Source organism: Ammospiza caudacuta, chromosome 3 (assembly GCF_027887145.1).
Source record: "Ammospiza caudacuta isolate bAmmCau1 chromosome 3, bAmmCau1.pri, whole genome shotgun sequence".
Taxonomy (NCBI): domain Eukaryota; kingdom Metazoa; phylum Chordata; class Aves; order Passeriformes; family Passerellidae; genus Ammospiza; species Ammospiza caudacuta.
In genome coordinates, this window is record NC_080595.1 from 98,933,432 (window position 1) to 99,510,147 (window position 576,716).

Here is a 576,716-nt window from a genome sequence, read left to right on the forward strand (position 1 = left end):
TGAAGTGTTAATGAAAAACAGTAAGGTGTATGCTAATATTAAGCGAAATTCAATAGAAACACTCAGAAATTAATTTTCGGGGTTTTTTTCCTTTGTGCTGGCTAGTTAGAGACCAGGCTCTCGAGCTTTGATTAACGCATGGTCTTCAACTCTCAGAAAAGAAGAAACTGTAAGACTCATTTCACATTCTGGCAGTGAATATTAACTTGTGCCCCTACTAATGCAACATGGACACATCACATCGTTGCTACAGTGTGTGCAATGCCATTCAATCAGATGTCTTTGAATGATGAGTTTAAACTTCCTCCTGTCTTCCCTACACTTTCTCCTCCACTGCAGGCCAGTTCAGACAGGAACTTTTTAACATGTGAACCACAGTGGCCACTCAGACTCGTGATAAGGGATGGCAGAAACAGCACACATGTCAAAACAGATGTTAAATAGTTGATACAACTATCCACAGAAATCCCATTAATATTTAAGCTTTCCAGTGGCACATATCTACTCTTCTTTCTTTGAATTGTAAATTGTGTTAGTTAATCCTTCATTTACTACTTGTTTGCATTTCCCTGGTTTGATATACGCAAGTGTTTATACTCTTCTTTTTTCTCATCCCTATGTACTCATTTACAGCTGAAGATGTACAGCATGCCTTTACCATCAGCCACTCCTCCAGAATCACGCTTAGATTTAAACTCTAGTGGCCTTAGTCACTTTGATTTGAGAGCTGATACTGAAATTCTGGAAAGCCAAACTTCAAGTGAGAGCACATAGTCATTCCAACCCACTGCGCCAGGCCTCTGTGCCAGGGGCACTAACCCTTGAGCTTTGTTCAATTGCTGGTGTGGGCAATGGCACAGCTCACAGCAGCACACGTGCATCACTGTTGATAGGAATGAGGCTTTGAACTGATGATTAGGCCAATAAACTGAACATCACTGAACTCCAGTTCCTGATGTACTTTTTGTGATCCATTAAGAAATATTGTTATAATTCTGTGCCCTCTAGTGGTGCTTAAAATCATCAATTAATTTAAATAATCATAAGAAAAACAGTCTGTGAGCATAACTTGAGCCAGTATTGAAATGTAGCCATAGATTCCAGAAGAACTAGAAGCTAACAAAAGTAATACACTTATTGATGAATTATTTTATTTTTTACAGTGTGGGAACAAGTGTGTTTTCCCATCTGTTATTAAATAAATCCTTTTAAAAGTATGTATTATGAGAAGACATTTATGGTAATTAATCTAATCCCTACGTCAGATAACCAGGGCATCATCTGCTGGTTGAATATGGAGACCAGGCAGCTGCCAGCCCTCTGGCAGGCACAGGGGCTGTGCTATGTAACAAAGCTAGTCCTCATCTAAGTATTTATTGCAAAATACAGGTCTGTATTTATAGGACAACAAATTCCCCTGATATTTTGGCTTCAGACTATATAATACCTACAGAGATGAGTCGTGTGAAATTCTAGCATGTCCGCATGGTCCAAGGTCATCCTGGGTTCAGATGTCAGTAAGAGGATCTACTTGACGAAATCTCCAAGGCAAGAACATCCCAAGGAATCTTGGCTTCTCAAGGCTGCAGGTACAGTATGTCACACCTGCAGAGGGACGAGGAAAATGGCATGCTAAAGTGCAGCTTTAGAGTCACTATTACTGAGCTTTATGGCAAATATCAACAGCATATTATTCTGGATTTTAAAATACAGGTTTCAAGATTGCATTGCATTTTCCAAATGTGTACATCAAATGTTACATATCCCGACTTTTGGAAGGATCAGCTGATACATATAATCATTTTTGATCAGGAACGAAATGTCACATATGTTTGGTATTTTCGGGGTTTTCTTTCCAGTGAATAACTTTTGATGTATTGTCTTATATCAGTGTTTCTGGTTTTATTTTAATTAAAGAGAGGAAGCAATTTAAACAGCAGTGGCAGTGTCTTATTCCCTTATTTATATATATTTTTTTTTTTTTTTGCTGGAGCACGTACACTTCTTTTCTAAGACATCTACTAGGGCAGTTTTGGGGCCATCTACACTAGAATTTTAAGCAAGCCTTCACAATGACTAAGTTTGCAAATAGGTAGCAGGAATACTGAAATACACTTGGTTTAATTATGACACAGGGTAGATACTTATAGAAGAAGAACTTTGTTCCAGGGAAAAACAAAGAGGGAAAGGAAGACCAGCCATATTGGAGGACACTGACCAGAGTTCAGTTCACTGCTTTGCTCCATGTTGCCAGGACAGATAGGATCTGTAGCCTATCCACATCAAATCCAAAGCACCTGCGTGTGTAGTTGCCTCAAGTCACTGACAGATGCTTTCCAAGCTGATGAAAACCAGCTGAGCACCTAGATGCAGCTTTTAATATTTATATGGATTTGAAGAATCTCTCTGTCTTTGTGCCTGAATTACATATCTGTCACAAGGGGTGGTAGCAATTTTTTCACAGAGAGAGGGATTGTTAACATAAATTTACGAAGCAGTGTGAGATGCTCAAAAGCAGCAAAAGAGGGAACAGTAGAAATCACGTCCACACTGTGGCTGCTTGAAGCTGAAAAGCAGCCAGAGTGCAAGCTGGGGGCCTCGGTAGCAACACCTTGCAAAGGTCGGTTTACTGTGGTATCATGTTTTGAGTTCATTTGAGTTCCTTGTTAATAACCTTTTTCACGTTATATAATAGTGCAAGGTATCATGTATGCTCTAGTTTTGCACCTCTTTGTAAGATTTTTAGCTTTTTGCCTAATTGTATGGAGGAGGGGATACTCATAGCTATTCTTGGTGACAAGCCTACAAGAGTCAGGAATAAGTTTTCAAAGTACATAGGTGTTAGGAATAATTCATTTATTATGTTGACCTGTTTGTTGTGTAGCCTATAATACATGGTATGCACCTCCAGGAAAACCCAAATCAAGTATTACTATTGAATAATAAACCATGAGCAAAATGTCAGATGAGGTGAACAGCATGTTAGGATGCACATTTTATGCTGTCCATTCAGCACATGGAACATGCCTGCAGCTGTAGCGGGGCTCTGATATTAATATTAGAAGTGTTGGAATACATTGCACTAATATTCCAAGATGTTGGGATATTCTCCTGCAAGCTTTTTCACATAAATTAAGGAAGCAAGACTGTCAATAGCATGAGGCATTCATACACTGAACTTGCAGAAAGGATGGCTTGCTTGCTTGCTTTCTCAGCTTTCCCTTCTTCATGAGGTCCTTAACTCTGAACTCAAGGGAGTACCTTCAAAAGAAATTTAGTTTTGTGTCTCATTTATGTGTTGATTTTCATGTTAAACTGCTATGAGGTGCTAACTTTGAGGAAGACCTGCCTCCACTAAGACCTGTCCTGTGACCAGACTTTCATTCCAAGCAGTCCCTCTCTGTGTTACTACCAGCACAGGCTAAATTAATCAGAAGACAAGACATGGGTGGCTCACTCACAGTACCCATGCCTGCAGTATGCTAGAAACACTTCTGCCTGGTAACTGCACCTATAAAAACCAAGCCGAGTTCCCAAACTGCTAGTAATGGACCTTTCTTCTGCTCATTGCTCCTTCCAAGCTAGAGGAACAATTTGGCCTCCTCTCCTCCCCTGGTCTTGATCAATGGCAGAAATTCTGGGCCTTACTTCTGTGCTGACTAGCCTGTCTGGAAAAATGTTCATTTTGCTCCCTGACTTCTAGTATTTCCTGTTACTCATCAGATATTAATCCCTGATAAGGGAATTAATTTATTCAATTGATTCCTACTTAAATAAATAGCTAAACTTTACTCTCCATTAGTAAGGCATACATCCCTGTAAAGTCATTATCTGACCCCAAGACCTGCTCTCCTAAATAGCTCTACTGGTCATCTACTTTATTTCCTCCTTTGCCTTCTGGGGTTTTTTGATGGTTTGTTTGTTTACTATTTTGTGGTCCTTCCTTCCTTCCTTCCTTCCTTCCTTCCTTCCTTCCTTCCTTCCTTCCTTCCTTCCTTCCTTCCTTCCTTCCTTCCTTCCTTCCTTCCTTCCTTCCTTCCTTCCTTCCTTCCTTCCTTCCTTCCTTCCTTCCTTCCTTCCTTCCTTCCTTCCTTCCTTCCTTCCTTCCTTCCTTCCTTCCTTCCTTCCTTCCTTCCTTCCTTCCTTCCTTCCTTCCTTCCTTCCTTCCTTCCTTCCTTCCTTCCTTCCTTCCTTCCTTCCTTCCTTCCTTCCTTCCTTCCTTCCTTCCTTCCTTCCTTCCTCCCTCCCTCCCTCCCTCCCTCCCTCCCTCCCTCCCTCCCTCCCTCCCTCCCTCCCTCCCTCCCTCCCTCCCTCCCTCCCTCCTCTGTGATGCAGCTATGTGGACTCCCAAACAAGCAGACTGGTGATAAAACCAGAGTGTATACTGAGAACTGCAGAACAGTTTACATTCCCAGACTGGGAATATAATACCAATAGAATAGAATATGAATGTTTTTTTTTTTTTTTTCCAGATAGGATGGTTTGTTTTCTCGGAATACATGGATTTTCAAAATAATACTTCCTGAAGTACCTAGAAGTTCTGAACAAAACATGCCAATCAAAAATGTCAATGTTTATTGCAGATTTTATAGCCTAACACAGTTCCTACATATGAAAATAGATCCTTGGGATATTGTCTTCAAAATTGCTTGTTTTCAAGCAGAAGAGTATAATTTGGTAAGCTTGCATGTCAGCAGTTCCTTCCAGCAGGCATGATAACAACCCACAGCAGGCTTGAAAAAATCCTGCAAGGTCAGAATACAGATACTGAGAAATTCATCAGGAGGATTTTTTTTCCAGATTTCTAGTGCAGGAAAGTAAAGATCTTGTTGTTTGGACTTATTTCTGGTTTATTTTGGTATGGAGAAAATATTTTGTGAAAGCTTCATTTGATCCCTAGAGTTAGCAAAATTCCCTTAAAAAACAGTGATATCTCATCTTAGGCATCCAGAAACGTACCTGAAAAAAGCTGGTGTCAGATAAAATATCAAAATATATGAGGTGTATCTCATTATGAGCTTTTCCTTTAAACTACAGTGACCTTTGGATGGTCTGTAGTGATATCTCCTCTCTCTCCATCTCTGCACATCTCTTTCAATTGCGCTATGGCAGCTCTGATTATGAAAATTCCTATCCAACTGTGGCCTAATCTTTGAAGCATTGAAATTTTTGGACATTAATATTTTTGAATCACCTTATTTTTATCTCTTCTGAAAATATAGAGGAGCACCTCAGTCTTCACTGGATTCAACTGGAATCTAATTGGCATTTATGTTGTTTGTTTCTATATACTCGCTAGTAGATAGTGGAGATGTGCTCACCTTTACTCTCCATGGTCCAAATAATTTTAATAAAAACCTGTGCAGAGTAGCATGGAGAGAGCCAACTGCTTCAGGTGCTCTTGCCTAAGAGTTCATATACTTGAGAACTTCTGAACATCTCCAGGTGCTGCTCCTGGGCAGCAGAGCCATGCTGAGGCTGGAGGGAGTGCTCTGACCACTGGGACAGGTTGGCAGCATAACTAATTTCATGTATGGGACACAAGAGGAGATGCTGTGTGCTTCTGGAGAGTTTAAAAGGTTCTGTGTTTGGTGCCCTGGCTTCTCTGACCCTCCTGTGAAGATGCTGATACACTTCATGTATTATTGAGATGGCCTAGTCCTATCAAAGGAGTCTGGTTTCTGCTCTTGAAATAGGACTTAAAGTTTTAGGGGCTAAGGCACAGAGTCTACTGTCATCTAAAGTCTTTCTTAAGTTTTAAGAGGGATTTTATATTGTCTAAAGATCATAATTTTTTGGTTTGCATACAAATGCTCTTGCATCTGAAGTTTTGTTTGTAGCATAAATGTAGGACTCAAAACAAATTATTATAATTCATTGTAACTGAAATAACATTCTTTCTAAATGACATTTAATCACTAACCTAATATATTCTGAAGGTGCATTTTGAAATAGAAAAAAAAATTCACTCCCCTTTTCATAAAATTGTAAAGATATTTGGCCTTTTTGATGTGCTGGTTCAAATAATTTGACAGCACCTATGATCCTCAAAGAATTTGAATAAGATACCTCTGAGTCACTCAGGTGACATAACAAGAACTTACTCATAAGCTAGAGGCTCCACAGAAAGCAGCAATGGATGAGAACTCTGGCAGTGTGTGCTTCCATCAGTGTATCAGAGGACAGGTTGGGAACCTTCAGTAGGAACAGTATGTGTGGGACTCCTCCTTTCTACCACTGTGTTCCTGTTGAATTCACTGACATTCATTCCTGTCATGAGGCAAACCAAAAAGAGATGGAGTCAAGAGTGTCTAAGGTTGATAGGGCCCTCAAGAGCTCCTGATGAATGAGTAAAGACACTCAGTTGGAGCTGTTGGAACCATAGCACTTCAGAAAAGAATACCTTCTTTTGCTTCTACAGGCATGGTTCAGCACTTCTTAAATCGAATCCTCAAGCATGCACTTCAGAAATCTTAATCAGGAGAAAGGTGAAAAACAAGAAAGGAAATGTTAAGAGGAATCTAGGTGATCTAGTGAGGCTATAAGACAGGAACAATAGTGAGAGAATTTACAACAGATAAGCAGGAATCATAAACATGGGGAATGAGATGATAGTTCAGAACAGGGTTTTTCCCCACAATGCTCAAAGGGATGATCTAACATTATCACTAGAGAAAGGTTGGAAGTAATTATTTCACTTCAAAGTGGAACAAAATTAAAGTTGTGATATATCTAAAGCTATCTTGTTTTATGTATCCACATATATCATTGTCTGCAAGGAAACATAGGAGCCAAAAGTGGGTTTTAATATCCTTGTAGGGCTGGGAGAGGATGATTAAATGCTATAGACCAGACTTACTAGGCAAGTATTTGCATGAAAAGCAAGATGTACAAATATAGGTACAAGGAAAAACCCAAATATTTTACCATAAGGGTGATCAGACACTGGCACAGATGCCCATATATGTTGTGAAATCTCTGTCCTTGGAGTTTTTCAAAGCTTAGCAGGCCTCAAGGAACCTGACATAAACTTGTGTTGGGCAGGTTGAAGTAGATGACCTCTAGAAGTTCTTTCCAATCTAAAATATTCCATGAGTCTAGATGACCTTGGGCAATGAATACTTTATGACCTACCCTGTGAAATAAAAACCCATTGATAAGTTTGACCTGGTCAATACTCTAAGGACACGTAAGCATCTATCACTGCTGATACCCTGCCCCTGCTGCAAAATCACAAACCTGACGTGCAGGGGGCAGAGGGTTGAAAGGATAGCAGTGGTATCTGCCTTCCATGTAACGGCTCCTCCAATTGCCTCGCTAAAAAGGAGAGAGGAGCAGAGAGAATGACAGGAGAATGAGCAGGGAGAGGCATCATGGCACAGTCCCATGTGAGCACAACCCTGAAGAACAGCACAAGACCAGGTGCCTGCCCTGTCTCTACCCTGGGTCCCAGCTCCCTGCAGCCCATTGACTTCCCATTCCTTTCTCCAGCCTTCCCTGCCATAGCAAACATCATTCCTTTTCTCATCTCCTTCTTTTCCTTGTGAGATGGTTTGAACTTGGCTGAAATTTTTGCAGCATGACTTTTCACTATCAAGATATTGTGGGTGATGATTTATTTGAAACCTTATTATCCACTTTATTATAAATAAAAAGGAAGCATTTAATTTTATTTTTTTTATAAGGGAATAGTTATTTTAATTGCCCTACATAGTGGACCATTTAAAGAAAGCGTTGAGTGCTACCAATTTGAATATCATGTTTTTATTAACATTTCCCTGCTAGGGTGTTGAAATCTCTAGCCCTTTTTGAAAATCCTGATCAAACTTTACCTCTGGTTAATAGGACATTCCCATTAAACCCATTTATGTTGTTTAATTTAAATAGGGGTCAAATCCTGCCTCTATTTTGTTATTCTGCCTGAAGATTTTTATTCTGCGGGGAGGTTCATTGGTTCCAACTAATGAGAAGAAGAAAACTACCAGTTCAAGTTGATGATACCATAAATGCTTGGAATGAAAATTAAACATTATTATTAGCAACTTTCAGCAGGGTTTAAAGTGTTGAAACTTAACCTTGTCATGTGGATCCCTACCACTTAACTTTAATGAGTAACCAGTAGCAGGAGAGTTTCCTATATCGTGTGTGCAGTAGCTGCTGAAGAGAGATATGACATATTATCTAGATTGGTTTATAGAAGCAGCTATCCTATCACTGCCACAAAGAGGGAAACTAGAAATTTAAACCATTATCTTCTAAAAGGTTCACTATAAAACTATGGTTCTAAAATTGCTTTTATAGTGTAAAGATCATGTACTGGAAGCAAAACTCTTATATATTTCAGAAAGAAACGATGGCCTAAGTGATAAACATGGGTGGTAAGTAAAACCAACAAGCTGCCTTTATAACTCGGTCATAAAGGGTTATCGTGATTATTCTATCTTCTTTATGTAAGATGCTGATAGAAAACCTTGTTTTCTTTTTTTTTCCTTGTTCTTCTTTAAAATGTTTCACAGAGCATTTGGAGCAGAATGGAGAAATAGCTGAAAGCTTAGAGATGAGTGTTTTGGAACATTTTGCAGAGCACACTGTCTGGGGCCATAAACACACAATTCAGTTGTAACCTAAAATATCTTATTGAAGTTGTTCTTTCCATTCACTGTCTCTTTCCATATTTAAATCCATACAGATAAGGATACCTCTCCATTTCCAGAGTGAATCTGTACACTTGAGTAGCGTAACAGTGGAGGCAGTTTCCTGCTGAAACAAATGAGCTTCGGAAAGTAATAAACATTTTATTGCTTATTTCTGCTCAACTGACAAGATATTACCAACTTTATTTTCAAAAGAGGGGAGCATTTGCAACACTGAGGACAATTTTGGAAGACCAGTGTTGCTTTAGACCCCAAGTAATCTTGATTAGGATCTTATTCCCTGTTACAAAACAAACAGGTTTTCTTCCATTAATATGGTATGTGACAATATTTTTTGCCCATTGCTTTTGGTTGAGAAGCTTTTGGGTTCATGCACCACATTAGTTAGTAGTAATAATTTCCACTGTGTAACCTTACCTTCTCTTGCATAATTATTTGCTGCCCACTGAAGCATCACATTCTCTTCCTAAAGTGCATCTTTGAAAGCAAACAATGTGCTTTTTAAAAGGCAAAAATATTACAGTAAAACACACATTGCGGAGATGCCCCATAACCATGGAGAAACCGCTAAACCTTTAATTTCACTTAAGACATCCCAACCTTATGCTTTAGAAAGCTGGAGCTGGTAAACTGAGAAGCTGTGGGGAGGGAAAGGAAAGAAAACCAGTGGCCCTAAATCTATCTGTATTTGACACCGTCTTTAGCGCTGCTGGGTGAACACTTGTAACCGAGTGCGGAGTCAAAAGCATCCTCCGCATCCTCCGCATCCTCCGCATCCTCCGCATCCTCCGCATCCTCAGCATCCTCAGCATCCTCGGCACCGCCCGGCCCCGGTGGTGCCCCGATCCGTCGGACTCTGTTCCGGGGGCGGCCTCGGGGCCCCGGGGGGCTGCCGGGGGCCGGGCCCGTCAGTGTCTCGGTGCCCTCAGCAGGTGGCAGTGGCGTCCCGCGGCGGGCGGGCTGCGCGGACCCCTCGCTCCCGCCCGCGGGGCTGCGCGGAGCGGCTGCCGCGGGTGCGCGGAGCGGCCGCCGGGCGGAGAGCGGGGCACGTCCGTCCTGCTCCCCGCTCAGCCCCGCAGGCAGCCTGGGCATCGCAATACCTGTGAAGTAATTCCTCAAAGGAATTTCAAAGAAAAATTGATGCAATCAGAAAAAAAAAAAAAAAAAAAAAAAAAAAAAAAAAAAAAAAAAAAAAAAAACAAACAAACAAACCCAACCCAACCCACACTAAAAGAACCCAACCCCCCACAAAATAACTTACCACGAAAAACTCCAAAACTCCCACAAAACAAATCAAAAAATTCACCAACATTGCTAGTCTTTAGCTACTACCTGAAGGGAGAGGAATGTAAAGAAGTGTCCATGTAAAAGTATGCTGAAACAATTACATTCAATTACATTTCAGACAGGGAGTTCCTTCCTTATTTAAAGTTCCAAAATATTAATCATATGAATGTGTTGAGTTTATAAAAGCACAATGAAAGCTGTCTGTGGGGTTTTTTCTATTTCTTTTTGACATATTTCAAATGGTTCTGCAATACCATTTTATATGGTATCTTATGTGTTTTAAAGTAGTCTTAAGTTTAACCTCTTTTATTTCCTTTTTTCCTTGCCTTGTCTTCTTTGCCTTGCCTCACCTTTTTCCTTGCCTTTCCTTGCCTTGTTCTTTTTTTTGTTTTTTCCTTTTTCTTTTTTCCTCTTTCCTTTTATTTTTTTTTTTTTTTTTTTTTTTTTGCTTAATAACTACCACTAATGACTGCCTATTAAAAGGATTAGGGTTTGCAGGAGCAATTGCTGAATGAACTTTATTTAAGTAGTACTCATCTAAACAAGGGTAGTTGAGATGCTTATCCAGATTCTGTGTCTGTGCTAGATTGAGTGGAATGACATCAGTAATGAATACCACTCATTATTTTTTGTTCTTTTAGGGGTTTTTATAACACAAATGGTTCTCTAGTTAAGAAAGAATGAGGCAAGAGTAATGGAGTGTTGATTTTTGTAGGTTATATTTATTTGCTAGAACCTGTTTATGAATTATGAAAATTAATTATGAAAATGCCTATTTTTGTCTATTTAGCTCATTTGCATATGATTTCTGCTTCTTTTCAGAGGCTGTGTATCCTCTTCTGAAAACTGTGGCATTTTTGGGCACTCATCTGCTGGCTGGTAAATTATTTCACGTGGGACCTCATCTTTTAAAAAAAATGGTAGTATTGTGATTTGGGGCCTCAGGTAACTGAGAAATCATACATATTTTATGGGGGAAAGAACAAATTTTCTTTATTGACAAGCACTTCAGGAGCCTATCTCTGGAATCCACAGAGGCATATTGATTGGCAGTTCCTCTTCACCTGTTCACTGATGATGATTCACTTCAAGGCAGAGGAGGAAGTAAGCAGGAAGCAGAGGAAGGAGGGAGGCGCAGTTTTGGGAGTTGTGTGGATCCCTCCGAGGTTCTGTGCATTCCACCAGAGAGGACCTGCTGATGGTTTCCATGGCTGCACTGCTGTGTTTGCCTCCTGCAGCATTCAGTAACACCCAACTTTTGTGTATTCTAATTGCTTCCCACTGGAGAATATTTCCAGGTTTTTGCATTTTTTAAGGTCAGGTTCTATCCCTGGTTTTAAGTCTTCTCAAACTGATTACTGCAATGCTTTTTCATTAAAATGCATGATCTGATGAAAGAGGCTGGTACAAAGGCAGCAGAGCAGCAGAAGTCTGACTGGTGTTAGGCTGTGGAAATGCAAATTCCCACACATTTTCTGTGTTACACTTTCCAGCTGTCAAACCATTGCACTAGATCAGATGTTTGCAATTACTTAAAATGAAGTCTGCAGCTTAAAGATTTCTTGAAAATCATGAAACTGCAGGTAAACAAACCTAAATTATGAATTTAATATTTGCATGCACTCCTTCTGCCAGAATAATACAAGGAAGACTAAGCATTTGTATTTATTGTTGCTTTAAATGCAGCCTTACCCTACAAACGTTTCCCACTAGCACATATGAAATACATTCCTCCAAGATTTTGTATTTCAATTGTCTGTGTAACTGTGGGTACCTATATTACTTCCTCCAATCATCAGAATCTGCTTCTGCTTTGGGAATAATATTTAAAAAAATAGAGAAGGTCTAGAAGACTTTGTCTCCCTAAGGATCATGGATTTTGTGGTTCCTAATGTGATTATTTCAGGGTCTTGTCACGAAGCTCTGACAAAATGCTTAATAACAAATCTATTTTTTTAATACATAAGTATTCCCATATCACTCCTGTGATTGCTACAAGTTGTAGTCTACTGCACTACTACACCTGTAAATTTGTTTTATTTGTGATTTAAATTCTGAAAAGTTCTATGACTCTATTTACAAGTGGGATAATGGTATTGAATAGCAATTGTCAGGGGTTGTTTTGTTTTGTTTCTAATTTTAATAGAGAATTTCTATTAAATAGAATATTAATAGAGCATTTATTGATCCCTAAATTGTCCTTCTTTTCTGCAGAAAAGAAGCCCCAAACCCTACTTTTCTTACCCCTAACTTTGCTCAGTTATTCAGAGGGCACAAACTCTTTCCAAGGAGACAGAAATGCAGAGGTACCCACACGAGATATCTGGAAAGGAGCTATGAGCATCCCACCACGTTCTCTCATCTCCAGCAGGTGTGTTACCAGAGGGGTTCAACATTTGCCATGCTGCCATTTAGCACATTTCTGTCCACTTTGTTCCAGACAGCTTTGTCTGAGTAAAGTTGAGATTTGATACTAGCTTCAGACATATTGTTCCCTCTTAGAGGCAAGCAGAATGGGGCTTGACTTAAGCATTTTTCTGTGATATCAGATTTGTGGCAGGATCACTAGAGGGATTTGCCTGAAGGAAAACTTTCTCTGCAGGATTTTAAGGACAATTTAGGATGGAGGGTTTAAAAAATAAACAAGGGAAAAGTTAATGTTAATATTAATATTAAATAATTTTTCTAAAGGAGCTGTGAGCTTTCTGTATTTTTTTTATCAGAAGAGCATTTGTCTGAGCTAGCAATTCAGCATGCTGAGGAGTAGAGTATTGGAGATTTTTTATTTCAGCTTTTTTTTTTTTTCTTTATTTCTGCATTTTAAGTATACTAGTTAATTGCTCAGTTGGAAGTTTTGCAGGCAATGTAGTGCCTTGCAGGAGAGAACCCAAAAATGCCCACCTCCCCTTTTCTAAGCTGGTGGGGAACAGGACCTAAAAGAAACTCAGATCTTGGCCAGAATTGTGTTAGGGTCTCAACTTTAAAGTACTTGTATGGAATGAGTTAAGAGTGAGAATTAATTGAGGGTTTAGAAAAAGGTGAGATCTTATGAGAAAGCATCAAAATTAAGATTTTTGTTTTCTTTTGTTTTTTTGGTTTTTTTTTAAGATTTCTTGTTTTCTGATTTAACTGCTGATGATTTTTCTTGGATGCCTTGTGCATGAAGGACAGGAGGACAACAATCCATTAGTTTGCTAGGAGCTCAGTGTTTTCTTATCAGCACTGCCAGCAGCCTCCCTGAGCAGATGTGGAGAAATTACATAGCAGGTCTATATCCCTCATTTTCCCAACTGTAAAACTGGAGTAACAATTTGTTGTTTAAGATGATGTTAAATGAGATCCCCATCAATTTTTAGCAGTTTGCTGCTATCATCCTTGAGGTGATTTAACAGCATATGATTGCACATATATACTCTTCCTCTCTATTCAGAAACAACAGTTTGCTTCTCTCTTCAGTGATCTACCACAGATGGAGAGGACTGTTCTCACAGCCAGGATAATTCTGACACGAGAGGCTGTTAGTTAGTGAGATGTTTTTTATATTTGTCATTGTGTGAAATACATCTATTTTAATATGTGACTGAGTGTAAAAAAAATTATTACCACAAGGTAAATCAATTAAATGTTCTTATAACAAATATGCATTTCTAGCAGAACATTTTGTATTATGTTGGTGTATTGCTCTACAGTACTAACAAACATCTGTTATTAAACACAACCAATCAAAATCTGACTCAGTCACCCTGCAGATAATTATAAAATGCCTTAAAATTTTTAATTATGTATCTGTTGAGCACCACTTAAAAAAAAAAACCTCAACAAAAACCAGCCTTGAGTTTGACTTATTGACTAGTTCAATATAATATCTGAAAGATTCCAAGCACCTTGTTGATATTTGAACAAACCAAGGTTCTTCTACCACTTTACTCTTTTTCCCTTTTCTTATCACTCACATGGCACAATGGCTTAAGCTGCCTGGCTTGGGCTGTAAGAGGCACGGGGATTTGCCAGATGCGCTGTTTGGGGTGGTAGGACAGAATCCCCAAGTACATTTCTGAGGGACTATCAAGAGATGCAGTAGATTGTGCCTCTGGCCCAGTGCCAGGCTCATGGGTTTTGGTCAGCTGGCCCTCTTAGTTTACTGTGCCACAGATGCTCAAACACTTCCTTCTGCTTTGGCCACTTCAAGTTATATATTAAATATCTTTTCCTGGGAACAACAAGGGAATATTAACTTTCAGCTTGTCAGTAGAAAATATTGTGTGTGCAGCACTTCTGACCATTTTACCAGCTGGGAATATGGACCTGAGGACTTGTTTCGGGCCATAGTTCATTGGCAGGTTACTGGCATACAAGGCTATTATTATTAGTGTTGTGGAGAAATTACTGAGCAATTGCTTTTGTTCCAAACCACAAACCACACAGTATGGATAGTTTAACATAAAGCATATAGCGCCTATGCCTTAAAATATCTCTTTTCTATGTTTATTTTTCCAGTGTCCTGGTATTCTTTATTAAATCTGTAGTTACATTTATGAGAGACAGGTGAATTTAGAGTTTTCTGAGTGCAGACCTGCCAATCCATTGGAGGGGTCCATCTTTTCCTCCCTGGAGATCTGCTTCTAAGTGTGGTCTGTGTAATTGCCTGTACTGTAGTTTGTTTGTATTTCTCTGGTAGAACTGCACAGTATTAAAAATCGACATGGAATGAGTTGTATATAGGCATAGTTTGTAGCCTCTCCCCACATTTGCTCCAGTAAGGACTGGGTGTCAAACTACCAAGTATCAGAATTCAACTACACAACTACAGTTACAGCATGTGAGAAATCTTTCCAATGCCTGAGTGCTATTATTATAATATAGCAGGACAGCTATAAACAGCCAGTTTTGTACAAGTTTCTAATGGGCTCTCCTGATAGTTTTCACTACAGTACTGCAAACTTCTTTTAAAGTAGAATTTATTTCCACCATTAAAAATTTTAAAAAACCCAAACCAACCTAACAACCTCCCCACCAAAAGCCAAACATACCTAAAAAAACACAATGAAAAAGGTAGGCATTTCACTTACTATGTAGGGTTTTTTTTTTAATTTTGTATAGATGTTGCTGAAATTATTGGTAAAAGAGCTTATGTGCATGTACTAGTATATATAAATACTGTCAAAACTTTGTTTATTTAGCTAGTTTATTGGGTAAAATAGAAAAGGGAAATAAATTTGCCATGTACTTTAAAAGAAGCAGAAACTAATAAAAAACATAGAGATTATCTCAATTTTTTATATAATTGGCTTTATATAATATATTTTAAATCGTTTTAGTTTTCCTACTGGCAGGCTGATACTCAACCTGAGGATCTCCTATTCTGGGGACATAAACTAACACAGTACAACCCCTGATTTGTCCCACCTCCCAGTTCTTACAGATTTTCAACAAGTCCTGTGTATCTGATTAATCTCTGAAGACAGAAGGGCACAGAGGTTTTCACAGCCACAGTTTGCTTTTGTAAACCCTGCAGTAGCTTCTGACGTGCTCAGCACATTGGCAACTTCCATTTTTTCTGATCAGGAGCTTCATTTGGGCATGTAGAGTTGCCTGAGCCACTCCCTTTCCTGTAAGAAATGTCCTACCGGTAGCATTGTCTGTCATCTGTTACTTCCAGAAGCCCTGCCAGTTATCCTGCCTGGGCATGTCATCCCCTCCCCTGGCCAATGCTCAGGGAATGGGAACAGCTGCCACAGCAAGAGGGACACCATGGGCTGTCAGTGTTTTAACAGCTGGAGAATGTGCAAGTTTGCTTCTCATTGTTAATGTTGCACACAAGACTACCCATTGCTGGCAGTAGATGTAGGTCTAGGAGGGTGAAACCGCAACATCAAGCAGAACATTGATACCCTCTTTGTGTCGTATTGCTGGCCATGGTCTGTGTTGACCTCTGCTGACAGAAGTGCTTCCACAGAGGCATCCCTGATAAGGCTTAGGATGAAGACATCAAGTGAACTTCTCAACTGTAGCAATCATGATGGTAACAAACTTCAAACTGTGCTTACAGCTGCTCTGCCATCAACTCTGTTTTATTGCTGTCATACAGGAGAGGCAAGGTAGCAAGCCATGCCAGCAATTGAGTAGGAAGCTTTTCATCTTCCTTCCTTCTGGCTGGCATCAGACCTTTTCTAGGAAGTACTAGGTGCATGCAATCAGTTGAAGCCAACTGAAAAACAAGATCGGACTTGGTGACAGTCTGGACCATAACCTATTATTACTGTGGCCAAGGGGTCAGGGCATCTGGATCTCTTTGGGAAGTCTGGTCCCTGACAAATCCACTGTGCCACCTCTGAAAAACATAATCTCTCCTTCCCAAAGCCCAAGATCTTTGTTTATTCTGCCTCCATTTTTAGAATAACATCCTCAAATTTCATCTATTTCTGCTGCCTTTCCTCTGCTGATGCCAGGGTAACTTGGGAGAGAACCATGGGCAGCCACACAGAGACAGCTAAGACTCATTTTGTGCAAGCCAATGACCACTGTGTGGTTTGCAGGAAATTTTAAAAGGTAAAAGCAAGAACTTTTCTCAGGGTTCTAAGGGTTAATTTTCTCCAGAAGAGCATCTCCATCTCTTTGGCAGGGTGGACAAGGGTTATCTGAAGAAAATACTCAGACAATGTGCAGTTCTTTTGTTTTAGTTCTACTCTTCAAGAATTGCTAAATGGAGCCACCAGAGAGAAATGTCTGAATTTCAAGCTGACACTCAAAAGCTGCTTGTCTTAAAGCTTTTGTGTCTGTTCACATTTCCCGGGTAGACATCACAGAGTTATTAGAGGCCATTTCATCTGTAACTCTGGTTACATATCTGCTCCATAACTTAAGGCAAAGCTAGAACTATAAGGAGAATGAAAATCTTTCTAAACTGCAGAATTTTCTAGGCACATTTTGATCTCTGTTCTGGAAAACGTGAATATTAATGTGTTCAGCAAAAAGAAAAATACATTGTTTCAGATGGATCAATTCTTTCCAATTTAGATTTTTCACATATCTCACATATATCCATATGAAACACAAAAACCAAAGTAAAAAGCCATTGCCATAGAAAAATGAGTATTCTGACATTGCCAGAGTCTTCCAACCTATTTTTTTCCTCACATAAATGAAATATGAGTAAAAAAGACAAGACTTCACAAAACACTTGAAGAGAACTGGACTATTTTAATAAAAACATGTTCTGCTAGTGGTTTGATTATCAACTGTAATCAGAATAGAAGGGTATGTTTTTGTTAAAATAAAATTAAAAAATGAAACTCTTAGGTAATTACAGTATACAGCAGCACTCAGTTAACTGGCAGAGAGTCTATAATGGCATCTACTTCAGAATTTATTTCTTGAACAGTCATTTATGTTATTCATCAGTCACTGATTTCCCACATACAAAAGATAATTTTTTGTGACACTCTTCAGCTCTGGCAAATAGCAAACAAATATTTGAATTTTGAAAGAAGCATTTTTAATAAGGAAAATTTTCTTCTGCTGCTGAGATTAGATACTTCACTGTGCTTTTTTAAATTTTTAGTTGGTTTTACTGGAATTTTGCATTTTTTATAGCAGCATGTGTAGCTTATTCCACAGAATTTGATGACAGTTGCCTGCATATTTGAAGAGCAGGGATTTTACTAAATGAAGGATATCAATGCAATTGCTCTAGCAGGTAATTATGCTTCATGAACACTGGATTCTAGTTAGAGAAGAACAAGTCTCTGGCAATAGCCACCTCCTTATACAGAGAATTAAAAAGACAACTAATTGGCAAATGTGCTGTGATACTCTATTAAGTATGTAACCTTCTTTATCTTTTTAGCCCTGTTATCATACCCAATTTGCAAATTTGATTTAGAGATATAAAGGATATGAAGATCATTGGACCCACTTGCCCAGTTCTGGAAAACTTGCTTATTGTGAAAGTAAAGAACTGAAAAATAAGTCTGTTTTTCCATGCCATGAAACACCTTGAATATATGACACCTCACTGATGTAACTTACAGAAGTATAATGTGTAAACAGCAGATTAGGATACCGTAATTAGGGAGTTTTCATTGCATCAAAACATATCTTAATGATTAGTCTTATTATGCATCCATTTTTACATATATTAAGTTTCTTTCAATGAAAAACAAAATGATAAAATACACCAGCTCTCCACATTCAAATTCTAGAAACTATAGTTTATAAGGACAGACAGATATTAATATCATATTAATGTAATTTCTCCACACAGTAAAAATGTTCTTCACATTGAACCCTAGTTTATCCTATAGAGATAAACAAATGAAAAAGAGGTTCTACACTGAACAAAATACTTGTGAGGAAAATATACTAATCTATTGAAAGGTTAATAAAAAGCAGAAAGACATTTAAACTTTTTTTTACCAGTTCCAGTGGGGTTTTAATAAGTACTAACAGGCATAGAAGAAATATCAGCATAATTTCTTCTACATCACAAATGATCTTTCATGACTATTGAATAAAAAATGTCGTTCACTGTCACATAGGTGTAATATCCAAATAAGACTCATTTACAAATAGAAGAACACTCCCTTAAAAATGTTCTGAGATCATCTCCAAGTTAGGCTTAAATACAAAGAAACCTATATCTAATTTCTCTGCATGAAAATACAAGATATTGAATAGCAAGTTAAAATGAAGGAAACAGTAATTTGTTTCTTAGGCTTCCCAGTTAATCTTCCTGCACAGAAATGTTAATTTACAGTATTTTTTCATACTTCATTGATCTTTCTTTTCTGCAGCAATGGTGGTAATCTTTCTTGTGTCTGGCACTGAATTTATCTTAAAAAGCAGTGTAACTTTCTGTCAGTAATTTCCATCCAAATCCCTGCTGATGTCAAATCTGGTATCAGTTCTCAGCTTTTTTGCACTTAACAACTAATAAACTTTGAAAATATTTGAATAATAGTGAAAAAAAGTGTTTATTAACTGTGATGCCCCTTCTACTTCCTAAATATTATCCATGTCTTTCTGCAAACAGACCAAGTGACTTGCTGGTGACCAGCCCTTCCACCCTCCATCAGAAAAGCACTGCTGCCATCCACAAAGGATGGGAGGCCGTGGGCAGAGCTCCCACTTCTGACTTTGTGGAAACTGTACACACCACTTTTTTTCAAACCCAGAAGAAAGCACAGCATTTACAGAAGCCCATCCTCCTCCTCCTCCTCCTCAATTCTTCTCCCTTCTTCTCATTTTCTCCTATTTCCATATTTCGGAAGAGGGCATCTCATTTCTGAGGAGCTTGGTGACCCAGGAGTGGCAGAACACATGGATATACTCCCTGCTTTGATTGGGGCAGGGAAATGCAGTGGTGAGGACTCATTCACTGAGATCCTGACTGCCAGCCACATCATGCTGGAGGTGGGGGAGGACCTGGCTTGGGACCTGGCTTTGTATCACAAGCTGAAGCTGACAGCTGGGTTTTCCCTTTCTGCAGAAGGAAAGAGAGAAGGGGAAAAGGTGTTGTGTCATCTGAGAGAGCATCTCTGTCATCTCCAGCTGGGAATGGTGTCCTTTGGCTGCTGCCAGTGTGCTGCAAACCAGCACTAGAGATAAAGATTGCCAGAGAGGTAATTTATTAGCAGCACATCCTCAATCAGACCTCAGTGAAATATCTCTGAGAACCAAGTTGCCTGAATTCCTCTGTCTACATGGACTGTTCCCGCTCTTTCTGGAATTGATGCTGTCAGGGGGGTGCTGTGAAGCACCCTGCGTCTCCCAGGTCTTTATGCTGAGAATGGCAATGATTTAATGAAGAGGTGCAAATGGATAAGGGGTGAGGAGCCTCAGAGGCAGAATGTGCCTGCCTGTGCATGACCTGCCATCACCCTGCAGATGTTCTGGGGCCTCCATGAAGTAATGAGCTTGGGAAGCCTACTCCTCTGCAACTTCTGCTTAGAAGTTTGATGTCTGTCCCTGTGAACTCTAGGGAATAAGCCACCCCACTGATAACAGTGGCATCTAACAGGTGCCTTGCCTGGGGATAGCATCTATCTACAAAAGGCAACATGAAAATAAAAGAAAAATGCCAGTTTGTGATGTATCACTCAACTTCTTAAATCATTGAACAATAAACAGCAATGATTCAAAGGTTGGTTTAGAATTATGCAAGGCTTTTCACATCTCATATATATAAAAAGATAAATTTGCAAAACATACATTAGATATTATAATTTAGTGTACGTACACATTATTATATGCATAACACATTCACACACGCATTAGCTTTCTTGTTAAAAATATGTACAAACTTTTTATTTATAAAGAATGGACACTATAATCAAATGTCAGACCCTGAAAAACCCACATGCCAAGGGAATGGACCCCCATCCCTGTTCTATGGCAGGTGGCTTTGAGGGACTACCAGAGGAACCTCATGACAGTGAATAAAACTGCAAATTGTGAGTTTTCTTCCTTGGGGGAGTTTAATTTGGATTTTGAATTGCTTACTTAAAGCACAGGGTCTTCAACACACCGTATTTCTGGGTTTGTTTTTCCAATTCCTTTTGCTCCCTATTCTGCATAGCAAACCTTTTGTTTAGAACAGGTACTGAGGGCCACAGACAGCCCCTGTGGACATCAAGCCAGTGAACTGGTAGCAGACAAAGGCACTGCCTTCTCCAGAAATAGCAGCAAGGTTTTCCTCTAAGCTTTTCATCTTCTCCTGAATTGGTTCCAGATGCCAGGCGGGCTCCAAATCAGGATGCAGAAACTTCCAACTGGAAAAACAAGCAGAAGAGAACACTCTCATATCCTCACATTCCCAGTCAACTCATTAATTCATTTCTTTTCTATTGATAAGCCACCCCCCAGCTGTGTGTATCTTCTACCAGAGCCTGTGTGACTGTCTCAGACATTGTCCTGCCCTTGCTGCAGGGACAGGACTCTTGTATTTTCATTTCTTATGAAAAAAAATGGTGTACTCGATTTGTATTTCCCTTTTTGACCAAGAAAGAATCTGAGATGCATTGTTCCAATCTGCAATTTTTATTTAAACCCTTCATTTTAATGGATACTCCAATGTCAGTCTGTTTGATCACTCAATGCATTTTACTCTTTCTTCTAGATTTTGAACATCTATTTGTTAGAGCTTATATGTGCAAGAACAATTTTCATTTTTTATATCACGAAGGTATAGCTTCAGTTATTAATGGCTGAAGACTGAGGTTGTCTTTGTTAATGATGATTAAGCCCTTTACTTCATGGACTATTTCAATACTTTTAGAACAAAGAAGTGCTCAGTATAGGAACTCTTCTTCCTTTTGAACTGAACAGCAAAACAGCAATCTGTTTCCAGAGGTGAGATTTTATCCAGAGCGGCAAAAGAGTACAATGTTCTGGTCCTAAGATATAAGAATATATTTCATGCTAAAATATTTGAAGTTTATGATTACTTCAATCATATTCTGTGGCTTCTGATGAGGACTGATGCCTTAAGTTTTAGCTTCCATATTTTTTAGATTCTGTGCTGCCTAGGTATGTAGCTCTGAACTTCATATTGAGTGTTAGTAAGCTCTCTTCACAGAGTAGGTAGTCAAAAAAATCCTTTTCCAGCTTGAGACCAAGGAGAACCGTTACAAGCTTCAGGCCCAAAAAGCATAAACAACAGCAGAATGAAGAGAGAAAACATGAAGGATGGGACTTCACAACCTGAAGCTGTAACTGGACAATTAACCCCAATATGCAAATGGACCCAGACTTATAAAAGTGTGAAACCTTGTGACTGGTCATCCATTTTGTGACCGTTTTAGGTCAATTTTGGGTGTGGCCCTGGCCAGGCTCTTGTGCTGCACAAGGTTTATCCTTTTAAGGCCTTTCAGAAAATATCTACTTTCTTCTCTTAGCTCTGTCTAGTCTCTGTTCCAGGTCAGCCTCTCAAGGCATGAGAAGAACTAAAATTTTACTTAAAATAGGAAATTACAATAAGGGTTAGATTAATATATTTTTTGAGGGGGATGTGTTCCATCTGCAAAGGAATCAGAGCCAGTGTTTGCAAGAGTTGCCCTCCAGCTCCCATGGCAGCAAACATGTCAGCTACCCAAAAGGTGCCTGCATCAGCAGAAGTGGGAAACATTGCAGGATCCACAACGCACAGAGGTCTGTAGCAAGATGACTACAGTAGATGGAGGAATCTAACCTTGCAATATTTACTGGGTACAGCATGATATAGATGACTTTTTTCCCTTCTTAGCTTTATTTTCCTTTTCTTTCACCACTGCACCTTCAAGGCATTTAGAAATAACTTAATGCTGAGAATTTCTTATGTTTTTGCTTATACAAAATATGTCTTTATAGCTTGTCTATTGAAAGAAATAACATCATCCAAGTGGTTTCAAAATAACCCTGCAATATCTGTTCTGAAGGAAAAAGATTTACCTAAGGAAATTTGTTTGGGAGTCTTTAAAGTGTCTTCTGGATATTATTACTATACAGCCTCTACTAATTTTCTGTAAGGGTGTCAGATGTTTCTTCTGTGTTTGATGTGGTTATCAGACTTCAGAGTGATAGCTAAATTAAGAAGACTTAAGTATTTTTAATAATTTTTGAGTGAAAATTAATTGAGTGTAACTCAAAGAAGAGAGGTTGAGGCCTTTTAAAATATAAAAAAAGTGCTGTTAAAAAAATTGTTATGACAGTTCTCTTAGAAGTTATGAGGATGAGATCACAGTCTTCAAAGTGTATTTAAGTGTTTTCACCAAAATATTCTGCTGTTGGTTAAAACAGGTATCTAAAGCTGTGCTGCCACAATTGCTTGCATGTTTTCCCCTAAGAAGCTCTCCACAGATTGAATTGGTAGAAGCTGATGTGCATTTCTTTTCCCAGGACTGTGGCGGACTAATGTATTAAATTTAGAGTGTTTTTCCTGACCTAGGTGATACTATAGGTCTTTTCACAGAGTGAAATTGCAGATGAACTTGTCTGACCATTTCACCCTGACATTTAGAAACAGAAATCTATGTTTGAAAGTTTTGCTGCCACTACAGAAACCTGAAGTAGGCAATCATCCCTCTTGAGATGAAGAACAGGATTATTTCTGAAACCTCTTTAGGAGCTAAGTGTTGGGTTGTTACTAAACACATAATACTTGTATTGCACCCAGATCATCAAGTACAACAAATAATCATAAATGCTATTTATAATTGAGGTTTGCTATTTCTCCTCATACCCATATACAGATACTGGTGTACAGATACCTGTATATAGATACACTGTTTTCAGTAACTCCGAAAATTACTCTGAAAGACAATTTGGTACCTACGATAAGAATACAGACATGAGCTGACATTAATCTGGCCTCACAGCACAAAGGAATTTCAACCATCCCCAAATATCAGTAACTTATGAACTTGATTTGTCCCACAAGTAAGAGTGGGCCATCCAAACTACTTATTAAAACAAGAGTTTAATACCAGTCTTTTTTTTCCTTATAAATTTGGGAGGGAACTTACTTTAGATGTTTTTCAACAGAATTTTAATATTTCTCTTTCATCTTTGACAGTAACTCTCCTTTCTCCTGCCTTGCTCTTCAAATCCACATCATCCTGTCCTTCTTTCATCTACTTTTGAATACTACCATCTGACAGAAAAAAATCCAATAAAGGTTCCGACAGAGTCACATATCAATGTGATCTTTGGGAATGATGCAAGATAAGTCATTGTCTTTGTGCTTAAAGTTGTACTGTCAGAATCTCCTGAGTTCTTCAACACCATTTGCAGGGGTAGCAGTGAATGGTGATTGCCAGACGTGATGGGCAGGCACAGGGAAGAGGCTTCAGCTCTGTCAAGGCCAGTAGTTTCTGCTGTTCAGCCCATGTACATCTGTGTGCTAGGCACCAGCAGTTCTCACCTTAGCCATGTTGTGAAGAAACGCCTTTCCTACAACTCCTTCCCTTTCTCTCCATGAAGTAAGTCACACTCTTGGTGCATTAAGGAAAAAAGTCATCCTAGCCCAATTCCTTATAAGTAATTTTGTTAGCTGTGATTCAATGTTAGGAGACCATTTACACCTTTCCAGAGAAAAAGTCCACAATGCAGAAAACACAGGAAAAATGCTTTTCAGAATTAGTTCTGCTGCATAAATGTTTAGTGAATAATATCTTCCCATTGCTACAAAAGTAGCAATGGGAAGATATTATTCAAAGTTGACATCCCAGTAATGTACTGCATATTGATAGATGGGAGTGATGTTTAAAAGTGGTTTTCAACATTACCCTGGGAGAAAAATTAAGCTGTTAAAAATTATATAGTCTGTTCACTTTTCCTAAAGCATTCCTGATGGAAAAATAAATCGGTTAGTTCTTTGGGAATAAAAGTTGGTTGTTGGGACATTATCTTCAGCATCTTAGTAATAATTATAGCTTTAAAACACATATCTGATATCTATCTAGTCAGATATGGCATTGGCTTACAACACCTAAGATGTGGATATATTTTACAGGCTCCAAGTAGTTAACACAGTTCTGACCCTAACTGTTCCCCATTTCAAGATAGACTGCAAAATGAAAATGTCCAGATACAATCCTCTCCCATCTCGATCAGTTTTTCAAATTGTGCCAAAATTCAAGTTTCAGTGAAAAGAGATATTTGAATTTTCATAATTGTTGAGTTTGGATCTGTTAGCATACAAATCTTGGCAGGCCTAGCTGGGTATCCCTAGTATCCTGAAGAGCAAAACGTGCTTGTGGTGAGTCTGTGCCTGCCCCCCAACATTTCCACTTCCTGTGTCTGGTGCATGCCCTGCCCTCAGCTCTCAGCAGTGCTGTGTGGACCCTGTAATGGGGCCAAGGGCACTGCCACGCTCCGCTCAGCACATGTGGCAGAGAGGCATTGCCACCCAGGCATTCCACTGCCATGTGGCCAGACCTCTTCCTTCCTGAAGTGCCAGTGCACCTCCAGCTCTGCTTTCCAGAGACAGTGCTGCTGCTGAGCTGAGGAGAAGTGTGGGAACTCATGACAGCCAGGACCAAGAAGGACATGGAGTCTGCAAGTGGGACTCTGCTATGGGACCTTGCATGGTGGGCTCTTGGTGCAAGGCTTTTGTACGGCTCTGGCTAATTCTACAGTCCACCTGACTCTCAACAAATAAATGCACATGAAAATCCACTTTGTTTGAAAAGAGGACAATTGTGCACTGTCTTTGGCACAGCTCTGGCTGAGGAGTGATTTCTTCTGACCCCAGTGTGACATACAAAGTGAATTGCTGTGTTGGTTATGCACAGCCTGGTTTTTGGTAGCGGGGGAGCCACAGAGAAGCTGTGAGAAGCTGCTAGAAGCTTCCAACATGTCCGGCAGGAGATGGACATGCTGCTGATGGAAGCTGGGCCAATTAGAGAGGTTGGCAATGCCTCTGTGACAACATTTTAAAGAAGAAAATCAAAACAAAGTGGGTACACATAGTTTTTTTCTAGTCAGAGAAGAGGAGGAGGTGAGAACATGTGAGGCAAACAACATGGCAACACCCAGGTCAGTGCAGAAGGAGGGGCAGGAGGTGCTCCAGGCTCCAGAGCCCAGGTTCCTCTGCAGGCCATGGTGAGACCTTGCTGAGGCAGCTGTGCCCCTGCAGCCGGTGGGGATCCATGGGGGATGCAGAGACCCACCTGCAGCCCACAGGGAAGGTGCCCATGCCGGAGCGGGTGGAGGCCTGGAGGAGGCTCTGATCCAGTGGCAGACCCAGTGGAGGGAGAGGGCCCTTGTTCCAGGCTGGAGCAGCCTGTCCTTGGAGGACTGCACCCTGTGGAAGAGAGACCCAGGTCACAGCAGGTTTGGGAGGACTGTGTGCCCGTGGGAGGGACTCACTTTTACAGCAGGTGAGGTCTGGCTGCTGCTCGTGAGGTTGGACCCACACTGGAGGAGTTCACTGAGAACTGCCTCTCATGGGAGAGACACCACGGCCTCACAGGGGAAGGACTGCTCTCCCAGAGCAGCAGAAGAAAATTTCAGTGATGAACTGACCAAACACCCATGCTCTGTCCCCCTGCGCTCTCAGTGGGAAGGAGGAAGGGGGTTGGGGAAAGAAAAGGTGTTTTAAGGGCTCACTTTACTTCTCATTATTGTCCTCTGATTCTGTTAGCAATAAATTCACTTTGTACCTTTAAGCTGAGCCTCTTTTGCCCTTGAAGTGTTTTCTCCCAGTCCTTATCTCTACTCATGAACCATTATTGATTTTTTTTTCTCTTCTCGGCCCAGCTGTGGCAGAGAAGAGTCAGCGAGCAGCTTTTGTGAGTGTCTGGTGTCTGGCCAGGGTCAAACCACAACAATTACATATTCTTTATGAAAATTAAAAATAAACATTGAGTGACATGCAGACTCAGGTAGTGTGGCTCACCAGTTAGAATGGAGCCCTGCTGGCTATAAGGTAAGCTTGGCACCTAGCTCACACATAAACACCCATGTTTACCTACCTTACTTCAGGTGTCTTAAACCCACCTTCTTGAGGTGGGAATCAGTTACCTGAACATAAACATTTAGTGTCATTGCAAGGGCCATAGAGTTTAAATGCCCTAGGACATTTGAGTCATCTGAGCCATCTGCTCTCTCAAATTGAATTAGCAGCTTGTACTCAGGTATCATTCTCTGTCTCCAGTTCAAACTTTCAGCAATGAAAAGGGGTACAAATCCTTTCTTGTCCATCCCACCAGTTTCTCAGAGAAACTGGAGTCTCTTTGGGTTCATCCTAAGTTCAAAATAAAGCACATACATAAAATCCAAGTAGGATCACGGTCACTGAAAAGAATTCTAAAGATGAAGAAAATCAACACAGTATCAGGAAAACCTCAAGTTTCATTTTTAAGGGTGAAAATAGACAAAATTCTGATAGAGAATAATGACTTTGGGAATAAAGAAATTTTATTACTTAAACCAAGAATTTTGACAAGGCCTCAATGACAAATACTCTAGGGAAGAAATTTATATTAAAGTCATAAATAAGAGTCTCTTACTGCTAGAAGTGACAGAAAAGAAAAAGCTGCAACTTTAAGGCTTTATAGTTAGAGTAGCTTTCTGTTCTTGGGGAATGCAGAATATTTTCAGTGAAACAAAGAAAAATTAATTTGAATTCTGGGGAAAAGAATTCTTGGTGAGCTACCCAACTGAAAATTATACATGTCAAACATTGTTTTGAAATATAGATTCATGCAAGATATCTCACTGCTTTAAAATCATGTTATAGGTAGTTTCTAGCTCCCCATCATTTGAGATTATTCTTCATCAATGTATACAACTCCAGTAATGGCAAAAATATAAATAAAATAAAATAAAACAAAATAAAATAAAATAAACAGAAATTAAATTTTAAAAAATGAAAGACCTTTTATGGTTGCTAAGAGAGAATACATACTTTTGCCTGAATCCAATAAGTATTTTACAGGCTAGTGATCAATATGCTTATCTACCTGAGGGAGAGCCTAAATATTACTGTGATTTTATTTTATACTTAAAATTCAATACACTTGGCATCCTTGTATCCCCTTATCTGTTGGGATACTCTGATTCACCAGCGACAAGAATTTCATCCTCTTTATTTCTCTGCATTGCTGAGAATTGAGTTCTTCCAGGTAAGTGGAACAAGACCCATAGGAAATATAAATATTTCCACCCTGCCCTGTGCAGTTGAGTGTGATGGTCTCAGGTGAAAGTCATATTTCTCTCACACATGTCCAATACCAGGGGTAATCACAGAAGCGCTGAACAAGTGAGGAAGATGACAACTAAGGTGTCTGCATCTGCTATCTTAATACATATTTTGGGAAGCAAAATGGGTGAAGTATTGCTCAGGTAGGCTTGCCCAGCCCTAGTGTGCCCCATGCAGAGGTCTAGTGGGGAGGGTTTAAGAAGACAGCATCAACTGTTCAGCACATTGGGTCAGAGTGCTTCCAGAAACATGCCATATCTAATCCAGGATAAAGTTTAGAACACTGATTTTGAGGCTCTAAATTATAGACTCATTTGTAAAATCGCTTTGTGATTGCAGTTCCAGGACTTTTTTCTTAGACCTAAAAAATAGATTCTGCATGAAACAGTATTTTTGTCTAAATGCAAAGTGCCAGATTCACAAGTGGTGTCAGTTGGCTCCGCTCCACTGCATTCGAGGAGCTTGAGCTTATCCAACCAAAAAGAGCACTCAGAAATTTTGGAAGGGGAGAATGTCTCACCCTCTGGTCTTAGCATTAATTTGTGTGGCAGGGATTTGAGATGTTTCCAAAGACCATGCCATGCTCCTTAGAAAGGAGCAAAATCATTCTACAGAAGACAAAAATAGACAAAATAGTCAATCAAACCTCAAGAGTGCACTGTGCCAAGATGCTGCCCAAAGTTGCAATTAGAGCAAGCAGGGGTTTTTTAAACAGGCAGATGTTCAAACAATAACACATTGAGAGGAGGCCATGGCAGCTCACTATCAGCCACTGATTCTGTACCTGTGGCTTAGAAGACTGGCTGATCTATGAAATGGAAAGAGTTAATTTCCAAGGGAGAAATGCAGAAAAAAGTCAAACACTATCTAACAGAGAAAACCAAGTGCAGGCAGCCACACCAGTGTGTAGGACATGGTATCTGGGAGCCATCTGAGCTCAGAGCTCCCAGCTGGCATTACCTGCAGTGCAGCCCCACTGGGCAGTGACAGCCCCAGACCCGTACGTGCCAGGGAGTGCTCCAGCCTGGGAGACCTTGGAGTGTGCTGCAATTGCTGAACATCACTCCCAAGGAAGCTGTGAGGGTGTTTGCAGAACATAAAATTCCCAGTGGCAAAGGGTGTCAGGTTGCAAAGTTCTTACTTAGTGGTCAAACTCAGGGTAGGAAGGTTTTTCTCTACTAATAGGTGCTGTGGAGAGTTAGAGTACCTTCTGCACCTGGTGTTGTTCCATGCCTGTTTTTCTGCAAAGGCCAGAGGAGGGTTTTGATCCCAGTGCAGGTCTGCTGTATGGAAGTGGTCTTGCTGTATGGAAGTGATCCTTGTGGGTGGAGAACTGACTGACATGTCAGTGCTCCTCTGAAGAAAAGCTCCCAGCCTGAATAAGGAGAGTTGCTTTACTGAGGTCAAGGAAAAGCACCAATAAAAATTAAATATTAATGTCTTTAGGGCAAGAATGGAAACATACAGCTTGCCCAAAGAAGCTTTGAATGCCCCATCATTTCCTTCCAGTACCTGGAGGGAACCTACAAGAAAGATGGGGCAAGATTATTTACAAGAGCATTTAGTGACAGGACAAGGGAGAATAAGTTCAAATTGCAAGAGAGTAGGTTTAAATTAAGATATTAGGAAGAAGTTTTTTACTGTGAGAGTGTTGAGGCACTGGAATATGTTGCCCACACTTTGTAGTTGTGGATGCCTCACCCCTGGAGGTGCTCAAGGCCAGGCTGGATGGGTTTCTGAGCATCTTGGTCTAGTGGAAGGTCCTTGGAAGGGACTAGATGATCTTAAAAGTCCCATTCCAACCCAAGCCATTCTATGATTCTATGATCATTGGACATTCTCAAGGTCACACTGGATGTGGTCTTGATCAGCCTGATATATTGAAAGGTGATCCTGCCCATGGCAGGGGATGTCGGACTAGATAACCTTTAAAGGTTCCTTCTAACCCAAATGTTCTGTAATTCCATATTTCAAGTCAGCATGCATAGCTTTATGAAGAGGCAAATTGTGGTGCTGAGTGATGGAAAATACATGACTGCCCTTCAGAAGTAGAAACTGATTCATATTCTCTGCTAAGATTCTAAGGTGGGAGAGTGGGTCATTTAGGTCTGTGTTGGAGGAGAAAGCAGGCAACAAATATTTTCTTTTCATGTTCTCACACAGGAAACATATTCTTGGAGCATCACTTAGTAGATCAAAATTTAATTTTCCTTCCATCTTGCAGTCCTAGACAAAGAAGTTTATTGAAATATAATTTTAAGGGACAGTAAAAAGATACAGCAGGTTCCAGTCAATGCTTAAACAGCTCATAGACTAAAACAATTTCTACTAAAAATCAGCCCTTTTTTTAGACATGTTTCTTCATAGATGTCAGAGTCTGAAGGCTGATATTAGTCATATTTCGAATTTCTGAAAGTGGTATTTTTAGGAAAGTCTGAGCAATAGTAATTGAAAAAATTCAGGAAAGCTAAAATTATGTACAGTCAGTGCAGTGTAGTAGCATGTTCATTTCATATGTGTTTTAGAAACAACAGTGTATCTATTGATTTTGCATAATTTCACTTTGACATTTTCCTCTGCCATTTCTTGTCTTTATCTGCATATGATGATGAAACTTCTCAGAAACAGGTTTCAACACACTAAGAAGTAAAAAGAAGTAAAAATAGTTGAACAAAGGGTGACAGCTGAAGGTTGCAGCTTGGAAGATATATGGCACTAACAAAACCACATAATAAATTATGAATTTACATGAAAGAAAGAATATCTCAGGACTCTTGTGGAGGTCCCAAAATTAACCTCTGAACAAAGCCATTAGATTTCTACAAGGAAAGGAGCCTACCTGACCAGAATGACATTCTTTAGGATACACAAGCCCAGCAAGATACATGAAAGTGAGCTGGGATAGAAAAGTATACAAGAGCTAAAAATTAAATTCCACAAGGAAATAACACAAAAAGCTGTGTATTCTGTGCCAAACAGCACTTCCAATGTTAAGCATATGGAAAAGAAGATACAAAACCTTGGACACAGAGGAGGAACAGCAAACATCACCATACTGATAGCTCAAAAAATCTTCATAGGGCAGTGATGACAAATGGACAGTAAGCCTGAGAGCTAATGGGACACAGCATTTTTAATATAGGCAGAGGAGCAGAAGCCAAGGTGGTGCCAAAAGCTAACATATGCTCTCAGGAAAAAACCCAGCAACAACCTTATGGGCAGGAGAAAACAGAGAGCCATAATTCAGGGTTTATATTCAGGTTAGCATCAGAGAGCTCTGTGTCAGTGTCCCCCACGTGCCTTGAGGCATCACTGCCCTTGCCCAGGAATGGCCCATTGTACTTCCTGCTGAGCTCACTCACCAGCCAGCTTTTGGCTTTTTGGCTTTGCTGTCCATCTCCTCTTGCCATGGGCTACTCTCCTGCTCACTTTACCATGTCTTTGCAGCAGATTTTTTATTTGCTCCTGTGGTGTCAACTTTGTATACCTGTGTGTGGGAAAAAGCAAAAGGAAGATTATGATAGAAATATCTTTTCATTATCTCTTCCCAGTTTCCTTATAGTGTGATGTGTATACACTCCAGTTTACAGAGTATAGAAAACATGTTCATTTAATAATAAAGGCCACATGAGAAATCGGCCAAACCCCTTGGTTTCATCCAACAGACGCCTTCACTGGAGATGGCAAGGAAACCTCCTTTGTCAAACACGTTCCAAGATTCTGTTCAAAGGAGAAGGAGGTTCACATCTATTACTGTGCCTGTGTGGGTCGCAGCTGGTGAGAGAGAGACGGTGAATCTTGTTTCTTGAATCAGAAGGCTTATTTATTAAGATATTATATATAATACATTATTACTATACTAATAGAATATAGAGAGAGGTTTGCAGAGCAGCTAGGCTAGGCTAAGAATTGATAGAAAGAAATCTATAACAAAGTTGTGTTCAAGGACTGAGTCCCTGGCTTACACTTTGTGATTGGCCCTTAATTATAAACAAAGAAAATGAGCCAATCAAGGTGCGTCCCATTACATTCCACAGCAGCTGATAATAATTGTTTACCTTGTCTTCCGAGGCCTCTGGCCTCCAGAAGACACAGAAATCCGAAAGAAAGGATTTCTGTGAGGAAATGTCTGCGACACACATCTATCTTCTATGTACTCCACTTGAAAAATCCCCACAATCCCACAAAACTTCTTAAGTCTGAGGCAAGAGGTTAGGGAAGTAGGCTCTTTGATTCAGAACGATGCAGCAAAAAGAAGAATCAAAACCCCTCCAGGCAGGTGCAATTCAGTGCAGAAAAAGGACTCTTCATTAGGCATCAACTCCAAGATGCTATATATTTACACTTAAACCCTCTTATCCAGAAACAAGAGGAATATTTAAAGAAATAGTAAATAAAAGTTTTTTTTTTAATGTGCTTAGTGAACCAGGCTGTAGTAGATTGGTATCTTGATAGAGACAAAACACTCATTCTGGCCCTTAAAAAAAAGAAGATATTAAAAGGGTTGATGAGATTTCAGTCCTGAGTTGCTATGATGATAAATGCAAAACAAGTTTATTCACTGGTGGCTCTAAGGAAAGCATTGCACAATGGTGTGGTTAAAACTTAAAAACCCCAATAGAATAATCATCATAGGAACGAAGTGAAACCAAGCTTCCAATAAATGAAAATAAAGAAAGTGGCTATGGTCTCAGTCCATGAGTGAAAAACGTTTCATGTTTTTATTTATGGGAGGCCACCATTAGCTGACACTGACCATAAACCACATGTTGACAGTGCCAAAAGGGGCCTGGCAAACCATTCTACTGCAGCTAAGAATAGAGCTTGTTTTTTTTCAGCTACAAATGTATGATTTGCAAATTGAATGCCAAGTGGGGAAAGAATTAGCGGTTGCAGACACACTCAGAGCATTTTGACAGTGCACTGAAGCTGTGTCAAGAGGTATGTTATGTCCTGTGAATCTGATTAAAAATGTGGTCTGCTTTCAGGTGAAAATGAGGACTATTATTCCTGGCACAATTGTTAGGAACAAGATCCTACAAAAAATAGTCCTGGAGAATCAGAACAGTGTATTCCTAGACCTTATTGTAAGGCAAGGCTTTCAGTACTGTTGAGATTTAATTTGAAAGCACCAAGATAATGAATGCCAAGCTATTATAGAAAAAAGAAATGTTTCAAAGGACGGGTATAAGGATGATTTACGGAATAAAAAACCTGAGAGTGGGACAAAACTTTATTGTTGATCTAAAAAGAACAGTTGCTTTCATTAAGGCTATTTGACTTACAAAAACTACAAAGAATGCATATACAGGAAGGTGTCTGAAAGACCCAGTGCTTACAATAGAAGAATACATAGCCATTAAGGAGGTACAGGTAAATATAATTGTTTATGACAAACATTTTTTTGTAGTCATTCTGCCTTCTCTGAGACTACAATACTAGACAGTAACCATGCCTGAACAGATGATCATATATGTCTATTTTTGTGGAATATATTATTCATGGTCTGACTCTAGCATGCTTTTCAATAGACATGAGTTTGCAGTGAAATTTGACTTTTAAAATATAATTAACTCACTCAAATTGTCTCTAGCTTAAGTAGTTGGAATAAGTTAGTGATGAAAATTTTGATGAGATGGTTACTCAGGATAGGTATATATGACAAAGACACAGATGAAGCATTTTAATTCAACACCAAAGGCATGGTGTTTACTCTGAAGAAGGCAGCTGCAGGCAGGCCACAGTTACGTCATGATGAGGTAGCAGAACCCAAGCACAGCAAAGTCAGAAAGAGTCGATGAAGCACTGCCTTAGAAAAATGAGGTATTGCTGCAGGTGGGAAAGCTGCAGATCTAGCAAAATTGAAAATTGCAGATAAATTTTAATGTAGATGAATGTAAAAGCATTGAGAAAAACAACTCCAATTAGATACTATCTACTAAAAAGCTCTACCTAGATCAGTTCTTGCATCTCAGGAAATGGATCATGGAAGAAACGTTAATTTTTCTAGGAGGATGTCTTCTCAGTAGATAAAACATTACACATTATTAGAAGAGGAAAAATAATTTTAAAAAAAGATAAAACATGCTATGCTACTGCCTGTCCATATCTTAAGCATCACACACAGTCCTGTTTCCCAGGCCATGGATATATCTAATACAATAAACAGTAGGAGATGGCAAAGATGAATAGGAGTATGAAACAGCTGCTTTATAAGAATATAGATTAGCATGCTTTAGCACAGAAGAGAGACTCCTTAGGTGAATATTTTAAAGGTGCATGAAATCATAAGCATCATGGAGGACATGAAAAGGGAGTGATTATTCACTAGCCACAACACAGGAATAAATAAATGAACTTAAGCAGCAACTTTAAAGCAAATGCATGCAGTCAAAAATGTGCTGTGGAATGATTGCTACAGGATGTTATGGAACCCAGAAAGGTAAGTTGGTTCAAAGTGACTGAAAAGTGTATGGGTAAAATGACCATTAAGACCCTTAAAAACTCAGGGAAAAACACTGACAGCTGCCACATGGCAGGAAGCCGATGCAGCAAAGGTGCCTCAAGGGTAGCAAGACCTTATGATTCCCTTTTTCCACCATCTGTTACTGAGAACATAGATGGGACTATGGACTGTGTAGACACCTTACTTTAGCCTGAGCATAACTCCACAGAGGTCCTCAGTAATGGTAGTGTTCAGGATCTATGCTTCAGAATATACGGAGAAGCCCCCCAAAAGCCCATGAAGAGTCTAAAGACCACAAATAAGGTATTTCTGAGCATATTTTAAAAGGGGGACAGAAGGAAAAAGCTGTAGTGAAATCAAGCACCACTCATTTTGTTGTCTGTAGACAGTTTATTGAAATGTCAAATTTACAGATTAAAGTCACAAAATCCCAGAATCACTGACCATTTGAGGCTGGATGGCACCTCTGGAGATCATCTATTCTGTTTGCAGCAGTGTCAGCTGCAGCCCATTGCCTGGGATTGTGTTCAGTTGGGTTTTGAACATCTTCACAGCACCCACGTGCTGCCAGCAAGGAGCATATCTAAACTGGGCCCTTGGTGAGAGGCCCCTGGTGACTCTGCAGCCCCCAGGATTACATTCACCCTTAAAAGCCAAATCTGATGTGTCAGGGATGCATTTCCTGGGGATCTGTGGTCCATGCCCTGCCACTTGTCCCCACCACTGCAGAGGGTACAGATCTCTGTTCTGAGCAGAGATACTGGCCCCCTCTGTGTGTTCTCCTGTGTGTTGTCTGGGAGCAGACTAATCAAATCAGCAAACCATCACTTATTTTTAGTTTTGTTCTGGACTTGTAAGCAGAGTGTCAACTTTTGGCAGCTCTCCTTCCCAGCAGATGTATGAGCTGCACTCTGTTCTCCAAAACAGCTGGAAATGTAATTAAGTCAAGATGCTGTGAAAATCCTCAAAGATTAAAAGAGAGAACTCAAGACCCTTTCTACAGTATCACTAGTCTCCATAAGGAGACCTAAGTCACCTTAAGGTTCACAAATGTTCACCTCTTTATTCAGAAGAGCACAAAGGCCTAGGACTCTCTGTTTAACAGCGTTCTTAGTTGTCTAAGTGTATAAATACAAAATACACAGTTGTCCTAATTTTTTTTATTCTGTCCTTCAATTTCCTACTTATAAACTAAGCATAATAAACTTCCAGCCCACTTGGTATCTGAAGTTATGAAATGAAAACAAATCACGTAATCTAAGTAGTATAGCTGTGTTCAGTTTGAGCTGTTCCATGTAAATGGGTCAATTTGTAATCTGAAAATATTTTGCAGAAACATTTTTTGTTTGTTTGTTTTCCTAATCAGAAATTAAAAATACAGGACTACTCTATGTAATTTTGTGTAATGCAAATTCCAATTCTTGCACAAATCTTACATAGAATTAATGATAATGAGAAAAACCTTCTTAGGAGGCTAATTTTAAGAGTATGCTGTAAACAAAGAATAACGGTCCATGCTGAACAACCCAGGATAAAAATTTAATAAGTTCCTACCCTTTAAGTAAGATGCCATCCATCCTTTTGAGTAAATGAGAATGAAATCCTAAGAAAGAACTGATTTGTTGAAGAAGGCATTTGTTTGGGTAATTAGACACTCTGTGATAGCATATGCCATATGCACATACAAGAGGAAACTAAAATAAAGTTGAGAAGGAAACTTTAATTAAGCTTCCTAAAGTTAAATAAGAAAAATATTAAGAGGATCCTACAAACAGCCTTCTATAACCTATGACAAGGTCATCAAGAAGAGAGAGACAGGCAGGCTGAGAATGAACCTCAATTGCAACAGGAAATAGAACCCTCAAAGCATGGAAATAGAAACTTTAACAATATGTGAATGGCCCACCAATGGAGCAGATTTCTGGGGGACTGCACATTTTCAGGACCTAACTGGATAAAATCATGATCAACCAGGTGTGACCTCCTAGCTGACCCTGCTTTGAACAAGAGGTTCAAAGAGGTAGGATTAGCAATCTCCTAGAGTTTCTTCCCACCTGGATTATCCTCTAACTCTGTGAACTTGATTTTTTCTTCCATTAGACTGCTTGACTTTGTAAACTTATTATCCTTTATGCACAGGAGGATTGCAAAGGTAGCTAGCTGTGATTCCTCCTCTACTTAAACTTATTTCAGTGAAAAATCTTCACCCACCAAAGGCCATCTGAAAGAAATTGACCACTCTGATTTCTAAGTGCTCTTTGCAGATCCTGCCTGGCAATATAAAATAAATATTCATAGTGATCCCTGCCACTGTGGATTGCTGGGGAATGGCCCTTTCCACTGAAGTTTTCAAAGATGTCATATAGCACTATCAAAATGGATTACTTTCTTTGCAGTCTCTGCCTCTAAATTTGAATGTGCAACAAACTGTGCTAACTGTGGAGGAAATTAGGACTGGGTCAATTACAGCTTCAGCATTTTGTTTCATAAAGCTTTATAGATCTAGGATAGTCCAGTGATCTTAAAATGTGATATCACAACCCTCCCCTCAGCCCCATGGCAAGGTAGCACTCTCTAGCTTCACTTACAATGAAAAGGCTAAAAGGATCAGTAAAAATAAATAACTCCAGAGGATACTTTTCTTAGGGAAGAGGAAAACCATCATCTCCCCTTTCCTATTTTTATAGTGAAAGAGACTTTGGAGATGAAGGAGATATCAAGACCAGAGTGTTCCCATTGAAATTGAACTTGGAGAGATTATTAAAGGTCATCTGGGTAGAATTTATTCCCTCTCAACACTTGCTGGGTAGATTTATTTTTTCTGGTGAATATTAATTGGTGAAACTAGGATTTCAATCTGCCTAAATTTAAATAACAAATTAAGTACAGTTGTATTGAAAGGTTTTAATAATGTTTGCCAGTCACAGAAGGGTTCAAAGCTTGTCAGGACTTTTCAGGAATACTCAGGATACTGGTAAATTAAATTCCATTTTTCTGCCTGAGGGAACTGAAACCTGCTCTCTTATTTTCTTGGTGTAAAGTAACCAAACAATTTGCCCTCATTCACACTCTGATATAAGGAATATACATTATCTTTATTTCTAATGGAATGAAGAATATCAACAGGGATTAGAGAGAAAGCTCAAACTAGAACTGTCCTCCTAGGCTGGAGATTGGGGTGCTCTAGAAGGATATTGAGCATGGAGGAGAGGAAAGAATTCAGCCAGCCCTAATGTGGGTGAGAAATCTGATCCCTGAACCTATGGAGCTAAAGCATGAATTTACTACATATTTTATGAAGTTAATGCTTTATTTCTTTGGCTTTTCTTTCAAATACCTTAATGTTTTTTGTTTGTGCCAAATTGGAACATTCTGTGTCAGAACATCAGGTTTTTGTACTTGCCAAAGAACTTAGAACCTGGCTGGTTTCAATTATATTTTTGTTTCTCACTCCTTGTTTTACTTCACAACAGAAACAAACACAAACAAACAAACAAAACCCCAAACAGTAATTCATGTAGAGCTCTGTTGCAAGTTTGCGAGAGTTATTCAGCTTAGAGTCAGAGCTACAGAGTGCTTTTCAATCCTGTAATAAACAGACACAGCTCCTGTTGGTTTTAAAGTTTATCCTGGTAACTATCCAGGGCTGCATTGAGGCCATGGAATAAAAAACCACAGAATAATAAAATCATAAATCTGACTAAAGAGGAGCTAACAAAAGTTTTAGACAACTATTAAATAATGCACCTTTAATGATCCAGACATAATAAAACCAGTGTTTCTAGAGGTATCAAGGGTTCTTTTTGCCCTTGTCTGACTTCCAATGTATTTCTATCTCATATTACTGATAAACCCTGGAAATAAAAGGAATTTTCCTTCTGCATGTATCTTTCACATCTCAGTTCAGAGATGGTACATGCTGTACCTTAGGCTGTGAAAGGATCTACTGTGCTTCTTTCTGATCTATTCATTCCTTTCAGTCTTTAATGTGCAAGACCCTCTGTTATTGCCATGGGCATAGCCATTAAGTCAGAAAACTGTTTATTTCATTTCAGGCACTTACATGGTAACAGTAGACTCAGGTTCATTCTAGTTTTTTACTCCTCTTAAGGATAAAACAAATCCTTCATTTTAAAATACACTTTGATTTCCAAGTTGAGCATTTGATTTTGTTTGCTTCCACCAGCTTCTAGCAATGATTCTCAGAAAAAATTATCTTTCTTTTTCAGTACCATAAATTTAAAAAAGAAAGATATATTATCCTTTTTCCACTTCAGTTGTTTTCAAATTTGTACTAGATTTAAAAAGTCTCTTCAGACCTCCATAGCTACCAGACATGATCTCTTGCCAGACCAATCAGACTTACTGTGAAATAAAGTTTCCTGTCAAATTAAGGTACAGCTGTCATATTAAACCTCAGTGCTGTAAACAAGTATTTGCTGGCAGCAGATCATAAACAGAACTACGATCTATGTACCTCAATTTTCCACATGTCTGGCCAAGAAAGGTATCTCTCCATGACATCATTCTATCTCATCAATTTCCCTGTCTCCTCAGCCTTGCAACGCTTTCATCCTCTTTTTTATTTCTTCTGCATTCACTTCCCTTGCAACCCCTTGAATCATTTCTCTGTGCCATTTTGGTTACCCTGTGCGGTCCAGTGGTGACTCATGGAAATGTCTGTGGACTCCTCATCTATTTATTCTGCCAGCCATATCCTGTTATTTGTCTGTCTCCCAACTATTCTTGTAACTAGACACCTTCTGCTTTACTTACAATGCTTTGCTTGCTCAGGATTTTCACTCGTGAACAGGCAGCCACAGTGTTTCTTTGGTGGGTTTCCTGCCTCTGCTTTTCTATGCTTTACTGCCCATAAGAATCCTACCTCTTTGGCAGGTTAGTGGAATGGGTCCTTCTAACTTCTTACTTCTGCAGTGGAAACTGAATTAGCCTCTTACCTTGGCCATGAGCTGCTGGCCCTCCTCTCTTGCTTCAGGGACCCTGGAGCTGACAGAGGCCAAGGGACTGCCCCTGTAGCCCCTGTCTCATAGTCACTGTATGGTGTCTTCAGTGCACCCTGAACATGGGTTTTCTTTATCTGCACATCTTGTATGCCAAAGAAATTGAAATATTCCCCAATCATGTATATTTACAACTGAGTGATTTTGTTCCTTTGTCTCTAAAGAAAGGACAGAAGTAAAGGAGCAAAGAATGAAAAGATGGAGGAAAGACAAAAGAGTGCGTCTGTGTATTTTCCTTCTTCCATAGAATTTCCTATCTCCTTTTCCAGATACTCACTAACTAGAATAGCAATTGCATAGATTTGAGGGAAGAAAGGAAGGTATTCTGCACTCTCCTAGCTGTGAAGATACTAAGACCATCATTAGAGAGGGCATTCATAGGATAGAAGACCCTAATGACATGTTTCAGTACACCTTTTTTAGCATTTTTGCTACTAGTATTTTTAAGTGATAAATCATAATAGGATCAGTATATTATATATATATAGATATGAAAAATATAAGTATATTCTTTCCTTGTTCTATTAGCCTTGGCAGATATTTTCTTCCTCTGTTGTAATCTGTGCTTTCTAAGAATCACAGAGATCTCATCCTTGTGATGCAATCTTCTTCAGTCTGAGGTTAACATTCCTCTGCACAAAGACTTCTGAATTTAAAATAACAAAGAAAGTTTCTAGGCCATTCCTACACCAATTGCACCTGTCAGTCTGGGAGCACAGCTCTAAAGAAACAAGGAACTGGATACTTCTGTCCCCCACATTCCTGCTGCAAAAACTGCATGCTCTGGTAAGGACTTCAGTGTCAGTTGGGGTCTAGAGCACAGCCAGAACTCACAGTTCCTGCAGCCTTCCCTTCCAGTCTGCCTGCCAAGACAACCCCACTAAAACACAGTACCCTGTAAAAAGCAAAACTATTCTCACTTGCAGATTTAGGCTCTGGCAGAAAAGGTGTCCAAAATGAAAATGTTTATTATGAATGAAACACAAGTGACCGGGGCAAAGCAGGAAGCCTCAAAGAAATCTTAAGATTTCAGTATTAGCACTGAGACTATTTGTCAGTTAAAGGGTCCAAGGTATTTTCATCTTTATAGTTAAATTGCTGGACATAATCACTTTTATGATCAAGAACTTCTATCCTACAAGCCCACTGTTTGTTAAATGCTTCAAAAGCTGTTAGTCTCATTCGAAAATATTCAAGGCTGACAATTACCATGATTTCCCCTGTGGAAATCATAATAATATCAAAATACATACTAACAAAAATTCAGATAGTAAGAAGACATGGAAGACATATCCATTTTGACTGATTTCACCATACACGAGAGAACATTTTCAGCAGCAAGACTGCAGATTTCTTGTTACAAAACTGGGAGGTCAAAAGTATTTCTGACACAGAGCTCAGTGACATTAAAGTTGTAAGCCACTAGGCTTGGTATAAACTTTTGTGTAGTTTCTAAATGTCTTAAAATCAAAAATCCCATCTTCTAAAGAAACTTTTGACTTTTTGGGTATGATTCACATAGACTTATTTTTGCCTAAGCTGCTGATGAAGTGTTGCATCCAAAAATCAGCCTTTGAATTTTGAAAGGTGGTAAGGATGGATTTGACTCCACAAAGGCTAAGCAAGATCTAGAACTCAGGCCACCTACTACTAACATTTCTATGTTTTCGATGATGTACACTTACACTCCAACACCATAGACAGGAAGCACTACTCTTCCTCTTTTTAAAGGCTATGATCAGTTAGACACTATTAATTATGCTTGTAGTTCCTCTGGATCAGGGGGATGTAGAGGCCTTTTTCTGAGCTTTCCTCCATAATTCTTTGAGAAAAAAAATCAAAATAGAGGTATCTGTGGACACAAGCTACATTTGCAGGAAGGAGAGAGTGAACCAGACTTCTGAAGAACATTTCTTGACATTTTGCTGTTTAAAGGATTAAGCTCTTTTGATCTCCCCAGTTAAAAGAATTTCCTATGTTCACCTAAGATGTTATTTTCCTTCCACTGGGCTTTGTAGTAATGATATGCAAGTCCTTGTCTAGCTGCCATTCAGGAACACTTGTTCTGGCTGGATTCAGCACTTGAGACACCAAATTAAATCACTGCCTAATTTTTTACCACTTCTTCATCAGAAGCCCAAACCAAGTAATAAACACAGTGCAGGAACTACCTATTAAATGTCTGTCATTCTCTCAAAAAAAGTAGGGATGGATATGTGATTTTTATATGCTCTCCTCTTCACTGGTTGTAGGATTAAGTCTGGAGGAACAAGTGCAGAAATGGATCCTGGTCATTCCTAGTGCCCTGAGCAGGCACTGCAGAAAGACACCAAATGCTGCAACTCAGATTCTGAAAATTCCAGGATGCTAGACAGTTTCTTTTCATTTTGTTCTTTTCAGTAATATCAGTAAAGTAGGAAAACAATAGTAAACTTCTCCTTTTCAGAGACACCCTCTGGCCAGTTAATAAATGATTCTTTCTAAAAAAATCTCACTTGTTCAATTTACATTCAGTTGGCTGCCTGAAGACAGCTCCTTTCCCTAGCCTGCATTCAACAAAGGAAAGTCTCATACTGTTCTCCTACTGATCTTGCACTTCAGACACCAAAACACAGTATTGATGTTTGCCTGTTTGACAGCAGAATGTGTGCAGGGAATGGGGAAAACAGCCTGCAAACAAACAAAAATACTCATTATATTAAGAGAACTATCCTTAGCCAAGTCTCAATACTAAGCACACAGCAAAAGAGAAGGAAGAATAAATGGCATATTTTCTGGATTGCAAAAAGAAAATTATTTACTAAAAGGGGGGGATATATGAGTACCAGGATGCATACTGTCCTTTTAAAATATCTACATTGGATTATGGACTCCAGCTCAAGGCTAAGTGGACTGAAGGAGGGATAGCCCTTCTCTACTTCAAGGCTGACACTGAGTGTGGGCTGGTTCCCCTACAGCAGCCTGTGCCTCGGTTTCCATGCCCAGGCAGACATTTGCTCTCTGTACAGACCCAAATCCAAAACTAAAATATAAATTAAGACTGAAAGTACAGGTGAAACTTAAAGTCTCAAGGCTTTGATCTAAATTATTGCAGGCACATGACAGGCACTACTGAAAAATACCATTCCAGTAATACAAAATATCACCACCTTCTATCATTTGTATAAAACCAATTATTTTTTCATATTTAAGATAAAGGATGATGTATACTTCCACTGCAAGTGTCTTAGAGATTTACTCAAACACAAAAACCTGTGGTGTTTTCTGCACACCTAAGTTTAGAATAATGAATATAAAGTGAGGAGAGGCCAAATGAAAGCTTTCCACAAGCACAACTAAACCAGTGCAAGACAAAAAAACCCCAAAACCCAAAAAGCACAAACGAAGTATCTGCTTAAAATAAAATACAAAGAACACACAGAGAAGAATAATTAAATGAACTGGCAGAACTGATCTTTTTTTATATGATTTCAACATGACAATTATCAGATTTAAATGTATGTCTTTGACAGTACAGTAGTAGATAGTTACAGGCATGGCTGAGAAATCTGGAAAATTACTTGCACAACTAAAGAAAAAAACATTTTGTGATTCTGTGATCTTGTGAGCCAACCCTTCATTGTTGTGAGTCCCAGCTTCTCATCCTGGCTTTCAGAGCCTGGCATTTCTGAAGGCTGGACCTGCTAGGAAAGACTAAAGCAAAGAAGGTTTTCAATATCTTACTCTTTTCCATGTCCTGTGTCATCAGGACAATTGCCCCTTTCAATAGATTTCCCATTCATTTTCCCTACTCTTCCTTTCATCACCTGTGTACTTATGAGAAGCCCTTCTTTTGGCTTTGGATATCCCAAACCAGATTTCACTCCAGTTGGGCTTTGGCACTCTTAACCCCTATCCCTGCACCTTCAGACAGTGTTTCTATATTCCTTCTGGGCTACTTCTCCATGCTTCCACTTCTGTAGGCTTCCCTTTGTGTTTGAGCTTTGCCAGAAAGTTCTTGTTTGTCCATGAAGGTCTCCTCACATTTGCCTTTCTGCTTTGGTATAGACTGCCCTCAAGCTTGGAGGTGGTGATCCTGGAATATCAACCAGCTTTCTTAAACTTCTTTTTCCTCTTCATCTCATAGGAGTCTTTCAAGCAGATCTCTGAAGAGGCCAAAGTCTGCTTTTTATTCTCTGTTGAAACCCTTAAATGTCCTTATATCATCCCATTTGCTGTTTAGATTTGCACGGAAAATTGCAGATTGAGAAGAAGAAGAGAATCAAAGATGTGTCCTAAGTCCATATCCGTCTATTTAGGAACAAGATATCAAAATAAATACATGCTATTAACACAAAACTACATACACTAGATTTCACAGACTTTCACCTTATCCATTATCAGCTTTCCTAGTACACACAGTGAAATTAATTCTAAATTCTTGACAGATGATTGTATTATATCATATATGCACCTAGAAACATCATATATACACATATTGATATATATCAATATGATACACACACAACACAATATTTGTACATACACAAGTATGAAAATGAAACCATTAAAAAATTGTAAGCTGTGGTTAAAAAAGGACATGTGCCATTTCTCTTTCTGTTTGGAGGTAGTATTTAGAACAAGAAAAGTTTATGCCAGTTTACATTATTCTTCTAAAATTCCATGTCTAGCACTGGAAGAACAGATTGACAAAAACAGTAACTTACATTTTAAAACTAGAACAACCATAAACAACAAAACCAGAAAAAATATCTGATGTACAATGTCTAGGCAGGACTGGCACATTTAAGTCTATTGAGAAATGCTATGGAATGCTTCAGAATGGTCATTAGGTAAAAAGAAAAAGGAGCCTGATATATTATATATAATGTAATAGACTATAATAGATCCTTATGTAAATAAATGCATTGGAAAAGATTTTTTAAAATAAATTTATTCAGTTCTTTACTGAAATTCATGCTGAAAACATTTTATTATTCATGAGCTAAAACAAGAACTAGACACAAAAAATTGAAATTAATGTGGCTGTAGAGTGCAACTCACTCTCCATACTGAAAATCAATAATTTTCTGTATCACTGTTGCTATAACCTGTGTGTGTGAGAGAGTGTGTGTATTTCATTTAATATTTTATTTCATGTATATTTTTAAAGCCTGAATGAAAACTAAATTTTCGGATAGAATCAAAATTGGTCAAGGCTGGAAGAGACCCTTGGATATCATCTGGTCCAATCCCTTCCTCAAGCAGGGCCACCAATACCTGGTTTCCCAGGACAATGTCCCGATGGCTTTTGAATATCTTCAAGGAAGGAGACTCTAAAATCTGGCTGGACTACTTCATGTTCTCAGTTTGTGATTATGAGATGATTATAGAAGGTATTTGCAATGACAATCTAATGTGATGCACTCTTAAGCATGTTTTAATATACTTGGCAAAAGGAAGCTAGTAAGCAAAAGAAGACCACATGACAAACTAAGATACTATAGCCAGTAGCAGATCTATTACTAGAACTGTCAGAGCATATTTCTAGTAAGAACTGATTTCACATATATATGGAATTATAGAGCAGCTCAACAGAGCACAGTGACAGAATGAGTCACAACAGGTGACAGACAATGAAAACCCAAAGGAACTTCAGGTAAATGTCTGGCCCCGTTTGTTGCAGTCACTGGGTGCTGATACCAGAGTTTTTACACCCCTATTGCCCAATAAAGCTGAGTCTCACCAGTCTCAAGAACCATCACCACACAGTGGTGTACACTTGGATCTGCAGAGTGCTTATATCAAGGATTAAATCCCCTAGATACCTTGGCCAGGGGTTTAGAGATAATTTTGGTGAGCTGAGTGGCAAATTCCTGTTGCATTGCACAGTGGGTCTGTCCTCAGCAAGGACAGGGGCTTGGCACCACCCAGAGCTCCTGCATTCGTTCCCAGCACAAAGAGGTGAGAAGAACTGGGACCAGTACATGCATGAACCTAGCTCTGCTAAGAGGATGCAAATACTGAGATGAGGGCTAGGGATCACAAAAATCCTGCTGGATCTGCCGGTTTGAACCTCTACTCCAGGATATAGTACTATTTTATTCAAAAGTTTTGCACTGATCCTCACTCTTCATAACTGCTGGGTTATTTCAGCAGGCCTCTGCATCCTGATTTCTAAACCTGTTCCTCTCTTGTACCTTGTATCGGTGCTCTGGGCATGAGGCCAGTACTGGCTTTGTTTTGGTTTTGAGGTTCAAAAACCATGCTTGGTGGAACAATTGGGACTTTTGTCAATACATTGCCTGCCGCTGCAAATAAAAGTTAAAGAGAAGGGGGTGCCCAAGAACTGTTTCAGGCCCTGGGTCAAAATGCTTTGGGCTTCTCACACTTCTCAGCAGCTCTGACAGAATCTTATCACAAGTCCCCTGGGCAGCAAATTGTTGTGATTACAGATGGCTTTAATACAATAAAATTGAAAAAATGTTTTAATATGCTGTTGTTATGTGGTACCAACTTATGTGCTTAAGGTTTCTTCACTACATAATCTCCTTCTCTTTAGCTCTAACTGGCATCTGTTTAAATTTGCTTTTCTTAAGTAACATTCCATTAAAGGAAATTCTTGGCAGAACTGTGCACCTGAATTATCCTGTTATAATTTTATGTTTGATTGTCCAGAAACCAGAAGCAAGTTTGGCCATATCTGCTTGGGATAATCCTCATCACTGTATTTGACCTCTTCTCTGCAAATATTTTTATTGTGTTCCTGCTAGGATGAGAAAGAATTCTGTGGAATTCATTAGGTTATTGTACTTGGCTGTGTAAAAAGCAATGCAGAAATGTAAGAAGAGGATTAGGAGTTTGGAAGAGATGACTTTTTACCAGAAAAAGCAGATCCCACCTAAGAATCATAACTACACTTAAACAGCTAAATAGATTTTAAAATTTGGTTTTTGGTAATTCTGGCAGAACACATGTTTTGTTTCTCCAGAGTCAACAGAGCCTTTTACCCATATCTTAAAAAAATGCTTATTATGTTCATAAAGGAATCAATATTAAAGGATCTGAGAAAATATTGCTTTATCTTGCTGGGAAAAATGTTCTACTGTGGAAACTTAGGAGAAAGAATCAAGCTTTTCGCAGTCCCAGTTCTTCGAGATGATAGGACTTGATGTGCTTCAGCTTCTAACAACGGATTGCAAGAGCCTGCTAATTTAGAGACAGGTTCATTAACTGCAGTAGCCTCTCCCAAGATTTCCAATGTAGGACAGGAAACACTAAACCAATTTAGAAATATAATATGACAGTGGTAGGAAACAGAGATTAAAAAAAAGTCACCACCAGGCTGCCTCTCCTTGGGAAGTCTCTAGTATCCAGCTGGGTATTACTTCAAAAAGCTGGTCCCAGCAAAGGTGTTTCTCTCCGCTCTTAACTGCTGAGTTTTAAAACTGAAATGCTGCTGCTGAAGCAGAGAGATTTATTCAGCCTAAAATAATTAATTATTTCCTTATCTTTGATAGCTTCTTGTTCTGTTTATGGTAAGTGAATAACACACTCATTTCAGGGTCTGTATTATGTTTCTCATCACACACTGACCTTGGTTTGATGCTCAGTGACTGATCAGCACTGGTCTTTTTTCAGTCCCAGAATACAGAAAATGGCATCCTCATCCTTCTATGCTCTCTCCCACAGCTGAGTAACAAAACAGCAGCAGCTGTGTTAGCTACAGGCAGAGCATGATGCTCTCTGCCACAAACTATTCACTCCAGATCTTTCAAAGCTTTACAGTGTTTTCTCTAGGTGTTGATGTGCTTGGTCTCAGGGACCATCTCTTTTTTCTCCTTCTGTACAGCATCTGGCTGAGGGGCCCCCCATCCAGGGCCAGCTCTTACAAGTTTTATAGTGATGTTGTAGCAGCAACAACAGCAGTTAAGATTGAATACCACCAAGTCTCTGGATTTGCTGTAACTGTGTGCACAGAGATGTTGTTTAATTTCTCTCTTGGAAACTGTCAAGAAAGCAAGTTGCCTAGAAAGAAATATTAGGAAATACGTCAATCTTTCTTAAATTAACAGTCAGGCATAACTTTCAGGTTTCTTAGTTGCACAAAGTTACCTGTACCTGAAAGACATAGCAGGAACATTTCTTTCTCTCCTTAGAATTGGTTTCAGTCACTATCACTGGGATGTCCTGATTGATATCTGCCATTTGCAAGCTAACCCCCTTCAGTATCTTCACCTTCCACCTTCAATATCTTTTCTCTTCTGTAGTCCTAAGACATTTTAGCTTTTCAAATTAATAAAGACCACAGAAATCTAGGGCAAATAAAGCCTGTATAGAATTTTCAGTCTCTTAAAAATAAATAAGAATAAATCAGAATAAATTTGCTTTCTGAATCCTATAGAAAGAAACATCAAAACCATAACCAATGGAATAGAAATATTTCTTATAGAAATGTGTTCAAAATCCAAAGTTTTAATGTTAACATGCAGATAAACTATTTAAAACTTTGGAATAATGGGATGTGATGGGAACTAATCAACATTTTCAAATGGATTTACTTTTCCCAGTAGTAATTTCCCAGAAAGATCAAAAGGCTTCTAAACTAAATAAGGTGGGTCTCATTAGTATATAAATAATCAGAATCGTGGAATCATTTAAGTTGGAAAACTCATTTAAGACCATCAAGCTCAAGTAATGCTGCCATGTCCATCACTAAATTAATAAATAGAGAAGAACTTGAAGTGACTGGGCAAGATAGAACCAAAGTAAAAGGGTTTATAAACAAAACTCTCTTGCACTCATTGTACTATCATTTTCTGGAGTGCTTTCATCCAACTCTAAAGCTTTCTTCTTGGAATCATACTGTGCCTGTTCCTTTTGGCTTTCCAGGAGGACTTCCCTCTCACCTCCATGGATGCTGGCTGTGTGCCTGCTGCCTGCCCTTTGAGCAGCCCCAGAGCAGAGGATGTCCTGCTCAATGTGGTGCTTCTGCAGCTCCTCTGCTGGCTCCTCATGGGGCAGTGGGCAGGAACTGGCCCTGCTCCCCTTGCTGGTACCAGCAGCCTTCACCCACTCCTCTGCATCAGCCAGATGGAGAGAAAACGAACCCAAAGTGTCACCAGAACCCACATGAAGGCATTAACCTATACAAAGCACCAAGACTACAAATCTACTTTGTACATCTCCCAGCCTTCTGGTCTGATGCCAGCTGAGATCTGAAATTGCTTGTACTGCATGTATGGTCATTTAGGATACTGCTTCCAAAATTATTTTTGGCAGAGGTGTGGAAGGTGGAGGAGCAGTGCTTGAAAGAAGAAATAATCCTTTCCTTGAAGGCGTTAGTTTTGGCTATAAGGATTTATTACTATAAAGCATACCTCTGTCATACCCTCTCCAAAGAAAACCCCACCTCAATTATTCCAGATAATTGTAGGAATAACAAACTAGCTAAATAAACAAATATCCTGTGAATAGAAAGCCTGGTTGTGTTTTCATTTTTTGCTTTGCACTTCCAGGATCTTGGCAGCTGGGTGTGAAATCCAGTGCTTGAGAGCACAGCTCTGTGAGACCCCCGCAAGACCCTGTGGGAAGCAGGAGCTCCTGCCCATCTGCAGGGGTAACACAGGCACTGTGGGTGGGTCTCTAACAAAACAGCTGAGCAAAATTCAATAAAAAATTCAGATTAGAAGTATTCTTCAACATAACCTGCTCCTCTTGTACCCAGCAGCTACATACATCTTCTGGTGGAGCCCAGAGACTGAGCTTCCTGTCAGGGCAATGCGTGTGGATTTGTTTGCTCTCTGGTTGCTAGGAAATCTACTCTTTCTCTGTTGTACGCTTGCAGATAAAAGGAGATTACTACTTCCACACTAGAAAAATAAAAGAATATTTTTTGTCTTTTTTCCAGGGGTTGTGAGCACTGCTTCAGCACCAGATCCTCTTGGTTACAGACTTCTACTAGCCTGGTTTTGCACTCAGGTAGTTTTTGTGTGGGAACCACCCACACCTGAAAATCTCAGGGCAGGAATGGGAAAAATCATGGAGATGAGCTAGTCCCCAGAAGGAACTGCTGTTGCACTTGCATTTATTACACTATGAGTTTGAATCTGTAGGCCAAAAGGCTACCTAAATATTTTTATAATTCTTAGGGGAAAAAAAAAAGACATAGGCTTAGATCTCCAGTGACTCCAATGGGCAAGGCAGCAAGCCCGGAAGAACTGGATCAGTACGAAACTCAGTTTGTGCTGAACCCTCTTGGGAGAATAGTCCCTCTGAAACAGAAACTGCTCAACTGTTTGAAAAAGAGCATGTGCTTATTTATCTCACCAAACAATGAGATGAGAGCCATAGATTACTTGGAAGGGAAGGTAGAGGTGCTTTACACTGAATCCTGGTATTTCAAAATGAAAGAAAACATTTTCTGCCTAGGAAATTTGATCTGTGCATTTCATTTAGTATTTATCTTGAGGTTACATTTATATTAAACTGCTCACATAAATCCTTTTGCCCTGGATTTTTCAAATATTGTCACACTTGGGCTTATATTTTGTCATTGCTTCTTTAATAACCAGTACTTTATCAAATTCTGCTGATCTTATTACCTAGGTTTTTTAGCAGACAGTACACAGTAACCAGGGACACTGCTAAATAAATTTAATTGTTAATTTGAATGCCTAATACTAATAAAGTATCTTTTCCCTTAGAAATAAAGATGCTACAGAATGGACATATTCTGATTTAACTGTAGGCATCAATTAGAATACAAGTTAAATTGTGATTTTAAGCAGGAGTAAGTCCAATTTTGTTTTTTTGTTAAGTAGAAATAAAATATTTGTCTTTCAAGAAGGGTCTATAATATTCATTAAGGTGAGTGTTTTGTAGCTGCAGAATTTTTAAGTCATCATTTTTAAAAATAAAATTTTTTCCATTCCCACTGGCAAAATTACCTGACAATGAACCACAAATATCTTGTTTGGACTAATATTTTTGAGGTCTTAAATCTAACTTCCAAGCTGTCATTTGTAAATATTTCAATGACTATTTTACTGTAATTTGTATTCAATAGTTCAAAAGAGATTTTTGCAACAGTGATCTACTTTTTCTCTCCAAGTTCACACCTCCAAGGAAGGACAATTGGTGTGAGCTGGTTAGCTGTGTCCCTTTCTCTGCACTACTTGTCTTCTTATTTTCTTCATACATTCAGTTATGTAGAATTGGCTTAGAGGTTTCCTTTCTGTACCTTTATTTTATGAGTAAAGAACAGGTTTCTCTCCTTGGGACTACATAGTATGGCTTTGTTCTGTTTGCTCCTTCCTGTCAACCACAGCCTGGGTATTTCAAAGAGTCACTCCAAGACGGACAGGTATTTAACTAATATCAGTGAAACACATAATATAAAAAAGAGAAAAAGAAAGTTGAGCCCTTTAACTTGTGCCTAGGTACCAGAATAATAGTTTTGTTGTGAGGGCTGAGACACTGATTGGAAAAGGTTTGCTGAACACCTTTGAGAGGGAAAGGGAGAGAGCATCTCACAGCACCAATGACACAATTATCTTGCAGGTCTTTACATCTATTACACTGTCATTTTTTTGCATATTCGGATTTGCCACAGCATCTGGCAGAAAAACTAATAACTGCAATTAAGGAAATCAATTCCTTAAAACAAATTGGAAGGTATGGAAAATCTGAACTTTATCTGATTATTTCAGCTTACTCATGCTAAAGCCTGAAAGAAAGAAAAACCCCACAAATTAACATTATGACTAGAGAAAGCATAGGATGAAGCTGACTTAGTTAACCTTCTGGGTGATTACACTGTTTAAAATCTTTCAATGTTAATGGTCTGAAACATAAGGTCATAAAGGCCATTTACCATGGAGAGAGGGAAAGAGGAGTATAAATTCTTTATTGTATTTACTCTTGAATGAATTTGTTCTCTCTGACTACTTTTCTGATGCATAGAGAAAACCTGAAAGAGATGCATGCAACCAAAAATATCTTACTGATGGGGGCTGACTGTAGCAGCAAGCTTTCTATCACCAAACTCTAGAAGAAAATGTTTAGGCCATTCCTCTGGCAGTGGGCAAACCATCAAAACTTTTGCTGCTGTCAGCACCAATTAATAGAGCTCTCATTTGCCTGCTTTTTCTCCTCACAGAATGAGTTAGTTTGAGAGCTGTAAATGTGGTTCATTGCCTTTGTCACAGACAGACACCCATGGGAAATGTACACTTCAAACTCCCCCAAACCAACTTATCCATGCTCTTTACCTGTTTGCTTTGTTATAAGCACATCATCAGCTGAAAAGTACTATAAGTGAAAGACTTTGTAAGTACATTAACATAAGACCTTTCAGTCAGAGTGGTTATTTAAGCCTGAGTTATGAGTGTGAACCGTGTCTCCTCCTCTCCTTCAAGACAGCTATTCAAGAACAAACTGAATTTGGATTATATAGAAATCTTTTTTGGCATTATTTGGTTTTTTTTCACAGATTAAAGATTTGATAGAAAACATTCTTTCCCTCCCTATGTGATGATATGTATATTGGCCAATATTTTTAAACATGGAGTCCTTGGGCTGAATACTTTTAAATATCTAAAAGTAGTAAATATATGCTCGGACTTTCAGATATGCTCAGCAACCAAATTCACAGATCCCATAAAATTGCAGTTTATTTTTTGCCATAAGTAACTAAATACAAGAAAATAACTGTAAGAGAGCAGAATTCAGTACAGGCATTATTTTCTTTTGAAATTTCCATCTTGGCAGTACATGGCTACTTTTTGTGCCATCCTGTTACTGTTATACAGTTCTTCCAGACCTGACTGGGGTATCAAAAAGGGTAAGATAAATTTTGTTGAACAGAGCTGTACAAAACCAACCAACAAAAGAACCTTGATTTTAAATACTTGGAAAAACATACTCAACAAATAATTAGCAGAAGTTTAGAAGCTGACTCAGAGTTCTGGTTTCTCTGTAGAACCCCATTGAACTCTTAGTCTCTGTCCTGGTTTCTGTCCTTTATCCCACCTACATCCCCTTTTACCTCCAGTTTCTCCCCCATATGCTACCTTCTTATATTTATTCTCATATCCCCTAGTGCATTTTCTGTTTTCTTTGCAAGTCACATAATTTCTAAAGGGGCAAGGGGCAGAATGAAAAGGGACTGGCTTGAAAGTACATGCCTTGACTGCCAGCCAGGAGGGCAAAGGCGGAGGGTGAGTATTGAGCTCACTCAGCAGCCTTACCTTAAATCAGACAACAATGGGGACCATTCTTCACAATCCACTGATCAGGTTTCTATAAAAACTGCAGGAGTTTAATATCTTCTGGACACCTAGCTTTCTATGAGAGTTTACTGGAGACTGAATTAAGCTGGTCATCTCTAATCCTCTGGCATAAATTTCTCCTCACTGTGGGATGCAGTTCACCATATACTGGAGAGAAAACATCCTTCTGGGTCTCCTGAGGTTTGTTATTCTGTTCCATTCTTTGCTTCTCTGCTTTGCTGTCCTGCTCTGTACTCTTCTCTGCTGTACTCTCGAGCAGGGATGGGATTGTTTCTGAGTTCACTTTGTGGGTTAACTCATAAATCCTACCTCTCTCTTTTCTTTTCCCAGTGCCATAAGAGAAAATGGGATGTAGTAAAGGCAAAGGAGTATAAACCACATGCAACTAAAAATATTGAATTAATTGGATGAGGGGCAGTGGGAGTAAAAGTGAGTGTGGAGATAGGAATCTAGCACCTGAAGTAGTCTACAGTTGATTTCAGATGTCATTCTTGAGATGGCCCTTAAAGTGTTTCATAACTGATAAGGCAAAGGACACCATAGAAAATTATCTGGAATTTCAAACTAATTTCTGTGCAAGTACCTCTTTGTAAAAGCATGGGCATGAGTTTACTAGCATATAGGTTGTTAGAAAAATCAAAAGCATTATCATGGAGAATTAATGGTGTTGAGTAGAAATCTATTGCATTCCAGACCCTAGTAAGAATCTAAAATATTCAGTTCTCATTGCCCCACTAAGACTTTGTCAGCTACAACACCTTAGTCATTTAAGATAAAGAGTTCTTAAATTGACATCTTTAAAGGATTTTATAAAGATGTGCAGGACTGTTCATAAAAGAACACTAATGCCTGCACAGAGATGAAGGTATTCTTGGAGGACCTTGAAAACATAACAAAGCAGGAAACAGATAAAAACAAGAATGGGAGATGTTCTAATTAAGCTTAAATGAAGAGAAGTCTGCATATTCCACTGTTTGTTCATATTTATCTCTAAGTGTTAGAGATGAAAGAAAAGTCTCATTAGATTTCACAGGCCTGGAGAGCATGGTGCTGACTCTGGTTTCAGTAAACCTATCCATCTTCCCCAGGGTTATTCTCGGGCTAGCAATTTCCAACAATTTTAATTAGTTCTTGCTAGTTTTGCTTTTGTTTAGTTTTGGGGGATTTTTATAAAGTTGCATAGAAAAGTCTTAAACGCTTTTTTTTTTTCCCTTTTTTAATCAAAGCAGTGAGTTTCCTCTAGAGACCAATGGCTAACACTCCAGCAGAAGAACAGAGCAGTGATGTTTCCAGGGTGCAAAGGGGCAGTGCTGCAGGCTCTGCTAAGCCTGGGCTCTGCAGCCCAAGGGTGGGTGGAAACCATGGCTCCATGCAGCCCTGCCCACCAAAACTGGGGCTGCAATCAGGTGCCCTTGTAGAGGAGGGCAGTGGAGGTGTCCCCATGTGCCCACCCAGGACACTGAAGTGGCACTGTGGCCCTGACATCCCTGCACCAGGGCTCCTCAGGAAGGGCCCTTGGGGATAGGGTGCCACATGCCAGGTCCCCGGGCAGTGAGCACCTGCACATGGGTGTCAGGACAGGCACCTCGCACACCTGAGGCACACCTCTACCCCTTCCACTGCTTGGAGCTGGACGAGTAAGGACACCATAAACTAGCTCTCCTGAGGTGGGGGACTTCATGTTGCCACAGTGACCAGAGACTTCTGCAGGCAGTCCCCAGTGCCTGTGCTGACCCTCAGCCCCCAAAAGTGACCAAAACAGCTTCACTCAATGTCCACACTTTTATGGAAATTCATCACAGATGCAGCATTGCCACCACACGTGCTGCCTGGGGAGCACTGGATGACACAATGTCCTGCAAAACAAGGACTGTGCTGAGATCTAATTGCTACAAAACTGAATAAAGCTCACCCTGTGAAGGAGCCAGCAAGTACCACATCTCTTACTGGAAAAAATCAATACAGTGAGGAGATGGGTCAGTGATTAATGGCATAGCATTTTAGATGCCTCTAAAGCTGGATTCTGGGACCCACTGTTGTGACTGAAGCAATGTATGGAGTCTGCATCAAAGCTCTGGATGAGGGAAGCAGAGAGGAGTCGTGCCTCTCCCAGTTGCCCCATTCCTTGTGTGCCCTCAGGCAAATGCAGAGAGTTCAGCTGTACAATGGGAGCATGACACAGGCAGCAAATTCTGTGATAAGTACAGGAAAGGGCAGCCAAACAGTTTAGCTCAGGCAGTGACCTTATTTATCCTACCATCAGCATTAATATCTCAGGAGCTCTTTTATTTTAGGTAGCACCACAGTATTAATACATAATATTAATACAAATGTAGCCAACAATGACCTTTGTCATGGAACATATTTTACATACATGTATAGTTTACTTCCTTGGTACTTTCCTAATAGCCCACCTATTAAAAATGAATAAACTAGTGTTTTTCTTAAAGAAAATTAATCTCAAGTATCCTTCCTACATGCATGATATCTTGTCCATCTACTGGCTGAGTGGCATGGGTGTGGTATATTTTGTAGCCAATGTTTAGCAATATGAATGAGGACATAAGTTAAGTCTATGGCACTTAGCTAGTAAATTTTTTTGCTTTATTTTGGCCTGAAAAGACAAATATCCAAAGCCAGATGACACAGGCCTGCAGGGACCAGCTCCTGACTCAGCCATCTCTTCGTTTCCTGACACAGGAGCTCTGCAAGGATCACAGAGATGTGACTCTGCCCTCAGATCTGCCATCTGGGACAGTGATCTCCAGATGCTGCAAGGATACTCATGGAAGTATGACTATCACATCAGTTTTTAAACTTAGAAAGAAAATTATTTTCTGCATCTCTTCTCTCTTTCTTTTCACAGCTGTCTCAATCTCTCACTTCTGGACATTGTCACGCCTTCTCAGCCATTTCCCTCTACAATTATGGATTTCCTTCCTTTGACATGAACCTATATTTCATATTAATTTTCTATTAATATCCAACATTGTTTGCTTCATTGCCTTGGTATTTGCCTTATTCTTGCACTGACCTTCTTCTCATATTCGTCCAATTATTCACTTCTGTGAAATTAAATTACTGGATTATTTCCTGGCCACTAACACTCATTTTTTACATTATCAACCAGGAACTACTGTGCTGTCTTCACATTGTTCTCTTTCCCACATGCTCGGGAAACGTTCTCCAAATTTCCATAATGCCTACAAAAATTTGATAATGGTTATATTCCTAATGCTGCTAACTATATCTACTTGTGTTATTTTGCCTTCATTTCTCTGTTTTATGCCTGAGAAGCATTTTTTTGAGGGACACACAGTCCTTTTGGTTTTGTGTTTGAACACTGCCTGTCATGACTAGGTCCTGACAATGGTACCCTGAGAACACCACAAAAAAACCCCTGTGAATTACATTTCTTTTAAAATTTCAATCATGAAACTTTAGCAGGGATTGAAGCCTGCTATTTAATTTCAATATGTCTCTTGGGACATTCTTTTTTATACAGTGCATAGAGGACAGCAAGGTCTTAGTTGAGACTACTGTCCTGCTGAGTGGAGGAAGCACTGGATGTTCTTGGAGCTAGTGCAGGAACAGCTGCTCCCCAGGGCTGTTAGTACTGCTCAGGAACACAGAGCAGCTGAGACTGGTCAGGACCTCTTTGGAGTGTCCAGGCTACCCACCATGGTCAGAGCAGGGTCAGCTACAGCAAGCTGCTCAGGGTCTTGTCCAGTCAGTTTTTGAGTTATTTCCAAGAATGAAGAATCTGCAACTGCCCTGTGCAATCTGCTCCAGTGTTCAGTCACCCTCACCATAAGAACAGCTCCCAAATTAGTTGTCATAGAGATCTAGGCAAATGTACCACTCAGCTCCTGAACCCAGATGCATTTTTATCTCATAACCAGTTCTACTGGGAAGACTTCTCCCACTTTCTTTAAAGAGGGTGAAACTTAAAACTTTTTCAATGCTATTCAACTGGTCCAGTACAACTTCTCCAACAGTCCCATATGTGCATCAATTCCCCCCTCGAAAGCTCCAGCTGCACCAGTGATGTGTGGGAGAATCTGCTGCTTATGAAGAATCTGAAAGAGAGCCTCACCACAGATGACAAAGCAGGGCATTGCTGATGCCACACACCTGAGGCTCCAGCAAAAGAATCAAAACACTCACAATCCAAGAAAATCTCTTCATAAAAGAGCTGGACAGTAATGCAAGCTTCCCTGGATATTCAAGAGAGTTGGTTTTCTTTAAGTCTCTGGTGATATTTATCCTCATTTAGAAGTATATTTCTTTGAAAAATACCACAAAACACTTGTAAAAATTTTGGTTAAAAAAAAAGATCTTTTCTCATGACAAGAAAAACAGAAAGAGAGATATTTTCTCTACTTGATACTCACCTGAAAAGATACATTCCCTAGCTAAACTATTTTTATTTATGAGGTTTTTAATTTAGACAATGATTAATTATGGAATATTTTGTCCTAACATAGGCAAGGACTTCTGAACTCTGTTTTTCCCTGAAAAAATTTTCATTGTGTGTTATGCTGCAGTTTTAAACTGCAGAAGTCCAAACAGCATAAGACACAGCCTAGAACAGGAGCTCCCCTGTTTAAAAATAGCTTCTAAAATGCTGATCTTAAATTGTTATTGTTTTCAATATTTAGCAGCTCCACCCTGGTTTTGTCAATGTATAAAATTATACTATGCATTTGACACTACTTAACTGAACATTGCTAATGGCAAATTTTAAAGACAAATGGTGATAGTTCTTCTCTGTTCCTACTGGGATTTCATATTGAATAGAAGCCAAGCATTATGAATTGTGTTAGCTGGTGTCAGTGTAATCATTTCATTCAGTCATAGATATTTTCATCCCATAAAAAAACCCCAAAACAAAACAATGAAATGAAGAATGTGTAAACTAGTAGTAGATGAGCTCTCTGTGGATATAATTTCCTTGTTCAGTTCACTAAGACAAGCATTTATGTGATAAAAGAGAAGGTTTCTTTCTAGCATGGGCAATCATGTGAAGTTGTTTTCCTGAGATCTCTGAAGTTTCATAAGGAAAACAGATTGTGGAATTTCAATTTCAAATTATGTTCATCAGTTGTAGGCTTCCACTTTCACTACTAACTGATCTGCTGACTCATTGCTGACTCATTCAATGAGTTTTATGCTGTTCAATATTAATTTAGCTAAGAGAGAAACATGCCATCAAGCATTTGCCATCTTGACACACACTCTCTCTCTTAACTTTGACTTGTAGTTAAATGACAAAACCAGAATTGGACCAGAACGAGGAAATCCAGGATTTGCTGCCCTGTCTTTGATCCTGTTGAGGAAGGTTGTGCACTGGAGCATCTCATGGCCAGCCCCAAAAGTACTAGATGTGAAATTCAGTGTCTCTGGGTGTTGTAGCTTGGTCTCAGTCCAAGTTACCACCAGTTACATACTTAAACTTATCATGAAGTGAGACTTATAAAAACTGTATTGAAACCCTTCCAGTGGCTACACTGCAGATACTTTAAATATTTAATATAAAGTGATATTTTGAATATTTATGGCTAGAATTATAATTGGATGTTTTCCTAAGGATGGAACTTGCTTTTGCATTCTTTCTAATGATAATGTATAAACAAATAAAATCTGGGACTATACCAGAGACAATAGCTCAATCCCTTGCTGTTTATGTGTTTCATATTAAAAATTTCTGAAATTTTAACTTCATAAAGCACACCCAGTGAAAAATAGACAAAAATTGTTTCAACAAATAGTGCTGTTTGAACAGATTCTTATCATATAAGGATGGTCATTTAATAATATTTTTTTTAAGATTCCAAGTCAAGATGAAATCCTGTTACATTATTTACACTACAGCAGCTTTAACCTTCCTTCACCCCAACCTTAGCTATAAAAGGCATCCAAAGACAACAGGAGCAGCATCCTCCCTCTAATTAAATGAGAGCTGGCCAAGACAGAACCCAAACATTTTTCTCAAAACACAGTCAGGGTTTCAGGCTGATTATCTTTCTGCTTCTGCTTTTTGTCAGTTGCATGCCCACAGTTTTTTGGGAGTGGGGGAATACATAAGTATTTGGAGACCTGCTGTCATCTGACCTTATTTGCTGATACGCTCAAGGGAGCAAGACACAGCAGCTCACAGTGGAGGTGACCGATGACAAGAGTTTGGAAATGGTTAAAGGTAATCCGTAACCTCAGAGACATTCCTAACACATCCAGTGTCCCAGGGACACCAAGTCCACTGTTCTGTATACAATAGATCTGAAAAATGGTAACATTTAGGTTCTTACCACTTGGACTGACAAGGAATTCCGGGCTTCAATTTTCCAGACAGGTACATGGCTTTGAGGTAACACCTCACACATGCTGTTGACAAGAAGAGTCTACCAATTAAAAATTACTGAGAGAATTTAGTAAACTGCCACAAACTGATTTCTCAGTTCAAAGCCAGCTCAGGAATAAGCCAGGTAACAATCTGCTCTTCATCATAGCTGAGGCATGTACAGGAGTAAAACCCTCAGCGACCCTCATCCTCTAGTGTTATAACCTCCCTAAGACATTTGGGCACTGAAAAGTTGGAGGGAAACCAACCCAAGAGGTTTCAGAGTTGTATTATGGAATTCAAACAACAACACTCTTCCTAAATTCCTTGTTCCAAGACTGCATCTTTCTGAGTAAGTCAAATGTCCTCTATTCTAGGTAGACTAAAAATTTCACTCACAATCAGGGATCATATTCCTCATATACTGCTTGCTTGCTGGCTTCAGACCACAAAAGTATCACATGGAAGTAGGAGGAAGGAGTTGAAGCCTATATCAACCACAGGTTACTCATGATCAGGCTCTCAAACCTGGGAATTTCGATTGATCTTCTTAATTGATGGTGGAGCACTGTAGCAATGAAAGCACAGAAAAGTCCACAAAGAATTTAATAGTTTGTGCTTAGTGGAGAAATTGGAAGATGAGTTATAAAATTTGGTTAGGTGTGAATAGAAACACAGCGCATTTCAGTACAGCAATCACAATCTATCATTGTTGCTTGAATAATACTAGGTCTGGAGAAAAAGACTTTGCATTTACGTAACTAGATTTCCTCAATGGGAACAGAGAAATATACTTGATTCTTCTATTTTTTGCTCTTTGATTGTTTTTACAGAAGAATCTTGTATTTTAGGCACATTCAGTTGCACATATGAAAGAAGACAACTTCCCTGTAGATGCTTAAAATTATGCATGGAGCTGCAAATGCAAGAAGCAAAAACAGAACTGAGGAAAGGTCCATAGCTAGATTAACAGAAACTGAGCAGCTGGGGTCAGCCCTCTACAATGCCACAGATGTTGTTTATACCCTGCACCTAAATTTTCCTTAAAAATGGGTAAAATATCACTTCCTTACATCCTGAGAGTCCTCAGGAAGAAGAACAATATACTAAGACACTACTGTAATGAGGCCATCTAAAGGATTTATAGATAAGAAAAACATCTGTTGCCTTCTGTAACAGTCTTTCCTCTTTTCCCTATCTCCTAGGCAGCAAACTAGGCTGTGTCACAGGCAGAGATATTTAGCTCTATTCTAGCATGTGCAGAACTTTCGTCACATTTTGTCTAATCAAAGATTTTATCACTGTATCATAAGCCACACCTGGTTCCTGTATAAGAAAAGCAAAATTTCTGGCAAAGAGTGTTGTCAAGCTTTGAGAACATTTGGTTCAAAATAGGTACTCCTTTCCCATCTGGTCTGCAGACATTCACAGTCTACCTGGCTGCTGCACAGCTCTAAGGTAACTCAAGAGGGAGAGAAAACCAGGTCAAGAGTTGTTTTTCTCTCTGCTCCCATTACCAGAGGCACAGTTCAGTCTGACTTCTAGCTCACTTGCAAGGCTTTTACACAGAGCTTTACAGAGTTGTGCTGGTAGATGCTCTCACTTTATTAATACTGTAGATTCCCTTTATTCATTAAACAAACTTTCTCCCACTTTTATGTAGAAGTCCTGGTATAAAAGGTGCTGTGGCAACAAGTTTGAGGAAAGGTTTACCAGTCCAAAACCAGAGGTCAGTCGGAGAATTTGGGTGCCTGACAGCTTTGCAAGCCCTTACCAAAATTCTTTTGGGCAAATTAGATCTTATATTGGAACTCACTAGTGAAGTTGCACTACTGCCATATGTTTGTAATGTGGTGCAAGCTTGTAACACAGCTTAACTGTGCTTCCAAATTTCTCAACATTTCTTAACCCTTAAGTAGTGTACTTTGCCAGCTTAATACAATTTTTAACACTGGTTTTTGGTAGTTGTTGTATATTACTGTATCAGTATAATGACATGAAACAGCAAATTCAAAACAGAAACTCTTCCAAGTGAAATTGTATAGATGCTGAGGAAGGTCACCACCTGGACTGGAAACCCACCACACAGTGATCTGCCACTTGAGATTCACAGAGAGGGAACAAAGTAACAGCCAGCAGCATTAACTTCTTACTTACAAAACTAGTTCTAGTAAGGATGGGGGTACACTGATATAGAAATCTGTTCACTGGGGATAGGAAGACTCAGGAATCACAGATTAGAGTAATCTGGAAGTCAGCATGAAGTAGTGGACATGATTTTCCAGACTCTTTCATCAGCTTCATTTTTTTCTCACCTTTGGCTTCATCCCATGCTGATTCTCTTTTGCCAGCCAGTGTATAACTTTTCACATCCATCCCAGTATTTTTCTCTAGGAATGTAAAGTGGCATGATCAGGTTTGTGGAATAATACATCTAATTATCAAAATGCTAATAGCATCTTTAAACAAAGCAGCTGGTGAATGTTTTACCCCTAATAGCATGCATTCAAATAATGCAAAGCAGTTTTCTTTCTGTGTAGGCTAAACAAGTCGCATGTCAACTTCACCTGAAATATGATAGGAGATTTTGATTTCTCTCTTCTCTGACATTTCAGCCATGATTGCTGCCCTTTCAGGTCTAAAACTATAAGAGTTTGCTCTTCATTCTGTGTTGTTTTGTTGGATAGCCCAGAACAGATTAGAAAGAGGTATTATTCCTATAACAAGTTGAATGCTATTTTCTATTGCATGAACCTTGGTACTTTCTCCTGATTAAATCTTCTGTAGAGTAGAAAGTAACTTTTTAAACACGAAAAACATGCCATTAGAAAAACTTGTCTTGCTGATGTTTTTATCTCCTATATCCTGTGTCATGCTTTGAAGTCTAATGAGCCAAGCCACTTGCACTCCTTAGGTAGCAGTCTGGAAAAAAGGATTTGTGAAGCATTCAGGTGCTTCCCTTAGTTAGGAATTAGCTTCTTTTTTGCTAGGAAGATGTTAATTTTAGACTTTTGAAGACTGTTGAGTGACATTCCCTTATGTTCATACTTAAGAATTCTATGGAAAAGCACATGAAAAGAGACAGGAAACATTACTACAACTAATAGCAGAAGTAAAGATAATTAAGCTCTAAAAATCTTAAGCAGTCCTCAATGTAAATAATTCTAAATTCAAATCTCCATATTTGTTTTTCTCATCATTAACCATTATGACGAGCCAGAATGGAAATCTTGGAAATATACCTTGGTTTACATGAGCATTATCTAAAATTCTTACAAAAGCACAGGTATACTATGCTACACAAGAACCATGATATTTCAGAGGCAAAGAGGAAGAAAGTGCCGGGCATGTTTGTGCAAAGCAGATGTCTTGCTGGGTCTGCTATCCATGCTATTATTAAATGTGCTATATGTAGTTTTTAAAAGAAACTGGAGATATGGGTGTCACTGAACAAAGTATAACTTACTCATATTGTGTATCACAGAAGAATGTTTTTGTAGCCCTAAAAGAAATCCAAGGAATTTAACATGAGCAGACTGAGAAGGGACAATTAGTTAATGGGCTGTCTATGGAGCTCTGAAGTACTGAAGGCACTTGGCTTCAGCTAAAGCCATCTGGAATATTTCCATTTGTACTCAATTTTTAACAAGAAAGAAATGTCAGAAGGGGGTAGGTAGAGTCATATAAAACTTAGGGAGCCATCTGGAAGCCCTAGGAAATATCTGGAGCCCCAGTTTTGCAGCTAGGACATGTCAAAAGAATGCAGGTGGCAGGTATAGAAAACAGAAAAAAAGAAAAATCATTAAATGCAAATAGAAATTACATTCTACAATTATCTTATTTGCAACTTTAGTCCAAAACTGCCTCTAAAAACCTGATGTTAAGTCTTGCTAGTTATGTCCTTACCTTTTTTTTTCCCACAGAGCCATTTTTGTGTCAGGAACAAGATGAATCTGGATGGAATCAACAAACACAGGATAAAATAACAACAGTAACAGCCATGAAAAGAAGGTGTGTGTGCAGGGCTCAGTTGCCCTTTGTGAGGCAATGGACATCCTACCTGTTCTGTGTTTGGACAGCCAGGAAAGAGCTCTGGGAAAGGCAGAATTCTTCCTCAGAGGAATAAAGGAAAGGTGCAGCCCACAGGTCCCGTGCTGTAGCATGGCCACAGCCCCTTAGAGCATTGTCCTGATGTAGAGATGGGAAGGTCCAGCTCACAGAGAAAGACACACTTGGTGCTGGAGGAGTAGGCTGTGCAAATGCTGCAGGCCTCCCTGACCTGCACACCTTAAACTGCAGTGGAAATGCTGTGAGAAATGTCTGGACTGTGAGATCTGTGCTGTGTGGTGGCTTTGCATTATTAGTTTGGGGAAGTAGCTCCTAACTTTGAATCAAAGCAAGGACAGAAGGCTTGTTCTGCTATCCCCTGTTCTCATTCCTCCCACACGCACACTGCTGCACTGCCACACACAGAGGAGCTTTAGCAGCTCCAGGAGAGCTAACCAGGACCAAACTCTCCTCACCCAGATTGCCTTGGGAACTTAATGTCTGAAGAAAGCAAATAACAGAAAGCAGTTTCTTATCTGCTATGGGAAGTTGATGCAATATTTCCCTAAACTGGATCTACCTTGACCGGTGTCTGGAGGGACCACACTATAAGTGATTTCCAAAGCTTTTCAGTGGAACACAGGCATTCTGCCATTTACGCAAAAATGAATAAAGCACACTCCAAAACTCTCCAAACACAAACTCCAGGTGGACTGGCTGCATGGGTCTTTCCCAGCCATGGAGAGGAGCTCACACTTTTTTCAACCTAGGAAGCGCAAAACCCAGAAAGTACCATTCTCTTCAACACTGTGTCCATATTGAAGGATGCCAAGCACGTTGGTAACACTGCACAGGTACAGACACCATCCAACAGTCTGGGAACAGAACGTGTGCCTGTTCTAGGACCGAGTGCTGAAAACCCTCTTTGCTGCAGCAAAATTTCTTGTCTAAATTAGCATAGCAATGGCCCTGTGCTCCAAATGTCCCGAAAAAGGTGTGGACTTCCCTCCACGCAGTGAATTCCAAGCTTGTGAAATGTGGCATCCTGCCATGAGAAGCTGAACCTCAAAGTGACCCTGTTTCACCTCTGGCTGGTCTGCTACCTCCCAGCCAAAGCTGATCAGGAATTGTGACAGCAGGGGAAGAGAGAAAGTAAGTCTGATTATTTATAAAATCTTTTTCAACCTCCCTTGCTCAAAAATTGTGTCATCATCCCAATGCTTAGGAGCCCATTTTTTATTGTTCCAACAGAAAGCTCAGAAGCAAATGCCAAAACAAAGCCATTTCCTGGGCCAAAAACACCTAGGGCTATTGCCCACAACCTAAGCCAATCTAGCTATACTGACAGGAAGGCAAACTGATTTTCTTCAATAAAGCTACCTGTACCTCAATTTCACTGCCAATTGGGTTCACATTCCAGCTGACCTGCCACAAATCATTGCTCTTGAACAAATTTGCAAGACAAAGACAAAAATAGGCCTTATGCACTTCAAGTCTTAGCATCACAGACTTTGAGAGTCTGGTACATCAGCCAGTGTTGAGCTTGAGCCCTGCTCAGGAAACAATTGAACTTTTGCACTTCCTCAGAGAGTGTACATAGCAGTGTTGGGTGTGCTTACCAGCACCTTGAAGGACTGGGCTGATCTTTGGATGTGATGTTATATAAAGAAAAATTAGGTACAATGATAGAAACACCGTGCTTGAAGTAGAAAAGCTTGCCACATCCCAGAAGAAAAACAGAAATCTGAGTTCAGGATACCTATGAGAATGCAATGGGACCAATTGTGATTTTGTTGATGCTGCAGGTGTGTGCCAAATCTAACAAGCTGCCTGTGGAACCACTGCCATTGGCAGCTGCAGATGTTGGCAGCCACCTCAAGAGCAGTGATCTGCGTCTGCCAGTGAGAGAAGCTGCCAGAGTGAATTATCACTGCTGAACTGTGAGGTTGCTGAGGGCTAGTGGGCATTTAGGAAGGAGAGACACCCCAGTACAGCTTCCCCACTCCTCTTGAGGTCAGAAGCAAAGAACCAGATGTACATCCCTTGTTTCCTACCTGTTTTGTTCCTGTCCAATACACACTGTCCCATACACACAACAGATAACTTCAGTTTGGATTTAAAAAAAACACAAAAACATCCCCCCACAAAGAAAAAAAAGCCAGTGCATTCATCAAAGTAAAGTTCTAATGCAGAATGACAACTGCAGGAACACTGGGAAACCAAGTAACTGCTATTCTGGGCTCTCCCTCCCACTGTAACATTACAGAGGAGGTGCCCAGAAAGCACGAATGGGATGCAGGAGGCAGAAAGAAAAGACCCAAAAGTGAAGGAAAAAAGTAATCAGAGCAGAAACCTGACTTTTTCAAGTAAATTAATAGACATATTGATGATTTAAACTACTGCATCAATATTACTGAAAGACAAATTATCTGAGGTTTCTGATCATCTTTCGAAAGCAAGTGATAGAACTTTTAAGTGCTGCACAGAAGACAGACCTTAGCCTAAGAAATTTTCAGTTTGCTTGACAAGATGTCTGGATAACAAGTGTCATTTGCTGCTCATAGCAGTGCAGCACACAGACACATATGTCCTCTAGCCATGAACTAAAATCCCACTGTGTTAAAGACTCTACATATAGTTGGAAGTGAAAGAGATGGAAAGCAGCCAGATACAGGGAAAACCAGCACTTTATGAGTAAATACTCCTGGCAGAGGAGCCATGATCATGATTTAGAGTTCACAGAGGTTTTGTAGTCCCTCCTATAAAGATGGGTTGCCTCAGGAGCCTGACTCATCATTGCTTCAGTGCACGAGAGAGCTCCTCTGAATATGAGGACCAAGAGGTAGAAGGTCATACAAGCTGGTATTTGAAAATTTTAGCAGGGAGTACTTGAACAAACCAATTAGCTGCTACTGACTTTCAATTTTAAAAGACAGGGAAGACACAGATGATAGGATAAGATGCATATGAATCTGAGGGCAAGTCCAAAAGATCAGATGCAGCAGAAAGAGAGATTGTGGGGTGCAAGAGTAAAGATGTTGATAGAAGAACTAGATAGTAGGAAAGGTGAAATAATTTAATCTAAAATAACATTTTTAAAACCCAAGATGGTAAAGCATAACATAAATGTCCTTATTGTATGTATATAAAAACTCCTTTTATGATTTTTCTGATATGAATATTTCTATGTAAGGAAAATTCATCAAATCAGTAGCAATTCCCATAGCAACACATAGCCCAAGGTTCCACCACTACCCTGCTTCCAGTCTGGAAAACTTCAGAGTCCTTTTGGAGTGGCAATAATTATTTTCCCAAAATAGTTTCCAGGTGCCAAAAGAAAACCCGATTCCCTTTAAAATCCAACTTTGAATGTCCTACTTCAAATTCAAGGACTGACATTCATATGCAGCACTAAAATGACATAAAATGTGTTTTAAGGCCACAAAATATACTTAGGTAGCCCAGGGGAACACGCAATGTGCAGCATGGTCAGTAACTGCTGCTACACAAGCATCTGACTGTGAGAGAAGAACTACGGCCTTGATGTGGAAGCTAAGGTAGTAATTTCATTTCTGACTGCCAAGCAGTATTCAAAAGAACCACTATATACATATATATATAAGGAGGATCCCACTTTGTATTTTCACGCCCTATTAGAAGGTGAAGGGTTTTTAATGTTGCTTGGCTGTGGGCTGCGAAAATAGAAATATAAGATAGGTTTGGGATATCCAGCTACATCTCCATAATGGTTAGAGGTGTCCTAAAAATTGGGACCAGAAGGAGCTGCTGAGCTGGCACATTGCTCCTGCCACCCAAAAGTGTTAGTGTAAGCACTGAGAGAAGCCATTAAGCAGCCCTGTCTGGTCGAGGAGAACTGCCAAGGGATATATATTTTGAGGCCTTGATAGTGGCTCTTTCACAGTGTGCCACTTGTGGATGACATATAGAGTAGTGCTCAGCTCATCTCATTGCTGTAAGCAATGCCTGTATTCCTTGTTGCTGTAAGCAATGCCTGTATTCCTTACCTGTTTGACTCAGTCCCCTTGTGATGCACGAGGTGGAGCGAGGCAAGGCTGGCTGGCAGATGGAGCTGGGCTCTGCAAGCAAGGCTGGCGATCAGCTGGAGAGCAGAGGACAAGGCTTTCACAGGCTCAAAGTACATGCTCAAGTCTGTGTTACCATTCTGGTGTCTTCACCTACCTCAACAGCTGTCCACCTGCTATGAAAGAAGCTGCTGATAGGAAGGATTGCAGATATCCAAGAATGTCTGCAAAATGGGAATAATTCCATGGTGAAGAAGTTGATGTGTCAGCTGAAGGTTTCCAACCTCAGCCATTGCAGCAGCTTTTATACAAAAAGGCTTAAAAGCTTAATCTCCCTACAAAGCAAGGATAACAGCACTCAAGAGTTACTTTATTACTCAAGAGTATTTAACTAAATACAAGTCCGGACAGTGATGGAAAATGAAGACTAAGTATTGCATTAATAATGATTAAGCCTAATGCTAATCCTGCTTATATTTCCACATCAGCTTAGCTTCTGAGTCGAAGATCCACTGCTTCCTTGCTTTTAACCATCTGTTTTTCTCACCTCTTAGCTTGACTTTTATTATGTCCTTCATTATAGAGCCTAGACTTTATGTATCTTTTATTGATGTATTTTTTATTTCTCTATTTGTTCAGCAAAATTTTTAGAGCTGATAGAGGTATTCTTTGGGGAAAAACATCATTAGAGTCCAAGGGAGATCTTCAGTGGTTGAATCTGAAGTTATCTGGCAGCTTTAAGTGGCTTTTGATACAAGATTGAGCCTGACGCAGAAACAGAATTAGACCTTGACATCAAACTTTCCATAAAACAGAAATCTCAGTAGGGGAAAGAACTTAGCTCTTCAAGATGGAAAGTTTTAACAGGAATGATACAAATTCATTGAATTGCTTGCATTGTGGGAGGGCAGGTGAATGACAGACAAGAAGTGTTGAGGTATTGTTTTCCCTCCTGCCTCACTTGGCAAGGCTTTCTTCACTATGGAGCTGCTTCTCTCCTTGCAAATACAACAGTGTCTTCATCATAGATTAGTCATAAGAGGATAAGAGAAATTTGAGTACATCATGCCAGCACACCTGAAATAGCAATGCAATACAGGCATAGCCCCCCTAAGAAATACCACTGAATCTTTGCCTTATGAATTAGGAATACTTTGAGAATCTATGAGCAAAAAAGAGTTCAATTTATCCACATAGAACAACTGCAGTATGAAATTTATAATTTAATTTTTTTTAATCAGGGAACTTTAGTTGTGAGGGAATTGGGGTATACACCTTTTTAAAGAGAGAATAGCCTAATCCCAAAGGCTGGCTCTGGGACTGAACTGACAGAGGCACACCCCAGCTTTCCTGCAGAGAGTAGAGGGGCACTCTTCAAAAACTTTTCCTCTCTAGTTGAGTGACTGAGTGAGGGCAATGTGCTCATTGTTATGAAAACAGAGATAGAAGGACTGCCTGCCCCACAGCTCAGAATACCACAAAGGAAAACTCTGCCATGCATTGATTGACCCACATTTTCAAAGCAATTTGTCTTCTCTGCTACAGTCATGAACTTTTGTCATGTTTCAGACAACACTCTCCTCATCGTTAAAGTCAGAATTTCCCATATACAGGAGTCAACAAAAGTAGGGTGTGAGCTGAAGGCTTTCCAAAGGCCTGGCTGTGCTGCTCCCTCTGAAGGAAAACTTTCAGCCCCTGGAGAAGTTACTTCCTACCTCCACCCATAATCTGCCAACACCTTGTCAATAAACAAAATCCTCTGAATTTGCTTAGGTTTAAGATGTGGGGTATTACAGAATGCTACCTGCTTAATGAAGAGCATCTTTTCAGAGTACCTTATCTGCATGAGACCTTTCTGGAAAAAGCAGAAACCCTTTCTCTCACAGCAGAAAAGAGGAGAAATGCTCATCTAGCCTCTTAAAAAAAAAAAAAAAGAAAAAAAAGAAGTTACCATGAGAGACAGAACTTGCATTGGTCTCCACTGGGCTCCTCCAGTGTGACCTAGAAAATATAAATGGACCAGTATTTTGTGATTATTCTCCATCTTCACTAAAAGAAGAAGGTAAAATCACAATACTGCCCATAAGGGCTGTTAAATCATGTTGATTGTACCAATGGCATTTCTGGTCCATGTGAAAGACATGAAATTTAGAAGAGCATCTTTTATCTGAATGAACAGCACTTGGAACAAGCCAAAGAATTTAATCAGAGAGATTTTTGTATGAAGTAATGTGTGAGGATTTGCATGATTTTACCCTGGAAAATGGGCAATTCAATTTTCTGTCCCCTCTCATTTTTTATGCCAAAATAATGATTTCAGGACTCAGCAGAGACAGAGAGTTCCTATTTATTGGACTGTTTGTTCCTTTCAGTTGCTGAGGATTTATGCAACTGTTGATTAACTCTTGCATTATCACAGCAGTGTGCCTAGTCTTCAAAGTGGACTGAATTTTGCTATCTGAAAATAACACTTCTTCAGAGGTTATGCCTAAATAAAAAAAATCAGAACCTGAGATTTGCAGGAAACTGAGTCTCAAGAAACTCACTTCAAGCATCCTGCAGCCAGCGAGCCCCACACTTTCCCTCCTCTTTGTTATCTTCTTTCTCTCCAAGGATCCCTGTGTCACTAACCTCTCACAGCCTGTCCCCTGCTCCAGCTTGCCTTTTCCTCTATCTTCATTCATTGTATCTTGCAGATTTACGTGAGGAGACACATTATCTGAAAACTCATTTTACACATAAAGGGCTGAGGGCCAGAATGATGAAAATCCAATATATTGGTCTGAAACACTAATGGTGAAAGACCAGCTATCACAGGCAAAACCCCAAAACTAATCTAGCTGCCCAATGAAGCATGAACAAATGCAGCCCAAATGTCTTCAAAATAACTAAGAAGTATTTCTTCACCCCATATAAGATTCAATGTACTTCTGAGTGTGTCAAAGTTTTGACACTGGCACAAGGCCAAATGCCCCCATGAAAATACACTTTCTCTGGTGTCTGCTGTGAAATTTTGACCAGGAATAAACAAAGCAGGCTCCCACTTGAAAAAAAGAAAAATTTATTAACTAAACTACAAAAACAATTACTAAACTACACACATAAGAAAAGAAAACACAAGGAAAATGAAAACCTCACAAAAACACTCTCCTCCTCCTCCCCCCTAAATTCCCAATACAATATGTCTTCCAAAATCACCAATTCTGAGTCCAGCACCACCCCTTTAGAATGCTCAACTTTCAGTTCCTCAAGAGGAGAGGGAGTCCTTCCGTGTGTCGTGGTGGCCTTTTCCGTCCTTGTTCCGGTGCTCTCACCACCCAACAGGGATCAGGGCTGCTTCCAGGGTTGTCTTTTTAAGGATGCTTTGTCCAGTTCCAGAAAAGCACAGTATCTCACCTTTGGAACATCTGTCCCCCCCCCATATTTTATATACCCCCTGGGGCCGAGGGGTACCCACACTGAATCTTCTTTGGCTCTGGGACATTTCTCCCCCTGGACTCAGTCTCTGTATCACACGGAAACATGGCTCTGTCCATGGCTACACGAAAGAGTCCAGCATAAAATGCCACTCCATCTTCTCCATTCTTCCAACATCTCTCACTCTCTCTCTCTCTGGTCCAGACCTTCATCACTCGTCTAGGAAGGGTTAATGTTCTGTGAAGTTTTCATTGTCCCAGAAGGGTTAAAAACTCCTCCAGGCGACTGGACTCCTGGCTGCACCCCCCCCATCTCCTCAGCCGGGCTGCCTGCTGCCAGCACATGTTTACTGCCATCTCAAGGTAATGGCACACAAACACAGGCTGCACTCTCTCTCTCTGTCTGTCTCCAAGGGGGATGAACAGGCTGCACATTGTTTCCCGGCATTTCTTTACTTCTTCCTTCCACCCTTGGGGGGGCCAGGCCTACCTCTCCCGGGCCGGGCCGCATGGCTTTTCCCCTCCCCCCGCCCAGCCAGCAACTGGGCCGGGGGAGAGCCCTGCTTCTACCCTGTGTTCTCAGAGGTGGATCCGATGCCCAGTGGTTGGGCCAGATGGCAATATTCAAATCTGAGCACTCATTGGCCCTATCTACAGCATCCCAGAAATTCTGTTTCCGGGTCAAACCATGACAGAGTGGGACAAAAGAAGGCAACTCTATTTCCCAGGGCTGCAAACCAGCTCCCCTTACTGCATCCTAACCAGAAGCCAGACCCTAGAACTATCTAAGCCGGCAGAAATTCTGGCATCCACATCCTCAGCAAAGTCCTGGACTGAATTTTCCTGGCAACAGATTTTTGAAGGAAATATTCAAATCTGACTCTATTTTACCCTGAGATTCAGAATGGCAAAGTCAGAGTTTCATGTATTTGATTAACACCTAAAACCAATTTCCCTTATCTTTTGTGGCTTTTTGAAACACATCTACTCTGCTGCACTGGATTCCAAAGATACATTGTTTTGATATGAGGCTGCAGTAACACTCCCTTCTGCTTCACCTCATTTTTCCATAATGTCATGTGGCACAAGTTACAGATGTGATGCTGGACAGTGAGTTATGCATGACGGGTTAGTTGGTTGCTGGCAGCAAGCAATGTCAGATGTTGCATAAGCAACGTGTGGAGGAATAAAACACAAATGGGGTAGTAAGGACAGCCTTGTCCAGTCCTGCCTTTTCTCATTCATTTTATATCAGTTTCAGGCTTCAGCATTTATCTTTTTAGCACTGCTTTTGCTTTCTTCATGGATGACACCTGGTTTACATCAGCACTTAGCATAGTGAGACAGCAGCTAATTGCCTAAATTTCTCCTGAGATACCAAAGGCCAAAGGAGGCTTTTAGGAGTCCAGTAGGATAATTCAAAGGGAAGGGTAAGTCAATGAGGACAGGGAACAAATACAAGCCACCCTCCTGAGCCTCAGCAACCTGAGTGGTGAGGAAAGAGACGAATCCCTTCAGAGCCACAGATTGAACTGCAACTTTTGAGGGCTTTACTGTCCCTCCATAGGACATTTTAGTGTTTGGGGGGCAGGGTGTGGGATGAATTACTTAAGGTACAATTTTACTGTAGCTTCAGAGCAAAAGAATATGTAATCTTCATGTTGGAAGAGCATAAAACCCCAATGGTGTGCCTGGTAGCTCCTCTAAGAAATCATTTTAGAACAAGAAATACCGTAATGGAGAAATCCACACAATCCAAGGCATAACACAGACTCAAAGTACATTCTTATTTTATATAAGAAAAAACAGGCAAGACATATTTCATGAGGGTCTCCAGGGTGGAGCGAAGAAGAGCAGCAAGAAGTCTGGCATCCCAATCTGGCTTCCCACTGACTTCTGGCACACAAATTCTCACTAAGAAATCCCAGCAGTGGCAATTTCCTGTGCTGTCCAGGCTAAATGAGCCACCCTTGCCCTGATGATACACATTTCATCTTGATGAAATCAAGCACTTTTAATCTAAATGTATCTAAAAAAATCCTCACCTATGTAAATATATTCCTGTTTTCCTTCTGTACAAATGACAGTTGGCATGACATGGAATCAAGGAGTCATTGAATGCTTTGGTTTGGAAGTGTCCTTAAAGATCATGAAATACCAACCTCCCTGCCATGGGCAGGGGCACCTCCCACTAGATCAGGTTGCCCAAAATTCTTTATAGCTCAGCCCTGAACACCCCCAGGGATGGAGCACCCACCACATCTCCATACAAACTGTGCCAGTACCTCACCACCCCCACAGCAAAGAATTTCCTCCTAATTTCTAATCCACACCTACCCTTTTTAAGTTTGAAGCCATTTCTCCTTATCCTATCAATAAATGCCCTTGTAAAAGCCCCTCTCCAGCTCTCTTGTGTGCCCCCTCCAGGAACTGAAGGGCTGCTATAAGGTCTCCCCAGAGCCTTCTCTTCTCCATTCTAAACACCAATTCTCTCAGCCTGTCTTCATAGGAGAGGTGCTCTAGCCCCCTGTTTATCTTCATGGCTGTATATGTATGTATGTAAGTAGGCATATGTGTGTAAATATATATTTGTGCCTATGAATTAGTACATTCTTTGAACTTTCCCCCTGCTAATTGTGTTGCCACTTGGAATGATCTAGGTCTTTCTTGAAAATTTTTGCCATTTTGGCAGCTTAACTGTTTTGGCAATTCTCTTGCCATAAATAGTTCAGTTTCATTAATACTTAACAACAGAAATGCAATTTCTCTCTCTCACTGAAGAAGAGCCTCCTGCCCCTCCAAGGCAGCACAGGCTTCATTCACCTCTTAGAGGATTTATTTTTTTCTGAAATTGCTTACTTCATTTCCCTCATATCATTAAAACTACTTAGTGCAGATTTTTTTTCCAGCCAAATTTATATTACTTGTCTCATAATCTAGAAATATTATTTATATTTTATTTGCTGCATTTGCATTGTAGATGGGATTTTTTTGGGGGGTGGGTCACTAAATACTGAATTAACTGGAAAACATAACCATTTGTTTCGTTCCTTGTTAGCTTGGCTTGTACCACAAATATATTCTCTTACTCCTTTTTTTTTTTTTTGAGAATATATAACTAGGTTTCTTTCTTGTGTTGCTGTCTCTCTAAAACAATGTAAAACTATACCATGCTAGCTCAGCTCTGTTACAAATATAGCTCAGAGCACTCCACTTCAGGAAAGCCAGTAAGCAAGGACAGAGACTACAGAGGAAAGTGGTAAGAATGATCAGAAAACAAGAAAATGTGATTTCTGAGAAAGTCTTAAAATGTTCAGTGAAAGAGTCTGAAGGAACAAGATGCTATAAAAGCATATTGAAAAAAAGATGTTTCACAGAAAGAGGAAGAACAATTTTCTCTGTGCAATAGAGCAGACAAGGCAAGAATAAGTGGGCTTGATTGTAGAAAGGGAATTCATACTGGATATAAGAATAAAACTCCAATAAGAAACTCTGAAATATAGTGAAGCACTGGTTTCATTACCAGACGAGCCCTGGGAGCTCCACTACTAGACACTTTGAAAACAGATATTTTGGCAAATATCTGTGAATCATGTCAGAAATGCACCTGATCCTTCCTCAGAGTAGGGGTGAGTGATCTTCTGAGGTCTTTCTGAGTGCCTTTTCCTGTGATTCATTCTTCATCACATCACTTAAAATACAATGTGGAACATCATTCTTTGTGACAAAAACTGAGAAGGGAAATTTAGTGTAAAAACTGGACCCTTGCTACAAAGAGACATGAAAGCAAGAAAACAGTAGCATCAACAGACACATCAACCATGTCTTAATGACTTGAATAGGGAGTGAACGGCTCTATGAAATGAAAACATTATATTAATTAATTAAATACTAAAAATATTTTCTATTAGTTGTTAAAAGGATTTCAAAACTAAAACATAAAAACACATTTTACATTATATTTAGCAAATTTAAATGGAATAGTTTATGGTATTCACTGCATGATAATGTGACATGTACCTTACATTAAAAAAAAGCCAAAAAAGGTCAAGATAACAATACAAGGAAAACTTGTAAAAACCACTTAGAGAGCCATTTGTATAAGAGGAAGACAATGCTCACTTCCATCCCTTTGCACCGTCATTTCAATGAGGTTTGTCATTACCTGACAAAGCAGCAGGGGAGACACCTGGCGCACACAGGAGCTCCATGACTCCACCACGCTGCACTGCAGCACACCTGCCTTCAGTAATGTCACAGGAGGCTTCAGGGCTCTTTTCCTGCATCCTATTGGAAAAGTGAAGGCCTGACCTAAGTTAATGTAAAACTATGGAATTTAACTTCCAAGATTTAAAAAATGTTGGCATCTTAATGGAAAAGTATTATAAAAATGACACTGGAAATTTCAATATTTGGAACTGAACCTGCCCAGCTTCATATCTATAAGCAGCTTGCTCTTTCTTTCCTCCTTTCATTAAATTGATTCCAGATTCAACCTGTGATCTGAAAAATATTCTCTTCTGTAAGCCCATAAGCACCAAGATGACAAAATTTTTACCATTCAGACCAGTAGAGAACTGAAAACCCAGACCTGTGTTGTTTCTTATTTACATGAATAGGCTCTGTAATTGCATAAGTCTGAACAAAATGGAAAGAATTTACATACAATAGGTTTTTTTTTCAAAATACCAATGAAGAAATAGACTACTTTTTTTTCCTTAGCCATGTTAACTTGGCAGCTCTAGCAGGAGGAGCTTGTTTTTGTCACTAAAATTAAGTTCAACTCAACTCTTACAGGAAGCACATTACAGATAAAAGCAATTTCCCAGTAACTTTTCAGACTGAAATGGCAGTGAAGATGGAAAGACATACATTGTGTTAACAGTAAGAGAAAGTTGGAAGAAGAGTGAGAGAGGTTTCAAAACAATTTTAGTTATGGAAAGGAAGAAAAACTTCAGGTTTCCCTAATGGCAAAAGGAAAAGCATCATAATTTCTTTAAAAATGTTGTAAAATAAATGTATGATAAAAAGGAAGGCATATTTTAAGGGTAAAATGCATTTTAGTGTTATTATTTAAAGGTTGTAATTTTAAGGGTTTTCTGTAAGAATATTTTAAGGTTTATTTTTATGGTAATTCTAAGGCATTTTTTTAAGTTGCAATCAAGTGGTAAAATGGAGGACAGATGACAGCAGCAGGGCTGCTACTGGCTCATGAGCCCATGGCCACCATCAGCTGAAACAGCTCGGGGTCCAGAACAGATCCACAGCCACAGGGCTATGGCAGCAGGAGAACAGGTGCATTTCCCTTCTGAAGTTTTATGTGACCCTGCAGTTTTACAAAAAAACTTTCAGAATTCTTAAAACAGTTGTGGAAGTTCCTTATATTGCAGGTACTTTAATAAAAATCATTGTATCCAAGCTCCCCAACATAATTTCAACCTTGTTTGGGGTACACCAGGAGCTGGAGATGGAATGTGGCTTCTGTCACTAGATTACACTTACAGAGGGATGAAAGGTACATTTCAGCCTTGCCATGCAACCCTGAATGGTCCTCTGCAAGGACCAGTATAGGCACTGGTTCTCCTACACCTGCAAAACTGAAACAAAATTCAGGCAGAAACAGCCACAGTGCTACCCCAGACCCTAAATGTCCAGTTCCATTGCAGATCACCATTTCTCCCCACTACAGTCAGACCTTGAGCTGCCAGCTGGAAAAGATAACCAGGTCATGTGTTGTTTTGCCAAAAGGGTCAGCATAGCACAGAATCTTATTTTTCTTTACATGAACCACCAAAATCCAATGAATATTACAGTGCAAAGGTTTTCATCCCACTCTCCTTTCTCAGGGACATATGGAAAACACAATGTATTGTGCAATGACCATGGTGGTTTAGGGGGACCATGCTGTGCTTCTCAGTGCACTCTCATGGTGGGCAGTCCAATTCCAGTGTTCTGGGAATTCTTGTTGTACCCAATATCTGGTAAATTACTCAAGTGAGAGCTGTGGTTCATGTTTACCACACAAGACCTTAAAAATACCAGAAAAAACTAATTTATTAGTACTTTATTAGACATTTCTGTATGTCCTTTTATTAGTTCTTGGATATAGGAAATACAGGAGAAATTTAGTAAAGAAGAGAAAATGTCAGTATTGAGTGCTTCTCTGTAGGCTTGTTAGAGGAGCAACACAGTAGAGGTGATACCTGTCTCAAAATAAAACATTTTAATTCTGCAGCAATTGTACAAGGATTTACCATTATTTCCTTCAGATTCAGAAAACAATGCTCATGGGAGTGCAATCAAATGACCTCAGCTGGGAAATCCTGACTTCCAAGGCAGGCAGAGACCTAGAAATGGAGCAGAGCAGCACAATTCTGGTGTACAGTGTCCAACAGCCTGTGGAGACCCTGAGTGGATTATCTGAACCCCAGATGTAGTTCAGGTAGCTGGTCATTCTTCTGTGAACCACAGAAAGAAGGATCTGCTGCAAGAAGGCGAGAGAACAAACCTGGATGAAGATACAACTCAAATACTCTGGATTTCAGGTCTGCTTTTAATGATTTTATCAAGCATTCTCTCCTCTTTACATGTAATCTCTTCATAATATTTATTAAATACCTTGTTCAATGAAAATTTATGTTAATTAGAATTAGTCCAATTTCCAAATCTGAGTTGCGTGTGTTTGGTCAAAATGATTGAGGTTGTGCAAAGAATAGAAAAAAAAATACTCTTACCATCTCTTAAGACTTCTGTTTGGACTTTAGAAGCACATCTCAAATCCCTCTTATTGCCTTCTCTGGAATAGAGTGCATGTAGAATAATCTAAAGGAAGTTCATTTCAGTATCAACAGGTCAACCTGCTTCCAATTTGTTAAAAAATTTACTGCTGACCAGAGCAGGGACTGATGTCTGGGCATCCCCAGGTCATGACTTGCTGCTTGCTCCCTGGCCAGCCAGAGGTACGAATGTTTCCATTTTGTGTAAAATGGGACTTTTTGGCAGAAGAAAGGCTCCACAGCACAGCAGCTACTGGGATAACAAAAATCCACTTTCGATTTCTGTCCCTCATCAGGAAGAATAAGGGTGAACTTATATCAAATGTTATTAGCATATCTCTGGCCTGATGCATATCACCCATGACAGCACCTTCTGAAGATCCTTTAAGACTACTTGCTAAATTTCTGTTCTTCCCAAATTGTCAGTTGCTTCAGGTTTTGGGGTGGAATATGTTTGGTTTTTTGTTAGTTGGTTTTTCTTTGTTTGTTTGGTTTTATTTTTGTGAGGTTTTGTTTGTTTGTTTTTTGCTGGTTTTTTTTTTTTTTTTTTTTTTTTTTTTCCAAATCTTCTGTCTTAGAAAGCAGCAGCCTCACAAGCTGATTTTGCTGCCTGGGGGCTCATATATACTGTTTCTCTGATGATTAGAAACCATCTGCTGTAGTACAATGTGAAAGTACAGCTTTCAGGTTTTGGGTTAATGCTGACTTCTTTTTTCAGTGTTTTTTCTCCCTCCTTAGAATCCACAGCTTTTATCTTCTGGGCAGAACAACCTTGGGGAAAAAAATCTCACTTTTTTTTTTTGTCTTATCTGCCACTCTACTTTCTATGAAAAAGAGCAAGCTACTGTCCAGAAAGACTGCTATATTCTGTATGGTTTTTTAAGGGTATGCACAGCATAACCCTCAAAGTAGCTTCACTGACAAAGTATAAATCAAAAATAAACTGTAACTTTCCCCAATTTTTTTCACATTCTGCTTCATTCTCTGTCCTACTGCACCCTATATCTGTTCCCTATGGAGCATCTATGGATCCTAAATATTTATTCTTCCTCTGGCAGTCCTTTTGCCCACTGGCATCAAGTGCAAAGGTAGTGGGGATGCTGTAGAGACCCAGCCTGTTAGACTTACTGATGTGGCAGTGTGGACTCACGGTGACACTGAATGCAGGCATGGAAAAGAGGACAGTCCCCTTGCCTGCATGTTCCTGAGGAGAGCCAAGCCACCTCTGTACGCCTTCTGGCATTCTGCCTGGTGTGGAGCCAGCAGACACGGCCATGTAGCCCCCAAGGGGAGGCTACACTGGCTGAGCTCTGTCTCAGGAGTGCTCTAGGCTGTAGCAGCCCTTCAGCCACCACCACAGGACCTGTCAGGCACCAAATGGGATGGTGGCAATCAGAGGGACAGAAGGTCCCAGGGTTCTCCCTTCTACAGCTAACCTGGCCATTGGCTTCTGCCCCTCATGCTTCACATTCACTTAATGAAAAATACACAATATTAAATGAAACAGAAAATAATGGAGCTATTTCAAAACTCATTTCCCTATATAAGTCTGTATTTCAGAGCTACAGAAGGATCTTACTAATGCCAGCATTGCTTAGAGATTCATGCTCAGTTCAATTGCTTTGTACTCATCCTTGACTTTTCGGAAATGCTTTGTACATAAATGCTTTGTACACAATGCACTTTAAAACTTATCTATGTGCTGCGATAAATATTTCATTTAAGCTTGTCTTGGGTCTCAGTTGTGTGAATTCCTCTACAGTGTGACCAGAAAGCATCTTTTCCTGCTTACCTCTGAGATTTTATCAGCACAGCACTGTCTTTTTCATCATCATCACTCTGTAAATATATTTAGAATTTTATTTCCTTGGTGGCCCATGTTCCCAGCTTGATATATCATCACAGAAAAAGGCAAATGCTCTGATAAAATTTTGATGGTTTATATAACCTGTTTCCTAATCTGGTTCTTTATGCCATAGGTACTTTGACAGACCTATTTCATGAAATTGTTTCTGAACCTCACATGCCTGCAAATCAGATACACTTTCATTAGTATGATTTTAACACTGAAATGGGATGTGGCTCATGCACCTTATATTTTTACAGATTGGAAGTTGACATTTCTGTACCTCCAAAGGGGTACAATGCTTGATGCATAAGAGAAATATGACATTTGGTATACTTAGCCAATTGCTTCAGAGAGTCAGGCTGGACTCTGCTTTCAATCACTGCCTATCCTTTGTCTAAAACTCAGATGCTGTTCCTACTATTTAATATCCATCATACTGGCATTATTTACATAGATACCTTCCTAAAGACACTGTTGGACCCTTAGTGCAAATCAGCAAGCTTTAGCAGTCCAAATCAAGATCTGAAACACCTACCCCTAAAGGTATGGAGGAATTTATTCAGGGAACCCTTGATTTGAGTCCCAGTCACAGCAAAAAAGAGAATAACCCAATTCTCTAATTCACATTTAAGATAATTATTGAATAGTTCAAACATGAACAAGGAGTAAACCTCTCCTGTGCTGATGGAACTGCAGGAAGGTAAGCTGCCTGCATGCTACCTGCATGTTTTTAATAACAGTCTGATGCAAGTCACCATGACCCTGACTGGTATCACATCCTGCTGCTTCTTATAAGTGTTGGTTTGTTTGCTTTCTGAAAAGGAATACTACTAAATAAATTTGTTTTTTTCCAAAATTTGTAAATTCAATTATTCAGCAGCATCATCCAGCTGACAACCATCAGGACTGATGCACTGTGAATATTTTTGAATGAGAAACAGAAGTAGATTTAGTATTTTTTATGCTGCAGTATTTTTTCTCAGATGTTTCACCAGCATGAGAGAGATTCAGCAGACCATTGCACAGCCTTGGTCTTCCTACCTTCACATTGTTTTATCATCAAAGGTTGCTCATTTTTCATCTAACAATCTGGTTAGTGAAAATGAAATGTGGCACTTTTAAAGACAATTACTTATTTTAAAATTAACTTTCCAGATCCCAGCTTTTGGTCACTTTTGGGTAGAAATGAGATCAATACACCTCCAAAATTTGCACCATATCTGCTTGTGCCTAGATCTGCAATAGGAAAATGAAGAGCAATACAGCTCCTTCCCTTTGGAGAACTGAAACAGGTCTGAGCTGGGAACCTTACTTTTCATAGCATGTAAAAGAGCTTAGCCTGGGGCTTCTACTTTTATGTTCTTTTTTTTTACCCACAAAAATTCAGATTAAAGGAAAAAAAAAGATTAAAGAAAAAAACAACAGCTTCTTTTTGAGAAGGGATTATTGGAAAATGTAGGCAAGAAACATTTTCTGTAATATTCTTCCTATACAGTTCTTTGGCTAGAATATAAAGCAAAAGAAGTCACAGCTTATATTCTGATGGAGGAAAAAGCCCCAACCAAAGAAAAAATCTCAGCTCACCTGTTTTTGTACTTGTGCAGACACAGCATTCAGCATTTAGACCTTCTCAGAAATCTTCACAGCATTTTTCTCTACTCCAAGCTAGCTCCTACTTAATTTTTTTTGCTTACATCAAACCAAAATTGAAATAACATCCATTCACACTTGTAGACAAGCCAATATCCAGAATAATCATTTTTCCTTTCATAATCAAGCCTAGCAACTTGCAGCCTTAACATGGTGGTCACCAAACAATGACACAGGCTGGTGAGGTGATGGGAACAGCAATAAAGGCCACCTGCTTAAAGGGGAAAATTACTTAACAGAAGAAAATATCTACTGGAAAAACAGTCTCAGAGGAAATGCCTGCTAGCTTTGAACCTGTGAACCAGAAGCATCATCAAGAAGTGCTCATTTTGCATCTTTGAAGTACACCTGAGTACCTAGAAACTGGAAATCTCCAGAGATACCATCAATAACTGCAAAAAAAAGGAACTGTAACAGTAATTTGTTATCTGAAAAGGTGAAAAATAATCTGGAAAAATGGTAAGACCTCCTGAGAAGGTATGAATTAATATGTCCCATTGGCTATTTTATCAGTAAGAAGATGATAACAGTTTGAAAAAACAAAATTGTCTAAAAGAACGGACAACATTATCATCTATCATCTGCCCCAGATGAAAACCACCAGCTAACATCTATTGGCTGCTCAGAGTGGTGGTGCCCTAAGTACTCATGTCTCTGTGATACAAAAATTACTTGTATTTTTTATCAAAAATTGAGCTGTTTTTTCTCTGACATCTTCTTTTCCTGCACATACTTTTCATTCCCTAGACAGGCTGAATTCTCCACATGAACTTCCTATGAAATCTTGGACTGTCATTGGGGTGTCTCACTGACCCAAATTCCCATTTCTGAAGTAAGACTTCCATCTCTTTTACATTGTTGGTTCTGTTTGGGCCCCCTTCTGGGGTTCATATGATTTTTCCTCTCATTTTTGATTACTTTTTCCCCCTTCTAATTTGCTTAATACTGACATTATATGTTCATATAAGTAATCTACAATAAGTATATCTGCTATTATATTGATAAGTTGCTTTACTAATGAAGAACTTTTAGTAACCTATTTGGCTACTGCTAAAATACTGATGGTTACTCTAGCTGATTGCTGCTACACTATTGATAGATGCTATACTATTGATTGCTGATCTTATTGATTACTGACATACTAGTAATTGCTGAAAGAAATTTTAAAACTTGGGAGATACATATTCACTTTATTAAGCATAGGCCTATTTGCTAATGCTGATTTTGTGATAATAAGTGGTAAATTTGGAACAGGCTGCCCAGGGAAATGGTGAAATCACTGTCCCTGGAAGTACTCAAAAGTATTCAAAAAAACAAGTAGACATGGTACTTTGAGATATAGTTTAGTTGACACTGTGGTATTTGGTTAAAGGTTGGACTTCATGATCTTGGATGTTTTTTCCAGCCTTAATTATTCTGTGATTTTATGATCTGTAATGAAGCAGGGAAATTTAGAGGATAAATTTTCCATGTGTCTTTATGTACTACAGAATCTTAAAAACCCATGGTTGTGATCTCCACACATCAGCAGGCAGAAAAGGCTTTCAGGCATGACATGAGGAGGAGAAAAGTCAATTTCCTCAAAGAGCTCAGAGCCAGATGTATGGATGTGCTTGAGAGGTTGGCATGGGTGATGCGGCAGCACCACGGCCAAGATGGGTGAGCTGGGAAGCAAATGTGGAAACTGAGAGCACAAACACATATGGAAAAACAATAAGCAAAATTATATGAGTTAAAATATGTAGTATTTTTGTATTGGTGAAATAACTAAACTTGATTAATTTTGCAGATAAAATTGTGAAAATTATTGAATGCTTCTGGGAAATGATGGCTGGACTTAGTGCTTTCCTCTGCTACCTATGTGCATTTCATGAAAGAAAAAGCCAATTATTTCCATTTGGATTTAACTCTTGCTTCTCTTAAACCACTTCAGGTCCAAAACCTATTTATTTACAATGTCAATTTGCTTTTAGTTCTCAAGCCCAGTTTTAGTGCTCACCTGGTAGTTGTTTATATAGGCAGTTGCTAGGGAATAGGAAATGAATAGTCTTCATCTCAGCATGTGAAAAATCAAATCTGCTACCTTGCTGCTGCATTTGGAAGTCTATAGCAAAGACAAACATAGGAGATAGGAGAGAAAGAGTTTTAGCACACCTGAGCAAGAGCATTGCTATGAGCTGATGGAGATGATTCTTTCACTGTCCTTCTCCCAAAAAAGGTAAAAAAACCAGTTTAACCACACCTGCTGGGAAAGGTGGATTTTTTTTTTCCTCCTAAGTACTGTTTTTATCTTTTTAAATAAAATCTGGAGACTTGAAACTTTGACATTTGCTCATATGGCCCAAACATGTTGCTGCAGAGGAGCTCTCCAGTGCCTGCTCCTGGAGCCAGGTTCTTCCCTCATGCTCTCTCTCCTCTTTGCAGAGATGCCAAAGCAGCCCCGTTGCCTCGGTGCATTTCAGGAGACACCGTCATCGGCAGCTTGGTGAGGACAGCAGAGGCAAGAGGCAGCCAAGGACTGACTCCCACAAACCATTGGCAACAGTGCCAAATGAATTTTTTCCACACATCTGGCCAATATGTTTTGCCATTTAGTCTTTACAGGGAAGAGAAAAAAACACAAATTTTCCATCCAAAGCGAGTGTTGTCTTGTGAAAACTCTAAATAGATCTTCAAGAGAGTTTTGACATAGATTTTCCAACCGGGGGTCTGGTAGAACGGAGGGTGCAGAGGTGATGGTTGCACAGGCAGTGTCCCCTCTTGCCCTGGCAGCTAAATGAGAGGGTGCAGTGGAGGTTGCTGGAAATCTCCACAACTCCACAGCATCACTCAGGAGGGCCTGAGCCCTTTTGCTCTGGAGGCCATGCAGCACTCTCAGTGCCCTGCTCACCAAAGAACCTCAGCAAAGAAACTAAAGGATCCCTCTTGTGCCTGAAATCTGGGGAAATAAGGGGGGCCCTGCATGTCAGGAGTTTCTTCCTGAACAATCAAATATTGATATTCAAACCACTTATCATCTTCTTTCTTATGTGTTTTCTTTCTTTTTGTGGTTCTGATTAAGCAGCAATATTCTTCTCACTAAAATTTATGGATAAACTTTCCCTTGCTAAGAATGAAACCTCTACAGCAGTGATGTATGCCCACATTGTTTGTTTCATTGCTTTTACAGAGAGCACTATTTGCAAAAAAGGTGGCTGCTCAGCAATTTTTTTTCCACTTTAATATCTGCAAGCTTTTGGTCTTGTCTTTTCTCTTTCATGTGCATTAATTTGAGAAATAAGCAGGGACTGTTTCTTAAATCCAGATAAAAAGGATACATAATAATTACCATCTGTGCAGCTTCCTGGGGTGATATCCCCACCATGCTCCCCTAATATAATAAAAATAAAAATATTGTTATCCGCTCACCACCATATTTGCTCACAATGGCCATTTTTCCTTTTAATAGTATCTAGAGGTAACTCACAACGAACCCCAATATCTGCATCTTTGCCTATGTAATTATTCCAGTTCCTCTTGTGCACCTACACTTCAAAATCTCCGCTATGAATCTCTTCTGGAGGAAATTTTTGTCAGGCAAACACTTTTCTTCATGGTCCTTTCCCAGGCAGATTTAGAATACCTCTTCTCAAGGCTTTAGTTCAGCTCTCTTTCTTCAACTTTTTTTTTAAGAAAGACTGAGTTCCTTCTGTAAATCTCCTAGGTATCATGTACTATGTAATTTCCTTGACTTTTCTTTTTCTATGAATTCTGAAACTTGCTAAATAACAATATTTCAAAAAAGAAAACAGTATCTAATATGGTACTGCATAGTGTTCATTCAGGATGAAAGGGAAATAATTTATTACAAAGGAATTCTGCAAAAGAAAGTACTCCTAAGAGGAACATGAAACAACTCTAAAAAGATTAAAAACAACATATGGTATTTTTCCTTTCTTCCCCCAATACTAGATCGACCAAACATGTAATTTAGCTTTTTCTGATCTGGCATCAGCAAGCGCCAGTTATCATTGTTCAGTTGCCATCACACAGCTCCTTAACAGATTGCAGTATAGCTACAATTAATTAGGAGAGCTTGCTGCTGGCACTGCCACCCCAGGCCTCCAGCTCTCCTGGGGAGTATGTGGTCACTCCCCAGCTGAGAGCTCTCAGCTGGCAAAAGCCAGCAGGCTCTGCAGGACCCTTAACACAGATTTTTCCAGAGACTCATTGCATTTAGCACTATATAATGACAAAACCTCAGCACCAAGGGAGGTGTGGAACAAGCTTTTGAGTACAGGAGACAGCTGCAAGTGGTGAACTTAACAAAATACAGGAGCTCACTAAGTCTTTTAGCTGTCACCTAAATGCAGATCTGTCATAGAAATATTTGAGTATCTCGCTGGAGCTACCACTCTGACACCAACCAGCTCCTGCCTGGGGCAATTCAGCAGCTTCCAATGTGACATCTATAGGCCTTGAGGGGGCCCAGCACAGCACCAGCAGAGCTGCAGCTTCAGTGCTGTGGGATTTTGAACTTCTGTCTATCCAATAAATCTCATTAAAGGAAGCTAAAAATAGAATACCATTATTTCTCTATTTGCTTGACCAGCGAGTGGGAGGCCTGTGCTGGGGACTGGGAGAAGCAGTCTGTGTACGTGGCTGCAAAGCCAAGGAGCTATGTCCCAGACTGATTTTTATTAAGCTGCATCTCAGTGAGAAAGTGGGTGAACTCTAACTTAAACCCAATAAAGGCTTTTAGCTGACTTATATTATTAAAGTACATATTTTTTAGACTACCAGTGATTTAAAGATTGTGTTTGGCAAAGATAAAGAATTAAAATTAATTGTCAGAGTTGCAGCTTGTATCCTCCTTTACAGTTCTGGTCCTAAAGCAGAGAATGCTAAATTCATACAGTTGCAATGAATTTTTACTTAATAAATCTCTGTCCTTATGTATTTACAACAAGAAATGCTGAATACATGAAATATTTTAATTAGAAAACTTCACTGTTGTTTCTGCTATTTCATCTTTCTTCAAAATGAATGAAGAGGTAAGATCTCCATCACATTTTTAATACTATGATGATATGCTGTCCTCTACAGTTTCCAGGGACAGATGTAAAAATGAAAATGCCCACAATGCAGTCCCAGTTCAAATGATATGCAACAGTGTTTTCCCTAAGAGTAAAACACTGGCTGCCTCCTATTATACTTTTACTAATGTGGCCTTGTACTCCTGTGACAGTCTGTTCAGATGTCTCTTTCAAAAGCCCTGCAGAGCAGGAAAAGAGTAGTGTCTTCACAGATCCTGAATCATGGAATGAAAGAGGATTATTTAACTTGATTAAAACCATTCAGTGAGACAAACTAGAATTAGAAAAAAGATCACAGAACTGACACCTATTATCCACTGTTCTTACAGTTTTTCTTCCCTCTCAGTTAAGGGGATCTTTTCATTCTCGAATTTTCTATTCAGAATACTTTTTCTTCTTCAGTAATACTTTCATGCTCTTCAAGGAACTTGAGCCAAATTGAAAACAATTTCAGAAAAAAAGATAAAAAAATCAAACCACAAAATATGAAAGGGGTCTTCTTTATCCAGCTGCACATATTTTGTGGAGCTTCTTACTTCATCTTCTTTTACTGGAAAATGTTTAAAGTTAGTTAAATACAAGAGGGGGAAAGGCACTAAAAATCATAGAAGAAAGTAACAGGATTATTTGCTGTAATATTGGAGATGTTTCTGGCAAAACATCCTTTATAATGTGCTTTCTAATGGATGTTGTAATCTTAAAATTAAATAAAATAGTGTGAGTTAAAATTAAATTCATTTTGCTGAGGAAAATGATAGCTGAATTAAAAAAGGGAAATACCATCTGTGTTCCAAGGTGATTACTTACACATGTTTTAATACTCATGATTTTGAAAATGCTTAAGATTTTCAGATCTGGTAACAGATGGAGTTTTTCCTCACAAGAGAATTTGAGGCCTCTGTTGTTGTTTTTCTGGGTGCTACAGTCCAGAGCCATGAGGCAGATTCACATTGGAGAATCTGGACAAGTGCAACCCAAGCATACAGAAAAGGGAAATGTAGGGTCTTTCACAAGCAGTAGAGAGTTTCAAAAGTCTTACAGACTATTAAATATTCCCCTCAAAATTAATTTCAATTACTTGTTTTAATAGCATAGCTTGTCAATCCATCCAGCTGCAACCAGTCCTGAGTGAAGTACAAACAGCCCAGGAGGTTTCTGGAAAGCATTGGTGACAATGTCCTGCACGGGTAGTGTAGGATACTCCAAGGAATTGTGCGCTGTTACTGCACTAACAGGGAAGGCCCCGTTGGAGATGTGAACGTCAAGCACAGCCTTGGCTGCAGTGGCAGTGAGATTGTGGAGCTCAGTATCAGGCCAGGAGGGAGAAGCAACAAGATGACAACCATGGACTTCAGAGAGATCACTTCAGCCTCTTCAGGGATCTCCTTGGAAGAATCCCATGCAGGAAAGAGTGGTCCAAGAGAGATGGTTGATATTCACACATCACTTCCTCCAGACTCAAGAAAGATGCATCCAGATAAGCAAGTAATTGAGCAAAGGGAGCAAGAGACCTGCAAGGATGAACAAAGATCTCCTGTCATTACTGAAGTGTAAGCAGGAAATACACAGGAGATGGAAGCAGGGTCAGGCCATTTGCAATGAATAGAGAGAGGTTGTCAGAGTAAGGAGAAATGAGGCAAGGAAGGCCAAGGCCCATCTGGAATTAAAACTGGTCAAAGATGTCAAGGACAACAAGAAGAGCTTTTTCGAATACATCAAAACCAAAAGGAAAACTAAGAATAAACTGGGCCTGTTACTTTGTGGAGGGGGTGCCCTGGCAACAGAGGATGCAGACAGGCAGAGTTATTAAATGCCCTCTTTACACTGGTCTGCACTGACAAGATCAGCCCTTGGGAATATCTGACCCAGGAGACCAGAGTAAAGGAGTGTTGGAAGGAAGACTTCCCTTCATTGAGGAGGATTGGGTTAGAGAACACTTGACATCCATAAATCCATGAGCCCCAATGAACTTTGCTGTTATGCAAAGTCCCCTTAATTATTTTTTAAACTTATGTTTAACTTTCTAACTGTGAACAAGCACTGTGTCCTTTTAATCAGAGAACCAATAAGCTCCTTCAAGTGGCTCGCCGGTTTGCAAAAGTACTGCACCTACCTTCCTTACCTTCCTCTCACCTCAAGTTTGCCTCTGATTCTTTGGGAAAGGATGGCTTGTGCATTGAAACAAAAGCCAAATATATAGAGAGATCAAGTACTATATAGCATTTTAATACAAATGTGAGAATAGCAACTTTTAATATTAATGTATTTTAACAAAATTGTATGATTCAGAAATGAAATTTCTTGTCCTCCTCTCTCAGAGGGCCTGAATGTTCAGGATGGGGTGGGCATCAGTGTAGACAATGAGAGAATTTAGGATTGTTCAAATTGGATTTTTGAGAAAAAGACAACTACACAACCTTTATTCGTGGGGCTGGAAAACCCATTTCATCCCTGTGCAGACATTGGCTGGTGTGGGGTGAGGGTGACAGCACCCACAGAAAGGCAATGTACCCCAGATTTATCAGATATATCAGCTACTGTCAGAGGAAATTGCCGTGTTAGATGGCCTGGAGGTAGCGCAGACAGTGGTGGCTATAGCCTGAGATCTCCAATATTATCTAATTATCTTTTCACAGAATCTGAAGGAAGGACATTCAGTCTTTTGCTGGGACTTCATAAACACCTCCTTTTTAAGTACTGTATGAAAGCACTCAGCAGCACACACCTCTAAGTAACACCTGAAATTTCTTCCTCACAGCCCTCTGTGGTACAGGATAAAAGCATAGATGGCTCTAACTGCATTTTTAAAAACTTGGTTAAGAAAATGAACTGTGCAAACTCTTTGCCTTGTGATTAATATTAAGGAGGAGAAATCTCAACTACTAGTCAAAGCATGCTCTTAGTAAGAGAACATTTGTACTCAAACAAAATGTCAAACATTTTCTGGTCAGCTGCATTCTCAGCTTGATGTGCCTCCTACTCTCCCACAAGCTTAGCATCACCTGCTAAGCTCCAGAGTGAAATCAGGCCTACAATCTTGGTGGCTTTTCCAAAGGGTGCTGGTGCCACTGGGGAGTTACAGTGCCGTAGTGGGAACAGTCAGCCCCTGCAGAGAGTAGGCACAGTAGGGAGGCAGGAGACCAAGATTTGGAGGGACCTGAGGGGAAATGCACCTTTTGGATCCGCAGCTTTGGAAGAAAAATGAGAGCTGGAGAATACAAGTGAAATAAATACTCACAGAGATAATGTACAAGACTATTTTTAAGAAGGTTTACTCCCCATGGCCAAAGGTATTCCTTTCCACCCTAAGGAAAGCCATCAAGGGGCACAAACCTACAGGATCTCTGGACTTCACCAGCAGCCATTATGCCCAAGGCATCTGGCTCCCTTGAAGCAGTACCAGAAGACTGTGTGACCAGAAGAAAAGGCTACACTGGAAAAGAAATGTTAGGTCAAACAAGGCATCTGCATTGACCTGTGAATTTACAAGCTACATGTCCAACCTCTGCAATTAACAGCGTATACATAAATGAAAAAAATTGAAAAACTTTCACTGGAACATGATCAAAGAGATCTTCTTTTAAATATAACGCTCACCTATTATTACTGAGGAACTGGAAAGCATGAGGAAGTGGTAGCCTGAAAAAAAAGATTACTCATAGCTGCAAGCAACAGAAAACTGAGACTTATGAAAACAATTGTTTCATAATCAAAATTATAGTAAGTGATAAGGCTGTGTATTCTCTAGTGTGGAAACTAAGGAGCTGTTTTCATATAAAGATACTTGGCTTATTAAGTTACCTGAGAAGGTCACTGCGAAGCAGAATGATGTTCCCAAGAAACAAAACCCCAACAGTTTTCCTCATTATTATATCTATATTCCACACAGTAAGTAGGCACCTAGATGTTGTTACAACTATATATTAGATTAGTTACAATGATTTCATTGAAACTCTGTGTTCTGCCCGGCCTTTTCTCTCCTTTTCAATTCAGACACTAAACTGCCAAAGACAGCTGCAGTATTCTGTTGGTTTTACAGTCTACTGCATGGAGAGAAAACCACCTGAGCCCTGAGATCCAGGTGGCTCTGTGTCAGCTCTTCAAAGGCAAAGGGAGAAAGGTATTTCTGCAGGACCATATCTACCCACACTACCCACACCTTGTGGGGCATCTTTGCCGATTTACAGTGGGCACCTCAGCTGCAACTCGCCACCCACAGACAGAGTTTACAGAGCTACTCAAGCAAAAGAAGGGTCTCCCTAAGCCCCTACATCCCCTCTTACTCTCATCCCATGGATGTGAGTTGTTCAGTGCTTCCTCCTATGTTTTGGAAAAGCCCAAATGATGAGTTCAGGACCATTTGGATTTCAAATTTGATTCAGATTTATCTCCTTTTACTGACATCTGTTTTAATCTTTAATGAGGCAAACTGTAGTGTGCAATTTGGAAGAGAGCCAAGAAAAACAGGCTTTTGATTTTCAGTTCATTTAAACACCAGACGGTCAAGAAACATCATCCTTCCAGCTAATTGAAGTCTGACTGCAGATTGCTGCTAATCTGGGCCTGACTTGTGAGCTGTATTGTGGTCCTGTGTCACCAATCTGCATGCAGCAGCCACAATGAAATGGAGGGTCACAAACAAAACAGATAATAGGAATACTTCAGTAAAACAAACAGGAAAAGAAAAATCACTGAAATTGTAGGGCCAGAATACTGCAAATGGAAACTTTCCCTAGCCAAAGCTTTAACCATCTTACAAAGCAGCTGTAGAATAAAAATTCTGATATGAAGAGCATGAACCTCTTGGATTCTGTGTTTGTCTGGAAGGGCACATCTCCATGCTGCTGCAGGTGTGTCTTTGATTTATTCTAACATGAGGTGCCTTCACATGAGCTGAGATGGAGACCAGCAATAAATCTTTCACAGCAACAAGAAAATAAATGTGACTTTATTTACCTGTCCAAAATCTGAAGCAGCTATTATGCAAAAACACCCCAAGTTCAGAAACTTAGGGTGACATATGCTCCTTTTCTTAAGTACCTTTAATTGTGTTGAATGCATTAGGCTCTCATTTAAAAAAAAATCTTGGTTTTATTTCCTGCTCAGAGGTTGCCACAGCACTGTGACAATCAAAAGAAATAAGATGTCTCATATGGTAATTAATGCAATGAGCCTAGTGAATTCATCATGATTGCTGTAAATGTCATTCCTTGGGCCAACGTGTTTGTTCTCATCGTATTTTTTAATTTTTTTTTTCAATACTGATATCTGCACACTTGGTAAGAATAAATAGAAAAGATACCATTGTTTGGAACCTGCTGTGGAGCTGACAAGTCCCTGGGAAACCTTTAACACCAGAATGATAATTTTAAATTGGAATCTGAGAAGACTATGGCCTGGCTGACAGTCAAACAGGGTAGAACCAATACCACATTATTTCTGGAAAAAGAAAACACAATATAACATTCAGGGCTCATTAACATATATGCAGCAGAAATCTAATAAAACATACAGAACAGAATCTGGATTTATTGGTCTGGACAGGTGAAGAAATCAGCTGGGCATTCATGAAAAAGCAAACTGAGACAGATGAAACATTAAAAATGTTTTTGTTCTCATGAGAGGTGAATATTCTGGAGGAGAGCTTGGCAGGGTGCTCTGGGAAGGCTGTGCGGGAGCTGGGGTCCTTCTCAGCTGTACCATCCTTCTTTAGCTGTGCTGCTTGGAAGGTGCTGTTTAGCCTACAGGCAAGTTTATAACACTGTGACGTGTTCATCTCAGTCTGAAAGCACAGAGGACACTGAAACTCTATAAACAGTACTCTGCTTCTATTTTCTTTCTTTCCTTTCTTTCTTTCTTTCTTTCTTTCTTTCTTTCCTTTCTTTCTTTCTTTCTTTCTTTCTTTCTTTCTTTCTTTCTTTCTTTCTTTCTTTCTTTCTTCTTTCTTTCTTTCTTTCTTTCTTTCTTTCTTTCTTTCTTTCTTTCTTTCTTTCTTTCTTTCTTTCTTTCTTTCTTTCTTTCTTTCTTTCTTTCTTTCTTTCTTTCTTTCTTTCTTTCTTTCTTTCTTTCTTTCTTTCTTTCTTTCTTTCTTTCTTTCTTTCTTTCTTTCTTTCTTTCTTTCTTTCTTCTTTCTTTCTCTTTTTTTCTTTCTTTTCTTTCTCTCTCTCTCTCTCTCTCCCTCCCTCCCTCCCTCCTTTCCTTCCTTTCCTTCCTTTCTTTTCTTTCCTTCCTTTTCTTCCTTTCCTTTCCTTTCCTTTCCTTTCCTTTCCTTTCCTTTCCTTTCCTTTCCTTTCCTTTCCTTTCCTTTCCTTTCCTTTCCTTTCCTTTCCTTTCCTTTCCTTTCCTTTCCTTTCCTTTCCTTTCCTTTTCCTTTTCCTTTTCCTTTTCCTTTTCCTTTTCCTTTTCCTTTTCCTTTTCCTTTTCCTTTTCCTTTTCCTTTTCCTTTTCCTTTTCCTTTTCCTTTTCCTTTTCCTTTTCCTTTTCCTTTTCCTTTTCCTTTTCCTTTCCTTTTCCTTTCCTTTTCCTTTTCCTTTTCCTTTTCCTTTTCCTTTTCCTTTTCCTTTTCCTTTTCCTTTTCCTTTTCCTTTTCCTTTTCCCTTTCCCTTTCCCTTTCCCTTTCCCTTTCCTTTCCTTTTCCTTTCCTTTCCTTTTCCTTTCCTTTTCCTTTTCCTTTTCCTTTTCCTTTTCCTTTTCCTTTTCCTTTTCCTTTTCCTTTTCCTTTTCCTTTTCCTTTTCCTTTTCCTTTTCCTTTTCCTTTTCCTTTTCCTTTTCCTTTTCCTTTTCCTTTTCCTTTCCTTTCCTTTCCTTTCCTTTCCTTTCCTTTCCTTTCCTTTCCTTTCCTTTCCTTTCCTTTCCTTTCCTTTCCTTTCCTTTCCTTTCCTTTCCTTTCCCTCCTTTTTCCTTTTCTTTCCACAGTTAACTGCTGTCTCTATTTCCTCTTTGGGTTATTGCTAGAATTCATCTCTCCAGGGAATTCAACTGCAGAGCTCAAAATTCAACTGCAGAGCTCAAACTTATTGACTGCTGCCTCAATGGCAATGTGACAGACATTTGAATAAATATATAGATATGTAGATGTGAAGTGACAGAATTTTGTAAGTATATTTTAGTCCCTTAAATAATTTTTAGCCCAGCTTGACCTGGCCAGTAATACCAACTTAATCATTTTTTAATTCCCTGAGAAAGAAAGGCCAAGAATTATTTAATGATCTCTTTAAGTACAATATATATCTTATATTTTACAAGAAACTGTATCTATGGTTTTCCCCAGAAACACACCCAAACCTGTTGCGTTATATACATTGAGATTATTGCCAGAAAGACAGCTGAAGTTGTTCTGATGTCCTTTGCCCAGCAAAGAATGGCTGGGAATGTGGTGGTATCTCCCGCTCCTGCCCCTGCTGCTTTCCAGCTTCTGGTCTCCCCCAAGGATGAGAAGTGGAATGGGAGGAATAATGCTCCTCATGCCTTGCCTGGGAGCCATGTGGAAAGTTTCTGATGGGAAGCTGGTTCACAGCAAGGAAAGTTTATGGACTGAGTGTGTGAGCCAGCAGAGAAGATGCTGGGTAAGTCTAAAAATGTCCAGGCAAAATATGCAAGCCAAAGTACATATACACAGGAGAGAGAATGCAGGGCAGCGGGTGGATAAATAGTGGAAGAATGAAGTAGCTGCATAAACATTACTGGAAAACTTCAGACTGGTACAGAAAGGGCTGTGAGGCCACTTGGATAATTGAAGGCTTCTGTAGATGTACTGGGGTCTCAACTCCCTCTACTGCCATGAGATCAAGGGAGCAGTTCAACAGTCATTGATGAGAAACTGAAATGCCCTCCTAATATGAGCTGCCCGTTCCAGATGCTCTTCCAGAAAGGCAAGGATCACATCTGCCAGCATCTTACCAACATCTGGGCTACCCTAAGGCTCTTCAAATGCTTTGAAATGACAGGTACAGGCAACAGAATAAAGCTCTTTACCAGCAGAGCAATGGAGCATGTCTTGGTTTCATGGCATACAGCTAGGCTTCAGTTATGTTGATTTAAGCACAATGGGATATGCCATGTGGTCTCTCATGCATCCCACATCAGATCTGCCAGCCTTATGAAGTTGCTGGGTGTCTGTGGTACCTCTAGTGACTCCAACTCCCGAGACATCTGGGTTTCATCTCCCATGGCTGGTGAGCTTTAGGCTCCACTAACTACATTGGCCTGCCTTCTCTGTTATGCTCAGAGTTTCAAGATCTATAAAGACATTCAGCTTCAGGTTTGCCATTTTGAACTGAACAGTGTCCCAAAGTGTTCAACCAGAGGCAAACGCTGAAAGATCCCTTAGAGCTACTCACTCACCCAAAAGAAAACAAGAGTTTTATTAAATGTTATCAAAAATTTGAGGAAGATTGTGTTGGCTAGATTGGATGGGGCTTTGTATTGAAATATTTCTTGCCACTTAGCCTATTAAAAGCAGTAAAACTTGAATCTGATAACAGAACCTATAGTTTTCTCTGCCCTGAGACACTGGAGGGTTTATTTCAAGAATTTGTCAAAGAAGGCTATCAAAGGAGAATTACTATTTTTTAAAAGGTATTTGCTATTGCTTTATTATTTGCAGAGCTGTCTGGAAAATTTCAGCAAATTAAACTGGAAAATAAATAGTATAGTAATTTTCAGTACATTTTCTCAGTTCTTGGAATGGTTATAATTATTCCATCAGAGACACCTCCTAGGGGACCAAAATCTATTGCCTGTGTACAAAATCAGGCAAACAGTCCCAGTCTCGAAAAATTTACAACCTGAATAAAATCCTAATCCAGAAACCCATTTACTCGTTCATTTTACAGTAAGTGTTTAAATAGCTAGGGCCTCTTAAAATCATGCTTCAACAGATGAGCTGTGTGAATGTAAAATATGCTTGTCACTTTCTGAGTTTTGCCAGAATTTCCATAACTTATATAGACACAGAGCTTAAGAACATGAGTGCTAAAATTCCAAGCAGTATTTTTATACATACACATATACATATTCTGTGTATGTGAGGGTGTATAGTATATGTACAGATCTGTATATAAATATGTATTCATGTACAGATGAATCTTCCAATTGCAAAGCTTGCACTACTGCTGGGAATCTTAGTCACTTCTGTGAACTGGAAAGGTCACTTGAGCTGTAAGAATTCAGAGAACTTGCTCTGGGGAGAGAGTCTGGAAGCATCAGCCCATATAGCTGTCCAAGTATGGGAAAATAATTCTGGATTTTTTTTTTTTCAATAGGCATGAGCCTGAAGAGCAAAACATAGACCCAAATAATCCCAAATGTAGCAGAGTTTGAAAGTGAGTTATAAATTGATTTCTCAATAGAGAAACAGTCATTTGTCATTTGGAAGGACAATCAGGAGGGTCCAGTCATAATACTGGGTTGGAGCCATCTTTTAGTCCTTCATCCCCAATAAGGCCATTCATTAAAATGCTTGACAGCACTGTACTACTTGCCTCTCTTTTGCATTGCTGTTACTGACTCAGAAAGCTACAGGGGTCAGCTGATGGGACAGAGAACAGCAGCAGTTTGAATTTTTGAATTATTTTCTGGATGACTGTTCATTCTTCTGTCCCAGGTCAAAGTGTGCGTGAGTTTTCCTTCATGTTTGATGACTCTTTCAGGTCCTTAGTGAAATTTACACCAGTTACATAGGACTGGAGATTAAATCACAGATCCCCACCTTTTGTGTCAGGTACTCCTGGCTACATTTGACCCAAGCCATGACATCTGTAGAATATGTTAGTGAGCCATGATTACAGGAGCCTCCCTGCTCACCCATCTCTACCCAATGCCAGCTGTATGGCCCCAGAGGGAAGGAGATCAAAAGGAAATATATTATCACTTTGGGAAGAGAAGAATCCTTTGCAGATGTCAGGAAATTCCCTCCACTGTCTGATGGAGTACAGGAGAAGGAGCAAAGTGGGCAGTGCTCTGTTGACACTGCCTGCCCCCAAAGAGCGTTAGCAGAGACTGATGTTGGAGGGGACATTGAGTATGTGGTTTAACTGTAGCTGACATTTAATGCTCCAGGGCATTTACCTGCTGAGGGATAACCAGGGTAGTTGTAATGTGCTTATTAACAAGGCACTGAATGCAGCACAGTAATTTCCTTTAAGGAATATTTGTTCTACTTTCTTCTTGTATTTTGTTTCCAATTCCTCAGGATGTAGTGGTTGCTCTGGAAACGCTCTCCATATTCTTCCCAAAATTTATGAAGACAAAATGGCAAATTTGAGGATAAGCCAGTTTGGAAATTAAACAATTGCCTTCCATTCAGTGGTAACGTCAGAGCCATAAGTCTTTTGCCTTGGTAGTTTCCTGAGATTACTGTCATCTATTACCAAAGGTACTGGGCCTTGCAGCAAAAAACCCAGCATGCCCCATTCCTAGGACAGTCCATCTCTTAGCACATCCTGGGATGTATATAGTCCTGCTACTCAGAAAACAAGAACTATTTCATCAAAACACTTGATGAAATTATCCTCTTAGAAGTTAACCTAATAAAAAGAAAATCCACAAAAATACTTTTATTTATTTTATCTTCATTCCAGACTAATTTGAAATCTGTTACCACATACTTCAAAAAATATTTTAAATGAGTATCAGCTTTATAGTGGTATCCACAGAAATTTTTATCTAACATACCTGAGTGGATGATCCACAACTGAATAATGTTTCTGTGGCCCCCAGGTTTAACAAAAACAGCAAAGCAAAATAGGCACAAAACTTCACAATGGGGAAAAACAACAGTGAGAAAGATGAAGGGAAAAAACCAGTTATTCTAAATAAATCCTTAACTCCATTTGCACAGTATTTTATTATAGGAAAGAAAGAAAATCAAACCCTTTAGACAACAATATTTTCAGGCAATTGACACATCTTGGCACTAACGTGACCGTATTACAGTGAAATAGAGTACTTAAGTCTGAAAAACCTTGGCTGTAAAATCAGATTTTCCTGAAGACAAATGTGGAAGAAAAGAAATATTATTTGCTTACAGACTGAACTACCAATTAGGCAAAACTATATGCAAAATATGCCACACGGGTCAGAAAACATGTCACTTAAATGTAAGTTGCTGAAAAGAAAAATCACTTGGGGAAAGCAATGTGATAAAGAAGTTATTTGAATCAAGATTCCACCAATTCAAGTTAATAAGGGGTTAACTCCTGGTTTAGTTTTTTTAAAGAAATTTTACAAACAGTGTAGGCTTGAAAAAAGGCACATACTCACAGTGCCAGTTACAGACATTTGTACTTGTCAAGAAGGAAATGGAAACTTTCCTAGTAAAAGATGTACAGTGGTAGGGCTAATGTTCTGATTTTGACCTTGTATGTTAAGATTAAAGCATTTTGCTGTGGCATGGCCATCATTCAGTCTTTGCCGGCAGGACAGTACATCTTCACTCTCTTGATTTTGAAGTCTATTATCTTTTTAACCCCTTTAATTTTAAGAGGGATCTGAGTGCTTTTGTTGTAGAGCAGACAGGGGTGAATTTATCACAGGCCAGCTTGCCAGAGATTTTACCAACCTGCCTGCTCAGAGCTTGACCAATCAGACAGGGATTAAGTAAGAATTAATTCATAAGTTATTTTATCTCTAATTTCTTAATAATTCAGATGGAGGTTGATATATAGAATCAGTTGACTAAAAATCAACTGTTATTTAAATAAATGCAGTTAAATGAATACCCTAAATTTTATTCCAAAGAAAGATTATTTTCTCAGCTCCATATCCGAATCACTTAAAATTCCATATTTGCAGTTTAAAGTTGACAAAGAAGCAAGAGGGAAATACTGTTCCAATAAAAACTGGACTCCAAGAGAGTTTAGGGTGAAGTTCCCAAAAGCACTTCCCCATTACCTAATGGGGGTGTTACCACTTCTCTAGGAAGAGTGACATTGAGTATTTCTGAACCCTCAGAGATTGTCCTCACCTCAGGTGGGCTGTGCCCTGTGTGGTTTCACAGCAGTAGCCACCACAGGGATGGATATGTCAAAGCTTGCTGCCTTCACTGTTGTAGTAAAGCAAGGCTGTAGTGGCTAAGCCACCTAGCCTGGCTGTGGGTGTAACACATCAGCTCTTTGCTAGCTGACCTCAGGACAGGAGCGTGGCTTGCAGAGCCAGCCACTCTGCCTGTTACCTGTCCAAGGGACGCTTGATCTCTGCTCCCAGCCTGCCCCAGGAGGGTAGAGCAACATGGCCACAGATCCAGCTGGAAGAATTTGCTGTGCTTTGCTTCCCTGGGACCCCATGGGAGCATACTGCAGCCTATCACCACAATTTCCTCCTGCAGAACCTCCCCTCCTTCCTCAGAGCACTGAACATTCTCGCCCAGATTAAAGTATCAGGTACACAACTTTTGAACTAGAGCTGCTGACCCAAGTTTAAACTAAACAACCTGCTATTCACAACTCTTTGAAAATAGCTTAGTGAACCTAGATTAAAAATATACCCTTTTTCCTGTACTAGTAAAGGCATACTTCCAAAGATGCTCTCTCAATTGTTTTGTCAGCTTGTTTTGGTGGTGTGGTCTCACCAGGTTTTATGTACATAACGCCAGTCTGCCCAATAGCAAATGAGGAAGGCCATTTCTGTTCAAACTGAGTGTACATTTGTGTGAGATGTTTTAGTTACAGCAGCCTTGGAAGGTAAGGGCAACATGCCCAGCTCTACTTACAGAGGGGGCTGAGGATGTTACATATATTTACAAATCATTATTGTAATAGGGAAGAGTAACTTTCCATACCTCTGAGCACTTCTCTCGCATCCAAAATCTAGAGAGACAGATCAAATGAGGAGTCTGTCAGGAAAAAAAAAAGGTCTGATATAAAGGACATACATATAAACTGAGGGCAAGATATGACCAAAAACCCAGAGGTGGCAAAAAAAAGCTTATTTAGAATTACATCCATCATTGTAACAGGTCCCCTTGTTTGTGTATTTGGCTCCTAGACGAGATATTGTTATGAAATTAAGGTTAACTGTTCCAAACAAACATCTTTATGTTTTGTAATATAATGTAAGGTAATTTACTTACATGTAGGGTAGTTCACTTAAATGTGAACTTGTGAAGTTTCATACCATAAGAGAATCAGATATAAAGAAAAAAAGTAAATTAGTCCAGCCTTGGCTGTAAGTACCCCAACACCCCTCCCCCAATTCAAGGACATATAAATTAATACCAAAGCAATCTCCTCTGAGACTGTTCTTGCTGGAGAGGGGGACAGGCAGTAACCAGAGCCCTGTTCCTCAGCTGGAAGACATTGGAAAGCAAGGGGAACACAGAAGTCATCTAAGGAAGGAGGGCTGGCTGGAGGAGCAATTACTGGACCCTGCCAGTGCAGTGGGCAGTGACAGCTGTTTTAAAAACATGGAGAGTAATGTATAGGACATGGATGAGAATCATCAGATTAACAAGAACTGACTTATATCTGTGATTGGTTTTATTCATGCAAACACTGATCATGTTGTAGGAGGAAATGCTTTAAGGTCTGGCCTCAAGTTCTCAGTGTCAAAGTTAATTGTGCCAAGCTCCAAGAAGACTTTAACAGCCAACCTTAATTGCAAATATGCACTTTCACCAGGTCTCAATAGAAATTAAAGGGAGGGGATGAAGTTTAGTCTCTCTGAGGGCCCTTTTCCAAGAGTTTTCTGAGCTGAAACCTCCTCAGCTCCACTGTGAGAGGGCTTCTTCTCAACCCCTGGGAACAACTGCAAAAGGACCAGACAGAAGAGGTTCATGACAACCCTAACCATATTTATGGGCAAGGAAACATGCAAAACCCAGCTGGCATGTCAGGACGGTGATCAGCAGCTCAGTTAAAAGTATTAGTTATTGAGTTTGGTGAGGTCCAGGAGGCTTAGTCACACGGCAGCTTAGTCAGCTCTGAATTGCTTCAGCCTGTCCCAGACCCAGAGGGATCAGGATCATTATGTGGAGAAATTCAGAGCCTGCAGGATGGTCTCCTCTCACTGAAAGTCTCAGTCATATTTATTGTCTCACCTGTATGCCCATCCAGCACCTAGGTGGTAAGCATCACTTGGGCAAGTGACAGAGATCCAGGCCTATTTTCCTACATAGCCTACAAGTATAAAAAGCTGAAAATTGAAAGTTTTCAATTGAAACAAGAATACACCATGTGCCATGGTGAGCCGCTCTTACATTTGACCAAGAATTCTTTGCTGTGATTGAAGTGTACCATTATCACATAGATACAGGTTTCTCAACAGTCTCTGTTCCTTTTGGAATGGGTACTGTAACTTTCCAAATACAGCTACAACTACTTTCCCAAAAAGTAGTTCTTTTCAATCCCTCGCCACAAGTTTTTGGCTGTTTCGAAACGGCTGTTGTGGCATAAGCTCACATCTTTCCACATCCATACAAATTACTGAGTAGCTTATTAAGCTTAAAATAGGATCCAGGGTAATTTAGAGAGCATGTGAACTTGCTTTAAAACACAGAATGTAGCTGCACTGTTGATTGATTGACGCTTTTCTACAAGCCTTTGTTTTTTGGAAAGAACAAATGTGTTTCTACAAATGCAGTGGAGGGGGATTAGCTCTGAAATCCACCACTGTTGCCTTTTGTCTTTCAGCCATTCCACAGAGCTGTCACTGTTCTGTTAGCTACATTTCTCTCTCTGCCCTTACGTACATAAATCCCTAATCTCGTATGTAAAAGCAGTGGTACACAGTAGGCAAAAATCTTCTTTAGAGACGCCTTATGGAAGGTTTGGATTACAGCCCGGTTAGAACATTTAATAGCAGCAGCAGTGTTCCCAAATTCCTTTTTCAGAGTTTGCACAACCAGTAAACGAAGCTTTAAACTCACACTGAAAATTGATACAATTTGTTTGTTGATATAGTTACCATCATCAGCAGTTGTATAATTTATTATCACCTACCGCTGTTGGGGATAATAAAAGAGTGGGTTTTGAGATGCGAGTAAAACATGAGCACAAAATCTCCACTGGAAATACTGAGTCACTTAATAAACATGTAGACCACAAATTCATTGTACATTATTCATTACACAGGTTACAGATGGGCCTGAAATAGAGGAGTCTGCTTAGGTTTGTGTGCACATCTGTTTGAGCAGGGAGGAAGGGAGTCCAGTTCTGGATATCACTTCAGCCCATCTTCAAAGACAGAGGCCAGAGGGAAAGCTTGGATGCAACAGAGTGAACTGGAGCCACCTCCAGGCCCATCAGCATGCAGTTTTATAGGTTTTGAGTAATTTCCAATGTAAATATTGTTAAAGATGTTGTTGAAGAAATAGTGATCAGGGGTGTCTATATTCTTATAAGCAGCTGATAAGACATGGGAAATACCACATCTTCTTTTTGACAGCAACAGCAACAGCTGGGCCCGCACGGCCTGGCCTACTGGAAAGCAATGCAGGCAGGGGCAGGGTCCAGGTATGCCCACAAGGTGCTCTGGCTCAGTCATGTACATGTGACACTGCAATAGAAGCTGACCAGATGTCTGGTGGGACCATCATCTGACCTTCAGCTCCAAGGGACCGATCCTGCCCTGAAGGTACAGCCTGGGCAGCACTCACTTCCAACCTGAGTCAGACCAGAAGTTAGAACTGGTAAGTTCATAATCATTTTAGACCCCTGGGAGGAGAGAAGCATCTGCAGAGAGAAATGCAGGGGATGTAACACACTGGTGGGTGCACAGCTGTGGGGAATAGGGACAAGCTGGCCTTAGAAAGTGGCTCTGAAGCAGGCTCTGCCTCAGAGCTTTAGCTAGAAGAGCAAGGGCAATGCTTCTTCTTACCCGGTGCACTTGCCTGACCCAAAACAAGCAGCACAACCTGTCTTTTCCAGGCTGGAAACTTGCTCACCTGCTTGGGGGCGGGGGAAGAAACCAAACCATTGAAGATTACATGTAGCTCTGCCAACTAATGACACCTGTCATAACATGAATAAACTACTACGGGTTTGCATTTGCCATTTGAAGTGCACTTTGTAGGAGAAATACAAGGAAATTGGTGTTCAGTATAAGCCCAAATGTTAATCCTGTGAGTGTTTTGGAATGGGGGGCGGAATAGGAGAAATTGTGGGAGTTCTATTCTAAGTAATCCCCACTGTTTTGCTAATTTTTTTTCAGCCATGGACCATTCTAAGTTGTGGATCCTGTGAGATAAGTAACCACTTGCAGATTTAGCCATCATGGCAGAGATGACAGACATCAGTAGAATTGCCCCAGACTGAAGCACTTCTTTGCTTTTCCATAGTTTTGCTGCTGTATTAAAAAAGGCCAATTATCGATGATTTCCAGGAAAAGCTCTGCAGTCACATTTTTGTTCATTGCATAAGCCTTTAGAAGTATATCAATCATTAAATGTCTTTTATTGTACTTTTTATTTCTATTTTTTTTTTTTACAAATGGTTTTGCAGTGCTGCAGTCCAAATTTCTAGAATGGCTGTAAAATTTATTTGGATCATCATAACTCTGTTGTAATAAAATGGGCAAATCGCTTAATAACAACCTTAGTACGATTTTTTGCAGTCGTGATTTGACATTTAGATGAATGCTAACCCAGCTTACAAACATGAGGGCATTCAAGCTCAGGTGCCAAGGCATGGCCATGCACTCCATCTGTGATCCCTTTGTATGGCTGTCAGGGTGCCTACAAAATGCCAGTCAAAAAGATAGGACCACCATCTTACCCAGGAATCACATTACAGGGATTTATATTTTCTCTGCATTTTACACTTTTCCCCATCTCTTGAAAAGCCACTGTACTCACTTGCAGTTGACAACACATCCATCCAAATTCAATCCTACAGCAGTTTCCTAGGTAACTGGCACAGAAACCCTCTACACAGCAGAACAAGCCAAAATACCCGTTAGCGTTTCCACTTCTTTTCAATCCTTTTGAAACACAAAAAGATACAAAAAACCCACCACAAAAGCATTTAAAAAGCCCAACCCCAAAACTAAACCAAACCAACCAACAACAAGAAAGCCAATGACAAGGTAAGTTCAGCCACTCTGTTTAACCTTCATCCAGGGACTTCTGCATCCACCAAAAATTAACTCAGATCTGGAGACAAGACCAATTTAATGTCTGAAATTATTTCTCAAGGGTTGGGATTCTTTGAGTTATCTTCACAGATCACAAAGATCTTTCTAAGCTCTGACTCACACCAGTAATGTGGACAGATACTTCTGAATCATGCTGGGAGCTAACAATTTGTGTCTCTGCTCTCCTAGCCCCTCTCACCACAGTCAGTTTCCAGTGGGACTGTACAAGGGCTGCAAGGCAAGGACCATTAACTCCAGCCTATTAAGTGAACTTCCAAGGAGGCGTTTCCTCAGATTGCCCTGTACATCCTTCGGTTCAATACTCGCCTGGGATCATGCCAGCTCTCATCTCTAGTGCTCTGCACGTGGCTGCAGCTCACTTACCAAGGGTTCCTCTGTCCACCTCAAGAGACATTCTGCAGTCCCCACTCTGGGACCGGTGTCTAGACACTCTAGAGGAGGAACAGCAATAAGGGAAGGGCAGAGGCCAGCAAGTGCATCTGCTTCGGCAGTGCAGCTGTGGTTGTGGCAGCTGTGGTGAGGCAGAATACATTTCCTTGTTTTGTGTGCAAGAGAAAGCAAATTCTTGCCCTTGCCTAATATCCACGTGTTGCATTTAAGCACTGGGAAAAAAAAGCTGCAGCCTGAAGCCACAGGATCATAGAAGAGATTGGGCTGCAAAGCTACACTGACAGCCCTTCCTAGCATTAGCATGCACACACACACAGAGCTGATCCCTACAAAAAGGTAATTAAGGTGAGGGGGAAACCTGGGAGTGGCTCCCATAAAATACCCTAAAGGGGAGGAGTGGGCTTAGGAATGTGCATCTGAAGGGCTTGGTCTGGTGTCAACTTTTGTGAACAAGTCCTGCTGAATCTTGCTCGCATACCCGGGTGAAGCCAACTCGGCAGGCTTTCACCAGCCCCATTCACAAGGAAGTAAGAGAGCTTCACAACTGGAGGCTGTAGCTTGCAGGCATGGCCCTCCCTTCTCTGCCTGCAATTGTGATAGCTTGCTGAAGGGCAACATGTGCACATCAGACTGGAGCATAGTTCAAAAGAAGTAAGTGTTGCCTGCAGCAGTCCTCACTTGAGAGCATGTTATAGCAGGTTGAAGGCTGCTGTAAGCTCTGCCAGTTGCTAACTAGAGAAGCTTTTCTAGCAACCAAACATTGCCAGGACATAAGGATACATTCATTGGACATGTCTCCTGGCATGGCCTCTTTTCCTGGAGCTTGGGGGAAAAATTCCAAGGACACTTTCTGTTGACCTCCTTCATCTTACACAGGAGAGGGGAGCTCCAAGAAGATGGAAATGTAGGGTAAGTGTATGAAGTTTTGACCTGCGACCTAGTGTGACACTGACACCGAGTGCAGCTACCCTGTCACACCAGCTAATTTGAGAAATAGGTTTTACAATCGCAGACTTTTATGCTTGGAATCTTCCAAAGCATAAAAAGTAAGGACTTATAAAAAGTAAGCACTTCTGTCATTGCCATCTAACACTGTTGCTGAAGCTAAACAAGCAGAGGGGTAGCAAAGTACGCTGTTCCTTTTTCACTCTCAGTGTTATAACAAGTTGAGCATCATTCTTTTAGTTGTGCTCCCTTTTTATATTCCCAACAGCTGCATTAGAGTCCTAAGCCAGGGTGCTGTGTTGTTGCCCACTGAGATTTGTGTAGAGAAGCTCTAGCACTGGCCTTAAGGCTTGGCCCCTTCACTGTTGCACTGTCTGATGGCCTTCAGCTAAACTGTAAGGTTCTCCTTGCCAGGTCAGCCTGAGCCCAAATCCCAGAAGAATTTAGTTTTTACTGTTTGAGGATGTTGGTGAGCTGAAGGCATGTAGACTTTAATCCATTCATTTGACAACTTAAAGAGCATGCTAAGCTACATCGTGCTATGCAAAACAGTGCTGTGCAGTTCCCTGCTTTAGGTCTTTCATGGTGCTGTGTGCTTTTTTACAGCTCAGGTCAAACTAGACCTTGCTTCCCCAAATCCAGCCTCCTTTTTTATCCCCTCTGACTGAGCAAAATCTTTTATTTTATGCTCTTGTTGACTTAGCTTTCTTAGATAGCAGCTAGATAAGCAGTACCTAACTTTTCAAACCATTTTTGTTGTCAGGAGTAATATCTTCTTTCTTCTCCTTAAGGAGGTTATCATTGAAGTTTAATAATACTCCAGCACAAGGTTTCACTGGTCACAAGAAATTCTCCTGATGTATCTGACTTGCAGCTTAATCGGAAACTTACAAAGGTGTAGTGAGGGTACAGCACAGTCTAACAATAAAAGCAGCACTTGGAAAGCAAAATGAGCCTTGTCACCGAACGACACGGTAGCCTGACATTAATCTGTCAGAGCAGCCACTGCTAATAATGCAGGAATGGGGAAAAATGTGTTTTTTAAACACTCCTTAGAGGAACTACATTGATTTAAGTGAGTTCATAATCACTACTGAATCAGAGAACAGGGCGGACTGTTAAATATAACCATTATTTCTTTGTATGCTTTATGATACCTCCTGCAGAACTTTGGACTGTTTTGAGAGCTCTTACGCGTAACCAGCAGACAGGCATAGCCAGTGATCACACACCCGGTTTCACTGCACACCCAGAGAACATCCGACACTTGGGAAAAAAACATACCGCTGCTTTTCTTCTTTTTCTCTCCCATAAAGAGCGCCTGACGACGGCTCACGCCCGTTCCCCGCATTCCCGCCGGGGCCCGCGCAGGGGCGAGGGGCGGCCCGGGCCCGGCCCGGCGCGGCGCTGCCCGCGGTGCTGCGGCGCCCCCCGGCGGCCGCGGGGGGAACGGCGGGCGGGGGGAACGGCGGGCGGGGCCGCGCCGGCCGTGAGGCACCGGGCTGCGGGCCGCGGGGCCCCGGGCTGCCGGCCGCGGGGCACCGAGCTGCCGCCCACCCGCGTACGGCTTTGACCGCTCTTTGGCCTTTTCCGCTGCTCGCAGCCAAGCGCTGCCCCCCGAGTGCGTTTCGCCAAGCAGATTTGCATCTCTGTGTTGCTAACAGTACTTGCAAGGCCTGGGCTGGGCAGCCCGTGCCGGCGGGTTTTCCATCCCGCTGCCCCTCAGCCGCCTCAGGGCCACCTGGGCTGGTACAGCCCAGAGCCCTGCTCTGCGGCGACGCTTCTGAAGCCGCGGATTTCCAGAACATGTCAGCTTTTGCTCTTACTTGCCAGGGCGTTGGCATGATGAAAATAAGAAATGAAGGGGCTCATCCGCCAGCCAGGCGATGTCCTGCTGTCACAGACAGAGGCTGCCACCTCTGCCGCTGCCATACGGATCGTTGCCTCCTTGAAAGGCAGATGAAGCCCTATGCTTTGCATGGCTGGCATGGCTGGCTGGCCTCCTGCTTTGGGTGTTGTCACCTGAAGAGCCTTGCCACACTGTGTGCACTGTCTGTGTCAGCCACCTTTGTCACAAAAGCGCTTTGGGTTCAGCCTCATTGAAATCAGTGGCCAAGTTCCATGTTCTACAGTGCAGACAAAGCAAATAGAGAGTCCATAAAAATGCACAGTTTGCATGAGATACGTCAGGGGGGGAAATAGTGGAATTAAACCAGCCACGAGAACAGCCATGTACAAACTGAAGAGCAGCCCCAGAGAGGTGAGGTATTCAACAGTCCTCCTCTGACTTCATTCATTTTCACTCTCTGAAGAAATGTAAATGTTGACGAATCCAACACGTATTCTTTGGAGTTAACAAGATTCAGCTCTGAGCTGGTATCACACAAAAAAATTGTGAGAGAACAAGACTAAGATGAGTGCTGGTGTTGGGAGGTTGGGGGGGAGATACCCATGTAAAGAGCAAAGAGGAAGTCTAAGCCCTGCCATGGTGACATCTCCCTCTCCCCTTTTACATTTTGGAGTTTGTTTTTATGGAAGCATGTTTTAAGAATGGCATAACAGACACCTAACAAAGAAGCCCGCATGTATAGTGGAGCTGAAGCTTTATACAGGTAGCACAGCAGTGACATCTGGTGCAGCTGGAATTTAATTAGAAATTAAAAAAGAAAATTTGCTGTGTTTCTTCCCTCTGTCTTTTCATGCACATCATGAATAAAAAAGGCCTGAGGGTTGCATTATTTGTTTTAATATGAATAGTTTAGGATTGCTGGTCTGTTCCACCAATAGGCTTGGGGATCAAGTGAGCTGCTGGCAGCACTGGAGCAGAACACCTGAAAGCTGAGTCCAGGCACCAAACTCCACTAAATTTTGCCTCACAGTTTTGCAAGAGCAATGATCAGAAAAAGGGCAAGAGGAGGGAATGAGAAAATTTCTTACATTTTTTTAGAAGAGCAGATACTGTACTTCAGCTGTCTCACAAATCTCAGAGCCTTTTTCCTACCAGATAAAAAGAAGCAAAAGAGGTCAAGAAGCCAGTCCCAAGGTGCCTGTGAGAAGCTTGTTGGTGCTTCCTATTCCCAGCAATTACAGACTTTATGTGCCTTTTGAGACTAAAAAGATTTGTGCCATTAACTTACTTCTCCTATCCTGGTTAACTCCTAGAGAGTCACCTGTTAGAAAGTAAAACAGAATCACAGAATCAACTAGGTTGGAAAAGACCTTTGAGATCATCAAGTCCAACCTATGACCCTACACTACCTTGTCAACTAACCGTGTATGATATCACTTTTACAAGCCCTGCTGTTTCCAATACCAATGCAATGAAGTTGGGTCAAATCCCTTGACCCTTCAGGAAGATGTGCACTGCATCTATAAGGCTTCAAAGAGTAGCCACTTCTTTTTGAGACTTTCAATCAAAAAGACAGGGACCAAGCAATTATGCCATAAGTTTTTCCCTGGGTCTCCCTTTTTGGTCCTCCCAGGTGAACAGAAGCACCATTTCTGTTCCTTCCTTCCTCCCCCCCTATGCTTCCCAGGCTTCTGCTCTGCTGTTTCTGACTTACTGGTTCACCCATCACCTGACTTTCTTTAACATCATACACGAAGCTTTATCAGAGCTGATGCAAAAAACTCTTTTTTTTGCATGTGTCAGACCATCTACAAAGAAAAAAGCACGGGCAGGCTGTACATGAAAACTGCTCCGTTAGGAAAAGCTGCCTCTGTAGCACTGACTGCTAACAGACATCCAGTCCTGCTGACCTGTACTATGAGGGATACCTGGGGACTCATTCCAAATCCAGATGTTCTCTATCTGGTTCAGGGCTCCATTCTCATGCCTTCAAAATCCTAAGAAAGTATTCTGCATGTTTTTTAAACCTTTATTTTTTATTGAAATTTTTGTTGGTTTGTTTGTTTTTTGTTGTTGTTGCTTTTCCATTCCTATGCACTCAAGGGTTGAAGTGTTGCTAACATGATCTCAGACCCTGTCTGTCACTTTGGAAGAAAGGCACCCGTTTCTAAAACTGGAGGATGCTGTTTGTGGGCTCTCTCTTTTGCAGCCACTTTAAGAGACAGTAGCCCAAGTGTAATGCGGCTGCTGGCTTTGGCTTCTAACTTTGCTCAGTAACTAATGTTTAGAAAACATTTCCCTCTAAGCTATCTCTCACTCTCTGAATTAGATAGCATTAGATCTTTTTTATTCTTACATGTTAGTGTAATATTGTTACATTTTTCCCCTCTGTGTGGACACTCTTTCTGCAATATGCAAATACAGTTTTAAAAGATTTTTAAAATCTTTAAAAGACTTTAAAAGAAATCTTTTTGGTATATACTGTAACATTTAATTGAATTGCTATTTTACAATATTTGCTGAATTTGAAAATCTTAGTTTTGGTTTAAATTGCATGACAAGAGTTGTTAAAATATCTAGGATTGTCTTACTGCCCTCTGTATGAGCTTGTTCTAAATGGAATTTTTATTCTGCCTTCTATAATCACTGGTCTACCATGGACGTGGGCACCTTGGTTCTGTGGAGACCTGCTGCAATGAAGCAGCCTAGGCCAATCAGACCAGACGATGGCAAGGTGCTGGAAATGCAGAGGTGATAGTGATGCTGTATTTCCTGAAGAGTCTGGAACATGAGACATCTTCTCTATTAGAAATTCTTTGTATAGGTGTTGGCACAAACTAAAAAAAAAAAAAAATCAGCATTTTGCTTTGGCTCAGGAACTTTTATTTGTCTGTAGCTGAAATAGGGCGACAAGATTCAATACAAAAGATATTTCTTCCTGATACTTGTCAGTGTAAAAATGTTTTGGGAGCCAGGAGAAGAGGAAATCTTCTTATGTCATTTATATCCCCAAGGGCCTCACAAATGCTTTTTGAATATTTATATTCTGCTCTGTCTGTATTTATGCAATATCTTTGAAATGGGGAATTTCACCTACGCCTATTTAATTCATCATAAAATGAGTTCAGAAACCCATAACTAGGTTGTTAAAGGCACACAGTATATCTCACTGATATGAATGAAATGAATGATTTCAGACTTAGTGAAAAACCACACAGAGGGTGATACCACACAGCCTTCCACTACAGACCACTGCTTTACCACGTGGGCCACTGCTGATTTGTAACTGCATTTTGGCAGGGCTCTGAAGCTGTAGACATGTTAAAAGCAATCAGAATAAATAATTCTGAGTTGTCCAACGAGCATCCTAATAATGAGCTCCTGCTCATCACCTTTTGAAGGCAATTTTTCCAGAGGCAATCTAAAACTTTCTGTGAAATCCTTAGGTATCACTCTTCTAGCAACAAGTAGCTGAAACCTCCAAAAGACTTGGTTTTTGAGAATGCCATTCTCATACTGACAGAGGTAAACATACAGCTGCATATTTGCCTTATTTGAATTTCTGTATTGGTAAACTCCAGTCTACAGATTTTGACAACTTTATGCCCTTTCTCTCAGTACCTTCTAAGACGTGACGAGGCAGAAAGTATAAGGTTTTATGTCCCAATTCAAAACTGTGGCTTCAAAACATACCTATGACTAGAAAATACTTAACTAAGGAGCATTTCATTAGAGCAGGGTCTGCAGCTGATTCATTAGCATCACCTAGAAGGCAGTTTCCCCTCCTGTCTCTGCACCCCAGGGGGGAGTTTGGATCACAAAACTCGGAAGACCATTTGATCTGTGACATGCCTGCCACACACAGCCTCTTTCATCAGCATGGTATTTAACCACCAGCATACGTGGTCATTCCTGCAGACACTGAGAAAATTCATACATGACCTGTGCATTTTCTTCTTCTCCTAGAGAGTAGCCAATGGACTGGAAGAAGTATTGAGACTCTACTCTTGATAATTGTTAGAATAGTTTTTAATCACTTACAACAACCAGAATGCTCATCATCTGGCTTGAGAAAGAAATCTTATCCTTTGACAACAGTAAACTTTCTTGCAGATTGCTTTCTGCTATGCTTGCAGGGTATGATAGAATGAGCATTTGGGGCTTTAAAGGAAGACTGTCAGGTGACTTTCTTCAAGGCAAAAGAAGAGTAAAAATCCCATAACTCCTTTTCCTTGATTTAAATGGGCTGCATATAGTGGAGTAAATGACTCCACAGGAGCTGCAAACAGACAACTTCATTGAGGACAAGTTACAGGCTGTGAGTAAAATCTTGGGGGACACAGAACAGCCACTGAAAGCCCTCTCTGAACTTGACTTCTGTGTATATCTGGGCTGAACCTGACTTCTGAGAAAACAGGCAGCCAAACTCTACATGTAATTTCTCTGTGAATTATGAAAACATGAGGTTGTAAAGCTCTATTTTTTCCTATCCACTGACAGCAGTTCTGATGCCTCTCTAACACAAAAGTTAAGGCCAAAAGCTTCTTCCTTTACCCAAAAGCTTCTTCCTTTACCCACAAAGAGGGACATAAATTTGCATTTGAATATAAAATTTAGAACTTACGCATCACAAAGAAAAGAATTATGTGATTATATGACAGGGATTATGAGTTTAATAATCTTTGCTCTTCCCCTGCATGACATGTATATAAGGCAGTACTGCCTGCTTAAGGGAAAACCAAGAGGGAACTTCAGCTGATTTATTTGTGTATTATAATCCCAACACTCAGCAATGAGTTTTTAAAAGGCAGCAGTCCCTGGGAAAGGAGTCCAGCACAAAACTTGTCTGACCTAGCGTGCTCTACTACCTTATTCCTGAAATCTTGGCATTTATGATCCCTTTTCATCAGAAACACCATAAATGAAGTAGTTCAGCGTGTTCTTTTGCTGCCATATTTTCTGTCCTCTAGGGGGAGATCAGCAATGGTCCAGAATGCTGGACTTCATTTATTTCTCAAGATCAGAAAGGAAAAGATGTCCTAGTATTAGACATAGTGGTCAAAGTAATGAGATTAATAAAGTTGACGGCTTTTTGCAACAGAATGAAAAATTCTGTATTTAAACAGATCACTCCCACCACACAGAATAACATGCCTTTTGTTCAGAGATTTACCATGTTTAATTAGTCATTTTTTTCAGTATCTTAACCATGTAATCAATTAAATAAAGTAATAAACAAAAGTGTTCAAAGTGAGGCAATACTGTCGTTATGTTATAGTTAAATTGTGATCAGATATCTGTGGGACATGGAAAACTAAAAATAAAAGTACACCATCTTTGCTTCTCTAGCAAAATTTTAGTGCCAAATTCTGCTCTCAGGTAAATTTCTATAAAGCATTGTTCACAACAGCATCCCAATAGAAGGGCATGTTCATGGTTTTAAAAAGTGCCAAAGGTCAGTAGTTGTTCTTGTATCTTAAAGGCTCAGCACACACCAAGTGGAGCCCTGGTGCCTGACTCATATCACCCCGCTGCCCTACTACATGCAGCCACAGCATCATTCCTCTCCAACAAACTGATTTGATTTCAATAGATAATAATTTTGCTAATTTATTTTTTAACATCAATTTGCCTGCTTCAACAAATGAGAGCACAATTTGGCTGCTTTCTCAGGGAAAAGGAAGCCAACCAAACATGACTTTCACCAGGCCTCAGTTTTTGGCCCCAGATTTCAACATACACTATTACAGCAATCAAAAGAACCATAGAAATTACTTATTTTACTGTTCCTTAACACGTATCACACAGTCCTGCAGCAAGCAGAATCACAGATGAACCTCAGAACATACAGAGAGCACAACTACTACACTGGACATGAAAAGGAAATTTTATTAAACATGTTTACATAACATGAGTTGGAAGTTCATTTAAAAGCACAGGGGAGTGTTAAGACAAGTGGTCAAAATAGAAAGATACTATCGAATTATAGCTAGTTGGTTTTTGTCCACTAAGACAGAACAGGATCTAGTAGTAGTGCACCAATGCTTGAGTTCTTCCTGCTCAGCAGGTCGAGCAGTAACCAATCTGTGCCCTATGGAAAGATGGGCAGAATAATTCCCATGTGTTGAGTAATAATAAATAGTTCACTTGGTGCAGGCAGTATGTCTATGAATTAAAACCTAGTGTGTACACAGTTTCTACATGTGTTACAGCCCCACAGTAGGAATCTACACCAAAATAGTTATCAGAAGGAATTTGGTCCGTACTACATCACGTTTTCCATAGGGTAAAAAATAAAGTCCATCTATAGACATTTAGCACCAGACCCACAGACCTAGCCTGGCTAAAACCTGCAAAATGTCTATAAGAAAAATGGATGGCTTAGATTTCTTGGTTACTTCAGTATAGTAATTACGAGCAAACTGTACAAGTACATGCAACATACAAGCTGGCCTATGTGGAACTAACATACATTATTAAATAACCTTTTTTCATCTCTTTTTACAAAACGTGCATGCAGCTTTGAACAGTTCCAAGTCATGCTGCTCTATTTGTGTGATCACAAAATTCAATGGCCTGTAAAAGGAGGGGAAACATATCAATGCACCTGCAGGAATCTGCAGTTCTTCGCACATTTACAGAATATCACAAGGGATTTCAAGGCCAAGAAGAACTCAAATGAATAAAAAGCAAATTGAAATTTGATTTTTTTTTCTCCAAAAAGTAAGATATCTTGCGTTAAAAAATCAAGCCTTGTGCTTGCATCCATCTCAAAGAAATGTAAACTAAAATTTGGTAAAAACATTAGTAAGTGCAGAATATTTCAACTGGAATCTCCAGTGAAACATTGAACAACTCATACCATGCTCTATCCAGGGCACACAGGTGCGTCTGAAGCGACACACATCAGAGAAGCCTGGGTACAGCTGAAAGTGTCATATGCTCAATTCATTCCTGGTCAACATTTTGGGAAGTCAAATATACATTTATACACAGAAACATGAGTATTTCCTCTCCAATTCTAGGAGGAAAATTGCATTACCAGTAACATATTCAATGTCAAAATTAAGACTAAAGCTGCTTTATACCAGTCCCCAGCAGTAGCTGCAGAATTCTTCAAAATTCTTCCATGCAAAACATCATAAACAGAAAAATTATTTTATATATATATAATGCAAACATATCTGCTTTTTACAAAGAAAAAGTGGCACTGTGATGATTTCTATTTTTAAGAATATAACTTAGATTGGTCATTTGTTCTGGGTTCCCACGTGAAAGACTTGTAAGTACCAGAACTGAGGAACTATTTGAACTCGCTGGAATTGTAACTGTGGCTGTTGAACACTTTAACGATGCTTACAGAGATATGCTTCAGCCCTTTTTTGTTTGGTTTAGAAAAAGAAAGGAAGGGTCTCTGTTAGCATTGTGAGGACTTCTACAAAACTAGCAGAATCACGTGGCAAAAAACTAGTGGAAGTGACAAGTACAGAAAAACTGCTGAAACACCAGGAAGGTAACACTGCTTGAGGGCTCTCTCAAAATGTGAAAAAACAACATTGTTAACAGAGTGAGAGCTTCCAGTTTGGGTCATCTTTGACTTAGGTCGAATCTAAATGTCCCTCTCTTTTTTAATTTTTCCTTTCTTTCTTTTTTTTTTTTTAATCATTATAAGCATCAGTGGTAGCTGCTAATAGATTAGCTGTATGTGATATACCTTTTTTCTGTCAATTTAAGCCATCTCTCGACAGACAGACAAACGTTTGGATAACTACTACAAGCAAAAACGGAAGTGATTGTCTCTCTCCAACAGTGTTTCTTGTCATGTGAATATCTGGTTCCAATTGTTATCCTGGGTGATGTTTTGAATAGACAGCACCTGCTACTATGATCTAATGCAGGGAGGCCCAGTTGAACTTTCCAGAGATGACTGGGAAGCCCTACGTGTCAGGGGAGTCAATGTTGGATCCACTAGCGATGAAGGTGGAAATAATTTATACCAGCCTATTACCACGCTGGACAGATCCAGTTCCTCCAGAAGGATCTGGGCAACTCCCATGAAGCATTTGTGGTCCATTCGGCCATAGTCTCCCCAGACTATTACCTGGAAGAACATAAAATCAAGGTTCATGATTGTCCTTAAATCCATGCTTATACAGGATTATATACTTAAACCTGTGCTTATGTATATCCACTCTTGTTGTTATATGTGTTAATGTAAGGACAATGTTATTCTCAAGAGTGAATGAAGTGAATGACTGCTTCCCTTTCATGGGAAAACCTCATGGCAAGGCAGGAACAACAGTCAACAAAAGAGAAATGTTTAATGCAATAAGACATTTTGCAACTCTGAAACCACAAGCCACAAGGATGTCTGTAATGGTATTAATAAAATTAAATGCTTAGTGAGTTGGAATGGATTTACACATACTCGTTAAATTTAAGTGAACATGCAAGCGATTCCCCAAATGACAGCCTAAAATGCGATTAAGAAGAAACTCACCTGAAGGACTTTACCCTGTGGACTTTCCTCAAAAACCAGTGTCTGTTGGTACAGAGGATCAAGCGTCTTCCTTGCAATTCTTGTCTTCTTCTTAGCTATACATGCTCCATTTTCCAGTAAATAAACTTTAACATACGGAGCTGCAAACAGAACATCAAGAATGTTATGTTTGGACTTACAGTGCACATCTGAAATGGAGGAAAAATGCCTTAAAAGGAAGCAGAGTAGAAAGAAAATGACACACATTATTTTCATTTTATCTTCACAATTGTATAATCTGAATACAATTATATTAATAAAAAGGATGACACAGCCCACAAGAAATCAATTTGATTTTCATAAACTTTGAATGTAATGATCTAAGATCTTGCTAACAACAATTACACTTCATGTCAGTCATTTTAAAAACATTTTCTTTTTCCAGAAGTTAGCTGTCACTGACAGCTATTTTGGATTCTCTGTAAAGGCTCAGGGTCAGAGATAGTTCAAAGCAAAAGGAACCTTTAAGACTTTGCCACTCCAATGACACAGACACGAATTGCACTTTCATCTCTAGCTCCTAAAGAGATTGCAAAGTACCATCTTCACTAAATGTTATCTAAAAGAACTGTTCCAGGTTTTCAATAAGCAGTGGTTGGGGTATTGATTCTAAATCTCCTCAATAATTGTTTCTATAGGTAACTAGAACTTCAGCAAATGTCCTTATAAAAAACGATACAGTATTATTACAATATACATTATGTAAATTATTGACACTGACAGGAACACTAGCATAAGCTGCTCCCTTTTTGAAGCACTGCTGTGTACAGTTTTTTTCCATACCTGGGGTAGATTTGGAGCCAGGTTTTTGGATGAGACCACGGGCTCTAATGACTTCTACTTCTAACTGGCCTTTTTTATCCACCATTCCAATCTGGATGTCACCTGACAGGGAGAAGAAAGAAGCCCGCATTTTAGAGAAGGAGTACAGCACAGGAGGGAAGGTATGAGTGAGAAAGAGAAAGACTAGTTTTATATTATTCTTCTGCATTACTGCGCTTGTTGTGTCTCCTGATGATCCTTTAGCTTCTCCATCCTTAAACAGGGATGAAATAATATTTACTTAGGGAGCATGGTTCCCTCTCCAGGTATACAGTTCATACCAGCTAAAAAGAGGTATTTTTTCTTCAAAAGTCTCCACCAAGCACACAGGTGACAATTTTTCAACTTTTATCAATATTCCACACACATTTTTGGTGTGACTAAAATGTCACAACATGTTAAAAAAGAAACTGTTTTCATTTCTTAACAGTCAAACTTGTTTCCTTGCCTGAGTTTTGACAAATGACATTTCCTGCAGAAAAAGGGAACTGCTTACTCTGAGACGAAGCACTATTCTGATCTAGATCAATAAAATACAAGGGCAGTAAACTATGTACTGATGCTCAAAACATTGTATCTCTGTACTTTCATATATCATGGAATCAGCTGAGTAGAAATCTAACTTAGATTAAAATAGGCCATTTAGAATAAAAAATGCACAGTATGACATGAGCAGCTACATGATACTTGAGCAAATAAATGAACTACATCCATGAAACATGTGAGAACATATATATTTGATATGTAAGCTCTGATTGTCTAAAAAAAAATCAGAAATAGCTGATCTTGAATTATAGAATTTGGGGTATGGATTTAGAGAAACAGCATTTTGAAATTAATTAGGCATGAGATTTTCATGTTTCTCTAACAGCATATGAAAGCAGTGTTTATACCTTGGTATGTGAGGTATGACAGAACAGCAACAAAGATTGTTTTATCAATTAAACTTTGCTTGAATAAACATGTTTTGCACTAAAAATAGTTCAAAGGAAAGTTCCAACAAGCCTTTTTAATAGCACATCTCTGTCTCATATCCACAATAAAACATGCAACAGGTAACCAGAAGGGGGAGCGATAATCCAAACATCTTCAAATCGTCACTAATGAAAGGACAGCACAGAGCAGATCTTCTAAAAATTGTTTAAAACCCCGGTGGAGTGCTTTTTGTGGGCCAAAAGCACTATCTACTTGAGCCTATTGTAGATAAAGTTCTAAAGAAGTCAAAATAAACGTTTTACTCAAGTTATCTGCAGAAAAATCTTTAGTCACAAAACAAGATTAAAAAAAGAAACAGAGGAAGTGTAGACACTTATATGCATGCCAATAAAGCCATTTAGATATTTATTGGAAAAATAATCTCACTAATATATTTTCTTCCAAAATAATAATAAAAATGTTAATTTAATAAGTTCAATGTTTTATGAATGCTTTAGTAGCAGTCATTTGAATTTTTTACAGCAAGTTTTGCCTTAGAGGGTGTTCAAAGCATTCTCAATATAGTTTTCCTTCTGCTCATCAGTTGGGAAGGGAACACTCTTTTATGCAATTTTTTTTTTCTGTTTCTCTCTCCTTTTTCAGATGTGTCTCAGTAGCGCTTCCTAAAGCTGGTTTACCAAGACAGTTGTATTGAAGCATTGGCCATTTATAATATCCAGCAGGAGAAATATTATTACTAGTACCAGATAATATTACTAGTATTATTAATAGGAGAAATATCATCACTATTATTGGATCAAGGACTCCTCAATTAGCATCCTAAAGCATGTCTAAGAACTGCTCATATATAAGCAAAAAAAATTAAAAAAACTCCATCCCCAAATGTTTCCAAAGATACTTATTACACAGTTTTGCACTCTGTTACTCCTTCTACAACTCATACCCTGTTCATAAACAAGCTACAGCTAATGCTGGTAAAGGAAATTGCAGACTGGTCTGGAAAACAGAGAACATCACAGATAGCCCCCAGCAGCTGTTGTAGAAAAGGACTTTGTGTCACTCATGACAATCACTGGCTTTATCACTGACTGATTGTTGATCATTGCAAATGTTTCCAGAAGTTTCACTTTCTGGAGTTAGATGAAATAAATTTGGAAAAATGTGGTTTGGCCAGAAACCCTCTGTCACATCCAATATAATCTGTGTCAAGTAAATACGAACTCTGAGCAGTTGAGATTTTGCAGCGAAATACGACAGGAGAAGTCACAATACTTTTGTGTGGGAAGTAAAACCCCTGTCTTCAAACTGCAAATAAGATTAGCCAGTACCTCAAATGGTACAAATAGTTTTTCACCCCTCTTTGGGTGCTGCCATGATAGGAACATCAGTGACTGCAGATAGGACCTTCATGTTGACAATGAAGGAAGACATTTGGTAAAAATCCTTTTGGTGCTGTAGTCTGCCAGTGTGTGCATTAGTTAGTTGTCTTATTCATTTAACAGAGGAGAACATATCATGCTTACCCATGGCAGGGGTTGCTAGTGTTTGTCGGCCTACTAACTGTGCAGGTCCCAGGCCATCGAGGAAATCACTGAACTGACTGTCAGCGCCCAGCCGTACTCCAGGAAATATTAAGCTGAAACAAAATAGAAGCTGGCTAAGCATAAGAACAGGATTGATTTCTGTCATCCTACAGTATTTACCACAAAAGTACTACTGATACAAGGCAAGCAGCTCAGGATGCACAACCACAAATCATTCTGCAGCATCAGGAATTATCTGTTTCCCAGGGACCCCAAAGCAGTGTAGAGAAACTCTGCACATCAACTTGAAGTAGTCCATAAAATAGGTCTTGCTAAGGAGGTCTCCAGGAGCAGTGAAGAGGTTCATAGGTAAAAAAACTAAGAATGACCTTGTATGAGAGAATATAAAAAGCTTCATGAAATTTCATAGCCTGTTCTTCATTAGTGAGTGTGTGATTTACATTGATCCAAACCCCATCTGCATCACTTAGAACAAACAGGGAAAACAGATGTATACACTAAATTATACATTAAACAGCTGCAGCTGTTTAATGAAGCTGTAAACTGGCAGGTAGTAGCAGTAGTGGTGATTAGAGCTAAACCTAATGCCACTCTCTAGCCAAAATATTTTGGCAGACAAATCTGTATCTGCAGTTGCTCCCCCACTCTGTCACAATACAAACTGAACACATCAGCACAGTGTATATGGAAACATTCAAGGCGAGGTTAGACAGGGCTTTGAGCAACTTCATCTTGAAGATGGCCTCCCCAGGGCAGGGGGTTAGACTAAATTACCTTCACAGGTCCTTTCCAACTCAAGCTATTCTATGATGCTATAATGTGTACTTTGCCAAGCTGCTTCCTTATATTCCATAGTGTCCACTTTTTGTTTTTTTTTTTTTAATAGATATACAGTCTCCAAACAACAACAAAAGTAAAAAACAAAGAGAGAGAGAGAAAGAGTGATCCATGGTGGGAAGACTCTGCTTTGACTTCCTTAAAAAATTATGAGAAGTAAAAGAACAGTCTCTGAACCAAGTGTAGACAACGTATTCTCCAGCAGGCCATCCACCACTTCTTCTTCTTCCTCAAACGAAATTCCCTATTAGACTGCAAAAATAACAACAAACTTCCTAATAAATCCAAAAGCACATACAATTAAAAGCTTTAGTTTCTGCACATCAGCCTTGTGTGTTTCAGCCATTCAGTCCACAGTTCTTTGTAAACCTAGTAGTTGCATAAAAAAAGTCCATTCCTTTCTTGAAGACTAACTGTTCTTTCTGTGCCTGCATTAAACTTATTGACTGTCAGTGACTAAAGCTGGTCAGAAAATATATAGAATCATAAACTAGCCTGAGATGGAAAGGACCCACAAGGATCATCAAAGTCTGACTCCTGGCCCTGCACAGGACAGCCCCAAAAATCTCACCAAGTGCTTGAGAGCATCGTCCAAACACTTCTTGAACTCAGTCAGGCTTGTTGCTGTGACCACTCTCTGGGCAGAAAAACATTTTCTAACATCTAACCTAAATCTCCCCTGATTCAGCTTCATGCCATTACCTTGGCACAGCGTTTTTGTTTAGAAAATTTGTTATTTTCCAAAAGGTAAGCTTTTTCACAGAAATTTAGTTTGGATTTTTTTAAAAATATGGTTTCTTTAGTTGGAGGAAGAAAAGAATCTCAATGTTTTCAGTTCAAGATCAAGATACTATCTGCTTCTTTCCCCACTGGCACTATCCTTTCACTCTTGCATCTGCTATGAGATGTTTCTTGCTTGTTTCATTGGCCTTTTTTCCAAAAATTTGTTACATTTTGGCACAGGCTGACTAACAACATTGAAAATATTCCCTTGAGATCACACTTCTGGCTATACATATGATAATGAAGGTTGGAAGTACACATTAATCTTAACGTGTATTAATTCTAATCCATTAAGGGTCAAGCAAAAGAACATGACAAGGTACCTGGGGTGCAAGCACTCAGTTCACTTCTCAAGCTTGCTTTCATCACTGCCTTACTCAGAGGCTGATTCTCAAATCAGCAATTTATGGCTCTACCTTTCTGTCCTGCAGATGTCTGTTGCGACCTCCATATCCAGACCTTGGCTGCCCCAGCCCTGCCCAATCTATTTACACACGATGAGGGTGGAACAGAGGATTAAGCTGTTCCACTGAAAATGTCCTCAGCCTTAGTGCTGGGCTCCCACCTCTCCTCTCCACTGCCAACCAGGGAAACAGGCTGCCCCAGCTCCTCCCTAAAGGGTCCAGTTTATTTGGCCCTTTGTCACCAAGGTGAGTAACTGGTGCCCTACAGATTGACACTCCAGCCTAAGAGAAGGGAAGGAGAATGGCAGGGTGAAGTGTTGAAAAGGTAGAAGTAATGGCCAGTCAAGGAATCATAATGGGGAAATCACTGGGATATTTTACTCTTGTCCCTCATTCTTCATCTAGTCTTTATCTGCTTTGGTTTTGAATTAGTGATGATGGAGCCTATTTTTCTTACATGGCTCTTAAAAGTCTTAGCATTATCATAGAACTATAGAATGGTTTGGGTTTGAAGGCACCATAAAAATCAAGTTTTGATGCCTGTGCCATGCACAAGGACACCTTTCACTAGATCAGGTAGTTCAAAGCCCCATCTAACCTGGCTGTGAACACTCCTGATGATAAGCCTATCCACAATTTCTCTGGGCAACCTGTTCCAGTGTTGCAAAAGAAATTAGAGTTGTGAGAAGATCTGATGATGGAGGCACCTTTAAACAGATCCTTGCCACTGCCACCACAGCAGCCTTGGCTCTTTGTGCCTCATACAATATGCAATAGCAATTGTGGTAACACAGTAAGCATACAAAAAAGTGAAGCCAAGAAGTCCAAATCTCATTTTTTTCTAGGTCTATAACAGTGCATTTGCCCACCCCCATTTTCCCCTTTATTTGGGGAGTCATCTTCTAAGAATGCCCTGGTAACCACTACACCTTGACACATGCAGTAAGAGTCCCACTGAGAACTGTGAGGATGCTGGAATATTCCTGCATGTTTTTGTTTCATTTTTGTTCTCCTTTTCTACATATCAATCTTCAGCAGTGAATGGAAACAGCTGCCCCATTCCCCACAGCTGTCTGACTTCAGCTGATGGGGCAGCTGGGCTCTGGGTTTACAGCTCTTAATAAAAGACTTGGAAAAACTCCAAATTAAACTTTCTTTGTATCTAGTACTACTGAACAGAGTTTCATATCACAGGGATTCATATACAACATCTGAAGTTTAACTATGAGGTAATCCAAACGTATCTCAAAGAAAAAGCACCCCTGTGTTTTGTTTTGAATAATGCAGTCTTAATTTAGTTGTTTTTTGATGAACAAAATGCCTCACTGGGTGACAGGGAAAATAAGAATTCTTAAGAAGTTCTGTCTCAATTTCAATTTCCATGAAATTTGTGTTATGTACCTGAAATAGTTCAGTTTTTCAAATGTTTCAAGAGGAAGAATCTTTACACAGAGCTACTCCCTTCAGCTAGAGTTTGAGACATCCCAAGTAATGGAAAAGAAACTTCTACTTCATTAGAAACATCTCCTACATTACTGATATTTTTAATGCCACTTACTTGCCCTCGGAGCTGTAACTATTTATGCTGCCGTCAGTGGATTCTCGACTTGGCTGTCGAACCATACGACTTCTCATCTCTGCTGCCATTCCTGTTTCTGTGCTTCTCTGTATCGTGCTCTTTAGCTTCTTGCTGCCAGCCTCTGAAAGCAGAGAAAAAGAAGCAACAGTTAGAATAACTCACAGCAAGGCCTTCTCTTGCAGTTTTCACCCAAGAACGGTGATTTGACTTGGTCATTCTCATTTACTAACATAAAAAGACTATTCTGATTGAAGAACCAATCTCTCTTCCTCAGTTACAAACTGGAAATGACTTCTCTTTAAAAGGCTGCAACCTGAAGATCTTTATTAGGGCAAACTGTTAAAAATTAGATGTCTTGTTAATAGCCTTTACACAGTTGGAATGTAGACAGGTTGTGATACTGTCTACTAATCACAAACTTGGTAATATGCCTCTAGTCACCTTGCTAGGTTCAGTGACTGCAAAAGAAGACACAATTCTCACAGCAAATATAAAAAAGGGAAAATATCCTTTATGCATTCCACAGAAAAATGATAAATACTAAGATACTTAATATCAAAAATATAATAATGTATTTTGACTTGGCAAAGTCTTACTTCTCACCACAAAATGTCTTTAAACTAAACAGTAGACTTTACAGAACATATGATCTCAGCAGTTCTGAAACAGAAAGAACTCTTGGGGAATTTGTTTGGGAAACCACAGAATAGTTAAGCTGGACAGGACCACAGTGGAGCATCTGTCTCAACTTCCCTGCTTCCTAGAACCCATTGCACAGGATTGTGTCCAAATAGTTCTTGAATATTTCCAGTGAGGAGACTCCACAACCTCTCTGGGCAGTCAGACTCTAGGCTTGCAACTGTAGGATTAGAAAGTAATGTAAATATTTTTAAATAGTTTAAAGACTTCATCCATTTGGTAAAGCTTCTATCCCACATCCTTTAAAATGCAATTTGAGTTTCACCTGGAAGTTTTCATGTTTCCCTTGAGCAAGAAGAGCTTCCAGTCCTTTACAGGTTCTCTATGCATTATGGCTGATCTAAAGTGAATTCTGCAGTCACACAGCAGAAATTAGTCTTCTAGATGATGATAGTTGTTCTCAATGATCTTTAAATTTCTTCCACCAAAGCTTCCATGTGATGCAATAAAATGTGTTGTCTTCAAACTCATTGTCGTGTTTTTCTTCAATATAGTTCAAAATATGTACTGAAAGTTCAATGGGTAACATTACTTTCTCCCAGAAAGTAATAGATTTGACAAAGTTTCACGTAAGTACATGCTACAACATTCTTCTGCATTAACTCCTTCATTTCAGCACTCCTTTATTTCCCCCTGGAAAGTCTGCATGCATATTTTTCATGATCTGCTCAGGTAAACAGATGAAAAGCAAATATTTCTTCCATCTCCACTTGCTGTGGAGACTGAATTGCTCTGAAAAAAATTTCCCCTTTCTGTCGCACATTGTTGATGTTTGAAACTGACAGATCTTGACAGATCTTATTCATCACAATAAGACTTTTGTAGCCCCCACACAGCCTGCCCATTCCCAGGGTGTTCAAACATGCTGTGGAGATCAGCTGGCCCTTGCTCTTTGCGTCTGCAGAGCTGGTGCAGGGCAAGGAGAAATCATAACATAGAGCTATAAGAGTAACCTCTCTGAAGCTCTCAGGGAAACAGCAAACACGGCCAAAGTGAAAGAATTACTATATTGGGCTTAGAGGAGACATGCCCACAGTGAAAGGGGCTGAGGTTTCCCTCTTAAGCTTTTTGGACCGGAGTTTGTTTATTTACGGCCACTAAGCTGCACCCAAGTGCCTCTGTGTGGAAGAGATCAGCTACTTCCACAGATCCTTCCCTCCCTTCTAAGGCCAACAGCTCTGAGGTTTTCCCGTGGGCCACTACAGCTCATCCACATTGCCAGTCCTTGGTCAGATGAAAACACATTAACCTGTGGGGTAGAGTAGGGTAGGCAAGGCACACCAGGCTCCACTCTTGCACAGGGCAGGTGGCTGTGGGAGGGATTTGCTGGAGCTTCAGTGACTCAGTATGTAGAAACTCAGATGCTACATTTGGTCCTGAACTTTCTCTTTAAAAACTGAGGATGTGTTCAGCATATCAGTACTGATAGGCAGGATGAGCCTCAAAAATAACTCAAACAGCACCTAGGAAGTATAAGCCACATACTGAGTTGTACTCCAAAGCAGGATTTTCACATTTTCTGTTTTCTCAATCTCACTCTCTCTCTCTGTCTTGCCAGGACCTGTCTGAAACTGTGTCTGTTTCCATCTGCTCCCAGAAGCCTGTGAGATTATGTGGTTTACCCCCTGCCTGCATTTCCAGAGCCAGCCAGATCAGGCAGCATCACCTGGAAGAAACAATAGGGTAGAGCCTGAAATGTGTTCAGCTGAATAGGGTTGTTTATGAGTATTCAGGGCTCAGGAAAAGTAAATGAGGAGACTCTAGAGGTGGCTACAAGACCACCATGGTCTTGGCACAAATTGGTTAAGATATGTTGTTCTTGACCACCTGGACAACATAGTGGGTGCTGAAATTTAGCAGTGAGAGCCAGGTTGTTGGGACAGATAACAAATACAGTAATAGAAATAATCACTGTAGAAATATCCATTCATTAAATTACAAAAATTACTATTTTAGCTTTGAGCCACAGTAGAGATTGAAAATAGCAGATAGATTTTTTTTTCAAAGAGTAATGTTACATTGTCATGGATAACATTGGTACTGTTGTTTAAACACACTTTTTTGCTCCACAGATTTGAAAAACACAGACCCTGAAGTAGGAATCCCTGTGCATGGCCAAAACCTTGTCTAGCTGAGCAGCAACTACCAGATTGTCTTTTCCCAAGTACTTTTCAAGTCACTGCTCTCTGTCTTACAGTTCCAGATTCTACTTCTTTCTCTTTTCTCATCAGCATTTTTAGTTTTCAGGTTGAAGAATCAAAAGCATCCTTTTGCCTCCCCTTATGACTGCTATTAATACACACAGTTTCCCAGGAAAAACAGAGCCCTCCAATTTATTTACTTTTATAACCTCAGTCTTAATATTCTGAAGTACAATCATAAATATTATAGTAACCCAACAGAATGATGAAACACAATGAAACACAACATGAGCTTTATGGCATAGAGAAAATTGCTTTTGCCCACTGATCAGAATCAAAATACTTGTTGCACAGGTTTTGAAAGTTTTAACCTTGGTCACTTATGCATCTTATTATATCTTACATGATATAATACATAATATTTTCAATTTGAACACAAAAGGTCAAGAAATGGCTTCTCTTGTTAGTCAGCTCTTCTAAACTTCTCAGCATAACCTAGTCCTGGGAGGGAGGGAGGGAGGGAGGGAGGGAGGAAGGGAGGGAGGGGGTGCTTAACATGCAGATGAGTTGGGAACTGCTGCTGTTTCTAAAGGTGCCTTGCTAAAGTGAACTCACTCTGCGGTACAATTCCAGCCCTGCCTTGACTGCACAATGAAATAAGGGATCCAAACAAATACAAGTGTTTTCCCTGCTATTGATAAGACTTCTTTTAGACAACTTCCACTTTCCTCTTATATTACTTTTAATCTAACAGCTCTGCATATTTCTTTGGAATGCTTTCTTCACATGAATAATACAAGTTCATTAAATATTCAAGTTCAATATCTGTGCTATTACATACTGAGATTTTCTGCTCTTGTCAGGGTGTTTATTGGAGAATGCTTGCTCCAAATCTTTATTAGTTTGATATGTACAATCAAATTTCATAATACATTACAGTTATTTGCATGCACTGTGTAAATTACACTATATTTGTTGTGCAGACTGAGGATGTCTCTACACTGAATATCATTTAGATGTAAAATTTACTCCAAATGGTCTCTGTGCTTCTCGGCTGTGTTAATTGTGTAAGGATTTCTTCATGCAGGAATGCAGACTGATGTGCATAAACTACATGTAAACAGCTGGCTTAACGAGTAAAAGAAAGAAAAAAACTACTAAAAAGCAAATGTGATGAATATTTTTTCAGATTTAATAATTGATGCCAAAGCATCACAGAGCAGCCACCTGCAGCTGTGAAATACACACAGCTTGTAAGCATTTTGCAATTAATCAACAGGCATTTTGCAATTAATCAACAGGTTGTAGCAGTCCTGCTATAACACGCTGATGAGCATGTGTAATGTGCTATTTCCATCTACTTATTATAAATATAGCCTATAGTGATTCCTGTTTGCTCTGACAAGAACTTGGCCCCTGATTTTGCTTTTCCCCAACAAAGTAAGTTAACAAAGACCAGGACCTGAGTAACCGAGTGCAGCAAAAAGCAACTGTGCTCTACCTTATATCTGCACAAAATATCAAAGCATCTGATGTGTTCCAAATTTCTGTACATCCTAATCACTCTGAAGTCTAGGAGCCAGGAGCTATAACTAACAGAATTATAGTGAGAGGGTCAATGATATTATCTAGAGGTTTAAGGTGGCCTACTACAGGTACCTCAAAGCTAGCTTTACATTCTAAATGTAAGTCCAATTTAGAGAGGACAATGCCAGACACCCCCCCTCGCAGCCCTGCCACACTTAGCCAGGGCACGGCTGCACATGGCATCACCGTTGGCCTGGCTTTTCCTCTGTGCTCCATGTGGTACCTGGAGGCAGTTACTACATTTTGCTCTTGTTTCAGTTCAGAAGTCTGAAATAATGAGGGGCTGCTGGAGCAAGGCTTTCATCCAAGGTGCCAAGGTACATATTTCATGCCATGGGTCAAGGCTAGGGGACATACAAGAAATGTGCAAGGACGTGAGCTTGGCAGCTCAGTCAATAGGACAGTATTAGAGACCACTGCAGGGCAGAGACACAAGTCTCTGTGTGCTGCCTATGGGGAGAGGTGCCTTAAGAGTGCATTGTCCAGAACAGTACCTGAGGGCAACTAATTGGTTAGCACCCAAAGAAGCAAATTCACACACATGCAGCAGCCAGGTATGTGAGAATTTATGACTGGTTCAAAAGAACACACCAGAGAACAAAGCAGTAGTGGATTTAGCACCACTGCTAAATCCACTAATGAAAGGGAGCATAAGAAGTGGCATTGCAGGGCTCAAGGGCAATTCAATTGCAGTATCAAGTATGCTCCTGCATCCAAAGAAAGCCTAAAAGGACTACAGCTCCAAGCCAGCTCTGAGAGAAACCTGGCAGGACTGTGACCATATGGTTGGTGTGCACACTGACTGTGTGAGACACCAACGAGATTGTGTCAACTGAATAGCAAGGGTCAACCTCAAAGATCTATAAAAGAAAAGCCAAGGGGCATAATTCCTTCTGGACCTTTCTGATGTGTTAGTGACTTTAAAACTTCAAATTTAGCTGCTCAGAGACCTGCTGGGTTACAATTTCTGCAGCATCCCCCTCACTTTGCATGTAGTGCTTTTAAACAACATTGAAAAAGTGCGCCTTGGCTTATGGTCTTACAACACAGACAGAAGAAAAAGAATACATAGTTCAAAGAGCATTTGATTTTTAAATGTGTACATCTCTCAGATGAACTCAGCAGTACTTTGATCACTACGACTGAAAGTGAATAGCGACTATGGACAGAAGAGAAATAGTAAAAAAAATTGACATTTAAATACAAATTTCAACAATACGAGTTTCTAGACTTTATATCATGCAATATTCCCCTTTACTTTCAATTCTGTATATTGTGCAATACTCTCCAGAATATAATGCTCTTTGTAAAAAGATGTGAAATGTTGCAGTAATTGTCTTTTAAGCGTTTCTTCCAAATAGCACGCAAAACATTCAAAGAAAGGAGAATGCTGTTGATATTCTGTTAGATCCTGAGTTTTAAAATCCAAATATAAACCATCATATATTTTTTCCCATTTCTATTTATTAAAGCAAATCTACAAAAAATTATATAAATTACAAAACCTTCTCAAAAGAATATTTACCTTTTCAGCCGGGATAATTCATTGATAAGAAATTTTATCAGAAGTTTGGAATAAACTGTATCTCAAAACTCTATTTATAAAGTCACAAACTCATCTGGCAAACACTTTTCACTCCCAATATTTTCAGATTATACATAAAAGATAATGCAATTAGTCCCTTAATATACACAATCTATTTTTCTGACATATGGAGAGCAAAGGAACAATCACCAAAGGAGCAAAGCACCAATCCTAAGAGAAGGAGACTTCACTGAATTGATGTCAATGGTTGTATCAATCTTTGATGGCATTTTAGATAGTGTACATACAACAGAATCTCACCTTTTGACTGTATTTTTCACTGAAAATCAGACTTGGAGAGTCAGACTCTTAACAGTTTTAGATTTAAAAGTAACTTATCCAACAGCTCCTAGTGGCTTGCATGAAACAGAAGTAGCACTTTGAGAGCAAATGACAGGAACAGTGCAAAGCATCAAAACAAAAGCAAACAAGTGGAAAATCAGGCCATTTTTTACTAGCTGACAGTGGTCTCAAAACTTTAAGCAAATGTTTTTATAAATTGTATCTCCTTTAGATATTTTAGACATATTTACTGAAAAAAATAAAAGAAGAAAAGTAGAAACAAGCATGTGTTTTATATGTTTATTCTGATACTTATGATTTTTTCATGTCAGGGAAGAAAATCTGTATTTAATCAGGACATATGTATCTTAAGGCAAAGCAAGGATTTCTGGTCAGAAAAAGATCAGTTATAGCTTCTGAAATTTATGAAGATTAATTGTTTTGTCCACATACTTCCAATGAAGAGAAAAGAGCCACTCTCTGTCAGCCAAAATGAGGCAATCAAAGATGATCTATAGCAACGAGTTTCTACTTCTGGCATTGTGCTAAGCATATTTTATAAACACACAGAAATGAAAGCATCTTAATTACCTTCTTCACACGTATGCAAAGAGCTATACAAAACCAGAATATGTCAGTGAAGCTGGTAATAGGTACACATGCCTTGTTCTTCAACTCCTAAAGCCTATTGAAATGAAATTTAATTATTAAAACAAAAAAAAAACATGTTTCCAACAAATTATTTACTATATAAACAGTTTATAAAATATCAAGCACTCTTCTCATATACTCTTGGCTTTTTTGTTAGATGGGAGGAGAATGTGAGACAGAGCAAAATAAGAAGCTCAGGAGAGCTGTAAGTACTTCAATAGTAACATTTTTAATTTAAAACACAGTCCTATATTACAACATTATTCACAACCAGCCAAGCCCTGTCAGAGAACTGACATATGGTAAAGAGATAACATTTGTCCAAGGCAAGGGTGCTGGGTCACAGCTTGCAGCTAATACAGCAGGGGAAAATGAACTGCAATGCAGAAAAAAAAGGAGATTTTTCAGATAAACCAAATCAATGTTTCATTTAATTAGGAATTTATACATATTTCAATAACTTGATGTCTTTTGTGGTTTTAGGCAGCTGTTACAATTTTAGTAAATTTGAGACCTTTTAAGCAAGTCTTCACAATTACAAAGAGTTCAGTATCTCTTATTAAAACATGACATTGTAATTAATAAAAGACAATATTTTACAGGATGATACCACCAATATGACAATATATAAGCCATCAATAGTAAAGAAATTCACTGCTACTATGCATCTTCCAAAAATTTCCTGAGAACTATGTGCTGCACATGATGGCAGCCCAAAGTCTACTTATTTCAATAACCTCCAAAAATCTGTAAATTGAAACACTGTCAAAACCACTAGTGCTAAAGTATCCTCCAGTAAAAAATGTTACATGCCTTTTTGTACAGTTGAAAAGTTTCTGAGTAATAGATCAACCTAATACAATTACACAGCATACTAATCAGGAGACATTACAGCTTCAGAAACAGTCCCTTCCTTTTCATCTCAATTACCAACAGTGAAATGATCTGAAAATGCTTTACCTTTTCAGTAGTTTGATTTGCTCCAATTGCAACTTTCAAGCACTCTAAGTATTATTTTACCGCTACCAGGAACTCCCAGGTAAATATCACACTTCCCTTTAAAAATGTTAGTAACCTGCCTTTAAGAGATCATTTCTAATGTATCAGATCAACGCTGTACCCCACCGACTCCGTTTTTTCTTTAGTGACTGTAGCATTGCAAAGCTGTAACTCCAGACTACCATACATTGCTAAAGCAAGACTCGTGAACAGGCTCACCATGGTAAAACACAGAAAATACAAGCTTACCTTTGGTTTAAGCAAAATTAAACATTGGCTATGATATAATCCTTAGCAAGCAGCCAGCACCTAAAGCAGCTTCACCTTTGTTTAAATAACTTGTGCAGTTTCTGGGTAGAATAAATCTTTGGGGTCCTGGCGTTGCCTCTCCCTCGTTATCCTGTAACCACTTGGCACGGCAGCACTGCGAGGAATGATCAACTTGCTTCACTCACAAGTTCCTTTTACAACTGTGATTACATTACAGGGCCTTGCAGAGAAAAAAGGACTGAACTACCTGCCAGCTAGCACTTCGTAATATATTGCTGAAAGGTTAAAAAATTCAGTCAGCACTGCATTTTCCAGAGCACAAAATATTCTAAGCAACCTTGGTCAATGGTCATGCATTATTTTAATGCTCCTGGTCAAAATTTGATGAGGAGTCAGATAAATTCAGAATCACATTTCTCTGTCCCGGTGATTTTGACTCATTTTGCATGAATTTGGTACAAAACCACCTGAAACACTGTAAACCTGAGAAAACATCAAATTAGCATTAAATATTAAGTTATACTTATGCAGCAGAAAAGTCTAAATGATGTTACTGTCTTAGAGGGACTTGAGCACAGCAGAGTTAAAAAGTTTCACTACCTCTGAAATGCCCATGTGCATTCTGAGAACGTAACTTCATTTTTTAATTGCTCCTTTCATCTTTAAACTTCCTTTTGACATAGAAACAGACTTTGCAATATTTGTTTCTATGTCAAAATTTTCTGTTTCTGGCATACCCTATTCTGAAAATGTATTATACTTTCATTTTGCAATTTGTTAAGAATCAACTGGCATTTGAAATTGTAGGGACCAATGTACCTTCTCAGGGTGATTACAGCGAGAAAGGAAAAAGGAAATTACTCAGCATTTGTCAAGCCAAAATATGAGCATTATTTCAAACAGAATTATAATGAAGAAAAAATTAAAATGTGCACAATACAGTTCTGTAGATCTTCAAGTTATGGTAAAGTTCTGGTTATTTCAAGCATCATAAAATAATTAAGGAGAAAAATGCCACAAATTAAATTGTTCCTTTCAGCTAGTAAACACATAACAGATTTAAGTAACACAAAACACATTTAAGATTGCAAATACTGTAGAGGTGACAAACTCAAAATCCTCCCTGGTAGTGATGCAGTATATCTCATGTCACTCCTATGCAGAAATGTCCATGTATTCTCATTGCTTAGGCACAGATTTCCTACTTAGTGCAATAGTTGAAGTTATCTTCTTGATAATTTTAGAAACTATGCTTAGAAGATGATATTACCTTTTTGAAAAATACATAGCTGTATGGTATGTAATTCTCTCATGATGTGTGTTAAATTTAAAAAAAAAAACCACAAACAAAAAACCCCAAAATATGATTAAATGGAAAGATTTATCTCAATACAATACCATGGTGGGAATGAAATGCTGATGTTGGGAGCTGCTAATGTGTTCATGTCAGTCTCCCAAGACCTGTGTTCAGCCTGCACCTGGCAAAGGCTCCAGGACCTGCCTGCCACCTTGAGCAGTTTTACACAAAGCACTGCACTTGTGGCAAGAGCACAGAAGTTCCATCTCACACAGGTTTTTGCTTAGGGAAACTCCACAGAGCTTTAAAGTTGAAATAAAAAACACACAGGAGGAAAGCTCCGTGGCTCTGTAGCCTCTCAGAAAGCTCCTTGGGTCAGAGCCTTTCCTCCTTTATGTTTCTTCTCCTAATCCCAGGAAAAATCATTCCAAATATTTCTTATTTGTAGGGCCAAATCCCCTTTCCAGGATTAAAATTGTTTGACTTATTCTTCTGGATGTGTAACACAAAGGCTGACCAAAGACTTGGCTTGTTCTTCCACCACTGAATCCTGAAATATTAAACTCTCTACAAAGTAAATTTTTCTTGGTAGCCTCCAAAGTACCACACCTCAAATAAGCTTTTATTTAAACTTTCTACAAATTTAGAAAAAATTTTGCATGTTGTTTTTGCAACCTTGTTTGCACTGCTGTCCCTTGTACCACCATCAGTGATCCCACAGAAGTTTCAGCTATAGTAAACTATAACTATGCTCTTTTTCAGCCAAAGTACCTGTGCTCATGCTTACTTTGCTTTTGAATTGCTTTTAAAGTGTAACTACCTAAAGTTCCAAGCCAGCTAGGTTGTGATGACGTACAGACAATGCCTCTCACCTTTGAGGTCAGCCCAGGTAATAACTTCCAGAAAGGAGGTTAAAAACTCAGGACATGCTCTTTCTTTTGATCAACTAGAGTTCAAATCCAGCTAATAGTGGTCCTGTGCAAAAATTTATCTTTTGAAATAGCTTTTTATTCACAGTAGTCGTTAAGACAGGTAAGTAGTGAGCGAGACAGTCACTTAATGCTTCCATTTCCAAAGAGCTTTTTGTGGCATTACTCTCAGTCTGGTTTGCATTAGTTACAGCCATCTGTGGGTAAAAACATCTACGCCTTGGGCAGCGGATCTGTGCTGGATAAACACTACATAACTCTAAGATATAATTGTTCCCTTTGTGTTTATATTATTGAAAGTGGACAACTGCACACAAAGACCTGCTTCAGAGACACATCGTTCAGCCAAACTTCCCAAATGAATGCTCCAGCATAACTCTGCCATGAAATCCTAAGGTTTGTATGTTTATTATCAAATATGTCTGAGGAAAACACTACTGACAAGATGTAAAAGTTCAGCTGTGTCACAGACAGACACCAGCACAGAAAACCTGTCATCAGTATTGCTTTGATCTCTGGGCTAGGTAGGGAGAAGTGTGAGACAGCAGGATTTTCTGTAACACCTTGCATTTTGCCATCAAAGACAATTACAGGTTATTTTTGCAGTCCCTATGGCTGCTCATTTCTCATTTCCCCAGCTCTCCTCTCTTGGTTACAAACCTTGCTTAGCAAGGAAGCACTTGACTGTCTCAAAGGAGAAGCAGATGAGACAACAGTCAACAGACATGAGGTAAAAAGCACACCAATACAGGAAGAGTTGATCTGTGATTTCCCTAGTAAATGACTAAATGACAAATCTAAATGACTAAATTTTTTACTACAAAGCAAGATTTTTTATTGTTTTATAATAGATTTAGCCTATAAATAATCTGTTACAAACATGATAAAAAGCTAAGAGAAATATAAGTACAAGGGAGAATTAGCCATATATATAATAAAATAATATTTGAGAGTATCTGAATTACAGCCAATAAATAGAAGCAGAGAGTGAGCATTTACAAAATTTTAAAGCCCTTTCAAATACAAGGCAGAATGAGATGGAGGAAAAAAAAGTAGTGCTAATACAGCCTATCTCTACAGAAAAAAAAACCTGATTCCCTCCCAAACTTCTAGATATTTCTGAAGTGAAAACACTTCCAAACTTCTGTGCCAACTAAAAGAGAACATTATATGAAAGACATATTTTAATGCAACTGTGCACGAATACCAGTAAGTTTAAGAATCAAAAGCACTTGTCTTGAATGAATACAATATCCAAAATTGTTGTTCCATGTATGCTGATAACAAAAATACAATACAAAGCTAATTTCACTACTTCTGAACTATTTAACAGGCCATTTCTTTCCCTGTGTATTACTCAAAAGCAGATGCTATGACTGAGCATTAAATTTTTCTGCTGTATTGATATAGAGAGCACTAACAAACCTATCACAGCTGAAGAAATAACCATTTAATGATAAACTGGAAAATAAAACTTGCACATCAGCATTGGTACCAAAGAAGATGAGAAAGGACAGCAGAAAATTGCACAGCTCTGTACAAAGGGAAATTTTCAAATCCACATAATAACAAACAAGAAAATCTGCAATAATAAATCAGCCAGTATGAACCACAGATTTCGAATCCTGAATATACCTTTGGATAGCAGAGAAAAAGTTGGCTCCCCAGAGTACACAGCACAAAATCAAAATATAATTAACAAACCTTATTTTCATGGTTCTAGGTTTACTATTGAGTAAACAGAAATCTGCCTTTTACAGTAACTTTAGACTCTATTACTCAAGCCAAGTAGTACTACATCTTTCCAGGGATTTCCATATATATTAGCTCATGGATGAAGATCATAAAATACAAAAGTAAAACAAACTTGCCTTTCATAGCAGGATTACACCATGGTGCTTGAACCTTGCAGAGCTAATGGTTTGAAGGTCAGGCTCTTTGGAACAGATGCACTAATCTCTTATTATCTCTATTACACAAATTATTTCAGATAGTGTTTTTCCTTGGAAACGAGAGATAAACCTCTATTTGCTGCCTAGGATTATTGTGGTCATTAATGAGAGTGGTTCTTCTTGGGTGTGTTTTAAGTGTGAGAGGGTAGCTGCTGTTAATTACAGGTTGGTATCAAAATAGCAATGGCCAATTAAACAGCAGGGAAAAGTAAGACACATAAATTCCACACAGGTAAGATGCTCTCAAAACAATTATTAAACATAATATATGCACGGAAAAAAAAAGATTCCTATGTACACAATAAATCAAAATCTCATAAGGTAAAGTCTAAGATCAGAGCACAGTCTTGCTTTATAATTAGGAAATAGTATTTAAGGAAATAAGCTGTTTTGTTGTTATACTCTCTATAATATGTCAGACTTTAAAACTCCATGGGTACAACAAAATCTAATGTGACAGAAGATTTGAGATAAAACAACAAATAATATAAAGTGCATAAAGCCTGGCTTTTTTATATAAAGCTGGAATTACTATCTTCCTGACTAAGTAAGATCTGATAGGACATAATACAATTATCTAATTGGTAGCTAACTTCTAATAAAAGCACAATGAAAGATGACATCAAGAGCATGCAAATATCATAAAACAGAAATTTCGGGAAGCTCCTTGATAAATTAAAAGAAATAACTACTGCCAGAATAAGAACAATGTAAAAGTGAGTTTGAATAAACTTAAATATCATACTTAGACATTTTAATAACTATTTTCCAGTCTTTATATCACCATAATTATATGTTATTAAACACACCATCTTAAGGCTATGAAAAATATCAAAACTAGTATGTCAGATATTAAAAAAATAATATTTTTGAAAAAGAGTCTGCAATAACAAGATTTACCCTATCTGTTAGTGACATAGCACTGAAGACATGTAATGAACACAATCTCCACTTTCTTTTGAAATGAGTTTTAATCTGCGTATCAGTGGTAACAGGAGCCAATGTGACTGAAAAATGACTCAAATCTAAATTTTTTTTACTTAATAATCCTTTCATACAATGTGCCTGATTGCATACTCTCTTCAAAATATTATTTTTATTCGTGATATCTCCTCTTGTCCTCAGCTTCTAATAAATGTATTTAATTTTTAACAAGAACATATTCTAGTGGAAAATTGAAAGCATTTCTCTCAAGATCTTCCAATATATAGTCAGAAAAATTCTTAGAATAATTTATGGTTTTTTCCATTGAAATCTTTAAGTAAAATCAATTTTTTTAACCCTTGCCCAGGGGCAGTTTTCTCTGAAGACTGCACTATGTGTAATGCCATGTTGGGAAAGAGAAAGATGCCCAATGAAGACCAAAAGTTTTTCAAAGGCCTTAACTTTTCTATATATTTTTTGTCATCCTCAAAGGTACTTTAGGCTACACAGAATCACTGACTATATCAAACAAAATATAAAGTCATGGGTTATTTAGAGCAAATCTGAAGTGCATGGTGTTGTTAAATATTTCTTTTCCCCTACATCCAGAAGAAGTTTTTTTGTCTTACAAATTCACAAAAACATGCAGAATTTTCACCAAGTCCAAGTTCATCATGCATAGATCTCCATGGAGCTATTCCCCATGGAGCATACACAGGACTGGACCTCACCATCATGAGGATACTTCATACATCATATTTGAAGAAAATTCCTATACTTTGTAATGTAACATTATTTGGTTCAACAGTGAGGGAAATAAAACACTTTAGAAATCAAAGTTAACTTGCCTATAAACTCCTGCTCCAGCACAATGGTGCCTGAAAATTTGAAATATTTGCTACTAGGATATGATTTATATTAAAAAGTCTTATGTTTTTAATACAACTCTCAGTCTGTGAGTTTATATTATTTTCTGCTCTATTCATCCCAACAACACAATGAAAAATAAAGCACCAACCCAGAATCGTGGTGAAATTCTGGTCTGCTTTTCTTCAGAATTACAACGGATAGAAGAACATCTTTTATACACTTAAGTGATCTCTTATCATACCACCTTCCTATTCAGCAAGGCTGGTAACCACAGTATTTTCAGGTATTTTGTAAGGATCATTTTGCCAGTGATAATTCTTATTTTGGTAAAAAATCCTAACAATTATAATGAAAACAACTTGTTACAGAGAGTTTAGCACTGTGCCATCAAGGACAACAAATGTCACCATGCTATGTTCCGAAGTACAAAACATGAGCTAAAAGAACAGTCAAAAGGATATGAGTATAAACATACACATTTGCAAGGCAACCCAGTGATGGATGAATCTGTTTTAATTTAATTAATGAGCTGTTCACATATCCTATGCATTTCTTCATAGTTCAACTGAGTTCTTCATAGTTCAACAGCTTAAAAGACTTTAGGAATCTTCTTACAGTCAGCTCCTGACTCAGCTCATGGTCAACATAGCTTCTATAATATCACTAAAAAACATCAACTAATCAGGTACCGCTACTTGCTCATTTAGCTAATTTTACACTGCATGGAGTGATCTGTGGTATTTACCCTTAAAGCAAGTAACCTCTAAAGAGCAATTAATTAAAATCCCCCAAACAGAACCATTCTTACTGGCAGAACACAAGAAATGAAGAAATGAAGTTGGCCCACATTATACCCCAGCAGCACAGAGCTGAGTCCTACTTTAGCATGTTTGGGCATCAAACATTATATTGCTTTCAGCCACAGATCCCAATTTCAAGAAAGCTAACATTGTTCTGGTTTATATTGTAAACATTATTAAACATGTTTAGTATGTAAGTGATGTATATAGATGTGTATTAAAGTATGTAAATTTAATGTCCCACAGAGTCTTTCCTTAAAGCAATACCCCAGTGTAAAGGTTACACACATACATGCACATTATGTTACTGTCAAGCAGTTACAAATATCTTTTAATCTCACAGTTCAAGCTGTAAGCTTTTTAGGAAGTCTCGGCTCTTCTGCAGACTGTGGGATTTTCAGTGGATCACTTGCAGTCCTGAAGTTTGCTCCTCAATAAAAAGGGACAATGGCACTTACCGTTCCTTTGTAAAATGATTTAAGGTCTATGGCTGCCAACAATGCAAAGAACAAAGAACCATCACTACTACTAAAGAGGTCTGACATGAACTATAAAATTCAGAACGTAAATTAAGAGCACATAAAATAAATTGCACTACAAAGTCCAACAGTACATATTTAAATAGCAGCCATAGCAGTTCTTGCTCCAGTCAGGATTGCAAAATGACTGCTATACTCTTACTACAACTCTAAGAGAATAGAAAACTTTGAACAACAGAAAAAAAAATCTGCAAAAGATCATTCATTTGTTCTACAGAACAGTCTTATTGGGCTGCTAAATTCTTAAGCCTTGAAATCAATGGGATTTTTAAGCATCAAACTCTCAAGAAAATTTCTTAAAAATAAGCATATCCCACCAACAAAGAGACCATTTTTATGCATAAAGAGAAACTGCCTGTGCAGCTAACATGTTGACTGGCATGCCTGTGGGAAGCTCTTTAAGTGGAAAAAGAATGTTACAATGCAAAGCATCAATGTTCACTTCTCAGTTTTGCAACTTCATTTCATACATAGTTCTTTAAACAAAAACTGGTGATCCTACTTCTCTATGGCATATGGCTTCTGACATAAGTACTGAAAAGATTGTAGTCACAGGCACCACATGAACACAGATAAACTATAAAACATGAGAAGAAAGTCAGGAGATGTCACATCTGTCACCCTAAATTGATATCACAGAATCACAGAATGGTTGGGATTGGAAGGTACCTCTGGAGATCATCCAGACCAAAATCCCTGCCACAGCAGGGTCACCTAGAGCAGGTTACACAGAAACACCTCCAGGTGTTTGAATGCTTCCAGAGAGGGAGACTCCACAACTTCTCTGGGCAACCTGTGCCAGTGCTCTGCCACCCTCAGAGTGAACAAGTTCTTCCTCATGCTGAGGTGGGCCTCCTTATGTTTTAGTTTATGGCTGTTACTCCTTGCTTGACATCCATCTTTGAGATATTCATATGCATTGATGAGATTCCCTCTCAGTCTCCTCTGTCATCATTCAGCCTCTCTTACAGGATCAATGACTGATCCAGCTGGACATTTGATTTGCCTTCCTGTTTCTCTTCCTCGCCTTTAACTCAACTAAATTTCATGCTGTCCAAATATTGTTTGCTCTTTTAGCAACAGACTATTCGCAACTATAAACAAAAAGTAACATTCAAACAATAGTAAGAAAGCATAGTATTGACAAAAGCATTGGCACACAACCCCAGGTAAGACTAAGAGAACATATTTACTGCTCAGTGTGCCAGCACCAGGCACAGGGCAGCACTGGGAGAGTCACAGCACATTGCAGCTTGCTGTGCTCCCCAATTGCCCTTTCAAGACTAAGAGCATTATTATATTCCCAGCATGCAAAAACCGGCAGTTCCATATCCTAGAAAAAAGTAATTTGTTAATGGTACACAAAAAATTATTAAAGTACTTATACTTTCATCATAAATATTGTATCACAGGTACTGTTATTACATATTCTACTTGACTGATGACAATGTATGAAAGGCTTGGATCATGACAGTTGTGATGAAAGCACAACTGATTCAAGCTACAATAAATTTACAATTCACTGTGTCACTTCCATCTACACATTTCCATCTATTCAGTTTTTGTTTTGACTGGAAAGATTCATAGCAATTACATAGTATTAGTTTTAATGATGACATTTGCTCATCAAAAGAGGTAGGATATTTAAGGAGATCACCAGACATTTGATTACATTTAAAACAATTAACCAATGGGCTTCTTAAAGATTTTTCACGGCACTACTTCTGAGGCTGACAACCTCAATTTCTTTAACATAAATATATTGATGGTTCCTTTTGTGCAAACAATTAATACAAAAATACAAAACAGACACACACACAACTGTGCCTCTTGATTAGCATTCACACAGAATCTAGCATTCACACAGAATCTTAGAAAGCTGACTTTACATCTTATGGGTGCTGAGCAATCAGCAGAGCAAATGAGAGAAACCACTTATGAGGTAGAGCGTTACAGCATCTCAGGAAAATCTATAAAAATAGAATCAGAAATATTAAGACAGTTGTACCTATGGAAAATAAGTGTGCCAAAGGCACTCCTGCATTTGTAATTTGAACTTAGCTATCACCCAGCTATCACCCATCAGGTTCAAGCCTGGTGCTCTGACACAGTTTACTTATTGCATGTAGAGCTGCAAGAACAAGGATGTGGCTACTTTGTGTAGCCCAGAGGTGGTTATTTTTTAGGTAAGACCTCTTCTATCCAGGCAACTCTGCCCTGTGCCTCTCCTTCATGCAAGACAGGCAGCAGGAAACCTTACAGGATTCAGCTACAGGACATGGAGGATTGGGGCAGCTGAAAGCCCTTGTTTCTGAGGGGGACCAAGGAAAGGGCTAGGAGCAGAAATAAAGGGGGCTGGGCACAGGCCAAGTAAGAATCAGCTCACTGAATTTCAACTGTTTATAGATGTTGCACTGGAGCTAGTCATGTCAGACTTCTTTTAAAACATATACAGAAAACCAGACATTTTAGGGGCACTAGTTTTTTACTATTTCAGACATTTACTTGAGGATGGTTAAGCCATGCATGGAAGAGAACATTTCTTTCTGCTGCCCAGAAAGCAAGCCTGAAGTGATGAACTGACAGCTATGTTGTGGACGCCTATACTTGTTTGGACTACTCCCACCCTTTCTGATTGCAGTTCTTGGCCCACTTCTTTGAAAAACGGTGCCTTTCTACGGTTCATGTTCTATATCCCACAGTCCCTCTCCAGCTCCTGAAGTACAGCTGTACCATGTAGGTCTGTTCAGAAACACACAATCTGAGAGAGATGGACTCATGGGATATTTTGAAGAGCTAAGCAGTGGGAACTAGTGGCTGGAAGATATGTGCTCAAGTCTTTCTAGATGCAACCTTGGGTTTTTTACTTTTTAAATTAAAAATTTATTTTTCAAATTAAACAATACATAATGTCAAATATTCAGTCACCAGCATTTCCATGGAAAGATTTGTCTCTGGACCACAAAGACTAGGACTGGAGAGGAGCTTTCTGCCCTTTACAGGGTGTCCCCTGGCCCTAATCACAAAACTTTAAATGACATTGTGGTAGCATGCTACAATCTAAAGCTGATTATTGGGAAAAGTCACTCTCCTGGGATTTTGGCCATGGATAAACTTTGGACCAGAAACTACTGTGAGGCAGAGTGGGAGAGTGTGTACCTTGGTTAAAAGGGGATCCCATAAAATTTCTTGACATTGTTCCCACGTTGGCTATAAACATAGCTATCTCCATGAAGCAGAGTATGGGGTAAAGGCCTATATGCAGCCATGGAGCATAAAAATACTTCTTGTGCAAGAATAAATCCAACTGCATTTGCAACTATGTAAATGCTGTCAAAGAAAACTATAAACTGCTACTCACATTTTTTCCACCTCCTTCTCAGTCACTTTTTCTCCTGGATTCCCCAGTCAATGACAAAGGTTCAACTCCTATGAGCTAACTCCTGATCTGTGACTATAATCCCTGCATAAATATATTAAGTTGCCTGTTCCAACACATGCTAAGAGATGTTCCAACACATGATAGCTCTCTTGCTGTGACACGTACCCAGAGCTGTGAGTTTTTCAACATCTGAGGAAAAGTAAGCACAACAGAAATGCAACTCAGCTCTTCCAAACCCAGCTCTTGTGGTTGTGCCTCACAAGGACCATTACTGAGACTCTGGAGACAGTGTTTGGTTACTAGATTGGATCCTGTGTGTGACCTTTCTGAAGTGACCCCTTCACAGTGCAGTGGAGTATCTCTACCTAGGCAGAAGAACCTGGTCCTTAACATGGTATGACTCTAAGTTAAAAACAAATGATTCTCTCAAAATTTTTTCCTGGTGAGTTATTTCTTTTCCAGCAAGAAATACTACTTCAATGGACAGCTTTAATTATGCAAAAAGCAAATCAACCCTACCAGTATAAAACCTGGAGGTTTTTTTCTATGCCCCTTGAACATCTTTCCCAGTTAATGTTTGGAGTCCAGACTGAAGAAAGCAGATGAGCCTTGTCAAAGAAATCTCCTCACCCTGCCCTGACCACGAACTCTAGAAAAGAGCTGTTCAGACAGATCATTAATAGAATAACTTTAAAAGACAGAGTAATGGGTCAAACTTATCTACTTTACACATAAATCCTAGGTCACATCTATCCCTAATTAATTCAGTGTTTAAGTCTGGCTATGCTCTGAGAGAGAACACTTTACACCATCTTATCTAATCAAATGGTAGAACTATAAATAAAGCCACCAAGAGCCATGTGAAAGCAAAAATAATGAAAACAGCAACCCTGATATTCCTGCCTGGGAGAGCTTTTGGATATTTTAACATGCTCTGTAAACAGGAAATCCATTTGCACGCACCTGTGTTATGATAACTTGTCAATCTGACAAGTTCTGTTCTGAAACCAGAGAAGTCATCACAAATAAATGTATTCTCAAGACACTGATTTTCTTCCCAAAGACACAAAATTCACTATTAACACACCACCATCCCTACGCCCCAGACTTTTAGTAGTGTTTCACAGTGATATTTTCCAAGCACCACATAAAATCAAAGGTACCCAGTTAACCCAAGCCTCTAAGGCAGGAACTGTTATGGGCACCCACCCTATCTTATCTAACCATGAATCTCCTGTGTTTCACAGATCACAGAATTAAAGCAGAAAGACAACTGCCTCCTCTGGGCTTAGCACTGGCCTGGCTCAACCTGAAGCAGAGCCAAGCTTCCATCACACAGAGAATTTCTTTGGGATGGCCAGACATCTAGAACTTCTGAGAATTAAAGCACCTCATTTCTAAGATTCCTGGTAAAGTGTATCTTTTGAAGTGATTAGACACCAGAAACTGAATTTTTGCAATATGAAAAATGGTTGTATGGGTAGAAGAAGTAAACTACATGTGAGTGTCTGTCTGTGAGCACCAAGTATGTCTATAAATATTAAGTAATTTCAAAGCAATTCTCAAGGTAACTTTGAGGATAAAACCACAACAGTTCATTGAACAAATACTGTAGTTTAATCTTTTAGCCTTTTGAATGTCTTAATTCTATGGCACTGCAGTTAAATATTTGTGGACTTCAGTCTGAAAATCTAAACAAATTGTCCAATTTCAGTAAATTCAAGCAAGCTGAGACAGACCTGAGGATACACAGAGGCCACACATACTGAGGTCTAAGTAACTGTGCAGAGGTTTGTACAAAAGTAAACAAAAATTCAATTTCAGCATTGCACAGTATTTTTATGCTGTACTCAGAGTAAGCTATACCAAATAACAGATATACTTAGCACCTAACACCACCAGAGAAATCAATACAGATATAAAACATCACTTTGCACTATTGGACCTCTTCTGGAAGTTATATGGAAATCACTTTTAAAAACTGCTTATCAAAATAAAGAAAAGCTGGCAGAACATTCAAAAGCCTAATGAAAATGGTAAAAATATGCCACAGTTGATAGAAAAAAAAATTTGTACTTTGACAATATGCCAGTTGTAGAGATCCCATCATCTCTGACTTCCTGGCGTTGTTTTTATTCTTTGTCTTTTCTTGGTAATTTGAAGCAAATTTAACATGCAATAACCTGGCTAAAATGGAGTGGTCAAAAATCACTCAAAATTTAATTTTAGTACTTTAAATACTGGTACATGTACAAAGGAAAAGACAGCGTAAAAATAAAAGGATCTATTCAAATGATCCTGTAAAATTCTCACTAGACTCTGATTTGCTGAGGAAGCAATCACTTCTGGTATGTTTTGGCGAAAGCCATTCCCAAGCACAGGGAGCAGACATTTCCAGGGGACAAAAGCCACTGCTCATCAGCCACGTTTATGCATGAAGTGCAGCAGATGCCACTGAAGAGCCAGGCTTTGTACTGAAGAACAAATTAATTGGGGCCCTCCATTCCCCTTTTCCCTTCTCTGTGTGTCAGGCTGGTTGTCAGGAAGCAAGTTTGGACTAGCAAGTAATATGAGGTGCTTGTTTTCATCTCTTCTATCTTAGTTCTATATTAAGACATGCCAAAGTGGTTATTACTTATGTTAATTTAATTTATATGCCATCTAAAGTACGAAGAGTACTCTGGGTAATAAAAGTTATACAATCAGAGATCTAATTCCTTTGTCACACAGTTTACATTAAACTGCTGCTCCTTCTCTTCTTGGAAACCAAGTCAGCCAGGGACTGGCCAATAGCCCTGGGGCAGAAACCCTGCCAGACTGATGCCTGAGGTGCAAGGCCAGCGCCTGTCCTTGCTTATCTCTGTCCACTCGTGTCCTGCAATGCTGCAGTTACCTGGATCTCAGCCAGCTGAACCCAACCTCCCTTCCTGATATCTGAAAAGGACTGGAAAAATGCTTTTAGGAGTGTGCCTCAGGTGCGCTCAGACTCTTTCCTATCCATATGCAAAGCTCCTGCTGGAGAGTTTAGGAACCAAGAGGGCTCTGTAAAGCTGGGTGAAAGTTTTCAGCTGAAATTTTTTAAAGAAAAAAAAAGATTCAGCAACACTGAAATGTTTCATGAACTGATACCTCCTCTGACACTGGCAGCATTTTATTTAAAACTGTCATTCATATTTATTCATATTTCAGGAAATACTCAAGCTAAATTTTGTCCTTTCAAGATCAAATAATAAACTTTTAGATTAGAAATAATTTTTCAACTACCTTAATAACTTGCAAAAAATTTATAATTTTTAAAAATTTATATGAAGATTTTTCCATAACTACTGAGTTCTGCATATTTCATTACTTATGATATAGAGAATTTGGAGTATCTAAGGGCCATTAGCTGTATTGCAGACTTATATTGCTACCTTATATATGTATACAGCTTTTTTAATAAATGCACTAACACAATCAGCTGCAGTAAAAGCAGCAAGCTTTATTATTATTATCATCAGTATCATCATTATTAATTTCCTTGAAAACCTCTCATAAACAACAGTTTTTTGTTCTAGGTTAGGTTTATTCCTTTTTATTTGGATTCTGTCACTAATAGTTCTATTCCTAGCCAAAAAAAATTACTGAAAAAACTCTCAAAGCTTATCTCCCCCTTCACATGTAAAAGTCCTAATAAGATAAAAATAATGTCTCTAAATGTAATGCTTCTTTGGATTCACTAAATGAACATTTTTTTAAACTCAACGTACCAATATCTTATCATCAAAAGTATGATTTTTAAAAATGTTCTATAAATGAAACAAAAAGAACTCCCACAAAAAACCACAACTCCCCCCCAAAAACCATGCAAACAACAACAACAAAAAAACCAAAAAACCAACCCCAAACCAAAAAGCCTTCAAGATTTTTTACAAAGTCAGTTTTATTTTCTAAAATTTACCAAACTACATAATTTCTTGGCCCTACTGGATTTAGAGACATGATGCCTGTATCTGAAATATTGTGTTGAACAAGCTATCTAAATTTAAAAAAAAATAATCAAGTTTGATGTTAGGTAAGAAAAGAACTGCTTCTGAAAGGTGAAAAAAAAAAAAAATAAAAGGTCTATCAAAATTAAACTCAGTCATCTGACTCTAAACAGAGGGCTTTATTCTTCCATGAGAAAGAAGTTAATTCCACAGAGGAAGAGTATTTTTCCTCTGAATGACTACAGGTACTCTAAAACTCTGCAAGTTCCAGAACACAATCTGTGGCTCTAATCAGGCAAGAAGCATATGAAAAGTAATAAAATACAAGTTTTAGACTGATATTCTCTTAAAGAGAGGCACTTACACAGAAATTTTTAATGTGAAGGTAGTACAATTTTCTTCCCTCTTGGTAGTCCTTTGGCACCACTCTATTTCCTTTTTCTGTCATAATTTTGGTAACATTTCAACTCTGTGTTTATACTTGCACAAAGTAAAGCTTGTGAACATAGTGTGAATCAGATAAGAAAGCAAATAAAAATCTTCTTTAAACAGAGCTCAGTTAAATATAGTCAGAACTCTTAGTAGGCCTTTTTCTAAGGCCTTTCATAAGAAAATACAATGTAAACATAGCAGTGATGCTACACTTATTAAATACATTTGGCATATTTTGAAATTATACAAAACATGCATGACATAGTTTAGGCATAATAAAGATTATACTTTTGGAAAGCAATAAATTTTCCTAAACCCCATGCTACTAACATATTGGAAATAGCCCTAAGAACAGTTATTGCTGCAGTTATATCTGTTTTTAAAAATCTAGAGAGAAGTTGCAAATACAAAAGCAGAGCAATACTTTTGAGTACAAGTCAGGCAACCACATAACAGGAGAAAAAGTCACAATTTGCATTTCAGGAACAAGGAAAAGAACCACATGTAGCACCAATTCAGCAGAGCAGTGGACTTTGAAAATACTAGCCCTTATTAGGAAATCTTTTGGAAGATGAGTAACTGGAACTGAACTGTGTTTCTATTAAGGGTAGTGAATTCCTCAGCAAGACTGCAACAGTAAATAAAAGAGAACATGCTTACATTCACTCAAGAGCTTCAAAGAATTGAGTATCATTACTAGAAAAAAAAGAATTCCTCTTATGAAAAAAAATCAGGTATTTTTCTTTTTGTTTAAATTATTCTTCATCTGTTTGCTCATTACCCTTCTCTTCTTCTCCACCCCTTGCTGCAGAAATATTTGGGTGTAGGAGCAGCTCAGGATTTTTCTGGGACCAGGGTTGCTCTTTCCTCTTGGGTGTCAGGTGCAGAGCCCAGATCCTGTCACCATCCCTAAGGCACCATGACCATCCCTGCTGCTCACTAAAGACTTTTTTAGGTTGGCTGAAAAGACAAATCCTTCTGAATGTCAATCTCCCTACTTTCTTCTTTTTGTGCAACAGAGCCATTATCCTCATAGATCATCACAACTATGCAGAGCAAGCTCTAAGGGGCTGCTCTGGCAAAAAACCAACCCAGACAGGGAAGACTGTCACAGAGATAATACTGAACAGACAAGCAAGGCTAACGAGGGAGCTGCAGGACAGACCACCACACTTCGCTAGGCTGCTGAAATCTACTTTTCAAGTACACAGAGTCTAAAGTTAAGAAAAAGATTTTGAAACCCTACAGACTTAAGATAACAAAACAGAGACAGCTGTAGGTAAGGAAGCTCGTGTGTAAATATGAAGCATTCTTGCAGAGATCAATGCCCAACACAAGCAGACACTTGGAAATGCTCCTCTGAGAAAACAGAGAACAACGTGTGAATTACAGTAGAGCAGGTTAACAACCTGTGAGGTAACTCTAAAGCTGTAAGATGTTAATTCTCATGTTAATTCTGAATTCCAAGCTAATTTTCTGAATCTGCCATTAGAAAATCTGATATCTTGTAGCATTCCCCTTGGATGAACAAGAGATGGCAATTCAAAAAAGTAATATCAGAAAAGAAATCCTGTGAAAACAGCAAAAGGGTATTATGCTAGATAAGAAACAAATAACAAGAAAAAAAGGCTCTTTCCCTATTGTGCTAAATGCTCTGAGAGGTTTAAGATACTTTTCTCTCTGTTCTGACTGTTAGAAACTTTATTGTAATTTTGATACAAATATAAAATTTATTTCTAACCAATTTATACCTATTTGTTATTATAGCAGTTTCTGATAGTGCTGTCCTTCAGATTCAAGAACTCTTCTGCATTTTTTTCCATCTGAAAATTTTAATTACTCACTCCAAAAGGAATGAACTTGCAATCTGAACTGTCACAGCTTTTCACTCAGCTTATTCTGTGAACATTCTGTGATCCAGTGAGTGCTACTCAGAAAAACTACTCTACCCCCAAGTTCATCTGTCACTGAATGCCAGAATGTTCACAGAACAAGCTGAGTTGGAATGGACCCATAAGGATCCTCGAGTCTAACTCATGGCCCAGCACAGGACCATTCCCAAGAGTCCTTCCCCTAGATTACCAGAACTGACATACTTTCTAATCACTTTCATCATCATATTCTAGCAGCATAAACACTAGCTCTCAATAAAATAACAAAATCTGCCTGTGGGTTTTGTCTTTAAATTCAACTAACAGACATTCTCTGGCTTGTTTTAATAAATCCAGTTGATGCCTCCCTCCTTGCCGGTTTCTTGCTGACATCCAGTATTCCTTACTGAGTCCCATGCTTTCTATCCAGTCTAATAATAATAGATGATTTATTGAATTCTAAATAAAGTAATTGTAAACTTTTGTCTAGCCCTTATTTCTCATCAAATAAGCACAATTTCTTTCACTACAGCAATAAAATATTAGTCACGTTATGAGGTAAAAGAATCATGGTTAGAAATGCATCCTTGTCATTCAATCAATCAATCAATCTGAAATGTCAGGGGAAAAAAAAGCCTGACCACTGCATGAAAAGGTTGCCACAACCCTTGAAAAAAAAATTATGCAAAGAAGCAGTGGTGTTCTCAAGAAAGACAACAAACCATCCTCATGCCAAAGTCTTTTGCCCTCCAGCATATTTTATTTCTTATTTATTATCTGCTTTTTCTGTCCATACCATCTAGATCAGTAGGAAATCCCTCATTTTACCATAAAATTACTACAAGGATGGACAGAAAAATAGTGCTACTGCATTTCCAAACAAAAAAAGACTGAGAAAATTAAGAACAGATTAACAGACTGTGGAGGTGGGGGTGGGAATGTGTGGTTTTGGTTTTTGATTGTTTTGTTGGTTTATTTGTTTGGTTTTGGTTTTGTTTGTTTGGGTTGGGTTTTTGGGGTTTTTTTGGTTGTTTGTTTTGTTTTGTTTTGTCTTTAATGGCAGTGTCTACTCTGAAATTAGGTACTCTGAGCCTGGGAGGCTCAATTTAAGCATTGCTTTCCTTGTTTCCCAAGCAAGTTTTTTTTTGCACAACATAGGGGTTCTTGTTAACAGTCACTAAGGACCTCCAGTGAACCATCACAGTCTCCATCAACAGAGGAATGGATGAGGTTTTCTTTAAGCTGCAGAGAGGTCACAAAAAGAGCATAGATATACTGTGGGATGCATGAGTATCAGAACTTTACTGCTCAGTGACAATTTCCTGACTTAGATGATACAATCTTATCTGAAATTGGGAATTTGGAGCTTAATTCAGAAGAATACAGAAGTCACTTCTTTATAGGGCAAATTACAGAAAATGACAGAAAATATACTTTAGCAGGAAATTCTAGTTTTTATATAGGGAAATATGTTCTAAGATACTGTTTTTGTTCAGGTTGCAAGTTACTTCCTGAGGGAAGCAGAAAAATACTTCAATTCCTTCCAAGTATCCAGTTCAGAGACACACATAAGTGAAAAGAATTTTTCTTCATTCTGTTTTCACCTTGTGACAACACTTGATTTCAGCTGTGCTTCACGGTATGTAATCTGTCTTGCAAACATTAATGCCTATGGGCTTCATTTCAGGTTGTTGATGTTGAACTTCACCAACAGAAGATGGAAAGCAAATAACTTTGGTTCTTACACAGAAAAATTTCATTGTGGTTCACACCATAAACATGGCAAGGTATGTTCATTTAGAAAATTGACATGGTATCAGTGTAATGGCAAACTAGAAATGCTGCCTATTCTTCTAAGCTCCTTAGCTCTCCTTCTCTGCATCTCTTCCACTCTCATCTGTGTCAAAATAGTTGCAAGCCACTGTTGGCACTCAAAGAGAAGAAAAGTGAGCTTCTACAAAGAAGAAATATGATCTTTCTGAAAGATGATTTTTCTGAAGCACTATCTGCTGACCAGGGGGTAGAAAGCAAAAGGGAGGTATTCTTTTGCTTTCTAAGACACATGTCTGCACGTACCAAGAGAACTGAGAGGGATCCAGGGATGGGAATACTTCCTTTTATCTGAGATTAAGGCTTTCCTTCTCTCCAGAACTCATTGTACTGATGATACCCCTCCTGTTGCCTCTATCCACTTCAAAATGCATTATTATGTCTCTATATATGGTACAAATTCTGTGATAAAATTTTTCCTTCCTATTACAGAAGTTTTCACCTCATTCAAAACAAACCTAGAACCCCAAATCAAAATGTGGTATGATCAATACTGGCCTCAGTTATTCATTGATATGGAAACTACAAGGCAAGATTGTAGAAGGGAGCAGTGTTGTAATACAAAATCAAGAAAACTGAGGATGATTTCTTATTCTAATATAGCTTCCTATAATTTTCCTGTGATTTAAAGCTTAGTTTGCCATATTCAGAAAATTGGTAGTTATATATTTACTCTGTATATGTGTATATCTTTATTTACCAAAATAAGACAAACAAAGAAAGCTAGAAAAATTGGATTACAGCTAAAATGGTTATGTGTGCCTGGAGCTATTTTCAATTTTCTGTGGTCCTCTTGGGAGTTTTGCTTCTTTTTTGTTCCCTTTTCCTTTTCTTCTTTGTAACTGTGATAACATAAGAAGAGCTGGATTTTCATTAGGAATATTGTCAGAAGATTAAAAGCTTTTTCTGGTGAACTGATCCAATTTGTGGGCACAATGAACAAATAAATAGTAAGTGGGGATTTCACAGAACAGTTACTACAAGTATTACGAAATCTTAAACATAAAAGGAAGGTGCAGCAAAACCACATAATTTCATTGCAGATTTACATAAAAATAGAAACCAATTCTTTCACTGACCATCTATAAGGCACATATCCTGAATAAATATTTTCCAACAGTACTGAACAGGGTGTGTAAAATAATGATTACTGGTCCTTCTAACTTCAATATGCAAGGATCTGCTCCATAAGTGCAAAGAAATCCATGGGTGTATGTGTAGACACAAATATGTATGCACAGGCTCTCTCTCTCTCTCTCACACACACACACAGACTCCTTTTTCAGCTGAATAGAAAATAAAATCTTATCAATAATAGCTACCTTGCAGCAGTTCCATACACACCACTTCTGTTTTTATATAACATTAAGCCCATGCAGTATGTTAAAAGGATGAATTATCTACAATAAGTCAAATGCAGCCCTTTTGGATCATTTCTTCAAGTGAAAAAAGTGAGATAGTAATAAACTTTACTGGCTTTGAAGACAGCAGTAAACTAAAATTTCAGATCTACTCAATCCATAAGAATATAGAATTTATGCTTTTCAAAAAAATCTGCCTTTTTTATTTCTGATCTTCTATTTTGAGTTTTCAGAAACAAATAACTATCTTTGTCATGCTTCCCTTACTTATAATCATGCAAGTTACAGAAATAAAACCTGAACAACCTATGGAGGCTACACATCTACTTCTATATTTTTATATTTCCTTTAAAATACATATACTGCATCAACAGCACACCTCCAGTTCCTGAAAATCTGTCCCAAAAGTTCCTACTTGATACCACTTTTGGAGGCCCATAAATTTTCACATCAGTTCCAAAACTTCAGACCTTAACTATGAGAAATAGTTTTCACATAATAAATTTTAAAGAAGTAACCAGTATACATTATATTGTCATAACAGAAATTTTCTATAATTCTCAATAGTGGAGACATTAGTAAGTTGCACAACACATTAAAAGGAAATAGACATTTTTATGTTTCTCCTCACATCTTGTATAATATAGGAAGGAAGGGATGTGGATCCCTGATTTAGAACATGAGCACTCAACCTCTAACAATGTCATTTGGAAAATCTATCAAGGCTGATGTGCATATTGTTCTAAAAAATGCATTAATTTCACTGATTTTTGACAAAACGTGACACATTTTTATTTGCTCTGATTATGCCATAGAGAATACTCTTAGCCTGAGTCAAAACAAGGTAAAGATGACTCTGAACTGGTTTACAATCATGAATAATACATAATCTGTTTTTCATATTTGATTTGCTCTTTGAGTTTCAGAAAAACATTAGAAGTTCCATTCCTTGCAAAATTCCTATTGTTTTGAAATTTACACCAAGCAAAACTTGGAGAGCTATCAAGCAAAACTTGGAGAGCTATAGTACCTTTCTACAAAGATTAGAAAAATATGAGCTTTAAATAGAACATACTGAGATGTGCTTGGAAGTCACAGCTCAGATTTTAAGTGGATTAAAATATCAGTGTAGGAATCCTTTCTACATGACAACACCACTTTTTATTACTTACAGAGCACACCATTGATTCTGATACACCTAAAATAGCATCTTACTGTGTGCAACTATCTATATTCCAGCCTCATACTTAGTCACCGTGCATTCTTGAACAACACATTATTAATTACAGTTCTGGCTTTCAATACACCAGTTTCATTTATCATTTGGTTCAACTGCATGATTATATACTGGCTGAAAATTCATGAGCAGTGTAGAGAAATATAACAATCTTCTTGTTGTAGCTGACCAAGCTTTAATTGTGAATGGATCAATTCTGCTGCTCATCTGGCAATCAAAGAAAACCAGGGGAAATATTTGATGACATAAATAAACAGTATTGTTACTTACCTTACTTTAGATACCCTGACTATGTGAGAGGAATGCTGAAATAAGAGTGCATTGCATGGTAGGCTGAAGCTTTTCCACTTTGGTTTCCCCCTCTTAGTAAGAAAGGACCCTTAGGGTCAGGTCCTGCTCCCAGTGAAGACAAAAGCAGAAGTCTTCACTGGGGTTCAGGAGCAGGACAGGGACTTTAAAACATTCTTCTTCTCTTTTTTGTCTTTCTGTATGGGCTTTTGTTCCTGGAGGCTATGCTGATATGAAGCTTTTAAGATTTCTGGAGTCACAATAAAGAGTTGGAAGGCTTATGCTCCTAATGAAGCATCACGTTGTCATCTAATTTGTCTGAAATCACTGACCCCAACTTGCCAGTATTACAAAACAATAAAGTATTGGATTAACTCTCAACTTAAAAAACAAAAGTAATTTTTAAAAATATATTTTATGCCACTACAGGAACAACTTCTGATTCAAGTTGCATAACTGCCATTCACTTGCTCAGATTTCAGTTCCCACATTCACACTCAACTCTCCTGCTAAAAGAAATTTCCTACACATAAAAAGCTGGTCTTAGCAAACCATTATCCACTGCTGACACCAACATGTGTTTCTTTGCATTTCCTGGCCAACCTGTAAACAAGGCTTCTAAGAGATAACAGCTTTCATTGATCATGACAGCAAGTAACTACAGCACATATTCTAAAAGACATTTGTATATTGTTTCTTGCAGATGTTAAATAATCAAAGAAAACTAATATATCAGGAGTTTATTTACAGCAGGAAAATTTCTCTTGAGCAGTCTAGATGCATATACATGTAACACAGATGCCACAGATGAAATTAAGGTAAACCACGTTTGGTGAGAGTCCTGTTTCCAGGACTGTGTGCCTCACTCACCTGTTTGACTAAGTTGAGATGTGCTTCTGCTCCTTCGAGACACTATGGCAACCACCTTGGCACTAAAGCTGGAGCGCCTTTTCTTCCCACCTGTTCCCACCATGCCGACGGCCGTGTCCGACTGGCTCCCGTCAATGTGCTCCAGCTTGTACATCTCCCCGCTCACGCTTGTGCTCTTTGTGATTCTCCCTGAAGTCCCCATCCGTCTGCCTTGCATTTTAGGAGTAAATGTACTACAGTTACAAAGTAAAAACAAACATGTTAATTTGTCTGTGTAACAGCATTTCCAAAAGCCTTATTTTTTTTTAATCACTAAATTATTTTTAAGTCTTGATATGTTTCCATTTATTTGGTTCACAAGTAAAAGCTTAATGTGATGCTCCTCGGAGTACATATTTTCAATGCTATTGTTTGTCCTCCACTTTGAGGGGAACAAATAAAATGAACACTTCCCCATGTTTTTCAAAACAACAGAGAGGCACTTAAAAGTTATGTGATGCTTTCCTGCCTATATCCCCACAATACAGAAACAAATAAAACAGCAATTTTACAACCAAAGAAAATTAACGTGGGGCAGTAGTTTAACACATTCATCTTATCAGTGCTGTTCACCAAAGACTAACAGAAATAAAGATACCATCTAAATTTTCATACTTTTCAAAGAGATCATGTAATATGTCGTATTTTTTAGGTCTTCAGTCTCTCACTTCCTTAAAGGTAAGTGCAATAGTTATAATATGAAAGCAAACTAATTTTGAGGCAAAATCCCTAATAACCCACTAGAATTTTCATTGATTGACAGAAAAATGAATCACTCTGGCAGTTCTGTTTGAGTTCCTTTAACTGAATTGCATTGAATTGCATTTGAATGTTTCTATACAAATCCTTTTTCTGCTCCACTGTATAGAGGCAGGATAAAGTGCTCACAAACACAGTTTAGAGAACAGTCTCAAGTACACACAGACATGCTAATACCCAGTCCTAGGTCAGCTGTGGCCAAGCAATGCCCTAGCTCTAAAGTCAATATAAAGTTAGTTGCCACTCTGCAGAGACAGAAATTTAAGTTGCAGATGGGCTCACTTCAGATGCAGTTGTTAAACTGGCCAAGCATGTAGGCAATTCCTTGACCTTCTATTGCTGATTAGTAGACCTGCTGTTAGCATGCTGGTTTAGGAATTTTTTTTCAGTTTTTCAGTATGTTGAAGTCAAATTTATTTGTTAACCAATAGTCCAGCAGTCTCTCCCAGCAAGGTCCCTCCCCAGCAGATGCAATGGTCTGCTCCTGTCCCCCATTCCCATTTACCCCTCACTACCTCTCCCCCAGTCAAAATTAGAAAGAGTGGGGTTAGAGGCTTTTTTGTGTCATGGCAAGTTTCAGACAGATAGGAAATCAGACCACGGAAAAATAAAGGGGTCAATGGGAGAAAATATAATATCCTGTAACTTCTATGGATCTGGGCCCTGCTGGAGGTTGAATCAGTCTTGTCCCAAGACAGATCCAGGAAAGTATAAAAAATTGTATCCCTAAACTATAACTAAAACAGTATGGCCCTGATTTACTGGCATCTTCCAAGGGTGGACCATATGTGTGACCACACAGGTAAGAGCACATAGAAATAGACATTATTCTTTAAAAATGAAGTTGGAAAAGTTAAGTCTTTGACTAGACAACACCTAATAGAAAGATCACTATCAACCTCTGCATAGGCTTTTAACCATCTTCAGCACTTAGAATCTGCTTCTGTTAAGCTCAGATAAAAAACCATCTATGCCATTAAACAGAACAAGCTGCTTGATGCACCAAAGTATTCAAGAACACATTTTAGTGGACTACCTGAGGTACACTGAGCTTATAATAGGTTCTGTCATGTTCCCTCCTGTCCCAGAGAAACTTTATTGACTGGCTTTTGGGTTTGAAAGGCAAAAAATAGAAGACATTTGTATTTTAAAGTTTCCTTAGAGAATTCCTTTGTGTTTTATCACCATTCTCCCCACACCACATTCACATAAATGTGAGCACAAACACAAATATATTCAATCATTCTAGGAAGAAATGTAGACGGGAAAAAAGAAAACCTCAAAACTACCATCTTCCTCACAAATTTACACAAGTATCAAAGAAAAGGCCTCTAGGGTGATAGAAGGCAGCCCTGTTAACTAGTTTCTTCTCTGGAGCAAGAGATACTTCACTATTTGAAGGTTCAAAGGCCTCACTTCGAGGGATTCTACTTCCTACTTTGATTAGACATGGACAACTCCTTTCCACATGGATAATTTCTTTCCAACAGCACTGGGAATTGTATTTCTGTGACTGTTTCTACGTAATTTCCAGCACTAAATTCAATGGACTATAAAATCTGTCATGCAAATAAAGAATTATTTACCATATTATTAAATTTGCTCTACTGAATTTCAGGTGTTTATGAATATAATAAATACCAAAATAACAATGTTTTTATGCCAGCGTTCACTTCTTTTTTTTTTTTTTTTTTACAATTTACCTGAAATGCTCTAATCTCACTTTATTTAATATGTATGTAGGAGCCCGTGATGTCCATCAGCTGAGAAATAAGAAAAAGATGGTATTATAACTTTAGGAAAAAAACATTTTTGATGTATGAATTCACTAATTCAGGGAACATGGAAAGTTTCTGAATAATAGAAAAAATCACTTTTTTCAAAGACTCATATAAGTTTAATTTCTGATTCTTTGCAAAAGATAGAATAGAACTAGAATAGGTACTAGAATATTTATCTTAATTGGAAAAAAAACCCAGAGAAATTTAGAATTCAAATTAATTTTATACTTGTTTTTACCTGGCAAATATGAAGTCCTGCTTTCCTAGGAAATATGTTCCCGTGTACTAGTACAAAATAGCTATTAATTTGCTAGAAATGGGCATAATGGGATAGGACCAAGGATCAACAGCTGTCCAATACTTCCTCTTGTTACAACAAAGAAAATACATTAAGTTTTCTTTGTGTTCATCTAATCCCTGTGCTAGTTTATTAATTTTCATTACTGCAACAGTCTCAAAAGAATGGGCATGTAAAATTCAGCATTCTTATACCATCTAATTGATTACCCTTAGAACAGAATGTTTTACCATTACATTACTGATTATCATTTGAAGGAAAAGCTCCTAGTTCACAGTCCTGCTTTATTCACTACTGTTAGAGTTTCATTTATGAAGCACAAACAAGAAAATGACCTGCATGAATACATCCCTTTGCACTTAGCTGTTTTGATAATAACATAGCTAAATTTTTATTTTGTTTTGCAGACTTGCTGGGATTATTAACACATTCATTTAAATGCAGATGCAAGTTTTTGCAGGCTTGGGGCTAAAACTGGTAAATTATTAAATTATATTTAAACCTAGTTATCATAACACAATAAATAAATATTGTTTTCTGTAGCAGGATTATGAAGAGCAACATATTTATCCATATAGTCCATTAAGTTATAAATGAATTAATTCACTAAATTTTTATTTAAAATTATTTTATGATCTTTAGCAGTTCTTCTGATTGATAGTTTGGCAAATGTCTTATGTTATTTCTAAGTACTTCCAATTACAGCTATAACAACATAATTGTTGTGCATATTAAGAATGGTTACAGACAATATAAATGGGCCTGTGTATTGCTTCACAGATATTCAGAATAGAAAAAGAGTCATTGCATTTTTAACATTCTAAAAATGTATTTAGTTTAACTTGTAAAGAAAAGCTCCCTCTAACCCCAGCAGGAGCAGAGGAGCCTCCCCAGCACTGGGGTCAGACACTACCCCCAGGTTCCTGCATCAGCAGGGAAGGCACTGCTCCCTCCACCAAGAGAAAAATGCTTGCATTTCCTGCCAGAGCTTATGCAGTTGAGACAAATCCCATCTAAAGTTATACCTGCACTACACAGGACATCAAGACTGTATTCACATGTCAGCCGTCAGAGTTATGAAAGAAAGCAACACATTCAGTTTTGCAAGCTGCCCCTACCTGACAGTTGCATCTGTGGGAATGAAGAATGAGCTTTTAACTCAAAAAAAACTTAATCAAAGAGTAGTTTGAGTTACAAGATAGCATAAAATTAACCATGAAACAAATTTTATAAGATGGCCATGCTATAAGACCATTGTGGATAATATTTGCTTACATTAAAAAGTACAGCACACTCAAATATTTAGAACTGAAATCAAGCCAAGTACCTGTATTACATCATTATATATCTTTCTATGTACAGATAACTACTATATATGTATTCAAGATCCATAAAAGCATATTGGATAAATCATTAGATCTGAGAAAACTGGTATATAGACATATACTCAGTATCTCTCAATAATTACATAAAAAACCTGCACATTCCACCTGAAAAAGAAAGTTAGTAAGACAGTGGTAAGAAAGCTAGAAAAATACTTGTCCATGAACTCACCTATGTAATATCTGGAAGTAAATCCTTTCACAGAAAAAATCTGAACTGATTAGCCATTGCTAAAATAACAGCATTTCCCTCATTCTCTTAGAATTACTGATGATGTATTAAAAAATATTTTAGGTGTTTGTTTTCATGAGCCCTCATATTTACTCCACCCATTTTCCCAAGAAAGCAAGCCATGAGTAAATAAAGGATGCCCTGTATTCCTTGCTGTGCAGATGATGCTGTAAGCTCTTTTCAGGCAGTGGCAGCACCTTGAACCTTGCAGCAGAACCCCGGCCCAGCAGCACAGGGCACTGAGCCTCCCCTGCCTCCTGCCGACTGCAGCACCACGCACCCACCACAGCCCCTGTGCTCCCCTTTGCAGTGAGGCAGCTCATGAATACTAATAATCTCCTAAACACATCATAGCTCCGGACCAAAGGGAAGATATTTTTATCATGAGAAACATTACATTTCTAAAAATAAGCATCTTGTTATTAGTATTATATTATATAATCAATACACAAAAACGATTAATTAAATATCTACAAATTTCTCTATCGGTCTAAGAAAATATTTGTATCTTATATTATATATGATATATTACATTTTCTGCAAGATATATTACTGTGAATTTTAAAATAAAAACTTATAAATATTCATTAGCATTTAATAAATTAATTGAAGCATGGTGTTTTACAAACCAAATGGCAAACATATATCCTATATTGTAATTCTCTCTAGTTAGTAAAAAGAAGTTTTTAGACCATAAAAGTTGGTTCAATCAAATAATAATTTTGTACAGTCTGTACCAACTGGAACTACATATTGATTTAACATGCACATTGATCATATATTAGATTGCCCTAGGGTGAAATATGTCATATGAAATAGCTATTAAAATCACAAAAAAAACCCCTTGCTTCTGCTGTCAAGAGTCCTATTGGTATATTAAAATATTTGAAGATCAGTAACTTCTAAGTTATAATTGTTGCTGACAATATTCCTATATTGCATGAAAGTGCCACTCAGTGCCACAGCCGCTCCCTCTGGGATGACAAATCCCCAACATCCCCAGCCCCACTGTGTTCAGTGTGCAAACTCTCACTGAACCAAGGGCTGGGGAACATTTTGTAACATCTGCCTCCTCTGGGAGCTTAACTGGTTAAAATCCTACTTTGGAAGATCAGGAAATTTCCATATTGGAGCACAGTATGTCAGAATCTGGGCTGTGACAATGCTTTTCTCAGGAGCACACTGACCACTGAACTGTGCCAGTTTCACAGCTCTGACAGATTTCTACTTTTTAAACTTGGAAAACTAGCATTTCTCTATGAAAAAAAGAGTAACAATTCAGAAAGCAAGCCTGAACATTATGAAAGATAAGCAGATTTTAACTGTTTTCCAAGCAAAAGATAAGCAGATTTTTTTATTATTTGCCATGAACATTTCAACTTAATTTATATTCCCTGAAACAAGCAGAGCAATTGTCTCTGTATGTGGGAGCCCTTGTGTCTGCCTGCACATACCCAAGGCACCACCAGCCTGAAGCCAAGTAATGACTTGAATCATAAAACGAAACCAACACAAAAGCAGCCACTCCAGGGGCACTGCTCAGGGTTAACTATTGCTGTTAAAGCTGATGTGGGAAGGCTCACGTGAATCAAAGGACAAACAGCTCAAACTTGACTGCATATAGCCATGCATATATTCAGTTACCAAACAGAAAGGATGTAAATCTGTATCAAGAAAATAGATGTTGGGGGTGTGTGTGTATGACAAACACAAAGATGTGTATGTCCACACTGAAGGAAGCTTTTTTCAGCATCAAGAAAGCTCAATTCACCAGTTTTTCTTCCTTTGCATGACATTCAGGCGTAATGTTATTTTCCCTGTTGTATTTTTTTCCCTCTAAAGCACGAGGTACTGAAGTACCTGTGGTGTTGCTGCTCTTCATGTCAAAAATGCTACACCATTGATATGAAATAGATTCCTCACTGCCCCTTTCCAAAAGTAGATAGCAACAGGCAATAGCAAAAAAAAAAAAAAAAAGGAAATGCAGGAGGAGAATCTGAAAAGCTGAATGGGATAGTGTAAGGTCAGGAATAACAAAAAAAGTGCAGATAAGATTTTAAAAATATACTAAACTGAGATGAAGATAAAGAAAGTGATAAGTACTCTGAGGTCTGAGCCATGACTAAAATTATTTTGCTACGTTTCTTTAATCTAAAAATAACAAGTACAGCCTGTTCAAAATATTAGCATAATGTACTTAAACTAAAAGTTTATGGATTACATTTCATCTTTATCAACTGCAGTAATTAAATGCAAAACCAATTAAAATAATTTTTCCATTTTTTTGAAATTGTTAAGAAAGACTGCTGGTGATGTGACTGTTTCTTTTAAAGAGGAAACATAATTAGATAATTAAAAATGCAGAAGCAATGCTCCATAGTACATTTTTCACGTACAGATGTTCTGAAGGGATTAAATACTCCATCTCCCTCCCTCTCTGACAGATACATAAAGCAGTTTATAATGATGGATTTTTAAAAATCATTATCTTTAGATAATGAATAATTAAAACATTAATTACTCTGGCTTCACCTTAATGTTGTATATAAATGACCTCAGAACCAGAAGTTTCCATCTGTAATACACTCTTTGGGGGTAAAGAAGGTACATTATATTTTTTAAGCAGCTTATCTAAAATGTTTTCATTTATGTTCCCTTCATGGTAATAATTTGGAGGCTACTGCCCTGTATTTCCCTGTGAAAAAAGCACAAGTTGTGACTCAGGTTACATCAGAGTGCCTGTCCTTGCCCCAAGACAGGACACCTGAGCAGCAATATTAACTATTCACAGGTCATGCTCAATGTGTTTCTAATGAAACTGGGAGATGCACAGCTAATGAAACTTTTTTGGGGCTCAGTTTTTAGCTGCAGTGACTTGAATAATCAGAAACAAAGTAGGAGTGACAATTTACTTCAAGTGTTGCAGTGGATGCTTCCACTGTGGAGAGTTTAGACAAAAATTGCCTTGCCTGTTACCTATATCTGCTCTGTTTGTCAAACATGAAAAATTTAGGTAGAAATGTTCCATGCCTGGTTTCTGCCCATGGTAAAATTTCTTCTTTAATATATTCTAAATTCCAGCTGCTATACCATGGCAGATTGCTGGCCCTTTTGAAGAAAATTACAATAAAAAACCTCAAAACTAACAACAAAACCAAAATTATCAATTCACTTCACTTGGAGAAGTGGCTAATGCCTGACTGAAAGATTCCAACGAGGTGATCCTTCTATTTGGCACAAACACAGTAGCTGCCAGTTCTTCTGAGCACCTGTCAATTTGGTAAAACAACTTCTTTAAGTGATACCTCTCATGTTCAAAGATTTCAAAGATTGCAAAGCTATCAGACACCAGGTTTAGATGCCAGGAAACTTTCTTGTTCCAAAGTGACACTGCGCTCACTCACAGGCCCTATTGCTAAATAGATCATACATTTCCTGAATATTACTATTTGTCTCCAGGTCAGAGGCAGAAAGTCAGTACCTCCCTCGTGTCTGTTCTGCATTTGGGACAAATTAGCTAGACTGTCCAGGATGCAGGGAGGCTGCAATTGTTGCCCATCAGGCACGACTCAAGACAAAGCCAACTAACTGAAGTACAAAAAGAGTATAATGGACAATAATCCCTGTAAGGAAAGAGTTCATGGTGATAGTGAAGTAGAAAGAGAATAAGAAAGTGAGGAATAAATTCTTTTTATCACTCTTTCCAAAACTGTTCCTGAAAATTCCTGTGGAAACTGAACAAAAGAAGTCTTTTCAATGTCCCATCACAAGTATTTAGTATATTATCATTCCCTCAAAGGATGGCCAGTTTATCATTTGTAGCCACAAAACACTCACTATCCTCTCTGCTTTTGCAGAGAAATCTTCTTCATGTGCCATCATCCCATTTTGCAAGGTGAACTCAGCAACCATGCAACCATGCAATCTCTTACTTTGTCATTGGGTTAAACAAACCAGAGCCCTAAAGAATCATGTGTGAGTTTTGCTCCAAACTTCCCTCATGATGGGAATGTTGAATCCACAGCAGCAAGACACAATGAACTGCCATGCAACAGGCAGTATATGGCCACCAACACAGGCATGTCTGAAATGATTTGTCATTAATCAAATAAAAACTATGGGACAAAGAGTGATTTCCCAGAGCAGTAATAAATTAGGCAAGTAAGATAATTAAAATTCCTGCCTCATTCTCTAAACAAGTTTATAGAAGGCTTTATCCCTATGGCTTCACCTCAAAATCTTGATCAGACTTTTTGCAATGTAAAAACTCTTTTTTTTTATTTTTAAAGGAACATTATTACCATCCTGAACTTTTAAAAAAACCCTCCTCATTTATCAGTTTTGATGACAGCTACAACACAATTGTCCACATCTGTGAAGCTCTTAGCCCTTGCTAACCCTGCTAGGGAATTTGCAGTACTGACAAATTTCATTTTGCACTGTAATAAAACTGCATTATCTTACAAGACCTGCACTGTTTGTTCTTACATCCACGTTTCTCTATTTTAATTGTTGCATTTTAAGCAAAGTAGCAGTCATAAAATAGTATGTATGTATGTATACAATAGCTACTCAACACAGTTACATGAAGACTGATGAGTTTTCCATCAGCTCAAGCTTTTGGTGTACATAAAAAACTAGACAAAAGAGTTTAAATTTTTGTTTAAAATACCTTTCTGTGTTCACAAAGAACATTTCATTTACTCCTCTAGGAGGAAACTGAATCAAGGTATCAATTTGTTAAGCACACACAGAAATCTCCCCTCCCTGTTTTTAAATAAGGATATGAACTATTGATTTTTTTAAACCTAGATTTAAGATGTTGCCATTATGCCAATGTGTTGCACAGCATGTTATTAATAACCATTAAAAGTGTATTAATTTTTGCAAAAATATATCACTATCTTGAGCATAGACTTATTAAAGAGTTTAATGGGTTTTCATTTTCCTGTGAAATTAACTTTTTTTTGTCTTATAAATTTCCAATCCACAAAAAAGACTGTTATTTGTAATTTTAATACAAAAGAAATATTGCATTGTAAATATACAAATTAATTTAATTAGTGTAGACTAGTTCTAGTATCTCTATTTCTTTCTTAGAAAGGAGGAATTCCAATTTGCATAGAAGAGGTAGGATTTCACACTTATGAGAAATATAACTAATCATCTTAAAAAAATCTTGCACATTAAAATTGCAGGATCTACAATTTGTCATGAGAAAGAAATACCCAGGTCAATAAATACTCTTAAGTCAAGTTAAATTTGCAGAGACATAATTAAAAAAATAAATTGGGAACTTAGTATTTTGGCCATTAAAAATGGAAACTTCAGAAAAGAGAACAGCACTATGTCCCCAAAGCCATGTCAGCTCATGTTAAGAAAAGAAATGAGTAATTTTTCAACGAGCACCATTGCACTGGAGCTCTGACATCTGATTAAAACCAAATCATATTGAAGCATTGATTCTGGTGACCCATAGCCCAGCTGATAAACTGCAACTGCAGCCATCTATAAATTTGCAAGACCTTAGCTATACAGGCTTTGAAGCAGGTACAATATGGAAGATAAATGGCAAATGAGAACTTGGTTCAAGATTCTTTAGAAATGTGACAACTGAAAAGGTTGATCTGATTCCCAAGTGAATATATATATGCAGCAGAATTCATCATTTCTGCTACTGCTGCAGGTATTTGACTCTGTGGTGCTTTAGGCCCGAGAAATACAGAACAGACCTTCCACAGTGATGCTTTGAACTACAGCACATGGCAGAATTTAAGCAGAAACCCAGTAAACATCCCTTTGAAAATGCCATTTGAGGGCCAGCTTTCAACATGATGCAGACTGACATTGCCAGACCACTGTCTGTGCAGATGTGGAGATTTGTAGGATCTAGCTCTTAATACACTGCCAACACCTAAGCAAGAGACCCAGCGGCCAGAGCGGTGTGATCATGGTTACCTGATGGCACCAGCTAGGAATGCATGAGGCATTCAGGGCTTTGGGTTTCTTTCAATCTGCTTGGCAGTGCCACAGCACAGACAGCACACAAGATCATCTACTATGTCTTCTACCATGGCACCCTGAAGGCTCTCAGAACCCAAGAATGAGGAACCACCTTGATTGTGGTACATGATGTCTCCTTTCCAGACAAGGATCTGGGTTGATAACACCTTGAATAATTAAAATGACGTTTATTTTTATACAGAATATCAATAATGAGAGCTATAAACCCTAGGAATACCCAATTTTACCTAGTACACACAAACAGATCCCTCTTATGCAAGGCTCCAGCACTGCATATTCCACTGCAAATTCACATAGCTCAATCCTTTCTTTATATAATGTGAACTTGCCCTTACACTGGTTCATTAAGAAATACGGGATCAAACTTAGGCAGGGTATAAAATATCTGTAATACTCCACACATTTTCAGGATCTTCTCCCAGGTTCAGATAATGAGTGTGGCATAGTGAATGTCCTCCACAAAGCCAGTCTGAAATACCCTTCACAAAGCCAGTCTGGTGAATTTGTTCCCATTTTCCAGGTGATTTACTTTTATTGATGAATAAGCTTTAGCGTTCTGTTTTTGCCTCCACTAGTTCTGTTTGCAATATTTATATCCATAATGAAAAGATTTTACATTTCATTTTTTTCATGAGTAAAGTACCTTGACTACACCCTTAGTCACTGTAGCACAAATTCAATATAAAGATTTTAATGACTTTCGTAATTAACATGAAATTAATTGGTTTCTTTATTACAACACAGACCTCGGTCTCATCAATGTGTGAAAAACCTTGGTGTGTTGTTTTGCCTCACTATTATGACATGAATAACTTTGCTCAGCTGGCTCTGTGGTGCTGTAATGTTGCATTTCAGTGAATCAGTGCGCTGAGAAGGGTGGCTGCAGCCCTGGTCTAGAGAGGGTGGGGGAAGGAGTGAACAACTGTATTGCACCAGTCACATCACATACATTTATGATGTAACAAGCAACATTATTGGGAATCCTGAGAAGAGGTAAGAGGACTCCTCAGACTCTCTCTAGATCCTCACTACTATAAATTGTATCAAACTAGCTCTTATGTACTACATGGGAGAATTGAAAACCAGTAGGAGAAAATCTATCTCCAGTCCAGAGAGTGACCTCTGACTACATCATCTTGAGAGATCTGCAGCTCAAGTCTGCTGTTTGTCCTCAGTGAGATGGCAAACCTCCAGCCACTTTACCAGGCTCCAAACTAAAGACACTGAGCATTTTGTGCAAGAGAACAGCATAATAAGCAGCATGAAATGAAAACCTGAAAGAGAGTCACAGAACAGGTGAGGCTGGAGGACCCTTTTGGAGATTGCAAGGTCCAACTCATACTGCAGGTGTGATAAGAGCAGGTTGCACAGGGCCATATCTGCTCGGGGTTTGGCTATCCCCAGATACTGGACTGTGCAAAATCTCTGTACCACTTGTTCCAGTGTTTAACACATTTTCGCAGAAAAAAATGTTTTTCTCATGTTTCAATGTGATTTGCCTTATTTCAGTTTGTGCTCATCCTCTCACTGAGAAGACTTTGGCCTTTTTTCTCCAGTCCCTCTCTGCAGGCATTTATGCACATTGATGAGACTTCCCTTGAGCCTTCTCTGCTCCAGGTTGGACACTCAGCTCTCTTGACCTCTCCTTGTATGACAGACACTCCAACATCTTCATGGCCCCTTGCTGGATGTGCTCCAGTAGCTAGCTCCATGTCTCTTGTACTGGGGAGCCAGCACTGGACTGGGAACTGCAGATGTGTCTCACCAGAGCCACTCAGCTCTATGGAGTGGGAAGGATCCCATTCCTCAGCCTGCTGGCAACACTCTTCCTAATGCACCCCAGAATGGTGTTGGACTTCTTTAATGCAAGGAGGCACTGTTGGCCCAGGTTTATTTTAGCATCCAGAAACATCCTAGGGCTTTTCCTGAAAAGCTGCTTTCCAGCCGCAAAGCTGTGTTCTAGCTGTGTGCCCCCAGTGGGCAATGGCACGTGGGGTTACTGCTCCCCAGGTGCAGGATTTTTAATTTCCTTCGTTGAACTTAATGCGATTCCTAAATTTCTCCATTGTTGAGGTCCCTATGAATAGTGTGACATCCCCCTATTATATCAACTATTGATATCAGTTTTCTGTTGTCTGCAAACCTGCTGAGGGTGCATTTCGCCCCATCATTCCAAACACAAATGAAGATGTTAAACAGTACTGCCTAAATATTGACTCCAAGCATACAGCACAAATGATTTGGCTCCAGCTGGACTTTGTGTCACAGGTCACAATGCCCTAATCCTGGCATTCAGCCAGTTTCCAATCTGCCTCACTGTTTACTTACCTGGGCTGTACCTCCTCAGCTTGTCTATGAGGGTGTTTAAGAAGAGGGCATTGAACTTCTTAGCAGAGACAAGATAGAAAACATCTGATATTCTTCTCTCATCCATCAAGCTAGCCAGCTAATGAAACAAGGCCATCAGGCTGGTCAGGCTTGATATGCCTTTGTAATGTCATGCTGACTATCCACAATCACCCCCTTGCTCTACACATATGTATGGAAATAGTTTCCAAGACTGTCTGTTCCATCACCTACCCAGATGTGGAGCTAAGGCTGACAGACCTATAGTTTCCAAGACCCCTTTCCCTTCTTGAAGATAGTAGTGATGATTTTTCTTCCAGTCTTCAAGAACATCCCCTGAATGCCACGTTCCAAAGATTACTGACTGACTTTGCAATGCCATCAGTCAACAACAGCTCATTTAGTATTCATGGGTACACCTCATCTCATGCCAATAGCTTTTACATGTCCAGTTTATTTAAATGTTCCTTGATCAGTTCATTCTCTGCTGAGTCCTTGCTCCAGACTTTCCCTTTGGTCATCAGTGCACTACAGAAACCTCCTGGATTTCTTGTGCCCTACTGCATTGCTCAACCAGCAGATACCAGGATGGTTTACATTCTCCATGAAAACCAGAACCTACAACTGGAAAAAGGCTTCATCCAATTCTTCCTGATCAAGAAGCCCATAGCAGACGCCCACAATATCATGACATTGGTTGGATCTCTAACCCTGACCTATAAACTCTCAGCTGGTTCATCACCCATCTCTAGGCAGAGTTCCCTGCATATTCTGCTCTCTCACAGAAAAGGCTTGCAATCCTTCCTTGCTATCCTGCCCTGTGCTTCTATGGATTGCAGCACTCCAGTAATAGGAACTATCCCACCACTTCTCTGTAATCATGATGAGACCACAGCCCTGCAGGGCACAAAAAACCTCCAATTCCTCTGGCTCGTTCCCCATGCTTTAGAGCACAGGCCATCTGGAGAGCCACACGCTTGTGCTCATTCCTCAGAAAAGGTATGAGAGCTTTCCCTAAATGCTCTTCTCTCAATCACACCCTTATTCATGTGTATAAACTCTGGGTGGCTCCTCTCTGCCCTGGTTTGTTGTTTATGAGGTCCTGGCTGTCTCCATCTCTCTGCATCCATTGCCTATCAACCCATGAACCACTTCCTCACTTGATTCCAAATCATCAATTCTCTACTCCTTCACTCCCATTTCAAAGGTCAGGTGTACTGGAGTTAAGTGTGAGTGTACTGAAAGAACAACAGCTGCACAAAATTTGTATATTCTGTTCTGCAAATCAGGGAAGAAAATGTTTGTCAGGTAGAATCTGACAGTAGAAACTTCAGTGACATACAGAGAACAAAATTCTCAAAAGCCATATATGAGTTTGTGATACAAGCCATTCAGTGGCATGGCATAACATGTGAAATAAATTAGAACTGGATTAAATCCATTATTACAACTCATTACATTATCCCCTTTCCTCGATAAGCTCATATAAGATATTTTAATTATACTTAAGCTTTCAATTTAAAAAAGCGTGTAAAAACAGATTAAAATTTGGCACAGACATAATGATATTATATCACACATTGATCAAGATAAAAACCATAATTCTTAATAAGATGTGGTTTTCAAATTTAAAATGAGAGATAACAGTAATATTCCTAATGCGAGGGCAATTTGTTTGAAGTCCAGATACAGTGAAACAAATTCACTTTAAAAAAAATTATTTAGTCTTTCATAAATTTAGCAGATTTTATTAAATCGGATTTAAGTGTAACACCTTATGGTAGCTTGTTCCTCCAAAACAGGAGCCTCCACCTCACCTTTACCATGCAGGACAGCTCCCTACTCAACAGCACCAAGAAGTCCAGGTATCTTTGCATAAACAGGCTACAAATGAAAAGTGGTGCAATGACAGAATCTGGCATAATTTTTTATTAAGTCAGCAAATGTCCTTCTTTGTCTGATCAAGCCCACATGGTGCTGATTAATTATCATGGGTTCTTACTTATCAATCTTTTGAATTAAACGCAGATACATTTCCTTCTGCTTCATTTAGGATGCAAGAAATGTTTCAGAGCCATACACAGTGACGTCTCCAACACACACAGGCACAAAGTACTGTGTGACTGTAGCGTGAATGCATAAAACTGTGATCAATAAAAACAAATCTCCATAAAGAAGGACTGATAACTTGGCTTCACTCATTAAATACACATCAATTCCAAATTAATAAATCTGACTTTGATTCAAATCAGAAGTCCCAGAACATTTTGTTTACACACCAAAACTTCCTGGTACTTTTTTCTGCACTTCCAACTAGAGAGCACAGCAGCTAACCAGACTTCCCAGAAGAGTGACAAGAAAGATGCTTTGAATAATTTCATATACAGAGTAGCTTATCCACACAAAGCCATTCGTTATAACACATATCTCAAAATGCTAAACAAATTAGAGAGCAAGAAGCTATTTTATATACTTGTATTTAGAACTTGCATCAATCACTTCAGGCTACTCATCTAAGCCCCGGACTACTCTTCAAAATAAGGACATTTGTTGAATGACTTAATTTAGTGAAATTGCTAGAACTGAGCTACCTCCTTTGAGTTTCTACAAGCTTACTAGGTTCATCTCTAGAACACAAGTGGAGAAGAGAAGTAGGTGCATAGAAAAGGCAGTTCAACAAACTTTGTCTTTAAATGTAACATTATGCTCACACAGTTGGCATGGCCACTGGCCTGACACACTTCCAAATGAAGATGATAGGTGGTTTCAGAATGACAAAAACAGATAGACAAAAAATGCTACCCCTCCTGCTCAACCATCCTATCCTTATCCCATCCTGTTAGATATATGTTAACGTTGGGTTCTTTGGAGGCAAAAATAAAATTTGAATTTCAAATTACTAATCAAGCTTGAACTTAAAACTTCTAATTCATTGACCTTAGAGGAACTTTAGTAATTGAGAGAATCCTTTTAATCTTAAATGTCAAAAATTAAAGCAACCAATCTAAACAAGTCATCTAGGGTTTCTTCAACAATTAAAGCTAGAAAAAGATGATTCCCCTGCCTGTGACACCTGTCTGAAGATGAGGTGAACCATCCAAGATAACAGGTGTTTTTTCCCTTTTAATGGTGACTTAGGTAAGCTAAAAAAATAATTTATTAAAAACCTATTTTAGGTGAATTCCACTGAAGATAAATAGCTTTTAAGGCTGGAGTTACACAGCATGAATCTCAAGATGAAAATAATTGTTCCTAAAACAATCAGCCCTTTTCCCAGTCTTTCAATTTCTTCCTCATATTTCTACTGAAGGAACTGCATTGTATGTAATTGCTACACATTTTGTTCACTATGGAAGTACTACCTGAATTTAGAGAAGATTAAAGCTAGCCATAAAGTGTCTGATTTCTGAGCTATTGATCCTGTGGACATTATCAGAAAGGGAAGGCATCTAAATTCCAATTACATCTCACTTTTCTGGTCTAGAGTGAAGCTGAACTGGAACTCCCACTGCAGACACTTGGCTTTGTATACTAGGTCACCCCATCCTGCACCCAAAGTGCTCTGCTACTCCTAAGAATGGAAGAAGTTGAGGATTTGAGCCCAGGTTTCACCCTTGCCAGGCTCACACAAGGTTACTGGTTCTCCCAGTCCTGATATTTACAATCAGATATTCTGAACTCAAGGAAAATTTCTGATAAAATCTGTCACACATATCTCTGGGAAAAAATCCTATTTTTGTTGAACCTGACAAAGACACTGTGAGAGGGCCTAGTTGAGAAAAATTCTGTCTGTGAAATAAGGTATTTTGGTATGAAAAAAGCCCCTTGTAAGAGTCAAATACTGAAAAGTTAGGACATGATGAAATGCAGCATGTAAGGACATGAATTGAAATCGCTTTAAATACATTCACAGTCCCACTGCAGTCTTCTGCTGGATTGTGGCTTACTGCAGTTGTCAGGTTATACCTCCAGCAATATGAAATATGACTTTAAACACCCTTGTGAACATTCCTTGAAAAGAAAATGAGGTGTATCTAGCTCAAACATACAGGCCAGTTGCTGAGTTTTCCTAACATTCCTTCCTTCTGCATAAACATACCAAACTCCTGCAGCTGATCTTCTCAGACCCTGAGTCTGTCTAGAAGTGTTCTGAGTGGCAAATGATGCCTTCCAGACTTATATTAGGCTTCCAGACTTATATTAGATTTCCTGGTAGGGATAATTTATTTTTTACAGTTTATAATTCTTCTTGTGTTTTAGAACACCAAAAGTCAAATTTTTGGCAGTTCAAGAACTGGCAAATGTAATCAAAGACTACTAAGCTAATCCTAGAGCAGTCGTAGTTGCTGAGAGTTTTGTCATCAAGTTAAATGAAAACAAAAACAAATGTGTGCATCGAAAAAAAGCCCTAGCCCCACAATAGATTAGTATCAAGGATGAAAGATGTACTTGATTATTAACAATGGAAATGAACTAAAATACTTTTGAACAAGAAATATAAAAATTACTACATTAATAATAGTTTCAAATCTAGTAATTTCAAATAGTTTCAAATCTAGCAATTTATCATATACATGAAAACAGCCAAATAAAGGCAAGTAGGTAGGGAAAAACACTGAGGAAGAAAAACGAAGCTTTTATGAAAAAACTGCTTAACTAAAAAAATCTAGTAATATTTCTGCTGTAATACCTTACTGGCATACTGATTACACTGATTCTTAGCCAACAGTGAGAGGACAGTCTGTGTTCAGTTCAAGTGGGATAAATACATTTATCTATCATCTTCTCATGGCAAGTTTGCTTTCTGTTTACGATGCACAACTGCAAAAAATACTGTTTATCTTAGGCCAGTCATGGAAGACAGTTTATCTGTGCATAACATTTTTCACAAATTCTTATGTTGTGGTTTCAAGGATTTCTGGTTGTGTTCTGGCACTCCGTGAAAGAGGGAGTGTGATGCAATTGAAGCTGCAAGGAGAACTCACCTGATCCTGCCCCGCGGGCGCTCAGATTGCTCTGACATAAAACTTGTGCTGCTGAGGCGAGAGGCACTGCTGGTTCGGGAAATGGCTGACACATCACTGACATCACTATCTGATGATTTGGCAGAGACGTTATCACAACTTCTGTACTGATCTGTTTGTATGTTATACTAGAGATCAAGAAAAGAAAGGGTGAGGATTCTCATTAAAACAGAACGCATTCAACGAGACAACACATGACCTAAGTATGGCAATTCTCTTTAACTGCTTTTAGATATAACAAAATTGTATGAAATTCAAAGATATGCCTACATTAAATAATGCCTTTATGTCTAGTGCAGAAATGAAACATGTTATTTATGGACTAAAGAAGACACTTGGAATAAAATAACACATTGGAAATCAAATAGGCTATTGGTTCTTCAGCATACTAGAACTACAATAAAGAAATATTTATATGAAATATTTATGCAGCAGACAGACATCTCAAGCACATGCATACCATCCATTTGGATATAGACTCTGTTTTAAATTTTTAAAATATTAAAAAGATATGCTATGAAATACCTACAATAGAACTGCATATGAGCCTGAATGAAATGTAATGCTACATGAAGGTATTAGTGACTGATATCAGTTCCTAAGCTCTATAAAAAAAGAAAAAAAATTACATCTTCTATCTCAAAATTTCTCTTTATATTGTGATACTAGAGGACTAGTTAGGCAGAAGTCTAACTCAGTAAATACAGTATTTTTTTCCAAGCAATTCCCTGATCTAGTTGCTTTTACATCTGCACATGCCTAAGAACTAGCAGAAGACCCAGCAGGAGGAATACATGGACAGACATAGAAGTTACTTCACTTTTCAAATCAACTGTGACACCACACATTACCTAATGCTCTTATTGCTCAAATCATCAATTAGACAGGTACAAAAGGAAGCTTCAATCCTAGCAATGTCTTACTTTACTTACCTAAATCTTCACTCACAGTGATATGAGGACCAAATAGTTTTCAGGCTGACAAAACTAAAACTCACTGTCACTAGAGGAAGGTACTCTTGGCTGGAAAGCAACTAAACCAGAGGCATACTTCCCAGGGTATATTATGGGAAAACTATTAACACATAAGAGCACTAGGCAGTTTTTGACATGACACTCTAGGGAGTTCATTTTCCAGATCTGTGCTCTGTAAAATTAAAAGTGATAAAAGCTTATTTATGAATCATCCACAAATCTGTGGCTGTCTGTGAATATACAAACTCCAACTAGGCACTGGGTTGCTGGCTGAGTCACTCAGCAAATGCCATGACAATTTCAAAAACCTGGCAAACGCAAGCTTGAGTTTGTAGAGACGAGCGTATCAGGTCTCCTTTCCTTAAGCCAGGTTTATCTTCTCTTGCTCCAGTGCCTGTCAGCAGCTATGCTTGGGCACACTTGGAAACCTCTTGGGAAAACATTGAACATAAAATGAGGAAGTCAACAGGAGTATGGAAGGGGAAGAAATAAAGCAATTCTAAGCAGCAATTGTAAATATAGAAATCTACAGGACAAATGGAGGTTATACAAATTTACTGTCTCACTGTGCTTCTCAGGTGTGCATTCGAACACTGCTTAGCAGAAACGCTAAGCAATTCCCTGTGAGGGCCCTGCAGTGCCTGAGTAAAAACATCTGCAGGAGACAAGGCTGCAACAAGGGTAACAGAAAGGACTCAAGTACCATGATGCTCAAAAATAAATTCAACTACAGCAGGAATTTATTGGAAGGTTCTCTTTACAAGTGACTTGTGACTTTACTGAATATAAACGCACAATGGAGTGAGACTGTGCTGATATGTTTATTCAGATCACCTTTTGGTAATTGCTTGTAGAGTCTGTTAAATAATTTTGCTATCCTTCGGACTGCAAGATAAAATGGTAACTCCAAAATGGAAACATAAAGCATACTAGTTCTTATCAGACCTATTTCATAATAACATATCATGTTTTCCTTCTAAACTCTAAAAAAATATGCAAAGCAAGAATACAAATTTGAAAACTTTTTACTTATGGTTAATTCTCTTCAACATAAGTTAAACTGCCCCAGTCCTGAATGAGACTTGATGTTTTATGCAAAATTCCTAAAGAATTTCTAATGAATCCCTTAAGTTACTCTAAATGAGACATGTAAAAATATGAAAACCATCTGGACACATGGAATGATCTGGCTTTTCAATAAGCTAAACAGATTTGCAATCTGCAAAATCACCCCATTAAATAATATAATTTCTGTTGATTTCAGTGAAATACGGATATAACCCACTCCATATATTGAGATCATATCTACAAATTAATAATTTGAAGCTGAGATTTCAAAAATTCTTTGTTTAAAATATAACCAAGCAATCTCTCTCAAATTCATGGGGTTTCATAGATATAGTAACAAGACTGTTTCAGAAACACCTCCATGCTTTTTTTGTATTTGCTGAAGACAACCTGACTTTTCCTTCTGCTTATAATGTCCAATTATTTCTCTTCCTCACAAAAAAGTCCATATTCACCTTGTGGCCTTTGGTTTGAGAGTGTACACAGTGAACCTGCAGTGGTAGAAGACTTAGGTGGTCCCTGAGCAACCACAACATGCTGCTGGAGAAGGCAGACTCCCCCACCAGAGAACCACCAAGGCCAGATGCAGTAACATCTGGAAGCTTTCCTGCTGGAAGCCTTTCTTTTAAATATTGAGGGAGATTTTGGCTGCTGGCCTTGGTTCCAAGCCACACCTGAATCAGGCTGTTAGCACTCAACTTATGATTCAACAGGTGGACTGGACTTGTCATGAAAAAGAGCCCCTGTTTCACCTGTACTGAATTTGTTCCACCTTTCATGGGGTATCCAGGTGGGCTGGGAAAGATGGGGAGAGGGGAAAGAGGGAAAGCATCAAGCATGGTTGTGCAGCTTACTGGTTAGAATACTGTCAGAGAAGGTAGAAGTCCCAGTTTGTGTATCAGTGGCTTTTTAGAGGTTCAGCCTCACCAACTGACTGCTCAGTATCAATATGAAACCATTTACTGGTGCAGGGGTCTTCAGCCCAGGTATCGTCCTGTAAGTGGCAGCTATATAGATACCCTCACTCTGTTTTGCTCCCTATAATCCAGCAGTCTGAAAAATTGAATTGTTTTCTAGATATCAGACTGGCTTAAAAGACAGTTTTTCATATGCCGGTTAAGAGAATTTTATAGTGAGATGGGACATAAAGAAAAAACTGAATCCATGTCTTCTACTTGCCTTGTATTGCAATCACACTGCAAAAAACATCCTAAATGAGATTTTCATGGCATGGCTGAGCTTTTCCTATCCCTTTACACTATGTGTCACAGCTGTGATTCCCAAGAAACTGAAAGCCTTTCCCTTCACAGCAATAGAGATTAGCACAAAAAGTAATGATGCTGAAAATTAATGCTGAGTGCTACAGAGTTTGCATTTTCCTACCACTACTTCTGGATTTAGCTTTTTCTTCTTATACCTGCTGCTTCTAATTAATTCACTGACTTCTACAGGAGGCATACAAGTTGTCCTAATGATTTCCTACCTACTTCTGATACAATCTGATAATCAGTCATCTCAGCTAATAGATGAACAAATTTAAGGCAATTTTGAAGTTAACCTTTTTTCCCTTCAAATACAGGGAGAAATAAATAGTATTATTCCACAAAGCAGGGCTCATTAAAATGAAAATATTTTACTGCAGCAATTCAGCTGAATGTACAATTCAGAAGAAAAATAACATGGGCTAAGATCCTCTTAATATGGTACCTGCAATGAAGTAATGTCTGCAGGTTTCCAACTGGGCTCAAAAATAATATGATAAAGTTCTACTGTGGAGCAAAAAAACTGCTGCTCTTTGAAACCGCACATATATTTGCAATAAGTTTCCCTGAGATATTATATTTAAACATTGCATCATTTTGAATCTTCAAAATGAAGTATATTTTCAGTGCAACCACTTCTCTTTCAACTCTATATCTTAAAGCTTATGTAACATTTCTTTTCCAAGGTGCACTATTCATGACATTAGGAGAGTCACTGAAGTTTGCAGCAACTTCAATAGCAATTACTAAAGAGTAGGTCTGGTTTTTTAAACATTAACAACAGCTAGTTTCAAATGCCAAAAATATCTGTGCTTTCCTTGCCTGCATTACAAAACCAGACATCTATAAACAGCTGGAATGCAGTTCTTCCATTCACTTTACCACCTGTGCAGCTGTTGCTTCTTGCTCACCAGCAAAATGAGAAAAAAGGGGCTATGATGAACTGCACATGTGTTAACATCAATGGGAAAAGCATAGCCACAGACTAAAAGAGTGTACTTCACAAATTATTTTACAGCTCCTTCATGACTAACAATGTCAGCAATTTTACTGATTATAAGGCACATCTTAGAAGTCATTTAACAGTTCATTATAATTGGATTATCTTTCATATTAGAAAGTATTTCTAATATGAAAGTATTTGTATTCCTAGATTTAACTCCCAAAACCATGAAGAATACAAGAGTTCAGAGTGTACTGTCCTTTGACTGCAAAACAGCCCCAGGTGACTAACCTTGACAAATACATACCTCATTATGTGCTCAAAATGAGGAAATGAAATGACAAAATAAAATGGGTTTAAAATCAGGTCATTAACATGAGGAAAGAGAAATACAGACCAGATGCACAGATTCATCCAGGGACTACAGAAGTCTTGAGATCACAGCTATCTTTTGAGGCATTCTAATGAGGAATTTTGTCAGAAAACACTGAATCCTGCACAAAGCACCTTGAGTTTTATGATTTCTCACATGGGGTTGCTCTGAAAGCTGCTGGCATTCCCAGCCCAGCAGTTGGCACCTCAGGCTGTTCAGGGCTCACCACTGACTCCCACCAGCTGCTGTCTTAGGAGCAGCAGCTCACACCATGGTCCAGGGGCCACTGAGCACCAGTGATTCTAAAAACCTTTCCTACAACTGTATCCAGCTCCTATAAACACGGCTCAGCTTCCAAATAGGGAACAGTAAAAATGAGCAAGTCAAACCATGAGGAAACTGCAGTGAAGCCCACAGGTCAACTGAATGGGAACTCACTAGATTTTGTGAAATCCAGCCAGTACTGGAGTGACTGCCATCTTAATACAACATATAGTAAAGATTTTTTTCTTCAAGGTGGAGGAAGGGGACCAAAAGAAGATGCCACATCTATGTCCAAAAGTATTTTCTATATGCAGCCCTAGATGCCTTACCCAGCATAATTTAACATAACCAGCCTCCTATCAGGCCAAGTATCCTACCCGGCCCCTGCTTTAGACATTAACTGCTAGCACATAAGAGTTAAGACAGAAACTACTGAGCTAAATCCACAGTGCCACTGAACAAATGCCATGATTACACTTTTATGCTACATGCTTTTCAATCACATACAATCTTAAGTCAGTACTGCATCTAAATATAGAGTGACATCCTTTTTAAGGACAAACTACAGTGCTCTAATCAGTAACTCTCTTGAATAAACAGAACTTCAAAAACAGTGTTAAGCCAGAGCAGCTGCAGCGTTGTGTTTGTGTTCTATGTGTGGCATCTGGAATAAAAAACTTACTGTATTTTGAATTAAAATTGCATTGCACTGTAATTCACCTCACCTCTGTGAAAATCCAGAATTATGCCACCAAATGTTTTGATTCTCTCAAGCACTGAAACAGCACAAATATGAGCACACTGGCCACTACAGCCTCACCAATATAAAGGAAAGAAGGCATGTTTAAAGCTCTTATTCAAACTCTTTTGACATCCTTAGAGTTCCGGTGGCTTTTTAAATTTCCTTTTTTTTTCTTTTTTCAGCTTATTAGAATTAATTGTTTCACATAAATGATGGAGTCTTTCCATTACACTGGGAGGAAATAAGGATGTGAGCTTTGCAAAAGTCTCAAAACAGAGTGGAACAGCCATGAAGACGTATACAAATGTTGCAGGGCAGACAGTTGCCTATTCCAAATTCACTAATGGATGTTCAAAATGGAAACCTGCATAATGCACTTTTGGAAAATTATTATTTGCTTACTGTAACTAGAAAATTAAGAAACCGAATGGGAAAAATTCCAAAACTGTAATGCATCAGAAATTGACTGGAAATTGCAAAGGACCAGTTACAATATCTCTGTTTAAAAAAGGGTTGTTTCAATATAAGGGGAAACTTATTTAACTTTCAGGAATTATTTTGTATATGCATAATTAACCATTCCAAATATGATCCAGTCCCATACTGAAGGAAAATTTTTGAATGGTTCAGAGAATTTTGTATGCAATAAAACAAACATGTTTGCAAATGCAGAAATATTAGAAGAATCAAACCCATGTGAGTTGATTGCTCTGAAATGCAGAATGGACTATTTTCTCTATGTTCAGTACAGTATAATTTCTCTAATAAATATATTTATTTTCTGGAGCAGTGGGAAAACACTGCTATTTGGGAAAGAAAGAAGCATTTTGGTTAAAGAGGGAAAAACTACTTGCAATTGCTTTTTCTTTAATAGTCAGCTAATATTTATTTTTCAGTATTCCAGAGTGCCTATTATACCACTAATATTTTTTATTTCTTTATTTAAAGTTATTCTTGTTTCTGCAGCTTTTTAAGGTTTTTCACAAACTTTGGCAGCAGAAATTGAGTACAGTCTTCAGTTCTGAGAAGTCTCAGTCATCAGCTTTACCACAACAGCTGATACAACATACTACAATTTCAAATGTCCAAATCTTCACCTGTCTTGGTTATTTTCTTGACTCTTTCACCATTTTCTCAGGATACAGAAAGACAGTAGCATAAGGTTTGCTTTGGTAGCATTTTTAAAGTGATGACTATCACCATAGTGAAACAAAGCAAAATTCTGAATAGAATAATTTAGTGTTCTTTTGATTCAGTACTCAACATGATTTCTATTTTGATTTCCACGTGCATTTAAAACCAAAAGAAGATCCTAAAAACCTCAAGGTTCTAAGAATAAGAGAAATTTGTAACATTGCAGGTTAATGTTTTCTAACAACTATTTAACCATACATTGGATCTACACTGATCAAATAAGAAAAACATATTGGAGGGCCAAAACGATGCTTATCATAAATATTAGAGAGTTAAGATCAAAAAATATGTTTCAGAATGACAAATACAAAAATTTCCATCAATCTGTAACTTAAAATCTAACTCAGAAACCTGGCCTTTGACTCTGAACAAAGGTCTCTGGTCATCCTGGCAAAAGTCCTCAGATTGCATGTTACCTCTCTCTAACGAAAATTTTATCAACCCTATTTTCTCTATTTTTTCCTACCTTGTTAAATGGTTGGGAAGTACCACAGAGATGCACTGCATCTCACCCTCTTGCCCTGACTAAACCTATTTGGATGGTAGCAGCAAACCCAGTAGCAACTGAGCTGCTTTAATGAAACAAATTCCTGCTTCTGATAGAGGATCTCATTGGAAATTTCTACTCCAGCTGCTGAGTTTTTTTTAATAGCACTGATAGCCCACAATTTGGCCATTCAGGACCTAAAGCCTTGTTTCTCTTGTTTCTCTTCCTTTTGAGAACTGTTCATTTAAGTTCTTATTAAAGTTGTCCCCATATTTAACTGAAACAAGATCTCAAACCAATCTTTCAAATCTGTTAGATATTAAAATTTAGCTGCCAGATTTCCTATTTAACCATTCCTAAGTAAACTTGTGATTTTGCTTTAGATGAGTACCTCACTTATACATTATTGTAACTTGTATCTCCAGGAGCATCCAGCTCCTCACAGCTTGAATTGTAAGCAGCAGTGCAGATGTGCAAGATGTTTTCAGCAGTTTGCTTAGAACCCTACACAGTTTAAATTACAAAGTTATGGCCTATCATCTTAGCCTTATCAAGAAAACAAAATCCCTCTATAAAACTTTGTTAACATAATTTCAATATATTCCACTATCATAGAAACTCTTTACACTTTTAGTAGAAAAGGAAATCAAACTAATCAGTAGGCAGTTCAAGAAAGGAAACAATTTATCTCTGACATTATATGGATACATAAAAATGATACAAATATGAGAACATCTGCATGAGATTGGACCTAGTTCTGCCTAGATCCCTCCACATCAGACAGCAACAAGGGCCAACCTACTCTTTCATGGTCTACTTTTCCAAACTCCAGGGACTGGAAATCTAACAACTTGCTAAGCTAGATGTGATAAGTCTCTTTTTAACAGCTGTTGAAGGATCTTTCTTTCCTGAACTTTTTCTTTCTGAAAAGCTTTCCTGAACTTTTTAAGCATATTGGTTTTTCTAGATTCATTTTAGTTCATGTCAAAGACTAACTCCATGGGGGAAAAAATGATGCTAACAAGCTATTAGTTGAAGACATTTCTGTCAGGATTTAAAACACAGTGTTCTTGAAGGTTATAAAATATTTTAAATAAACAAGTTTATGCCTTTAATTTTCAAGCCAAAGTATCATTCCAAGACTACTGACTTTACCTTGGTATATTGCTCACGCTCATGTTCTTGGCTAGAACCAGACCCTGATGTCTGATTATAACGGTGCACTTTCATTTTCATCTGTCTCGTTCGCTCCTCCACTACTAAGCTTGCTGCAAAAACACACAATGAAAATCAATTAAAAATAGAGAAAAAGTTTTGCAAAAAACATATGGTTTAGCAACAATTTTAGCTCATTTCCATTTCAACAAAACAAAGAAATGTACAAACATGTAGAACAAGCAGGGTGTAAGCACAGAACAGAGGAACACTAATGTCAAGAAATCAACCACTTCCATTGTGAGAGCCTTTACCTGAAAATGGGCAGACATCCCAATTTCTACATATAATCAAGCTGGTGCAACAGATATGAAAAGAGTGAAAAAATTTAGGTGGCAGGCTGAATTATACACCTGTTAAATATTCTGGATGCAGGGGACATAAATCCATGAACATCTAAGCATGTGTTTGCTTAATTGTAGAAAATATTACAGTAGCATTCTAAGAATTAATGCATGAAACAGGTATTAAAATTTATTTTTTAAGTAATTAACTCCTCCTACTATCTTGAAACATAGCAGTTTAATATAGCTAAGGCTATTTGAGAGGAATAATTTCTCCATTCAACCAGTCATATCAAAAACACAGTTATTTTCTAGTAGTTTGGTTTTTCTTTAACAAGACCTCCTTTAAAATCACTACTTTGTCCTGTAATGATCACCTTTACTTCGAATAATTATTTGTTCTTGTGTTTTCAACTTCCATATGGCAGGGTTTCTTTAAAAACAGATATCTTGCACCCTCAAGGAGCTGTGGTGCTATAAAGAGCATCTTCTTCAACTTGAACAAGTTATGGCAACTCATATTGGCTGTGCCTGCCACAGGCATTCGACCTTGCACTAACAGAGGGAGTGCTGTAAATGCCCCTGGGCGAAGGCTTCCTCCAAGTAACTTAACCTTTGTGGTAGTAAATAAATTTCAGAGGGATCTATATATTCTGCTATTCTCAAACTTTGTAGCATTTTAAATTCAAAGCAGTACAGGTAACATCAATACCATGAAAACTGTCACTTTTTAGCAGTTCTAGAACTAGACCCAAATATTTATCAGCAACTATTCTAAATCACAGGAGTATTCACTATGTTCATTGTGGTTTAACAGGTTATAACATATCAGAAAAACTTCTTTTAAATTGGATTTTTTTATGTGTCACGAATTTAGTTTTATTTGAGGCAACCTCCACAAAATCTTCTGCTTTTATGCCAACCATGGATTTATATTACTCTCTACAAAGCCACTATTTTTCTAAGTCAAAGAGCCCCTCCCCAAATCAGTGACAGGAGAGAGACACCTATATTAAAACTGCCTGTAATCAACTTGCAATCACAAAACACAGATAATTTTAAATTATTGGAAAATAAGTACTCTATGTATGTTCAATTAAGAGGTATTAAAGTTCTCATGTGTGGTTTTTATGCTGTTAGTTATACAATGTGGCATTATTTACAGATTTATTTTTTGGTCTGTGCTTTGCCAGCACAAAGATATAAGGCCTAAAAAAAAAAAGCACTACACTCAGGATTAGATATTTTAAACTATAAGCTACTGCACAAATCACATTTGTGCCTGCACAATCCATTTGTAACATGCTCGGGGAAATATCAGAATGTCTTTGTGCTGGTTGGGTATGAAAATATACAAAGGCATCATTGTGAATTCCTTCTGCACTTATTTAAAAATAAGAAAAATAAGTAAAACAAACTACATTAAAATTCTGCTGCAATTACAGATCTAAGGCACGAAATAAAGTTATGATTATCTTCAGTCTCCCATAATGCATAGTCCAATCTAGCAAATTCTGCACGTGCAGAATGTCACACTGGGCCCAGCAATTATTCCAGATGACTAATTATGCCAGTAAATGTGTACCTTAATTGCAATGAGTCCAGTTCCACCATCAGATATGCAGGCACAGCTCCAATTACTTCAATGGAAGTTGCATGGAGGTATCTGAAGGCAAAATTGAGCACTTTAGGTGAAATTTTTAAAGATGGCCTCTTATGTTAAGGACAGATATGAAAGGATTAAGATAGATCAATTAGGGACTGAAGTAAAAAAAATTGGTATCTTAATCCTATCATACGTGCATGAAATAGACTGAGGATATGAAATCAGAGGGAAAAATGAGACCCCTTTAAAAATTTAGCCCTACATGTGTATGGTGCACAGATTTGAGTTACTCTAAACATAAACCTTTCTTTGTGTGAATTTTAGGTCCTTTAGCCTGTCAACTGTATGTTATACTAAGTAATATATATGGTTTGTTACCCTGTATTACCTATAATACCTGGGAAAGAATATTCTGTTATGTAATTTAATGATACTTCAGAGGTTATTACTTCAGTCAAGACTGAGTAAATATTCAACTTTAATTCTGTAATTATTGACTTTTATTATATTTAAATCCTTAAGCTTAATACATTTATGCTCGGGTTTTTCTTTATATATATATTACTATATCAAAGAATGTGAGAACAATTAATGAGCACTGTGAAGTAAATCTAATTCTCCAATGGAGAAATTTGATTTTGTGCATGAAATATAATGCAATTTAGCACCAATTGGCTGTGAATTTATTTTTAAGCATGCAGTTGCATGAAACTACTCTAGAAAATCCAACTATGTTCTTTCCAGCTTTATTTACCATGCATATCTGAGCATATGTTGAATGTAGCTCAGTTGTGTGATGGAAAATTTTATCTGCCTGACTAGTGGCTTGGGAAAACCTTTACATGTTAATCATGAGAAGCAGAAAAAGGTCTAACACAGGAGCAAAAGCACATTAGCAAAACTGTAACAACCATAGGTAACAACACCATATGATCACATTGCTTTCCTGGAACAGGCCTGGTTACCACAGGTAACAAAAACTTGACATAAAAAGTACGTAGCCTGTCTCTTAGAAAAATATGGATCTACTTTCTTTAAGGACATCACTATTTACAGAGTGCTTTTCCTGGAGGTCTTGAGAGGCAGAATTACACAGTAATTTACAGATCAAAGCACTGTAATCCCAAGACCTTTAAACTCTATAGTGGCTCTAGAATTAAATAATGAATATTTACCATAAGTGTCTCAAAATAGTGGTAAAACTACCATCAATATCAGTTGTGTCAATGTGTTATTCTCTGGTGTCAGAAGTCACACTTCAAAGAGCTGTAACTCTCATCTCTTCAAGGGCTGATAATTCAGGTGTGAGATCGATCAGTGTAAAAGTAATTGGGAGAACTCATCGATCAGACTGCTTAAATAAAGGGTGCAACTTTATAGCCAAAGCTTATTACTAATAAACCACGTGAAGGTTAGCAACAATGATGTACATAAACAATCAAGCCATGCAGGAGAGAAAAGACACACATATGAATGGAATCAAAATGTTATATTTCAATTCCATTAATCTATTCATAAACCCATCTGACTCCTGTAATCCCAGGTGTACTGGGTCTGGTTGGGATGGAGGCAGTTTTCTTCACAGCTGCCTGTTCTTCTAGTTGTGACTAAGTGCTGATAAGACATCAGTGATTTAGCAATTGCTGAGCAGTGCCTGTATAGCACCAAGGCCTTCTCTGTTCCTCATGCTGCAGCCCCCTGCCCTGTCCTAGCTTCCCCCTGCCCCAAGCAGGCTGTGACAAGAAAAAGGAGGGACAGGAGACCCCAACTGACCAGAGGGACCATTCCATGCTGTATAGCATCATACTCAGCAATAAAACTGGGGGTAGCCTACAATATGCAATTCTGTAGGACACCACTTGAAAGAGGCATGGAATAAACTAAAGAAAATAGCTACAGATCTTATTTCCAGCCTGCTGTCTACCCTCAAAGAAAATTAGGACAGACTAACACTTGTCTCTTCTTAAAGGAGATAGCCACTTAATTTTTCTAAGACTTTACCTGTTTACTAAGGTTTTATGTGCTAGTGACATTCCTTTAAATATATGACTATTATGTTAAGATTTACAGAGTTACATCTCGTGCCACTAACTAGCTGACAGCCCTCACCTTTATTACTATCCTCAGAAAACTGCTATAGGCATGCTTCAACCCCTAAATGATGTTCAACTCAGGGAGAAGGTAGAACTGGCTAGAATCCTAAATGTTCAGAATATATGCCACATTTTCAATTATGTACAAAATAACAAAACAATAATCAATATTCTATACTAATATATCAGATTTAGTAGGGCAGATAATGTTTTCCTTTTTTTCTTTAATAAAATCTTTCTAGAGAGATTAGTCATATGGCATGTTATCCACAGATTATGAATCTAACAATTAAAGTAATATGACTTTATAAGGAATTAAACTTGCATTAGCATCAACAATAGACATATCCTATGAAAATCACCGAGAGCTACAAAAGCAGCACTAATAGTAGTGGCCAGTACAAAGGAAATAGAAGTAATTTTAAGGTCTAAAGTTCTCCTTTTAAGGTTTAATAAGGGGTTTAAATTCCATGTTAGATCCAAATGACATGATGCCTTAAACACCCATCTATTAGGCTAACAGCACAATGTATGAAACTTATGTGGGATCATTTAAATACGGATGGTAAAATGAGCAGCAATAATGAACGAGCAAGAAACAGCAAAGATGCTGTAGATGCCTTTCTAGTTCTAGTTTTTTTTATTCTTGAGCTCTAAATCTTTGCATATCCACCTCTTTCATATTGCAACATTCATCAAAGAGACTCTACATTCTGAAAAATTTGGAAAACAGTGTATTTTGTCAATAAATAATATCTGATAAGAATCCCCTCATACATTTCAAAAAGGGTAGGTAAATCAGATAAGTAGTAAGATATATGTTTAAAAGTCAAGTGATTAAGCCCAGGAAAAAAATTTCCATCCCTTGCACTCATTAAATGAAAATACCTTTCTAAATGGACATTCTTGCTCAAAGGCAAGCATGGGCCTAATGCCAGAATGACTGGTGACATTACATGGTCTGTGATTCAAACTGGTAGCATTACTGTGCTTTTCTAGATGGTAGAAAACATATGGATGTCTTAGCACTGGCCATACCATTTTCTATAAGGATGAAGTCTGAATAAAAGGCAGCCTTTTCTCTTGAGGCACTTCATATTTCTGTTCAAGATGGGCAAGACAGAATGAGGAGGTGCAGGCAAACAGTATGACTTGGAAAAACTCCAAGTCTTACATGCACTATTAAATGTCAGAGTAAGCTACATAACAAAGAAACAGGCATCAAGATTTCAGATAGCTGCAGCTCTCTCCAGAATTCATCACACATCCATTCTTTATGATGCAAACTTTCAGAGAAAAGGTCTAGAAGTCTAAAATGACACAAAGATTTCTTACATAACAAAGTACTGAAAAGTAAGTTCAAGTTAAAATTTATCTCATAAACTTATAATCAATGCTTCTGGGGCAAACTCAACAGGTTCAGGCAGGGGAATAGAGGACTGCACTTATTCCAGAAGACAGGAGAGGTCCGACCTATTCTTCAATTTCAATCTTCACATTAGGCAGAAAGGTTAAACAGTGACAAACAGCTACAGCTGTAGTGCCATCAAGAAGCATGTACACAGCAAAAACTAGGAAATTAATCTGTCTGAGCAACTTAGATGTTCTGTGGATGGGGATCAGGGGGAAAAAACTATCTGGTTTGAGGAATTATATATGAAATAATAAAAAAAAAATCTGGTTTGAGGAGTGGCAGCTGAGGAATAAACTAGGCAGAACTCATGTCCATAACAAAGACAAGGAAATAAAGCAGCAACAAGATTTGGATGGGAGAGTCCTCTAGTGCAGAGATGGCTGTGTGGGACAGAAAAGCCACACTGGTGTTGGACCAGGATGATCTATTTCAGAAATAATACAGAGTCTCCATTTCTGTTGAACCTGCAGGATGAGTTTTGCAGTATGCACATACAAAATATCCTTGCAAGAGGTTTCATGGCTATAAAAATTCTCAGCAAACTCTACCAGGAAATTTAAAAAACACACAAAATCATAAGCAGAAAAATGTTCTGAAATATAAGGTAAGTAAAACAAAAAAAAAAAAAATCTATTTGTTGCCAAGATGAAGAACTTGCTACGATTTTTTTTGAATAAACAACTTCAAAAAATAATGGCAACATGCAGATAGTGAGGGAGATGGCTCTGAACCCTGTCTGCCTGACCAGAACCTGCTGTAGCTACTTCAAGCTTGTGTGCATGGATTTCCTTTCCACGGGAGCTGATCGTTCTCTGGGCCTCCTCCCAGTCATAACTAAGGCACAACCAAGGCACATATTCAGATTTCCAAGCTGGAAGATGAGCTTGGATCTCTCAGTACACATAGAGGCATGGTGGCCATCTTGATATTAACAACTCACTCCAGAAGGAAGATATAGAAACCTGAACTGGATGATGCAACATTCAGTTCCTTCTCAAAGAGCTTCAGGGATGATCCACAGAGAAGCTTCTATGTAAAAGGAAACAACAAGGAAACAAACACAGACCTCTTAAAATTAGGGAAGAAAAAAAAACCCCAAAAACCTACAAAACAAACCACTGATTTTGGCCGCAAAAAAACCTTCAGCATTTTCATAATCTGCTGAAGACTTTATGGCAACCTTTTCAATTGATGGAACAGATGTTTGTTGCAGACTCATATGGTCAGTGTTGTTCACTTTTGTAGTATATACTCTCCCTCACACTTATGTCTCCTTTCATAAAACATCCTGTAACTCCCTCATCCTAATCTCTAACCTACTATCTAATCTTATTACCTCTTGTAAGAAGTTACAGTGAGCTACTAGTGTAAATCACCTCAAATTAAGATATTTATGGTCCCCCAGATCTGCTGGGACTTCACTCTTCTGGCTGCTCTTCTTTTGCCCAGCTCTTTTTAGCCCCTGGGTTCCATCTGCCATCAGCTCCCTTGAGCCAGAGGAATCTGTACATGTAAATATCCCACCACCTTCTACACACGCCCAGATATTGAGCCAGATCCATCCAAATCTTGTGGAAACAAGCTCTTTTACAAACCTGTTAGAGACAGTCTAGTTTGTCTGCACAAAGTCCATTGCTTTAAACAAAAAAATATCCACTGCAGCCCAAATCTTGACAGAGGCATAACCAACAAACAGGTAAGATTGATTTGTACTGTCCTGTTTGAGAGAAATATAAATACTGAGACAGAAATAATTTGTAAAATCAACCACTGTTAGCACTTCCTTAAGACATTTCATAGAATATTCTAAACATATAATTGCTAACACCTAATTTGCATATCACTTTTTCATCTCTTTTTAACATTATCATGAAAACATACTTCTGTATGTTTGACATGGATGTTGGAGTCCATACCTAGTGGAGAAGTTGCTTTATTTTTACGTAAGCATTCATCCCTTCAGAAAGTAAAGTAGTTGCAGGAAATACTTTGATTCAAGTTCAACTCACAGTTTGGCTGTGACCCACCCAAGCCTGTATTCAGACCAGAATTTCCCAAGATGAGCAGGACTCAGGAATAAAGTTTAGAAAAGGTTAATCAGTGCTAATAATATTGATGTAGCACAGTATTTTGATTGTAACATTAAAAGGGTGGGGTGGGTTTTTAAATTTTTTTTTCTCTACAAGCTTCATTTGCATTTTGAAGTAATTTCTACTTTCAGCTAAAAGGGAAAAAAATAGGACTTTTCTGCAATGTGGCTTTGACAGAGACATAACAGACTACAGTTTCCACTTTCTGGGACAGCTTTAGATAGCTGCTGCTTCAGCTCACTGATTCTCTGGTATCAGCACAGGCATAAATTCATAAAGGTGAGCATTGTATGTCTGTCCCTAAAACCTTCCCCACAATGGGAGTAACTTTCTGACATGAGACTGACATGCAAATAGAACACAGCTCTTTGTTCAGAATGTCTCTGCATACAATAAATGGTTTCTGACCATCATGACCTTAAACTATTCCTAAGCCCACACCTAGGAAACATCTTTCACTGCTGCCAAGGACCATGGCTGCATCACTAGAAGCATGTGCTGTGCAGAACTCAAGAACAGTTTAGGAAAAATCTCAAGTCTGTGTGAACATTTAATCAATCAAGCACCTTCTGAACCATATCCTGTAAAATATCATGATTACTTCTGTTAAATCCAGTATATTGCATTTCAATAGGAACATGAGAAATCATGAGAGAAACCATTGTCAGATTCTAAAGAGGGGCATCAGACAGCATAGTGATATTTGAGAAACAACCTTTTTGTATGTTAACAATGTTAACTAAAACCTATGCACTGACATGGAGTATAATGAAGCAAAAGCCAGTATCAACAGTTGCCAAACATTTGTAAAAAAATTACATAAATATTTACCTTTTGTGGGAGAGTTAAAATTCTCTTGCTCTTCAATGAATTAAATGCACGGAATGATGGAAACAGAAAAAGAAATCAGCAAATTTAAAGTTAGATAAAGAAATGTGTTACATGTGACAATGGCATGTACAGTAGTCAGTACTCCAGCAGATGTAAAAGTAATGTAGAAAATTAAAGTGATAAACCATGACAAATAATAAAGTCTATGACTTTTTCTTTAAAATTAACAGGAACAATGATGTTACAGAGAACCAGATTGTGGAATCTTTAAGTATTCTACTAGAGAAGTATCATCATACCCAAATTTATGAATGACATAAAACCTTGTTTTAAATATCACTCTTACTTCTGAACCACACAGCACTATTTGAAGCCTCTTCTGCAATAATGAGTGTTACAAATTTATTTCAGTATTAACTGAAATCTATAATACTCAATAATCATCAGACTATTAAAAATCCATTTTTAAGGAAAACATAAAAGATTATGAGCCTTGTGCTCATTTGCGAAAGTTAACAGTGCTGAGAAAAATACTCCCCATTATAAGCAAAGATTCCACAAGCTGCCTCAGAAAATGCAGTGCCACCTAATAATTTAAAAACAAAATCAGAAATATGGAGACAAAACAAACAACATTGATAGGCTGATATCTAAAACTGAAAGGACTTATTTTTTTTCTTCTGCCACTCAATTATTATACTGATAGATTTAAAAAATTTTTTGACTGAAAAGGTTTAATCTTTTACCATTACCAAAACCATACTGTCACTGCAACGACATTTCAATGATCAAGTACACAAACGCAGAACTGTTTTCACTAGCACTTCTTTTTCTTTTGGGATCTTACATTGGTTAAATATAAAAAGATACTTGCAACTCAATGTATTATTTGACAACATACTGATTTTCTGTACAAAATTCTGATTCTTGTTTGTTAAAAGAAAAAATACTGGACATCAAAACACTTTGTTCCTCTGTGACATCACCATTGTACAAATATCACACATGAACTTTATACATGTAATCTCCATTCATTCCAGCAGAATCTTCATGTAGTTTTCCCTGATGTAACACTAGCACACACACACACTCACACACATGCACTTCACCTTCCATACAAGTGCTGCATACAGCTTTTTCCAACATGATCTAAGGTACAGCAACACCTAATGCTGGATGCACACTTGCTTTGCTCGGTGTCACCACGTGAGCCCTACTGCTACAGCCAGATGCCACTGGAAACACACACAACCCCACAGCTCCAGTCAGGTTTAGAGATGCTCTTTATGTGGAAACAGACTGCTGTTATCCCAAACCTTACTCTCATTATGTGACTTCTGAAGTAGGAAATTACATTGTCAAAGCTATGAAAGAGAAACCCAAAGAAGACCCAAACAGAAGGCAGATAGAGGGAGTAAGACCTGTTTTGCACAAATTACCCCTGAAAGATTGTTGCTATACCACAACCATTGCACATTTATATTGCTGGTTCATCAATTTCAACAGTGTTGTTCTCCTTTGTTATTTACTTGCTAGAGCGATAATATAATCCCTACTATCTGCTGGTATATTCACTTCCTTGATCAATACAATGATCAACCATTATGCAAAAGTGCAGAAACCCACCCTCAAATCATATTCAAGAAAGAATTCCTGTGATGTTTGATAGCTGCAGGGACAGAGGATGGACTGAGTAAAGACCACAGATGTACCCTTTATACGAAAGTATAATTTTAAAACCATGCAACTACACCACAAAGTTGTTATAGAAACAGCTAAAAGGCAAAGTCAACGCAGAATCCTCATTCCTCTTAACTATTGCACAGTTCCACTCAAACATGATGCAAATAAAAATACAGTGATGCAAGTCTCTTACAGCCCAGCACAGAATGACATATTGAGAATACACCATTGTCCTTACCATGGCTTAGAATTTCACTGCTTTAGTCACTGAGCCAAAACATCTTCATAGGATTAGGTCCTTTTATAAAATCATCCATTAATACAAGAAAAATCAAAACCACTTCTTTAGTAGCATAAGTTAGGGAAATTACTATTAGATTGTGATGTCTTGAAAACACACACAGACACATCTATACAGGACTAATTTTCAATATTCAAACATCTCAAGACCTTTCAATACAACAGCATCCCAATCTTTTGTTCCAGTAAATACTGCTGAGAGGGTTGCAAAGGAAATAAATACAACTATGTCGTCCTTGAATATGACTGTAATAAAGATAAAAATCATGTTGCCTAAAAATTACAGAAGCCTACAGTCTTAACTGCACCCACTTTTTAAAACCTGCATGCCCTCAAGTTGCTATTATTTAGTTAGCATTTTCTCAAATATAATATAACTATGCCTCAACTCCACTCTAAAGCTACACAAAGCTGCTGTCCTCTTCAGAATATAATCACCAAGAAGACTGTCATTTTTTCACTTTTTTTTCCAGTGTGAATTATAACACTGTTTAAAGGTTTTAATCTATAAACTTGATATTTTCCTCTACATTTAAGTTTGTTTCTCCATTCCTGATCAGTAGTGTCCTGATCAACTCTGTTTCTATAGTGGAATAAGGATAACTACTTTGGTCTTCTCTGTAGCAATTACTTCTGTGAGCTTGGTTTGTTCTTTAAGAAAGTATGTGCATTATTCAGGATCTTGGAAAACTACCTTGGTTTCTTGTAAGTTGAATTTTTATGATTCTCAGGCTGCCAACCAGAGTAGTAACTAAGACAATATTATTCGGTAAAGACAAAGAAACAAGCTTTTGTTTAGTTCTAAACTTGACAACAAAATGGAATGTCTGAAATATGTCAGCCAAGCCTTATTAGCATGGATATGATCACTTACAATTGATAGTTAAAGATCAGAGATTAGTACTTAAAATATAACTTTATTTCTCCACATGAAAACTGCTACCAGTCTGTCGCTCGTTCATTAAATCTCATTTGTTCCATAATGAGGACTTTAAAGAGTAAAAAAATTACTTCACTGGATTCTTCTATGTCTTCTGAATGTTCAAGACAGCAACTAAGAAGCCCATTCTTGATATACAAATATGTAATTTTTTTTGCAGCCATCGCTATGCCTTGCGTAACAGACCTAAATGCATATATGTATATATTTAGATTCATAGATGTATATATTTAGACGAATATTCGACCCTCATAAAACAATAGGATTCTTATGGAAAGCAAAGAAGTACTTTACTATAAAAATGATACTTTATGGCATATCACACAGGTTTTCCTTGAAATGCATGATGTCAAGATGACCATCAAAATATAGGAAGAAAATGCATTTTGAAATATTTCCAAGAATATTGCACTAGGTTTTGACATCATCTGTATCTACGGTGACTGTGAGTTTAAACCAATAAGGACACATGCCAGTTCCAAGCACAGTTAATACAAATCTTTTGCAGACCTCAGTATGTTCTGGGTTCAATACTACATTAAGTTCAGATCACTTCTGGTCACTACATTTGACTCTGGTACTCATTTGTCAGGGATTATAGAGGTGGAAACTAATATTAAAATCTGGTACTGAAAATCAGAGCAAGTACTGTGGTCTTATGGCCTTAGTGAATTTAATTTCTAACAGTAGTATTAAGTTAGATATACTAGTATAGTACTTCAACAGATACTGACACCATTTTTTAAGCACATATTATAAAATGTATTCAACTTCGTACTCCTCTGCAAACACGTTCTGAGCCGGAACAGGGCATTAAACATGGGTAAAATAAGAAAATCCCCCATTCAGAAGCAAAGTCAGTCACGCAGACAAAACCCAGGCACTGTGTCTTTAAGCACTGGCTCCAAGTGCTGTGAAACAGCCCCAGCAACAGGTGGCACGATGTGTAACAACACCAAACCACGGCGCATCTCACCTGCACATTTCACATGAAAGGCGCGAGCACAGTAAGCACAAGTGTAAACAGGAGTTCACTGAAACTGCATCACTTTACAAGTGTTCACGGTATCAACAACTTTATAAACCCAGAGTAGTTCTGGCCTTCTGCTCAACTTTCATTTTTTCTTTCCTCTTCTGTACACATCCCATTTCTACTCATTTTCATGGAAAGGTCTACATTCATTCCAATGTCTTCAACAAAACACACACTGGTGTTTTACTCTCACACACCAGTTACCAAGACCAGTAGAAAGATGATATATGAATATGAAAAGGAAAGCCAAATCAAAATTAAATTAAAAGCTAATTCATCATAATATATTTTACCAAATTCTGAAATTGAAGTAGAAATATTGAAAAAAGTTGAAATTCATTACTTATTACATTTCCCTATAAAGCTCCCAACTTGCTAATATGCAGAAATAGAAACTCTGTATGTAATTTATAATTCAGACAGTACTAGAGCCACTACAAAATGAGAGGACCTGAATAGGAAGTTTAAAGTTAATAAAAGTCACTTATATCAGTATATTAATCATTCAAAATAAACACATTTATAAAGTAAGAGTACGTTTTATATGTGCTAATTCAGGGGGTTGTATGCCATCACAGCTCAAAGCCTTAATGTTAATGCAAACTAATTGCAGATTAATGCAAGCCATCACACAAGAAAACCTCATTGGTAATCTGCCATGATAAGGTGGTCATGGTCAGCAACTTTATCTGTTCCAGAATATGATCTGCCGACAGTTCTGCAATGCATTACAATAATTCATCATTATAAGCATTTCTTTAATTTCCACAAAGAAGAAAACCTTTTAGAATGTGGCAATCTCAGCTGTTGCTTGTAGTCAACAGGTTTTTTTAAACACAGAAGAAAACATGAATGTACACATTTTTTCCATTGTGCCACTTCATTTTACCATAACAGCTCGTTCTCTGTGTGTAGTATGTTGCTAGAAAAGGAAACAACAATGTACATCCTTATTTGATCTTAGTAGGTAAGAAACTTCTTCCACAATCATCGGGTCTACCTTGTCCTTTTCAGAAACAAGTATCACTCTTTGCGTGATCAGTTTATTCTTAAGCAAGAAAAGACTGGTGACCTGTGCTCTCACATTTCCCATGGTAATTGTTTTCATTCTTTATTCACTGAACTATGAACTCCAGAAGAAAAATAGATCTGTGACATTTATTATTAATCTATGTTAATAATGCACAACAATAAATATAAATCACAAAATAAGAAATGAGTAAGACTGTCAAAAAACCTTGCCCCAGTTTTTTTGTTGGTTTTTTTTTGGTTTTGCTTTTTTTCTTGCTGATAACATAGTAGACATGTTGGGAACTACCATGACTCAAATAGAAAATTTAAACATGAAAAGGTACTAGAAAAGTAAGGCAATTAAACCCCATGCAATAACCCACCAGTCAAACTTCACTGGATTTCCAAAACTGCAAAGATGCTTTCATTTTCTTCTATTGCTTTACTGGTAGAATTACAGCATTGGACATATAGTTATGCAAGAAGACTTAAAGTAAAGAAGCGTAAGAAATCAAAGAGTTTGAGCTATCACAAGCTCATTATTTGATACCTTGCTCTATACTGCCACTTCTTACTGGAACTTGTGGTAGCTGTCTTCCCCTACGACTGCTGAAGGAGGTGTCCGCAGGAGGAGACTGCGTGGGACTTCCTTGCTGATGTGTTCTGCAAATGAAATTGAAATGAAAGCAAAATAAGGCAAATGAAGACATATTTTATATTTTGATTTTTAAACACAAATTAAGTTGCAGGTACTGAAGATGGGTTTGAAAAAGTTTGCATCTGGTCTATGCCATATGCACATACTCCGGCCTAGATACCTAGTCAAATGTAAGTCAAGGCCTTACATTTAATTTCTCTAACTACTTTCCGCTATAGAAAAATTGTTTCCTTTTGGTTTTTTGTTTGTTTAATTTATTTATTTATTTGTGGGTTTGCTCTGGTTTATGTTTTTTTGTCATTTTGGGGGTTTTTTTTTTATAAAGTAATATTGAAAAAGCAGTGAATGGAAGGCAGTTTTCTAAGAACCACTTATGATTATTACTCCCAATTTCTATACATTCTCCTGCATTGGTACAAGGGCAATATAAAATGCCACTTTTATGTTCTAATAAATTTAATATTCCCTTTATGCTAATGCAATAATTGCATAAGGCCACTGGACAGCAAGCATCTATTTCCAAAGGACAGTGTGTGTTTTTTCCCCAGAACGCAAAGAAGGAAAAAGACCTTTAACTTTTGAACTGGGGTGGGATAAGGGAGGGTGTGTGCATGTAAAACATGCACAAGACTTTTAATATTCATATCTAAGTAAACATCCTAAATCACTTTGGCTGAATTCTAGCTAGCACTATTTCAGAACATTTTGGCTACTTGATGTCTTATTCACAGATACAGTTTCAGAGTGTAAAGCATCAAATCCCTTTGGAACCCTAACATTTAAAATAAGTATGGACAGCTATAATAACTATAGGGAAAAGGTTTAAGAAAGTAAAACAAAGATGAGAAGCAGCAGATTGCTGAGGAGAGCTTACTGTGAAATGCCCTTGCCAGTTACAGTAATGTCACCTCATTATAGTGCATAAGCAGTTTATCCAGTTGCAAGTACATCACTTGTAATTTGAAGTAGCACATTTGTGCAAGTTCAAAATACTGTTGGCTTTCACTAGGTAGATCAACTGACTTTCTCTCAGCCTGTGAGATCAGAGTTTGCTGTGTGAACACAGCATAACACAAGCTAACAATACATACAAGAGGACTAGCACAGGACTAGCACTATGAATACCTGGGTTTACCACAAAAGCATTTCTGTTTCTAAAACATACCTTATGTTAACTGCATTTCAGTTAGTGACCTAAAAAAGGTCAATATGGAAGCACACCTGTGATTCCCTTACTTTCCTTTACAATTTGAAATAGAAAATCTATTTAAGTACCTGTAAGGACTAAAACAGAAATATAGTTCTAAAGAAACTCTAATGAAAGTATAAATAATATTATGCAGCAAAGTGATTGATCGTGTTAGTATAACAGACCATAATTACTACTAGGTCCATAACTACAAGATAACCTGAAGCACTCAAAGTTTGTAGAGTGCCAAAATATTCTAACTGTGCCTTTTTACTCTTGTTTGGCTTTCCAACAGGGTAGCCTTTATGAAGGGTACTACTGTATCAGAAATTATACCAGAAATTTCAATTCTTGTGCCATCATTTCATTGTGGGGTAGTGTGTTGGGTTTTTTTTTTTGGTTTTGGGGTTTTTGTTTGTTTGTTTGTATGGATTTTTTAATTTCTGCTGACACTTACGAAATTTCCCTTCCAACACCCAGCACAACTTCCCCACAAGACACAGTCAAGGTATCCAAGGAACTTTCTGGTTCATATGGCTATCATACAATAAGAAGCAATCCTAAAAAAGCCCCTATATATGAAATAACACAAGGATGTCTGCAAAGGACAACAAACGGGTTTGGATTCGAAAGAATTTCATCAGTAACAGCCCCTGTGGAGTCACAATGCAAAAAAACCACCAAGATTCTGTTGCTTGAGCTTGTATTCCCTCTCTTAAATTCTAACATTTCCTCAGCTAACTCCTGGCTTGCCCTAGTGATAACCATAATATTCTTGCAGATACTGAATTTCCTGATTCTGAAAGATGCTTACAAGAACAAAGATGACCTGACTTCTGAAATTTTCTGTTTCTCCATGCTGACTACAAAAGCAATCCATGCAAACTATTGCACTTAACCAGGTTTGAAGCATCTATCAGATGTCTAAATATCATAACATCCATAAGGTAAATATGGACCTTAATCTGTGCCAGAAAGTTATTGTTTGCTTTTACTATGGATAAATGCTTCAATCTAACATAATCATCATGCTCTCAGTTCTGATTTTTTTTCCTTTTAGAAGCTAAATATACAGGAATTTATCTGAGAGCCCAGTGAAACACTAGAAGTCTGTCCCACCATTACAGAACAGGACAGGACTTACCGGCAACTCAGAAACTTATCTCCTTCTCCAGTAACACTCTTTTTATAGACATGCCTTCCATGAAAAGGACAGAGGATCTGCTTAACTCAAATGAAGACAAATCAGGCTTAAGGTTTGCATTAGGTGGAGTATTACAATGAGATTAATATGCCTCTTGGTGTGCTAATGAAAAGAGAGACAAAAGGCAATTGAAGAATAACTAGAATGGCATTTAGGACTTGCTGCCCTTGATCTGTTACTTGCAGGAAGAAGCCTGCAAATGGCTGATCAGAAGATTGAGACAAAGGGGAACACGGAAGAAGTATGGAAGACAAAAGCTAGTGAGAAGATGAGACAGAAGTGAGATAAGAAGTAGAAAGAGGAGAGGAATCTGGGAAAAAAATGCTACCTGGTGAGCAGTGAGACTGCAATGAGCATGTACATGTGTATCTCCTGGTTCCTCACAGAGGAAGGAGACACTGCAAGCAGCAAACCTTTTAACTCAGCTATCAGTGGCCTACAGGGGAATCCCACAGACTCCAGCTCTGCCAGTACACAGGAAAACTCTAATTCCTTTCCCTTCAAACTGATGCCTCAGTAGCATGCTCCTACCTAAGAAACTATAAAGAAAAACTAAGAATAAGCGAGGGTCACCAATCTCCAGCTCACCCCTGGAATAGTGTCCTATGCCAAATACAGAAAATACAGATCAAGGCTGTTTGTATCCTAAAATACAACAAGTAATGTCCAATCTGGTAATTCTAGGGTTAGGGCTGAAAGAAAACAATTTCAAATTTGCATAAACATATTTTTGCCCATTCATAAAAGAACAGAAAATTATTTTTGTGTAATCACTTTTACTCCTTCAGAACACTTTACTGAATCCTATCTAGAAGGCTTATCTCATCAAATTAGAAGAACTTCTAGGCTTTATAAACTATCAAGAGGCTGTTTTCTCTCTTTTATTTACATTTCCTAAGCTATCACACTACACAGAAAACTCAATCTTACATAGCATGTTGAAATGCCTTATGGAGAAGCTGAGAGCATGCTGATAGGTTATTACAGTAATCTGCTGATAGGTTATTCCAGTAATCTGCTGATAGGTTATTCCAGTAAACTAATAGTAGACAGGATTTGCAAATAAAAAAATAAAACCCAATTGTAAGAGAAAAATGAATATTTGAAGAAAAAATAGTCTCAAGCTATATTTGACAGGATAATTCATTGCTTGCCCTATTATCAAAACTGTCTGTCACTAGTGCAATATTACATCTGTGATGGAATACTGAACTACAGAATTCAGACTTACTGAAACATTTTTGTCTCACATCTAATGCTAGTGAATCATTTTATGGAAACAGAAGCCTACAACAGGTGCCATGGAGATGTACAAAGAAGCAGTACAATTTGTGTTTGCCTACGCTCTCGTCCCCTGGGTTCACTGCTGAATTACTGAGAGCCAAAACCTTTGGACATCAGTTAGTTTTCACAAGTCCGAAAAAACAGTGAAAAAAAGGTTTTAGTAATCTCCATGGCACAAAAGTCTCTGATTCAATCATAGCAAGGATTTCAGTCATCCTTTAGGTAATCTCTCTGACTCAAATCGAAAAAGCACCTGGGTTGTTGTGACAACAGTCATCTGACTCAAGGAAAATGTAGCCATCTCTTTTGGATCAGGAACAATAATCTGGGATCAGAAACAGCAAAACTAAAAAAAAATTCTTAAGTTTTGTTACATAATGTGCATTTTCACTGAAAACAAAGATGTCTGTGTTGTTCATGGGAGTTTTAAAGCTCTCACAATGTAAACAGCTGTACATTCCACCTCTGTGAATCAAAATAATTTAATCAATTTCTGACAGAGGCAGGATTTCCTCCCTCATTTCAGTCAATTTACAGGGTTTAAATCATAACTAGATGTATTCGTTATTCAGTACATATCTTTATTTTTTTTACATATATATCATTATTGTTTCTATATAATTCTATTCTATTTCATTAGTACCTTTCTATTAATATATTCCTATTCTATTTTTCTATATCTATATTTTTCTATTTTTTCTACTTTTTCTACTTTTCTTTAGATTTTGAACATGTAACCCCATACTACTGTAATATCAAAGTTAAGATATAATGACAATATAAATTCATAAAAAATTAATTAATTTTAAAAGTTCCAGTCTTTATATTAATTTTATGACATTATAGATTTAAATGTGTAACTTAAAATTTTATATATTAAAGTGAAATTGATTTTATCAGAGGCATTTTGAATTATTTATCTACCTGTCTATCTATTTATATTATCAGTTGTGGTGATCATCCTCAAAGTTAGTGCAAAATAAGGATTTTTTTAAAAAAGAATCAGTGTTAAAGTGCAGAAAAGCACTTCTAGTCTTTGCCATTGTGCTGATCTGCAATGATGGAAAATGCTAGAAAAATTCCACATGTATGCAACAAAGTGATAGAAATACAGATACAAAATATATAATACTGTAAATGATGGCAACATAGCTCTCTGTCATAGATGTTCCAAAAAAGCTGTATTAGAGCTATATTCCAAAATCTGGGATTGGACTGATAATAAGAGATTCTTACACATCAATCAACAGTCCTACCTTTCTGTTTCAGCTGCAGGGCCTTTCCTAGCTTGTTTTTGGCTGCTATATCTTTCCACTTTTCTGGACTGCCTGCGAAATGACATGTCATAAAAGAAATAAACAAAGAAGAAAAAGAATACAGAAATATGAAGATTATTTATTCATGCATTATAAAGGTAATAAAAGAAACAGTTGACAGATGAAAAAGTGACAACTATCATCATAAACAGGCTGATGAAGTCTAGTTTTAAGAGACATTGCATTAATTAGGTTTGATTGAAGCTCATGGTGTGCAGCTCATGAGGTACCAAAACAGGGAAGAAAACATCAGTCCTGACTGAGCCTGCAACTACTTTGCACTTCACGGCCTGCATTCAACTAGAAACAATGACTCCTCATAGCCCTGTAAGGCACCTCTTAACAGCATGAGAAACAAGTTCAGAGTAGACAGCAGGAAAAGAACCTTGCAGAAGGAAACAGAAAATATTATTTGAAGGTTTAAATCAATCTAAAATTGCTTTTAAATCTAAATTTCAAAAGTAAAACAAATACTGCATGATATCAGATTTAAAAAAGGCTGTCACTACATTAATAAAAACTTGTTTTTTCAAAAATCTCATTCTATTACCTTTTAAAGCTTTTAGAAACAGATTAAACCAATTGTATTTTCTTCCTAGTCAATATAAGTAAGTTAGAAATTATTTCACTCCTTCAATCCTTTCCTACACAAAGTTTTTACAGAATTCATCTGACATTTGTATAATGAGGCACTAATTACCTCAGACAATCTAAGCACTCCCTTTGATATTAAATAATAACAATGAGGAGTAATAGGAGTCTACACATATAAGAACAAAGGTAAAGCCACATTTCATCATTATTACCCAGGACTATAAATATAATAAGTAAATCTCTGCATGTCTTTTGTTCCAAAATTTTCTGTAGTATCCACAGTAATGTCAGTATTTACAAATTAGGATTACTACTTTAAACCTCAGAAAATCATCAATATGTATTATTTTTTCAGAGAAAAAAGTGCACACAGTGTTTCAGGAGTGGTAAAACCAGGGAGTGATGATTATTCAATCCTAGACCAGAAATGCTGACAAACTAATATATGCAAGATCTTGCAATGATACAATCAATGTCATGTATCAGGCTATACAAATTACTGTGGGCAAAACAGACAAAAATAACATTTAAAATAGCATGTTTTCCTTTTAAACCTTTGAGGTTATAAAGAGTAATCCAGTGTCTGCACTGGAGGAGACCTAAACAGCTGTGACACCAAACTATGCCCAAAGAACATAATCATAGTTGTTTTTCATTATTTTTACCCATTGCAGTCTTTGATGAGCTTTTTATTGTGATGCAGTAGATTCTACAAAAAAGAAAACACTGCAGCAAAATACAAAATATTTTCTGCATGAGCAGAGGTCATAACCTGATGCTTTTGGGATTTTAAAAAATGTATTTTCTCACAAAATTGTATGTCAGATTAGAAACAGAAATCCCTTTTGTCCTCAATCTATTTTATTTTTGTATATTGCCATTGTTTTTAATTTTTTTCCTTTGCCAGGACAAATATAAAGTAGATCCAGAGGAAAACAAACATATTAAATGCTGCAGCTTTATTTAAAACCTACAGTTAGCAAAGTTTTCTAAGTTATGGCTATATCCACTGTATGCAGCAGCATTAGCATTCAAATTATGTCACCCTCTTCATTTTCTGTTTAGTTGGTTCTGTCTGGGGCTTATTTTTCTCTTTCTCCTAATGTTGCTTTCCTCGATTGTGACTTGCACACAATGGAGAAAGAGATCTCACAGTGAGTGGTTCCAGTGGGATGGAAAAGCCAAGAGCAGGATGTGCTTTCCTGTGACAGGTAACACAGCAATACACAGCACTAATGAGCTGAGGACACTTATTTCTCTGCTCTCAGGGCTGTCATGAGGGCAGCACATGCTAGAAATTAGTGAAAATCAGTTTCCTTTTTGGTTCCTCCCTCTGGCTAAGATGATGCTGTATACATTTCCAATTAGCTCAACGTGCTCTGACTTACTTCCTAAACATACTGCATAGGAGAAAAAAATATTATCCATGAATGGTACATGCACATATGTACTAGTACATAAAACAGGGAAAAAAATAAAAAGGAATGTGTGAAAGTATGTAGAGAACATGAAGAATATACTATAACCAATATACCTCATTTACTTTGATCTATGATTTGAGTAAATAAGGATACCTCTGTGCTGCTCCAGGTTTAGCACTTAGGTGGTCTACACTGTCCTGTTTTGGAATGCAAGACTCCAGCGTCCTTGTTCTTCACAATATTTGGAATCATGGATGTGAATTTGGACGGAATGAGCAGAAACAGAGAGATGGTCACATGCAGTGAAGGTGGAGACATGCAGGCAAATATATAAACAAAAAGCATTAAGTCACTATCTACTGAAAAAGGCTGTATTTCTCATTTTCCTATTCCAAACACTATAAAATTTTAGATGTAAGATCAACCTTCTAAGATGTAAAGATGTATAGAATGAAAGCCACAACAGTATTTTTAAAAACCATTATATGCTCTACATGCTGAATGGCAGTTCTGTTATTTAATTTATGGTGCAATTATCCTTCTTGAGAATATATAAACATATAAAAAACCTCTTTGCTTAAGAAGATGCATATTTTGTCATTATATTGTGAAATTCTCCCAAAAATACAAGTAAATTTCCTAATTTCATGCATTTTGATGATACCTTCATGTTCCATTGCCACACAGTCTGCTACAGTAACAATTTTCAGTAATTCAAGAGTGAAGTAGAATAACTGACTCAGATTTTTTAAAAATAAAAGGTATATAGGAATATCTTTGAATTTCTATGGAATTTTAATTTCTGCTGAAGCTGTAGAATTTCTTCACAGCTTTCAATCTGAAAAAAATATTATCTTGTTGGTTTATTATTTGTTTTTAATGAAATATATGACAAGATCCATGAATGGAATATTTTTTTTTCAAATATAAAATTTGAATTTTAATGAGAAAACTCAGCAAAATTTGTGGTTCCCTAATAACATAAGTTTTGTAATATATCTGCATCTATACCCAGTAGGGTCAGGAATGGCTAAAATTTCTCCCTAAGATCATAAATCTTCCAACTGTCACACCAAATCATTGAACAATACATACCATATTTAGGCAAACACTACATATTGTTTTATATACAGACAAGCTATTTACAGTTCATGTTCCAAAATTCTATGTGCCTCAGTATATTTACCTGCCAACAAATCTACACACAGAAATTTATAATATGCCTACAGAAATTAAAAATTACTACTTCTGAAATGAAAACATAACAGTGTTATACAATTCAGTGTCCAGTATTTTTATATTATTTCTTACTGTCTTGTACAGGAGCCCTCAGTGGCTTGCAGTGAGTGTTACTTTATGTAGCCTTAAAGCCACCAGGAATGTCATGTTCAACACTTCCTGACTTTTACTGAAGTTTCCTTAAAGGCTGGATCTGCATGGTCCCTTGCTCTGCAGCTGGCTTCAGGTGACTCTGGGACAAGCATTCTTACACATGCATGCATGACTGACAAAAGCCACTTCTCTTAAATGAAAATATATAAGAATTCCTTTTTTTAAAGGCTCATTTTATCCAGTCTTGGTTATATGCTGATGTTATATTGCAGATTTTTCAAATGAACAATCTGAAAAAAAATTCACCTACCATTAAATACTCAGCTTTCATTCACCTTGTTTTTATCATCACTTAAATTTCACAGATCTCCAGATACCCGTCTGTCTACACTGTAGACACTAGACATTTAGACTTCCTAATTTCTAATAAAAAAGCTGAAAAAACTTTCAAGGAATTATGCTATTAAATCCAGTAGAAAAATTATCCTTCAAAACATCTTATGGAAATAAATGATACCAAACATTTCCAAATTTTTAACACTGAAATAATATATAACTCATGTCTTCTCATCAAGTATCAAGGAGACACTTCCTGATACAGCAAGTGAGCAAATTCCAGAAGAACAATCTTGCCAAAAATTTTATCAAAACTTATGTTAATAACCATTAGAAATAAACACAATGTTAAAAAAATTAATTTGTCAAAATTAGAAATAATGTAAACTTAGAGTGGAGAACAAAGGAAAAGCACCTATGATTGCTTCACTGATGTTCTCTCTACAGATATGCAAAAAACTCAAGGTTCTCAGGACTTCTCCTAATATCAGAGAAAATCTTGGAACTCACAGGCTGCAAACACTCATCAGCATTGAGGTTAGCTTTATTTCCTTCTGTGCTCATCAGTGCCTGACTGCTCATCATTGGGTTTTGGTGACCAGATTGCATGCAAGACTTCCAAACACAGGTAGGCACTGATTTCAGGTAGAAAATCAGACTCCTGTTTATCCATCTCAAAAACCTTGCCATTACAGATTCCATATCCTACAGATGTTTCATTGTAAAATGTTTGCTAGTGGGCATTAGATGATTTCAGCCTTTCTCCACAAAATTTCAGCTGATGTAAAAAGGCTTACTATTTGGCATTGAGAATGGAAGTATTTAGAGGAAAACCTTATTTCCCTTATTTTTTCAATCTGATACCCTGAAGTCAAAGGCAATCTTTCAATTGACTCAAAAAATGAGAACCAAAATTACTTAAAAATGCCTGAAAGACTTAAAGTACATTTGTAAACTCTTAGTAGTTGTCCTATCAAAGGGATGTGTTGGCAAAATTTCTGGAAATGCAGTATCTGTAAGGGAGGACAGCTTCAAAATGATGTTTCACTACTTTAATTCTGTAATTTATAATGCTGTTTAACTCCAATTTAAAAAAGAAAATACTACCCACACACAGTTACACACTTCCCACCTGGTCTGAGTGGAATATTTCCAGTACCAAGTAAACAAGATAAATCACAGTAAAAATATTAGTTCTGTGGGTAGACTTCAGCAGAAGGCCAGGACTGGCACCACTGGTATTTCAGTCTTAAAACACTTTTAAATGCAGCTTCATAAGTTCATGTAAAGATTACTTACATTAATCTGCATTTACATTAATCTGTGTCCTGTCAGTTACTGTAATAAAAAATACTGAAAGAACAATTTTGAAATTGCACTTAAATATAAATTACAATGTCTGCTTGAAATATCTATCTGGAAATAAAATAACAAAGAAAAAAATTACTGCTGCCAAAGCAATGGGATACCAAAACTCATGTGATTAGAAAGCTTGTGAGAAGTAAAAAACAAAGGTGCTTTTAATAATCATAGATGATATTCAGCATAAAAATTTACTTAGAGCCCTGATGTTCTTAATCAAAACCTACCTTATTAGGAAACCTGCTCCATGGAGGCCATCCTGATTTGGACAGAATTTACAAAGAGTGCCAATTTTTACATACATCAACTACAAAGTGTTAACAAGACCTCCAACATATCAGCCTGTGGGGTTTTTTCCCATTAGGAACAGTTTGTTGAAAAAAGGAAAACCAAAACCAATGAAAACAAACATATACACAAGAATATGCTCTACAACAAGTATTTCTCACATTATAAAGCACCACAGTGAAAGCACCAGCACCATTTACAAAAGCAGGTAAAGACAGACTAAAGAACATTAACACAGATGATGCTCTGTTGTACCAGACATCATATTTCATGCCTTGTGACTATTCAGACAAACAGAAAACTTGAAAAGATGTTAATTCTTCTGTGCTTTATAACAGCTCAACAAAACGCAGAGATGATACCTAAACTGCTGTTTTATTTTGGGCTTCTGGAGGTTGCAAGTCTCCACACAAATGCACACTTCTAAATTTCAGTGTACTCCTCTGAGAGTGCAAGATGCAGTAAGGCATTTTTCAGCTGGGAGGAGCTGACTAGTACCTGTCATCCTCTGGAGATGCATGCTGGATATGAATCCTGGGACTAGTAGGTCGTCTCCTCTCTAGGGAGGGGGACCATCTACCCCTGTTTGCCCGTTCAATAAAACAGGAAAAAAATACGGTATTTAGTTTGCGGTAAAATTAAATATATGGGATTTGGGACTGGAAAAATACCCCAAAAAAGTAGTGAAAGTGTGTAATTTAATTATTTTTTCTAACAGCTTTCTAATAACCAAGTATACTTTAATAAAGGCTGCTTAATGCAAAAACATCCCATCTGAAACAAAGAGAAGGTATGGCCAAAGATACACAATTTAGACCAATATAAATCTTCTATATGGTGTACCATTAAGTTTTCAAATATTCTCAAATGCTTGACTACCTAAAAGCCTGTCATTTGTGTAGGAAGCTGCAATTCCAAATCAGAAAAGACTTGTAAGACTGTATGATGATCATTATCTTGGTATTTTTCTAATCCTATCTCTCCTAGCTATTTACAAAGAAACATGTAATCTCAGTAAAAATGTAGGACTGATAATTATGATAAATTTCTCGGGCATAAAGTCACCCTTTTCTGGAATGCAGTGAAAGAATACAGGTAGATTATTTAACTAAAACTAAGCTACACACATTTGTGTACAAGTACTGGAGTAATTTTTTATCATTTGAAAACATATAGTAAAAGCGTGTGCAGCCAGCTTCCTCTTCTATTAATTTCTCTTTATCCCTGCAGTACATGCAAGGACATTATGTAACACAACTAATGTCAACAAAAAGGACCTGAATTGAGAATGAAAACTGGTGTATTATGAGATTTCTTTTCTTGAAAATCTCATTAAATTCAGAATGATAAATACTATAATATAGACTGATGTTTTTGTTTGTAATGCAACAATTGAATGCATAACGATTTACAATACCGAAACAAACTGATTTATTGACAAAGAGCAAAATATTTGCATAAATTTGGCACAAGTATCTAATATTTCCCTTTCTGAGGCATTCTTCCAGTCCATGTAATAAGGAAAAGGGTTTGATTTATGGAACATGCAAATAACAAAGGTTTTAGGGACATGAGCATTATTTGAACAGTTAGGTAGGTCTTTCAGATGTTTCAAGAGCAGATAGGTTGTTAGTAGTTAGCTTCTTTTCTCTCCAAAGCAAGAGTTAAAGAAAATGTTAATGCATCAGTGCACTCAGACAAAGCCCTTAATATGCTGATATCCACTACAGATATTAAAGAGCATTTGAAAGAATTAACTAGGTATTTCAGTAGGAATTTTCAGAACATGGTCCTTCCATTGGATGCTGAATGATTCTGAGGCACAGTACAACACCAACATGTAGCTACCTACTTCTTTACATGCTTGGAAAGAACCAGAAAGACAATATGTCACAGACCTAATGCAAACACGTATTTCACTGTACATCATTTTAAATGGAAATGGGGGTATTTGACATAACTGTTAAGGGCATGCAATATGAAAATCAACTTGAATTCAGGACAAGCTTTAATTGGATCAACCTCCCTGGTATCTGTTTATGATTAGGTAACAGGTAACTGCTGATCTTTGTCTCTTGCTTAGCTAGTAGTGGCCAGCTGATGGCAAACATCCTGTTTTGATTCCCACTGCAGTGAAGCACCTCAGAACAAATCTAACACAGCTGTGGGGCTGTATTTTGCAGGTTTGCTGATCCTTGTACATGACCTAATCCCTGGGCTGTGCTCCTCAGTTTTATTTGCTCAGACCTCCACTAAGTGATGTCTCAGGCCAAAAGCCAATACTAGAAGCACAAATCAGTGCAACTGTTCTTGTGCTAACACACATACAACTGCTTGCAACAGCAGAAATTTAGAGGGTAAATAATAGCCACACTACATATTATTAACCATCACTGACTGCAATCTTAAATCAGTCTGAGGAACATGCTATTATGATAAGAAACCATTCCTAAATCAGTTCAGAGTCTGCCCTTGAATCTCATGTCTAGGTGTTTTCCTGAGCAGAGACTGGGTGTTGAAAAGAAATTTCTCCATTCTAAAGAAATAGCAGCCAATTTATAAGGAAAGAAGCAGAAATTTTGAGATGCAGTGAAAAGGATAAAAATGAAAAAACCCAAAGCATAATGAAGCAGTAGCAGGAAAAACACTTTCAATGGCAATAGAGAATATTTTATAAACTTAAAGATGCCTTGCAGATCATCAAAGAAACTTCAACCACAGAAACATTTTGGAAAAAAAACCAAATTAACAAAACAGCTTGGAATAAATAGAGGGTAGATGGTGGGAAGAGGAAAAAGCAGGTATGGTGCAACTGCATAGAGGTATTAGTAGGAGATCGATATTTTTGAATGTCCTAGAGTGTACTGTGCAAAAGAGAAGTAAATTAAGAATTAAACTCTGTAAAAAATCAGTACATTTAACAAAAAAAAAAAAAAAGCATGCCTGTGTCAAGGCAAGGTCAGTTTGCCAATCAAGTTTTATGGACTTGGTCAAATGATGAAACTTATAGGAGGAAAAAAGTTCTATCCTTGCTGTTTTTTTGGTTCTGCTATACTGAAACTAACTAGACTTTCATATCACAAATTCATATATAGAGCTTAAAGTAGTTTTCTGCTGGTACAAGCAAGTCAATAGAATGACTTTTACCGGCAAAGCAGTGTCTTAAAAACCAGTAACTACTCTGACCATTCCAAATTACATGAATGATATTGTATAAAGTTCAAGGATCAAAACTGTTTCCAGCAAATCAGTGACAGAGACAAAGAGGGCTCCACTGTCCATCTGTTATAACAGTACCATTTTGTTAAAATGTGGTTTATTTTAGCTCTTTTTCTCAAATATAATCTAATTCATACCCTCTGAGTCAAAAGGTGAGGGGGAATAAGTAGAATTTTCCATAGGTAAGTATATTCCTAATTTTGTTAAATACACAAAGGTGTATTTAGAAGTCTGTATTTAGAGGCATAAAATTCTAGACTTTTAAATAATACCTGCAATGCTGCCATTCCGGGAGGGGAGAAGGGAGAAGAAACAACATGAAAACAACTAACATCTTCGACATGAGTCTCTCAAATATACTGATAAAGGGCTGTAGATTGGAATTCATAAAACCTTAGAGTGCTTCTCTTAGATGGATCAATTCTAGACCTGACAAGTGTCTCATCTCCTCTAAGTCTCCAGTAATGAAACAACCTTTTCCATGCTGTCTATTACATTGTAATTTTTATTTTGTTTAGTGTTTCACTACAATTACTTTCAAAAGATATTTCCTACTGCTTAAGGTGAACTTGTCTTACTGTATTTTTAATCTTTTGTTCTCATCTTGTCCACCACAGAACCAAAATGCTTTCTACAGACCCTGAACTTAATTCTGTGTTCTTCAGACTAAAGACTCTTCTATCATCACATGCAACCGAGGACTAACTTCATGGTCAAGTGTAAGCCGATTCCACATTCAACAGAGGAGAATTAAATCATCAAAAATTTATGATCCCCAAAACAAAAATATTAACTTTGTGGGGTTTATATATTAAATATAACATCCTCCTCCAAAATTTGGGTTGCATAAGAAAATCTTCTATGTCACAAGAAAGGAAAAAAAAATCCTCTGCCAAAGCCACACATACCTTATTATTTTCAATGAAATTATCAAGAAAAAATTGAGTATCAATTTCCTTAACAAGAACTTTTCTGCTCTATGAAGGATACCAAGTCAAAACATCCTATTTAGGACTTCTAAAAGCTAAGAAAAACTTTCACAGTGATGGGCAGTTTTTTCTGGATCAGACCCACTGATTATTTGGCAAAATCACATATTTAGTAGCAAGAGAGGCCACTAATACAGACTAAACATTTTCTTTACATACATCCTTCTGCTTATGCAAAATGATGCAGATTCTGCACAGTGCCCAGTGGACATAGGTGGACATGAATTCTAAAGGCATAGTGGAACCACTTCACATCAGGACAGATGTAGTTTGGAGTATACAGTTTATAATTACCAGTCAGTGTTTCACTGAATATTCAACTTGATGGGTGGCATCTTGAAGTAAATGCAGAACACACTGCTCACATTTATATGCAGTTACATTAGGTAACTGCTTGTAGATGAAGGCAGCTGTATGTATGCACACACTCAGTAATTAATGTGATGCTACAATATCTTTTAAAAATATCTAGAAAAATATCTCTATTTCATTCTGAGTGGCTCTATATCAGCTGTTTTTTTAATTTATTTTTTTTAACAACCATGTTCATATTATCTGTAATGTCTTGAGCTCAGACTTAAAAAGGAATAAACTACTGTAGATCCATCAGGGATACCTCAGCAGAACATTAGTCCTTTCTCTGCAACAAGAGCATAACTTTAGAAAAAGCAAAGTTCCAACCAAGGAGCAGCAGGAAGTGGGGAGAAAGGAATGGGAGATTTTAAACAAAAAACTCTGGTAAAACCCTATCTTAAAGAGGAAAGTGCTTTCTTAGTGCCTTTTTCATGCATCCTGCCCCACAATAAAGAAACTAACACAACTGTTACAACCAACACACTGTGTATTGACTAAAAAAGCATTATTAACTTCCATACTAGTTAAACACGTACTGGACAGACTAAAATGTAATTCTGTCCTATTCCCATGCACTTACTGAGCCTAAAGTCTCACTCTAAGGTGGTATAATTCCTAGCCAAAAACATGAGTAGTGATGAAAAGTTCTCTTGTGGAATCACCTTTTTAACACCAGTTGTATGTGATTCACCTAAAATTTTGAATCAAACTATTGTAATTGTAGAAGTACAGAAAGCATCCATAACATGCCTGCACAATGTACATGACACAATAATATTTAATTTAAATTGCAAACATGTCTTAAGACTCATGTGAACCTTAATATTATATCAGAGCAAAAAAACCTTAATGCAGTTATCCACCTTGCAAAAGCAGATGCAGCAGGTTAAAGAAAGCAATGATGTTATGCTGTTCTGTAAGAAATATATCAGTATTGATACAGTTCTGGTTTGAAATGTGAAAGTTTTGTTGTATTTTCTAATTTATGCCACCGCTTTATTAGCAGTCCACAGAAAAAGCAAGAAACAGATGTAATGCTTTTTAGCAAATGATGATGAAGAATCACAACCAAGTGGTAGTTGCAAAATACTTAACACTGCAATGCTATTATCAGCATACTGAGGACTTTTGTAAACAATGAACATCAGCTTGAACTAAGATGAAGTAGCTGGAAGCGGTCATAAACTCCAACACACAATTTACATGACATACATGAATACAGGAGCAAAAATGTCTACAAATACCAAAGCAGACAAGAAATGTACAAGAATGTGGAATAGTCATATGAAGAAAAACAAAACTTATAAAGATCACCAGCACAGATGACAAGAAATTCATAAGTTTTTATTTTATACCTTTCTCGTTCTGGTGAATGCAAACTAGTATCTGGTCTCAAGCAGTTGGTACTAGCACTCCTAGCCCTGTCAAGGGAGGGCTGCAGTTCACTAGTGCCAGTGCATTGCATCCAATGGTAGAAGAGAAAGAAAAGGAAAACAAAGAAAGGAATACAATGTTAGATATTAACTCATAAAATAATGCTCTCTTTACAGAAAATGTAGAATCACAATGATTTAATTAAGGAAAACGTAAAAGGGTTGACTGGATGATAGTGTCAAGAGTTGTTTAGAAAATAAAAAGCAAACAAAAGGCTGCGAGAAATTTTTTGCAAATATCATTGAAATGTTTAAAACTGAATGAGACAGAACAGCATCCACTTGTGAGAAAAGTGGAATGAGAAATATCAAACAATAAATTTATATCCTTATTAACAGCAATAAGTTTTAAGCCAACATAAAATAATGTGATCCACTATATGTCATGTGAAATCCCTTTACAGTGAAGCTCATTTATTCTGCAAAATCCATATTAGATACCAAACAAGTGGGGGGATTAATCCTCAGTGTCTTACCTAACCAGCAGATCATCTCCAAATTTCGATATTCGTAAATTAAGGCAATCATGAAGGAGTGAAATATCCTGTCTAATCACGGGTTTGGTCTTAGCACATGCAGGAAGAGTTGAGCTTTGTAAATTAAAATTATTTAAACAAAATGAAAATAAATTTAACATGTAACAGAAATCTCATACATAAACAAAAGAATGTAATATAGAAAAAACATGCAACATATAATTTTAACAGAGAATACAACTCCAACTAATACAGAATAGTTTGTTTCAGGGTTTTTTTGTAACATAGGTGTTAATTTAAATAACTAGATGAAGTTATTTTAGGATTTTATCCCTTATCTCTCAGTCACAAAAATGTATGAAACTTTTTGTTCTTTTTTTCTTTAACAAGGGAAGTCTACTTATTTTTTTAAAAAGAAGCTAACTACTTAAAGGGGACTCTAAACACTTCTTACCTGTATAGGTTCCAATGAGTACCATTTTCTAGTAAAGGCATCTTGGGTGGTAATGTTTTATAGTGCCTAACAGAACTTCTGGAATGTGGTGGGTCAGAAAAGAACAAAGGACAACACAAAAAAATGCCAGAAATAAAAAGACAGGTAAAGGCAAGCCAAGACTGACCAGAACATAAAATAAATGCATAATATTCTATTATATTGTTTAGCTGTAGGAGTAGATATCTCATCTATGTTTTTCTCAAGTACTGTGACAGCTATCTGGGGGAGAAAATTTTCTATTAACCCTTTTCTTAATAAAGTGCAAGAACTTATGCCAATGCTAGTACAGGTCAGATGTTTTCTTGAAATGGAAGTAATATATATTCCATTTATAGATACTTTACATTATAAAGTGCAGACTGTTTTAAGTTTATATTAAATTACTCTTTATTTCTCTTAGTGATGCCTTACTTAGACCTGCAGAAATTTTTACCTCTTCAGTAGCTAAGCATGAAAGTCTCACTAAAACAGGGATATATAGCATCAAAAATTTAATTACAGATGTATTAGCAGCTGGATGTTTTTAATGTGGAAGTCTTTTGAAAGTGGCATATCAGATTCAAAATTTACCAGTAACTAAATGTTATTAATTATAAGCTAATTAAAAAACTTAGGAGAACTATTACATCAGCCAGCACAGCAGCACTAAGGTGGCACATGACAACTGTCTAATATCATCATAGATTTCAGAGAAGGAAACGTTTATTTTATCAGCCAGCTCTCCCCACTGAACAAGAGAGAAATTTAAAGGCAGACAGAGGCTGCTGAATGGGAATTATGGCCATTTAATGGCTAAGGATTAGTAACAACATTCTAACAATTTTCCACATACCCTACTAGGGCACAACTATGGAACTACTGGGAGAAGAACCAGCAGGCTTGAGGATTTTGCAGCAGTCTGTCCTGACAGGACATTTCATTCCTGTTAAGCCTTGGGCCAAAGCACAGCAGGATCAACATCAGAAACCTGGCTGTGTCACAGACAGACGAAACAACTCTCTGCCTGGAAACATCAGTGTTTGTAAAACCCTAAAGGATTTAACAGAGGAGCTTTGACTCTCCTTGTATGGGTTTAGTGGCCACCACTGGTGAATTCTCTATCAGAGGTCACTGTAACATGGCACAGGAGGAAAAAAGGAATGGCTGTCACCAGGCCAATCCTGGCTTATGGGCAGATATTACCAATCAAACTAGGGGTGATCTAAGACATGGAATGTGGCAATCCATGATCTATAGCATAGGTAGACAGCTTTCCTCCATTTCTATTAGTTAATAATTGCATACAGAGCAACAGGATGAATAGCTAGGACTAGTATTTCAAACTGCTATTACATTAAACTCACCATACATATTAACTCTGTAGCTTAGACTACCTAATTTCTTTCATTTAACATGAACCCATTAACATTTCTTTCCCATTTTAAGCTGAAGCTCTCTCAAGGACTAATTAAACCATTGTTCAGCAAGCTGCCTAAAAAACAAGAATAAAGCCTTATAAAATTTCTAACATGAATAAATGTCAGGTCACTAGAAATAAGAAAGGAAAGAAGATGGCATAGAACAAATTTTTGCTGAAACTGTTTTCAAAATTATTCTTTCAAGAACATATATTGCCAGTTTATTTGGAATTGGGGTGTATAAGCCTCAGAGTTAAATTTAGAAGAATTAATCTATTGTCATCTATCGCTTTTATATTCATCTTCAATACATTACAAGTATCATCCTCGTTTATAGTATACCACTACCATTACTTTTAAAGGGTGATTTTTTTGTGATTTTTTGATCACAAAAACACTGTAGTAATAAATGGAATAAAGAAAAAGGCAAGGAAGTGCTGTAGGCTCTGAATTCAGTGTAGCTATTACCTAACTCTAATTGCTGTCCTTGCAAAAAGGACACAACTTAGAAAAAATTGTGCAGAACTTTTTGCTGTGACCAGACTGGTTTGGTAGATTTGTAAAACTATTTGAAAGCTAATGGCTGGGCAAAGACATAAAATAACAAGAAGTTAAATAAATTAATGAATTTTAAAATTAAAATCTTGATGAAAAAGTCTTTTTAGCTGAAATACAAGAATGAGAATATTTCTACTGATAACAAAAACTTAATTTAACAGCTTCACTCATGCAGATTTTTTTGAAAGCTTACATATTTATTTACTATTTTTATACTACTCTGCTTTATAAGAAAACCCTATCACAGCATCCTCAATACTGCTTCAAATTTGATAATGAAAATTAAAGCAAGCCAAGACATTTAAAAAAATAAACAGTACTTTGTAAGAGAAAAATCCTAAATCAAATAAAAGAATAATAGCACTAGACAACATAGTTTAACATTTGGTGATTTTAAACATTTAGCACTGACACAAAACTCTCATCAACATCCTGATCCTGAAGGGACAAAGGATAACCACCTGATTGAGTTAGTTAAATGGTTAACTACTTCAACTTACATTTTTATTTATTGTAAATGAAAAATGTTCTACACAATGTCATGGATTTTTAACACAGTTAACAGACATGGTGGTAAAAAAAGTGGGGGAGCAGACTTTGATTTTTTAGATAAAGATATTTCAGTCCTGTTTAGTTTCACAACTCTGGAAAGTGGTAAGACAGGGAGCTCCCAGCTTTGAAACAAGAGACTAAAGAAGACTGAAGATGGGCCCAAACTACAAAGTTTACATGTGGATCCAATTTATAGAACAATTTTTAGATGCAAAAACAAGTGACACAAAACCCCTCAAATCTGGGATTCCAGTAAGCCCTTGTACATCAGGATTTATTCCTCTGCAAGTAACTAAATCAGCATAAGTGTCACAACAAGCAAAGATTGTTTAATTGTGCATGGCTGTTATATAAACATAAAAATGCAAACAAAAGAAAAAAAAACAACTAAGAAACCAATGTTTGAAATTATTACAATGCTCATGCATTGGGAGATCAGGACTTTTGTAACTAGACAGAAAATCTACCAGAAAACACAACTGCAAAACCAAAGTTTCTTCAACTCCTTTAGTCCTTACTACTGAGATTCAAAAACAAATACACACATCTGAATCTAAATTAAAACAAACAAAAAAGAACGACTGACATCTGGATCACAATGTCCTTGGAAGTTCTTTATGCACTGGGACTCAATACCACCATGGAGAAAACGTTGGGCACACAAAGTGGGCAGAACTAAGCAGGTGTGTTTGAGATTCCCACACTCCTGTATTTACCTGATGGTGTGTAGGCACTCTGCACTTCTTCCTCGCTTTGCTCTGGGCAGCATAAGAAGCTCACTGCACAGACAGGATGGGTGGTGAGTGAAACAGATATAGTTATGAAGCATTAGATGACATGGGTTATGCCAATGACAAGCAAATGAAAACATCAAAAGAAATGAGAAGCATTCACCCAGATAGATAGTCTGGTAAGACTGCATGTCTCAAAATATATGAGTCCAAAAATGCATGTAATAACTACATTTTCAACAAGTTCATTTTAGTGTGGCACCTTCCTCTGTGATATTTTTCGTTTAAATTCAGATTTACTTTTTCACAGCTCTTCATGATGAAACAAATAACATAAAATGGCTACAGTTTTCTAATAACCTCCTGTCTCATGAACTAATTAATGGAGAACTGCTTTAGGAAAAAAAAGAAAGATGTCTGTTGTTTGCTTTGTGTTGGGTTTTGTGGCTTCCTAAGCTACAAAATCATACAGGTAAAAGCAGTGAAGGTTTGGTAATGATTTAATGCAGGTTGGTTTATGGGAAGAATAACCATTCACTCTTTAGGGAAAATCAAAAATATATGTTCATTTGAAATATCGTGTTTGGCCAAACAGAAATTCTGACTCATAGCTCTTAAAATGTTTTTGTAATGATAATCCTAAAGAAACAAATAAAAAAACTAATCAGCCATCAGACTTTTGGTTTCTTATTCTCTCAAATTGAGGAAAATCAGCCATCTATTCTACTTTAATTATATTGTAAGCAAACACATACTATAGCCAGCAAGATGGTAAAATTAATGCATATTTATGCCTATGGTAAATATGACTATGATATGAAATATCCCTTGAATAAGCCTGTAGTTTTATGCACTTCAACACAATCAGAAAGAGCAAGCTTCAAAACTCCTATCATTGTAAATATGAAAATAAAGGTAAGCTTCATGGAAACATGCTAATTTTAAAAGAAGCAGGGAATCCCATGAAGTACTATGGCAAAAAAAAAAAAAAGAGAGAAAATATTACAAGACAGATAAAGTAGCAGTTGTTCAATGTGTTTCATACTTCATGTCATTATAAAATGATGCATTTCATTGATACACTATAGGCATTATTTACCTAAAATTCTAAACATAGCAGACTGAAATAATGGCTTGTGAGTCATGGAAGACTTAATTACATCTGGAGCTGCCAGCTTGATGTAACAACACGAATTAGAGTTGAACTGAATCTTTAAATTTTCTTTCTAAGCCAAATTGCTGTTCATAAGATCAGACAGAATTTATATGCATCTTTCCACATTGCAAACTATGGATTTTAGGAAAAAAGTTACTATTTTCTTTAGAGTTGCAAAGTAGATGCAAAGTCCACATTAAATCATAGAGTACTTTGTTAATATTTACATTTCGTAAGCCAGAGTATCTATGGTAATTGGCCCAAAGCAAACACTGATAAAGAAGTCATCCTGAAAAGTGATATAAAATAACAAATTCACCATGAAATTTTCTAGTTAAAAAAAAAAGCAAAAGAATCCATCAAGAAGATTACCAATATTGTGAGACTATACAGTTCTCTGATAAATTAAGTCTGTTTTGGAGGACATTTAAAGTAGAGATTACTATTCCCAAATAAATGTTTTCTATACTCATAATTGAGATATTTTACTTAGGAATAAAAGAAACACAAAAAAAAAGTGCCATGCTTTTGAAAATTGGACAATGGTTTCCTAATAAAAGGCTTTTCCTAACAGTTTATATATATTCATATATATATATGTATGTATATATGTATATAAATATATATAACACTGTTGAAGTGGACAAATAAGTTCCACTGGAAACTTATTGCAACAGATGCTTCTGTAAGAGAGTGGTAGTACCTATTTTTACAAAGACCTATATTATGATTTAATATTGATTTTGAACCATTAATAGATAATTGAGAAAACTTTTGAAACTAATCAGCTGCGGCAATCTCTGGCATGCAATTATTGGGTAGTTCCTCAGCTTTCAAGCCAAGTTTACATTAGATATCTATGTGAATGTACTTGTTTAGGTGAAGGGTTCAGTAAATGCAGAACACAATATCTACACTACTCTTGATACTAATCCATAATATTTAATGAAGTTGGGTTTTTTAATTCTTGGATGTGACAGAGGATCTTTTTTAACAAAACCTGGTTTGGATCTTTCATATGATGCTATTCTTTTGTACTGAAAGCTGGCAAAACCAGCCAGAACTAAACAGACTTCACAACTGATCAAATCTGGAGGAAAAGATGAAAAGGAAAATGGGGAAAAGGAGACCACTGCAGACAAGATTATTACTCAAGAACACAAGTACATGGACCCATCTTTAAATCCCGAAAATCAGCAATGTACATCCTTCATGTCTGAGCTTTAAACTTCCAAAAAAGTTTTGTGAACACTGAAAAGAATTGAAGACTCTGAACAAATCCAGCAGCCCATTGCTTATCCCCAGGAAAGGCTCAGGGTAAACCCAATTCCTCTCCAACCATAATCCATGGATATATCACCAGTTATATCCAGGTTTGAAGCTTTACTAAAAGAGAAATTTCTAGACAGCTAACTGTCTGTATTTATACTGACAAAAGCTACTTTTTAAAACCTTTTTCTCTTCAAATCTGATTAATAACAAATCAATTCAAGAAATATCTTCAGAAATCTTTTTAATATATCACTGCCCCCCCAAAAAAAAAACAGAAAAAACTTGCAACAAGTGGACATTACTTGAATTAGCCTAACTATAAATCTGACTACTATACTTAAAAACAATTTTAATTCACCTCTGAAAGAAAATTCAGTGCAAAAATCCAACTTAGTCACTTCTGTACACACTTCTTGCCTATCTGAATTTTTAAATGTACCATATTACTCAATAGTTCCCACACTTATGTTACTATACTACAAAGGTAAAACAGGCAAGATCATATGCAAAACTGAATTAGCTGAACTGCAAGAGTCATCTGTTATTCAGTCTTTGTGCTGCTTAAAATCTGGCCAAAGATTTCCAGAGACTTTTATGGTTTAATGTTTACATCTTTTCATGTCACTCCAAAATGTATGTTCCACATGGAATTTATTGGATTATAGGGAAAGATTCTGTTACACTTAGTTCTAAAAGCAGTTACTTACTGCCAAGAAAAAAAAAATACAAGACATTACTATGACAATTGATCCTATCTGAATGGTAAGTTTCCTACTAAAGTCCAGCTACATGATTTTTTTAAAGTAAACAAAATCCCATAAAGATTGATAGTCTATGTGACTCTCATCATTATTTTTCACAACTGCTGAGCTGAAATACCTTTCTAAGCTTTTTCTACAGGTAAAAACTAAAAAGAAATTCTAATTTCTTCCATTTTATCAGAATACAGACACCTGAAAACAGTGCCTACGAGGGGAGGCCAAGCGTTCTTTGAGTGTAGCCCCTCCATGACAGGGAGAGATGTGTTTGTGTCACACATCTAAGACTGGAAATTTCTGCACCCTACAACTAGTACTGCACCTATCCTTACTATGCCTGGGTAATGTAGAAAGTTCACCAGAATGTTACATAAGATGCTGGGAGACTGTACCCATAGGTGTCCAAAATTTATAAGCATATGAATTCAAATTAGCATGCCTCCAACTCCCAGCAAGGAGGAATTAATGTCTGGCATTTTGCTGGTAAATTTACCAGCACAACTGGTAAATTCTGGTATTACAGGAAGGCCTAGAGCATACACAAAGATGCATGGCTTTCTAGCAAAAATCTCTGGGCTTCATTTGGGAAAAAGCAGTAGAATATCTAGGCAAGACAGACAAGAATCATTTGTCTAGATACCTGCAATTACTGTCAACTCAGTGCATAGTTTTACCAAAAAAAAAAAGGGTATAGACAATTTAACAGTGGCACTAGATCTATCAGTTAGGATGAATTCTCTCCCTTCCCCATTTCTATTAGTCACATTTCTAATGAAAACTTGAAAATTAGGCAAACTGACAAGATTTCTAAACTTTTGTCCACGTTCAGGCTGACAATGTACCTTTCTTGATCAGACAAATACTGACTATCCATCTCTCTGGATCTGTAATCAACTGGAGTTCTGGAGGCATCATGGTGTCTAGTTGGAGAACGTGATCTTCTCATCTGATGAATTTCATCTAAACTCCTGAAAAGCAGAAGTATGTATGATGATCTTGTTTTCTCATTAATAGCAATGGATCACAGTACAAGTTGGTTGAAGGAATTCTTTAATTATAAATTATTAATCCATGATTTCTGTAAGAATGCCACTAAAAATTATGCAATTTATACATGCCACTATTATCCTACAAATATTCTTAAGTAGGATAATAATATTCATACAAGATTCTGCCACTGACTGAAAAAAATTTCCAAACCTATGTATTACTTATGGTACACAAATGATGAATCACAGAGAAAATATGAGTAAAAAGAGGTAAGTCTTACAAAGTTATGATTCACCCCATGAGTGCTCTTGAGTGAATAACGAAAGCATATATCAAGTTCAAATACTGCACTGATAAATTAAGATAGAAAAAACAAGCTTTATAATTGTGAAAAATTCCTGAACAAGAGAAAGGTTAACAATGACACAAACAATTATACAAACATGAAAGCACGCAGAGTTTCACTGGAGGTGCCTACCTCTGTAATGGCACATTTGGTAAACGTGAACGGGGCCTGCCCTGATCGTCACCACGGTGAGGAGACACGGAGCGTGAACGATGATGAGTTGTTGTTCTCTGCTGCTCTGGCACAGTTAGCGTTGTGGATTTACCTTCTCTAGTACTAGACCTATAACCTACTGGCAAGAGGGTAACAAAAGGCAATTAGAGACTAAAAGTCTGGCTTTAGAAAGAATTCAGATGCATAGACTTCCAGGACCACATATCCAAACACTTACACAACTTTCAGGTCATCACTCAGCTGTTGTACATCCCGATATATCATGCAGAATAAATCACTAGCATTACCTTTAAATGTCTACATGTACAGAGACTGAAAAAATGAGACTTCTTGATGCACTGAAGAATGTGGAGCAGTTTTCTTACTTGGGGAAGAATATTCTGGGTATTTTGTGTATATAAAAAAATATTTGAAAGGAATGTAAACAGTGCGGGTTTACCTCATCTAAAAAATTGTTAGCAGTAGTTACTTACTGCCAAGAAAAAAAAAATCAAACACATGACTATGACAATTGATCTTATCTGAATGGCAAGCTTGGTATTATAGTCTAGCTATATAATTTTTTAAAGTAAACAACATCCCATAAAGATTGATAATCTATGTGACTGCCAAGGCCTACAACAGCATTGACTCACACAGGGCTGCTCATATATAAAGCATCTTTCTGCCTCTTATTTCAGTTAGAGATATTCTCCTAATGAACTTGGCCAAAGCCACCTACTTAAAAAAACTAACAGGATTTAGAGCATATTGTACTGAATATTGGGTGTTGCATACTGTGCAGAATATTTTTTTCCAAATATTGTGATTGAGTAGAAAAATTTCTCACAGTATTTTTAAATAGGACTTAAAAAAACCCCAGTGGAATGTTAGCACATTTTCAATATTTCAACATTGTTGTGACTTTTTCTATGTAGCACACTCTTTGTCTTGTTATACATTTTGACTCCCATCCTAAAACAGACAATGAAGCTTAGTAAGATAGCAACTTTCAAAAGGTACCTGTTAATTTTCCAAAAGAACCTAAGGAGATCTGCTCAGACTTCACTTGCTCATTTCTAGACGTTTAAATGAGATTACAAGAATCCCATGACAGAAAATCCCTTAATGATACAGAAAGTCATCCCTTAAATCATCCTTTAATCACTTTAAAAATTCTTTCTTAGTTATCCAAATAATAATTTTTCTTCTCTGAATTTGTCTAGAATTAAAGTTACTGTAATGTGTGATTTTGTTCAGCTAAAAAAAACCAGCTTCTATCAGAAATCCTCTTTTCATGCAGGAAAAGACTATGATTTATCACCCAATTGTCAATTGGAAAAATTTAATAAATTAAATAAATTGCACTTTTTATGGATCTCACTACAGAGTTTTAACTTTGGGGTTTTTTCATATTTTTTATAATTTGTATAATTCTTCTAGTTCTTCTCTGGTCCTCTACAAAATTACGAACAGTCCCTCTTTTAAAAGTGTGCCCTGTATGCAGATTCTGCATGAGGCTTGATCAGGCATTCAATGACATTTCACGACCTCTTTAGCTGCAGGTTTGAACCCTGACCACAAACATCAAAGCAGCATTCACACTTTTTTCCCAAAATGTGTAAGAGTTTACCAATGCACCCTAATGGCCTCTAAAAATTGACAACATGAAAATATCTACTGGGGTTTGTCAACCTTTTAACAAAGTAGGACTTCAATGTTCTGCAGGTTTTGGTATGTTGTGCTGCTGGAGTACCTTACCTGCCAAAAAAGTGTTTCAGAGTTCTGTAATAAAACTACAAAGAAACATGAGGATCTCCCTGATCTCAGGACAAGGATTGGGTGCAAATTGTGAAGCAAAAGGGGGACACCCCCAGGACTTAAATGGAGATTCATGACCCAGGATTGCTGCAGAAATTGTCTAGGTCTTTTGTGAGAGGAAGAAAATAGATAACAAAAGGTGGATGTGTTCCCTTTTCCTGGACAACTAAATCTAAGCTGTATTTGCAAAAATAAAATTAATTTTCCAAATAAGCTTGTGCTAGAAAAAATCCTGTCCTCTCTATCAGTAGGAAGAGCAGTTTACATGCATTAAACACTAAAACCAAAGAAATCTTAAACATCTTTTCAGTCTTTAAGCAATTCTACTAAAACACATACAACTTAAGTTTAGGAAATTAAATATAGATTTAAATTTAAAATATATTTCTAGTCTCCCTAAAAAGCTGCACATAGGATTCTCCTGTAGAAGTTTAGTATAGAAAGATGATTTTATGTTATATTTTGCACAGCCAAGCTATCTCAGGAACAACACCTGAAATTTATGCAGTGTGTGCACACAAAGCTTACAGAACAGAGACAGTAATTCATACTTATCCCAAGTATTAATTCAACAATTGTCAAACTGGTCACGTCACACCCATACCTTCAGTGACCATGACAGTGACAGCAATAGTAACATTTCCTCATATCCTCAAATACAAAGGCTCTGTGCTCTTCAGGGTGAGGAGAGAAAAATTTTGCATGGACCAGCATGATAGCAGCAACCAAGCCGATGGTAATTTATTCAGAAGTTTCTCAGCTGCTCATGGGAAACTGTCAGGTGTGACAGGAAATGAAAGCAGGATGGATGATGAAAATGGATCTAGCAAATGTTTGATACCAGAATTATATTATTTTTTCTTAAAGACAATAAAGACAAGTAAAAGATATTGTGTATTGATATATTCAAGGATATATACAAGGAAAAGAAAAGTGTATTAATGTCATGCTGCTGCTACAGGAGGAAGGCAAATACAGGTTACATGTGACAGAAAAATTAACTGAACTGAAGAGTTATCCACAGAATAAACAATGTAAACAATGTATCCCCAGTGGTTAAAAATACCACTGGGGATATTGCCAACTGTATGTCAGCGCTTTTTTAGTTTTGTTTTTAATTAAGGAAATTATTGAAGGCTTGGTTAAATAGATTGGTCTGAAAACATGTTCAGATGTTATAAAAACTTTCACTGACCCTTATGGAGTACGGGGTTGGCCAGTACAATACAGATACAGAGTGACTGGTGCAAGAACAGCTCAGGATCACAAACTTACTTAAGAGACTTGAGCATCTCTCATATATGCAGAGGTTGAGAGACTTTAAAGAATATTTTCTTTGTGTAAACAGATGTCAGCATACCACAAAAACCCTGTCAAAATCATTTTTGTTAAACCTGAGCTTCAAATTGCTTTCAGCTGTTGATATAAACTTTTATAAACATATCTAAGAGATGATTAAAAAAGGAGATGTATATCACTGCCAGGTACTACTAACGAATGAAGATGATCTAATTACATGAAAGATAAGATTAAGTAATTAGTGATATAAAAAGGGAAAAATACTTTTCTTAAAATATTTTGGAATTTGTTAAAGTACTACTATTTTTGATGTAACAATCTTCCACTGACAAGAAGTTATTCTTTGCAGCTGCTGAAACTTCTAGGAAAATAGTTTTTTTTGTTATTACTAAATTCTAATACTACATTTGCTTTAGCAATTGGTAAAACATTTGAAATTATAGTTTTATGAATTTTCAAGGTTAGTTAAATTAGCAAAACTATTTTCCTTCATGTTTTTAGCTTGCATAGAGATGAAGTGAAATTTTCTGGTTTTACATTTTGTAGTCATGTGTTTATTTATTAGAAAATGAGCAATAACCTTTTTGAAAATCTTGAGATATTAAGGGGGCTAAGTAACTTCCTTTTTTTCTCTCAATACTTCGGAAAAAAAGAAAATTAATAACTTTCAGGAAGATTCTGCCTGACTAACCTGATCTTCTATCACAAGATCATTCTCTTACTGGATGGGGGAAAGGCTGTGGATGTTGTTTATTTTAAATTATTAAAATCTTGTACACTGTTTCCCCAGGATGATCCTGGAGAAGCTGGCAGCCTATAGCTTGGACAAGTTTTCAAAGGGAAATATATTCTTATGGGTCAAGTGTTGTAAACTCAATTTTGATGTTCTTACTTCCCTTGAGAAGGATATCTTAAAACTAGACTAATCTGGTTGAAGCCAATAAAGGCTATTCCAAAATAGGGCACCACTATATTACAGTAAAGGGAAATACGGATATTTTCTCTTCCTTCCCACATGCATGCTGTGCAAGAGAATGTGTGAGAAATCTGAAGCAGACAAGAGCTGGGCTGCACTCTGGTGAGAGCCATGGTACTGAAGGGCAGGGGGAGGGCAGGGGTAAAGGCCCTGCAGAACAACAAGGAACTTGCATGAAGCTTAGTTTTACAAAGGAGTTTATTTCATGGAGAAGACACTGCAGTACTCATTCTGTGCAAACAAAGGGAGCAGTCCAAAGGCTTAACAATTCAGCAATGAGGCAAGTTAAGAAGGTTGGACAGGAGGGTAGAAATGAATATATATGAACTTGATCTCCAGCCACATTTGTGAATCTGTGCCTAAGGTTCTCAAACAATTCGACAGACATTGGGACTGGAAACCTTTTCAGGTCTTTTTGCCAAACACATTTTCATATATTGTCTAGGCTTTCATAGATTTGTGGCAGATGAATTTTCTTTGTCCCTGTGCCTAAAGTCTAACTCCCTTTAAAGTATATCCAACAAATCTCACACACTTATATGCATATCCACTTCCCATAGGAATCACGAACAGATGAACTCCACTTAGAAATGCCAAACAAATGTGCCAATTAAATTCAAAATGGACAAACTTGTGCTTGGTCAAGTGAGCTAGCAGAATGTTTCTGATTGGGTGGACTTCAGAAGGAGCTTTTTTACTTTTTTTTACTTGGAGACTCTCAGATCATTGAAAATCCAGCTGTAAAAATTAATTCCTGCTATTTTCTACAGTGATCGCTGAGAAAGTTTGGATCTGTGCATTCCTCAAAGGCACACCTGAGCATGAAATCCAAAGAAATGTCAATAAGACTCAGTTACTCAAATGCTGGCCCAAACAAATTCCAATATATGCAGCTGGACCATTTTGAATGCTTCCTGACAGGTAGAAAATTATTTATTTCAACTGGATGCATGGAAGGACTGGCAGAGCTAAAAAAGCCCCAGTTCTTAATAGAATTTACTGAAACTTTAAACATAAGTCTACAAAGACATACCAGTATCTACATTTTCAACTACAAAAAAAAAAAACAAAAAATGAAACAAAAAAAAAAAAGCCAGGAAAAATATTTAGAGCCTTTTTTTTATATTTGATTTTAAATGCTCACTCTGTCCACTGATGTAAAAATATCAAATATAATAATTAGGCATACATAAATGAATTTCTCTCTTAGGGACTGAGGTGCAAAGTATATAAAATAAGAAAACAACCCAATCAACATCAAAGGAAGGAGAATTTGTCTCAGCTAAAATCAAGATGATACAGCATTAATAAGATATCTGATTTATTTGCACAGTTATATTGCGGATAAATAAACTGTGAGATTATTTTAAACACACCACGATTTAATTCAGTAGTTTTCATCAGGAAGATCCACAGAAAAACTGATTTAGTGCTGGCAATGACATAGTGACTCTTCAGTTAGCTTGGAACAATTGGGAAACATATTTATCTGACTTGTGGCAACAGTGAATGAGAACTAGAAGAATGTGGTATCCAAGATAATCCTCAAGATTTTCAGTAAGTAGGAATGCTGAACTAAAAGCCAAACCATGACAGTCTCTACAAGTAAATATTTATGAACATTTAGGGTAATGATAGTTCATGAAAGCTTATGAAAACTATAAAAAATATAGCCATGCTGCATGCACCTTAATCTATAGCCATGCATTATCAATAAAGTCCACAGAAGACTGCATTAAATCTAAGTTTCAAGCAAAAAGCAAAATAATTTTAAAAATGCTTTCAATAAAAACTGAAATCTTAAATGTTTTAAAATGTAGGAGTCTTTTACATTTAATTTGCATTTTAAATAATGCTTGGAGCATTACACAGTAAGAAATTAACCAATTTCAACAAACCAGTGGGCCTCATATGAAGAGTGATATGCAAAATAAATATAAATGAATGAATAGTAGAATCCTTTAAATTACCAGGTATGGGACAGGTATTATGGAATAATCAGGAAAATTGTTTTTTCCACAATGCACTCTCCAAAATCAGTATCCTCAATATTCCAAAATATTATAAAGAAAAAAAATCCAAACAAGCAAAAAAGAAGAAGAAAAGAAAGCAGGACCATGCTGTTCATCCACGCACCTGGAGGAACAACTCCAATACCATCATCAACATCAAAATCTGAGATGTCACTATCACTGATTGGCCGAGATCCTGCACAACAGTAAGGTAAACAAATACCTGAACATCTGGTCATGTTATAATATGCAAAAATATGTTCATTCAACATAATAATGAAACCAAAAAGATGATTTTAAGTCAAAACAATAGAGAAGGAGAACTCAACTGCAGTGACTAACTGATGCTTCAGAAGATAGCTGAGCCAATTTAACATCTTACAGCTGCTGCAGCCTCCTTTCCCTTTCTCTTCCCCTCAAGTCCTCAGTAATCCTCCACTAGGATAGATTACCTCTGTAAGCCTCCAAAAGCAAAACTCAAGTAAAGGAAAAAAAAACACGTTTGTGCTACTTCAGTGAATATGTTGATTCAGCTTGCTGAACAGGAAAGGAGATGAGGCAACATATGGTGAGAGAGAGGAAGAGGAAACAGCACTGCCAGCTTTTAGAAGAGCTCAAATATCCCATAAAAGCTAACCTTTCATTTGCTCTCACTATACACATCCTGAGTTTGGGCATCTATGCAGCAATTACAGCAGTAACACATATTTATAGTTCATTCCTGAATGTACAACAATTTCCTATGCATTGGCTGGAGTGAATGACTTCCATGTTTTAGAAAAATCAGAAAAATAGCTTGGAAATGCATTTAAAAATAATCCCCTACATCTTTCATATTTCTAAGTAAATCTTAGTTTAAATGAACAGAGAAACTACAATATCTCCTTTGAAATATCTCCTTTGAATGTGCCTCATACAAACCTGCAATCAGACTCATGAAAACAACCGTACCTCCAAAATACATTAATAAAATTCCTCTTTTCTGCAAAAGTACACTTTAATGAGCATATTGGAGGTTGAGACTAACTTTACGATGAAAAGTGTTTTTAAGCCTTGTAAGTCTTTAAGGACTTCTTTTTAAAAAATAAAATGCTTTAATTTTTTTTTAATTATCCAATAATTATAAACTTCATTTTTCTATTTAAAAAGAAGTTTAGGAAAAAAAAAAACAACTTTGAACAATTTTTTTTGCTAATGAAAGCCAAATCAATTCCAGCAGGTTTCACACACAAAGTTATACATCACAGTTGTAAGGCTGACATATCATAATGTCATAATTTAAATTGTGTTCCTGCCACACATTTTCATTACTTTTAAAGACTATGAAATAGTATCTTTTTTATTTTATTTGGAATTTAAGTACCATTAGACCATATCCAGCACTTCTAATTTAAAATTTAAGAGACCTTAATGGAATTTGGACCTACTTTGTAATTTTTTGCTAGTGCTCTCTCCACCATGAACATGTCTTCTTGGCATGAATGGTGATGGCTGAGGCAGAGGTAGTGAAGATTCATCATGTGTCTGTAGCTTATACCAATGTGGTTCATCATCTAAAAGTGCTGTCTCCAGCTCTATAAGAATCTAGCAGAAAAATCATCAGGTTTCAATTTTATTTTGAAGGCACACAGAGAAACACACACACAAAATACATATGCAAATGTACTCAAAACCAAGCAATGAACTCAGAAGAAATGTGATTGCATGCATCACCTCTCCAAGAAATTCACTCTCTTCTTCTTGTACTCTTGGCTGATCCCATACTGTGATTTCAAGCATTCGTTCTCTAAAATCTCTACGATGTACATGTGAGTAGAGAAAAGTTTGATTCCATTTTGGCTCTAGACTTTTCTTTACTGTTTTGGTCCTTCTTTTACTTTTATCACTGAAACATAAATATTTTTCGTAAATTATTCATAGTGATAAATCAGAAAATACCATGTACTCATCAGGATGTAACTCTTTTCATTTTCTCTTAGGCAATATTGCCTAAATTAAGAAAGTATTTTCTGCACAGTGGATCACATTCTTAAAAAAGACTACAAAGTTAAATTGATACTGACTTGTATGATTCAAGTGTAATTTTTTGTTATAAATTATCTATAAAAAATTATAAAAAGGAGTTCTTCATAAGCATTCATTAAAAGCTGATTCAATACATGGTAAATTAAAACATAATTTTATGAACTGGAATACTATTACCTTCTGTCTGGAAGAAAATACATTTTTACATAGGGATTTCTGGGGCGCCCATCTACTCTTGGTGGCAAATCTGTTGCCTGTAGAACATTTACTATTAACTGATGTCCCACTTTGTCATACCAGAGTTTAACCTACAGGAATCAAGTTACCAGAAAACATTACTGAAAATGGAGAAGAAACAAAATTTTCAGATTGCATCAAAAATAACCACAATGTAAAAAGTAACTGTAGTTGTTTTTTTTTTTTTTTTCCCAGAGACAATGAGATGTATTTCATTTAAGATCCCTTAATATTTAATTCGGTTAGATGGAAAAGATGATGTTATATACCAAGACTTTTATACTTATCACAGCAGAATAAAATTATTGTACTCATTGCATAATCTTAGAACTGTAAGTGCACCTAAACCAGCAGGTCTTAACTCTGCACCTTTAAAGCTACATTAAAGAGAAAGCTCTGCCTGCATCTAATCTCAAGGTATAGCTGAAATCTATATACTCAGATTTGTGACCTTTTCAAAAGTGTATATGGAAACAATAATATAGAGCTACATAATTTCTTAAGAGAATCATAATTTTAGGAAATTTTTAAGCCTGCTGTATACTCCTGAATTAATACGATCAATATAAAAAAACTAAAAATGTGGAAAACAAAGTTTAAGTACTGACAGTATATTTGATAAGCAGGACTTCCATTAGTATTACAAGAAAGTTCCAAGATGTATCAAAATTAAAATGCATTACTGAGTAGAGTAATGCTTAACAAATATACAGGCCTTTAAATGCTCCCATAAAGAAAACAGTGATACTATTCTTGAATCTGCAGAGTACTGGACATGTACAGCAAAGTCACTATTTTCAGTGCAGAAGCTAAAAAATGACAAGTTTCAAGGCACTTTTATGGGCTCTTCTCAATGTAAATTCCTGCACTCTTTGGTGTATTAAGACAACAATTTCTTATGTCTGCTATGATTAGAGTCAGGTCTTGTTAGTGCATCCAGAGGCTATCAAAAAACTTTTGAAAAATGTTATTTTTACCAACACTGAAAATTTCTCTTGGTCTCCCAACAGGCCTTGGGAATGGGCAGGGCTGAAGGACCAGCACTTCACAGATTTCCATTAAAAACCCAAGAAAAACAAAATATGCTCACAGAAAGCTGCCCTGGTAGGACCTGAGGTGCATCCCGTAGGGCTCCAGGGCTAGTCGGAGATATAACAGAAATAGAAGGCCTTTCCATCTTCTGAGATTCAAAAGAACTTGAACCTAAAACCACATGAGAAACACATGAAATTACCATCCAAAATCTGGATAACTTATGAACTGCTTTTTCTTTGAATTGTATAAAATTGATGTAGAAAATAGAGTAAAAAGACTGTTTTTTTACCCCTACATCCCAGATTAAACCTGTCACTTTTTAGTTTATTAAAAAAAGCCATATAGTAAGAGTGTTCCTCATACATCTTTGATAAACCATAGCAAGTGTTTTAAATAAAATACTGTTCTCTGACTGAATTACACATCTCCCTCCCCAGACAAAGAACACTGATTCTAAGTCTTTGATGAATACACCACATCTGTTGTATGGATTATACTCTCAGTAGCCTCTGAAATTTTAATAGGAAGACACGAAAGACATGAATCTGGCATGGAGGATATTTCAGCAACTGCTGGACATCCTCAGTTCTCCCCCAGGGAAACAGAGCCCTCACTAATTATATGAACTTGTGACAAGTGATCACACCTTCCCTGTACCAGAGAAGGTTTCTAGTTGCAGCTCAGGAAAGGCTCAGATGGGAAAAGACTGGGAGCCATGGCCCTCAAATACTCTGGCTGAAAACATTCAAATGGAATAGTTAAAAAGAACACCAGTCTTTTGAAGTATGAACAAAAAATTCATGCAACCAAGGTTTTCTTGTTGAAAAAAAAGAGAAACAAGAACTCTGGACTTTGCTTGGTGCAGGAGGTGAAATCCTGACACCATTTGTACCTTTGGCAGACCCTTATACCTGTTCTCTCTTATGTTAGGGGAAGTAAATTATTATTTTGGTAGTAACAACACAAGATACAGAATGAAAAAATATAATTCTGCTAGCATTTGAAATCTGCATATGTTTAATAAAATCCATATTGCTTCAAATTTAACACACAAGGCCAAAACCCATTGAATTTTGTCATGCAAAAACCTCAGAGCCAATGCAATTTCCACAGATCATCTTTCAGAAATTTGATAGCTGAAATAGTTTTGCTGGGTACAAGATCTTACTTAAAGAAAAGAACAAGGTGTGTACTCACTAGACTCTAATGGGGGGTGGGAAGTCTCGGGAATCCGTGGAATATCACTAAAATGTGAACACATAGCAATTAGAAACAACAGAGACAACCTTTGGCTGTGACAAATACATTGCTGGGACAGTGTTCTAATAACATGGATTTGTTTCTAACAGGTTACAAGGCAAGAAAGATGAAATATTTGAAGACATACTTTCTACTATCATTCATGAAAATCTAACAAAAACCACGTTCAGGTTAAGGAGCTAGCAGATATAACAATAAGGAACTAGCAGATATAACATTGTTAACATTGTGGATGGATTACAAGATACTTTTACAACTGCAACAATAAAGAAAGAGAAATTTTAGGAAGAGAAAAATAAACAGTACACAGATATACTTCCTTTGCCAAAAGAAAGTACAGCTATGGTTGTTTAACTATTTTTTGGAGGAACAAAAAAAGACAAAGATTAACTCACTAGTAATTTTTATATAAACGTCTCAAGGAGTTCAGGGAATGAAACTGATGAAAATGTCTTACAATAATAAAAAAGGAAAACAAAGATTATTAGCAATGTTGAACAAACAAGTGAATAATGCATTTCTCCAAAGGATAAAAGAAAATGAAACTGTATTACAACTGAGTATGGACATTTTTCAATATATACATATCCAACACATATACAGATATAAGTAAGATAAACTGATAAAGTCCACACACATCTATCAGCATTTTCTCATCAATAAATTTATGCTTCCACCAAAACCTGGATGATGCTAGTTCCTGGCTCTTTCTATTCTCAGCTGTCATTGAAAATACATTACAAGAGCAAAAATCATCTAATACTGCACATATCTGAACAAAGCAGCAGAGCAGGGAAATGGAAACAAAACTCTGCAGTGAATTATTTGAATGTATTTTCATCCACACAGACTAATCTAAAATTGGAACTGCAATAACATTTCTGAAGAACATTTACAAGATTTTAAGTCTATAGTTGAGAATTTTAAAGGTATTCAGGCAGTCTACTCAGTGAAACACAGAAATCTTTCTGACTTGGAACTCAATAAAACTAAGACTTCTAGCTTTATAAAAGTCACTTATGAAAAAGAAACAGACACTGGTATCAGAAAAAGAAAGCAACAGTGCCCAATCACTGAGCCTTAAAGTCCCTTTTCATGTCCTGCAATTTAAACTTGTGGTGCCTGTGGTTTAAAATAGACTACTTCAGCTCTGCGTTAATGTCTCAAATCAGCTTAAACCTCACATCACTGAACAAGAATGTGCTTCTCCTTGTCTTGACTTCATGAGTCAAGAATAACATGGTTTTCTCAAATTCATGGAGTTATAGCTGAATTAGTCATTCTTGACATGGCACAGTACTACACTACAAACATATGAACAGATTAACAGCCTGTGGCACAGCAGGGCTGCTGTGCACTCTTCTTCCTCTTAACATTTTCTCTTTTTCAGGTCAGACTTTCCAGGGCATTTCTCATCAGTCTAAAGTATTTACTTATCATAATCAAACAAATTTTTCTGTTCAATACAATGTTAAGTTTGCAATATTTTCTTGTGCTAGAATATGAACACTCTCATCTGCAGTATAGCACTGTTTGCAATAACATCACTTTTAGGATGTCTAAACAAAGGTTCACATGTGCAAGGACTGCTTCAACATGGAAAGGGCCAGCCACAGTGTCAAGTTCTATAGTCCTGGTGTGATTAAAGACACTAAAACTAATTCTGTTTGGATTTTTTTTTCTTGTATTGTCAACAATACAGTAGAAAAAAAAGGCTAAAAATAAACTTCAAATATTAATTACACATTAATAACAACTTAATAACTGATTCATATTTCTGCTAAGGCACTGTCACACTATTACAACCAATACAGAAAAATTTAATAATAAATCAACATGAGAAATAGATCAACACAGTTTAAAAGAGGATTAAATGTTGGCATTTTAATTAGAGAATGAATATTCTAAAAGGAAAGTATAATCTAAAACTTTTCATGTAAGAAAACTAGTCTTATCTAGCCTGGTTTTAATTTTGCACTGCAGAAAATATTCTGATAAATGATTTACAAAAAAGCTCGTTAGAAGAAATAGTAGCTCATTACTTAAAATATTCAAAACTAGACCAGTCAAAGAAAAAACAAAGTGAAAAGTTGCACAGTTGCTTATCTAATACAGTAACAAAATTTTACTCCCCTTTGGGAGCAATACAAACTTGAGAAAAGTAGTAGACAGCTCTTTACCTCCAGTAAAGAGGTGCCAACTTCAAACTTTGTCTTTCTATCCCTACCTTGTGTGGTCTTCCATGATATTACATATTATTATCTGACATCTGATTCTTTCATGCCTCAATGACTACGTAAATTAAACAAAAGTGTACCTTAGGTTGAAACTACTCTGTGCAGATATATGGTTTGTGAGAATCACTATTTTGCACAGGAACAGCTATAATTTCTCTGAAGGATATAGTCAAGAGGTTGCTCACTGAAGAAGAACCAAGTTCAAGCATGGTTGTAACCCACACTTTTTAGGCTGTTTTAGGAACAGATGTATCATATTCTACACCCCAGAGAGCTTCTAAAGAGTTTCTGAGTACCTCTCCCCAGTGCTCATCCTGCTATTCTCAAAACCATTCCCTGCCATCAGAACCTGTAGATCAATCTGCAGTTTGCACTAATTTTGAGCAGCTCTGGAGTTCAGCACTGCCTGGATCGTGATGGAGCTTCAACCTCCTTGCCAGGACCTAGACCACAGTAACCAACCCTGCACAGAGGAGCTAAATCATATCACAGAAACAACAGCTTGGCAGCATTATCTGTGGAAATCTAAGCAAAGATAGCTAGCATCTGACAAAGAAAACAGAGACAAATGAAAAAACATTTGTTTTACCTGCACTATCCCATGGAGCACACAAGAGACGGCGAGTTTAGTTACCATGCCACGCTTCTTCTCTGAAAAGTATACTGCCAGAGGATTTTCTGTGCTGTCCTATGTTAACCACCTCTCACATTGCATACATATTCATAGGTAATTCTTCCCCTCATATTGAGATAGTCAACCCATTAATTCTACTTTTTATAGGTTTCTTATCTACCTTGTGTTGCAGCCATTAGAATTAGTGTCAATTAGTTTCTATGGAGTTTCCACGGTACAATTGCGGTTATACTGTTTATTGTTGTTATGCCTTTAGCTGCTAATAGTGTTATGTGCTTCACATTTTTCTATAATAAACATCCTACAATTATCCATTACTTAAAATTACATTTGCTGGCAGACAGAGAAATCCAAATTTACAAGACTGAACAAATTGTTTAGACCGCAGTTTTGTAACTGGCAGTCTAATTTGTGGGCAGTCTAATTTGTGGACTTACAGTCCTTCCATTATTCACTTAAGGCAAACTGTGTCCTATTTGGGCTTTTTAGACCTAATATGCTAGGCATTTTTAAATCAAGACCATTAAAAGTGCTGGTACATTATTTGCATTATTAATACTGAGAGATGAAAACACTTAAATTATGTAGATGAAATACCATTTTCAGGCCTTTCGGGAACTTGTTCCCTCACAGGAATGTTTTGCTGTAATGGATTATCACTTAATGCTGTATCAAGCAATTTCAATTTTGCTTAGTCAGCACCTAAAAGTACCCACCAAACTTTGGCATACTAGATGTGTTGGATGGGATGAAATAAAAATCCCTGTCATGAATTTGAAACCATCACACAGTTTGGAAAACAAGACAAAGTGGAGCTAGGGACAAAATCAAAGCAATCTGTCAATCAAGCAAATAATTTTCCATTTTGCAAGACAATTTACATAGATCCTAATTATCAAGTAAAAGGAAAAAAAGGGAAAAAAGAAAATCCTGCGCAGCATTCTCCTTCTTTTAATAACTACTATTAGGATTTTCTCTGTTCTACAATGTCTGAAATTTTTGGTTATTTTTAGATGACAGACAGGTAAATCTCAATCTGACATAAAACAACTGGACTTTGACTCATTACTGCAGGATAGAAAGGATCTGTCTTTAAATTTTAAAATTCTGTGCTCAAGGGATATTTATTTGTTCTCATAAAGACCCCAAAAACCAACCTGACCCTCAAGCAAAAGAAAAAAATATTAAAAATCTATAGAGACATAACTCTAGAAGAAAAATGTTGTTCTATTATGCAAAAAAACTCCATGCCAAGATTCCATTTATCTAAAAAAAAAAGCAAAATCTAAAGTGATCTATTTCTGACTACATATTGAAAAAATATGTATGGGCCATCCAAAGAAAAACTTTACATTTTATTGGTACTATTTCTGGGTGCACTATTCTAACACAAAATCCACTGTTCAGATTCAGGAACATTCTTTAATTTTGAACAAACTTCAAAAAAGGGTATTTTTCCAGTTTTTCTTTAGGAATGTGGCACTGCAATGCAGTCACCTTGTACTTAATTTCTCTAAACTAATAGATTTATCAAATTTTAAACTAAAAGAATATATTTGGTTTATTACCAAAATTATCTTAGAAGTTTAAGAGCACACATCTGCAACATTGACAGAAATAAATATGTTTAAAGTTCATTGTTTAAAATGCTAATCTAGCTCTTTCCTTTTACATCAGTTCTACAGTTGTACAAATCCATTTCCATGTTTTCTTCAATTGAGATGTGGAATTCAAGTCATGTCCAGTATCAACATATTTCTTTTTTTGCTGATTTAAATATAAAAACTAGACTTCCTAAAAATCTCCTTAAGGACTTTTATTTTTAATAGCAAAGCTGTACAAATGAATTTGCAGCTTTCTTTCAAGAATATCTCCTGATTTATGACAAAAAATGTAAAATAAAGCTTCTACTTCCCCAGAGTCTTCAGCTGGATGGTAATTATAGCATTTAACAGCCCCTACTATTGCATCAGACTTTCATTTTCCATTAGAAGGTCAAACTGATAGGTGGAATTACCTATTAATGTCAATTTTTTAAGTACTTTTAATAGAGATTGCCATGAAGAAGACAAAATTTATTTGCAAAATATAGCTAAACTCACATGGCACAGACAGAATCAATAATCAAAACATAAAAGGATATTTTAGTAAGAAAGAAAATGAATAGCTTTTTGTTTCTAAAACTAAAAAAGCATCACATTTGAGACAAGCAAGAATTATAATTAAGACGAAAATAGCAAAACCAATCACTTCTTATTGTAAATCATGTGACTCTATTTTGCAGGTAAATGAATAATTACAATAAATTATTCATATTCAATTTTGTAAGACCTAGCTCAAAACATTCCTGATATCACTAAAACTACTACCACTAATGCAGGGCCAATCCCCCCAGTTTTATCAATTTGAACAGATATTATTTTCCTTCTAAGGCATATTTGGGAAACTGAGAATAGAAGAATTGTTGTCACAAAACTCCAAACCTGTCACAAAACTCCAAACCATAATAAAAAAATAGAAATTATAAACATAACACCTTAATACTAATTTTTGATTGAATCTTTTGCTTCCATGTTTGACTTCAACAACAAAGGTTCAAGGGTAAATACAGTATTTTCAATTAGGAGTTTTGTTTACTTTTTTAGCTTTTTAAAGAAGGTCTGTTTAAAATCCTACTAGTATTGCCTTAGTAGAATCCTGCAATGCTTCCCTCCACTCATGAAGACCTTTTTGAATTATTCTGATCCACTAGGCTGAAAGCCTGAAAACCAAAAGTTTGGCATGCACAGGTGTACCTAATCCAGCAATTTTCCTTTGCCACTTGGCAAAAGTCTTTATAGCACTTAGACCACACAGAAGACAATATTTATGTTTATATGTCACTGCAAAGGCACAAGACTGTAAATGGTAGTGAAGAAAACAGACTATACAGAATGTCAATAACAGAAGGAGAATTGTATTCCATTACTAAGCGATAAAAATAATTAACTCACAAATAATCCCTTCAAGATTCCTATTAACAGAACTAATAACTATGCTAAAGAAGTAAGTCTTTAGCCTTACCCAATAGGCCTTGAAACAATGATTTCAACTTGAGGTTCTGATTTTGATTCTAAAATAATGTTGTAAACTTCTTCATTTGTTGCTCCAGGCAAGGGTTTACCATTCCATTCTAGAACTTCATCCCCTTGAATTTAAAGAGAAGTGTATCTCACTTTCATGTTCTTTTACAAAGAATGAAATCTATATTTTCAAGTAATATAAAAATAATTTAAAATCATGAAAGAGCTGAACTGAAACCTTCAGACATTTTTCCTGCCAAGGTGTTTTTTAGCTGGTTGGCTTCCAATGCTTACTCTTGGACAAGGATGTTCTGTTCCTCATGCAAGACTTCAAATTTGCAATTATTAAAATTTATGAACTTTGTACAATTACTCAAAGTTTTATCAACTATCCAAATTTTGGATGTTTTTAATAAGGAAAAAAAGTGGGTTTTCTAACTGCAAGCACTCATCCATGCCCTTTTTGTGTGCTCTGGTCTCATGCAATAGGATGAACAGACTTTCACTCACTGGAAACGTGCAAAACAATATTTTTTTCTGGGAAATAATTTTGCATCTAAAGCTAGTTTTAGAAATTAAAAATAGCTTCCATTAAAAAAAACCCAGAAGATCTAGACCAGAAATAGAAAATAAGGATTTCAGCCCAAATGGTTTAAGATTAGTGAAGACAAATTTATTTCCTATAATTATAATCTGCATTTAAAATCTATAAACAACTGCTGATTTGGTAAGAAAGAAAAAATTAAAAATGCCAAAAAAGTAGAATATTGTTAGAGATTCATCATCCTTTCTAGTTCTTTATTATTCTTTGCTTCACACAATTATCCTGAAGCCATACACACTGGCATTGGAGCTTCTGGGTTCTTAAGACACTATATAGGTACTTTGGTTTGCTATGACAACATTTGGAAAGTATTGCTTAGAGCTATAGTAAAAATACAAACCATTAAGAAGTGGCCATGAAAACCAAATGCTGTGCATAATTCTCACTTCATTTAGAAGCTTGAAAAATGCCATTAGCACAGCCATTTTTTTGTAAGTGCAATAGATACATCTAATAGAAATGAAATATTTTAGAACCGGTTTTTTGGCTTCTTTTCCATTTTTGTAACAGTTAACACTGCAAATAACACCAATAAAATCCACTGTGTATGCAGTGTGTCATCCTTCAGTGATCTGAATTTTGTTTGCCACAACCAGTTAAACACAAAAATGTTTGCATTGCTTGTGTGGAGTGTAACAAGCAGCTCCTGAGCAAGCAAACAAAAATTTACCAGGGTCACTCAGTCCTCTTACCAGCATTCCTCAGGAGTGTCTTTTTTTTTGCTCATACATCCAAGCAATTGGTATTCATAACAAATTATAAATGCAGGCAGCCATTTCTAACCAAGGCATTTCATAATAATGTTACAGTATTGTTCTGTATTTTAAAAAAATTACCAAAACACATGACAAATGTTTGTATAAATTAAAGGTTGCATGCAATAGGCCATTACTAAAAGACAGTATATTTTATATATGCAACTGATTGATTTACCTGCTCTGAGATGCCCCACCACATCAGCCAAGCTACCTTTCTTCACTTTGGTAATGAAGGCACCGAGTCGTCCTAATTCTGTCATTTTTCCTCCAACAACCTAGTTAATCACAAATTTGTGAGTCCCCAAGCCACCAACCAGTTGTCACATAAAGCACAAATATTTAGACGAATCAGTTTTCACACTATTTTTTTAAATTTCACCTGAAATGTTCATAGGCAAACCTATTGTCAATTTGGGTTTTAGAGAGCCTTAAAAACAAAAAGATGTACTGCTCACCCAGAATGAATAAAATTTCTATTCCTTTTACTGTATTTGACTAATCACTCTTATGCAGTTTGCTAAGTACCTACATTTGTTGCAGAAAAAACACTTCTTAATAAATAACCAGGCAAATGCACATTTTACAAATAATTGTCCATCATGTACTCAAATTTAAATTGCAAGTGCACATCATTTCAAGTGTACGAAATCCCAAAACTGGTACATCAATTGAAAACTTAGCAAATACACTACTATTAAATACAGGCAACTAGTTCACAAGAATGTTGATGATGCTAAAACATAGGAGCTCTCATCCAAGAACATGACAGGACAAACCGGCAGCTTCTGGCTTTTATAGAAGAGAAGAGAAACTGAAACTGAAAAGATCTGCTTTTGAAGATGACTACAGGATACAGAGATCATGAACATCAGAAGAAAACCAAGTGCGCTGAAGAGAACAGATTTTAAATAAAATACAAAGAAAATGTAGTGTTGCTGATTTGCAAGACAAGTTATCTTTTTAACTACCTTTCTCCTGTCAGCTAAGGGGTTTGGTTGTATTTTTTTCATCAGGAATATCCCAGAGGAGTTTTATAATCAAATGACACAGCAAAATGTTGGTTTATTAGGTATTAGTTCCCCATGTTGCAATCACAATAACTAGCAGGATCTTTAATACCAAAAAAGTATCCAGAAGCCCATCTGCCAACAATATTGTCACATGATATTGAGGGCCTTAGTTCATATTATGTATACAACTGAAACTCAGAAAAACCAAAGAGAAACTCTACAATCTACAACTCTACAATCTGCGTTTCCTACTTGGCCCAACCTTTTTTCTCACATAGTCAAACAGAATTGTTTGCTGGCAGCAAATATGAGCTTTGTGCTATAGACTACTAAACATTTAGTAAAGCTGTTTTCATCTTTTGTATTACCATGCCAGACTATCACACTTCAAGGTGGGAATATTTCAGATCTTGCATTCTTTCTGTTGTTCTCAGTGGAGAGGGAAAGACACCCAAATTAAATCCTATCAGTCCTCATTGTTACTTCATAGATTAAAAAATATAGAGAGAAAAATGCTTGAACTGCTACTGGCTTCAGAAAAAATCCTCTTTTTTAAGTCTTCTGGCAATTTAGGCACATGAACCTAAAGGACTGCTAAAAATGTAAATTAGGGATTTAAATCAACTGGACAGTGTTGCCAATATCTCAATTTTGGGGTGCTAGATTAACTGGAATAAATTTAATATAACATTTGCTATGATTTAAGAAGATTTTTGTGTACATATTTGGATTCTTTCTACAAAATTTCTGTTTTCAAATGGTTGTGTGACTTTTAAACACTGACCTTGTACGCATTTGCATCCAGATTACATTTATGTATGTTGATTATAAAATTAATTACTTGACTAAATTGAAAAGAGCAGAGCTAGAAAATGCAGGACTCCATTAATGCACGGTCATGTGTAGTTATTTATCTTACAGACAGGAAGCTAAATAAACATACCCTTTTCAATCAAAATGGTTCAGCCCCTTTGTCATGGACAACTGAAGACTGTATAGAAGAAGTAAATGTATTTATATTCATAATTTATCTGTATAACTTTCAAAATTTAGGAAAAGAGGAATACATTTTTTGTCAAAAGACCGTATGATTTGAGAGTCCTCTGATTTAACAAGTTGCACGTGTATGTCCAAAGTCAGTGGAACTTCTTTTCATTTAGCACATAAATCATGTCATACTTACTTTTAGCCCCAGTAATGCACCTGATTCTTTAGGCATGGTTGTTCTCTTGTTAAGGATAACACGCCCAATTAAGCGATCTCCCTCTTTAGAAGGCTGCCACGTTACGGGATGCTGTTAAAAAACAAGCAATTAAATTGAATTGGAATTTTAAAAGCGTGAACATCCTCCAGTATTTAGATGCACATGTAAAAACCAATAAAATTACTGCATCATCATGTCACAGTAGACACAAACATCCTTCAGGTGTGTTACATAATGCACCTGAGTTTTCTATGAGAATATCTGTTGGACTCTGGCTACATTAAACATTTATGCCTCTTGTAAGAAAATGTCTGCATTAAGTCTACAGATAGAACTATAATTCAGTTCAAACTTCAATACAATTAAACATTTTAAACACATCTTAGATAACAAAATTAAATATTTCTTTTTGAATTACATGGCTCTGAAAAGCACATGCAGAAATTCTGTTCTTTAGAATAACACATGCTATGCAGGTCTACCTAATGAGGGTTCATTACATTATCAATCAAAATTATGCTTTCCAACTCCAAGTCTTTAAAAAAATCACTAATCCTTCCCAGAGCAGCATCACATTCACAACTGATATTTTTGGGGTCCATAGTAAAATTAAGTGCCATGTCTATTAAAGGGATTAAAGTCAGGTTAAAATTCAGGCAATTTTACAAATATGCATTTCAATAAAACTTTCTTTCTGATTTCCATTTCCTTGTTAGTATAAAACAAATTTTCACATTATTTGTGTAGAATATTTTTTACAGTCAAATATCTATGCTGAACTGAAATAATTAGCAAACATTTTAACTTATTCTTTATGAATCCCTATTTTTCTATTTCTTACCGAACTAATAGGGGACGTCTCCCTGCTGTGCCACGTGGCAGGATCCAGCCAGTAATAATCCAAGTCACCTGGAAGAATATGAATAGAAAGAAATGTGTAATCTCTCAAACAGAGAAAGATGTATAAATGATTACTTCTGCATGCATGAATTTTAAAGTGCAATTGTTTGATGAAGCAAATACAAAACTTTTATTATGATTCAAATCAATATATCAATTTGAAAACAATATAGTGTATTAATATAAAATAATGCATTTATTTGGACCTTTGCTTTTTCATGAATTGCACTTTAGAATTGGTTGTGCACGCTGTCTATTTTTACCTTTGCTCAGTCCAAGAATGGACCCCAAAGCATCACATTCAGAGCCCTCCTCCTCCCCACCATCTCCATAATAAACACACAGGACTACAGCTAATGATGACACGAGAGGGAATACTCCATAAAATGGGCTCTCAGCTATAGTTAAGGACAGAACAGCCAACCACGCTCTAGAATCTGCAGAGGTCAATGTTGTGACAACAGGTGCTGTACAGGGGGAGAGGCACAGGAGCAGGAAATAGAGTGCCAGAGGGAACAGCCACACAAATACAGCAGGTACGAGGCTGCAATCTTCTCCTTCACTTGGGACAAACTCATATGCCATGTAATTCAAGAAAAAGACCATGAATTACACTGGTCTGGAAGCCATCAGCCTATGAGGACAAGGAGGGAACTTTTGGCAATGTATCTTCAATATCTTACTTTATAAAACAGATCTCTGTAACACTATAGTTAGATGCCTGTGTTCTAGTAAGAGTAGTGATCTAATAAAAGCCCAGACAAAGCATGCAAGGGAGAAGATACCTTTACATGCAGAGATTTTTTTATTCTTTCTCTACAAATACTTAGATGCCAATTATGAAATACAAGTTGCAACACTCTCTATAACTCATACTAGCTTTAATAGCTAATCATCTGCATGATCATATGCCCAGGTTTATTTTTAAATAGCATATTACTATCATATGCATAACTGCACGAGGCAGTTTGTGGTTTCATTAGCTCTGCAGTTCTGCAGGTTTGGAAAACACATTAAATCACATTAAAGATCTTTCAGTTTTATTTTTAGGATTCTTCTTTGTGCCTTTATAAAGTTCAAAATTACAAGAACAACAAACCTACAAACTACACTGACACCTGCAGTGCTGTCAGTAAGCTCAAAACTATGGTACAGAGCTCCCCAAGTTTCAGTAACAAACTCAACAGTGACACCAAAAATCAACAGTCTCCTGTGTGGGCTGACCTGCCACATGCCAAACACAACACACTTTGTCTTCTTGTTTTAGAGTTATTTGCTTAGCAATAGAGAAATGTTCAGGAGGGAATAAATGTCAGCTCCAAGATGCAGATCAATGTATCCAAGTCCTCAAACACATTTCTTCTCACCCTCATTGTTCCCTGCTTTATTTTCCTCTCTTCCTTCCTAGATTCAGCTTCTTGCTCTTAGTTTCCTTGCTGATCTTTCTCCTGGTTACTGCAGATCCATGACCACTTAATTCATGCACCTAGCATCCTTCTCCAAGTCCCTGCTCTAGCAAGATCCTCTAATACATCTTCCGCCTTGTCTAACCTGCTGATTTTCCTGTTCTCACCATCTACCTACCCTTTGCTGCCTTTTCTTCCCAGCACATTTTTTCTGCTATCCATTGGCTTCTGCTTCTGGCTTTAGAGTCCTTTCTTAAGGTTCTGTATCTTAATCCCTCTTTAACCTCAAATCCTTTGATGCTGTTACATTCCTGCACACTCCTTCCCACATCTAAACCTTTAGGTATCTGTCCCTTTCCCCACTTCTGTCTGCAGGAGCTGGCCACAGCACCAATTCTCTCACCCTCTGCTCTCCAAAGTTGAGAGCAGGATCTGCACTGCAAATGCAGCTCCACTGAGCTGGAACGTGAAAGATGTGCTCAGAAGCTATAAAGGTAGCTATCAAATCAAATATCTTGACTGAATGCCACTGAAAGTAGTAAGTCTACCATTTGGTGAATACTTTAAAAGCTGCAAGAATCACTCAATTTTAAGATTTCCATTAAAATTCAGTATGATGCAGACCACTGGCACACGTCTGGGGCAATTTACAACTACAAAAAAGATTATACAATGGAAAATGTCAGTTAATCTATTCATAAACACTCATCAAATAGAACATAAAAGTTAAGACACAAATGAAAAAAGTCCCCAAATGGGCATTAAAAATATTTTATGCCAGCAATACTGATACTAGAGACAGCTGCAGTTCAGTACTCTGTTATATCTTTGAAAATAATTTCTCCTTGGTCATCCTATGTCATTGCTGCATCTTTTCCTAATGCCTATTTGTGCCATTTTTGCACTGCCATACTCCAGAACTCACTCTTTGTTGAATTGCACAAAATACCTTCACTGCAGCAGCATTATAGAGATCCAGGAATAGGTAAATAACATGCAAAAACTAACTAAGAGCATAGCTTCAAAATTTCAGGTTTTCTCCAAAAAAACCCCACCAAAACTGGAAACAAAAATCCCTACACACAGAGAACACTCTCCATTGGTAAAAGTCATTAAAAATTACTAGTAAAACAAGAAAAACTTAAGACATTGGAGAGAGGAATGAACAAATTTTATAAGGAGCAAATAATAGCTTTATAGGCTTAAACTGCTTTTAAATACTTTTAAAACAATTCTTTAAAAACATGAACAACTTAAAAATAATAAGTCCCCATGAAAACACACATATACTATATCATTATTTTTGTACATTACTGATGTATTTCTAAAACGTATTACTAAAAATGCATTTGTAATTTTAATGTTTGATTTCCTTAAGACCAACTGAGTAAAGCAGGGTATTTGTAAATATTGTAAACCCTTATTTCCTAAGGGAATAATTCAAAAGTTGTATCTTAAGAGCAAGGAAATGCTTTTCCCATTAACACGCTGCCGCTCAATTACTTTACTCTTGGATGCACACGGATGCAATAATAATTTACAAGACACAAATGTGTTGAGCTTTTTCCACAAGTCTTTTGCAGCCTTCCATCAAAATTCAAGATGGGGAGTAAAACTCTTAATAAATTCTCATTGTTTTTACATCTGCAATATGTGTGCTTTCAAAATAAAGGGAAAGCTAACTCATACCACCAAAAATCCATTTTCTCGAAAATACTTTGTCTTCAGCAGCACTCTCCATACCAAAAGCTAATGCTGGGGTACTGTGATTTCAAGTGAGATCCTGAAAAGCTGAGAAGTTCTGGAAAAAACAGCCTTGTCCCTCTCACAAAGCCAAAACAAGCACAAAATATGAGATGGTCTGCTATTGTGTATGAACAGTCATGCTGATTTCCAAAGAGTCTTGAATACCTGGAATAAAATACCTCAACATGTTTTCCCAAATCCATCCAGACCATATTCAGAGACTACTCATAATCAGCAAAGAATGTAATTCAGCAATTTATTCAAATCCCGATGTGCAGGATTTGCAGGAGTTACTTAAGACAAAAAGCAGAATCTAATTATATGGGTCAGTCAAAAAAAAGTCCTTCTGCAGTTTGTTGTAGTCCTCCTTTAGGTAGTAAAGAGCTACTAGAAGGTCTTGCCAGAGCCTCCTCTTCTTCAGGATGAACAACCCCAACTCTATCAGCCTGTCTTCACAGGAGACATGCTTCCATCCTCTGACAATCTTCACAGCCTTCTCTGGACTCACTCCAGCAGGTCCATGGCCTGCATATGCCGGGAGCCCATACCTGGCTGCAGCATTCCATGTGATATCTCACCACAGTGGAGCAGAGGGACAGAATCACCTCCCTCAACATGCTGGCCATGATGCTTTTGAGGCAGTCCAGGATGTATCTGGCTTTCCATGCTACAAGCTGCCAGCTCACATTGAGCTTTTCATTCACCAACGCCTCCCAAGTCCTTCTCAGGGCTGCTCTCAATCTATTCTCCAGTCTGTACTTCGGGTCTATTGACCTAATCCACCTCTCTCCAGTTTAGAGGCACAAGTCCAGGTAATTGACATCACTCTTCCTTTATGCTGTAACCTCATTGTAGAAGGCAAATAAATTGGTCACACACTATTTACCTTTAGTAAAGCCCTGTTGGCTGCCACCAATCACCTCCTTATTTTCCAGTTTGCTTAGCACAGTTTCCAGGATGATCTGCTCTGTGATCTTGCTGGGCACAAAGGTCACCTTTTGTAGTTCCCAAAAGGTGGGAACATCCCTAGAGATGTTGTTTTTTTTTTTTTTTTAAATGAGGGTTATGTTTCCACTTTTCCAGGCAGTGGGAACCTCACCAGACTGGCACAACTTCACAAATATGATGGATAGTGTCTTAACCATTTCATCTACCAGTTTCTTCAGGAGTAGCAGATGCATCTCATCAGGCCCCACGGACTTTTCCACCTGCATGTCCCTCAGACGGTCTCAAACCTGATCTGCTGCAGTGGGCACTTTCTCAATCTCCCAGTTCCTGCCTCTGTCTGTGGCAGCCTGGGCAGTGTGGCTGGAGCACTTCTCAATAAAGACTGAGGGAAAAAGTAATTCAGTACCTCAGCCTTCTCCATATTCCAGTCAGGCCTTCTCTTTCCTTCTGGAGAGAGCCCATATTCTCTAGTCTTCCTTTTAATCCTAACCATAGCCACTTTCCTTGTTGCCCTTGATGACACCACACAGATTTAATTCTATCAGGGCTTTAGCTTTCCTAACCTGATCCCAGGCTGCTGGGACATTCCCTCTGGTGAGCTGCTGTTACAGATGTGGTACATCCTATTGCTAAGCAGGAAAATACCTCCACACCCAGGAAAAAACATGGTATTGTTTTATCGGAGAAATAATTCAGTGTGTAACAATATATGCTAAAATCATTCTAGTTCAAGCGGCTAACTAACCCCATAAAGAGAATATGTGAGTACCCTGCCTTGGCAAACAGCCCCCACACTAATCTGGCAAGCAGAGAATTCAAAAGCTACCTACTGCCTATTTATATAGAAATACAGAAAGCTTCACAAAAATGCTCATTATCTCTTAGTCTCAAACCAACCCACTTCAGATGTCTACAGTTAAGAACTTAAATCCTTGCAGGACAAGATCTGTGTTTTACCATCTACACAGTTCAAGGACAGGCTGGCTCATGCACTCTGTGGGAAGAATGCACCACAAGGCTGTGAAAATTAGGATTTTCTTTTCTCTTTTTTTCTTTTTACTTATTTTGCAATATATAATTGCACTGGACTTTAGTTCCCTGCTGGCAAATGTCCTAAGCACTGCATATTAACATGCTGTAAGATTCCAAAGTTAAAATAAAGACTAGTACACTTTAGAAGTGTCAATTTTTATATACAATACTCTTTTTTCAGATACAAATGTGGCACATAGCTCTCAAAACTAGAACTAGCCTCTTAAATTGCTCCCTCAATTCAGTATTTATTCAGGTATTTTCATTTAATAATGAGATATAAAATTACTTTTCTGTATCTTAATTAAATTTCAGAGTAATAAAAAAAACATTGGAAAAGGGTCTACACAGCTTTTTCAAGCTCTAGGCTTTCAGATTTAGATAACTGACAACCTGGGCTTATTCAATATAAACTGAAAATAAATGGTTATTCCTTACTTCTGCACTTAGAAGATAAGGAAATTTCATACTTTTTCTCATACAAAATAAACACTTTTTTATTTTGAAACGAACCCCTTAGTTTAGAAATCTTTTTTAAAGTGGTAGTACATTGTGAAAAAAGTGATGCTGATTCATATTTTCAAACAAGAAATACAGAAATAATTAGGCAAGGAAGTTGTGAACTTATGAAAAATTATATAGATAGTTAAGGGCACTTGAATTAAGCTAAAATCTAGTGAAAAGGAAAATCCATTTGACTTCTCCCCTAGTTACCATGGCACAGTTAATCCTTTACAAGAGTTTGCAAATTCATAATTTTTTATTTTGCAAACAAATGATTTGCCCATTGCTAATTATGAAAAAGTTTTTCAACATATTCTTTTTTGTCTATGCATAAAGGAAAATTTTCGGTGATCTGTTTAAAATGAGTTCCTTATCCAGATATTTATTTAACAAAGAATTTTTATGTCATAGATTGTGATTTGCTTTTAACTGGGTGTACAGGTTAGACATGTACTTTTCTACAATGAAGTACTGCACTTGTTCACTGATGAATGAAGGTTGCTCAAAAGACAGATTTGCAAAAGACCTTCCAACTAGAACACAACTGGGCCCATTTCTGTGTTTCACAAAATGGACTTCCTACCTGAATTATTTCAGCTTTATAAATTACTGAAATCAAGGGTTACTAATCTTGCCAATAGAAGCTGAAAACCAAAAATCACAACCTATCTAGTAGAAAACAAACTACTAGAGGAGTTTTGAATGTTTCCAAAATTTTTAACATGGACACAGGGGACATGAGGAAGCTCCTCTGTTTTCTGAATGTCTAGGGAAACTTCTCATGAATTCCCTGAGCCAACATTTAGTAACTTCACTCAAACACCCAAAGTCTTCAAAAGTTCATCAACCCCTTCCCAGCTAGATTCTTATTTTTATCTCAGAGACCATCTACACTGCTATTCTGAGTATATGTGAGTCTTATTGAAAGCATGTGAGTCCAAGAATGTGTATGATTCACAGAGGGATGGTCCTTAAAAGCATATTCTGTAGGGCCATGACAACGTGTGACAGACTTAGAGATATAAAACATGAAGAAAGATGCATGAACTTCTATTAATATGAAAGTTATTTTACAAGGTTCATTAAAACTATTTTCTTGAGGATACAAGAAAAATGTTCAGCATCAGGAACATAAAATCAACAGGCAAACATTTTGATTTTGATATTGTGGCATTTAAAGATTTAAGGAAAATTTTGCTGTCTAATTGTTGTCTCTGGTTTTGCTGGCTGGGATCACTCTCTTGAGTGAAATCTAATTTTGCAGATAGATGAAAGGAGATGTCCTCCTGGAAATTTAGAGCTTCTCTGAATAAATTTATTATTTCTATTTCATTCCAATTCAATATTGACACTAACTTGTGTCAACAGTTTCACTGAGTTCCTGTTTCATATAATTAACACTTTCAGTTTCGATATGATTTCTTGATAATATTTTTGTTTCTTTATAATATGTTTTGTTTAATTATTTTTGTATAATGAAATCTGAAAAATGTATAGCAAGTCATCTCAGAAAGTCACATGGTCTCATAATTTTGGATACATATGTACACATAGCTACCTAGTACACTGAAGGCCTGACAAGTTCTTAACATTTTTTCTGCTGTTCTTCAAATGCATTTCAAATATACATGATGTTCTTCAGCATACCATAATTGGTTTTTTTCCCCTGTGGGCTGGTTTAGGTTTTTTCCCTATCTCCTGTACAGATTAAACCAATTGAGTAGTGTTGATTGCAAAAAAAGGTAATATTTCCATTTGGGTCTCCTTTGGTATTTTTCTTCTGAGAGTTTTAAAAATCTTAAGTTTTTTATTTTAGTATTTGTTAAAAATTGATTTATTAACAAATTATCATTTAAAATCAAAGCTGCAAATAAACTCTTCTCAAATCCCAGGCTGTTTCTATACTCCCAACAGCAAGAAATTTTAACAAAGATGAAGAAAACAGAAAACAAAATGGCTGTAAGGCTGTAAAGCAGCAGCCGACACATAAGAAGCACTGTGTGGGTTTTTTGGTTTAGTTTTTTTGTTGATTTGGGGTTTTTTGTTGGTTAGTTGGTTTTTTTCTTATTTTGGTGTTGTTATTGTTTCTGTTTGTTATGGGTTTTTTAACTATCATTCATGAGTATCCTCAGTTATGCTGCACTAGAAGATAATGAGAGCTTTGTTTCTTCAGTTCAGAGGGGAATACTGCAGGGAGAATCTTCAGAGTGCACTCTGAGAAATCACTGACAGTTGCAAAACAATGAGCAAAGGATCTTTGGAGCTTTGCTTCCCACCAGTAGAGAGGAAATAGTTATGAACATGACCATGAATAAACGCATGATCTTCAAAAAGAGACCAAAGCTGAGCAGAAAAAAAGCCAAAAACCTTCCTATTAAAAAAAAAAAAAAAAAAAACAACAACAACCAAAAACAAAACCAATGAAATCCTATTGCCAAATAACCAAAGCAAAACACTCCACACTTAGAGAAAATTAGGAAGCAACCACAACAACAAAAGGAGACCAGCAATCATGGAAGCATCTAAAAATAATATCAACATTAAAAGTAGAACCAGGCCAATTCAATGCAGTGAAAGACTGACCAACTAAATCATAAATATTCCATTTTCTGGAAGAATCAATGGAAAGTTCCCTGTGAGTGTGCTCCTTAGAGTGATTGAGTACCAGGAAGCACACAAGACATTCAGGAACACAAAATACAATGCAAACAGCAATGTATGCAAAGCAACTGAGAGAATTCTGCAACTATTTAGTCCCTACTACTTAGTATTTACTACCAAGTAGTTGCCAATCAAGAATACTATGTAAAGAACCTGCTACTATTTGGCTCTATCAGCAGATGTCAAATACATTCATCTGAGCAGGAGTTTTGTTTATGAGCATGCCATGTTAAGAGCCACACAAGAAAAGGTGTCTAGCATAGGCTGAAAACCTACTTAGAAAATAATATTCTAAATATATTCTAACAATATTTGGCTAAAACTGATAACAAATACCCCCTGAAGTATTCATAAAGCAAGTCTGTAGTGTTTGTCTGGAACATAGTAATAGTCAACACTCACACTACTGTTCCATGTAATAAAACAGAAACATATTGGACTGGTAAGGGACTTGACCCCAAGGACAAAGGAATGGCTTTTCATAGTAGGCCAGAACCAGACTTCAAAGCTATCTTGACAAACAAGCAAAAAAAACCAATCTGGAAATAGAGGATCAGGCTCAGAGCAGCCAAGGAAATGGCTCCACACTCAGAGCAGGATAAACAAGTATAGAAACAGGGGAAAATCCACCAGTTGAGAACTAGCAGTGCAGAAGAGGATGAGGTGGATACAATTGATCTCAATGGTAACAGGAGAGGATGGCACACCAGCCTGGCTGCTGTTGGAAAAGCACTAGCCTTGCCTCTTGGGAGTTACAGGGTTGGCCAGAGACAAAGACTCCGGGCCATTCCTACTTTTGCTACAAAAATACCTCCAAAGGTGAGACTGGTGAGGAACTGAAGGTTTTGTTGTTCATTTTGTGGACTTTGTTTTGTGTTATTGTCCAGCATGGTTTGTCTTCTGGGCAGCCTTGTACTTAACCAATACCCTGGCATAAGAGCTGACCTTGATGACAGCTCATTCTCTCAGATTCTGTCCTTGCAGCACACAGATCAGTTTTCAGAGAGGAATATTGAGGAATATTTAGGATAATGATCCTGAAGTATCATTATGGGGGAGAGATGATACAAATTTAATGGATAGAGAGCTATAGATAGCCTGGTTTAATAGTCCATTATGACTCTATAGTCAGGGCATGTGGGGCTCAGGGTGATTTTGAGGCATCTTTTAGATCTCTCAGGTCCATGCTATTCCAAAGGCTGGAGACATGCTGCTGATTGTCCACTGCCCACAGCACAGCCTTGAATCACTGCAACACAGGGTGCCACTGCTCTGTACCTCTCAATCCCAATCCTATTTCACCTTCTTCATCTACTAATGCCAAGATGTGCAAGAGACCTCTGGAATGCAGTTTACAGCCATCTATCTACACAGTAAAGAGCTTGAAGAAGAAACAGGGATTTAGCTTTTTTATGCACCTATAAACAACTTACTAAGTGTGAGAGAGTGCAAGGCTTTGACCTTAGCCAAAGGTGCTCTCAGTGTTATCCTTTACACTCCATGGAGAGCGAAGGCTGACCACTGTCCCCCCAGCCTCAGCATTCTGTCCTCCTGATACTCCTGCTGCTGCTTCTGTTCCTGAGTGCTATTAAATCACACTCCCTCCAATGCCTCCCTCAATATTCTGCCCTCAGTAAACTCTAATTCTCCTCTAAACTCTGTTGAAATTACATAGATTTCTAACATATTTATCTAAAAATAGAGTATCTGAAGCATTATTTTGAAGAGCATAAAACCGCTTTCATAACTTATTCTATCACACATCTTTAGGGTAAATTCTTCTAGTGAAAAAACTGCTTTCCAAAATCAGTTTTTATAGACAGTGTTATCAACTAGTTAGATATAGGATTTCAAAGGTATTTGTTATTCTCAACACACTGCATAATGCCCAAGGAACTTGCAGTGGTGAATCCTTCCTCTCACTTTCCCCTGTGACCCTTCCGCAATTTAGCTGAGGACCTTGTTTCAAATACAAAAGGGAAAAACTGATGTCCTTCCCTGAGCAGAAAGTGCAATGCATCAATATGATCAAGCAGAAATAATGTACAAAATAGCCAGAACTGTACATTTATTATAACCCATATATTATTATAACCATAACTGCATCTTATGGTAAAGAAAAACATTTTTATTCTATGTACATAAGTTTGATAATTTTGCCTCCTAAATAATATGAAAAAAAAAAAAAACAATCACATTCCATTCTGAACTTTTTAAAGCTCCTAAGAAAAGAATAATTCAGGAGATTGAGGACTTGTCAATTGTCTTCTGCCATCAAGAAATAAAACACAGGAATTTTCACTTGTTTCCTGAAGTAAATTTCTAAATTCTTTATCCTTGACTTCTACAAAATGCAGAACTCATAATGCAATAAGAATATTATGATTACTTTTCAGAAACTCATTTCTATTTTGATGTGCACTTTCCAAATACAGATTTTTCTTTAAAAGCTCATTCCATATAGCATCACTACTGTCAAATTATATTTATCACATCAGCTTTCAAAACATAAACATAACTGAAACACAGACTTAAAAGCAAAATGGTTCTTTATTCCCTTGTTAAGCTGAACATATGCTACAATTAAGACTTTAACATTCCAAGGATACAACAATTCCACTAAAACTGCACAGTTAAATAAATCTGTTCATAAAAGGATATAACTTTGTTTAAAAATATGAAATATAAAAAAATAATTAAAACCTCAGCTCCTTATTTACCTGTCCCTGAATGCAACGTTTGGAGCAGAAACTGGAGAAACCCAGCAAACATAGCAGCTTCAGCAAGAGAATGTTTAAAGCACAGCTGGCATCTAGTAGGTTGCTGAATCCAGCCTGCAACTGTAGCAAAAGCGTAATGCCAGCAAAAATCCACTTCAGTGTGAAGGAGACGATCTAAAAGAAGTCATGAGGTCCTTGCATCCTGGTTCGAAGCCAAATTATTCTGCAGTGTCAAACACTGAACACACTGACAGCAGACAGGGCTAACGAGAGCTCTTGTCAGCAAAACAAATCTCTGCAGTGTGGAGCAAGCATCGATTACTGCATTAGCTCCCTGCAATGACAGCGACTCGCAGCCTTTGGGAAGAGTTCGGGGCTTTAGGAACCCGGAATCAACCCTCAGGAAACAAGATGGGGGGGAAAAGCTCCTCCTCTCTGGATAGAACAGGAGAGAAGTTTCTTATGCTTTTGAGCCAACAGTACCTAAGTAATCAATACCACTGCTGCAGTTATTATTTATATTCAGCAGTGGTGCACTGAACAAGTTTAATCAACTGCATAGACGAAGCAATTGTGTTTAGGAAATGTGTTTTTTTAAATTTATGTAAAACATCCCAAGCTGCAGATTTACTTCTAGCACACTGAAAACACAAACGGCCCTTGAGAAAAACTTACCACTTTTTACAAATTAATAGGGTAATTTAATTCTTTTCATATGTAACAGATGTGTGCATGGAAACATAATTTTATATAAGAAAAATACACTCCAAATAAAAACCCCCAGGAAATAACATTTTGTATTCCAAATTACATGTTCAAGATAAAACAGAAAAGCAGAACTTGCATTTGCAAAAGCCAGATGATTAGAGAATTATAGCTAATAGAATTTACTAAAGTATTAAATCTACTGTAATCATATCCAAATGATACAACAATAAAACTATTTCTGTGGCAGAGATAGCCTTCCTCTGTACAAACAGATGGCTTTCTGCAGCCTATCTACATACTGCAGGACTTCCAAAACACAATGCAGGACATCCAAAATACAAAAAAAAATTGCTGTTTAGAAACTAAAATGTGAGAAAGAAAAGCAAACAAAGAGAAGCTTAGAAGGGATAAAATATAAATAGTAAGGCTAATGAGAGTTACACCTCTTTCATACTTAACAATATATGGATCCATTAATAATAATGATAATAAACTTTTAATCAAGTTGTTTCCCTGCAATTCTGGATCAAACCCAAGGTACTGAACACTCTCTTTCACAATCCTACATGTCAGTCAACAGCAAAAGCCACAGAATATCCCTGGCCACTGCTGACTTTAGTGTCCCCTGCAGCATGGTATCAGCAGGAGGAACATTCACCTGTCTAACTCTGCTTTATTCACAACATGCCCTTGTTAGGAGATGGTTTGTTTGGAGGAGAACTGTGTCCAGTCTTTATGTATTTCAAGAGACAGTGATCATCTGCTACTGACCAAGGAACACATACCCAGCTTTCTCCTAAAGCCAGAAACATTTCTTGCAAAAGAAACAACAGACCAAGTATGCCAAATGCCTGATGCTTCCACACCCATCCAGTGACCCTTCTGCATTCCTCCTTGAAGGATGAGCTCCTCTTCTGCCAGGGCAGGCATTGAGCGCCTGCCTCACTTCCAGAACACAGCATACCTGGGTCCTGAACACTCACCTCTCCCCACCTGCATGTACTAAACAAGGCAGGGGATTTTGTCATAACATAAATCAACAGATGAAAAATTCTTGCTTGCTACAGCCTCAGAATTGGTAAATGAGACTGTACTGTATGGGCCTTCTTTTCTGACTTATTTCAAGTGTTCCTGTCATTCCCATGGCACACATGTGTCTGTGAAAAGAATAACGAACTGTTCTCCCAGACAAGTTTGGAAAGGTTGCCTGTGCCTCAGGGTTTTGTAAGAGCTCTCACTGTCTCCCACTCCCCTGAGTGGTAACTCCTCCCTGCTCCTCCAGCAGGCAGCTCTCTGTGCCCATTTTCCCCACTGCTGTCCCTAGCCATGAGTCTTGCCCAAGCCCTGTCTAAATGGCCCAGCCTAACACCTTCAGATGGCAGAGGTGTCTGCAAGAATTTGCTGAAAATAAGGGAAAAGGGGAGCAACAGAAGAATGTTCTGAGGTCAGAAAGGGCATTTTGCAGAAAAGTACCACCAAATCCAGCATGCATTGCTCATCCCCAAGGATGGATTTCATTCCTCCCAGCCACAGGCACATCGAGCCTCTCTCGCTGTCCCAAAGCTCATCTGACACCTGAAGAATAAAGTGCTGATAGTTGGTCTATTTACTTTTACACACATTAATAGTATCAAAGCATAGGAAACTAACTATAAAACTGGACGTAATTCCATTTTCCTAGTAAAAATACATAATTAAGTTATAACACACTTTCAAACTTTGCACAGGATAGCACTGCCTTTGTAATCTCTGCAGATGTTTACCTTTTCAAATTATTTTATTGCCACTATCTTCTGAGACATGTTACATTAGGCATCTGATAGTTAGATTTTGACCACCATATTTTAGCCCTTCATAATCTTCCTGCTAATAGCTGGTCTAGATCTTAATCTGCGTATGATACTCCTGCAGTTATAAAAATTTCTAAGACCACTAGTAAAGCATGAGATTGTTCAATCTCACACAACTCTTACCATTATTCATGTTTTAGGAGAACAAATTCCAAGAATCAAACATACTGCTCAGCTTTCTGCCTCGGTGAAAATGCAGCTGTCCTCTAAACCAAAAGTTTTACATCAATTTTTTGGAAAGGGGAAAGTCAGAGAACGGTCCCAAGCTTAATTCTGTAGCACAAAAAGACCAATTCAAGTAAAGAAAGAGGTTTCTTTATTTGAAACTTGGAATTTAAATTAGAAAGTCAGAGAAGCAACAAAAAATATCTGTGTTGCAGTCTCCAGACCTCAAAGCCAAGTTACACTGGGGAAGATATTCTAATACAACTTCAGGAGACTTAGATACAATATTAGGTACTGTATGTGACATTTTGCACTGTAGCCCTGTCTGATCTGCTTCAAAAGGTCCTGGATAATGTGGGAGATGAACAGGGACTAGACAAGCCACATCCCACACCTCTACAGGGAAAGAAAAGGACTTGGGAAACTACATACTGAGATGGTTATGGAACAAATCCTTCTGGAATGCAGCCCCAAGCCCATGAAGGCCAAGAAGGTGGCTGGGAACCACCTGCACAGCTTTAGCAAGGGCAAATCTTGCCTGAGCAGTATGCCTTCTGGATCTGCAGGCAAAGGGACAGCAGCAGATACTGTTTAACTGTAGCACAGCTTCCAACCAAGTCTCTCACAATATTCTTCCAGCCAAATCAGGGAGCTATGGATTGACTGGTGAATCTGAAGTGGAAAACTGACCTCACCACTTGATTCAAGCAATGGACTAAAGACTGGAGTTTGATTGGTGGTAAATTACTAGACACACAAAAAAGGACCAGAACAGAGATGCATGGGGAGGAAACAAGGCTTTCCTTTGCTGTGCTAGCAGCACTCCAGACCACCAAAGCTCTACAGAGATCACAGAAAACTCAAAGTGGTATTTGGCTTTGCATCCAGAATTAAACTCATTAGAAAAGAACATACTTGCTTCTGATAGGCTTAAGTGCAGTGTTTAGCTAAGACTAAGCTTATTATAACACTTGCAGCATAACTACATCTTCTCTTCAGTAAAGTATTGCCCAGTGAAGAGACTGAATGCTTTTCAGTCTCTTTTTCAGATTCTTTGGCAAAATAGTTACAACTTTGCAAAGAAAATTTTGAACCATTTACCAGAGAAAGACTTCTATGCATAAATATGCAAATACATAAATTCACACACTTCTTAAGAAGGGGTTATGGATTGACATAGGAACAATTGTGAAATTTTTTGTAACTACTGAAAAAAACCCAACCTCTGATTGGTTCTTAACCTCTGGTGAAAAAGACATATAGCTCATTAAAGGAATATCTGCCTTTAAACACACATCAAACTTGTTAGAGCTCATCCAAGTTCCTCTTCTTTCAGGCATGAGCATAGTCTGTTTACATTTCTAGCCAGGTAACAAGAAAACTTAAAAAGCACCAAAGGATGCTAGGTTGTCAAATCAACAGAGTAATATGCTGAATCCAATAAGTTTGGTCTTTTATTTAGTTTGAGCTAAATCAATGTCATGCCATTGTGCTCCACAGCTTTTGATTCAAACCATGATCCAAGCTAATCAATTCAAAGTGAAAGTGAGGTAAGTTGGCATCCATCTGAATAACACCATGTAAAAGCACACACTGGGAGCAGGCTGGGGTGTGCTCCACTGGCATCCCAGGATAAGGGCTTGACCACATTGTTTCTGGAGGTCCTCTGGGGGAGTTTTACAGAACATCACCCACCATTCTGCAGCAGACTGGAAGACAGAAAGCATTTCTGCACAACCATGTGATAGGAACCCCTTCAAGGACACAGGTCTGAAAGAGTCAGTAAGGAAACACCCTGCTATTTACGGCTTTTGCAACCATCATTCCAAGTTCTCTGTCAATGGTTTAGCACTGCGTTGCCAGTGATGTTTCATCTCCCCCTCCTCCACCCAGGATTGACTCAATTGCTCTTGACTCCTCTGAGGAAGAAGATCGTGACAGTGAAAGTGGAAAGAAACAAAATGAACCCTCAGCCTAGAAAACCTGGGCTGGGCCTTCAATCCCACAGGTGCAGTGGCTGAGATCTTTGCTATCCAACCTTCATGATTCAGTAATTTAGCAATGCATTTATCTTAGTTTCCTTAGCTACTCACAAATGTCAACAAGTCCTAAGATAGATCGTTTTGATAACTGGCCTTGACTGAGGAGAATCTACTGACAGTCAAGAGAAAACATCAGTGCAAATCTAACAGTGCAGCCACTGTCAGATTTACAGATTTCTGGACTTCTTCTGACATCCGAGGATGATGAATTGCCCTCTGTGTGTACAGAGATTTTGTGGAGTATTTTTGTTCATGACAAGGGCAGTAAGTAACATATTAACTTAAAATATCCATAAAAGATCTGCTGGATAGCATTTTTTAGAGCCAAAGGTCATTTTACACAAACCCTAATTCAAGCAATTTGCTCAGCTATCCAACTGCTAACCAAAGCCAGATGTTTTCATTTAAATGGTGACAAATCTGCAGGCACTGACTTTACAATTTACTGATCAATAGCATCAAAATATTATTTTTTCCCAGCTAAACTACTGTTTCTGGTTGTTGCGTTACTGTCTCCCCCCACACCCCATAGCACAGTGGATGTGCAAGACCCATATGCTCTTCCCTGCCTGATGCAGTTTAAGCTGCTCTGAAGGGTTGCTATGCCAGCACCACTTTTGACAGCCAAGACAGGCTTGAACTGACAGAACCAAACTGCTGCAATCCATTCAGCCTGCAGGAAGAGGCTGCAGGCTGCAGGCATCCACCTGAATTTGAGTTTTCCTGCCAAAAGAGAAGTCAAGCAAAACACATTCCATTCAAACCCAGACTACAGCAAAAGTAGGAGAACTTACCTAAGGTGACAATGTCGTTACAGTTTAATTAATTCAGCTACATAACCTTACAAAAAATCCTTAAAACAACTTTTTTTCCCTCCCTTCAAAAACTCTCCACCCCCATTACAAAGTAAAAAATCAAACAACTACACATATCCTGAACTAATTCCTGTACAGGCTGTGATTGAAAGTCTATACAGCCAGGGGTGATAGACATTTGTGTGTTACTATTTTATTCTGTTTCTGTACTTCAGGATAATTTTGAAAACTTAACTCACATTCTTTCCTTTTCTTTTTCCTACTACCTAAATGGATGTAGACATGTAGACCATTCCAAAAGGAACCTATATAAGCAGCATTTTCTATTACTTTAAAATGTTATATACACCATCCAGACAAACAAAAAAAGTAATTGCTAAAACCACACATCTAAATGCAGGGTTTAACAGTGACCACATTGTTTAAGCATTGTCAGAAAATTCATTCCTAATCCTTATAAAAATTTTCTAGGGCAAAGTAAGATTAGGTCCACAATAGCACAGATAACTGTTGTTATGATGGCAACATGCCTAAAATTCATATCAATATTTGTTGTTGCAGCTTTTTTTTTCTTTTTAGAGAAACTATGCTGATATATTAGGATTTTTAAGGATATATTTGAAGAGAAGTCAAAATGTAAATGGTATATTTGTTTAAGAAAAAAAAAAAAAACAACTGCTGACTGAAAAAATTAAATGTCTCCCTAAGTGTTTCAGTGACTTGTAAGAATAGTCATTCCCTAAGACTCTCTTAGCAGTGATCTTTAAAACTTGGTAACAATAACAGATTAACCAACTTGTTTTATAACTGATTTCAGAGCAACCTTTCTGTGGAAAAGAGCTAGCAGGAGCACAACTGGATTCATTCCCAAACATTCAGTTCCATTCACAGGGGACTGGTTTGCCCTTCTCCAGACATTGTCTGCTTAAAGAGAGTAACAACTCCCCTGCTGGCAAATCAGTAATGTGTCTCCCAGGGGAGATAACTGAACCTACACCTGGGTACACTCATAAGGTTCAGTGTGTTACACAAAAATTGGCAGAAACAGCAAACACCAGAAAGTTTTGAGAACATACATTTATTTAAGATTGTATTTCTGAGTTCCTTTGTAAGGTCCTATTTTATCTGTAAATGCAAGTCACCTTTATACTATATTTTAAGTAAAATTTGGGCCTGCAGATAATACAAAATTCCTAGCATGCCATGTATTTTGATATAAACTGACACAGATTTGCTGAGGTAGTGCTCTGGAGCACGACAGGCAGGAGCTGGCAGGACACTGCTGGATGACCCAGGACTGGCAGAGTTGAAAGAAACGTGGCTGTCACCAGCCCTGAGCTCATGACACTGGTTAGGATTCACTGCCAGAGCAGAAGATTTTGCTCACCTCGTAATTCGGCTGAGAACTCTATGAAGTGCACGTGGGTTAAAGAGTCACCTGGGGAGCACTGCTCTGCCCAGCATGAGCCTCCTGCTCTGCAAAGCTGTGTGTCACTGCTGCCCAAAGCTGACACGACACCAGTGCCTGCTGCAATTCCCACCCCAGAGCCGGGAGCAGGGCTGAGGCACTCCAAGAACTGCATCCAGCTGCTTCAGAATGACATTTCCTCTCCAGTGACACCTGCTGACAATCTTTAATGCAGAACATTCTGACTTTCAAAGACATGACAGAGGCAAAGAATAAAGCAAAAAATCTGCAGGATTTTATATTCACGCATAGCTCTATTCCCCACCTCTGGCATAATGTCCTGTTAATTACATATCATGATCCTTGAAGTATTAAACTGGAACAGACTCACTGGAGTGCCTTTTAATAGCACACATACATTCTATCTTATATAAATATATATATTCACAAACTTGTACACCTCCCAGAAAAATCTTGTCTTAGTAATGCTATGAAACCACAGTAAAACAAAGAATGTGAAAACATTCCTTCTTATACATTACTGTATATTTTCTTTTTGCTCCTGAACCCACTTGACTGCAGCATAACCTTACCCTAAGGATACTTAGGGTAAGTAGGAAGAGAATATGCAGCTCCACCAAGATTTCTTAAGCACAAACATAGAGAGTCATGTGTAAATATGTAACTCTGAACCTCCCAAATTTTGAAAATCTGGCTTGTGATCCTCAAACAAGAGTACTTTTTCCTTGTCATGTTTTGTGTTTTTTCCCTGAGGATAGGACTCAATTCAAGAAATGAGTAACTGCTTCCATAGAGCTATTCGTGTCAGCATCATTTCCATATGCAGGATATGTTCCATACATCATTTGTAACACTAAAGCTATAGGACAATGTAAATCTGCCTATGGAAAAAAATGCACATACAGAAAAGATCTAAAAAAGGTTTTCAAATTACTGGTTCAAGCAGTGAAGTGTGCCTGTATTTCCAGATTCTCTCTCTGCTGAGAGAGAGAAACTATCTTGCACAGAGGCTGACAAAAAGAGTGAGATTTGACTGCTCCATCTGGTGGCTCATTAAGCACAATTTTAATGGTTTAAGAACATGTGGCCTTACAGTTTAAAAAGGGCCACCCCTGGAGTTTTTGTTTTCTTTGAGCAAGGGCCAAATAAATTCTTAGAACCTAATTATTTTAATAGCATGGCATAAAAATGTATAAATATTTACCTACTTTTAGATCATAATTATATAAAACTTTGATATAATTTTATTTTATATATTATTAGATTATTTCTATTTATTAGCTAAATTATGCTATTTAGTTAATAAACTTTATTAAAACCATCAACATTTCACAAATTGTTATTTTGAATTTATAGCAAGTTACATTTATATTTGAGTTTACATTTCCAGTGAAAAGGTACGTACGTTCTCATTAAAACAACAAAATTAATAACAAGCCAACCATAAAACATATACACTACTGACCTGTTACTACAAGAACACATCTTAACACAAGCTCACATCTTATTCAGCAAGTGACTTCTACTTGCAAATGACAACTTCTAAGCTGATCTAGAGCACCCACAGAATTTTAGAGGCAAAAAGAAGTCTGTGTCCTTAAGTCTACACAATAAGAATAGCTAACTAGAATTGAAGCTCGTATTGCAGAGGAAAGAATTACAAAATTGAGGACTAGGTTACAAATACTGGAACTTTAAATTCTATAAATTATTGTGTATATGTTGCTGTATGTCTGAAAGCATTTTGTCTTGAATTACACATGCCTGAGAGATAGTTAAGGAATATAAAATAGAGGGAGAGTGGCTTTTTACATAGGCAGATAATGGTAGGACAAGAAGGAATAGCTTCCAACTAGAAGAGAAGAGATGTAGATTAGATGTTAAACAGAAATTCTTTACTCAGTGGGTGGTGAGGCACTGGAGCAGGCTGCCCAGAGAAGCTGTGGATGTCCCATCCCTTGAGCTTCAAGGGCAGGTTGGTTGGGATACTGAGCAACCTGGCCTAGGGGGTGGATCCCTGCCCAGATGATCTTTAAGGTCCCTTCCAACCCAAGTCATGCTATGAATAGAACCATTTTACTTATTCCTTTACCACATATAGTTCCCCCAACTAATCTCATACATATTAAGCTAGGACTGATAAGGAATCAAAACCTCTGTGTAATGGAATTTAAATACATCCTTAAATTCTCTGCAGAACTACATTGAAAATTGCAAAATAATCTCATGCTAATTATGGTCCTAATGAACCATACAATACACATTTCTCAACCTGCTCAATGGAGCAAGTTAGACTTGGTCCAGTTTGCACATAATGTACAGCAAAGACACAGGTGACAAAGTAAAGAATGATGATATTTTCTTTTTTAAAATAGAAAATGTCATGATTACAGAGAGGAAGAAAATGTATAAAGAAATTATTCTAAATATAATGTTTTATTAGAAGTTCCCTCATGGCTTAAAAGAATGTGTAATAAAATATTTAATATTGAGGATCTAAAACAATTATGATGTGAGCATGCATTTACTGCATAGCATCACAGTATTTCCAAGACATCCACTCTGTTCCAAAAAAAAGGTTGAAGTTGCTTAGCAATTAGAAAACTCTCCATATACAATTTTAGCAGTCAGTCAGTCAAGGGTATGTGCTGAAGAACTCCTGCATAAGAGAGAGGTATTTTCAAGACATTAGACATGTACAAATGCAGAGATTTGAAGTGCTGGAATACCTAAAAAAGTAACAAATCTTAACATCTACAGCAGCTGGGTATCTACAGAAGGAGTGGTGAACTAACAGCATGTTGGACCGGCAGCATGGAGGTCCTGGCTGTCTACTGCATGCCTTAGCCAACCAATAATCATGTTTCATATTACACTTTGCACATGTTGTGCTTGCAGACTTTCTATTCTCACAGCAAACTTACTCAGTAAAGACAAAAACACATATCAAACTGAAAATTGAACTGCAAAACTCTGCTCCGTCCTTGGGTATCTTCAAGCTGAGTGGTGAAAGAACTCCCTTTGAACTAAAACCTTAGAAGAGTCTTTCTCTTTTTTTGGATCAGAAAACAAACATGATAAGTTGTCAGAATCATTATTTAAAAATCTTAAAAACTGTCGGGTGACGGTGTAGAAAATGAAAAGAGCAGAAAGGTCCAGTGCACACAAATATCACACTGTTCTATCTTTCCATCAGTAAAACAAACAAATTAACAAAGTCAAAACAAAACCCCACAACCACACTCTTAAATGGCCCACAAAACCAAAATAACCGAAAACAAACTGAAAAGACACCAACCCAAAGGATGAAAAAGGCTATATGGCATGAAAAAATGAAAGAAAGAGTTTCACAATGTTTATAAGCACGGAAATATGCATAGTATACATACATGTATACATACTTTAATACCTGACAAGAAAACCAAACAGGCAAATAAAAGGGTAATTTAGCTTATTAGTAGCAAATTAGTATGTAGTGAAAACAGGCATCTAGGCTCATGGAGGCAACCTGCAGCTATCTATGAGAGATTGCAAGCATGTCAGAGGACACTAGCAAGTAACCTGAATTCTGCTGGTTGCTGATAAATGGATCAAAAAGGTACTTAGCAATAATACGTCCTTGCACTAAATAAGCATTCTAATTTATTATCAAGGCAAGTTGGAGTCTCAGTCACGTACTGAAATCTTGTAAAATTAGTCAATGTACAACCATAAAAAGAAAACCTGGACTCCACTGAACTTACAATTTAAATGCAAGGCAATAAACCAGCAGACAATTAAATAAGGAACAAGTGACTACAACTTATACCATTGTGTTAGCCAGTGCCAAGTGGGTTGTCATTCACAGTGTGCCTTTAGAGTAATCCCTGGAACAGCTGTGCCCTGGACCAGCCAGCACTCTCTGCTTACTGCTAGGCAGGACACAGGCCAAGAACAAGCCCTAACAGGCAGCCTCCATACACTCCTCTCTTGAGGAGCTCGAGAATGCGCCACAATTCACTACTGGGCCAAAAAAGTCAAAGAATGGCCCTTTCATATGCTAGTCAGTAAATATCACCAGTGGGATGGGAATATTTGAAACCATAGCACATGTTGTGCTTGGCATCATGGGAGAAATGGAGATAAGAATCAGCTTAAGAGATTACAAAGGGTAGATTGGGAGTCCCTGATTTTGAAGCTCACATGTTGTACAGGAGAAAGAAGAAACAGAGAAATCATCAGAAGAATACAAAAAACACATGAGCAAATATGGGAAAACAGTTTTCAGAAGGATATTCAAAATGGATAGGAACAGGATGAAGCCAGGCTTATTTATTCAAAGGAAATACAGGCATCTTATAATTATTAACCTTCTTTCTGACACAATAAAGTTTCTCCTAGAGCTGTTTATCAGTATACTGATTTTAGAAAACTCATATAGACCAGTCTATCTACTCAAAGAAATGCTTAAAGAAAGAAACTGGAATGGTTCCTGTGTATTACAGTAATTGTGTTATTGTACACTAAAAACTATATGGAAAGGCATCAGAAAAATATTAGCACACAGTACTAACCAATAAAACTCAGCACCTCACTGTATAACCCTATGTTTGAATTCAATAGGATGATGAAAATGAAAACACTAAGAAAAGGACACAGAATGAACATCTTCAGAAAATAACAGAATCAGATGCTTGTTTGTTCCTAGTTAACTCTATAATTAACCAAAATTAAAACAAATAACACATTATCGGTGCACATACTATTCTAGAAGCCAGTAATTAATTTACCTTTTTCTTTCATACGCTTTCATTTTGCTCCCAAAGTGGGAGAGATTTCCCATACGAGTGGAAAAATGCAAAGGTTTGGATTTCAGTTCCAAGACCACAACTCATCCTTCAATACACGGCACAGACCATTCAGTTATGCAGCGTTACCAAATTCAGTTTGGTTGATCTTTCACATTTCATCTTTTTCTCTAAGTTCTCAAATCAAAAGAGTAACAGTAAACGCTGAGTTCACATAATTTTTATGGTATACAAAAAATATAGGCATACAAAAAATATTGAATGTCAGAAGTGTAGGAAAGAATCAACCTCTGGCTATAACAGCATGTCAAGTTACTGAGTTTTAAGTCCAGTTAACTTCATAGCAGTACTTTGAGAAGTACTGCTCAGCAGCCAAAATTAGGGCAAGCTTTTCAAAGGCTTTTTCATCTCCCTCTTTGCCCCTTAAAAAGTGCTCCATGACCCAGAGCTCATGCTCACATTCTCATGCCTGCTACCTGCAATGGCTTCTGTACGGAAAAAAACTGACTGCTGAATGTTCTTGAGAACTGATCTTTCATGGAGAAGCCCATAGAGCCCCTGGGTTTCTCTGCAAGTTCAAACACTCTCACAGCTCCTGAAAGTAAAGGTACCCTGAGTCAAACATTGAGTGATTTTGAACAAAAGACTCCAATCCAACCATGCTCCAGTATCTGCCCCCCCCGTAATGAAAATAATCATCTTACTACTGGAAAAATTCCTATCAGGACAAATTTGTAGCTTTTTCATGAATTAGATGTGCAGAAGAAAGGTAAGCAGCAACGAACAAACAACTAATAAAATCATGAACTTGTGAAAAATCAAGCAACCCAGAAGACAGGCCATATCAATGGCAATGAAACATAAGGTCTTGCCAACTGAGGTAAAAAAACCTAGACTTCATGGTTTGTGACATCATCCTGATAAGTCAAAAGGTGCATTTCTTTTCTCCTTTTCCAAAATCAGATTATTATGGATTTTTTTACTGGAAATGGCTCACAGGCTGACAAAAAAAAGAACAAGGTACAGATAGGGGTACTGTGAATTTGGCCCCAGATGTTCCCAGCTTAGCTCAGATCCTGCCACAGGAACAGCAGCAGCATTTCTAACATAGAGCAATCTCAGTGCAGGCTCTGAAGAAAACTATTTTTCTTTTCAGGAATCCTCCATTTCAACTGAGTAAGAAATGATGATTACAGTTTTTCTTAACTTTGCATATCTACCCTCAGGGTTAACATGGTTTCTGGCAGCAAGCTTCAACCTTCCTAGCAGTAACTCAGCCTTCCAGGGGAAGAGAGGAGCACTCACTCAACCTCTCTCCCTTTAGCTACTTCTTTCTGCTTTCTTTTTTCACCCCCACTTCTTTCCTAAACTTTTCAACCACAATTCATCCCACCTTTCCTGATTTATCATGTTTTATAGACCTTGGTGATACTTTGCTCTTTCCTCTGAACTTCCTCCAGCACAACCTTCTTAAGGTAAACTAGAAAAAGCTGTATTATGATTTTAGAAGAAGATTCAGCCACATATCTTCCATGACATCCTCATGTATATAGTTACATATTTACATATTCTCTGAAACGCAGGATATCTTGGAAACTATTTAACTTTTTTCCCCCACTCATGTTCAGCTCATCTCACTTGTATATGCAGGTACTTTAAATAATTTCATATACACAAAGCAGATTTTTTACTGCCTAACTCTAATTCAACAAGGACTTATTTACAGCTCCAAAAGCACTGTAAATAATTTCCACTGCTCAAAAGCACTGAATACTGATAGCATTGAATAATGTTAGCAATGAACAAAACTCTGAAACAAGAGTAATTTTAAATTATATTTCCATTAAAATCTGAATCAGATGTAGGTACAAATTACTGCACAAGGACTAGAAGATAAATTTGAACTAATGTTTAAAAATCAGCAATCGTCCTAGGAAGGACATTTTATTTTACACTAAGGTAAATCTCAGCTGCACTTTTAAACAATTTTTGCTCCAGTTTTAAAACTCCATGCCCAACTCTCCAAACAAACAGATGTTAAAACATGCTAGCAGATGTTACAGTACAATTTGACTTGCCTACACTCCAGACTGAAACTACCTCAGTCAAAAAGTATAACTATAAACATTTCAAACCAGCCTCCTCTTCTCTACAGCCCTTTCCTGATGTTTTCTTGTGGTTCCTTTACAGGCCCTACTGCACCTGTGTGGTTCCTCCTAACTCCCAAGCCACCTTCCGTGCCAACACTGCTCACAGAGCTTGCAACAAATCCTTGGGGCAACGATATAATTCATTCTCTCCTTTTCCGGGAGCACCCCCAAGCACAAGTACCCAAAGGGACCCACTAAACACCAGAAAAGGATGGAGGAAGGGGCCAGATCCTTTCTCCTGGAGCTGAGCCAGCACTGACATATTTGCCAGCAAACTACAGCATCCCTTTCTGCTCCTGACCTCCACATCTGGGAATAAACCAAGAAAACAGCAAGATCCCTGCCCATTACATTTTCTAACCAGAAATCAATGTCATTAGAATGAAATTAAATTAAATTGGGTCACCCTGTTTCTCGCAGTACTGTGAGAAAGGCATCATGAATGAAACAATCATGTCTTCTCTGAAAGAAAGCAGAAAGCCATTTCAGGAGTTTGTTTTTCAAGGAAGGCGCCAATTCTATCATGCTCTCCTCGCTCCCAAATAAATCCAGTAGCAAGTATAAAGAGTGATTTTACTTAGGTTTTCAACATTTTACTACCAATTTGTGAGTATTAGTTGTAATTTCAAGCCTAAATTGGGTGAACAAAATACACATGTAGGCAAATATGAGCAATAAGTACGCAAAATGTAAAATCATTAGTTCATTTATTAACATAAAAGTACTGGAGCCATACTTCCTCCACATTGCTCCAACTTCCAACAATATCTTATCTTCCAGTTTCAAAGGTTGCATGAAAAATTCTGAACTATCTCTTGTATCCATCAATGGATATAGTAACTTTTATGCAACTTCATCTGGACACAAATCTACTATTTTTACACAAATTCTTATTTTTCAACTTCAAAGAAAATACATTTGCTCGAACTTATGCCAAATACAATTTGCATTCTTCACTGGATGGCAGGAGGCAGAAACTGTTACTTTTAAAGTGAGGTCTGGATTTAATTTTTAATGGTCTGGTTTATGTTATTCTAGCTTGTCTTTGAAGAAGTATGAATGCAATTTATGCCTTCTACAAGGATTCCTTTCACCTTGCCAGGACTTCACTGGAAACGTAGTCCACCTGTTGTTCAACTATCAGAAATTTCAGAAAAAGGAGTTCTACAGCCTCTATTAATAATAGAATGAAAATTATTATCAGCATTCTGTAGTTTCCTGTAAAGGGTGTAGATAATTTAATAAGAATTTGAGATGACATTCATATTTTTTTTTTTTTTTGGCACTAAAAAGAGCACTTTCTCTAGATTTGCTCCAACATGGAAACAATTTGACACAAATCTTTCGATCTTCCACCAAAGAAGTAAAATCCCAGTGGATTTCAAAATACGTTTACTCTTTGGAAAGAAATCTCCTAGTGCTTGTGCATAATTTTTGAATAATTTTGAAGAAATACATATTAAATTATAAAAGTAAATAGCAAGGGATGCACTAGCTAGATTAGGCTGCTTTTCTGAAGGCTTTTTGGGCTCAGCAGATAGGGTAATGCAATACTAATCTGTTTCTAGGAAATGCAAATGTTAAAAAATAACACTTGCACAGTATCTGCTTTACATGACATTTTTGGCTATTGATTTTCAATACAGTCTTATCCATCCTACCTGTATTGTGTCTTTCTCTGGGGCATCATTTGCCTTTAAACATCCCTGTAAGCTGTTTCTCACAGAAACTTCTATTTTATTTGTTCAACATAGAACTGAAAATAGTACATCTTTATTACTTAGGGGCAGATCATTTCATATTGGCATTCACCAAATGCAAACATTACATTTAAGATCTTGGGGATTTTTTATAGGGCAATTCAAAGCTTCTAGCTTCATCTATGTTACTTTGGCACCAGGTTTCTGACTGAGCTGACATTTAGATAAGAGAGGATGGATTCCAGACCCTCCTGGGCTTATAAAGTAAAGCACTATAACTGAACCTGTGCAGTAATTCTCCCAAGTTACAAGCAAAGAACTGAAGAAATTCTGGTGAAATTTGGTTTGTAACAATGCTGTTAAATTGCAAAGAATGGGATTATGATCAGGTTTATAATAGCAGCATTTTAAAATTATTTACATATATATACATCTTTAAAACTAAATCCTTTTACTGCAGCATTTTTTTAGAGTACTGGGGAATTTCTAAAATATTTTCTTAGGTAATAAAATCTCCTGCCTTTCCGTCTATTTTTATTAAATACTCCAGAGTATTTCAAGTACTGGTGAAAAGGTAACTGTAAAAATAATTGGATACTTTACAATCAAAAAATGTTTCTGCTTTCTCATTTCTATTCATATTTCCTATTTCTTTTTTTATGGGCTATATACTCCCATCTTCAATGGCTTTCCATTTACAATCCTTGTTAAGGAAAAGTCATATAAAAATCAGGCAAAAAAAATAATGTCTAAATATCATAACTACTAAATTAATAAATATACCTCTGTAATTAATGCATTGAATACCCCTCCACACATACACACACACACACATATTTCTGTTGGCAATTAGATAAAAAGTCCCAAGGAATGCTCAACAATGTAAATCACATATGCAGAGGTCAGTGGTCAGACAGGTCTCTAACATACTCCTATCAATAACTTTTATCCAAATACACTGAGGTAGCACTCAGATGTGATACTAACCAAGGTCTCCACTCTGTAAAGGGGGACCCTGAACATGTGTCTAGGAGGTAACCAAGAGCTTGATTCAGTCACTGAGAACATAAACCTTTAGCAACATTTGAAATTCTCTGGAATTCATACCACTAAGGGAAAAAAAAATCTAAGCCTTTATGTTTTAACAGTACATGGGGAAATTGGTCAAAAGCTGAGATCAGTGTCATGAGCCTGAAAGCAGCTACTGAAAGATTTTACTTATGAAAGACTATTGTAACACCAACTATATCAATGTAATTATATCAGTACAGTAACTTTCAGCCTGGACTTCACTTACAGAACAATCTTTCAGTTTATAAGAACAACCTACACTGATTATGGGAAATTCCATCCACTTCATAAGCAACCTCAAACTGATAAACATAATGAAAGATGGAAAAGAAATGCTGTATTACTGACTTCTACTTCCAACAGATGGAGTCAGGGAAAATTACACAAATCCAAATGTCAGCTTAAAACATGGCCACAAAATAAGTGAAAGAGATGTGTTGTCTTAGAAAGACAGAATAGTTGAGACAGGAAGGGACCTCTGTGAGTCCCTAATTCAAATACCCTTGCTCAAAAGTTGTGTCAGCAGAGCAGATTACTCAGGGCCTTCTCCATTTGGGTTTTGAGCATGTCCAAGGATGGAGACTGTAAAAATCTCTGTGATACATTCCAGTATTTGACAAAATTCAGTCAAATAAGTGAGATTTTTTTTATGTTTGAGTGGAATCTGGAATAAACTTTCAGAGTATGATCACCATTCCCTCTTAAAAATGAGCAGAAAAGCAAGTTTCCATATTTTGAATGGAAAAGCTCATGCTTAGAAAGTTAAAACAAGCAGTAATCCAGATGGGATAGGAGAGAAATCTGCTATCTTTGCTATGTATTCCTTGAGCTTTTGGTGATGCTAGGAGACCACAACATCAGATAAAGACAGACAGACAGATTAGCATATATGAATCACAGACATGTCAGGAAACAGTGCCAGGAACTAAAAGGCAATGCAGAGAAGCCTTTGGAATTTTCAGTATGAATACCAGCAAGAAACTTTCAAGGTACAAACACAGATAGTTAAACTAAGGAGCTAAAAACCAAAGACACAAAAAGTTTCCAGCTCACTGTACTGTCAGCCAAAGACAAAGCAGGATTGTAACGCTGTTGCTAAATTCTGCCACAGTCTTTTCTGACAATGCTTATTTTATCTGTTCAGGATTCCTAAATTTGATTAACTTCTTCAGCCAGAAGAAAGGCTTTGTTTCAAAGGACATAGCGTACTACAAGTTATTCCTTGCTGCTGAGTGTTACCGTCAACAGATGAAGAGAAACTGAAATAACAGACTTTAAACATATTTCTTAGCTCAAGAGAAAATTCATCTAGACAACAACTTTGTCAATTCTCTTTTTTTTTCTACATAACACTACCTTTGCCCCATATCTACTTGTCCTTAGTAACAATGAACTCTGGCAGATTTTTGATATTTTATTAAATGTAGTAAAAATTTGCATATCTTATAATGGTCTCCTCTGATTGTTACAGAACTCACTTTTAATTTCAATCCATCCATTTTGTCTGTTCTACGTACAGACAAAAGAATGAAGTAATGACCAAAGGAGTACAGACATCATCAAGAGAGTAGACTAGAACCCTTGAATTCTGTCACTTCCAGGTGAAAGAGGGAAGAGAATGAAAAGGAAACTTATCAGCTGATGCTACCTGTAATCACCTCATCTAAGAATGCAAAAGGAAACATTGTAAAGCACATGTAATCAGGTATAAGACACTTCTCAGTTGGCAAAAAAACAGAAAGTCAAGGGGAAAAAGTGTATGATTAAAAAGAGGAAAAGAGAGAGAAAAATACAGATTTTTTTTTTCCCCAAATCATGGCCATGTGCATAATATACAGAAAAGTCCTTACCTTTTTCACTGACACTTTCACTTTCTATCTCCACATCTTCACAGCTAGTATATTCTGGTGTTGATGCCCCTTCTTCCTCTGAGCTACTAACTGACATCTGCCTTTTCTTTCCGCCTCTTTTTGCTCTATGAGGCTTTGGAGGGGATGGCCGCACTGATTCCGACTGGTCAGAGCTAAGGGAATCATTCCTTAGCATGGTCTCCATTTTCTCCCGCTTTGCTTTTCGCATGAGAATAGCAGAGCTAGGATCAAGGCGGCTCTGTTTTATAAAGGAATCGTGGTTCTTGTATTCTACGTGTTCTATAGGAACTGGACTATGCCTGGGAGTTGGTGGGCTATGATTAGTTAATTGTTTAGAAACAGAAATTCTTACATCACCTGTTCTGTCTATAGAGTACGACCTCTGAGTTTCCACAAGAGATTTTCTGTCCTGAGTTCCCTGTACTTGTGAGCGTTTTCCTAATTTATTCTCAGGTACCTCCGCTTCCTCCATTTCTGTGTGTGGCAAAGCTACATCACTGTGTCTTCTCTCGTGTCGTGCTTTAGAAACTTTGGCGTGCATGCGCATCTGCTGCTCCTCGGGGTGTGGTTTTACAGGGTATCTCGCCAGATTGGGGTCACTCTTGTAACGGGTATGATATTCATCGTCCTTCCTTTGTTTTTCATCGTCAGGCACTTTGCCTTCCTCAAGTTTCTCTGGCAAGTCTGGGTAATCCTGTGACTTGCCTTTCTCCAGCCTTCTACCTTCATGCCGCTCTTTACGCTCCCTGTCGTCTGTTGGTCCTTCTTTCTGAAGTGAGGATTTTGGCACACGCTTACGCTCACTCTTTACACCTTTGCCATTCTGGTCAGAAACCAATACTGCCTTCTTCCTACAATGAAAAGGAGTACAGTAATATGAAGAATTGAATGGAAAATAGAAATATTTGCATAAAGTTATGGAAAAAAATTTCAAAATCAGGATAAGCTATGGCAAAACAGAAAATATTGAATTCATTACCTTGAATTAAATCTATTAATCCTTCCATCTTAATTTTATTTTCCAATAGCAAACAACTTCCAGAGTCCACAAAAACATAAATTATGAATGGTTCAATTAATGAGTAAAATCAAAAACGAATATTAACATGGATAATTTACCCATGTAAGTAAGAAGACCCAGAGTTGTCTTTGTAGTCACTGCAACATTATTACGGAGCACTGTAGTATGTTCTCCATTTTTCTGGAAGCAGTCATGGGAGTTACAGACTAACCACACAATTCACTTCAAGTGCCCTGACAGCATAGATGTAAATACCACCAAATGGAGTATCTACCACAATAATATTACAGAAAGAAGTAATATAGTTTAAAAAATGCAAAAGATAATATATCGAGAAATAATATTTAAACTAGTTTGATTTATCTTTGAAATTCTAAAAAGAAGTGCCCGTTTCATAAGCATGTAAAGGAAAGCAGATTGATTCCTTGAGATAAATTAATGGTATTACTTTCTCCATCCAAAAAAGGATGAGAAGTTATTTCTCTATGCAGACATAAGTACAAAACAGTAAATAATGAAGTTGCATGAATTTTTTTCTCTTTCATATTCTGCAAGCCAATAAGCAAGCCAAATAATCATAAAATTCCCTTATGGAGGACATTTTTATTTCTCTCATCATTCCAACTGCCCTTTCATTCAGCAGTTCATATATGAATCCATTGATTTTGAAGAAGGAGGAACACAGCTACGCAGTGTATTTGAGAAGAGTGCACACAGGGACAAAGTCACTAGGACTTTGTTTTGCGGCACTGAATCTTCCCTTCCACAACTGACACATCTTTGGATTACATATCAAAGACCCTCACAAAGAACAAAGTTGGACATCCACATTATTCCCTTTTTTTTTTTCCCCTCACCTCCTGTTTCTCCAGAATTTTTGGAGAATTAACAGGACCGGAGCTTACTACAGATAGTCTTTAATCAGAATGCCTGGAATTCATTTGAAACTCTCAGTGACAAGTAAAGGACACTAATTCTGTATAACTGATATGAACATCTCAGTTTTGGGCAGCAAAGCAGAAATCTAAAGTGTTTTCCTGCCCTAAAAGCTACAGCTGCTCTGGGGGCCTTCCCTGGGTAGAGGGACAACAGTCAACAGAATATGGAAGGGCATCACTTATACAATGCATATATGTAACACCAACCTGAATTTGATACAGTTACACCCAGACAAATCTCACCCACACAGTAATTTACTAGCCACTGCTCATCATCCATTTTCAGCTCCAATAGCTAGGGGGAAAAAAAAATCATCAGCCATTCTGGCCAGAATCTGGAGAATCTTCTATGGCCAACTCCTGTTTTGCTGTCACAGGCTCCGTCCTCAACTGCTCTGCCATCTGCCAGGCAGCAGCCAAAGGATCAGCAACTGCTTCATTGCATTAGCCTCTCCTGAGTTGCTACTTCTCATCACCCGGAATGCAGCTCAGGAATTACCTCTTTAACTCATTTAAAATAGTTTGCTTCTGGTTGCTTTGTTCTTGCAAAAAATTTGCTCTGCGTTCAAGATGGTACTATTGCTGTTGTACATAAATGTTAACTTCACACATGTAAATGAGTGTATCTATATTATTTCTAACAATAAAATTGGAAATAATATCAATGATATCTCATATAAAACATAAGGTTATCTGAAAAAATTCCACAGGGTGTTTTCTGATTGCTTAGGTGTGGATTTTTTAGGAGAATGTTGCTTTAAAAATTCAAGCTCTTTGCTTAATAATTTTAAAATACCAGTCAAATTTAAACTTTAAAAGTAACCTACAATTCTGTATTCAAAGTATACATCAAAAGGCATTGAAGTATATGGAAATATCCATAAAATATTTTTTTCCTCATTTTATGTCCCATAGACCAAAATAGACAATGTATTTGGTAGCAACAATTTATCTTTCCCTGGTCAGTAAATCAATTTACGCTTTTTTTTTGCACAATAGTAAACATACAGAAGGCCCAACTGAACTAGCATTTAGCATTGTAGGCTCTATCTAGACAGAAAGCATTACCTCTCTTTTGGAGGTTCACTCCTAGACCTTGAAGCTTGCTTTTGGTCCGGGCCCATAGCCGGCTGCGACACTTCTGCTCCTTTCCTACGGTCAGGCTGCACACTGGAAGAGGAGATTTCCTGTGATGAGGCAGCTGCTGTGCTCAGGGGAGTCTGTGACCTCGATCGCTCCTGAAGCCTCGCTTTCTTTTCTCTCGGTGCGTCTGAGCTTGCGCCCGTGGCCGTGTCACTCAGCGTCCCGTCCTGGCTGGGCGACGGCTGCGGCCCGCTCCCAAAAAACCACGCTCCGGATTTCGTTAGGATTTCTTGTTGCTTTCGACATAAATTGCATACCCACATAACCTAGTTGAAGACAACAAAAGAGTCAGTGCAGCTGCCTCCCAGAGCCCGGAATGCATGCTCACTACCGCCGAGCAGGGCCGGCCTCTGGCTCTCTGAGCTAGGGAGGCTGGTGCTCATGACAGGACCCAGAACATGCTTCTCCACTGGCTAGAGCCAAGCATCCTACAGGCACATGCTATGCGAGCTTCTCCAAAATGTCTTGTCAATATACATCAGTCCTACCTGTGGCAATCCTCCCTCCGCCCAGCCCTAGCTCTCCTCTGGACACACACTGACCACATGAGCAGTGCTTGCTGGGGGGTTGATGCAGAAGGGAGTGGGTTGGGTTTTTTCCACTGGTGTGGATCGCTGTCAGGACAGACAAGCCCACCAGACTGCAAACAGGACTTGTACCTCAGGGGGCAGTGTCCTGCCCAGCTAACTCCCAACTTCTGTGGTCACAGAAAATTGACACGGTATTTTCTTGTGAATTAACTTTCTCACATTGAATAATTCCACATTATCCTGCAAATAAATTCATTATGTACTGTGAATGGTTTTAGCTACACCTACTGCAACTACTTAGAGGTGTAAAGTAAAACCTTAAGAAATCTACTAACAGAAAACTAAATACATCAATGAAAATAATGCAGAAGTACCATATTCTGTACTACTTGCAAACCATCATCATTATCTCTTTGAGTGATAGCTGCAAATAATAACTTAACAAACTTGTGTCCCTGTAAATCACAATTAAGTTGTGTGCCTAGACTGTGGTGCCTAGGATTTTTTTTTAAAAACTGGAGGGTTTAATTCCTTACACACAGATATACAGGAGCACACACATTAAAGCAAGACTTCATGTTTCCAGCCTGTATGCTGTAGAGACAGTCTTATGTACAGGAGCAACTCACCAGAGAAAAAGAAATGGTTAATCAAGACTAAAGTATGTGAAAATTTAAGATAAAATTTGGACAAAGAAAAAAACAGTTTTCAGATAGAAGAAAAAATAGGCAAAATATATGAAGGATATAGAAGAGAGAGATTTTTGTCAGAAATAAAAACAGAGATGAGAGGAAACAAAGCTGATTATTATTAAGGAAAATGGTAAAGAAAATATCTTAATTTAATACAGAAGGTATATAGGAATGGGTAAAATTGCAATGAGGCTAAGAAAAATGACAAAAATTGGAAGGAAAAATATGCTTGGATTATTTTGTGAAAACATAGGAATGATGCAAGAGTCACAAAATTGTACGGTGCTTAAAATAAAAAAGAAGAGGAAAAAAACACTTAATGGACAAAACTTAAACAGGACAAAGTTCTGTTACTGAGCTCTTTTACTCTCTGGCCTGTGGAGGTACTGCATGGCTTACGAGGTACGATGAAAATTTTAGGCATTTCACATATTTAAAATAATTAGCATTTATTTAGATAGACTATCTTTGTAGGTCTGAAAACTACATCAGAACTTCCAAGTGCATTCCTGCACTGTTTGACCAAACCACACAGAGAAGACATCCAACTCTTTACCCCCTGTCAGGATTGCACCTTTATCAAAAGATGACTGTTATATTTCTTCTGTTTAAGAAGGATAATAAAGTATCTATTAATCCTTTAATTAAAAAAGACCCAACCTTAATCGAAAGCTACAGTTATTGCAACAGGGGCTTAAACATATATCATGATGAAAACAAATAACACTAAGTAGGATAATAGAAACAGCAACTTTGACAAAGATAAATTCTAGACCTCAAAAAAAAACAAAAAGAATCTCGATTCCAAAATATCTCATTTATTCCATCTAGTACACCTCAAAAACCAGAAATTCAGTTTATTAGACTATGTGTTCTAAACAGAATAGACTTTTAGTCTATCAGATTATTATTATTACAGGCATTCAAAAAAAAAAAAAAACAGAAAGGCTAAAAGGAAAAAAAGCCACATTTTGAAATGCTTTTACATGATCTGCAGCAAAAGTGTGCATACAAATGTGTCTGTGTACAAAATCCATGTCAATGCTATAAATGAAAATCAGTAACAAAAAATGTCGTTACTTGCATTTTATCAGTTTCCAAGAAAGGTTGATAAAAGTGGTAATAAAAAAATTAATCAACTAGAGTTTGTTTAAAGGATAAGGAATACTTAAGTGAATTATCCTAATTAAATTTCATATGTGGGTATATATACAAGCCCACTAACATACTTCCTTTACAACTTAATGTATTAAATAATTTTAAATATTTATAAATTATGTAATAAAATTCAAGAAAATACTGTCAATTTGCATAATCACCCTTGATACTGTAATTCATTTTATGCAAAAAATATTATGAGATACAATCAAATAAGAATTGCTAATTCACAAAGAGACTCAGAAAAGTACAGAATACTGAAAGAAGAAATAGTAGACAAGTAAATACAAACCCATTTTCTTACAGCTATTTTTAAACTCTGCCTCTTGGACACAATACATACCAATCAACACAGATTACACACATAGGAAATCTGTATTATACTCACATAGAGGCTATACTACCACCCCTTTTTAGGAATCTCTTCAGGAATAAAAAAATGCTACAGTTGCCTTGAGATCTATTCGGTCCAAAAGGAAAAATAATAAAAAATAATAAAAGCTCTTCTTGAAGAGGAGAAAAAAAAATCAAAAATTGAGGTGACAGAGGAGTTTCAGTGACAAAACTGTATATTGAAAAACATTTTTAGAGAAGTATGTGGAGCAAGCAATTCAGCAGCATGCAGGAATTATATCCTGATTGAATATACTGGGATGTGGTCCAAACTAATCTAAACTAAAGCAGGTCTGTGTAATAACTTATCTTAACAATCCGCAGATGTTAGGCAACCAAACAAATGCTCTGATGAAGGATTACAGTTCTCTAATGTGGCTTCTGGACCTCCACGCGATGCATCAGTAAAATGAAGAGCGTAAGACAATTTTACTCTGGCCTGTCACTTCAAAAATAGTTTCTGTTTACTCTCCTCTGGACAGTGAGCTCTGATGAAGTGCTACAGTGAGCCATTCGAGACATCCAGAGTCTGGTTTTTGTTTCTGGGTTTGTTTCTGGTTTATTGCATCCTTGCACATGTCAATGCAATTTCACACGTGAAGCTATTAAAGAGAACCAGTAAAAGGGGGCTCTTCATTCACAGGGTTCATATGCATGGCTCTGGAAAAAGGTGCATTTTCACAGCATAGCAAAGGGTTCTGGGCTTTACTGCTACATAACAAAAAAGACCAGTGGCACACACAGGACTCAGCACATGTGGGTCAGCAGTTCCCACACAGATTCATGTGGCAACTTGACAGGCTGCGTGAAAACATGCTAGAAGGATCCCATGCTTGCCTTCATGTGGAATACAGAGTATTTCATTCACAGAAAAAATATTCCTCAAACTTACTCTTACAGGTACTGCTGAATGTGATCCACAATGAGGAGGAACAGAATTCCTGTACTAACACAACATGAAATTCCAACTTGAAAGAGCCCATAGTAAGTAATATATATATATATATATCACTATACGTACAGAAAAAGTGTTTTAAGTTACAAAAATAAGAACAATTCTACATTATTAAATATTTCAAGCCTGCATTTTAGAATGCAGAAAAAAGGCTTTTTTTCAAAGTCAAATTTGGAAACTTCCAAACATGCACTGGGAGGCTAAAGTCACATTGTGGGGGGCACAGAAGTTATACTGAATTTATGTGACACATGCCAGGCAAAACTCAGACTGAGGTCAGAGCAAGTTCCCCAAATCCTTCGCCCAAGCCCAGATTCTGAGGACGCTACATAAGGAGACACTCCTTTTTTGCTTCCTGAGTTTAGAAATTGAAATCCCACAGTTAGGATGACTCCCATGCATCCTGCTTCATCCCTATGCAGCAAATTAGGTAGCAAGTGTGCTAACAGAGCAGGCCACAAGCTACTCCTTACTGAACCTCCACACTACCTTAATTATTTCCCTTCTGAAGGGTGTACACAACATTTTTTCAGGTTGTTGATTTAATGTACATTCCTCCTACGCACTTTTGGAAGACACTGGTTATTTCAGACAGATTTAATTAGGCAGATCCTCTTCACTGCCTGAGGCACCATTAACCTCAGCAGAGCTCTGCCACCACCCTACAAGTCATCTCTTGAAAGCCAAAGAAAAGGAACGATAATAGTTACCTCCTACAAAATTTTCATTCACAAAATTAAGTTAGAGTATGCATCACTTAATGTTTCTGAGAGAACATAAAAACATGCAGCAAACCATGAAATTATTATACAGAATTGCATTTATCTCTTCTGCAATATCAAAATGATTTCTGTAATAAAATCCTAGCTAAAATGTTGTGACCACTTCACTCCATTAAAATATAAATAAATAAAGTTGAAAATCTGCCTGAATACTTACATTAGTCAAAAATCTTAATAAATAAACAACTCTGCCCTGCCTTTGTAAAGAATGTGCGCTCATGAGTCCAAGTTTACATTAAATATATTTTTCAAAATGTATAGACAGCTGGGGGCATCCAATAGCTTCTGCCCAGCAAAAGGGAAGGTCTTCTCCCCAGCTCTCTCCTCTCTCCCTATCTGCGTTTGTTCTCTTCCTTTCTTTCTCACAGGAAGGTTCCCTGTGCCACATACCCACTTGTATACTGTTCCTTGACAGTCAGGTTCTCCCAGGAGCCCCTTGTATTTAAAAACATTGCAGAAACTTATCTGTATTTTCTTAAACTGGTTTCATGCTCTGTCACATCTAGTTTTTTTCATAGAGGGAATGATGAGTAGTAAAATCATGTGACCAGAAACAGAAGCAAATGGGGATAAGGGTATGTTTTGCCTACAGCACTGTCTCAGCATTTTCCATCAAATTGCATCTTGAAATTACACCAATACTGGCACACTAGACTTGTACAGAAACATTTTGAGCACTGAAGCAAATGACACAAAATAATCAGTATCTGTGCTAGGATCTCTGCTCTACTTCAAAGCAAGGTGACTCCAAACAAGGTGCTACCTGGAGGTACCACAGAACACTCCAACTCCTCACCTCGCAGGAAAAGTTGATAAGAAAATGCCAAAGGCAGAAGATCAAGAGGGTGCCAACAGCCTTGTGTCAGTTTACTCACACTGACACTCTAAAACTTAGGAACAGTCCCAGATTATGTTTAAGGTATTAGTAAAGAAGCAACTGAGGAGTCTAGGTTCTGATTTTCCTAAAGCCTCTCCTCTGGACTGAAGGGTTTGACAGGACTATGCAATTCTCTGCTGCCCACCTCTCCAATCAGGGAGAGGATCACTTTGCCCATGCTGATGGTCACCAGACAGAGCTCAGCCATTTCAGGACAATGACAATAAGCCATTTTAATTTAGTATTCTGTTCTTCTATTCCTATGGAAGCAGATTTTCTTCAGAACTTAGGTTTTCAGCTAGATATTTGTATTCCAGTTTGGCAAGAAAAGGAAGATTTTGCAGACAGCTGATTTGGCTTCTTCCTATTTTCTGCCTGCATCCTACAATAATGAGCTACCCCACTGGACAAATGCAATAAAAAATTGCACAGGCATGGAAGTTTTCAGGTCATTATATTCTTAAAAGTTACACAAAATGTACAGCTCTATAAAATTCCTATAAATATTTCAATCTCTTTTGGCGTCACAGAACCGACATGGCAATTCAAGCACAAGACATTAATAGGAAATGAGGCTGCTCACAGAACTACCTGTTGCCTTAAAGCCTATGGTGCCATTCACAAGCTTGACTGAGAACTTCCAGGAGAGATGTTTAGAAGTCTGCCTTACCAGAATTTTCCACTTGCACAAGAGACTGCACCTCCTACTCTTTTCTGCTTGCCTTTCTGTTAATTTAGATGTTACATTTTCAAATTACATTCTATCTGTACAAATAAGGATTTGAGTAAGACGCCTAAATTGTTTCTGTCTACACTGAGATTGCTGTAGGCATTTCAGGTATTTAGGTCTCCAGCCAAAGAGAGTCCACTCACTTTCATGTAGAAACAGTGAAATAAAATACAATCCAGTGTCTAACGAGAGCCTAGTGCCTGTAGCAGTAAGTCAGCATATCCCAGGTTGCTGCCACAGGACTTAGGTCCCATGTGCCAGACACATCTATGTACCTAGGGCAAAAGAAATGGCATCAGATGCCTACTTTTAGGCAACTGAGCACACAGTTCATGTACTGCTCCTAATCATGTTCCTGGCCTCAGTTCCTAAATCCACAGCTAAAAACTGCCTATAGGAGGGGGAAAAGATGCAGCGGAGCAGTGATTCAAGTAGCTAACACCAAAAGGGCACTTCATGCTAGTTTTGTTGTGACTGCTGTTAGCAACAATGTTACTAGTCATTTTAATTTTAAGATTTAAAAACAAAAAGGAAAAACACCTTTCTTCATATGCCCTTCTGCCAAAAGCTCTAAGCTACTGCTGCCAATCTTTCAGAAAGCTGCCAACAATTTTCCCAAAAATGAAGCATTATCTAGAATAATCCTGCAGCAAACTGAGTGTTGGAACTCAGACACTTAGGCAACTATAAAGTAACAACATGAAATATCATTCTAAAACAGCACACTGCCATGTTCCAGACACTATCCAGAAGTACAATAATGTAATTCTTTGAGAACCTCTTTGGAGCTCAAGGAAGAAAGCAAAATCACTAGTGGTGAAGGCGGTAGTTGTGTCTAAAAATTCACACCAGCACATTTACATACAGTAATTTAAATATTCTTCCCCTGCAAATTCTTTTCTAAATCTGCTACACAAAGAAGTTAGTACTAAAAAAATACCCCAAAAACTGCATTGTCATAGTTACTAGCTGTGATCTTCTAAATCTAGGTCTCCTTCCTCATAGCTTGGATTCTTTTTCAACTTTATTTCTCTTGCCTGAATTTCCTTCGGTTTCTTCTGACAACACAGTAGCCATGAATTGCTAGTCACATTGTCTGTAACATCAATCTCCATTTTTCACAGACCATGAAGCTACCCTAGAAACTATTATCACAAAGACATTTTTTGTGTATTCTTCTAACCTTCTTCAAAAAAACCCTAAAAAGTTTTGTATATCTATTTGGACATTTGGCTGCCTTGATGAGCCACAGAAGCTGTACTCCTCTTAATCACTTCATGGTTCCCATAGTTACAGATACACATAGAACACAAATATTTTTTTTTTTTACATTACAGAAATCTGAAAAAATAAGGTAAATGGCATGAAACAGCTTTAAAGTCAGGACTCGCATGAAGTTTTAGTTCCTATTCATAAAACAGAGACAACTCTGTTTATCCACTTCTACAATTACAAACCGGAGTAAAAATACAGAAATGCTCAGAACCAGACTGTCTTTAACCTTGGATGGGTATGTTCATAATTTCTGTGGGAGCTTTCATTACAGCACCATTACTTATCTTTTTATACTCTTCTTTTATATAATACATCTTTTATATATATATATATATACATATAATTATTTATAAAAAGCTCATGGAAAGGAAAGTAAGTGGGTCAACTGGTGCAGGTCATAGGGGAATTGATACGCATGAAATAAATTTTGATTTTTTATTCCTAGACATACACCAAAAAATATTAAAAATAGCATTCTGGGTTCTACATCTTTGGAAATATTCAAACCCAGAAGAACACAGTCCTGGTAACCTGATCTACTTGCACCTGCTCTAGGCAAGTATTTGGACTTGACGATCTCCAGAGGCACCTTCAAACACCAAAAACTCTGTGAAACTCTAAAGAATAAAGCACTGATGACAGCCTTACTGTTCTCCATCTAGCTATGTTACATACATTACTGCTAGAAGGCTTGCCTCTCTCTTGTCTCAGTGTCTTACACAGGTTTCTGCCCTAAAGCAAACCATACATATAACCTGAAGATCTGAGTGCAGAGGCTCTGAGCTTACATGAGGGACTTTGGAAAGCCCACAGCATGTTGACCCATTTTCTCCACAGCGTATACACCTTGATGTATGAACACAGTATGAACACAGCTACTTCCTCAGCTATCCAAGAGCTTAAGGTTACTTCTACCAAAAGCTGGTGGAGTGACTGAGTGTGGAAAGCTTCCAATATGATATAGTGAGAATAAAGTTGCCTTATATTTATAGCATATATGTGTCTGTCTGTATATGTATACATATATACACACATCTCCAGAGATTTCAGAGATTAGGTCACTCTATCCTGTGTTGAAGAACTGTGTGAACAGCTGATAGCATCCCCCCTAGGTTTGAGAGGTCATCTACCTAAAACATGTATTTGAGGTTCCCAACCTGTGCAATGCCTGTCATTGTTGAGTTAATGAGCAGAACATAGTGGCCTTGACTGCCACCAGGAGCATGGGGTCACCAGGAGATCTGTTCTGGGCACCTCTGTCTGCAGAGGCAATTCAGGGGAAAGAAAAATGAACACAGGGAACGAGCAGTGCTTACAGACACTGCTTGGATCCACAGGAAGAGACAGTGGAGCTGAGACTAACAGAGCACTAGGAAGACATGATGGAAAAACTCAGGGGCTGTGAGGAAGAGGAGGATTATTGCTGGCTGTAAATAGGGATAGAAGGCAACAGAGGACGGCTGACAGTTAAGGAATACTCCTCATGGGAATGAGCTGAAAATACAGCAGGGACAATCATGTCCAGACAAAGATTTTTATGGATGATGTAGCAAGCTGCCAAAGGAACATAAGGGAGCAAGTGCAAGCACATGTGGATCTGTCAGTTATAACAAATGCCCAAAATCCTCTTTGGAAGAACAAAATGTTTGGGAGAAGAAAAAAGCATGCTTTTGACATATTGCAGGATCATCTCATTGCAGATCTCTGCCATGCAGCTTGACAGAAATATTCTCTGACCACTTGGATTGATCATCTTTCCACTCACACAGAATCACGATTTATGAACGTGAACTCTGCTTAGGCAGAATTTTCCTCTGTGCCCCACCAACTCCTAGGCTGAGAAGTTCTGGCTGCTGAGTTTTCTTAGAGCTTCCACACTCCCAAGTCCACACAAAGCCAAGAATAAGTCTGTCAGAGCCTTGCAACCAGATTGTGAAATTAGGCATCTAATTTGTGAGTGGTACAGTGGGAGGAGAGTGGCACCAAGCATATGGCTCCTCCTGTGCCTGGGCAGCTCCACACACAGCCCTGGCTCACCACCACTGCCTGCCTGGGACAGTCCTCCTGAGCCTGGGCACAAAGATGTGATTGGTTTCTGATCTGTTACAAATACTTTTTTTACATCACATACAGGTAATAGTACTAAACAGAATCCAGATAAACCTGGAAATGTAAGCTGAAACAAAATCATTATAAACCTCCACCAGATTGATCCTGCATGTTTTAACTTTTCTTAAGAAAACAAAAGAAAGCTCTCAGTGAAAGAAAATAAATTCTCAGTGAAAGAGCAGAACTCACAAATCAATATTTGTGAAATATTTAGTTTCAGGGGGAAAAAAAGGCACCATGGTGTAAATTAATTTAGCTGGACAGAACTTTTTCTACCAGGGGAATGTTGAGCATTGTATGGTACTTTTAGTATTTGGCACAATTACTACTATCCAGCAGGGTTTTGACAAAGCACCAAATAGGATTATGCCGTATACATGTTATAGCTATTCAGGTTTCATCATCTATCCTAAGTTTATAGTTTTTTTCACATAATTAGAAATACTTAAGCCTTTTTGTTATGAATGTAAATGCTTATATCCTTATAATTATGAAAAGCCTAATTATATGCTTATAATCCTTATAATTACAGAAAGCAGATTCTTTCCATCACAGCAACTTCTTATATGTTTAAAACTAACACACACTTTATTTGTTCAATATTCTACCTTACATGGACCAGCAACCTGATCTCCTCAGACAAAAAAGCTACCAGAGTATCCTGAGGAAACACAACATATTGTGAGTTTGCTCAACATCTGATTTGCAGTTACTCCCTTACCAAAAGGATGACACGGGTGGTTTTGGCTTTTTGTTGTTTTGGTTTTTTACAATTCCATCTTTGTTGATCCTACCTTCTGAGATGTCCATGGTCCTTTCTTTTAATTCTCCCACCTCTCGCTCCAGGTGCAGAGTCTGAGGCTAAGTTGATTAAGTCTGTGCTATCTGTGCTACCAAGCTCGAGCACAAAGGAACCTCAGTAAATCTGGGATGGAAGATTTGAGGAAGGGGAAGAGAGAATGTCAGTGTTCTACAACAAATTTGAGTGGATATTTCAGATTTATTAAAAAAAAAAAAAAAAAACCAGGGAAAACAATGTTTTTGGTAAGGAAAAGTGTAGATTTTTAGGAAAGCAAAGACCTTGGGAGACTGAGAAAGGGTTAAACAATTGTGGGTCTGAATATGGAAGATTCAAAAGACAGGGAAAAGGAAAATGGGGCAGGAAAATGCACCAGGAATTTTGTGCCAGTGTAAGAATATTGCAATTTTTTAACTGATCTAAACAGCACACTGTTGACAGCAAATTTACAGACTATACCCAGTATTAATATCAGAGGTTTACTGCTTTGGATTTGCAATACTACTGGCAGGCCACACAGGGAAAGAGGGAAGTTTCAATAGGGTAAGATGATGTAAAGCAGTGCAGAACAATACACTTAGAAAAATCAAACAGTAATGACATTTCATTATCTGATGAAGCTACTGTTACAAAAACAGGTTGAAATTTGAGATCAGAACTTTGCTAGATGAGGAGAACCATTCTGATCTTCTGCACTTACCTGCATATTCTCAGATATCTAATCAGGCTTTGTAATTCCTAAACAAATAAAAGGCATATAGTGCAGTGACAACTTAAGGCTATTTGGGGAAGAGGCAACAGTCAAGGATATTTTGCCTCTTTATTATCTGAAATAGAGGGATGCCTACTCCATGGTGGTACAGATACAGGGACCATGAACTGGACTTGTGCTCACATGCCTGTTCAACAGAAGCAAGCAATCTTTTTCATCAGGTAAGGGGTTTGTGTGTTGCAGGTTTCTGTGTGTGTCAGGAGTTCAATTTAATGGCCAGTTAGATCCCTTATACAAAAGGAAGAGAATCATGTCAGCAACTAAAAGAACTTTCTTATTCCCTGCTTGGTAGAAGGTAGCTTTGCCAGAGAAACAGCTTCCAGAGCTGGTGAGGTCCATCTACTGTTGCCAGGACTTGGATCACCTCTCCAGCATACTGATATTTGCTCAATATACAGTCCTATTTGATGTAGCTGAACACTAAACACAAACATAGAGTTTGCAGGAAGCAGGAGTACCTCTGATCACATTGCATACCAAAAAATAACTTTCAGTTACATCAGCCTTCTGCTGGGTTCAAAGAGTCTGCCAATTTTGTGAACTGCAAAGATCATTTTCACCAAGATGTGTGATAAACATTCTATGCTCAGTTACTGTTCCTCTCAGTCTTGATTTGATCCTTGCATGTTCTTGTGACTCCATCTTTGAGCTTTTTTAATTCAGATTATGTAACACTGCCAGCAGAATGATCTCAGCCAAACAAATCAACTTTAGTTATTTAAATCCAAAACAGACATAATAGAAAAAATCAGCCAATTCCACCCTCATCCGCAGTCACAGGGAGAGGTTTTCAAGAATATATTATTTCAGTAGAATCTATTCTTTCTACAATCTGAGTTTAATGATTCCTCTGTATTTCTCTCTAGTTTATAATTAATTTTAACTTTACACTGGAATCAGGTCAGTAGACTACATATTTATAAGGTTAGTTTTATTCTGGTTGTCTCTGTAAGTTTTAGGTGATTATACTAAAACCAGCAGTTTATCCCAGCTTAAATACAACTGCTTTACTGGGGGTCAGGCTCTTCTGGCCCTGTGTCTTTAATAACTTTCCCTTAACCACTTCAGTTCTTTAGACAAAAGAATACAGGGAAGAAGGGAAGACTTGTGAGATGAGGTGGCCAAGAAGAACAAATGTCCAAGGGACATGGATGAAGAGATAAAGAGGTTCAAAGTAGGGTGACGAGAAAAGAGAGAGAGGCAACAAGTTGGGAAACAAATTTGAGAGATGGACATTAGGGAGAAAGTAGGACAAATATCAGAGATTATGAGGAAACTAGCGGGCTGGAAAAGCAACAAAATTGGATTGTTTTGTTGTCACAGTGCAAAAGTGCATTTGGAACAGAGATGTCACATGGACAAATAAAACTTACTTCAGAGGAAACTCTACTTCCTTTTCTTGGTTTAAGGTTTTTTCCTTTGGGTTTAGTTTTTTTTCTTCAGAAAAGAAGGAAGGCATTTGGGGATTCAGGGTTGTCGTTCTTTTAAGAGAAATGCTTTTAGGTGAGCTTTACATCTCTTCAGGCATAACTAGCATAAGGCATTGCCAAGCCCACACACACATGCACTATGACAAACACCTTACAAAAGAGCTGACCAGGGCTCAGTGCACTGCAGAAAACAGCTCCAGATTGGTTGTGAAACACTAAAGCTCTAAATGCAAACAAAGCACATCCAGCAGCTTTTGTAAAAATCATGTGGTACTGCAGTCTTTTATTTGCAAATCCTTCACTTTTTCCTCCCTGCTTATTTTAAAGAAAGAACCTATTCTGAAGTTTAACATTCTACCACTAGAAGAGGCCTCTATTTTTCTATGCTGAGCACAAGTGATGACAGTATTGCTTCCCTTGTAAGAATTTGCTGCTTGCAGACTTTGACATAACTGAAAGGTTTAAGATCTGCACTGAATGTCATGCTCTGCCTAAGTCACTATAGTACCAAGTCCTCTGTATGATTTTAATGGCTGTCCTTCAAATTAAAGCAGAAGTGACTCTTCAATTTCTAAATCAACATATTTTTATTTCTCTCCCTCTCTACCATGTAATTACATCCAAGCATTTTGTTTGAAAGGGTTGCTGAGACTATGCCATGTCACTTGCTGTGCAAGCACAAGCAGCTTTTCTTTGTGAAATGTTTATGGTATTTGCTAAACTTAGACTTCCCAAAATGTTTATTGCACAGAAGCATAAGAATCACTGTATACTACATTAATTTTGAGCAATGTTCTCTTTCCTTGCTGTTTAAAGTGCGGGAATCTAAATTCTTTGCACTCATTTAATACAGTAATATGTGACATTTAAATTGAAAAAGGAAATTACTGGGCAGCTAAAGTCAGCCATCCAGAAAACTATCAGAAATAAGAAGGAAAAAAGATTGAGACATAGATTTAAATAAACTCAAAAGACTGAGTTTATCAGCAAGATAAACTGCTAGGAAATAGTAATTACTGTTAAAATATATGCTGGAGAGGCTATATACTTAAAAGGACAGAAAAATAAAACCAAAATAGAAGCAATGAGGAAAAGGTGATTTTCTTAGCCAAGAAACACTGTGGTAGCTACATTTATAACATAGATATTCCAAAAAATAGAGATTGTATTTCACAATAATCATTTAAGAAAACACTAAAAATGCAGATTCCTACCAAAAAACCCAAGGCCTTAACCAACTGAAAGGGCACAGAGCACCTCATGTCAGATGAGTTTTGAGAACAGAGCCAACTTACAAGTAATATAAGATGTTGTACATTAGAAAGCTCTTCTAGCCATAATTTAGCATTTCTGAAAGAGTGGCAAATTTGCTTTTAAAAGCAAATGTTAGAATAGTTAAACCCCAAATGTGATCTTTCTGGGGCTAAAATAGACAGACAGCCATGTTATGTTGATGAGAGTTTACAGTTAGCTCTGTGATCATTATTTAACTTGTTTTCATCCACATGGTGCATACAAACTTGCTTTTGTGTGATTCTAATCTATTACACAATGTATAATGTAACAGTGGAATGCTAAGTGCAGCATTATTATCTAATAAATATTTAATTATAAATTACCTTATAATGGAAATAAAGCCTGTAACACTGCCTCAAAAATTACCAAATTGATATGGTTTCAAAATTTAATTGTAATTAGAAAAATTAACAGAAGTTGAGAAAAAAAATGAGAAATGAAAGCAAGTGAATAAGGATAATTGCAACCCATGTGCCACTGACTGCATAAAGGATAGAAAATTAGTAAAACAGGGAAGTCTTCCAAAGTAATGTTTTAAAAATCTGCATCATTTGACCTGAAAACAAGCTATTGTTTCATGCATCAAATCCAAGGATTAAACCCAGTGAGCTGACAGAAGAGAGCAGTAACTGCAGGTACTTATGGCCAAAGAACAGGAAGTGATCAAGTAGAACATGGCAAGCTGATGCCATGATAGGCAGAGCTACAACAAGAAATGGGCCTTGCCAGCCCCAAGGTGAGGGAAGGAAGAGGGGATGTTTAGGGGAGGAAGTACTGCAGTCCCCTGAGCAGGGATTACCCTATGTCCTACAGACAAGACCATGCTGGGGAAGGTTCTCCTGACAGAAGCTGCAGCCCCTGGAGAAATCACATGGGAGCAGGCATTTGTCCTGAAAGACTGTGGCCCACAGAGGATACCATGGGCCACAGCTGGAGGAGGAGGGAGCAACAGAGGAGAACTATTATGGCCTGGTGCCAGCCCATGCCCGGTGCCCTGTGCCACGTGGCTGGACAAGGCAGAGGAGTGGGGAGTGGAGTAGTGAAGAGACCGGAGAAAGGAGGAGCAGATGGTTATTTTAGGTTTTGTGTTTACTTCTCACAATCACACTCTATTTTAGCTGGCAGTAAATTAAATTAACCATCCCCAAGCTGAGTCTGTTTTACCCATGGTGGTAGTTGGTGAACCAGCTCCCTGTTTCTATGTCAGCCCATGAGCTTTTCCATTTTATTTTCTCTCCTTGTCCTGTTGGAGCCTCTAGCAGCCAGACAAGGTCAATCCACCACAGAAGCCTCTCTAAAAAGACTTACAAATGGAGAAATGTGTAAATCTTTTTTTGTGAAACAAACTGCATAGCAGTTTTTTACAAATGACTGAAAGCCCATCTACAGTCCTTGGAATCTTAAGTTTATCCTCATAGTTTTCAATGGGAGAAAAAAAAATCATCTGGATGCATTTCAGCAGCACCTCAGATAGATTTAACAGTCTTCTTAATCAATTTTAACTTAGTCATGAACTTCCATATCAAGAGACTTAAAACTCAAGTTATTTTCTATGCAATTACAGTCACTGAAGCATTGATTTCTATTTATCAGTGGGCCTTACTAGTAGAGGGCCAGATTTGTCAAGCTTTCAACTCTCTTTTCAATGGATAACTTGGAAATTCAGGCACGTAGTCTGGAGAGAACTGTACCTAGCAGTATGCAACAGATGTCGAGACTCCATAAAGCTTTTGCTGCAGTAACTTTGGAAGGTGTACATGTCTTTCTAGCATTACAACAGTAGCACAGTTTCTGAGAAACACTCACTAGGTTAGCATGACTGCCTGCCAAACCTGCCTGAAACTTGTATGGCTTGAAGCATTGGGCTTGCTCCTTAACTTGGCTGCATGGCTAACTGCACCTGCCTTTTGTATCCAATTAGCTACCTGTCATCTTCTTTTTACAAAAAGAAGCAGTTTCTCCTAAGACAACTACACCAACTTGGTTTTTCTCCAATCACCATCTTACCCTCAAGAAGGCTAAAACATTCTATTCTTGATTAAGGCTTTTTATTCCCTTAGCTGACTTGATCTTTCTGAAGCTGAGTACTGAGCTGAACTCTACCATGCTCATTACCTGAAAGCTGTGCATAGCAAATTTTCAACAAGATTTTATGACTTCTCATTGCATGGCCAGAAAGTTAAAAAAAAAGATTTTGGTCTTCACAGGCCTATGAATTATACTCAAAAAATGGAAAAGAATTTACCAACATGAATAAGCATATCCTAAATAAAATACTGAAAATCTAAGTGTGGTTTAGTACAATTTTTGGTAATATACAACATTTGTTTGTTAGTGACTGTCTGTAATGTAGGGGGAAAAAGCCAAATTGAACTCTCTACAGTGGAATATATTCACAACTTTCCACATATCACAGACTGCATATCACAGACTATATACCCTCTTTTAAGGAGGTCAATTCATGTAGGAGACAAAATGTTACAAAAGAACCAGCTGGTGCATGAATTGTCAGGTTGCCTGTAGAGGAGAAAACACGTAGGTTTGCACAGAAGATTCAGAGTGAGCGTGTAGAGTTTCATTAGAGACAAGACTAAAAATAGGTTTCTGGATGTGTCTACAGATCATTGCTGCTGTACAATTTCCTACTGTTACTCATGAAAAACTGTTGTAGGATTCAACTGCCTCTACACTGGCCTTCATTCCTACCTTCAAGGCCCTAACACTTCCAAAATATGAGCTGTAAGGTACAATGTGGGTATTACCTGAGAGCCAGCCTGACTGGGGCAGCTGCTGGGAGCTACAATAAAACTCTGCAGTACCTTATAGGGCACTTGGTGACTTGGGGCTCTCTCTGGCTAAACAGGAGCCACAGCTGAGAAAGATGCAGAGCTGATTTAGTCTAGTTCAGAGCAAGCTGAAGCACTCTGGGGCACATTGATCTCCCCCCATAAGTATTATGAAAGCATAAACCCAGCTCACATATAATGAGCTGGGTTCTCATAATATGAGGGGTACTCATCTGGAACTGGTTCCTACTCAGTCTGGCAGGAAAATGCATTGACTTAATCTCCTTTGGACACCTCACCAGTCTCCTCTTTAATAGTCTACACAAAAGACCAGGAGGTAAGCTCCTCTAACATCTGCAACAGGCTCTCCTAAACACTCACTGGTTGATTAGGAAAACATCAGGGGTATGGAGGGAAGGGATATAACCTGCAACACAGGACATCCACAAGAGTATGTTTATATCTACACTGAAAGTTTCGGGGGCAAAAAAACCCAAACAAAAACAAAAAGCAGATTAAATCTTCCTTAGTTTAATTCCTTTGTTGCTTTTTCTGCTGCATTAAACTTTCAGCTGTCTCTGTAGTCTCTTGACCCATCCACGAAGGCAGTAAAATGAGTCCCTGAAATAGTCTAGAAAAGCAGGCTTCTTTACAGCTAAAAGGACTGATCCAAATAATCCTGAGGGGTAAAGCTGCCAGGCTGACAAAGGTCTTAAGAGCAGCTCAATGATGAACTTTCAACTGCCCTCTCTCTGTTTGTAGAAGATATTTGGTCAGGGAAGAAAAAAGTAACTTTGTGGATGCATATACAGCAAAGGTATGAGCTTTTATCACTTACAATATGTTGCAGAGAAAAAGTTACACTACCAGTATTAAAATCCCAGCAACACACAAAAATTTCTTGCAGTCATGACAATACAACCATCATTCCCATGCTCATCTATTTCCAGAGAGCCCCAGCAACATCTGCTCATCTCTATGATTAATCTGCGTTTCTCAGTAATACTCAGAATACTTTTCAGAATGAAATATCTCAAACACTGCCCCAAAACTCACCACTACAAAGTGTTTTGCTATGGGAGCCTGTTTTTTATGAACAAGATAATAACAAATATAATAGATTATTGATAAATTAACATTTAACTCCAAAGATTCCACAAACCTGTTGCATGTAAGTTATTTGACAGGTGTTTTAGCTGGAATACTGAAACTGCACAGTACATGATTAAACTTCACCCCAAATAACATACAGCTTTTTGAAAACCTCAATCTAGATTAAAAAAAATTATTGGGTTTTATCTGGTCTTTACAGAAATTCAGATTACATTTTGTCCAGATTTTCATTTAATCTCTGACCAGTCATTAAACAACTGGTAACAGATACTTTATATCATTTTATAATCACAGTTTTGGAGAGAGATTTAATTTATCTCTGTAGGAAGGCTGATTTGCAGATGGGTCCTTATATTAAAGGAATTTGAAGAAACTCACAAAATATTACAGAAACTTTGTCTATAGATTTCCTTGCTTGAAATATACACTTCTATCTTCAATTATGCTTAATAAAACCATTTACCTTAGGTATGCGTATGACAAACTATCCTACATCCTCTCTAACTGCAGCACTGAAGATGTATAGACAGAAAGTCTGCATCCCTGAAGTAAAATTAAAAATGCTCCAGAAGGCAAAATATATAAAAACATAGAAGTATCTTTTATCTAGGACATTACATGGCTAAAAATACACTGAATTTTAATCCTGGATGAGGATTAAGGCTATTTATGATAAAAAGAGAAACAGTAAGAGAGCACAGCTTACATCTAGCCCTCATAATTTCCTTGTTCTCTTGAAATTTTTTCAGCTACTTGTTGATTTCTCATAACGCATAATAGGTCAAAAATCTTACCAAATCTCTCTTTGCAGTAAGATCTCTTTCTGGCTAAAATACCGCTGGTTTTGTGGTGCCAGAATAGCCCAGGAATTCAGTTTACTAAATTTAGTTCTAGTTAGCATTCTTATGTTATTTTATAACTACTAAAACCAAACAATTTTGCCTCAACAGTGTACATAGCTATGAACATTTTAAATAATAGGAGTCATACTCAGTCCTAGCCCCCACAGATCACATTAAAAATCCCATCACATAGAAGAATCTTACATGAATGAGGACTACAATGATTGAAACTGAAAGACACAAATTCCAAAAATAAAATGATCAAGTAAAGAATTCATTGAGCTTAAGGGGCACACACTGGGCTGTCAAATCAGACTGAGCTTAAATGAGTGCACTCTCACATGCCTGTAAGCTGATAGCTGGTTTTTGTGTGATCACATGGAACAAGTGTATTCAGAGGCTGAACAAAGGGATTCAGTTAGTGTTGCCAAAAGCTCAAGTTTTTTAGGGAAGAATGATGCATGATTAGAAGACATCTTCCTTTTTATGGGATCCTTTTACAAGACTTTTCACAGTTACCACAGCTGGGCACAGTTTGAAATAAGGGACATGATGCTGGATTGATTGTCTTCTAGCAATAAAATACACCCAAGTACATCTAGGAAACAGATCACTGCTGGAAAAACTGAAGGTGCATTGCTCAGATAAAAACAAGCCCCACCAGGTGCTGCCACAGGGCTTCTAGTTCTGACTGAGCCCTGCTTGGACATCAGCAGTCAGCTCTGCTGGTGCACCACATCCCCTCAGGCATCCCACAGAAGAACACACTTCTTCAAGTCTCCTGAGCCTAAACACATCCCTGGACATCTGCATGTTTGCTACTCTGTTCTCCCTCAATGTCTTTGAGGGAGGGACAAAAAAACCAAAAAGTCTCTAAAGTCTCTAAAACTAAGCTTGCATTGGAGTATCAACTGGAAGAGATATCAAGGCTTCTTTTTTCTGGGTGAACTAGATTAAAGTTTAGATGGTGTGAAATATTTGCCTGCCTGGTTTGTCTCTGTAAAGTTATCCCTCCTATTTAGCCCTCCACAGCAAGGAGGGCTTCAGATTATATTTTTCTACACTTACAGATTTTTGGTTTTTTGCACCAAAACTTCAACTGCAAATGACAAAAGACAAACCCACCTCTCTTGGTTTGCCAAGAGATGGCACATTGTTATGAGGCTCTCCATCCAGAAATAGATGTGTTAATTTTGGATGCATTTACCTGAAGCATTCAAAAAATATCTCAAAATTATGACATTCAGGGTCCTGTCTGACAGATGCCTCCTTCACTGATAGCCCACCTCTCACATGAACAAATGCTGGGTGAGTATATCAACTGTCTGATTCGACACAAGTACACACATTTTATGACAGGCAACAGTAATGGCATTTTTATTTAATTTCTATCTTCTCAGCACTGCACACTACAAATTCATTTCCACTGGTCAGACCTGCCATACAGAAGCACATTGGAAAAGTGGGTTATATCCAGCCTCACCCCACTCTCATGCAGATGGACTCCCCAGGATTCCCCACTGTCCTCCACTAACATTGCAGACCACCAGTTTCAAAGAGCTGTAAATCTACCCAATGAAATGAACTTATTCCCTAAAATGTTGCTATAATAAATACATGCAGAGAAACTAGGCATGTACAAATCAAATTCACCTATACCAGTCACTGGATTAGTCACTAATTTCATCACCAAGATGATTGATTTCTTTATAAGCTGAAAAAACATAGTTTTTAGTACTACTAAGGCAGCTAAATATTATAGTAAATCACATTCTTAAAATTTAAATTTTTAAGAAAATTTAGATACTTTTTTTTATCTTCTTTATTAAGATAGGGTATTTGCTTATTAGTTCTGTATTCCATAGCAAAGAAAAGTAATATATTTATTATATGTGATACATAGAGATCTCTAATCTCTTCTATGATTTCTGCAGTGCCAACAAGTAACAAATTATTCCATTACAGAAATGAAGATAACAGAAATATAGTAAATACACAATACCTTGCAAAGAAAATTTTTTGTTTAAGTTGAAATGCAATAGGGCAAACTGAATTCAGAATGAACAGTTCCAAATTTGATGTGGCAGTGAAATGCCAGTGGAGTTTTGGATTTTAAGACACCATAAAGGCAATAGTCCAATAGTAATAGCAGGGAGATTGGATTTGACTTGTTAGCAAGAGGTAACAATAAATTCAAAGCAATCCATATAATGAATTAAAGGACTTGAAAAAATAAGACATTGTGGAAAATTAACACAATTAAATGTGCATAATACTCTGAAAGGATAGTTTGAAATAAGAGACATGATGCTGGATGCAAGAACAGTTCCAAATAGTTAGAGTGATCTCACAGCTGAAACTGCAGCTGGCTATCTACAGGTTTTGCAGGGATTTAAGGCTGAGTTTGGTTTCTACTGATTGTAACATTACTGGAAACACATTGAAGTAAAGAACAACTGGAGGACTCATAAACAGATTCCTGGAGTGACTATGCTTTGAAAATTATCATCTACACAGACCAAACTAAACAGACATCCTACCTGTAGCTCATCAACACTATTCCCAAAATCTGAAAAAATACATAAACTTGAAATATTTACTGTACAATCCTTAAATATTTATCAGACACAGTATTTATGAAAATATTAATAATGATTCAGCCATAATGATTTGTTCATAAGAATAAAAGGTTCCTCTTACAAATAAAGCCTTCATTAAAGAAGAAATGCTCCATTCAAAATTAGGATTTTAAATTTATGTATCATTATTATTACAGCTATCTACATTATTGATGGCACAATTGCAAGCAAAAGGTGATCAAATATTATTAATGCATTTCCAATCAATCAGAATTAATAACTATAAGCAGCAAGATGTAGAAAGGTTTTATTTCATGCATATAAAGATACAATTTTAGCAATTTTTAATTTATTTATATTTTTTTCCTCCTGATTTTATAAAATTGTACACATATTCTGACTAGTCAGAGATGATCAGAATTGTGTCTGATTTAAACTGTTCATTTTTTCCTTTTATCTTACACCAGATATGCATACATTATCATATTAAATCTATAAGGTCATACCTGTTCATTTTCAACACTGTATTTACTGGATAGACAAGGATCAAAATCTACTCTAAAGTTACAGTCTACAGGATCATATTGATTATATTAAGGTGTATGAACACATATACCTTTCTCATTACTTTGTGTTACACCACTAGTATTTTCTTTCATTATCCTCCTTCTTCTTAAGGTGCACTGCATTAAAAAAATCTCAGATTTCAATTGTTATAACTTTCTTAATTTACTTGTGGTTTTAAATATATCTCCAGTTGAAACTAGTTAACTGAAATTATCCCTTTACACAAGACGTTGAAATCTCATCTCTTTACTTACAGATATTTAGGTCATAGATGAATCATATTTGACAAGAGGTGAATAAAAATATTTCTATATTGCTGTATTTTCTGAAACCAGTACTTATTAGAAAAGTGCAATAAAATAATTTCAGCCAAGATCTAAATACTAACTCAAAGTATACTTCTGGACAAAAACACAAAAAGAAAAATAATTTCAATATTTCATATTCTGTCTTTGTAGTAAAACTGACCCAAGTCAGTTAGGAAGATATTCCTCTTCAATACTGACAGCACTGTATCCCATCTGGAAAAGCAGCTTTTATCACAATGGAGTTCAACATTGATCTCCCACACCTCAGATAGTAGCTGAGCCAGCAGGATACACAATATTTTTGGGAGAACCACTGGAAGGCTCTCCTGCTCCTGCTCCTCAGCTTTCTATCATCAACTAAATTGGACCAAACAGAATATGAGATCATGAGTGTTAAAATGATAAAAATACTACATTGAAAGAAATGAAAAGCTCAGCATTGATTTTGTAGCTTTGGTGTTTCTTTCTCTCTGAATGCTGAAAAAAATCATCATAGTGTTAGTGTTCTCTCTAAAGGATTCTGTAAAATTCTGCAATTCATTTGTCCAAAGCTGTAAGTCACAGAATTATTCCCTAACAGAACTTAAGGAGATTTTGTGTAAGCCTATAATGTGTATAGTTACAATAAGCAAACAAATAACAAAAATGACATGAAATATCTTTGGGTTTTCCACTATTCACTCTGCAAGGCAAAAGACACATGAATATGCCAAGCTGGAAGGAGCAAGTTCCCTTAGCACTGGGGCATTGGATCAGACGACCTCCCCAACCTCAATCCTTCCGAGATTCTGTGACTGCTATAGCATAACTTCTCTTTCTGTCCAGAGAAATGGGCACATAAATAATAACTCCTCAGGTGATTTAAATACCTTCAATCATTAACAGATTTCAAAGGTCAAAAAATTGGGTTGCCCTGTACTCCTGTATTAGGTATTGTAGTAGGATGCACATATATGGTATGCATGTGCATTCACTTATGAAAAATCTGTACAATATATGCTTATACATACATACACTCAGCAAACTTGGTGAAGAGCAAGCTAATTTTAAGGATTTCCCTAGAAATTTTATACACTTGTATTTGTTTGAAAGCAAATTAACTTCCCACAAGCAGAGGACAATGATCCCTCCCCCCTTACTTGAAATAGAATTCATCAATTTCTTGCTGGTCTTTGTTTGGTTTTTTTTTCCCTGCTAGAAGCAGCAGTTCTAGGGAGGCATTACTGAAAAGCAGTGCTTCTTTCATGATGCATATAAACCCCATATCTTTTGGAAACAAATTACGTTGAATGCTACAGAGAGAAAATGTATCTGCTATCAATTTGCAATTTGCTATGTAATTTACATCCTTCTGTTGGATTTTTCTGTTTTGTTCTACAGCTGTGTTAGTCAGAGCATACAGAAATTAGTCTTTTAATGGACAATTTGACCTAGGAGTTCTGTTCAAGAGATGTAAAAAAAAATCCTGACAATCCAGACATTTTGTTCTGACAATATTACCAACCTCTGTTAAAGCATTAGTACACAGCTGAATTGCATGGCATATGTAGTCAAGTTGGTAAGGCTTAAATTAGTAAGCCATTATGTAAGCAAATTTTAAGTATAATTTAAAGGAACTAAATTACAAGCTCCCTGAAAAAGCCACCTGACACACAATTAAAAAACTGTTTCCAAGTTGTCTTTCTTTCCAAGTATAAATCACTGACATTATACTAAAATGAAAACAATCTCAGTGACAGTCAGATCAGAAATAGGACTCTCTTCTGCACTGATTACCAGCATTATTTTCTGCAACCACATACTAATAAGTTCAGTGATGTAAATTCTCATATATTTCTAATGTATTTTACATCCGGATTTCCCACCAGTTGCCCTTTACGTATGGAAATAGAAAAAAGAGAAAGCAAACTGCTCTATTCTGTAAAGCACAGGAAAATTCTAACAACATGTACTTTTAACATTTGGTCCTTATTTTTTTCATTTGAAAGTTGATAAAAAATAGTAATCCTAATGAAACCTCTATAATGGTAGACTGATTGCTATGAATAATTATATAGCTTAATCGGGAATATGGATCTTCCACCTAATTCTGTCAATGTCATACATATTTCACTTAGTTCAATACACCCACAGCACCTCACGAAATATCTGAATTTTGATCCAAAGAAACTACATTTGCTCATTCATTTTTTTATCCTATACTGTATCTCCTCTTCTATAAGGAGAAAGAAACACGGATCAGGTTATCACCAAGGCAAGATGTATTTTTGCATTACCTAACCAAATACTGTGAAAAAGCTTTGCAGGAATGAGGAAAGAAAAAAAAGTTGTATTTTCAGTCATTTTTCTGCTTTACAAGGTTGTGGTACCATGGCAGGGAAGAACAGAGAAAGCAGTGGCAGCCAGTCCATCAGGAGGACTGAGGTTGGGCCCTTCCCACCCCTTACCAAACCATGGACAACTACTAGTTGGACATTTTCCCGACTTTTCCACTGCCCTAAAATATTTCCAAAATATTACCAAAATATAATCAAAATATTTCACATCACAGAAGAGAGTGAATGGAACAGAGGGAAGTAACTTAAACCCACTACCATTTTGGCAATTAAAATCTTGCTGTATGGAACAGAACTAAAAGGATTCAAAATGGAAGAGTAGGCCCTCTATAAAGAACTAAAACCACCTAGGATATTCTGCCAAAATAGAAATGCCAGCTTTCTCTCAAAGAAAAAAGAAACCTACCTGACTTCCTTCTGAAATCTTATCTCACATAAAATTGAATTAAACCCACTAAATGTGGTCTGCCTGCAACTATATGAAAGGAGAGCAAACTCAGGTCAGAAGTACAAAGGGCTAACCAATACTCAAAAAGCATGAAAGAACTTCAGAAATATATTTGAGTATGCATTGACATTTTAGAACAAGAATAATTGAAATTCATGTAACTCATTAGTCACTAGAGTATGCCAGTTATTGCCAATTAATTTTGGAAGTGTAATGGAGTCATTTCTTGATCAGCCTAGGATGACTACTAACTCTCACTACAAGGTGTTTTGGAATGTCCTTTATGATTTTAAATTAGGAGTGAACATATTGAGTCCTGCTATATATATTTGAAAAAATCCTTAAGGAATATTTGGCACTTACTTGAAAAGGTCAAGAAAAGCTTCAAAGCATTACATTTTTAAAATATTTAGCCACAATCAAGAGCTGCAAGGACCTCTTAGGGACCTTGTACATTGCCCTACAGCCACAAGCAACCACATCACATAAATCCTTTCCTAACCTCATTAAATTTAGCCTTTAAAGTTTTATTGGGCTCTTTTTCTTTCCAATAAGCCACATGAAATAAATTCTCAAGGCTTTAATGCTTATAAACATCTTTTTTCAAGCCAGGAGTGTTTAGGACCAAGTGGTACATATTTGGTCTCATGTATTCACTGTCCTCTATTCTCATGTTTAAATTTTCTGCATTTCCACACATCAATTCCATACTTCCAGTTATCAACTATAATTGCTTTAGGTCTTGTCCCCTTAATCTCCCCAGCCTTCTCTCACATGAGCAGCTCTCCATTTTCTGGATCATCCTCTGATTGACTTTCTTTGTGACTGTCACAATTTGTATTTGTAAAAGATGGGTAATGCATGGGAAACAACACCCCAGGTGAGGGATCATTAATTCTCCAACGCTACAGGAAACACCTTCAATCAAGGTTAACATTTGACTTTTCCTGAGCTGACACTTTGGTAATTCACACTTCAGCATCCTTAACTTGGATGCACCCTTAACTTGAAGAAACTTGGTGCATGTGTTTGGTATCAATATAATTTATTGTGGTAAAAAATTCATGTGGACTCTAAGGGATAAATACATTTTAAAAGTTTTTACTGATATGAAACTTGCCATATGTAATTAGTCAGGAATGTTGAGCCATTGAAAATAATTTAGAAATAATATTTTTCTCATGTTGCTCTATTTTAATTATACCAATTGTTCTAAAACATGCTATTTTAGGCATGTATTAATATTTTGAAATTAACTAATTCTATATATTACATTAACTTTTAGAGAGAGGCTCTGCTAAAGCAATGGTACTTTAAAGAAGTGATCCCCAAGTTTTTCACACATTCAGGACTAGTTATTATCATTAACTTTTCATCTGTTAAAGAGAAGTAGCTCAGCTTTATCACACCATATAGAATGTATTTTCACACATTACTATTATGGCATTTCCTTGGCATGTGGAAGACTGGAGTTCAACACCTAAACTAACCTAAACCTTTAGAAAAACCTAAACTAAGACAAGTGCAAATTATAAGGATGTCTTTAATTGAATTTTGGAGAATCCAAACAAGTCAGATATGTTTTCAGAATATATCTTCAGAGTAGCTCTAATACTAACATATTAAAAATCTACTGCAATGCTCAAATGTGATAGAAATAATTTTCTCTGGGAATTTAAACAATACTAAATTTCAGGTTACAGGTGTGCTAGTATTTAAAATGGGGGCAAAACACATAACACCATATTGCAAGCATAACTCCCCAAAGAACATATCAAAAGCTACACTAGATTGTAAATAATTTACACTTGTTTCAGCTGAGGTACCAGAAAAGCTACCTAATTGCCATACTTAATACTCCAATTAAAAATCTGGAGTACTACCATTTGCCGAAGTGCCCCAGAAAAGGCGGTGAATGCACGTGCACTGCTCTGCTCAGGCACTGCCACACCTGATGCCATGCACAGGGTGCAGAGATGAACAGGGAACTCCCCTCACCTCTCTGAGACAAGGCACAGGCAACACTGGGGAATATGTCTGTGCTTGATCCTAAAAGTTCTGCAGATTTTTGAAATTATAACTACGCATTCAAAAAGGATTCCACCTTGCTCACAATACTTACGTCCACTTTGTTTGCCTATATATATTATTCCAAATGTCAATCAAAAAGCTGATTTTACACGAATTCCCTGAGTTTCTGCTGCACTAGAGGTGAAACACAGTAAACCATGTAAAACAGTGTAAAATTAGAATTAAATACTAAATTCGATTTCCTGAAGCTGATGGAAGGACCTTGCATGCAAAAAGTCAAAACAGTTAACTAAAGATGTATGAAATAAATTTATGAAATAAAATTTTATTACACTTTATTGGCTCGTCTACTTTTTAGCCTATAAGTAATTCTCTTAATTTCTTTTATTGTCATAACTTTGACAAGAGTCTTGGGTTTCCTTGCTGAGCTGTCTTCAAGGCCTATGTTCAGCTAAGGGACGTGCAGGGCCTGGGTGTCAGGATTCGTGTTTTCCCCCCTCCCCTGTGGGTGATTATGAAATTTCAGTTCAGTTTTTCACATTAATATGTATCCCAGTTAACTAACAACATTATAACAATAAATTATAAAAAGCATGGATTCTAACCACTTTGTCCTCCTTTGGGAAAGCATCCAAGGAAGCATAATGAAAAGAGAAAAGAAAAAAAGAAGAGATAAAGAATAAAATAGGCAAGTATTATTAGACAGATTTCAAAGAAATGCAATTCCAATAACTCTCTACGAAGAGACAAAACCACAAAATTAAGAAAAAAAGAGCTTTAAATAAAAAGATGACATTACTGTATATGTTGAAAACATGTTTTCGTGGCCTGACCCACGGAAGCATAAACAATATAAGAAACAAAATGCAAGTTACAAATGAAATGACACTCTTCCATTTCTGTGGCTTGAAATAGGGGGTGAAAAATGGTTAAAATACATTTACATTTTTTTTCTGAATAAAGTTAAGCTGTATCACATGCACTCATTAATAGAATAATGTAATACATCAAAGTCAACTATATTTTCAGAGACTTGCTCTGATGACACCATCTACAGGTGACACAATGCAATGCATCTATTTTTACTAATACTAATACATGCACATTTTCGTTCAGTTTACCTACATAGTTCTCTTCAGCATGTGAATTTAATTTAATTGAGACTCACAGTTACATCGAGGCTATTGAAAATCTCTAAAATAACCATGAAATGCATCTTTTTGAGGAGTCATTTTTGCTTTACATGAAATTTCAGAAAATGTCCATCAGAAGATGTCTATTCAGCTGATGTCCATCTTAAAAAAAGTGAAAAGGCCACAAACTCGTTCCTTTGTGAACATGATTATCTGCTATACAATCTATGTTCACTTTTAGGTGAATTTGTGTTGATACCAAGAGCACCTATAAATTTACCCTACAAAAGCCTGGCATCTTAAAGCCACAAAAGAAAGTTGCCTTATCTCATGTCAGAAAATAAAACTGTTCACGTAATAAAAAGAGATGTGTAAAATTTACAGCATTTTATTTTAAATTACATATAAAATTATTTTATATAAATTATATATATTATATAAAATTATACATGTAGATAATATAAATTATATAAAATATTTTAAATTTTAAAACATTTTAAAATTCATAAAGTTTTACAACACACCATAGTTCTTGATGACCAGCCAAAAATCATCACTGGATAACAGTATTCCAAATTTAGATCCTACTGCTCTAGTATGAGAGAGTAGTCAGAGGCTTGGAAGGGACTGACTGACCAGAGGGTACTCTTGGATAATATTTGGTTCTGTGGAAAGCTGCTGCAGATAACTCATGCAAATGAGAGGGAGAACCATTCATTTCACTTACCTGAAAGTAGGATGCTTAATCCAGACTAATTTGAAGTTTTATTCTTTAAATAAATTTTAAATTAATTGGCATAACACTTTTCCTGTGCCAAGAAAAGTGGTTGTTTTTTGGTTTTTTTAAACCAAAAAATTGACTGACTTCATGTAAAAGCAATCTATAAATGTTTATGACAAGCTCTATGAAAATAAAAATGTAATATTAAATAAGGCTTCAATAAGAATTTATTAATGTGGAGTTGTACCTGAGCAAAAGGGTTTCTTCTTCCATTCTATGAAAAACAAGTATATTTTCTACAAGCTTTCGCTCCACAGAACTGGACACTATTACTCTTTTGCTTTAATTAACTCTGTGATTCCCAAGTACCTTGGCAATCATTAGATACATTTATTTTACTTGTAAGATTTAACATTGATTTACGTGTATGATACACACATCATAATGAAGCAATGAACGAAACACTTAAGTAAAATGTAGCATGAAATGCCAAACTTAAAGTGAACAATCTGCAGCATGGCAATGTCAGGAGGCTTTTCCTTAAGAGCATACATCAGAACACTTACATTGTTTGATCGCAGAGAGACACGACCTCCACACCGAGCACAGAACTTGGTCCGGCAATAAGAACACAAATGGCCACAACCATCTGCAAACTTTGTTTTATGACAGATTCCACATGTTGGAGCATCATCCTTGTGCTCTCCCTGGTAACGGCGGGCTTCTTCCCCTATCTTTCTTACTTGCTCTTTATAGCTTTCAAATTGTTGATGCAACCTCCTGCATAGATGAGAAAAAAGTTTATATAGCACGAATAGGAGGAAAGATTACTACTCTGTATTTCTTTCAGTCTGTAACTCCACCTAATATTCTGGGCCTGTTCACAATACTACATGTACCTCATATCAAATACACACTGCACACAGAAGACTGTATAGGGCAATCTGAAGGAAAAAAAAAAATAGGCATCTTTATTCTTGAAGGCTTACTTCAAAGATTACAAACAAATCATTTCACTTGACCAGAAATTGATCCAAATGCGTATACTGCACAAAACTGCCTACCATGTACTGAATAAAAGAAATAACTGTGTGAACAAATCTGCATCTTTTTAACCAACTTAATTTATTCATCAGGTGTGATCAAAATATGTAAATCAATCTCCAGTTTCAGTGCTTTCAAAATCTAGATTACTAACACATGCAACAGATATTTCAAAACATGGTCTGCAATGACACTGACCTTACAAGAACATGAGAACATCTTTTTATTTCAAATTTGTATCTTAACAATCTGTTGTGTTTTCTCTTGTTGAGTGAATACTTAAAAGTTTGCTATCCCTCATTATGGATATTCCAGCTTAGCTGCAGGAGTATACAGAAGCATTAGCAGGTGCAGAGGTTCCTAGGATGAAGACTGGTGTTGAAAGAAGCAGCACTTCTCATCCAGCTGCCCCAAACAACGAACACCCTGACCCTATGCCCACCATCTGGAGAAGCATGCTGCCGCACAACACGCTCACCTCCTAAACACAGCTCAAAAAGACCTGAGCCAGCCTAAGGAGGGGATTCCAGAAGGGCAAAACTTGGTCTTTGGTACATGTTATGTAGAACTGTAAGGCTTTTCCAGATGTTGCTTCAAATCTACATCTCCACGGATAACGTTTGAAAATCATGAGCAATTACACAGATTATGAATAGAAAGAGGCAATCTTGAGTTTAATAAATGGAAACAGTAGGTGTGTTGTCTATAGAGGTCTTGGTGATATCCTTTATCTCTGCTCTGAGCTATCTCTACCTACTTCCTTAATTAGCACTGACTCACACCATTTAACCAGTGTATTTTTAGTGACACAATGCCATGTTTCTGTGGGCTTGTGTGTGTGTGTGTGTATGTGTGTGTGTGGAGAACTTGTCTGGAGTTTTAAGATGTAAATGATCTGTGTTATTTGTATGAAACACTTTTTTGGTTATGTGGATATTTTTACTTTAACATGATATTCAAGCCTAAAAATGATAATTCAACTTAACTCACAGGAATTGTGGTAAAACACACATAATTCAGTTGGACAGGAATATTATTGCTTGTAAATTGTATTTCAACCAGCTCTCACACTAAAACCAGTAACATCACATGGGTGCATTCTAGTGAGAATGCAACAACAGCAAAAGCCAAGCAACTGAATAATCTATTCTCCCTAACTACAAACACGATACATTAAACTTAATGCTTTATACAAATCAAAAGCTTGGCAGGAGCAGCAAAGGCTTTGTTTTGTTTTATTTTTCACTAACCTGCTTAAAAACCTTTGCAGTATTGAGTAAGATGAGAAAAGTAGGTCAAAGAATTAGGCAAAATACTGGAGAAACTTAATACTTTTTGCCATATAACTGGATTACACATATGAATTAACTTATCTTACACAGCTTCTCACTTATAATGCATAAAAACAACTGAAGATATTCAGGAATTGTTATAATAACCAGCTTAAATAATGCAATTAAATAATGGAGAGGTGTGTAGGTAAATTTCTTATTACATCAAATATTCTATTAAAAAATGAAACTATGGAAACTTAATTCAGTTCTCCTCCACTAGAGTAAAACCAAAAGCCCTGGCTGTTCACTAACATGGAAAGGGAAGATAACAGCAAGCACTGCCCCTCTTCCTGTTCTTTTCCAATTCCACATTTGAACATTTCTATCTCAAACAAAGCTTAGGAAGAGTATTAACACAGTTATGTTTTTGTCCTTCTGTGTGCACCAAGAGATAGATGAACATGCTACAAACTGGGCAAAACTTAAATGAGATGAAATTAAACTTCTTTATAAATAAGTATCAGTTGTTTATAGATTTGTTAATTTCTGAATCCATGTAAGACATGTTTTACTATGAGGGCCTTGAAAACTTTATCTTGCATATCACACACAGCACTACTGAGGAAACGCTGGCATTTTATCTACAGTGAGAACGGAACTGGAGAAAACGACTGCACATTTCACAGAGCAGAAAGAATCTTACCCAGCTCACAGCAGGTCTGGTTCAATTGGCTCTTTTTTTAACCACCTTTCCTACCTTTTTGAGGAAAAAGCTGGATCTCTGTATCTCTGGCTCTTCTATAATGGTGGCAGAAAATCCCTCTCAATAGTTTCGCAATATATAGAAGTATTTTAAGTATTAAGCAAGAACTAAAATACAGTTGGTAGGTTTTGATTTGTTCCTTAACTTCCAGGCTATTGAGCACATTTTCATCAGATGAAAGGAAAATTTAAAACTATTAAATATTCCCTAATGTAGACAAGGACCTAAAGGTTAAACTAAAGACCTAATACCAGCATATGATACAATGGCTTGGCAGAGCCTTGAGGCAGACACCAATGCAATCCCCTCTAACAGAAAGAGCAACCAGACCACTGTGTAAGAGGGATATATACATACACCCATATGATTTTTCATCATGCACCCAAACATTTATCTGGTTCTGTTGCTGAAGTGAAGGGCACTTGCAGGATTAGCTTACTCTGAGACATTGCTGCAGCACTTCACCCGTGCAGACTCTGAACAAAGAGCTGCATCCACACGAGTGGACGTGTCTGGGGAGGGTGCTGCTATTTCACACTCACAGGCATGGCACACATGAGTGATCAAAAAAGATCCCAGCATGGGAGAGTCTTTGGGCACATCCCATCTCCTGTGACTAAACCACACTCCACTGTTGCTAAAATACTGGAGAGACTGAGCAGCATGGAGAGGGACATCAGCCTCAGGACTTTGCTGCAGCTGCAAAGGGGGTCAGCATCACCACCCACAGAGCACAAAAACCAACACACACTTTGCATGCCTGCAGGGAAAGACTTAACCCGCTCACTTTTACCATGCACATAGAACTCAACCTATGTTTAGGTTGCTGCTGTTTTTCCTCCAAGAAAACATGATGGCTTCCTCCTCCCTTTTCTTTTCAAAGGTATTTCACAAAAACCCCTGCTTCAGCTGTGCTATATATGTACCATATTTTCATTTGAACATTCATTACTTTAATTTGATGGTAAGACTTTTACTTTTTACAGTGTAAACTAGTAAAAAAAATACTGATAGGCAATTCTTCAAGGCTTTACTCACATCTTCATATACTTAGCAAAAAATTGTAAGCCTCGGAGAACACTTGTCATAAATACCTTACATAATTTTAACTTTTCAGACAGCTCACTGATATAATTAGGATGACAAACAATGAACATTGAGGCCATTTATAACATTGTCTGATCAAAAATTGTTACATAACACACAGAAATTATCATTTATGTTGTTGGATTCTTTGGACCTGGACCAAGATGTATATTTATTTTTTTATTATTTTAATTATTTAAATTACAATTGAAGGCTGTAATGTTTTAACAGACTATATTATTGCTTCTTTTGCTGCTTTAAATTCACGTATTAAATTATATTTTGCTGTTTTAAATACCTATCTAAATTATTTGTATATATATCCTGAAGAGTAGAAAGCTTCAAAATATCACATTTGCCTATTTATGCTCTGTCTGGACAGATTATATAAAAAATTTATTAAGATTTGTGTCTCTTTCATGTAGTTACATTTTAAATGACTTTAAATGTGGAATGAAATTATATTTTGTACTTCCTTAGGAATCCAGTAGGTGGCAATGCAGATCGTATTTTCAGTCTCCCAGTTCAACTCAAATGGCTCAGTCTCGAAATTAAACACCTGATGTAATGTTATAAAAATATTATGCCCTGTCATGGGTTCATGTTAGTAGAAAAAGTGCCGCCTTCTAAGTGACACAGCCTTAAGTAACTATCCACCAGCAGCTACCACGTCTGAAAAAAAAGCTTAGCAAAATGCAGCATTTTGTCCTCTTCACCCACACCACACAAACACATCATCACACAGAGCTCACACAAGTTTTTCCATAAGATAAGCAGGCGTTTTACCAAGCTCTGTTCTTGGCATTCTTTTTTTTCGACAAATAAATAATTTAAAATGCAAACAGCAATACTGCGTATGCCCACGAAAGCAACAGCTAGAGCTAAAAACCTGTTGGTGATCCTTGAGCATCTACATTGAAGCTGTGACCTGAAAAACGTTGTTCAGCTGCTCTGTAGAGCTGGAATTTCCTCACTTGCACCAGATGCCTTGCTGGTATGCCAGCACTGCAGCACCATCTCATGGAGGTGCTTCCAGAGGGAGCTTCGGCCTCAGCCCCACCAGCACCTCAGCTGGGAAAAGCTCTCAACTCATTCCAGCTTTTGGGAATATACTTTAAACAACAAAGTCAAGACAGGCCATTTCAGCAACTTGCTGTGGATAGTTTTGTATGAATAAAGAGAAATGAGGGGTTTATGGGGAATCTAGCATGTGCTGACAAGAAAAACAGCTCAAGTTGAATGGAGAACTCTAGATATATTTTCTGGTTACTTCATTATTCATCCCATGACATAAAAATCCATTATTAAAATCTATACCCTCTGTAGAGGTAGGACAAGTTAAGGTTGAATAGTAACAACATATCTAACTCTTCAAGCTCCCAAGTTCTTGATGTATCAATGTTACTGCGTTAGTCTATTTGAAGACCAGGATATTTTTAAATGTTTGGGGGTGTGCTACTTTTTTAGCATGGGCAATACTTGGTTTGGTTATTTTGTAAAGATGAAATAAATGCAGGATATACTCATATTGCAAAATATTGGACTTCTTTGATTTTGGATGTTAATATTTCTATATTAATGCTGTTATTGTATTTTTTATTCAGTGTGAACTGCTGTTTTAAGAGCCAAAGGCAAGCAAGACACGGTTTCTGTAAGCTGTGAAACAGGTAGCAATATGATTAATCAACTGAACTTTAGAGGTAAAAAAGGGCCATGTTTCCATAAAAGAAATACAAGCATTAATCAAAGGACTTCAAACGGTAGAGTTAGCAGCTTCCATATCTATATTTTCTCCTGCACATACTGACTGCTTCTGGTCCCTTTGCTTTTTTCCTACTGTCCAACTTGTCACTTTTCTGTGACTTTACTTACCACCCATTTGACCTTGCCCTAATCACATTTCCTGTAGGTCCTGTCTCTCACTCCTACATATTTTTAATAAATATATCAAAACAGTTATTATAGACATATAGTATGTTCTATATCCTACAATAAAAACAATAAATATTCATCAAAATTTCAGTTTTACCTTGCCTGAAGCTTTCTTCATTCTCCCCTATTCACTCAACACACAACTATGGACCAACTCCATTTTCTCTCAACTTGGTGTTCCCCTGCCATCCATGACATTTTTCATCTCACCAGCAATCACCTTAATCCAGCTGGGCGTCAGCCCTTCCTTCTCCACATGCCAAGATCTCTTCTTCTCCCTCCCTGTTTTACTGGTGCAAACACAAATCTCACCATGCTTATACTCACAGGTCTGCCTCTACCTCACATTTGTCTCCTCTCCAAACTGAAGTGTTTGGCATAGATACTGACTCTGGTCAAGGGTGACCTGTATACCAAACTTCATAAATTGAAACAGAAATTTCCTTCTACCTCCAGCACAACTTAACACCCTCTCCATTCTGTTTGCACTCAAGACCAATAACCACTGTGCTAAACACTGGAGTCAGACCTACTTAGACCTTCACCTAAACTGTTGTATAAGGGGCTAATTTTGCAAATTAAAACCAAACCAAACAAAAAACAAACAAACAAACTGAAAACCACACACCCAAAAATACCCCCAAACAAAAAGAAACCAAACCAACCAACCAACCGCAAAAAAAAAAAAAAAAAAATCAAAAAAAACCACCAGAACAAAACACATTGAAGTTTAGCTGATTTCATATCTTTCCAGCTTAAACACTCAGCTATCACCAGCTCATCCCTCAATTCCTTTTCCTGTCGGTGCAAGCCTGTCAGTCTGATAGTCTAATCACAGTTCTGCAACAAATATAATTTAATTTATTTTACCTCTCTCTTTGTATTCCTCCGATGAATCTGCTTTTCTACTGCATAAAACATAAATGGCTTATCTTCACCCTCAAAGACTTTGACAGCCTATTTCCATCCTGCCTATGATTTCTCATTCAGGACTGAGATGCTTCTGCTCAAGTTAAACTTTCAAGCAAGAATCACAGAATGGTTTGGGTTGGAAGGACCTTAAAGATCACCTAGTTGCAAGCCCCCTGCCATGGGCTGGGACATCTTTCATGGACCAGGCTGCTCCAAGTCCCATCCAGTCTGGTCTTTGAGGACTTCCCTTTGTTGCCTCTAGTATGGGAGTAATAGGAATATCACTGTTATCACATTATCCTCCTTAAAACTCTCCTTCACCTTGATGCCTGCAAAGATCTGGACAAAAATTAGATATGTCAAAAGCATGTTAAAACTTTTACTTAACAGGCTAGACAATACAGACTCTCCTGTGTGTTTTTACTGTTCTATTATTTGCCTAACACCTACAGTGCAGGCTGCCCCAGTGACAAAGATCACCTGCATGTTACCATACAGGCAGTATGGTAACACCAACCTCCCAACATGATTCAGAAACACATGAAGATAATTTTTAAAATTCCTTTTCATCATGTTATGATTCTAGTTATTTATTTTCTGCTTTCCAGCCCTCAGACAATACTCTATACTTAGAGCGTTCCCCATGCCTATAAGGGGCAAGGCATTTTTAATGACAGTATTTTCCTATAGGTCCATGACACCAGTCCAGGAGAAGCAAAAGCGTGAAAAATTTTATTGTGAGAATCATGATAAAATTTAGATTTGGCCAAGACAAAGGTTTCACTTACAGAGTCACACAGGAACTTAGACTTGGCCTTCACCACTGGAAAGTTGTTCACATGTAGCAGATACTTCCTCCCTATATACAAGTTGTCTTAATTCCGATTCCTTTCTATGATCTATTATCAAGCACATACTACCTGGCAGCATCCTCACAAGCCTGTACAAGCTGTTGCAAAGACGTCCCACACCTTGTCTAGAAAGTGTCCCTGCTCATCACATCAGAGAAGAGACACACCAGCAAAGTGGTGTGGGCTGCAGTTTATTCCCAGGGCTCTTATCTGGTGCCTTTTCACCAGCAGGAACAGTCATTTTCAAGTTAACATTTTACTCAGGGCTGGTTTTCTGCAAGCATATAAATGAGCTCATTAAATAACTCGTATAAAATGCAATTTTTCATCTTCCTGGAAGATTTCCTAATGCAGATTATTGGAAAACTTTATTTTCATATACTTCTATTTGTTGGTGGTTTTTTAAAATAACTACAGCCCACAAGCAGACTTTTTCCTTACACAACTGAAGAACTGTGAGTCAAAAATGTGCAATATCTACAATAAGGAATTTACATTCCAGCTTCCCACAGTTCCTCTCAAATGACCGATACCCTTTCTGAGGTAAAAATGAGAAACCAGAGAACAAAGCAAACAACACATAATAGTACTAAAAAAGGCATAGCTGAGGAATTCAGAAAGAAACTGTGCATGTCTTGTATTAAGAAGCATTTACATGTTGAGATATATTTAGTACTGAAGGAATCAGTGCCTTCTGCTCAAACTCAATTGGCAAGGTGACAGTTTGACTGGAGCCAGTAGATGGGTGGTGACAACACCCCACAGTGTGTCAGTGCCTCTTCCTTTGGTCTTAACCAGTATGGCCATTCTAACACACCTCTTACCTCTGCTGGCAGCCTCACCAGTATCAGTTATCCCATGTAACCATCACAGCTCTGCTGCATTTTGCTGTGCTTAATTTCTTCACCACTCAGCTCTCCTAACACAGACAGTGCAGCAGGAGAGCAGCTGGTTGGCTCTGAGAAGTTGTCACGAATTCCAAGTGAGAAAGTTCAAAAAGTTTCATGAGATGATACAGAGCTGTTAGCAGCCTGGACTTTACCAAATGCAACACCTAAAAAGTTATAGAAATGTCACTATGTTACAGTCCTACTCTTACTACAGCATTAAAACACACATTCAGGCCAAACATTGTCTGCCTAATAAACACAGGACCTATAAGCATATTCAGCTTTTTAAAGACTCCTGAAATTACTCATGCAAAAAAAAACTGCAGAGGTAAATGGCTGTATTATTTTATTTTTCATTATTCATGTAATACTGTTGCAGAAAAAAAGAGCCATAATGACTGAGGGACAGCAAGACCCATGCAACCATATGGTCAGTCACTCCAGAAAACTCAGTGGGGTTAGATGTGACTGAAAGAAAGACAATCTGACTCCACACAGTTGCATTAATGTTTATGGATTTTAAAAAAAGCAGAACCAGAAACTGAGGAAAATTATTTGACTGCAGCAGAAGTGTGAGCTTGAGCATCTCTTGCACTTGTGACTCCATCAGGAATATGTGTCTCCTAGAAAAAAAGACTAGAAAAAAAAGCAAAATCAAAATAACATTATTTTCTACCAAGATTGTTTTAAAACTGAATTTGATTTTCTATAGACATTGCTTTAAAACTGAATTTCAGTTCCTAAAAATTTGTCAGCTTAAGTCTCCACAAGATCCACTGTAAAAAAGGCCTGAGAAATTTTCTCCTGTTTACCCACATTATCAGACTGATGCTTTAAGTTTTAGCTTTCATATTCTTCAGATTCTGTACTGCCTCACTGTGTGGCTCTGAACTTCATGTAAAGTGTTACCAAGTTCTCTTCACAGGGTAGTTAGACAAAACAATCCTTTTCCAGCCTGAGAACCAAGGACATTGCAGCTTTAGGCTCAAGAAGTGTAAACAATAGTGAATTGAAGAGAGCAATCTGGGAGGATGAGACTTCATAACCTGAAGCTGTAATTGGACAATTGACCCAAATACATAAATGGACCAAAACTTATAAAAGTGTGAAAACTTGTGATCGGTCATCCATCCTGGGTCCATCTTGGGTCAGTCTGGGGCAGAACCCCAGCCGGGCTCTTGTGCTGCCCAAGGTGTGTCCTTTGAAGGCCTTTCAATAAACACCTACTTTATTCCTTTAACTCTGTCCAGCCTCTGTTCTAGGTAGCCACTTTAGGCAATCAAGACCACAACAAGGAGAGCATCTTCCAGAATCTCTTCAATTTACAACACTCTTATAATTTAACCCCTACTAAACTGGGAGGCAATCTCAAAATTTGTCTCTTCTCAGCTATTTCCGAAACAAAGAACTGTTCAACAATTATTTATTTTTTTTTTATTTTCTAAATAAGTTTTTTTTATGCAAGGCTTACTTAAATTATGAAATCAGAGCTTACTTTAACATTAAGAGAAGACAGACAAAAATACTAAAGACAATTAATCATGTTAATTTGCCTTTGTACTTTCAGTGAAATGATTTCATTCTCTGTGTTTTCTTTATATAGCATAGCAGAAGAACTGTTTTAGTGTAGGTGTATGGCAGAAAACAAAGATCCCAGGGACACCCAGCCATGCCAGTACAATTTATGACATGACACGGCATATCCTTTTACGTTAATGCATTTGCAGATACAAATAATTTTCATATCCGGTTGCTTATTTAAAAGAACAAGCCCTGAACTATGTTAGACAGAGCTGCTCTTACAAAAAGTCCAAAAAGACTGCTGGAAATGCCCTTAATTTTTTTCCTTAGCAACTGACTAAGTGATGTCTTCATTTTCCTCATTTATTTAAATATTACTGATTACCAGTATATTACTGAATTTAATCCATCACTCCACTCTCTTCCCCATGTTGTATAATAGTCCACAGAACTTGTCTTGGATGAGCTGACCTATGAGCTTGAGGTGACACAACAATACTTTAATGCCACAGAGTGATCCTTTAAGTAGGAGTCTCTGAGCTCCATAGGAGATTTCTGTAGTAAAATACTATTTTGTGAGGTGGCTCTGCCAGCAACTGTCTCTTAAAATACATTAAATATATGAGTAAAGAATGATTTATTTTCTCTTCAAAAACATCAGTTTCATTTTATTATGGAGAACAAATATCATTTATTTAAGCTAAACTTCACCACAATCAAATTTTTGTGAACAGACAAAACCTAATCTGTTTTCAGACTGACGTGAAGGAGAATTAAATAGTGTTCTCTTCAATTTATTGAATTAATTTATTGAATCACCTAATATGCCACTGCAGGCACTTTTTTCTCTAAGGATGGTCGTCATATCGCAACCAATCAGCCATAAAACTCAGAATATTAAGAAAGGAGCAGGGCAGGGAGAAGAGGATGGGGGTGGGAAGGCAGGGTGCTACAGTAGAAAAGCTCAATTAAACAATCACAGAATGAGGGGAAAAGATTAATGAAAATCTTAAGGAAAAGTTTTTAAAAGAGAGGCAGAGATTTGCACCTACACAAAAACACACACAAGTACACATATTTAGCTCTCTTGTTCTGAATACAGAACTATTAACCACTAGACATATTATTGAAGCAATACATGAGAAAGCAAGTGAAAGAGAAGCCCATTTACCCAACCAAACCAATTTAAAAAATAGTTCCTTAATGCAACCCTATCTAAATTGCAATTAGCAATCAGAGTAAGAATAGACCCTGCTACAGTCTGACAATATTGGTTTTGCTACAGTCACACAGTGGGAAAAGATGTTTAAACACCCTCTCATCTGCTGCACACAGTGCAATGCACATAAGAAAAAAAAAAATCCTCAGTGCTGGAATAGATCCCATCAGTCAGCTGGTACCTGGTAAAAAGTTTGGAAAGTTGAGAGGTATGGGTCCTGGTTCAACATTAACAGGAAATTACTTAGGATCAATGCTTATCAAAACAGCATTCTGAAACAGTATTTCTCATACAGGCATTTGGAAGAAAAAAGAAATCTCAGTATTTTTGGCATCCAATGTGTTAAACAGATGATAGGTATCAGATGGCAAAACAGGGTGAGTAGCAAAAATATGACAAACCACAGTGGTCTGTAAACAGAGCAAAGCTACTGAAATTCTAACTACCATATGGTGGTAACAAACAGGACACGTGCAAAACAGGAAAAGATCTCACAGTGAGGGGTGTGATAGGAGCCAGCAAGATGCAGAACTGAAAAAAAATACAATAAGACTGCAAGCGCAACAGTGATAATGTTTCAAATTAATTATATTCAGCTGAGGCTCACTGTGTACAGTATGTCTTCTACCTAAAAATAATTTAACAGCCTTGCTGAGAGCATCTCTAATTTATCATCCTGTTCACCTTCCTTTATAATTTCCATATTACAAGGAACAAAAAAGGCTCACACATCTATTTTAAATATACCATCAAAGTGCTTGAATACAAGATAATGATTAAGCTTGTCTCCAGCATTACTTAATTCTCTTCATTCTTCTGGATGCCTAAGTAAACACAAATGAAAAGCATATGCCATCTTGGTGAATTAGAAAATTAGAAAAGGAGAACATTAACTGGTTTATTTTATGCTTTAAGCATAACACATGGTAAAATTTAAAATGTCAAGGCTCTTTATGATTTATTTTAATTTCTTCTTTTAATGTACTCTCTATTTAAGTTAAATGTCTGCGGTGGTCCATCCTGAAGAGGATAGGCTGTGAAACAGCCACACTGCAGATAACAGTACTTTGAGAGGTCAGGATAGATAACCTCTAGTCAGGTGGGTGAGAAGAAAAGAATTATGGGAACAGTTATGTAAATTAACTTATTCCTTATAAGGTTATGTTCTGAACCCTGCCCTCTGATTGATTCCATATTAGGTATTGTTTCTGTTTGTCTTTGTTCATTGGTTCCCTGCCCTGAGTTAATTATGTAAGGTTGTGTTTGTCTCCTTTTGAGGTCTTCTGGAGTAGCTCCCTACAGCGTACAGCTTGTGTTTTTGTGGCACATTGATTGTCAGCGCACCTATTATTTCACTTTATTAAACTTCGGGTTCGAGCACTCCAGTCGTACCCATCCCTGTTTTATTTACGGCCACGCTCCCGGCTGATCTGTCCCGGGCTTACACTCCCCAGTGGCAATGAGGGCTCGTCCTCCACACAACTCAACCAATGTCCTCAAGAATACTATTTGTGAAAGAAAATCAATGGCATTTTTCTCCATATTTTTAATGCCTACTTTTTCTCCAGAATATGACTGCTCATAACTGTTTTAAGAACATTGCCTTGAGTGTGAAATTATCCCCAGTAGAAAAATGGAACCTGTTTTGTGATGAGCATCCTTGCTTCTTGATGCTCACTGAGACTGTACAAGCTAAGAAATAAACCTGTGTCATCAAAAGAATTTTCTGCAAAACTGTATCACCTGATGAAGTCGTTAAGTAGAAAGTGTAAGTCCAAAATTAGTGTAAACTATTTTTTTCTTTGATCTAAATTACCACAGCAAGACTGACAGAAAAACATGACATTCAATTTCTGGTTTTCTTCTCTTTTCCTTCCTGTATCTATCAACATTTTGATTGATTCCCAAGCCAACTATTTATGCCCAAACACTTATGAAAAGACATTCCCATAAAAAAATCTACTCCACACAGTTCAGTACTGCTAATATTTCAAAATATGGATTTTATTTCTATAATAATGCATATTGGATAAATGCCATTTGGACAATGTAGCAGAAGGACATCAAGAGGGATGTTTCTCTAACCACGTGCTCACTCATCACATCCAGCAGACCCACTGCAGTTCTCTCCTGAGGAGTCATACTCATCATAGGCATAATTTTAAGGGAAGAAAAGCTTCTGCCAACCTATTTACCCTTTAAGTCATAGCAGAAAACCCCTAAGGCTCATTTTAAAACAATAATATCTTAAATAACAGGAGTGAGTGTCCCTTGGGAAACACTGCACCAAGTCTACTAAACTGTTTTATGATTCTGCCTGCCACTCTGAAAGTACCCATAAATTTGGCAGAGAGACATTCCTCCAAAGGTTTTCCTTGGTTAGTATTTTTCTGCTGTTCCATAGTGGTTCTCACAACAGCCCACTACACATTGTGGAGTCACAGAAATTCAGGCTCCCTGATCATTTCAGATCACCACAGAGGTCCACAGGCTGCTGAGCCATCACATGCCATAAGCTCAGACCTTCAGAAAATTTGGTTCAGTCCCACAGAAGGCTCCAAGTACAAATCTGATACTCCAGTGTAACTGTGTCCATGGACAAAGCACTGAAAATTTTTGAGTGGCCAAGAATTTGTTCCAGAGCACTTGGATCTGACCGTACCAACAGTCTTCTACTTGCTCTCTAGTAGGAATAGGTATTTCATTCCCCTTGGATAACCCTTTGCAGAGCCAAACACTGTAAAAATTTAGTTCCTGTCATAACTCAGTATTTTCTTAACCTAAAATGGACTTCCAGATGGAGCGAGATGTAAAGGAAGAGTATCAATCTTTTACATCAGGCCTTCTTATTGCTTGAGCCAACAGCCTCTAAGCAGAGTTCTTGTCATTTTGATGACACTGAGTTGCCCTTCTGCCAAATTCACAGATTTTTCACAACAACATGGAAGAGTCACAGAATGCAACCACCGTTTTGCAGTCTTGTTCTGCACCATGTTTTAAAAGGCACTCCCTCCCTTTACATGGGGTATGTAATTTAAAATCCAAAGCTGTGAGTCAAGAGTGCTCAAGTGACATTTTTATCCACTACATTGTACCGTATTCTCTAAAAGCTGAACAGAATGATGAAGAGTGGAAGCTGTATGGGTATCCAGAGTGAGATCCTTCAAAATGGATGATGATGTCTTATCAGCTCCCTCCACCCAAGTGGAACAACTAAAAATTTCTTTCTGTCAGCTCTAATCCGAACAGCCACAGCACATTTCTGAAGTAGAAGCAAAAATCTGGAGGCTTCAAGAAAATTCCTGGAGCTGGCCAACAGCAAAAATCCTGAGAGTTTTTCCATGTTTCAAAGAAAATCACCTACCAAGCCATCTGTGCATTGCACCACACTTTGGTGTGTCGCCAGGATAGCAAAGAGGTGAGCTGCACCCAGAACACTGACATCATCCAACCATGTCACTGATGTGGCCTCATATGTGCCAGCTTCACAAAAAGCAGGAAGCTAGGTACAATTTGCCAGAAAAAATTTTTATATTTAATAATGGGGCAAACAAATCTGACTTTGCTGATGAAAGAAAGGAATTTTCCTACCTGAAAACAGACAAGGAGTAGGTATCTCTGAGTAGCAGCAACTCTCACCTTTTTTTTTCTCTAAATATTTGCCAAGATTATCAAAATAATATCCTCGTGTGACCAATACTATGTGTATATTCAAAAAGTTTCCTGCTAGAATTGCACCATGTGAAATGCCATTTCTAGCACTTTAGGAAGAGGTGACTTAAGATATGGTGCACTGAAGGACAGACAGGATCTATTTTTCTGTGACGAGGACTGAGATGTATGAGATTTTTTGTGTGTACTAAATTTTCTGCCTGTGCTCACTGCCACTGCTATTGTAATTTAGTTATGTCACAGGCCATTAGAAGATCAAAATATATATGTGAGGAAGACTGCAAGAAGGCAGAGTGTTAGAAACTAAAATTATAATGTCTCTAGATAAGAAGTTTGAACCAAAAATCTACTAGGTACCCTACTTTATTTAATTTGTTAGACCTAGTCACCAGGGGGATTATTTGGTATTTGACATGGATTCGTCAGCCAAATCACTACACTGTTAGGAGCCTGGAAGGATTACTACTTTAGCCTGGAAGAGTGTGGAAGCATGGCTTCACACACTTTGTGTCATTACCTAGTTGATTACCAGGGAGTTATGATTGATAATATGTGTGACTGATGGCTGAGAAATAGTGGAGTGGTTGCAACCATTATATTGGAAATATTAACATCACCTACAACTAAATATATTAAAGACTTAAGTTTAGGTGAGTTGTCTTTACTAGATCATAAAACATCTATTAGTGCTCTCAGGAAACCTGTTCCAGTTAGGAAGATGTACAATATGAGCTCATTAAGATTCTTGCAACATGGTGACATCAAAAGCTTTAGTTCTAGCTAGTGTAATAAAAAAATGGCCCCTTCTGTCTCTTCTAGGGAAATTAAAAATCAAAATTAAAAAAAAAATTGAAAATATAAGAAAAAACTAAAACCAATAAATTATCTATGTACTGGAGTTCAGGAAGTGTATTGATGGGATCTGAAGCTGTGTAATGCATTAACTTGAAGATAAGAAGCAAGTCTTGTTCAGAGAATACTGAGAGATCAACACCTACTAGGTGGGTCTCAGTCACCATTAAAAATGCATGCCCTGCTTCCAAGGACAGTCACTTCAACTCCCATCCCTCAGTGCTTATGCTGCCTTTCACCACTAGACTAAAAAGCTTTTAGTGGTGAATAATACTGTGCATGTATGAAAGTGCTTACACTTTATAATTAAGTCACCTTTTGATCTCCTGTGTGATAAACTAAAGAGACTGAAATCTCTAAATCCTCCACTGCAAAGCAGTTTCTCCAGCATCTGAAACATTATTGTAGCTCTTAACTGAACCTTTTTTGACCTTTCAACAAGCTTTAAAAATATAATGCCCAAAGAATTGTGTCCTTCCTTTATCCTTATTCCAAATGCTGTATTACAAATGCCAAGTGTGAATGTCGAGCTTAATAGTCCAGCAGCCTCCATGGTTATCCAAGTACCCCTTTTGAATACTGCCTCTGTGTCAGGAGTCTGATAAATTTACAGAATATTCCTAATTCCCAAAATTTAACAAAAGAAAACAGATCATCAGCCAGCCAGCGGCTTCTGAAGCCAAGTCTTCAGTCTTCCTGTGCACAAATAATTCAGGCCTATTTATTTAAAAATATTTATCAGCGGTAGTGATGTCACAAGTTTTGTTCCATTACTATCAAAGTCAGAAATGACTTCTTGTCCTCACAGGACATAAATACACTTTTTCATTTTTCCCTGTGTACAAAATAAAGGCTGTTGGTGCTGCATCATTCGTAAGGTACATATCAGTTATTCAGTTAAAATATCACATTCCCTAGAAGATATTCCATATTAAACTTGACAAGATACTGTTGAATGCAAGCAAATCAAAGTTTCAAAGTCTTACATCAGTATTTTCATCTCTGAAAAAAACCCAAAACTACTGCCCTATTTTCTTTTTTGTAGTGTCTACAAAGAATTGCAAGAAATCTTTTTTTCACATAAAATCTTTCCTATTCTCAGTATGCACATTTGAAATTTTTTAAAGTATAAAAATTAACTTTCAATTGTATGATGCACAGGATTTACAGATGAAGAGTTCTACCTAAGTACTTAATGAAAATTAAAAATGCAAAATGCAAAATGAAAAGCGGAAATAATTTCTTATGAAAAACAAAACAACATAATTTTCTCAGCCAGTCAGGTGTATGCTTTTACTGTGATCATTTGTACAACTGAAAAATTTTCAAAGACAGAAAAAATAGCTTCTTTTCATGGAAAAAAAAATCAACTGTCCCTCCTTAAGAAAGAAGTCTCACTCTTCTAATATAATTATTCTACCCCCCTCCTGTCAAAAATGCTAGATAATGTGAATCACAGTAGAATTTAAACAATTAAGCCTTATCTTATTTTCACAAAAAAAATACATCTATTGCTTGCAGCAAAATGCTTCACTGTGTTCTCTCCTTATTTTCTTCTACTAATGTTCCTTAGTTAAATCCCGAAGTCTTCAGCTTGGAAATTCCTTAGAAACAATTCTGCAATCCTTCCTTCACCCTACTTTCTATTTTTAGCTTTCAGATGTTGGCAGGTAGAAAAGTCGATTGCTTGCAAATCCTGAATTTCGGCAGAATTCCTTTGATTTCCTTCTTCGAGGTTGCAACAGACAATTAGTATGTCCCCGCTGTCAGAAAAGTTCTTAATTGAGTTCATGAAAAGGCTTTTGAATCCTTGACTGAAGTGGAACACTCTTGTTTGTAGCTCGTGGTGCCATCGCTGCCAGGCTATGAATAGCTCTTCCGCTTCCCCTGGCGCACTCTCCAGCAGCGGAGAGGCTGCGGCCCCGCGTCCGCTGCGCCGCCACCATCGGCACCGCCGGCAAACCTTCCATGTGCCAGGCTGGGATCACCACGGTGCCACTGCTGGAGGCAGGCTCCAACAGCCCTGGGACTTCATCTTCGCTCACACACATTCAACTCCTACCAAATCCAACATGTCGCCATAAAGAAAAGAAACCCTGAGTATCTGTTGTTAATTTTTCTTGCCATCTTCTATCAACTGAAATGACCGCTACAAAAATATTTTAAAAGCCTAATTCAGAAAAAGGTTATTTCTATGAACTGAAATGCTGACATTTTCATACAAAGTTTTAGACCTCCAAACAATAATGTGACATTCTATGATTTTCCTTAAGTGAATCTCAGCTTTAACCTTTGAATATTTATTGTAATTTTACTTAGATAAGTGTTTAGCTCTGCCAAGGATATGATTTGCATTTTATTTGTAAGGAGAGCAAATATGGATTCACATGAGAAGAGAGACCTAGAATGACAAGACTTGAGAGACGAAAAATAAAATTTCCAGATTAAATCTTTGTAGATGCTGAAAACAAAAAGGGAGTAGATGACAATACAAATACTGCTCTAGAAAAAACCCGAAAAATTTAAAGTAGAGTGTCAGACAACTTTATTCATTTTTAGCACCTTCATAATCTTCTCAATATACTGCTCTGCTATTCAATTTTCTTCTTCTCTATTTAGAAAACACTAGCTGCACTAGCAGGCTTCCACTATGTCAAGCCAATATCGCTCTATTTGTTTTACTTCCTTCCTTATTCATTACCTGAAATGATGAAGTCAAAAGGATTAATAAGTAAGAAATTTTCTGTTTCTAGATCTGACAGTGCAGCAAATTTCATAATGTACTAGATTCTTCAGAGACACATTCATTTAAAATGTGTCTTGGTTTTTTAAAAGACTGGCAACTGTATAAACAAACTAAACAATAGCTACTTAACTCAGTACCTTAAAACCACAACCCCCTTCAACATAGATGTTCCCAAAAAAGCCGTTCCAAATAGCATGTCAAAGGGATGCACTGCATTCCCACAGTCAGGCAGCTGAATCCTGCCCCTAGTGGAGTCTATTGCATAATTGTCTCACACTAAAGCAGAAATCTGTTTTTGATTGCCCTGGCCCTGCCTGAGCTCTTTCGTTTTAGTTCTGGAAGCAACTGTCTAGTAGTCAAAATAACAAGACAAAGCAGAAGCCTGCTACACTCTTTCAAAAGGTCACTTATTTTGGGGGAAAAAAACCAAACATCTCCCATGCACATAGAGACACAACACCTTCTTTCTCCCCTCCTCAGAAAAACAAACAAAAAAAACACCAAACAAAACAAAAACAAACAAACAAACAAACAAAAACATCTATTAAAAACCCAAAGAAAACAAGACATCTTCTTTTGAAAAGGAAGAGGATTAGAACGCTTAATTCAGACAATTAAATTGTATCAGCACTTTTAAAAAAATCTCATCCACACTTCAGAAATTAAGAACCACAGTAACAGCATTTACTCCAGCCTAAGCAGTGTCTGTTATCAAATTTGTTATTATTTTGAAATAACCTAAATTCACATTGATAAGGCACAAATCCACACTCAGTCTAACTATTGTTTTCTGCTTGTGCTTTAATAACAATCACATATCATGCCATCCTTCAAAGCTGATAGTAGTGCTTAATTATAACAAACTGTGGTTTACCCATGCTGAAATAATTCTTCAGTCTAATATGTTTAATGCATTGAATTAATGAAATAAAAATATTTCTTCCACTTTCTAAGTCATAAATTCCATGTGCTTATAGTGTCTCTTGGGATGCTGCATGTGGAAATTTCATGCAATGTATGTATAGAACATCTGTATGCCCAACACTATTCAAGCACTTAATCATATAAATGAGTAAAACCATTCTGATCAGATATGGCTGTATTAGAACAAACCAGACAATTACACATTCCACTCTGAAATGCTTTACTGTTCCCTCATTTGAAGTTTTACTTATATGTACATTCTCAGTCTGCAGATGAAAAAAGTTTCTTCTTGGGATAGCAGAAAAGTAAAAGTAAGCTAAGACATCACAACTAATCAAATACCTGATTCAGATGAGAAGAAAAGCAGGGATCTCACAACTTCTGAATTACAAATGCACATGAATTTTGTTCTCCAAGACCTGTGGTTAGCATATGCTAGGGATCTGAAATTACAGTAGTTTCCTCAAGTTCACAAATCATCCAAAGCCAAACCCAAGAGTGTTACTTGAGAATCTATAGTTTTATCATGACCCTTAATTATTTCTCCAGCACAACTAAATCAAGGAATTCACAGCCTAGCCCACAGCTAGCATCTTCCTGCTTAAACATACAGCTAAGTGTATTAAAAGCTGGGGGTGAAGAGGTCTGCTCATAGTCAAGGGGAGGATGGCAAGAATGGTAGGTTTTTGGTTTGCTGCTGAGTCACACTAATACAAATTGTGTCTTGTAGGTACAAGAAGAACAAGAGGTACCTACAAAACTGACTGTTGCACTGGATGGAGTGGGAGGTGAAAAGGTGGACACAAGAGAGTTGATGAGTGAGGTTTTATTCCTTAGAACTTAACTTCCAGTGAAGAATTTTTACTGATTTAAAGGTAAAAGGGACTGACCCAAATAGAAATGCATGTAGGAGACCCATCTAACATGAGATAAAAGGCTGCACATGGTCAGCTAGATAGAGTTTAAAAGCAGAAGAGTGGACCAGAAAAATGCAATAAGCAAGGTACCAAAACTCAATAATATGGGGGGGATATGTGCTCCATTACTCACTTAAATGCAGTTGTGTCATTTTTATGAAGTCACTAATTTTCTTCTGATTTTTAAAAATAATGTATTCTTTCTTTCTACTTGGAGACTAGTACAAAGAAATGCCTAGCAATGCCTAGACTTGTCTAAGAATCTCTCAACTAAATATTTAATTTCTTCTGCTATACAAGACTATACAAACCTAAAAATGCCTAGCTTCCTTAACAGTTAAATAAAAGAGGAAGGTATCAGCCAAAGTAGGTCATTTTCTGAAATTCTCTTCTCCATCTTTTATATGAGGAATTAGATGGATATGTCAACTATATGGATATAAGTGGAACTCCAAGAACAGACACCTGGAATTCTGGTGAAGTAATACCTACTTAGTAGAAGTTGAACTAAGGAATCTGAAGACTTTATTGGTCTTTGCTGCATGTATCTTATGCATGCATTCATCTTTTCTCTTTGTCCTGCTGCTTTACTAGTCTTTTATTTCTTGTCTTCATATGATGAGTCCAGAGTCATACAAAGTCATCCAAACCATCAGGATGAGACCCTACAGGATCATGCAAAACATCTGCCCTTCCCAAACTGCCATTCTCTAATATGTTTCATTAAAGAACTTAAAATTAACCAAGTTTAAAAAAGCAGTACTTGGATTTTTTTTCTTTCTCTTACAGAGCTTTTTAACAATTAAAAAATTTTATCTCTTCTTAATATTACTGCCTAAAATTATAGCTTGAATACAGACCTTTTATCCTTTCCCTTGCTTTTCTTCATTGTAAACATTCAGAGAGGACCTTTTCAGCATTTTCAGGATGGCATTCAATACTGTCTAGTATGACATATTTTTGAACTAAATTCCATTCTGAACACACCACAGGATTGTAGTGTTACAAGTTACTACCATGAAATATAAAGTCAGAAACCAAAAAGATGCCATTACCCACACAAAGTCCATACCCTGAGAGAACCTGTACTTGACAATTTATAATTTCTACAGAAAAAGACACTGTGGCAAGTGATTTGAAGAATATCATTAAAAGAATCTTGAAGAATATCATTAAAAGAAAGGAAGATGAAACTACATTTGCTTGAAAACATAATGAATGAGAGAACATGCATTTTATTCAACTCTTTTCCCAAAACTGTGCTTCTATTCATGGAGGGAAAATAATAGAGGTAGTTCACAAATGTCTTTTACAACTTCCAAAGAAATTGTATTGGGTTTGCATGGCCAGGTTTTGGTAGCAGCAGGGTGGGAAGGAGGCTACAGGGGTGGCTTTAGTGAGAAGCTGCTAGAAGCTTCCTACGTGTCTGGCAGAGCCAATTCTAGCTGGATCTAAGACAGATGTGCTGCTGGCTAAGACCGGGCCAATCAGAAACAGTGGTAACACCTCTGTGATTACATACTTAAGAAAAAGAAACTATTACACAGTTGTGATTGCAGACAGGGAAGAGCGGGGTGAGAACCTGTGAGGAAATCTCTGCAAACACCAAGCTCAGTAGAGAAGGAGGGGCAGGAGGTGCTCCAGGTACTGAAGCTGGGACTCCCCCACAGCCCCTGGTGAGGCAGCTGTGCCCTGCAGCCCATGGAGGGCCACAGGGATGCAGAGATCCACCTGCAGCGCTTGGAGGAGACCCACACTGGAGCAGGTGGATGCCTGAGAGAAGGCTGTGACCCCATGGGAGGCCTGTGCTGGAGCAGAACCTTGCACACCTATGGAGAGAGAAGCCCACACTGGAGCAGGCTGCCTGCTAGGACTTGTGACTCTGTGGGGAAAGCATGAGCTGGCTGTGCCTGAAGGACTGCACCCTGTGGAAGAGTGGCACATATTGAAGTAGTCTGTGGAGAACCATCTCCCATGGAAGAGACTCCACAGTGGAGCACGGGAAGGAACAACATGCTGAGCAGCAGCAGGAACAACCTGTGGTGAACTGACCAAAACTCCTATTCCCTGTCTCCCTGCACCGCTGAGGGGAGGAGGTAGAGATGAAAAGGAGGGGTGGGAAAAAGGTGGTTTTAAGGTCTTATTTTACTTCTCATTATCCTGTTCTGATTTTGTTAGTAATAAATTCAATTAATATCTCCAATTAGAGCCTGTTTTCCCCACAATAGTACTTGGTGATTTCTTCTGGTTGTGGAGGGATAGAATGTAAGAAAATAAAGATAGTGCAGAAGGTGGTCTCACACCTGAGGAGTTGCAGCTGTACTAATCACCAACGATCAGGAACAGGCCTGCCTTTAATTGGCCACAGCTGTGTCCAATAAGACAAGTGCTACAAAAGAGTGGGTTAGCTGGTTGAGGAGAGAGTTGGTGTTTGTTGGCTGTGCTGTGAAGAAAGAGGAGTCAGTGCTGTGAGGAGCTGCACATGAGAAATCACTGAGAAGGTATGGAGCTTTTGAAATAAGATGACAACATCTGGTAGGAAAGAAAACCCATAAACTCTGTTATATTTTCCCTGCACTGTCCAGATGCAGAAGGGAGTGACAGGGAGGCTTTGGTGGGTGCCTGACTCACTACAGAAGAATAAAATAAAGACATTTCTATGATTGCTAAAGAATTTCAGATTTCCCTTCACTCCTATTGTGCCCCAATAAAGTCCACAGTGGCTTCCTCCTGCAAGTCAAACAGAGAAAGGTATGGGGCAACCAACCCATACTTTCCACCATGAAAACTTAGAATGTCATCTCTAACACATTCTCTCAATTTGACTCTGGGGTTTGAAATGTATTCCTATGCACTTCTCTTTGACAGATTAATGCGCTGAATATGGTAGCTCATTAAAACATTTTAAAATAAAGTACAGTTTGGGGATTTCTAATGTGAATATAATTTCTAGAATTACCTCAACATGGAATTTCTCCATTCCAGTATTTCCCCAGACATCACTGCAAGTACAGAAAAGCAAAGCACCAAAGCACACTTTCCATTTTAATTTGTAATTGCTCAGCACCATAAAGTTGCACAGGGAAGGCTGCTGGTGAATAACTGTTTGGTGCACATATTCAGTAACTCCTCACTACAAGCAAATGAAATCAACAGTTTCTATTAATGGACAGAATATCAGCAGTAAATTATGAGCTGAATGTCCCTGCTGCTGCACAATACAGAACAAAGAAATGGAAAATGCATGAAGATGTTTCAGTAATGATGGGCAGAGACACTCTGGAAGTTGCTGCCTGCCATCTCTATACTCCTTCATAGTTAACAGTGCTAAGCCTTCCTGACCAAAAAGATATGATCTTAAACAGAAAGAACAGTCTGTGAACAGCCATCCATCATCTCTAGAGTCTTGGTGAGGGAAACTGATTTCCTTCCACTTTTTCATACCAGAGAAAGGCACAGTGTGGAAAATCCAAAGTGAAGGGAAAGGTGGACTATGTAAAACAGTAGATGAACAGGGAAGTTATGTTTCCAGCTATTCTGTGCTGGCCACAAGCTTGCTTCCATAAGGCAGTGATTTCAAGAATCTCAAGAAGTTAAACCTCAGCTAGTAAGAGCAGATCCGTGGTTAGGTAACTAGAACACAAATACTCTTTTAGATTCATTTTGCTAAAGCTGGATCTTTATGTCAAAGAAATTCCCCATACAGTAACTGGGAGAGTTAACATCCCTGCAGCCACTTCCCCACATTGAGCAGTGAGCAGACAGGTATAATACTACAGGCTATTTATTCATATGCAGGTTAGAATAAAACAAAGTGATACATTCAGTGCTTTGGAAAACTAACTGCCTGACAGAAGAGGTTCAGGACCAACATTTGTTCTAATTATTCCTCCTGTAAGCAGGAAAAAATTGCTGCCATACCTTTGGTCTAAAAATCTAGAAGCAGTCTCTCCCCCTCTCATGCCCTCCTTATTTAATTCCCCTTTCCACTCACCCACTCCCCCTCCTTCTTTGTTCTATTTCCACCTTCATTACCACCTCCTCCTCACCTCTCACATTCTCCCTTTTGTCTCCCTCACTCTCCCTCTCACTTTTTCTCCCCCTTTTCTACTCCTCATCCCACACACCCTCCTCTGTTAGCTCCACTATGTGAGAAGTTAAGAGAAAAAGAAGAAAGAGAAAAGACAGAAGGATTTACGGAGGTGGAGAACTACAAATAAAGACAGAGAGAAAAAGAAAGATGTGCTAAGCCATCCTATTTGTGTCAGTGAAAGCAAGTATATGAATCCAGAGCCCCTGATCCAGCAGACAGATGCTAACTAGTAGGAAGCAGTACTGCCAGCAGGGACACCATTTAAGAATTCAATCAATAGCAAATCTCTAGTGAAAACAAATAAACATGCAATATTCAAATGTAGATTAAAAACCATTAAAATCACACTGGGTTTTAGTGGCAGAGTTGGAATTACAAACTATAGTACAAATGAAGTGATTCCCTACTCAGAAAAGCTTCAAATACAAAAATGGCTGCACAGTCATCTTCTCCCCAAAATACCTGCAGCTGCTTATTTGTGTACAGACCATCATATGCACATCTATTTATTCATATAAATTATCTGGAAAGCATACTTTTTAATATTGAGATTTTACTTGCAATATTCATAATTACCAATCCAGTTTATTCTTACATATTCTCCGCCCAGGATTCATGAAGTATGTGTTAGAGTTTGCAGCAGGGATCCTCCAGAATTGCTAAGCCTGCCCATCTTTCATGGTTTTAGAATCAGTCAGGCAGTATAGGGAGTAATGATTGGGTTTTTTTGGTTTTTTTTAATTAGATCATATCAGAATTATAATTAGCACTGTGTAGGAGCAGAATTAAGGTAACAGCAAAATGCAGAATCATTCTACCCAGCCTGGCATAGCTAGTGCCAGCAGCAAACAAGCTATAAGCATCTGATCATTTTTTCTTGGCACACCTGCTTTCCTGTCCAGTGTAATGCAGTGGAACCAGCTCCAGGAGGAGCGAGCAGAGGGTGCTGCCCCAGTTCCCCAGCTGCAGAGCTAGCAGGGTGCAAAGGTGTCACAGACACTTTCACTCTGACCATTCCTGGCTTCCAGGAGCAACCGCAGACCTGCTGTGCCAGGCACAAATAACGTGGGTTTGGCACTCTGGGAAACACCTCCTTGGCTGCAGGCACCTTTTCTCTGACCTGCTGTAAGGGAGACCAAGGTGTTGGAAGCAGGCTAGGCAGCACACACTCTTTCTCACCCTCTCCCACTGTGAAGCACAGTTAACAGCTGAACAGAAACACACTGAGTCTCCCCTGTTGGCAGCTAATCCCTTGGGGCAGCCACACAAACATCACCCCATCACAAGGTGTAAGACATGTACGGCAAACCTCACTTGCTCCTCTGCCACACCAGGAGACAGGGCCTGTGGAAACCAAGCTGTATTGAGAAAAGCAGCAATCATGACAGAGATGCCTGCTCACCACAATTTGCAGACCATTGTCCTTGCAGCTCTGGCAGAGTGGGAGGTGGTCCCTTCAGAACTCCTCTAGACATCTCCGTTGAAATCTGCGGAAGAGCCCCCACTGCCCTCTTTGTCTACATCTCATCATGAAAGTAGAATGAAGCTCACCTTGTTAATTTTATCTCAATAAACAGCTGCCTGATAATCTATGTCTATTTTAACAAAAAATAACTAAATACCAACAAGTAAGGCCTCACAAAGCAGTCAATAGGAATTAAAGCAATGTGATTACTGTAAGAAAGGCAAGTTGGAATGCAGCCACATTTCACAGAATTTAAAAAAAACATGTAGGCTGTAAGGGGTCTCTGGCCCTCATCTAGTCCAACACCCTGCTGAGAACAGCATGGTTTTTGAAGATGCACTGCTGTCTGTGAGCAGCAAGAGCAGCTCTGCAAAGTAAGGGGAGCCAGCCACTGAGCAAGACAACCGGGCAGGCAGACATGGCAACCTCGGTGACAAGGCAGACAAGACAGCCGTGAGCCCAAACATGGGGAGCAAAAAAGGTTCAGTGATGGTCGCCAAGCTCAGCCAAGAGTCCAGTGATTGCCAGGTAAGCCTGTAGTAATGACACATGTCCCATTAAACAACATTGCTCCCATCAGTTGTCAATTGTATTTTTGACCACCAGCCCTGGAATGTAGCAATCCAGCCAGCACTCACCAGTCCTCAAGTTGTTTATTGGGATACTACTGAAGACTTTTCTGGAGAACTTGCTGAAGTACATTTGAAACAACATCCAATGCACTTCTATTGTTTACAGAGTCAGTCATTTGTAGAAGGCACTTATGTTGGTCAAGTATGACTTGTCATTAGCAAAGCCATGCTAGCAATTCTCCACACCTTCTTGTCTCTCATGTGCTCTAGAAATGGGCTCTAATTTGTTCCATAATCTCCCAATACTATGGAGGGACCAACAACCCTATAGACATTGTTCTTCTACAACATCGGCACAACACTTACATTTTCCCACTGCTCATCAGGGATGAATCCTGATTGCCAGATGATAAAAAGCAATCTTGTTATATTTACAGACTTCCCCCAAAACCTTAGCTGCATCTGTCCCAAGATTTGTAAGAACCACTGCAAAAAAATTCCTTACATCATTTTTAAAATATGTTCTATATCTAGCAAAATTTCAGATCACTTCCATACTTTGCACAGGTTTTATCTGACCTGGGGTCCAGAAACTGACATTTTCACATACCACTAGAGACTTTAAGATTGTATTGATAAAATTAGCATACAGATTAACATTTCATCAACCAACAGCATTTGAAAAGCCCACTGGACCAAGCACAAGGATTGTCTCTCATCTAAACAAGATCCCTTTCAGTATGATGGATTATATTTGTTGTCAAACAAGTTTTTTCCAATGCCAAAGCTATCCCTGTGAAGTTGGATAAGCTGACTTTAAAGATATTTTCCATGAATGCATAGCAGCATGACATCTTTCAGTGTCTCAGATGTGGTTAATCCATGTCTGTGTGTGCAGAATGCACTTTATCCATACATACATCTTCTAGCTAATTTAGCCACTTGCACATTTGCATATTCAGAAAATGCTCCATGCCCTATCTCTCCACTGTGATCAAGTTCCTATGTACTTCCATGTAATGGAATTTCAGTGAGATATGGTACTTTTGTCAGATAATCAGTTAATTCCATTCCATAATTCTTTCCATTTTACTGAAGCCAGGATATAGGCATTCTCTCCATCCTGTGGAGAATTGGCTGCACTTTTCTGCTTCTGTTCTGCCTTCACTACAAAGGGAATTACATTAGACTGGCAGCAACTGTCTCATGGCTTATTAGTATTTTCTTTGCTGATCTTTGAAAGGTTGTACCCAGAGATGAAGCATTTAGCAGCTAAGAAATGAGCCAAAGAAACCCAATACTTGAAGACAGTTCTCTCTTTCCCAAACAAAAAAAATAACATTTTACTAGCCTAACAAACAGCATCATACACCCTATAAAACTATTTTAAGAAATCAAAATTTATCCAAAAGGTCAAGAGAGTATTCATGAGATTGCTCCACAAAGTCTATTTCCTGACATGGCCTCTAAAATTTCTGTCATATCTCTTCATCCCATTTTTTTCCACATCATCCTCCTGAATCAGAACTATGGACTGAATCTTAACAATTAATAACCAAGAAACATATTCCTGTACAATATATAAGAACATATAATAAACTTTGTGCCAAGTTTCCCGCTTACTTTTCAGCAGAGACTCGTTTTCACATTTATGAACTAAAACAGATCTCAGGTAACATGATTATGATTATTAAAGAAGGCATCCTTTTTCTTCTCTAACTCACTGTTGTCAAAATACTCAGCAATAGTTTAAGTCATACTATCTGATTTTTGCAATTTCAAACCACTGTATAATTTATACATTATTTGATAATCACATCACTTTTATTTAGCTTAAATTCAGATTCGCAACAGCCCCAAACAACTAAGTGGAGTTTATCTTCTTCTGATCCCACTGCCTAAGACTTGTCAGGAAAGAGAAATAAAGAAGCAGAAAACCTGCAGGTGCCTTCTGGATGGAAACCCTGGAGAATAGTGGGGCAGGGAGGGCAGTTCACCTGCTGTTTTTTCATACCTGTTTGTCTCAGTGTCAGGCACCATCACTACCCAAGGAGAGCTGGGTTTTGGGTCACTGCAACAGTTCTCCTGAACCAGGATTTTATAACTCATAATCGGTTGCTGAGACACACCTAAAGGGGCATCTTTAGACTGACATTTCCTCTTCACTACAGCATGCAGGAATTTCAAGGAAAGCACTTTTTTCCCTCAATTGTTTCAAGAAGTCACAAAAGGAGTACCCTTGGATGTCTGGCAGATGCATGTCTTCAACTAAAAAAGAAATTCCAGGCTGGTATCAGTCAAAAAACCTGAAGATTTTAAGTTGTGACTGCTGAAAACATCTGATTCTATTACAAATTGAGTGGGAGGAGGAAGGGAAGAGAACACAGAGAAAATGGGCTGAATCATGAACAAAGAGACCCGTACTTCTGGAAAACCCTAAAGTTTGACTGTATCCTTCCTCACTTTTAGGAAAAGCTTCCAAATATCCGACTGTAGGCAGTCCTTACAGTATGTCCATTTTCACAATTTTCCCCTAACATGTTGAAAAGAGAGTTTCTGTCCTGGATTTTATGTACTTGACCCAAGACCATAGTTCTGAAGGATAAGTGCATGCCTTCATTATGCAGAAGTTAGCCTAAGGTCAGCAGGGTCACACATCATCTACAGAATACTAAATAGATTTCAATGTATTTGATCTGCATAGTAATCAATAAGAATTTTAAAGTTTTTCTCAACCCCATGATGAAAAAGGCTGGAGAAGCATGTGGGCAGTGCCTGCACCATCTGTGGGACAGCAGCAGTAAAAAAAAGAAGCTTAACACAAAAATGCCATGATATTGCTAGAGATAAGACAAGCCTTAAATCCTCTGTTTCTTCACTAGGCTTAGCAGGTGCTACCCGAATAAAAGGAGTTGATATCAGACACACTCCGAAGATACTGTGTCAGATTATTCAGTGACACTATCACATCATATAAAAGCCACTACCAGAAAACACTGATTTGAAGTGGTGGTTGATCAAAATCATCCTGTATGTTTTGAGCAATCTCGGTAAGCTAGAATGTACATAATCTTAGTAAGAAAACAGAAGACTGAACTCCCAGGGTGTTGACTTAATACCTATTTTGGTTAATATAGAAACCTTTAAACATTTTATTAGAAAATAAAGTCAGCAGGATGTTTTACAACTTAGAATGTTCTGATATCCAGTGTTCTCTAAAAAAAACTTCTCAGCACGCTCCTGTAAACTGGGTCCTCTGCTAAATGGCATCAATAAAATGGCAACTCCCATGGAGAAAATTTAAACTAAAGAAACAATCCCTTTAAGAGCTGGAAAATATAATCCAGGAAATTCACACTTTAATTTTACATATACATCCCAGAGAGATCAGAACTTCAGAGGCACTTCAATGACATTTACTAATCCCGAACTCTATGATCCTTAGACCTATATTTAGACCATTCTCTGGGACTGGTCTTAAACACAGGAACCAAAGAAAAAAGAAACCATCTGCAGATTCATATGAGAGAAGTTCACATTAATACTGACTTGGTGATTTTTTAATTGAAACTGTTAGGTGTGATCTGGGTTCTGCCAGAAGGAGAAAAAATGTATTAAAAAAGGGGCAGCTGATGTTTCACCAAAATGAGCATCCAGCCTCCAGAACTCAGCTCTGATAACAACAGATAAGGCTCCACAGCAGTATCAACAAGATGGATCATTTAGGCAATAAGTACAGTCCTTATTTACACAGACCATTAACTAGCTATATATACACAGAGAGAGAGAGAGAGAGAGAAAACACATGGAAACTTTCTTTTGGCTAAGGTTTTATTTTACAATGAACTTGGGGAGAGATGGGGTTTCACAAAAAGTTGCAGAAAAAGTCCTCAAAAAGCATTTTGAAATGAATGTCAGAACATCTTGTATTACAGCTTATTTTTGATGAGTAATGATTTTTACTTCCTCCAAAATCTATTTTTAAAAATTTTTACTAATAGAAGCTGAATGACAACACACAGTTCCATCTTTATGCACGCCATGCATTTCAGAGGTCACTGTGAAGGAGCACTGGATCTAGGCTAGCAGGAAAACACCCCTTGCAGTCAGCCCAGAGAAATCCAGGCACTGGCCACCTCAGGGCTGCCTGCACCACGACGGCAGGAGAGCCCCCGGGCTGCAGCACAGCAGGACATGCCCTCCTCGCGCCTCTGAGTGACCATGCACCCGAGGGGCTGCCATCCTGTGCCCCAGCCCGGCCCCAGGCACAGCAACAACACCCGCTGCCGACAGCTAATCAAACAGCTTTATATTAATATGTAATTGATTCTTTTTTAAAAAAGAAACTTTCAAAACATCAAACCATCTTTCTCGGTCATTAATTCAACCCTCTGAATATTTTATATCTCCAGACACTTCTACTTGTGCATACTTATTTTATTTTAAGAGCACTTCATGACAGCACTGATGCTACTTGTATACATCCATTGCTTCTTAATTTCATTGTGTACACAAACACAAATAGAAATGCCTAGAGTTTGATGGCATTACACCACCCAAACCATGCTGGAAAGATGTGAAGCCACTTTTACTAGCAATGGTGAAATTTAGAAACGAAAAATCTGTCTGATTCCATACACAAAATAGCTAGGCTACTTACGTAAGACTATTTCTGGCAAACAGAACCTTTTATTATTTATAAAACAGTAGCAGCTCCTCTTTCCCCTGAAAAGAAACAAAATTTTCCCTTGTGTGAATATCTCATTTTGACATAACTACCTTCATATTTTTTTTAATTTACAGCATACATCTTCTGTTTTCAAACACCAAATATCTACATTATTAATTCGATCCAGAATAATTTATGTGGGATGATGGATAAAAAAGTAGCCTGGAAGACAAGAGCTTGTTTGGGTTTTATTTCCCAAGTGTTATAGAATTGATAATTTTATGAAAACTGAATAGTCAATACCATACACATAATCAAACTAGCAGCTTCACCTCCTGCATCACCTTCCTAGCCTGTAAACCAAATTCCCAAGGAGCAAAGTATCATCCACTCTTCATGCATTTCCCGCTTGAGATTTTCTACAAATAAATGGGTTAGAGATAGGGCTCGTGTTACTATCTTGATCAACTATCTGCAAAAAATATAATGCACTGTTGTCTTGGTAATCAAGGAACTACATCATAAGAAGAACACCCTGCTGAATTCACCTGCTAGCTTTTCCTCCAACTCATCAATTCAATTGCTTGCAACTGCTACCCCAACTTTAATCATCCAACTTGAAGCTCAATAAGCAAGAAGAGGAGCAGATATAATGAACATGTCCCCCAGTGGCTGCTTTTTAAAAGACTTCTTAGAAGTCTAATTTTAAGGGCAGGATGGGAAGAGAAGAAAAAAATGACAGAGGAGCAGTGGTAAGGAGTGGGGAAATAATTTGTATTCTTTTCCAGTAAAATGAGTTCTATGAGACCTGCTTCCAAAAATAGAAGCAATGCTAGAGGAAATAAATATTATGCCACTTATGTTCTGCTTTTCTTGAGCATCTTCTCTCTGAAGGCATTGAAATATTTTCAGTAATAATACCAGCTAAAAATTAAGTGTTACACCAATTTTTAACTTTTCTCAACTCCACAGAGAAAAATTTAATGCCCTAGTATTGATCATACAGTGCATCATCCTCAACTGACAATGAGAAAATACATGATGATGCAATAAACCGGTGATGGAAAATAAAAGTGGATGCCAACAGCAGCACTGCATCATACCAGACTTGTTTGTAAGAGGCTAAATTCTCCTCAAGGATTTAAATGTTTTCCAATTAACAAAGATCTACCTCAGCTCACTAAGAAAACTCCATGGAACCTAGAAAAACATTCATTACATCAGTACATGCATAACAGAGTTTAGCAATCCGTTACATCTAAAAGCAAGAAAAATAAAAGGAATAATCTCATTTGAAATTAACATCAATACACAGTTCTTCACGTTGATCCGCATATGCAAGATCAATTATTAAGAATATTTTTGAAGAAAAAGTTCACTGAACTTACACGTGGTTCCTCTGGGAAAAACAACATTACTCTTTATCCAAGTAACTTTACATGTTAAAGAGTTAAACTCCAGCCCTTTGCTATTGAGACTGTACCAAAAATAGGAAATTTAAATGAGAGGCTTACAAACTTGATTTATTTTTTTTTATATATATAAAAGTCCAGTTTTATCACCTCACTAATCTCTCTTCAGGAAAAATCAGCATGTTCCAGCACCCTGGTGGAAGAGAATGCTGTAGCACAAATAAATTACTAAAAAAGAACTTGTTAATGACTTATTTTTCAGGTAATATGCACACCTAGATCACACATTCAAAGCTGACTAATCTTTGTCAATCGAGATAAATCAGGAAACTTTGCCACTATTTTTTAATTCTTTTTTCAAAACCTAGCAGCCTTCCATAATACCTTCCAAAAAGTTGGGAGCGGCAATTTCTTTTCAGAAAATGTCTGTGCAGTGAGGAACTGCAATCACATAACTGGTTCAGAAATGAGCAGTTTTCAACGTGATTCTCTCACAGACAGAGATGGCAGCTGCTTTTTCCCAGCTCTTTCCCACACTGTACCCAACTACTCCATCTTCTTCCTCCATTAGTTATCCCTTTGATCTTCAGTTGTGCTATTTCTTCCCTATTGCTTATTCTGCTCTGCTTTTCTACTTTCTATTTAATTTTTCAACTTGCCTTCACAGTTATTTTTTTAATCACAATTTTCTTAAGATTCCCTGCCTACTATTGGTAGGGCTGTAGGATACACCTACTCCTAGCAAACCATTGCAAAGTCTGAGAGAAAATTCACATAAAATTACATATACCAACGTTATGCAAATACAAATATCCCACAGCTCTTCCTTGCTACATCTTCCCTAAGTCTACTGACCAGCCTAAAATGTCTCCCTCTTGTGTATTCCACTAACAAATTCTCCTGACTTCATTTCCGCTTCACCGACGTCCATCTGTCTCTCAAATTACAATGTCAAAGTCTCACTTTCTTTATGCTTCCCTCCATCACCCCAAAGACACCTTCTTTCAGTTCTGCCAGTTCTCCCACCACAAAGTTGGGAAAAAAGTCAGTACCAGAAGACAAAAAATATTTGAGCTGGAAGGTCAGGAGAGAACCACAACTGGCCCTTCCAATTTATTACAGAACTTTGTTTAGCTGTTTAGAATCAGAAAGGATGCAAAACAAGAAATAAACAGAATCTAGAAGCTCCCATCAAAATCCAAAGGCCAAGCAAGTCTGATATCATTAGATGAGAAGAAATCACCTGTCAAAGAAATGTTGATGCTTAGGTTGGGATAAAGAATGCCTGCACCAGTAGTGGCAAGAAACCCATGGACAGAGAAAATACAAGTGACCCCAGGCAAAAGATTCCAGGAGTGCATGAGGGGAAAGAAAGTGATCTTCAAAGCCTCCATTTTATCAAATGGGAAATTTAAACTGTTTATGAAGATAAAATCTCCAAAATCTCCCTTTCATTTTCTGTTACTTCTCTGTCTCTTGAATGTATCACTTCAATAGTATGTGTAATATGTTTTGGTTCTTATGCAGAATCATTTTGGTTGGTAGGGAGATCTTGGGATTTTCTTGTCCAACCTTGCTGCTCAAGCAAGGTCAGTTAGTGTAGGTTTCCAAGGATGAAGTCTCCAGGTCCTCTTCTGGAAGACTGCTTTCTAGATGTTCATTCCCTAGCCTGTACCAGTGCTTATAGTTACTACTCTCCAGATGCAAGACTGTATATTCCTTTGTTGAACTTCGTAAGTTGTCTGTCTGCCCAGTTCCCAAGCCTGTTCAGATCCTTCTGAATTGCAACACACTCATCACATGCATCAGCTATTCCTTCCATTTCTGTGTTATCTGTGAACATGCTACAGGTTCATTTTGTCTTGCAGTTCAGCTCATTAACGAAGAGGTTAAACAGCACTGGACCCTGCACCTGGTGTAGTAAAAGACAGCACTGAACATGCAAGAGTAACTACTTGGGAGAGACTTACAAAAAATACCTTAAGGTTAACTATTCACTAGCTTTGCTGAATGAGTTAGCTGAAAACAACCCAAGGATCATTTACATTGGGTTCCTGTCTACTAGAAAATTGACAGTACTGGACTGCCAAGGCTCACAGGCAACATTTATTAACATCAACATTCCGTTTTTTATACTGCACATTGCAAGGCAACTGCTTAACAGGCTGGAATTTTCTTTGAAAAATAGTTCAAAAGGCTGAACCATGCTGTAGACTGCAGCAGGAAGTGCTACAATATACAACAAAAAACAAAGGAGGATATGCAAAGCTAAAAGGCTGTGCTCCCATCATATTTACCTGAGTGCACAAACTTTGTGTCCATCCTTCCAGGTGACTGCTGGAACTGATAGAACTGGAGGCCGACTTTGGCACATCTTCAAACTCCTCTATCGAGGACAAACCACCTCCAACCAGGACAAGAAAGAAATTCCTTCAGTTTGAGTAAACTAAAACAGCCTTTCCTTGAAATAATGAGAAAGGGCATCATTCTAGGCTTATCCTATTTGACTCTTAATTCTTTATTAACAAACAGGTAACAAGCAAGAAACACTTTATGCTCTGTAAGAGACATATGCTGTAGTTTGAAGACCTAATGGATGACTTGAAGAGCACAGAGCAGATTGGGTCAACAATTCTTACCAACAGCACATGGTGTCAGTTATCACCGCTTCCCTCATTTGCAAGTATGATGTCTCCTGACTCAGTCCCAACTTTAGCACCACCTGGCTTTTTCAAAATGGTTTTCAATTCATGAAAAATATGCTCTTAATTTTCATAATGCAATAAATAGCCCATTTGATGTACTTTATGAATAATTTTTTTCCACATCCACACTATTAATTTTAGGTTAGCAGTTTAGGATATTACTTTAAATCTTTTTGCACATATACATATTTCTAAATACAAATGTTATTGATAAGAAAGAAATCCTCAAAGGGTGTTACATCCTTCTCAGTGTTCAGAAGCACAATTAAATCTATTCAACTAGACAGACATTATTTAGTAAGTATATTCCATAAGCTATTGATTTTGAAATTATGCTATAATACAAAGAAACCAATTTCCACATTAATTTGTATTAATGCAATGACTTCAGATCAAGAATTCTCCTTATCCTGTTCTTGCCTACTATGAAACCATGGCCTGAATTCCAGAAACATCTTACACTTGAAAGGCAAAGCCCACAGAAAACTCCCATATAGTGAAGAACATCTTTCACTCTTGAAGAACAGATGTTTTTTGTCATTCTCACAGGATCAACACTATTTATCCTAACATTTTAGCTAAGGAAACCTTCTAGAAGTTGTTCTTTGCCAAAATTTGTGTTTTCTTCAGAAGTAATCCAAAGAAATTTAGAGTTCAGCAACATGCCTTTTTAGATACACACATGAATTTCAGAGAAAAATAAAAATCATTGCCTTGTAAAATAATTTTTTTTAAAAAGGAATGTAGAAAAGTTTGGTGAATAGCCAGTCCTTTGGTTACCATAATGCTCATAAACACCCTTAGTCTCTTTGAGACTTTCTAAAAGATAGCCAAGCTTATCATAAGTAAACACATAACCAAAAAATCAATATCCCCCACCACAGTAGATCATGTTTGATCTCCAGGTCTTGCATCTGAGTCTGTACTAAGTCCCACTACAAAAATCCTTGTCCCATGTCCCATTTCATTTGCATATGCTGTATAATACAAGAACAATTCTCCGTATAAATTATTCCTGTTTGTGATTCATCAAGCTTCTTATCACAGACATGGTTTTCTGCACCGCTGGACAGAAAGGCTCCTACAGGGAGTGAAGTCAGCCAAAAGAGAAGCAACTCAAGCAGAAACAAAAAGACTAATTAAACCCACCAATTTATGGAAGAGGCTAGCAATACCTATATGCTGCAATTTACAGAAGTTGTATTTGTGCCTCTATTCAGGAAGAAAGGCACAAATACAGAGCCTTCCTTAGCTCTATGGTGACAGTGACTATTTGAAATGGTATCTGGATAAATTTCTCCAATTCTATTTAAGAAGCTGTAAAACCATTAACACGTCAAAAATACATGACTTAGTTTTCCCATGGCAAGCTATGTTACATAAACATTCACCTGCTTACTCTCCAAATTGCACTATATTTTTAAAGCTATTATGAATTCATATTTTATCCTACTTCTGTTTTGATGGCTTGTAACAGATGGTAGAATTATTTAGTTTGTTTTCAGTTTATCATGTACCTACCTTATATGTGTTTAACCCAGAAAGGAAGCAAGTGAAGAGGAGGAGGAAAGCCACCCATTGCGTTGCTCTACCTACTACCCTGGGGCCCCCAGAGAGACTGATTTGCTCCTCAGAGTTCCTCTGCACTGGCAGCTCCTGCCATGGACCATCAAAGAGAGGGCACTGAAGAAATCTAAACTTGAAAAGCTGCCAGGGAGACTTCCAAGGCAAACCTCTGATGGACTGGAAGAAAGGACATTGTTCTGGAGAAGAGAGGAAACTGCATGGTTTGCATGGCTCAGGAAAATTCTGAAGTTGGACCAATTTCTCCTTTTTAAGAGGCTCAAATAAGATTCACCTGGCAGACCAGAGTTCTCCCAGTTAAACAATTATCTTATTTTAGATTATCTGAGTCTGGCCTAGTCAAACTCAAATAAATTTAGCTAACTGGAAGTTTTCTGCTATCACTTAGTTTGGTCAGCTTGAAAAAAGTTGGGTACTTTCACTCAAAGACTCAACTCTGAGTAGAGTTTCCTGGTGGAGGTTCCCTACTTCTATGATACATTCATTCCATTTCTCCCTTTGAGATGGGGAAGTAAAGACACAAATAAATGACCTACATAAATACAGCAGCTATCAGTGTTAATATAGAGAAGTTTCTTAAAGCCCTATGGTTTGGGGGAGAAATAGTGATTCAGTTATTCTAAAATAATTTTGTTTTCTAAAAGCAAGGAACTAGTCACCTGTAGTCTCTCAAGAGTTAATGGTGAAAGACAAAGATACAAAGGATTCCCATTGAACTTATTACAGATGCTTTTCTTAGTATACAAGCCCACTAAAAGTACTTTTTAAAAGCACTAAGAAGAAGAAAGTTCACATCACAAGAAAATGTATATGAGAAGAGTCTCACTCCAAACCACCTGCAGAGTTATGAGTTTTCAGACACTGACTTTTCCTTGCATTGTCTGTCATGTTACATTAGAAGCAGATACAGAGATCTATCTATACATGTGGTTTCAGAAGTGGTAAGTGCCTTATTTGTTGTAATTTCAAAAAGATGGAAGCTCCTAAGGGCAGTTAAGGTCCCCCTAAAATATGCTTGGTTCATATAATAAAATCTATGACAGTAATAATGAAAGTAAAAATGATTTGCATTATTGAAGCATTTATCTTAAAAAGAAACTAACATTTGAGTCCAACACTTAAATTTGTACTGTGTTCCAAGTTCTGCCAGTCAGGAGGTCTGTAGGAGGACTAGAATTACAGGAATGGGATTTACCATAATGCAGACTTTAAGAAAAGGCCATTAGAGTAGCTGTTCGGAGTACAAGTACCATTAATGACTTCAGACTGGCAAGCAGCCTAACACAGACATGATCACTTCCCGTGCCCACAGTATTAGTCACTGTCAAGACCATGGCTAATGATGGTGTCTGTCACTTTTGACACTGACTGTGACATCCAGTCAACAGTAAAATGGTTTATGAACCTCTGGCTGAATATGAATCTGGCTGAGTAAAATGATTATGCATTAAGTGAATTCAAAGCACAATTATTTAATTATTTTTATTTAAGAGGGCTGTAAGATATACAAATGGAAGTTCCCAAGAAACAAAATATGCTGTGTATCTTATAGTGAAGCATTACAATAATGAGGATGTTGAAAAATTTACACGGAATTATAACACTTTAAATATTAATATCCTGACTATATATCTGAATGGAAATAAAAATCCAGGAAATTATTTCGACAATTTAATGAAGAATTCCTCATTTAAGAAGACAGAGACCTAGGAAAACTAAAACATACAGACATGCCCTGATTTGGGTGAATCCTGTTGAATTTAATTTTAGAGAATCACAGAATCCTTGAGCTTCAGAAGGACTGCTTGAGGTCCCTCATCCAACGCCACCCTGCTGAAGAATGGTCTACTACAGCAGGTCACCTGGGACCATGTCCAATCAAGTTCTTCATTATCTTCAATGATGGAAACTTCATGAACTTCACATGGCATGAAGTTAATAGGCATTTGGTCTAACCTGCTGTATTTTTCTGAGAGCTTTTTCATTCTTTGGCAGCTGAGACAGCCAGCTGTCCTCAAAAAAAACCATGCACCATCCACCATGCAGTTACCAATAAGGGAGAGAAACACTGCTCAGAGCAGCACATCTCACAGCTCACTGGAAGACTGGCAAGTCTTCACTTCAATGGGCAGGACAGTGGGAAAGTGGTTTATTTTCCATTTTAATGCTTTTGTATTTTGCCATAATTGCGTCATTGAAAATAGTTTTTACATTCAGCATCTTTTCCATGTTTTTAACTTTAAAAGGCAATCAAAAATTCCAGCTCTAACTACAATCGTCTGACATCAGAATCAACCCAGGATTTGGTACAATATTACCTACATAAAAAAAAAAATCTACCATGGTTGGTAATTTGTGTTGCCTCACAATATGCTTAAGGCTTAAAAAATAATTTGACTTACAGTAGCACAAAACAAATCTAAATTATTTTAAAATAACTTCTTAAGGTGCACATAGCTTATCAAGGCAATCAACTTTACCTGAAACATATACTCTGACGGGAAAGATACGTATATTGTCAGAACAAGTAATCTTATTAAAATTTCAGCAGCTGTAAAGAGTTCAAATTATTCCTTTCAAGATTTATCAAGATACTCAGAGGGAAGACAAAGACTCAGATAGACCACATACTACAAGACAATAATAGATAATTCACCATACTGGGAGGGAGGGAGGGAGGGAGGGAGGGAAGTGGCGGAAGGAAGGAAGGAAGTGGCGGAAGGAAGGAAGTGGCGGAAGGAAGTGGCGGAAGGAAGGAAGTGGCGGAAGGAAGTGTCGGAAGGAAGTGTCGGAAGGAAGGAAGGAAGGAAGGAAGGAAGGAAGGAAGGAAGGAAGGAAGGAAGGAAGGAAGGAAGGAAGGAAGGAAGGAAGGAAGGAAGGAAGGAAGGAAGGAAGTGGCGGAAGGAAGGAAGTGGCGGAAGGAAGGAAGTGGCGGAAGGAAGGAAGTGGCGGAAGGAAGGAAGGAAGGAAGGAAGGAAGGAAGGAAGGAAGGAAGGAAGGAAGGAAGGAAGGAAGGAAGGAAGTGTCGGAAGGAAGTGTCGGAAGGAAGGAAGGAAGTGTCGGAAGGAAGTGTCGGAAGGAAGGAAGTGTCGGAAGGAAGTGTCGGAAGGAAGTGTCGGAAGGAAGTGTCGGAAGGAAGTGTCGGAAGGAAGGAAGGAAGGAAGGAAGGAAGGAAGGAAGGAAGGAAGGAAGGAAGGAAGGAAGGAAGGAAGGAAGGAAGTGGCGGAAGGAAGTGGCGGAAGGAAGGAAGGAAGTGGCGGAAGGAAGTGGCGGAAGGAAGTGGCGGAAGGAAGGAAGTGGCGGAAGGAAGTGGCGGAAGGAAGTGGCGGAAGGAAGTGGCGGAAGGAAGTGGCGGAAGTGGCGGAAGTGGCGGAAGTGGCGGAAGTGGCGGAAGTGGCGGAAGGAAGGAAGGAAGGAAGGAAGGAAGGAAGGAAGGAAGGAAGGAAGGCTCTTATTTCAGTTGGCAGATTTCAAGATGCTTTTAAAAAAATTGAATTATCTCCATTCTATTGATCAGGGTGTTACAGTCCACAGGAATAAAAATAATTCAGTGCATATAGCTAGACAATTGAACAATGAAATCAGTATAATCCAAAAACCTGCTACCATCTCAGGAAATGGGAGAGCGATCTATGCACAGATACTGTCAATGGGAATTTTTTTCCTCTCTTCTCCAATATTGCTGCTTGCTTTGCTGGAGGACCACAGCATATAAAAGCAAGCAGAACATGAAATCAGATTGTATGTGCAGCACAATAATGACAAACTGTGCGAATTAATTTCTGAAGAACAGGACAAATATTTTAAAACATGTATGGCTTTGGTAGCCAAAGTGCCAAGCTGATGTTGCATGCAATATGATCTGAAGGCACAACACATCACTGGCTTAGTTAGCTGCTGAAACACTCTCCACTTCTTGCAAAAAACCATGCCAGTAACTTGAAAGGAATATTGCTTTCAGATTAAATTTTAATTATGTAATTTTAAATACTTACTTTTTCTGAATATATATATGGTGCAGTACTATGAAATATGCCTATTACAGTATACCACTCTGAAGCGCATAAGCAGAAGTGAAGTACATACCTTGAGCTTAAAAACTCACATTTTTTAAACATTCTTGAATTTATAAAAGGCAAAAGCCAGAAAATCTTGAAGCATTTATTCCAAAAAGTGACAATCTCAAACAAAATATCTTAATGCAATTTAACAGCTCTAAAGGTATACTTTTTAACAATGTATGATCAGCAGTAGCTTTGCCTTAAGGCTATGCAAAGTTCTAAACCAACAGAAATTACTTTGTTCTGTGTAGCAGAGTTTATCATCAAGTGAAGAAGCAAGCATGAAAATAAAAAGCCTACTGTATCAGAATATTGTAAAGTAAAACGAAGAAAAATCCTCTTTCTTGCTTATATCTTAGAGTACCTTCAGAACCCCACTCTCTAGGGTATCACTAAAATCTGCTGGTTAAGATCTCAGCTTGGTTTGATTCTAAGTATGTAGCTTACTTCTCTAAAAAAATTGGAAAAAAAATTTGGATCATGTAATTTCTCATCTGTAACTTGTTAAGAGAGGATTTTTTTCCCCTCTGAGCTCTGGTTCTCTTCAGCCAGCCCCATACATCCTGGACACTTCCCCATCTGGGCAGAAGTTTGAAAGTAGTAGCAGAGTTAATTCTAGCAACTCCTATTGAGATAACATCAGTGTTATCTCAAGGAAAAAGGGTGACAAAGTGACTGAGTGACTGCTTCCATCCAACTCCAGAATACCAGCTTCACAAATCAAATATGTGAATGGCACACTCACACATGCTTGAAATTGCAGTCTATGCTAGGAATCAGCGGGGAAGGGGAAGGGGAAGGGGAAGGGGAAGGGGAAGGGGAAGGGGAAGGGGAAGGGGAAGGGGAAGGGGAAGGGGAAGGGGAAGGGGAAGGGGAAGGGGAAGGGGAAGGGAAGGATTGCTGGTACTTAGTGTATTGCTTTACTAGCTTTTGGTAACAAAGATAAATGCTGACAGGAGTCTCACCTGGTTCCTTGTAGCTGGAAGATGAGAATCAATACAGAATTACCAAAGAAGGAAAATTCTGAGACATGTCAGAACTAAGCCCCCCAAACTCAAACCAAAAAAAAACCATAATGAAGGGAAAGCAGCAATCTCTCACTTCAAATCGCAGTTTGTAATGCAATGTAATCATTCACCCTCCAGAGGTAGTCAAGCAGCATTTTGAGTCTTGCCTTTCAGCCATTCTGAACAACTTAATTATCATCCTTTGCTAAAATGGATGCAGGAATGATGCAGGTTTAATTCTCCAGCCATGTTTTATGGTGTGTTTAGTTGTTGATGTGAATACTGCAATTCAGTAAAGCAAGCTCAGCTACACAAAACTAAAGCTTTTTTTGCCTGTACAATGATTTTAAGAGATTTCTAAATAACAGCACTGAAATGCAGAAGGACATATTGCAAAGACTTCCAAAGATGTGGGAAGCAAAACTACTGACATTTGCTAGCCTTATAAAGCAAACATGCCTTCATCTTACATCTTTTCCAGATCTGCTCTCTCTCTTCAGCATTAGTTTCATGCTTGTACTGCACATGTATGTGGAACAGCAATTGGAAATACTTTGAAAGCACCAAATTTGATTTAGTAACTAAAAAAATTTATCAAATGATCACTTCATTACAGAAGTGATTTCCCCTTCCTATATGAAGGTTGGGGTTTACTTATAATTTAAAGCACAAATTCAGATCTTGTTTCCACAACACTTTATATATTACCAGCTATACTTAGCTTCATTGATTTATTTTACTGATACATTTTCAATTCTGCTTTATCATGTGATTCAAAGTGACAGCATATCACCGAGTTCACATTTCCTGTCTGACTTTTCTGGAGTTTAGATTAATAAATGTATTTGTAGTCATTATTTACACTATCACTTTGGAATTACATTTAACATCCTCCATACAACAATACATACTTACCTATGGCAGATCCACTTTGCCTCTCTAAAATATTGACTTTCTATTACCACCATGAGAAAAGACAGAATTTTAGGAAATTAATTTCTCACCCACCTACAGTTTACTCAGGATGCTCATAAAAAGCATACCAAGTTACCAAATCAATGCCGTAAAAATAGACATAATTGTTTAAATTATTATTTGTCCTTCCAATGCTTTATACTCACAATAGATGATAAATCACTTATATTTGTGACTGAATCCTATTAACACAGACATAACTAAATTAGAATTACTAATTAGTTTTTTTGTTTAAATGCTAGTAATACAGAGGCACTAATTAGTTTTTGTTTTAAATGCTAATAATATGGAGACAGGACTGCAAACTAAAACTGTATTTTAAAGTTATATGTGCATTTAACACTGAGATGCAAAATGTTAAAGTGTGCGTATTTACCCAGAACACTATTAATCAATAAGCCATTTCTGTGATACTTTATGCTGATAAAACATTGTCTATTGCTTTTTTTGCAGTAAAAATGCTAATTTTCTACAGATTTATTTTTTAAACACTGACTTATTTCTTTACCACAGGGTGGTGGTAAAGTGGTTTAACACTTTTGAACTGTTCTCTTCCTCAGATATTTTAAACCTAAAAAATAACATTTATCTTGTACTCCAAAAAGATAATCGTGGTTTATAAAGATATTTTTGTAAATTTCTTAGCTCTTTTGTCCACAGAGGACTGCAATATTTTGTTGGTCGACAGCAACAGTATTTTGATGAAGCCTTGTACGTCTCCAGCATAGATGTATAACAGGCTGTCATTTTTGTCAGAACCAAAGAAATTCTCCATCTGATTAATATTGTAGGTTTTGATGTAAAAGAACTTGTTAAATAGACCCTCAGAACAGTCAATTTGCTCATTTAATTGGCTCAGTATTCTTTCCTACTTCTCTTAATTGGGTGAGTAACTAGAATATAGATATTGCAGTATAAGGATAAAATTACATGCTGTGTAAATTCTGCTACAAAAAAGTGATGGTAAAACAGTTCAGAATGAAGCACATTTCAATTATATAATAAAAAATACATGACAGTGACATTGCAAGTCTCCCTGTAACTGTTCCTAGCATGAAAAAAACAGTGGAATGGTTACATTTGAAAATAACTTATTAAATCACATGGGTCTAAATGCAGAGTCAGAGCACCCAGAATAGCATTAACTCTGACCACTGAAAACAACAGATGACAATTACATGACTAGCTCATTTTTTGTACTTGCAGTCTAAGAAAAAAATTAACTGGATTTTTTTATTTTTAAAAAGCATCTCTCCTGGCTTCTACATGTCAAACTCACTGAATTATCTCTCTGAAATTGCAAGGTCCAAGTAAAAAAAAAAAAAAAAAATTAAAATATCAAATTACATCAAGACATGGCAGAAAGGTGGTGATAAAGGCAACCTAAGAAAATCCCCTAGACACTAAGCAGCAGAGCAATTACTGAGGCATTCTCTCCTTTTCTACTACCTAGACAGATCTCCTGATTTTCTCAGATAATACAAAGAAAATATTGTGGTCCTAGGAAACATTATCAGATGCAGACAGTATCAAACACACAGAACACCTTCTAATCTCCTTCACTGCCCTGGAAATTCAGAAGGAGAGGTCATCATTCCTCTGCTAGGAAGGAGTAAAGTCACACTGGAGAGATTTTTTTCTGTACTACAAAACCCTCCATTAAGCCAAGCTGCCTCTGTTCACTCCCTGAAGGGAAAACCTCCTCCTACAGGAAAGAGTCACAAAGGAATCTTCTCGAACAGGCTTCCTGACCAACATAAGTGAAGTGGTAGTACAAAGCCTCCCTCTGAGCTCAAGCTTTGTTACCATATCACTTTTTCCAAAATGACCTTTTTAAGGAGGGCTGGTACACTGTGGATATGTGCGCTCCTGGTCATGGCAAGTCCTGTCAGATATATCTGCCCAAACATCAAGGACTCCAGGTACAACAATGTAAAACCAAAATGTGGTCTAAGGCATCACAGCCAAACCCAGTCATTTTTTTCTTCCTGACTTCTGAAACACTTTGGCTTGTGGGCATTTCTGTCTTCTTTGATAAAAAGAAATTCCCTGAATATCAGATAATATTCACAAACAGATTTACTTGACTGAAAATCCAAATTTTTTTCTAAATAACCCTTAAGGAAATATTTAAGTTGCATTACACATCATACATTTTTTTTCTCCTTAACAATTGTATATAACCCATACTTATGAACTAACCAATCTGTTTCTCACAAAAGTAATAAAAAAACACACCCCCCCCCAAATTGCTATCACTATTTCTATTTTGAAATCTAAACAAAATCCAATGATGATAAGTGACTTGTAAGCACACAGAAAGAAAATTGCAGAAGAACAACACAGAATATCCCATATCATTTCAAGTAACTCCAAAAAAATGGTCTGCTTTTCTGTTCAGGTCCTTTATGCAGATCCCTACGGTATCTGAAGGCTATCTCTCATCCATCAAATCTAAAACCTTCACAGTTACAGATGTGATCAGCAGCAAGTCCACTTCTGGACTCAAGGTACACTTAATTTAAAGTGCTTTCCAGTTCAGAATTCAAACATGTTCCATCTGAACATATGTGTTTAAAAAAAAACATGGTTGCTACTGCTATCAAAAGATTTAGAAGTCATCTATGAATCACAGCTCAAATACTACAAAACTTCATTTGAAGAAGAAATACTACACAACATTTCCCAAACTTCTGGTGTTAACTATTTTTTGGTAAAATTTTGTATTTTGTTTTCATTTTGTGTTAACGAGTGTTGTCACACTGTTTCAAGCCTGTCACTTCATTGCAACTTGTCTTTTAATTCATTGATCTTCTAAATCAGTGAATTCCTACACCTTAAATACTACCTGAAATGTAGTTTTGGGTGCTAGCATAGAAAGATTTAAAAATATTCAGAATAGCATGAATATTCCATGTGAAATATTATCTCTCATTCATGCCTCCCTAGCTACTCTTACTAATGGATAGGGATTTTCTGTGCACTTATTCAGTTGCTGTTCCCCTGATCTTTCAGGTCTGCTTCACGAAGATGGATAACTTGTTCACATTTTAAAAGCAAGCTATCATTACCATCATCTGCAGAAAAGTTTCGAGGTATTAAAAAGCAAAATAATTTAAACTGTAGTAACAATACATAGTAACATATCACCATTGTTTTAAGACAGAACCATCTGACCAACTGAAAGCAGTTTTCTCCCCTGAAGCGGTTTTGAAATCATGTCTAGAAGAGTCACTAATTCCACAGGTATCCAAGCTGAAAAAACAAGAGAAAAGTAAATTGCTTATAAGCCAGTAACTCTTCTTTTAGACCAGAGCATAATGTTACTACTGCTACTATTTGATTCTCTTTCAGCATGACAAACTTTTAATCAGACAACTAGGTCCTGGAGAAGCAGGTGGCATGATGTATTTTTGTTGCAAATAATCAAGATAAATTATCTCTCCATAAACTCATGTGACCAAAAAAATGATGTCAAGAAATAAACTGTTTTGAGAATATAGGAGGTACAGAAATACTTCCATGGTAAGCAATGCTCACAGAGCTTCACAAGAGTCTGCTTAAAGAGGGAGCTTTCCAATGTATTTACAAGATGTAAATGAGAAGCCCAGTTAAGGGCATCCTGAAGAAACAATCCTGCATGGTCCTTTCTACAGAAATTTTTAATTTCTTTATAGCTTTACAAAGCTAATGATACAGAAAATATCTGTGATTTGTCAGCTGCCCTGCATTGCACTGTAGATGTCATACACCAGACCAAGGATGCAAACCAGTAAATCCCTGCAGGGGAATACAGAAGGACCTCCTCAGAGCTGTGGTCCTTCCTCCTCAACAGCAGACAAAGCTTTCCAGAAAGCTTGTAAACAGCTTTCCTCTCTCCTGTCTAGGCCCCTCACAATTACAGAGGGTCTGCAAAAACATGGTAGGTTTGCAATAAAGTCTTTCTTCAGGTTTTCTTGTATGCTGCAAATCATCAACATCACAGAATCACCAAATTGCTTAGATTGGAAAAGACCCTTAAGGTCACTGGGAGTGGTACAGTCTCCCCTGAGCCTCCTCCTCTCCAGGCTAAACTGCCCCAGCTCCTTCAGCCACTCCTCACAGGACTTGTCCTTCACCAGCTCTGCTGCCCTTCTCTAGACAGCGCCTCAGTGTCTCAAGGCATGGCCTCACCAGTGTTAGGCACAGGGGTACAATCCCTGCCCTGGCCCTGCTGGCCACACTATTGCTGCTACAGGCCAGGATGCCATTGGCCTGCTTGGCCACCTGGGCACAGCTGGCTCGTGTCCAGCCACTGCTGACCAGCACTCCCAGGTCCTTTCCCACGGAGCACTCTGTACCCCCAGCAAGGAGCACAGCATGGGGTTGTTGTGACTCAAGGGCAGGACCCAGCACTTGGCCTTGTTGAATCTCATGTTGTTGGCCCCAGGCCCACTGATCTAGCCTGTCCAGATCCCTCTGCAGAGCCTTCTTGCCCTCCATCAGATCAATACTCCCACCCAACTTGGTGTTGGCCACAAGCCCACTGAAGGTGCATTTGATTCCCTCACCCATTGCCAGAGATACTAAACAGGACTGGCCCCAATGGTGAGCCCTGGGGGAGCCCATAGTGACAACTGCCTGTGATTCCATTCACCACCACTCCCCTGGGCCCAGCCATGACAGTTTTACAGCCAGTGAAGAGTGCACCACCAATCCATGAGCTGCCAGCTTCTCCAGGAGTATCCTGTGGGTGACACTGTTAAAGGCTTTACTATGTACAGGTAGACACATCCACATTCCTTCCTTCATCCACTAAGCAAGTCTTTTTGTCCCAGAAGGACCTTTCCTAAGCCAAGGCTGGCTGGCCCTGATCCCCCAGCTGTCCTGCATGTACTGCCCCATGGCACTCAGGAAGGTCTGCTCTATGGCCTTCTCTGGCACTAAAGTCTGACTGACAGGCCTGTAGTTACTCAGATCCTCCTTCCAACCCTTCATGTAGATAGATGGCACATCTTTCCAGCTGTGATCTCCCTGCTTATCCAGGACTGCTGGCAAATGACAGAAAGTGGCCCAGTGAGCACTTTGCCAGCTCCCTCAGTACCCTCAGGTGTGTGCCACCAGGGCCCATAGGCTAAGTGGTGTAGCAGGTCACTAACAATTTCTCCTGAATTATGGAGGTATAACTGTGCTCCCCATCCCTCTTCTTTCAGCTCAGGGGTCTGAGTATCCAGAGAGTAACTGGTCTTGCTATTAAAAATTGAAGCAATAAGAACCTCTGTTGTCTCATCATCCTTTTGTCACTATGTATCATCCTGTATCCAATAAAGGCTGGAGACTATCCTTGGGCCTCCTTTTATTGCTGATTTTTTTACAGAAACACTTTTGTTGCTTTTTATGGCACAGCCAGATTAAGTTCTGCTCAGGCTTTGGCCTACACCAAAACATGACCTAGTCTGTGCTCCAGATAAATATTACAATGGGCAAGAAGAGAAATCCAAACTACTCCCTCTACCCTAGCCTGACTGAAAAAGAAAAAAATACCAGCCAATATTAACAGATTTAAAAAAACTAGAAATATCTAGGAGCAGCTGAGGACATTTTCACAGTTATTTTGGCAGAATATGATCTTTTCCATCCACGTCTGTTTTGCTCTGGTGGAGCAACAGCCCTTGCAGCGCTCTGCTCTCCTCCACCTCAGAGCTGCCTTATCAGCTCCAGCTCCCACAGAACACAGGAGCCCCACCCGTATTGCTGAAGTGCCCTCCCTCCCTTCACATGCCTGGATGGCCTCGTAGGGCACCTGCTCATTTCTCACCAGCTGATGGGGTTTAGACTGCCTAAGCAGAAGAGGCCTTTGGGACAGACCTTGAGCACTACAGCCATGAGCAAAAAGAGCATAAACTAAAGCATGGGGGATTGAAGCATGAGCGATAGCTGCCAGACTATTCAGAAAAGAGCAGCTGATATTCCAATGAGAATGATGCCTGATTCTCACCCATCTTAACTGTGTAGTATTAATTCAGTATTATTTGTCCTTTTTGAGACTTTATTCTTCTTTTGTTGTTGTTTGTACTAATAATTCAATGTTCTTCCTTTCATTGTGCTACATAAATTATCCTTCATACTGAATAAAGGTATACAGTAAATACTAAATGGAAAAAATGCAAAGTCAAAGAAAATAGGAAAGCAGCAAGATATAGAAATGGGAATACCTTCAAAACCTAGAATGAAAAACTGGATCAAAATGGCATGCAGGACAAAGTGAGGAGTGTTTTTTCACAGTCTTGCACACTCCAAAGATTTACCTTCAGTTGAGGAAAAAAAATATTAAAGTTTGTTTTGTAGAAGAATTACAAAACAGATCTCTCTCAGCACCTCCTTCACCATACACACCACAAGACAGTGAAAAATAGGACAGGACAAGAAGTGATTGGCACAGACTCCATGGATAAACTTAATAATTTAAGAGCAAGAGAAAACCACCATTGTTCACAATACCATATTTTGGTGCATTTAGATGAGATGCATTCAGAAATCTGTCTGTATGGCAGATGTCCCATGAAAGAGCCTGGAACAAAAAGCTTGTTTTAGAAATGGGCTAACAAGCTACTCAATTCTGAGTCAGTGACTGGCTGTTCAGGGACAATGTCTTAGATTGCCTGGTACCATATTTTATCTGAACTCTAGGGTACTCTCAACTGCTCTAAATTTATTCTGGCTTTGGGTTTTACATCTCAGTATACTCAGGTTCATTTTTTTACAAGGCACTAGAAATAAAAGCCGCTAGAATATAGGCCCTCTTCTAAGAGGATTTGTTTTATGAATTGGCAACTGATTTTTCAAAAAATTGAAGAGATATCTAAAAGAAAAGACATCTCTTCTTCATTTGGAGAGACATCTCCAATCACTTCACTTTTATCTAAGTCATTAAACCCAAAATCATGGAGAGCTAAGAAGCATTAACTACTCTTTATCACTTTTTTTTTTTAATTTTATATGCATGGTATGAATTATATTTTTTAATTTATTCTTTTTCCCAGGGGATGGAATCAAAGCTACACAGGATTTTTACCCAGCAGCTTCAGTTTTTCAGTGCACTGAAGCATCGTCACTGATCACAAATTCAGCAAGTCACGTGCTTTCTTACTTCCAAATTTCTGGTCTCAGTGATGAGAGCTGGACATTATTTGGGCAAACTACAGCAGGAGTTTTCCCCTTCTCATCTCCCTGTGGAGGAGCAATGGCTTCACTTTCTGCCTCCAAAATCCCACGCATGCCCACAGTTGTGAAGAGTGACTGCTGAGTGGCTCGGGTGGCCGGAGCAGGTGCGGGAAGGCGCGTCAGAGGATTCACTGCACGCGCACAGTGCTTGCGTGTGCTGTCTTCTGCACAGACTCCACTGACTCCTCAGTGAGTGTGAAACATCCCTGCACTCCACGTGGACATCTGGCTAATTGCTAACACATAGTAATTATTTGTCTGGGATTCCTAGGTGTCTCACAGTTCAGTCAGCCAAGTCAGGAAGGGCAGCAGCCCCACAAACATCCCACAGAGAACTGCCAATTCCTTCCTTCCCCATCTCAACCCCAACCTGAATGACACTTTTTAATATTACATCTCAGCAATCTATTGGAAAAAAAACTATGAAAGGGATGGTTTCTGTTTATCAGGAAGACTATAACTGGCAGGGGGAAATGGATTTTTCTTTTAAGCCCTCTGGTAAGAAAGGGAATTCTGCGAATGGAGCACAACGTTGCCATAGGAAGCTTGTGGTAATGCAGGATTTTAACCCAGGGTTTACATTTAAAATTCTTCAGGTCTGGAAGAGTCTAAACCTTAGTCTAACCCTTAGCACATCAGGCCTGACACCCTGAATCATAGTATGATGACAGTAAATGATTTATCAAAAAAATATTTAATCCACAGATGCAGAGACTTCACCTACAGGTTGTCTGGAGAACTCACTGACTCAGTTGTGGTTTCTAGATGTTAAGTTCATGCCAAGTACCCTTACTCCCAGTAGACAGAAGGATTACAATTCAGGTCCCCATATTTACACAATATTTATACAGCTAGGAATCTAAAATAAACATGATTTTCTTCAAAACTTAAAAATCTTTGCTCTAGAAATTTGTTAGAAAAAATTATATAAAAGGTGCATTTATTCTGATTACACCTTTCCCCTTCCTTCCACTTGAGAATCAAAAAATAGCCATTTCTATCATAACATGGAATTGAACATTTTTTTGCAGTTTTTTGACAGATTGGTAGATTTATACTTTCTAACAAAAACCCTATATCAAAGAGTTAAAAACCACACACATTTCCATTCACAACAGTGTATGCCTTCATTCTTCCTACTCCCTATCCTTTGCATCCTCTTTCCACTTTCTCATGTGTGCCCCTGGACATTCAAAATTATTCTTTACAATGCAGCAAATACAATTTTTCCTGCATCTATATCAGCTTTTCTTTTTTTTTTTTTTTTTTTGGTAATTCATTTTTTTTCTCTGTAGCAAAGAACTGTTGAGACTGCAACATTTTCTACCACAAGGCCAGTCTTCAACATTAACTTAGAATACATGAACAGAATGGACATTTTTGTATTTGATGTTCATCAAAGTTCTCTCTGATCAGACAGTATTATCATCTTTCCCTCCATCATGTGACAGGACTGTGGCTTACGTTTATGTCACTCACACTATGAAAAAAAGCCTGGCTATCACTTTCCAGCTCCATACATTTGCAGAAAAGCAGACAGAGGTTTCCCAAAACCCACACACTACTGAGAGACTAAGCTCTATGCTTGTCAGATTATATTAAATAGTAAATATAAACAGAAAGAACTTCAAAAGGATTTGGCCTGTCTTCCACTAGTTCATACAAACCTAAAATGGAAAAGGTGCTTATAGGGTGCATACAAGGTCAGGCTCTAATTTCTGAATCTCAAGGAGGGTAATAGCTGCCTTTCCCATCAGCTCAGCTGTCAGAGGGCTGGGTGCTAGAAGCAGGTCAGGGAACCCTGCCGTGGCACACACTGTGCTGCTCTCAGCCAGCACATTCAGGTGCTGCCTTGCCCCCACATCAGAAATTCCTCCTCATCTCCAGTTCTACTAGAGACAAATCTGCAGTAACTTCTAGAATCAATCAGATGAAGACTCTCCAATTCAAAAACAAGCAGCTAGTTTGTTTACCTCAATAGGCTCCACTACCCTTCTTCTCACAACCACACAAGGAGATTTTAGCTGTCTTAAAACTCTATCTACTCTACTGTAACACAAGAAGATAGGGTCAGAGGAGTAAAGGATTTTGAACCAGATTACATGGCAGTTCCAACAGAATAAGCTAAGAAAATAGCTCTTACTGTGGAGAGTTTCTTTATGGTTCTCCTGAAAGCCTCCAAATACATTTTTCCTGGAAATCTCCATTACAGCCACACAAGACAGAACTGCAAGGGGAAGCATGCATAAACATGTATTGTCTTCACACAGAAACAGGTCCTTTGGGAATGATTTTTGAAAGTAGTCATGCTTAAAGGTATGTTTTGGAGTGGGTTGATAAAGTCTTATCAGGCACGTGAGAGACTTCAGTAAAGAGTCTGTCTGAATTTTGAAGTTCTTAAACACTGTCCAGATTTTTGCCCTTGCATTTAGGCTACAGCCAATGACAGAACACACAGCTACCTAGAAAGATGGAAAAGATAAGTTACTTGGCTTATGAAATAAAGTTCACTAGTCTATCTTGGAATGGTTTGTTCATATATAGGGAGATTTGATTCCTGTGACTTTACTCATCCACATTAGAGCCAGTCCCTCTGTGGTTCTTGCATTGCCAGGAGAAAAAGGCACATGGAGTAATATCACATTTGTTGTCCATATTTACTTTAGACTGAGCCATAGGGAATCTAGATACAGAGTTTCCTATTCCTTTCAATTAACCAGCTTTTTTTTTTTTCATCACCAACCACCCTAGAAGAAGCCAGTGATGTTGCAGATGTTCATAAATAGTTTGAGGCATCCTATTTTAGCTGTTTGGATGGCAACTGAGTACAAGTCCGTTAGCCAGTACTACCAGCTCTTTCATGTTTTCCCATTTTCACATGGAAGCAAAGCAGAAAACCACAGTAGTAGGTAGAAGCAATTTGTGAAAATCTGCACTGAGACAAGTTATTGGTTAGAATGTGTGCTGGCAGCAAAGATAAAACATAAATGTTTCTGCATGTAGGTTTCTCAGCCTTGCAGCAACCATGGCACTTCTGTCACAGAGGCATTTGTATGTTTTTTGGGTTTTTTATTGTTCCAAGACAAGGAATCAAATACAGGACTTTGATTTTTCTGATCTAATAAATCTATTTCTGTAGTTAGTTGTTAGCACTGGACTCTAAGAACAACATATAAGCACGAAAAATACTTTACTGGGTTGGGCACACGTTCCATCCAGTCCTACATTTTGGGTGTAATACTAAAAAAGATGGTAGATGAGGCTGCATAAGGAAAGTACTTGAGCTGCTCAGCTTGGCATAGCCCTTTCCCTTCATTCTCCAGAAGCATCCACTGCTGTTGTTTGGGGGATGCAAAAATAAGATGGGCCTCCCAAAAAAATTGAGAGGATATTAGCTATATCTGAAATGTCACAGAAAGCTGTAGCATGCTACATGGGGAAGTTGCCAAGTTAAAAATAGAAACTGCCAATCTGACTACAGCTGTGAGATGCATTTCACTGACAGACTGGCTTTTATCTCTTTTATTTAAAAGGATGAATCTCTTAAAAAATCCTTAACATTGTAAAATGTTATCTACTTTGGAACACCAAAACCTGCAGTGCTGACTGCAGAGAGAAATTGAAAGCAAACCAGTGTATTGCAATGCATGTACTCATCAGCAGTAGGTCAGCACAAAGTACTGTGATGGATCTGCTGATGCTCCTACTTTCCTACTTTCTGACTGTTGCAATAAAAGAGATCATTAGGAATCTAAAAAGGTATCTTTAATGGCTGGATGCTCAATTCCTAAAGTGGGACTAGCCTGTGTGGGTTTGAGAGTCTTTTCAGGGCACCACATTCACCTACATCATGTTTAGAGCTGTACATAAACAGCTATACATCACTCATCTCTAATATCAGCTGCTCTCCAGTAACAGATGAGAACTTCAAGCCAGCCTCCAAATATCACCAAGTGAATGGGCTTCAAATGAACAGACAATACATTACCTGAAACTTCCAAAAGATGAAATATCTGTAAGGTGCAATGCAAGCTTACATTTGATTTCTTTCCTCTATTCTGAAATGTGTCTTAAAATCAAAAAGAGATGGCTTTAAAAATTGCATTTGTACAGCACTTCATTTTTCAAAATGCAAGGAACCAAGCACGCTCATTTAACACCCACATAATCTTATGAACAGATATTTTTTAAGCATCTGTAAATCACTTTGACACAGCAAGTTAATTCCACATGTATGTATGGATAAGAAAGGCATCAAACCCCTTCCATGGTGCTGAACTTGAGCAACTGGCTACTTGTCCATCTCAGAAGAGGAAACCAGTCTACTGCAGGAAAGTGGATTTACTGGTGCATGAGACTCTGCCAGTCCACTCTATGAGAAAAAGTAACACACCTGGAGAAGTCTCACCTCCAGCCTGATCTTGCATACACTGATCTCCCAGCAGGTCACATAGAATATTCTTTCTTCAAGTGTGTAGTTTTCTTTGATGTACATGAATTGCACTTGTTAATACTAATGAGAGCACTGAGAAATTCTTGAGAACAAAGAGAAACCAGAGCCCCAGGGGATATGCACTCACTCTTACTGAAAACAGTGACTGCTATAGTTTGAGTTGCCTCAACTACAACATGATGCTTCCTCAAAAGGAGAAAAAGCATACATGCACTTTCATTGGAACACTGCCATAGTGATGTTTGGCTCATATACATTTTAGTCAGAGCTTCTGAAAAAGCTTCAAAGAGCCTACAGTGTACTATTTAATTAGCAATTTATTAAAGAGAGAGTGGGGTCGCTTTGAAATTCTGCCATCTGATAAGGAACAAACACATTCATTGCCTTCTAAACCATACAGAGACTGCTCCAGAACCTAATTTCAAATGAAATCTCCTAGCCCAGCATTATATTCTTCCAGACCATGCTTAGAGCAGTACTGGACACAGGAGTCCATCTGCAAATAGGTCAAATACAGGAAATTCAAGAGTGACCATTCCATTTCTCAATGAAGATTTTTGGTTCTGTAAGGGAGTAAGTGTTTTGGGTTTAGGACCCTAAGCCTCAACTTAACAACCAAGGAGCTTCTACTTTCAGGTGAACTCCTTACATTTAAATGCAATGGCAGCCATAATGGACATAAACCCAGCCTAAAATACCATGGCCCAGCCAGCTGTAGATCAGCCTGCAGTGACAGCTCTGCAGCTTTCTGACAAGCTGGGAAATGCATAGGCCAAACTAGAAGAGAGAGAACAGCTGATACAATAGCTTTTACTCACACCAAGTTTTGAATAAATCAGATTTGTAAATTAAAACTGAAGTCTTTCAAGCTGCTGTAACTGACACACTTTGGATAAAAAGATAAAATAAAATCTTGTCGAGACCATCTAGGAGATTGGCAGTCATTGCAGCAACGGGAAAAATATAGATGCAGCAATTTTTAGAGTGAGAACATAAAGGATTGCTTGCTGCTTCTGACACAGTCTCTTCTTGAAATTAAATGTTTGCTGTCATTTTTGTCTCAAAATTATGAAGTACAATAATATACTCTGTACTTACCTCAAAATTTCCCTTTTATCTCTGGATCAGGACCCATTAATTTTCTAACACTGCTTATTTTAAAGGCATACTCCAGAGGTGTCATAAACTAGAGGGCACTCCTTGAAAGTGATTTACTGTCTTTACCTAAACAACATTAGATATCCATGTTCACAAACCACTGTAGGCTTGAGAAGAAAATAATTGAAACATTTTTCTTTATTCTAAGCAGCCCCTTTTAATTAGATGCATTTAGCACACATCTTCTCAGTACATTCATCATACCATATTTGAGCAGCTTCTCAAATCGCCTGTGATTGCACAAACTCGTCTTCTGCAAGAGCCTGAAAGGCGGCTGCTGCCGCTGGCTCCACCTCTCAGCTCTGCAGCTTTTTATGAATGACTAGCAATCACTGACAATGAATGACTGCCAACTGCCCACTCAACCCTTTCTACTCTTCCCTGCACGTACATACTAGAGAAGCAAACAAGCGTCGTGACTGCAAATGAGCCTTCAGCACACTTTCCAATATACGGCATTCATCTTTCAAAACAGGAACTAAATGTTCTTCCGGATACTTAGAGTATAGAAATTAAATATTAAAAGCTTATGCAACATCCTTTTTCTTTCTTCCTTTTTTTTCTTTTTTATTTTTTATCAACCAGATAACTTTTTAGGCATTTAATCAAAGTGAAATTGTCTTTTTCTGAATGCTTCACTGCTTCAGCAACAAACAGGAAAACTGGAATTAAAGAGCCCTCACCTACTTCCAGCAAACTGAGATTTATCTGCAGCCAAAACACAAAAATCTTTCCGTTGTTTTGAAATACCATTTGGTAAGGTTTCAATATAAAAGATACCTTCTATCCTGAAAGCAGTTACTTATATAAAACAATTTTCTTAATTTAATGGATACATTTTAAAAATCAGCACTATTTTGCTGGTTTATTACAATGAGAATGGCCTAAAAGAACCATTAAATGTCACAGCTACTATTATAGCCTGATCAATCTAAATTTGTGGCTGTAAGCAGAGGGTAAAAACCCACACAGGAGAAACATTTTAATTACAGAATAGCTACTAGGGTGAAATATAAATCGAGAAGTCACGCACTGCATGCTCTGAAAAGGCTCTGTAATAACTGAAAAATAAAATAAAATAAAATAAAATAAAATAAAATAAAATAAAATAAAATAAAATAAAATAAAATAAAATAAAATAAATGCAAGGTATGCTCTATTGCCTACTGCTTAAGTTGCTCTTTCAGTTCTTGCCACCCTGCAGCCCAATATTGCCACTTCCAGGAACAAGTTGTGACTCAGGCTTTGCACTGAGTCTTCAAGGCTTCAGGACAAACACTTGTCAGGCCTGCTTTGTCTGAACTTCCCTTGGCCTGTCTTCTGCTTGGCTTGACTAAGTTCAGCTACAGCAGCAAATAACAGAGCTTTGTATCTCCTGTTATCTAGAAGAGAAATCAGGACATATTTGGGACATGCAAAAAGGAATGAACATGAGCAGGATGTAATTAGCATACTCAGAAATATGAAAGCAGCACAGGTACTGCAGTGCCTTCACTGGGCATTATTCAATCAGGACAAATATAAAGGATCTAGAACAGAAACATATAAAGTTGTCAGAAGATTCTGTGTTCAATGTCCTAAAGTCTAACAGTTATCAAGAATAGACTTGAAGATGTAATTTAACACATTGGAAACTTTTACACTATGTTTCAGCATAATTATTGCTAAATAATGATCATGAATCACAGGTAAAGGCTGGGGGAGAATGGGAGGGACTTGGAACCTGAAGGGATCTTGTCAGTATCCTTCAAATAGCAGCAAATTTAAGTAATTTAATGCACTAACAAGTATTTTAATGTAAACGTGATGATAACCCAATACAGTACATGGGCTGCAAATCCCATTCTCCATATACTTTCCCTAATTCCACTGGGCTAGGTGAAGCTCCTACTCATGCTCTGCTCACCTAAGCATGAAGAAAATAATGTAAGTAGTAATGTATGTAGTGACAGAAGTATTTCAACAACTTTATCTTCATGTCAAGGGCTTAACTTCAGCTGAAACACATGAAGTCATCACAAAATCTATCAAAAGATTTTTGTGAGCTCCTCCTTAGGTGCTGCGCTCAAAAGGAAATTTGTTTCCTCATCTCCAGTTCCCAGCAAATACTGATACATACAGGACATGTGAAGTGTTATGAAAGAAAGGACAGAACTAACATTTCTGTTATGTTCTGAGGAGCACTATTAAAATAAACCTTTAGCAGCAATTTTTTTTGCTGTGATTTGGGTTTTCTGGTGTCTGGGGTTTTTTTAAAAGCCTTTTTGCAAAAGAAATAAAAATACAGAGCCGAAGAAACAGACTAATAGTTTTCCTACTGAAGGAGGATCAAATGGCTACAAAGGAATAGCATTTAAGAAGGCCTTTCAATAAGCATATTCTTACCTAATTAGTTTGTTTTCCATCTCTAGCAGTTTTAGGCAGTCTTGTGATGATCACCACTTTTTTATCACTGTGCTTACTTACATCATTACACTATCACAAGCTAGCAGAAAACTGCTATCAGAAATGTGCAAGGTACCAGTTACAGACACAGACTTTGAAAGTCCAACCCTGATAGAAGCTTGGTGCCTTTTCCATCCCACCACACCAGCATCCACCTGTACACAAAGCACGTCCCCTCCTTGGTGTTTGCTGCGCACAGTCTTTGAGAGCTGATCACTTTGCACTGGCTGGTTTCTAGGCCAGGCACCCAAGGGAGATGATCAGCCATTAAGACTTCAGTAGTCAAGTAAGATTTTTGCTTCTGTCACAACAAAACCCAACATTTTCCACACAAGAACAGCATTACTCAGCTTGCAGTCCTCACGATCATCCTCCAAGCTTGAGGCACATCTGATGATCCCCACAGGTGTCTCACTCACTACCCCACAGAAAATATCCAAACTGCTATCTCAAACAGTCAATACATCCCCAAATTTGTTTTCTTTTGTACTGGTTCCCCGGGGAATGTTGCATTTTCAGTACAGCAAACATGACTGCTTAATGCATTCACACCAGTGCTATTCATAGCAAGCAAATCTCAGTAATTCCACTTTTTCTTTTGATCTAATTTTGCAGGTGTTCTGATGCTGACATGATTAGTTTGAGAGCATACTTCTTTTTCTAAAAGTAATTCTGAGACAAGACCAAAAAGCCTTTATCACTGCAAGATCTGAAATACCATCAGACTTAGGAACATAATTATGATTTTTTTCTCCTAAGCTATTTAAGATTCTTATGGCAGATTATGACTAAATAGTACTAACCATTCTTTCACATCCAATTCAAACAATATGATCATGGAGAAAGCCAACATGTTAGGCATCCTAACATATTCAAGAAGACAGTTCTGTTAACATAGCACAAAATCAGCTCTTCAATTATTCTTGGTTACATCTATGCTGCCCAGTTGGAAATATCTGAGAGATGCATTTAGACTACATTAGGGGACATTTATTGTATGAATTATTTGCAAACTGTCAAACACCAGCATGGTGTTTACCTAGAATACAAGTATCACCCTTACTGTCTTCACTTTAAAAGGACATGCAATAATTCAGGTGTTTGAAGGGTTGTCCCCAAATAGAATAGCTACACTGATATTTTGAAAGCTGTTTTTTCCACCTTTCATGCTCTATTCACCACATCAATGCTGTAAATGGAAGTCATTTATTAAATCTTTCACAGAGATGAATTCAACATGAATCCAGGCAAGGAATGTGTGCATGAATATGGTGACAACATTTCAGACTTTGCTGGTTCTGGGCTAAAATAAGATCTGCAAAGAACTGGGAACGCAGAGACGAGCAGATACAGGTTTTTTTACATTTTATTTTTCCTTTCATGGAAATCTGAATATTCCTTATTTTAAAAAGTATACATTACTTGTCAAAAGTGAACCTTTGTGGCCTCTGTGAAGACATTCCATATATAGTCTCCACAGAACTCATTCTGTACATAATCTATACATACTCTTATGCACAGGATCACAGGATATTTGAGGTTGGAAGGGCTCTCTGGGCATGATCTAGGCTAACCAACTGCTCACAGCTCTGATGTCATATCAGGTTGCTCAGTCAGTCTTGAAACCTCAAAGGATGGAGACTACACAATCTTTGGGCATCTCACTGCTTGACTATCCTTATGATGAGAAAGCTTTTCCTTATACTCTAAGTCTCTCAAGTTTCTTCCCAAGTCTTTTTTTCTTTAAAGTCTCTTCAGTTTATGCCCAATATCTCTCATCCTCCAACCAACACAGTGCTTGGGAAAGCCTGGCTCCATTTTCTGAATAAACTCTTTGTAGGTACAGAAGGTGACTAACAGGTTCCCCCTTAAAGCCATCTCTTCTCCAGGACGAGCAAGACCAGGTCCCTCAGCCTCTCTCAGGACAAGAGCTCCAGATCAATCCCTGACCATTTTGGTGGCCTCTGCTGAACTCACTGCAGCTCATAATCACCTCTCCTGTATTGTGGGCTCCAAAACTATATGTATTGTATCAGGGAAGATGGAAAAGGTCTAAAAGATGCAATATTCCAGATGACACCTAGTGAGTGCTGACTAGAGGACAACACCTCCCCTTCATTTCCCGGCTGCTGGATGCTGTTGGCCTTTGCTACCAAGGTACACTGCTGGCTTATACTCAGCTTCCCATCTGCTGGGTGACCAAAGTACTCTGCTGAACTGCCACCAGTCAGCTGCCACATTTCCATCCCACATTGGTACATTGTTTCTAAGCAGGAGTTTGCATATGCCTTACTGAATTTCACAGGGTTCCTGTCAACCCACAACTCTTATTTATCAGGCTCCCTATAGATGAAAATCTTTTCCTATCTACTGGCCCTCCCAGTATGTCATCATCTGCAAACTTAAACCAAAATGCATTCTGTTGCCTTTTTCAGGTCACTGAAAAAGACATTAAATGGTAGAAACCCCTTTGGCACTCCACTGGTATGCAGGAAGAATATGAACCATTAACTGCTACACTCTGAGCCTAAACATCCAACCAGGTTTCTAATTGTTGCTAGTTCATTCAGACAGTCAGGCCCTAGTTTGGACATGAGAATATTATGGGAAACTCTACAGAACTTTCTGCTAAAGCCAAGGTCAATGACACAATAGTCTCTCATCCACAACAACAGCGATTTTATCATGGCAAAGCAACTTAGTTGGTCGAGAATGATTTACTCTTAAGAAATACATTCTGACTGTTTCAATCACCAATTTGTCCAGAAACATATTACAAAAGGACTCACTCCATGATTTTCCCAGGGGCTGAAGTAAGGCTGACTGGCTTGTTGTTCTCCAAGTTAAAATTCTGGGATTTTTTGAAGGTGGCAGCATTTGCATTTATCCATTCAACACAGAAATCGTCTGACTTTCCTTTTCAAAGTAAGACAGCAATCTAGTAAGGACAACTTCTGACAGAAGTCATAAGCCTCCAGTGTTCCTCAACACAGTGTTCCTCCACTTATATAAAAACTGCCCACAGTTCTGGCTGCCCTGTTTTGCACAGTAAGGACATTCAGGTTCTCATCTCTGCAGGGTCTCTGTGAAGACACTCTCAATCCTTTTTCCATCTTCCCCAATACCATACACATAGTCTGCTCCTCTCCTCCTTCAACGCCTTGGCCACAACCTCCCATCTAGCACACACGTCCAGCAGACATTGTCACCACCTCCAACTGCTCCAGCCGCACGGAGCCTGCTAACAGGAGGCTAACACACATGGGCTCTTCCACAGGGACTCTCCTGCAATGGCACTGCTTCCCTGGGCAGTCCCAACCATCAAGCAGGTGGGCCGCAAAAACCTCCTTCAGATATGATGTTTCCTTCAACACCCACAAAACAGCCTGAAAATTAATCCAGCTAGCCAGAGCATTTAGATGAACTTGTGAGTTGTTTTTCAGCATTCTCCTAAACTGAAACCTCCAGAGCAATCAGACAATTAAATATCTTTTTAAGCACTCAGATCCTCCTGGAAAATGGGAGCCTGAAGTGACTTTTGGCCACATGCTGCATGAGAAAGCGCTTCTTAACAGCAATGGCTGACACAGAGAAACTGGGGCCCACAGGTAACATATTTGATGTGGCATGGGTTTCTTTAAGCCAGCTAAAAAGACTCCTTATCTGAGAGATTTTATGAATATTATGAGGCCTCCTTTGACTTTTTCAATTCTATTTCAAATTAGAACCCAAATCAGACTACAGTCTGTTGAAGAAAAAGGAAGCAGTGAAATCATTCTGTCCAGTTCTGTCTTTTTGTTTGTGGATACTAATTTCTTTGGTTTTGGCAGATGAGAACGGACCTCCACATACAGAATCAGTATTGAAGCTCTGAGTACAGAAGTAGGACCACCATGAAATGAAAGAGCATTAACTAGGGCCAGACATAAACTTCTGACAATATATAATCATGGACAGTTATGATTCTGGGGGAGGAAGGAAGAAAGAATAACTTTCTTTCAGGCCTGTTTTCAGACAAAACATTTAGGTCCATAATTTATGTAAACAGCATATCAGATATCATACAATCAGAATGGTCTGGGGTTTCAAAGGGACATTAAAAACCACTAGTTCCAATCCCCCTGCCATGGACAGGGACATGTACCATTAAGACCAGATGATTCAAGGCCCCACCCAACCTGGCCTTGAATACCTCCTGGAATTTTTCTGGGCAACTTGTGTCAGTGCTCCACTCAATAACAAACTTATTCCTAGTATCTAATCTAAACCTACCCTCTTTCCTTTTAAAGCCACTCGCCCTTGCCCTATCACTACATGCCCCTGTAAAAAAGCCCCTCTACAGCTTTCTCATAGGGCCCCTACAGGTACTGGAAGGCTGCTATAAGGTCTCTCCAGAGCCCTCTCTTCTCCAGGCTGAACGACTCAAATCTCTCAGCCTGTCTTCTTGGGAGGGGTGGTCCAGCCCTCTGATCATCTTCGTGACACCCCTCTGGATTCACTCCAATAGGTCCATGTCATTCTTCTGTTAGGGTTCCAGAGCTGGATGCAGTGCTCCAGGTGGAGTCTCACCACATTGCAGCAGAAGGGGAGAACAGCTCCCTGGCCCTGTTGGCTGTGCATCTTTTGAAGCAGCCCAGGATGTGTTTGGCTTTCTGGACTGCGAGTGCACATTTCTGGGTCATGCTGAGCTTCTTCTCATTCACCAACATTCACTAAGACCTCTTCAGGGTTGCTTTCAATCCATTCACCACCCAGCCTGTACTTGTACTTGGGATTGCACTGATCCATCTGTAGAAGCTTGAATCTAGCCTTGTAGAGCTTCATGAGCTTTACACAGGCCTGCCTGTCCACATCCCTCTGGACAACATCCCTTTCCTCCAGCGTGCTGACCCCACTGCTCAGCTCGCTGTCATTGGCAAACTTGCTGAGGGTGCACTCAATCCCACTGTCCATGTTGCCAACAAAGGTGTCAAACTGTGTCAGGCACACCAGTCCCTGAGGAACATCACTTGTCACTGGTCTCCACCTGGACACTGAGTCACTGATTACAACCCTTTGAAGTGCAGCCATTCCTTATTCACCAAGTGGTCCATCAGTAAAATCCATGTCCCTCGGGTTAGACACAAGGATGTCATGTGGCTAAAGGCACACAGTAATACCAGGGTACAAGTGCTACAAAATGTACCATATAACCACAGGTATGAATGTTTCATGAGCTCCAGCAGAGCCTAAAAAACATATTGCAAATTGGGTGGAAGAGAAAATGATGCTCAAGGAAGGGGAAAGTGGGTCTTCAGCACTCAGGTCCTTAATCACCCAGCATGTGGAAGAAAAAAATCAAAACAGTTCCTCATCATGTTCTCATGACTAAATAACTGGAAGCAAGGGAGAGGGAAAACACAAAGACTCGCCCCTAACTATTCCTTACAACTGGCTTTATGCAAAGCCAGTAGCAGGAGTATTTTAGATATGTAACCAAATACAACTCTAATAAGAAGACAGTTATGTAAAAATGGAGCTTATACAGAGAACTCCCACAGGCTGCAGCGTTTTATTTGGTAGCTTGGTAGCCTACTAGATGTCCTAGCCCCTTGCCCAGTGCCACCCCAAGGCTTATTCCCAGGCCAAGAGATTTCCCAAGAAAGAGACTCTGGTGGTTGTTTAGGTTGCTTTCATTGATCACTGAACCCTCTGTGGGCAGTTGCCTCATTCCCAGATTGACAGTTTCTCTCCTGCAGTTTACTAGCACACATTGTTCATGTCACTGAGGCCATATTTTGCCATTTAAAAATTTAATTCAAGCTAGTTCACGCCTTCTAAAATTTTATTTCTCTCTAGTGAAACTTGCCACACAACACTAGACCATATAAGCTTCACAAAGAAGGTCAACAACATCCTGACCTGCATGAGGTGGGGGCACTGCCAGCAGGTCAAGGGATGTGATCCTGCCCCTCTACTCAGCCCTGGTGAGGCCACACCTGGAGTACTCTGTCCAGTTCAGGGCTTCCCAGTACAAGAGAGACATAGACCTACTGGAGCAGGATCTGCAAAGGATCACAAAGACAAGTGCGGGTCATACAAGGGGAGGCTGAGAGAGCTGGAACTGTTCATCCTGGAGAACAGAGGGTCAGGGCATCTCATTAATGTGTGTAATATGTGATGGGAGGGCACAAAGAAGACTGAGCAAGGCTTTTCTCTGTGGGGGCCAGCGAATTGACAAGGGCCAAATGTCACAAACTGAAATATAGGAAATTCCTTTTGAACATAAGAAAACCTTGCCTTTTTTAATAAAGAAGTTGATTGAACACGGGTTTCCTGCAGAGGTTGTGGAGTCTTCATGCTTGGAGATTCTCAAAATCTGACTGAACATGGCCCTGAGCAATCTGCTTCAACTGACTCTACTTGAGCACGGGAGCTGCTCTAGATGATCTCCAGAGGAGATCATCTGCAGATCTTCCCATCTTAACTATTCTATGAGTCTGTGTGCACTGGATGCCTCATAGGTATGTGTTCTACAATTTTTTGCACTGTGCTGAGATCTTCTTATGTATATGCTTCATCATTTCTCAGAGAACTAGGCTAGAACTACAGCAGTATAATACAGTAAGTAAAAACTGTTCACTCAGGAATATTGTTTCAGAAGCTGAACATGCCTGTTCCATCAGATGGTGCAGAAAATTCATGTGCCATTAGCACTTTTTTCAGTGGTCCCACCTTTATTGGTTATACTTGTGAGAACATAGTCAAGATGCCTCAGAACACCAGGACCAAAGTCTCCTGAGTGGTGGTACTTACTGTAACTCTCATTATAGTCTCCACACTAAGTTCATGTGGGGGAAGGAGGGAAAAGGGCTCAAATCCCTCACTACCAGCCAACTGTACACTTACATCAGTTCTGCATCCAGAAGTCTGGCGGATTCCAGGGAAAGAGGTCAGGAGACTAGCTTGCTGCTAGTTAATAAAAGCGTATCTTGCCCCCAAACCATAAACTGTCACATTCATTATTTTCAGGTAAGCAGCAGAATAACTGGTCTGTGCTTTCTGGGTTGTGATGGAATCTGGACGAAGCACAGAACAGTTCAGAAGGCCAGTAGCATCTCAGCTGAGATAGCCTGTATCCAGAGCATAGCTTACAGTAGCAGCTGCTAATCTGCATTAATTCAAACCTTGGCCTATAGTACATGAAAATTCAATTAAAAGGGTGTTAAAAGCACTGTCATTTTAAAGACAAGAGTTGTATATCTTTAGGACCTAAATTATGGCAACATCCAAGTTAACTTCCCAGGTTGAACACCCTCTCCTCCACATGCAGTGGGTGATCAATAGTATCTTTAGCTAAATGAGATCCAAGTGTGCCCATCTAAGTGTGCCTGAAAATGGTTAATACATCCAGAATTCTACACAGTTGATAACCAGGTTTTATGTGTATCAAAAATACAAGTACCTTCCTTGCCATTCACACAAACTTCATCCGTTGGTAGCAGAAGGTGGAAAAAAACATACGGTTTTCAGTAAATATCGTTTTGACTAATTGTCAAAGGTAGAACCAACTTAGTTTTTGAAAGCTATTTGACAAATATAAAGGACTAAAAACTTCCTTTTCATAAAATCTAAATTTAGCTTTAATAATTAGAATTTTTATAAAAAAGGAAATTGTCTTTCAAAGCAAAGATTGGCACTAGTTCATGTTGTCAGGTTTGACAGCATGAAATCAGGGAACAAATGACGAATTCTGCAGCTGCTAAATACTGTCAAATACACTTTACAAGTTTTATTCTTATAAATTCATTATTAGGAAGTCCTGTTCTTGCAAGGAACTGTCTCTCTTCCCAATGTACAATTAGGGCAAAAATAGTTCTAAACACTCCTCACCGTTGTTAAGATGGCTTGTGATACTTTTGACATTTTTTTAAAAGCCTTGGTCTGCACACAGCATTGTACCAGAGCCCTAAAGAGTTGGCAATGATTTGGAAACAGATGTAACAGTTTAAGAGCAAGTTCCTGCAGTTGTTTTCCATGAGAGACTGAACAACCACACACACACCCCCAGCAAGGGCAAAAGCTAACCTAGCTGACTTTGTACAGAAGTAGGTGACAGCAAACCCAACCCACTAAGGCAGCTCAGCAGCTGACTGTGACCTTCTGCTGGCAGAGAACAGCTACTGATGTTTTAAACCACTTCAACTACATGTGTTGGATTTAATTTTTCTAGGTGGAAAGGAAAAATATAAACTTGGGTAACAGACACTGCATGTGTGGAGTCACATCAGCATTTGTCTGATGCAGGCTAAACGGCTGAAAATGTGTGGTTGGACACACAAGGTAGCACATGTCTTTAAAAATGTAAATGCAATTCCAAGTATTTTAATATATAAATCAGATACAAATCCTTTGAATAATTATATTGAAAAAAAATTATTTTAGAATAGCAATACAGTGCTACATTAATTTTAAAAATCCCATTGGTTTCTTTTCATTGTTGTTAAGGAGAACTCAAAATCAATGTGACAATAAAATTGCTTTTAGAAAAGCATATGCTGACAAAATTTCTTATTGGACTATTGAACCTTTTTTTTCCCTGTATGTTCCATCTGGTTTTTTGAAACCCATTCACAATTCAGTGTTTCAAAAGTCAAAAATGTAACTGCATTCAAGGCAACTGTGGTGCACTTGAGTGGTCTCCTTGCCACTGTCATTTTTAATAACAGCACATGTCAGCTGGACACAAACGAGCCCTGCTTCTCACATTCTGCTCCAGACTGTCTAAGGTAATTCCCTTCCTTCAACCAGTGCTGCAGACACAACATGCTTCTTTGCAGACCACATTGCAGCAGTTTACTTCAGCATCTACTGCCTACATTCATTTCTGCCTCCAGACACCATTGTGGATCACCTGACTGCTCCTGGAATCCCTCAATGAAAAAACACCAGTGCTGCTGTACATCAGTTCATGCTGGAAATTACTGCAATCACCCAGATCCTCTACTCCCAAGTTCTAGAAAGATTCTCACAGTAAACATCCTTCTATCTCTGGGCAAGGCAACACAACCTGGTATCCTGTAAAAAACTTGGACAGGTCATTCTTATACCCTGTGACTGTGTTAATAGCAACAGAGAAGGTAAAACACTATTTCTATATGGCCTAGACAGAGAGAATTTGAGATACCAACAAAGAAAGCATGATGTTCTTGTAGAGGTTAAAAAAGTGAAAAAACATTAAATGTAGAAGAACTGCTTAAATTAAAAGCTCAAGCTCTATGATTTAAGCAGAATTCATATATGGAAAATGGAAGAAATCTTAGCATTGTCACTATAACCAAAAATCACATTAAATCACATAATCAAGAAAGGTTTGTTAGTCTCTGTCAGATAAGCCAAGCATGAACATGGATACAGTTCCTAAAGAACATATTTTATTTTATCACTAATAGAAAAACCTTCATTAGAAAGCAGTTATGTATTATTATCACTATGTTTTATTTACTCTTATGTTGATGAAGATATCTGTTGCTTTTATAAAATCATATTTTCCTATGAAAGATGAGTGAGTCTATTTTCTGTTTACAATAAAGCTTGCTTACTGACCTCTGCATATTGAAAACATGGATCATTTTTTACTATTTTAAGTCATCTAATTTCCAGCACAATTAGAGCTGCATTTGATATACTCTACCTGTAAACTTTTTCTCTCATTGTTGATTAAGTTACCGCATCTATTCATATAATATTTCTAATGCTATCTTATATTAAGACATATTGACAAAAATTAAATGGCTGTTCTACAGTACGTTTTTGGAACTCCATACCTCTCCAGTACCAGGAGAAAACCCTTCAGCACTTGCACAGATTCTCCTCATTTGGCCTGACAAAGGGTGTCCCGGGTAGCCCAAAAAATGTGTATTGTATTCCATCTTTCCATATCTTGTTTCTCCTCGTTCCTCAGGCAATCCATGGGAATCAGCACCTTTGTATCTAGTGATTTACTGTTATTATGCCTGTTATTGCTTCCATTTTTACTAAACTTTTATTTTTCACTTACATCTTCTCACATTAGTCTCTCCTCACCTGTGAAAGGGTAGTCCTTAAAACTAAAGGGGAGGTAGCTTGTTTCCCAGGCACCACCCTGTAAATTGTCTTAAACCAACACAAAGTCTTTTGCAAGAAATCAATGCTTTGTCCACACTATATTTACTAGGAACTAGAAATATAACAAGAAGAAAAAATATTTTCAAGGTCATCTAGTAAGATACTGGAGAATCTTCTAAGTTCCTAGTCCCAGACCTGTTAGTTTGAGGGATGGGTTACCTTGAGCATCTCTTGGCAGTTCATGTTTCTTTTCCTTATAACATCACATCCAGCTCCAGGCAGTCTTTGCCAGCTCTGTATCCACAGTCCTGACTGCAAATGAGAATGTTCCCCTTAAGGTTATTTTTATGTTTTCTCTAAGTGTTCATTAACACAGATTTTGGAGCAAGATATCCCCCTGTGCTGTAACTCTCTGATGCACAGGATGGGCATCCAGGAACTGCTTCCAATTTCCTGATCCTGAGAAGGAGGATTTAGCTCTGACACATACCTACTGGCAAGCAGCTCCCTGTTGCCTGACTGCCACAAGGAGGGAGATTCAACTTGCCTATCTTCACACCCCTACCAAAAAAATGGTATTACTAGCTGAGTTACTCACTCTAGGTTACATCTGTAGTTGGCATAGAAAAACATGGACCTTAGGATGAGATTAATCTATCCTAACAAAGGCCCATTCCTCTCCAATGACAGCTATGGAGAATTCCACATCACAGACCTGCACAGAGATTTCAGGTACAGGCATGCACTCATACTTGTTAAGTTGAATTCCATTGATGGTTTCTAAGTGAGCACATACTAGCATAGGCTTGGATTTGGATGTGGCATAGACAACATATCAAGAATATTTGGGGCCACATTTTCTTTTATGGTGCCTGAACAGCCAGAGGACTGCTGTATGGAAGCCAGAGCTTAACCTTTACACATGTAACAGTGATCAGCTAACTCCTCTCAGCTCCACAAGGTTTAAGTAAGGACAGCATTGCACCAGCCTAGAAAAGACACTCTCCCTTAGATACCTCAAATCTAAGATCAAGTTTCAAACGTGTCACTCAGTTTTTCAGCCCACAAACACAAATTTAACCTCCTATCAATCTGGCTGGGAATTCCACATCCCTGGATTAAATAAGCTCTCAAACAGAAAGTTTTAGACTTTCCTTTGTACAACATGAGAAGAAGCCTGAGCAAGATGGCTCTCAAGCTAACTATCAGGCGTTCTATGAATTCAGATGGGAGAAAGACTGAGATAAACCCAAACTCTCATGTAAGTGGTTATTCACAAGTACGATAAATTCTCAGTGTCTTCCTCGTTTCCTACAGTCTAAATTGAACCAAATCTGCATTATTCCAAACAATAATTTTCTGTCTTGGGGCACTGAAGACATATATATGGGACATCTCCCTAGCTAGCCACAGAGATCATAGGGTGCCAGTCCTGGATAGTGGTGAGGAAAAAGGTGCCTGGTAACAAGGTACCCCAGAAGAGCAGCCAGGGACTGAAAGCCCATCAGTTAGAAGGCTGGAGACTGTGGGAAGGGGGGGTGGGAAGTGAGCACCTTTTCCACCTTTCATCAGAGACTGAAGAAGTCATAGTCCCATGCCACACTCAAGGAACACAACCATGTGTAAGAGAGAGGAGGAGAAGTACAAGTCTATTTTTTCCCCTTCATACCTGGTCCCAATCCTCTCAACACACACACCAAGTCCTCTTTGACCTCTGCCACTCCTGTTCCTGTGAGACAGAAGCACGAGCTGCCTTCAGCTTCCACACCCTATTTTTAAAATCAGTACTGCTTTCTGATTTTTTCAGGTCAAGCCAAGCTGCCCACGAGTCTGTTGATGCTCCATATGCTGCTGAAAGCTGGAGAGGAAGAAGGGCAAGTGAACACTGGCAGAGATCAATCAGAAGGAGTTGGTATTTCAATAGCATCGCGTGTGACTGAAGGTGGAAGTCATTCCCAGTCAGTGCTTCCCTAGAGGAAAGTTTTTTGTTTTACAGATCTTTACACATAAATCCTTAGTGAATATGTTGCATACTAAATGTAAATGCTGAACATTGGAGGACTGGGCCACGTTTTCCACATACAAAATACACAACTCCATTCAGCAGAAACGATAAATACATAGCACACTGGAGTCCGTTTTATTCTTCATGTGTATGTGGCGTGTGGGAGGGGATGTATGGATTCCTAAAATTGTGAAGAGAAGTCACTGCCACCATCACTAGCTGGCTAGATCTGAAAAGGAAAAGGCTGTTTTTTCAGTTGGCTGAAATTGAAATCTCATGAGAACAGCTGCTGTCATTTGAGTTCAGGCCAAGATGGCAACATTTGAGAAAAAAACAACCGATCTTGTGAATTTCCCACCACTTGGAACTAAAATTTAGAGATGCCAGCATCCAATATTTTTAAGTACAGAGTCGAAGCTTAGGCAGGAAACTGAACGACTGAGGGAAGCTACACAGCCCCCAGCTGTGTCATCCTCTCACCCACACCTCATCTCCAGGGTCTTTAAAGGTCCAGGAGCTCCAGAAAACTCCATGTCCAGAAATGGTGGATAACAACCACCATTGATTGCTGGCCACCATTTTGAACCACGGAGTTTTCTGGAGATTGCAAGGAACCTGACAATTCAAAAGGAAAAGCCCGCTTGGCAGGAGCCAGCTTTCTCATAGATCAGCTGAAATGAGGACTTTTAAGTCTCACTGGGTATGTACACCATCATTGCCTTCTGCTTCAAGGACACATCTTCAGGTCTGCCTTTTCTAATTCAGGCATACAGAAATACAATTAAAATTAGCTCTACTAAAATAAATTGTTATCCTACGTACCCAGCTTTCTAAGGCTGACAGTGAAGCACACACGACAGATGTTAATCGTGCCACTTAACACATGACTGGGTGGATGCTGTGGAAATGTGGGTGGTTTAAAACTGGATATAATACCAACCTACAGCTGCAGAAGTAACTGAACACTGCCTCTGCTTTAACAGCAGATCTATTATTTATGTGGACGTATTCCTATAAAAGAAAGATCCTTTTGAAATGGCCTCATATTTAAAAAGTATTAACCGAGCACTCGTATCAGTACTAAAGAACCGTAAGACAGTTTTTAAGAGCTAGTAATTGGTAATGCTAAAAAACAAATATTATAATTGACACACCTGAAGAACTAACTATACAGAACTGAATGCATCCCTTTATTTTTGCTCTACAAAATCTTACCAAAATATCAACTCTCTTTAAGACCTTTTGTTATTGAAAGCTATTCATATTGAAAGATCTGCAAATAATTTTCACTTCAAACAAAGCCTTCAAAATATTAGTTATCTTAAATTTGAGTTATGTGAATTATTAGAATGCATGATATACTTCTGCTCCCTCACTGAATGAATCTGTAAGGCAAGGCTGCAATGCAAATAACTGTGATAAATTCACATTAAATATCTGCATCAAACATTTGTTGGTATTTCTTTAAATATGCAGTCTGCTAAAAGAATCGTGAGTAAAGGTGCATGGAAAGCAAAAGTAAAATGTAAAAAAGTAAAAGGTTATCAACACAGTGAAAATTTAATTTGGTTTTAAATGGAAATGAAAATGTGTTGAAGATGTTTCACTCTTTTTCTAGTTCTCAGGGCACTCAGCAAATATTCAGTGAAGAAATGCTATTGAAATAGGAAAGAATGTAAGTTTTTCAGTGTTCCCCAAGTGGGAAACTGCTACATAGATATTTCTTCACCAGTAAAAGCTACTCTACACTCTGTACCTACAGGTGCCATTACTGACTTTAAAGAATAGTTAATCTAAAAGCCAATGGCAGCCATAAAATTCTCCATTTGGAATACAGGCAGCACTCTGTGGGCAATACTGTCTCCATGTCAAAATTTAAGTAATTTAATTTATAAGTTCGAAGTTCTTTCTTGGTTATATTTTGTGTACTTGAAAAAAACATGTTCAGATGACCATGATTTGACCTCAACCAGACAAGATGTTCAGTTTTACATCCTGTGGAATAGATGGCAACAGCAGAGTAAAACTAAATTTTAAATTACAAATTATATTATAGCATAAAATCGTACTTCAGAACTGTCACACTGTGTCTGAAACCTAATAATTTCAGACACAGTAGTAGGTAAAAACCTTTTTTTCTTTCATTAGAGATAAGTCATTAATATTTCTGCGATAACTACAGTACATCAAAACTGAGTGCATTAATCTGATCAGTCTCCTGATGTGCTTTTAACTTTTCAATTGTTTTATTTAAAAATGGCCAACGTAAATTGCATTATAACAGTCTATCTGTATTTTGGTTTTAATGTTTGTATCATTGAATTCACTATAACAATAGGATATCTAGGTTTAAAGTATTATTATGTGAAAGTATTATCAAAATCACTACCAATTAGTGAAATTAATTAGGCATGAATAATCACTCTGAAATATTTCCTTAAAGAAGACCAGTTTTAATAAAAAGCTTTGATATTTGACACTATGATTAGTTTAGTGGATTTTTTTTGCATTTTTTGACCAAATGTCTAATGACTCTCTTAAAGTAATTTTACACTCAGTTCTGCAGCGTGCACTTTTGTAATTAAGGGTCTCTGTTTCAGACAAACTCTTCTAGGTAAGAGTTAAAAGCTGAGAGACTAAGATAGTGTATGAAATTTGAGGGAGGCTCTTTCTGCAATATGTGTGATCAAAGTCTCACTGAAATCAGGTGAAGTTTGCTCAGCATGGCAAGCAGGAAAGTCATGTAACAGATGCTTAAGGTTTAATCATTCCTTTTCTCAATTTAACACAATTGCAGGTGTGGAGAAAAAGTGGAGAAAAATCTACAGAAAATTGTATCCATTTTTTCCCTAGACTGATTAGAAGTAAGTAAGTAATTTACATGGTTTGGTTCAGTGACCTGTAAGATAACCCATCAATACTAACTGTGCTGTTAATGAATTACATTCACAATCTTTTAATATAACTCAGTGTTCTGTAGAAACAGATTGTGCAAATGAACACATCAAAGTGCTTTAAAATTACTATTTAGCAATAATTTTAAATTCAATATTATTAATTGCCACATAAACTAAGCCCACACTCCCCTTTTTTCTGCTGTGAGGGCTGACACGCCACCCTTCTGAGTGGGCTTAAACTCATAGCCATTAGCCTATCATCTGACAGAGTCTCTAAAGAATCATGATTTCCTAAGTTTTATCAAATATGCAACTAGAAAAAGATATGTGAATCCAATTATGTATTTTTATTTTTGCTAACAAAGTCATTAAGTTTACTTTTTTAAGGGTCTTGTTTTCTTTTTTAATTTGGCTGAAATAAAGTGGGGGTAAAGCAAGGAAGTTCACTTAACAACTAATTTACTGTATTTTAACACATTCTTACATTACTTATTCGCAAATAACCTGGTAGCCATAGGGGGGTTTTATTCATTATTTTAAAGTCAAAAGCATTCTGCCTCTGCACAGAAAATTAAAACAAAGAGTTTAATTTCATTGCAGATCAGCTTCTAATGAGTCAGTGCACAGAAACTGAGCCTTATCAGCCAGTTCAACAGTTGTTACCAGTAGGACACGCAAAGCCCTTCAGACAGTTTGTTCAAAGCTTTGGACCCACACCCAGTACATCACAACCCTGCAGTTCACCAGAAGCACTTTGCTTAAGCTTCTTACAAAGCAAGGAAGGTCTCATGGGATCATAGAATCATCCAGGCTGGAAAAGGTCTCCAAGAGGTCATCGACTCCTACCATGAAGCCAGCACTGCCAAATCCACCACTTAGCCATGACCCTGTGTGCCTCATCTACAGACATCTCATGGAGGAGATGTTTGTGCTGCATCTCACAGACAGCACCATCCTCCACACAGGACACCACAATGAACAGCAGGAGACCAAAAAGTGAACGGGGAAGCAGCTGCAGTTTGGTGTGACTGAGCCAGTTCCTCATTATTGGCTCCTGTAAGTCACTTCAGAGCTCCAGAGCTCCCAAACTCTCCCAAACAGGATTACTGACAACAGCCAGAGCCAGCACGCAGGCAATGCAGAGATGCCAGCCTACATATAGCTGAGGTTTACTTGCATGGCTTAAGTGGCTTAGTGGGCAGGGTATGCTTTTGTAAATACAAAAGCAAAACAGAAAGGCAGATCAATTTTTGCCTCCTTACTTGATTTTGAAAATAAAAATAGAATATTTTTAATGCCAAAAGGTAAATAAAATAGGAGCATCCCAATCACTTAAGAATTCCCCAGCTACACTTCAGACTCAGTAAGTGAATACTAATTAGCCAATGAAATGATAGCAAAATTGTTACTCCAGTGTTAGTAAATATTTTGATTTTATTGTCTTTTTAATTACAAGTAAAAAATGGATAGTTTTATTTAAGATACTTTCTTTTAATGCAGCTGAGAAATTGAGGTACTCAAATAGGCCTTCCTTTAAAAAAGGAACAGGTTTTCAAACACTGACAACCTTGAAAATCCTCTAAGGTGCTGTATCTAAGAACTATCTTATTTCAATGACAGTTTTTAAAATCAAGGCCACCATCCTTAATAGGTACATTTTTTTTCAATATTGGTGAACAACTATGATGTTCTGGTCTGCAAAGTGCTAAAGGACTGTGAGGAATCATCAAAACCAATTACCTTGAACAGATACTGCTACTATGTGCTGAAGTGAAGCACATGAAAATTGAAACTACAATGCTACAAACAGAGGCATGCTTCAACTGGGAGCAAACATTAACATCATATTTCAAACACCTAATGGTAAACAGCAAAACCAAGTAACATACAGTGTCAGCATGCTACTGAATTGCATTATAGGTAAATTACATTTACACTTTAAAAAATTACAAAAAGATGAATAATACTGACTTATGTCCCTCTTTAACTTATTTTAAATTCTAAAATAATATTTTTCATGTCACTGATTAATGACATACTAGTATGGCGCAGGACTTTCAAACACATAGCTGATAAAGAGATGTACAGTTAGGTTAACACATTACAAAACTTTTTAACATTATGTATCTTCTAATTTTAAGTAAACACACATTTTGTCCTTACACCTAACTCCCACTTACCAGATTTTCTATACTGAGAGAGGTGCTATTGGCTGCACAGAATTCAGCATCAAAGAGCTGAAAACCAGTCTCAGCTGGCAGAGACTGGCATATTCTCAAGTACAGGTTTGCAAAATGACTATGGGAACTTCCTGGGTAATGACTCTGTATGGCTACAGGACAAACCTTGCTGACTCTGCATTTTCAAAAGCAGTCAGATTTTGTTTGAGTCTCATTTGTTATCCAGTAAACATGTGTGTTTCAGAGAACATTGAGAAAAACTTCTTCAAAATAATTTATTTGTTACCCTTTTCTTACTGCCCCTGGAACAAGTGAGTTTTCTTTTATCCAGAATAATCTTTCTCAGGTAAAGACCATGAAAGTTCTGGATATTAAAGGTTATCTCTCTCCTCTGTTTGTGGAGCTCAGCAATAATGAGTTCCTGAAAGGAGAAAGAACACAACTCTATATATCCTTTTCTGAAGACAGATGACAGCAAACACACAGGACAAACTTCAACCAGCTTTAGAAGGAGCTACTAAGGGAAGTAAAAGCTTCTCCAAACAGAAGGCAAAAGCCAAAAAAGTCAAAATCTGACAAATCTTATTGATCATACCATTTTGGCCAGAGCTGTGGATGCTCTGGATGCTGGGTGCTGTAGGTGTGCAGTCACAAATGCACAGCCCCTGACAGGAGATTATCCAAATACAGGGAACACCACAATGCATGGACACCAACAGATGGGAGAGCAGAAGGAAAGAATGAGTCAGTATTGGCCCATGAGTCAAAAGAGCTGGCACAGGAAATTCCAGGTATAACTGCAGGTCTGGCAGGGGACAGTCAAATAATGAGGAAGAAGAAAAATTACAACTGTTTGCAGAAGGGTGATTAAAGCTCTCAGTAGCCTGGGCATCTAATGTTTTATTACGACCTACACAGTACATGTGACTTTAGCCAGGCCTCAGTCATACACTTTGGAGGGAAATGACTATCAAAGATGGAGGCAAGTGTAAGAAAATTGAAAAGAAAGAGTTTATGAAAATACACATTAGTCCTTCTAAATAAAGGGAGACATAGTTGATGTAAATTTCAGTAAGGCATTTGATACAGAGTCAAATGTGAAATCACTGGTTAAAGAACCACTGAAGAAGGTTACTTCAGCAACCAAGCTGAAGAAAAGGCAGGGAAACATTTATTTGAGAGGGGTACTACCAGCCAAAAGAAGGATGACTAATCAACTTTAACAGAACTGGGATTAGGATTGCCTGTATTTATCATTTATCTCAATAATATTTACAGAATACAGAATAATTATAACTGTGATGAAAAATTGTTTCTTGTGATACAAATTTGGGAGGCAACGATAATTAAGGGAAAGACTGAACTGTACATGAAGTCAAATGACCTCGAGTAGCACAATAAGATTACATTCAGTAGTACAAAATGTATTGTCAGGCAGCTACAGATTAAGAGCATCTATTACAAGCTGTGAGTTCATTACCTGGAAATGAGTGAGGAAAGAGAGAAACCGAAGAGCCCAAGTCTGCTCGTTCATCAGAGCACAGCTGTGAACAACAAACGCAGTCCAGAATATGGTAAATATAGCTCATTACTGACAGGGGTGTGAGAATGTAAAAGTTCTCTCAAAACCTCATCTGTACTGAGAAATGCAGCAGAAAACCCATGGAAAGCTAGCAATGTACCCAGCTTTAAATGTAGGGGTTTTTTATTAACATAGAAATAGGCAGTCAAGGATGGCCTACAAAACTGTATTGCACCTCCTGTTAAAGCATTTTGACAATGTTGCATATATTGTTACCCTAAAAAATTCATATGTTGTATATATTGTAATGATATACATATTTGAGTTCCACCTAAAGACTTTCTAATCCCTCATTAATGCAAGGTGTACTAAATAAAGACAAGAAATTAACTAATGAGAAAGCAAGAAACAGTGGCCTGTGATGTTTTCTGTAGAAGTGGCACAGGAAGGCTCTCCTCACTTCATTATGTTCACATACCAAAAAACAAGTAAGAATTAGTAATTAGCAACATATACTCTCAACCAGTCCTTAAGAATTCAAGGATTTATGGACTTGAAAAATGTAATAAAAAATATATCAGGTATAAGGGTAGAATATAAAACTAGAATGGAAAGAAATGAAAGGCACCACTGGAATGACCAGAAAAAAAGCATAAGAGGAATGAATTTCCCTACCACTCTGAAAGCCTCCTCAACTGCAGTGATTATTTCAGCCTAGCTAAGCTGATGAATCTGTCTGTAAGTTGCATATCTTGGTAGCCACCCACTGACAATTCTTGAATTTCAAGAATATATTATGACTCTGGCCAACCTCCTTCTGCATTTGTAGGAAGAAGGGAGACAGGAAACCACTTGGAACATTCTGCTGGGCAAAAATGCAACCAGGATGACATGGGAATGAAGCAAAGCAGACCCAAGGGGCTCAGTTGGTCACCCAAACAAATCTTGCAAGAACGTAATACGGTCTTTAACTATATGAGGATAAAATACACAGATCAGGAGAGCTGAACAATAAATAATACATATAAACTACCTAGAAAATAAATTCAGCCTGAAATTTATAATATCTAATTATCAGGCCAGATGTGATGACCTCTTCTAGCCAGCATCTGGGAATGTGGGATTCCTTGTGACAGAGGAATCCTTTTGCAGAGATCAGAATAATTATATGTATGCGTACAAAAAGCATCACTCCTAACACATCTGAAAATACCAAGCACTCCTCTGCAGCTGAATACTGGAAAATGTAATTTTTAACCAGCTTCTAAAAGCATCCTATGAATATAAAAAATAAAAGTTACAGAGCTACAAGAATGGCCAGCCTCATGTATTTTACTCTTCCACAACTACATAGCAGCCAGAAGTATGCTGGGAACATCAGTGAACAGACCAAATATTTAGATTGAGCTTTTCAGGTCAGGTAATAAACACTGCACAGAAAATCTGAATCAGACTATAGCATGCAAGTGGAGGAGGACAGAGGGAGTATGGGAAACACCAACAGAATTACATGGTTACTCAGTTTAGATATAAATATTATCCTTCTGATTCAGATGTGTGATCATCTTTTCATTGCTGGTTCTTTGAAGTGCAAACACATATAAAATCATGAAATGATATTTTTATCAGTTATCTGAATTATTTTCTACCATCATAATACCTGAATTATAAGGGAAGCCCCAACTAAAAGCCTTTTTATCACATAAAAGCAGTATTCTGAAGTAGTTACAATTCAAATTATGATCCACTAATATATAAGAGTAGGAATTTTAAATGCAGGAATCACTATTTGACAAGTATCTTTCAGAACAAAAATTTAATTTACTTGTGTATGTGTATGTACACATATATATGGTTTTTCTTCAGATAAGGATTTTAAAGACCAGCAAGTAATTCAACTACTATATAGTGGGAAGTAATATAATGCTGTCTTATAAAAAGTCTTTCCTCAAACTAGCACAGACAGGAGCAGGCAGCATCCACACTGATGGTCTGAGGTTTAGCACAGTGGTTCTCACCTGGAAGAGGCACACCATCTTTCCAGGGGCTGGCAGAACTCCAGCCCTGCCTTTGCAGGCAGCTGCTGACATTGATGTGAGCCACTCGGTTCTGTGAGCCAGCACTCGGCTGTCCAGGGCAGCTCCCACGTTAGGCTGCTGGTCTGGATCTGCCTGCCTGCCTTTGGCTTAGAGGTAAGGTAAGAAGCCAAAAATAGCCTGCTGCTCACTGGTGATGATTCTGACCAAATGACTGGAGCACAAATCACTGATCAGTGCTGACAAAACACTAGCAGCTGGGAGAAATTCAGTGCTGTAGCCAGTTCTCAGCTACCTCCACAGCTTCAATGATTTAACCTACAGCATGGTGGTGAACTGATCTAGCCAGAACAAAAGCCAGTGGAGGCACCCCTTTAACTGAACTCTCTCCTTGATTCAGAAAGATACATTGGGTATTTCAAACATGGATTTCATAATGGTTCCATAACACAGACACTGCTCTTTTCTGAGGGCTTTCTTCTTTTTTGGTAAAGAGAGGATGGTAGAAGCAATGCTGGCTTAGTCTGGAAGCAGGAGGGTGTTGAATCCAGGGATTGTCCATCATTCTGTGTCACGGTAAGACTACAGTCAGGCCACATCTTACTTAGCATTGATTAAAATCTTGCATGTCTGGCTTCAAAACCATCCAGATTCAAAAGGATCAACAAAGCGAGGTGCCTTCTAAACCTAGTGTGACTTGGCAGGGAAAGATTTTCTGGGAATTAGGATCTGTGATCTGCAGATTTGACAGAGAAGACTGCAGATGCATTGCTTCTCATACACCATGGCTTTATTCATGCATGAAAATCAGCTGTGATTTACACAGCTACCCAGAATGTATCTCCAGGGTCTGGATCTGAGTAAGTCCTAGTTTGCAGCTCTGATAACCAGAGAAGGAGGAGCTGTGACCCTTGTGCTGTGTCATCCCTTTTAGGGTATCTATGTATGCTGACTACATAGGAAATTGGTGTGCTGAAATCTACACAGTGGATCATGCTCCTCAGGCCAGGTGCATAGAGTTAGGGGGTACAAAAGCTCAATTTCTACCAAAAGCCATCTTTCTGGACATAGTCTAGCTACAGATCTAAGCCAAACATGTTTATTCTCTCTATCAAACAGAAGTTGCTCAGTTTTATTTGTGTCAGTCAACCATGCATATAAAGCAGAAGCTAAAAAGAAACCATAAATACTCTCTTACTGGGCTATCATTATTTGTCTTGTTTCATTGGCCATTTCTATTTTAACATCATTCACCTCTTTGTGGGAGGGTCATATATCTCTCACCAGTGTTTTCAGCTGAGGGGACTCCACACAGATTTTCAGTGGCACCACACCACTTTGAATACAACTTGTTTCTGAGCCCACTTTGGCTCACACCCCACGTGCTGATGCTGATGATGTATCAAAAAGCAAAGAAGGGAAGACAGATTTTTTTTCTGCAAGTAGCATTGCAAGGTCTTCACATATTCACTAACAACACACTCCTCAGGCTGACTGAAGACAAAGATAATTTGAGGGAGACATATTATGTGGCTTGCACACAGAGAAAAGAGACTACCTTAGATGTAGCACAAAGAGCTCACAGTTCCCTGCAGCATCTGGAAAGCATCAGACACGTCTCCCTAAAAGCAGAGGGCACACAACTTCCAAAGGTGACTAAACAAACAGTGGCACCATTAGCTACAAAACTGATGTGCTGACAAAGTTTTGAAAATTTCCTTATTAGAGTTTTTCAATTATTTGCTGATGCATACTAAGAAATTACATACAGGAGAAACATGCTAATGCAATTTACACATTTCCTGATTTCTGAGATCTCACACATGAAAAACTTAAGTTGTCTTTATTTTTTCAAGGAATTTCTATGTGGAAAACTAGTGAGTTTTTTGCCCAGGACGGAGTACTCACACAATCTGACAAACATGTATAGGTGAGCCCACAGGTATGCACCAGAGCCACAAAGTGCCATGTACACCTCATCTAGTTTTTGGGGTGCAGAATGAGCCCTCACATTCCAGTTGTTACCCCAACCTCCTTTACTAGCCAAACGGGCACTTTCAGGCTATGAGTCATTTGTCTTAGCATAGAGGTAAAAAAAACCCAGGTTCTTCAAGGGTGTGATTCATCTGTCCTGTTTCTCTCCATTCCCCACACAGGGAGCCTTGGGTGACTAACTCAGATGTAGATGTCTACATTTTGCCATATGAATCCCACTCACAGTCTGTAATTTCCCAAGCGTATCATACAAGAGCATGAGATTTCAAAACCAAAGAAGGGAGGTAACAGAGACAATTTCCCTATTCTCCCCCCGCCTGTGCCAAGTTAATTATACATGTTGCTCTTATACTGTATGTGGTCGCTAGAAGATCTGACAGTATACCTTGACTTGTAAGACTATCAAAATATTTTCCAAGAACTACTTTTTTTTCTGATACTCAAGTTGAACGTTATTATAGAGACAAGAAAAAGCTCACAATGAATATCACATTTTCAGGAAAGGAAGGAGTTAGATGAAATTATAATTCAATTGACTAGATGAAAATTGTTTCAAGGGAAGGAAATCTGCATGTCAGAAGGTTTCAGCATCTCAGAGGACAGTCTAGATTCAGGCAATCTGAAAAGAGAAAGAGGGTTGATCTGTATTCTCACAAACAACCAGAGCTAATCAAATTTTCCTAAATTGATTAATAGAAACAAAAGAAGAAGCAGGGGTCCTTGTAACTGCTCTGAATATTAACTTGAAAACTGTAATCTCAAGATGACCCTCAGTCCTGGCAAAGCTGAATTCTCAGTGATGCTGGATTTTTAACCTTCCCTGGAGGTGGCAGCAAAGGGGGAAGAAAGAGAAGCCACTATTTCCTTTACTTGTAGAGACACAGAGATGAGAGGAAGAAAAAGCACAAGGTGATGTCTGAGGAAAGACAGAGAATGAAGCATTTCAGAGGAAGTTGAGAATCATCAATTTTTTTATTTACAGCAATGAGGAAAAATTTCTAATCCTTCTATGCAGAATATGCTCACTCTGGAAGTTGAAGCAATATCTACTTGAGCATCCTCAGCTATGAGAAAATAAATCCTCCTCTTTGCCCCTTCTGACTTTGATGCTTTTTTTCTTGTAATTTCCACTTTTCTGAATAAAATCACAACTACTTGCTTTTCTGAAATATTTACTGCTGTTTCTTGGTATACAAAGACAAAACAGATGACAGATACAGAACACATTATTTTCACAGAGGAAGAAAAAACATATAAAGGAGTGCTCCACACAGGTATCTTTGAAGTACTTAGAAACAAAGACATATCTCAGGATCCCAAGCAATAGGATGTCTTCCTCAATAATCTGCAAGCTTCTGTTTGAGGAAAGTTGTCAGATGAGAGATCCCTATTAGTGAGTATTTTCAGTGTTCCCCTGAGAAGAGGCAGACAATGAAATTACAGTTCATGACTTTGGGAAACTGCTGTCACGGAAAGCTAATGATATCACCATACTGTGTGAGATGTTAGTACATTACCTATAAATATACTTTACAGAAATACTGGACCACCACTACAGTCCATGTACACAAATCTTGTCTGGAATCTATATAAGACAATACACCTCCGCTTTTCCTTCAAGACATTGATTTGAGCTGTTTTACTTCTTTTTTTTTCAGTTTTGTCATTAATCTTACAAGAATTTCCAGAGACATTTCCATATTAATATACTTGTCTTTTTTAAAGTGAAGCACAAGAACACTTCCATTTTTAGAGAATTTTTCACTACTAAGAGCAATGTATTCCTTCTATTAAAATACTTTGCAGACTCATTTTCTTCCAGTACGCATCTAATGCATTTAGGTCCCAAACCTGCAGTGAGCACAGATGCAGGGGTCTGCCCACACACAGCAGGAAAAGGGCCATAATTCTGACTCATCTGGTAATTTATGCTTCTATAATGGTGTTACAATAATGTTAATATTGCATGAAAATATTTCTATAACACTTATAATATTTGTCAAAAAATAATATTCAGAAATTGTCAAATTGCCACTATCATTCCTACATGATCAGAATATCTCGTCTTCCAGTAGGCTGCACTGGCAAGGGCACGTAGGAACACAGCAAACCCAGCACACATGCTTTGGTCTTGCCACTGTTTGCAATGACCTGAGCCACAGACAGAGCTCAGAGGGGCAAGGAGACAATATGCCAGCAAATAAAAATATCCAACTCAGTTGCTGTGAAATGCCTGCAAATTCCATGGCATAAAATGCTTTGCCTGCTGCCAAGAATATAGTTAGCAGCAGACCTTTAAGGTCTAACACCACTGTCTCTTGTCAAAGTGTACATTCAGCTCATGTTCATCTCTCTCTCTAGAAATGCAAAAAAAAACCACAACTCTCAGAAAGTGCTTAGCAGGTAAAAACTACAAATTTACACTGGCCTATGTGTAGCAATGAGTGTACAGAACATGTCTAATGTATAAGCACGATAAGTAACATGGAATATAAACACGGGAGTTTTACATATATATATATATATATATATATATATACTTTGTCTCAGCCAGGATGAATTTAAAACTTGAGACCAAAATTTAAACTTTTGAAAGGTATCCTATTATCTCATTTAATCAATTAATTTGGTTAAATTAAGAAATGTTCCCCACTAATTTTTTTTCTTTTTTTTTCACCTGTAGCATCTATCACTAATGAAATATATGATATAGGAAGTTTTGCAATTTTTGCTTGGATGCACACAGCCAAATTTATGCAAGTTTGCCACTTTGATTTCTTTTTGTATTTTGCTCTTCCATGCTTGCATTTCAGGTATCTTTAATCTTTTTTTTCATTGAGTATACTAGGAGTTACACAAATGCAGCTCTTAAACTCTCAGTAAGCAGTGATGGAATTGCTGGGATGCATTTCTTTTTATTCTATGCCAAGAACACAAAAAAAAAACCCCAAAGATTCTCAGAAAAAAAAATCAACAAACCAAAAACCCACAGGATGGTTTCAAACTGCTGATCAAGCTAAAAGGAAATAAGTAAATGCACAGGCAGTGGAAACACGAACAAGTGCCCTGTGAAGAGTATAGAGGTGAAATTCAGTTGAGTGGGGATGGGGTGAAAGGCCACAGTGAAGCTGGAACTGAAGCTGACAAGGGATGCAAAGAATAACAGGAAGGCCTTCTACAGGATGTTAACCAGAAAATGAAAATCAAAGAAGGTGAACGACCTGATAAACAATGCTGGAAAACTCTTAACAGTGGATGAGGAGAAGGCTGAAGTGCTCAACAAATTTTTTGCCTCAGTATTCAATGGCAACGTCTCAAGGGGATGGACTGTAAGATGGGGACTGGGAGAAAAAAGCACTTCCCACTGAAAGTAAAGATCAGGTTCATGATCACCTGAGGAACCTGAGCATACATAAGTCTATGGGACACAATTAGGGCATCCCAGAGTCCTGAGAGAATTGTCTGATGCAGTTGCCAAGCCATTCTCTGTGATATTTGAAAGGTCATGGCAGTCAGATGAAGTCCCATGTGACTGGGAAAGGAAAACACTGTACCCACTTTTGAAAGAAGGACCCTGGGAACTACTGACCGGTCAGCCTCCCCTCTGTGCCTGGAAAGGCTGCGGAGCAGTTTCTCCTAGAAGCTGTGCTAAGGCACAGGAAGGACAGGGAGGGGATTTGGGACAGCCACCAGAGCTTCACCAAGGACAAGTCCTGCCTGACCAACCCAGTGGCCTTCCATGATGGAGGGACTGCATCGGTGGACAAGGGAAGGGCTGCCGATGTCGTTTATCTGGGCTTCTGTAAAGCCTTTGATGTGGGTCCCCACCACATCCTCCTCTCTAAATTGGGGACAGGATTCAATGGGGAGACTGTTAGGTGGATGAGGAACTGGTTGGATGGTCACATCCAGAGGCTTGTGGTCAATGGCTCTGAATCCCAATGGACATCGGTGACAAGTCCTGTCCATCAGGTGTCTGTACTGGGACCAGTGTTACCTAATGTCTTCATTAATGACAGAAACAAAGGGATAGAGTGCACCCTCAGCACATCTGCAGATGACACCAAGCTGAATGGTGTGGCTGACACACCTGAAGGACAGGATGGCATCCAGAGGGACCTGGACAAGCTCGAGAATTGGTCCTGCAGGAATCTCATGGGGTTCAACAAGACCAAGTGCAAGGTGCTGCACCTGGGCCAGGGCAATCCCTGGTACCAATCCAGTCTGGGGAAGGAACAGACCTAGGGCAGATCTGCTGAGAAGGACTTGAGAGTGCTGCTGGAGGAGAGGCTAGACCTGACCCAGAAAGCCAGTTGTGTCCTGGGCTGCATCCAAAGCAGCGAGGCCAGCAGGGCCAAGGAGGGGATCCTGCCCCTCTCCTCTGCTCTGCTGAGACCCCACCTGCACTGCTGCCTCCAGCTCTGGGGTCCCCAGCACAGGAAGGACCTGTTGGAGTAGGTCTGAAGGAGAGCCACCAAGTAAATTGGAGGGATGGAGCACCTCTCCTATGTGGAAGGACTATGAGAGAAATGGGACTGTTCAGCCTACCTAAAGGGAGCCTACAAGAAAGATGGAGAGGGACTTTTTACAAGTATGTAGTGACAGGATAAAAGAGAATGGCTTCAAACTGAGAGTAGGTTTAGATTAGATTTTAGGAAGAAATTCTTTACTGTGAGGTTTGTGAGGCACTGGCACATGTTGTCCAGGGAAGTTCTGGATGCCACATCCCTGGAAGTGTTCACAGCCAGGCTGGATGGGCTTTAAGCAACCTGATCTAGTGGAAGGGAGTTTGGAATGAGGTGATCTTTAGGTCCCTTCCAACCTACAGTTGATCACTCTACAGTTGAAGCAAAACTGTTGCTCTGAATAACTGAGATGAGTTTATTAAAAGAATCTTTAACACACTCAAATGACAGACCTAAGTATAAAAGATATGACTGTGTGTGTGAATGCATGCATGTGGCAGAGTGGGAAGATGTGGAATTACGTAGATATGATATGTTACTGGATAAAACAAGATCATATTTGGGAAGAAAATAAAACAGATGCAATTCCTGCGGTCTTGGAAAGGTCAAGTCATTCAACTCTTATAGATCCTTCCCAAGTTACACAATTATTGGGTCAATGTCACTCAAGCCATAACACAATGAAAAACATTGAGTGCTTTTTTTACTTCCTACTAAATTATTAGAAACCCTTCTCTGATTCATTTCTGCCCACATGAAATTAGAAATAAAACCAAAACCAAGTAAGGCAACACCTTTTTCTACCACTAGGTGAGCTGCAGCCCTTTGATGTGTAAACACAACCACTGTCTTATACTTTGAGGGTTCATATTCCAAGGGAGTTGTAGCGCAAGGAGGAATGCAGAGAAAGTTACTCACAGGCTCATCATTCTGAAGCTAGATGATGATAAGCTGTGTCTGGAATTTATTAGTTCTTCAGTCAGTCAAAGTCATTACTTGACTTTTTTACTTACCTGCATTAAATTAAGATTGCTTGAAGGCACCTGGAGCAATTTACCTTACATGAACTAAATGAATTAACAAAATTGCACAAGGAGAAACCATTATCTGATCCCTGGTTGCAATATTTCACACTTCCTTAGCATCTGTCATCCAAGATCTCAAAGCATTCAGAAGCCAAAATCTTCTAAAGATGAGTCCTGCCTTGCCCAGAGGTTACTGCTTGCACAGGTTAGTGTCTACCTCACACTGAAGGTGTCTGTGAGGCCTTTAGACGTCCAAAGCCATATTCACAACAAAAGTCTGAAAGTTTAAAAAGAGCAGATCTGCAGGCACAGGTTCATGCACGGCTGGAAGGGGCACCAGGAGGCATGCAGGGACCAAATGCACAGGCAGAGCATTCTCATTACCACATCTGCACAGCTCTGCTTGCATAGGTCTTATGGCACTTGACAGGGAAAGCACTTGAGAGCACAGTTTCTGCAGATTTGAGTATTTGAGACAACTGTTTTGGAAAGGGCAGACACACCCACCCATCATGCTCCACTCATCCACAAACACACATCTTTGGATTACTGTATCCCTTCTCATTTCCTGCAAACAGGTTTATCCCTTCCTTTTCTCAATATACTGTAAGAAGATAAAATTGAAAATTAAGAAAATTACTAAATAGGAAAAACCAAGCACATTTGTTAGGATTGTTTGGCCACTAGGGAATCAAAACAGTAGTGTCCAATACAGTGTGACACATTATGGGGCTTCATGAATGTAAAAGCCATGGTCTTACAAAGAGAAGCATTCCTCCAAGGAGTGTAAACAGGGAACTGTAGGCAAAGGATTGAATTTTGCACACTTTTAACTACTGGTATTTCCAACACTGAGTTGGTAAGAGATAAAATTCTCAAGATGTGGCACTGAAGACTTGTAGCAGGATAGAACACAAGTAAATAAAGGTAGTATAGAAAGTAATCTTACCCCCTAAAGAGTTGCAGCTGAGCCAATTATTAAGGCTCAGAAGCAGGCCTGATTTCAACAGGTCACACCTGTAGCCAATGAGAAGAGTGTTATAAAAGAGGGGATTGGTTGGTTGAGGGGCATTGGAGTCAGCTGGTTGCTGTGCGGACAAGGAAGAGTCAGTGCCTGCAGGAGCTGCCTATGAGAAACATCAAGGAGGTACGAAACTCTAGCAGTATGGAACCCTTGTGATGTAATGGCAATAGAACCTTTGCGATATAATAACAACAAAGACAATTCAGGATGGTGAGAGCTGAGACAAATCTCTGCATTTCTGAGTGTCAATGTCATACCTGTAGATTTGATTGCAATGTCTAAAACAATCCGGAACTGTACGGGTACAATGCTGACATAAAGCTTTAATAATTCTATTCCTTTTTATATGCAAATTGTTTTCTGCACATCATAGAATCTCATCCAATGACCTGATTTCATACACTGAAATTTCTGAACTAATTTGCAACAAATATATGGGTGGATGCACACACAAATATATACATATATATACACATGACATAAAACACACTTAAACATACTACAGAAAGACTGCAAAAATTGCCGGTAAGGAGTGGTCAAGACCCTCCTTATAGATATGATGATGTTTTGCATCAAAAACAGATTTTAGGATTCAAATTTACATTCTTCATGCACGATCCTTAGCCATCAGGATCCAGAGTATCTGGATATATTCTCTCCCACAGCTGATATAAAAAATACTGAACTTATTAACTCAGTGTAGTTGAAATTGCCAAACTGACTCCATAGCTCACTAGTCAAGATGTATACTTAGGAACCTGAATGATTCAATCACAGAATGATTTGGGGGTTTTGTTCTTTGGCTTTGGTTGTGGGGTTTTCATCAGAGGGGAAAATGAGTGAGAATTTTCTGATTAAGCTCAATTTAAAAACACACTATTTTTTTGTCACTGTATATCCAAACTCTCTTCTTTTCCATGTTGGGACTACATCCCAAAGAACAGCAATCAGCACACTCACAGCAGCACTGACTAGAGGATGTGTCTCATTCTTTTTAGTCTACATGCCCTACGTGACACAGTAGGGCAAACATTCAGAAGGGTTCCGTTTTCTTTCAGGCACCAAGACAAATCTGATTTCACAAGTGTCTGGCCTGCTGAGTGAGCGCTGGCACTGACTCCCTGCAAAAACCAAAGCAAGGGAAGGACAGGCACCCCTATGTGTTTGCAAAGAGCAGCAGACTCCTGCAATTCAGCTGCATCAAAGCTACAGAGGTAGATCTGTAGGTATCTACAAGGTAGATACCACCTTGCCAGTAGATACCATATTACCACAACAGTATCAGCAGAGGCATTCAGTACATTCAGCATTTAATTTCTCTTTCAGAAACACCACAACTGTACTGGAAGTGATAAGGAGAGTGCCTATGACTTGAGTGGGCAAAGGATATCACCATGAATCTCTACAGAGAGTATCACACTTAACACAAACACTTTTCATATTTGTCATGATATATTACAAGGTAAACTTCCATTGTTTATTCAGGATTAGATTTTTCAGAGACTGAAAACACAGTTAATAAATGAAATTCAACAGAACATCCTTTTTAAAAAGCCTAAACAAATATCACCTCTTATTAATATGCTGTTTTTCTTTCCTTCCACAACACCATATTCCAGGATATTTTGAGTGATTCCAGTCTACCAATTTTCAATGAAGTGGAAGACTCCAGGGTCTCCATATAATGTAAATTTGTAAGTACAATGAAAAGAAAATATCAACCCTTCCGCTCTGTCTGCAATCTATTCCTAAATCATAAAATATTTAGCTGCAGTACACTAATATTTTAAGATAAAAATCAAAATCATATTAATTTGAAAATAACTGCCATTTAATTGTACATATTTTTATCCATTTGTGAATTCCTATAGTAATTCCTAAGTTAAAATAATACAATTGACCATTCGCTATGTTTGAGTGGATTTCTTTGGAACATTTTAGTAAACAGCTTTGAAACACTTATCTTAGAATCAGAGTCATGTTAGATTGAAAAAAACCTTTAAGATTCTCAAGGCCAACCATTAACCTAATCCTGCCAAAACCAGCATACTTAGCACTTGCCAGGTCCACCACTAAACCATGTCCCACATCTACCACACATCTTTTTAGTACCTCTGGGAATGATGGTGATTCAACCACTTCACCTCCCCAGGCAGCCTGTTCCAGAGTTTGACCACCCTTTCAGTGCAGAAATAGTTCCTAATATCCAATCTAAACCTTTCCCACCACATCTTGAGGCCACTTCCCCTTCTCCTATTGCTTGTTACACAGAAGAAGAGGCTGACCTCCACCTGGCTGCAGCCCTCTTTCAGGCACTTATAGAGGGAGAAGATCATCTTTGAGTCTCCTTATCCAGCATAAACACCCCAAGCTCCCTCAGCTCCTCCTCATACGACTTGTGCTCCAGACCCTTCACCAGCTCTGTTGCCCTTCTCTGGACTCATTCCAGCCCCTCAAAGTTGTCCCTGAGCTGAGGGGCCCAGAACTGAACACAGCTCTCAAGGCATGGCCTCACCAGTGCCCAGATAGGGGTACAATCCCTGCCCTGGCCCTGCTGGCCACACCATTGCTGATACAGGTCAGGATGCCACTGGCCTGCTTGGCCACCTGGGCACAGCTGGCTCATGCTCAGCCACTGTCAACCAACACTGCCAGGTCCCTTTCCCTGGGTGGCTTTCCAACCACTCTGCCCCAGCCTGTAGCGCTGCATGGGGTTGAATGGTTGGTTGAATAAACAGTGACTAAGAAATTTGTTTCTAAGCAGTTATGGATGGGGCAAGACATCATTAAATGTAGACCAGAGCATGCAGGTATTGCAGAGACAGCTGAAAGAATTGTTTTCAACATCTTGACTTCAGAGGAAAACAGCTTCCTTCATAGGCAAAGAGAACTAGGTAGGTCCTGATGAACCAAATATTAAACAGATGATTCTACATAAAATTTCCTTGCCTAAATTATTGCAGTGGCTTCCTTGTACACAGGGAACACAGAGACATCCGTGCTGCTATCTTGTAAGCAAGGCACTCATAAAATGCACCACCAGAGATCATTTCCCTCTCTAAATTTGCCTCGTCAAATCCTTTCTTCATGTAGTACCTTTGCAGTAGTTACTCCCTATTTCTTGCAGCTCATTGTAAATAAGCATTCCCCACTGCTATACTGACTTATTAGCTTTGGAGAGGCAGTACATCCTCCTCTGACAATTGTCACCAAGGGTCTCATTCCACCCTAACAAAAGATAGTCATCACTTAAAAGAAAAAGTAAAAAGGAAGGGGTTCGTTAGGAAGATAAAAAATACACTCTTCAAAATAAATTTGGTTTTCTCTGTAACTTACAACTAGCTTATTTGCACCTATGCATATATTTGTCTAAAAACAAATAAAACTCCAACAGGTATCCTGGCTGCTAGAGCAATAGCATAGGGGGTCACAGTAGCAGAACATTAAGTCTCTTGAGTGCAATTAGCATTTTGATAGATATAACACTCTTTATCCTAACAATATTCTTTTGTAGGTTTGTCTGGGAAGTGAATGCAGTCACTTCTAATGCCACCTAGAACTGTGCACCTGGAGATTTCAAAGACATCTCTCATTCCCAGGTCATGTCTAAATGACCACTGCATGTAAGGCCTACATAAATATACATGAATATTTCTAGAGCTGTGTACAGGGCACTCTGCATCTACTTCCTTTCTCAATTTTCTTCTATCAGATATTGTTGGGACTAATTCCACTAAATTATTTACTAATACATTAGTAATAGGCGTACTGCATTCAATTTGTGGAAAATTCAGGAATAAAAAAAAACCTGACAGACCTCCTTCAAAGTTATAAGAGCAGATCTTAAGAAGCTCAGACCACCCTAGAAAATGGGAGTACACAGCTATATCCAGCCCTTATTTTATAACAAGGATTATAAACTGATTGAGAGTATCTGGAGCCATTGAGCTTTACCTGTCAATACACCAGCAGTGAAAAGTTCATGAGTCTGTTACCAGCCACAGGCTACTCTAATAGGTTCCTCAGGAAAAAAACACATTTTGGGTCCTGTTCTGATCCCAGCTTGGCCATAAAGACTGGATCTAAGTAACTCTCACCTTATCCTGAATTATCAAAGCTATTTCTAAGTGGTTTGGTTCTTTCATCTTCATTAAATATTGACCTACAAAATCCTTTTTTGTTTCACTAGAAACAAAATACTTTTTAGCATGTTTGGAAAGGGGCTATTTTTGGGAATACATAGACACAGATGCTCCATTTACAGTTACAGCAGAATGATCTTGCTGTTTAAAATGTGCATGGTGTTACACACAGCTGCTTGCCTCAGCCAAAGGTGTGGTGTGATTGGAGGAAGGATGGGAGTCTCAAGAACAACAGCTTTCTCATTCTCTACTGGATTTTTCTTTGAGGAGCTGGGACTACACAAAAAAAAGTGGGAATTTTCAGGACAAGAGGGCTGAGTCTATAGAGAAGAGAGGATATTAAGCTGGATGTGAAGAAAAGTAAATGGGAAAGAACAAGAGTGCAGAAACAACATGTGATGAAAGATGAGATTAGGATGACAGATGGCAAGCAGAAATGCACCATGGCTTATATCTGTGCCAGAAACCACTGCTAATACAAGGATGCTAGCTATAGAATCATATATATGCATATTTTATATATGATATATTATATATACACATATACATTCAGAAAAAATGCTTTAGAAGGCATTTAAACAATACTTAGATAGAGGTTTCCCCATCCCTCTGTTCCCTCAGCCACAGGTTACCAAGATACATTAATGAAGCAAGCCTCCACCTCAAACATGTTCACTTGAAACCAGCAGTAGCAAGTATGTTTTTCACTGCTCCTTCTGGGCCTGTAGAAAACAAACACTCCTATGCATATTTTCCATTCCAGCCTAAAGGAAAATTTGGTGGCAAATTAAAAATATGGGGGAATTGCTGAACAAACAGTACACTAAAATATTTAGCAAATTCTGAAGGGCTTTCAGAAGACTCCATCTAGCACTTCTTAACATGTTGTATTTTTAAATAAATCATCATCTTAAAATAGAGCAATGCATGAAAAAAAAAATCTGGACAGCGGCTAGTAAAAGGCTCAAACTCTTCCCATTTCCATAACATTCTTCATTCCCTCACTACCACAGCATCCACTCTTATCTCTACTTCTTACAGTTGCAAAAATGTATGCAAACAGTAATGGAACAAGTGATTGCAAAATCCAATTTTCCTGCTCCTCGTACAAATTTCCAATACACGAAAACACCCACCTATGCTATCTTACTCACTGCAGGAAAGCCCATGTGCTAGCTGCTACAAAATGTATTTTAAAAGACAAACTTGTACCTCTAAACACACTCAGACACACACCCCCATAGGCCACTCAAAACAAAGAGATCAATTATTATACTTCTAAGATTCTGCTCTATCACCATACTGTACAGTAAAAAAAAAATCAACTTCTAGGACTATTTAATGTTTAATATATTATATTTCTAATGAAATCTCTGCACTTACTAAGCCACCAACATATTCCCAGTTCTTCATTTTCACTGCAGAATAAAACAAGCAGGAAAAGCAAAGTGTGAGTGGCATAAATTGACAACGGAGGGAAAAAAGAAGAACTAAAGGCAATGAAAACTCACTGGGTCATTTAGAAGTCCATTGCCAGAGTCACAAACTGATATCATTTTCACAGATTAAATATTTTGCCTTATACTTCTATTACTTTTTCATGCATTTTTCTGTTCTTCCGGACATTAAGTTCTCTGGACATTGCTAAGTAATCCTTCAAAAAGCTGACACAGTTCCATGGCTCCTTACAGGAGCTCTGAGGAACTCAAGGTTTTTAACCTTTAAAATGAGACACTTAGTCACAAGTTCCTATTATCATCAAAATACCATCAGTATAAAAACATATATATATATTCCCTGAGCTGTGTGCAACTCAGTGAACATTTGTTAATCTGCAGCATGACCTCCCTGCTAGGTTAAACAGAAAAATGAAGAAAACTCCTTTATATGTACAGAACATGTATCTCATATACAAAGACTATCACTGGCTATGAGAAAAGAATTTTTGCAGGCACCACTGCTTAAACTTCTGAGCCACAGGTTAAACTGCTGAAAGCATACACCACTCATGAGAACGTATGGCTTCTAAAACAGCCACTAATTTTTCAGTAGCTTCCTGTACTTCAGGGCATAGAAGACTGAAACAGCTATACTTGGAAAGAAAATTGTATTTTGGAGTATGCATTTTATTATACACTAAACCAAGGTTTGATTAAGGGCCAAATAAGGCCTAGAAAGTAGAGAAACCATTCTAATACAATTTGAATTCTGCATTTTAATACAGCTTTACATTAAAAAGCAAGGCCCACAGAAAAAGAATGTTAAAATGTTAAAAAAACTAGAAGAGCCCTTTAAGGAACTATTTTAGTTTTCCTTTTTAAGCAGACAAAAAAATCTTCATATTAAATGTCTCCTGAAGAAGTGTGGCCTTGGTTTCAAGCTTTCAGTGAACTAAAACAATAGAGAAAATTAGCAAGATGTCAACAGTATTTTTTAAATCTTTCTTGTTAAAGTTGGAAAAGCACTAATTCTTAGTGTTATCTGCAGATCCTGTGTGGCTAAAAAAAGTTTGAAAATCACCTCTTTTCTGTATATTGATTAAATTTTTATATATAAAAGTCTGCAAAAAAGGTTTGCAATAACTCTCTTTAATATTTTTGGATGATTTAAAAATTAAATTATATTTTAAAAAAATAAAAACTTGTGCTTATAGAGGAACTGAACAAAGGACTCCATTATCAGAAGAACTACAAGGCCACCTTGACAAGCATAGAAAACTGCTTTTTGGATGACATTTTTTTGAAGGCAGAACCCCAGAAGGCAAACTCATGACTACTCCACCAGTGCAGCAGGAATTTCCATTCAAAAAATCAGCAGATATCGCCACTTACAGTAAGGGCTTGAGTGACATTAAAAATATGAACTAAAGGAAAATAAAGTATCATGGCAAGTAGGACCAACCCTGCACAATCATGTAAGAATTCAGAACTTACCTTTAGAGGAACAAATAGTGCAAATCTGCATTGTTTAAACAATTCAAAGACGGCCAAAGAGCAGTACATGGATCAGCACTGATTGTCCCCTCTACTCAGCCCTGGTGAGGCCACACCTTGAGTCCTGTGCCCAGTTTTGGGCCCCTCACTGCAGGAAGGACACTGAGGTTCTGGAGAATGTCCAGAGAAGGGCAGTGGAGCTGGTGAAGGGTCTGGAGCACCAGTCCTGTGGGAGGCAGCTGAGGGAGCTGGGGGTGTTTATACTGGAGAAAAGGAGGCCCAGGGAGGCCCTTATGACTCCCTACAACTGCCTGACACGAGGCTGCAGCCAGGTGGGGGTCGGCCTCTCCTTCTGGGTAACAAGCAATAGGAGAAGAGGAAGTGGTCTCAGGATGTGTTGGGGAAGGTTTACACTGGATATTAGGAATGACTTCTTCATGGAAAGGGTTGTCAAGGATTGGGCCAGACTTCCCAGTGAAGTGGTGAAGTCACCATCTCAAGAGATATTGAACAGATGTGTGATAGATGTGGGACTTAGGGACATGGTTAAGTGATGGACTTGGCAGTGTTGGGTTAAGCTGGACTCAATGATCTCAAAGGCCTCCAATCCAAATGATTCTGTGATTCTTCTTGTGGCAGGCATTTTAATGCAAATAGTTTTCTTAAACATGCTGCCAGCTCATGAAGGGAACAATATTCCCTGCCATCATACACCAAAGCAGGACATTTCAACAAGAAATGTTGGTCACTAGAAGTTTTAAACGTGCATGCAGTCTCAAATAACTTCACAATATGCAGGGAACCCACGTATTAAATCCACACCATGGGATCTTTGCCTCTTTGGGTACGTCACTGAGCTGCATGGCTGACTTTGGACAGAAAATGCAAGTGGAGAGATTCAAGGATGTTCTCAGCAACACATTTTGGTAAATGACAAAATTGTGTCTAAGTGGAAGATATGTTACCTAACTGAATTAGGTAACTGAGTTAACTACATCAAACCTCTGAGTTTAAAAGCAGCAAACTTGAACCTTTCCCATGAGCTCGAAGTGTTGAACTTGATGTTAAACTACCATTGCAAAATAGCAATCTCTGGTACTATGTATCATATACAAGAGATTTATATCTTTATTTGCCACAATTATTTGTATTCATATCTGATTCTTAAGAAATTATCACCCTGAGCAAAGCATAAGGCTTCACTATCCAGGAGGTCGCAGGCCAGATAGAATCCCAGACAGTCTGTATTCTGGCACAGAGGGTGAAGTCAGATCCAGCTGCAGACATCAACAAAGCTGGTTATCTGGACTTTTTATTGTTATTGCTTTGTCTTGCAGCAGACAGCTCTGAAACCTCCACTGAGACCATGGATTCTTGGGACCAACAACTAGAGATTATCCAAACACTCAGAAAAGAAGTGACATTGAGACAAGAAACAATCTGAAGAAAGAAGTTGGACAACTGAAAGGAAGAGAAAAACATTATCTCAATGTAACAAAAGCAGACCTGAGGTACAGGCAGATTCCAACTTCCCCAGAGTGGCAGCACACAAAAGTTAATTGTATCTCAAGTCTCTGTCCAATAACTTAACATCCAGACAGATTCTTTCTTAAAGTGAAATCAAGAAGTATGAATCTCAGAGTAGCACTACCAGAATAATGATAAATTTTCTGGATGACAATGACTGATAATTGCTCCTACCACTTGTTATAGGATTACTAGAAGTCTTACAGCTACAGTTATACCCAGCATCACAGCAGCACAGTGCGCCTCTGCAAAAAAATCAGACACTCTGATTATAATTTCTGGCAAACAAGCAGCTGAATTAGCAAAAGCCCATCACTGTTAGCACTTCTGGCTAAACCCTACCATCTAAGTTCAGCCAAAAGCACTGAAGACATGGGAAACAAACTATTAAATTGTCTGAAAGTGACCCCTCCAGAAGTGCTGGATCCCAGCATGCAATCCAATCGTTGCCTATCAGTTGTGATAGACAACTCAATATCAAGGGTTACTACCTTTCAGGTGTCTCACATAAATTAAATTATAGAAAAAATTGGTTTTGAAAGATTAGTATTATTAATTACCCGGCTCTCACGATGGATGACCATCCTGATGGACATCAGTGACAAGTTCTGTCCATCAGGTGTCTGTACTGGGACCAGTGTTACCTAATGTCTTCATTAATGACAGAAACAAAGGGATAGAGTGCACCCTCAGCACATCTGCAGATGACACCAAGCTGAATGGTGTGGCTGACACACCTGAAGGACAGGAGAGCATCCAGAGGGACCTGGACAAGCTCGAGAATTGGTCCTGCAGGAATCTCATGGGGTTCAACAAGACCAAGTGCAAGGTGCTGCACCTGGGCCAGGGCAATCCCTGGTACCAATCTAGTCTGGGAAGGAACAGACCTAGGGCAGATCTGCTGAGAAGGACAATCACTGCCAATCCATGTGTTGCTGCTGGAGAAGAAGCTGGACCTGACCCAGCAATGTGGCCTTGCAGCCCTGAAAGCCAATTGTATCCTGGGCTGCATCCAAAGCAGCGAGGCCAGCAGGGCCAAGGAGGGGATCCTGCCCCTCTCCTCTGCTCTGCTGAGACCCCACCTGCACTGCTGCCTCCAGCTCTGGGGTCCCCAGCACAGGAAGGACCTGTTGGAGCAGGTCTGAAGGAGAGCCACCAAGTAAATTGGAGGGATGGAGCACCTCTCCTATGTGGAAAGGCTGGAAGGATTGGGACTGTTCAGCCTGGAAAAGAGCAGGGTGATCTAACTGCAGCCTTCCACTCACTACCTAAAGGGAGCCTACAAGAAAGCTGGAGATGGACTTATTAGAGCATTTACTGACAGGACAAGGGGGAATGGCTTTAAACTGAAAGAGGGCAGGTTTAGATGAGATAATAGTAAGAAGTTCTTGCTTTGAGGGTAGTGAGGGACTAGAGCAGGTTGCCCAGAGAAGTTTTGAATGACCCATCCCTGGAAGTATTCACAGCCAGGTTGAATGGGGCCTTGGAGCAGCCTGGTCCTGTGGAAGGTGTTCCTGCCCATGGCAGAGGACTTGGAACTTGATGGTCTTTAAAGAGCATTCCAACCCATTTTATGTTTCTATGATTCTCTGATTCCAAGATATGTGAGTGATCTTAGCATCACTACCATATTCTGACTTATTGAAATTACAAATTCAAAATTAATAGAGACATGTTGGTACAGGAGCAAGATATCACTGATGAACCAGGTAGTAGCTGATGTCAAGGTTTTTTTCTACAAAAGTGTTTATTCTGTAATTTGGGAAAGAAATACAAAACTGTCAATCCCAAGCTACAACATATTGCAGATTTGAAATCCCCATCTCTTTCCTCCTTTTCTTAGTACAACCCCAAGGTATCACAGGTTCCTCAACCTTCTTTTTCAACTTTACTTGTGTCTCCCTGCCTCTCCCTCATCTTCTTATTTTTTTTCCTTTCCTTTCCTTTCCTTTCCTTTCCTTTCCTTTCCTTTCCTTTCCTTTCCTTTCCTTTCCTTTCCTTTCCTTTCCTTTCCTTTCCTTTCCTTTCCTTTCCTTTCCTTTCCTTTCCTTTCCTTTCCTTTCCTTTCCTCTAATGAATATCCCACATTCAGGAGCAGGGGGGTTTTTCTGTGGGTGAGCTGCTGCTTCCACAAGTGCACACTTGTGCTCAGCAGCACTCTGTGAACAGTAGCGTTTGCTTGTTTAGCTGTGAAGACATGATTGCATCTATTTCAGTTTGAGATTTCATTGCGCATGCCTTATAAAGCACACTGAGGCAGACACCTGTTTCATATTGAAGTCCATATCCTATAATCCTTAAGGTCATTCAAAACAAACAAAACTGAAGTTTAGTCCAAGACTGTGTCCTGCTGTCACCCCTCCCAAATATAGCACTGATAAACTTCCTTGCTTCTTCATATCCATCTTTTGGCTGCCAAGATACAAGATAACACTACTGCTTATCTCTTTTTCATCACTTTAGAAAACTCATTACTTTCTCTAACATCTAAAAAAGAAAGAGCTAGACCAGCCCAGGAGAGTCAAAGCTTAGTTATGCGTTAATCACAGTATTGTGTGGCAATCTTTAATTGTGAAAATAAGATTCATAGTGTAGCCAAATGGGAGTTTCTACACTGGAGGGGAAAAGGCAATAACGAGCTGGAAATGCTCCTCCCCCCTTTCCATCTGTTTCAGAGGATGGATCACACAGTGCAGGATCAAGGCAGAGACTTCTATCTTACCTCTACAGGATTTACATGCTCTCTCCACATCTTTTCCATTGTACCACAGGGGAGAATCCAGAGAGGAACAGCCAGATGTTCCAGGGGGTGGGATCAGTGCTAGAAGTGGCCAACCAGGCCCATGATACCAAAGCAGGAGTAAAAGAAAAGTGCCTTAAAGCATGCTTCCTCATCCCAAATAGCACTATGCAGCCTATGAGCTTATGCAGCTGTGTGGTTTATATTAAAAGCTGGAGCCAAGTTTTCTAATGCTAACTCCCATATATGATAGGCATATGCACAGCCACACAGACACCAGCAAGACCTCCACACACTGCCTGGGGATCAGAGTTATCCCCACACACCAGAGTGTGGTACTGGGGAAGAACCACAGAAAAGTGCCAAGGGGTTTTCCCAGCCAAGAGCAGCTGCTGATTTAGCAAAGCAGGGACCTTTACACATTCTGATTAAGGTTTCTACTGTACAGTGAACTCTTTAGCCCCCATTATTCACCCTTCTCCTCACCTGCTGAGGCTTTAGATGTACTTGCCTCAAATGTCAACATCCTTTACTCCTTTTTCTTTCCATTTAATCAGTTCTTTTTAGCTCCATTCTTCACCTACCCAAATAAGGAGAGATGCCACCTTTAATTAAAGACAAAAACACACAAACACACACCGTTCCCTCAGGCACTGAGCCTGCACAGATTAATATGTACATGCACATAACCTCCAATATGTCAGGCTGGAGATGACAAGGCTGGACAGACGCAGGGGACATGGCACCCTGCCTATAAACCCTGAGACTAACAAAACAGATCTACTTTCTTTAAATCTCATCTCACTCCTCTCTGCTTACTCTGTTAGGAAGGTAATCTCCTGGTTCAGGGCATTTCTATGAACTCCATCATACAGCTCCTGTGGAAACAGGGGCCTTTCCTAAACAGAGGGGGAATTCTTCTTATTAGTAAAAAGATTAAAGCAAATTCCAAGTACTCAAAGCCAATTCTGGAGCTTAAAAAAAGATCCAAAATTCTGAGACTGAATTAACATATCAAATTGCTTTGAAAAATAATAATGTGGATTACTACCATCAGGTTAGGAACTCTAAGATGTGGTTGAGCTTTTGTTTCCAAGTCCTCTGCTACAAACAAGGAGACCTATCCAACCTTTTTTTTTTTTTAAATCAGACAAGATCTCTTACGTGGATCTATCTTTTAGTGAGAAGGTATGGGGCAGCCTAAGAGCTATCAGGTAATACTATGAAATTATTATTTTCTGGGAATGTTGAATTCAAATGAACTGAGTTGTGCACTTCCTTCTTCAGTCAAACTACCCTGTGTTTCCAGATGCTCTTGCTGTACCACCTGAGCCTGCTGAGATCTGGGAAAACAGCTCTGCCAAGCCTCAAGTGTCTGAACCTAATGACTCAGACCCTTCTCTTCACAGTCTTGAGGCGGGCTTACACTCTGAGGATTTCTAAACCTTTGTGTTTTCTACTTGCCTTCTAATTTATTTATTATCACACTGAAAATAAATGTTCACCTCCTTCTGATTTGTGCGCTTAACCATCTCCAGTTCAAGCCCAAAGGGAAACAGACACATAAATAAGCAAGTCCCAGGTCTGCTACCAGAGGATCCATCACTTTTCATTACCCAGTTCTCAGTGTGAAGAAGTGCTATTTTATGCTTGTTCAGTACTAGACGTGTAGTCAGCTGCAGCACTCACAGCCTGCTTCCAGACTCCCATCCCAGCTAATTCCAGCCTTCTCCTAACATCTTGCTCCTGTCATATATTCCTCCTCTTCTGATCCCCACAGCACTGCCTGTAATGGCTCTGAGTCCAACTCCTTGGGCCTTTAGGGATGGGTATTTCTTATAGTTTCCCCCTTACTTGTGTCCTTTCCCCTTTCCCGCTGTCCCTCACAATGCCATGACTGCACTCTCATCCTCTCTCTTCATTTCTTTTCTCCCATAGCAATTAAGCAACCACAGCTTTTCTAGTGAATAGCCTTGCCAGCACAAGGCAAAATGCTGACTATTTTGCAGACTTTTCTCATTAATCTGGTGGTTACCTTCTGAGGGCATTTAAAACACTTTAGCTAACATGAAGCTTACATTTAATGCAATAAAATAAAATAAAGATGTTATCAAAGAATCTCAGTTTCACTGATGGCAGTTTATGATAATTTACCTTCAAAAGGTACTGCTTCTCATGGAAGGAAATGTGCCCTAGCCTCAACAGCCATAATACTATTTAAGAAATGAAAGATTCCCAAAGGAAAGATAGTGATCTCAAAAATTATGCAGGAGGGATCTGAAGAAAGTGGCACACTGTTGCACAGGTCTGAAAACCCAGTCAGAATCATTGACTGAGAGCTGAAACCTTTGCCACTGCTGTTTGTGTCCAGCAATGAAACACAAAGGGTCTGGGAAACACTTCCACTTGAGGAAATACCCAGGATGGGTTCAAGGGTATCTGGATCTGTTGGTCAGGTCCAGAATCCAACACCGCCTTCCAGGCTGCCTCCACTCCCTGCTGCCCACAGCTACAAAACCTGGTTTACAATAGCAACCAGCTTGCCACCCAGTCCTCAGTCCTAAAGTCAAGGAGTGGTACCATAGGACATCTCAAATACCAGCTGTGTTTGGACAACCAAATCCTCTCCTGGGAAACAACAGCACAGTTTCAGTGCTGTCACCGCACCCCCAGGGACAGTGCAGACATACCCTCTGCCATGACTCCACAGTGCTTTGTATCTCTGAGCACGACTGCAATTTATCCTCTCAGCAACTTTTTATGAACTGAGCATGGCATTTGCACTGAACAACGCTGCATTTACCTTACAATTTTCCAGGAAGTTCACCTTAAACAGAAATGCAATTTATTATCTTAAGAATGGCTCCTTAACTCAGCTTGATTTGGCTAAGATTTTATTTTATTAAGAATATGATTATAATGCCTGGAATGAGGAAAAAGAAAAACTGCACACGTTCATAAAATATTACAGATTGAACTCTGATGTCCTAGATACACCGTATGTAATAAGTCAGAAATAGATGTAATAAATATCCATGTAACCACCGTGATTTAAACATCTGGAAGGTAAGTAAAGTTGAAAGCCTAAATGAAAAATACAGTATGAGATAAAGAATCATATATTATAACTTTATAAACTGTTATGAATTCAGCTGGGAAGAACCATAATACTATAGGGCATGATTTGAACTGTCTTCTAGAGAACAAACTCTAGCAGTACTTTTCAGGCTTACAATATAAAACAAAACATATTTTGGGAACCAATAAAAATAGGATGCTGACAGCCATGACATGCAGCTCTCCTAAGGATATTTTGCTACCAAACAAGAAAGACTTAACTTCATAGTATAAAAAACTTGCAGACTGCTAGATTCTGAAAATATATGGAGCTGCATTGGGTTTGTGTGGCAAGGTTTTGGTAGCTGAGGATCTACAGAGTGACTCCTGTGAGCAGTTACTTGAAGTCTTCCCCACGTCCAACAGAGCCAATGCCAGCTGCCTTCCAAGATGGACCCATCACTCGCCAAGGCCAAGCCCATCAGTGTCAGTGTTAGTGCTGCTGGGATAATCATGGAATCATAAACACATTAAGGCTGGAAAAGACCTCCAAGATCACTGAGTTCAACCTTACACCAAATATCACTCTGTCAATTAAACCCTACCACTAAGTGCCACACGCAGTCCTTTCTTCTACACTTTCAGGGACAACAACTCAACCACTTCCCTGGGCAGCTCACTCCAATGCTTAACCACCCTTTCCATGAAGAAAATCTTCCTGATGTCCAGCCTGAACCTCCCATGGTACAGCTTGACACCATCTCCTCTTCTCTTGTCACTGATGCCCAGGAGAAGAGCCCGACACCCACCTGGCTGCAAACTCCTTTCAGGCAGTTTTAAAGAGGGATAAGATCACCCTTGAGCCTCCTTTCCTCCAGGTTGAACACTCCAGGCCCTTCAGCTGCTCCTCACAGGACTTGTGCTCCAGATCCTTCACCAGCTCTGTTGCCCTTCTCTGGACTTGCTCCAGCCCCTCAATGAGCCTCTTGTAGTGAGTGGCCAGAACTGGACATAGGACTCAAAGTGTGGCCTCACCAGCGCCAAGCACAGGGGTACAATCCCTGCCCTGGCCCTGCTGGCCACACTGCGGCTGATACAAGTCAGGATGCCACTGGCCTTCTTGGCCACCTGGGCATACGCTGGCTCATGCTCAGCCACTGTCACCCAGCAGCTCCAGGTCCTTTTCCCTGGGTTGCTTTCCAGCCACTCTGCCCCAGCCTGTAGCACAGCCTGGGGTTGTTGTGACCCAAGAGCAGGACCCAGCTCCTGGCCTCATGTTGAGCCTCCTACAGTAGGCTCTGGCCCATGGATCCAGCCAGTCCAGATCCTTCCTGCCCTCCAGCAGATCAGCACACCCACCCACCTTGGCATTGGCTGAAACTTACTGAGGGTGCACTCCATCTCCTCATCCAGATAAAGACATTAAACAGGACTGGCCCCAATACCGAGTCCTGGAGAACACCGCTAGTGACCAGCCATCAGCTGGATGTGACTCCATTCACCACAACTCTCTGAGCCCGGCCATCCTGTCAGTTTTAACCCAGATAAGAGGTCACCTGTCTAAGCCATTGGCTTAGACAGACATTAGCTAATGTCCTCTGCCATTTTCTCCAGAGGAAGTCAGTGTCAATGGCTTTACTGAAGTCCATGTAGACTACATCCACAGTCTTTCCTTCATCCACTAGGCAGGTCACCTGGTCATTAAAGGAGAGCAGGTAGGTCATGCAGGACCTGCCTTTGCTAATCCCAGGCTGGCAGGGCCTGATCCCCTGGTTGTCCTACATGCACTGCATGATGGCACTCAAGATGATCTGTTCCACACTACAGCAGGGGAAGACTGTGAGGAGTTCTCCCCTGAAAAAGAAGGAATGGCAGAGACAATATGTGATAAACTGACTGCAGCCCCCATTTCCCTTCCCTATGCTGCTCTGAGGGAGAAGATAGAGAAAATCAGGAGTGAAGTTGAGCCCAGTAAGAAGGGAAGAGTGGGGGAAGGTGTTTTAAGATTTGGTTTTATTTATCATTATCCTACTCTGATTCTGACTGGCAGTAAGTTAAATTTATTTCCCCAAGCTGAGTCTGTTTTGCACATGACAGTAACTGCTCAGTGATCTCCCCTTGCCCTTATCTGGGCCCATGAGCCTTTCATTGTATTTTCTCTCCCCTGCCCAGTTGAGGAAGGGAGAAACAGAGCAGCTTTGGTAGCCACCCAGCATCCAGCCACAATGAACCCAGCAGAACACACAGCAATAAAAGCTTTCCTGTACTCTCTGTTGCCTCAACTTTAGCCTGGAGGAAAATGTACTTTTCCTTTTCCTTCAGGGAAAACACTTTTAATTTTCTTGTTCATTCAGTTCTTGGCCTCTGACAAAGGAGTCAAAAGGGTGGCAGTTGCCAAAGTCACTTATTGATTTTCTTGGTTTATTTATGAATTCCAGACATGCAAGTGCCTGTCTTCGAATTTTAACACCTGGTATTTCACACCATTAAGTAAATTGCCAGGAGGACTACTTCCTTTCCACCCCTGCAACTTCCACATAACTAGTGAGCTGCCCTTACAGAAAGTTCATCAAACTTTGGCTTTCATAGAAAGCTTTCAAATTTAGGTCTTCTTCACTAGAGCTGTATGTGAAAGTTACCTGCCTTTTCTACTTTAAATAAGGCTGTCTTCTGTGACCTTAGTCTATCAAGTACACAGGAAGGAAAGCTTTGTATTAAGATGAAAAGTAATAGGAAGCAAAGAGAAAAGTAAAAAGGTACAATATGAGATTAATGGGAAGTTTCAAGGCTAATCCCAGTACAATGCATTGCAGTAATCTAAACAGAATGAGACAAAAACCATGAATCACTCTGTCCAGGTCTTCATTTCAGAGAAATATGGCAAACACTTATATGCAGACAGAAAAAAACACACAAACATAAATTTTTCAAATATAGAGCTGAAAGCACTCCCAAACTACAAGCCCTGTAAAAAACTAAGAGGGCAAATCCCCTTTATAACAAGGAGCTTTCCTGTTGCTGCTGTTCTCCTCAAGGCTCTTCCCTCATATTTTTCATGTCAATAATTTTACTTTACATCACCAAAATCTCAGGTTTTTCTCTTTGATCCCATACAGAGCAAAATCCAAGAAAGAAAGAATCAGATCACCTTGGCTGAATGAAAGAGCATTGTCTCACCATCCATGTAACCAGAACTCCCCAGCTCCTTTTCTACATGAACTACTTAAACCTGGTCAGACAGGGACAAGCTTAGAACTTGAAACAGGCCCACCAGAAAAAGGTAGGTTACAAGTGAACAAACCTGTAAATTCCTGCTGAATCCCTGAACTGATCAGTCAACTCCAAAGAACTTGATAGGTTTTTTATAGTGAGTGGATAATTGTTTAAAAAATACCTTTTTAAGGGGTGATGTTTTGTTTTAAGCTAATGAAGAAAGATATAAAAACCCTTTGCAAGATAAATTATGAAAATATTTGGCTTGAAAAAGGGAGAGCTTTTAAATTTAAAAACAGCAATCAATATAATATCATTTAAAAACAAAAAATACAAGAATCATAATATATTAGTGAGGTTCTATATTCTTAGAATAGATTTCTCATCAAAAAATCAATATCTAATTTTGCTCTGAAATACAAGAAAAATGTACTATGCATTTAATCTCATAAGGAATTTACACACTTTTTACATATACACTAGCAGAATCAATTTATATAATTCTGCAATTTCCACCTTTGAGTAAATACAGTTCCTTTCTGTGAGAATATTGAAAAACAGCTTCTTGGAGAAACAAAAGGAAAACAATATACACTATCAGACTGCAGGAAGTTAGGAGTATGAAGAACACAAAATAATTTAAAAATACAGATACTTCCAAACAGTGACAAATAAAGTGGGGTGGTTTTTTGTTTGTTTGGGGTTTTTGTTTCTTTGGTCTTGTTTTTATTTTTTTTTTCAGAAAAGCAGGTAGCCATGCCTTGGTTTCACTTTTCTTAGGTTTACTTTCTATGTAAGGCTTGGAGTGTAACTGAACAATTACTGGAAGCATTTGAGTAAAATGTGCTTCTGTCTGCAAAACACAAGATTTACACAGGGGTATCCCATTTCAACAGACTGAAGAACTCTGGTTTTACTTCAGTTAACAGACGTGCTTCCAGTGAGACTTGTTCTAGTCAGAGAATCACCACAGTTAATCAAACTCAGCAGAGACACAGGGCCACAGATATATGTTTTGCTGGTCCATGGCAGCAACAGTGTCACTTGTCCTTAAGATATGACTGCAAGCAAATTGTCCAATTTTCAGCTCTTTAACAACTTTCACCAACGTACTCTGCATGTTTACAGCAACAATAAGCAACATAATGTTGCAATTAAAGTCCATAAAGCAACTTGTACATATTTCTGTACAGCCTAGTTCCATATTCTTAGGCACAAGCACATATACACATATAAAACCTCTTTTAATTCTCATCCATAAAATGCAAACCCATTACCCTGACACTTTGCAGGTAGCATCCTGGGCCAAAATCAATAGAGTTAACCTAGGATGATCTAGAGCCCTCATAAATTCTGTCCTTTCTTCCAAACTGCCTCAGCTCATGTTCCATGTGTTCCATCAAACAGCTGCCTTCCTGTTCCATGTCTATAGCTAAAAACACATGACCAGCAGAACACTAAACTGTACAGCTGAAGTTTGTCATGCAATGCCAAACTTTCTGCCATAAATAACAGTACCAAGGAGACTTATCACTAAAAGTAACTAAAATACTTATAGCTTTTTCACATTATTTTACTGCTCAAGCTTTCACATTTTTCATATACATCTGTGCAGTATCATTTAATCAGTACAAAATTTATTCTCCTGATGTCAAATGTCAAAATGATTTTAAAGTTAAGACTACAAATAAGCAAAAGTGCAATGACTTTACTTTGAATATAACTTCATATACAAGGCTAATTAAAAATTTAGAGAATAATGAATATAAATTAAAAAATACTCTGCTTTCTTAGAATTTGCAAGTGCTAAAGAAATTGTGCAAAGAAACTGATGAGAGAGCTCAGACAATTACATGTGGTTTTGCACAGGTCTTGATGCTTTTTCCAAGACCAATGGAATCACTAAAATAAAATAGTTACACTAAAAAATCATGGCACAAAACACAAGCAAACATATTCAATCACTCAGCTCCCAGACTGGCCTTTTATTACATAAACTGCTTCATTGTAATTTCTTGCAAAATCCTATTAGTAAATATCTAATCTTTAAACATGATTAATAACCACAGATGTAAGCAGCTCACGGTGAAAACTTTGGATAGTTTGTATAGTGTAGGACCACAGATTTTCTAAATATCTGGAAAGAGAACAGAGAACGATGTATCAACAGAAAGATTACATCATCCTAGTTTATGGATATGATTTTGAACCCTTCACAGTATATTCAAAGACTTTAAAATTAATAAATATTTTACAAAAATGCAGACAAAATCTTCATGAGCAGTGGCTACAAGATTCTTAGTGCTCACTAAGCTCACAGTCCAAACAAAGTTCAAAAAAATGTATGCTCTTTTATTAGACCTGCTAGAATAAGATGTAGACAGAGTTTTGGATACATAAATACTTTGATCAATTCAGAGTGTGCAGTATTGGTAACTTAGAGAAACACTTGAGAAGACACTTCACACTTAGGGCGTTCAAGCGTGTGAAGACTTCCATTTGCAATTTTCAGAACAAACAGAGTGCTCTGCTTCTTGCTAAAAGTAGTAGCCTTTTTCCCTGCAATATAATAGTACGTACACTAAAATAACGTTGTTGGGCTGTGCTCCCTTCATGACCAATGTCCTTGTAAATTTCACATAATGAAGTTCAAAAAGTAACCCTCAATTAAGGATCTTCAAATAACTGCATTCTGAAACAAGGCATTTAAACACCCATTCTAGAAATTCACTAGAAGTTAGTGTTTATCTAAAGCCCAAAATACACAGAAAATTATTTTTTGGTTACACCTTAGATCCTCAATATTTGAAACAGTTAATTTGCTAAATCCACCACAGTCATCACTAAGAAGTGTAGCTCTATCTGCTGGGCTCATCCCTGATCAAAAAGCAACTCTCAGGGCATATAATGATCTTCAGTGACTCCAGGAGGCCTTAAAATAGGAAAGACAGATGAAAACATTAGGAGATTTCTAACACTATGTTTTTATTACAAATATCTGAAAAAACTCCATACACAGACAGGTACATTCTCTTATCTTCAATAGTATGAACAGTGCTTACCATAGGCAAAGTGTACAAAGTCCTGACTTTGAAAATGAGACACACATAATGTGAAGAAACTCTGAAATTTGTACCTAAATAGGTGTTCTAATTCAATCCAAAACTGTCTGGAAACAGCTACTCATCATGCTGTGTCTCTTCATGCCTCTGAAGTGGCAACTGTATGAACGGTTTTGTGTGCAATTATTCTGAAAATTGGAACTAGCTCTTCTTGCCTCTGTAACAGTGCCAGAAAATATATTTGGAATATGGCTTTCTTGCTTAAAAGTCTCTGGACATAAGTATCTGACATGCAATCAAATATTGAAGATGATTACTTCAGTTCTAAGTACAAAGAACTACAACGCTATCCTATCAATTGTCTTATCTAAGAAACCATTAAATCAGACTCATAGTTGTATTATTTTCTGCTGCTTGTTGTGAATATCAAAAGTAAGTCTGATTAAATTTTACTGTCTAGATTCCCAAACTAAGCTACACTAGAAACATTGCATAATATTTTACCATATCTATGAAGTATAAAATAAGGGATAAAACAACAATAATTCTTGACAGATATAGATATCTGATGAGGTATCTGTGTCCTTATAGATCTACCACCTGGATTTGACTGAGGCAAATCAGACAGAGGTGTAAATCTGATGAGGTGTAAATAATTTTAGTAATTGTAAATTTATGCAAGTATTTTCAAAAAGCAGAATGAAACTACTCACTCTGTGTTTGTAACTGATGACATAAGATTTTTTTACATGTTTTATCATTGCTGGGAAGTGAATTCAGACTATAGGCACACAAGCTTTTTCCCCTAAAACATAATTGCATGCTAACATCTATTAATTAAAACTGATAGGCCCAAGGGAGTAGACAAATGCAGCAGCCACCAGTGGGTAGAGCGAAGGAGAAGGAAAAATGAGCTAGAAATTATAATTGGCTCTAACTATTGGCAACCCAAAACAGAATTTCAGTTTTGTCATTTTCCACCTTCAATAATGCCTGCATTTCAACAAGCTTGAATACAAGGGCAGCAGTATTTTTAAATAGCCTTTTCTTAAGGCATTAATCTCAAGTCTTAAAATGCTTAGTAACTGCTTGATGAAGGAAGCACACTACATCTTTGTGAGATGCTTTCCTACCCAAGGATGCAAAAGATTCTTTGTGTGAGTCTTCAGAAATAAAAGGGTATTGACAAGACTGAGAATTTCCAATCTCTCTTAATGCTGTTCTCCCTCTGCCATCTTCCAGAAAAATAAACATCAGGATAGTACCCTCCCCCTCTAAGAAGAAGCCTCTTCTACATAATTCCTTTTAAGATAAGGTTTATAACAACTCTGTACTTTGAGAAGTTCCTGCCCAGAGATCATGTTTTTTCACACAGTCTTTGTCTTCACCCTTCTGCAGGGCACAGATAATGCCCTGAATTTGAAGAATGACAGACTTCTTAGTTAGAAAGTATTTCTGCAATGTCAGACAAAGCTGGCAATGAAGCTCTGGCAGAATCTTGCATCAAGTGGAGAATCATGTGGGAAGACGCATGCGCAGCAATAACGCCCTGTGCATTCCAATAACACCACTTCAGCTGGGGCCAGAAAAGAGCTCTGGACAACAGTTTGCACCTCAGACATTCCGACATCTCAACATTTGCCCATCTGAAGCCTGTGTCTAAAAGATGGTAGGAATGTTTATTGCTGTCTGTCATCCCCTATCACCTCCCGTTCTTCTGTAGCTTTTAAGAAATGCCTATCAATCTGCTATTGTCTGCTAACAGTCTCCTGCTCCTCCTCAGCAGTGAGATGGCTGCCCAGTATATCAGCCAATGACTGCCTCATAATTGCCGTGATAGTGACTGTGTTCAATTCAGAATATGTTTCAAATCCTCAGTCTCCTTAGAAAAATCAGTCTACCCTCAAGTGAAAAAATCACTATGAATTCTCTGAAATACCCTTAAAGTCATGAAAACACTCATTGCAATTCTGAGGTCACCACAAGTTGTCTTCTTTATCAAAACACATTTATGGCCATACCTGCCCTCTCAGACTGATGAAAACCTGAAACTTCAAATGTTGTTAAATTCCTTCTGATGATTCCATTGGCCAAAAGGCCACAACAGTTTCTGCACTGTTCAAATTCTCTCTTGTCCTCTCTGAGCAAAGGCCTTGGGCAGTAAAGAGGAAAGGGTGAGGAGCAGTGACCAAGGCAATCCTTTCTCTGAATGATTTGAGAACATGTTTAGATACTGGTCTCTCTTGTAAGCCTGAAAACATCCAGCAAAAGTCTTGCACAAGGAGAAAAATCCCAGGGGCCAACCAGCTGGAAAGAAGCTCTGCAGAGAAGCAAGTGAGAATTCCTGGTCAACACCAAGCTGAATGTGAGCCAGCAACACACACTTCCAGCAAAGAAGGCCAATGCCATCCTGGGCTGCCCTGGAAAAGCATCACCAGCAGATTGAAAGTGATGATCTTTGCTTTCTGCCACGTCTGGATGATAAATCTACTTCTGGGCTCCTCAATATAAGAAAGACATGCTGGAGCCAGTGCAGCAAGGAGCCAGAAATACAGACAAGGGATGGGAGCACATCACATGAGGAAAGGCTGAGAGAGTGGGGCTGTCCAGCCTAAGGAAAGATGACCCAGAAGGATTTTTACACCTGTAAATTCCTAGTGGGGAGGACTAAAGCAGACAGAGCCAAACTCTTCCCAGACTTGCCCAGTGACTGGACGAGAAGCAATGGACACAAACTGAAACCTGGGAAGTTCCATGTGAATTATTACTGTGAAGGTAGCTGAACACTGGAAAAGACTGTCCAGAGAGTTTGTGGAGTCTCCATCCTTGGAGACACTCCAAAGCCACCTGCACTTGGTCCAGGGCTACCTGCTGCAGGTGGCCCTGCACTCAGTAGGGGGCTGTACCAGACAATCTCCAGAAGTAAAATCGTTTCATCGTGGATTTGTACACTCGAGTGTCAGGATCAGAGTTGGCACTGCCAAGAAGAGGTGCAAGGCAATATTTGAACAGTCTTTCTGGGTGATTTCAGGAGCTTAAAATACCCATGCACACAGTAAGCAACCAGCACTCTGCTCCCTACAAGACCATAGGGTCTGAAACATGGCAGTTCCAAACCGCCTAAAGTACAAAGGAAGAAATAAAGGCTCTCAAGCAGAAGCCTCCATTCCTCCTGCTCCACTGCAGAGAAAGTGAGATTCATGCAGCCATGGAAAGAATAAATAAGAGCAAGGCTGAATCAGAGGAGAGAGTCTTGGTATTGTTTATCTATTTCATCCTTTAATTCCTTGGTGCCAAATGCACAACCAGTTCTCAGAACTCTCAATTCCTCCATTGTTTCTCAGTGGAATTAAAGATAGGCTTTCGACCTTTCAATCTAAAGATAAGATAAAGCCAGATTTCCTCAAGATGGCCCCTTCACTCTCACTTTTATTTCTGGAAAGTGGCCCAGTTTCAACAGAAAGGAGGAATGATCCTACTTATTCCTTCCCTGCTGTTTATGGAAGGGCAATTACCGGGGACTTACAGCATCCAGGCTAAGAAGGTCTTGGAATCATACTTCCTCCTGTTGCCCATAGGTACTATACAAAATGAGGATAGCAGCCCCTTTGAGCAGTATTCAGTGTTTTCTGATCATGTTAGGTGTGGTCCAAGAGCTAGAAAGGGAGAAGGAAAGACACCATCTCGAGAAACTGGTTGAGAGCACAAGCCAGTTTCTAGGGTCACTGGTTAATCTTCAGTTACACTGACCCATTCTCTTGGGTCATTGGTTAATCTTCAGTTACACACTAGTGAAGGCCGGAAGCTTCCAGGTGCCCCAAGGGAATTACAGAGAAGTTACTTTGCAAACCCTGAAACAGATATTCTCATCAACTGCAAGTGACCAGGATTTGGCAGCCCTGAAAGATGAGCAGCTGCAATATCCCTGTTGATTCTAGAGAGCTGATTTTTATTAAAATTATGCTTGTATACCATACTAGGTGGTCAAAATAGGGTGTTAGCATCAATTTTCCCCTAATTATTAACTGCCATGAAAAATCCTGAGATAACTTTTAAAATGGGAAGATTTAAAGTACATGCTACCCCTCTACTGAAGCTACTCAATTGGAGTTACAAAACTACAAAACTACAAAATTCCTGTGCTGTAGTTAATTTTCCTACTACTGCCTCAGCCAACAATCTCACAGCCTTCTTATGTCCCATCAGAAGCTTAGTAAGAGCTTTTATCCCCTCTTAAGTTTGGTCCAGCAAATGAATGCCACAGTAACTAGGAACCACTTCCTAATTACTGGCCAAAATCTGAACAGAACTGGAACTCAACTAGTTGTGTTCTCAGCTGCCATAGTTTCCACTTAGTACTTGCCTAACTCAATAAGGCACACAACTACATATAAGCAAACTTCATCTTAAGTACACACATATATATAATTCTGTGATTTCCCTGTGATTGCAGTTTGCTGTACATAACTGTGGTTTTTTCAGTTCAAGGCACTTTATACCCACAAGCAAAATAGTTGTCTCAGGCTACCTAGCTGTTTAAATGTACACTCTGAATCTTTAAACTATTTTTTTCTTTCAATTTTACACACACACACTTTTGCAAATGATGGTTTGTTTCACTCTTCAGTCTCATTGAAAACCTACCCTTTCATGCTTCTTCATAACTTTTTAGTCACGTCAGTCACCTGTTTGGCAATATCTGGACTTCAGGCTAGACATCAGCCACTCAACATGAAACTCCTCCCTTCCAGCTACAGGAGTATCTACCAAGTAAAACAGGAAAAAATGCCTCCCATGTGAATTAGTCTGCAGAGGAGGCATTTTACTACTGTTCTATGCAAACATTTATTCATACAAGAACAACAAAAGCTTGGGTGTCTAAGACCAAGTACTATTAAAAGAGATAATAAACACTATAGTCTTCAGAGATATGCACAAAATCTGGCAAAGTCAGTGTGAAAACAGGGAAACAAGAGTGGATGAGAGTTGAGCATCCCATGGTAAAGCCCCATCTACCCAATGGACTGCTCTCCATGCGGTTTTCAAAGGTGTGGCAAATAGGAAAGTGATGCTCTCCCAGCCACAGAGGAACAAAACACAAAGCTCTGAAGTTCCAAGATGAGATAGAAGACCTGATTCCTACTCCCAGACTGTGAGACTGCACTGAAGAGGTTTCAGTTTCTACTTGGTGCCTGGCAAGCATCAAAGTGTTTATGTGGATTTGAGTCTTCAGTGCCATGCAACAGACTGGGATCACAGTTCATTGAATGAAGGCACAGATATGGTCCCAGGAATATGACACTGTCCCTGTTACAGAAGGAATGCAGAACTTGCCTTTGAACGTGAAGGCAATTTCAAGGCAATCAGTTAATGACAAAGTGCTCCTCAAGCCAAGGAACACCTGTTCATAAAACATGCCAAAGAAGGAACTTTCGCAAAAGCCCAAACTCCTCAACACATTACTCCATGATATTCAACAAGTCATAGGAGAGCAAAGAGTTCCTCTTCCACAAACACCACCCACGGCAGTGTGAAATCTGATGTCAGAAGTGTGCGGGGAAGACAAGGTCCCTGCCGCTGACCAGGTGTGCCTAGAAAAAGCAAGTCACTGTGGCCAGTATAAGATGTACATCTTTATCCTAGGGGGTGACAACCTCTGCTAGCCCCACACAGCTGAAGGAAACTCAGCAGACCAACAAACTGACAGGGCAAGTTCCTGGAAAGGAGCGAGCAGGTGTCTCAGAGGGAAGGATGTGTTTGCAATGCTCCAGGGCAGGCAGTGAAAGCAGCTCAGTGCCCACAGCCCCTGCAGGGCGCCCTGCTCGCGGCTGGCACGCTGCAGTACGCGCTGATGTCAGCATGAACTGGCAGAGAGGGCTTCCAAGGAGCCTTTCAGCTCAGTCAGAAACAGGGATCAGGAGGACAGAGAGGTACACACCCAAAGGAGAGGGACACAGCCTCTTTACCGATCACTCTAGCTGCTTCCACTTCTCCTGAAATCCATATAGCCCACTCACACAAGCACTTCAAATTCCCCTGGATCCACAATTTTACCACCACTGTGTTAAGAATATAGTCATTTAACCAATACTTCTTCCTATTGTTTTCTGCTATTGGGAGTGCTGGAAAGGAAAATTACATGTACTGTTTTAGAAACTTTCATAGCTATCAGGACACTCAGAACAGGAGAGAAATGCTGCACCCTTTTTAGCCCTTATGATTCATGAGACAGCACATATCCGGCCTCTGATCAGCCCAGGATTGAAGGTAGCCTAGTTTGCAGCACTGATTCTCAGCTTCACTTTCAGGGAAAATTACAGATTTGCATGTGGGTGTTACAGATGGAAACATTTCTCCACCAGGTGGTTTTAATGAAAACTGGTGGCAGTTTTGTTGAGACATTTGGATAATCAGAAAATCTTTTAACAAAGATAATAGGAAGGGGTGATGGTGATATCTGACTTTTATAATATAGCTGTGTCATCTGATAGCACCGCTGTATATTTGTAATAACTCATCATAAAATTATGGAAACAAATTCTTGTCAAAATTCCAGTCTTAAAAATAGTTACTCCATGGAAAGGTGTGTAAAACTCTTATCCCAAAAAAAAAAAGGAAGTGCTCAGCATACCAAAAAAGCAAATCACCTCAGAAAATCTAGTGCCTCTCTCTAAGAGTTGAATCATAACCCATTAAAAAAGTATATGCTGTGACTTGATTTTTACAAACTAACAATATAGCTAAAGCGAGTATACAGGTTTATAAGTTTTCCAATGTATTTTCCCTTAATTTCTGGCTGTTTAAATAAAGACAGAAATCTATTTAAAATCACAATTTTTCAGGTCAATGGAGATTATACATTGTTATTTTCATTATTTGAAAGAACTTTTGTAAGGAAATAGACTTTGAAATTTGGGTATTACAAACCTTTGAAAATAATATAAAGTAATTTCTAGTCGAATTCACAAAGCACCATTTTTGCCCTCTTCTAAAAATTAAATTTTAAGTGTCCTAAGTTCATTTAGTGAAACTGCTGAAGATTCCCATAAGCTCATAGGAAAGGAAGTATCAGTCCAGAATTCAGAAACATCAATGCAAAAGAAAAAAAAAAGAAAAAGAAAAAATGGGGGAAAGTGAAAAAAGGAGGAAAATTTATTCTCTACCCCATGTTAAGAATAGGGCTGAGGAATGGAAAGCCACTGTAAGATTTATAGTATTCCTCCACAACATCATTACAGAACCAGTAATCTTCTTCACAGAATAAAAGCTAAATATTTGTAGAGAAGTAACTATGCTGAAGGACGAGGAACAGAAGGATATATATAGTTTAGACCCTTTGAGCTACTTCTTTATTTCATTTTCTTCTGATGAATAGAAACTGAGGAGGGATCCTTCACTCACGTTTCCCCAGAGCGACTAACACAATGCATTCCCACAGAACATTTCTCATTCCAATCACCCCACCTCCAAGGGTAGCCACACCCCAAGCACAATGAACTGCAACAGCAAACTGAACTCTTCGTCTTGAACCGAGATCCAAGCACCACCGTCCCGGACAGCTCCCAGCCAGTACAGCACGGGCAGCTGGGCCTCAGGACGCACCACTGCACGGATCTCTAGTAGCCCCTGTACAAATTCAGAGTCAAGAACGGAAGGGACAGGGACGACACTGTACTAAAAACGCTGTCCCAGCTTCACCACGCACAGCCGAAGTCGGGAGCCTGCGGGGGTTGGGTCCCCAGCCGTGGGGACGCGCTGGCACCCGCATGGCTCAGGTGGGTATTTCCTGCAGCCCGAAGGAACACCCAGATCACGTCACCCCTTCGGCGCATCCCTTCCGAGCCCAGGTGCACGCAAGCAGGCGGCAGTGAGGTAAGGATACACCGCCTGTGGCACGGAGGGTCTGCGTGGCGTCAGAGGCTCCAGTCACCTCTCCCACCACCTCCCGCCCGGAGCGGGCAGGCCTGACGGGCTGTCAGAAGAGGAGGAACCGTGATTCTCCTCCACAGGCCACGACTCCAATCTGTTTATTCTCATCACTCGCAGTAGGCGATTCAGCAACATTACGTTTGAAGCCTCCGACTGACGGAGGAGGCTAAAAAATGTGATCACATGCGATGCTTGGCAGGGACGAGGGGGTGAGGGAAAAGGTTCAAAAGAGGCTGTGAGGATCTGGTTTCCAAACATGGCACCTACCCACACCCCGCGTTCCCCGCACCCCTTCCCGTGCCGCCGGCAGCGGGATAAACCCACTCCCCCGCCGTCCCGCCACCACGCACGCACGGCCGCCCGCTGGAATGAGCAGTGCGACTAATTCCATCTATTTCCTAATTACGGACGCCCTGGTGCCCCACAGTGCGGTGCTGCCCGCCCTGGAGCCGGCAGCGGGCGGGCCGGGGCCGGCGGCACGGGCGGGCGGAGCGGGGGCCGGGGGTGTGCCGGGCGGGGGCAGCCGCCCCGGCCCCGCGGCGGGCGGCAGCGGGGGCCGAGCCAGGCGGGGGCAGCACGGCCGCCGCGGAGGCTCCCGCACGGAGGGAAACCCCACCCAGCGGCCCCTCCTGGCAGAGGCGGGGTTTTGGAGACCCCAAAGGAATCCCACCTCGCCCCTCACCCCCGTGTCGGGGTTTCCGCCCGCCCTGTGCCGCCGGCTCCCTCGGGGCGGGGAGGGCCGCCGTCCCGCTCCGTCCCGCCCCGTCCCGCCGTGCCGGGGCTCCCCGGCGGTGCTGCCTCGGGAGGAGCTGCCCGGGGTGGGGGAGGAGGAAGTTACGGGCCGGGAGCGGAGCGGGACCCGGGGCTCCGCGGCGCCGGCCCCGCCGAGCAGGGCGAAGCCGGCCGGCTCCGGGCACCGGCCAGCTCCCGCTGTGGCAGCGCCCGCTCCGCCCGCCGGCGATCGGTGCATGAATGAGTGCCTGAATGAATGAATGGCTAGCGTCTGCTTACTTGAGCATGGCCTCTTCTTTTTCTTCCTCCTCTTTCTGCCGGTCCATCACTGCCATGATGATGTTCCTCTCCTCCTCTGTCAGGTGGCTCAGGTCGGGCAGCTCCTGCATCGGGGGGGGCACCGTGGGCGGGCGAGGGCCGCGGGGCCCCACCGAAGAAGACATTTTCTTGCCGCCTCTCCCTTACACCTTCTACCTTTGCACGGCGAACCCAGCCAGCCTCTCCTCCGCCCCCTTCACAGGGTAGTCCTCCGAGCAGCGGCAGCCGGCAGCTCTCTGGCAGCAGCGGAGGAGGCGGAGACCCAGCCTTTCATGGTTGCTTGCATCCACCCCGGCCCGGTGCTGCCGCTGCTCGCTCCCTTTGTTTCCGCGGCTTCGGGGAGCTCAGGGGCTGCCGCGCCGCCGCCCGCAGCCCATCCTCCTGGCGGTGGGCGTGCGGGGCGGGGGTGCGGTGGCGCGGAGGGCTCCGGATCGCCGCCGGCGGGCTGCGTGCGGGAGCGGGGGGGCGGTGCGCGCCGCCGGCCGGCCGGGAAGGGCGGGTGCTGCCGCCGCCGCCGCGATGCTCCGCCGCTGCGAGCCTGGCGCTGGAGGAGGGAGCGAGCGAGGGAGGGAGGGGAGCTCGGTGCCGGTGAGGCGGAGTCCGAGGCGCGGCGCCGCTGCCTCTGCCCCTGCCCGCGCCGGGCACCCGGGCCGGCCGCGCCTCTCTCTGCCCGCCGCCCCCCGGGCTGGCCCGGCGGCCCCACGACCACAGCGCTGGCCCCGGCACCGCCGCCCTCTTCACGTCCTCCTCCAGGTTTCCTCACCGCAGGTGCTCGCCCGGGTTCCCGCCAGGGCTGCAGGCTCACCCGAGGCAGGGCCACGCGTGGGATGCGGGTGCGGGTTTGCTGCGGGTCTGGCTGGGGCGCCGGGAAGCCTCGGACTCCCAGTGCTGCCGGCGCTCCCTCGGGCGTGAGCCGTGCTGGCCCCAGCTGCAGCCCTCTTGCTTTAGGCCAGCGCTGTCACCGCTCGACCCTCCCTTCCTCAGAGTTGCACGCTTCAGTACTTTGTTCATACGCTTCTTAAATCCCGTTAGTGCCACCCATGCCATGGTCTACACACTCATCCCATGCGGGTGACAAGTGCTCTTATGGATCAGACCCATTTTTTAACTACTGTGACCCACCAAAAACTGGCAACGACACATGTCACAGTGCCGAGTGCTCAACTGAGGGGTTAGTGAAACATAGTGAAACAAAATGGCATGTCCAGACAGAGATCGCTTCCCTGCCAGTTTCTGGTCTACTAGCTCTGAGTAACTTCATTTTGAGGCGCTGGTAATGAATGCAACAGCTTTTCTCTACAGGAGATCATCCCATGTAATCCACTGGCCAAAAGCTCATGCCTCTAGCTCTGAAGTGTCCTCTGGTCACACATGTGCCTGTCAGTGAATGAAATCATTCAGGCTACTTAGAAATGCAAAGTTAAAATAGAACACTGCACTTTCAGGTAAAATGTGAGCTACTGCTAACAGATGCTGATACTTAAGACCTCTCAGTTGTGCTTCTGCTGAGGTCACAGCATGGAAACAGCTCTGGTTTCTAGAGAGATCATCTGATGAGCACAAACCAAAAAGAAAAAAAAATCTATGCTGGCAGTGTTCAATGCTTCTTTCTGCCAAATTTGTCAGGTTTGGAATAGGGAGAGATACCAGATTTCTCGCAGCCACACTAATACCTCTCACACAAATTCTGAAAGCCACGAACCTTCATGACCCTTTGAATTTGAGAGGAATTACTGTGGCCATCTGCCTGTGTCCCCCCAAGAGATTTTCTGCAGGACACAATTTTGATAACACAAATTATAAAGAAAAAACTTAATAAGCACTGTGGTTACCACCAGAACTTTAGCAGAACAATGTCCAAGTTCAGTTCAGAAACCGAAGTCTCCCAACTTTTCCCACACACAAAGGAAACAGAAACTTGAATGACCAACAGATGGCTCAGAAGAGATTACAGTGGTGTTAATAAGCAAAGCACTATGAAAGGCTGGTAAATATAATAATGTCACACTCAGTTTAAGACACAAACCCTCTACTAACTCGTGTGGTGATTTGTCCCAGGGCCTGGCCACATTATTACTGCTAGATGTAATCCTTCTAGCTAAGTACTAACAAATCAATAAAATCACTTCCCACCATCTGTGACCAGCAGGGAAGATAGCCTTCATGTAACAGGCTGGTGCTGAAGAATTTATCCATTCATTAACAACAAGCAGCCACTTCAAGGAAGAAAAGGAAGCTTCCACTAAACGAAGCAAGACTGGAAAAAATAAGATGATGAGGAGAAGGTGAAGTACCACCATATGTTTAGTATCAGAAATAACTAAAACATGGCTGGAATGGTACTACAAGGCATAATGATCATGTTGTTAGAGGTATACATAGGTAGTCCATACTCAATCCTTCAGATAATTTGGGGAGTCCCACATATGCCAAGTAAAGGATGTAGCTCAAGTAACTGCATTCACTAGAGCAATGGCCTTAGTGTTCAAGAATCACAGCTTTAAGCACAAACTAACCAAAATATAAGAAGTCTAAGACCGTAAGATGCAAGTGTCTCCAAGATAATTTTATGAAGAAAATATTACATGAGGTTATCCTGCTCAACTTTCTGCTTATTAATTACTGACATAGTTATTTATATCTGTTCTGTATTTGTGTTAATTGCTTTATACTGGGTCAAGCATGTGAAATCTTATTGCTCTGTGGAAAATACAAAGTGAATACAAAGAGTATAGGTTCTTACATATAGTTTCTTATAAAAAGGAAAGCTGAAAACTCTTGCAGAATATAGGTTTCAAAAGTTATGGGAGTTAGAGTGTAGACTTGCACCAAGCCAATATTGTGATAAAAACTGTTTTGCTGAAAAGCACATAATCACAGAAACATTTAGATTGGAAGGCACCACTGGAGGACATCTGGTCCAGCCAACCTGGTCAAGCAGGGTCAGCTGGAGCAGGTTGCTAAGGACTGCATCCAGATGGCCTTGAGTCTCTCCAAGGATGGGGACTCCACAGCCTCTCTGGGCTACCTGTGCCAGTGCTTACTCACCTTCATAGTAAAAAAGTGTTTTCTTGTGTTCAGACAAGACCTCCTGTATTTCAGTTTCTGCCCATTGCCACTTGCTCTATCACTGGGCACTGCTGAAAAGAGCCTGACTGAGTCTTGCTTACACCCTCCCATCAGCCTTTCAGCCTTCTGTTCTCTAGGCTAACTAGTTCCATCTCCCAGCCTTTCCTTATATGACATGCTCCAATTCCTAAACCATCTTCCTTGCCCTTCACTTGACTAGCTGTTCTATGTCTGTGTCTTTCTTGTGTCGGGGAGCAATAAACTAGAATTGTCACTCCAGATGTGGCTTTAACAGTGTTGAGCAGATGGGAAGGTTCACCTCTCTAAGGCTTTTGGCAATGTTTTTCCTTATGTCTAAAAAGTCCTACACAGAGCAAATTATTCTGTATTATTTTGGCACAAAAGCAGTAGAATTAATTAGAGAGAAATAAAGAAGAAACCATAAAAGTCATCTCATTTTTTGACAGGTCTGCATGAAGAGACTGAGCTCTTATTAACAGTATTTCCAACTATAAGTGGTCGTTTTGAAATGAACACATTTCTTTTGTTATGATGAAATGTCTTACACTGTTGTCCAATCAACAGTGTGTGGAAAGTCCATTGTAGTTCAATATATTATATTCCAAAGTTGGAATGATACATGAGAGCCTTCAAGAGAATTTCATTGCCTGGTTAGTACGAGTTACCCTTTTCTAGTAATATCCTAAGTCTTGTCCCTATTAGATCAATTCCTCTGCAGTCCTGTCTAGAGCAGACTGCTGTGAAATCTAGAAATGGAATATCAATATAGCTATTGTAACATATCAGGTAAATTACTTTCTTAAACTTCAACAGCCAATCATTATAATGGCATCCGTGACCTTTTCTTCACAGTTCATAACAACAAATGTTCACTTGTTCATAACAGCAAATGTTCACAACATTGCCAAACAACTTGTTGCATCATATGTTATGATGCATAGAGCATCATAACATATGCCCTTTGCATGACAAATGCATATTTCTTTATGATTCTAGACTTCCCCTCAATCTTAGGAACCTTCCTTCTCCCCCGTATCTTCTTTTTGTATTGACCAAATGCCACATTCTAAATTTCTCAGTTCCATCAATACTCCCTTTTCACTACCTGTAAGCAATCATGATTGTTTCCTTGCATGAGGCAAACTAAAGAACAAACCATTCAGAGGGTTTTTCCTGTAGGTTCTTTGTCTAGAAGAGTGGTGCCCTTTCTCAGACTGATGGAAGACTGGGGACCTAAAAGCTGTGGAGGAGTTTTCAGCCTCAGTGGGTTTGCCATTTAAGGGACAGCCATGAAAGATGAAATGTCCTGTAGCACCAAGGGCTCAAAGTAATTTCTTACAATATGTTAATGAAAGTAGAACGCTGTGACTTCTCTCTCTCAAGAAGTTGAAGGATTTTAAAAATTTCAAAGACTGACCAAAACCAAAGAAAAATATATTTTATCAACATATCATAATTTTCAGGAGTAGGCATTTTTTGGTCATCTGACTCATGACTTTTCATTTCTTTAAGTTTGGTGGCACCATAGTACTTTAAAAAAGAGAAAAGGGTCAGAGCTAACTTTAGCATGAGGAGAAATGGAAATATCCTTTCCACAGCAGAGAGAAAACACTGGCCCAAAGGGATTTCATTTCAGGTAGGAATTTCAGGGCCTGTTCTCAACAAGATCTGGTATTACGAATAATTTTATAATGAATGCCAACATTCTGCAGCAATGAACATTTTAAAAATCATCTCAGGCAGATGTCTTGGGCTTCTTTTAAGTACATTTTATTTAAAACAAACAAACAAAAATGCAAGCTAACAAGAAAAAATGCCCCTGCCTCTAAATTACAAACAAGCAGTTCCATTGACAGCAAACCTTATGGAGCCTGCTTTTTGATGACAGCTTTGGATTCTCTTGTGTCAAATAATGCAGCTGAGTTCACACATCCACCTGTTCTTTACTGGGCACACAAATCTGAGTCTCCTCTATCTGGCTGCTGATTTTTGTAAAATTCACAGGAGCACAGTGTTTCTAAGCTTCTCCTTTTCTGTCAGGCTTTTTTCAAATTGGTCAAGAGATTCAAATGTTATTGTGGCATACTGACAGAAAAGCAGGGCAATTGCACAGCTTGGTTTCCTTAAGAGAATAAACCAGAGACCCTGTGCACACCCACAGGTCTCTAATTATTCCCTTTGCTCTTCTCAGTTCTCCCCTGTTTAGCTGTGTATTTCTGGCATGACAGTTTCCAGAAAATCATCCTATCCTTCAGGTGCAGCTTGCCAAAAATGCATAAACAGGAATTGTCACCTTCCTCCTCCCCAACATGATGCTTCTGTATGTGCAGCTCCAAATCAGACCCTTTTAGTGCGTTTGCAAGCTCCTATCTGATTTGAATACATTAGGATTTTTATTTCAGTCAGACTACTTTCCAAATGTGTTTGTTAAATAATGATTTTTTAACTCAGAAATACTAACAAGGCTTTAAGTTCAACGTCATTTTCCAAGATACAAAGATCAGTTTCCACTTTATCCCCTTTAACTGGAAGAAAACTGAAAAGTGATGTAACTGACACCACCCTCCACCCTAAAAAATCGTCATCTGCTTTTTGTTTCTCTTCTGAACCTATTGTGTAAAGCTGATAGCATAGACAGATCCAACCCCATTTAGTTCAGTGGAATTCTGCATATGACCATTGCATAGAAAGATCCTACATTTGTAATATCATTTTATATATTACAGAAAGGCTGAGAAGTGTTAGAGCTCAGAGACAACAGACAGAAGCTCAGTACTTTGTCAGCAGTCTGGAATTTGGGAAAGTTGGAAAATTTTCAATTCAAGCATTGAAATACAACATTTTCTGTAGTTGCAGTCTATGTCTTTTTGGAATAAGAATTTTATTGTTGCTTCTGTGGTTTTGGCAAACATGTAAATAATAATAAATTTACTTCCAATATAAGTATCTTAACATTATTTTTCTCCAAAAGATAATCTTCAATAAAATCTTAAATGTTTTATGCTATGACTGCAGTAGATAGTGCAGTAAGGGTAAAATCTGTATGACCTAAATCACCAAATAATCAAAGTGCTAAAGTACACTGAGGTCTCTTGCTGTACATGTAGGCACAAGCCCTCCAAAAGCTGCCAGCAACTCAGTAATGCCATCTTTGAGAGAATACAAGAAACTCCAGCAGTTTTATCAAGCGTAATTGGCAGTAAACATCTGATTCCCTAGACAGGCTGTAAAGAAGCAGCAGGTAAGAGGATTGCAGTGAGCAGAGAATGGTGTCATTTCCCAAAGCTGTTCATACAGCGCAGGATGTGCTAGGGCACGTTCAGTTGTACAACTGCAGCCTTATCATAATCTCATCCATCTTTATTCATAAATTGCAAGATTGTTTAAAAGTCAGTGTTAGTACTAAAATGGGCACAAATATCCTGATGGAACAGTTTGCCTTAGAAAGAAAGGGGGCAAAGTTTTTAGGAGAAAGTATCTTTAATTAATCAAATGGATATAATCAGAAGAGATGAACAAACTGTAAGGCACACAAGGCCTTTTACATTCAAAAAATTGCACACTTACAGCATACGGCAAAATTCACTCTAAGCAGAGCCTGGAAACAGTTGCTTTGAACTTAACTTCATTATTTTAATCAGCGAGATAACGTGAAGAGAAAAAATATTTGAAATATGTGGAATAAAGAAGATATTTGTAAGTGGAGTAAAGCATTTTTGGAAAAGAAAAGGAAAGACAGACAGAAAAATAATTATTACCTGTGAAAGAAGATGTCAGATGGGAGGCAAGTACAATCAGATATCATAAAACCAATACACATACCGAGTTAATGACTTCAAACAAAATGTAATTTCATCAAAATTAAAGCATTTGTCAGAAATGTGTCAGGATCAACCGCATTGTTCAACTCGAGAAAAAGGTTTTGTTCCTGTGGTGCAGAACTTCTTAATTTTGATTTTTTTTTAAATGTTACACTAGACTAAATTCTTGAAAGAACAACCACTGATGAAAGAGATGTGACACATGTATTGTATTTAAGAAGTCAAACACTTCCATTTAAGAGGCACAGCTGTATTACAGACAAAGCACGAAAGTTGAAGTTGTGATGATTCCAAAGCAACTTTTTGGTGAATGTTTGTTTTGCAAACATATTTTTTTCCTGTTCCAATTCAGTATCCTGGGAAAAGAAAATAATCACATCAGAGATAGCCCCATTCTCATCTACTTGTACCATCTTTATAGCTGGGAAACTGAGGCAGGGATTGAGTAAGTGACATTATTAAAGTCATCAAATGAGTCACACTGGAAATAAGAAAATTGCAAAAGGTTATATCCAGTTCCTGTGTCCTTACTATTCATTTGCACTCCACATCCTAGGGTGCTCTTACAATCAAGAGCTAAGCTGTGCAGTTACTTCCCTTAGCATTTCTTCAGTTGCTGTAACCTGAGTCACAGCAAAGACTTGTAGTCCACCATCATACAGGGTAAAACATGTGATCTTAAAAAGGTGATTTAAAGTATTTGCTTCAATATTGATCTGTAAACCAGCTGTTTTCTTTTCTTGTTCAAAAATTTGATTTTTGTTACCAAAAAGCTGCTTCTTATTTATGTGTTAAAAATCTTTCAGCTACTTATATTATCCTCTCTATTTATTCTGAATCTTTCGATACACACATACTTTTTAATGCGTAAGGAAGTACCAGACTGTGAAGAGGGAGGAAATTCAGAACCATTACACCTAAATCAGTGTGTCCCCATGAAAAGCCTTGCCCTGAAAAACCTTGTTTCAACATTCAAACAATGCAATATATCAGTTTTTGTGAAGTTGCATGCTTCATAAATGAAAAACGTAGGAAGAAGTTTGAAGTAAGTATTCACTGATTCCTGGAGATTATGTTCCAAAAATTACTTCCCATTGGTTTCCAACAGTCATTTTGCTGCCAAAGAATTATATTCACCAATTACTTTGCAAGTCACTTTTAAAAGCTGAAATGCTGAAAGCAAAGCTGGGTTTTTTCTGCTTTTCGTGGTGTATGAAATTATGTACTGAACTTCTAAAGAAGAGGTCTGTGATGTCTCATCAATACTTGGGATTCAACATGGAAAGGAATATCTATGTAAGTGCAGTTTTATATTTAATACAGAACGAGAATTATATATGTTGAAATACTTTTTGTGGTGAAGGCACAATTAGAGAGGAGATTTTTGCAAGTAGAAGAATGTCTTCAGTTACAGTCAATATTGTTACCCTTTGGGCTAAAAATGAAATCAAAGTGCCAGAACAGAAGATGATTAGGATGAGGAGAATGGAGTAGAATTAATGATTTTGCAATGAAGGTGAAAGCATTCAGGTCTCAACAGAGTAGTAGAGAAACAGTAGATACAACTCAATGTTGGTAATAGTAGAGTGAGAGTAGCAGGCTCCAGGGTCAAAACACAACAGCATAAGCTCTGCTGCAGCCTGAAAGCAAAGGAATAGTACCAAAATTACTAATGATATGACTGAACAGTTACCAATTTACAACTGATTTAGTTCCTTATTTTTTCCTGATAGAACAAAAACAGCCAGTGGCATGCTGTGATCCTAGTGTACAAAATATAATGAAATGAAAAAGGTGTACCATGTAATTGCTACAGTAGAATTCTGTGTTTAGTTAGAGCTTAGAATCAGATTGAATTTACAAACTGACCACCTTAAAAGGTAGCACAGAAGCTGGATTGAAGTGCCAGACCCAGAGGAAGGCTATGGAATGGGGTCAACACTATCAGCTTTCCAACCAAGAGCAGAGACAGGCTGAATTAAGTTGTACGAAGCCATCTGAACATGAGCCAGAGTGTGCCCAGGTGGCCAAGCAGGCCAATGGCATCCTGGCCTGTATCAGCAATGGTGTGGCCAGCAGGGCCAGGGCAGGGATTGTACCCCTGTACTGAGCACTGGTGAGGCCACACCTCAAATCCTGTGACCAGTTCTGGGCCCCCCTGTTCAGGAAGGACATTGAGGGGCTGGAGCGTGTCCAGAGAAAGGCAGTGGAGCTGGGAAAGGGTCTGGAGCACCAGTCCTCTGAGGAGCAACTGAGGGAGTTGGGGCTGTTTAGTCTGGAGAAAAGGAGGCTCAGGGAATAAACCTTATCCCTCTCTACAACTGCCTGAAAGGAGTAGCCAGGTGGGGGTTGGCCTCTTCTCCCAGATAGCAGGGGCCAGGATGAAATGAAAGGGTCTCAAGTTATGCAATGGGAGATTTAGATGGGACATTAGGAATAATTTCTTCATTGAAAGGCTGGTCAGGCACTGAAACAATCTGTCCAGGAGAGTGATGGAATCCATCCTTGGAAGTGTTCAAAAGGCATGTGGATGTGACACTTGGAGATATCATTAAGTGGTGTCCACAGCAGTGCCAGGTTAACAATTGGACTCTGACAACCTTAGTGGTCTTTCACAGTCTTAATAATTCTATGATTCTAAAGTCAGAGAGTAGCTAAGGACAAAAAGACACTTCAGTTACTGTGTAGAGGAGAGAAACCTCATTCAGAGTCATAAACTGTAGATGAAATTGTCAATGATTCTTTCCTGGATCAGCTGGCTAGCAACCCCACAAGAGGAAATGAAGCCCTTGACAAGACAGTGAAAAAGATCTGTTCCAAACTTTCCTCTGGAAGCACAATTCTAAAGATAATTGTAACCCAGATCCAGCATCCATGAAAAAAAGTAAAAGATAAAATCTTCACCACAATTGTGACTTCCATTAGGCAGTAAAGAATTAAGCTACAGGTGGTTTAGAGGCTGGAGAACATCAGAGGGGAAGCACAGTAACATTGCTTACTGTATATTAGAAGAGACTTGGTAACTGGCAGAGGGAAGATGAAATGGCTAAGCCACATTCTCAGAATTCAGAAAGCATAATTAAAAAATCTGACGTTTTATTTAAAAAGTCAAAAGGAACATAAATTTGGGTAGATGAAATGTGAAAATATAATCAAGCAGATCAAAAAAGAATCAGACTACTTTCCTGAAAGAGCTAGAATTAATACTACATTCTTGTCTTATGACATCAGGAGAAAAATGTCTGGGAAACATTTGGTAGCATTCCCTTAACTGGAGAAGAAAAGAAGCAGTCAGAAGGGTAAGACCATGGAGGGAAGCTAAATAGATTATTAGTATTCAGATTTGTTATAGAAACAACAGGAGATTACAATGCAGGCCTCATTTTTAAAGGGGAACTCAGTGAACCATTTGTCTGAAAATTGAAGCAACTTTTGAAGGGATTATGATTCAAAGAAATACAGTGAAAAGCAGTGAATACCACGGCTGGGTGGTATACTCCTAAAAACTTAAAGAAGAAATAGATTAATTACTAATGGCACTGTGTATTCATTCCATCCACACCTGATGATGACTATCATTATTATTCTCTTCAAAAGAGAAAACATGGCTCTGCCTTGTAATCCTCCTAGAGTTCTCTAACATGACTAGTAAGTATGAGGTTCTGGGTGATCCTGTTGATATAGTTTACTGGGATTTCCAAAAAACCTTGACAATATCCTGAATCCTAACCCTAACCCTGACACTGAACAATAAGTAGAAGATGGACAATTCTTTCTTAAAGGCATAGGAACATAATTTAGGTTTGAATGGATTTCTGGAGAACACATTGTCCAACATCCTGCTCAAAGTAATGCCTGCTAAGAGCTCCAAGAAGGTGTCTTGGGGTCATGAACAGTCAAACATTGGATATTCTGAAGGCCAGAAATCCCACAAGCTCTTTGAGTGTCTTGGCGCACAGTGAATAAAAGTTTTTCTTTTGTCTAATCAGAATTTCTCTTGAAGGAACTCATGTCTGTCACCTCTTCTCCTTTCCATGTGAACCTATGAGTTCACCTCTGTGTTCTCTATAATCTCACCTTAAAAAGCCAAAAAAAGCAAGGACATTTCTCTTTAGTCTTCTCTTCAAGCTGAACAACACAGCTATAAGCAAATTACAATAGGAACTAATAGTTAAAATTCTCAGTAAAAGAAGAGAGTTTGACAGAACTTTGTGCTGGGATTCACATGCTTTAGCAAAGCCCGAATGACCTGGAAAGGGGGATGAGCAGTGAGATTCCAAAGTTTCCTGATGATACAGTTATCAATCTAATTGGAACTAGAGCTGAGCATACAACTGCTGAAATATCTTATGAGGCTTCATGACAGAGGAGTAAAATGGTTTCATGACAGAGCAATAAAACATCTTGTGAAATGCTGTAGTGAAAAACAATCTTGGCTTCATATATCAAATTGTGGACTTTGGCCTGACCATTACCACTCAGAAGTGAGAGAGTCTTCAAGGTTAGGATAAATAGTTCCAAGAAAGCACTATCTCAGTGCTCGGCAGCAATCAAAAAAATAAATCAAATGCTACAAACTGTTAGGAAAGGAGTAAAGAACAAGACAGAAGACACTGGATTAATGCATGGTTCTTGTACTTTGAATACTATCTGCAGTTTTGGTCTCCTCATTCAAGAAAGGACACTTTAAAAAAGATCCAGAGAAGGACATTTTTGTCAATCAAATAGTAAAGAATGACTTCTATACAATGAATGATTAGATGGGCTGGGATTCTGAAAAAGAAAAAAGGATGATTTGTGGGGATGTGACAGAGGTCTACAAAACTGTAAGTAGCATGACTGCAGTGGATAGAGATCAAATACCCACTGTCCTTTCCAGGGACATTAGGAGTCATCAAATGAAGTTTGGGATGGTAGTTCCTCACACCTTGGGTCCTGTGGAAGTCCTTGCAGAACACATAGTAATGGAAGACATTTATGTAATATTGGGGCAAGAAGCACTTGGAAGAATGATTCATAAAATGTTGCTAAATAAACAAACTATAAAAGACCTGGAAAATTTAAGATTAAAACTGTAAGAAGCTGGAAGACTATTAAAGGTAAAAACCATATATACTTACATGGTTCTTGTTCTTCCCTAAATGTGAACTTATGATCAGACATTTGTTTTGAATGGCAGTTCTTATGTTCTTCCTACTTGGCTTTTTTTTTTTCCTTAAATCATCATCCTCATAATTAGCCCCACATTTCTTCTGGGCTACACAGTTGCCCAGCCTGTCTTGCTCCATTACAATATCAGCTGACTGGTAGCCTAGAGTCTAGTCCATTTTATTCCTTTCCAAAACAAAGAAATACATATTTTATCACAAAATAACAACTTCTGCTCCAACTGCAGAATAAAAGAAACCCAAGTGATGTGTTTTCTAAGCACAACCTGCTCCAATATACACTCAGAACAAAGAGATGTTCAATATCTCATTAAACCCAATGCTTAATATATCTTCTGTGTTGACAGGATGAAAAAAAAAAAAAAAACCCTTTGTAAGACTGGAGATAGATGAGATTTCCTTATTTAAAAAAGCTCAAGCCAGTCCTGTAAAGGATGTTTGATAAATTTTTTATAGTGACCTGACCCAAGCCAGATGCTCTGAAGAAAACCCCAGAAAAAACTGCCAGCTGCTGCTGGTAGAAACTAACAAAATGGATGTCAGACTAAATAGCTCCTCGTACTCTACAATGCAGAGTATAAAGACACATATAGATCTTTGTCTTAACTGGTGGTACTATAGAACATAGGTAAACTGATGAGGGACTTGTATTAAAGGAAAGCCTTGTTAGCAAGGAGACAGCAAAAACAAATTTCAGTTCCTTGGAAAGGATTGTTGCTTGGCCTTCTTACTTTATGTTAGGGAATCTATACATTTTCCACTTTGATTTAAAAACCCCCATTGTTTTCAATCTAGTGGCTGTGCCACAAAGGAAAAAACATGAAACCAGAAGTCAAATCTATAGACTTCAAAATAAAATAACTTCTTTCTGAGAGCCACAGATAGTTGTCAAAAGAAAGGTAAATCCATTTGTGTTGTGAGAGTTGACAGGATCAGCTGTCCTCAGAGAATCTTCCTCAGACTCAGAAGCATCACAAACCAGAAGAGTATTGGTGATAATGAAGAGAGGCCCAAAGAAATCAGAGATTGTACTAAATGTGTCTCAGTATTAATAACTACTCACCATCATAATTTATGCAGCTGCACTGAAGCAAACCTGTAGAAGAGATGTAATGTATGGACATGGTGCATTGTAACTTACAGTCTTAAATACAGTATACTGGTTTAGGTCATAATTCACATAAATAAAATGTGAATTCCCTTCCTTTCAGGGAAGGGCAGGCATTGCATCTGCCACAACTCTACCTAACTATAAGAGTTTCTTTGAAGCATTGTTTTCATTTTATAGTAGTGCATTCTAGCAAGAGGAGTTCTCTGCTTAGCTGTTTCTGTAGAGTCAACCTCTGTAGCTCCTACAGAGGTGCAGCTACTAAAGAGAGTATCCCCAGAGAGGCAGCACACCAGCTGAATGTCTTCAGGCATAGCCATGATTTAGCTCACATGTTTCTTGCACAGCCTCATGTCCTCAGACCACCCTGCTAAGTTGACTGACTTCCTGCAGTGTAATTATGGCCAAATCCTGGAAGCACACCTGAATGTTCTGTGAGAGTTCTTACCCGAGAAACAGCAAGTGGCAATTTGCAGATCAGTAGCTTAGTGGATATCTGGCAGCATGGACAGTTTCCTCAGAGACATGGTGCAGGAATTGCAGGGATAGAGCCCCTTCATGGCACCCTGAGACAAAGCATGCTGCCAGGCAGTCATGGTAACAAGTGCTTTTTGGGCACTCAGACTCCAGCTAATGCACTGGCTTGCAGCTGGTGGGCCTAGATAGGTCTGATTTGTTACTAATAGTGGCACAGACCCTGTAGAATTCAGCATTAATGGCAGTCTCTGCCCTGCAACAGCTGAACTACAACCTGAAGACAGGATGAGTACTATTATTGTTGAACCAACATAAAGATGTCCATCTAGATTTCCTAGTACTTTTTCCTCAGAGGTCAGAAACGTGCTTCATTCTGACTCTTCTTTGAAACTCTTTGAAGTGAAATACCCCTGGCATGCATCCCATTAGGGTCAGAGATGCCATTATTTTGTTTAGACTCTTACTTCATCTTGCCTCACAAAGACTCCATCTCTTCAGACCTCAGAAGCCAACTTTACCTGAAGCTTAAGACTGACTTACAGCCTTGGGTATTGCCGTTGAATCAAGGCTTGTGCCTCACCTCCCATGAACCATTCAGAAGTTAATTCCTTCTCTGAAGTGGGACACTTAAGCATGCAGCCAGAGTGTACCAGGAGAGGGAGCATATTGAGAAACTATATCTGCTAGCATGAGAGGTGATAAGTCTCAGTCAAGGACTGCTGCTAGTGTGCAAAGGAGAGTGTAAGGAGACACTTTAAAGGAATTAATGAGGTGGCTTTGTGGTTATTTACAGCCTTTTCCCTTGGTGTGAAGGGCAGGAGGGATTAGAAACCACAGGTGATGTTTAGGTTTTGTTTGTGGTTTGGAGGTTGCTTTGTGTTTTGTTTTTTAATGTAATAGAAAGTGGCAATTGGAAAATTGATTGAAATGAGAAAAAAAAATAAAGACTAGCCTTGCTTCCTAGCCTTGCTATTTGAAAGACATAGCCTAGCATTTTTAGAAGTTCCCAAGTGAAATGAAATGTTATTGATATGCCCCAAAACACTAAAAGGATCAATTTACATTACTTTGTTTCCCAGGAAATGTTCCTGTAGGTTAAAGTTTCACATAAGACAAGGTGAGAAGGCAGCACACCTTTGGCTCCCAGCTGCTTTTGTAGCCAGGAGCTACTAAGTCTCAGAGCTTTCTTTTAGCCTTATTCTATGAGATGGCATTCACAGAGCCTATGGATTGAAGGACCTAATGGAAAGACTCCCTGCTTCCAAATGTTAGTAACAAGTAGGGCATCTTTGAGAACCTATCTCTGAATCTGTTTATTGAATGTTCTTAAACACACTTGTTTTCTAAACTCTGAGTAAAGAGATTGCAGCTACCAAAGATGAGGAAATCAATCTGTCTGGATATTTTAACTGGTTGAATAATCAGCCTTCACTCTAGTAAAGAGTAATTAATGAATCACCATTGCTTATAGGCTTTCTGTTTTGCCAATTTTAAGTGGTTTGACAGTGTGGCAAATATCAGTCCCTTTGGTATCTTAAGTATATAGAATCACTAAAAAAGCAAGTGAGAAGAGGCTTCAGGAATTCCATCGTACTGCCCAAAGTAGGAACAATTATTCATTTATAGTTATCATTGATGGTAGACATTTGCCAATCCAGTTCCTCAGGACAGCTAAACTATTCCAGAGACTGGCTCTCTTTACTCTCAGAAAGCTACACCTAATGTCAAATCTAAGTCTGCTGCAATTTTAGCCCATTTTTTCTGGTTTGTACACAGAGGGCATTCTCATCCTTTTTGCACAGCTCTAACCACATCTGCAGTATTACATCTCTTCTCAGTATTCTCTTCTGCAGTGTCACCATCCTGGCAATTTCAGACTTCCAAACAACTGAACTATTAGAATTAAAAGAGATTTATGAATTTCCCTCCCCTTAACTTCCTAAAACACATAAATTTTATTTTTAAAGCTAATCAGGAGGGAAATGGCGACACAATTCTTTTGAGTCACTTGACAGAAAGGTGCAGGAAAGTCATGGGCAAATGAAACAGCCCGCAACTGTACCAGTTCACTTTTTCATTTCACACTTCTTTGAATATAGCTTCAGTATTCTAATATCATGATGGAATTTGAGCACACTTTGCTTTTGACAAGTGAGATTTGATTTTACATCCTCTATTACAGTCTGATCTGTAATAAATCTGATCCTCTATACAGTCTGTGTTGGTAGAACTAAGACAATTCTAATAGGCCTCATGGAGATGTAATGATTTATATGCACAGTCCATTTCAAAGTCTTTAGGTGTACTGATTTACAACTGAAGTAGCCCCACTGAATTAAGTATCCTTTAAGTATAATATTACAAGAATTACTATTATGACAAATTTTTATAACTGTTTCCTGCAAAAATAGTGCATAAATAATTTTTTATATATATAAACAAAGGAATCCTTTAAAAAAAAACCCCAAGTGTTGGAATCACGCCTTAGGGTAATACAAAAGCAAAAATTAGATCATTATGAATTTCACTCAAAACTAGGAAAGACTGGCATTCTGATTAGATATTTATTTCTCCTTATTATTACAAATGCAGCTTATTAGACCAGGAGCCTGTCTTGCAGCTGCAGGTTACTGCTCTGCTGCAGCACTATAAATGCAAAGGTCAGCAATTGCTAGGGCCCATTCAATCTCTCTCCTCCATTTATACACTTGAAAGGGAAAAAGAAAAAAGGGAGAAAGAGATTCTGTTTCTATTCTTGTTCAAGTTAACACAACAGTATCCTGCAGGCCGTAGGTGTTGCTAGGAAAGTACTGCACAAGCTGGTCTGCCTCTTTTTTACTGTACTAGCTCTCTGCCTTCTACCAGCTGAGAATGCCATGGAAACAGAGGTTGGGAAGCAAAAGCTGGTCAGGTTGGGGATCGAGGATTTGGGATTTTTTTAGTACCAGTATCAAAGGAGACTTTCTTTGGAATTGCAGTGTGAAACATTCTGCCCCATTTATAGTGATTTCTATGACAATGACAACATTCCTACTGGACAAAGCAATATGACAAGGTAGGTGCAGGAATTGTTTGACTTGATATCTCCTAAGCAGTACTTAAAAACCTGAGAGTATTTAGAAAAGTGAAGCATGCAATTGCAAAACCAGTTTTGAATGCAAGCAAATAAACTCAGTTGAACTTACTCACTAGGGGTGGACCCAGTGGAAATTAATGAACAGCATGCATTAGCAAGGGTGAACATCAACAATGAAAAAAATGTGGAATAAAGTCTGATTTTAATAGAGTTATATTTTAATTGTTTTTCTAATACATTAGCAAATATCTTGCAAAATAACAATGTCTTTCTAGTTGTCATGCTGTAATCACGTCTTGTCTATGTCAATAAGAGCCTGATCCTAATGGTTGCAAATAAAGAAACTTATCACTGCAGTATCCCAACCTATTTCAGAGGCCTGGAGTTGATAGGTCTGTATCTCATAGTGAAGTTGCCATGATTCAACCCTTTATCCTTGTCAGGTGCCAATATGCACTGTTTTAACCTTTGACAAATGTAGGACAACACATCTTTAGTGTTTTAATTTGCATGGAAGAATAATCAAACTAAATGGAAATACTTCTAAAATTGCTGTTCTGGGCCCCAATGAGCTTAGTTAGTGATTTCGGTGAAATTAAGCTCCCGTGAGCCTATGAATCCAGATCTTCAAACATGTACAGTTGCTGTAGAATTGCTGCAGCTCAGCTTCCATTATATGAAAAACAGCTCTGTAACTTGCTACTATGGATCTTCAAAAAACCATTAACCAGCCTCTAATAATCTTATTTGGTAGTAAAACAGAACAAAAAACCCTAGGAAGACCTAATGACATGAGAAGGCTAAACCCCTGCACTAAAACAGACTGCTGTCAGGGGAGAGTGTAGGCCGGATTTTGTTCCAATTTAAACTTGCACAGATTGTCAAGGTTTTGTTGTGCCTGACATTGTCTTAAGCCGGCAAATGTACTGTCATTTATGCTTCAATATTAAATGGAAGTTTAAAGATAGCCATTATTGTTCAAATTGTTCAGTGGTATTTATACATAAACATGCCATTGGTGATAAAGCCTAATACATTTAATTACAATACTTGTGACAAAAAAAAAATATCTAGAACTACTTAGCTGGTGTTGTGTTTTAAGGTTCATCAATTTCCAACTAATGAATCATTTGTATGAAGCATATATTGATGCCCTAAAATAGGTTGTTGATAAACAAGACTTAAATCAGGTAGTCCTTGGAGCTACTTGCAGAGATCTAAGAACATAGATCTGAGAGCTGTAAACAGTCTCATTTACATAATAAGAATTATTTTATATAATCAACAGCACTGATCCAATTAAAATGATTAGGTACATAAAGAGAAGCATCCTGTGGAAACCTGTAGGTGCTGCAGGTTTCCTGTAGTGGAAACCTGTAGGTGCTGCAGACTCTTGCATCAGCTTGACAGACATGACTAAAGGGCATACAGGACCCCAGGCAGAATATTCTGTGACATGTAATTGACAGTAGATAAATTTATAAATCTGAATTCTGCCTTAACTGGTATATTGTAATCTTTCCACTGCTTGTGAAAGACAGAAGATGGAATTTCACACTGATTATCCCAACACAAGGTCAAGATTGGCACCTGTAAAACTGGCATTGTAAAATGGTTCCTGGAAGAGCAGGTTTATTTTGCTTGACATGTTTTTTGGTCGTTCTGACCCACTAAGCCAGAACATCCAAACAGTATAACTAAGTCTGAAGTGTATCAGACCAGCATCATAAACTGTGCCTGTATTGATAAGTTAGAGCACCTCACAATTGGTATAGACATTGGAGGTCAGTTGTCTCTACTTGCAGCAAGGTTTTCTTCTACACCAGCAAACACATCTGCCAAACAATTCCTTTTCAATACAACACAACCCTGTCACCCTTATACTTTCTGAAAAATCTCTTGGCCCAGGATTCTTCTCCTGGGAAGGTAAGAAGTCTCAGAGAAAAATTAAAACAATAATTATCTGATTTGCTTCTTCTGTGTTTTGCTGCTCTGGAATGTGGTTTGGACATTGTTTACCAACAGGTGGTTGTTTGATTAGTTTCATGTGAATTATTTTAATTTAATGACCAATCATTGTCCAGCTGTGTCAGGACTCTAGAAGGAGTCACGAGTTTTCATTATTATCTTTCAGCCTTCTGTCTGTACCTTTTCTCTATTCTTTAGTATAGTTTAGTATAGTATTTTTTAATATAATATAGATCATAAAATAATAAATTAGCCTTCTAAGAACATGGAGTCAGTTTCATCAGTTCCTCTCCTCTACAGGTGACCCTGAAAATACCACACAAGCCAGTCAGTTCCTACAATGAACTTAAATAATCCAATGTTGGCTTGAAGGCTAAAAGTGTTTTTTTTTAAGTGCGAACAGAGCTAAACTTCTCCAGCTGGCCTGACCCAATACAGAACGTCTCCCCTCTTCAAGCTACTCATATGAAGCAGGTATAGGTAAAAAAACCCTTATGACTTCTTGTCTTTCCATATTACAGCTCCTAAGAGCACAAGGCAATCTGATCTGACAAGGACCAAGAGGCTTTTTTCCAGTCTTGAAATGGAACTGTTTCTTTCTCTGCTGGACAATATGTCCTGGCTCAGAAAGACCTTTCATGTGTCCAGGTTTCATACACTGTGAAGTCAAGAAGTAAGAGCAAAAGTAAGACTCAGGTGCCTTCTCTACCCAGTGTTACTCTAGCCTTCAGCACCTAGAGATACAGATACTGGGCCTGCTCTTTAATCTAGACAATGCATCAAATGTTCATGCAAGGGGACCTGTAAAAGGAATGCAACATGCTTTGTACAGTATCTTGCTTTGGCATTTCAGGTGGGAGAAAATCGGCTTAAGCTGGATAAGATGTGACAGAAAACTACCAGTATATTTTTTTTCCAGTGTGAATGCTGAGTCATTTTGAGAATATGCTGCTCACTGAAGAATTAAGCCTCTACCAGTTAAAGGTTGGATTAAGACATTTTGGTGGTTTAGGTCTCTAATCCAGAAAGCAAATGGGTTAAAGCCTCTTAAACTGCATCCTCCCTTGAAAAGCTTAAAAATTGAAGGCATCAATAGCTAACTGTAACATTTGCTTATGCAGCCAAAGACTAAAAAGCTCAGATTGATTGCTTTGAAAATTGGGATCTAATGACAGAATTGTGAATGGACTAAAAATTGTGATTCCCATGCCTCTGGTTTAGTCCAGTATTCAGACATATTCAAAGTGACATGTCAGGCTTGAGGTCAATTCAAGAAGTCCAGCTGATACCCATGACTTGGATCCAGCAAGCCTGGATCATCAAGGAATAGAGCTGGATACAGACCTACCTACACTGTAGTTCAGGCAAAGCCTTGGGCCTGAGCCTTAGCTTAAATGGAGCTAGTGGGCCAGAGGCTGAGGATTTAGAGGGGGAGCTGCCAGATGTTCTCTGGGCAATCAAAGCTAATTGGTGCACTCAGGGCATATACTGTATTTCCTATTCCTAATGTCTATCAAGAGGAATCTTAAGCATTGCTATTTTTTCTTGTTGCCCTCTTATTGCAAAGTTCTATATCTTTTCGGTGATTTCTCATGGACAGTTCCTCACAGCACTGTCTCCTTCTTCACAGTACAGACAACAAATTCCAACTCTCTCCTCACCCAGCTAACCCACTCATTTGTAGCACTCATCTTCTTATTGGACACAGCTGTGGCCTGTTAAGGGCAGGCCTGTTCCTAATCGTTGGTGATTAGTACAGCTGCAACTCAGGGGTGAGATTACCTTCTGCACTATCTTTATTTTCTTACATACTATCCCTCCACAGGTTCTTTTCTGGGAGTGACAAGATTTTTCATTAAATGTATGCACAACTTTGTTTTTACAATGTTACAAGAGCTTCCTTACTACACTTTTGTAATTATTCACAATTTAAATTAATTGTTAATTTAATTAATCTAATTAATTGCTGTAGTTATAAAAATCCTTCCAACAATGTAAGCAACAAAACAAACCTTTTGACCTCCCAGACCAAAAGTACTTCCTGAAAGGTAATGTGCATTGGGAAAAACAATAGAAAAAACCGATAAATGCTGGTGCCTCCTAAGGGAGATCTTACCTCACAACAAAATTGTCTAAGCATGGTGTTGGACACCTCTGTGATAGTGCCAGAACATAGCAATGAGGCTTCTAGAAAAGCAAGAGATGTAAGTTATCTTGCTTGTGATTGTAATTGGTGCTGGAGTTGAATAAGTACATTTGAATAACCAAACACAAGCAGCTGCTGGAAATTAGAAGAAAGAAAAGCTAATCTGATAGGATCTGTCAGAGAGTAAGAGTCACAGACAATGTAGCATTTTCCTCTTCATGTGAGACCGTTTCCTGTGAACTGTTCTTCCTTTGGTCTTCTGATGTGCTGGCTGAAAGGGGTGAGGCTGTGACCTCTTCATTTTACTAGCAGAGCTGATTGACAGCAAAGGGCACACCAACAGTGACAAAGACCCACCCTATACTGTCCTCTGACATCCAGAGCCTTTTGTTACATTTTTAGATCTTTTATATGACATCCCACTTGTTCTTAGAGCTTTGTCTGTAAAGTACATTTGTGTATAGAATATTTTATTTTTTAAAGCAGCAGATGGATGCAGAGTGCAGATATGATGGCATGCTTGCATTAATGTGTTCACTTTAAAACTTGCACTCAGTCCAGGAAATCTCATTGATTTCTGATTTGGCACGGAAGCCAAATCTTTAGCTGAACTTTGTCATCCAGTAGAATTTTGTCTGCTTCTGAAAGCTGAAGTTCAAACCTGCCTGGAGAGCTCCTAAAAATAGAAATTTATGGAGAAGTAATGAAAATTACTAGGGGAGAGAACGCTCCTTTGTAAGTGAAAATGAAAGAAATTTCTTGCAGTGAATGCAACTGCAACAGCAATTATTGGGTTACAAAGTACTAGCACTAGCCTTTAAAGACATAGTCACATGTAAAGTGATTGGTGATGCAGATGTTTCATCATAAAATATTCCAATTAAGATGCCACAAACATTTTTCAATTTTACAGTGATTGAATACTTGCTTTTTGGAAATCAGATTCCACAAGTTATTTTTAAATAATTACACAAACCAAATGAATTCCCAAAATTTTAGGCCAAGTTTTAAATGTATATTGCATCACATGCAATGAAGTTATGGGTGGACCATGGAGTGATGTTGAATAGTTATGCCATCTTGGCATCCAGTCACAAATGGAGTTCCCCAGAGCTCAGTATTGGGGACAGTTCTTTTCAATGTCTTTATCAGTGATCTGGATGACATGATCAAGGGCGCCCTCAGTCAGTTGGGAGAGGACACCAAGTTGGGTGAGAGCATTCATCTGCTGGAGATCAGGAGGGCTCTGCAGAGGGATCTGGACAGGCTGGATCCATGGGCAGAGGCCAACGCTGTGAGGTTCAACAAGGCCAAGTGCCAAGTCCTACCCTTGGATCACAACAGCCCCATGCTGTGCTACAGGCTGGGGGTAGAATGGCTGAAAAGCAACCCAGGATAAAGGATCTGGGGGTGCTGGTTGACAGCAGCTGAACGTGAGGCAGCTGTGCCCAGGTGGCCAAGAAAGCCAATGGCATCTTGGCCTGTATTAGCAATACTGTGGCCAGCAGGACCAGGCAGTGGTTGTCCCTTTGTACCCAGCACTGGTGAGGCCTCACTTCAAGTGCTGTGTCGAGGGCTTTCACTACAAGAAGGACACAGAGTGGGTCCAGAGAAGGGCAAAGAAACTGGGAAAGAGTCTGGAGCACAAGTCCTCTGAGTTGTAGCTGAGGGAGCTGGGGGTGTTCAGCCTGGAGAAAAGGAGGCTCACAAGAGACCTTATCACTCCCTACAGCTACCTAAAAGGAGGCTGTATACAGGTGGGGGTTGGTCTCTTCTCTCAGGTTACAAGTGAGACAAGAGGAAATGGCCTCAAGTTGCATCTGCAGAGGCTTAGATTGGATATTAGGAAAGATTTCTTCCCTGAAAGGGTGGTCAGGCTTTGAAACAGGCTTAAGTGGTGGAATCACTGCCTCTGGAAGTGTTAGAAAGGTGTGTGGATGTGGCACTTGGGGGTATGGTTTAGTGATGAAAATTGGGTCTGGGTTAGTGGTTGGACTCAATGATTTTAGTGGTCTTTTCCAACTTCAATGATTCTATGATTCTGTGATTCAAAGTTCATTATTGCAAAGGTGTTTTAGAAACCTGATGGAACTTGGAGCTCTCTGAATGTGTGAATTTCTAAATATATTATATCAAATAAGTTTTTGTAAGGAAAATATTCCTTACCATATTATCACACCTTTATGGGAATTGAAGATAAATTCTATGCCTTTCTATTAAATTTATGAGACCAGATATCAGAACCTGCACATTGATTGCTTTGTTAGTCACTCTTCTTTGACGTTTTTCCAGTAAACTATTTCCAATAATCAAATGAATAGCAAGATAATAATCCTTAAAAACTTAGAAAGTCTTGTCTTATTTATGTAAACCATTCCTCCTTATATTTTCTGCTGACAGCTAAAAATGCAGTCCACTAAGAATGCAATTAAATATAGATAGAATAATGAGATGCTGATGTTGATTAAGAAGACCTAGGTAGTTTTATAGTTTAGTCTTTGGGTTTAGTGTTACCAGAAACCAAGTAATTCTTTGGTATAGCAGCACATATGGCACATAATATCACCCACTGTTCTGAGGCACCCTGTTAGACAACCATATGTGCTGAAAAAAGTCTCTGGTTGTTCAGGGGCTTATTCAAGATTGACTGGCTGCTTTTTCTCAAAATGTCCTTGATTTACTGTTTCATGTCTAAATTAGAACCTTTAAACTGTAAATATTCATGCTCAGTTTTAAAATGCTACAGTGTGTATAATTTTGGCCTGAAACACCAAGCTTCATTTCTACCAGACAAAACCAAGCAATTCCTTGACATTCAGGAGCTATGAAGAAAAGTTTATATCCTAATACTTCAGTCTAAACATTATTAATTTTCTTGCCTAAATCTTTTTCCCACTTTACTCCCTACCGTTATAGACCACTAGATGTGACTTTCTTCATGGTTGTATCACTACAGTCCTTATTTGACCTCTAATCTTTTAGTACCCAGTTTGCACTCAGTCTCTGAGTTCTCTGTGGTCTGAAGAGTGGAAACATCCCATAGGAAATGTGTGTAAATAGCAGCAGTTATGGAACAACAAATAATGAATCTTTCGTGAGTCAGCTTTGGCTGCTCTGAATATTGCAGTGTAGAAGATAGCTCATCGGAGTAAAAAGAATATTGTAGAATATTTGCTGAAAGGAAATGTTAAAGCCTGGGAATATATAATGAAAATAAGCGTGGTTTTACAATGCCAACTTAGCATGAGAGCAGTGCAGAATAAAACAATATTTGCAATGAAACCTTTCATAAACTATCTTTAGTGGAATTAAAAGGAGGAAGATAAAAATCTGAGTTAACACAAAAGTAGGTCATTTTACTTCTTTGACATAAGAATTCCTTTGCTTAAGGAACTGAGATGATTTAATGCTGGCTTTAGTAAAGAGTATGACTTAACACCTCGTGCCATTCTGTTAAACAATTAGGACCACACAATACCTGCAAAGTTCATAATAAAGGGACTCAGAAATTATAGTCTGCAAAATTGTCTGTCAATACGAAATTATCCCAGGGTAGTGTCTCTGATGGATTTCCTTATGACTAAATTTCACAGTATTCAACTTTCTCTTCAGTGACCTAAAAGTATATATAAGATCAGCATTAATAAAAGCTGCAGATGACATGCGGGTTGGCAGAATGGTAACTAACAGTGAATGTAGATAAGTCAGTATGATTTGGGTCAGCTGGTAGACCTGTCTATTCAAACAAACTGTAATTTAATACAGCAAGATACAGCTATCCCTGCAGAATACTGAATTCTCAGCTGAAAAATAGTGAGTTTAAAATAAATTGTGGAGTCACAGTGGACAAGAATCTGAGTTCTCATTGTGATCCTGTGGCACAAAGAGGTAGTAGAAGTAGTGAATAGAAACAGGGAAATGTTTTTTACTCTGCATGCAGAATTGGTGACGCTGCTGTGCCACCTCCAGGTGTGCTACATGTGTTTTAAAACTGGTGCTAAAAAATTAGAGGAAAGAGCAGAAAGGAACTGCAAATATATCATTAAAGACTGCAAGAGCTAAGTGCTAATTTTAGCAAGGAGGATATTATGAAGTGACTTGGATATGTTTTCTTTATAAAAATATACAAAGTTCTCTTCCCTAGTAGACAAAGTAATAATACTGGGGGAAGGGGGAAAAAAGATTCCCTTTTTATAAAATTCAGTCCTATCTTCCTTTCTGAAGGCAATTTTAACCACTCCAATATCTGAGTTCAAGGCAGGGGTAAGTGGGTAAAATGTGAGGATTTATGAAAGGCAAAGTGTCAGGCTGAGTAATCTAGCACCTTTTTGATGCTAAACCCCATGAATCCATGATACATAGATTAATTTGTTTTCTCCCAGCTCCATTTGGTTGTTCCGTAGATAAACTAAATTATTGTGTTAATCCCATTTCTTTCCCAAAAAAAAAGGTATTTTCAAATGAAAAAATGTCAGTTAATATGGAAAATCTGCAAATATTAAGTGTAAATGTTTATATTGACATCACCTTGAGCTGAGTGGGCAGGTGCCAATAACCATGGTGTAACGGCATTAATATGGATTGTTGAGTGTAAGTAGAGGAAAAATTCATTTATTCATAGATGATTCTTGCACCAGTCGTCTAAGTATATGATACTTTTTAAAAGTTACAGGTAAAGTCTTCGTTCTTTGAACTATTACTCCCATGGAGGGTGTGACTTCCGTCAGGCGCGGCAGGGTCCCGTTCAGCACCACGGCCAGCGCCCGCTCGGCTCCTGGTGATCAACCCTCTCTTCCTGCAGGCCTGACGCTTTCCGGAACAAAACCCTTTCATTTCTAACCTTCCGTGGGTTAGTTTGGTCTTCTTCCATACCTAAAATCCATAATAATCATGGGAAAAGTGAAAGAGTCGGTTTCTGAAGTCCTCAAAGATTTGTAGGTGCATGTAAAACTGCCAACAAGGGGCGAGTGAAAACCTTGTCCTGCAGGTAGCCACCGCTAGCAGGATGCTGTGCCAAGTCTGGTGTGGGATGGCTCCAGCCAGCTGCCAAGCACCCACAGTTTGCTCACTCTTTCCCTTCTCACAGTGGGAATGGAAAGAAAATAGGAAAGACAAGAATGAGAAAACTTACGTAATCAAAACAAACATCATTCACCAATAACTGAAATTGTCATAGTAGACTCAACCTGGTGAATCACATTTAAAACATTTAATTGCTGGTTTGGGGTTTGGGGAACAAAAACATCAAACACACCTAAACACTTAGGGAAGACAGCTTTTCTCTCCCACTCACAGGTTCAACTTCACTGCAGACACCTCTTCTCCCTGCTTCCCAGTCTCCACTCCCCTTTGACTGCAGCTTACACTCATTTCCAACAGCAAGGCAACAGATGAAGCAGGCTCCTGGAGCCAGTGTAGCTGCTTCTTTGTGCTGCTTTGGTCCTTTTTTTACTCCACTGCCCCCTTCTTCTTAGTTTCTTCTGCTCCAGTGTGGACTCCCCCAGGGGCCATATTCTCTTCAGGGAAGAACCTGCTCCAGTGCAAGTCCCCCATACAGTTCCTGCACAGATGTGATCAGCTCCACCATGGAACATGTCTTACTCCTATGGTCTTGTTGTTCCCCCTCTTTTTCACTTGTTCCATTACCCTTTGTGTTTTCTGCCTTTTCTTAAATGTGTCCTCACAGAGGCCCCCCAAATTCCTCTGATTTACTTTAGCTTTGGCATGCAGTGGATCCATAGCTGAGCTTGTCAATGTCTGGCACAGGGCAGTCTCTGACCTCCTCCAAGAGAGGCCATCCTTGCAGGTCCCCTACTAGCAAAATGTTCCCATCAATACCCTGCACATAATGTCATATCTAAGCTAAAGAAACCAGCTTGGGAAGAGGTCAAGCTGTTGGGTAGAGGCTCAGCAGTCTTTTTTTGATATGACAGGAGATGTCCCCTAAGGACATGGGAAAGGAGTATTTGGTTCGCTGCATCTGTGACCAAAACAAATCCATTATTTTCATTTGCCTTGGTTCCACAAGGTCTTATGGACTCATTCCAGATTTAAAGCACCCAAAGTTAAAAAGATAATGAGGATAAAATTTGTTTCATGTCCTCTTTGATTGAATTTCACCTGCATTATACATTGGATAATTACTTGCAGATGTGCAAAGAAAATGTAGGATACTACTTCATTGATTCTCAAACATGTAAAAATCTATAAAGACTCAAAGGATTTGGAAATTACGTCTCTTTCACCACTGGTAAGGTAAGGTAGAAGACCCTTTAAGAAGTACAGGTATTCTTAAAAACATAAGATATTCTTCATAACAGAATGTGGCATCAAGTCTCTGTAAGATCAGTCTAACTGTTGCAAGGAACATGCTGCACTTTCACAAGTGCACTCAAGAACTGGAAGGAGTTTGTGTTGTAGGTTCTAGAGTGTGTGGAAAACCATGCTAATGTATCTTCGCAGTTACTACTTGCTCTAGCTCAGTTAAGCTGACACTGGCACAATTGTAGATGCCAGATTCATAATTCCACTTTGTTTTAGACTCTTTTCATGTATCAGACACTGGCTTGCTGCAGCACTGTTTACCTTTTGAAATTCCTTTGACCTAATTTGTCTGGGATTGATATCCGTGCAGCTCCATTAATTTCAGAAGCATATATCCAGACTTACACCAACATAAATGTCAGACCCATATTTATAATGACATCCATATATTCTTCATTATATTCATGGACAATTGTCTACTAACAAGTCAATCAACTTCCTTCCAAACAAGCAGACTAGTGAGAGTAACTTATCAATATCCAGCTATTATTTTCTTCACATATAAATTAAATCATATCAAGCAAACTAAAAAGCCTCAATGTTTCTTGTGTCTAACACAAGAAAAGAAAAAGGGAAGTATTATCTGTAATGCATCCAAAATTCTGCTTCTGGTCTATTATATGATTTTACCAAGGTTTTTTCATCCGCAATGTGTGAATTAAAGAATAATTAACTACCATTTACATATTCATGAATAGAATTTGTGTCATAAACAGACCAAAATAATATGTCATTACAACACAAGAGTACATCATTGTCAAGTATTGTTCTACAAAAACTATATTAAGTGTTATCTATAGAGAGCTGTAGGTTCTGTTGTAAGATTGAGATTGCACTGAAATTGGGTAATACATGGAGGATGCAGAAGCCAAATCATGACATGACCCAAGTCCTCATGGGGCATTATCACCAGACTTCCATCACTGCTGCTATTAACTCACACATATCTCTGTGTGAGTCTCTTGCACCCAAACCAGCCAGGAGCTCTAAATATTACTAGGATCAAATGTATTTATTTAGCAGCAATTTCTGTCACTTTCGCATTCAAAATGCAATGATTAAGCATGATTCAAGTCATCTGTGCCTAGACACTCATGAGCCAGACATTCCTACAGAGTATTTTACAGGGTTCAATTGGGTATTTTTGCTTTTTTCATCATAGCAATGTTTCAGTGAAAATATTGTTGGGGAGTGAGCAGGTTGAGGAAAAAAAGTCAGAACATCAAGTACCTTCATTAACACAAGAAGTTCTAAAGCTCTGGAGCAGCTTTTCAAAAATATTCAGGGTTCAGTGTTTCTCAGTGTTCCCTGTAGGAGACACGATATGAATAGGCTGTGAGAAAACAAACTTAGCCCAGGTTCTGAAAATGTTCAAGTAAAAAAATGCACTGGTAGCATTCTTGAAAATTATGAAATTACATTTCACAATTGAAAATGGAGCTGAGGGAGGAGAGGGAGAAGTCTCCTCCCTCTCCTCCCTCAGCTCCCCTTTCATTCTCCAAAAAATTCCAAAAAACAACCTGATTTTTAAATGAATCTTCCAAAGCTCTGATTTCCCTGTCATGGTTTTAATGGACAAACAGATAAATTGTCAATAGGTAAAGATAGTGGCATAGCAGGAAAATTTTGATGATTAGCATGGCTGTTGTGGAAACATACCTCTATGCAAGAGACAAAGGGTTTTGTTCAAAGGAAGTACATTGTTTTTACAGAAAGTGAATACTTTGGCAAAACATTATAAATTACTACCTTTATGATTTTACTAACTTTTCTTACTGTAATTTTAGTTGATGACTAGAATTCTTAGCTGAGATGTTCAAATCTCCACTGCTTCCACTGTTTCAGTAATATAGGCAGCTAAGCAGAGATCACCTTCTCTTTCACTCAAAGTACCTACATTTTTAATGAGGCTGCGCTTAAATTAGGTACCTAATAGAGAAAATAACTGGATTCTGAAAAGAAAAAAAGTCTATACTTCTTATTGTTTTGACACTTATCAAAGTTTTGTTGCTTTAAAAATTGTCAGGCTTTGGATTTACTTCATTTCAGTCAAAAAGTTCAATCTTGTGATAACCAAGTCTGCTTTCTTATACTGGTGGGGCTTTTCAGCTATTGTAGGTCTTCAGAGAGCATATTCATAAGAAATTGACTGTGCCTCCTCATCCAGCAAGAGGTTCACCTTTCATTACAGAAGTCCACATTTTTTCTTTCCCGTCACTTTGCTGTTCTGCAGAAATGCAAGATCTCTAATTTCAATATGGGCCTTACATGGTGGTTCATGCGGGGTTTCACCTCCTGTTGATGTTGACATGAAGCAGCTTCTGCAACAGCCCCAAACTGACAGGACAAAATGATAATGAAAGGTGAAAATTGGCAGCTAGAAGCTAATCAAATAAAACTTTGCAGTTCTTGACTTGCTCTGTGTAAAAAGGCTAATTACACCCTCAAGAGGTTTTTTGGTATGTCTGAATCTCCATCTACATCTAAAATTAGGATAGCAAATTTATATCTACTCTGTTTTTCACCTGCACTGTTCCTCTTAATATTGCATTATTATCATGCTGGAAGAAAATGGAAAGAAATACAAACAGCAGGAGTGAAGAGAGTCAAGAAGAGATTTCTGAAAAGAGCACTTGACCTTAACAAACCCTTGTCAGGTCAGCAGGTATCTTGCTATATGCACAATGGAAGGCACCGTGGGTAGCGGAATAGACAAAATAGCTGCATCGAGGTTATTATTTTCAATCACCTGAAAAGCATGGACTTCAGCTGATGAAAAAGTAAAAAAGGAAAACTAAAAATTCCAAAAAGTTCAAAAATTTCTGTTGTAATGTTCCAAAACTAAAAATTTCAAAAAGTTCAAAAATTTCTGTCTAGCATTTTAGAAAATTTTCAAGTCTGGGACTGGAAAATAGATTCCTCTGACACTTTTCTATTAATTAGCATAATCAAGTCAAGCTTTATTAAAAAGCAAGCACTACTCAAAACCACAAGCACTACCACAAATGATATTCTACCAGCTGTCCCATGAGCATATCAGGCATGGAGGTCCAATCTAAAGCCATATACCCTATGCATTTTCCTGTTCATTCAGATTTGCTTCACAATTTCCCATGGAATTTTATCAACTATTAGAATGCAGAATTTGGTACAAAAATGTCTCTACTGCAATATAAAGTGTTCTTGATGCTCTTTTATCATTCTCAGTAGTCATACCTCTTTGTCCATGATAGGTTGTTGTGGAGGTTTTGAGGTTTTTCCTAATGCTTTGTTCCAACTTGTCTATTATTTATCTTGCTTCACTGCTTCCATCCTTCTCCATCGTGTCGCTTCTTGGAATCTTTTGGTTTTTCTATCTCACTCAAACAGCTTTGGTCTGTTACTCATATATTTACTTCTTCACTCACGGGATATTTTCTCTTGGCAGAAGAGAAACTTCTCTTTACTCTCGGAGCTAGAAGGAAGGGAATGCTCTTCTCTGTTGCTGTTCCGGAAGGAGCAGAGTTCTGACTGAAATGGAAAGTCATTTCTGATGCTGATTTACACCTAAATACAAAAGGTTGCTTCCCTAGAACCTGGCTTTTTACTTCTCATTCCCTAATTTTAGATGTTTAGCCAAATCTTTAGCTGAACTTTGTCATCCAGTAGAATTTTGTCTGCTTCTGAAAGCTGAAGTTCAAACCTGCCTGGAATGTTCCTAAAAATAGAAATTTATGGAGAAGTAATGATAATTACTAGGGGAGAGAATGTTTCTTTTTAAGTGAAAATTAAAGAAATTTCTTGCAGTGAATGCAACTGCAACAGCAAGTATTGGGTTACAAAGTACTAGCACTAGCCTTTAAAGACTTCCTCACATGCATTTTCAAAAGGAACTGTAATGTAGGTGTTTCACTTCTCATTTTCTAATTTTAACTGTTAGCTGATTTTGACCTTTCCATAGTAATTATTGTCCCTTAGATCTCATAAAGGAAAAATTTAGTCCAAATTTCTAAGAAAGATTTCTAATACTACATGCTTAAATCTGTATTTCTTTGCGTAACTTCCAGCTGAGCAGCATACTGCGTGACTCCTATGAATTCCTGTCAGCTCTGAAATAAGTAAAGTGGAAAATGAAGATAACATGAATTATAGCGCTACAAATCCTCCTTTTTCTTTGAAATTGTCTACAGAGAAATGCAGTAATAGCTAGGCAGTCCATGACCCCTGACAAATGAACTCTTTGTTTTCTTGGGCTTTCATACCTTTTTTTCTGAAACTTTGCCAGTCACCTCTTGGAGGCAGCTACTTAATTTCAATATTTTTATGCCAAACTTACTAACTTGGAAGGTTCATTGTTTCTTGATTATTAAAATTATTTTTTAAATTTATTTGAAAAGATTAGTGCCAAAGTCTATAGAGTTTTAGTAACTCTTATGACTTCTATATAATCCAGGCTATTATTTAAGTTTGGTACTCGCTTCACTGCTTTGTATTTGTCTATCTACAAAATTTGGAGGGTGGAGGATGACTGTAGTTTTTCTGCTATCCTTAGTGGAATGACTTAGTGGCTTGTGGTAGTTTGTTGGGCTTTTTCAGTAATAAGAGGAACAAGATGCCTGAAAAATTTAGTTTGACCATGTGCTTGGCAGTGGTAGGCAGATGGATCAGTTTGTATCTTCAAAGTATTGTAAAGTATGCATCAGTAGGTAGATTTCTTCCTTGTATTTGGTACCCTGTGAACTGCTACAAGGACTGTATACTTCCTATTGATCACTTTACTCTTCCAAAGACATAAAGAAACATTCCAGTACTTAGGATATATCTTACTGTATCATTATACTCACTATAACATTTATAATAGAAATGGGACACTTCCACCAAAATATCACCAGATCCATCTAAAAATTGCTAGAGCTAGGATTATTGTACTTAAAACCCACATAAGTAATTTCCTCTGCCTTCAGTTTCCTGCATTTTTGCACTTAGGGAAGTCCTTTGTTTTGTCCTTCACATTCACTACGGGTCCCAGCTTCAGGTGAGCTTTTGTTTTCTCAGCTTCATCCTTGTATTCTTTAGCAACCATCTTGAAAACATTCCTCTTGAAAATTCCATTCCTTCTTCCTCATTTCATGTACTTATTTTTGGTGTTTGAGCTCATTCAGGAGTTTCCTGTTAATCCATGGTGACCTTCTGCCACACTTGCTCAGCTTCCTGCACACATGAATAGAGGGATTTTATTATCTGGGGAAATTCAGCAAGCTCTCCTGTGCCCTGGTGTCCTCTGCTCCCCACTGAATACTGCCAAGAAGATCACAGAATAAGCCAAAATCTGTTCTCCAAATGTCCAGGGTTATGATTCTAATATTTGTCTTCTAAATTTCCCCCATAATTTTAAACTCAATGATCTCATGGTCACTGTAATCAATATGATTCTCAACTGGAAATGGTCTATCTATTTGTTTCCCATTTGGTGGGATCTTTTCAGTTTTTTTGACCCCTTCAACCCCTCAGTCATATAATCTCCACCTCATTGACCGATACTGTGTTTTCTCTCACTTTTCATGAAGACATTGCACAAAATTTGATAAAGAGATCTCTGCAGGACCTGCTAAAAATACCACAACAGATGATTTGCAATTTACATATATAATTACATTATTCAATATATTACTTGGCTAGTTCTTAATTTGTTTGAAGTCAGTTGTATTGATTTCATATACTCTTAATTTTTATCAGAATGTCATAAATTTAAAGCTATTACCCCAATAACTGGTATTAACCATGCCTTTAATCCAAACATAAGCAAGATCAGATCAGCTTGATAAGACACCCTCAACAGAGCCATGCTCATTGCCATTAATTAAACACCCCAATTTGCTTCCTTGCTGATTGCATTCTGTATCAGCGCTTTTGTGATTCTGCCCAAAATTACTGTACAGCTGATGGGCCTATTGTTTCAAGGTGATGGCACTTAAAAGAGAAAAATATGGAAGGAAGACAAGGAAAAATTGTAGAAACAAGTATTTCACATCTGAATGTGTGTTTTCCTCCTCCCTTGGGCACTGGCCATGTTGGAAAGAGGCCCAGCACACATGTTTAGGATAAAACCTGTCCCAGTCAGGAAGCCTCAGTAGAGAGAGAAGGCAAACAATAGTTTTTATATTATTTTGCTGCAACAAAAAATTACTTCAATTTTTCAGTGTTAGAGGATTTCTTTTTTTTTTTTTTTACAAAATGCATATCCCAAAACTAGCAGAACAGAAGAAGTAAGGGTGATGCTCTGTCCCCTGCTGCTCTAAGGGGTTAGGATGCAGACATCACTCCATGCCTGTTGAGCAAAGCTGGCTACTTCAGAAAGCATCCTCCCCTGACAAAGCTGAATGAGACAGAGCTCATCTTAAATATAGAGGATAGGAGCTCACAGTTGCTATAGGTCAAGTGTTTTATTGCTTATTCATTAACTTTAGTGTTTTTAAATATAGGTTATTCATCTGTGTAAATGTTTAAATCAGGAAATGGAGCCCAGCTGACACTTTCTTGATTTAAGATGTTCCTGACCACACCCCTCTGTCTACTAGCCTTTGCAGTTTCTATTGGCCTGGATGGATAACACTGTGTAGAAACATCTACTGCAGCCTGGCTTACCCAGCCACTGCCATACCAACTTCTTTTCCATTAATAAATACATTCAATGCAATACCTCTCTGAATAATGCAATTGCTTTGTTTATAAGAAAACTGAGCCCAACACATATTCTTGAAGGTTGACAGGTAACTTAGCATCAATTTGCATTGTAAAGGAACACACATGGCAAGACTCCTCCTAACTAGCCATATAAATGGGTAAAAGATGTATTTTTAAAGTTATCTCAGTATTCAAATCTATACTAAGTATTTCACTTTGTGAAAACTATTTCAAAGTCAGGGGAGACTTGGATTTTAAGGAGATGCTTTTTACTGTCTCTTTCCAGGTGAGTTTCACTGCCAATTACCTCCCTAGAGTAATTTTTATCATCCTTTCAATTTATAGTAATTCTTTTCATCCTTAAAATTTATCTGGCCCTTTTCAAGGACCAAAAGTCCCTCACAAAATTCATTGCATGTTAACGGAGACTGCATTGTTGTGTGTCTCCCCTTCCTCATGTGCTTGTAGCCTGCACATAAAGTAAAGGCTGGTACTAATAGTCTTGCCTGTATTACATATACTACTGTCACTAAATTCCCTAGAATTCACCTCCTCATCCTTCTCTTTCCTCAGTCAATCAATACCCACCAATATATCAACCACATCTATCATATCATTGGAGAAATCCTGATAGAAGATCCATAAGGATGTTAAACTCTTCCCTTAGGAGCCCATATCCCAGTCAAGAATCTCTCCATTTGGTGGGTTTCTGAGTTCTTGGGCCCTCTAAAGTTACCAAGGATTTTTTACAGATTTCAAAAGGAACAGGATCTGGATAGTAACATATATGCTCACTGTCCAAAAGAATCATAAATATTTGCACTACTTCTGGCAGGTATATTGTCTGGTTAGCCAGAATAGAAAATGGCAGGCAAAGAACCCTTTTTCTTATTAAAATGCTGGTGGTTCTTTATCTCTGTTCATCAGTAGACTTTGCCTTTTTGCCCTTCCCAGACAAGTCCTTCAGGCCACATCTCAAAGATTTAAGACATTTTTGCCCAATCATGCTGCTATCAAAATATTCTCTCTCCCTGCAAACTGTCTTCCTTCTCCACCCAGTTTAAACCCCACAGTCTTTCTCTCTCATTTCTTCTCCTAGAAAAACTAAATTATAAAAATCCATCTGAGATTGCCAAAATACAGAAGGTAAGAAATCTTGTAGAAACAAGATATACAAATGTTCTGCTGTAGACCAGGACCCTTTTTGACCTGCAGAGCATGGGGATAAGACCTGTAATATTAGCTAACTGAACTAAAAACAATACCCCATTCCACTGGCATCTCATGTGAATATAATCTGAGTGATTGTAGCTCCTTACACCTTCAACCTCAAACTTAAAGGAAAAAAAAAGTTGTTTATTTGGCTCTCACTGGTAGCTATTTTCAGATGATATTGGTTTTTCCTTTACAGATTGAAGTCACCCTTGATAACTTGGCATCTACAATTTCCAATTCTAAATTCTTGGAGCATTACAAGAAAGTTTGTACGTAAATATCTTTAGAGAAGCTAAACTTTCAAAATGCTGTCCATGTAAAGCATAGAAACTCTGCATGGGTATGGGTATTTTAATTGTCTTATTTGTTTCTTAGTGGCAATAACATTACTAGTTCTTTTATCTCTTGCTGTCTACTCCATTGTTTCAAGCAGGTTGAAAAATAATCTCACTAAAAAGGAATTCTAAACCACTCAGTTAACATGCTTTCCAATTTACTATGCTTGGAATACTGCCATTTGAAAATAAAGGCCACAGAATTAGAAGGAGTACTGTGCCTTGATGCTTTCCCCCCCCCCCCCCCCCCTTATATATAATAAATACTTATTTCCTCTCTACTGATGAAGAGGAAACTCAGAGTGATTAGCTTAGTAGTAAGTGGCTCTATTGTAGACATCTAAAGTTAGATGAGATGAGACCCATCTTTCTTCATACTGGAATACTTCAATGCTGCTGGCTGAAATCTGTTGCACTTGCAGGGACTCCTTCAGCAGGTTTGAGGGAGATTGTCCTTTGTTGACCTAACACAAGCTCAGTGAATATCTACAGCAAAGCAGCAACCTCTTTCCAAAATGAGATGTTGCATATTATACAACATGGATTTAGAGTTTGAAAACACCAACTTGAATTTTCAACTTTTTTGGTTAAAAGTGTACCTTTATGTACTGGCCAAGATAGCAAATTATATGTATGTCTGCAATAAGTCTCTCTATTATTGCTGTCCAACAGGCCATGGACTAGATTATCCTCCTCAGAGAAGAACAAGATTCTTATAAAAATTCCTTACTCTCAATGATTTTGTTCATGTTGCAGTCACACAGCTGTTATGGGTATTGCTTTCTCACACTTTGAATCTGGAGATGGCCAAAAAACATGGAGATGGCCAAAAAACATACCAGAAGAATAGGAACTAAAACTGAGAGCAACTTTCTGGCAAAAAATAATCCAGCTGCATCTGCCTCAAGCAATCATATAACACAATCTCTTTCATAACTCAATCAAGCACCAAGCTAACACATTTTCACTTTGTTACTGTTAGAAGATTCTTCCAGAACCTCAACGTTTTGAGTACTAAAATCCTTCTTTGAATTTCAAGCCTGGAATTAATTCATGCCAAATTCTCTTCATCTATGCTGTACTGCTGCCCCTTAGTTTAAACAGCTCTACTCCTACACTGATCTTTATATTTATAGGCAGTGATCATTTCTCCTTCTATCTCTCGATTTAGTGCACTGAGAGCCAATCTCCCACAGGCTCTCCATCACCCTAATTGTCCTGTTCACCATTTCAAAAATGCATTCCGCCTTCTGTTTTTGCACACAGATTAACAGGACAGCATAAAGTATCCTGCATGAAAACTCATCAAAACTATTCTAAACTTGCATTAATATTTGCAGATCAAAGAAAGCATGGTTGGTGGAGATTTTTGCAATGATGCAGGCAAGAAGGATGTATGTTCTTTTTATTTAAGATATACACAATAGCCACACATACTAAGTGGAACTGTTCCAGACAATGTCCAGTACACTCTGGCCTGATCAGGAGTTAGAAATGCAACCAATTGCACGCACTTCGTGTTCCAAGTCATTGCTGCTGGTGCCCTCCTCAGGGGTTTTTGAGATTGCACTGTGTGTACTAAGTGCAAATAACAGCCGATGATAATGCCAACCAGATAAAACTGATTTTCTTGAGTATAGAAAAGTGATTTAAACAACCACCAAAGATGATCCGCTGTACAAAGAAACTCCAATGCCGAGGTGCCCAAATGCTTGTACATTTTGGCAGAACAAAATGCTGACTTCTAAAGCAATCCGACTCCACAGCCATGACATGTAGCAGAAGACCCTAGAAATTAGTACTTATTTGCCGGACACGGCACAAACTAGAAATTAAATTTCCCTTATTTTACTGACATGCTTTGAAGTGAAATCCCTGGCATGACATATGCCCATACATAGACATTGATGGCGTTTTTGCCAGGCACTGCAAAGGCAGCTGGAAAGGAAGGCTGTGTTTTCACAGTACAGGATCTATCACTACAAATCAGCGTGTCTGCAGGAGATCTGTGATGTTCAGTGTTCACAAGGTAATGAAAAGGATAGTGGGACATCTAGGTGAAATATTTTCTTGTCTGTCAATCATTCAAAAAGGCAAAGGTCCAGTTGTTGGTCCCCACAGTCGCTCTAGTTATTTGCTGCTGCAAGATACACCAATTATATCAGAGCTGACATTTCTACTTGAACCAGATCCAATCCATTTTATGCTTATTCCATCCTTTCCAGTACATGAGGAGGCAGCAATACAAAAATCAAAGCATAAATAATACAGAAATACCTAAGTATATGTACCTAATATATGCCATGAAAAATGCATTTTAATTAATTTTTTAAGAAGGCAAGGATGAATTAGACGAGCAGAAATAAATATTATACACCAAATGACATAAAATTTAGACGATTTTATAATCTTCAGTTTAAAATGGGTGATGGCCTTACATTTTAAAAAGCTAGGATATAAATATTCCCCTCTCAGCTTTGCAGAATATTGATTCAACTGCAAAATATGCATAGTTAAAAACACCTTCCTGGGTCAGAATCATGGCTTAACAAGTCACTAGTAACAGAAAAAGCTTCAGAGTCTGATGAAAATTCCTTGGATGACCAAATTCTGTGATTCTGTGAAACAGTAGGAACATTGAAATATAAAGGAAAAAAAATCCCTTTCCCTTGAGAATTCTTCTAAATAGCCATCTGATGGTTTTCTCACTGAAATGTGAAAATTTCTAGACTTTATAGCACAATTATTTCTGTTCAGTTATCAAGTTTTTTGAATTTTGGTGAGAACTTGAAGGCATTGTTTTGAAGAAGTAACTTTGATGGACTAATTATGTACATGTAGAAGTGCAATAATGTGTTCCCCTTCTAGTCATCTTTACAAATATGAAATTGTAGCAAATTTTAATTTTACAGATTTTGGTAAGAGATTTTGCTGAAACAATAAGAACATTTTATTGATACAATAAGGCAAGAATTAAAAGTATGGAACAAGAAGATAAAAGAAAACTAAAAAGAAGAAAAACAAATGGTCTTATGATCATTTGTAAAGTAATTATAATTTTGGTGAGTCCGGTCTTCATATGACCAAAAATCTATTTATATAAAAATTTGATATTAGGTTATAGGAAGAGAAATATTTTTCAAAATAAAATATTTGCAAAAATTACTACTCAAGAAACCAGATAGGAGTGAAAGTAATAACATTATGCATGAAAAAAAAAAGGCTTGAAAACAGATCCTGTTTTAAGGAAGAAGTTTGTTAACTGATCAAAAATGGGATAATAAGAGAATGTAATACAGAAAGTGGAGACAAGTATGAGAAGACTGTTTTAAGAAATAGCCACTATTATGTTTATGTAAGTCAGACAAGAAGAGAGAGGAATCTTCAATGTAAAAGGTAGTTCAGTAATGAAGCACTAGAATAGTTGAAATTGAAGAAAATTGGTCTGACTAAAGACAGGGAAACTATGTATTGTTAAGATTAAGAAAACAGAGGAGAATTAGATTAAATACTATAAAAATAGAAAAGGACATTCCTACATAAAGAATGCTGAAAATTAGGTGAAAGAGAACAAAAATATGGAATCTTAGACTGCAGAACTTCTTATAAATAAATGTTTTGAACAAAGTCTTTTCATGTCTGAGAAGAAAAAAGCAGACTTAAAGGCAAATGAAATGTTGCTGGTTTAGTCACATCTCTTCGGCAAAAAGATCCACAGCTTTTATAAGTCATGCATATTGTCATGGAAACAAAATTGGAACTCTTGCTTTGGTGAAGGATATTTCGAGCCCAACAAAAGCAAAGATGCACATTTGCTTGTTTCAGTTATGCTAAACAGAAGAGGTCTGTTGTCAAGTTATCTTTTGATAACTCTGTTTTAAAGACAGCTTTACCTAATGCTTTTGACTTATCCTCAAATACAGAAGCAAGAAAGAATAAATGAGAAAACTATTTATTGTAAACAAATATTACTTTATTTTCACAATTTCCATTTAATTTTCCTGTTGGATGAATTCAGACAACTTGACTTTCTGGATTACTAGGTTTATATTACCATCTTACATAGAAAGAAATGTTCAGATGTTCTTGGACTGCTGTTAAAAACTAACTATGTTATCTTGTAGATAAATCACATATAAAGGGGAAATGCAACTTTGGTTTCTCTTTGCACTATTCAATTCACTAATGGAAAACATTATGGATGGCATCTGAAGTTTCTGACCATTCTGAAATGTCAATTGATTAATGCATTGTTTAAAACCCAACTAATGTGGTCTAACCATGCGACCTAGAAAAGTTATTTTATCTAAACCAGACTCACATTAAAAAAGAAAGAAAAACAGGAAGAGGAAAAGAAAGGTAAATTAACCTAGAAGTGATTGAGAAAACTCTTGTATGTCAGAGATGTTTAGGATTTATCTAGGCTGGAGTCAGGTGTGCTAAGAACTGTGTCTTCCTTCTGAAACATACATAATGAGATACTTTCAAAACAGACCAACAATGATATTCAAACCATGGAAATGTCAAAATATTTAAAATTTGCCGTCCAAACAGCTTAAAAATTTGAGGTTTCAGTGAATACTGTTCAAAAGGCAATTTTATCTCATTAGGCAGTCACACATATCTACAGATATTCATTTCATCTCTAATGGTTTGTTCAAAACATTTTCCAAGAAAAGAATAGAACTTTAAATGAAGACAGTAGGAACCTGGTTCAAAACAAAACACAGAAGAATTGTTTAGGTGCAAGATGGCCCCAGGTAGGGATTCTTTTGCCAATGGGGTCTGGATGATTCCATTAACTCAAAGGGCCACTTATAAGTTAATTGAAAATAAATCCCCTAAAGGTTACAATAAGTAGAAATCATAAGAAGCACAGGAAGTTCCCAAGATCCCAAGATGAGGATAGATAGAGACGGGTAGATTGTCAGGTGTAAATATCAGCTTGGCTCTTATGTTCTCTATTTTCTTATGGCTGCTGTTGGATCCATGAAAGGTAGCCAGGGTGATCTTTGGTCTGTCATACCAGGCTGTCGCAGACATTTTTTCATAGAAATCCTTTCTTTCAGATTTGTCCATCTTCTGGGAAGCTGAGGGCCCCGGAAGAAGAATGTTAACAATTGTAGCTGCTGTGAAATGCAATAGGATGCACCTGTGATTGGTTCACGTTCCATGTGTACAGTTAAGAGCCAATCACAGGGCAAGCTCTCTGGAACACAGGGACAGAGAATTCTCTTGTTTTTAGATTCATTCTATTCTTAGCTTAGCTTAGCAGCCTCTGCAACTTCTCTCTTTATTCTATTTAGTATAGTTATAATGTATTATATATCATATATCAATAAATCCAGCCTTCTGATCAAGAAACAAGATTCTTGTCCTTCTCTCTCACCCCAGCGACCTCCTCAGGTCACTGTAATACCAGGCCTGTTTCTGTGTTCTAGTCTAAGCACTTCCTCCTCAGTTAAGAAACTTGCTTCTCACTGTCATGCTACCATATGTTCCAGTCATTTAAACCTTCTAGTCACAGGTCTTGAGAAACATAACCCTGTTTATACAGCTCTTTCCAATACCATTTTTTTCTCCATCAGATTAATTTCTGTTCCATATCAGCCATTCAGACTTTTTTGGTGTTGATTCAGCAGTTTCTGTGTGTTCAAGTTACTTTTTCAGTAACTGCTGTTTCTAAAACAGTTGTGCCACTGCAATTCTGCCATGTTGCCCATCTTTTAAATGCTTGGGAGCAAGTTCACGTTTGAACTGTAATTCCAAAGCAAAAATCTGTATTACCTCTGCTGTACAATCTACACCTTCTGGAAGTCCCATCTCTGACATCTCCATGGTAGCTGGTGTGACCAATTCATGCCGAGCATTGAGAGCACTGCAGTGCCTGCAGCTCTGTGCCCTTCTGGGAGCCAAAGATCTGGCTAAGGCAAGGATCCAACTCTGGTCTTTGGGTAACAGGCAAATCACTTTTCCCAAACTTGCATAAACACCAGCACCCAGTGCTCATCTAACTACTTTGTCTACTTTTTAGGCATTTCTGATGTCATTCCAGAGAAGAGATGTTTCAAATAGCCTAAGAAATTGAGAACTTTTCCTAGCCCTGTGAGGGCTCTTCTTTTGCCATTTCAGGTGGAAGTGCTCCATCTGTATGTACTCGCTCTGAAATAAAAGATCAGTGCTTGCTTGCACAAAGAGCCTACAGAAATCAGTGGCAAGCAGCAATGTTTTAGCCTCTCAGAGGACACTGAAGAAGATGACACACAGGGCACAGCAAGGGTCTGGCTGCTCCCTCAGGAAGGAGCAGAGGGTGAGCCCGGCTGTGCCCTTGCCAGCAGGTGCCATCCCGCAGGGCTGAGCACATCGGGCAGGGATGGACACGACCATCGACAGCCCAGGCACTGCCAGCAGCCCAGGGCTCCTTCTGCTGAGGGAACCAGCTGGCAGCACAGCACACAGGGCCACAGACAGCACTGGAGACTGCACAGCCATCCCTGGGCTGGGCCAGGGACTGGTGGGCCCAAGGCAGGATGAGATGGATGTGCTGGCACTCAGGAGAGGGTTGGGGGAGGCCCTGGGAGGCCGGGCTGGGACATGCAGGGCTGTCTGTACCTTCCAGGCTCAGGCATTGAGTTCACCTCATGTCCAATGAATACTGCACTGGAAATGGAGAAATGGAGATGTCATAGGGGAAGAATAATACAGTAGCAACTAGGAACTATAAGCCAAAACCTTTTTTATTTAATTAGTATGTTCTTGTTAACAATTTGTTTTTATCCTGGCAAAAAGTTAATATAGCATAGAAGCTGATTCGATTTTTTCCTCTTCTGGCCAGTCTAAATGCATAGTGGTCAAATCACATATATATTTCAGTTTTCATTACTCTCTCAAACAATTAGATAATTAGTTAATAGAAAACATCTGGCAGTGAATTCAATCCAATTGACTGATAAAAAAATCAATAAAGTAAAAATGGAAAATAAAATACAGAACATTCTATAGGTAATGGTTTAGTTAATCTGATTCTGAGACTTTTTTAAGATCTGTGATGAGTCCATTGTAACCAGTGGCATGTAAACTAGTTACCCCAGACTTCCTTTTAAATCTGGCAAGACAAATACATGCTTTTTAGGTGTGTTTATCCTAAACCTCTAAATCTAAAATGTGCCCTAGAAACATGTAGTTCTCTTCATGGACCATGAAGTGTGTTGACTACTTCAGAGTGTAAATACTGCATAATAGACAATTTATTATTAGGTGAGAGAATCCCCACACTGTCTGATTGAAGACTAAGATTTCATTCAGATTTTCCTAAAAATGTTCATTCCTTCTTTATGGTGTGTAAATCATGCTATCAGCAAGATATTTACGGAACTGTGTTCAGTTCTGTCTGGCTCCATTTAACATCTGTCTCTCAGCAACACTGGAACATGCCTTGCAGAAGGAAGCAAGTTAGCTAGAAGTCATTTGTCAACTTTGATGTCTTCCTTCCAGACACCCAGTTCTGTGAAACTTTCCCTTACTCAGTTAGACTGTCACAGCTCATTATTGTCATACTGTAGCTCGATGTATTAACTTTGCAGTCTCAGATAGCTTGATAGACATCCATCATTTATTATACAAAACGCAGACCCCTGACTCATTTTTTTATAGGAGAGCAAACCAAATTCTTCTTATTACAATGTCATTCTGCTTGTTTTCTTTTTTTGCATTTGGTCACATGAAAGTAGGGACTGTATGATACTTCCATCTATTGGTCAAGCCCTTCAAGAAAATGGTGACACCAAATCAGCCCAAAACAATCTTATATGCCTAATTATTTTAGTTCTACTGGAAGCTTGCCTTTATAAGACATTTCTCAAAACTATGCCACAGTTAGCCTTTTCTTAAGTGAGAGCTACTTGTTAGGCCATGGAAAGTTTAAATAACTTCGTTAATTGAAAGCAGAATTTTTTAAGAGGGTATCAAGATTAAAACCAGTTATTTGTACAAACATACTCACACAAAACTTGTAAAGCTTGTTGAAAAAATTGTGTTGTCTCATTTTTTTATAAAATGCTATTCCATGGAAATCAAAACTTATCGTAGGAATGGACCAATTTTGGTGACCTTTCATAAAGAAAAGGCAATTCAAGTTGAAGGATACCAATGAGAAAAAAATATTCCACTTTGATCTCAAGTTTCAATTTTTCTTACTAAAACGTCTCTTCATTTCCAAATGTAATTTTTCCATTGTGAATTATAAAACATAAAGGAAGAAAACATGAGAAAATAAGCCTTTCATTTTACTAAGAGGGAATTTTTAAATAGGCAATTTTCTTGAAAATTTCTTGAAAGCATTTTTCTTCATTCTAGTATTGAAGAAAAACAGTTCTTTAAATCCATTTCCCACAGAATATGAAAACCATTTCCCGAACAACTCCAATCATTTCTGAAGCATATATTTCACAAAGAAATCCTTCTCCACTTACCATTTCTGCTAAGATAGACAGATGAATCATGCCCTGGAGGTGCCTGTTTCTTTCAGCTGGCTATAAAGGGAATCTAGGTTGATGAGTCTAGACATCGACAACCAACGTTCAGATATTCACCCTTAGGCAAGACGACGACTTTCTATTGAAAAGATAAGGATAGTATACAATTACTTTTCAGTAAGCATGATTTTTTAAATGATGCTTAAGGGAATGTTTATCAACAGTTTGTCTTCTAATTATACACCTTGAAAGAGATTAGCTGGGGAGGTGGTGGAATCCCTGCCATCCCAGTGCAAGAATTTACTGAGAATAACTCTGGATACCTGACAACTCCTTTGTATAATTTCAAATTCAGCAATCCCAAATTTGTGAGAAAGCTTAATAAATACAGATACACTGAATTCTGTTCTCCCTCTTCTTCCCTTGGGGAGAGCAGCCCTGGGAAGACTGGAAAAAATCCCAGTGTCCTGCTCCCAATGAAAGTAATTGCAGCATGTGGCAAGAGCAGCGTGGGTGAGCTGTGGGTGCAAGAGGGGATGCTCTGTGCAACAACAGGAGCTCTATCAGACCTTGACATGTGATCAGAGAAAAAAGTGTTGTGCTACTGCCTTAAGACACATAATAAACTACATTTGGGGTTATTTTGCCCAGAGCAAAGGAATCTCAGGAGCAGTCTTATCACTCTCACAACTACCTGAAAGGAGATTGCAGCAAGGAGGGGTCAGCCCCTTATCCCAAGCAACTGCTGACAGGATGAGAGGAAATGGCCTCAAGTTCCACCAGAGAGGGTTTAGATTGGATATTTGTGAAAACTTTTTTCACTGGGAAGGTGGTCATACATTGGAATAAGCTACACAGGGAAGTGGAATCAGCATCCCTGGAAGTGTTCAAAAGTGTGCAAATGTGTCACTTGAGGACAGGATTTCGTAGTGAATATGGAGGGTTATGGGCTGGTCATTTCCAATCTTAGTTTTTCTGTACCTTTTAGAAGTTTCATGGAGAAAGGTGGATAGAGTTTGGTTACAGGTATTTTTTTTGTCAAGCTTTTCAACACTGAAGCTGGAGAATAATATAGTTATTATATAGAGGCTAGTTATTATATATTATTATATATATAATTATATAGTTATTATGTGTAGAGGCTAATTGAAAAAAGAAAAACAAATAGTGTTATATTGTACATGTGCATCCAGACAAAGGTGACATATCTGAAAAATTTAGCAGGTGAGTTGTACTTTTTTGAACTAGGGCAAATATGACCACAGATAAAACATAAGCGGCTTCTCTTTCCTTAGAGTTTTGGAGACAGAAAGAGAGAAGTTATATGTTTATTGGGTTATTTTTCAAATAAATTAAGAATTAAGCTTCTTTGAGAACTGAAAATAACTCTTCATTTTGTGGTTTTCTAGAACTCTAGTATTTGTTGACTTTCTCAATTTGAAAGGGCAGAAGATATGCCTGGGATGCCTTTACTGCCTTAGCAGAGTTTTGCAGCAGTGAATTATTTTGAAGATAATGCATTTACATTCACTTTTGTACATGCCAGTGGACCTTTCAAGTAGCTGCAGACAACCATTTAAGATGTGGCTGTAGTGATGCAGTTCAGGTATGCAAAATCAGACAGTGTTTTTCCCTGGCACTTACTGGAGGAGGAAACACCACTGTCAATACTGCAGAGAGAAGGAAAAGGTCAACTCACAGGGCACAGACACAAGTGTCCCCCAAGGCCAGTGGCAGCTGGAGGGATCCCACATCACTCTTCTCTCCGCTACCTCCAGGGGTGGCAGAAATGCCCAGTTCCCATCCCTAAATGTCTGTTTGTTATAGCACAATGGAGATTGGTTAATGGTTGTCTGAAATACTGTATCAGAAAAGAGAAAATAACTTGGTTTTATAGCTGATGATGTCAATGACCTTTCATGACAGGACAGTTACAGCAATAGTAAGCTGACTCAAAAGCAGGTTGATTCTGCCCCTGTCATCATCTACTTCTCCATTTCAGAATATAATATTATACCCATACTGGCCATTCAGAGCCTGTTCCTTTTTTTTCATCCCATTACAGCAACAGTACTTGAGAAGCACAAAACATTTATAAAATCTCATAGTTGTTATAAAAGCTTGCTGTTGCTTTCTCCAAAGGCTTCCTTTGGAGAACCCCAGGACAAATTCCCAAAAAAACATCTCAAAACCTCCATGTCCACAATACAATCAAAACTGAATAAACATACATATTTAAGAGCACTTATACCAGCTATCCTTTGCACATGAAAAGCTTCTCCAGGTCATTCATCCAAACACTGTTAAATAAGTGCAGCTACTCTTGGAGCAGAAACAACCTGGAACAAAACCATCTCTGGCCATGTCCCCCACGCTGGGTGAAGGAGGTCTGGGATAGCCCCTTGCCAGGAGCTTCTATGGGAGAAAGGTGAAATGGAGATATCCCATTGACTAGGAGATATCCCTCAATACACACAAGGGAAGAAAATGGGTAACTGGAGAAAACAGCAAGACTACTGTCCCTTCTCCCTCTTGCTGCTCTATCCTTTCCTTCCTCTCTGACCTGAACTTCACTTTCCTTTACCACAATGATGTCTTTTGGTTCCCTGCTCTTGCCTCACCCTTTACTTCACTCCTGTACCCCTTACATTTCCTTTGTAAAATGCAGAGATTGTCTTGTCAGTTGTCTTAAAATATATTGGATTCTGTTAAGTCTATCTGAGAGATCTCCATGGGCTTCCCTAAGTTCTTGCTTGTGGTAGCAGCTCTCTCGTCACAGAGAGAAGCAGACAACTTTCCCAGGCATCATTCTGGGAAAGGCTGTGAGAAGATCAGAGAAAAGAATTACAAACAATTCTTATCTTAACTTGCTGCACCCTGATGTCGTGAACATATGGAATGCGTTATGGACATATGTTTACCAAAAGGGTGGATCTTAATTAGGTGATTTAATTAAAGGACCAATCAGGTCCACCTGTAGCAAACCTGTAGCATATAAAAAGCAATGGGTTTCTTAATAAAGTTAATCGGCCTTCTGTGAATGCCTTGGGAGTCTACATCACTTATTACCTGGTCTTGACCCGAAACAATGATACTTGCTCAGGATCAAAATCTGGTAGAAGTTCTAAACTTAAAACCCTCTTTTCTACTCTGTGAAGATGTGCTTAAGCATCTGGTTTTGTTGCCTGGTAATGTTTTCATCTCAGAGGAAAATTAACAGCAGGTGAACTCTTATCAGGATGCTATGGTGAATCTATTCAATTTAACATATGCATATTTTCTCTAAATTTCATTTATGCATAATATCTATGAAAAATTAATTTGCCGTGTATGTACCTCTGAAATACTTGCTTCTTTGGAAAAAAACCCATAAAATTAGCACACTATCTCTATACCAAGTTATATTCTGCTAGAATGCTAAAAATAGCTAGATTTCTTCATTATATGAGGCAAACAGCTCTGATTTATTCTGGGAATCTTTTATCATACCTTCAAGTATATTAATTATAATTAGCGTTAAATGAAATTATTCCTATTTTTTTAAATGCATTTTGTATTTTTGCTGTTCCTAAGTTGTTTATGACTAGACCAAGCTTTTCTGGAATTCATTCTTGATTTACATTGCAAAACCAGTCTGAACACATGGCATTCTGAAATCACAGCTGAGGAAGGGTAACCACTGAGGTTTGGACACAGCTACTCATGGGTACCAGGAGGCTCACCCAGAGATGGGATTTGCCATCCTTTTTTTCCCAGCATTCCCAGGCTGAAGTGTGAAGAGGGGCAGCCACTGAGCCACCAGGCTGTTTCCTCCAGTTTCCAAACCCACATGGTTGCTCTTCCTCATAGGTACCATCTCACGTGCATGACTGAAAGGTAACGCACTAATATCTATATCCTTGGTTATTTTTAATAATAATTTAGAGTATATTGAGGGGAGGATGTTTGGGGAAGGAGGTTTTATCATTAATCCTTTTAAAAAGAAGTTCCTGCAATTCCTTACCAGCGTTAGATAAAATATCAGAGAACCTTTAGACTCATTCTGGTGACACTTTTCAGCACACTGCTGTTAGCCAGAGATCAGCACTGCCCAGGAGCAAGGGTTGTTTGCTTCACCTATCTCCAGCAAGAGCCCAGTGCCAGCTGATCTATCCACCATCAGCAACCTTTGGGAGCTCTAGCACCGCTTAGATGATGCTGTATTAGTAAAACCTCATCACTGTGAGAGCACTTTATTTTATTAAAAATGCAATTAAAACAAAATCAAATACTTTCATTAACTGCAACAACTAAAAATTATACTCCCAGTTGCTTTCTTCTCATTAAGAAAATTTGCATTTGAATAACTTTTCAACTGTGTGTATTTGTAATTAATGCAATTACAAGCCAGAGATATGTTCCCAAAAGTAAAGAAAACTTCTTTATCAGTTTTACCATTTTAATTGAAATAAGACTTTGTATAGTGAATTATTTAATGTCTGTTATCTGAAAAGTACATACAGAGATAACAAGTCAGCCTTGGTATTTGGGACTGTGCTCATTTATTTTAGAGCTGGTGTAAGTCCTGGGAGCCACAGAGGATGAATTGTTGGGTTCAACCCTGGAATACTGAGTATTTTGACTTTGTTGGTTAAAAACCAGGCCTATTGTTTATTTAACTCTGTAAAATTATATTTTTCTTTTCCAAATTAATATATGAGAGATAGGAAGATAAAAATTCATAAAAAGGAAAACAAACTTTAACTAGGATAAGGGAAGATAAAATATGTTCATGGCTAGAAGGGGAAAATTATGTATTTTATAAATAAAATAATGCTACCTGGAATTGTCACATAGTCAAGGCTTTCAGACATAAGGGAATATCATGCTGGATGCTGCACAAACACATGATGTTTGGAGCCTTTACCTAAAATAATTTATCATCTCTGTGTTCAATCCTGAAATTTTTTTTGCAAATTTCTCCTGGACTTCAGAGAACCTCTTGGCCAGGCCTCAGCACTGTCAGTCTTCATGTGAGTGTTCCTGCAGGGCCCTGCATCTTCCTGCCTGTATTCCATGATGAAGCCTAGTTTGAAATGGGCCACAGGTGCACTGCCAGTAAACTGGCATGCTGCAAAAATGGTTAAATTATGTAAGTCCATAAATTAGACAGTTCACAAACAGCTTAAAAGGTTTTAAAAAAGGTCCATCCATTGCTAGCTATTATTGCTTGGGTAAGAACTTGTCACCAGGGAATTTTCATTAAATTCCTTCTTTGACTACACAGAAATATCTTTGCTAAACTCTCATTTTTTTTCTGAAAATGTATTCAAGATGCATAAAATTCCTTTAAACATCTTCTCTCCAGCAGTGAGAGAATACACATCTTCCACTGGCCCTATGACACAAATACATTAAGATTTTTCTTATATATGTTCAGCAGCAAAACAAACCATATGCAGAGAGTAAACAAGTAGAAAGAAAAGGCAGATTGAATAGATAATTTTCCAACTTCTATGTTCCCCCTCCCTTTCCTCCCTCACAAGTACAGGACTCACAACATGCTCTCAAACTGTCTGTCTTCTAGCTTTGGTCCACTGAATATTCTAGAATATTCCAGGTGAAGAATATTCCAGGTGAAAAAAAACCAAAACAACTGCATCATGACCTGAACACCAAAGGTGCAACCATATGTAATGGACAAGAAGGAAATCTAATCCAGTCAGGAGTTGCTTCAAGAATATCCTCTCTGCTACACAGTATGTCAAACAATACAGTCACGTTAGCTCCTTCAGGGTTGTATTGTTGTTAAACTAGGAATTTGCCATAAGTTACATCCCAGAATCATAGAAATGTAGAATTGTTAGGGTTGGAAAATAGATTTAATCTCATGAAGTCCAACTATCAGCCTAGCCCACCACCTGTATCTGTTCAGGACTCTTCATTAACTGGTGTTTTCCCAGTTTTTACTGTTTTTTTCCCCAGCCATTTACTGGTGTTTTTCCATAATAGAAGTCTTCCTCCTCTTTTCTTGAGGGCATTGTTGCAAGGAGGAAATTTAGCATCACAGAAGCTGAGTTCTAGAACGGATCAATACAATTTTTCTTAATTTCATACTCAATTCTATACTCTGTTCATTGAAGTGTGTAATTCCCATCTTTTCCTGTACACTTTTCAAGTATATATAAATTGTTATTGTGCCTTTGCAGAGTTTTGGCTCCCACATAGCCAGCTGATACAAGTTTAGTCAGACTCTTTCTCTCTTCCACTTCTACAATGTTTTTTATTGCATTTTTGTTGTTACTCTGGCTTGTTGACACCTTCAGGACACTGACTTGCCCAGAGCAAAACACATTGCACCATGCCTGATGTGTCACCAATGCTACAGCACTCTTCAGCTGCTCTGTATTGTTCCCTCATAGATATCAGGTAATTTGCAAGCCCCTGCAACAGCTCTCACTGAATTTGGCTGTCTCTGTCACAAGGACTTCCATCTTGGATCAATTCTCTCATCCTCATAAACCAAGAACTAACCAAAAATACTAACACTGAATTTTATGACTCCAGACCATGTATAAGGAACTCCTAAAATCTGGCATTTAAAATTCCTCTGCAGGTAAACATTTAAAAAATTTGGCAGCTTTTTCTTATCCAGTAAATGAATTAAGGGCAATATTGCAATATCTTTTTCAACACTCACCAGATTCATTTAAAATTTGAGTGCATTACAGAAACCATTATTCCACCAATGCAAATTTTAACGATGACTCAGCACTTCTCATTTCCATTAAATTTTCACCCCTGCTAGCCACTGATGGCATTATCTCTCTTTATTTCTACTGTCCTTTTAGTAATAGTACACTAGTTCAATATAATACATAAATTATTAGAGAACTTAAAATTTGCATCCCAGTCTTTGCTAGAGACTTTTCCACAGTTTCACATTATTTTACAGTGTTCTCACTTATATATCATTTGGAGTTTTGACTTGCAAATATTTTAATAATTCCACTGAAATAAATACCCATACCAAGAAATTTAAAATTAAATCTAGTATGCTATAGATATACCTCTCAGGTTTGAACAGCAATATGTCTTCTTTGATAGCTTTTCAATAAAGAATGTTTTATACATTCCTTCCTTCAATATTGCTCAAGGCACCTCTCCACTTTGAACATTTTAATTCATGAAGCTTGTAGAAAATTACCTCAAAGTTTTGCCTCTTCTCAAATTTGGTTGAAATGGGGCACTAGATTCAAAGGTTCTGAATGATAGAAGAAATATGTTCTATCAAAGTGCATTTATTGCAAGAAATTTACTGTTCAATTGAAGAGAAATTATATTTTAGAAGAATTGCATAAAAAGGAGGTAAGAACTTCTGATGAGGAAAGTGATGATTAACATGACTCTGCTGTCACCTACACATAACGGGGAAAGTATATTTTGTCTCACAGGAAATTGAAAAAGGCAACCAAATTCCTCCAATTTAAAAAACTAATGACAGGTTTCCATATTGTTTTGCAGACATTACCGACTGCTCATACTTCAGCCTTTAATTCAAATACATATTCGTTTCACAAAAGAGTTACTTGGGATACTGGTGTGCAAACAGAAATAATCTCTGCTGCTTAAAATAGACTGGTGTCACTTAAGCTGCATCAGTTCGTTAAGTCAGTAATTTCTTAACAAAAGCTGTAAATTCAATTTCAGCCCTCTTTATAGAACATAAATTCTAGCTAAATAATCCTAAAGAAAAAGAAATAAGATATATAATTTATCTATAATTTTAAAAACCCCAAACAAAAAGCAAGCCCCCCAAACCTGCTCCCCAAACTGTTAATATTAATTATCTAAAATACCTGTTCTGCAGTGATTTTCTGGTGTTTTATGCTCTCAAAACTCTTTTGCTTGCACTGAATTGCTGTGCAAAATTCAGGGTCATTTAAGCCTGGAGAGATCTTTACCCAGTGGTTTAAGGTGGTGTTATTGGTGTGAGATATCTGAAAGACATCAGATGAGATCAAGTTTGTGCCTTTTTGCTTGGAGACACCTTCTACACTGCAACCCCTCTGTATTTATGGAGGTGCATATCACAAAATAGGCATTTCTCTTCTGTAGCAAATGGCATTATCATCAGATAAGTAGAGGTTGAAGTCAGACAAACTCAAGCACTTTGAGGTGGAAATTTAGAGTTTTGTGCTCGTATGATACCCAGCAAAATGCAGCATATTGAAGATATCATAATATAAAATAAAACACATTTAATATTCCCCAAACAGTCTCATTTCACATTGTCTCTCAGGTTATTTTCATCTAGACTGTGGATTGGTAAAAGTATTTTGGATTAGGGAGCTAATGTAAAAGCACATCTTTGATGCCTGTTCTCACATTATAGTCTAACCTTAAGCATGTTGAGGCCATGAATGAAAGAATGCAAATGCCTTATGAAACATGCTGGTATGTGCAGAGCAGGAGCAACCACCCTGCACAAGGCCCCCGTGAAGAAAACAGTGCATGTGTCCAGCCAGACCCAATCATACCAGCATAGGGTGCTCTGTCAAGAAAGCTTTTTCACAAAACCTGTCTGCTGTGTTTTTCTGATAGCAATCAAGTAACAGAGTAGCAGTAGCACTGACCTTCTGGATGCTTCTTTTTCACTGCCTTTGAGATTCTGGACACAATGAATGAAGACAGGGAGGAAAAAAGAGTTGATTACAAATACCAAAACCAAACTCTATTAAATATTAGAAATCACAGATAGGTTAGGTTTGAAGTTGTCACAAAAAGGGGATCTATTGAGAAACAGAATTTAGCACATCAAGATCAATTTAGCACATCAAGATCAGCCCTGAAAGATATTTGGGTAACCTACTTCAAATATTTTCCAAAAGGAATGTTAAAGAAACAGTAATATAATAGAGCTTGTCTTGCTTTGGACAAAAGCTCTTCTTGAAAATAGGTTTTGATAAAATGAAATTGCTGTCCTCTTGCTCAAGTGGCAGCTCTTGCCCTTGTAACAGCTTTCTACAGACTGGAAGAGGTAATTAGTTTCCATGAAGAGAATTTTATTTATATCCATAGATATATAGATATACATTAAACACTAAATATTATTCACCAAACACATAAAGGTAAAAGCATGAGTCAGGCACATCGATGGGAGGCAGTGTTCTCCACTCCCCATTTCCATACTGCATTCTGCTCTCTCTTACAGGCTATATCATCTACCATGTTTGTATGTGTTGCTGCCCTCTGTATTCTCTTTCATGGTGTGATTTTTACCCTCTAGTAACCCAGCTGATGCCACACAGATCACATACCTCCAGTGCTTTACATATTGTATTTATTTAATTTATCACAGAACAAGCTTTGGCTTTTCAACAGCAGCATCATATTGCCGACTTAAATTGAATTTGCTGTCCATGGTGCTGTTCCTTTTCTGTGTTGTCCCAACCTACTGAGAAGGCAGGTGAAAAAGGTATTATTGTGATGCAGGAATCTGTGAGTGGGATGAGATATTGTGAAGAAGGAGTGATGCTGAGATGACAATATAAAATCAAAGCTAAATTAGAAGCTTGACTATTTCCTTCACCAAAACCAGAAGTAGGTATTATGTTGGAGAGAAACTGCATATCTCATACAGTGCTTAGTGTCAAAGGCTTCATACTCTCTTTGAATTGTATCTTTATGCATATTTGCATGAAAATACTGGTGAAGTTTTATTACCACATTGAATAATAGAGTCCAGAGCTGGTAGGAGCCAAATGACATATCTGGTCCCAAGGCAGGGTCTATTATCTTTGACAGATATTTGTCTGACCAGATCATAAACAAGCAGCCTCAGTGCTTTCAATATGCCTGGCAAAAATAATGTAACAATAATATTTAGCCTGAAATTTTCATATGATTTAAGCCCATTTTATATTTTCCTACTCCCATTAGCCCTCAGCACAGCTTATTCTCTTTCTACTTTCAGGTCTTTTAAATATTTGATATTTGTCATGTCTCCCCAGCACAGTTGCTTTTTTATAGTAACACAACACTGTTGACTCATGCTCAACCTAAGTACTACTGTCCATTCCTCATTCTACGTTTTAGATAAGAAATACCATCTAAACAGAGTAGTACTTTGAAATTGTCCCTGAACTGCATCCTAATTTTCTCTGACTATTTTTCCACATCAGTATTAAACCTCTCTTGGGTGTATTTCAGTCCTGCCAGCTTTAAATTTTCTGCAAACACAAAATAACTGTAATCAATATTGAGAAACATATCTCATGGATACTATATATACCTGCATTGCATACAGGATATTTTCTGCTGTTTGAGATCAGTGTGAGACAAGAGTAGTCACACCAAGAACATTTATTCATAAAGTAAAGACTGGAGAAGCAATTCATGTAAGGAATGGTATCCCTAAGCAATTGTAATTTATGTATCTTACATTTACAGAACATGGCAGAAATCCACACTTCTCCAGCTTTAATGGTATGCACATCCATATGCAAGCCTAGCCTTAACTATGCTCTTAAATCTCTTTTGTACAGGTGTTTAGGAACGTTGAATATTTTGTATTTTAGTAAATTTTAGGTTTAATATTTAAGCCACTGTTTCCAAATCCAACCCAGCTAATTTCTTGTTGCTTTAATCAAATTGGCAGGTATATGTTCAAAAGACACACCAATAAATCAGTAAGGCCTTTTCTGTATCTTCCCCAAACCAAGGCCCATTCCATGCTGCACAGTTTAAGGCTTCTATTCATCCCTCCAAACATACACACAAACTCAGCCATCTGAAAATGTGCTGTTTAGTCCCCAGTTTTTTAGCTTGGACTTACCCTTTACAAGTTTTTTATATAATCATCCCAGAATGATTTTACTTTTCATTCTATGAGATAACCATGGAGATCTGAAGGGGTTGACGTTTCACAGCAAGGAGGAGTAAGGCAGTGCTCCAGAGTCTTTGTAGAAAAAGTAATCCAAAACTAATCTTGTTTATTGAAGCAATAGTTGTTCTACAGCTTTCACAAGTCAACATTGTTCAGAATTTTTAGCAGAATTTTTTTCCCCTAATCTGGATGCAGTTCTAAGGAAAAAAAAAAAAAGAATCAGAGAAAAATGAATATTTAATTGTTGTGGACAGTGAGCAACATGACTAGCTATGTCAGAAAAACTGCAGCAGCAGCTTCATGTGTTGTTCCCAGGCGTGTTAAAGTGAGCCAATTATAGCAACCCTTCTGTATTCTCAGAACATGTGTTCATTCTTTATGAAATTGCAGGATATCTTAGTAGAGGGAGTTCATATAAATTATTTATGATTAATCCTGTGGCTTGGCTTAGCTTATGTCCACTCTTGGTGTAAGAACTTTAAACTTTTTAAATGGAAGCATGATGTGAAATATTAAAGAGAAATATTTATATATATATATTCTCTTTCTATCTATGGATTTCAGACATGAGATAAAAGGTTTCTATTGTTGATTATTTCAGCTCTCTTGGTACTACTGCAAAGCACTGACTGCTGAGCTTGAAGCTACAGCTTGGGGATTTCAAACTGACAGAGAAATGCTCCAAACTAGCAGGCTCCTTTTGATTTGCCAAAAAGTCTTCTGAGCTAGCAACAGCAGTATTCTGGTATGAAAAAGATCAAATACAATGAATCACTCTCATCACCCTCTAGAGAAACAATTACATTGCTCTATTAAATAAAAGCAGTTTGTATGAGGTAATGATTTCAGGAGTCCACAACAGAGTCTATCTATATTATGTATCACTTAAAGTTTTGCTCCAGGTAGAGGAGATGTTAGCTGACAGCACAGCCAAGTTTATATTCAAAACCAGCAAACTTCTCACAGTCTTTTTTTAATGGATGCACTCAGATATAGAACTTGCAATGCTGTCCAGCCAGTTATCTTTAGAGTATGTTTAAAATGAAAATTAATTCAGTGGCTGCTCAAGTAATTTCCATTACCCTGTTTAATGCTCCCTATTATAGACAAATCTTCTTTATGGAACCATACAGTGACAGATTGGCTTTCCTTGTTATCAGGTATCTAGCAAGTGAACCTCATCAAACAACTCTGGCGACTATAAATGATGTTCTTGTTCCCCTGGATACACCTTTGTGTCCTTTGCAGTTTTACCTTCCTTTGTCTTTTATAAGAAGAATTACCCAAGAACAGAATTTTAACTTATCCACCAGATTCAAGGTTTATTGTCTTAGATTAAACATTCACTGTTTCTGATGGCTACCATATTAAAGGGATTTTGTCACCTGAACTCCTCCATTGGGTGACAGTTCCCCAGGGTACAGCACTTACAGTTGCTGCTTGTCTTCTGTAACGTGCTTGCATTTCTTCCTGAAAGACTGGAAACTCCTCCTCCTCCAGGTGCTAACATAATATCCCACATTGTGCTTTATCTCCGGGTGAGAAATGAAGATTAATCAAGGCTAATTTGTGTTCATGACTTCTCTTCACCCTTCACTGATTTTGTGCTTTATGCATAAACTTGGGCTTCCGTATTAAATGATAGCAAAATCCACAGATCTCAACTTACCATGACAATATGTTCCCAAACTCTGTAGATGATTTTTCAAACTGTAGCAAATCAGTTAACACCCTGAATTTTGAAGCCCTGTAGAATCTGCATAAAGCAATATATAACCAGTTATTATACTTTCAAAGCTACAATAGGAGTGTGCTGCTTTAGGTAAAACAGCTGTTGACCAACAAAAAAATAGAAAAATTAACTGTGCTGTTTGATCCGAAGCACTGTGTTCTAACTCTCTGAATGCAAGGGCAGGTGAGGAAGGCCTTACAGTGCCTGTGCCGGGCAGCAGTTTGCTACTCAGGGCCTCGCAGACACAGTCGAGGTTAGAACTGTTTATGATTCAACTGGAGAGGACCCAAAATGAAAGCAAATTTTCTGAGAAAACCAAATAGATTTTGCTGATTATCCTGGACAGCCAAAGGGGTGCTCAGTTAACCAAGTCACAAGAAAATAATTTAGAAATCAGCATGCTACACAGACTACACACCACTATATTGTACGCTACTACATTAACATTGCTGAGCCTACTACGTACATTAACCATGCAGCAGGCACTTCTAATGCATGCCTGACATTCAGAAATATATTCTCAATATATTCAGAAAAATACTGCACTCTGAGTTGACAAGGTATTACTAACCTAAGAATTATGGTCGGAAACAACAAGGGGAATATTCATCTTGCCCACTTTAACAGCCTACAAAACCAGAACCAAACTAGGCTTCCTCCACAGTAAATATAGACAGATAAAAAAGTATTTCAGAGATTATTTCAGAGGATTCAAGTTAGGCAGCAGCAGAAGTCCTCCAGAGGACAACCAGGGCACTAACTTCCTGCTTACCTTAGCTGCTCTAAATTGTTCCCTGGAGGTATCAACTCTACTCTGCTGATTACAAACAGTGCCTAGACTCTTTATTTAGAAACCTAATTTGATATCTAAAATCAGATGTGGTGAATAATTCCTTAATATTCCCTAAGACCTCAAAATTTTCAAATTGGGCAAGAGATGGGTTTTAATTAAATATTAGTGAGTTTAAAGCCTAATTTTTGTAACTTCTCCAAAAAACAATGCATCTGAAGCAACCAGCAATGAAGTTCATGCCCTGCAGACTGCAGATCTTCATGCTGTATTTAAGTAAATCCATGCTAACAATCTGTTACACCCCACCTAATGGATTTTACATCCAATACCACCAGTACTGGATGTAAAAAGCTATTTCAATACAAAGCAATTTCAATAATGGAAACTGATGCAGAATAAATATCATGCTCATTGCTTCATAGATCCATGTACAGTAAATGACACTTATCCCTTTCCAGTGGGATTTTTTAGGGTAAAAATTGTGTTCTCTTCCTCATCTTAATATAGATTAATTTAGCAAGAAATGAAATCAACATATTTATTAAAGATACAGGAGAACAGCAGTGCAGGTCCATCTCTTTTTCAGCATATACTGCATGATCAGTGGTCATACAGACTTCATAATGACTGCATACTTGAGCCTCTTTTCATTAAAATAAAAAGACATTGGTACTGAGCTTTCTCACCTACTAACTACCAGCCCAAAATTTAGCTATCTACAGTAAGTTAGTCATCTAGGTCTCCCTCTGTCGTCAGTAGAGGGGCAGGTACTTCCACAGGATGACTCATCTCATCTATTTTAGACACATCTTTTAGAACTGTATGAATCACTCTGAAAATCCCTCTCCACAGTTAGAGAGGAGGCCTAGACAACTAGCTTAGCCAGGACACTTAACTTTGTGCCAGCTAAGGCAGGTGCCTGCTACTTGATGTTCTTGCAAAAAGGATCTAAGTTGGGAAAGTGGCTTTTTGAATGAAGACATGTGTCAACTGATGGCAACATAGAGTCATGTCCATGCCGAACTACCGGACCATAACAGCATTAAATCAGTATTAGCCTGCTTTGTTGCTGACCTTGAGGTGAAAAATTCCCTTTCCTCTGCCAACTTTTTGTGCTAACTAATTCACAGTTGAATATGATGATAAGGCAGGTGCAGCTAGGCAAATACCCTAGCAAGCATCAAGCCTATAGATTAGTGACTGGGCAGTAAATTTTTTCCAGCCAGTTCAGATAGTCTTTAACCTGTGTTGGTTAATACCACATATTGTTTTTATATTGTTTTTATATCATCCTGATTTAAATTAATACAAGAGTGCTTTCATATAAATACCATTCAAAATATGCAGTTGATTCAGAAAAGAATGATGTATTGCAACACTGAGATATATATATATATATGTTCTTCTTTTTTTTGCCCCACACCTCAAAATGGGACAGATAAGGAAAAAGAAATCTGCTAATTAAATTACAAAATTTTGAAGAGGTCAAAATAGAGTAACACACACCAGGCTCTAATTCAAAGAACACAGGAAGCAGAGCAAGTCGGATTTGTCATCCTTTGACACAGACTGTAACAATGTAGTCAGAATTTTGAGAGAAACATGCAGTTTTTTCATTCTTTCTCTCCCTCAAGGGTCACTGCATTGTGATCTATTTTTACATAGGAAAAATAAAAGGAGTTTCTATTGTTAAAACAAGTTGGATACTTCCATATCTCATATATGATCAGACAGCATTTCAGAAAGCCTAGTGTCCTCCTTTCAATCAGCTTCGAAGCATTTCTACTGGTTATAGACAGCATTTATCCACAATATTGTAATCATAAAAACTTCTTTTCTTTAAAAAGTGGGGAGAAAATGTGACTTCCAATGACTTAAGAATAAATGGCATTGAAATTATTTCTTTTGAAATGCAAAAGCTAGAAAAGGAATAAAAGCAGCAGAAAGATAATAGATCTAACCACATATCCTCAAAATTTTAGGGATACTGATTTTCAGATGTTAACTACGTTTTCTTCAAAATTCTTCAGCAGAAATAGCTCACTAAATATGATGAATCTAGTACTACCTCATGTTCTTTAATTTTCCATCAACTTGAAATACCAATTCTGCATTGGCAGTTTTTTCACTAAGCCCACTGTACAAAAAAAGGAAATTTGGAGGAGGAAGGGAGGAGACACAAAGATTAAAAAAGTGGAGGAAAGGAAAGGGCAGCAATGGCAGCTGCCTTGGAATTGGCAGCTTCCTGATTATAGCAGGAGTCAACTTGGCATACCAAACACAAAGTATAGTTACAGTAACACAGATCACATTTTAACCCTGACTTCCTGAGAAGGAACACAAGCTCCATCACCAATACTGAGGGTGCCAAGCACCATCAAGGCTCATGGTTGTGCTACCTTAGGTCCATGTCACAAACCTCCTTCCCAAATACTGGTCAGAGTTCAGCTCCCCTCTATGAAATATCCAACAGCTGTAGAAGATCACAATTCCTGAGAGTCTCCTCTCCTTTCCTTTAATACTGGAAACCATTTTATATGCAAAACTAGGGGGTTTTTTTGCCTTACCTCAGCACTTTTTTCACAAAGCCTGTTCCAGTTCTCTGGACAGATATGACACTCGAAACTAAGTTTTTAGATTTGGATTGAAACTTTGCCCTTGAAAACCTGGCATCCATTTTTCTGAACATACATGACAAGTAAGTTTTATTAATGTGCAAACATTTGAATGAAGAAATAAATCTTTCCTGCACAGCCCAGCAAAACTCTCAATATAACTTCAATGTGTGAATGCCCTTAGCAGATCTGTTTCATATTGTGCTAATTTATACCCAACCGAAGGTGGCTACTGAATGTAACAATATGCATGATGATTTATTTCAAAATTCCCTTAATAACCTTCTAAATTGACACTATATTATGAAAGAATATTAAAATAAGGACTTACCAGACAACATCAGAGGCTATTCATAAGTGCATGAAGTAGAGCAAAGGAGAATTAGTGGTTCATAAAATACTTGATTTGCAGTTTACAACTCCACCTAAATCTGGCCACTTTAATACAAGGTATCATGCTTGTATTTGTCTCATTTCTTAACATACACTTCAGTGCTGAAAACAGTAGAAAGGCACCAATATTTTGAATCCTACTCTCTTGATCTTTTCTACACTCAATACTCTCCTAAACAAGTCTTAATTATATTTGTTCATATGTTTGTGTTTTGCTAGTACTGCAATAATTTTAGTCTCTTGAATAAAATACACTGTGAATCCATGTCCATTCATTTATCCTTACTCAAAGATCAGATGACAAATTACCTCTTTTTGCAGCCTTAGAATAATACCTATCCCGAGTTTTCTTTTCATATGAGTTTGTTTAGGAATATGCTGGCACCAGCAACATGATCGAATCTTCAGGAAGGTAACTAGTTTTGCAGCCATCTAGCAGTCCAGTATGCATATGTAAGATGCATTTTTGCTTACCTGAAGGCAAAGAAAGTTTGCTACTCTCAGCAGCTTTAGGAAGCTTCCCAGATCGTGGTATCAAAATAAACAATATTCCCCGCCCATGATCACAAGTGACACGATGGAAATCTGTATATCTGGTCTTGAATTCTCCAAGCTCTCATGGGATGATCGCTTTCTGTACTGCAGCTGGGGGCAACCATCACTACTTTCATCCCCATGACTGAGGAGAAAGACAAAGCAATTCTCTCCCTTTCATCCAACTCCACTGGTTCCCCACTCACATCACAATCAATTTAAAAGTGCTTTTTGTTTCTGGTACCTTTGTATGGCTTATCCGAAGATCTCACACAAATTTTATCACCTGTTACATTGCATTTACAGAGACCTGACATCAATTCTCACTATAACAGACCTATGTCTGTGCCTGGCAGACACCAATTGGCTATCTCATTTAGTATTCTCATTTTAAAATACACCTTTTTGCTTTTCCCTGCTTGATTAGTTTTCCCTGCCACCAGCCTTATGATTGACTTCTCTGATTTATACTGGAGAATTTTCTGTTAGCACACTATTCATGGCCTACTCTCGGCAATATTTTTGCATTTTATAAATAATTTGATAAACATCTTAAAAATTCATCCTGAAATATGGCTTTTAGGTGTATGTGCAACAACATAGGTTTTAGTTACTTCAATTAGAATTTAGTTACATGCCATAAGAATTGAGGTGGTAATTTAGAATTAGAAATAAAATAGAAGATGAAGTATTCAAAATAAAACCCCTTCATTCCTGGCATTTCCCTTTTATTATTTTCACATGAAAAACTACAATTACAGTGATGTGTTAACTGTAAGCTTTTCCAACTGCATTTTTTATCCATTTTTACTAAAGTATTACACATACTGTATGAGTTTATACTTAGGTGGAAGGGAAAGAAATGCAATTCCTCATTAAAAAAACAAAACACAATGTTTCTTCAAAACCAGTCTGACAGCAGATATGATGTATGAAAAAACCTGAAATTTTCTTAAGAAATAAATTGAGGAAGAACTCTAGAGAGTAATCTTTCTAAACATGCCTTTGAATCTAGTTTTATGTACATGACACATATTTTTTCTAAATATTTCTTAATGTTAATTACTGAAGTAGCAGATACTTTTATTGAATACATAAACCACTTGCATTAAACTAATTTTATCACTTAAAATTCCATCATTCTTCTACTGACATATCTCAGCTTTTTATTTCACTAAAAACAAACATAATTCTGATAATACACTAAACATTTGAACAAAGCAAAACTATCATGCCTTTATTTTTCCTTCTAATGGCCACACATGGTAATCATAATCCTGATAATTGGGTAGCTGCTATATATAAGCATACCTGCAATATCAGCACAGGCAGCAAACTTCCAAAGCTTAATTCTTCCCTGCCCACCTCTCTGCAGAAGTAAATACCTCCACAGGGTCACCTGCAGGTAATGATAGTGACTCCCTGGAGCATCACTTACTAGGTTTTTATGATTTGAACCCCACTGCAAATCACAAGAGGGAATATTTTATCTGACACAGGACCTCTGTGATTCTCTCCAATGCCTGGCAACTTGGTTAAGTGTTTAAAAAGTTACTCAAAAGTAATTTCTTTAATTCCATGTTTGTGTGTCCCAAGTTAGTTTCATTTCTTCCTATTTCGTCTCTCAAGTACAAAGAGCATCTCAGGTACTGTACATACACTTGGTATGCACCTGCCATGATGATGTTATTTTATTTCCTGCATTCTGTGATTATTTCTTGCATCCTGCAAATAGGCTGGCTAAAGTTCCATACATTTGAGTGACAAGAAGTCACAAAGAGGACATACTTGAACAGATGTTCATTTGTCATTTGATTACTTTTCATTCTGTTCCCCCATTGTGACAGGGAAATCCCTTATGAATTATTTTAAACTGTTTTGTGCTATCTTTTCTCCCAAAAGTGTTCTGTATATTGAAAATTCAAAATCCACCTAAAATCTTTACTGTGGATACTTCTATTACCCTCAGTAAGCCTTTACACGTGACAAAATGCTTAGAATTATTACTTTGTTAGTGCTTAGGTGTATTACAAATTTTCCTAGAAATTCCTGGAGTGTTTGGAAGCTTGAGTCCTTATATTAAGCTATATTAAAGCAAATATCTTCTAATGCACCTTAAAAAGTAATTATACTTTTGCCTAAAATATGGGCTAAACTGAAATCTTGTTTTAAGTATAGCATGTTAATTGTAACTCAGTAAGAACTAAGAAAACTACACTTTTTCCTAGTGTAATCAAATTATAAGACAAAACAAATCTGAATTACATAAGAGAAATACTTCCTAAATTCTGGGGTTTAAAATGTTGCAATTGTTGTGGTAGCTATGGAGTTTGCAAGGGGCATGGGATTGAACCGAAGCAATTGTAACCCTTGCCAGCCTGAGGGTGCCATTTTCTCTGAATGGATTGATCCAGAAGCCCCCTGTACTTGCTGGGAAGCTGTAAGCCCCAGACAGACACACAGACAAGTTTTCCAACATGCTCTTGTGTTTTATGCAGATCAGCCAAAACAAGAATGTCTGAAAGACTTTTACAAAGGGGATGTAAAGCTTGGGATAAACAGAGAATTGAAAATAATCTCAAAAAATTGAACTTGATCTGGCTTCTTTGAAGTTAAAGTGATTAGGATGGAGCAGACTGAGATTTATAGACTTCAGAGGCTTATGGGAGGGACTTCAAAAGCATAGAGGTGACAGAGGAAAATATTTTTTCAGCTGTGCAGTGACAAAAATGCAACATGGTGTCAGGGTTCTTGCAACAACAGGAAGAATAGGAAAACAAAAGGTTCTAATTTTAGTCTCTGCCAGTCATCCATGTGTCAGTCTGGTTGTCTTCTACTCAAGATACTCACCTCAAATGCACCTTCAGCAGAGCACACAGCTGATAAATGTGATAAAACCTCAGTAAATACATAGGACAGAGAAACAGGAACCACCAGAACCATTTTTAAACTTAAGCTTTGAAAACTGGTCAAACACACAACGTGCACAGTTCAAAACTAGGACGTGAACAGGGATTTCCCATGACCAGTACCACAACCTATGTCACTCTTCTTCCCCTCACACAGGTTTCTGAGAGTGGCCTCTTACAACCATCCCTCTGTGTGCAAAATGCTTAAATACTAGGAGCAGTAAGGCACTGTTAACTTCTTGTTTGGGACAATCTGCCATGGGGAAGACATCTAGGTTCTATGGCTAAAACCTCCTCAGAGTGGGAAAATAAACCCATCATCAATTTAATCTCACTTCTGTGCAGCAGGGGAGGAAACATCATGGACACTGGTAAGTCTAGTGCCTCTTCCCAAGAAAATATTTCCAGATGAACTGTTCAACATAGAGCTCATTAATCACTTAGAACTGATCACAACTGTGTTTTAGTGAATACCTCATCTACCATTTACTGTCCCTACTACTGCACATTTACATTGCTGATCTTACCTGAACATAACTTTTAACTTTGCATTAAAAAATTAAACTCTCAGAGGAACTGTTTTTTCCAGCTCCCCTAAATAAATGTTGGCACACTCTTCACAGTAAGAATATGGTAAGAAATGGTTTACAGACTTAAATTGTGCATATGAACAAAGTTATTCAACATGCATGAGTTTTTCCAGTGTGACCTGAGCATCCTAATGCTGCAGTGATCTCCATATGACAGTCTGTCTAATATAAAAAGATCCAAGTTTGCAGACTTTGTGAACAACATTCTGTTTCTGCATGCTTGACACTTGCTCAAGCAGCCTTAGCCTTGATCAACTCTGCATGCTCCTCCAATCCAATTAATAAAATATAGAGCGCTGCTTTCTGTGCTACACCAGATTTTGAAAATTTTTAAATAGTTTAGGGATAAACACACAAGTTGCTACACAAACATTTATTTTAAAAATAGTTTTATTAGAAATATGCATTAAACCAGTTACTTTTACAATGTATTTCACTCTCTTTGCTGGTTCCTAAAATTAACATTTCAATGAGATTCTAGGGGAATTCTTTCTCTAGAAGGAGGGCATGTCCTTAATTTATGGATTCTGCAGGAAAATAGAAGGCACAAGTACAGTTGTATTTTAGTCACTGGAAATGCAGAGTTGACCCTATGACATCAGAGTATTTTCAGACACATGTTCCCTATCCACACGTGCCCAGATCTCTTCCTTCCCTGCTTCAGCCCTCTTCCCTTAACTACCTATGATAACGTGTTCCCACCTCTTTCAAATAAGGCACATTCAGCTTACAACCAGGAAAGTTAATCTCCACAAGGCTCCACATGCAACCCTCCTAATTTATTCTGTATATTTTAAAATTTATTTCTCGGGCAATTATATTACACAAAGGGTCTCTTATGAAAATTAGCGAGAGCAAAATCAATAGGTTTCTAGAGCAATTATTTAAAACTTATTCTACCAGTTTACATAGCTTTAGGGCAGGTTCCTCAGGTGCAATTCAATGTGCTAATTTAAAAAAAAAACTAAATCATAATCATAAAACTAAATACTGATGCTTTCCAGTCTGCTCTAAGAAGCTATACAGCATTTTAAAAAGCACATAAATGATTTGACCAAAATGACAAAGGCGGTGGCCGAAGAGGGCTTAAGGTAAAAAGCTGATGTAGAAACAGATTACTCCAGTTCTATCAAGTGACATCCTTGTTTTGATGAATCATAATGTTAGACTGATGTTAAAATTTCAACTTAGAGTTACTATATAAATTTTGTGTTCAGCTGTCCATGCAAACAACCAAAATGATTCTTCTAAACTGTTTAATCTAAATAGTATTTGTTTCCTGTCTTGACACTACCCGAAAACAAGAGAAATATTCTACAAAAACAGGCAGCACTCTCAAATAATTAATGTAAGAAATTTTAATGCCTGTCTAAGCCTACTAATGACAAAGAAAAACCATCAGCAGTATTTCCTTTTAATTAAACCACACTAATTATTTTCCAACAAACCTTCAGGAATCAAAACAGATCTCAAATTGAGTGACTTCGCTCTGCCATAAATCCTCGCCCTTTGTGCACAGCCACGTCCCCTTGACGCCCAGAGCTGCAGTCCCTGCGTCCCTGCGTCCCTGCAGCCCACGCTACGGCACCGCGCAGAGACACGCGAGCAGAGGCAGGAGCAACGCAGGAATGGCCAGGGGAGAAGGCCAACGCAGGCCCTGTAGTTGGTACCAATGTTGAGAAATCTTTGTTTACACTTCTAGTTACACAGGTAAGGGAGCTCAGAATTACGGGGTTTTTTTAATAGACTTGTGAAAAACGCCAATCACTTGTTTTTAAAATTTTAAAAGTTTAACAGATAGAAAATGGTTATAAAAATAGTAATACAATTAGAGTAAAAATAATTTGGACAATTTGGATTAGAACAATATGAGACAATATGAGACAAAGAGTTACCGGTGTCTGGGTACCTTTTTCTGGGCAGCCCAAGCCTGAAAGAGGACACTCATTAACAAAGGATTAACCCTTAAAAACAACAGCCTGTTGCATGTTCATACACTTCATACATGATGTATAAATTCCATTCAAACACAGGCTTCCGTCTGGTCATCGTCAACTTCTTCCTCTGAATCCTAACAGTGCCTTCGAGGCGGGAAGAAGCTAATTTCTTCTGATAAGAGGGCAATAAATTCTCTTTCTCTGAAAGATTTAGGTGCCCTGTGGCTGCTATCTCGTTGCAAGTCCTTTCTTTAAAAAAAGTATCCTACATAGCATAGTTTCTATTTTAACATTTTTATAACTTAAAACTATATTTAAAACACTACTTAAGTGAATTAATACAGCGTTACTTTCTAACACAACACATATAATACTCATTTTAATATTTGTGGAAAGCCAATCATAAAATACACATTTTTCACAGACTCTTATTTTTTACTTTTCAGAAAGAACCTTTAGCAGCTCTACTTTTAGTTAACTACTGTTTGTTCCACCAGCAGCGTATAATTAGAAACAAACATCAAGCTCAGTTCTTGTCTTTGTCATCAGTTTGGGAACAGTGTGGCCACTTAGAGCTTATCCTCACCGATACATATACTTCTATATGTATGTAAAATGTGGTCTGTGCCAACCTGCCCGGGATGTGCGTGATGATCCCAAGGACAGAAGCTCCCTCGGCCTACAGCTCCTTTTAGCCTACAGCACCCCACAGACAGCCCGAGCTTTGGGAACGGGAATAACCCGGCCGGCCAGAGGGAAGGGCGGGCACGCGGGAAGTGCTGCTGAGGATTGGTTTTGGGGAGAGGTGCCATTTTTCTAATTTAACTCGAGGGGAAATCAAGCGGTGGCAGGCGGCGAGCTGGTGTGACAGCGCGGCTGCGGCCGTGCACTGGGCGGCGGCAGCATCACTGCCGACTGAGGGGGAACCACGCCGGGATGAGCGCGGCGCGGCGCCACCCGCAGTCGAGAGCCCAGGGGCGGGCCGGGCCGGGCCCACCTCAGGGCCAGCGGCAGCGGCCCGGCCCCTGCCGGTGCGGGGCGGAGACCGCGGGGTGCGACGGCACCAGCCGCCATGTTCGGTGCGGGCAGGCCGGGGGCGCCATGTCTGTTAAGGGCGGCTGCGGCGGAAGGTCCCTGGGCCTGCGCCCGCCCGGACCGCCGCGGGCACCCGCACGGGAGCGCGCCCAGAGCGGCCGCGACTCTCTGCAAGGACGGGGCGCTCCAGGTGCGGTCGGACGCTGCACTCCGCGGGAACGCCGGGGGCGGGCGGGAGAGCGGCGCGGGTCCGCCGTGAGCGCGGCAGGGCTGGGTCTACGGCCGAGGGTAGCCTGTTCTGGGTAAGGGAAGAGCGTAGCTGCTGGCTGAAATAAAAACCTGAACGGCCTCGCTTACGGGAAGATGTGCCCCACAGCAGCCCCGGCTGGGATTTCCTCTGCTCCCCGCCTGCTGCCGTCTCGGCCGGCCTCGCCTGGGGCAGCAGGAATGCGAGGGACCGGAGGAGTGCGGGAGGCTCTGTCGGAGGGGTTTGCTTGTTTGATGAAAGGCTGCCTCCAAAAATAGCCGTCCCCGAGAAACTTTTCACGAGGGGTGTTTTTTCTGGGAAGTGCCCCAGATTACAGTGGGAGATGAGTTTGCTGCTGCTTCTTTGCCTTTTTCTGGAAGCAAAACCGGTTATTTGCATCACCAAAGATGTATAGCAGCTAGCAACAATGGCTTTTGCTCGCACGAGGCCATAAGCAGTAACAAGACGGCGTTGGCTGCCAGGTGTGAATGAAAACCTTGTTTTCCTGCTCGAAGTTCAAAGTATAGCAAGAGGTCAGAGGTCTGGGATCCAGGTGGTTGAGCTGGGTAAGCCTTTAACTCGGGTCAGGTCAGTTGCCTTTCTTTATTGCTGGTGATATTACTCTACTCTGACAACAGGCTACCCATCTAAAACAAAGAGCAGTTGGCAGGTTCAAGGGTTACTCAAATGCTTATCCCCATGTAATTTATTATTACCAGACAGAATTAATACATACAACCCGATTGAAGAGTAACTTAGCCTGAAAGGGGCCCTTGCTGTGCCATTTGACCCAGACCCTTCCTCAGAGCAGGGCTGGCCTCGAGAGTTGCACCAAGCTGCACGGGGCCTCAGGAGCTCCTCCATGTGAGTACTTGGCTTCCCAGAAGTAAAATTGTAGCAAACTACCCATATGTGTTACCTAACCTGTAGCCGCTCTCCTTGTAGAGGGAACCGCATGCGAAAGAGTTCTCCTTCCCATCTCCTGACCTGTGTGCGCAGCTGAAAGCCAGAGGAGGAGCTTGGCAGGATGAAGCCGGTCATCGTGGTGCACGGTGGAGCTGGCCGGATCTTCAGAGAGCGAGAGGAGGGATGCCGGGCTGGGGTTGTCAGAGCTGCGCTGCGAGGTTACGCTCTCCTGAAGAAGGGAGGCACCGCCGTAGATGCAGTTGAGGAGGCAGTACGGTCAATGGAAGATGATCCTCATTTTAATGCAGGTAATTTTTCTAAGGATTAAGTGGACTTAGAATCATATTATATTTCAAGTGTTTTGCCCTGATGCTTCTGAAAATCCTAGCTTGTATTATTACTGTTGCATTAGTATTGATTTATGTTCATTGCAGTGGAGTAAATACTAGTGTCACAAAATAGGTGGTTTTTCAGCACGGTATGTAATGTAGTTTCTCATAGTACACTTAGGAAGATGAGTTATGCTTTTGCCATTCCTTCAGTGTTATGTATCTGCCATTTAATTTGTGTGGGACTGTTTTACATTTCTGTAAATCTTCTGTTACTGTGCTATGTATATCCAGTTTTAAGACATGGACTCTTACAGAATATGAGTTAAGTTAATGTCTCTCTTTAAGGCTCTTGAATATACCTTGCAGCTTTGTTTAATCCTGAGTGCTTGATCTTTACCTATTGCCACAGAAATACTGGTGTTGGGGATTTTAGGTGGTTTTCTATTCATTAATGCTTGCAATTAGTTACTTTGTAAATAATACTAGAGAAGCAATCCAATTATGGTGTATGAGTTGTAAATCTATACCTTCCTATAGTAAGGGTTTGTAACTGAATTCCCTAATGAGTAATGTGAATTAATGTTAGTGGTCGTAATCAAATACGTTCTCCTCTTCTTAGGACCTCAAGTTTATTATTTTTATGAATTTCAGCAAAAATATTTCCCCACTCCCGCCGTGATGTGTCAGAAAAGAACATGGAATGAAATGTCGGTGCTCAGTATCTTAGGTAACACAGCTATTAGTTATGTGCTCAGTTAGTTTGCAGAGGTTCATTTGTTTCATCTCACCTTGAGCAGTTTTTATTTAATATGAAACTTTCATTGTTTTGTTATTGACTTGAGTTGAACATTTTGATTTTTAGAGCACTCATGCTGAAATTATGAAGTGGACTTGAAGGTACAGTGTGTGCTTTTAAATAGTTGGCATCAGAGTGGCATGCTGTCATTTAGCTTTTACTTAACTGGACTTGAGCCTTCACCCATTGTTCAGGTAGTGGCAAGTAGTCTGTTACAGAGATACCTAATTGTGTCAATGCTCATTAGGTACAGCTCCTCTCAGAATCTGACAAAAATTAGCTGAAAGCTATGTGAAAAAGACCCTGATTGGAGTAGCTGTTTAAGACTCAGTGTGTGGTATTTATCTTGATAAAAGGATAAAAGCAGTTTTGCTGTAATATTTTCTGGGCAAACAGACATTTCTGAGAGACAACGATGAAGATGGGAAAGAATGGGCAGAGCAATCAAGTTGTGTCCCTTCTTTGCGTGATAGGGTGTGGCCATGCTGTGTAGGGTTATCTTGATGTAGGCTTGGTGCAAGGGCTCAGAAGCTATACTGGTGTATAAAATTACCATTTTAGTGACTTGTGCACCTAATAAGTAAGCAAGTTGTACTTGTGGTGTGGTTATATTTCTGTGTGATCTCTTTGGCTTGCAGTATGAGCCAGCTTGGCATGAGTACTCCATGATCTATTGATCCTTGCACACTCTTTCCTATGCAGCCTTTCCAGGACAGAGGACAGATGTGTCTATCCACAATTAGAGGGAGTTGGAGTACTCCTCTCAGTATCCCAGCTGTGATTGGGCTGATGTCAGACATGTTGATTATTTGTTTCCTCCTAGATTTTCTGTTTTCTGTCTCTTTCTGTTTCCCAACCCTTTGCTTAATAAGAAGCCAAAAAGTTTTATTTTTTCAGCACTGCTGCCCATGGGTGCCATGGCCTCAGAGGCTGGTAGTCCTTACCCATTGCTGTGGAAGGCAGGTGAAAAGGCAGCCTGTAACCACAGAAGGAAGGTTTCATGCTACCTGAGATCACTTGAGGTTCAGTAATTAGATTTGCCCTGGTGCACAGACTTTCATGGTGACTAGTGAAATGAGAAAAGTTGGCTGTACAGCTCACAAAGCTGGAGGAGTTGTGGATACTCCATCCCTGCAAGCATTCAAGGCCAGGTTGGATCAGGCCCTGAGCAACCTGATGTAGTGGGTGGCATCCCTGCCTGTGGAAAGGGATTGGAACCAGGTGATCTTCAAGGTCGTTTCCAGCCCAGGCCTTTCTGTGAGTCTATGGCAAGTGAGGTGAATTGTTCTTAGAAGGCACCCACCAGTCTCTCTTTGCCACCTTTAAAAGGAGACTTGTTTAGAAAGCTGCCTTTGATTACAGAAACTGCCTGCAATTGTTTTCTGCTCAGCAAATTTTTAAAAATTGTAAAGTGTATCCTATGAGATATGTCCAGTAGACATGGGGCACTCTTAATGTGGTGATGAAGGGGCCTTGTTGAGTTTCCCCTGGAACATGGTTCTGGTCACTGATGGTTGGGAAAGGGGTACCCTGGTTCTAGTGTGAATTTTGTGATCATGGGTTAGAAAGCCTACCCTGTCAGAGGATGTTAAAAGAGCATGGCAGGGTTTATCTGAGAAAACAATTCCTTACCAGCATAAGGAAAAGCTGGAAGAGTGATGTTCACGTGGGTGGCACAAGGCAATTAACCTGTAAGCTCTTTACAGATCAGTCTAGAAGTTAACGTATTGTGAATGATGCAGGACTTAAATGTGGAATAACTGAATTAGCTGGAGACAGGTAAAAAATAACTTTTGGGGGTTTGTCTGTATGTGGCAGGGGCACTTTTGAGATTACAAGAGGAGGATTACAGGATTTAGCTGCCTTTTGTCACAGGGGATTTAATTTCATATATTCTGGTCTGAAGTACTTTGGTATAAGTTTTATGTCAGTTATTTACAGTAGTTTCTGACTGCTTTAATGTTGGTGTAACAGAAAGTACAAAAGCCCTACTGCATTAGTTATGTATAGTGCACAGGTCTTTTTATCTGAGGTACTGTGTGCATCTGCCATGTTTTGGTTTGATTTTTACTTTTCAGGTTTAGTCTTCACCATCTGTATTAGCAAGGCTTGTGCACTTGATGACTTAGAACCTTTTATTCCTCTGTGGTGCAATTATTGGCATTATTTAAAAAAACACCCTATTTGTCTCATTTTGTATGTCATTAATTTTCAATTGGGTTAGTGATAGCACTGATAATTTTAGAAGAAGATAACTACCTGATGTTTTATTACTTAACTTTTATTTTATAAAATTACTTTATGTACTGTTTTTATTTGGTAATGGAAGAACTTGTGATTTCAAGCTTTTGCTACAATAGTGAGGGGACACTTACTCTGCTCTATTAATTTTGGCACTTTCTTGGAGTGCTGTGTGATGTTCATCTGTTGATGGGATCAAACACTATACTATTTCTTTGGGTGGTGTTGTATCCTCCTTTGGAAGAGCTGCAAAGGCAAAATAGTACACTTAAAAGGGATCTGGGGAATAGAGAATTCTATTCACGATGGTTTGCCCATCTAACTTTAATACCAAGTATATAATTTGGATGGGATTGGAAATGTGTTTTTAATCTTATGAAAAGGTAAAACTCAGTTTTAAAATAGATGTTGTACTCTGTGAGACTTCTGTTAGTGGCTGGATTTTGTGGTTGTACTCAGCAGTGTTTTTGCTGGATTTTTTGTATTTGGGAGATACTTTTGGTAAGTCAGCAAAGTGGGAAAGAGGCTGCTTGCTGAGAGCTTTTAATTGAATCACCTGGGTGGTTAGCTCTTAATGACTTGCTTCTTTTTCTCTTGCCCCCTACTTTTTTTTTTAATTTGTCTTTAGGTTGTGGATCTGTTCTAAATGAAAAAGGTGAAGTAGAAATGGATGCCATTATCATGGATGGAAAAAATTTAGACTCTGGAGCAGTGTCTGCAGTTAAGTGCATAGCAAACCCAATAAAACTTGCTCGACTTGTTATGGAAAAGGTATGCTGATTATCTACTTGGTATGAAGCATTTTCTTTTCCTTTGAACTTCAGCCAGTATATTGATAAACCTCAGTGATGGTGTTTGTGTAGTGCTTTAAAGCAGCAAGGAAGGGAAAAATGGATTGGAGTGTTTGGAAACACTATGGTCATGATCATGAAGCACTTACCTTAAGGGGTTTTGAGAAATATTTATAAACAATAGCATTCTAAGGAAACATAACTTGACCTATACATTTTGGTCTCCTGTAGTTCCACTGCTGGTATTGAAGGGGTTTTTTTGTTGTTTTTCACTTGTTTTTTGAAGAGCTTTTATGTTGTCACTGAGTGTTGTGCTTGATCTTGCAAGATTAAAGTTAGGTAATACACTGTTCACTTTGGAACTGAGTTCATGGAAATGAAATAAATGACCCAGTTACATATTTGGCTATGTAATGCACTCCTTTGTTCTGGGTAGCCTTTTCCACTGTGACCTGATCAGGTGGTAGCACCAGTCCAGTTGTAATCTTCCACCAGTAGAAGATAAATTAGCTCTATGCGGTGCTGACAGGTTTTTTCCAAGATAATCAAATTTATTATGGCAGTAAAATATTACTTGACGTTCTATATAAGATCAATCCCACCTTACTCCACTAGGAAGTCCATCTAATACTTGCTACAGCAGACTTCTCTTATGTTTCAGATATGGTGCAACTGATCTGTGTGATATCTGTGCCTGTTTTACTATTACAAGGTTGTGACAATGATCAAAAAGTTTGTTCTGTCTTTGGAGTTTACATTTTCATTCTACCTAGTGCAACTGTCACTTTGTTGGAAAGGTTCATATTTATAAAAACACTTATTAATAAAGAAGATTTATGTTTCTTTAACCTTTCAAAATTGCTTTTGAGGGAACAAAACCTGTTTTGGTGATCTGTAAAGATGATTGACATTTGTCTTGTCCTCAATGGCCTCCAAAGCAGAAAGGATTTTTTGTGTCCTTAATTGAAAGATAGTTCTGCTTTTAAGATCAGAGCATTTCACTAGCATATTCAATATAAATACTTCAGTGAAATGTATGTCTACTAGAAAGCAATGTTAAAACTTGTGATGAATAAGGTTTTTTCCTTCATACAGAATGTTATTAACTAGATCAGTAAATGAATATAGGTGGTAGACAGCTTCACAAGACAGAATTTGAGAATATAGATGAAGGGTCGGGGGAGAGATGTCTCTAGCATGTTAAGGTGAATGTTGCATTTTATTTTATTTTCTTCTGTAGAGAGCTTATTTTAAGGCCTCTTGTTTACTTCTTATTCCAGAATCACTGATTTATTTCTTTGTTGTCTTGTCTATGAAAAAAATCCTATTTTAGTCAACAAGAAAAAGCTTAAAGTGACAGTGTTGAATTTTGAGAATATAACTTTGCAAAGTGTGTTTTAAAAATAAAACAGAAAACCCCAAACCAACAAAGAGAAAGCCCTCTCCTCTGTCTTGTCTATTACAAAGTCTTTCTTGTCATTGCATTGTGCTTCTGGTGTTCAAAAGTGTTGAGGCTAAATTTGAAATGAAATCATACAATTCCACTGTACAGGACCAATATAATGGTGCAGCCCTGACACCATGACATTTTGTGGTACAGGCGTTATCTTTGCCAAGATGCAAAAAAAACTCTGTGCATGATGATAAATTCCAAATGTAAATGTTGGCCTAAATTGCTCGATGTATCCTGAGATGAGTTTCTCTGCTTCTCCATCTCCCATACATGGGAATACCAACTGATGTTGCTCTTCTGCTCATTGTTGCCCCTCTGTTCATCTTGGACAGGAATTTTGGGACACCAACCCAGGGTATTTCACAGTACATTTCATAGTGTGTTTTGTTGTACTGTGCTTGATTAAAAAGCATTTTTAACTGTGAGACTTGGGGGTAATAAGGGTAGTTTTCCTGGGGTCTTAAGTCTGTGTGCATAATTCCCAGTGGGTTTTGAGTGCCTCAGTACCGTAAAGAATTTTGAAACATGCGGCTCCTGAAAACAAACAAACCAACCAAAACCATCCTGCTCGTCTGCTTGTAATTGTATTTCCATCCTATTCTGGAACTGTGTGGGCTCCATCTGGTGGCCAGAGTAGCTCCTCGAGGTTGTGGTTGCAACATTGTCCTTTTTGGCTGTCACTTTCCCACTGGGCTCAAACTTGTCCAAATTCATGAAGTAGAAAAAAGGAGAACAGCAGAATAATTGCCATTCATTATTTACTGTACTGTTGGTCACAGGAGCTTCTAGAGGTGGAAGACTTTTAGTGCATTTACTAATGTAACACATTCTTGAAAAAGCACTTAAATTTCTGTTAGATTATTCCTGTTTGTATTGAACATAAATAGAATGATACATTGATTTTTTTTTTTTTTTAATTTGGGGTATGTAATCCTTCTCAGCTCCAAAACTTCATTAGGTGGGCTTCTCATGAAAATTAGAGCACTAATTCATTGGTGTATTAAACTGTGTACATTTTCCCCTACTCTTATTGTGCAGGACTTTACATTAGGCAAAAGACAATTCAGCTTAGAACACAGACTTCTTGAGGCAAAGGGCCAGGTTTTTTTCTGTGCTTCCAGAATTGTTAAATGAAGAACTTTGATGGTCTGAACTTAAGGCCCAGCAGAAATTTGGGGTATTTTCCCCATTTCCAGTGAAATTAGCTAAAAGTTTCAGCTTTTGTTGCTTATTTGTAAGATTTCTCGAACCCTTTTCTTGTCCTTTTACATTACTTAATATCAAGTGCATACTTTTTCTAGAAGACATTTACATAAGCAAACATATTAATGAAACTAGAAGAATGAGACAGAAAAATGTGCTTTTGCATTATTTGACAGTGTTCTACTAGTTCTTTTGATTGACAACATCTGTTGAAGACAGTGATAAAAATCACCTTAAGACATCTTCTTTTCAGTGAGGACTGAAAAAGAAGGAAAACAGGAAACCCAAAGTTCTATCGTAGAAGTTTATTTATCAATATGCAAGTATTTCTTGCTTGTGTACCCTAGGAAGGTGCATATATTATGCAAATTTGCATATGAGAGGGATGGAATCCTATGAAAAAGTTTTTAGAAATAACTTCCATTTTTTATAATAAAATTTCATATTTTTAAGACTTATTTAAAGGATGCTATAGTCTTAGTTGCTGAAGAAGGCAAGGGATGGAGAACACAGCCTTCTGGTACAACTCAAGGCTAAAGCAAATTTCAAATTTCCTACAAAAACCCACCAAACAACAAAAAAACCCCAACCCACACCCACAAATAAAAACCAAACCTATTTTGAATGTCGTATTGTGTGCTTCTCGTGGGTTAATGGTAGTGGCAGAGGGGGGCAGTATTGCACAAAGAAGTTGGCTTTCAAGTCAAAGAACACTGCTCATTAGTTTTGTCAGAAATAGGTTGGTCTTACATTGCCTGGTAATATGGTGACTGCACTCAGCATGCAAACCCAATGTCTGCTTTCACACAGGCAGGGGACTTCTTGTCACCCTTAGTATTCCCTAAAGCAATGCTCTCCTGAATTAAAGATTAGTTAAAAGGCATGTCGATTTTCAAAAATGTTTGATGTCGGGTCTGCAACATCAGAAATGTTTCTAAAGTGTTGTCCTCTGTCCTTGTCCAAAGGCCTTAATGCAGAGGCTGTAATAGGCTTAAGTAGAGATCAGTGTCTCTGACTTGGGAAGAGGTTTGTCTGGAATCCCTTAAAACCATGCAATGCTATGTGTTGGTCATGGTAGTGATTACTGGTCATTGCTTTAGAAATCAGCAGCAGGTGATGGCCTGCAACATCTTAACCTAAAGCTTTGAGACTGTAAATGTCCTCCAGAATGTAGCATGGTACAGAAATACCCACCTCTGCTGTCCTTACTTCTGGCTGAGAGCTGGCTGTGTGCCATGTGGGTGCTTGGCAAGGCTCTGCAGGGCTGCTGCCTCCAGCATCATGGCTCTGTTTGCACCTCAGCTGCTCTGCTGAGCTCTGCTGCTGCAGGGACAGAAAGGCTGGCTCTAAGTTAGGTGCTCTGCTCTGAAATGTTCTGTGCTCTAAAACCTTCCCAGGTTCTGATGAGCAATTGACAGCTATGTAATTGTGCAAGAAACTGCTTACTTTTTGTCACATTAAAACAAAAAAAAAAATCAGATTTCAGTGCTCAGAGCTACTACTAAAGTATAAGGATTAATTAAACAAATTTATCTGGCAAACTTCTCTAAAATATGAACTAACCGAGCTCTACAGACTTTAAAGCATGGAATTAACGAAGGTTGTTGAATTAAAATCTGGTTTGGAGTGGTTTGTAAATATAGAAATCAAAATAGAACTTTCAGGTATTGTTAGAAGAGAGTAAACGTTTCTTGGTCAAATCCATTAGAAAGTATTCTGTTCTTAAATTTGATCCACTGAGTTAATAAGAATAGCAGCCTGTTGAAGGAAATATTTAAAATGAAATTTAAGGAACATTTTAGTTGTATGCTATTTACATTTGTAAGTTCTTTTACTAGGTGTAATGTCTTTAAACAGGAATTTATTTAGCATTCTTTTGAATAAAAGTCTTCTAAATCTCTTAGTTAACTGGACAAAACTGTTAGCTATGTAGTAATTTGGTGATTCATTTGAAACATTACAAAACAGTTGCCTACAAATTAGCTAAAGAACAAATTTACCAATTTTCCCTCTCCCATTATAGTACATGTTAAATAGATATGTCCAATTCTTTTCTATTGTTGGTTAAACTTTGTGGTCTGGAGAACTGAAAGCTTCTTCAGCTATAGTGGAAGAGGATATGGACAGAAGTTTAGACATTTTTAAAATAAAATTTGTAATTTTCATTTTGTGGATACTTCTAAAGGTAGCTGTTATACAAAGCTGCTAAGTACAAGACAAAAATAAGAATTGTCAATGAATTTTTTGTCTTTCTGCAGACAAAGCACATGCTGCTGACTGACCATGGTGCACACCTGTTCGCTCAGGCCATGGGTATTCCTGAAATTCCAGGGGAGAAACTCATAACTGAGAGATCCCGGGAGAGATGGAAGAAGAACCTTGAGCCAGATTCCAACCCCGAAGAGTTTCAGAAGTAGGTTAAATATATTTTATTTTCAAATTTGGGTAATTTACTTTGGGCTATCTGGTTACAAAAAACTCAAAAGAAACCAAAAACCCCCGAACGAACAAAGCGACCAAGAAAAACAAAACCCCAAACAAATAAACATGTGGTTTGGTGCAGTCTTTACAGTGTGTCTTTCTTGAAAGCAGTAGAAAATCAAGCTTTCAATGAATTTGCTTAAACTTAAATGACTGGAACAAACTTGATGAAACTTGTTGCTGCTTAAGAAGATTATTGGTCACTTGGACAATAGCATAGGTTCTGTGGCTTTATTGGAGAGCAAAGTTAGAACTTGTTACTGCTCTTAAAATCATCAGTTACAGAAGTGCATAGAGTAGCTTTAACAAGCAGTAGATATTATTTTGTATAGCTTTTTCTGTGGAGGAACTGGTTTTAAAAAATCAGTGCACATACCTAAAACAAGTTAATAAAAAAGCCCCGAAAACCTAATCAAGGCAATGTTGGTTAAGTATTAAATAGATGATCAGATTTGTTTTGAAATTGTATTAGATAGTTAAACAACATCAGAGTTTGACCAGCAATTCCTTCTGAGTGGTAATTGTGGCTGTTGGTTATAAAAAGGAATTAAAAAAATGACCAAGTTTAGTGGTCATTTAGGGAAGAGAGATGCTGCTGGATGCCCAACAGCAAAATGAATGTCATTTGGAAAACAAGCCAGTCTCATGAAGTAGAGGGGAAGGTTAGGGGGACAGTAAAGGAATGAAAAACATCAGGTGTCAAGAATGAGTTCTGTGCCTTTGAGGTAGGCACAGTCACTTAATTGTTTTGAGCTTCCATTTGTACATCCATGGTTGTGGTGCAGGAAAATACTGTATTACATTACATAAATGCTGTATTATGTGCTGTTCATCTGTTTTGTGAAACAGGAGTAATGGCAGGAGCAGAGCTGAATTTGTAGATTTGAAGGAGGAAATTTCTTCTGTGAGCATGTTAATTAAAATCCATAAAATTATAAATTACAACCTGTGTGTTACTTTCAGTAAATTGCTGGAAGGGAAAACAAAGTAATAAGACAAGTATGAATATGGTCTTGTAAACAAAATTATGTTGTTCCTTGACCATAAGGTCTTGGTCATAGTTTGTTTTGTATCTAACAGAAGTTTTCTTTTGATCCATGGTTTGTCCAAGGACTGTGTGCTATTGTCATTGATTGTGAAGAATTTTGAGGATGGTGTAACCACCACTGTCTCTTGTTCTCTTGAACATAGCAGTTGGAATAGCATGGCATTTAAGTCTTCATTCATTCCTCATAACTGCTTCATTTTTACCTTTGTTTTTGTTTGGGTTTTTGTTTGTTTGTTGGTTTTTTGGGTTTTTTTTTTTCTGAAAACAGTGTTAGGCATCTTCAGTTCCAGCATGGACTTCCTCTGGGATATCTGATAGTAAAAAGCTTATGTATTTCTGAAAGGCTGAAGACTTTTTCTTGTCATGGCCATGCTGTTCTTTTTCTGAAAACCAAAACATCAGCACAAATTCGCAAAGTTGAAAACAGGTCTTTTTAATGCAAACCCATTTCATTCTGTATCACATGTGGAATGTTCTTTTTCCCTGTTATGTCCACAGTGATTATGCAGAAACTTGCCTGAGGCGAACAGACAGAAGGTGAAGTAGTATTAGTCAGAGGCAACATAATACCAGATCATACTGGGAATTTGAAGGTTGGTGTATATTTCACTTCCAGTCCCTTGATCCTCACAGTGTTGGAAACCCTGTGGTTTCATAGGCTTTGCAGGTAAAGTCTGGTGTCTCCATAAGAGATACCTTTCTCCTCTGGTGGTTAGAAGCTTGCATTGATTTGTGCTGAAAGCTTAGGATTCCACTGTGTGTGGAACATTCCACCTTGCACACGAGAAGAAGGTGTGATTTGATTTATCTGCACACTGCAAAGACTCGAGCAATACCCTTGTTAAGGATATTAAGGATTGTTAAGGCAAACTGGAGTTTGCCTGAGAATCCCACAGAAAGGGTATTGAGTGTGGCTGTAAGGTAGCAAATGGGCTCCTAGCCCCACTGTGAATCACACTGGTAGAGTAACTTGAGGAGGTATTAACTAACAAGGACCCTAAAAACAATAAACAGAAAAACCCCACTCTGATGCAGGACTGAGAGACAAAATAGCAGGTAACTCGTTAGTTAAACAGGGATGGTGTAAATACATGTCACTTCATGGGTATTGGATCATGAAAGATTTAGACAAAAGGAAATTAACAAATCCAAATAATACATTCTGTATCGCAGTATATAGGAATAATTCTTGATTGTAAAAATCCCTAATAGCATCCTCCAGTACACCACAGGTACTTGCTGAGGTTCTTGCTACTGTCAATAACTAAAAATAGTGAGATTGTTATAATTTGATAGCAGTTTTGTCTTTGTTAATGTTTTGGAGTCAACTAGCTGTGCAAAAAAAAATTATTTGTATCTTCTTTGTTCTGAAGATAATCAAAGGAAACGTTACACTACAGCAGTAAAAAAAGGGACTGTAAGAAATCAAGTGTAGTTGTCTATTTGCTCACCTGCAGATGAGGTGTGTTTGACACATTCACTTTGTTATTTATTGCCAGTTGTGCTCTCATGCCAAAGCAGGTAATTACTGCCTGTGTCATCTGTGTGCTTTTATTTTCACAGTTGCTTAAGGTAAATACTTATCTAAGAAAATATACCTCTGGATACATCTTTCTTAGTTTCTCAGGAGGATCTAACTTTAGTTGGTTGAAGGGTGCTACATGAATGTGCAAGGGAGTACTGAATTTACTAATGTTCTTTTCAGCAATTCACTTCTAACAGATGGATGGGTGGGAAGCCCATCTGCACCATCATATCAGTTTGAGATGAGGTCCGTCTCTACATAAATGTCAGAGCAGCCTGTAAGGCCTGTGATTCATCAGTCAACTTGGAATTGCTGTGAATGAAGTGTAGGGACTGACAGTATGATATTTTACATAAGCAGGAGGGAACAGGAAGTTGGGTCTCTGAGAAACTGGCTGTGGGTTTCAAGGTACACAAAGACTTTGTCTGACTTAATTAGCTCAGGTTTTGCACAGCTGTAGAGAAACCCTCACCAGTGCCCAGGCAAATTCGAAAGGTGTTCCTTTTCCAGTTGCCTGTTGGGTAGCTCCTTGAAGGATTGTTACAAATTATTTTCCTGTGTGGAGGAATTTAGATAATTTTTGGGGTTTGGTGTACTTCTCCTAGTCACATACTGGTTTATGTTTCTAGGAGAATTGCTAAGACTGGAATACATGGGTATTTAAACTGTTGGTTCTCAGTCACGTCTCACTTCTCAGTGCAGCAACTGTTACAATAAGTCACCACAGGCTTTTTTTTTTCCATACACAACTACACGTGTCTATTTTTAGCAGGCTATTGTATATGTCTTTTCTGTGTTGAAGAAATAAAGATAAAGTTGAGACTTCTGTTTTCTTCAGTGCCTGAAGATTTTTAAACCAATGTGAAGTTTCAGCAGAGTCTACTGGCCAAGTGATTTAAACCTCAAGATTATGTAGCTGCAGAGTACAAAGACTAAAGTATGTCTTAATGATGCATTGTGAGCAATACTAGTTGAAAGGAAAATAAATAAGCTTTTTCTTTTTTTTTATAGCATTCAAACATTAAGGGGAGTAAGGAAAAGGAAAGAGGAGGAACAGGAAGGAAATGATTCAGTGCATGCATAACATTACTGTCCTTTTCTGTATTCACTCATTTACGTGCATTGTCATTAATAATTCCGGTTAACCTCCTGTTGAAACAGTGGAGCCAATTGTTGCATCTTCAAGTTGCCATTTAGGGGAAAGTTGTGTGTCAGTTTGTGTGTCAGCCAAAAAACTACTCCAGAACTATAATGACTAGAAGTATTTCTGCCTTGTGTGCTTTTGTTTTGCGAGTTTTTTTCCTCCCCAAGTTTCCATGCTATGAAAGTAAACAAGTCATGGGGGAAGATTTAAAAAAAAAAAGAGTTTTCTACTCTATTAAATACAAAGCTTGTGAGAATTACTGCATGTTTCTTGTTATTTTTGTAATGAAAAGCATGGCAAAAATAGCTTCATTATGAGTAGTAATTCTGTTGTAGAAATCTCCTGTAAAGGTACCTGGGAAATAAAGGCAACGTGCTTTGGCAGGTATGCTTTAATTCTGACTGATTTTATGAACTGTTTTTCTTGGCAGAGACCTGGGAACAGTCGGGGCTGTTGCTATAGACAGTGAAGGCAATGTAGCTTGTGCAACATCCACGGGAGGACTCTCTAATAAAATGATTGGCCGTGTTGGTGACACAGCATGCATAGGTATGGGGTGTAGGATCTTGCCTTTCACTTTTTGGGGCATCTCATTTAAAGAAAGAAAAAAAAGTATTGCAATTCTCCTTTTCATTAGTGAAACAAAACATAAATACTAGTCCATCTGAAATGGAGGTCTAACATTCACATCTATCAAAGCTAAAGCTCCTTACAGGCTTGGAGATATGCAAGAAAGAATTGGAAAATGGGGATGGGAGTTTGTTTTTTCTGTTGTTTCTTCAATGCTAACACCTGTGTTTCCTTTCTGTTGATTCTGATCAAGCTCTCCTTTTTTATGGCTCTGCTTTCCACTAAGTCAAAAACTGTAGCCTGTTCCATATTACCATGCTGTTTCCTCAATGCTTAAGGAAGTAGGTGTAATTTCAATTACTACTTGTTGTATCAGTGAACAAGAATTACAAAGTGACTCGCAAATTTGAGTAAATTCCTGTTCTTAAGAGAGCCCTGATAAGACTGTCTCAGAACCCAATAGAAGTGGTGTGGAATAAAGGAAATATTTTAAGAGATTTCTTATCCAAGTATGAAGAGACACTTGAAATCCTTTCTGCAGACTTGCCAATTGATTTCTTCAGGGTTCTGCCATACAGCTGGCATTTGGAAAACAATTATTTTTAGTAAAACATGTTCCAAACTCAAATAGCATTGCTGTTGGCAGTATATTATTATTATAAAGCTGTCTTTCTTTTGCATACAAAGTTACTGACATTTTGGTATCCTCTGGATTTTGACTATGGTTTTCAGTTTTGTGTCTGACTGCAGCCTTCTGACTGCAAATACCCTCCTCCTGTGTAGATTATGTTCAGGGTTGTTATAGCTGGGGACGTGGGTTTGTGAAGGAGAAGTGAAACTGGGCACTTGTGAGCATATTGCAACTTTTGATCTTGCCAGGCATCTTCAGGATTTGATACAGAAATGTCAGCTGTGCTTTTAAACATCAGAGGCTTTGGTAAGGCAGCATTGACTTAATATGGCAGTGTTTTTCCACATGTTACTCAGAGTCCATTAAAAGGGTCTGATCAAGAAAGCACAGAAAGGAAGAAACTTTCATTGCTCTTCTAAGGCCTCTTTCCCCTCCCCCAGTACCTTGTTTATAATGTTGTGGTATGTTTCTTCCTAGCTCCTGGGAAATATTTTTCTTAGGAGATGTGCTAGAAATATGGGTATTGAGCAAGCAGAAGCTTGGTAGAGAACAGGGTGTGGAATGGGCCAGCAAAACAAGGATGGGAGAAAAAAAAAAAGGGAGGGAAGGGGAGTTCAACAGAAGAAACACTCTGCTTGTGGTCACGACTTTGAAGATTCTTCAGGGGTGCTTTGAAATTTTACTAGAGCCCATGCTCTTCAAATCTCTTATATGCTGTGGAGGGTAAGTTCCTCTCAAACTGGTCAGCTCACAAATGTCCTCACTAGATCTTCCTTCATATCTTCTCAATTGATGTGACCTGGCATTCTGCATCCTGTCCCTATCTTGCTGATCTTCAGTATACCCCCTCTTGCTGTCCTGGAAAATATTTTTGCCCATTCCTGTGGAGTGTTGGCCTGCTTCTGCCTCTTGTACACAAACAGATCACTAGTCTTCTCTCTCAACTTGGCAACTGACTTGCTTCAACTGTTGTTCATCTCTTTCATATATTTTACTTTTCATATTGTGGCATAAATGAGAAGGAAGCTTTTCTGACACTTTGCTTTCAGAAATACATGGAGCTAATGGACCTAAAGAAAGAAATGTTTGGTACCTGTTTTGAACAATGCAGGGCTTGTAAATCATATTACAGAATATTGCCTTCTTTTTTTTTTTTCCCTTTGAAAAGGAAGTGGAGGTTATGCTGACAACCATTCTGGTGCCACTTCAACCACAGGACATGGGGAGAGCATTATGAAAGTGGTCTTAGCCCGACTGATTCTCTATCACATGGAGCAAGGTATATTCCAAACTTGCTGTAATCTGAAGTAAGGAGGATAGGAAGCATTGCCTAATCACAGATTTCAGTGTATATGCTATCATCCTAAAACAGCTGTCAGGAGAGTTGCTCTAAGGGGTGTGTGGATGGGTTAAAACAAAAACTTTAGAAACAAAACAAAGTATTGAATTATTAATAAAGCTAAAATAGCAGAAGTAAACAGAATTATCTCTGCTGCCTGATACTGAATCATGCTTTAGATCAGTGTACATTGAAAGACATTACTGTATACTTTAACAGAAGTTCTCTTTAATAATTTTTCCCCAATTATAAACTAAAATTCTGTGAACAGGAAAAAGAAAACAAGTAAAAGTAAGATACATTTAAGGGAGCAGTTAGGGAGGGCTAGAAACAGATAACTAGAGCTAAAATAGAAAAAATAGAAAGTATAGTGTATTGCCTTTCTAAGAAACTGTAAAGGTCATTATTGTAACAACTCTGATTACAGCAACAGAAATTATTTTAGGACTTTTTAACCATGATTTCAATTTACATTTTGTTTTGGAAAATGTACTAAACATACTGGTGGGTATGTGGTAAACAGCTGACACAGTATGTCTTATGTGACTGTAATACAATCTGACTGTGGGATGACCCTTTGTAGCTTTACCTTCATGACTTAGTCTGTCATCTAAACCCTTGATTATGTTAGAGCCCATAAACATAGCCAGACAACACACTTGTGTTTCATGCAGTTAAAGAATCATTAATATAGATATCACCATTATTTTTAGAAATAAAATAATTTTGGAGCAGTACAGTGTAACTTGCTTTGAGATCTACCAAAGTGGAAATAGTTGGAAAACACTCAATTTTACATTTTCATTGGAGAGGGAGTAAGAAGAGAGACAAGTAACAGCTGTGAATATTTTTGTTGTGCTTTATAGGGCTGTTTGCATATAATGGGTGCATTCCTCTAAATCTCATAGCTGACATGACAGTTTCAGCATAAAATACAACCTACAGATTATTTCCCAAAGCTCTTAACACGTTATGCTCTCCCTTTACTCTACAAATTAAGTCTCTGAGTATTCAATTTGTAAACAGCTTTCTAAGCTCTTGTCTAAACTGTATAAACCAGTTTCTTCTCTGGCGTAAAGTTAACTGCATTGCAAGACTTATGCATTGATAGCAGTTATCTGGTTTGTGATTAATCAATTTGAAAGGCAAATGAGGCTCAAATTAAAAAGTTTATTGGAAAAAAGAAAATTAACCCACATGTATTCATGTCTAGTTTGTTTGCACTTGTTCACCCTGTCCATGCTTGCTTTACCTTCATTCATCCTGCCCCGAAGTATAACTCAGCTGCCAGGAAAACACGTCAGCAATTAGATTCTCCCCAGCCCCTCCTCCCAACATATTTCCATGAAGGCACTGAAAACAAACCCTTAAGTTGGTGTGGCTTTTTGAGTCCTTGAATAGTGAGCTGAAGTTGCATGTGTAAGAACAACTGCAGAGCCCTCAAAATTCTGTTCAGCTAATTGGTAATTCGCATACTAAATATTCTCTTTTGGACAAATGCTGCAAAATTTACTTCTGTATTTCAGGAGTGAATTGCTTTGGCAGTCTTAACAGCTGTTGGAATTTCAATCTTATGGTGGCAGCTGTTATCTTGGTGAAAAATCAAAGAGTGAAATACTGACCCTTTGAAGACCGTGCCACTGACTTGAATAGTCACAGTGTCACCCGTGCGTCAGAGTAAGGAGCTTTATCCTGTCAGTCACCACTGCAGTGAATAATTCTCACTCTGCTGGTTTTATTTGGTTTTAACTCAAAATTTGCAGGGAAGGCATAGAGGTCAGGTTTTGTTCTATAACCTAGGCTGTGTAACATTACTGAGGGTCTGTATTTTAGGGTAATTAGGCCAAGCCAACTGCATTCCTGAATGCATATTTAAACTTGTAGTGAACAAATATTTTGCAGCTATTACAGGCCTGTGTGTATGATGTACCTATTAAATTTCATTTATTTAGAAAATACTCCTGTTAATACAAATCAAGTAGATAAAAGCTAAAGTTGCATTGCTGGTCCTTTGTCTGATGTCAGACCTCATTTTGCCTGGTGGTTTCAGAAGTTTCAGGAAGAGTCATGCTGATGTCTGCTTTTGATAAATTATGACAATGTGTAGTACGTGCCTTGAGCTCTGTTGCAGCCAGTGGAACTAGAACAGAGATGATGACTGAAATTTTTGACTGTTTTGATGTGTGTTTTTTCAAATTGTAAATGCTTTAGATCTAACTTGTCATAACCTTTGATGAAAACCTTGCAGATTGACTTTTTTTTCTAGTCAAATGATGGCATAAGAAGTGGTGCGTCTTGAACATAAAGTTTGTGAGTTAGTTTTTATTAAACAAATGAATAAATTCTGAAACAAACTAATTCTGAACTGAATCAAAATCAGAAGCTATGTAAATAAATACTTGGGGCAATACCACACCGTAGCAGCTCTTCACAGCTGTCCAGAGCCTTTCCAAAAATGCTTCCTTTGTTAGAATGGAAATTTCTTGCCAATTTAGTTGAAAGAGAAGTTAGATTTGACTGGATCCATGGGGAGGGGTGAAATTTTAAGAAAATTTAAAAACTGTCAGGACAGGTCCTATGAAGTGATTTTGTTTTTCTTTTCAGGAATGTCACCAGAGGTTGCAGCAGACACTGCGTTAGACTACATGAAGACACGAGTTGGGGGTTTGGGGGGTGTCATTGTTGTCAGCAAGGCAGGAGAGTGGGCAGCAAGGTTCTCCACCAAGCAAATGTCCTGGGCTACTGTAAAGGATGACAACCTGCATTATGGCATTTATGCTGGGGAGAAGCATATAAAGTCTGTTGATGAAGCTCTTGCGTCTGAAAGGGAGGGATTCTAAGAGTGAAGAAATGAAGATCTCCAGTTTTTGCTGGAGGACTATGACAGTTGATTTTGTCTTTCTGAAAGATCATTTGGTTCACAGGCATTACCACATTTACAGTCAAAACAAAATCTGGACATTGTTCTTTGGTGGACATGTGTATATGTGTAGCCTTTTAATACCTTTGTGAAATCAGATACTCCTTTTTTAGATAAGAAAGAGAATGGTCTGTAGGTTCCTTGGTTAGCATGCCTTAATCTTACATTAAAGGGAGCCTGAGTTTCAGTATTAGAGAAAGTCCTTTCCACATCCATTCTCAGAGACTCCTACCAGGATAATTTGAGAGAAAAATACCTATTAATTAAAAGCTGAATTTTGAAAATCCAGAGTCTCTTGAGCAGCCGTGTCATGGTACCAGCTTGTCAATGGTCAATGAAATACCACCAAAGAGCAGTGAAGAGTTGAGATTAAAATTGTTCCCACAGGCTTGAGGTAACTTGTCACAGGATATAATGAAGTAAAGAAAGTAACTTTCTCCAGAGAAGGGAAAGGTGATGCTAAGGAGCTCTAATTCCATTCATTGACATCACAACCAAGTAGGCTAGAATGTTTCAAACTGTATGTGGATAGTTAACAGGAAAGATGCTATGGACTTAGTATCTGGGGTAGTAATAGAGAAGGTCATGCTTTTAATAAAAATAACAGCAATCTTTTCTACTCAAATGCAAAGGTGATAGGCACCTTTTAGGTCAAAACATGAGACAGAGATGCTGATTAACTGGAAAAATAATTATCTGAAAGTAAGTGATCAAAGCAAGTTGTACTAAAATAAATAAAACTGCCTGTTAACAAGCTTCTTGTGTGAAGTCTGAAACATTGTCTGCAGAGATTTTCTTTTTTAAAAAAATTGATACTCTGTTACTTCTACATTTTCTTCATTAAGATTTTGTATTTTTAAAAGAAAAATTCCTTTTTTATTTTCTGACTCTCAACTATGTTTTTTTTGTGTTAAGAACTGTAATAATTTTATGCATTTCAGCTGGTGACTAGATTTTCTCTTACACGCCATCATTCTGTGGAATGTTCCTTTCACAAGATAGCCCAAATAACAGTAACAAAAATCTTAAATTGTGGTTTGAAACCGCTCCTTCCTGGGTCCCAACTACAATAAACTGTATTACTGAGTTGGCACATACAGAATAGTGGGGTTGCCAAGACTGTCTACACTTGCTCTGTGCTTTTTGGTTTCTTGGATGTTGCAGGTGATTGGGTGTAGACAGCAGTGGTTCAAGAGAAGATGGGAGATGCAAACCATGACCCTGGAGTACTTATGCACTTTTTATCAAGTACAACAGAAGATCATGCTGAAAATGGCTGCTGCCTGATCATCAGAGGTTCATAAAACAGTAACAGTAATTCTAATGTGCTCATTGGTAGAAAAAAGTAGCCTTCTATTGAGTAAAAATGAGATACCAATCTTACAGGGCCATGCTATTCTCTGGGGGTAAAAAAGGTAGCTTCCTTTCCAAAATACATCCAAAGTATTTGTCATCAGTAATCTGCTCTGTTTATCTCACTTATCCCTACTGGAAGATAAAATAGAAGAATAGCCTCTATGAGTTCAGTCAAAATTCACTTTGCAGCATTATTTTCATGAAATTTCTCAATGGGGTTTTTTTAAATTAAAAATAATCCAAACTGAAGTATGTTTTGTAGAGCTAAATGGTGATGCATAGAGGCATGGAGGTAGGCTGCACACAAGAATACAAATATCTTGTCATGTATACTGGCTTTGTCAGATGAAAGAGTGCATGGAAGGCACAATCCTTATAATCTTTCCTTTGCTTAAAGTGTGTGCAGGGAGGCGTGTTTACCCTCCAGTACTGCTGTAACACCTGGTGTACCTTCTCTGTAAAGCTGTTTGTGTGTTAACAGTTTTTGTTCAGGCTCCAAGCTGACCAAAACCCAAGTGATGGTTAGTGTAGCAGCAAGCATAAGTTGATACACCTGCTGGGTCGTTGATTGGCAAGGATTTGGTGCTCTGCTAACCCTGCCAGCTGGCTTTGGGTTAGCTTTGAACAAGTTCACATCGACCCAAAATGCACCAGCAACCTCAGCAGCACTACACTCAGGATCTTAGGGATGTCAGAGGGAATAGTAAATGGCTACTAATTCACCTCAGTTGTTCTCAGGAATACCATGTGATAAATTGCTGGCACTTGACAAAGTCATTATCCTCTATAGGTTCTTCTGTCACTCATAACTAGAGTCGCTGTGCACCTTCCAACAGTGCGTTGAGCACTGTGGCTGCCATCTGCTCTCTATGATTTCTTCTGCCTAACCTTCCCCTTGGTGCCATGCTCTATGTTTCCTATCAAAACTCTGACTTTCAAAAATATGCATGGCTGTTATGTTGCCTAAAATCAAAAGACAAAAACTTGCAACTGATAAAAAGCAGATCTTTCATTAAAGCTTTCAGGCGCACAGAAATGGCTACCTGCATGTGTGATAAAGGATTGCTGCAATTTGTTATAAGGTTAATTAATTAGTATACCTAGCAGGTACATCCAGTAGGAGATCAGTTGCCCCAGTAACTGACCCTTAATCAGCCCCTTGGAGTTGGTACAGGGGTATTTGTTATGTCTCTTAATTTCTGGTGGAGAACCGGATATTCTTGTTAGAAATTCTTTTCCTAAGAGTAAGACTAAACAGAATTTCAAGAATGTGTTAGAAAGAGCTAGGTTATTATTCTAAAACGTGAGAAACAGCAAGAAAAGTACTAGAAACCATATAGCAATAAATAAAAATGTACAAAGCTATGAATATATGAAAAAGCTAAAAATCTTCAGCTATCAGTTATACCTTTCCAGTTCATGTGGGACAGGGAATGACTACCTGTGCCTTACATGTGGATTGATGGCATTTGATAATCTTCAGGCTGTAGTTTGCTCCACAGTTCAAAGGATGTCAGCTCAGGCAAAGCACCAGTCCAGGCATTCAGGGCTATATGCTTCTCTTCCAGGTAGCTGACCGACACTCAGTAAAGGTATGTGATTTCCTCACCTGATCTAGATAGCAGGTAGACCTCTTATAGGATAGTGTTCCTCTCCCTCATAAGGGGGAATGGCAGCAAATGGTCAGGGATGTGGTAGACCTATTTTCAAAGAAGCTTGAGAGCTGAGGATGGAAGAGTTTTCCTCTCACTCTCTTGCTTTAGCCCTTTCAGTTATGTTCTTTAGCTAGAACAGAGTGAGACTTTGTTGCACATAATATAAGAGGTTGCTGGTGTTGCACGGGACTCCCTAATGTTTTAATATGCTTACATGTTGTCTGACCTTTGTGAACATTGAGAAACCACCCTTTTTAAGGGCTTTAACATTTAACAGCTTTTATAAATGTAGTTGCAAGATGCTGAACTTAGAGGGGATACCAACAGCAGGACAGGAAGCTGTGTGCCCCTGCTGTGCGCTGCTGCTGGAAATGAGCCTCTAATCCAAATGGCTGTGACCTGGATATCAAAGAAAGAAAATTAGAGGTTTGTTGCCAAGAAACTGGGTGTCCTTGGCATCTAGCAAAGCAGAAACAGTTTTAATTATCTAATTAAAGTGGGGCATCCTGTTATTTTATATCATTTAGAAAGCCAGTTGTGGATGTTGTCCTGTTGCTTTCTTAGTACTCTGTAGAAAGGGTCTCTGACATGCACAGATAGCTGTGATGGGTCTACATATTAAAGCAAAGATGTTAACAAAAGCACCAGGGTGGTGACCACTGACTTTGTGCACATATTGTTAGTTCTGTGTAGGTTTTGCTTCATAATTTTTGCAAGTTGCAAGTAATCAAAACTTGCTCTGTAGGACACCAGCATTTTGAAACTTATTTTTTTTCAGTGCTCTACTTTGTCCTACATTTTAGTTCTTTGTCTCTGGGGTGGTTTTCATTGACTTTGAAATCTAACTTGGCAAAGTTTAATGGCACTCACTGTTGTGCTTGTTTCTCTTCTGGTCTGCTTTTCCTTTGATATGCTCTGATAAATATTTGCTGTGGGACAGATTTCAATCTCAGTTACGTCAGTATAAATGAAAAGCAAAAAGCATGGTCACTGAAGTCTGTGATTATGCTAAAGGAAGTGAAATCAGACATGGGCTCTCCTGTCCAAAGTCAGTAGCTCTGTATTGAAACAGCCTTTGCTAATGAGGGAGAGAAGAGAGAGGACACAGAGCCTGCTGCAGGGAGTCACTGCCTGGAACAGGACTGGTCTATAGCAGTTTCAGGATAGAGATGGGGCCCAGGGAAATGGTTAAATATGCATATTGAGAAATAAATAAGTGTCAAATGATTCACATGAAAGAGTCTTAAGAGCACACAGGGTGAGCAAAGAGTCATTTTGTTTTAGATGTGTAAACCACAAAGGACGGGAATCTCATTTTCCTTTCCACCGCACTCCTTACACTTGGTTTACTGGGGGCATGCAGATACCCTGCAACCTCTGTATAATTGAGTTTTGCCAGACCTGGTCACATGTGCTATAACTTAAATTATTTTTTAAATTTACATTTTTAAAATTCTTGCCTTTTGGCCTTTAAAGTTCTCCTTGCTGGAATGAGGCTGTTTTCTTGTGGTTCCTCCCTAAGTTCTTTTCCGCTGAGGACAGGATGGGTTACGATGCGGTCTGCGTGGGCTTTAGCCCTCCAGCCCTGCACTTTTGACCCTTTCCTGCTAGGGCTTTACTACAACTTAAGCTATGTAAATGCACAGTAGCATGCAGCTTATTAAATACTCAGCCTCTTGCAGTATTTAATGGCTCTGCCGGGTGCTGCCTGCTTAGCGGCATAGCAGGCTGTGTGCTTAGCAACCCGGCTGCCTGAGCGCATCGCCCCCGTGCGCTGCCTTCCCCGCTGCCTCTCCACTGAACACTGCAAATATTCCCAGCTTTTGCTGGACAAAACCTTGCCTAGGTTTGGGGGCAACTACCACCTACCAGCCAAAGCCTGTGTGTTTGAACGGCATCATGAGGGCTGACTATGACAGGAGACAAAACCTAGGGTGTTAGAGGTGCTCAGCCCCCTTCTGCAAGTAGTAATGGCTGTAAAACAAATATATATGCCAGTAAATGTAGACCTGATTGTTTTAGCACTTGCTTTTCCTTAGAAATGTCAAAATCTAAAAAACTTGTAGTTTCAAGTACAATTCATAAACCTGTTGATTTTGGCTGTAAAAGTGCACCATTTGCTAGAATATGGGTGCTCTTGTCCTCTGTAGGTGGAACTAATTTCTTGCATGGAAGAGAGATACAGCCAGTACATCTCTTCATTCCTACATTACAGAAGGTAATCTGTGGTGTCATTGGTTGGTTAATTTCTCTACTTGTTTTGTTGGTTTTATTTCTTAAAAGCTGAAGAAGGTTATTGTAACTTTACTTATATTTTATTTAACCTCAGCTAACCATTCTGAGATCCTCAGACACAAGTATAGCTCAGCTAAGCCTCCAGTAAGATGATCACTCAGAAATTACTATACTGGGGCAAATGAGTAGCAGGTTTTCAAGTATTTTAACCCAGGAGAAATCACAACTATTTTCTAGTCTTAATGCCTAAATAAACAGGCCATAGGTCCTTCACTCTGTTATTTCTGCATTAAGCAAATAACTTCTGTCAAGTTATTGACAGAATATGGTCTATTCTGGTATGGTCATACTGAAAATGAGGATGCTCTCTGGGAGAAAACATCTGAAAAAGCAGGGGGGGAGAGATGGTATCATGCCAGATGCCTTTGTACCTTCTGGGCTGCCAGCAGGCCAGGCTTCAAGCTTCTATGGGGCAAGGACATCTGCTAGAAAGCAGACCTGAATTTTCAAATCCAAAGATACTTGGTATTTTCCTGGAGACAAACCTCCAGAAGTCCTGCATGTAATGGTAAGATTTATATAACAATTCAAAGAAGTATACAGAAGCTGTGAACTGATCAGCACAGCAATTCAGTGGAGTTTATTATATTTGAACTGTTTTATCTCTGGCGAGCATGCAGGGAGATTAAGCAACTACTCTGGAGCTACCAAATGCATCTGAGGTAGGGCCAAGATTAGAGTATTGATTTCTGGCTTCCTGAGTCCCAGGCTCAGTTCACTACATTATGTTGTCTTTACAGATAACATTTAGACAAATAGATCTTGACATATCAGAAGCTCAGTAGCCTCTCAGTAAATTGAGCAGGGCTTTAGCTGTTCAGTTCCTGTGATTTGTGCATGCCTCACACTTGTTCCCAGTAATGTCAGTAGCTATTGTATATTTACAGTAAAGCCCACTTGTATCCTGAGGCATTCTAGACTTTTTTTCTCAGAGTAGAAATAAGCCTAATTATGATACATTTTCCTCATGTCAGATTGAGATTTATACAAAAAAAAAAATATTAAAAAAATGTTGCTTCAGTCCTCTTGACAAAAATCCCCATATTTGTAGAGATTTTCAGTCCTGACCAGGAGACACTTGTCACTCTTTCTAATTTCTTGCGTAAGAAAACAGAAAAATGGGAAAAGTTTTACATACCCAAAGTTCAAATCTAAGTACTTTTGAAATCCCCACATACTATGGATACTCAGTTCCTGATATACAAATGCCAAAGAAAAGGCAATTATGTACTTGAAAGCTGAAATACATCCTACAGAGAGAATAACACAGGTGTACTGGTATTAGAATTTTTTTCTCTGGGTATCCACAGAGGTGTAAGAATACTGCTGTTGCTACAGACCAGGAAAACTTCCAAACTACACCTGAGCTTGCTGAGGTGTAGGCCAGATCTTTTTTTCCATTTCCAAACTCCAGGTATCCCATCTGCAGCTGACAAAGGACCCTGCTTACTCTCACAAAGCCAACTTGAAGTTTGACAGTCCTACAAAAGCTGTACTGGTGTTTCAAACACATCAAATTGTCTAATAGTCTTCTCCAACCTTCTTTGTTACTTGATGCAGCAGCACAATGTCATTTGTCAGAGCACCAAAACTGGAGACATGCTGAATATGTGAATACCAAGGAAGTGGTTTCCTTAGTAATAACAGGCATGTGAAAGTCAAAACTTCCTTTCCTCCTCATGTGACCTTTTTCAAAGCAATTCAGCCTAGGGACAATAGGAGTGAATTCCAAACACCCACAGTGTTCCTGCATGGCTCGGCAAGGATCCGCTAAATGGCAAATTTATCTTACCTATTTATGAAGGTAAAATCATATTTCTCTTTAGAAGTTCTTCTCTAGGAATTCTATGTGATTTTGTACAGGAAAGTGCTTCTTGAAAGCATAATTACCTAATGCCACATAAACAAATATATAGAATATAAGTAATCTTCTTGCTATTGTGGACCAGAATTTTGTTATGCATAAAATCCAAAATCCTTTTGGTTGTCAGGAAATAAGAGCATGGAACTTCTTACCAGCTCATTTTAATAGCTAGACTTCTCTGATGACATCTTGCCCATTTAATTTAAGGTGAAAATCAACACTCCTAAGGAAAAGAAAGAGAAAGGGAGATGATTTATAAAGGCAAATAAGAGGAAGATGACATTCATTTCACCCATCTTGCACACAGGAGCAGTATCAGTCCTCTGTTGCTATTCTTATCGTATTTAGTACAGCCTTTTCTCATCCCTGAGGAGACAGCAGTGATAGCCAGAGCGCTTGCACAAAGCTGCCTGTCCAAGAATCCTGAGGTATTTTCTAAAAGTAGCTACTAAATTTAAACCTGAGCTGTCTACTGAGTTAGGGAACTTCTCTCTCATTTTTTTGAGTTGGAGGGGTGACACGGCAGGTAGCTGTCGGAAGGTCAGAGAAAATTCCTGTTGGAGCTGGAAATGGTCACTCAGCATACTTTCTGTGTTATAATGTGTGACAGACTGTCTTGGATTTCAGAAAGTCAAGGAAAGTTCTGCTATTAGAGTTCTCCTCATATTCAGTATTGCTGGACCACCCATGCACACCCTGTTACCTTGCTGCCCACTAATGGGGTCTGTATTCAAGTCCCTGGTGATTCACAGAAAAGGATTTAGGCCTCAAGGACCACTGATTCTCACCTTACTTTTAGTCACACATGCTGTAGTTTCCTTGGGTTTTCTCCACCACTTTCAGCCTTTGGTTTTAAACTCTAGAGCATAAGTTTTCAAAAATGAACAATGCAATGTGAGTCGCTGAGTTTGGAGCTGGTCCCATCAGGCAAGAGAAGAAATTTGACAGGAGACAGTTCCTCTGCAGCTTTCTGTGAATCTGAGAAAGAGATGTGCTGTGGATTTGGAGCCTTAATGTCTGGTGGAAAACAGGCAAGCCATCTGCTCCCACAGGTGCTGGCGCATCGGTGCTTTGTGCCGGCTCCTCCAAGGCAAAACGTATTGTCTGGCCAAGCATTCATGTCCAACAGAGTGTGTAAGTACCTGCGGTGAGTCGTTCTAGGAAATCCCAATCCACTCTTGGCAAAATGTCACACCAAGCATGCCCATGTTTCATGCCAGGAGCTATTCAACTGCTCTGCAATATCCCTGTGGTTTCTGAAGGTGTTCTGTCATGAGGGTGCTTGAGGAAGGATGCAAATGGACTGTTGTCTGTACATGGCAGCAGCCTCTGTCCCTGATTCAGTGCCCAAGGGGGTGACATTCAAACCAATTTTTGATAACACCCTCATAGCCAAAGTCAGACATGATCAGAACCAGGGGCAGCTGAAGCAAAACAAACACAACTGTGGTGAACAACTGCAATGAGCCTTTCTGGGTATAGGACACCTGTTCCATACAGGGAACAAAGAGCAGGACAGCCATGCCTGTGCTTCCCATGTGGAGCAAGCGAGCAGCAGCTGGGTCATGGCTCCAGTGGCACCACGGAGGTGGTGCAACAGGGAGGTGGGCTTTCTGCCATCAGGAGGCTTAGCAAGTGATGCCATGAGCCCAAAGTACCACATTACTCAGGCTGTGTGAAGTCAGTACAGACTGGGAACAGCAGTGGTGGTGAAACCAAAGACAACTGACTGCTCCCGGACACTGCCTTGACATAAGGAGCACTCAGGAAAAGCCTCCTTTTCCTCGTTTTTTTCTTGTGTGGCAGAAAAGGATCAGAAAAAGGTGTAAGAGAAACCCAGAAATCCTCTCTAGCAGAGGAAAGGTGGCACAGGGTGGTCTACAAGTCCCCCTCCAATAGTAACTAACTACATAGGTGGGTGAAAGTAGATCTAGGCAATGGTGCCACAGCAACACCCAGTAAACTATTGCACTGCAAAACTGCTGATTTTGTTACATGTCACTGCCAAAATGAGTAATTCTGGACTTACTCAACTGTCTCCATGTTGGTGCTCTGCATGCCGTGCTTTCCAAACTGCTGTCACCTTGGCCAGGGGTGAAGGACTGTGGCTGTCTCTGTGAAACTGGAAAAGCATGGTGAGATTCTGGGATGAAGGTGGGCACAGTGGGGTTGTGGTTGTTCCTGGGAGCCCTGGGAGAACACAGCACACAGGAAGGGTGCTGCCCTCCCAGCAGAGTCGCGGCAGAGCAGAGGTCCCTCCAGCCTGCTCCACGCTGGAGGATGTGTCTCTGGCCAGGCTGGGGGTTTAGAGAGGTGCAGATCAGCAAAGGGGGAAAACAGCTTTGGCCAACACTTCACCTCCCTCAGACAGCACCAGCCCACCACTATCCATGTGTCTTGCTGCCAGCACATGAAGAATTCAAATGAAATTCAGAGGCTAGAAGTCTGCCAGTGGGGAAGCAGTGCTGCACATTAACCACCCCGGATTACAGGAAGGAGCACAGACTGGTGCAAAAACAGAACAGCAAAAAAAAAAAGTGAAAGACAGGAGAACTGTGCCTGGGGCCTGGGGGAGACTGGCACCAAGCTGCCTATGTCTGGTTACAGAGTAACCTGCTGGGGCTCAGGGAATTGTTTTCCTATCAAGGACAAATTTGAACATACAGGCAGACTGCAAGATGGTTGTCTCATGCTGTGGGACCAGGCACTATTTACAGCAATCCCATAGAAATGTCATAGGATGATACTCTCAGCTACATCAATTAATAGGGTTTTCTTTATTCCTTTGTTCATGGTAAGACATACTCTATTTCTTTCAATGTGTCATTTAGCTCGATAAATTTAGTTGAAAAATGACTCAATGAATGTTTAAGCAAAGATTCTTTCAAAGTTTTGTCCCTTTTGGAGAAAATCTGGCCAAACACCTTTCTGTTTCTTTGAAGGAGAATAATACAATCAGGATCTGCCAGCTCCTCCTGTGTAATCCAGTTTTCCTTTTTCACTTAGTTTTTGAATGCTTCAGTTTTAGATTACTCCCATGGGTCATAATAAACCAAGATAAAAAAAAATATATTCAACATATTTTGAAAAATAACAAGTTATATTCTTTACAGGAAATGTGGGCTGAGGTATACTATTAGAAACTTTTGTCATGTCCTTTAATCTCACTTAAGAAGGGCAGAGTTCAGCCATGCTGGTTTCTTTAGAGCATGTGCTGATAGGATTTAATTAATAAATCAGATTTCAGATTCTGTGACTGCTACAAAATGTTTTGCAGCAAAGTCACTTTGACAGAGCTGCTTTTCAGTATATTATCCTTCTGGTGAAAGATCTCCCAGTGAATCCAGTATTTGTCTCAAACATTGAAGACAGCAATGACCTGCTATAAAAAGCACTGTCTGGTGGTCAGAGCTTGCCATAATTAAGTTACTGCTACAGCAGCTCATTTGCAACCTTGCTGAATAAAAACAATGTATTAAATCATTCAGCTGATGAAAAAAAATGCAGATTTTATTCAAATTATATGTACTATGATGTTACTAGACTTCAGTTTTTGAGTTGTGTGTTTTAACAAAAGTGGCTTCTGGGAGATGGCAGTGCAAACTAAGGCAGTGCTATATGCCTTAATACAGCAATTTTCCAGCCATTCCAGCACAACAGAGCTGTCAGTTTAGTGCACTTTTGAAACTTGCAATGAAAAGATTATGGCAATAATGAGAATCAAGCACATCATTCTGGAGCTGTTCCAGGTGAAATGCCCAGCAAAGTGAAAAGTTGAGTGGCTGAGAATGAGGGCAGGATGCAGAGACAAGGGTGGGATGCAGAGACAAGGGTGGGATGTAGAGATGAGGGCAGAGTGCAGAAGCAGGGTGGGATGTGGAGGTGAGGGCAGGATGCAAGGATGAGGGTGGGATGAGGAGGTCTGGACAGACACACAGCTCATGTGAAAGGCCTCTTTCACCTAACACCAGTTGTACCCTTTCAGCACAGACACACAACCTGCCTCTTCACGATGGATCTCTAGCCCTTTAGTGTTTGAGAGCCATCAGGTACCAGGACTAAATTAAAAAGCATCTCTGCAGGAAAGCAAGTGTGCTCCACAAATGTCCTGATTAGCTTGGACACATGTAATCACTCACAAAATCTATTTGCTGTTGCAGACAGCTGAAGGACACACAGAAATTCAGCATCTCTACTATTGCAACTACCAAGACCTGAAAAACTAGTTTGTTACCTGCTCTACAGGTGTAATGGGAGGATATGATCTCCTATCTGTGGTTTCACTTGCTCCCAGGGCTTGTCACTTGATCAGGCAGACTTGTCCCTATTTCTGGTTCATTCTCCCTTTGTTCCAATCTGTTTCACAGGCAGTGTTTGGGAAAAGCACCTGCCTGTCCAGCATTGTTTTGCATCAGCAGATCTCCAAGAGCTTTACAAAATGAAAATAAATTGAAGGAATGAGGTAGATTTGGGGCAGTTGACAGGGGCAGGTGATTAGTGAAGCACTGTTGATCAATGGATCACCCTTGAGAGGAGCAGATGGAAGAGCTGTCACATGAAAACCGTGTGGCAGGTTCTGGAGCGATAGCCAAGCTCCCTGAATCCTCTGTGGCTGCCATTACTGCTGAAACCCACTGAGCAGACCTGTGCTTATGCTGGTCCTCCTACAAAGAATGAGCTACTGCTAAAACCAAACAAATGCTGCTTCAAGCAAGTGTGATTTCTGTGGGTAGCCTAAACATTTCAGCCCTAGTGTGCTAATGCCATGATGCTTTAGGGGTTTCCTTCTTCAATTTTTAAAGAAAATTAAAAGCTATATTAGAAGAAAGCCACCCAATCAAACACTCATTTTAATGTAAGAATCACAATTATGCTCTTTAATTCTTTGTCCCTGCATGACACAATCTTTAACTACACTCCACCAGCTACACTTTTAATAAAAATGCTGATGTTTATTTTTCTTTGTAATTTACCATGAATGAATCATGAATAACATGTTCGATGATTTAATATTACCAAAGTAACAATGTGATAAAATATTTGGCACTACTTGTTTGCTCCTTATACTACTTATAACTGTAGTTACTGTACAAATGGTTTAGTGAACAGCACAGAAAGCCTGAAGCTTGAAAGTATCTTTTGAAGGAAAAAAAAGACTTCTAGCCAATGAGAAAAATTATCTCAGAAAAAAGCAAAGAATATGGACTAATTACTTTGCTTTCTTGTCCCACACGTTCTGCTAGAGAAGAGGAGCCTTGCAAAACTCATATGATAGTAGCAGCTTGTCTTACAAACCAAAATTGTTAGTTCATGCTGTTTGATGGCATCTCCCCAATGTACACAGGGCCCTGATCCTGACAAGCTCATGCACAGTGCGTCTGTTCATGTTACACACATCTACCACCACAGAACTGTCCAAAAATGAGTAACACATAACTCCTCCAATACAGTTTTTCATGTTCTCCCCTCTCTTGTTTCTAGAGGTATTCACCCCTACTCCAAATTTTAATTTGTTAGGGAATTACACATTTCATAATTTCTGGTCTATTCCTGGTGGAAGATGCAAAGAGCTACGGACATTTACTGTTCTCTTACAGAATTACAAATATAAATTGCTTTAAATTTAAACAATTACCAGGAGAACTGCTTTTTTGTCTCCAAAGACATTTGCTATAAATATTTATAATTGTAATTGTTTGCCTCTGACTACTAGACTTTTTATTTTTTTGCTTTTTGCTAATATCAGATAACTAACTAAATAGTCCTGTTGTCTTTAGCAAGACAGCTTAAGGAGAAAATTCCTTTGATACCAGAAGGGCGAAACCAGGCCCTTCGTTCTTTAAACAAAGATTCAAAGTCACGTTGCCCTTATTGTTGGCCTTCAGTACTAAAGATTTTTCTCATGCCTGGCTTCACTTTGACTTCATGGATAAGGTTTCAGCGAGTGATGCTATCAGACAGAAGCAGAACACAATTCAAAACAGCTACTGGAAAAATCCCTGCACTCTTCCAAAGCTACTAGGTTAGGGTAAAAGAAGAGCTGGGACACCACCTACTGTGAAGCAAACACATACATGGAAGCTCTGTGGCACATATCTCTACTTTGATTTGCTCATTATTCTTTAGGGTTTTGTTGTTTCAAATATAAGTTGCAAATGGTTTGGTAACAAGGCTTGAAAACAGATAGAGCTTCTGCATCTTTTGAAAATTGGCTACAGTTTATTTTATTTTATTTTATTTTATTTTATTTTATTTTATTTTATTTTATTTTATTTTATTTTATTTTATTTTATTTTATTTTATTTTATTTATATGCTTTCAACCACAGCATTTCTCTGGAATTAACTATTGCATTTTCCCATGAAGTTCACCAGAAATGACAAGAAAATGCTGTCATGGTCAATACATCACATCTAGTCATTTTCTTAGGGAACTCGGGTATTTTTTGTTAGCATATACTTCTTCTACTATGCTGGATTGAGGTAAACTGTGGTATTAATAACTATGGAGAGAGAAGAAAGTAACTGGTAATAGGAGGGATATATATCATGTGCATCTTTGTGAGACACTAAATTGAACCCTATCAGTCCAGATTAATATCTTTTATAGCTGAGATCTGAAGTCTAAAGATCACCTTTGTTTAAATTGTAAAATATTATTGTTTAAGTACTTTCTAATCTGTGTTAATTTTACTTTGAAATCCAGATGCAAGACAATATTCTGGTTACTGTGATCATGTGTTTTGAAGGTTAAAGACTACATGCCTCTCCCTAATTGTATCTCAACAAGTGCATGACAGAAGTACTGAATTGGACATCTGCTGCTGTCCTCTACCACAGAGGCCACTTTAAAAAGCTGTCTGCTGTGCTTTCAAAGAAACCCATTGCTGTGTTCCAGCACTGAAGACAATAGTGGAGGGCAAAGATGTAACCTCTCAGATCCAAATGTTATATATTCACATTACATCTCCTGCAGATGAAAAACCTTCTTACAATGAAGAAGAAAATGAATTTTGGAACAGTATTTTTTTTAACTTATTGCTGCAGTCAGAAATGAAGTGGCAGAACTGCCCAGTCTTAGTATTATTCATTAGGCAGATTCATTATGGTTGTATCTATGAGCCAACCCACATCAGATCCTCTTGTGCTAGACATTATAAAACCAAGAGCTCTTCTGAAAGTTGGACTATGCAGAAAATCATTTTGTACTGCTGAAATGTGTTTCTTGGAGGAGTGCCTAGCTTCATCACTTTTTACTACAAATATTTTTAGAGTAAGAAAAATGGTGTAATACTAATTTCACTCAAAACCTCAGATTACATAGGCCATGCTACACAGAAACAGAACATCAGCCAGAATGTGTTTGTTTGTGACTGGGAAAAGCCAGATAAGAGGTAGAGCCAAGTCAGAGCTGCAAGGGAAGGGTGGAGTATGTTGACTGAGGGAGACATGAGGAGTCAGTCCTTCTGATAGAAAATAGACTGGAAGAATGCTAGGAGTACTGAACAAATATTGGAAAAGGTATGGTCTTCCTTAAGGAAGCAGAACTTTGTCACTACTGCTCCCAGCTCTACCCTTGATTTGGTTTTCTGGTGGAAATAATATGTAAGACCATGAATACTGGCTCAAAAGGTATGTGAGGCACATTTTTTGTGTTTTGATCAGAGGAGGCAAGAAGATATTACTGGTTTTGCCCCTAATGTTGCAGTGTGTTTGTCCTTCATTAAAAAATAAAATAAAATGTGCTTTTTCTTCCTTCCAGCCTCCGATCCAGCAGCTCCACTGCAAATCAGATGCCATGTTAGGGTAGGTACCTCTTCTTTCCAAATGCCTTGTTTAATCTCCTCCTTCCCTTCTGTTCAGTTTCTCTTACAGTACAATAAAACCTGGGCTTTGTCCACCAGTCTGTGTGTGTATATATCAGATCCTCAACCTTATTTGTATCTACAATGACCTCTGGGGAGAACATATCACCACTTTTTCATCTCACTACAGCAGTGAAAGTGAGTAAAACACAGTTGTTTTGTCTTTGAGCAATGGATTTGATGAGATGGTTGTCTTGGTAATTAAAAAACCCCAACCCCCTCCACTCCAAGAACTCTGATTGGCTTCTCCATTAATCACTACAAGAGCACCATTGACTTACCATGTTTGTGAGAGACATGCCCTTACAAAGTAGACACAATTTTTTTCTATCTCAAAGAACATTTCATTTGGTGGTCTAATAGCTTTCACTCACAGATATTACAATAAGCTGTGAGTGAAAAAAGGTAATAAATATGGGCCTGCACATCTTAAATATACAGCTGAATTTTGTTTACCAATCTACTTTAAGTGTAAACCAGTGATGTTCAGGGCTGTTAGCCCAGCAAGACTAGCTAACCTAGCCTTCTAATTGATCCATCTGGGTGTTAAAGGCTGGTGAGAGTTCACCTCTGATGGGGTCACCAGATGTCAGCCAAGCAGCAGCGCCCATGCCTGCCCTTAGTCCATGGCAGTAGTGAGATATGACGCTTACATAACCCTTTTGCCCTGTACAAGTGGCTTAGGAGAACTTTTCTCACATTTGAAACTGTTTGTGAAGAACATGGCTGATTGCCCTGGGTCAGTCAGAGATAGATCATAAAGGCAATGCAAATCACTATGTGTCTGCTGTGACCAGTGTCTTACTTCACCCACATTTTGTGAAGATGGGCTTTTGCAGGAAGGATTTGTGTGCTGTGGATATGAGTGATTCCAAAGTTTTTGCCCTGTTCCACTGCTGAGATTTGGTTTAATCCTGAGGTAACTATTCCAGTAAAAATACTAGATGTCATTGGTCCTTCAGCATCCCTTATACCTTGTCCAACTTGAGCTGTGGGTTGTTGGGGGCATGAGATATATGTATATATGAGAGATATATGTAACAGAATGGCATGGCAAGGCTCTGTCCCTGGCTCTGATGGAAATGCAAGTCTTGTAAACAATAATAACACCTGAACCTCTGTGCTAAAATCTACAGACACCAGAAAAGTACCAAATCAGACCAATAGGTCAGATCTTAATTGAGAAACAGAAATGCAGCAAAAAAACCCCAAAAAACAAAATCTAAGCCTGGGCTCTGTTTTGAGATGCACAGAAGGGGAGCTTGCACACTGATGTTCATCTCTGAAGACTAAAGGCTGAGAAAGCAGGACCTACATGCCATGTACAGGACAAAAATCCAAGTTACACAAATCTATTTTTGTTAATGAGTCTTCAATGGCCACAAGACACGGTGTCTGGCATACAAGCAGGAATTAGCCTCTCTTACTGTCATAGCTATGGCATGGGACTCCTACATGGCAATCAAAGGGCAAGAGGGAGAAGCCCACATGGGGTACCCACCAGAGAGCTTTTACTGCCAGCACTCATGATCAGCACCAACAACTGCAGACTCCTTGTCTGCTGCCATTAGTCACCAAGGATTGAGAGCAAATATGTAAGGAGAATACAATTAAATAGGTGCAAGTGGAAAGTGGGATAAAATGCAACAGGACTTCACCAAAGGTATGTTTTGTGAAGCAAAGCCAGAACCCTCTGTGAGCAGAGGAAGGTTCCTGAATAAGGAGAAGGCAGGAGATTCAGCATGGCCAGACCTCAGTCAGCAATTGGTACATGATTTCGTAGAAAGCTGTTACAGAGGTTGGTGACATGCTGCAGCATGGGTAAGAAGTTGGTTAAATAGAGATGCCACAGAGGAAATGCTCCCTCACAGAAATAAGCTCCAGAAGGAGCAGGCATCACACCTATCTAAAGCATAACAAACCCATCCATGCCCTAAATTATGGACTATACCAGTGACATTTCTGGATGGTGTGGCTGGGAAGAACAGCCAGGACGAAGATCAGGATAGCCTGAAAAAGGGTTTCCCTGAACGTAAGGACTGGAATAATGACAGAAGTTCAAGCATCAAGCAACAAGAATATGTATTTTTAGAATAAACAATACACATACCCAGTTTTGAGGTGCATAATTGTGACTTAGAGGTTAGGACCGAGAGGTGCATACTTGTGGGTCACCAAATGAGCCTAACATAGTGAGAAGAATGGAGGAAGTGGCCGTGAGACAGGGGAGATTCAGATTAGATAATAGAAAAAGGTTTTTCACTCTTAGGGTGGTCAGGCACTGGAATAGCTGCTCAGGGAATGGAGTCTCCGTCCCTTGAGGTGCTCAAGAAGCGCCTGGTTGTGTCGCTGGGTGCTGTGGTTTAGGGTTAGGGTGTGCGGTTTAGGGTTAGGGTGTGTGGTTTAGGGTTAGGGTGTGTGGTTTAGGGTTAGGGTGTGCGGTTTAGGGTTAGGTGTGTGGTTTAGGGTTAGGGTGTGTGGTTTAGGGTTAGGGTGTGCGGTTTAGGGTTAGGTGTGTGGTTTAGGGTTACAGCGGCAGTACCAGATGGGGAGGGCCTGACTGGGTGATCTCAAACTGCGGTAATTCCGTGACAGCCTTGGTGAGACACTGGGAGCCCGAGGTGGCGGTTTTCACCTCTGAGTTACCAATACTATTTCTTCTGCTCCCTTCTTGGGTATATAAAGAACTTGGTGTTCCCTACAATCCAAAGCTGACGTAAGGACGACTCAAGGGAGGCTTTTGGTCTCCACCATCTCCTCTCTCCGGACCCCCAACTGAGAGGTTACAGCTTCTTCCCAAGTCCTTTTTCCCCTCCACCCCTGCCGCCGCTCCGAACCAGCCTGCGGGCAGGCAGGCGAGGCAGGACAGGACAGGACAGGACAGGACAGGCCGTGCCGTGCCGTGCCGAGGCGAGCCGTGCCCAGCCGTGCCGTGCGGTGCCGAGCCGAGCCGTGCCGTGCGGTGCCCAGCCGTGCCGTGCGGTGCCCAGCCGAGCTGTGCCGTGCCGTGCCGTGCGGTGCCGAGCCGAGCCGTGCCGTGCGGTTCCCAGCCGAGCCGTGCCCAGCCGTGCCGTGCGGTGCCCAGCCGAGCCGTACCCAACCGTGCCGTGCGGTGCCCAGCCGAGCCGTGCCGTGCCGCACCCCCGGGGCCCTCACGGCCGCGCAGCCCAGTCCGAGCCCCGCGCGCTGCCCCCGCCGGCCGCCCCGCGCCGCGCGGGGGAGGCGGGCCCGACCGCTGCGCCGCCCCATTGGCTCCGCGCGGGACTCTCCGCGCTCCCCGCCGCCCCATTGGCCGAGGCGCGCCCTGCCCCGAGCCGATTGGCGGAGCGGGCCGGGATCCCCTCCGGCGGGTGGGCGGCGCTGGGGCGGGGGCGGCCGCTGGGTCACCTGCGGCCGGGGCGGCCCCGCTCCGCTCCGCCGGCCCCGCCGGGGCGGCCGCGGCGTCACCGGGAACGGCCGGGAAAAGCCGGAGAAACAAAGAACATGGCGAGGGGAGGAGGAGCTTACGCCGCCTTAACCGCTGGGAAGGGCACTCCGGGGGCGTACAATGCCCGCCGCGGGGCGGGTTCGCTTCTCTCCGCCCCCTTTCCCCGCCCTTGTGGCCGGGCTGGCGGGGGGCTGGGGCGGAACGGGATGGGACGGGCTGAACTGGACTGGATTGGAGGTGGCCGTCGGGAGCGGGTCCGCTGTCTGCCGCAAGTTTCGCCCAGAGTGGGGAAGTTGGGCGAGATCCGTCCAGGTAAGGAGCGGGCGGGGGTCCCGGGACACCTGCGGGCCGGGCCGCGCTCCCGCTCCGCCCGCAGCTGCCGGCGCTCCGGCCGGGGCCGCAGGTGCGGCGGGACGGGCGGCCGTACCCGGCGGGCCCCGCGGGGCTCAGGCAGCCCCCGCCTCTGGAAACTTTTTAGGAACTTGGAGGGTTGTCCGCCCTGGTTGTCTCCCTGTCGGGGAGAACCGTCGCCGTGCGCTACCTCGCGGCACCTGGCCCAAAACCTGGCGGGACTGTCGGGGCCGGAGCGGGAGCCTCCAAACAAACTCGTCCGAAATTGCGTGGAGTTACAGCCCTACCTGTGGAGAGGTGCCGGGACCGCTGCCGTGGTGAAAAGAAAACTCTCCAGCCCATTTTCTCCTGGCGTCTGTACAGAGTGCGGCTCTCTGCTGGTTTTTTCTCAACTCTCAAATTATTCTTTAGCTTTGGTCTTGAATAAATATTGCTCATGTCAGAATGATTATGGTACTGTTGAGAGGCCTTGCTCGGGATTTTGATTCTTTTCGTTTGTACTTAGATGGAGACTTTGTTGTTTTTTTCTTTTTTAAAAAACTTTTAAACTAACTAATGATTTGAGCACCCCGTTTGAGGGGTAACTTAAAAGAATCGTACTAAGCGTTCAGCTTTTCGGCGTTTGTTTTAAGATGTCTTGAGCTAGTCAGCTGAAGTTTGAATTTTCAGAAATGTGTAGAGATAAAGAGATAAATCATTGGGCTGCCTAAAGTCATGATTAATGCGTTCATAATTAATTCAGTTACGGTCCCGTCCCCCCCATCCTCCCCCAGATTCACATCGAGGCAGCTCAATTGCATATCAAAAGCCTCTTCTCATTTTCATTTAGTAAGTTATTAGACTTTCAAACTGTTCTTGCTCTTTCTGACTTTGCTCACACCCTGAACAATTGAAATGAAGTTTTGGGGCAAGTGTCTCAGTGTACTTGCTTAGACACAAGTAATGAGGACAGCTTAGTGATAGAAATGCCCGGTGTGTAAATAGCCATTATTTTCTATCGAAGGTTAATTAGTTATCATCTTTATATCTGCACATGTAAGTATAAGATGGGTAAAATTTTAAGGTGAAAGTGCACAGAAGTTCTGGAAGGTACTGTTACACATTGTCCCAGCCTAAGAAGAATATCTCTTTAAAATGTGTTGACATTTAATTGACCTTTGAAAGTTCATTCTGTTAATCATACTCAAAGCACTAAAGCTATGGTTGACTGATCTGGTGCTCGTACATTCAGCCGTGCTCAGCATATAAATTCTGCAGCATAATTGCTACTTATTGAGCAAGAGTTTCTTTTCTTCTCTGAAAATGAGAAAGTTTTGCTTTGCCTCCGGCTGGGTGCTGCGGGTAAAGTTGTGAATCCAAATGCTTTCCTGCCATCAGTTGTTGTGGCGGGTGTGGCCTCCAGCCAGGCAAGAAATTCCTTTGCTGAAACTGTGGTTTTTTCCTTCCTGAGGCCGCACATAGGGCAAGGTAACCTTGAAGGTTACTTCTGTATCTGCTTTGAGTCAAAACACAATAGGTCACTTTGCTTTTTGTGTTTTAAGCTCTTCTATAAGCCAGCTGTTTGAATGGAGAAGACTGAGTTTAAAAAGGTTGATTGCAGAAGATAACTCCCCTCTCCCCCTCAAAAACTTGGGTCTGGAAGTCAAACCTAATATACCCATGTTAATATGCATGCTGCCTTTTTATGGCTGTTGTCCATAGCTTTGTTGTATCTCAGACTCATACAGATACAGGGCATGGAAGCATTACTTAGGAGGTCACTGTCAAAAGATGTGGGTAAATATTAATTTTTACTGGGTTCACTTTCTGGATAGATTTCCCAATGAGGCTAATAGTTTTTGTGTGTTGAGACCTCTTGTGTCATATAATGAATTTGTAAGTCTGTCCATTGCCTTGTGAGAAATGAGGGAAATACTAAATGTTAAATGCAGTGTCAGTGATTCCTAATACATCATTAGCTCTTTGCTGTTACTATTGAAAACTAATTAATAGCTCTAAGTCATAAATCTACTTACAAAGTTAGAGACCTGGCATTGCTGTTGTAGTTTCCTAAGCTATTTTGTTGTACTAGAATCCCCTTCCCTGAACTGTGAACACAGATGTGATGTTCAAGGTGCATTTGGAGCCACATAGCTGCCCTGACCTTGGGTTGGTAGGAGCTGTTAAAGCCCACAGAGGGAGAGGTTGTCATCTGAGCAAGTATTTTTGTCAGGGCTGTGTCCACTAGCACACAAGTGCTTTGAATACTAAAAAGTGATCCTGTGGTTGGATTTTGTTTATTTTAGTAGAATACATACAAGTACCACACGTGATTCATTTTACTGATTCTTTGGAAAGCTGAGTGAAGATAAGTGTGCCAAGGGAATGTCTGTACTTTCTGTACAGTTGACAAAAGAAGGAGAAAAATATCCAGGGTAGCTTAAAGGCTGAAGTGTGCAGATGCCTGATCTGCAGCTGCCTTGATGCCCATAGCCCAGAGATGGCACCCACTGTGTCTGTGGGACTTGCAGGAAAAGGCCATGCAAGGTGTCCTCTGTCACCTTAGAGCACATCCATCAGAGCCTCAGGGACCAGCAGGACATGTAGAGAGAGATCTGCTCTTCAGCTTAGCTTTTATAGAGGCTTAAGTCTTAAGGGTCTAGCTAGGTGAAGGTGTCAATCCATTTGTTATTGGCAGTTGCAAACACTGCCCTGGAATGAGATGCTGGAGCAGGGTCCCCTTTTCTAAAGGGGTCATCTTACTGATTTGTGGGAGTGATTTGAGTGTGGTGGCTCTCCTGGGTGGCAGAAGCTCCTGGACTGAGCTTCTCCTGTTGAGAGCAGTGGTCACAGCATGGATGGCATCACCACATGGGCACAGGCATTCAAGTGGGGGAGTGAAAGCCAGCTTTTGAGTTGTGGCTGAGACAGGCCTAAAGGGGGATTTAAACCTGAACTCTTGTCCTAGTGTTTGTATTGTACAGAAAGGTTTCTGGTGCAACTAGTTCTTCCCAAACTCCTTATTTTATTGTTGGGATAAAGGACAGATCTGGAAGTTTCACATTCTTGCGCTTCAGCAGTTGAGGAGCAGCAGGGTGAGCAGGGGATTTGAGAGCCACGTGGTGGTTTGGACGTGCAGTATTAGTTCAATCAGCGCTGTGAAGGCCTCAGTGTTGGTACAAGTACCCACTGGCAGGAAGCTGTGTGCTCGGAGGGTAGTGGCAGCCAAGAACGGATGTTTCAAGTTTTAATAATATCTAAAACTTTATCAGGCACCTAAACCCTTGAGAGTTAAGAGGGAGAGAGTTATGAAGGTGGTGGTTGATGTTCTTTCTATCTGCATTCCTAGATTACTCTGAGGAGGATAAAGTGAAGTCATTCTCTGAAGATTATGGCATTGCGTGAAAGGAATGTAGCACTGGGCCATAAATTAACAGGAACAGGAAAAGCTCATTCTCAACTCCAGTTTATTAACTCAACCATTTACATATGTAATCCTTTGCATCAAAAACTTGTACTGTGTAAATATATCTTTTACAATAGCAGCCTACCCCAGCAAATTGATTTTTGTGCAGGAAAGTTTCCCCTTCTCTTTTATATTGAGGTATGTAGAAAATTAGTTTTATATTGTTCTGTAAGACTGCTTCTGTCTATGACACTTCATGTTGAATAAAACACATGATAATATGTTCTTGATCAGTGTTAGATCCACAGATGCTTTTCCTCTGTAGCCATTTGCAATTTTAGAATCATGTTTTAGAGTGCATACATAGACAGCTTTAGTTGCATTATAACATACTCACTGGTCAAGGTGAGCCCAAGCCATCCTAATGTGACATGCCTGACATAATCCCCAGGGGATTAGTTGTTAAGACATTTGAAAAATAAAGTCAAGTCTTGCTTCAGTGTTTTTCCTTAGTGACACATGTTCTAAATTAAAGCTTTTGCAGCAAGTTGATTATAAACTTTCTCTGAGTCTAAGCAACTGAGAGCTGTTCTTAGAGCTGTCAAGAGATGTACTCATAGCTCTAATTTTTAGCTGACTACTAAATCTATATTTATCTACCAGGGATTTTCCTCACTATTGACCATCAGAAAAGTGGGGATATTTTTAATAGAAAAAAGGTTTCATATATGTTCTGTTTCTTTTTCTGTTCCTTTTCTGTAGTCTCTGGGCAGTTATGTCTGCTGTTGGGAGTAAAATGCAGCCATACAAGCTGTTTGCATCTATGGAAAGCTGTGTGGGGGCAGCACTGAGAGTAACTCTTTGTGACTTATACTGGAAACTTTGGGGTGAAGGTGAGGAAGAAGGATAATTCTGAGTTCCCAATGCCTGAAGTTAATCAGTAGGGGTTTCTTCTCACTTTGTGCCCTCCTCCCACCAGTCATTTCTCACATGCAGCTCTATTTCAGCTGTTCCAGAAAGGGTCACTGCCTTCTCCTCTTGCAGAACTTTGTACTATGTGCATTCTTTGGCACGTCAGCGTTGATTGCTGTGTAGTAGTTTTTTGAGCACTTTGGAGCTTCCCCAGTGTCTTAGCTAGGGCATTTATGCTGGTAAGCCCTCTCTCCTCTTGCTTCACTGGTCAGTCTAATGCTTTCTCCTTGCTTTGTAGGACTGAATTGTGCCTCTCTTTTAACTTGGTGGGCATTTTTTTTTTTTGTCATGTGCTTATTAGTCTGTTGTAACTTCTGCTTCTGAAAAGTTGTGAGGAAAGACCTTTTCACGGTGATGAGGAGAAAGGATAACATTAACAAGATTCAGGTTCATGGTCCTGTCAGTATGATGTCAGCATTTTATCTGATAGGTTAGAATGTTTAATTTCAAACTGTGGGAACAAGCAAGTGTTTAACTACAGATGTTCAGCCTCATTCTGTTCCCTCGTTTCCTAAGCCTGGTCACACCCAAGAGAAGGGGAGGCTGTTGGAAGTAAATGAAGAATGGAACTTGAGTAGGTGTATTGCCCCAGTTGGTATGTGTGCAAAGTGTAGTGCATTTGCTGCACATGAACTCTAGTTTTGTTCTTTAAATGTTGCTGTTATATTTTTCATGGTGTTCTTAATAAAGTTGCTTTCTGCACACTTTTAGTGGATGTTTTGCTTCATGTAGTATCCAGTAGCTCTCTTTCATCTAGAACTAATTTCTGGTAATGTTCAAGTACCTTTGGGACAACAGTAATCAATGCATTGCACAACCTTGTGGGTAAGGATGTGTAAGCTGGAGACTTGCGGACTCTTCTGCAACATCTGGGGCTTGGACAGTTCACTGTGGAGCACATTAAATTGCAATAGTGTTGTGGTCAGAGTCTGTATTTGTTTTGGTCTAGGAGATCTAGGGAGATGAAGGACAAACATTTTAACATTATGATTGTGCTAATTATTTTGAGAGTCTTTATGTCCCAGTTTTGTGTTTGAGTTCTAAATGAGGAAAGAAGGGATGAGAAGTAAAAAATGGCCTTCCCTGTGTTTGCAGGGTGTCTGGGATGGGTGCAGTGTCCTACGTATAGGCAAGCAGAAATTATTCCTGCATCAACAAACTGACCCTGAAATTGGAAATATGAGGGTAAACTTGTGAGATGAGTCACTGGGCTGGACTGGAGTTAAAGCCCCTGCTGTGCTCTTAAGAAAAGTAGGGGTGTGACTTCAGCACAAATTACATGTCCCAAATAGAGGAAATAAGAAATGTGAGTTAGGAGACAGTTCACAAAATACAGGATGAAAGTGTTCTAGAAGTTCTTGGAGGGTGTTGGGGCAGAATTTTGTGTTTGAACATAGTTCTTGTCAGCCCAACATATGTCTGCTCCTGTGTGCAGGGATCTCAGGTATGTGCTCTAATTGTAACGTGTCCCTTGTGCCAGAGGCTTATCACTCCAGCTGTATTTTGCCTCTGAAATGAACAGTGCAGCTGAATGAGTTGTAAATGCTGCAGGTTTTTTGTTCACACTGTTAAAGCTAAGTAAACGTTCTTTGCTAAGCTTGGGATCTGTTACGTTCTGCTCCCTTGGACAATGCTTCTCCCATAAAACTATAAGAAGTTACTACCATTGGAGACTGTTTTGTGGTCTAATATATGCTCTTTATTCTTTTGCTAACCCAGTACGTGGTCTTTGTATTTATCTGACATGGGAAGCCACAAACTTGGTGGCTCTGCCCTGGGAGGTGACCCAGCAATGCATAGTTGGGCGCACTTTCAGGCCGGATGCTGCATGCTGGTGGAACAGGAGCTGGCACGGCACTTGGCTCTGCCAGCAAGGAGGGAGAAATGCTTTGAACCACCTGGGTGTAGCCCACTAATGCCAGCTGATGCCAAAGAACAGTCAAACATGTTGCATCTTCCTTTGTGGCCAGTACTTAAAGTTTGCAGGCTTCACAGTGATTCCCTCATGACACTGAAATGGAGAAGAGTAAACAACACTGTACTGTTCACTGATGCTATAGCAGAGCATAAATAGTGCTCATGCTCCTCTTTAGCCTTCTCTTGTTGTTGCAGCTGGTTGGGGGAGATGTGTTTATCAAAGGCACCTTGTTTCGTGTGGCACATCCAGAACGGGTTCGAGTACAGGTGTCAGGAGTGCAAACTGATAAATATGTTTTGCATATATACATTTCAGTGAATACGTCCCGCACTTCTTTTGCTTTTGTTGTGTGCTCGTAACTTAGATTTCAGAACTGTCATGTGTGTATTCTCCCTCTGCTTTAGGTTTGTATATTTGGTTTTCCTTATTTTGTTTTTTCTATGCTCTTCTCAATCTCTGTTTCTTTGGGTTTTGCCTAATATTGTGGTTCTGTCTTGTGTATCTGTTTGCTCATCCATCTTCAGGGAGTTCTCTATGTCCTTCTTCCTCTAGAATGATTGAGTGAATATATTCTTCTCCATCTTAAAGGCTATAGGGATTGTGCTTTTCTGAAATCATGTTAAATCTGAGATTATGTGGTTGGTTTTGGTTGTGTAATCTGTACATTTCTTAATATAATAAATGAGAAGTCATTATGCCTACCTCTGGTGGGAAATCTAAATTCTTCAGTGTTGTTTCTGAATACTTATGCTGCCTTAGCAGGTAACCTTTATCTACATGAATTGAGAGACAGCTGCATTCAGCAATAATGTGTCACTTCAAACACATTCCAGGTTTTAAATGATGGTACCAGAAAAGGACACAGTTGTAATAAGGATTGTTAGAAGCTATCTGACTTCTTGCAGACAGTCCTAATAATAAGAGCTATGCAATCTGAACTGCTGAACTTCTGGAATTACAATAACTTCTGTTCATGTGTGTGATACAGATTCCTGGAAATCTGAGGAGCAGACTTTGGCGGACGAAGAATGTAATTCTTCCCGGAGGTGTGGGTACCTCTTATGAAGGGGACTGAATTAGGATCAGCTGATATCCAAGAAGTAAGTTCTTGGGCTTTTTTTGCCAGATATATTCCTAATGAGGTACACTGTAGTATTCATTCACTTGCGTGGATCAGAAGCTGATTAAAGTCTTTAAAGATTAGACATTGAGGAGAGAATTTTGAGAAGAGGCTTAAGAAAACTAGGCACTACATGTTCATGATTTTACCAAGAGCTTTGACATCTCATTCCCAAATGTTTGGCTGTTTGTGTCTCATTTGGTGCATAATTTCAACTGCTTGTCTGCAACTGCCTTCTTAGTGCAGGGGGAGCCTGCTGCTTCAGGCATTTTAGAGCTCAGATGCAGTTGAGAGAATTGGATTCATCTGCAACAGTTGGAGATACTCATGTTGTAACATAACAGCTGTGAACTTGAGTTCATATAAGTAATGTGTGCTTAATCTTCCTGTGCTGTCAGTGACAGGAAGAGGAGGAATAATATTTTCCCATATTTAATGATGATCTTAAAGTTTTTGACAAGCAAATTTGAAAATGGAAACTATAAAGCAACTTAGAAAATAATTGCCATGAGTGAAACTTTTGCAGATTCTATGTAGCTTTTAATTTGCATTTTCATCTGTTGATATTCCACTGTTAATCTGATATGATTAAAAACTAATTTATCTGCCTGAGTTACCCTATCACCTTGTCTATATGGAAGGTAACAGAAAAGGTAAAGGCTCTGTTTTTGAATTTTAGGAGCACTTGGCAAGTTATGGTTTAGTTGCTTTGTTTGTTTGTTTGTTTTTGTAGTTATTTCTTTGTCACCAATAATCCATTCATCTGACTTAGAAATTTCAGGGGAATGAGGGAAAAGCAGTGGAAAGCTTTTCTATTTAGAGAACAGTGCTTAAGTGCTACCAGTTTGCCCCTTTCTCCTTCTGGGACATGAGCTATAAATTCATGAAGATATTGAAATATTCAAATGTTGTTCCTTTTGTCTTGCCTGTATTTTACCTGTTCAGATATGTTTCACCTTAGCAAGATCAGCATGTATCAAGTCCTGTTGATTGCTGTTTGAGTCTTGAGCACTTTCTTACTAAACACCTCTGTAAGAATACTTTGCAAATTAAATATCAGAGTGGTAAAGACAACTCATTGCCTTGTCCTGCATAACAGTCCATACTGTATGTCTCACAATTTTAGGTTGACCTTCTTTTGACTTTGATACAGGTGTAACCTGTGTTTTTAAAATGGAAAGGTAGCCATATATGGAGTAAGATTGCATATTGTTGCTGATATAATTTACTTAATCTAATTAATTCCATTTTATACCCTTCCTACATTTTCCTCCTTAAAGGTGTGGATATTAGGCCAGTGTATTTACAAATGAAATTATAATTTTAGTGGGATGAGTAGAAGTAATTAGGCTGAAATAATTCTATTCTACAATCAGTATTTTGCATTTGAGGGTTTTTTTGTTTGGGTTTTTTCTTTTTTTAATTTTGTTTTGGTTTGGTTTTTCTTACTATCTATGCATATTGTTTTACAAGGTGATTTAATTGTATTTCGTAGCTGGCTTTTGATAAGTAAGATGGGACTGGTTAAGAAAAGAACTCTTTTCCTTTCTTTCCAACATATTGTTATAGTAAATATTTTTTCTCCCATTCTTCAGTAGATCTCACACAGGAAAGGCCATTACCTCCTAATATTGCCAACTTTGTGTAAGGTTGGGGACCTTACTGAGCGTTTCATAGCTTGTTATGATTGCTCTCCTAGGGAGAGGGTGAGTGATCCTGTGGCTCTGATGTGGTATATAGATGCCAAGTGCTAGGAATTCCTGGAATGTAGAGTTGTGCAGCACTGATAAAGTTTGCTTTGTTTCCTTAGTGACTTGACCCATTGAGAAAATGTGATTGCCTAGGAAGCTTTAGTAGCTCAAAGTTTATATTGAATAAAGGGAAAGGCCCTAGCAAAATTCTGCTTGTTTTCACCTGCTGCCTGAAAGAGTAATTTTCTTAACCTTAGTACAGAAAATATAACCCTGAGTTTTGAAAGTGATTTATAGAGATCCTTCACACTTATCAGTTTGAGTACATATGCCACAGGCTTCTGCGTTCCAACTGCAGTCTTTTCATAACTTACTCAGTTTACAGTGTGGTAATTTCATTTGGGGTAAAAAAGTTTCAAGGAAAAACACCTTCTAATTAGAGTGATATAATCGCTCTGCTTGCCTGCTGTGGTTTCATATGACTTCAGAAAAATAGTTGAATGATTAATCTTTAATTTTCCCCATCATTAACTTAATAAGGAAGTGGGAGATAGAACAAAAAACAAACAGCAGAACTGTACAACTGAGATGCTGTTATGCCAAATCTTTTTGGCTTTTTCATTTGGTGAGAAATGCCATTCTGCCAACTCCATGTGAAGTGTAGCAGCAACTGGTTAGCTCAGACAATTTGTAGGAATCTTTAACTTTATTGAAGCCTTAGCAGAGCTTGCTATACAACTTCTTCCTTCTTCCCCACTGTCCCCTGTGGGCTGGAGGTTTTTTTTTTCCCCATGGTTTTATTTAGAAGCAAATATTGTATAAGCTAACTTCTAATATTGTATAATTTCCTTGCACCCACTTTTCTAAGGAGAAGGAAGCCATTGCAGACACTTTAGTGAAATAATACCCTTAGAAAGGGTTTTGGTTCTATTTTTGTGCCAGTTACTATCTTTAGTTTCTGTGCTGATAAGTTAACTTTGTTGTAGAGTAGTGCGGTTTTTATATGAATGTGACCGGATTGGTCAAGTCTCTTGGAGAACAAAAACAAACACAACAGTGGAAGCAAGTTGCTCTTTTTGCACGTCTTTAATTCTTACTGGGTATAAAACAGGCATCATAATATTAGAAGTATAATGCTTGAATAAAAAATATGCCTGGCTGTTTGCAAATGTTCCTCTGGAAGTTATACTTGATTTCATTAGTAAATACTATAAACATAGTCCAGTGTACATCTGTGGGCAGCAACACAGCAACAGAAGTTGTAGTAGATCTTAACTAAGCTGCTTGGAGGCTTCTGCATGTTAATAATATAAAATAAACAGCCAAGGAATGTGTATTGCTGTTGACAGTGAGCGACTGTAAACATCCTCGACTGGAAGCTGTGAAGCAGCAGATGGGGCTTTCAGTCGGATGTTTGCAGCTGCCAACTGCCACAGACGTCAAGAAATGTTTGACACCTAAAACATAGCTGTCTGTTTAAAACTCTTATTTCATCTATCACAAGCATACGAATTCGGCCAGGCTTTCCTACATACTGCTTAATCTTTCTTCTGATGTCTGTGTCTTAATATCTATAAATCATCCGGTCTCTGTTAGGAAGAATCAAAAATGGAATCAGGTTTTATTTTTAACTGCAGACTCAGTTCTAAGTTTTCAGAGTTGCTTGTTTGTACAGATTGCTTGGCTTTGATTTTACACTCTGTTGGAAAGTTTTCACAAGATTATTTCACATCTTTATCATCTCTCTGATGGTTCATTTAGAATTTGAAATGCTAAGCCGTGTAGGAAATAATCACTTAGAGGACTTCTGGAAACTAGAAATTCACCAGTAAACAAAACATTGGTGGGGGGGGGGGAGGGGAAGTATTATAAATTTAATTTTCCTGGAAGAGGCCCAACTCTGAAAAATTATAGGGAGGTCAGGGAAATTTCATGTGTCTGTGTTTACTTCTGATGTATCATAGCATCTCAGCTGTCTGAGGTTCCATGATCTTCCCCTTCACCCTCCCTTGCAAGAAAAAAAAAAAAAAGGAGGAAGTGCTAAAAGTTGATTCATACTTTTCATAGTTTTCTAGAAGTCAATTGAGGCAATTTCAAGATTCCAGTCCTGCCAATTAATTATATGTGGGTGAACCCTGTTGCTAAAATAACGACCGTAAGAGATCGAGAACAATTTATGTGGTTGGTACACTACTTAAGGGTGATTCCTGTCATGCCAGAAAAGGAGCAGTGAGGTTGTAGCACATAACTGATTAAACTTGATAATAAAAGCACTAGTGAATTCCTTCTTGAGAGAACCTCTACGTAGAAGATATGCATCTGCTTGGTACATGCATTAAATATCGATGGTCTTGGTAAAGCGAGTTGTGTTGTTAATTGTTTTTTTCTTATTGTCAGTATCCTTTTTTCTCAAATATGTTTGTGTGCAGGTTTGTATAAAAGCATGAGAGGAGATAATCTAAACATTACTCTGTCCCGTTGCAGACATTTCTTCACAGAAATCCTTTCTTTCAGATTTCTGTGTCTTCTGGAGGCCAGAGGCTGCTGGGGAATGCAACAGGGGCATCTATTTTGATTGGTGATTGGTTCATGTTCTATGTTTATAATTAAAGGCCAATCACCAGTGCAAGCCAGGGGACTGAGTCCTTGAACACAACTTTGTTATAGATTCTTTGCTATCTATTCCTAGGCTAGCCTAGCTGCTCTGCAAACCTCTCTCTTTATTTTATTAGTATAGTCATAATGTATTATATATAATATCTTAATAAATAAGCCTTCTGATTCAAGAAACAAGATTCACCATCTCTCTCTCACCAGCTGCGACCCACTCAGGTGCGGTAATACTGTCCCTTTACATTTCACATAAGAGATACCATAAGACTTCCTGGACTTTGTGACTTTTTTTTGTAAGGGAGTTACTGTCCTGGTCATAGTTCTTACAAAACATTATTGTCATATAGGTAGGTAAAACAGTATCTGCAATGTCAAAATCCCCATATTTTATATTTGAGAAACTTCACTGATCTGTTTGGCAAATAGCATTCAGTGAAGATTTGTACACTGGTCAGGTTCAAATTATATTGAACCGGACCAGTATACAAATTAATTTCAGGATTGCTTGAAGGTCCTCTTAGGATTAGCGCTGGGACATCATCTTGCACATTTCGTCTTCATAGTAAGGTATGAGGTCTCCCAAAAAGAATTTACAGTCTGATTCAAGACCAGTGGCATCAAAGTGGAATTTAGATGATGTGGACAGAGGTCACATGGGAAGATGGGGGGAGGAGGGCAGATCTAAGTGACACTGAAAAGCTTGTAGTGAACTCATAAAAAGAAAATTCAACAAATACAGCATTTGACTTAAAATAATTGCAAATTTAATTCAGGGCCAAGTTAGTTGCTCAGGATATGGCTTACATGGGTTGTAGAAGTAGCTGAATTTTTGGCATTTATGGCGGAAGAAACGTGGGAATTACAGGCAACAGTCAAGTTACATTTGTGAATGATAGAGGTGGGTATTGCTGCTGACAGAGTAGAACACTAATGAACAGAGTTGTGGTTTAACAAATAACAAGTGCTTAGAGGAGTCTTTCTGAGTTTAAAACTGGCTTTATTGAAAACCACGAGAAGTTTCTAAGTGAACTTGTAATGAAATTTATGAGACTTGGATGCACTTGAGAAATGCCATCTAGGCAGAGGATTCTTGACATAATTGCTTCATCTGGAAAGCTTCACAATAGTTTTGAAGAGGATTGAGCAATAGGAAAAGACTTGCATAGGCAGAGTATTTAATATCAAAAGCATTAAGTGCCTCCTGTGAAGATTTACATATTGATAATATTTGTGCTTTGGCAGGAAATTCTTTCAATACCCATTCTATTACTCTTCTTCCTGAATTACGTACTGTCTCAAAGTTCAGTGTGTTTCCTCTTGGAAAATGTAGTAGTATGTTGGACTGTTTTCTTCAGCCTCTCTAATCACACTACATGCACATGAGTATTCTTCATAAAAAGCAGCTTCAGACATGTAACCTGCTCTTCTGCCGACTACCTGTTAAAAACTGCTAGGGCTAAACTTCAGAGGAATTTATGGTGGTTTGACCCTGTCTGGATGCCAGGCGCCCATGAAAGCCACTCTATCACTGCTTGCTACCACTGGACAGGGAAACAAAACAAAACAAAAGGTTCATGAGTTGAAATAAGGATAGAACGAGATCACTCACCAAATATTGTCACGGGCAAAACAGAGTTGACTTGGGGATATTAATTGAATTTATTACCGTTCAAAATTAGAGCAGAGTAATGAGAAGTAAAACAAAGCTTAAAGGCACCTTTTCCCCACTCCTCCATCCTTCCCAGAGTCTACCTCCTCCCCCACATTGGCAAAGGGAGATGGAGAATGTTGGCTATGATCAGTTCATCACAGGTTGTTCCTGACGGTGCTCAGGGAGAGCCTTTCCCTTGCTCAAGCGTGGGATCCCTCCCATGGGAGACAGTTCTCCAGGAACCTCTCCAGTATGAATCCTTCCCATGGACTTAAGTTCTGCTCCAGCCTGGGTCACTCTTCCACAGGGTGCAGTCCTTCAGGCACAGCCTGATCCAGTGTGGATCCCCCACAGGGTCACAAGTTCTACCAGGAAACCTGCTCCAGCATGGACTCCTCTCTCCATGGGTCTGTGGGTCCTTACCAGGAGCCTACTCCAGCACAGACTTCCAGCAGGGTCACACCATCTTTTGGGCTTCCACCTGCTCAGGTGTGAGTCTCCTCCATGGGCTGCAGGTGAATCTCTGCATCCCCACAGAGTGCAGGGGAATCTCTGCTCCAGTGCCTGGAGCACCTCCTCCCTCTCCTTCTCCACTGACCTTGGTGTTTGCATCGTGTTACTCTCACATATTCTCACTCCTCTCTTCTTTGAGCCAAATTATTTTTTCACTATAATTTCTTTTCCTTCTGAAATATGTTATCATGGGGCACTACTGCCTTCTCAGACTGGCTTGGTCTTGGCCAGCAGCCAGTCTGGCTGTCATTGGCTTTACCAGACATGGGGAAAGTGTCTGGCAGCTTCTCACAGAAGCCACTCTTTCAGTCTCCACTGCTACCAAAACCTGGCCATGCAAACCCAATACAAGAGTGTTAGAACAGTGGCTCTTATTTTCTGTCTGAAATAGCAGCTGGCTGCTAGCTTTGTCTTACCTTAAATATTGGTGTATGTTGTCTTACCTGGTATTTGTTGAGGTCACTGTCTCACTGAGGAGGCAGGGTGTTGTTTCCAGGCCCTGACTTTCATATTTGTATGGGTCAAGTCAAGCCCTCTTCACACATCTATGGAATTAACAAGGTATTCTTAAAAAGCTTCTTAACTCCCCAGCCCTGTTTGAAAGAGAAGAACAAGTCTTGTCTGAGGGGTCTTGCTTTTGACTCTGCAGAAGTTGTGTCTGCCAACCAGGAAGGAGGGAAGTAAAAGAGGAAAGTCAACCAGCGTTATTTACATCTGCATGCTGTTTATGGAAATCTTTAAAATGACAGGGCAGCTGTTGGAAACAGCCCAACCCATCTGCCTACATATGCACTTGTTATGAAGAAAATACAGGTGATGATGTGAATGGGAAGCTTTCAGTACTGAGCTGCTGTTCCTACTCAAGCTGAACTCAAAGCTGTATATTGTTCAGATATGGGCTTTAACTCTTTGCTTGAAAAGTGAGTGTTTAATCAACCTGTTTCTTGAGAAGTTCTCTTTGTTGATTATATGTGAAATAGGCATTAAACAATGTGCTTGTGTTGTTTAGAAACAGAATAAAGATTAACTAATCCTGTATCACTGAAAAAATCTGACTTAGGAGGATTTGATTGAGTTGAAGTGAATTGAGTTGACTTTGGCATATAACTTTTTTCCCTTTAAGCAGTAATTTACAGATCAAGATGCACGAACAGATTTTTTTTCCTATTGTCATATACAGGCTCTTTTGGTTTTTTCCTAAAGCTTCAAATAGTTATTATGAAACAAATAACTGAACAAAGGATATGGGAAGGAAGCCACGTGCCATGCAGTGACATAGTGTTTTTCCAGATGATAGCTTGAGGCATCTTTTTAGCTGTGGATGTCAACATAGCTGCTTTTATTTAACAATACATCTCTTAATTTAATATGGATAGCCAGCATTTTCCTCCAATTCAGGCTTCCTGTTATCGGCACTTGGATTTTTCTTGTGAATAAATTGGAAATACTTTCTGCAACTTTGTCTTGTGTTGCTGAAGTATTTTTTCTTTCTCCCTTCCTTGTACATCCTTTGATTAAATACATACCTCCTTTCATAGTGCAGAGCGTAGAAATTTAATTCAAGTACTTCTTCCTGTAGCAAGGCAAGACTAGCAGTGGAAGAGAGGGAGATTGCTCAGAGCAGTTTTTTGCCATCTCCTTTGGTCATCCAGGTGTTTTTCAGTCAGTAGTAGATCTTTGAGCATCGACCTGGAGGAGCTCTGAGCCATTCTGTCTTCTTCATTGCACTTCTTTTGTAACTCTTCTGTGTAAGGACAGCTCCTTTTAGCTCTCCAGGATGCTGTGCAGAGATCTCTTGTCTCTTTGCTTTCACCATATCACTCATCTCTTTGCCTTTCATTGACTAACCTTTATTCATTAGATGCAACTTAAACTGCTTGTTTTTGTCTTCATCACAGCCTGCACATGAAATAACTCCCCCATTCAGTAATGCTATTATTCTCCATTATGGACCTGAAATTTTTCAGTCCTTTTCAGACCTTTTTCCTTGGTCTCAGAAATAAAAGGTTAATCAGTCAACAACCTTTTTAACCACTTTGTGGTAGTAAAAGATTTGGGGAGTGTTTGTGCACTCTTCTGAAGGCCATAGGCTGTTAACAGATGTTCTTACAGTACTGTGTATAGTACTCTTTTTCCTCTTGCCCTCCTCACTTTCTGTATACTTAGAGAATAGGATTCATATTTTCATATTGCAGTGTTGACTTTGCAGAGTTGATAGCTGCATTTCTGATGTGTGCTTCTTTCTGGGGAAGCTGCTTTGTTCTGCAGAGCAGTTGAAAACATTTTACTTCCTCCAGAAAGATTTTCACCATTCTGCATAACAACTTTGTGTATCCTTAATGTTCCTTCATATATATATTTTTATATGTATGCTTGAAACTAGCTGTATTAAGAAGTTTTACTATACAAGGCTGATATACTGTGCCTTGTTATTTGTGTGTGTGTGTGTACATATGTGTATACACACACACACTCCTCATGGGAGGAGGAGAAGAAAGAGGCAAAGGAAGCTGTGCAGATGGCCTGGGTTTTTCCTACCCGTTGCCTAGACGTGCATGCTGTGCAGGGTAAACCAGCCTTGTGTTCTAGAATTTCTTAATACAATTAGTTGCTAGCATTCTGCCTGTAGTTGATGACATTATTCAATGAAATATGTGCTTATCTGAAGCTCTTGCTCAGAAATCAGGGGCTTAAAAAATAAAGCAGCTGAATACTTACCTACATTAGGTACAAATGCTGCTGTTCCTTTAGAGCAAGGATCTTATTAGTGTGTCAGCAATTTAATTTATGGAGGCTAGAATGATCTTTGAAGTTCCTCTATTTTGATTGTTAAAAGCTGTGTAACCTTAAAGCCTTTCTAGATATCTGATGTGATTCTGGGATTCATACAGTGATTAATTCTCTAACTATAAATGTTCCTCATCACCATCCTGAAAGGTTTTCAAAACGTACAGAAGGGTTTTTGACAGCTTAAACTAATCAGCGATGAAATGGCAGAAAGCCTGTGTGAGACACATTTACTTGCTATCTCCTTGAAATCATACCTGCTATGAGGGGTTTTGGTCTTTTGTTTGAGTAGTGGTGTTCCTTAAGATATTCCAGCCAGTAATTGGAGCTTCTGTGTAATGCAGTGAAAGCAAAGAAACTGGCTTAGATCCTAGATTTACAGGGCAAGGGCAGCACCCAACTAGGAGCAGAGGGAAAAGCATATAAAGGAGCATGGCTCTGCAGAGTTAGCAGTGTCCTAGCTGCTACACCTTCTGCAGCTCTTCTTAGAGAAACTTGAATGTGCAGAAGCATCTTCAGAAATACTTGAAAGACACAGGTCAGACTTACTTGAAATGGCTGTATATATTCTGCAGAGCTTATTAGATGAGGCCCAGGGCTGTGACCTTGCAGGTGTTCAGTTCTTAGCAAAGGTGGCAGCCGTTGACAGGTCGATTATTCAGGTATCTGTGAGTCAGTGAAGTGCCTCAGAAATGCTTGTTTTATGAATATATAAGGTTCTTCACAAAGAAACTGATAGGAATTATTAACATTCTAAAAATAAGTGTGGTCGTGTCTTAAGGTTGAAGTCCACTGGAAATGCAGTTTCTCTGTCCCATAGTGGGTTAGAGTGGTTGTCATTGCCTTTGAATACTCTGTGGGATTCTAACTGTTAATGCAAATTGGTAGGAAATACCTGTGATATGCATTCATATTGTTGAACTTATTACAGCTGTGCTGCAGTTAAATATATCTGAGCTGCACTGTTCTAGGCTTAGATTAATGAATAAGGAGAGACCCTTTTACATGGCAATTTTACATGTTTTATTTTAGATACACATTTAGGAATGGGATAACTTGTCCCCAATTGCTCTGCTTGTTTCTCTCCCTTAGCTTCAAAGTCAGTCTGGGATAGCGACCTCAGGTGTACCCATCTGTGCTCAGAGAAGTCCGTTTGTAGTCAGATGAATTCAATATTTTTTCCTCAAAGGAAGAAATTCAAAAGGTAGAAAGCTTTTGAACAACACAAGAGGAAAGATGAAATATGAACTGAAAAAGTGTAGCACTTTTGAATGGCTTACAAAAATCTTACTAGTCGTGGAAAAATCCATAATCAAGGGAGATAGCAAAGATAAAATGTTTGAGAATTGAGGTGGAAACGGTGCTTTAAAATATTCTTTCCCTTCCTCCTGCCACAAGAAATCCCTAAATAGATGTCTGTCAGCTTTTATTCCATGAATATAAATTAGCAGATAATGAAGCAATGTATAAAATTAGTAAGAAAATGTCATGGATGGAGGCAGGACAGCTGGACAGTCAGAAAAAGAAAGAAAGACTTTTATTAGACACAAAAGGATTTTAAAGTTGGTGCTCAGGATCAGGTAGAAGTCAAAATTATATAGTAGTGCTTAAAGACAATACTCTATAGACTTGTCAGGCTTGTGATTAAAAAGCTGGGGCATAGTCAGATACAAATGTAGATGGCATTCTTTCCGCTTTAGCAATCCACGAGAATGTTTAACAACAGCTATTAAAGTAGGACATAATTTAGAAGATGCCAGTAACTTGTATCAAGGAATTGGAGAGCGGTAATATAAAAAACTGTGTGGATTGGTAATCTAAAATTAGTGTACTCCAAATTACAGATGGAAACTAAATAAAATTATTAATACCAGTACTTAACTGCGTGAGTAGAGTTTACAACTGCTTATGGACGTGGTTGACATGGTCAACATAGACATATAGACAGCTTGACAAGGTTTTTGACAGAAATACTGAAATAGGACTTGGACCAAAGTAGGTAAGTTGAGTAGATCCTACCAGGAAATGGAACTCACTTGTTACATTGTCAATTGATTTTATTTCATGTTAAATCAGGCAGATTGATAGCTTCATACAAACACCTAGATGTGATGTATCTGGTCAACAGATTTAAAGCTATTGATGAAGAATAGTCACTGAGTGGTATCTTTCCCTGGGCTGGAGAGTGGTAGGCTTTGATTCTTTTTCTCTTTTTTGCTTTTTTTTTTTTTTTTCTCTAGAGAAATCCTCAGGTATCCCTGTTAGCTTGCAAGTGAATTAAGTATTGGGAAGGTACAATGAAAATGGGAATGGGTCATATGGTAGGTTGCTTGTATTTCTTAGGAAGCAAGGTGGTACCTGTCCCCTTGAATGCCACCAAAATACATCCATGTACATGTTTAGAAACCAGAAGTGTAGGGAATGTTTACATATCCTCCAGGCTGAATTATAACAGTGAGGAGTTAAAAAAGTGATACTATATAAGACTAACTGGTATTTTGTCCTTTTTTCAAGGCAGTGTGTGCTTAGAGGATAGGTGAACCGTGGCTATAAGCTAGAGTACATAGCTTCTGTTTTGGAAAAGGGAAGGCAAGGTTGCTGTCTATTGCAATGCAGTGGGCAGTGTCAGGAGGTGGGGGAATAGAGGGAGGCATGAAGAATGAATATCTGGCTTAGCAAAGGAAAAAAAAAAAGAGAAAAAATAAGCTAGTAAAGCTGAAAATGTGGAATGGACAAGCATGGGAGAAACAGTACCAAAAGCTTGAAAACAAGTGCTGCAGATAACATTTTTGAAATACTTAAATATTTTCAGTCAATTTTCTGTGTTGAGCAGTAGAGCATGACTGTCAGGCAAAATATGTCACCAGTGTACCTCTGATGCATCGGATCAAAAGCATTCCTGCATGCCTCACTGACAGGGTGGAAGCAGAGCACTGACCAGCTCTGTGGGGAGTGAGTGTGTGGACAACAGTGTGAGAGGGATCAGCCTTAAGTTAGGGTGTCCTAAAGAGATGTACCTTTGTGTCTGAGAGAGAGACTGGATGCTTGATGTCTCCTGAAAATCAAGCCTTCAGAGGATTCATCTCCATGCAGTCAGCAAAGAATGCTAATGGGTTGGGGTTTTTTTCCATAAAACATGGTTCTGCTCTTTTGACCCCTAAAGAGAATGGTCAGCATCATCTTACAGCTTGTGTTGGATGGTATTTTTGAGAGGAATAGAACTTGGCTGTATAAAAACCAGCATGTTAAAAGTGGCATTTTAGAGTTCAGGGAGTTGGCTGGTCTCAGACCTGAAGTAGCTGTGCTATGGAGTACCTCTAACACTGAGCATGCTCTATTGCTATGAGCTGAGGTTAACAGATCAAATTCCTAAGTTAGTCAGTCTCTGATTCATCTTTTAAATGTTGTTCCAGGTCTTCAAAGTAAGCCAAATTCTCTCCAGCAACAAATAGTTCAACTTCTCTGAGAATACTGAACAAGTAAATAAGTCCAGAAAAATCTAAATGCTGTTTGGCAAGACAGGATAATGCTAGAAACACTTGCCAAAATTGACTTGGCAAAAGTTCTTCTGTTTTCAGTGGATTTGGAATAGAATCTGACAAGATCTCAGCTCTCTCTCCATGGGAACTATGTGACTCTCCTAAGTATTCTTACTATTGGGTGGATTGTGTGTAAGGAATATAGCTATAGAAGCACTTGGATGCCTTTCTTGCACAGCATCCCTTATCTCTAAGATGTGAGAAATGGAATATAGCTACATTAGCAGAATAATTCTGATGCTTGTGAAATAAATGGGAAAGTGTGCCTGTAAATATGAAGGGGCAATGCTTTCTCCACTATGTAAAACTTAGTAGTTGTTCTGTCCCAGTCTGGCCTTAGTGAAGGTCTGATTCCTGTCAGCAGAGCACAGTCAGGAGGGCTTCTGGGTTGACAGCCAGCAGATTAATATCTTCCCGTGGAACAAATCCCAGAAGATAGAAGAACAAAAAAGAATGGAACTAAGTCTAGGCCAGTACCCTCCAATGTATTATTTTTTTCTTCAAATTTCTAGTGGTGCTTGTGGTAGCACAAATACAGATTAGATGCTACTGTTTCAGTTTAGGCTGTTTGCTGACAGTGGGGAGTAAATGGTTTGGGCCATTAGTTAAATTTTCCAGGCATATGTCACAAAATGGAAACTAATATTTTTACACTTTTTGCAAACAGTAAGTAGATAAAGGAAGAGAAATAGATTAAGGCAAACAGAACCACTGGGGCCAGGGGATAAATAAATAGCAGTCTAAAGAGAGAGAGAAAACTGCCATAGAATTCGAAAGTTGTCATGGCCTTGTTTCCTTTTCTATTTATTATTGAGTTTTGAATTCCTGATCTGACTAAGCTGAATATTCAGGCTGTAGCAAGATGCTGGTGGTGTCATTGGTGATGCCTAAGATGGATGTTCAAAGCAATTTAAATGCTAAAAATTAGACAGGGTCTCCCTCTCGAGGCCTTTAAAGGCATCTCTGTCAATGAAGGGATTTTTGTACTTTAAGAAACACTGCATCATCTATTTCCTAAACCTTGAAATTATTCTGGATCAGGTAGTTGCTTCTACCTCACCCTGGATGTTTAGTGGAAGCACAATATGTGACCAAACCAGACTGGTCCCTGACTGAATGGGAGAACTGATCTGTTCTGTATGAGTGGGTTTTTTACACCATACTGAAAAAAAAGCTGGTTAAGGCAGTTCATGCAGACAGATTAAATAGAAAGTTTTGGTAAAACGTTCTGGTCTAATCTTCTGGTAAGTGACTAAGGGATCTAGAGAAGAAATTACATTTGGTAGCTCCTTTAAAACATGGGACCCTAAAGAAGTAACTGCAAAGGCTAAATCGCTTGCATAGCCCCCAAACCACAGTAAAGAGCAGTGGAGTAATCAACAAGTGATAGCTATATTCTTATCAATTATCAAAAGAGTAAAGGATGCATTCTGTTGCGTCTGACTGTTGAAGGACGTTTAAATTTTCTACTTTTGCCCCAAGTTTCTATGCTATCTGTGTTTGTAGCTGGTGAAGATGTCCTTGGTAGGGTCATTGGGGCCTGGAGAGTAGCCCTCTGGTCACATGCCTAAACTAGGTGCTAGCTAGGATCTCTGAAGCATTGGTAAAAATTGCATAATGCTGATGGAATCAAGGTTTACAGGGGAGGCAGCTGGAACAGAGGTGAAACTGATGGACATTTAAACTGACAGCACTCACCTATGTCTAGGTACCTGAATTAGACCCCAAATGTCTGCTGTAGAGTAAGCTGAATCTCTCTGTAGGCATTTTGACTGTAGAGGACTGCATGATTTAGGTGTCTTACTGCAAGTTTAATCCTACCCTAAGTGTCTTTGTCTTATTCTTCTTGAATCTGTAAATAGACAGGCATACCTGTTTGGATAAAACCTGTGTAAGAAGTTCTCAGAAGAATCAGGATTTTGCCTGAGAATGTCAAAATGGTGTATTTTTAAATAGATCCATGCAGTGTTACATTGTGGTGAAGTGTTGACAATGTTCAGAGATAATCTGGCATTTCATTCCTAGAGTAAGTCTCTTTTCCCTTGAATAAGTCTTTCAGGATTTAGTGTGGCTTCTGTTCTCTTTGGAACTATATTGTCTCTCCTGTCTGTTGCCTAATCCACCTGGATGTTTTTCTGTAGCTCTGTGCAGAACATGTGGGGGCTTTGTGAAGTTGCTAACACTGTTTGTTCTTTGCTGTCTGACGGCCTTAAGACAGGAAGCTAAGGGGTTTCAATTTCAAGATGGATCAAGTGGAGCATATTGGAAACCTGTAAACAAGAAGTCTGATCTCCCCTCATTTTCCCCTTAAGTCTGCACCATAGCAACTGTCTATACAGAAGGATTTCACGTCTTGTATGAGGAAATCTGTAAAGAAGCCTTGTTGTTCTTTTGTTCATTTCTATCACAAAGATATTTTATACAAATATATCTGGTGCTGTCCTGGAAGGTTGAGTGTTTCATTCCTGGGAGGAACTGACTGCAGATAGCAGCTTTGTTAAAAGATCTTTTTTTTCTGTTACATTTCCTTCCATGTCAGTGTTCTGAGCTGAAAATCCAATTGTAAAGGAGATGCAAACCCATAGTGAAAAAAGCATGCAAGTTTCCTAATCTGAGCATTCTCCTCATGAGGAAGATCTGCAGGTTTTTTGCATTAGTAAAATGGAATTAAAGTGGTAGCTTTAGGAAAAGGAGAACGTGAATGTTTCAGTATGGAGTTTGAATAATTAAGATTCAGAACTTGACGCATTTTTGCCTCAGGCATTTTGGAGTTGCTGCTTATGAGAGAAGTATTTTTTTGGAATGTTTCAAATCTTCTGTCAGTATCACTGATGTAAGACTGTTTCAGCACTTACACTGCCTAGTGGACATACATTGAGGGGAAGAAGGTATAAGTGCTTCTCTTAAGACACAGGCAAAAAGCTGCAAGCATCTAATAAAGGTATGAAAAACATCTTCCTTGCACTAATGTTGGCTGGACTCGGGTCTAAGCCTGTCTCCCACTTTTCTTTGGTTATATATGTGGAGAAAACCACCAACTGAATGTTTGATGTTTGTGAAGGTGGTAGCACGGTGGGCTGAAGCTTAGATATCCTTGCTTGGGTACTCTCCTTGAGATGCACACAGTTTGCCTTGTGTTCACAAGTGCTTATTGTCTGCAGCTCCTCTTGACTTTTTAAGCGTACTCATTGACTCATAGCTGAAACAGATTTAAAATATTTACAGAAAGGGTATTGGTGCCTTAAGTCCTTCAGACTTCTGGCCCTTACTCTGACGCCGTGGGACACAGGTGATTAGACTTGGTCATACCATTGTCAGTGCTTCTCTTGCAGAGAGGTTTTCTGAACTCATGGCAGACTGCACTTGCTGGGGGTATTGACTTAAAGGTAGTGTCATATGCATTCTCCTCCATGAAAGCTATAGAACAAGAAAATGCTCCTAATTGCATCTGTAGAATGTCTGCTGACTGTTTTGGATTCTGGTGAGGTATCTTTCTTCCTAGAGATTCAGCAGTTCCTAGTAGAAGAGATACAGATAAAGCACTTTTGCTTTAGAAGTAGTTTTTAATTTTTTGAAGATGTTTCTGTGGTTGCAGCAGACCTGTTGTGTGAAGTATATGAGTAGAAACAGGATGTGCTAAAATTGCATCATGAACTAAAATCAGTTGTGACAGCCATCATGTATTGAGAAATAGTTTGCACTGAATTTCTTGAACTCTTATGGAATATCTTGCAGAGTATCAGTTTTCTACTGAAAAGAAAATCTGAAGATATATACTCTAGTTTTCATTATAAGCATTAAATCATCACTTTGATTTGATTGCATTTTGGTTTATGTTGCTAATAGTCTTTAATTTGCTGGAATGGATTTGTGGAACCAGTTTTCTCCGCTTAGCAGAGAAATATCAGATGTTGGGACATAATTTCAACCCTTTCTTTGAGCTGAAATGTAACTAATGTATCTTGAATGCAATTATGCTTTGAGGCTAGCATATATTACAGGTTTTAACTGTGGTTTCTATCTGCTGTTATTTTAAGCCTCCAGACACTTTAAACAGGGAGCGAAATATTTGCATCTTAGAAAATGAGGTGTGTGGTTTCAGATCTTCTCACAGAAATGACTGTTACAATAAATTCTAATGCAGAAGATTTGTGTCAACTTTCTACCTTTCCAAAGAATTTGAAGACATGTGACATAAAATTGAACATCATTTAATCTTCACTTTCACATTTACCACTTCAGAATGATGGACTTTTTTGCTTAAAAAAATTAAAATCTGAACTCGACTTAACTTTCAATTTCCTCTTTGGTTCCCATTTTAGCGTGTCTTGGCACTGCTCTTGCGTTGGCAGGAGGTGTCACTTCACAGAGCTCCAGGGAACAAAGTTTCCTTGCACGGGCATGAGCAGCATCAGGACAGATTTTTTGCTATTAAGAGGATGTATATATTACTATGATTCTAAAATTTGGACTTTGGCCTCTGCTGAAGTGTCTAATGGTGATGACAGAATCATTTCTGATACCATCCCATGGTAACCTCAGTGCAGTTTGTGCAGCCCACTGGGGCTGTGCGCAGGCAAAGGTCAGTTGCTGCAGCCTTGAAGAGAAAGTAGAGTATGTCTAGCTAGAAACATAAGTCAGGCTGGGAGGGAAAGTAGTCATCATGGTTTTTTAATCAACATCACGAGGTGTTCTCACTATTTTACATAGCCTCCTGACAAACAGCCTGTGTGCCACTTGCCATCAGCCCTCTCTGGGTTTGTGTTCAGAACAGAAGATAAAATCAGGATGTTGCTGAACTCTGCCTAACACATCAGTTCCCTCAGTAAGACCCATAGAATTGCAGCGCTGGTAAAAAATATCTCTAGGAAGGAAGTACCCGAGCTGCTTGCATCCCTTTCTTCTCCCTTTAATACTTGGCAGGCTTTCACTTAGCTTGGTCAGGAAGTATTATGGGGTCTGTCTGAAATACTAGCTGCCTGCCCTCATCTTTTGCCAGAAAGGCACAGGCAGAACTGTATGCAGTTGCTTTATTTATTTAAATTGTATTTTACCTTACTGTTTCCTGTAGAGCAGTTTAGATTTCCTGGTGGTTTAAGACTTGTGAAAGAAAATGAAGCCTCTGTCCACTGGTTGGTTGGGTCTAGACGAGATTTCTTGCAAATTAGGTTTTTTAGAAGTAGCCTGCTAATTTTTGTACAGAGAGAAGATCTGGATGTGAGTAGCACCATTCCATGTTAGCACGATTCACAGCCCTGAAGAGGGGAACAGGATGAGATTTTGCAGCTTCAGTGTGGGAGGCATTGGGCACAGAAACTTTTTAAGATATTATTTCTGTTGCCAAGCCATTTGCTTAAAAATGGCTGGAGCCTGTCTCTGCCCTTATCTAATGCAGCTGACCCTTGAGTTTCTTGCTTCTTGGATGGAGCCTGGATTTTCACATTTTCTCTAACTGACACTTCTTTGCTTCTTGCTTCATATCAGCTGTGTCCCTCATAGTCACCAGGCAGGTTGTAGGACTGGAAGTGAGGTAGGAACAAGAAAAAATGTGGTGCCTTTTTCTCTCGTGCCTATTTGCCTTGTCTTATACACTGACCATATGATGTGACAAGTTTGATTCGTTGGCAAAATGCACGCTGAGAGCAGCTTTTTGCTCCATTCCTGTGTTAGTAACTGTGAGATTGAAACCACTTCAATTACCAGATGGATTGGGTTTTCCAAAGGTTGTAATTCTCATGAACTCTGTAAAAATGAAAGTTTATATTTATATGTCCTACCCTTGGATTATAGTTTTCTGTATTTATTTGTTTAAGTACAGGGTACAGCATGTACTATTTGATGTACTATTTTTGATGATCACTGTATTGTTCCACTTCCTTAAAATAAATAAAATAAAAATAGACTAATACTTAGCAGCATGCTAAGTGGTGAAAGGTTGATTCTAATTAAATAAGATTGTCAAAGTCCATGTAGGAAGAATTACAGATGGTCTAGAACTTTTGTAAATAGTTTAGGTAGTCTGCCTTTGTATTTTCACAAAGTCTGGGTAGTCTAAAGTTTTCAGTGCATTTAGAAAATGCAAATCCCACAAGAGAAAAAGTGTACCTTTATTTTCTGCTGGTATGACGTAGGCCCCTCCTGTGCACATATGGAAGTTAGGCAGCAAGAGGACAGGTGGGGATGGAAATATAGAACTGCTGCTAAATTGCTACCTCTCAGTTCCTTTGTTCAGCAAAAAAATTTCCTTTAACCACAGTAAAAAAGATGTGGTTTTTCAGGAAGCCTCCATATAAAATAGCTGAAAAAAAAATGTATCAGCATTTGACTAATGCCTGATTTACTACTTTTTCATGGAAAAAAAATCCTGCTGGATCCAAATCTGTCCTGTTGGTGACGTTGCTGTTTCTGTAAACACTGTCTGTGGGCTGGCTCCAGGACTCTGTTTGTTCAGAGCTGGGAGACTCCCTTCCAGCAGAGGAAATGGGACGATGTGTTAAGCTTTTGCTGGAGATTGTTCACTTCCACAGAAGCTATATCCTCTGCAGGGAAGCAGAGCTTGGATCCCTGCCACAGCGTGTCCGTGATGTTAACGAGGAGGAGAAGCTGTGCCTGCTTCAGCAGCGGTCTGCTAATTCAGAGGAGGGGTTGGAGAACAAAGTGGAGTTTGATGAAATTTAAATGCGACACTTAATCCTGTTAGCAGACAGAGGGAAAAGTTTTTTGTTCCATGGAGGGGAAGGAGAGGAGCTATTGAATTTACCTGAAATCTATGCATCAGGAAGAACCATATCAAATGGAATCTGGGTCCATGCCTTGTTTCAAATACATCATCTTTGCCAAACAGAAACCTCAGCTGAGTTTCTGTACAACTGAAACCCTGCTTGTTTTCAACCTGCAGCAACTATTGTTTAATACAGATGAGCAACTTGATCTTCTTTGGGTTGCTCACATACCATAGTGATGAGCCTTACTGAAATATTACAAAAGAAGTTTTAAGTTTACTGCCTATTTAGGAGAAAAGAAGGTATGTTCAGGTGAGGCTTTTTTTACTGTCTTCAGGCTCAAGTAGTGATTTTATTGCTAAAAAAAAAATTGTTTCGTTTCAGCGTTACTGCTTCAAGTAATGCCTGTTCTTTTCTCTCAAATTTTTCTTTGACGTTGCTTATTAGTCAGCCTTAGCCAAAAATGGATTAAATTACTTCATAAGTTGTCAGTCAGGTGTTCAGTGTGACTGCAGCATGTGGTGGGGCTGAGCACCGTGATTCCTGTGAGGTCCCTGGCACAGTTCTGGATCAGTGTGTATGTGAACCTGCCCCTGCATGGGTGGATCATGCAGTGAGGCAGCGCTGGTGGGACTGCTGCATGTAGACAGTGTGAAGAGGAGGGCTCTGAGGGAGGCTGTGAGGGCAGAGATTTCATTTCTCTTAAGACACAGTGAAGAAGAAAGCATGAATGAGCTGTCATAGAAGCTGTAATGTGGAGTGCTGAGTCTGTCCTCGTGTGATACTGGAGGTGGAGAAGAAGGTTTACTAAGGGCAAGGAAGGTTGCAGATCTTGACAGGCCTAGACCATGACAATAGCTGCTGTTTGATTCAGCTGAGAAGGGACAGGTGGCCCTAAGAGGATATAAGGATTCTTAGAGTCTTCTTTCTGACAGTAATTTTCTAAATCTGTTCCCGTCACAGCAAGATTGTTGCCTGTACTTCACTGGAGAGTATCATGTTAAAGAGAACGTGGAAGACAGAGTTGCCTGGATGGGCTGGAAATGTAAGGATCAGTTGAAAGGACTTAAACTTAGATTTTATGCATAAATAATTTGCAAGCCTGGGTGTTTGGCTAGGTCTGTGGAGTTGGAAGTATTAATTACTCGTTAGAGTTAGCAGGAATATTTTTCTTGAAGTGTTAGGGAGATGAAGAAAGATTTCATGTGTGGCATTGGACACAGAGTCTGGACCATGTTCACAAAGGGGATGGGATTTTTTTTAATTGCAGAGTAAACCACCCAGATTGAATGTGCAGAGGACCTTTTAAGGATCCCCACTCTAAAAACAAATAGAATATCTTCTGGTAAGGAAGAAAGAAGAAAGGTAGCAGAATAGAAGACCCAATTCTAGACTCTCACAGAAAAGATTGGTAACTCAAAATACACGGGGATGGAATGGTGCAAATATCTTTAGACTTTGGCAAGAGCACTGAAGTTAAGTTAACCTGAAGAAGAAGTTAAGTTAACCTGAAGAAGAAGTTAAGTTAACCTGAAGAAGATCTGGGATGGAAATAGGAAAGTGAAACTTAAGGCAACTACTGTGCTTAGAGAAGAAATGGAGATCTGGGTATTTAAAGAAGAACTGAGTAATCTAAGAGAGGCAAAATAATTAAAGGTTGAAAATTCTATAAGTCATACTTTGCCTTTAAACTTATTTGTAAGTCATTGAAAAGGGAATGTCTTCAAAAACAAATGAACCAACATTAATATTTTAACATGGTTATAGTATCCATAAGACACTAGCAATAGGAAATGCTTCCTGCATTGCTTAATTCTTACTTGTGAATGTAATAGAACTCTTAAGCCAGCATTGGCAAGAAAAATTTAATGTATGAGTGTTTCAAGCGTAGTCCTAGTCCCAAATATTATTCCTACTTGTCCATGTAGAAATTACAGCATTTCAGGCTGGTAATTTTCACTTCTTTTTAAAGCATCTTTAACCAGAACTTTTTTCATTGAGGAAAACCATGTGTCCACCATTCTCCATCTGCAGGGGCATGCCCATACTGCCCTGTAACTATTGAAATGCCAGCCTCTTTCAAAGCCTCACAGCTTGAATGCCATTTGCCATAGTGCATTCAGCAGTAGAGCTAACTGCTTGGTGGGTGTAGGGGAAATGCTGGAAGATAGCTGCACATAATTTAGGTAATGTAGAGAAAAATCCAAACCCCCCTTTGAATACTCAAGGGTGCACTTGGAAAGAATTTAGGAAATTAAGTTGTGCTAAATAGTAACTGACCATAAGATTCTTTCCACTCAAGTTTTGCTGCTGATCTGAACTTTCAGTAACTTTTTAAGTGCATCTTAGCAGTTCTGCTTCTGCAGAATCTGAAATTCTTTTGTGTTCTTACAACTTTGATTTTGAAGGAGTTATGTTTCTTAGGTGAAAGGAGCCAGCTATTCTATTTTTCTGGCATAGTGTGCAAGCTGGCTGTTGAGTCATGTACTCTGAATGCTGGTAATGTTCTTGAGATTTCCTGAATAGAGAGTAACTGGAATAGTGCTTATCATCTGGACATAGCACACTCGGTCTGAGCAAGTGGCACGTGTAAAACTGAGACACTCGGGTTGGGTTTTTGCATTTTTTGAATGTGCAAAAAGTGGGGGGGAAATGACCTGCAGAAGAGCTGTTGTAGAAACAAGTGTTTACGTGTAGGGAATTTGAGGGAGGGAAGTTAACAGAAATTATGAGCCTCAAGGGTCCTTGTTACAATTAGAGCCAAGACTCAGGAATTGAGAATTCCAATTTAGAGAGTACGCATAAATTACCTCTTGTTTTAACCTGACAAAGACGTGCAGTTGTATGGAATAAAATAGGAATTGTGAAAGGTTTCCTAATAAAACTCAAAAGCAAGGTGAAACATGCTTCTAGTTTTTCTATTTAATTAAGCACTTAGTCAGGTCTGCAACTAAGCTTGCCTTTCCTCTTGAGTCAGTGATTGGGCTCCTCCAGGAGAAACTTCTCAGACTACAAAGCTCACCTGAATTGAAGGGAGGTTCCAAGGCTTAGTTTAGGTATGAAATTAAGAGGTGCTCTACTTTAAGTGGTTTGAGGGTTTCCTGTGAAGAGATTTACTTTACTTCACTTTCTTTTTTTTGCATTTGCTGCTGCTCAACTTACAGGCAGTTTGTACTCCATCTCCCCTTCAAAAGTACGTGGCTTTCAGGGTGCTGCCTCTCTGCTTTCTATTTCTATTTTTTATATTAATATCCCAAAAATAAATGCTCAGAAAAAAATCTTTATCTGTATTTCTATTGCTCTCTCAATTTTATTCAGCCTGATATACGAAATTGTACAAAGGAAATCTAGGAGTGCGGTATGGTTAAAACTGAAGCTCAAACCTCAGAGTTGTGCTGAAATGGCCCTATAAGGCAAGAAAAATATTTCAGTAAGTTCTTTTCCAAACCATTGGCTTAAAAAAATAAATTTTTTTTCTTGCTTTTTAACTCACCAAGTTTCTTTTAATTATATAATTTTAATTATATAATTATATAAAGTTTTTTGCATTGGACATAAGAAGATACATGCCCTGAGTTGATTGCATTTAGTAAGAAGATCAGAGATTTTGTAAGACTGTGCAATAAACAGTCTTACAAAATTATAAAACATTTAAAATTATAAACATTTGTTTTATTACTGTTATACAAGCAAGTTTTCCTGATGTAAATTTCCACAGGTCAATGTATGTTGCTTTGCTTACCTGAATACTATTTCTCACAAAATGGAAATCACAATGTCACTAACATTGATTAGGTCTATACCAAGCAAAAATTTTAAGTTTCTTAGTCACTTAACAATTCTCCTCTTGATTTCTACAGATTCTGGTGTTCTCTTAATACAGATTTTTGCTTCAAAGTAAAACTTGTTTATTGTGGTAGGACAAGAAGCTCAATCTATAAATGCACAAAGCTGAAAATTTTTGCTGAGACTAAATAACATAAATTATGTTTGGCGTGGGAGAGTGGTTTCTTTCCTTTTTGATTGTTTTTTAACCTGTGCACTAATGGTCTGAAGTAAGGCCTGCTCTTCAAATAGCCTGTGAAACCTCTCTAGTTAATAGCTTTAGTAGTGAAGTTTGTAACTTAATTTGGACATGGAACAGAAAAAAATGTTTATATGCCACGTCTTGCTGAAACTAATTTCTACCATCAAGAAATCATAGATTTATATATTTATTTGCATGAAAAAGTTAAATAAAGTCTGCTGTTAGAAGTTTCAAAGCAAAATCACCTCAGCTGGGGATGCTCTGGAAACTTTTCCTTTGCAGCTCTTGTAAAAATCAGAGATGGGGAGAATGTGGGGAGAGCTTGTGCTGTAGCACAAGGACAGACATGGTAATGCTTGTTTTGCAGAAAAGCTTTATTTAGCTTAGCAACCTCATTGCTAAATATTCCCTGTCACTTTGCAGCATAATCTAAGGAGACTATTTAGGAACAGAGGGAATGTGAATGTGTGGGGCCACGACTCGTTGCTAGAGAATCTGATGAGCATGAGAGAGGAGGGCATTGAACCTTAATTATAGATTATTTAGTATCAAGCTGGTTCTTCTTGTCCTGAGGCATACGATGTTTAGGCCCACTCTTACACCTTTATTGGGTTTTTGTTCATGTTGATAATGTGCAAATGAGATCTATTGTGTGTGATTTTTTTCCATTCAGGATTTGCAGCAGGGCTGAATATGTTTACTGGGACAGCAGGGGGGAGTTAAAGAAATATCCTTATCAGCCCGGAGTAGGGGGTTGTACTAGCAATTCTCTAGGCTGTACTGACATCTGGTGGCAGTTTATATATTTATGAACTATTTGAAATATTTTTCATTCAAAGGTGGGCCAATTAATTCCCTGTCTAGAATATGCCTGCTTATGTATTTTGGACTGTTCCACCTTATTTTGTAGCTTGTGTGTGGTGGCTGTTCTTTTCCTGCTGTCTTGCTTCTGACTCTCAGAGGCAAAAAGTTTAAAATTGTTGAAACTAATCTTTCACCTAGTTTAAAAATGTATTGACTTTGTTTTCAGATTTTTTTTGTGAGTCTTATAGCAGTTATATGGAAAAGGAAACATTATTTTGTTTTCTTCCTTTCCCTTCAAATAGTTGCAGGGGTCATGAAGAAAATGAATGAGATAGTTTTCTTTCTTTGAAGCTGAAAGGAGAGATGAAGGAGAACCCGGAGATCTGCCTCCATTTTTAGGTCTTCCCCATCAGACAGAGATTCCAGGGCTCCTCTTTACTCATATATATATAAATACATGTTTCTGAAGTGGAACACAAAATGTTTAAGATGGGAAAAACCAGAATTCACTGTCATGGACTTGAAGTAATCTTAGAAGCATGCCAGGGTTTTTTTTTTGGAGAAAGTTGATAGCAAATCATTGTTACCAGGATCAAAAGGTATTCGCTGAAACTGTGTGGCTTTCCAAGAATGGGCAGGTGAGAAAGAAATCTTGGCAATTTTGAGAGAAATTGTTTTTCGTGTAGGAGAACAGCAGTAGTGAGAGGTTTGTAGTTTTTGTGGCTACCTCACAGAGATGGAGACTTAGGAAGGGGTTCCACCAGACTCTAGCTAAGCTCTAAGGATGCCTGGCACTGACTGCTCCTTTCCAAGTCCAAATCTCAGTTCTTACTTCAAACCGACAGAGCTATTACACTACATACTAGCTGCTTCTTGAGGGGGACTGATCAGTGAGGGGGATAAGTTGGGAATATCTCCAAATGTGAAGACCACAAAGTCTCCAGGATTCCACCAGGCAAAGAAGAAAGAGTTTTAAATAGCTTGCAGTCTTCCCTGAGCCTGCTCCTTTTAAGTTGTCTGTGTTCAGAAGGGGGATTCAGCACAAGTGTTTTGTCCCTGAAGTGGGTCACTGCAGGTGGGTCAGGTAAGCCTTTATGTAGGCAGGTTAGCCTTCCCTGTGTGCATTATGGATTTAGAGGAAGGTTTTGAGACACTTTTGAATTTTTGTGAAAGGCAATGTAAGAGGCCTTCCTATATAAATAGTACATCGTTAGTTTTGCTAATCGCATAATATTTATAATGTTCAGTGATATTTGCCCCCATTTTCATGGTGTGCTTGATGCAGAGAAGAATAATTAGCTTTTCTAGAGGGCCATGAGTACACAGAAGGTAGCATAAAGTCAGCTCATCTTACAAGCCTGTAAGGGAGTTAAACCTTACACTATATATAATTTTCTTCCTGCGTGCAGACAGGGTAATTTTTCTTTATTTTATGGTCCTCTGCTGTTGGGTGATATAATAGAGTGGTTCTGGCTATAACAAGTATTCTCTAAGGTGAGCAGTGAGTAATTTTTTGGATGCATGTTGGTACCCAACTTACTGTCATTACCAGAAATTAAACATTTAACTTGCTACAAAGGAAGGAGAATATGTTTTCTTTTCAATCTTTCCCTTTTGTGCTTAGTTGTAAAATAAAAGCAAATTAATGACTACATTTTCTTTATGGTGTGGCATTTACTGGGCAACTCACAGTCTCTTCTTTCCAGGTGATGGCAGGGCAGTGCTTTAGTTTTGGGTTGTTAGTTTATTGTTGCACTGCATTTTTTTTTAGCAGCTGCTTCTGACATAACTCTACTACATTTTACAGTCACATCCCTCAAGTGTAGGAGAGTGAAGATAAGGGAGGGAGAAAGCAGGTTTTAGCATCAGGTAAATGACTATGTCACTAACACCTTGCCTCTTGGAGATCTGAGGGAGAAAACTTTTTTCAGTACTTAATCCTTACTTTTGTAATAGCTTTGCTGAGACCATGACTGCTTGTGTGGCTATGGGTGCATGTAGTGCCTTCCCTTAGACCCTTCAGGGGAAGGATTTTAGCCTGGCTTTGTGCAAGGCTTGCTGGCCAATCACCAGCTGCATTTCTTTTTCACCTACATGCTTTGCAGTGGAAGCTGGGGCAGGCAGGTTGCTCTGTTTGGGTACCTAGACACAGACAAGGAACTGTGGTAGGCATCTCTCTTGGCAAGGGGCATGATCTGTGTAGCTTCTTATCCTCCTCAGGTACATCACCTTAGATGCATCTTTGACTACAAAAATACCAGTAAAAAGGGAGCCACCTGGAACAATGTGGAAGTCAAAGACAGTCAATAGAGAAGCAGTAGAAATACAGAGGACTGTATTTAAAGTCATCATTCAATTGTTGTCGTGTTCTTCTGTCATTTGTTTTTACTGTAGAATAGGAATTTCTGTGTGGAGCATAAATGAAGTTCTTGCCAGAAGATTTCCTTGAATTGTTTGAAGTTACCGGGTGCACCTTTCAGAGGCACATCTGACATATATATGCAAAACTGACTTAAACTCCTAAGTCACTTGTCTCATTCATTTAAATGCTAAAGCTGAAGAATATATAACAAGTCTCAAAAGTGTTTAGGATTCTGTGAGACCATAATATGTTACTTAGGATTTATTTTGATTTTTTCTTGTTCTGAAACTCCAGATTCTTTTTGCTTCACATGTTTTGAGTATTTTCTTGTCACTGCATTATTTGCCTTGACAAGTTTTCTTCTCTGTGTGCTGACAGTATGTTGCCTATTACAGCTTAGATATGAGGCCCACAGCTCCAGTAGTTCATAAGCTTGTTTTGAAAGCAGAATTTTTTCCTGTAATAGACAGTTTGGGTGTTTTTTTCCTTCTACTTACTTTTTAGCAAATAAAATATCAGTGCTTTCTGAATTTACATAGTTGTATGGGGTTTTTGTATTGGGGACATACTAGATTATTAGAAAAGGCGTCATTTTTTTGTTCCATGTATTAAACTTGGAAGAACTGTTCTAATGTTAGAATGTAAAGTAAGTTAATATTTTCTAAGTCAGCTGTCTGATTTTAAGCCCTGAAATTTGAATTGTACTGAAAAAGTAATTGTAAATAGCAATTCTAACTAATGGTAATAAAAGATGCACGTCAAGATGATATCCTGATTGATATTTTAAATATAAAAAATAGTCATCATAGCTCTGACAGGATCAAAATAGGATCTGTTAGCAAAGAAATATCAGATGCCTGTCAACTAAAGATTGAGTGTACTGTGGTAAATTCCATCAGAGACTACCACGATATTATTTTTCAGCTTTCTCTTGTAAGGAGCTGAAGTGCCTTCTGCAAATCATACTTCATCTGCAAATCTTGAATGAGAAATATAAGGTCTCTTGCAGTAGTTCATGTGGGATTTCAGAACTGGCTCTGCCTCCAGGAAGACCTGGGATTAGATTACCTACTGAGATGTTTACACCTTGATTATTCTGAGATGTTCCCATTTTCCTTGCTCTGAGAGAACAGCTCCATGATTTTATTTCTGCACTTCTTTTGTTTCTCCTGCTGGATTCATCATTGAACGAATGCCAGGCTGTTTCTAGCAGGGCTACCTGGCAATCTCAGTGGTGTGGCTGCTTGACTGAAGACAGGGATTTTCCTCTTGTACTGTATGCCCTAGAGAGAGATCCAGCCCACAGACCCCACTGACATGTAAAAGCAGTGAAGTTAGGAAAAATGCATCTTACTAGTGGACAACTAGCATAGGTTGTTTAACTGCTGACCAAATTATTTATTGAGGACGGACAGCTCAAGAAAGAAAACTTTTAGTTCTTAAAATTTGTGCCACCTCTGTCCTTGCAGTCTGTATTCTTTTGTAGCAGACTAGAAAGTAAAGACAATCTGTGCCTTCAGATCTGTTGCAACTTCTGAGCCTCCTGCACATCTCTAGGCCTCCTTATAAATGGTCAAGCAATGGACAATTGCACAGTCCCCTTCTTTCCCCTCCTGCTGCTGCTCTGTTTCCTGACCAAATCTATTCCCTCCGGGCACTGGCTTTTGGATATCTATCCTGATTCTTAGAATCACTGGAATGATACGTAGATAATGGTAGAGGAGAAAACTGTATAGTTACTTTGGTCCAAATGAAGCTTACTTCATGCCCACAGAGCAGCTGTTTCCTCAGAAAGCTGGCCAATATACTGTGCTATAAATGGTGTTCGTGTGATGATGAGAACTGTACTGGTATTGGGGCAGCCCTTCTATGGGTTGTGCATTCAGCTAAAGCTCCTCTACCTTTTCAATAGCAGATGAACTTTTTTTGAAGTACATTGCTGTGTTTCTGTAACACAATTCAGGTCCCTGGTCACTTGAATATTTTTTTGCACGTGCATTGTTTTTTAAAGCAGACTATTAATAATCTTGTCCCAAAGTTTTTCGTACATTGCACTTAAACCTGTTTAAGTGGCATCTTTTTCTCATCTGAGGATTTTGACTTTTGTTCTATGTGAGAAATTTTTTTCTTTTTTCTGATTGGATTATCTTTTTTTTTTAACTTTATTTTGTTTGGGGCTTTTTTACCTCTTAGAGATTATGCCTTCAAGGAAACTGAATACTTAAAATGTTTCTGAGTGGAAAGTATAATCTCAAATGTACCTAGACTGCTGTTTTCAGCCACATGTTGTTATTTAATCAAACTCTTCAATTTACCAAGCTGTACCTTTAAAAGTATTCTTTTCCTCACAGTATTCAAGAGTGTTTCTGAACTGTCATTCCTCTGTTAATTAAAAATAAGCTAGATAGTGTAGGTATTCTGTGAGCCAGCACTCTAAATATCAGTTTTAAATCATGTTAAAAGCTTCCAGTTCTTTGGAAATTACATGACAGCTCTTACTTGTAGAATGCAAAGACCATTTTTCTGCAGTGTCCACTCATTAAAATGGTGTATTCTCTGTTTTCTGCAGGCTCAACTTCAGGACATGCAAGAGTACTTTGGAGTGAACTGGCAGTAAGCCTTGCAGTACCATGGTGGCAATAATACTGGCTGTCCTCTGGAGATGCTGAAGCTTTGAACTTCTTTATTAGACCCTCCTTGTTCACAAAGGACTTAAAACTGATTTGGATTCATATGGTCATGGGTATGGATTTTTTCCTCCCATTTCTTGACATCTGCATGTTTCCAGCAGTCAGTGATGAAGTCAGTGCTAGGTCTGCTGACATTTGGTCTGTTCTGGGGAGCTCTGAGTGACAGGTACTGTAAACATCCTACACTCTCAGCTGTGGAAACTAAGAAAGCTGGGAGAAGGCTGTTTACTCTCCCTGCCTTGGAAATCATCTGGAGGGCGAGGATGGAATATTCTGTTGATTGTATTTCTGACAGCCTGTATTTCATACTTTACATTATGGTGTCAGTAAACAAATTCTGTCATTACATCACATCATCAATGTCTTGTGTTCAGACCAAGGTCAGAAGGGCATTGTCATATTCTTCAGCTGTACTGCTGGCTTGAGGGAAGCTTGAATAGTTAAATAATACACTGCAGTACTTCCATCCTTAAGCAGTGATTAAAAAAGACCTGTCACACTGTTTGTTTGAAGGTAGTGATACATAAAAGTTGCAGTGTGGACATTCTCAAACTGACACATCAGTATTGTAGTTAATCAAAATCACCCTTAAATGGTTGGGGCTTTTTTTCTAAGATCTACTCAACTCTTGTTTTCTACCCAAAAGAGCTAGAAACAGAGGTTAGAAGGCAAAAAGATTGTAGGGGAATTAAAATTTCAGTTTCTTTTCAAAGAAAATCAGAGGTGTTAACATGAACTCCAGCTCTAAATTAAATTAAGATACAAAGGTCTTATACCTCGTGTTTTCCACTTGATTTCCCTACCACTTGCTCCTCAGACTGTATCATACTTTGTGCTTTGTCCTGACAATCTTTCTCTTCTTCCTCTGTGTTTCTTTCATTCTATATGCTGTAAGCCAAGTCTAACTTACCAGTTTGAATGTAGAATAAGCTGAAAAAGTAATTTTCCTTTTAAGTCTAATATCCTGCTGGCATGATCCTAAACTCCTAAAGTGAGTTTTGCAGGTTTTCTTGAGCAGGGACTCTGGCAGAAAGAATATTCTTGCCCTCTTTTCTTTTTCCTTGTTTATGGGGAAAGGACACCTTTTGTGTGCTCAAAGATCACTGTCTAGTTTCTTTTGCAATAGCATTGTTATGTGTTCAGATCCTTCTGCTTCAGCTTTTTAGGAAAGGCATTTAAGTATAAAATCTTTGAAATAGTTTTCAGGGTTTGGAAACGGATGGGAGTGGGAAGACAACAGGTAAAAGAATGTGTAAGGATTTGAAGTAGTACTTACTAGTGGACAAAAAAGAATTTAAACTTTTATGCAGAACTTTAAAAAGTCAGTTATTTGAAGTAATAATTGTTTTTCAGGCTCTGGCTTGCTTTCCTATTGGAGGAACCAGTAAGAGGGAAAGCCAGGGTCAAAGTGCTGAAGTGAAGGACTAAGTTGATGAGTAAAAAGAAGGCTTATGATTAATGTAGTAATTTCCAAGAAAAGCAGAGTTAACCCCAGAAAATGATTGTTTTAAGGAGATGTAGCTGTTCAGACAAGTCAGACGACAGGGGGTAGCATTTCCTAATGCACATGCTTCCCTTGGCAGAGAGAGATTGCTGGGTGTGATGGAGCACGGTTACTTCCTCCACTGCATGACAATACTGATTGTAGATTATGCTGTACAGGAAAGACAACCTCCTGAAGGAGATAAATTCCTTAATTTCTGAGATGTAGGTTTGTATATTATTTTTATTTAGACATGTTTTGGGTTTGGAGTCATTATTTTGTGTCATTTGAAAATACTTCTCTATATTTAATATTACTTACTTGTACATTGAATAATGAAACTCTAGTTTAAATGAAACTCCAGTATAAGACTCCAGTACTCCCAGCTTTGTCATACATTTTTCCTGGCTTTGTACTGACATGATTTGTTTAAACTGCAAACTAATTCAATGACTTGACCCCACTGAAAACTAAGTAAGCAAAACAGTTTTTATGTGGATCAGCTGCTTACTCCACCACTGTCCTGTGCCTGAAATGCTACTGAAAGTCCTAATTCCTTCAAATGTGGCGACTTTCCTGAAGAAAATCACAGTGTTTATTTTGAATAGATTATGTAGTTCTAAAGCAATAAAATAGTGAAATTACGGGATTTTGAATATTTTATTTAATATTCTGCTGATGCTGTCTGTACAAAGTTGTAAGCATGCTGCTAAAATAAATTCAGATTAAATTGTTTTAATTAAAATGTTTCATTTTTTGATCTCCATTTTTGCTTCTCCTTAAAAGATTTGTTGGTAAAATCTAACTAAATTGTATTGCTAAAATGGAGCAACTGGCAATTTTGCTATCTCCAGACCTTTAATTGTAAATGTATGTTGTGATGTACCTTCACCATACTGAGCACTATATAAATTGCATCATTTTTACATCACAGAGGTTTTTTTCCCAAGGTATTGCTTGCCAAGCCAAAGGCAAACATTATGTCCTTTTCTCTTGTTAATCCCAGACTTCAAAGTGTTGAAGATTCTTTCCAGTCTATCAATTTAACACAGAGTTTTTCCATTGTGGAAAAAAAAATGTAACAGGGCTGTTTCAAAAGCCTGTTGCCAGTAATGAGCTTTGGATTGGGTCCATGGAGAGGTAATCTGGATAGCTACCACCACAAGTCATCTCTGGAAGTTGCTGATTGTAGGCATGGCCTTTTTTCTTAAAGGGTGGTTCTGCCAAGAAGGAAAAATGGCTTGTTCCAAGTGATTCTTGGCACCACCCTGGACAATATTGTTCCTGCCTGTTATGGTCAGCATCCTGCATTGATTGTGTTTCTGTAATTGTTTTTCGTTATGAGGAAAAGAACAGTTCTTGTTATCATGTTTCTTTATTTCTAAACTTTCTTTGGTTTTGGTTTGTTTGGATTTTTGAGCTACATTTTTGATTATGTAGTCCTTCAAGGTAGCTGTCAAACATCCATTACATTTGGTAATACAGGGAGTGACTGTGGGAAGGAAGAAAAAATGTATGGGAGTGCTCAGGCAGAGCTGCTGCTTGTGCTGAGATTGCAACCTGAACTTGAGATTCACAAGTGAAATATTAGAAAAATATTGTATTAAAAGTTTCAAAGAACTGCTGGTGAGGGATATGAGAGGTGAAAGGGGACAAGAGGTAATTGACTTGTCATCCAAAGGGTGAAAAGTAATATAATGTTGATTTTAAGTGTAAACACTTCCTTGATGATGCAGTAAAATAAAGCTATAATTTCCCTTAATGCTTATACAGAAGTCAGGTTCTGTTTTATGCAGTAAATCTTGCTGTCACTGATTCTAAGTCAGTACAGGAGAATTTAAAAGTCTATGACAAGCTATTCTACTTTGAAGACCTATAACAAAATTGAAAAAGAAAAAAAGTGTTTGCTTTGAATGAAGAAAAAAACCACATGATGTGGACTTCAATCATAATTGCCCTGAAATGAGAGATGGAGTTCTAGATCTGAGTTTTCTCTGTGCTGTGATTGAGATAAAAACATGTAAAAGTAACTGTCCTTCTGCAAAATGTAAACAGGTGTGGAACATCTGCAGTACAAATATTCATTCATATGCAAACAAATGCTTTTACAGCTTAAAAATACATTAGCTGAAGATCTGATCAAACACTTTGTTTGATTCAGGTTTTATTCAAAATCGGTTCAGTGTTTAAAAAATCTTTCTATGTAAACTGATTCTCATAAAGATCGTGTTTAATTAAATAGAATTCAAAAGCTGAAGTTTCTGTTACTTTTGTGAAGATTTTGGTTCTTGTCAACTCTGGGTTCCATCCAAGACCTACTTAACTACAGTTAAGCTGTTGTTTCCTTGTTTTTGACTTTGGTTTTAAGGATGTTAGCACGAATTAAATGAAAATATGCTTTTCTAGCAAACACTATAGAATAAGCAAACTTCAGCTGAGCAGTGCAGGCTGTAACTACAAAACTGAGGTCTTGCTTATTACATAATGTAATATGATAGCTAAATTATACTTGATGTAACTCTTCAAAAAGGAGAAAAGAATGAGGCTGTGTTGCATAAGTCTTATGTTTGCAATGCTGGCTACTTTACAAAGAAGATCCAGTTTTGTTCCTGCTTAAGTTAGTAGGGGATTTTTGTTTACTGCCTTGGTGCTGTTATTAAAGTGTTAAAATAATACTGCAGAGAGCTGGGCTTTAATCCTGGTTTTGGATAAACTCTCTGCTTTCTCCATGAAGAAGATGATACTTCCTCTGTGCAGGCAGAACCCCATGTTGTTCATCAATTGCAGTAAAGCATGCTTTCTGAAATGATGCCATCACAAGCTGGTTTGTCTCATTGTGTTCCAGCTTTTCCTGTGATTTAGATTGCATTACCTGCTTGTTTTGCTGGGGGAGCAGGAAGGATGTTACAAACCTGATGCAGAGTTATTGTAGAGGCATCTGAGAGCTCCTCCTTGTGCTTTTGTTGTGATGATGTGTCCTCCTAGGGGTGAGAAGAAGGCATACAGAACTTCCAGTGGTTTAGTGTGTGCTTGTAGGGCAGCCACAGTTTGTACAGGTGTACATGGCCAGCTGAGGGAGTGAGATCTGCCCAGTTCTGGCACCATGGAAATTGGCTCCAAGCCATCCCCACCCTGCTTTGAGACCCTGGGTATATTTTTAGCTATGACCTTGTTTCATTATTCAGTTTATGAGAAATACATCGGGTCTTGTCACCAACCAAGGATTTCTGGGCTTTCTGACATTTGAAGGCTGCATTTCTCCAGTTGTTTCTGAATAGCCTAGAGCATCTGCTGGCTCAGGTGTTCTGAAAAAGTGCTGCTAAAATAACTCAGCTCCAATGGGCGAAGAACAGGTTGATGTTGACAAATGAAATAATTTCAGGATCTGTGACATTTGTGTTCTGTAGCTTGGCTAGAAATAGATGGCTCTGTATAGCTAAGAGCTTTTTAAATAGTTGAACTTTGTGCAACTTGCCTGACTTGCAAAGTTGTTGAAGGACGTTGGGATGCCACCAGATTTTATGCTTAGTTCACAAAGTACAGATGAAATATGCACAGTGGTAATTTTTTTTCTTGTATGTGACCATACTTACAGCATAGATATTAATGGAGCTGCTAATTAAGATCTTGCTGCTTGACTGTCCTCAATTTAATGTGAAATATTTAAAAGATGTGTAGATGTGGCACTTGGAGACATGGTTTAGTAGTGGAATTGGCAGTGTAAGGTTTATGGTTGGACTTGATGACATTAAAGGTCTTTCTAACCTAAATAATTCAATGATCCTAGGACTAATTGATTAAAAGCTACAATATGCTTTGTGCCTGCATGAAAGAGCAGATCAAATCTAAATTGAAATAGATCATGTTTTACTGCCTTGGGGTAATTGTGTGTAGCATAAAGCTTTTAAATTAGAAGTGACAAACCTAGTGGTCTCCTTTGCCACTCAGAGCAGGTGTGTGTCACAGTGTGGAGACTTGCAAAAGCAGGAGTGACCAAACTTGTCTGTTCTTTGCTGAAGTCCTGGCATTCATGAGAAGTCCCACAGCTACTCGTGTCCATGGCTAGAAGCCTGTCATGCTGGTTCCTGGGGACCCTGGCCCTTTGAATCCCAGGAAAGGGCTCTCCAGAGGGGATCTATTACCCACCTTCCCTGTTGGGAGTGAGAACTATCAGCTGCCCTTTGTGATTAGCCTTGCTGAAGTTTGCATGCTCTAAAAAGTCTTAGCAGGTAACCAGAGGGGAGCATGGTGGCTCTGTACCTTGAGAGACAAGCTCCGCTGCTAAGACAGATCTATTTTCTGATCCTTTCAGTGGCAAATCTTATTCCAACAGTGCCTTTTCCCATGTACTTAAATGTTTTTCCTCTCCTGCAGAGGTGGGGGAGTGTGTTAGGCCAAATGCTCTTCAGGAGACTTTGCTGTCCATTAGTGTGGAGATTTGGTTACAGCTATATGAACTTGCCATGTCACATGGCTTAGAATAGGAGAGGAGCAGGACTGAAACTCAGAAAACAAAAGTAGTTGGATTGAAAATAACTGGTAAGATTTTTTCTATGAATTGCTGAGCTTTTCCAAGAGAGGGAGAAAAAAGATCAGAAATTAGGAGTATTAAAGACAAATTGATGTCTGAACTGTCAGTTCAGGAAGGTCCAGAGATAAACTGAATGGAAAGTTTTCCCCTAAGGTCCCCATGAAATTTCTAAAGATAAATATAAATGGAGAACAGCATGGTTTTACATCTTTCTCTACAGGAACAGAATAATTATTTGCAGCCAGAAAGGAAACTCCAGGTTCTTGGCAGAAAGAGGTCTGGCACAGAGACTTGAACTGAGTTGATTTAAAATCTTTCAGGGGCAAGTGTAAGGTTTTTATACATACAATAGAACAAATTTGTGCAAATGCAGAGGTGGGAGATGAAATATGTTGTTTCATACTTGAAAATACATGGATTTGGTTTGAGTATTTCTGCATGTTCTAATGTAGTATGCCAAATGCACTGTTTACAGTAAGCAAGGTAATTGCCTTTAAAGGAATATAATATATTCCCATTTATGATTGCAGTATCCAACTTAAAAACAAGACTTACATTGAATATTTTAACAAAAATGCCATTTCTATTTCACACTTCAATCTAAAATGACAGGAAAGGTAAATGATGTATCATCAAAACCCAGTTTAAGCAATCTGAAAAATATATGAGGATTTTAGGTGCACAAAAGTTCACAATGATTTCTTGATTGCTGTGGGAAGTACTTCTGGGTTTGTGTTTGTTGGGTGGGTTTTTTATGTTTTGGTTTTGTGTTTGGATGTTTTGTTTTATGTTTTTTCCTCTTTTAGTAGATCATACTGTCCTTTTGTTCTATTTGATATTGCTGGAATCATTTAAAGCAGCATTAGACTGGTTTTACTCTCTTCCTCCCTCTCTCTCCCTGTCTCTCTCTCGTCTGTATTTGTGCCTAGGGAAGCAGGAAGAGTAAGGATTTTGCTTCTGTCCATTTGAGTAAAGATTTCTGTGCTTTGCAGAGATTTTTGGAGAGGCCTTTGCAGGCTTTGTGGGTGGGTACTAAGGCAGCAGTAAGCTCTGCAGTATGTGAGAGTGATTCACAGACTGAGTGCTGTGAGGCTTGTGCAGAGCAGGACCCAGCCAGGCAGCAGCAGTGGACTGGGCTCTGCTTCCTCACAGCCTCCCCCTCTGATACCACTGCTAAACTTGACAGAAACTTCACAGGACTGTCCAGATTGACTTCTCTTCAGATTAACCAGAACTGCATATGGCTGTAGGGATAGTTCACATGGCTTAGCAATCTAGGGTTTTTTAGTTGTCTGCTCTTCTAAAGAGGATTTGAATTGAGACCTCAAAAGTTGAGCAGGGGAGAAGGCTTCACTTTTTCAAGCAGGAACATTGGCTTTTTTGTGGCCTGGCTCTGAGGACTTGCCTGTACATGGGCTTATTTTGAACAGGATTCTCTCCAGGATGTCTCTGTGAGTAAAAGAGGGCCTTTGAAATCAGTTTCATATTTGTATCATCCACTGTATTTGAAATGCACTCTGCTTTAATACTAACAGACTTTAGGCAGAGACAAGTTCTTGACAGTTTGTTGAAAAAAAATCTTTTTGTGGAAATATTTTCTACTTTGAAAGAATTTTTGAGAAACGTATTTGGATCCAGACTGGTTTGTGTGTGAACAGAGAGGGCAGACCTGCAGCACAGACATTGGGATTCAAGTGGGATGTGAGAGACTGAAATGCACGTGTCTTACTTGTTTCAAAAATGAAAACAAGTCTTGAAATCAAATACAGTTCTTGTACACAATGAAGTCCTTGACATCCAGCCTGCTTCAGAGTATATTTTTCAAATTAAGTAGTCTTAATTTCTCATTTCTTTAATTATAGAAGGATCCAGTTACATTTGGGATACAGTTTTTGTGTGGGAAAGGAAGGCTGAGGAAAGAATCAATCAAGGGCTGGTCATGCACAAAGTAGAGAGGCATTTTTCAGAAGGCCAAAAGGCACAATGTGATCCTTGCTGATGCTGACAGACCTGTGGAGATCAGCATTCAGCAGATGGGGCTATACCCTTCTGATAGTGTGCCTTTAAACTTTGTCCTCCTCCAGAGCAGTGTTTTGGAGGCAGCTCTGTAAGGTTCATCCAGTGCTGTGGTATAGGACAGGAGCTGTCCCTGCTCATGTAAAGGGACCAGAGGAAGGGCTGTGAGAACAGAGCAGAAAATAAAATTAATAACATCGATTTATGTTTAGGGATTTTTTTTTTTTTTGTCACTGGAGGCTGCAGGACTGACAGAGGCAGAGCCTGCCCCTGCTGTCTCTGGAATGTCATAATAATAATAATAATAATAATAATAATAAACCAGTCTTCAGTGCTGCTACTGGTTTGGTAGGATGCAAATTTGCTACTCTCCCTCATCATTGTTCTCCATTCAGCTGAAAATCATATTTTTCCTTGGAATTGAAAGAAATGAAATTGTTTCCTCAGTCATCTATGGGACCTGTTGTCTCAAGGCACAGTCAGGTACAGCCATTGCCTCCTCTGCCATTGCCCAGCTACCACACAACCTTCTTCTGCCCAGGGACTCACTTTGGCTCAGATACATGGGGCAACTGCCTTACACTGCCTCAAGGAGAAATGGCAATAATTGGAAGTAATGATCTAGTAATAAAGGTCAAATTTTAATGAGTGGGGACATGGCCTAGCTTAATAACTCCTGTTTTCTGTTTCAGGACAAGAAAAGTTATTTGCTTCAAGGTGAATGCTGTACTCTGTCTCCTTGCTCATTTAGGATTTAGGCAATAGATAGTTAAGGCAGTCTGATTTTTTTTTTTTCTCAGCTGGCATGTCTGTGAATTATAGCAGTTTTGGCCTATTTTTGGAGAGTTTTGAGGCAGAGATGCTTACAACAGCTTGCAGAAAGGACAAGACTTGCTTTTGTGAAATTCTCCTTAATGTGCCAGCATCTGTGTCACTCAGTATTACTGTTATTTAATCCATAGGTTTCAGGAGCTTCTTTTTGCCATTATTCTCCCTGTTTCTGGAGGTAGGGAGGGGTGAGACCTTCCAGCCTGGTGAAAGCACAAAACTTGATTGTTTTCAGATGAAGCTCCAGCTGCAAGCTGCACAGCCAAGAGAGGCTAGCAATGGTCACACCATACATCTTGCCAGCTTTTTTCAATTTGTTTTTGTCACCCCACAAGAAGTACCTTCTCTGTCCCACTACACTCAGGAAGAATTCTTTGAGGAAAGACAACAAAGGACAAGATGACAGCTTTATACCATCTGAGATGGCTTTCAGAGAATGGTATGAGACTCCAAAAAATTCCTTTAGTGCAGGAAAGAGAAATGTTTTATTTGAGAAAAAGTAGAGGCCAACTCTTACGTCTGGAGCTTTCAGTGACAGTTTCTTTCCTATTTTCACCTTGCTGAAATTCAAGATGTATATAGAAATTTTGATAGAAAAAATTAATTGGGCAATAAAGACAGAGTTCTGGGGGTCTGTGGATGGCTTCACTTTTTATACTTCTTACAAGAAAAGGTCAGGATTGTTAATTTATGTTAGAAGAAGGCACAATGTGCTGACTTGTCTGTCAGTACTTCATCCATCTGCTTAGGCTTTCTGTCTGTAACCGAGTTGAGCAGTGTGGTTGTGTGGATTTCTGCCTGCAGCACAGAGGGTTTCACTGGACAGAGACTATGCTATTTCAAGTCTGATCATCTTTGTTGTTTGAGTGGGGACAGAGGGGGGAATACAGAAATGCAGCTCTCTGTGTGTGTCTCATGTCTGCTGGGACACAACTTTGGTGGCAGCCCTTGGGAAAGCACATTTGTTCAGGCTTGGCACCCTGGTCTTAGTGTGTCTTACAAGTACTAGTTTATTTTTTATTTTTTTTTTATTGTAACTCATCATCATGGTGAGGCTTTTGTCTGTTTAGTTGTGTTTTTGGGGGTAAATGTGGTTTTTTTTGGGATTTTTAAAATTTAATTTCTTTAACAAGAAGCTTCAGGCTTTTGCTCAGGATCAAACTTTTCTGGTGGGTGCTGCACTTTAGGCCTTGACACCTGAGTATGGACTTACAGAGAGAGTAACCAGCTCTGCTTCAGCTGTGAGCTTCAAGCACAAGTAAGTAAGAGGGTGGTTAGAAATCAGAAGATTGACCTTGTGCTATGTAAAGGCAACTCTAGGACCAATAAAATGAGCATTCACAAGTCAAGAAAATCTGGAATTGCAGAATGCTTGCTTTATCAACCCAGACACAGCTTGGCAGTAATTGCTGTAGGATATCTAAATTAAGAAATGAGGCTTCTGTGGTAGCAACTGCTATGAAAGACTTTGCAATGCACATCAGCTCCTGCAAGACCCAAATGCACTTTTATAATCAAGGGGGAGTTGTCAGCACTGAGATTCTTCCAAATAATCCACTGAGGCCTTAAATCAGCAAAATACTTTTAAGCATATTCTTAAGCACTTTGTTGTTGATGAGGGGAGACATAAGCTCTTAATTATTTGTGCTGAACCAGAGAGATGGGAGGCTCTTTGAGTATCTTTTAAAACACTTAAACACTAGCTGTGCCCTGAAATGCAGAGCCTGGGATGCTGCTGCCTTTCCCTCTCTCAAGCTGCACTTGTCCTCTGTGAATATGCTCACTAACCTTCAAGTAACTTGCCTTGCATCTGATTCTTTGTGGGAATTTTGCCTATCCCAAGTGCTTATCAGTTTAGAGGAATAGGCATAATGCTGTATTCAGCTTTAACTGGAGCATTTTTGATAACTGTCCATCTTATTCAAATACTGCTGAGTGTGGGGTTATTAAATAGTCTGAAAGACAAATGGAGGAGGAAGGCAGGAGGAGAACTGACTTTGTCTTTTATGTGTTTGCATCTATATCATAACCAGCTATTGGAAGATACTTCATTCCTATGAGCACAGCTAGCATTTTGGAGCTCACCACAGGAGGCAGAAAAAGGGAGAAAAGAACTCCCCATCCCCTCCCCAAAGCAGCAGGCAATCGCAGCTGTTCTCAAGGAGAAGGTTTGTGTCAGCAGATCTTATACAGCTATGCTCAAAAAGTTTGTGTCAGCAACCATAAAAGCTGGTCCATCAGCATTTCTGTTTTATTCCATACACAAAATGCATATTACTGAACAATTATGCCAAAGGCAGGGAATATTTCTTGATAGCACAACTTGGAAGTAGCATCTCCCTGTGGGAGCAGTCATGTCACGTGCCACAGACCTCTGTGTGGGTTTAGATGCCAATCCTTGTTGTGGGTCCTTGCTGCAAGATTGTGTTGAGAGCCAGGTCATTTGGGGTTACATCTTGGCCAAGGCAGTCTTGGCCTGACCCAGAGTTCAGGGAAAGTAGTGAATTGCTTGTAGTTCTAAAAAGCGTGCTCAAGCATACTCCCCAAAAGCATATTCATTGTAAAGGAAGCTTAGTGATGTTTAGATTTTTGGCCTCCAAAGTCTTGAGAGAATACATAAAACACACAGTGTGTTTGGTGTGCAGTTCAATCTTGCCAGTGTAGAGTAGAAAGGAGAACTAGGGTGAATTTTGAATAAAAATTGATTTACTGCTTTAATATATGTTTATTGCTCTAGCTCAACCACCATTTAACTGTTTTGGTTGTTTCCATTAAGAAAGGGTTTTAATTCCTATTTTGTCAAAAGCCACAGTTCAGAACATTTAGTTCAGAACTTTGGTGAAGGAACAGAATTGGGTTTTAATTTCACTTTTTAGTGAATGAGCCCTGCATTTCTCTCCTGTGAATAGGCAACAACTTGCTGCACAGTCCTCATGTCTGCTTATGATAAACACAAGTTCTATAAGAAACAAACCAAAGAAACCTAAGCAAAACATCATGTTTAAAGTAGTTAAGGAAGTAGGAGAAGGGAAGCATAAAAATCCACAGACACGCACTGAGGATTTGATATCTGTCCATTTACAGGAGCTTGACTAATTAATTGCATGAGTGTCCAAGTCTGATTTCTGGTAAAACAAACCACTTTGGACATGGGGACTCTGGTGCTTCAAATCAGTGTGGAAATGGCTGTGATGCTGAGATCTGCCTTGTGTACCTGTTGGTTGTTACCTCCAGTCTGCTGCTGGGGGTAACTGCTGCCAATCCCTCAGGCAGCACAGCAGGTTCTGTGAGACACCCATTTCTTTCAAGCAGCCTTCGAGAGTGTTTGTGATAGATCTGGATACCTGTGGAAGGCAATGAAGGGAATGCAAGGATTACGTGTGCTCAGAAGTTTGCAACCAGGCCACTGGTCCCAGGTGATAATATCCAGCCAGGATTGTGTCACTCTAAGAACTTTAAAAATAAGAAACAAAATTAGAAACTCCAAAATGAAACAAAACAAAGAAAGCCCACCAAAAAAACCCCCACCATCAACAGGAGCACCACAGTCTGTTGCAAAGTCATCTGACCACAGCTGAAGCCAGATTTAAAGGAGACCCTGTCTGTGTAAAAGCTGGCATAAATTATAACAAAACAATAACAAAGGATGCAGGATAGAAGAAATGTTTTCATGGAGTTGCAGTTCCTCTCCCTCTCCCTTTTCCTTTCCCTTTTCTCCTGAAATCAGGAGACTCTCAGAAAAGAGAGAAAAAATGAAGTCATTAAATATGCAGTATTTTCTGTTTTCTCCATGGACCTTCTACTAATGTGGTATTCAGTCAAAACAAATAAATGAATACAATAGATTTTACCATGTTGTGTTTATGAGAGAATGACCCAATTATTAATTTGTAGCCATAATGGAGGCACAATCTCACAAAATTAAAACAAATGCCCTGAGGACTAACTGTGGGTGTTCCTATATAAGCTGAAGAATAATTCCAATATTGTGCCATCCTGTATATATCTGCCCACCACTTAGGTACTGAGTTGATAGTCATGTCTAGTGATGATTTGTTTTCTCAAAACCTCCTCTACAGCAGTGGAGGTTGGCTCTGATGTGCAGGATGCCTCCTGACTTCTGGCATGTAGGTTCAGAGCTGGCACTGGCCAAGAACGTTTGTAGGCACCACACAGTGTTTCCATTACATCCCTCATCTGACTGCACACCTTTCTGCAGGTTATCTAGAAGCTAGCATGTCCTCTCTCCATTGATTAATGGTGTCCATGGAGTGGGTGAAACTAGAGGAGAAAAGCTCTTGAGAATTTTTTATTTGTAATCGACAATTCAAATAGCTTTGGTGACTCATGACAAGATAAGGGCCACCAACTGTTTCTCTTTGAGAAACCTCTCTAACTGCCTAGGAGAGAGGAAAGGAAGGGGATCAAGCTGATTCACTTGAAAAGCAGTCAGTTTGCTTTCTGTCCAGCCAACCTTATTGTCTTCAAAAATAGTTTTTTCCTAATATATAACTTTTGTTTTGCTTCAGCCCTTGATACTAGTGCAACTTATCCCAGTGAAAATATTTCTCTTCCTTTCAATCGTTTTTTCCCCTGTGAATATTTATATAGATGTTTAGCTCTTTTCTTTCATTATTTTCCCTTTAGGCCAAATAAATTTAGTTCTTGTTATCTTAATTTCAAGTTGTATTTTTAAATAACAAAGCAGTGTTAAATATAGTTTAAATAAGACAACCTAACGCATCTGAGATTTCACAATAATTTCAAAATTAGGCTTTAGAAGACAATAGTGTCCATTTTACTAAGACCAATAAAATGTTATTAATTAGTCCCTTGTCAGAAATTTTTGAACACTTGAAATAATAACAACTGTCTTTTTAAAGTAATTTACAGTGCATTACTGGCATATAAAAGCCTATTGTCAGACTTTACATGAATTCTCTATCCTATTTTAATACTAATTACAATGACTACTTGAGTGTTTAATTTTTAAACACTGAATTAATTTCTCTTTTGCTTGTTAAAACACTGTGAAATAGCTTGGAAATTTTTGTGACATTGACATTGGATTTCATAATGCTAATGGAAGGTATTGCATGTTTTCTCACATCCAGCTCTGGCAACATTAATGCTATTCATTCTTTAGCAACAATGGGGCTGGGAAGAAGTTCAGGCTTATCCATCTATTCCTGAGGGAACTGAAGGATCTAGAGGATTATGGGATTCAAAGATTCTTAACTTCTAAAGCATTTGTTTGAATTGCTAGTAACTGAAAAGTTTAACATACTAAATATATTTGCAAAGCCTCTTACATACAATTTGTATACCAAACAGATGCAGGACTTGAAGGAATACTAAGGAAGTTTGCTGACAATACAGAATTGGGAGGAACTGTTGACTTGGAGGCAGTGAGGCCCTGCAGGGAGACCTTGACAAATTAGAGTAATGGGCCATCAACTACCATGAGAAGTTTCAACATCTGCTCTTGGGCTAGGGCAGTGCTGGATGTGCCTTTGTGCTGGGGAACAAGCTGCTGGAGACCAGGGAAAGGGACCTGGGGGCCCTGGTCAATGGCAAGCTGAACATGAGTCGGCAGTGCCCTGGAGCCAGGAGGGCCAACCCTGTCCTGGGGGCATCAGGCCCAGCATCACCAGCTGGGCAAGGGAGGGGATTGTCCTGCTCTGCTCTGCACTGGGGCAGCCTCACCTCCAGTGCTGGGGGCAGCTCTGGGCTCCACAATGTAAGAAAGACATTAAACTATCAGAGAGTGTCCAAGGAGGGCAACAAAGATGGGGAAGGCCTTGAGGGGAAGCTGTGTGAGGAACAGCTGAGGGCACTGGGTCTGTTCAGCCTGGAGGAGACTGAGGGGAGACCTCACTGCAGTGACAGCTTCCTTGGGAGGGGACAAGAAAGGGCAGGCACTGATCTCTGCTCTGTGTGACAGTGACAGGACCAAGGGAATGGCCTGAAGCTGTGTCAGGGAAGGTTTAGGCTGGATATCAGGAAAAGTTTCTTCATCCATAGGGTGTTTGGGCACTGAACAGGCTCCGCAGGGAAGTGGTCACAGCACCAGCCTGACAGAGTTCAAGTGTTTGGACAGTGCTCTCTGGCACAGGGTGTGACTCTTGGGAATAGATCTGTGCAGGGTGTTCCTTGTGACTTGATGATACTTGTGGAGCATCTTCCAACTCAGGATATTCTGTCACTCCATTAAATGGTATCTTGCCGTTTTTCAGTGGATATTCTCTCCTGAAAAAGTTATATAGAAATTAACAAAAATGTAACAACTGGAATTTGATAGAAATTAGGTCAATAATACATTGCTGCCTATTTGATTTGTTCACTATAACTTTTACGTACAATATTGCTAAGTCATGACCTGATGATGTATATAGATCTTCTGTTCAGCTCAGGTTTGTAGATACTCTGTTGAAATTAAAAGTGGAAGTGATGAGGATTAAAGGTTTATCTGTGCTTCCTCACTAAGATCTTGAGTATCTCTGGTTAAAATGTCTAAGTGTATTTTGAGGCAGAGTTACTGAGATGCCTGCAACACGACTAAGAAATATTCTGAAGATGGATCTTTTGAATGTTCTGACCAATAATTTGAGCTTTGCAAACTCATGCCTTTAGCCCCAAGCACTGGATATTTTAAAGCAAGCTCATAATGAGTGATGGAAGTTTACCTTTTTCAGGTGACAGTTTAAACACATTGCCAATATACCTAGTTTAAATTTACTAAGCAAGTAAGCAATAAAATAAAGTCTACAGAGGTATATAAAACCAGGGTTACTTGGATTTACTGACAATAGATGCATGATGAGTATTATTAAGAGGCAATTTATGCTGACTTTCTAATAACTCTCTGCTAAAATAGGTATTTCAGGCAGTTCTGTCAGCTTTATTCTTTTTAATTTTGGTCTAAAGATTTTTATCTGATGCGATTGTTTCCTTTGGGAATTATAAAATGCATAAATTTCTCAGGATGAGAGAGTTTCTGTGATTCATTTTGCTTGGGCTCTGTTGGTTGAGATAAAACTCCTTATCAGTGTCTGTGGTGTTGTTTTTTACTCTGATTTCTTCTCTTAAATCTTCAGTGTGATTTAAAACTACTCATAGCATAGAAAAAGTTTCCTTTCTATATGAGTGCAGGAGGTCTCTGTACTGGTATGGATATAGGGAGCCTTATTCTTTTCATAGGTGGAAAGAAACAGGGTTTAAATTCCCATAATTTTGTTTGTATTACAGCTGAGTTCAGCCTGTGATCATGCTGAAAGAAGCTAGAAACTAATTCTTCTGGGAAAACTTCCTGCCCTAAAACTAAATGTATTTTGTTTTATCTAAATTTTCAAATGGAAGAGATTTAAGCCTCATCTCTTTAAGTAATGAAACTGTGTTCAACCTACCCATGACAAAGATATGTCTTGCTTGTCCAGCACAAGCAAATACAGTCTCTGGTTGGCTTTTTGATTCTGGTTCAAAAAGGCACTGGTATCTCATGACTCCTGTGTCTCACTGATCAGCCTGTGTAGATAAAACTACACTTAAGACTGCCTCTAATGTCTAGAAAGACCTTATAGAAGAAAAAATTAGAAGATTAAATCTTATTCTTTCTTGGAGATGGATGGATGGATGGATGGATGGATGGATGGATGGATGGATGGATGGATGGATGGATGGATGGATGGATGGATGGATGTTGATACAGATTCTGATTTAATTTCTTCTAAATTACTGTGACTTTCTAGTACTAGCCTACAGAAGGAACAAGAATATCTGGCTGGGTTCAGTTCAGATCCTCACACAGTTTTTTACTACAAATCTTGCCTAGCCTCCAGCTGCTGCTCCAGAAGATTCTGTTAAAGCCTGTGTCGTGCCTACCAGCCTTGTGTGGATGTTCTGGTTACAATGGTGTCTGTAATAGTCTCCAGGGTCTATTGACTGTGTCTGCCTTGACTTCACAGGTAGTTCACACCCCCAGCTCCCAGGCAGACATGATTAGGTGTG

General features: G+C 38.6%; 2 protein-coding genes and 1 long non-coding RNA gene across 23 annotated transcripts; 2 read left to right on the forward strand and 1 right to left on the reverse strand.

The window, feature by feature from the left end:
* Positions 1 to 111,107: 111,107 nt before the first annotated feature.
* RIMS1 (regulating synaptic membrane exocytosis 1) lies at positions 111,108 to 417,625 on the reverse strand. 18 transcript variants are annotated; one of them, XM_058801444.1, is made up of 30 exons: positions 417,310 to 417,625; positions 300,621 to 300,834; positions 298,806 to 298,817; positions 275,058 to 275,111; positions 271,318 to 271,658; positions 268,270 to 269,141; positions 238,627 to 238,694; positions 237,765 to 237,875; positions 235,747 to 235,846; positions 234,211 to 234,334; positions 228,214 to 228,260; positions 227,072 to 227,184; positions 225,922 to 226,052; positions 225,433 to 225,604; positions 225,147 to 225,303; positions 223,844 to 223,915; positions 217,591 to 217,750; positions 216,965 to 217,090; positions 212,922 to 212,984; positions 208,649 to 208,738; positions 197,339 to 197,410; positions 192,298 to 192,410; positions 178,403 to 178,515; positions 169,902 to 170,068; positions 152,056 to 152,288; positions 121,271 to 121,412; positions 117,668 to 117,780; positions 115,170 to 115,271; positions 114,348 to 114,487; positions 111,108 to 113,948 (listed from the first exon to the last, which is right to left on the reverse strand). In XM_058801444.1, the coding sequence occupies exons 1-30, from the start codon at positions 417,471 to 417,473 to the stop codon at positions 113,730 to 113,732; spliced, it is 4,605 nt and encodes a 1,534-aa protein (XP_058657427.1). In that variant the 5' UTR covers positions 417,474 to 417,625; the 3' UTR covers positions 111,108 to 113,729. The 18 variants fall into 18 exon arrangements, with proteins under 18 accessions (XP_058657427.1, XP_058657417.1, XP_058657410.1 ...); XM_058801434.1 differs by lacking the exons at positions 298,806 to 298,817; positions 300,621 to 300,834; positions 417,310 to 417,625 and having other exon boundaries at positions 268,648 to 269,141; positions 275,064 to 275,106; XM_058801427.1 differs by lacking the exons at positions 298,806 to 298,817; positions 300,621 to 300,834; positions 417,310 to 417,625 and having other exon boundaries at positions 217,591 to 217,747; positions 275,064 to 275,106.
* On the forward strand, positions 387,752 to 392,055 carry LOC131555413 (uncharacterized). 2 transcript variants are annotated; one of them, XR_009274543.1, is made up of 6 exons: positions 387,752 to 387,818; positions 388,754 to 388,909; positions 389,022 to 389,157; positions 389,315 to 389,389; positions 390,460 to 390,589; positions 391,210 to 392,055. It is a non-coding gene; the product is annotated as an uncharacterized LOC131555413 (long non-coding RNA). The 2 variants fall into 2 exon arrangements; XR_009274542.1 differs by lacking the exons at positions 390,460 to 390,589; positions 391,210 to 392,055 and having other exon boundaries at positions 389,315 to 389,545.
* A 67,243-nt stretch (positions 417,626 to 484,868) lies between the features above and the next one.
* On the forward strand, positions 484,869 to 504,984 carry ASRGL1 (asparaginase and isoaspartyl peptidase 1). Of its 3 annotated transcripts, none has more exons than XM_058802339.1 (7): positions 484,869 to 484,920; positions 485,811 to 486,079; positions 489,769 to 489,911; positions 494,846 to 495,000; positions 499,216 to 499,334; positions 501,155 to 501,265; positions 503,930 to 504,984. In XM_058802339.1, exons 2-7 carry the CDS (start codon positions 485,893 to 485,895, stop codon positions 504,163 to 504,165), a joined length of 951 nt encoding a protein of 316 aa, XP_058658322.1. In that variant the 5' UTR covers positions 484,869 to 484,920; positions 485,811 to 485,892; the 3' UTR covers positions 504,166 to 504,984. The 3 variants fall into 3 exon arrangements, with proteins under 3 accessions (XP_058658322.1, XP_058658323.1, XP_058658324.1); XM_058802340.1 differs by lacking the exon at positions 484,869 to 484,920 and adding an exon at positions 485,687 to 485,729; XM_058802341.1 differs by lacking the exons at positions 484,869 to 484,920; positions 485,811 to 486,079 and adding an exon at positions 486,792 to 486,830.
* Positions 504,985 to 576,716: the final 71,732 nt, after the last annotated feature.

Coding starts and splice junctions, on each gene's coding strand:
- RIMS1 (XM_058801444.1), bottom strand. CDS start 417,473: ATGTCTTCTTCGGTGGGGCCCCGCGGCCCTCGCCCGCCCACGGTGCCC. Junction 235,847..237,764: donor GTGCATTACTGGGGCTAAAA/GTAAGTATGACA, acceptor GTGATTAACTAG/GTTGTTGGAGGAAAAATGAC. Junction 217,091..217,590: donor CCAAATGTGCCATTACAGAG/GTAGGCACCTCC, acceptor TCTGCTTTTCAG/GAGTTTAGATGAAATTCATC.
- ASRGL1 (XM_058802339.1), top strand. CDS start 485,893: ATGAAGCCGGTCATCGTGGTGCACGGTGGAGCTGGCCGGATCTTCAGA. Junction 486,080..489,768: donor TGATCCTCATTTTAATGCAG/GTAATTTTTCTA, acceptor ATTTGTCTTTAG/GTTGTGGATCTGTTCTAAAT. Junction 495,001..499,215: donor AACCCCGAAGAGTTTCAGAA/GTAGGTTAAATA, acceptor TTTTCTTGGCAG/AGACCTGGGAACAGTCGGGG.